Source organism: Pan troglodytes, chromosome 14 (assembly GCF_028858775.2).
Source record: "Pan troglodytes isolate AG18354 chromosome 14, NHGRI_mPanTro3-v2.0_pri, whole genome shotgun sequence".
NCBI lineage: Eukaryota > Metazoa > Chordata > Mammalia > Primates > Hominidae > Pan > Pan troglodytes.
In genome coordinates, this window is record NC_072412.2 from 70,609,651 (window position 1) to 71,186,366 (window position 576,716).

Below are 576,716 nucleotides of genomic sequence, written 5' to 3' on the forward strand. Positions count from 1 at the left end.
CATAGTATTGCATGGAGTATTTATACCATGTTTACTTTATCCAGTCCACCACTGATGGACACCTAGATTGATTTCACATTTTTGTTGTTGCAAGTAGTGCTGAAATGAACATGGTAGTGCATGTATCTTTTTCATAAAATAATTTATATTCCTTTTGATATATACCCAGTAATGGGATTGCTGGAATGAATGGTAGTTCTGTTTTTCGTTCTTTGAGAAATCTCCAAACTGCTTTCCTCGGAGATTAATTAATTTACATTCCCACCAACGGTGTATAAGTGTTCCCTTTTCTATACAGCCTCACCAGCATCTGTTGTTTTTTGTTTGACTTTTTAATAATAGTCATTCTGGTATCTCATTGTAGTTTTTATTTTCATTTCTCTGATGATTAGTGATGTGGAGAATTTTTCATATCCTTGTTGGCTGCATGTATGTCTAGTTTTGAGAAGTGTCTGTTGATGTCCTTTGCCCAATTTTTAATGAGGTGGTTTTTTTTCCTCTTTGATTTGTTTAAATTCCTTATAGATTATGGATACTAGGCCTTTGTTGGATTCATAGTTTGCAAATATATTTTCCCAATCTGTAGTTTGTCTGTTTACTCGATTGGTAGTTTCTTTTGCTGTGCAGAAGCTTTTTAGTTTAATTGGGTCCCATTTGTCAATTTTTGTTTTTGTTTCAATTGTTTCTGTGGATGTAGTCATGAATTATTTGCCAAGGCTTAGACCAGGAAAATATTTCCTAGAGTTTCTTCTATGATTTTTATAGTTTGAGCTCTTGCACTTAAGTCCTTATCAGTCTTGAGTTAATTTTTGTATATTGTAAGATGTAGGGGCCCAGTTTTATTCTTCTGCTTATGGATATCCAATTATCCCAGCACCTTTTATTGAATGGGGAGTCTTTTCCCTCGTTGATTATTTTTGTTCACTTTGTCAAAGATCAGTTAGTTTGGGGTATGGCTTCATTTCTGGGTTTTCTAATCTGTTACATTGGTCTATGTGTTTGTTTTTGTGCCAGTACATTCTGTATTGGTTACTGTAGCCTTGTAGTATAGTTTGAAATGTGATGACTCCAGCTTTATTCTTTTTGCTGAGGATTGCTTTGGCTATTCAAGCTCTTTTTTTGGTTCCATATGAATTTTAGAATAGTTTTTTTTCTAATACTGTGAAAAAATGACATTGATCATTTGATAAGAACAGGGTTGAATCTGTATATTGCTTTGGGCTGTATGGTCATTTTAAGAATATCAATTCTTCCAATCTATGAGCATGGAATGTTTTTCCATTTGTTCGTGTCATCTCTGATTTCTTTCAGCAGTGTTTTGTAGTTCTCTTTGTAGATATCTCTCACCTCCTTGATTTGCTATATGCCTAAGTACTTTATTTCTTGTGACTATTATAAATGGGATTGTGTTCTTGATTTGGTTCTTACCTTGAACATTATTGGTGTATATAAATGCTAGTGATTTTTGTATGTTGATTTTATATCTTGAAATTTTACCAAAGTAATTTATCAGTTCCAGGAGTCTTCTGGCAAAGTATTTAGGGTTTTCTAAGTATAGAGTCACATCACCAGTGAAGAGTGTTAGTCTAACTACTTCTTTTCTTATTTGGATGATTTTATTTATTTATTTTGCCTCATTTATCTGGCTAGGACTTCCAGTACTATGTCAAATAGGAGTGATGAAGGTGGTCATCCTTGTCTTGTTCTAGTTCTCAAGGGGAATATTTCCAGCTTTGCCTGTACAGTATGATATTGGCTATGGTTTGTCATAAATGGCTTTTATTATTTTGAGGTATATTCCTTCAATGTCTAGTTTGTTAAGGGTTTTTACCATGAATATTTATTGGATGTTTTCAAAAGCTTTTTTTGTGTCTATTGAGATGATCATTTGGTTTTTATTTTCAATTCTGTTTATGTGTTGAGCCGCATTTGTAGATTAGCTTATGTTGAATCAACCTTGCATCCCAGGGATAAAGCCTACTTGGTCATGGTGAATTAGCTTTTTCATGTGCTGCTGGATTTGGTTTACTAGTAGTTTGTTGAGAATTTTTGCTTCTGTGTTCAACAGGGATATTGGCCTGTAGACTTTTTTTTTTTGTCTCTTTGACAGATGTTGGTATCAGGGTGATGTTATTTTTCTAGAATCACTTAGGAAGGAGTACCTCTGCCTCAATTTTTTGAAATAGTTTCGGTATAATTGCTCCCAGCTCTTCTTTGATATCTGGTAGAATTTAGCTGTGAATCCATCTGGTCCTAAGATTTTTTCCTGGTTGTTAGGTTTTCTATTACTGATTCTATTTCAGAACTCATTATTGGTCTGTTTAGGGTTTCAGTTTTCTCCTGATGTAAACTTGGGAGATTGTCTTTACAGGAATTTATCCATTTATCCTAGGTTTTCAAGTTTGTGTAAACAGAGGTGATCAAAATAGTCTGTGAAGATCTTTTGTATTACAGTGGGATCAATTGTAATGTCACCTTCATCATTTCTGATTGTGCTTAATTGTAATGTCACCTTTGTCATTTCTGATTGTGCTTATTTGGGTCTTCTCTCTTTTTTTCTTTGTTAATCTAGCTAGTGGTCCAATGATCTTGTTTATCCTTTCAAAAAACCAACCTTTTGTTTAATTGATCCTTAGTATGGATTCTGGGATCTCAATTTCATTTGGTTCTGCTTTAATTTTAGTTGTTTTTTTTCTGCTACCTTTGTGGTTAGTTTGTTCTTGTCTTTAAAATTTCTCTGAGTGTGATGTCAGATTGTTAATTTATGATCTTTCTAACTTCGTGTTATAGGTATCTAGTGCTATAAACTTTCCTCTTAACACTGTTTTTGCCACATCTCAGATATTTTGGTATGTTGTGTCACTTTTTGTCATTTATTTCAAAGAATTATTTTTATTTCTGCCTTAAATTTGTTTTTTACCCAAAAGTCATTCAGGAACAAATTGTTTACTTTCTATGTAATTATGTGATTTTGAGAGATACTCTTTTTATTAATTTCTATTTTTATTCCACTTTCATTTGAAATTATACTCGGTAAGATTTTGACTTTTTTGAATTTATTGAGAATTGCATTATGCTGTAAATGTTTTTGATCTTACAGTATGTTCCACTGGCAGATGAGGAGAATATATATTGTGTGATTGATAGGTGAGGTATTCAGTTGATGTCTATTAGGTCCAATTGGTTATTGTAAAATTTATGTCCAGAAATTCTTTGTTTTTTTTCTGCCACTATGCTCTAATACCTTTAGTGAGGTGTTGAAATCCCCTACTATTATTGTGTGACTATGTCTTTCACAAGTTCAGACATACTTGTTTTATAAATCTGAGTATTCCAGTGTTGGATGTTTTTATGTTTAGAAAAATTAAGGCTTCTCGTTGAATGGAACCCTTCATTATTATGTAATAACCTTAATTGTCCTTTTTAACTGCTATTGGTTGAAAGGCTCTTTTATATGATGCAAGAATAGCAACCTCTGCTCTTTTCTGAGTGATCAATCTGCCTCTATGCCTTTACTTTTAGCCTATGGAGTCATTACATATGAGATAGGTCTCTGGAAAAGAGTAGAATTCTGGGTCTTGTTTTTTCATTTTCTTCTTTTTTTTTTAAATTGGCATTTACATTCAAGGTTAACATTGATATGTGAAGTTTTGATCCTGTCATGATGTTGTTAGCTAGTTGCTATTTAGTCTCGATTATGTAGTTTGTTTATAAGGTCTATGTATTTATGTGTGTTTTTGTGGCAGCTTGTATCATTTCATTTCCACATTTAGAACTCTTTTAAGGATCTTCTGTAAGGCTTGTCTAGTGGTAACATATTCCCTTAACAATTGCTTGTATGGAAAAGATTTTATATCCACTTCATTTTTAAAGCTTAGTTTGATATGATACAAAATTCTTTGTTAGAATTTCTTTTCTTTAAAAGTGCTAAAAATAGGTCCCATTCTCTTCTGGCTTTAAGGTTTCCACTGAGACATCTACTGTTAGCCTGATGGGGTTCCCTTTTTAAGTCATATGAACCTTTTCTCTAGGTACCTTTAAGATTTTTTCTTTCACATTAATCTTGGGAAGTATGACAACTATGTGTTTTGAGGATTTTCTTCTCATATACTATCTCAGAGGGGTTCTCTGAATTTCGCAAATTTTCATAACGAATTTTTTATGAAGACTAAAAAATTTTCATTGACTATATCCTAAAATGTTTTCCAAATTGTGTACTCTCTATTCTTCTTTCTCAGCAATGCCAATGAGTCATGAATTTGTTCTCTTTATATATTCCCATATTTTTTGGTGGCTTTATTAGTCCATTTGTGTGTTGATATAAAGAAATAGCTGAGCCTGAGTAATTCATAAGGAAAATAGGAGGTTTTTTGGCTTCCGGTTTTTCAGGATGTACAGAAGTATGGCCCCAGCATCTGCTCCTGGTGAAGCTTCAAGAAGCTTTCAATCAGGATGAAGGCAAAGAGACTTCAGGCATATCACATGACAAGAGTGGGAGCTAGAGAGAAGGGGGAGGTCCCAGACTCTTTTAAAGAACCAGATCTCGTGTAAACTGAGCGATAACTCACTTTCACCAAGGGGATGATGTTAAGTCATTCATGAGGGATCCACCACCATGTTCCAATCACCTCCCATCAGGCTCCAACTCCAACATTAGAAATAACATTTTAACATGAGATTTGGACTGGAAAAACTTCCAAACCACATCAGCTGCTTTGTTCACTTTTTAAAATTCTTTTATCTTTTTTTTTTCATTAAGTTGATTTATAGAACCAGTCTTTGACCTCTGGAATTCTTTCCTCTGCTTAGTATAGTCTGTTGTTAAGGCTTCCAGCTGTATTTTGAAATTCCTACAGTGAAATTTTCACTTACAAAAGTTCAGTTTTTTTCTTTCTTAAAATAACTATGTCATCTTTCATATGAATCTTGAATCATTTTTCTGGCTTCCTGGGATTGGATTTCAACTTACTCTTGAACCTCGTTGTGTTTTCTTGCCATCCAGATTATGAATTCTATGTCTGTCATTTCAGATATTTCAATCTGGTTAGGACCCTTTGCCAGGGAGCTAGGGCAATATTCTAAAGGTCAGAAAATCACCAACTTTTTGAATTTTTGGAGTTCTTGCTGATTTTATCTCATCTGAGGTGGATTAAGTTTCTTTTCTTTTTGAAATTCCTTCATTTGGATGGAGCTGTATATATATATTATATATTTTTTTTCTATTTAGTATTTGACTGTGGTGTATGTTTTATATAGTCAATTGGCTTCATTTCTGGAGGCTTTCAGAGGGTCAAGGCTCCATATGTGTTCCTTAGTTGTGGATTGTTTCCTGCATTTGGTTTCACAGGAATTCTGTGCTAAAGAAATTTTTATTTGGTGGTGTCATTGAGGCTGTGATGCAGTAGATGGAACTTAAGAGTAATGGCCGGCAGATAAGCTCCCGTTCAGTTCTGTACCTCTTTTGTATTTCAGAGTTTTGCAGCAGTGCTCTGGGAAAGGGAGAAAGGGTGCAAGAGATGACTCTGTCATAAAGTCTGTTGCAAAGCCTTGGTGGAGACTATTGCAACTATGGATGCTGTGCCTGCATTTCCTTAACTTTGACTAGGACAAGGGTTGTGGATTTGACAGGCTGTGCTCCTCCTTCCCTTAAAAGCAGCTCAAGCTGAAGGTTAGTTCACCAAGAGACCCGGAACTCCCCGGGGACCCACTGGTCCTCTGAGCTTGGCAGAATCAGAGCAGGTTGCGAGGTATGTTTGTGGGTGTTCTGGTGATGTACTGGGTCAAAGGCAAAGGATTCCCTGGCAAGGTGATACCACAGGTGTGCATCTGTGTCTCAGGGTTTTTAGCCCAGCAGACAGCTGTGAAGCACACCCAGCTCTCACTCCCCAACAGATCCTCCCTCTGCAATTTGCCTTAGGACCAGCTAAACTTGTCCCATCCCTTCTGTGCCCAGATAGTTGAGCTGCAGGGAAAAGCTGCAGCTGGCTAATAGGCTACACCCTTCTTAGGCTGGTGTTGCATAGTGGGAACATCAATTTTCCCTGTTAGGACACAAACCAAGGCCACACTTTTCTATGCTGTAGCTCCTCCCCTGCTACAGCTCAGGCCACAGATCTCAGCTAGATACGCCCGGGCAGTGTGCCCAGATCCTGGGGGGTTAGTATTTGGGCCAAAGATCTTGTTCTCTGGTCTCTCAGGGTCAGCCACCAGTTGGGCTAAGCGGCCTGAACTTCTCTCAGACTGCCAGCAAAAGACTTAGGTAGGTGAGTAGAGACTACCTAAGGCACCCTCCTGCAGAAACAACCAGGCAGATGGTCTTGAAAGGGTCTAGCAGACAAGAGGGCTTGTCTATCAGATGTGCCCCCATCCCATGGAAAAGGCATCCCTGCTCTCTCCCTACCTGGCAATCAGCAGGGCTATTATTAATCAGAATAAGATGGAGAGCTTGGGGGATGGACACCTATAGTCATATTTGGCCGCAGTAGCACTGTGCACCATGAAACCTTCTGGGTTCCATGCAAGTTGGAGCTCTCTCTCTGCCTACACTCCAGGCAGGTCCCCCTGGCAATTCAAATCTTTATGTGAGATCATGAGATCTCTTGCAGCTATGATCTCAGAGATCTTTGGCAGGACTGTGGTGCCCTAGAGTTCCTTCACTTACCCCTTTCTTAGGATGTGTTCAGGAACGGGAGCCAGTCCTGATGCTCAGTAACTCTGCAAACTTCCCAGCTTTCACCTCTCTATCAACTTTCAGTGATTTTTTTTCTCAAAAGATCTGTTTAAAGTGTGATAGTTTATATCATATTTTGGTTTCTCTCAGTAAGAGAGATGTTTCTCATCTGCATCTAGTTGGCCACCTTAGTTGTCCCTGACTGATGTCCTGACTTTCAAAAAAATGTAATTCTGTAATTGATTTCAAAATATTAGTCTGAGCATTTTTCTTCATAATTTTAAGGTTTGCAGCTTTTCTGGAAATAATAGCATACATGCTTTTATTTAATTTATTTTCTTATTTTAAAGATTTATTAATTTAATTTTTACCATTTAAAAATATACAGGAAAATTCACATGTTTTGCTTGAATTACAACAGTAGGCACCAACAAATAGTGTATTAGGTATAAAATATCAGTTTATAAGCGTATTAGATTGACTGCTAATGCAGAACAAAAGGTAAACAGAGTAATGACTCAAATTCAAATGGATAAATCTGGCAAGTCATGAATAAGTTGTCTCATATTATCTAAAAAAGGAGCTAAAAGATTGTGGGTAAAGAAGGAGAAATAGTGATTTAAATGAATAATAAAGTCATATTTTGGATAATCATATATTTGAATCATCAGAAATGTGCAATTATTTTCATCTCAAAGAGGTAACGCTTTACACTTAGTAAAATCTATGCATAAATCAAAGCACAAAAATAAAAACAGCATATATGTGGGTGAAAGATTCTTGGAATGAAGTAGAAAATTGTATTTATTTCTCCAAAAAGTATATGTGAAATAAACATGTACAAAGAGAAAATACATTGGTAAATATTGTACATAGAGGTATTCATCCTGAAATTTAACCAAAGTAAATATATCATGCATTTATTGAATTTATAATTATTTCCAAAGAGTCATTTTATAATGTTATTTTGGAGAGTTGAAAATCATTTAGTATTGAGACAACAGTCTCTCTATATACAAATGCATAAATTGTTTATTTTAGAAATATTTCTATTCAGTATTTCCCAGCACTTTTGCTTCTTTTCTTTTTTTTTTTCAAAGGATATCTTTTTTTAAATTATTGTACTTTAAGTTCTGGGATACATGTGCAGAATGTGCAGGTTTGTTACATAGGTATACACGTGCTATGATGGTTTGCTGCATCCATCAACTGGTCATCTACATTAGGTATTTCTCCTGATGCTATCCCTCCCCTAGCCCTTCACTCCCCGACAGGCCCCAGTGTGTTGTGTTCCCCTCCCTGTATCCATGTGTACTCATTGTTCAACTCCCACTTATGAGTGAGGACATGCAGTGTTTGGTTTTCTGTTCCTATGTTAGTTTGCTGAGAATGATGGTTTCCAGCTTCATCCACGTCCCTGCAAAGGACATGAATTCATCCTTTTTTATGGCTGCATAGTATTCCATGGTGTATATGTGCCACATTTTCTTTATGCAGTCTATCATTGATGGACATTTGGGTTGGTTCCAAGTCTTTGCTATTGTGAATAGTACTGCAATAAACATACATGTGCATGTGTCTTTATAGTAGAATGATTTGGTCATATACCCAGTAATGGGATTGCTGGGTCAAATAGTATTTCTAGTTCTAGATCCTTGAGGAATTGCCACATTGTCTTCCACAATGGTTGAACCAATTTACACTCCCACCAACAGTGTAAAAGTGTTCTTACTTCTCCACATCCTCTCCAGCATCTGTTGTTTCCTCACTTTTTAATGATCATCATTCTAACTGGCGTGAGATGGTATATCAGTGTGGTTTTGATTTGCATTTCTCTAATCACCAGTGATGATGAGCTTGTTTTCATGTGTTAGCTGCATAAATGTCTTCTTTTGAGACCTGTCTGTTCATCTCTTTGCCCACTTTTTGATGAGTTTTGCTTTTGTTTTTTTTTTGTTTTTGTGTAAATTTGTTTAGGTTCCTTGTAGATTCTTGATATTAGCCCTTTATCACATGTATAGATTGCAAAATTTTTCTCCCATTCTGTAGGTTGCCTGTTCACTCTGATGATAGTTTATTTTGCTGTGCAGAAGCTCTTTAGTTTAATTAGATCCCATTTGTCCATTTTGGCTTTTGTTGCCATTGCTTTTGATGTTTTAGTCATGAAGTCTTTGCCAATGCCTATGTGCTGACTAGTATTGCCTAGGTTTTCTTCTAGGGTTTTTATGGTTTTAGGTGTTAATTTTACGTCTTTAATCCATCTTGAGTTAATTTTTGTATAAGGTGTAAGGAAGGGGTCCAAATTCAGTTTTCTGCATATGGCTAGCCACTTTTCCCAACACCATTTATAAAATAGGGAGTCCTTTCCCCATTGCTTGTTTTTGTCAGGTTTGTCAAAGATCAGATGGTTGTAGATGTCTGGTGTAATTTCTGAGGCCTCTGTTGTGTTCCATTGGTAGTTTGATGGGGATAGCATTGAATCTATAAATTACTTTGGGAAGTATGGCCATTTTCACAACATTGATTCTTCCTATCCATGAACATGGAATGCTTCTCCACTTTTTTGGGTCCCCTCTTATTTCCTTGAGCAGTAGTTTGTAGTTTTCCTTGAAGAGGTCCTTCAAATTCCTTGTAAGTTTTATTACTAGGCATTTGATTCTCTTTGTAGCAATTGTGAATGCGAGTTCACTCATGATTTGGCTCTCTGTTTGTCTATTACTGGTGTATAGGCAGGCTTGTGATTTCGCACATTGATTTTGTATCTTAAGACTTTGCTGACGTTACTTATCAGCTTAAGGAGAATTTGGGCTGAGACGATGGGGTTTCCTAAATATACAATCATGTCATCGGCAAATAGACCACTTGACTTCCTCTCTTTCTATTTGAATACCCTTTATTTCTTTCTCTTGCCTGATTACCCTGGCCAGAACTTCCAATACTATGTTGAATAGGAGTGGTGAGAGAGGGCATCCTTGTCTTGTGCCAGTTTTCAAAGGGAATGCTTCCAGCTTTTGCCCTTTGAAAAATTCAGTATGAGATTGGCTGTGGGTTTGTCATAACTAGCTCTTATTATTTTGAGATACGTTCCATCAATACCTAGTTTATTGAGAGTTTTTAGCATGAAGGGGTGTTGAATTTTATCAAAGGCCTTTTTCTGTACCTATTGGGATAATCATTTTTTTTTCATTGGTTCTGTTTATGTGATGGATTACAATTATTGATTTGCATATACTGAACCAGCCTTGCACCTCAGGGATGCAGCTGACTTGATCATGGTGGATAAGCTTTTTGATGTGCTGCTGGATTTGGTTTGCCAGTATTTTATTGAGGATTTTCGCATCCATGTTCATCAGGGATATTGGCCTGAAATTTTCTTTTTTGTTGTGTCTCTGCCAGGTTTTGGTATAAGAATGATGCTGGCCTCATAAAATGAGTTAGGGGGGAGTCCCTCTTTTTCTGTTGTTTGGAATAGTTTCAGAAGGAATGGGACCAGCTCCTCTTTGTACCTCTGGTAGAATTTGGCTGTGAATCCATCTGGTCCTGTTTTTTTTTTTTTTTTTTTTTTTTTTTTGGTTGGTAAGCTATCAGTTACTGCCTCAAGTTCAGAACTTGTTATTGCTGTATTCAGGGATTCGACTTCTTCCTGGTTTAGTCTTGGGAGGGTGTATGTGTCCAGGAACTTATCAATTTCTTCTAGATTTTCTAGTTTATTTGCATAGAGGTGTTTATAGTATTCTCTGATAGTAGTTTGCATTTCTGTGGGATCAGTGGTGATATCCTCTTTATCATTTTCTATTGTGTCTATTTGATTCTTCTTTCTTTTCTTCTTTATTAGTCTGGCTAGCATCTATCTATTTTGTTAATCTTCAAGAAACCAGCTCCTGGACGCATTTATTTTAGGAAGGATTTTTCATGTCTCTAACTCCTACAGTTCTGCTCTGATCTTAGTTATTTCTTGTCTTCTGCTAACCTTTGAATTTGTTTGCTTTCACTTCTCTAGCTTTTTAAATGTGATGTTATGGTGTCGATTTTAGATCTTTCCCACTTTCTCCTGTGGGCATTTAGTGCTATAAATTTCCCTCTAAACACTGCTTTAGCTGTGTCCCAGAGATTCTGGTATGTTGTGTCTTTGTTCTCATTGGTTTCAAATAACTTATTTATTTCTGGCTTAATTTTGTAATTTACTCAGTAGTCATTCAGGAGCAGAGACAATTTTCCATTTTTTTCTGCCCTCTCTTATTTCCTTGAGCTGTGGTTTGTAGTTCTCCTTGAAGAGGTCCTTCACATCCCTTGTAAGTTGTATTGTTTCCATGTAGTCGTGCAGTTGTTGTTCAGTTTCCACGTAGTCATGCAGTTTTGAGTGAGTTTCTTAGTCTTGAGTTCTAATTTGATTGCACTGTGGTCTGAGAGACTGTTTGTTATGATTTCTGTTTTTTTGCATTTGCTGAGGAGTATTTTACTTCCAATTTTGTGGTCAATTTTAGAATAAGTGTGATGTGGTGCTGAGAAGAAAGTATATTCTGTTGATTGGGGTGGAGAGTTCTGTAGATGTCTGTTAAGGTCTGCTTGGTCCAGAGCTGAGTTCAAGTCCTCAATATCCTTGTTAATTTTCTGTCTTGTTGATCTGTGTATTGACAGTGGGGTGTTAAATTCTCCCATTGTTACTGTGTGGGAGTCTAAGTCTGTTTGTAAATCTTTAAGAACTTGCTTTACAAATTTGGGTGCTCCTATATTGGATGCATAAATATTTAGGATAGTTAGCTCTTCTTGTTGCATTGATCCCTTTACCATTATGTAATGCCCTTCTTTGTCTTTTTTGATCCTTGTGGGTTTTAAGTCTGTTTTATTAAAGACTAGGACTGCAACCTCTGCTTTGTTTTTTCTTTCCATTTGCTTGGTATATATTCCTCTATCCCTTTATTTCGAGCCTATGTGCGTCTTTGCACATCAGATGGGTATACTGAATACAGCACACTGGTGGGTCTTGACTCTGTCCAATTTGCCAGTCTGTGTCTTTTAATTGGGGCATTTTTGCCCATTTACATTGAAGGTTAATATTGTGATGTGTGAATTTGATCCTGTCACTATGATGCTAACTGGTTATTTTGCCCAATAGTTAATGCAGTTTCTTCATAGTGTCAATGGCCTTTACAATTTGGTGTGTTTTTGAAGTGACTGGTACTGGTTTTTCCTTTCCATATTTAATGCTTCTTTCAGGAGCTCTTGTAAGGCAGGCCTGGTGGTAACAAAATCTCTCAGTATTTGCTTGTCTGTAAAGGATTTTATTTCTCCTTTGCTTATGAAGATTAGTTTGGTTGGATATGAAATTCTGGGTTGAAAGTTTTTTTCTTTAAGAATGTTGAATATTGGCCCCCACTCTCTTCTGGCTTGTAGGGTTTCTGCAGAGAGATCTGCTGTTAGTCTGATGGGCTTCCCTTTGTGGGTAACCCAACCTTTCTCTCTGGCTGCCGTTAACATTTTTTCCTTTCATTTCAACCTTGGTGAATCTGATGATTATGTATCTGGGGGTTGCTCTTCTCGAGGAGTATCTTTTTGATGTTCTCTGTATTTCCTGAATTTGAATGTTGGCCTTTCTTGCTAGGTTGGGGAAGTTCTCCTGGATAATATCCTGAAGAGTGTTTTCAAACTTGGTTCCGTTCTCCCTGCCACTTTCAGGTACACCAATCAAACATAGGTATGGTCTTTTCACATAGTCCCATATTTCTTGGAGGCTTTGTTCATTTCTTTTCATTTTTTTTCTCTAGTCTTGTCTTAAAGCTTTATTTGATTGAGGCAAACTTCGATCTCTGATATCCTTTCTTCTGCTTCATCGATTCAGTTATTGATACTTGTGTAAGCTTCATGAATTTCTTATGTTGTGTTTTTCAGCTCCGTCATGTCATTTATGTTCTTCTCTAAACTGATAATTCTAGTTAACAATTCATCTAACCTTTTTTCAAGGTTCTTAGCTTTCTTGCATTGGGTTAGAACATGCTCCTTTAATTCAGAGGAGTTTGTTATTTCCCACCTCTGAAGCCTACTTCTGTCCATTTGTCAAACTCATTTGTCATCTAGTTTTCTTCCCTTGCTGATGAGGAGTTGTGATCCTTTGTAGGAGAAGAGGCTTTCTGGTTTTTGGAATTTTCAGCCTTTTTGCACTGGTTTTTCCTCATCTTCAGGGATTTAGCTACCTTTGGTCTTTGAGGTTGGTTACCTTCGGATGGAGTTTTTCAGTGGATATTCTTTTTGTTGATGTTGATGCTATTCCTTTCTATATGTTAATTTTCTTTCTAAAATTCAGACCCTCTGGAGGCTTCATCGCAGAGGGGCACCCGCCACATGCCAACTGTAGCTCTCCTTTATGAGGTGTCTGTCGACCTGCTCAGAGGTGTCTGTCAATCCCTGCTGGGAGGTGTCTTCCAGTCAGGAGTTACAGGTGTCAAGCACCCTCTTGAGTAGGTAGTATGTCCCTTAGCAGAGTTCAAGTGCTGTGCTGGGAGATCTGCTGCCCTCTTCATAGCCGGCAGGCAGGAATGTTTAAGTCTGCTGAAGCTGTGCCCACAGCCACTCCTTCCCCCAGGTGTTCTGTCCCAGGGAGATGGAAGTTTTATCTATAAACTCCTGACTGGGGCTGCTGCCTTTCTTTCAGAGATGCCCTACCTAGAGAGGAGGAATCTAGAGAGGCAGTCTGGCTACAGTGGATTTGTCGAGCTGTGGTGGGCACTGCCCAGTTTGAACTTCCCAGAGGCTTTGTTTACAATGTGAGGGAAAAAGCACCTAATCAAGCTTCAGTAATGGCGGACACCCCTCTCCTCACCAAGCTTGAGCTTCCCAGGTTGACTTCAGACTGCTGTGCTGGCAGCAAGACTTTCAAGCCAGTGGAACTTAGCTTGCTTGGCTCTGTGGTGGTGGGATCTGCTGAGCTAGAACACTTGGTTCCTTGTCTTCAGCCCCCTTTTCAGTGGAGTGAACAGTCCTGTCTCGCTGGCATTTGGGTGCCACTGTGGCATGGAAAAAAAGAAAAACCTACAGCTAGCTCAGTGTCTGCCCAAACAGCCGCCCAATTTTGTGCTTGAAACCTAGGGCCCTGGTGGTGTAGGTACCTGAGGGAATCTCCTGCTCTGTGGGTTGCAAAGACCGTGGGAAAAGCATAGTATCTGGGCCAGATAGCACGGTTCCTCACCACAGAGTCTCTCACAGCTTCCCTTGGCTGGCGGGGGGAAGTTCCCCAACCCTTGCACTTCCCGGGTGAGGTGATGCCCCACCTCGCTTTGGCTCGCCCTCCGTTGGCTCCACCCACTATCTAACCAGTCTCAATGAGGTGAGCCAGGTACCTCAGTTGGAAATGCAGAAATCACCCACCTTCTGCGTTGATCTCGGTGGGATCTGCAGACGGAAGCTCTTCCTATGCAGCCACCTTGCCAGCCACTTTTGTGTCTTAAAATGAAAAGAGATGATAAATATTTGGTTTTAAAAATGTAAATTAAAAGCAAATGAGTAAAACAATTATTCTTAAGAAATTTACATTGTATTATTATTGCATTTGGGAAGAATATCCTCTTAATTAATTTTATTGTCTTCATCATAGATCTGCAAAAATTTTTTTTGTAAATAGCCAGATAGTAAATATTTCAGGCTTTTTGAGTCATAGGGTCTCCGTGCCAAATACTTCATTTTAGGATGAATGCAGCACAAAAAATACAATTTAATTAGGGACAAATGACCTTGTATTAGACAATCATTTCAGCAAGTAAGAATTAGAAAATTTTAAAATATATGCATAAAAAGGAAGACAATGGGAAATGATCATAGACAGAAATAATGTGCAAATTCAGTTCCAGAAAGACCAGAAGCACACTGATGTCCACATTTATGAGCTTCTTTTGTGTCCTTATCTACCCTTTATTTATAATGAAGAAAAAAGTCATGGAGAAATCTGCATACTTATTGACTAGGAGTGGCAGAGTCCACAGGGACTGGTGATTGTGCAGGTAAATTCAGGAATGGATGGTCAAAGCTGATGAGGCTCACTATCTGCATAAAATTTGTTATGTTCTTGATTAGCACAATCAGGAAAGAAGTCCCACCAAATTAAAAGGAGTTCATAAATGTCTCAGATTTTTGAAATGTCATACTCTCTAAAAGTGTAGAATAAGTTTTAACAAATGTAAAGTTACCAGTCCATAGCATAACAACCTTATTGAATGAAAATCAAAACTGCTCAGAGTAAAATAACCAAATCCAAATCTCTTCAAAGTTCTTTCAAATATATTCCATGTAAAGAAAACTTTATTAGACATAAGAACAACCAGGAAAATGTAATCTATTTACTAGAAAAAAATTAGATAATGGAAACATACTCTAAGATGACTGATGATGAAATTTGCAGCTAAGTATTTGGAATCAGCTCTAATAGTATTTAAAGTCTTAAAGTAAACAATGGCCCTAATGAATGAACAGATGAGAAATATTAGCTGAGAAATAGAAACAAATCTAAAGTAATAAAATTTCTGGGACAGAAAGGTACATTGTTTGCATAATATTTGAATTCTATAAGTGAAAAAATAGATGATGTAAAATAAATAATTATAAATTAATACAAAATAATAGTTCCAAATATTTCAAATATTTGAAATTAAAGAGCCCATTTCTAAGCAGAATAGATAATCAAAAGAAAAGTTAAACTACTCTAAAATACATCATAATAAAATTGTGGAAAACTAATAATAAAATGAAAAATGACAAAAAGAAAAAAATATATATATTGACATACAGGGAAAAAAATTAGACTCTCATTTGATTCATCTTTAAGAAAATGTGGGCAAAGTGCAGTGGCTCATGCCTGTAATCTCAGCACTTTGGGAGGCTGAGGTGGGTGGATCATGAGGTCAGGAGATCGAGACCATTCTGGCTAACACCATGAAACCCCATCTCTACTAAAAAAAAAAATACAAAAAAATTAGCCGGGCATGGAGGCGGGTGCCTGTAGTCCCAGCTACTGGAGAGGCAGAGGCAGGAGAATGGTGTGAACCCGGGAGGTGGAGCTTGCAGTGAGCCAAGATAGCACCACTGCACTCCAGCCTGGGCGACAGAGAGAGAATCCATCTCAAAAAAAAAAAAGAAAAAAGAAAATGGGGACAGAAGAAAATAAGACAATAACATATTATAGACATGCTGTGGAACTAAAATAAAATCATAAAACGAAAATAAAAACTGCTGATTCAGAATTTTATATGCAGCAAAACTCTCTTTCATAATTAAAATGAAATAAAAACATTTTACACCACGACAAAACAGTACAAAAACCTTGGGAAAATTTCGTGCTAGTACACCTGCACCAAAAGAATTGCTAATTAAAAAATTTTGAACTTAAGAAAAATGATAATAGACAGAAATCAGGGATGATTATAATTTTTTTCTCACTTGTATGTAATACATCTTTTTTTTCTGTTTGCCAGTGTTTTAAAAAATTAAACATGCATTTACCTTATTGTACATAAGTAATGTGTCAATACGTTGAATTAAAAAAAATTCTTCTGCTGCCTGTATCCTACATAATAATAAATTCAGTATGTTACTGGATATGTATTGTCAGGAAACAAAACTCTATATACAATCCACAAAAAGAAGAAGATGCAAAATAATTAAATGTATCTAGGCCAATGAATAGACATGAGCAAATATAGCTGGATATAGTGGTACATGCCTGTAGTACCACTCACTCAGGATCACTTGAGACCAGGAGATCAAATCCAGCCTGGACAACACAGTGAGAGCTCCATCTTTAAAAACTAAACAAACAGATATAAGCAAATTTATTCCAGAAAGTAAATCAAACAATCTATGTACCACATTACGACAAAGAAGAAGATGAATTTCCAAAGCAATGGGACAAATGTTAACCATAAATTTAACATTTATGAACTACAATTTGCAGCATCATATAGAAATACCACTGGTCTGACAATAGAAGTTTATAAGGATTTTTTAGTGTATTTGGGTTATTTTTGATTTTCATTTCTGCTGTGTTACAAATTACCATAATTATTTTGTCCTCTTTGAATAACAAGGGTGGAATGAAAAACAAAGTTGGTGAAGCCATGATAACATAAAAATAACAATTTTTACTGTAAATACTATGGGAGTTTTTAAAATTATTATACTTTAAATTCTAGGGTACATGTGCATAATGTGCAGGTTTGATACATAGGTATACATGTGCCATGTTAGTGAGCTGCACCTGTCAACTCATCATTTATATTAAGTATTTATCCTAATGCTATCCCTCCCCCAGCACCCCACCCCCCGAGAGGCCCCAGTGTGTGATGTTCCCCGCCATGTGTCCAAGTGATCTCATTGTTCAATTCCCACCTATGAGCGAAAACATGCAGTGTTTGGTTTTCTGTCCTTGTGATAATTTGCTGAGAATGATGGTTTCCATCTTCATCCATGTCACTGCAAAGGACATGAACTCATCCTTTTTTATGGCTGCATAGTATTCCATGGTGTGTATGTGCCGCATTTTCTTAATCCAGTCTATCATTGATAGACATTTGGGTTGTTTCCAAGTCTTTGTTATTGTGAATAGTGCCGCAATAAACATACGTGTGCATGTGTCTTTATAGTAGCATGATTTATAATCCTTTGGGTATGTAGCCAGTAATGGGATTGCTGGGTCAAATGGTAATTCTAGTTCCAGCTCCTTGAGGAATCACCACACTGACTTCCACAATGGTTGAACTAATTTACACTCCCACCAACAATGTAAAAGCATTCCTGTTTTTCCACATCCTCTCCAGCATGTGTTGTTTCCTGACATTTTAATGATTGCCATTCTAACTGGCATGAGATGGTATATCATTGTCGTTTTGATTTGCATTTCTCTGATGACCAGTGATGATGAGCATTTTTTCATGTGTCTGTTGGCTGCATAGATGTCTTCTTTTGAGAAATGTCTGTTCATATCTTTTACCCACTTTTTGACGGGGTTGTTTGTTATTTTCTTGTAAATTTGTTTGAGTTCTTTGTAGATTCTGGCTATTAGCCATTTGGGGAGTGTATTTTTATAGTCAAAAGAATAACAATATGTGTAAGCTATATAACTCTATGTAGCTTTTAGTATGACATAACCCTATTCTCTTCTTGTCCTATTAGGTGACTGATAATTAGACAAAAATTTCAAAGACATGTTTTATTAATAACTAAGTTTCTTTTATTCTGCTTGTTCCTGTGCTATGTGAGAATAGCCTACTAAATATGCAATATGTATAAGAAATTAATTGAACAACAAACAAGATAACGCTTTTCATTTACATAAATTTTGTAAATACACACTCAATATTCTTGAAAATGTATTCATTGTCATTATTCTTCCAGTTATGTTTAATGTTTATAAAATCTGGGTTATTTTCAATCTTGGATATTTGCAATGTTTCTAATTTTGTTCTTGTAATTTAAAAGGGAGTAAATAACACCAAAACAAATAAGCAAAAAAGCCTTTTTAAGAATGATTTCACTTTATCCATTTAAATAAGTTTGCTGGAAACATGGCAAACATTTATGTATATCTCATAATGTCCTGAGTGTATGTGTGTATACACATGCATATATATACACATACATATATATACACACATACACTCAGGTCATTATGAGATATACATAAATGTTTGCCATGTTTCCAGCAAACTTATTTAAATGGATAAAGTGAAATTATTGTTATGAGATCATGAAACATCTTAAGATACACAAGACATACTTTTAATCATGGATCTATTTCAGGTCTTTTGCTTCCTCTCATTTGGAATGATCTCCTTTGGAATGGTTCATAATTAAATCCCCTCATTATTTATCTGCTTTTCTCTCTGCATTTCAATCTAGTCATCTTGCCCTTTTGGTTTGTGTGACCATATGTCAAATTTGATATTTGTAAACTATTAATTAATGGAGTATAGAGAGAACAATGTTCTAAAATTGGGTGTTTACTCAAAGAATTCTTACCCACTGTATTCCACTACTTTATCTGTGGTAACTATAATGTTTCTCAGACCACAATTAGTAACTTTTATTTACCCCATTTCTGCTATATTCTGGTCTGTGAATTACAGTCTCTAAAAATTTGGTTTTGGCTATTGACGTTTGTAATCAGTTCTCAGGACGTTATCTCCATCATCACTTGACCTCAGTTTTATTCCAGGTTTTATGCTACCACCAGTTTGCTATCTGTAATTTCTTTATTTTGATTAATGTATTGTCTATATTTGTTGAAAATTGCTTCCAACTTTATTGAATTATGTCTGTCAAACCACTTTTAATACATTATTTTAATTAAAACTATAAAAATATAATTCTTAATTAACTTAATTCAATGTTATCAAATAAAGACATTGCTATGTATAACAATATTGTATTTTGTGGATGTCATAGGAAGCTGCTAATTCAGTGTTTGGTAGTATATATTTTTAATGATTATTAGAGATTAGTTTAACTTTCTCCTTTTTTTTGTCTTAGTTGAGGCTGCCATAACAAAATATGATAAACTGGGTGGTTTCTGAATAGCATAAATTTATTTCTCACACTTTTGGAGTCTGGAAATGTAAGATCAGGGTGCCAGCATGGTTGGGTTCTGGTGAGGGCACTCTTAAGGGTTGCAGACTGCTATCTACCTGTTATATCCTTACATGGGGGAAAGTATGACAGAGAGCGTTCTGTGATCCCTTTTATGACACTAATCCCATTCATGAGGATTTCGCCCACCATGACCTAATTACCCCCCAAAGACCCCACCTCCTAATACCACTACATTGGGGATTAAACTTTCTAGAATTTTAACAAATAAATTTGGGGAACATAAACATTCAGCCCACTGCACTTTTATTCACCAGAGTAATTGATATTGAGAGGCAAGTATGAATCAGAAACAACAGTTCTTAGTTTAATTTTTTTACTAACTCAAGTGTTTAAGCTTAAATGTAATAGTTATTTTTAAAAGTACATTGCTTCTTATGTTGGCAATAATCTAAAATTGAAGTCATACTATTGTTTATTTAATCATCTTTAAAACATAAATAAGATTTTACTATTAAAACATACTAAATATATGTTGTTTGAAGTAGAGAAAATAAATCATTGGTTAACAAAAATAAATTATTTTTTAGGTTAAAAAAACAGAACATATGTATCTCACATGTGAGCTAAGATAACTTTCATTTTGATTCTGATTCTAATAGCTAAATCTGTGAGTGGCTGGAGTTTGAGAACATGCATTTCCAGAGTTTATAATTCCCTGAAAAAGTGTTTTAAAATTGTTTCATATAAAACTGAAAAATAGTGTGTGCAGTAAAAATAGGCAGTTAATGTTCTCCCTGTAATAGGAAGGGTAACAACATGCATGCATGCAGTGAATCTTTAAAGTGCCATTCTAAAATTAAACTACACCATGTTACTTCTCAAATCATAAAAATGATCACACACTGATTTTAATATCAAAGAATTAGGTACCGAATATAATGGAAAAATTAAAAGTGTTATTAGTGAATTATAAATACATTAAAATGTACTTTATAACACTGCATTTAAAAGAGCAATAAAGTGCATTTTAAATTCAAGTGAGTAACTGAAAAAAATTCCAAGAGAAACAACAGCATTATAGCGGAAAATATGTTCTTGTCTTAGATATTTATATATATTAGCTTGTTATAGAATTTAGTATGACAGAATAAATATTCCATAATATCTAAAGATGAGAACATTTTGAGGTATAATTACATGAATTGTATATTAATGCAGTTAAAATTAAAGACACAATGCTATAATCTTTCTACATTATAAGTAATGTCAGCCATATTCTATTATATTCTTGGATTTCCTTTAAGAAAGCAATAATAAAATATGTTGGCTTTAATCTGAAAAAACAACTAGAGACTAACCCAGCTTATATTTTAAATGTGTTGCTATATGTTGTTGTCAAAATGTATAATAATGTTTCCCTAATAATAAGCCTTATTAACCTTTTTTTAGTACAGTTGAAATGGACGATAAACTTTGTTTTAAATCATTCTCCTGAAACTGCACCTGTGAGATGCTATATAAACAGATGTACCAGAAACTTAATAGAAACATAGTAGTAATGGATGATATTATTTCACAAGAACAGAAAAATATTAATGTTATACAATTTGAAGCCTGACTACCGCATATCATATAGATATATATGTGTGTGTGTGTCCAGATTTATATCCTGAGCACTTCAAACTTTTCCTTGTACTTTCAAATAGCATTTATTTTAGTCTTCTTACTTATGTTTTATGCACAGTTCACAACATAGTCAATCCTCTATCTATGATTTTGACCATTGAGTGAAATGTTCAAAGCTGTTTCCTTAAGAAAGCTAGTTTTTTAAGTAGATGTAGAAGTCACATACTTAAGATTTTTGAGTTATTGTATTTACTGAATTATGAATAAGGAGATGTTTGGGGGCCATTTTTATAAAACTGTATTGATGTTTTAAACTCAAATATTTTGCATACAGTTACATAGAATTAGAAGATCCAAGCAGAGGTGAAATAAAATATGTACGTGCTTTTGAAGCTAGTGATGATGTCTTACAATATAGTTATCTTCTGCTTCGTGAGTAGTTTTAATATTATTTTGAAATGTCACTTTAAATGAAGCATTTTTTAAATTAACTCAGAAACAAATGTTTTAGAAAAATCACCAGTGGTCACACAATCATGCCAGCAATCATAGACATATTAATATTCCTAATAAGGCAGAGATATTTGTATCTATTTCTTTCTGTGTTATCATTTGCTGATGATTAGAATAAAGATTGTTTAATGTTGGTAATTTTAATAATGAAGAAGTTGCTTCTGAGGGTATATTTTCTCTATAGTTTGTAGTGTAAAACATATTTATAAAGTGACTTGCCAAAATGAAACCCTTTATCTGTCTGTATTTCCACCTTTGTGTAAATTTAGTTTTACCTTGTGTTATAAAATGTGCCTTTTTAAAATAATTAATGATTTACATTAAGTCTATGCCACTCAGAATTGTAAGATTCAAGGCATTGGAGCCAATACTGTGAATTCTCAATGCCTAGTATACTATGTCAGATATATCTTAACTTATAAATTCATGTTTCATATCTGAGTAAGTAAATGTATGAATAGATTTTTCCTGGTAATTTTTGTATCTACCAAAATCTTTTATAAATCTCTGAAGTGCTGCACAAAAATCCTTTTTTATATTTTCTACTATGTATTAAAATTTGGAAGATTTTCTCTCCAGATTGACACTCACTCCTTATGTCTTCTCCTGTTGAGATACTCCAGTATTTTGTCATCTGATTTAGTTTAGTCTGAAATAACACATAATTAGGTACAGTCCAAAAGTTCCCTGAAATTCAGAAAGATTATTGCCTCGTCTAACTCACATCCCATATGTAGCAGAGCCAAGGTTAGAATCCAGGACTGATGTATTTCAGACATTTGTTCTATACTTTCAAATGTTGTTTTCCTGCAGAAACTAAATTAGAATTTAGTGGCACCTTGTCACCTGACATTGTCATGAGAATATGATGCCTGACTTCCTCCACTGGGCTGGGCCAGCGTCCTCCTCAAGAAACACCTGAGCCCAGAGCTGTAGTGACCCAATTTTATGACTAGTTCACTCCTGTCCCAAAAGTCTCATGAAGACAATGGTTAATGGCAACTAACAGAACTTGTTTGTGTGTGAGTGTGGGAGGGCTATCACAATGGCCTGCACAGCTAATTAAGCATGGAAGTGTCAGCCATGTATAGTGACTCACACCTGTCATCCCAGCACTTTGGGAGGCTGAGGTGGGAGGATCACTTGAGCCAGGAGTTTAAGACCAGCCTGGGCAAGATGGTGAGACTTTGTCTCTACAAAAGTGTTTAAAAATTAGCCGAGTTTGGTAGCATGTGCCTGTAGTCCCAGCTACTGAGGAGGCTGAGGCAGGAGGAGTTCTTGAGTCCAAGAGTTCAAGTCTGCAGTGAGCTATAATCACGCCATTGCTCTTCAGCCTAGGCTACAGAGTGAGACCCTGTCTCAAAAAAAAAAAAAAAAAGAGGTGTCAACTTCACTTTTCAAGTTTTTCTTTCTCTGTTTATTCCATCTTTTCTCCCTTTCTCCCTACTTCGGGTGTAGCCCTACCTCCTAGCATCATCCCTTCTGTACTTGCATTATCATTTAAATGTATGATAGGTAAAATGTGCAACCCACACTGGGAAATACCGATATAGCAGATAAATTGCCTGGATTTAAATTTGGTCTTCCCCACTTTATGATGGTGATCTTAAATTCCCAATCCCCTTTTTCAAATGTAAGTAAAAAGATACTTTAATATAAGTTGTGAGATTCAGTGAAGTTATGTATGCAGGGCATTTGGGGCTGCTCCGGATTCCATAAGTGTTTGTTATAATAATAAATACAACAGTCTCCCCTTATCCTCATGAGATACATTCCAAGACCTCCAGTGGATGCCTGAAACCACAATAGTACTAAGCCCTGTATTTACTGTTTACACTATACATACCTATCTATGAGAAAGTTTAATTAAACGACTAAGAGATTGACAACAATATCTAATAGAATAGAAGAATATAACAATACGCCAGCATCACTACTCTTGCACTTTGGGGCCACTATTAAGTAAAATAAGGGCTACTTGAAGAAAATCATTGCAATACCAGGAATACCAATCTGACAACCGAGGCCACTCCTTAGTGACTAACTGATAGGCACCATAAACAGCATGGACAGATTGGACAAAGGGATGATCCACGTCCTGGGGGGGGACAGAGCAGGACAGAAAGGGATTTTATCACACTACTTAAAATGGCATATGGTTCAAAACTCATTGTTTATGGAATTTGTCATTTAGTATCTTTGGACTGTGGTTGACTGCAACTGTGGAAAGTGAAACTGTGGATGAGAAGGAACTGCTGTATTTTTGTGACTGCTGGTATGTCTAAAAATGTCTACACCTATCTACACCAATATATGTTAGAATGCATTTTCTGCTTCAGAAACCTTTTTAAATCTCTGGTCTGATTTATTGAAAGTTAAAGAATTATAGGTACCATCACAAGGTGAGGCAGTGTCATATGTTTATTCAATATATTTGCTGCCTCCGCAACCATTTTAGGCCTCACATAAGTTATTTGGAAGCCAAGCACACCTTTGAAATGCTGTGCAATCATAAAAAGAATGAGATCATGTCCTTTGCAGGAGCATGGATGGAGCTGGGGGCCATTTTCCTTAGCAAACTAACACAGGAACAGAAAACTAAATACCACACGTTCTCACTTATAAGGGGGAGCTGAATGATGAGAACACATGGACGCATATAGGGTAACAACAGACACTGGGGCCTATCACGGGGGAGGGTGGGCGGAGAGAGATGATCAGGAAAAATAACTAATGGTTACTAGGCTTAATAACTGAGTGACAAAATAACCTGTACAAAAACAAACAAACAAACAAAAACACAAGTTTACCTATGCAACAAACCTGTATCCCTGAACTTAAAATAAAAGTTCATTAAAAAAACATCCCTACCTGTGTAGTTGTGTATGATATAGCTTGCTTGTTCCTCATCTCAGTGACCCAAAATTCAACACACACACAGCTGCTACGGAAAACCTAATGGTTAATACCAGAATCATGTAAATAAGTTTTTCCCTTTGTGTGTGTAAGTGTGTATTTTAAACTAGTGAATCTACAACTCCCACGGAAAAGTGTAAGGCATAACAACCATGAACCTTAAAAAAGGGATAGTCCTACAGATCCTCACCTCTCTCATCTCTCCCCACCCACTGGTATATCTCCCTGCCACCTCTAGACTTCCTGTCAGCCCTCATTAGCACCCAAAGTCTCTCTGGGATATGTAAGTAAAAAATATCTTCCATCTCATGCATTTTGGTTTCACTTCCTCATTGTGTCTCACTTGACAAATGCACTTTTGTCCCACTCAGAGCTCTCTTAGGGAGTAGCTATTTTGGCTTAGATCTCTAAGACCATATTAGAACAAAAAAAAAACACAATAAAATTATAATAGTCAGTTATAGATGTATTTGTGGATATCTATTTTGCATTTGGTTCTGGAAAGTAACTTTCAGAGTCAGAAATCCCGCTTAGAAAATGAATAAGGAACAAGAGAGGAGCCAGCTTTTCTGCACCCTTGTTCGTTTCAAATCATAAAATCATCGTCGTCTCACTTTCAGCCTTCTGTTTCCCTTCCCTTATTACCTTCCTTTGGCATCTGCCCGCAACTAATTTAAAAGTTGTATCCACTATTTTTACATTTTTAATTGTTACTCTAGATAGTTTACAAGCGTATTTAAAGTAACAAACTCTGTTATTAAACACCATTTTTAAGAAGCTTAGGAGATTTCAACTTCTTTTAAATATTTTCCCCCAATTCAATGCCATTGCTTTTTAGTTTAACTGTTCTATCCCCAAAATATCAAGTTAGATGTTATTATTTTTTCATTTTTTACAGTATTATATATTCGTTTGTTTCTTTTCCCATCATGCTTTCTTTTTGTCAGAACTATTCCCTAGAATTTTTTTCTTTTGTTCATATGACTTGGAAGTTCCTATAGTGAGGATTTATTGGTAATAAAGAAGACTTTTTCCTCAAAATATATTTAATTTCTCTTTTACAAACAACATAAATTTTCAGTTAATATATAGTTATAGGTCAGCATTTATTTTTACTCTGAACTTTTTCTCACCCCTCTTATCTGTTTTCTCTTCTTGATGGTGGGACATTAGCTTTCAGTCTCATCTTTGTGTTCATAGGTGGTCTTTTCTTTCTGGTATTTTTCAATAAATTGTGAGTTCATATTCCTTAGAAATTTTATCTGGAGAAATTAATAGAGTCTTGGGTCAAAGTTGTGTAGTAACAGGGAGAAAGATATTCCATTTTTTTCTGCAAGGCAATTGGTTGTTCTAAAATAATGAACATAATTTAAAATTTAAATTATACATCCAGGGAAGATTTTTGCCTTTTTATCAAGAGTAAGTGCTGAGATTACAAATTTCCATATTTCTCTTTTTAAGAGTAGCCTCTTTCAAGTTTATACTTTGTAGACATGCCCAAAATGTACGCAGGGCCTCTTAACTAATTCTTCGTATTACTTGGTCCTATTTCTTTTTCTGTTTTGTTTTTTCCCCTATTACCTATTGGTTAATACTTTAGCTCTGGCATACTACAGATTAGCATGTTCTCCTGGGGGAACTATATTTAAAAAACCCGATGACTTTTGTTAAAGCACAGGAAGGCAGACTTTTTTCAGGACCGCTACAGTGGTTACAGGGACCTCTGCAATGGGATTTTGCAGTGGGAGAATATATTGGGCTCAAATTCAGATATAGCAAGAGCAAGTGGGAATTGACTGATAGCCGCCTAGCAATATTGGGTCGGGGAGTCAATAGATAAAAAAATTATTAAAAGGAAACAGTAGGGGTAAGAAGGATTCTGGCTAAACTGACCTATAGGATTCTTGTTGAAGGCAGGTCCGGGTGATCAGGCATCATTCGGGTTACGCTGCAGGCTGAGGAACCTGTCAGTTATCCAAGGTGATCAGACAGAGAGAGTGGGAGTGTTCTTGCAAAGCTAACTTTGCAGAGTTTTTACAAAACCTGGATTTTACAAGGAAGTGCAAAGATGGGCCTAGGAGAAGATTCAAGGGCCTGACTAAAATTTAGTCAAGCAAAAATTATTGTCAGACACTATCACCTACATCTGCTTACTTTATGAATTTGGCTTCATTATGATTTTTGACATCTAAAAATTTGTTCTTAATATCTAAAGAGTTAAGTTACACACTATGCATACACAATGGATTCTGTTTTATATATTTTATATTGTGACATAATTTTCTCGTATTTTATTATTTTAGGCTTTCAGCATAATAGAATTTCAAAGTATTTAGACTACTGTCCTGTTCTAATATCTAGCAATTATTTAGTATAACTTTTGACTATCCTTCTTCAGTATATTCTGTGTTATGTCATAATTCTTAGCAATTCAAATAACAAATAATTGTTTATATGTTTATCCTGGAAAATGATTACACTTTCCTTTAAAAGAGGTAATATGATATATTCATATTTTTCCCCCAAAGTGAGAAAGGGAAATGTAATGTTTGACTTAACAAATTATGATTGAGTTAGTAAATTAATATACATGAAAGATGATTTGTAATGATAACGACTCACTAAAGTCTCTGTATGTCCACCTTTATAAAATATATGTTTTATAATCCATAGTTTTACTTTGTAGTTAGTGGTTTCTTAGTATATATTTGTTAAATTGAATCATGGCAAAAAATTTCAAATGAAGACTACAGGTGACTCTTGTAAAGAATCATGTCAATTTTAGTAACGCACTCTACAATGACACTTCATAAAAATAAGCAACATAAAAATGTTAATTATATTGTTAAAGTATGTCCCCAGATGTTGTGAAAGTATCACAGGACCTCCCTTTCTACCCCAAATCAGATCCTCTCTACACCAAATCAGATTCTGTTGTCAGTGCCAAAATAGACGGCACAGGAAATCTACCACACCACAGACCATCTGCAAGAAACATCTGACAGAGACTTCTGGTTTTGGGCTTGAACATCAACCAATCAGACTTCACCTGCCCCAGCCAGTCAGGTTTCAACTTTATTAACCAATCAGAATTCAGCTACACCTACCACTCTGAACTAAGCTAGTTTTAATCCTTTATTTCCCAAAACGGATCAGATTGAGAACCTGAGTAGAAACTTTTTATATAATACCTGAACCCTTCCTTTCTTCTCTGGAATGCACCTTCATTTTACACAGAAGGCTATGTCTCCCAGTTTGCAAACTGTTCACTAGAATAAAGTCTCTTTCCTCCAAATTCCTTTTCAGAGAACCGTTGTTTCACAATATATTGACTTTTACCTCATTGAAATACATGTGAGTAGATCTGAAGTAAAAGATACTAATTAAATTGTAGGACAGGATCTCATGAAGATAAAGAGAAAACCTACAGAGATAATGCTGGATGGGAAATTATTAGCCAGGAATAAGAATTTGAGTGATTGAATAAATATAGCTTTAAAAGTTAATGTTTGTTATTCAATTTGGCATCTGTGACATAAAGGGAATAAAAGTTTTTCCCATACCACTGTAACTCTGAGGTATGTAGTTCAAATAGCAGTGACATCTATCTACCTAGAGAAACAGGCATGAACACCTCTGTCCATAACTTCTTTCCATTCTACAAATTGAGATTGTGTATGAGTATCCTCACAAGATTCACAATTAGAATTACCTTTAGCAACAGGAAAAAGAAAAAAAAAAGATAAATGGTTTTAACAGAAAGGTTTCTGTTAGTTTTCCATATCAAAGACAAGGTGATCAGGAGATTAGAGGGAACTCAATACCCATGATGCATGCCTCAGAGGACTGAAGTTAAATGTAGTCTAACAGTGTACTGCTTGTGTTTGCATAATGGCTCTCTATTTCCATCGGTGCCAGAAGACATTCTTTTATATTCTGAGTATATGGATCTAGCCGTTATTCCCTACAAAGCCAAACTCTGATGAAAGTAACCTAGATCAAAATTAGCCTCTAGGGGTAAAATGTGGTATAACATAAATCTATGACATTTACACATTTTTTGCGTTGTGTGAGAGTAAAAACATCTCTTCAAAAGCAGTATAAGATAACCACGTTTAGAGATTAAATCAACTATATTTATACACATTTATCTTAGAGTCACACTTCCAGCAAATGTTACTTTCTGGAACACAAGCTCAAACTTGATTTTTTAAAATAGTTTTTGGCCTATATTAACTATCACAAGGCTACACTTTTTAAAACTTAGAATTAATTCACACATTGATTACTTTTTGAAAATCTAATACCTTCATTGTCTGTTTATATCCATTAAGTCAAATTCTTATTATACTGATTTATCTTTAATTCTAGGTCATGGCATGAGAAGCAGCAAAAGAAATGAGGAACGTAGTAGCGGAATCACTGACACTAGAAAAGACAGTTGAAATCAGAAAATAAAATACAGCCATAAATAAAGCTTTATAAAAAAAGCCATAAAACAATTATGAAACAAAATAAATATATTTGAACATTGTAGAAATCACATTGGATTTGTTTTGTTTTTTGTATTATCACTTAACAAAAAAGAAAATACTCGCTTACATTTTATGTAATATATTACATATGTATATATTTAACATAAGTATATGTATATTTATATGACATATATTTGCATGTATGTACATACTACTTTATTTAAAAAAGAAATAATATCAAAATACAGAGCTACTTAATGCTGAATTATATATCAACGCCAAATTCTTTCTGAAATCTCTCTTTAACTGGCACTATAGAATGAGCTATTATTATAAAAATATAAAAAAGTAAAGTCAAGTATAAATATGACATGTATGTAAAATATTTGGTATTTGTTTAAAATATTTGGTATTTGTTTAACTACCTCATGTAATTTTCTGTGGTATTCTGTTAGATTCAGATGCAGTATAGTATGTAAATTTACTTTAGATTGAAACCCAAAGCTTTTATTTATGGGTAGGTAAATGGTTTTGGCTTCTTGTTTTTAAATATCAAACATTAATATAATTATTGACATTTATATCTAAATGACATCTATATCTGAAACATGAAAGTAACTGTATACAAGGAATTATATAAAAAGGACATTGATAACCAGCTTTTCTAATCTTTTAAGGAGCATAATAAGACCAGTGCTTTGCCATTTTACTAAATACATATTCATGCTATTGTCAAGAGGACAAATTATTTATATGTTTTAAAAAACTCTTTCACACTGAGGAAAGAGTAGTTTAAACTGCTGAATACATTTATGATAGTTAAACTTCATGATGTGAATTAAATAATGGTTTTAGCTAAGATAATTTTAGGAAAAGAAGCATACATAACATTATTTATGGATATAAAATTTTATGTTAATTATATACCCAGAGAAAAGATAATTTACTTTAAACTATTTTAATCTTTAATTTTAGATTTATTCATAATACACTTTCCCAGCTCTGAAATTAGAGGATTTTGTTTTCACTTAATGCATTATTATTAACTTCATTTCTCTAAGAATTAACAGTCAGATGGTTCTAATCAAGCAAACTCTTTCCATTAAGAAATGCAAACACATACCAGATTTTATCATTTGATTTGTGTTTGGGTTAGATCTAGCCATTCAAAACAACCAGTTTTCAACTCAGATTTTGGTCCTAGTGCTAAACCTCCTTTAAAAAATAATATTTTTCTCTAATTATAAAACTATACTTACATTACTTGAGTTAAAAAAAGAAAGCCACTACTTATAAATATGCAAATATAAAGAAAACCCAAAGCAAATACATGTGTTTTGCAATCTTATTTGTTGTTAAAAATTTTTTCACGCTTTACAAATGAGACAAAACATAGCCAGCAAGTGCTTTCAGTATCAATGGGACATCACCGGCCCACAGAAGAATCATTAGACTCTAAGGGGCATGTAACTCTGACACACTATTTACAATTAAATAAATTCCACACATTTTGACATTTACAGCTTTGGTAATTTACATATATCAGTGTCATTTAATCTTTGCAATAACCCTATACTGTATTTTTGCTACACATGCTACACATGCAAAGTCTTCTAAATATTACAGATATGTCGGTTAGGAGGACTGGCTCCATTTATATATGAGAAAATTGCAATTCAGAATTTAAATAACTTAATTCATACAGCTAATAAATGATGAAGTTGGGAATCCTAACCTTTATCTATCTGTCTCCTGAGCTCATGCTTTTTCACACTTAACATTCACAAATTATCTCAAAGTAATTCTTTTTTTGAATGATAAAGGTAAGATTTTATGGTCATAGAGTTCAATCACATATCCAGTACTTAAATTGTCACAAATAGGTGCCATACACACTATACATTAGAGAGAAAACATTACATTTCAAAATAACCTTTGCTGTTTCAGGACACCTCTCCCTTTCCCCTACCCTCACCCCAGCCAACACTTAGAAAGATCTTTATATCCAAATGATATGTATAATAAATTGAATTCCTTTTCAGGAATCTCATCTACCAATGTTTTAACCTTATGCCTCTCTTCATCACCCTGCCAAATCTTTTGTAATTATACTTCATGAAGTGTTTTAAGTCTTCTCTTAACTTTCCTGAGGCTCTCTCTTGAATATATTTTATCTAATCATATATTCTTACTCTAATGTTGAGGGCAAAAATATCATTTTCTATTTCATATTATCTCATAAGATGTTTTTCTCATTTTATTATTTCATTGTCCTTATTAGTATTTTCTCTACCTTCCCTTTTAGCGCCATCTGTGAGTTCTCTGACTTTGCATTTACTCTCTTTTAACAATAATTAGGATGGTAAATAAGATTAAGCTTCACTAATCTCTGTTTTGTCCCCTGTAGGTTATTTCCAGTTTTTGCACTGTCTTATACTAATAACCCTGTTAACAGGTTCATAGAAAAATCATAATAAGTGTTCTGAGCAAAATTCAACTGAATTCACTAGTTTACTACTGGGCATGTTATGAATACACTCTGTAATTTAAAAGTTTATAACATTACTTTTTAAAACCTTAAATAATTGCATTTTCATTAGCCTTACATATTTTTCATTGTTTAGTCATTATCAATTTCAGGTAAAATTATTCATGCAGAATTATTCTAGTTATTCTTTAAAGACCTATTTTTTCCGAATTAATATTATTTGTCTGAAAAAGCAAATTGTATTGTTAAACCATATATTAATATTTTAACCTATATCATCTTTACATTAAGTAAATCATTATTTGTTGTTGATTAATGTGAAGGTAGGATGAAAATAACAGAGGCCACAAACATTCTCTGTAAGGTATAGAAGAGTTTAAAATTTAGTCCCAATACAGAAGTTCTTCTAAGTTTTCTATTTTTCCCTCTATAAGTGATAAAGCAATTTCCTCAGTCTCCCAAGGACTTAGCTTGACATTGGCAATATGGGTAGAATGAAAAAGCAGTTTGGAACTTCAAAATAATCAGTTCTTCCAAATTAATCAGTTCTTCAGTTACTTCCAAATTAATCCAGTCTTTCAGATTTATTTTTACTTTTCCCACTGATCTTTATATTTTTCCAATATCGTTCAAGAGAAACTATGCATATGTGGTATGAGACAACTGGTCCCCTTTTCCCACTTTGGTTTTCACAGATTTCCACTGGGAGGGTCTCATATTCTGAGGTTTTTAGGTGTCAGACTCGATTTCCGATGTTTCCACTGTTATTTGATGTTTTGTTTTCTTTGCTTACATGATACATAATGACTGCTCGGAGCTAATTTTCTTTTAAGCTTTCACATCTTCTCTGCACACATCATTCTACTGAGAGACCTCCAGTTTTGATCAAGACAATTTTCCAATTGCAAAACCCCAAAGAGAATTTGCTAATTCTTACCTTGACCTTCAAAAATTTCAGTTGAATGACCACATGTACAATATAAATTTTAATTGTATTAAATAATAAATTTATACAATATGAGTTTTAATTGTATTAAATAAATTTATACAATATAAGTTTAATTTGAAATTTATTAAATAATATGATACATATCTTAATTTAGTCATGCTACATATTGTGAATAATATGCTCTTCACATTTATTTTGGAAAACATTTTTATTATTCAAATAAAAAATGATATACAATTTTTGTCTAAAATAACACACTTGTTAAGCAAAGTAGCTTTCAATTTATTTGCTTTATCCTTATAAAATATCCAGATTTAATTATAAGGGGAATCACTAGAAAAAAATGTGATGCTTAATTTTCCATAGAAAAAGCATAACCTCTCCTTCCGTACTAAAAAACAATTGGCCTTTGGAATTCTATAAGTATGTTAACTTCTTAGTTTGCAAGTTAGATGTGAAGCTGTGTGAGAGGTTGGTTTTATGTGTTCATTTGGCCACCAGCAGCCTAGATATTTGGTTAAATATTATTTTTCATGTGTCTATGAGGGTGTTCCTAGATGAGATAACATTTGAATCATGGATTCAATAAGGCAGATAGTCCTCCCAGTGTGAGTGAGCCTCATCCAGTACATTGAAGGCCTGAATAAAATGAAAGCCTGGGTTAAGAAAAAAAATTCTCTTCCCCTGCCTGACAATCCTTGAGTTGGGTTGCCTTCAGGGTTCAGAACTTATATCATTGGCTCTTTGGTTCTCAGGCCTTTGGACTAAAACTGGAATTATACCATCAGCTCCAACAGGTCTCCAACTTGCTAAATGTGATTCTTGGGACCCTTAGCCTGCATAATTGTGTGAGCCAATACCTTACACTAAACACATATATATCTTATCACTTCTTTTTCTCTCAAGAATTAAGACTAAGAGAAGCTGTAAGAGACATGTATTCTACGATTTTATTGTGGACTCGCAAGTGAAAAAAACATAAGGTTATTCCAGGAAGTAATGTATAAAGCAACTACATTATAAATGTATAAAAATAAAAATGTCTAAAGTATTAGCTAGCTGCTTTCATTATAATATCACATTAACAATTAGTTGTGATTATTGCCTCCTCTATGGTGCAGTTTGTCATGAATCCAGTACTACTTAACAATTTAATATTACCTTAAAACAGCCATTTTTCAAGGAGTGAACATCAGATGCGCAAATGATAAAATATAGATGGACACAAACATAGCAAGCAAATCAGTGTTCAAAGTTAAGGGAATCTCTACGGTAAATTTAAGTGATTCAATATGCCCATAGTACAGGTTGTTAATCAGCCACAGACAATACTTCAGACAGATTCAACTCTCTGTGTATTCATTTAGAAAGATTGATGTAGATTTCTGTAAGCAAAGAAAAATAATTATGAACTCATAAAATTTCCCCAAAACAGTTAAAAATAACTTTGGCAACAACACTCTGAAATGATTTTATATATATTTTACATTTAACAATTTTTATTTACAATAAATGCACAGTATTTAAATATTATGACCACGTCTTTCCACAAAGTGTTTAAAAAATATATTAGATTAAATAGTTCAATAAATAAATAATAATATATACAAAAATAAATTATCATCTCTTGTCTTTCAAAAACTCATCTTTGGTTTATGATACAGACATGATATATACCTCAATTAAAGAAGGAAATTCAATTTGTCATAGCAACTTTTCTGTCTATAGATCTGTGAATAAAACATCAAGCAGTAAAAGCTACATTATTAATTAAACTATATTTTCATTTTACTTTCCTTTCTAGAAATATCTCTTAGCCCAATTATCAACAAGTGATAAATATAAATCATATATCTCTGCAAGTTTCTGCCAATGCTAAATCTTATTTATTGGCTTTGAAGAATTTATATTTTTGTTTGACTATACCTATGTGATATTTCATTAAATAACCAATTTTAAAACAAAAAGAACAAAATACTTGGAGGAAAAACCAATGTGTAGAGTGAGCGCATTTTAGAAAATATTTTTAAATTGATTATTTTGTACATTCTGCATCAAACATAGTTAATAATGGAATCTGTATATCCACAGTCAGGTTAGAAGAAATAAAATTTGAATTTTCTGCAAAATATTTGAAACTGTGTAAATTAATTTACTAAAACTAATGTAATTAAATTAGCTCTCACATTTAACAAAAAATACTATTTTAAAGTACTTTTCAATTTAAACATCTAGTTTCAAACAACACAGTTACAATTATGATACTATTGATACCCATATAATCATTGTTTTGTTTCTTAAACTTAGACGTTAGGCATTATTATAATTTATTCTTTATTTTCTACCTGAAAGGATATGTTTTTCCATATAAGAAAAATCTTACTGTATAGCTATTATTTAAAAATTGTTTAATAATAAATGCCAACTTCATATTTTTTTTGAACATTCTTATTGGTGAGATCCAGAATACACTTCATTTAGTATGTGGAAATTACACTTTTTTCCATTTGGTACAATTTAGCAAAGCATGAGCAAAAATGATTAAATATATATCCAATTCTCAATTATTCACACTAATGGAGGGGAAAAAAGGTATAGGAGGCATTAAGACAAAGAAAAAGTCCTAACTCATTTTTAGCTTTAAAGTATAATTCATCACATCCATACCTTTCTGTAGCAGTTCACATTTAATATCTTTCTGTGGTAAAGTCCTGTTCATCTAAGCTTTAACATCAAGAGTTCAGATAACCTGACCAGAGACTCTTTTGAAATGTCAGGGGTGCAAAAAATAATTGAGAAAACTCACATGTTACTAAAGGTAAACTGGAATTAGATCAACACAATCCACACTATTTATAAATGTTCTTATTTTTGATTTAATGCATATGTAACCCTCCTTGGTAGTTATATTTATATTCATTCCTTTATCAAGTATTTACTAGATGCTTATTACCTTCTGGGCAACTTTTCTTGTGCTGAAAATGTATCCTTGAAGTAAACATAGTTCCTGTTTTCATAGACATTACATTCTTTTACTGGGAATCAGACAATAAGCAACCAAAAAAACAGATATATGCCAGTGGAGGTAAATGTTAAGAAAAATAAGAATGATGAGAATGCCATTTTAGACAGCATTATCATAAAATATCTATTTATTACATATAATTTCAGTGGAGACACAAATAAAATGGAAAGTGATCCAAGAAAATGGCTGAAGAAAATACTGAATGCAGAGGGAGCCACAAATGCAAAGGCCCTGTGGTGGGCTCAGCTTCTCATGTTTCAGGAATAGCAAAAGACCACATGGTATCTGAAGGTGAGTGAGGGAAGCAGATTATGTAGGGCACTGTGGGCTCTGGGTTTTAGTCTGAATGATATAGGAAGCAACTGGAGGATTTCGAACAAGAGTGATGTGCTCTGTCTTATATCTTAACAGAATCTGTCATGTGGACTTTAAACTATAGGAAGAAAAGTATAGATGTGTGGTAACAACTTACAGTGCTGTAAAAACTAAGATGGTGGTGGCAAGAACTATTTTGATTATGAATTTACTATCAGTTGCATTGTTCTTATTTTTTTAGAATCTATAAACTTATTTTTAGACATTTTTGTCCACATTCTTGAGTAATGGCTACACTTTCCATTGTTTCATTAAAAAATTACATAACTAGGTTGATGATCACCTCATTCACTTTTCACTTTAACATCCCTTTTCGACTCTATTAAAATTACTCTTCCTAAGACCTCATAACCAATTCTGGTAAACACAATTTAAACTGAACCTATGTAACTATTTTTTTCCTAACTTATTAGCCCTTTGGTTTTATCTTGACTTCCACAGAGATTTATTTTAGAAAGTGTGAAGTATATTTAGATCTGTTAAGCAACCCGAATTCTTTTTTTTCCATAGTAGAAATATCATTTCTCCCATTGTGCCATGAACTTTCTCATTTCAATACTTTTGCCTTATGGCAACTCAACTTTTAATGCTTTCTCACTCTTCTTTACCTTCTGACCCCAGGTCAAATGTCACTTAATCAGGAAAGCGCTCCTGGACCTGTAGGAGCAGATACTGTGTTATATATTTTAATTCGGGGCAATGACCATACCTGTAATTTTACATGGTAACTGTGCCAACTTGATTTATACCTATCTCTTCCAATTATATTGGTGCTCATGACAGAATGAAACCCCAGCCCTAGACATGTCACAAATAGGAGCTCTAAAGATATTTGTTAATAAATGATTCGAAAATAACATCAAACTCATTTTCATTTGGAATTCCATTTCGTGTTCTGAATTCTTGTTGCCAGTAGTATGCATATTTTCTTTTTTATTCACTAACAATTTGAAGAAATACATTATATTCTGATTTTATTTCTACTAATGCTTCTGTTTGTGTTTTAAAATAGTCTTTCATCTATCTTTCCAAAATGTCTTCTTTTGTTTTGCTTCCTAATCTCTGTAACCTAACAGATTGAGATTTCTCTCACGCTCTAGTCACTTTTTTGTGCTTGTCAATGTTATAACCATCGTTTTAGTTGAATTACAGATTTATTGATACTTCTCTTTAAAACTTATATTTTATTATGAATTTCTGTTGCAATCATAATTTAGGATATTTGCCATGGTTTTGTAATCATATTTATAATAAGTATTTATTCATAGACATTTACAAGGCTCACAGTGGACTCTTTTATATTGCAATTTTCTTATTTTTTTGAGCTCATTCTTTTTTAAGAAATTTTATCTTGATTTCTGAAAGTAAGACATGTTTTTCAGGAGGAATTTGAGTACTTTTCAACAACTTGTAGTTTAGTAGAGTTGGCAGATAAAATGCAGGACACCCAGTTACATTGAACGTCAGATAACGAATAATTGTTCAGTAAAAGTGTTTGTATTTATTTGCATGCCCTATACACAAACAGTAGGTAAGTAGATGCCGTTCTCGAATGCCATGCTAAATGTAGTAATCAATATTCTTTAACACAAACAAACAACAAAAAAACATTTTCCATAAAACTCTTGGCAATTGCTTTGTGGCATTTTTAAAGTAGGAAAGTATTTTGCGGTAGCCTTAATTTCTTCCTTATTTAGAACACTTACTTTCAGACTTAAATTCTGATGTAAGAATGAGAATTTTTATAAATTATATGTGTCAATTAATTTTAAAATTAAATTTAAAATTATGGTTCCGTTTTGGAATGTTAATTCATTTTCAAAATTTTTTTTTTTCACAGAAAGTCATGCAACTTAGACTTCTTTCAGCAACTTTGATTTTTGCTTCTGTTCAATTTTCTACGAACACAATTATAATTGTTTCTGTTACAGCCTTCATATTTGTCATCTTTCTGATTATTATTCTCATGTACATTTTTCTCTAAATTAGGTCAAACTTTTCAACCTTGTCTTGTACATTACTTGTTATAATAGCAGATCAATATTTACAATACTGTTTTTTCCTGTACTATTTCTAATTCTATTTTAAATTATATTATTCTATTATGTATTCTTATATTATCTTCTTTCTCAGCTAAATATTCAATCTTACTTATTTTTCTTACATTATCTTTATATTTTGCTTAATAAAGTCAATATATATTTGAAAAATATTTTTAATACAGAGCAGATGCCATGTAAAATGTATTTTTTCTCCCTGATGTAAATCTTCCCTCCATCTCAGAACTATGCTCTTACCTTCCCCCTAGAAGAAAAAGACGTTAATTTTTGTAATTTATAAAATGATTTAATGTTTATCATTGTGGTCATTCTATACGTAGTCATCTGTGAATAAGAAGAGATCTATTAATGCATTGCCTTTTTCCCTCAATAATTTTGCTGTTCTTCTGAATGCAGTTAAAATTCCTCTTTCTTATTTAACCTGCTATATTTGCTGATATAAGACAACATTAAAAATGCCTTTATTCAGCAGTTCAGTTCATCAACAGTAATAGGACAGTTACCTGGACTCTGTCAGTGAAACCTACCATAAAATCCAGTTCTAAGGTGTGGGTGGTATGGTATTATTAAGGGTATTTTTCCTCCCAATCTATGCACTTTGGAAATGTAGTGTTTAAATGATGATGACAATTTCTGAGGTATATTTGGTTTAGGTATACCTGAATCTAGGACTTTAAATGATATTATCTACACTTTCTCTCTCCTTTCATCTCCTGATATTTTTCAATCCCCCCTTATTTCTGCTTCCCTTTGTGTGGTGGGCACGTTTTCTCCTATTGTGTTGGAGTATCTTCCACATGTCAGGATTGAGGTGCACTGTCAACCTCAGCATAATAGAGAGCTTCTTTCTTCAAAAAGTAATAAATCGATAAAAAAATTAAGAAAACTTAATAACCATGTTAGATTTATTCTGAGTAACTTTGAAAAAAATATTATCAGAGTGGGCTTCTGTTATTGTTAAAGACATCATATATATGTAGCCATAGCCCATGTAGGTAGGTTATTGCTATTGCCTTCTTCTACTTCCTTCCTTAGATCACATGGATGAAAAATTTTAAAATACTGTGCAGAAAATAAATATTTATGTACTCTACATTTTACACTTAATTTTCTCAGTCTTCATATATATGTGTAAGCACACAAACACACACACACCTTTATTAGCATACATGTAGTTCTAAGAATTTAGAAATCTAAAACAATACTACTGTTCCCCAAAGGCAAACAGAACAAATTATTGAACGTTTCCGCACTCAAGTTCCAAATCTAGAATATTGGGGTGCTATATAGACCCAATTAGTCAGACTCTTTGCAACTTCTGATTTTGTCATCTATGTTCCAATAATATAGTCAACAAACAGCGCTCTTTCTAAATGCAAGATATTTAATTCTTAGGGAGAAACGGGTATAATAGCAATAAAAATGCCTATTTCAAAATCAGAGAAAAGGAAGAATGTTAGCAATTAGAGCTGTTCACCAAGACATCGTGAACTCCCTTCTTGCATTAAAAAAAAAAAAAGAATTATACTTCACTGTCCTCTTAAATCTAGGCATAATGATGTGGACTTCTTTAAACAATGTATTATAATTTGGAACCAGGTATGTGACTTCCGGACAAAAGCATTTCCTGGCCACTGTGACATTCTCAGTCCATGGTGATAGTGATAGTGTGTACCTACATGATGTGAAAGTCTGAGCCAGCAATTAGAGAAGTTGCCTAAATCTTCTATGGACATTATGGAAGTAAGAAATGAACTTTGTTAAGTGAAGCCACTGAGATTCCTAGGATGTCTGTTCCTTCACATACATAGCCTGGCCTAGCTTGAAAAAATATAGGAAACAATATAGAGTTGTCACCAGTTCACCAGTTTATATCACTCATTGTTATAGGCTTACCACAAAATTAGAGCGAACAGCAACTTGCTCCCCTGGTAACACAGTAAATTATTGGGTCAGTCAGCATGGACAAATCTGGTTCTGCCTAATAGAATACTCACACCAGAGGTTTCAGTACTTTTAGGGGCTGCCTTAATGGTTGTGTATTTACAGATGCTTTATAGCAGGGCTAGAAATTCTCTGGCAATAAATATCTGTAGAATACTAGGCAAATTTTCTTTCAAATTTCAGGGCAAAAAATAAACTAGCAACCAAAACTAGGCATGTTTTTGTTCATGTTAAGTGATGGAGTTTGAATGTTGTGTTTTTTGTCTCTCTTAGATGCAGGTCTCTAATCTTTGCCTAAAGCTTAACTGCTTGACTGTCAACATGGCCTGAAACTGAGATAGAGATGCATAGCTAATCTAGTCCCTGCCGCAATATGCATCATAATGGAAGATACTTTAGCACAGATAGGGCTGAAAGATATTGAGGCATATTAGTAACTTTGTAAGGCAAGGAGTGAAACAGGAAATATTTTAGTGGAGTTTAGGAATTCAAGTTTCTTCCACTTCAATAAATCTTCCTAGGTGCCATTATCTCTTCCTGTTTTTCCTGCCTCCTGAATTTGAGCATTAACTATAGCTTGGAAAAGTTAATTTTTTGAACTATTATCAAGGCATGAAGTTATCTGATGGTCACCAATCTCAGATGTTGGCATTTGATTTAAAAGACTATCCAAACACTGCAAGATTTCTTTTTCCTTTTATATATTCTAGATGAGAATTTGCTGAAATCTGAAAAGTTGCTAAATTCTTCCACGCTCCCAATAAATCCCTTAAATTCTAATTTTTGCTAGCATGTAACCTAAACTTCCTCTAATATATATACAAATACCAAAGATTCACCAGGAAAATATTGGGACTCTGCATGTCTCCTTTCAATGGCACTAAGTGCCTGAGATTCAACCAGTGGGTGACATGCGTTGATGCAAACACATTTTTTCAGGTTTTATGGATTTTCAGAAGAAGTAGAGAATTTGTTTTCTGTAAATTCTCAAAATTTTAAATCCTTCTAGGTAATTTAATTAAAATGAAATAAACAAGTTTGTATGCCAAATTGAACATATATGTGTGTCAAATAGAATCCATGGGCTGTTAAACTGAAATCTCACAATTACCAATAAGCCCATTGAACTCTCATGAATGAGGCAATGAACAAATGTATAAATAACTTTCTCAACCAGTTTGGCATAAAGAGCAAAGGGTGACAAGAACATCTGATCCTGTGGTCAAAAACATCATTGTATAATCAAAATGCCTACTGCTACAACTTACTTAGATGTCTAAACTTGGACAAATTACATATACCTTCATTTTCCTCATCTGTAAAATAAAGAAACAATAGTACTTCATAAAATTGTTAAAAGAGTTAAGTGATGTCATCCATGAAAAAGCTAGTAGTCCAGTGACAGGCAAAGAAATACTCAATAAATTTTTGTTATAAGGTAGATGGTAAATATTGAAGATTTTCTAAAATTACTGAATTTGGAAACTGAATTGTAGAAAGTCAAAGATAACTCCAAGATGAGCTTCAGTTTTTAATTGTACCTAAGTATTCTCCAGCTAATTAATTCAAATTTCAGGCAAATATTCCTGTCAACACCACTAAGCCTTATAATAGCCTGAAAATAGAAACTGATCTTCAGGATAGCTGGCCTTTGGAACTTTCACGGTCTATCAAACATTTTTCCTGTGTCAAAGTTCACCTGTATATTTTTATTCTAATTTTCATGTATTGAATTTTTGGTGATGAAGAGAATTTTTTAGGTGATGAAGAGAATCCGATAATTACTAAACATTGGTAATGTATTCAGCTACAACAAAATAAATGGAACATAAGAGAAATAATTGTTGGGAGGAAGACTATAGATTTTTTATCCCTTCGTGTTGTTCAGATATACGCATTCTTTTGGATATATTTTCCTGTAATAACATTAATTTCCTGTGCATTTTTAACAACTTTATGGAATTCCATCACTTTTAGTAAACAATCTGAACTTTAAAGGGGCACTAATGAGCTGAATATTAAATCTGAAATTCTGACTATTCATTCAAAATGAATTGCTTATGCTACATGTTTCTAAAAGGCAATTCCTGTCTTCAAATGACTGAACAATATTAATAGTATCTCAAAGTTTAAATCTGAAAACTACTACAACTACACATGCAGAAAAAAAACACATTGCCATAGGAAAATATAATAACATATTAAGTTTATCTTTTTAAAATATAACATTGTAAAAATTACTACTTATTTCCTGGAACATAATTTTCTGTAATGGTTATTAGCTAAAATCTGAAACTACATTGGAATGTATATATATGAGTGTATATATAAGCAAGTAAATATTTATCTCTCAGCTATTGACATAATTTGCGTATATTTTTACTCTCAGGTTACTTTAGACTTTAGTAATGTTGACCAAAAAATGAAATAATAGGCACTGGAACTTGCAGAAATCAGATTTATTCTGAGCCAAGTATGAAGATTTAAGCCTAGAGAACACAAACTCAGTACAGACCAAGAATGTATTCCAAAGTAGATTACATGAAGCACAGTACATATACATTTCCTAATAGGGGGATACATACGTCACTGAAGACAGGAGAAGCGGGTAGTTAAGCAAGAATTTCATTCTTATAATTCTGATTGGTGCTCAGTGATGCTATACATAAGATAAGGTAAATATGCAGTTGAGTGAGCAGGGAGAAAGTTTAGGCATATTAGGGCGGGTGGAGGGTGACTGATTGCATCCAGTCTTGTTCTATATCTAATAAACGGGTTTATAACCAGTATCTGTCAGTAAAATATTTAACTCCGGTTACTCAGGCAAGGGCTAAGCTTTAGCTAATAAGCCTAGGTTTTATTATCCATGTGCCTGACTGCAGCCATCATGGGCCATTGTTAAGATTTTCTTTTGAATTTTCCTTTTTCTGACAGTAATAAGGTTTACATTTTTAGTTGTAAGTAGATATTTATTATGGTGTTGTTGTAAATGTAATTTTAGGTAAAGGATAAACTATATTTGCTATACTAATGTGTTAGATAAGATGGAATTTTAGAATTTGCACTACATTTTGTTCTGTTACAGGAGACAATGTTAATGAGATTTTCTTGAATTTTTGTATTTATAGTATCTAACAGGGGTCAAATTTAACATGGTGCATCTTTCCCTGTGGCAGTTGACTACTAATAGGGGCATTTAAGCCTCCATTCTTCCAAATGTCATTGCAATTGATATATAATGTTCTACATCAATACTATTCTACCATAAACTAGCTAAGATTACACACGCTGGAAGAATAAGGACATTGGTATTCTGATAAACTTATTGGCTCTGTTCTCCCCACCAACATATAAATCCTGGAGCAAAAATCAGAAGAGGGAAAGGAAACGATGAAAGAAACAGTTTAGCTGTCTTACAAAAGACTGAAGAAAACTCTTGGAAGCAATGATAGATTCCAAACCCCTTTCTACTTATGATCATTTGTCTACATTTAGAGTGCCTGGCATTATTCGATAATGTTGTATTGTGACAAATTTCTCCCCAATAGATTCAATTTTTATTATCCTTTTGTGTCCTCAAAGCTCCTCAAATTGTTCCCTGTTATTGACTCTTGTGTATCCCGAACTTGCAGAATATTCTCTTTTTCTGGGCCTCACTAACAAATCTATCTATAGATTTTTATACTTCATTCAAACCTTTTAAACTTCAGAACACATTGAGATTTGTCTCTTTATCATTCACCCCATACACTGACCTATTCAATCCTGTTAGGCGAGACATGATGGAGGACTGAATAGCCACCCCAATATTGATTCAGAAAAGAAATACAGCGACAAAAATTGATGACAAATTCAGAATTAGATATAATAGGTAAGTTTCTAATATCCAGGAAAAAAGCTGATACTTAGATGTCAGTAGGAAGATCTAAGAATCAAAACAGGAAAATTTCAAAAAAAAAAAGTAGTATAGGAAGAATATATCCATGGAGGAAACTGAAGGTTAAGAATTAAGAAAAATCATCTAGGTACCAGAACAAAGGGAAAAATATCGAATGAATACATCAACAAAGTCTTTCTTCAGGCCATTGGATATTGTAAAAGGCTGCATAATATCTGGTATCACTGCTTATACTATTGGAGCTGTTCATCTAGGTCAACTGAAAAAAAATTGTGAGCCTTAATAAGAGCTCTAATCAGAAAGTTTTCACTTTACCATACACACAGTTTCTCATTCTTTTCTCTAGGGCTTTCTACTAGCAAATGAGAATGATCATCTTTTCTTTCTTTGTGTCTGTTGCAAAATATTTTCCCCTTTGACTATGAGTAGGTTTATAAGACAATTATTTATTTTGTGTGTGCGTGTGTGTATGGAGGAAAGTATATTCTCTTTCTTTTTTTTTTTTTTTTTTTGAGACGGAGTCTTGCTCTTCTGTCACCTGCTCTGGAGTGCAGTAACGTGATCTCGGCTCACTGCAACCTCTGCCTCCCGGGTTCAAGCTATTCTCCAGCCTCAGCCTCCCAAGTAGCTGGGATTACAGGCATGCACCACTGCGTCTGGCTAATCCTTGTATTTTTAGTACAGATGGGGTTTCACCATATTGGCCAGGCTGATCTCGAACTCCTGACTTCAGGTGATCTGCCTGCCTCGGCCTCCCAAAGTGCTGGGATTACAGGCGTAAGCCACCACACCTGGCTGTAAAGTATATTCTTATGATTCTCTTTATTCCTCACATCTTTTCTTTGTTCCTTCATTCCTGATTTTGTTATTATTTCATATTCATTTTATGCTTGCATTCAAATCTAACACTATTTGATTTTCTTTTCAAACTATTCTATCTTAGGCCATTCAAAGTTCATTTAGTTGTATCTTTGTTTCCTTCTTTGTCATAGTTCCACCAATCTGTTTTTTTTAGCACTTCTTTATTTGATAACATTACAAGATCCCCAAGATATATCCTCTGTATTTTTTGCCCCATCCATAGAATAATCTATTTATTCAAGTCACCCTGGTACCTTCTATTGGAGAACTGTATGAGAAAAAAAATCCGGTGACACTGGTCTGACTGTTACCATTTAGGCTTTGTGCTTCCAAACTCTCCTGGCTCACAGACAAGGAAATATATGTGAATATACTAATTGTGTGTATGTACATATCTATAATTACTTATACATTTAATGATCTGTATGTATATCAAGCTAAAAATGAGGCTATATAGATGTCACCATAACTAATCTATTACCACGTGTATCATTCTAGCTTCCTACTCTTTTGTTTATCTTCCATTCCAACAGTGAGAAATCTGGCTTTCAGTATCTAACATCCAATTATTTAATGGTTCAATTACAGTTTGCATACATAGAGGTATTCAAATTGCCAATCTGAATTCTATCCCTGCAGAAAATGACTTTATCAACTAGGTTATGGTATTCATGTACAGTTCATTTTGCCTTAATCTGGCTGTCTTCACTCATTCCCAAAGTTACTTAGGAAAGCACCTCTCATCTTGTTCAGAGAGAGTGTTTCATACATTTCTTACACAGGTAGATTGCTTACTCATAATGGTACCCAATCCTAGTATCTCTTCACCTCCTAAATGATTACTTCAATTTACATACATCAACATTTACTCTTTATGGTGTGAGGTTATCTTTTGTGTTGCCAAATACATTAGCGTCACGTATCAACAATTACCGTATCACAGAGAATAGTTTTACCACTTTAAAAAGCCCTCTAGACTTTACCTACTGAAATTTCACATCATCTCCTACCCCTACCTCCTCTCTCCCCTGGAAACCACTAATCTGTTTACTATTTCTATAATGTCTTTTAAAAATGTCATATAATTGGAATCATAAAGGATATGGTCTCTTCAGACTGCTTTCTTTCACTTAGCAATACACATTTAACATGTCCCCACTTTCCTGTGGCTTGGTAGCACTTTTAGTCTGGTCATTGTTGGATAATATTGCACTGTTTGGAAGTACCACAGCTTGTTTATCTATTCATCTATTGAAGGACATCTTGGTTGCTTCCAGTTTTGGGCAGTTACAAATAAAGTGGTCATCATTTCTGCATACAGGTTTGTGTACAGAAAAATAATTTCAAAATATTTGGGTAAAAATCTACGACCACAAGTTCTGCATCATAACACTATGATAACATTTGTAAAGACAGTGGAAAACTGTCTTCCAGAGTGGCCATACCGTTTTGCATTTCTTACATTGGTAAAGAATTACTGTTAAATAAATATAATCTCCTCTTCCTTCACATCTTCACCACCTCACCAGTATTTGGTATTGTCAGGTTTTGGGGGTTTTATTCATTTATTTATTTTTCTTCATCTAACAGGAAATAGTGGTAATTCTTCATATCAATTCAAAATTACTAATAACAAATGATGTCTGTCATCTTTTTATATGCTTTCTTGCCATTTCTGTATCTTCTTTAGTAACGTTTGGATCTTTAGCCCGGTTCACTTAGGTTATTTTAATGTTGCTGCGTTTAAAAAGTTCTTTATATATTTTGGATACACAGTAAGTCTGTATGTATTTCTTAGAGATGCTGTAACAAAATACCATGAATTTAGTGGCTTCAAACAACAGAGATTTATCATCTCCTATTTCTGGAGGCTAAAAGTTCAAAATCAAGGTATTGGCACATGTATCCTTCCTCAGAAAGCTCTACAGTAGACTGTTCTTGCCTCTTCCTGGTTTCAAGTGGTTGATGGCAATCCTTGACATTTTCATGGCTAGGTGATATATCTCCATTTCTCCAGAATTGGTCCCTGGTTCCTTTCTTAGTTCATTTTGTGAGGCCATGTTTTCTTGGATTGTCTTGATATTTGTACATGATTGTCTGTGATTGGACCTTGAAGAGTTAGGTATTTATTGTAGTCTTTGCAGTCTGGATTCGTTTGTACCTGTCCTTGGGAAGGCTTTTCAGACGAGAGATGACTTGACTGCTGTGATTTAATCTGTGTGTGCTTTAGGTGGGACCCCTAAAGAAACATAATTTCAATCTCTGACTCTGCCTTCACATGGCATTCATTGTGTGTCTATGTCCGTTTTCTCTTCCTGTGTAGACTTGAGTCAAGGGATTAGAGACTGCCCTCAGAAGTTCCTAATCCAATGTGATTTCATTTGAACTTAATTATATTAGAAAAGACCTTATTTCCAAAAAAGATTTGAAATTGCAGTTAAAGGTATCAGAGAGACCTGAATTTTGGAGAAACGCCACTTAAAAGAGTACAAAGTCCTTTATTAGATATGTATTTGAAAAATATTTTCTTATGGTGTTTTCTTGTCTTTTCATTCTTTTAGCTGTATTTTTTTATAAAGCAGATGTATTTAACTTTCAAAAATTCTGTATCAATCTTTTTTTTCTTTATTTGATAATCAGTTTTTTTGTTATTGTTGTATGTAAAAATGCATTGTCAATCTAAGGTAACCTACATTTTCTTCTATATTTTCTGCTAAAAATAAAAAAAAAGTTTTGCATATTATTTAGATTTTACTTTGAATTTATGGTCTATTTTAAGTTATTTTTAATGAAATATTTAAGGTCTGTATCTAGATGTCTTTTCTCTTTTCTTTTTTTGTGGTATATGGATGTCCAATTATTCTAGCACCTCATAGACTGTCCTTTCTTTATTGAGTTGTTATTGCTCTATTGCCCAAGATCTGTTTATTATATTTGTGTGCATCTACTTCTGAACTCTTAATTCTGTTAAGCTATTTGCCAAACCTTTCGCCAATACCACACTATTTGATTCCTGTAGTTTCACAGTAAGTCTTGAAGTCAGGTATAGAGGTGCACCCCTTTGTTTTTTTTTCAGTGTTGTGTTTCCACTTGCTTCTATATATTGTGCTTTCACATATTATTTAGAAAAGGTTTTTCAGTATCTATAAAATAACTTCTGAGATTTTGATTAGAATTATACTGAATCTATAGATCCATCTGGGAATAATTAAGATGTTTTCATTGTTGAGCCTGCCAATTCAAGAACACAGAATATCTCTACATTTATTTAGATAGCGACTTCATCAGAATTTTGAAGTTTCATGCATATAGGTCCTATATGCATTTTGTTAGAATTTTAGCTGAAGACTTCCCTATTTTTGATACTATTTCAAATGTATGCTCTTATAACTCTTAAATTTATATGTTCATTGATGATATATACAAAGAAAGGCAATTGATTTTATATATTCATCTTATATTCTGAGATCTCACAATATTTGCTTATTTGTTCCAGGTTTTTGTGATATTTGTGGGATTTTTGAGATACAGTATCAAGTCATTTGGGAGCAAAGAAGATTTTAAATTTTTTGTTATACACATACTTTTAGTTTCTGTTTCTTGTCAATTGCTTTGCCTAGGTCTTTCAGTAAAATATTGAATAGGAGTGATGAGTAGAAACTTTTGCCTTGTTCTGATCTTAGCAGGAGAATCTGTCCATTTTTTTACATTAAGTATGATACTGTGTTATTTGAGATATTCTTTACCAAGTTGAAACAAATTGTCTCTATTTTAATTTTGCTTCGAGGTTTTATAATAAAAGAGTGTTAGATTTTTTTTCAGATGATACTTCTGCTTCTGTACTATCATGTCATTTAGAAAATTTTATTTATTTTTTAACTTCTAGAACAAATTTTTTCTTTTTTTAACTTTTATTTTAGATTCAGCATATATATGCAGGTTTGTTGTATAGGTAAACTGCATGTCACAGGGGTTTGGTGCAAAAATTATTTCATCATAGTACCTGATAGGTAGTTTTTTGACAGTTATGTTCCTCCCATCCTCCACCCTCAAGCAGGCTCCAGTGTGTGTTATCCTCTACTTTGTGTTCATGTGTACTCAATGTTTAGCTCCCACTTAAAAGTAAGAACATGTGGTATTTTATTTTCTGTTCCTACATTAATATGCTTATGATAATGCTCTCCAACTGCTTCCATGTCGCTGCAAAGGACATAATTTTATTTTTTGGCTGTGTAGTATTCTATGCTGTATATGTAAAACATTTTCTTAGGATTTTCTTGGCTATATGGGCTCTATTTTGGTTCCATATGAATTTTAAAGTAGCTTTTTTTTCTAATTCTGTGAAGAATGTCAATGGTAGTTTGATAGCATTGAATCTATAAATTACTTTGGACAGTAGGGTCATTTTCATGATATTGATTCTTCCCATCTATGAGGATGGAATGCTTTTCCATTTGTTTGTGTCCTGTCTTATTTCCTTGAACAGTGGTTTGTAGTTCTCCTTGAAGAGGTCGTTCACATCCCTTGTTAGCTGCATTCCTAGGTATTTTATTCTCTCTGTAGCAATTGTGAAGATGAATTCATTCATGATTTGGCTCTCTGCTTGCCTATTGTTGGTGTATAGGATTGCTTCTGATTTTTGCACACTGATTTTGCACCCTGAGAATTTGCCAAAGTGCTTATCAGCTTAAGGAGTTTGGGGGCTTAGAAAATGGGGCTTTCTAAATATAGGAGCATGCCATCTGCAAACAGAGATAATTTGTCTTCCTCTCTTCTTATTTGCATACTCTTTATTTCTTTCTTTTGCCTGATTGATGTGGCCAGAACTTCCAATACTATGTTGAATAGGAGTGGTAAGAGAGGGCATCCTGTCTTGTGCTGGTTTTCAAAGGGAATGTTTCCAGCTTTTGCCTATTCAGTATGCTATTGGCTGTGGGTTTGTCATAAATAGCTCTTATTATTTTGAGCTCCAAGACAATCCTAAGCAAAAATAACAATGCTGGAGGGATAACGCCACCTGACTTCAAACTATACTGTAAGGCTACAGTAACCAAAACAGCATGGTATTGGCACCAAAACAGACATATAGACCAATTAAACAGAATAGAGATGTCAGAAATAAGATCACACATCTACAACCATCTGATCTTTGACAAACCTGACAAAAACAAGCAATGGGAAAATGATTCTCTATTTAATAAATGATGCTGGGAAAACTGGCTAGCCATATGCAGAAAACTAAAACTAGACCCCTTTCTAACACCTTATACAAAAATTAACTCAAGATGAATTAAAGACTTAAATGTAAAACCCAAAATATTAATAACCCTAGAAGAAAACCTAGGCAATACCACTCAGGATGTAGGCATGGCCAAAGGTTTTATGATTAAATCGTCAAAAGCAATTGCAGCAAAAGCTAAAATGGACAAATGGGACCGAATTAAACTAAAGAGCTTCTGCACAGCAAGAGAAATTAGCATCAGAGCCAATAGGCAACTTAACAATGGGAGAAAATTTCTGCAATCTACACATCTGACAAAGGTCTAATATCCAGAATCTACAAGGAACTTAAACAAATTTACAAGAAAAAACAAACATCCTATCAAAAAGTGGGCAAAGGAAATGAACAGACACTTCTCAAAAGAAGGCATTTATGTGGCCAACAAACATATGAAAAAATGTTCAACATCGCTGATCATTAGAGAAATGCAAATGAAAACCACAACGAGATATTATCTCACGCCAATCAGAATGGCAATTAGTAAAAAATCAAGAAACAACAGATGCTAATGATGCTGTGGAGAAATAGAAACACTTTTACACTGTTGGTGGGAGTGTAAATTAGTTCAACCACTGTGGAAAACAATGTGGTAATGCCTCAAAGATCTAGAACAAGAAATACCATTTGACCCCACAATCCCATTACTGGGTATATACGTAAAGGAATATAAATTGTTCTATTATAAAGATACATGCCCACATATTTTTATTGCAGCATTATTCACAATAGCAAAGACATGCAACCAACCCAAATGCTCATCAATGATAGACTGGATAAAGAAAATGTGGTACATATACACCATGGTCTCCAATGCAGCCGTAAAAATAAATGAGATTATGTTCTTTTCAGGGACATGGATGAAGCTGGAAACCATCATTCTCAGCAAACTAACACAGGAACAGAAAACCAAACACCGTATGTTCTCACTCATGAGTGTGAGTTGAACAATGAGAACACATAGACACAGGGAGGGAAACAACACACATTGGGGCCTGTCGCAGGTTGGGAGCAGGGGAGAAAGAGCATCAGGACAAACAGTTAATGTGCGTGGAGCTTAAAACCTAGGTTACAGGTTGATAGGTGCGGCAAAACACCATGGCACATGTATACCTATGTAACAAATCTTCACGTTCTGCACATGTATCACAGAACTTAATATAAAAAAATTAAAAAGTGTATCTTATCAAGTCTACCATTGATAGGCATTTAAGTTGATTCCATGTCATTGTTATCAGAAATAGTGCTGTGATGAACATACACATGCATGTGTCTTTGTGGTAGAATAATTTATATTCCTTTGGGTATATACCCAATAATGGGATTGCTAGGTCAAATAGTAGTTCTCTTTTAAGTTCTTTGAGAAATTGCCACACTGCTTTGCACAATGGCTGAACAAATTTACATACTCATGAGCAGTATATAAGCATTCCCTTTTCTCTACAACCTTGACAGCATCTGTTAGTTTTATTATTTTTTTTTTTTGGCTTTTTAGTAATAGCCACTTTGACTGGTGTGACATGGTATTTCACTGTGGTTTTGATTTACATTTCTCTAATAACTAGTGATGTTGAGCATTTTTTCATATACTTGTTGGCCTCTATGTATGTCTTCTTTTGAAAAGTGTCTGTTCACTTCCTTTGCCCACTTCTTAATGAGGCTCTTTTTTTCACTCGTAAATTTGTTTAAATTCCTTTTGGATACTGGATATTAGACCTTTGTTGGATGCATAGTTAGCACAAATTTTCTCCCATTCAGTTGGTTGTCTGTTTACTCTGTTGATGGTTTCTTTTGCTTTGCAGAAGCTCTTTAGTTTCCTTTGATCCCATTAGTCAATGTTTTTGTTACAATTGCTTTTGTCATCCTTGTCATGAAATCTTTGCAAAAGCATATGTCCAGAGTGGTATTTCCTAGGTTTTATTCTGGGGATTTTATAGTTTTAGAACATTCAAGTCCTTAATCCATTTTGATTTGAGTTTTGTATATGTGTAAAAAAGTGGTTACGTTTCAAACTTCTACATATGGCTAGCCACTTATCCCAGCACCATTTATTGAATGGAGAATCCTTTCCTCATTATTTGTTCTTGCTGACTTTATCAAAAATCAGATGGCTATAAGTGTGTGGTATTGTTTCTGGGCTCTCTATTCTGTTCTATTGGTCTACATGTCTCTTTTTGTACCAGTACCATGCTGCTTTGGTTTATGTAGCCTTGTAATATAGTTTGAAGTCAGGTAACATGATGTCTCCAGCTTTCTTAATTTTTTCTTAGGATTTGCTTTGGCCATTCAGGTTTTTTTGTTGTTATTCCATAGGAATTGTAGAATACTTTTTTCTACTTTTGTGTAAAATATCATTGGTTGTTTGATAGGAATAGTATTGAATCTCCAATATAATTTGGCAGTATAGCCATTTAAATGATATAGATTCTCCCTACCCATGATTTCTTTCTATTTGTGTCCTCTCTGATTTCTTTAAGCAATTATTTGTAATTCTCATTGAATTACACAGAAGTCTTTCATCTCCCTGGTTAGCTGTGTTACTATGTATTTTAATTTTTTTGTGGCTATTTTAAATGATATTGCATTTTTTGATTTGTCAGCTTTGATGTTGTTGGTGTAAAGTAATGGTATTTGTTCCATACATTGATTTTGTATCGTGAAACTTTGCTTAAGTGGTTTGTCAGATCTAGAGGTTTTTTGTTTGTTTGTTTTTTAGAAAAGACTGTGGCATTTTCTAGGTATAAAATCAAATAATGTACAGAAATTGTTTTATCTCATCTCTTCCTATTTGGATGTCCTTTCTTTCTTTCTCTTGCCTGATTTTTCCAGCCAGGACTTCCAGTACTATGTTGAATAACACAGTTAGAGTGAGTATCCTTGTCTTTTTCCAGTTCTTAAGAGGAATCATTCCAGGTTTTGCCCATTCATTGTATTATTGGCTCTGCATTTGTCATAGATGGTTCTTAATACTTTAAGCCACATTCCTTAAATACTTACTTTGTTTATGGCTTTTAACACAAAGAGTGTAAGAATTTCATTGAAAGGCTTTTCTGTGTCTATTAAGATATTCATGTGCTTTTTTTGTTTTGTTTTTTAGTTATCTTTGTGTGATGAATCACATTTATTGCTTTGTGTTTATTGAACCATCCTTTCATCACAGGCATAAAGCTTACTTGATCATGGTAGATTAGCTTTTTGATGTGCTGCTGAATTTGGCTTGCTGGTGTTTTGTTGGTGATTTTTGCATCTGTTTATCTAAGATGTTGGCATAAAGTTCTCTTTTTTTGTTGTTGTGTCTCTACCAAGATTTGCTATCAGAATGCTGCTGACCTCATAGAATCAGTTAGGGTGGAATCATTTCTCCTCAATTTGTTGTAACAGATTCAGTAGGAATGGTACCAGATATCCTTACTACATCTGGTAGAATTAGGTTGTGAATCTGTTTGGTCCAGAGATTTTTGTTTTGGCTGGTAGGCTATTTATTACTGGTTCAATTTCAGAACTCACTACTGTTCTGTTCAGGGATTCAGTTTCTTCATGGTTCAATTTTGGGAGGTTGTATGTTTCCAGAAATGTATCTGTTTCTTGTAGGACTTCTAGTTTGTATCCATAGAGGTGTTTTTTGAGTGTTTTAAGTATTTCTGTGCGATTGATGATAATGTCTCCTTTGCCATTTATGATTGTGCTTATGTGGCTCTTCTCTCTTTCTTTCATTAGTCTAACGGTCAATCAATTAAATTTTTCAAAAAACTGACTTGTCTAATTAATCTTTTATATGATTTTTCATGTGTCAATTTCATTCAGTTCACCTCTGAGTTTGGGTATTTATTGTCTTCTGCTAGCTTAGGGGTTGGTTTGCTCTTGTTTTTCTATTTCCTCTAGGTGTGATGTTTAGTTGCGAATTCGGAATCTTTCTAACTTTTTGATGTGGGCATTAAGTGCTATAAACTTTCCTCTTAACACGGCTTTAGCTGTGTCCCAGGAATTCTCATAGGTTGTATCTTTGTTTTCATTAGTTTCAAATAATTGCTTCATTATTGCCTCAATGTAGTTGTTTACCAAAAAGTCATTCAAGAGCAGGTTGTTTAATTTCCATGTGTTTGAATGATTTTGAATGATCTTATTTCTATATTATTTCTATATTATTGTGCTGTTATCCAAGAGTGGTTGAGATGATTTTGATTTTCTTGAATTTGCTGATAATTATTTTATGAACAACTAAGTGGTCAATTTTAGAGGATGTGTCATGTGTGGATGAGAAGAATGTATATTCAGTTGTTTTTGAATGGAAACTTCTGTAGAGGTCTGTTAAGTCCACTTAGTCGAGTGTCAGGTTCAGGTTCTGAATATCCTTGTTTGTTTAATGCCTCAATGATTGGTCTAATATTGTCATTTGGGTTTTGAAGTCTCCCATTATTATTGTGTGTGAGTCTAAGTCTCTTAATGGGTCTCTAAGAACTTGTTTTATGAATATTGGTGCTCCTGTGTTGGGTGCATATATATTTAGAGTACTTACATTTTTTTTTCCCTATTTGAACACTTTACTGTTATGTAATGCTCTTCTTTATCTTTTTTTCATTGTTGTTGGTTTGAAGTCTGTTTTGTCTGAAATAAACCTTCTCTTTTTTGTTTTCTATTTGCTTGGTAGATTTTTCTCCATCCCTTTACTTTGAGCCCTTGGATGTCATTGCATGTGAAATGGGTCTCCTGAAGGCAGCATAAGGTTGAGACTTTATTCTTTATCCAACTTCCCACTGTGTACCTTTTAAATAGAGCATTTAACCCATTTACATTCAAGGTTAATGTTGATATGTGCATATTTCATTTCTCATCATGTTGTTAGCTGGTTATTATGCAAACTAGATTGTGTGGTTGCTTTACATTGCCAATGGCCTATGTATTTAAGTGTGTTTTTTTGGTGGCAGTAATGCTCTTTTGTTTCCACATTTAGCACTTCCTTAAGGATCTCCTGTAAGAGAGGTCTGGTGGTAATGAATTATCTTAGCCTTTGTTTGTCTGAAAAGGATCTAATTGCTCCTTTGATTATGAAGCTTAGTTGGCTGGATATGAAATCCTTGGTTGGAATTACTTTCTTTAAAAATGCTGAATATAGGCCCCCAATCTCTTCTGCCTTGTAGAGTTTCTGCTGAAAGGTACACTGTTAGCCTGGTGGGATTGCCTTTGTAGGTGACTTTCCCCTTCTCTCTAGCTTCCTTTAATTTTTTTTTCTTTTATGTTGACCTTGAAGAATCTGATGACTATGTGTTTTGGAGATTGTTGTCTTCTATCGCAGCATACGAGTGTTCTCTGCATTTTTTTAATTTAAATCTGTAGTGTTGCTCCTTCATTTATTTACGATATGGGTAATTTTATATCCTAATATTTTCTTGGATATTCTGGCTAGAGGTTTATCAAATTTATTGTTTTAAATTAAAAACCATATTTAAATGTATTGGTTTTATCCAATAGTTTTCTATTTTTAATTTCACTGCTTTTTGTTATAATTTAATTTTCTTTCCTTCTGTTTTACTAGGGCTTAAATTGTTCTCCCTTTTCTAGTTTCTCAAAGTAGAAGACTGGAGTACTGATAGTAAGAAAAAATTATTTCCTAATACATGCATATAAGTTTTATAAATTTTCATCTATGCTCTGCTTTTGCCAAATAGCAGAAATGCTGATAAAATTATTTTTATTTGCATTTAGTTCAAAATACTTTAAAATTTTTCTTCAGACACCCTTTTTGGTCTATCTTTCCCTTTAGATATATGATATATTTAATCTGTAAGTACTTGGGAAATTTTCCAGCTGTCTTCTGTTATTGAATAGTTTTTGAAAAACTATTATATAAAGTATATAAATATAAATTATATATTTATTAATACATATTTGTAATACATAAATTATTAATACATATTTATTAATACATAAATATCACACATTATTAACACAAGATGTTTATTAATACATAAGTATTACATAAATATTATATAATGTTATATAATATATTAATATATAATATATTAATTGTATATTATATATAATTTATATATAATATATTAATTGTATATTATATATAATTTATATATAATATATAAATATGTATTAATAAATGCACATAATAATATATAAATATTATGTATTAATTATGTATTAATAAATATGCTTGATATTATATGCTCAATATTAATTCATATTAATATCGATTAATATGCTCAATATTAATATGCTCAATATTTATTAATACATATTGAGCATATTTATGATTTCTGTCTTAATTCCTGATGAAATCTAATGGATTTGTCCATTTTTACTAGCAGTTCCATTCATTTTTGCCTCATCTATTTTGGTACTATTTGTTTATGTGCATGTATATTAAGAATTGTATTTCTTCATGGATAATTGACTCTTTTTCATTATGTAAAATATTGATTTATCCTTGATCAGTATGCTATGTCTGAAATTTATATAGCATCCTCAGTTTTCTTTTGCTTAGTGTTATCAAGGTAAATCTATTTATACTTTTTAAATTTTATAACATATATGAATCCTTATATTTATGGTAGAATTCTTACAGACCATGTATAATTATTTCTTGCAGTTTTAACCTTAGCAGTATATAATATTTGTACATGTTTACGGGGTACATGGTACATGTGATGTTTCATTACATGTATACAGAGTATAATGATCAAGTAAAAGATTTAAGGGTATCCTTCATCTTGAGCATTTGTCATTTCTATGTGTTGAGAACATTTCAAGTTCTGTCTTATAGCCCTTTTGAAATGTAAAATATATTGATGTTAACAATAGTCTTATACCCTGATGTCAAAGATTAGAACTTATTCCTTCTATCTCAAGGTATGTTTGCTCCCATGCTCCCATTAACCAACCTCTCTTTATGCACCTCTCACGCACACACTTTTACCAGCCTCTAGTTTCTATTATTCTGCTCTCTAACTCTAAGAAATCAACAATTTTAGCTTCCACATATGAATGGGAGCAACATTTGTTATTCCGTGCTTGGCCCTGGCTTATTCCACTTAATATAATGACCTGCATTTCTATTCATATTGCTTCAAATGACAGTATTTACTTCTTTTCTATGACTAAGTAGTATTTCATTTAAGTATGTACCACTTTTTAAATTAATTCCTCTATTGATGGACATTTAGGTTGATTCCATATCTTTGCTATTGTAAGTAGTGCTTTAATAAACATGAAGGTGCAGGTATCCCTTTGGTATACTGATTTATTTCCTTGGTATGAATACCCAACAATGGGATAGCTGGATCATATGGTGGTCCTGTTTTTAGTTTTTGAGAAATCTCCATAATGTTTTTCATAGAGGCTATACTAATGTATAGTTTAATTAACATTTTATAAAAGTTCCTTTCTCTCTGCATCCTTGTCAGCATACGTTATTTTTTGTCTTTTTAATAATAGCCATTCTTACTGGCTAAAATGCCTATTTAATGATTGCCATTTAGTAATAGCCATTCTAACTGAGATAAAATATCTCACCGAGGTTTTTATTTCCTTTTCCTTGATGGTTAATGATGCTGAGCTTTTTAAATATATCTTTTGGCCATTTTTTCGTCTCCTTGTGGGAAATGTCTATTCATATCCTTTGCCCACATTTCAATATATGGGCAAATATTAATAATATTATTAATCAATATCATCATTATTAATTTATTAATATTAATATTAATATTGATTATTCATGTTATTATTTTATCACTGAATTGTTAGTTTCTTATATATTCTGGATATTAGCCCCTTGTCAAATGAATAGCTTGCCAATATTTTCTTCAATTCAACCTATCATCCCTTCACACTGTTCATTATTTTGAAGTGCAGAAGCTCTTTAATATTGTTCTTATTTCTCTATTTTATTTTGCCAGTGCATTTGAAATTTTAGCCATAAAATATTTGCCTAAACCAATGTCTTGAAGTGTTTTACCTGTGTTTTCTTCTAGCAATGTTACAGTATGGAGTTTTATGTTTAAGTGTTTAATCCATTTTGAGTTGATTTTTTGTATATGGTTAGGGAGAGGGGTTCTATTTCATTCTTCTATGCTAAGATATTCAACTATCCAATTTTCCCAGCATTATTTATTGAAAAGTGTTTCCTTTCCCCAATGTATGTTTTTGTTATCTTTGTCAAAAATCAGTTTTCAGAAAATACGTGAATTTATTTCTGGTTTCTCTATTCAGTTCCACTCTTCTGTGTGTCTAGTTTTATGCCAATAACATGCTGCTTTGGTTACTATAGCCCAGCAGTATATTTTGAAATCTGGTAGTGTAGTGCCTACAGCTTTGTCCTTTTATCTCAGGATTGTTTTGGCTATTTGGGCTATTTTTAGGTTCAACATAAATTTTAGAATTGTTTTATTCCATATTGTGAAAAATGGCATTGGCATGTTAATAGGAATTGCATTGAATCTTTGGATTGCATGGGGATTAATGGTCACTTTAACAATATTAATTGTTCTGATCCATGACCATGGGATAGTCATCCATTTGTTTGTGTCCTCTTCAATTTCTTCCATCAGAGTTTTGTGGTTTTCCTTTCAAAGATTTTTTCACCTCTATGAGTAACTTTATTCCTAGGTATTTTATTTTATTTTTGAAGACTTTGTAAATGACATTTTCTTTTTTATTTCTTTCCCAGCAGGTTCATTACTGATGTATAGAAATTTCACTGATTGATTTATCTACATTGGTTTTATAACCTACAAATTTACTGAAATTATTTATAAGATCTAAGAGTAGTTTGGTGGAATCTTTAAGTTTTTCTAGATATAAGATTCAGTGATCTACAAAGAAGGACAATTCGACTTCTTCTTTTTCAATTTTATTTTATTTCTTTCTTTCTCTTTTCTAATTTCTATGTCTAGAGTTTTCAGTACTAGGTTGAATAGGAATTGTGAGAGTGGGCATTCTTGTCTTGTTCCAGGTCTTAAAGAAAAGGCTTTCAGCTTTTCCTCATTTAGAATGATGTTAGCTGTGGGTTTATTATTATTATATGTGATCTTTATTATGTTCAGGTATGTTATTTCTGTGCCTAGTTTGTTGAGAATTTTTAGCATTAAGGATGTTAAATTTTATCAAACATTTTTCTATGTCCACTAAGATGACTAGAGGGTTTTTTTTCTTCATTTTCTTGATGTGATGTATAATGTTTATTGATTTACATATATTAAACCATCCTTGCATCTCAGCAATAAGTCTCACTTGATCACATAATGTCTATTGATAATTGATAGAGTGATCAATATATATCTATTGATCAAGCAATATATGATTCGTTGATCATGTATTGATGTGCTATTGGATTCAACTTGCTAGTATTTTTTTTTTTATTTTTCCATCTATGCTCATTAGGGATATTGGCCTGTAGTTTTCTTTTTATTTTGGTTGCATTCTTGTCTGGTTTGGTATCAGGATAATGCTGGCCTTGTAGAATTAGCCCTTAGTGAGAATTCCCTTTTATTCCAATTTTTGAATACATTAAGAAGTGCTTTTAGTTCTTTGTAAATTTGGTAGAGTTCAGCAGTGAAGTTGTCCATTCCTCTGCTTTCCTTTGTTGAAAGATTTTTCAGTACCAATTCAATTTCATTACTTGTATTGTCCTATTCGAGTTTTCTATTTCTTCCTAATAAAACCTTTGTAGGTTGTAAGTGTCCAGGAATTTATCAATTTCCACTAGGGTTTCCAGTTTATTACTATGTCATTGTTAATAATAGTTTTTAATGATCATTTATATTTCTGTGTTGTTAGTTGCTATTTCTCCTGTTTTGTTTCTGACTTTATTTGGGTATTCTCTTTTTTTCTTGGTTCATCTAGCAAATAGTTTATTGATTTTATCTTTTCAAAAAAATGAACTTGCATTTCACTGATTATTGTAATGTTTTAGTGTCTATTTCATTTAATTATGTCTAATCTTTGTTATTTCTTTCCTTCTAATTTTAGGTTGGGTTCATTCTTACTGTTTTAGTTCCTTGAAGTGCACCATTAGTTTTATATTTCTACTTTTATGATGTAAATATTTATTCCTATAAACTTTCCTATTAGCATTACTTTTACTGTCTCTCCTGAGTTTGGTATGTTGTGATTCAATTTTCATTTGTTTCAAGAAATTTGTGATATCCTCATTAATTTCTTTTTTTTTTTTGACCCAATGTTAAATCAGGAGCATACTGATTAATTTCTATGTATTTGTATATTTTCCAAAATTTCTCTTTTATTCACTTCTAGTTTCATTTTATTGTGGTCTAAGATTATACAGGATATCATTTTTGTTTTGGAAAATTTGTTGAAACTTGTTTTGTATTCTAACATATGATCTATCATGGAGAATGTTTCATGTGCTTATGAGAATGTGTATTCTGTCATTATTGAATAAATTGTTTTGGTAATGTTTGTTAGGTCCTTTTGAGGTAAAGGCAGTTTAATTTCTAACTTTCTTTGTTAACTTTCTGTCTAGATGATATTTCTAATGCTGAGAGTGCTAAAGTCTTCATCTGTTATTTTATTGGATTTATCTCCCTTTAGATCTAATCATATTTGCTTTATATATTTGGGTCTTTTGGTGTTGTGTTTATATATGTTTAAAATTGTAATATTCTCTTGCTGAATTGATCCTTTTATTGTTATATTACTTTCTTTGTCTCCTTTTTACTCTTTTCGACTTAAATTCTGTTTTATCTAATTTAATGTAGCTACTCCTGCTCACTTTCGGTTTCTGTTTGCGTGGGCTATCTCTTTCATCCCTTTATTTTCAATCTATATGTATCTTGACAACTTGACAAGGGAGTTGAGTGTCTTCTAGGAAGCATGTATTTGGGTCTTTTTTTCTGTTTGTTTGGTTTTTTCTTCTTTTTTATCCATTCAGCCAGCTTATCTTTTATGTGGAAAGTTTAATCCATTTACATTCAAGGTTATTACTGATATGTGAAGGCTTATTTCTATCACTTTGTGATTGCTTTCTAGTTGTTTTGTATATCCTTTCTCCTTTTTTTCTATCTTATGATGATTGACATTTGGTCATTTAATATATTGATAACATGTGAATTCTTTCTTTTCCTTATTTTTGTGTTTGCTCTAACAGTGGGTTTTATATTTTTGTGGGTTTTCATGATACTGTGATTGCACTTCTAGGGTTTATGTCTCCCTAAAGGATTTCTTGTAGGGTCAGTCTAATGGTGATGAAGTTTCTTAGCCTTTGATTGTCTGGAAAAGACATTTTCTAACTTCATTTATAAAGAATAACTTTGCTGGGTATAATATTTTTGACCGAACTTTTCTTTTTCTTTTCTCTTTCAGCACTTTGAAAGTATTATTTCATTTTCTTGGCCTGTAAAATTTCTGCTGAAATATCCACTGTTAGTCTGATAGGATTTCTCTCATAAGTGATTAGATACTTTTCTCTTGCTTTTGTAATTCTCTTTGTCTTTGATTTTTTGCAGATAAATATAAAGTTCCATAGAGAAGACATTGAATATCTATTTGAAATGTTTGAATTTCCTCTATCTGAATGTATAAATTTCTGTCTAGACATAAGAAGTTTTCAGCTATTATTTGTCAACTCAATTTTCTATCGCTTTATTTTCTCTTCACCTTCTGGGACATCGGTAATTCAAATATTTGGTCACCTTATGACATCCTATATGTCACATAGAGTTTGTTCATTCTTTTTATTTCTTTCTTTTCTTTTTTTTTTTTTTGCTTTTACCTGACTTATTTCAAAATCCTGTCTTCAAGTCATAAATTGTTTTCTTCTACTTGATTTACTTTATTATTGTGCATGTTTTTGTTGCATTCAATTAATTATTCATTTCCAAGATTTCTGTTTTGTGCTTTATCATAATATCTAACTCTTTGGTAAACTTCTCATTTACATCCTGAATTTTTCTTTGATTTATTTTCTTTTTTTTGTATTTTCTTGTATCTCACTGACCTTCTTTAATAACATTATTGTGAATCCTTTTTCCAGCATTTCATAAATTTCTTTTTCATTAGAACTTGTTGCTGGAGAATTATTGTGTTCCTTTGGAGGTGTTATATTTTCTTATAATTTAATGTTTCTTGTTTCCTTACATTGATATCTGAGTAACAGTTGCTTCTTCCAATTATTTGGATTTGCTTTCATTGGGGCTTTTTCTTTAAGATTATTTATGGTGTTGATTAGGTAGAGCAAGCACTTTGGCTTTGATTCTAGGTACATACTCTAGTGTGTACTTTCCATATGCTTTCTTTGGTTGTAAAGAGCATCAGTAGTTTTTGTGATTTCCTTTGTTGTTTGGGGCAGTATTGTTAGTGGAGGCTGTGGTGAAGGTTTTTCTGGGGACAGGGATGTCAGCTGGACCATCCTCAAGTCCCAGTGGTGGCAGTGGCAGGTTAAACCTGTCTGTCATTAGTCCCCCAACTTCCATACATTGGCACCAGTGTTATTGCAGTGGGTGGGCAAACGTTGGCCCTCTATGTGGCTTGCTCAGTATATGGCAGTGGCTTCATTGGCCCCAGTGAGTAAGCGGGTTCTTGAGCCCCTAGGAAAAGGGAATAAAAGGGATGATGGCAGTAGCAGTAGTGTGACAGCTTTCTGCCTCCCAAGCAATTTATGCTAATGTTGGCAGTGGCTGACAGGGCTGGTGTATTAGTCCATTCTCACACTGCTAATAAAGACATACCTGAGACTGGGTAATTTATAAAGAAGAGAGATTTAATTGACTCACAATTTTGCATGACTTGGGAGGCCTCAGGAAACTTACAATCATGACAAAAGGGGGAGCAAACATGTCCTTCCTTACATGGTGGCAGGAGGAAGGAAGAAATGTCCTTGTTACTTATGCAAATTTCTGCTGCTGGATTGAATTTTTCCTCAGCAATTTTTTTTTCTACTGCATCATCAGGCTGCAAATTTTTCAAACTTTTATACTCTGCTTCCTTTTGAACACTTTCCTGCTTAGAAATTTCTCCTGAGAGATAACTCATATCATCTCTTTCAAGTTCAAAGTTCCAGAGATCTCTAGGGCATCAGCAAAATGCCACCTGTCTCTTTGCATAGCAAGGATGACCCTTACTCCAGTTCCCAACAAGTTCCACATCTCCATCTGAGACCATCTCAGCCTCAACTTTATTGTCCATATCACTATCAGCATTTTGGTCAAATCCATTCAACAAGTTTCTAGGAATTTGCAAACTTTCCCACATCTTCTTGTCTTCCGAGCCCTCCAAGTCTCTAGGGAGTTCCAAATTTTGCACATTATCTTGTCTTCTTCTTAGCCCTCCAACCTCTTCCCACCTCTGCCTGTTAACCAGTTCCAAAGCCACTTCAAATTTTTGGGTATCCTTATAGCAGCACTCCACTCTCTGCAGTACCAATATCCTGTATTAGTCTGTTCTCACACTGCTAATAAAACATACCTAAGACTGGGTAATTTATAAATAAAAGAGGCTTAATTGACTCACAGTTTTGCATGGCTGGAGAGGCCTCAGGAAACTTAACATCCATGGCAAAAGGGGAAGAAAATATGTCCATCTTCACATGGCAGCTAGAGAAAGAAAGAGAGCCCAGTGAAGGGGAAGCCCCTTATAAAACCATGTGATCTCGTGATAACAAACTCACTATCAGGAGAGCAGGATGAGGAAAACCAGTCCCATGATTCAGTTATCTCCACCTGGTCCCTCCCACAACATGTGGGGATTACAGAAACTACAACAGAAGATGAAATTTCAATGTGGATACAGCCAAACCATATCAGCTGGGAAGGCTTGTTCTCAGCCCCACAAATGGAAAGTGCATGCGGGTACCAACTGTGGTAATATTGGCAGTTTGGATGTACCCATCCTCAGGCCCACAGAAGGAGTGCTCAGGTTTTAATCAATGATGGTGGAAGGGGGAAGGTAAGTAACCCTTAGGCCCAAGGACAGTGTGCTTAGGCATTGGTGCAGAGTGGAGCCAGGCTAAGCCTACCCCAGTCCCCAGATAGGGTGTGTGGGTGTGGTCTGAGGTGGGCAGGGGGTGGGGTGATTTTGATTCTCCCGTGCATGCTCATGTGGGGGCGGCAGCAGCCACACTGCAGCCCTGTGGCTAAGGAGGATGTAGTTGTTTTCCATGGAAGTAGCCATAGGCAGGCAACTGGAGATTGTGAGCTTTGGCTTCAGGTGATGACTGTGGAGGAAGAAAGTTTTCCTCAGGGAGTGTAGTCCCTGTGCTGTTGGAGGGACAGATTTGCTGCCAGTGGCAGTTGTGGGTGAGGAAGTCTGTCCTCAGGGCATGTGAAAATATGTGGTAGTCCTTCTGCTTGGGGTGGCGTGGTTGATGGAAATGGCTTGTGTCTCAGCCCTGGCGGCAGTGAGTGGTGCTGGCAACTGTTCAATAAGGATATCATGGAACTCCACAAATGTGGAGATGCAAGAGCTGTTGGTCCCCAGGGCAAGATGCACTCTAATAGGAGCTTGGTTCTCAAAATGACACCATGCTTTAGCTACTTAGGATGGAGGGTGTGTGTGAGACCCAGAGTGAACTCCCTCTCTGGAGCAATGCCATCTTGCCACCTCCAGGAAGCTCTCTACTTTAGTATCAAGAATAGTGAGGCTCAAGGGGCTCTTGATGACTAGAATTTCAGGAATCTGCAATGGAAATGTGGACTTCTAGGTGTCTCTCATTTATGCTTTCCCCACATTGGGGAGCCTCTCTGGGCTCTCAGTGAAGTGCAGCAAAGTAGGATGCCTTACTTTCCTCTTTTCTTGCCTTTGGTATTTCCATTCAGTTCTCTGTTGAATGTCAGTATTCTCTCTTGGATAATCTATTCAAAGTGTGATTATCTACTTGGTATTATAGTTTTTTGTGGAAGGGGCTAGTACTACATCCCTCCAGTTAGCCATCTTGAAGCCCTTCTGATTTTTATCTTTTAAAATTCACAGTCTCTGTCTTTTAATTGGTCATATTTTAAATCAATCACATTGACACAGTTGGATTAATATTTTCCATGTTTGTAACTGTTTTCTAATCCTTGTTTTGTTCTTTTTGACTCTTTTCTTATATCTCTAGTTTTAAATGAAACCTTTCATATGACTGCATTTTCTCTCTCCTTTTAGCGTATTTTATACTTTAAAAATATTTAGTTATTAACCTAGCTTTTTCAATTAACATTTATAACTAATCTATGTCTACCCTTAAACAGTAGCATGGTATATTGTGTGTAGTATTTCTGATTCTTATGGGATCTTTGGGGTGTCGCTTTTCTGGCTGGAAATCTGTGGTCGGTGCGGGCTTTGTCGGAGTTTTCCTGGGCAACGTACACCGTAACTGAGCCAGGGGCCGGGTTCCAAAGTAGGCGCTGCTCCCACTTCTGCCCTGGGCGCCCCAAGAGCAGACCAGTTCCCCCCGCCACGCCCCCCGCCACCTCCTCTCACCCTCCCCCGTGCAGCGGCAGGTGAGAGCCCCAGCGGGAGCCAGGGTCCAGAGCCGCGGAGGGTGGGGGCCTGGGGGTGGGACTTGCCCAGCCAGACAAGAGTGGAAGCAACCCATCTGGTTGCTAATGGAAGGCGGGGCACAGGGAACCCACGCCGCCACTGCTGCTCCCACACCCGCTCCTGCCTCTGCAGCCAGCGCCACCCAGCTGCAGACTGCCCCTTGCTGCCAACCTCACTTCGCATTCTTATACAATTTCTGTAATATGTTTCACTTATTCATATGGTATAGTCACAGAAAATTTGCTAATAATATTTTAGCTTACCATTGCTATTTAGATCAATTTATATAAAAATATTTCATTTTCTATTTTTATTAATTATTTTGCTTATTTATATAGATAAAATTTCTGACCTACATTTTCTTCCTCTGGAAAGATTTTATTTTATTCATTATTGCAGACTAAGTCAGGTGGCAATGAATTATTTCAGTTTTTGTTTCTCTGTGAAAGTATTTTTCTTTCACTTTTAAAGTTTAATGTTGGAGATAGAATTCCAGGAGGATACTTTTTTTTTTTTAATTTCAACACCTTAAATATTTTATCCCGTTCTCTTCTTGATTGCATATTTCTTGTCCAGAAGTCTATTGGAATTTTTATTGTTGTTCCTCTTTATGTAAGAAGTCTTTGTCCCCACTGGATTCTTTTGATATTTTCACTGACTTTAGTTATTTGAAGTTTAAGTATGAACTGTGGCTTGTTGTCTATCTTTAATTTTGGAAATTTCATGGCTACTATTACTTTAAATATTTATTCTGCTGCCTTCTCTTTTTCTTCTCTTTCTGGCATTTCAGTTACTTGTCTCTATTCTTCATTTGATTATTGCACAGTTCTTAGAAATTCTGTTCTTTGTTAATTCCTTTTTTTTTTTTACATTTGTGTTCTGGAAATTTCTATTGGCATATCTTCAACTTGTTAATTCTTTCCTTATCTGTATCCAGTCTACCAATGAGCCCATCAAAAACAATCTTCATGTACTTTATAGTGTTTTGATTTCTAGCATTTCCTTTCATTATTTCTTAAGAGGTTTTATGTTCTGATTACATTACCGATTTTTTGGCATCTTTTCTACTTTACCTATTATACCCTTTAATGTGTCATCATAGTTACTTTGAATTCCTGGTCTTATATTTCCAAAATCTGTCATATTGGAATCTGGTTCTGATATTTGCTATGTATCTTCTCACTATACTTTTACTTGTCTATTAGCATAGTTTATAATTTTTTTATTGAGAACTGGGAATGAAGTTTTATGTAATAAGAACTGAGGCAAAAAAAAAAAAAAGCACCTCTAATGAGAGGTTTCATGTTAATTTGATTGAAATTTGGACTGTTTAATTTTTTTTTTTCTGAGACAGGGTCTCACTCTGTTGCCCAGGCTGGAGTACAGTGGCACTATTTGGGTCACTGCAACCTCCACCTCCCGGGTTCAAGCAATTCCCATGCCTCAGCCTCCTGAGTAGCTGGGATTACAAGTGTGCACCACCACACCTGGCTAATTTTCATATTTTTAGTGGAGATAGGGTTTTGTCATGTTTGCCAGGCTGGTCTGGAACTCCCAACCTCAACTGATCCACCCACCTTGGTCTCCCAAAATCCTGGGATTACAGATGTGAGCCACGACACTTGGCTGTACTGTTTAATTTTTAGTATGGCTGTTTATGCCAAAGGATTCAAATTTTGTGCTGTTGTGGTATTTTCTCTCCTGTTGTCTTAGGTTTCACAAATAACTAAACCTTAAATAGAGTCTATGTCTTACAACTCTTAAGGCTGTAATCTATTATACTGAAGACATTTTGATACGTTAGATATGTATAGAAAAGGACAACTGTTTTATAATCTTATTAATAAATCTCATCTTCTTTTGGGTATACATCCCTGTGCTGTGAACTTCACAAATGTTTCTGACCTTTTAGTACCCCTCAGGTCAAATAGAATGAAAAGTGCAGGATGGAGATTAGAAAATGTCCTTTCCTCTATATCTTTTCCTGTGGAGAGTAGGTGTTTGCTATGAAGAGTAATTTGGCTGTATTTTAAAGCGGTTAATTTTCCTTTCCTCTGTCAGACCCAGAAGGAGACTTTTTATTGGCTCTTCACTATTAGTTCTTATTCTTCAGTATAAGAATATTAGGGGTTCCTTGAGGTAAACCCATAAAAGTATGGCCTAATTCTATGGTCCTTAAGAGTTTCTCACGGTAGTGCAAATCAGTCTCCAACATTTTGTCAACATTACTAATTCTCTGTTTCTATTGTGTTTACTTCTCCTAATAAAAATATTTCAACTGTGATTCTTTGTATTTCTCGTCCTTTTAGATTTCAGGGAGAAAGTTTGTCCTATGACCTCAATTATTCGATATGTCCAAGAAAAGTTATTGATTTTCTGTTTGCTCATCTTTTTCTTACTGTAAGTATGGCAGTGATGATTTCTGAGTCTTTATACATCAGTGATGAAACTGTAGGTTTAAAAAAGTTATGTTTTGGAAGATAAAAGGTGAAATTTAAAGACACTTCCAATCTACATTGTCATTCTAATGCACTGTACATCTGTGAGGATGACCTAAGATATACTCATTTGGATCTAACATAAAATAATTCTTACAGCTTTGCAACAGCAAAGGTCTACTTCTTGCTCATATTAAAAGTTTGTCTTGGATCAACTGTGTCTTCAATCCTGATTTATGTCATTACAGATTCAAGGATAAAGAACAGCTCATCCTTATGGCATGTATTTACCTAAGAGAGAGAAGAGAGATGGTTGGGTCATTATTTTTAAAATATTCTGCTTGGAATTAGCACATGTCATTTTTATATTTCATTAGCCTAAACAAGTTACACAGGCAAGGTTGTTGTCTATAGTGTGGGAAACCCCACCCCCATTAATACTGGCAGGCCATGTGGAATGGGTCCGTAAGTATTCTGAACAAAAGTAAACTCTAACAGAGGTAAAGATATGGATGTTCATATGCTAAGGAATGAAGTGAGTATCACTTGTTATAACTAAATCATAACCGAATTTTTGTTTGTTTGTTTTTTTGAGACGGAGTCTCGCTCTGTCACCCAGGCTGGAGTGCAGTGGCACCATCTCTGCTAACTACAACCTTCACCCCCATCTCCCAGGTTCAAGCGATTCTCCTGCCTCAGCCTCCCAAGTAGCTGGGACTACAGGCTTGTGCCACCACACCCAGCTAAGTTTTGTATTTTTAGTGGAGATGGGGTTTCACCATGTTGGCCAGGCTGGTCTCGAACTCCTGACCTCAAATGATCCACCCGCCTTGGCCTCCCAAAGTGCTGAGATTACAGGCGTGAGCCACTGTGCCCAGCCATAACCATACTATATTAAATTACCTTAAATATTCTTGTAATTCACAATTAACTAGATAATTTCTCAAGTCCCCTCAAACTTTTGGAATCAGTGCCTTCTTCCTTTGCTAATTCTTCATGCATTATTTTTCTTTTTCTTTTAAAGAATCTTTTCAAGCCTGGTGCAGTGGCTCACGCCTGTAATCCCAGCAGTTTGGGAGGTCGAGGAGGGTGGATTATGAGGTCAGGAGATTGAGACCATCCTGGCTAACACAGTAAAATCCCATCTTTACTAAAAATACAAAAAATTAGCCCGGCGTGGTGGCTGGTGCCTGTAGTCCCAGCTGCTTGGGAGGCTGAGGCAGGAGAATGGCATGACCCTGGGAGGCAGAGGTTGCAGCGAGCTGAAATCACCCCACTGCACTCCAGCCTGGGCGACAGAACAAGACTTGGTCTCAAAAAAAAAAAAAAATCTGTTCAATCAATGTCATTTAACTATGAGATAATTTTATTGTTTTCGGTAGCCAAATAAACTATATCACTAATTTTAGATTTATATACTAATCTTGAATATTTGGTGAATGATTAGATAACTTTAGACATCTAATGTGAGACATTAGAAAAACATTAGATATTTTCTCTTTGGGTTCATTTCTGTCCCAACCACTCATTCCTTCCAGTTATATACTGTGCTTTTCTGGCCAATAGATATGAGAACAAGTTTTTTCAGTGTCTCACATACTTCACAATTGGGGCTATAAGAGACAATTTTCATGGAGAGTATAAACATATTATTTATCAAAATAACAAGCAAAAATGTTACAAACCCCTTGACAGATATATATGTCATGATTGTCCAAAAACGGAGCAAACCACTTGGATACACTACAAGCATAGTTTGTTGTACAAATGCCTTTATACTTTGTACACAAGTTATATTAAGAAAAGTACTCTAAGTCTTAATCAGCACTGTAGGAAAATTTTATTGCCTTTTACATGCTCTCTTTACAAAGTAGCTTTTGCTTAATTAACTCCACCTTTACATAACCAAAGATTAGTTTACAAAACAATATTAAAATAAATTCTAAAGGGAGCATTTGTTGAAATAAGTTGGTTAGCCATTACTGCAAGAACAGCTTTGTGCCTACTAATGATTGGATTTTTAACTGATGTCTACTACTTTTAATGTTACACTATATTTTCGTAAATGTTTCTCAGCACAGTAGCTAGATACAAATTAAAAACAAAAGTTCTCCTACTTTCTATTTTCTTTGTAATTTACAAATGCAATAAAAGACTAGTTCATTAATGCAAAGGACAAATATGGGCAATACTTACAGCTATATACACTCATACCCAAACAGAAAGGTGCAAATTATTATGGCAATAAATATAAAATATGGGAAATTGTAGAAAGTACAAATTTCCCTTTTTAATAGAAAATCTGTGTGCTGCATTTTAGTTCTATAACTTGTCAAAGACTCCCAACCAAATTCATGGAGAAAGCAGCATAATACGAGATTAACAAGTTATGGTAATTCAAGTTAATGTGTACATCTTAATGAAACCCCATTCAAGGAAATGTATTAAATGAAGCAGGGTTTCACGTGTTTAGTGCAACCATAATCTGAATTATCCTTGATCACACAGCAATGTATCAAATAAATGTAACGTATCATATTCATATATATATCATGGCAAAATATTTTTTACTTATCGCTGATGATAAATGTAAGCTGATAAGGATTTATAATATATAAAGAGAGGAGAATTTTTCTGACAATAATATATTTAACAATCCTTTTAGTGCCCTGGATAGCTTTGGAAAGAAAGAAATGCTTAACAAGGTACAAGTCCAACGTAAAAGCGGTATGAGATGAACATTAATTGTGAGAGTGGTGTATTTACTTATTTGATAACTGCTCTAGTTTAATCAAGGTACAAGCAGATTTGGTGTTGCCTGAGAGAGCCCACTTCCTGGTTTATACATGTCAGTCTTCTCTCTATGTCCTCATTTGATATAATGACCATCAGAGCTAATGCATGCTGTGTGAATAAATAATGCAGTTAACTTAGTACTTTTAATATATTAATAAAAATATAGTATTCCAGAGAGTTAATACTATTCACTGTGAAATATGATTAAACCAACAATTATATAAAAAGGTTCTTTGATACGATATTTTGTTTCATTTTTTCTTGTTTTATTAAAATATTACAAAATTTTAATAAGATTTATCCTCTGCCACACACTAGTCCATCTAGAAAAAGAAAAAAAAGATTAAATATATGAGTAAGCATTGAACAAAATAGCCACTGATCGTATTGATTGCTTTCAAATAACCTATTGAATGCTACCTCTTTCTGATTCCCACCACAAAATATAATTCACATAAGATTATTTGTGTCATTGACCTCTCTTCTTCATCTTTTTCTTCCTCTCTCCCCCTACCATTTTATTCATCTTTCTTCTCTCACTTTCTTTCTTCCTAATGTGTAAGAGAATGGAATGTATAAGTTGGGGGATGGATAATGTCTAACACAATTTTCTAAAACAAAGATTAAGTTTATAATTTTCATTCAGCTAAAATGTTTTTGAAAGAGAAAATAAATCTGTAATCTATCATTTTTCACAAAAAACTAGACTTGAGTAATTTATCCTCACACATATGGGAACTGGGCAGCTTTTCGACACATGGAATGGTGGTTCAGTACACTAGAGAAAATAAAAGGATGATAGAAGCAGAAAACGTAGTTGTCTCTAAGGGTGAGACAAAGAAATATTAAAAGAGCAACATAAAGCTATGTATGTTACTGCAGTAGCAGCAGCTGTGTGAACATAAGTAGCACTAAATTATACATGCATTGGCTCAAAGAATAATTATGTTGCTCATCAATAATAAGTAATTATATGAAAAAATTATCATGTGACATGCAAGCACGTTTATAAAAAAATAAAAGCACATATGTCACTATAAAGATGTTTAAATACTATTCACCACTATATTGTTTTCATCAGATCAGATGCCCTTTTCAAACTCTGTGCTATGTGAAGGGCAGACAGTTTATATTTTCAGAATTTGTCACAAGAAAAATTAATTTACTTTTACAATTTAGGGAGATTAAAAATAGACGCCTATTATTTTTCTTTCAGAAACTGTTCAAAAGTCCAGGTGAAAAACAGCCTCTAAATCATATAAAAGAAAACATCCTATTTTAAGCCAACAGACACATTCTCCAATTATTCAACTTGTCAACCACGAGCTGACAGTTAAAAGACCAGAATAGATGGAACCAACCATCACCACCATCATTTATTCCTCCATGCCTGGGACTGTACTCCACAATTACTCCTAGAGTACAAAGTTTGCATTCAATACGCAATTATCCTTAGGTCACATGATAGACTTTCCATTATTATTTTTCATATCTCCTGCCAGGTTATTTCCTCCTCCAAAACTTTTCAAAGGGTTTGGTTGTTGATGGAAATAAATATTCTGCCATAGATATTGAGTCTTAACACTAAGCAGTTCTTTGAGGATAACACCTAAATCATGATACTCCCCTCTCTCTACCCCAAGAAATGTCAAAGAATCATTGCATCTTCAGTAATTATGCCTAGTAAATATTATTCAATCTTTCAAAATCATATTATTTAAATATTTATTAATGCATTGTTAATAGGTAAAATTGTTTCCTATTTATACTGCATTTATGAGAGTAAACAGCTTATATTTTTACCTTTACTACATGAATTAAATATTCATATTTTTACTGAATTAATTTATAAAAGGCAACATCTATTCTGAAAGACATAAAATAATATAATATTTGAATTTCTTGGTATTAGATCCTGTTAATGGGAAGTTAGATTTGAATCACCGCAATAGAAAAACACAGCTCCTAAATTAATCCCCAGACTTGAGCCACTTTAAATATCCTAAGCCCCTTGTATGAAAGGGAATCTGTATTCCTTGAGGAAGAATACTGCTAGACCGTACAAATTTATACTGCAAAACTTCATCCCAGCTTTCTCCAAGAGGACAAGCATCCACTTACCAGCGTAACTGTATTAGAGAAGTGGCCTAACCAAATATTTTGACAATTTTTCAGTTATTGCCTTCAATGTGCTACTTATCCTTTAACCAATCTACACATCTATTCTTTTTGTAGATCATTTCTTCATTTTAATTATCTGCAGTTTACTTATAAAAGATATTTGTTTGTATAGCTTCTTATTTATTCGAGTATTTATTAAGTCTTTCTTAGTAAAAAGTAACTTTCACAGGATTAGATACTTCTCCTTTAGTGCTATATTGCCAGTACTGAGAAGATCACCTTAATAGACAGTAAGCACAATACTTGTTGACAAACTGAATAAAAGAATGAAATTCTTCAAATCATGTCACATAACAATTTAGTTACTCATTGTTATAAATGAAGCTAACTAAACATAAACAAAGCTAACTGTAACTAAATGTAAAAGACACAGGTAATTTAATTTTCTGTTAAATTATTTTAAATGACAAATTAGAATACACAAACATACACACACGTAGCATATAGGTAAAATTATATTGAAAAGTAGGTGTTCTTTTCTTTAGTTTTCTTTTGTTATTAAACAAATACCTATTGAACACCTACTATGTTTCTGAACTTTTCTGGACATTAAAAATGCAGCAATGAATCTTGTTTTTCATGGAGCTTACATTCAAGTTGGTGAAGACAACTCTTAAATAAATTGAAAAATCAACGTATTTTTAGTTGTGATATATGTCAGGAAAAGTCTCTATTTAAAAAACACATGTATCAAAATATGACATGGGCCCCATATTTATATACACCTAGCAAAAACCCATAAAAAGGAAAAACCTTAAAAAATGGAAAAGGTACAGTGGCTAGATTCTTAAAGAAAATGGGACGTTTAGCTATGTTGCTAAATGGAAGAAAAACCTCACAAGTAGAACAAAATAAAAGTGCAAAGACTGAGTCAGGAGTATGTTTTTCACACTTGAGGATGGGCAAGAGGACCAGTGCCACTGGACAGGATCAAGCAAGAAAGGAGTGATTGGTGTTGAGTCCCAAGCAACAGCCAAGGTCCAGATATTTGGGAGCACTGCAAGTCACGCATAGGCTTTGGATTTTATCTCAAGTATTATCAGAAGTTATTGGAAGGTATGGAGAAGGTATTGGAAGCTATGGAGAAAACAAACACACACAACCAAAAAGCATATTTAACATTATAAAGATCCTAATGGCTGCTCAGTGGAGAATAGCCCATGTTGGGAAAGTAGGGAAGACAATGTGATGTGTTAGCAAAGTACACGTGCATGTTGGATGTAGTATTGTTTCAATTTTACTCCTTCAATACTGAGGGAAGAAATAAAAAAAGAATTAGGGAATAGGAAAGGAAAACACAATAATAGAGAAAATACAAATGATGGGTTAGGAAAAGTGAATAACCAAATGGAGGGAAATATTTATAGAGAAAAGATAGAAGGACGTTCGATGAATTGAATGTTAAGATGACTATTAACTGGAAATAGTGTTATTTTCATGGATTACACTGCTGTCTGTCTAATACTGTTTCTATTATTCCTTGAAATTCCAAAATGTATTTAAAAATCACAAAATGCTGAACCTGAAGGAAAACATAGTCTACCCCACAGTTTTCATATGAGAATGTTCAATTTGGAATAACCATATTCAGGATTATTAGTTGACTAGTGGCAGAGAGAGCATGATTTACCCCAAAATAGCTTTTAACTATTAAAATAATTAATAATGGTGAAGGATGAGAGCCAAGGTTCTCACTACGGAGGAGGCAGGCTTCAGATATGCAAGAAAATGAACTCTGTTGTACGATACTTAGATTCAGGGACATCAGTATAAAGTCATGCTTAGCTTAATAAAATAGAGACAGATACAAAAATATAGATATGTACATACACATGAGCTAGTACACATACAAGTATGTCTTTGTTCTGTCTACAGAGTATCAGAACAAGTAGGTGGTGTGTGTTTATAGGTGTGTCCATGTTGTGTGTGTGTATAAACATTTATAATAAAGAAGTCCCTCATGCAAGATTATGGTGGCTGACAATCCCAAGATTTTCAATTGGCAATCTGAAATCAGAGGGAATCTGATGGTGCAGTTCCAGTCTAAATGCTACTTGTCCAAATATCTAGGGGCCCTATGGCTACATCAAGTTGTCGCACGAAGTTAACCTTCACAAGTAGCATATAAAAAGGATGGGAAAAAGTTACTCTACAGTGGAGATATCTGGCAAAAACTAAGTCACATGGTATATGCCAACATCATCAGTAATAAATCATGATAATAGTACGTACTCTTGATATGATGTGTTGAAAATGTCACTTCACCCTTGTGGTCACCCTTTACAAAACCCATAACTCAAGTCTATCCACAAGTAAAACTTTAGCCAAACCAAAACTGGAGGACATTGTACAAAATACCTGACTAGCACTCATCAAAACTGGCAATGCAGGAACGAGAAAAGTTTGATAAACTGTCACAGAGCAGAGGAAGCTAAGAAGACATAAAGATTAGGCTGGGTGCGGTGGCTCACTCTTGTAATCCCAGCATTTTGGGAGGCTGAGGTGGGAGGATCACAAAGTCAGGAGTTCGAGACCAGCCTGGCCAACACAGTGAAACCCTGCCCCTACTAAAAATACAAAAATTAGCTGGGCGTGGTGGTGCGTGCTTGTAATCCCAGCTACTCAGGAGGTCAAGGCAGGAGAATCACTTGAACCTACAAGGCAGAAGTTGCAGTGAGCTGAGATCCCACCATTGCACTCCAGCCTGGGTGACAGAGACTAAGTCTAAAAAAAATAATAATAAAATAAAAAAAAAGTAAAGATTAAATGTATTCTGAATGGAATTATGTTATTGAACAGAAAACAGACATTTGAGAAAAATTAATGAGATCTGAGCTAAGTATAGAATTTAATTAATATCTATATATCATTATTGGTTCCCTAGTAGTGGTAAATGTATAGTAATGCAAGATGTTAACAATGGAGAAACATTGAGAGCTTAAGGGAACTTCTGGATTATCTTCATTTCTTTTAAAAATCCAAAACTCTTCTGAAATAGAATGTTGATTAAAAATATATGAACAGACACTTCTCAAAAGAAGACATTTATGCAGCCAACAGACACATGAAAAAATGCTCATCATCACTGGCCATCAGAGAAATGCAAATCAAAACCACAATGAGATACCATCTCACACCAGTTAGAATGGCGATCATTAAAAAGTCAAGAAACAACAGGTGCTGGAGAGGATGTGGAGAAATAGGAACACTTTTACACTGTTGGTGGGACTGTAAAGTAGTTCAACCATTGTGGAAGACAGTGTGGCAATTCCTCAAGGATCTAGAACTAGAAATACCATTTGACCCATCCTTCCCATTACTGGGTATATACTCAAAGGATTATAAATCATGCCGCTATAAAGACACATGCACACGTATGTTTATTGCAGCCCTATTCACAATAGCAAAGACTTGGAACCAACCCAAATGTCCATCAATGATAGAGTGGATTAAGAAACTGTGGCACATATACACCATGGAATACTAAGCAGCCATAAAAAAGGATGAATCCATGTCCTTTGTAGGGACATGGATGAAGCTGGAAACCATCATTCTGAGCAAACTATTGCAAGGACAGAAAACCAGACACCGCATATTCTCACTCATAGGTGGGAATTAAACAATGAGAACAGCTGGACACAGGATGGGGAACATCACACAGCGGAGCCTGTTGTGGGGTTGGGGCAGGGAGAGGGATAGCATTAGGAGATATACCTAATGTAAATGACGAGTTTAACGGGATCAACACACCAACATGGCACATGTATACATATGTAACAAACCTGCACATTGTGCACATGTACCCTAGAACTTAAAGTATAATAAAAAAGTAAAAAATACAGAATGGTAATTATTAAACTATATTTCAGTAAGTCATTTTACTCTGAAGAAAGAGAATAATCCTATGGATACCAAGGTACAATTTGGCTGGCCTCAGACTTTCTCAGAAATACTCACTGCTTAAGAACTTCTGTTCTTGAAGTAGTGTGTTCAAAACTTAAGTAAAAAAATTTTAAACCGAAAGGTGTTCACAGCAAAGTTAATAATCAAATGTAAAGGGCATAGTATGATTTATACAATATACAAACAAGGGGAATGCATTTTAAACATAGAAAAAAAAAACCATAAAAAATCCCTAAGGCACAAATTTTCCTAGAAAATATATATTTTGTTTGTTTGTTTGTTTTCTTGAGATGGAGTCTCACTCTGTCACCAGGCTGGAGTGCAGTGGCGCGACTCGGCTCACTGCAACCTCCGCCTCCCTGGTTCAAGCGATTCTCCTGCCTCAGCCTCCCAAATAACTGGGACTATAGGTGCATGCCACCACGCCCAGTAAATTTTTGTATTTTTAGTAGAGACGGGGTTTCACCATGTTGGCCAGGATGTTCTCGATTTCTTGACCTCCTAATCTGCCTGCATTGGCCTCCCAAAGTGCTGGGATTACAGGCGTCAGCCACTGCATTGGCCTGTTTTCTTATGTGATCAGTTGGATAAATGGTAGTTCAAACTAATTCTTGAATGGACAGTTCATGATAGTTTGAGCATCAAATTCATTTCAGATGTGTATATTATAAACAACTATAGAACTCAAGGAACCAATAAAACTTAATGTTAAGTTTTTTGAATATTTAATTTTTAAAATTAACAGTAGAATAAAAAAGATAATATATTGGAGAATTAAACATGTACATAAGTTTTTCATCATTGTCCATAAATTTTTAATAAATTATATGACTTAAACTAGTTATGCCCCAAACTACCAACTGTACACTATTTTAAAAGCCCATTCAGGGCCATGCTTCAGTCAACCATAAATTAATATTAGGAAATGCAGGGCTTTTTTAATGTTTAATTTTTAATTTTTGTGGGTACACAATAGGTGTATGTATCTATGGGTTACGTGGGAAATTTTGTACAGACATACAATGTAGAATAATTACATCAAGTAAACAAAATACCCATCACCTCAAGCATTTATCTTTTGTGTTAAAAACAGTCCCATTATAGTCTTTTAGTTATTTTGAAATGTACAATTAAATTACTACTGAATATAATCATCCTGCTGTGCTATCAAAAACTAGATCTTATTTATTCTGGATAAAGAAGACGTGCTGCCTATAAACAATGCAGAGCTTTTCATTTTTGTACAAACTTTCTCATTTATTTCTAAGATATTTGTGTACATTAAATTACAGAGAAAGTAAGAGATTACCTGTTGCCCTCCGTTAGACATGTCCTTGAAGTATGAACATCTGGCTAATCATTCTTGCAATCTGCCACTTTACTTCCCTCTTCATAAACTGATCTTTTGATCTCTTTTATCCCTTTAGAGGTCTGTTCTTATGAGTCTATCCATCAAATTACAAACTCCAGGACTTACTAATATTTTTTGACATGCAGGCATTATCTGACCCTGCTAGCCTACCTAGAATTCTGATTCTTATACTCTTCAATATTTCTTCTTGTCTCTTGAAGACACATTGTTTCATACAACTTTATGTGTTTTGCATGCACATCCAAATCTCAAACACCTGATTAATACCAAGCCACATGCACAGACACACACAAACATACACACATTCATTCTTGTAATGAGATCTCTGGATATTAAAATATGCTGTAGTGGGTAGATACATACTTTTTAAATCTAAGTTTCAAAGAAATAACTGAAGTTTATAGTAACAATGTCAAAGAAAAAAATGCACCAGAAGGAATTGACAAGCAAGGAAGACATTACATTAGACTACTATAATCCAGGGAGAGATTGAACTCAACTCCTCTGAAACAAAAGGTACAAGGATTTTTAGCTGCTGAGATGAGCTAGTGGAAAAGACATTAGGGCAGAGTTTGGACAAAGTGATTAGGTCATCAATGTTTGTTAATTGTTGCTTATAGAAGTTAGGCTCCTGCCCTCCCACAGAGACTGGGAGATAGGGACCCTATCTACTTCAATGATTTTATTTCAAAAGACTGTCTTCCAGGTTCTGCAGAAAGAAATTTCTGGGTTGTAAATTAACAAGAGGCCAGAAGAAGATTTACATTTCAAAGGGGCACAGAAAGAATTTGCAGTTGCAAGTTTTCTAAAGTAAATTATCCAAGAGAGGCCAGGGACCTAGTGTCAGGAAGAAGACTGTCACTCTAAAGTTTAATCAAGTTGGAAATGACTTTAAATTAGAAAAAAACTTTACCTGCATTGGTTTCCCTCTACACGGTGTTTCTTGTTTAGTATTTATTAAACTAAATGCTGATGCATAATGAGTTCAACTACTGAAATTTTACATTCTGACATATAAAAGTTCAAAAAGATATCAAGACTTACAGTTTTAATGGACATTGGTATATACTTTACACAGAAATATTTTGTTAAAACAAATGTGAGCAAATGAAAATTTCATTTATTTATTTGAATGTTTATGTTTGTTTAAACTCATTGTTTTTGTTTTAAAACCTGAGTTTAGAAAGTAATAGTTTTAACTTATTTAGGAGAAAAATGCAGAATGATATGCAGTAACACGCACACACACACACACAAAGAAAAATTTTGTGTAGATGACTTAAAACAGCAAAAATTACTAAGCTATGTGACACAATTATTATTTTTCATCATTAATCAGAAGTTTGAGTAGAAAAGGGAAAATGGCAATGTTTCTTTCTCTGCATCTGTTACTGAAACTTAAATGTCAGTCAATCTGATTACTGCTGACATGAACTTTTCACTGACATAGATTCCCCTTGAGGACATGCGTTGTTCCCATGATATGATGGGCAGTATGAGCAAAATATAGGCTGGACATAACCACATGGAGAATCTGGAGCAAAAACCAAGCCAAAAAGTATTTCAACCTTCATTAAGCATTTCAAAAATTTAGTAAATATAGAGAAGGAAGAGAAGTTTATGTTCTAGGACTGCCTATAGCGTAGAGGCCTATAGGCCATAAGCCTCTTGAGTTGCTAGATCACTTAGGTGATCATGAAAATATAAAACAAATTGCTAAGTTTCAACATATGAAAGTAATCTTTGAGCAACATCCAGGTACACGCTGAGTGAAAATAGCACAACCATAATATATCAGAACAAATAACTAGGGCGGAGCTATTATTTGAAGTGATAACAAAAACTACTTGGATGCAGTATAAGAAGCAAAAAAAAAAGTAATACATGTCTATTTGATATCAATATGAAAATGTAGGAATATATGGACAAAAACTAAATTCACAGAGCAGAAGAAAGATGCTTAAAAATAAAATGTTAAACTTTTAAGTTAATCCATTAAAAATAGAAATAAGATAGTGATTACAGATAATTTGGAGAAAACTATATATAGAAAAGTGTGATATGAAAACTTGAACAAACCAATATAATGTATAAAAAGTATAAAGAATGTGAAAAGAACACATATTAATAAAACATATGAAAATACATGAGAAAACCAAAAATCAAGTATGAGGAATTAAAACAAGTGTAAATGTCTCATTCATTAAGAAACAGAGACTATATATTGGAGTAAACATGATTCAGCTGTATGCCATTTACAACTCTTCTCAGCACTCATTTTTTAAAGAAAGTGGTAGAATTAGAAATGAACAATAGTAAAGGATTAAAACAGTTAAATATTCTTCCACCTCATCCTGATCCGTAGGATTCTGTGTCCTAAAAGCAAATATGTTATCAGTTAACTACATTTTTCCAGAGGTAATTTTTCATATGTGAAAATCAACATAGCAATTGATAAAGTCACATAAATATAATAGATATATTAAAAAATGAAGAATTACAAAATATATAGTTAACATCTGAACAATGCAGGGATTAACAGCACCAACTCTCTGTGCAATAGAAAATGGGTGTGTAACATTTGACTCCCTCAAAACTTAACTACTAATAGCCTATGCTTGACAGAAACCTTATCAATAACATAGTCAATTAACATAAACTTTACATGTTATGTATATTATATACTGTATTTTTACAATAATGTAAGCCAGAGGAAAATGTTATCAAGAAAACTGTAAGGAAGAGAATATATATTGACTATGCATTCGATGGAAGTGGATCATCGTAAAAGTCTTCTCATCATCTTCATTTAGAGTAGGCTGAGGAGGAGAAAGTAGAAGAGATGATCCCGCTGTCTCAGGGCTGACAAAGGCAGAGGGAAATCCACGCATAAATGGACCTGCACAGTTAAAACCTGTGTTATTCAAGGGTCAACTGTAATTTCTTCCCTACTGTTCAAATATTAATGAAAAGTAAGCAACTGCACAATGGTTATTGTTGGATAAAACATTAGTTATAAAATCTGTAAGTAAGATATGTCTCGATGAAACTATAGAAAACAATTTAGCTTATACGTTAACCTTTTGTGAGGAGCTATGCTGTTGTTTAAAACTCTCATGCAATGAATTACTTCTGGTGTAATATTCTTTAAAATCACTGACGGTTTTGTTTCCTAAGTAGTATAGTAAGATTTTTGCATTTGTGTCGAAATTGCAGTTTAAATTTTTATATTCTAACTTTGTCAACTTTTTTGAAAGAGTTTTTTTTCTTTTTTTGAGACGAAGTCTCACTCTGTCGCCCAGGCTGCAGTGCAGTGGCGCGATCTCGGCTCACTGCAAGCTCCACCTCCCGGGTTCACACCATTCTCCTGCCTCAGCCTCCTGAGTAGCTGGGACTACAGGCGCCCGCCACCACGCCTGGCTAATTTTTTGTATTTTTAGTAGAGATGGGGTTTCACTGTGTTAGCCAGGATGGTCTCGATCTACTGACCTCGTGATTTGCCCGCCTCAGCCTCCCAAAGTGTTGGGATTATGAAAGAGAATTTTAACCTAAAAAAGATAATTAAGAATCCTTTAATCTCATAAATATATCTTGAATAAGTTATAGGGCTTGGAATCTATTATTAGTGGCATATCAGAGACCCTGCTATAAATAAGCCAAAAATATACTCTAATACAAGTAAATATGGAAGCCCAAACCTATCTAATATTCAATTTGCTTAAGGACTGAAGAATTCGGAAGATAGAATACAATAGTTGTGTAAGTTTTAGGTAGGAAAAGATTTCCCATTCCATCTTGCTTAGTCATGTGAAAATAGATTTGTAGAGGCTCACAGCAAAAAGAGTTTAACTTTTAATCCGGCTCCTCTATATCTAAGTCATGTTATTCTAAAAATGCACAGTTTCTTTTCCCAATCTGCTGTTCTTGGGGAAAGGACTTGGTAACTTCCTCTCCAAGGAAATCAGAAAACTGAAACCAGGGAAACTAGCCACTGAAGAGGTGGGGAGTTCAGGAAAGCAAAGAGACAAAAAGGGATCTCCATCTTTCATCTACCTGTAATCTTGACTGACTCTGGAACTCTGCCTGCACAGAACAGCTAAACTAAATACAGAGTATGAACTTAGACAAGAGTTGCTCCCCAAGAAATAGAGTCACAAGTTCAAGTTCATAAAGATAACCGTTTGTAAATTCAAAAGAAACACGCTCCTTTAGACAAAAAAAAAAAATGTAATAGAATCTAAACTCTCTGAAAAGATATAATGTGTAGGATATAATTTAAAGTTGCCTAACATAGGAAGAGCAAAATAAACAAAACACATCCTCAACAAAAAAGGAAAATCAAGTGATATAGACACTGAGATAACCCAAGTGTTAAAAATGGCAGTCAGCAATTTACTATATGTACTTAAATCAGAATGATGATACCAATGAAAAAGCAAGAGAATTTGAGGATAGAGAAATATAAATTTTCCAGTGTACGAAACAGAAAAAATATTTCAAAAACTACACAGTCAAATATCTTTGAGATAATATAAATTGATTAAACATGTATTTAGTTGGTGTTATAGAGAGGGAGTGTATATTAGAATAGAAAAAATTTGAAGAAATAATGGCTAAATTTTTCCCAAATTTCATGAATGCCAGAAATTTACAATACCAGTTTTATTGAATTTGTTAATATTTCTGCTTCACCTTCAAAAATGACCTGGACTGGTTAATAAATTATATATAGTCAACTTGATATAAAACAGATATTTACATAAGTCAAGCTTACATTGTTTGTTACTTAAGTTGCCCCCAAATTGAAATATATACACAACATAGAATACAACAAATATGTGAACGCTCAATATACAAATTAAGTTAATTTTACACTAAGCTCTACATTTGCTAAGTTGAATTGGCTCCCAAATTATAAAAACTATTCACTATTCCTATAAGTTGATGGCCAGTTGCAGCCTCCTAAAATGATTTAAAATGGGTTAACATGTCAAGCTATGCACTCCAATATTGCATTTGATTCTGGTACTCACCAGCTGAAGTGAGCTTATATATCTGCAGACATACATATACACATTGTTAATCTGAAAGCAATAAAAACTATTTCAGAGAGACTATGATATAATATTAGGATTCCAAACTGAAGATATTTCAAAACTTTGTTTTTCTGCTTTGATTCTTTCTGTTTTTCAGCTTTGCTTTGTATGTACCTTAATATAAACATGCTTTTCTATTTTGTATAGCTATACTTCCAGATTAGGTGCAACACTTCACATTATTAGAAAGTCCTTGATCATTACTTCTATATCTACCTTTGCATGTCCCAGATGAATTCCTGTAATGTTCGAAGCCTAGACTAATTCTTTAAGCAGAAGGATAATGACAGTTCACTAAACAATTCAGAGTCAGTAAATCTTACAGAGAACAAACTATACAGGTTTGCAGATTGTGTGAATTTCCAGAGTTGATACATGGGACTATATTTGTCTTTGGGTAAAAATTCAAATGAATTATAAAGCTAAAAAGCACTAGTAATTCACTGTAAATATACCTTAGTGTTAAACAATTAATCTTAAAGACATATTATTTTAATAAGTGTGTAAGACTACATTAGTTAACTAGGAAGTATACAGATTTAACTAGGAAGAATAACATTATTATTGGTAACAAATACGAATCTGAAAAACTTTATAATAATCATTATTGGTAACAAATTACTGTATTTAAATTTGAAAGTATTTGAAATATTTCTATAGATAATAATACAACATAAAATTGTCTACCATTACACTTTCCATATAATTAACCTTAAGAAGCATTGATAGGTGATCATGTATGTCTAATATTTATTGAGTGATGAGATATTAGACTTGATACACATCTATTTTAACTCTATTTCACAAAAGCCAGTGACTCAGTAATATTAGTGAATGCCCATTATCAGCAATTCTGTATTTGAAACTAGGTCTTTTGCCAACAAATTCTTACAAATAGCGTTATATCACTTTGTTTAGTAAAGTGTATATTTTCTCTGATATAAACTTAATATTTAATTTTATCATATTTGTACTCTGCCATACTATCTTTTGATATGATTTGGAAAATACACTTACTAGGTTATTTCAAAATAAAACAAAACATAATTTTAGGAATTAGGTTTTAAATTGCTTGTCATAGCATTTATTCACCACAATCAAGAGGGGGAGTTTCAGACAGATCTGTATTCCAATTCCAGCTTGACCACTTGATGAAAAAGCTATTGACACGGTAGAGGCCTTAGTTTGCTTTCCTGAGACACAATACTTTATAGTGCAAGACGATGCAAAGATGAAATTAGAATGAAGCTAAATCACAAACTATCACTTTCCAAAATATAATAAAATTATATGATGATGGCACAATGAAATGGACATACCTTGTTTTACGACTTTTTGAAAAACGTATGTTTATAAAGAAGCAAATCAACTGTGAAGCTAATGAAGTTTAATCTAAATGGCAACTCATTTTTATGAGGGCCTACCAAATCTTTCTAATTAAGCATGCACCGTTTTGAATTCTATGTCTTACCAAAGATTCCCACACTGCATAACATTTAGAGCTGGCTAAACGTGAATATTCCCCTTTGCTTATGATAGAAACAGGAAGTTCTGGAATGGTTCCGAGGGCTCCTAAATTCATTGCTACTCACCACAATCTCTATTTGTGAAACTGCTAAGAATTCTTATATAGCCTCTATACAGGGATATAATAGAGTGTGAAGATTATATTTCCTCTCTTTGGAAAGTGACAATGCAATAAAGGACAGGAGACAAATGAAATAAAGGAAATGAACAACCACGCCTAACTACTTTCTTGAATAGAACTGAAATTTCTTTGTTCATGTTGACTTAGAGAATAATCTGAAATCTGAGATAATTCAGTCTTTGGGTTATACTCCCTAAGTAAGTAGTAGTAGAGTTAATATGGTTTACTTAACCACTGAGAATCTTGGCCAGAGCTAGATATCTTGTTAAGGACTATATGGAGGGCAGATTGAGTTCATTTTACTCTACTTTTCTCATCTTTACTTTTGTCTCCTTCTGTCTGTTCCCTCTTAGATCTCCCTAAATTCAGACTACATAAACTTTGATAGAGTATGAAACAGCACTCAAACCTTAGCTCCACTGTGGAAAAATAAATAAATACATAAATAAATAAATAAATAAAACCTCAGATGAGGTGGAAAGAGGATCAAATAAAAGTCACACACTTTTATAAAAATGAGATATTCTGAGCCTGGGATGCACTCTCAGGAGCTCCGCTGAGCTGGGAGAAGAAGAAAGCATCACCTTCTCTTGTTCCATTTTCCCCATGGAACAATGCATCAATCAATGGCCAGGTGTGTCGGTTCAGACTTTGGGATTATCTCAATGGTGCAGGATCCTCAAACAAAAAGCTAAGGCAGTTTTATGGACCATGGAGTCCAGGAGAGGGAGAAGGGGAAAGGCTAGGACTGGAAAGTACTGAATACTGAGTCAGGGTAGAAAAAGTATCTTTAAGTTTCCCCATTCCTCCCTCCCACTCACATCCTTCTTAAGGAGTCCTCAGCAGATGCACCTAAAGAAGACCTCTGTCCAAGGCATCAGATAAAGACATAGAGGAGTGAAGATTCCTGGACTAGGACTGCAATGTAAGAATGTATGTAAGAATATGACCAGCCAGGGGTGCCTGCATCCTTGACCTGGCTTTCTTCAAAGATTGCAATTCATGTTCCGTACACCAAGGTTGGTGTGAGGGTGGCAACATTCACTGTGAAGCTTGTCAGGTAAAGCATTTGTAATTGCTGACAGTTCAGCAAAAAATACTGGACAGTTTTTAACCAGGAGCTGGATTCCTCGAGAACCAAAAAATATCACCAAGTGAAAGAGAAAAGGCTGGCAAATTATGGAAACATGCTTAAGAAAGAAAAAGGAAAGAAAGGAGAGAAAGTCAGATATGAAAATAACAAATAACTAAAAAAGAAATTCTTCAGAGCCTGTGATACTATAGAATAGCTTAATATAAACATGATACGTTAAAAATCACACAAAGTGTAGGCCAGAAAAATGTAGTAAACAACTGAAATTATTTATTTTAGCTTCATAAATTTTCTTAATTTTTACTCGAACTTCAATACAATAAGACTCAAAATTATAAGATTTCTTATAACTCAGAGTTGAAATAATTTAGAAGAAAGGAATTTTCACCCAATGGTACAAGTTAAGGACCAAATTAACATATTTATAGTGATGGTAAATACATTATAGATATCAAATAACAGAACTAAAGAAAACAATATATTTCATGAACTGACAAAAAATCCAAAATAAGATAATTAGAGTATCTGTGGAGAACATACAAATGAAATGGGAAGGCATTTAAAAGATGTCAGAAAACAAAAACAAAGTTCTGAAGTAAACACTGTATTTTCAATACAAACAATATAGGATGTGTGTGTATGTGTGATTACAGAATGATAAATGGCTACATACATATATTTATATACACAAACACATATATTTGCAATAAGCGGATTGAGAAAAATTATTCAAGTGTCTAATGAGAAGAAAAGGAAGCAATTTACTTACAATTTACGGAGGATGTTAAGCAGATGGGCCTCAGGCTTACTCACAGAATTTCATTCTTGAGGAGAGAAGATGTATCAAGTTCTATAAAATGCTAAGAGTTTCTGTTTTCCAATAATATTTAAACCAAATGTAGCATTATTCAGTTAGAAATGTATTATAATCTTCAAATATAAAGCAGTTGTGAGAAAAAAATGGATAAAATTCAATTATTTAAAACACAATTCAAATTAATAAAGGGATAAGAAGAGTGTTAACTTGTATTTTATTTGAAAGTTGAAACTGGTATTAAATGGTTGGTACAATATTACTTAAAATACAGAATACATTTTCCAAAATTTGTGATAATCTGTAACAATGTAATTCACAGTGGTTGAAATCTAAAGGGAGGGGAAGTGTTGGCAAGACTTACAGTGCTAATTTTATATTATTTACTAATAAGGAATCTGTATACACTGTTTTATTTATATATTTTATATTTATATGTAAAAATATGAATAAAATAATGGAACACCAGCCTCTTAATATTTTATATAATCTATATTTTTCTTTGCCATATAAGGATGTCTTAGAAAATATTATCTCCCTAGGTAATAATTTTGAATTTTTCTGCATCACTTAAAATCCATGTAATAAGTATGTATCAATGTTTCGAAGTGAAAACAAAGACACAATATATTGCTGCATGAAAAGGAGAAATATATCATATATACAACTTATTTTTATATACTACATATTTAGATATATATAAAATAAAAAAGCTGTTTATGATGTATTTAGAGAAAAATATGTTAATAGTATTTATTCCCATATTTTGCCAATATTTTGCCCATGCATTCCATAGTAGTGTTAATTAATTCTATTAATAATTTATTTGAAAACCAAATTGTTTTTACAGAAAATGCCATATTCACATCAATATTTTAACAGATTGTATAATATTTGATTAGATAATTAAAGTAACAGTACAACTGTCATAAATTAGGAAAACTTATAATGTATACTTTAGAAACATTCAATTCAATGTACAAAATGAGAAGTGCACAAGGAATATAGAAAGTTGTTTCCTGTTCTTAGTATGTAAAAATGTTAAAACAATACTATTTCCATATTCCACAGAATGAGAAAGAAAGTAAACATCAATTGCAGGAGTAGGGGGAGAGAGAGTGAGAAACAGGAAAACTAAGATAAAGTGTGTTATGCTTTGGCACAAAAGACCTGAAACAAAATTAATATTTGCTCAAAACATAAAGATTGTGTTATTTTAATTCACTTAGTTATGAAAATAAAAGTACACTTACCTAGAAACCTAGCTCTTGATATGTTTTTAAAATATTCTCTTTAAAGTTTCAAGATTAGGAAAAAGTGTTGTACAGTCAATAATATATTTAAAATGTAGGTTTTATTATGATTTAAGTCATTGGAACAATGAGATGCCAATTTAAAAGATTAAAGTCTGAAATAGGTGTTACTGGAGGAGGGTTTTGACTGCAAGTTTTCTGGGTTCTTGGCATTTTGAACAAAGAATGGGGCAAAACGAACCTCAAAGCAAGAAAAGAATGAAGCAACAAAATCAGTGACTTATTGTAAATGAAAGTATGCTCCACAGGGTGGGAGTAGCCTGAGCAGAGGTTCAAGGGCCCTGGTTACAGAATCTTCTGGGATTCAAATACCCCTAAGAGGTTTCCAATTGGCCACTCGGTGTACACCCCATGCAAATGAAGTAGTGGCCCGCAATCAGTCTGATTGGTTGTGGAAAGCAACCAGTCAGACGCTGAAGTGAACTTACAAAGTTATACTCCTATGCAAACATCTGATTGGTTGCGGAAAGCAACCAGTCAGAGGTACCTTCAATTTTCCATCTGCCAGGCAAGAAGATGGGGGTGGGGAGGTTGCAAAGGGAGTAGCCTCTGGTCCTTTTGTTACTTAGGTGTGGAAAATTGGGGTTTTCCTTTTGATTTAGGCCTAGGAAGTTGCTGTCACATTTATGTGTTCTGTGTGGTTGATGGCTTGTGTGTCAATGGCTGATGAGAATAATTACGATGCTGTCGTTTATGTGCCAGATGCAGGGGCACACCCTAGATCTTATTTACCATTCTGCAAAACCATTTTTGATTACTTATGGGGCAAAACCAAAACAGACTATTCCTAAAAGACACGTTCAATGGAACATACATATTTTTAATTCTTGTATAAGAAAATCGGCAATTTTCTTTAAAAATCTACTGCTGTTTCTCAACAACACTTGAAGGGTGCTTAGATTTTCAATGTGGAAAATCAGCATTTTTGAAATACAGATAAAAAATCAGAGAGTGAAATAGACTCCAGGAAATACGAAAGGTTTTTTTCTTTCCCATCTACATTTAATTTTTTGCATCTGTCAACAGCAAGCCTATCACTATAAATTCTACTATGATAAAAAACATTTTGTTGTCTTACATTGCCACGGATCAAAAGACAAACCTGAGGAATTCCTTTTAAAAATAAGCCTTTGATAAAAAGTGGGAAATCATTAATCATGGAAAAAATGATGTGTCTTCACTTTTCACAAGGGCTCAGTGAGGAAGTTCCTATTTTACCACAAGGGCAGCTATAGACAAGAGAACCAGAGGAACGTCCTTTCTAACCCATAACAGGATGGCAGAGACCGAGAAAGAAAGGATTGTCTTGAAGACATTAGAGCGGTTTTCATGTAAAACTCACGGACTAACTTCAAGTTTACTTGAAATTTTACTTGGAAGCTTTACTTTTTTATGCTATGTTTCAGATTCATTATATATAGAGTACATTTCTGAGCTAACTTAGTATCTAAATTATATACATATTTGAAACAATTGAATTACAGATATTGTGTTATTTAATTTTACACATTCATTAAAAGACCAACTGGCTTCTTGAGCATTTACTATGAGCCTTTATGGGACTTGTAATTAACTGGGACAGATAAATTTTATATTTAAAAATGTAAATGTACATAATGTAAAACGGTGAAGAGAAATTTGAAAGAAAAATTGTCATAATAAAAAAATGGGTATGTATATTCCAGAGGATGAATTTCTAAAACAACAAATGATGTATTTTAGAGAATGAAATAGTATTTTTTTCTTAGTTTTTTTCCCATTTATCAAATCCCCACATTACACAAAGCTCTGTATTGTACCAGTAGTAAATTACCAATGCCATTTAAGTTATCTTCCTTAATGTATAATAAAAAGTATAGACTTGTACTCCTAAAAGAAATCTCAATTACTTCACATTGCTAATACTGCTCTTTCACAAATTTGGCAACTAATATAATACTCAGATATTTATTATATATCAATATATTTAATCATGTAAAAGTAACTCTTACATATATATGCACACATGTACGTGCACAGATGTATATACATATGTAAATTACAAATTTTCAAAATATTTTTTGATATATATACATATAATTTATTGATAAATTAATAAAGATTAATGAAGCTAATACAAGAAAGCTTATATTATTCATTGATTACACAATTCTGGACAAAATATTTATAAATTTTTGTAGTGCTCTTTTTACTCATAAGCTAACTGTAATATATGAGTCAAGTAAATCAAAGTGCCTCATTATTAATAGCCTCATGGATTAAACAAGGAATTAAGGGAAGAGTGGCTGTATCTTCATCTTGATTTTGACATCTCATGAATTGCTAGTACTTTCTGGATTAAAATATATATAACTGGAAATTATTTAATTAAATAGTTAATGTCGTGATATTTTCACAATGGAATGTTTTAATTTAGTCTAGATGACATTCTGTGTGCCATTTCTAATTTTAAGGTTATGAAGCAGGTTTAAATAAAAAGAGGTGTGTGAAATATATTTATATAATCCTGCTTCTTGAGATAACAATGGCTATTATTTTTGAGATTTTAATTAGTATGTTTTTCTGAGAAATGTCAATAATGGTAATGATTGTAATAAAGCAGAAAAATCTCTGAACTTGAAATCATTTATAACAGGTTTGATACACAATTTAATTAATGAGTACCAAGGTGACTTTGGACAACTGAAGCGCCAGAGTTTCTATACATCTTGAGAAAATATTTCACCTAAATAGTATAATTACTGTAAAGATAAAATGAGATAATATAAAAAATTCTGTCATATTAAAAAGTGCAGTAAGAAAACCACACAACAATATTAATGTGATTTACCCAACTGTATAAAATTGCCTAAAATAAAATTAATGCATGAATTTTAAAACATACAATGTATTAATAATTCAAAGTTTTAGATAGATAACGAGCTTAGGTTCATTTTCTTTAAGATAAATTTTGCTCATGTTTATTGTAATAATTCACTCATTTTAGTAATTTTCTAAATTATTAAGAGAATGTATACTGTAAGATTAAGTAGTACAAAACACCATAACGTCTAATTTTTGGTTATTAAAAAAATTTAAACCAGCTCATATAGAATTATGAGTAATTTTATAGTTCAGTGTGTTTTACTGTAAAAATGTGGTTAGCTTCTTACAAATTGCCTAACATCCTAATAATATGATTTGGAATCCCTCATGAATATATAACAACACGCTTTTGATATCATGGAAATATGTAGCAAACATAAGTGAACATAGGTTCTGTGTTTAATAAATTTAAATTGTAAATATTTTAAGTAGATACTATTTTAAAACCTAAGTTAATAAATGTGAAAATGTAAAAAAATAAAGAGTATTTGAAATTTATTAGAAAGTCATGCTTATTTATACTTAGATTACAAGAGTGCTTTTACTTTATTAACTTCTGTCTGTCCCAATTAGTTAAAAAATTGTTATAAAATATTTATTGCTTATTTAATATTTATTAATCAGTAATATATGTAATCATACACATGCCCCTATTTAGGTGTGTATATGTGTATATGGATATGCACACACACATAAATATGTGCATTTCCATAAGCATGGAAAACAATCTCTGTAGTTTATAAAGATATACAATTTTAAATTCTCAGGTGTGAAATTGCCAACTTGAAAAGTACTTTCACAGATTTAAGTTCATAGTCATATTAAGAATAAAGAATGAAAATTATTTAAAGATTTTCTTAGGTAAAATAATTTATGTGGGTATTTCTTTGAAAATGAATAATTTTATAGTTCACTATGTTCTACCGTAAAAATGTGAATTCTACTTAAAAATTTGAATTCTTCAAATTCAAATTTTGCTATGTGAAAAATAATGACAACAATATTTTTAGTACTAATGCAACTGTCTCATAATTTCTCTGAAATATAAAGAAAAGCATATACCTAAGGAGAGTGATGCTATTCAAATATGTTATGCCATGAGTGCCAAATAGTTGCAAAACATGGCTCAGAGGTCAACACAGATGCTGGCTTTGAACAACCTGTATGTTTGTTTGAGACCATACTCTTGCTCACTTAACAGCTATTTCACTGAATAACAAATAAGTAATTTTTCAACTGTCATAAGTATGATCCTTGGACAAACATAAAACAAAATCTAAAATAGATTTAATAACCCCACCTGATAGAATAGGGCCCACCTGAAGCATATAAGATAAATGTGCCTTGTATGTTATGGTGATGAAAGGATTGTATATTTAAATTTTCATCTAGTCTTTTTTCTCCTTCAAACCTTGCTTTCTCATTCCTGTCTTATCCAAATCTTACTCTCTTTCAAAAATAACCCTTACAAAGCCATTTCCTATAACATTTTGTCCTCATCTAGGTACCTCCTTCTACATGTAAGCAATGCCTAGTCTTTGTGGCAGAGGTTCTTCTCTCCACATCTCTAGAATGTCCACCAACATTCTAGAAGAACAATAGTCACCAGTTAATAAAATTTTATTTTTATAATTTTGCTTACTTTCTTTATAATCTCAGTGCTATTTGTTAGCTTTGTGTGATTTGGCTACATAGGAATGATATATATGCTAACCAGTTTTAAAATTATAGAAATCAAAATAAAATTTACGTGCAGTATTTTACAGATTCTTCTCAGCAATATAACTAAAATTTTTCCCTAATGATGAAATATTTTGTATGTTAACACATAATTTTCTAGATTTTTAAAAGAATATCCATTTATAGATCTTTTAAATTGAGTTAGTAATACTTAAAATTTGTCATTTCATAAAAATGTTAATACGTTTCAGTTTTAGTTATTATTGTTATTGATATTGAAGCTTTATGTTTTGAAATTTTAACTGTGAAATTTGACTTTTCACACCCTTTATTTTATTATATAAGCATCATCTAATACAGTTTAATAAGAAAAGAATATACACAGTTTAATAAGAAAAGAATATACACAGTTTAATAAGAAAAGAATATACACAAGAAAAGAATATGCACATGAATATGCACAAGAATATGCACAAAGAATATACACAAGAAAAGAATATGCATATGTACAAAAATATACATATTTGTACAACTGTACATTTGTACACAATTTTATACACATTCACACACATACACATATCTATATATTTCTTTGATATTCATTATTTTATTTTGACAAATGTGTCAATATTTTTTCTTCCACAATGTATTCTGATATAGATTGATGAAAGAATACAGAAGATTGTATTTTTTATACAATTTATATTACATATATAAGATAAATTAATTTCTACAATTTTTTTATTACAAACTCATGAAGTTACTATACAAGACAACCATCTCCAAGGCACAGAGTCATCAGATCAACCAAGGTCAAGGAAAATGAAAAATATTAAAGGCAGCTAGAAAGAAGAATGATGTCACCTACAAAGGGACTTCATCAGGCCAGCAGTAGACCTTTCAGCAGTAACCTTCCTAGCCAGAAGAGATTGAGGACCTACTTTCAGAGGACCCCAGTCTTTTCAAAGAAGAAAAATTCTAACCAAGAATTTAATATCTCACCAAACTAAGCTTCATAAGTAAAGGAGCTACAAAATCCTTCTCAGACAACCAAGTGCTGAGGGAATTTATTTCAAGTAGACCAAACTTACAAGAGGTCTGTAAGGGAGTGCTAAACATGGAGTAAAAGAATGACATCTGCTACACAAAAACACACTTTACCACCTAGCCCACAAACACTATAAAGCAACGAAGCAATTAAGTCTACATAATAATCAGATAACAACACGATGACAGCATCAAAATCACATGTATCAATACTAACCTTGAATTTAAATGGGCTCAAATACTCTACTTAAAAGACGTAGAGTGGACAGCTGGATGAAAAGACAAGACCCAACAATCTGTTGCTTTCAAGAGATCCATCTCACATGTAATAGCATCCACAGACTCAAAGTAAACGGATGGAGAAAGGCTTAACATGGAAATGGAAATCAAAAAAGATCAGAAGTCCCTGTTCTTAGATGAAGCAAACTGTAAACCTACAAATATTAAGAAAGATTATGAAGGGTATTACATAATGGTAAAGGGTACAATCTAACAATAAGGCTTAATTTATCCTATGTATCTATGCATCCAACATTGGAGCACCTAGATTCATAAAACAGGCTCTTCTTGGCCTACAGGAAGGCTTAAACAATCATGCAATAATAGTGGGAGATCTCAATACTTCATTGAAAACATTAGACAGATCATCAAGGCGGAAGACTTAAAAAGATACTTGGGAATTGAGCTTGACAGCTTGACCAGTTTGACCTAATAGACGTCTATGGAACACTCCACCCAACAACCATAGAATATACATTAGTCTCTCCTGAACACAAAATATAGTCTAAGATTAACTACATTCTTGGTCATAAAGCAAGTCTCAATAAATTTAAAAAACTGAAAGCATATTAAGCACACTCTTAGACCATAGTGGAATAAAAATATAAATCAATATCAAGAAGATCTCTCAAAACTACACATATACACAGAAATTAAACAACTTGCTCCTGAATAACTCCTGAGTAAACATCAACATTAAGGCAGAAAATAAAAAATTTACTTCAAATTAATGAAAATAGAGACACAGCTTACCAAAATCTCTGGCTTGTGGCAAAAGCATTTTTTAAAGGAAAGTTTATAGCCCTCAATGCCTTCATCAAGAAGTTACAAAGAATTCAGCCAGGCGTGGTGGCTCACACCTGTAATCCCAGCACTTTGGGAGGCTGAGGCAGGCGGATCATGAGGTCAGGAGATCGAGACCACCCTAGCTAACACAGTGAAACCCTGTCTCTACTAAAAATACAAAAAATTAGCCAGGCATGGTGGCAGGCACCTGTAGTCCCAGCTACTCGGGAGTCTGAGGCAGGAGAATGGTGTGAACCCAGGAGGCAGAGCTTGCAGTGAGCCGAGATCATGTCACTGCACTCCAGCCTGGGTGACAGAGCGAGACTCCATCTCAAAAAAAAAAAAGAAGTTAGAAAGATTTCTAATTAACACTCTAACTTTGAATCTAAAGGATTTATAAATAAAACTGCAAACCAACCCCCAAGCTAGCAGAAAAAACACATACCTAAAATTGGAGTAGAACTTAATGAAATTCAGATGCAAATGTACACACAAAAGATCAATGAAACCAAGAGTTAGTTTTTCTAAAAAATAGGCCAGGTGCAGTGGCTCACACCTATAATCCCAGCACTGTGGAAGGCCGAGGCAGGTGGGTGACCTGAGATCAGGAGTTCAAGACCAGCCTGGGCAACATGGATAAACCCTGTCTCTACTAAAAATACAAAAATTAGCCAGGTGTGATGGTGGGTACCTGTAGTCCCAGCTGCTCAGGAGGCTGAGTCAGGAGAATCGCTGAACCCAGGAGGTGGAGGTTGCAGTGACCCAAGATAGAGCCACTGCACTCCATCCTGGGCAATAGAATGAGACTCTGTCTCAAATAATAATAATAATAAATAATAAATAATATTGATAGACTGCTAGCTAGATTAACAAAAAAAATCCAAATAAGTGCATTCAGAAATGACAAAGATGACATCACAGTTGATCTCACAGAAACAAAAAAGATCCTCAGAGGATACTATGAACACCTCTATCACAAAAATTAGAAAATATAGAGGAAATTAATAAATTCCTGGACACACACAATCTTCCAAGATTAAATCAAGAAGAGATAGATATCTTGAATAGACCAATATTGAGCTCTGAAATTGAATCAGTAATAAAAACCTACCAACTATCAAAAGCCTTAGACCAGATGGATTGACAGCTGAATTCTACCAGGTGTATAAAGTAGAACTGGTACCAATCCTACTGAAACTATTCCAAAAAATTGAGGAGGATGACTATGTTCTGCTCATTCTATGAAGCCAGCATCAGCCTAATACTAAAATCTGGCAAAGTCATGACAAAGTAAGAAAACTCCAGGTCAATATCCCTGATGAATTTAGACCCAAACATCCTCAATAAATTACTAACCAACTAAATTCAGCAGTGTATTTAAAAGCTAATTCACCACAAACAAGTAGATTTTTTTTTTACTGGGATGCAAGTTTGGTTCAACACACTCAAATCAATCAGTGTGATTCTCCACATAAACAGAATTAAAAGGAAAAACCACATGATCATGTCAATAGACACAGAAAATGCTTTTAATAAAATTCAGCGTTCCTTAATAATAAAATCCCTCAACAGAGTAGTCATTGAAAGAACTTACCTCAGAATATTGACAGCCGACTATGACAAACTCATAGCCAATATTATACTGAATGGGTTGAATGGGCAAAACCTGGAATTATTCCCCTTGAGAAATGGGAAAAAGCAAGGATGTGCACTCTTGCCACTACCATTCAGCATAGCAATGAAAGACCTAGATATGATTATCAGAACAATTAGGCAAGGGAAGAAAGTAAAAGACATCCAAATAAGAAAAGGATAAATTAAACTATCTCTTTTTGTGGATGATATAATTATATATTTAGAAAACCCCAAAGACTCTGGTGAAAATCTACTAGAACTGATAAACTATTTTAGTAAGGTTCCAAGATACAAAATTAATGTACAGAAGTCAGCAGCAATTGTATATAAAAATAATGCCCAGGCTAAATGTAAAATCAGGAACACAGCCCTATTTACAATAGCCACACACACACACACAAAGAAATACTTATGAATACAGCTAACCGAGGAGGTCTACCAAAGTTCTGTACAAGAACTACAAAATGCTGCTGAAAGAAATCAGAGATGACACAAAATAAAAGAAAAATACTCTATGCTTATGTATTAGAAGACTCAATATCATTAAAATGGCCATATTGCAAAAATCATTTTATAGATTCAACCCTATTCTTATCAAGCTACCAATGTCACTTTTCATAGAATTAGAAAAAAAACTATTTCAAAATTCATATGGAACCAAAGAAGAGTCCAAATAGCCAAAGAAATCCTAAGCAAAAAGAACAAAGCTAGAATCATCAAACTACTGGACTTCAAACTATATTACAAGGCTGCAGTAACCAAACAGCCTGGCACTGGTATAAAAGCAGATATTCAGACTGATGGAACAGAATAGAAAACTCAGAACTGAAGCCACTTACCTAACAAGGCCAACAAAGACAAAAGATGAGGAAAGGACTCCCCATTCAATAAATGGTGTGGGAAAACTGGGTAGCCATAAGCAGAATAATGAAACAAGAGCCTTATCTCTCACCATTTACAAAAATTAACTCAAGATGAATTAAATATTTAAATACAAGAACTCAAACTATAAAAATCCTAGAAAGAAACCTAGGAAATACTTTTCTGGACGTTGGCCTTGGCAAATAATTTTTGGCTAAGTCCTCATCATAGTTGTAAAATTGGGGTAAAGTGGCTAGACCATGTTGCTGTCTGTGTTGACTAACTAGAGTATGCTCTTCTGAGAATGGGACTTAATCTCAGACAATGCTACCAAAGGATTGACAGCAAAGTGCTCTCTGCCTCTGCAGCATTTCAAGCATGTGGGGGAGAATAATTCCTTCATTCCTGAGAGAGGAGTTGCACGACACACATTATCTTTTACAACTGTTTTAAACTACACTAATTAATCTTTGGCCTGCCTAATAGATACCCGCTTCTTTTCACCAAGGAGCTCACTGATATAACGAGTAGCAGTGAAGAAATCAAAATTCGTTCTAACTGTATTTTTGTACTCATTTGTAAATGTATAAAACAGTGTTTTCTATCTTGGATTTCCTTAGTAATAATAAATTTGCTGAGTAACATACTTTTTTCATATTTGTGAACAGAGGGACTCAAATTTTTATGTAGTTTATTCAGAGAAGAAGGTCTTATCTACCAAAATAGCCTATAATATTCTTGAAAACAAAGACTATCTTTGTTTGGTTCTATTATTCCTAAAGTATTTAGAAATATGAATAATTATGCATAGGGGGCATAAATAGACAATAGGGACATAAATGTAACAATTCTACATATGTTTAATTAAAATGTACTGCCATATTATTAAATCTATTAGCTTAGTTTCTTTGTAAAGACCTCAGACCCAACAATCTAATAATGCCTAAAAAACCTGCTTAACTAGTATAAGAGGTAGAATTGTGTCCTGATTTTTGATTCTCATTCCCCTATCTATAAGTCTCATTATTAAAATTCATTCTCCTGGGTATAGAAATATTAGATAATAATCAAGGCCACGTGAGGAACATCACGAAGTATTAAAGTCTCATTAAAACATCAGCACAATTCAGTCCCCAACAATCAAAGAGAAACAAACTGGGTTGCCTCCTTCATCAGGAGTGGGTGCAGTTATCTAAATAACCTTAATTATTCTGTAGATGATCCAAATGCTAAGCATTATAATTTTTCCGTGATAATCGGGATTTATTAATCTTAAGGTGAACTGTTTAACTTCTTTTTAAAAATTGTCTTTTCAAGGACTTTGTTACATCCTTATTGTCAAAATTTATCTTCCCCAACCTTCATTTTTAGACAAGTTAAAAAACTGAATTTAGAATCATAGTCATCTAGGAGACATAATAAATTTTCTGTTACTCCTTAATTATACCAGGTTTTCATTGTTATTTATTTTCTTGAAACAATAAAAATCATTTCACCATTTGTTAAAAATGATAAAAGTGAAATAAACCAATTAATTGTAATAAGTTTATTATTTTATGTTGTAATCAAATACATAAGTAATATGAATGATGCATAAAATTTATTAATATACTGCATGTATGTCTATAATAAATATTTTTCCTCCTTTATCAAATACAGTTTTACTATTTTAAAAATAAATTAATAGCGTTCTTTATTTTGAACCATATTAACAAATATCCCTAACAAATATCTCTTTATTGCATATACCTAATATAAAATATAGATTAGGAGTTTAAATCAAAATGTCATTAATTTTCTCATCCTTGTATTAATACATTCTATCAACTTATTTGCAATTTTTGAAATGTTGAAAGTAGGCACCATGCAGTTAAAGTAATCACTCTTATCACATTGTCATTTAGGAGAAAAAAATATCAAGGAAAGAATGAACAGATCAAAGGATCAGTATAATTTCTATGAATTACAAATATTTTCAACTTAACTTTAGATAACATGCATTTTATAGCTTTCTACCACATTGACTATATTTTATGAATTCTAACAGAGTATAACAAAAGCAAGCACAATACTCAGAAACTCCAATATTAAAGTACCCATTGAGTTCAATGTGGTCTGCTTTGACCAGATTTATATTCCATCTTACTGGATGGGACACACTGGATGAGAGATGTATGAGGGGCTCATCTAAGGGACACAACAATACACAGGAAAGTATAAATTATAAGTTCTACGATATTGGATTTTGGATCAATTTTTTATATTGGGATAAATCTGTCTCTGAGAAAGTTATCATAAGCATCAGAAACATGACTAAATAAACAATAAAAATGCATTTTACAAAATTTCCTGTACTATTTAAGAAGTAAAATCACAGCAACAGTCCTCAGAAAGACCTGAGATGCTCTCATATCCCTCGCAGGAGAATATTTATTTCTGTTATTCTGCTCTCGAAGTAACTCTATGTTTTTCTCATAACACAAATTGCAAAGAAAGTTAATGTCTTTGGCTCCTTGCCAAAGATAATCCTTGTCAATGGATTATCTTCTTTGGGGTTAAGAGCTTTTCATTGTCTAAGTTGCTCCTGCTAAAGACCAGAGCTGGAGGTAAGTGAGAAATACAGTCTGTTTTATTGAATGTCTGTAAAATCCAAAGTAGCCTCCTGTGATTGTTTTTCCCTCCTACCAATTTATCATTGCCAAGTCGATCTGCATCTCAATAACTCTTGGCGCACTTAACTTTACTAAAATATTTACTTATTATGTTTTCTGATAGCTCAAAAATTCTATTGGTATGAGAGTAAGGAGAGAAGAACGATTAAAGTCATGGAAACTAAAATAAAAATGAGAAAAATAAAAGGATGCTTAAGTGGATGAAATTTTAGAAACAGATAAACATGGCAAACGATCAAGCAAGATTGAAGTATGTGAATAGCTGATGGTAAAGTAAAAGTTCCATGATGCTATTTGAAGTCTAAGGGAAGAGAGGGGGAAAGTTATCGTCAAAACCAATTCTTTAATCCCAAATTTTATACTTTTTTCAATGCTTTATAGAAAAAGTGTTAGATATAAGAATATAATAAAAAATATAGTAAATTGACGGATGCAGAAATGTGTGTAAGACATTTAGAAGCAGCTAGCAATGAGTCAAAACTCAGAACGCTAGGAAACATGCTAAGTGAATTAACTCAGGAAAGGAAAACCAAACATCGTATGTTCTCACTCATATGGGAGCTAAATTATGAGGCACGAAGTTGTAAGAATGATATAATGGACTCTGGGGACTCAAGGGGCAGGGTGGGAGGGGTGTGAGGGATAAAAGACTACACACTCGGCAAACTGCACAATGCTTGGGTGTTGGGTGCACCAAAATCTCCAAAAACAACACTAAAGAACTTATTCGTGTAACCAAACACCACCTGTTCCCCAAAAAAACACTAGAATAAAAACATACGACGGGCGCGGTGGCTCACGCCTGTAATCCCAGCACTTTGGGAGGCTGAGGAGGGCGGATCACGAGGTCAAGAGATTGAGACCATCCTGGCCAACATGGTGAAACCCCGTCTCTACTAAAAATACAAAACATTAGCTGGGCGTGGTGACGGGCGCCTGTAATCCCAGCTGCTCGGGAGGCTGAGGCAGGAGAGTCGCTTGAACCCTGGAGGCGGAGGGTGCAGTGAGCTGAGATCACACCACTGCACTCCAGCCTGGCAACAGAGCGAGACTCCGTCTCAAAAAAATAAAATAAAAACATAAAAACAGAAAATTACAAAAAAAGAATAAAAGAATTGGTAACAAATTAGGTAATAAAGACAAGGTCAATATTTTATTCATCTGAATTCCCCTATGAATTTATAAGTTCTATCTAAAAATAGCTTACATTTTACCTTTAAAAAATCTTTAATATTTGGGATAAGACTCAATATCAAGATATCTCATTAGAAAACTATTAATGACACTTTACTTGCCATCCATCTCTTCTTGTAGACAAATGGCTACGTGTTTGATATATATTACACATAGTACATTAATAATGGATATTTTTAAATTTCTCACTTTAACATTCATAAGTCAGAGAATTGACACTACGCATGTTCACTCAATTCTTCTCTTTTTCCCTTTTTCTTTCCTCTTCAGGTAAATTGCACATTTAGTAAACAGAGGAGAAAATATGATACTGATGTGAAAGCTGTTCCTAATTACATGATGTGCTCAAAGCTTATTATTTTTGCATAGTAATGACAGATAATTTAATCTTAATTCATAGGCAATTTCTTTGAATATCTACACCAATAGCTTTAGAAAATCAGTGATCTCGGGGCTGATGTAAGAATTTCTAGGACAAATTGAGAACTGAACTAAAATTTCATTGTTGTCCTGTAACTTCTTCCCAATTTTTTTCCCTATGCTTGCTCAGTGAGTTAAAAATTTCTCAAATATTAAAGATTATTTTATTTTTTTGAGACGGAATCTCGCTCTGTTGCCAGGCTGGAGTGCAGTGGTGTGATCTCAGCTCACTGCACCCTCCGCCTCCAGGGTTCAAGCGATTCTCCTGCCTCAGCCTCCCCAGCAGCTGGGATTACAGGCGCCCGTCACAACGCCCAGCTAATGTTTTGTATTTTTAGTAGAGACGGGTTTCACCATGTTGGCTAGGATGGTCTCAATCTCTTGACCTCGTGATCCGCCCGCCTCAGCCTCCCAGAGTGCTGGGATTACAAGCGTGAACCACCACGCCCGTCCTACGTTTTTATTTTAGTGTTTTTTTGGGCAACAGGTGGTGTTTGGTTACACGAATAAGTTCTTTAGTGTTGTTTTTGGAGACTTTGGTGCACCCAACACCCAAGCATTGTGCAGTTTGCCGAGTGTGTAGTCTTTTATCCCTCACATCCCTCCCACCCTGCCCCTTGAGTCCCCAAAGTCCATTATATCATTCTTATAACTTTGTGTCCTCATAGTTTAGCTCCCATATGAGTGAGAACATACGATGTTTGGTTTTCTTTTCCTGAGTTAATTCACTTAGCATGTTTCCTAGCGTTCTGAGTTTTGACTCATTGCTAGCTGCTTCTAAATGTCTTACACACACTTCTGCATCTATCAATTTACTATATTTTTTATTATATTCTTGTATCTAACACGTTTTCTGTAAAGCATTGAAAAAAGTATAAAATTTGGGATTAAAGAATTGGTTTTGACGATAACTTTCCCCCTCTCTTCCCTTAGACTTCAAATAGCATCATGGAACTTTTTGCTTTACCATCAGGTATTCACATACTTCAATCTTGCTTGATCGTTTGTCATGTTTATCTGTTTATAAAATTTTCATCCACTTAAGCATCCTTTTATTTTTCTCGTTTTGAAGTTAGTTTCCATGACTTTAATCTTTCTTCTCTTCTTACTCTTATACCAATAGAATTTTTGAGCTATCAGAAAATATAATAGGTTCATAGTCCATAGCAGTACAATAAATATCATGCATATTGTTTTTCTCATATTCTTGCCTACTCTACCCTTAGTTTCAGGAGAAGATGGACTGATGCTCTGAGCTAAAGACATTTCTAACCAATGCGGCTTATTTTATTTTTTAGGGTCCTGTTCTGAGACTTGATTGACAGCCACAGTTGCTTTGACCTCCTAGAGGTCTCAGCATAAATGGAAAAAAATAAAAAATAAGTTAGAAATATAGAATTCTAAATAAAAGATGAAAACATGGGAGAAGGTGATGCTCTGTCTCAAGGTAGTTGAAAAGACAACTTTGATCATAATTTATTCTTTGTTTCTCTTCTAGTGCATGCTACCACATTATATTTATTCTTAGCATAGCATCTCACATAACTTAAATGATTTCTATATTATTACTCAGCATAGTGCCACCAGAATCCTTTGTTAAATATAAATTTAGTGCTTAACAAGTATCTAGTATTTTAGAAGGGCTAGTGAATAATAATTGTAAGTAATACATAAAAGTACTTATAATTATTAGATAATAAGAATGTTTAGCATAATTTTGTATTAAGTATTGTTGTAGAAATGAACATAGGGCTGTAAAAAAGAATAGGTTTGCCAATTCGAACTTTTCAGATGTGAGATTTAAATTTTTCCACAAGTGTTAGAAGAAGAAAGAGCAGTGGAAACAGCAAATGTAAACACTCTGAGGTTAGTACACACTTGAAACTGTGCCAGTATGATTTCAGCATAATCAGTCAGGCTTAGTGTGACATGAACTGAGGTTTGAATAAAGTCACTGTAATGCAGAACTTTGAGAGCCAAGGAAAGAAACAGAGATTTAATTCTAAAGGCAATGAAGAACAGCATGTGACAGATTTTAGTGGGATGAGCCACTTAACCCAATTTATATTTTAAATGATTGAATGTATTTCTCAGTAGCAAACTTTGCTCCTTGTAGTATGGCCCATAGAGAAACAGCATCAACACCAACTAGAAGCTTGTTAGAAATGCAGAATCTTTGGCTCCATTGCAGACCTGCTGAATCAAGTCAATATTTACAAATTCCAAGAGAATCCCATATATAATGAAGTATGAGAAGCACTGGTTTAAGACACTCTTCTCTGATCCCACTGATTTTGTGCTGCTATAGACAAATTAGAGCCCTCCACAGGTCTCATCCTGCAGGTTTTTGTTTTCCCTTTTTTGTTTGTTTTGTTTTTTTTCAGTGTATCATGGCTTACCACATCATTTTATATATTTCAAGTCTTCTTTTCTTCTCGGTTTCATCCTTATCTTGCTGGAGTATATTTTCAAGTAATTGCCTCAGAAACGGTTCAGTGAAGACATATCTGAATATGTGCACAGTCAAATTTTGACTGCTTTTAGAATTCAAGATTAAATACTTTTCTGCAGAACTTTAATGACATTTATCTGTTCTAGAATCTGGCATTGCTCGTGATTAGTATGATGTTAACATGAAACTTGTTCTATGGAAAAGAATCTTTTTTAATTTTTTTTTTGCTTTTACTCTGGAAACTTTTATAAAAATTTTTTAAAACTTGGTATTATTACATGTTAATGTGCTTAGAGTTGGGGGTATTTTCCTCAGTATTAATTTTGTGATATCTTACTGTTTGTCTCTAGAACTCTTATTTGTGGTATATTGGACATCTAATTTTTTCTTTTTTATATATTTTCTCATTGTTTTATTTTTTATATCTTTTTTTGGTTAGGGAAAAAAAGTCTTTTACATCTAGAAAGTGGCCTGACACTGACAGCTAGGTCTTACAGTTGTTAGAAACTGGCCTAACACGCATAAGTAGATTACATTGTTTTGTGGTGGACAAAAATAATTGCACAGACACCAACAGGAGACAAGATTACAGTGAGACCAAAACAAGGTCACTGTACACTTATAACCTATGAAACATCTCCCTCTCTCAGGTATCATGAGTGACTGCAGCTTCCTGTGTTCTGCTCACTGTATGATACAATTTATTTAAATATTCAGTCGTAGAAATTCTCCTGCTTCCCAACAGCACCCAATTCAAAATGAACCCCAACTTCCATACACTCTTTCCAAAATGATGCAATAAAAGTCCAAATCCAGTAACGGTTCTTTCTAATACTCTCTTACTGAGACTACCCACCATGCCTTAAAGTGTGTTTCTGTCTCTGCAATTAGTAATCCACCCAACTTGTTCATCTACAGCTGTGCTTCTAGTGATCTTTTGCTGGAAGGCATTGACGAAAGTAGTCTCTTAAAATAGACATGGACAATTTTAGTCTCACTTCACAAACTGGTAAACTGAAACTTTAAAAAGTTATTTGATTTATAGTGTATTTTTTATCAGAAGTTATTTTCATTTCACACCTCCTCAGCAAGGCATTTGAACTCTCGGTCAACCCAGGAATATTTACCTTCTTTAGAAATATTTACCCAGGAATATTTACCATCGCATGCTGCAGATGTTGGCAAATCCTATATGCCTTCCTATAAAACTAATTATTATGTCTCTGTTCCACAGTGATCTTACTTCAAGTTAGATAATTATGACTACTATGTTGAATGTGTGCACTACTTAAAGATCTTTTGAAAGCAAATGACTCGGCCGGGCGCGGTGGCTCACGCCTGTAATCCTAGCACTTTGGGAGGCCCAGATGAGCGGTTCATGAGGTCAGGAGATCAAGACCATCCTGGCTAACACAGGGAAACCCCGTCTCTACTAAAAATACAAAAAAAAATTAGCCACGCGTGGGGGGCGGGCGCCTGTAATCCCAGCTACTGGGGAGGCTGAGGCAGAATGGCCTGAATCCGGGAGGCGGAGCTTGCAGAGAGCCGAGATCGCGCCATTGCACTCCAGCCTGGGCCACTGAGTGAGACTCTGTCTCAAAAAAAAAAAAAAAAAAAAAAAAAAAAGAGAGAAAGGCTTTAAAAAAATTTCTCTGTTCGTAGTTATAAATTTTCAGCACTATAGGAGTCCTGAGGAAGGGGTTAAGAGAGATATTCTGAAATATCATAGCACATGGGCAGAACTTCCTCCCCTTGAAGTAAGCATTGATCCTGGTGACAGAAGGGGTGCATAAATATCAAGTCATGGGAACTTTGACTCAGAGATGTTTTATGAGCCATTGATTCCAGGTCACTAATTTCACAGGTGGAGAAAATTGTGTGTGTATACACACACACACACATATACACACCCAAAATAGTTTTTTTTAAAGTTCATCAGATAATTTGTTTATGGAAAAAAATCTATCCTAATGGCGGTTGTGGATGCCAATATTGAGAAAATACTTAATTCTTGTTATTGGGAATGCTGAAGGGTGGTTTTTAAAATCAGAATTTTAAACTACATATCACCAAATTATAACACTCATACAATGAATAGCATCAAATTTCCATTGTATTTTATTATTCATTATATGTGACTCTAAGTTGTCTATATTAATTAATGCAATTTATTCTTATTGATATTTATTGCACTGAATAATATCCAACTTCTAAGGGAGCAAGAAAAGTCTCCAGCTTAGTGATATATTATTTACTGCTCACTTTCTAATTGAACGTTTCAATGGATGATTCTTTCTATTTAGTGGGATTTAATTTCATCTCTTCAGTGACTAATTAGCCTGACTGTTAATATAAATCTCTAAGGAAGCAATATTTCTGTAAATCAGATAGTTCATATAATATACCTTGTAGTGAAATATTATGCTCACTATATTTTGGAAATTGTGAAAATGAAAGAGATTTAGAAGTCAATAAAATTCAATTTTGTTTTACACATTTCTTAACTAATGAAAGACATTTTTATCATCTATTAAATGTACTTTTTATCTTTTGTAATCAGTGCTCTAAAACTTTGCAACATGATAGACTGCTGATTTTAAATTAGCAAATTGCTAAATTAGGTTCCTAGTGTAAGAATGATAACTAAACCTCTTTTGTACAAGTCATGCTTGTGCAGGATTAATCAGTTCTACATCTTTGCAGACAATAGTCATTTTTGTGCAATACAGGTATATTATATGACTAATTAAACATCATCATTTATTGATCTTTGAAATATGTGATATGTGAGTGCCCATTCTTTATCTGACATTCCTCTAGATGCTACAAATTCATCAGGAAAGGAAACAGACACAGTTTACGCCCTCATGGATTTTATAGTTTGCTGGAAAAATTCAGTACTTAAGAGCAAAGCTAACATGGAAGTATTGAAATTTAATCTGAAAACTAACTGTTAAGCTGAGATCAAAAGCACGACCAGCAGTTCCGTGGTGAATTTGATATAGGAGGATGGGTAAAAGAAAATTTCCGTCAAAGGAAATCATGTGAAGGCTCATATTTTAGAGAAAATTGAGCATATTCTAAAAGATAAGAGGTGTTGTTTTGATGAAGTGAATCGAGTTACATAGATAAGGTGAGAAAGAAGGCTAGAGATGAGAACATGCATCAGCTCGTAAGGATGATGTATGGCAAGAACAATGAAAAGTCATGAAAGCATTTTCTACATAGGTGTGACACATTCTGCTTTGTGATTTTTAAAGATGATGGTCATTATGGAATAGATTACTCATTGTAGGGGAGAAATATAAGGTGTAGAGAGCTATACTCTAGTTGAGATATAATGGAGGAAGGAATGAAATGTTAACATGAGTCTAGAAAGCAGTGGATGTTTTCAAAATATGCAGGAAATACACTGAGCAAGGTCAAATGGCAGATTATAAATGGACTGATGGACTGTGAAGCACAAAAGGATATTTTAAAAGTCAATCTTTTACAACTGAATTGATGACAGTGTGAAGTTAGAAATTCATGAATAATTGGAAATCAATGATATGTCCCAGGTTTTAGGATTGAACAGTTGAGAAAATAGTTCTAACATAGAAATAGGAGCGTAGCATGCACAGAAAAGAATAATTTAAGGGGCATGTGTAACCATCTACAGAAAAAACTATGAATGAATATACTGAAAAGTGAAAAGAAACCAAGTGCATGGGATATTTGTTAAGAGCAACCAAGAAAGAGAAATCCTCAGTAAAGGGGATGAAATTAAGGTTGGCAAATACTGATGAAAAAACAAGAAAGTTAAAGGTCTTGAACTGGAACTGTACTAGCCACATACGACTTACAGGTGTCATTAGCGAAAACACAGTGTCTGTGAAGAAGTAGGAGCAATAGTAGATTGGATAGTATGATGTGATATTGAATTATAAAGATACGTTTCTTGAAGAAAAATGTTTAGCTTTGAAGAGTGTGTGGTAAATAGTTGGGAGTAGATATTGTGCTACTTGTACTGGTTTTTAATTTAAGAGATTTGAGCTTTCGTAAATACTGATGAAGACACTAATATAATTTGAATAAAAATAAGACACAGTGAAATCAATAGCATGAACTTTTCATTAAGGAAGCTGATTAAAGACACTATGCAGACAATGTAGATCATGGTGGTAAAAAAATTAGGGAGAGTATCAGCTTTCCATTGTGATGGGAGAATAAAACCGAATGCGTGCAAGTGTAGATAGGTTTGCATATTTATAGAGGAAACTCTCTTTGAATTATTAATATTGCTCCATTGTCCTCCTTAAATCTTTGAACCTCCTTTCTCACACATACCCTTAGGTGTTAACTCTTTGGCTGGGCATGTTTGAGGGAGGGGGTTCAAAGATTTAAGAAGGGCCATGGAGCAATGTCAGGTAGCAACTATTTCACATCTACCACAATGGTTGAAATTTTTGAAAGCTAACAAATTAAATGTAAGTATGGTTGTGGAGCAACCCAGATCATTGGTGCCCTGCTGGTCAGAATGCAAAATGATACAATCACTTAAGAAAACTGTTTGGTGGTTCATTAAAATTAAAATTAAAATTAAAATTTAAGCTTACATATTTATATTGTGACCTAGCAATTCTATAGCTGGAAATTTACACTAGAAAATGAAATACACACTCACAGAAAGACTTCTAAGAGAATGGTCATAGCAGCCAATGTCACTTTTCACAGAAAAAAAAAAAAAAACTATTTTAAAATTCATATGGAACCAAAGAAGAGCCCAAATAGCCAAAGCAATCCTAAGCAAAAAGAACAAAGCCAGAATCATCAACTTACTGGATTTCAAACTATATTACAAGGCTACAGTAACCAAAATAGCCTGGTACTGGTATAAAAGCAGACATTTAGACTGATGGAACAGAATAGAAAATTCAGAACTAGAGCCACTTACCTAACAAGGCCAGCAAAGACAAACGATGAGGAAAGGACTCCCTATCCAATAAATGGTGTGGGAAAATGGGGTAGCCATATGCAGAATAATGAAACAAGAGCCTTACCTTTCACCATTTACAAAAATTAACCCAAGTAGCCATAATCAAAATTGCCAAAACCAAAAGATAAGTAAAATATGCACCCATAGGATCACAGATAAAAAATACAATATCTTAATACAAGGAGTTAACCACTCAGAAAGGAAGAGCAATATACTAGTCATGCATGCAAAACATGGTTCATCTCGAAAGCATTATGTTGAGTTAAAGTAGTTGGAAAAAAATACATTCAATATAATTTTATTTACCTAAATTTCTGTAACAAAGTAGGCAAAATAAATCTATGATAACATGAATTAAAAAGTGATCATGTCAATAAAAATTGATAAGCCTCTTGTCAGTATATACTAAGAAAAAAAGAGAGAAGGTACATAGAACAATAACTCCTTGTTTCTCCTTCCTTCCAGCCCCTGAAAACCATCATTTTGTTCTCTATTTCTGAGAGTTGACTATATCAGATATATTATATAATTGGAATCATAAAGTATTTGTCCTTCTGAGACTGGCTCATTTCACATAGTGTAATATCCTCCATGTTTATTCATGTTGTCACAAATGGTAGGATTTCCTTCTTTTTTAAGAAGAAAATTCTGTATGCATATACATTGTATGTATGTGATATATATGTGTGTGTGTGTGTATATATATATATACATATAACAAATTCTTTATTCTTTGATCTATCAATGGACATATTTGTTTTGTCCATATATTGACTATTGTGAACAGTGTTGCAATACACATAGGAGTGCAGGTGTCTCTTAGTTAACAACATGAATTTGTGTGCAGTGCAAATCTTGATAAAAGGGTACCTCTCATGTTAAGTATTGTTACCACAAAAATATTTTTTGAAAGCATACAAGGAAAATTTTGGACGTGATGGATAAATTTATTACCTTGGTGGTAGTGATAGATTACTAATGTATGCGTAGGTCCAAACTCAGCAAATTACGAATATCAAATGTGCAGTTTGTTTGTATGTCAATTTTACCTTAATAAAGCTGTTACAAAGAAAAGTAGTTCACGAGGGAGAGAGAATGGGAGAAAGAAAAAGAAGGGAGAGAAAGAGAAGAAAAGATACTAATATCAGAAATCAAAGAGGAGACATTACTAACATAAAATGACACTAAAAGGATAACAAAAAATCTTATGAAAAACTCTATGTCCACAGGTTTGATAATCAATATAAAATAGAACAATTCTTTGAAAATATAATTTTTCAAAACTTTCACAAGAATAAAACAACTTGCAATAGGTCTATCTCTATTAAAGACATTTAGTCAATAGCTAATAACTTTCTGTAACAGAAAACTACATCTACATGAGTTCAGTAATGAATTGCAAACATTTAAGGAATAAATCACATTGGTTACCTACAATTTCTTCCAGAAGACAGAAGCAGAGGGAATAATTTCTAATTCATTCTATGAGGCTGGTATTATCTTAATATGAATAAAAACAGAAAAAAGACATTGCAAGGAAAGTAAACTAAGAATCAATATCCCTGCTCAAGAGCATAGATTCAAACTCCTCAACAAAAAATTATCAAAAGCAATTTAACGATGTATAAAAATAAGTATATACTACAGCCAAATAGGATTTATACCTGGTGTGCAAGACTGGGTCAACATTCGAAAATCAAATGATGTTATCCATCACATTAAAAGGTTAAAGAAGAAAAAAATCACATTATCATATCAATAGAATCAGAAATATCATTTGGCACATGATACCATTCATAATAAAAACTCTCAGCAGCTAAGAATTGAGGGGAAATTTCTCTGTTTGATGGAAGACACGTACAAAACAACACACAACTAACCTCATCCTTGATGATTAGAAACTGGATGCTTTCCCATTAAGATAAAATATAAGGCAAGAAAGTGATCTCTCATTACTTCTTTTCAACATCCTTCTGAGAAGTCCGAGCTAGTGAAATAAGAAGAATAAATGGTTATGTTTATTGGGGAAGAACACATAAAACTCTTTTTTGTTTGCAGATGACATGATCGTCTATGTAAAAAATGTGAAATAACTGACAAAAATTCCTAGAATTAATAAGCAATTATAGCAAGGTGATAGAATGAGGTGAATATAAAAAGTCAATTGCTTTCCTATATATCAGCAATAAATGAGTGAAATTTGAAATTAAAAATATCATACCATTTACTATAATACTCCCCAAAATGAAATATTTAGATATAAATTTTACAAAATATGCACAAGATCTACATGGTGAAAACTACACAATCTGATTAAATAAATCAAAGAAGAAAGAAAGAGAGAGAGGCTTCATGTTCATGGAGAGAAAGACTCAATATTGTCAAGATGCCATTTCTTCCCCAATTGATCTATAAATACAATATTATCACAATTAAAATCCAAGCAAGTTAATTTGGGTATATCAACAAACTGATTCTAAAGCTTATATAGAGAGGCAAAAGATCCAAAATAGCCAACACAATATTGAAAGAGAAGAACAAACTTTGATGGAGGACATTACCCAACTTCAAGATTTACAACAAAGCTACAGTAATCACGACAGTGTTGTACTGGTGAAAGAATGGACAAACAGAACAAAATACAGAGCCCAGAAAGAGATCTACATAAACTTGGTCAGGTGATCATTGAAAAAGGAGCACAGGTAATACAACAGGACAAACTAGTCTTTAAAACAAATGATACCAGCAGACTTGAATAGTCACATGTTAAAAAAAAAGACTCTACAAATTTTTACACCCTTTACAAAAATTAGCTCATAATGGAACATAGATCTGAATGTAAAATGTAAAACTATAAAACTCCTAAAAGATAACATAAGAGAAAACCTAGGTGACTTGGGAATGGGTGATACATTTTAGATATTACCCTAAGGCATGCTTTATGAAAGAAATAATTGATAAATAGATTTTATTAAACTTAAACTTAGACTTTTTAAAAGACAACATAAAGAAAATGAAAAGACACAAACTGCAAGAAAATATTTGCAGAAGCTAGATGTAATAAAGGACTATTATGTAAAATATGTAAAAAAAAAACTCTTAAAACTCCATAATAAGAACAGAAAAAACCTAATTAAAAATGAATAAAATATTTGGATAGGCACCCATCAAAAATATATACATATGGCAAGTAATCATGGGAAAATATGTCCAAAATTATGTTATTAGGAAGTTGCAAATTAAAATGAGATACCACTGCATACCTATTAGAATGGCACAATCTTATCATGCAATCCAGCAATCACTCTCTTTGCTATTTCACCAAAGGAGTTGAGAAATTAGGTCCACAAAAAAATTTTCACACATATATTTATATCGGCTTTATTCATCACCACTGATACTTGAAAGCAACTAAAATGTTCTTTAGCAGGCAAACAGATAAATAAATGGCAGTACATTCAGACAGCAGAATATTATTTATTACTAAAAGAAAATGAGCCATAAAACCCTGAAAAGACACGAAGGTGCTTTCAGTGGAATATAACTAAGTAAAGAAGCTAATCTGAAAATTCTATATACAGTATTTTTCCAACTAGATGGTGTTCTGGAAAAAGCAAAACTATGGGCAGAGTAAAAAATAAATAAAAAATGAGTGGATGCTAACGGATGAGTGGAAGGAGGCATGAATACGTAGTGCAAAAGTATATTTAGGGGAGTGAAAATACTATGTATGATACTATCAGTGTCATTATGTGTTTCTCCAAACTCATAGAATGTACAACAACAAGAATGAATTCTAATTTAAACTATGGACTTTGGGTGGTGACAATGTGCCACTGTAGGTTCATCAATGATAACAAACGTACCACTCTGAGAGGTACTTTGATAACGGGGGAACTCTGCAGGAGTGGGGCTAGGGGATATATGGCAAATCTCTGTGCCTTCCTCTCAATTTTGCTGTGAACTTCAAACTGCTCTAAAAAATATCTTAGGTAAAAGAAAATGCATATAGATCTTCCAGTAGATAATTAGGCAATGATAATTTTAATGGACTTTAAAATGAAAGAATAGTATGCAATACATGGCCAAATTAAACTATCATTATTATTTGTTAAAAGAAAGTATACGACAGGGTATACGAATTTCTCAAAAAGAGGAAAGAACACTGGACATTGACCCCTCTTAGATTACAACTACCAATCTTTCTATACTATTGATCATGCTTTGTTGCAACATGATTTGTTGTAGCTAAATAGAATATTTTATCTTAGTAAACTATTTTTAAAAATTATATTCCAATAGTAACCACACTTTATTATTCAGGATGAATGAAAAATATTGAAAAATAGTGCTTTCACAATGTAATACTTAAGATTAATACAATTAGAAACTAAATTTCACATAGAAACTCACTATGTAGAACAACTTTCATGACATTTAAAGTGTTAAGTGACTATTCTTGCATTTATTTACTGAGATTTTTTATTCAAAGCACACCCAAACACTGCCTTCTGAATTTAAAAAAAATGAAAATAGGCCCTTCATATCTTTGTACTTACTATGCATTTAAATATAGAACTTGACAAATGTCCCAGATTTTTACAATTTGTTCATGTTTCCCAATGCTGATCAATCACAGACATTAACTGTATATTATTTTTCACTTTTAACACCACTTAAACTACCACCAATTTACCACCTTTCTATTTCTTCCAAATATCTGTCAAAATATTTGCCCTCTGAGCAAATCTCAGACACCATACCAAAGCAATGGGTAGTAATATCCAGTAATTGGTTAGAATTTGGCACATCTCTCCACGTCTTATTTCTCGGAGACCAAGCATATCATATTTTTTAGATAAATGGAAGAAAAAAAAAAAGAAAATCTTGCCCCTTTCTTATTTTCCTCTAAGAAGTCACGTGACAGGCTTGGTTTCCTTTGTGTATTTGTTTAAAGTATTCTTATTTCTCCCATTTCTTTCCTATCCTTTGCTTTCCAACTTGCTGTGATTCTAGTTGGCTATTACATTAAATGCATTTTATTTTTCTTACAAATCTCTAGCTATTACATATGTAAGTTGAGATATATTTGAAACACAAAATTGATGTTTACAAATATGTCACAGAGGAGATTTCTTAACATTGTACAGTTATTTTTAATATCTTGAAATAAAGAACCAAGTATCAGTTCTGCGATAAATGGCACCATTTCAATTAAGGTGCGACTCTTAGATCAGCAATTTATAATTCAAAGCTTAGATACTAGTAAAAAAAGCTAATGTTACTTTATTAAATCTCCCTTTGACTTATTGTTTGAATCAATGAGAAATACCTGGTTTATACTTAATTTTAACTGATTTTCATACACAAAAATGTTACCATTTACCGACAATTAAAAAAAATTCTTCTGTCATTCCTGATTGAAAGAATTAAGAAGCCTTCTCAACATATTTTTTTCTCAGTTTACAAAGCCTTGTTATTTTCCTTAGAAAATCTTCTAAGAGTGGAAAAGTCAGTTAGAAAGCTCCTTTCTTGCTCTCTCAACATAAGAAGCAAATGTGTGGTGTTCTTAATGTGGAAGAAATATTTAAGCAGATTTATTTTCAAATATGCTTTATAAACTTCAGGGAAATAATGTCCCTTTGAGTTAAGAAGAAGGTATAGTTGTCATAAACAGAAAGTAATAAAGGCCAACTTTTAATAAAAATATTTTAGTATATTTTCAGTGTTTAATCTCTCAGTCTGAAATGTTCAGAGATTTGTACTAATTTTGTACAGGTGAAGGGTAAAGGTTCATTTATCTCTGTATTTTTTCACATTATGCTGATTATACTTTTACTATAATTTACACAATAGCTTTGATTATTGTACAAATACATATAGCTAATATATTTAACACACTTTAAAGTTTCTTACTAGTTTCAGGATAAAATTGAAGTTTCCCATGCAAAGGGTGCATGGCCTGTGTGTACTTCTCTTACCCTTCTACTCCCTCACTTAGCAAATTACGGTTTCCCAAACATAAGATACAATCTGAGGTATCTTTTGCTTAAGGCATATTCTTCCTCTGTGCTTGCTGTACCTCATGCTAGGCAAAATCCTCTTTACCTTTCAAACACCACTCAAATGTGTCTTGGTGAAGCTTTCCCAGTGAAACGGTCCCCACTCTCCTCCACTTGTCTCCAGACAGAGTTAAATATTCTCTTTACTGTAATATGATATACGTTTATATTACTTTGCACGATGTAGAATTGTTTATATACCGATGTATCTTATTAGATTATAGTTATCTTGTTGACAGGGACTATTTCCTATATGGCATCATATCTGCATCAGAGAAATGTGTTCCTGGCACATGATAGGCAAATAAAAACTCTCTCCTAAGGAAAAAAATGACTAATCGATTAACTCATTTCTGCCTGAGTTTGCAATTTTTTGAACTTGAAAAATCAGACCTTGACAATGACCTTGAGCAGTAGGATAGAAATAACTCCCACATGTTTAGAGTTCCAATAATGGAACACTGGGCATAAATGGATTTTAATAAGAAAAAAATTGAATGGCAGGCAAATTGATCATTTGCTCACTAGTATCAAAAGTAACTATTTTTGAATCTTAGAATCTTCTTTAGAATTGGGTTAGATAATTTAGATAATTTTTGTCTTTTGTTTTTGTTTTAAACCTAACAGATACTTTTCTAGATAATTTTATGTGCATTTTATTATTTAATATGCACAGAGTTATTGTTGTGGTATTTTAATATTTATTTTATAGATGAAGAAGCCGAGGCTTGAAAGACTGATGTAACTTGCCCAATGTCATACAGACGGATTACAAGCAACATATGAATGCTATCCTGGCTGCAAAACCAATATTCTTCTGGTATTAGTTGAACATGCCCATTAGGTGCCAGGTAAGAAGCTTCAGGAGAGAAAATAAATCACCCACTAGAGACCTAGTCCTTTAACTTTTAAAATTTAGTTTATTTCTTATAAATTACTTTTGAGAATAGATTTTATTTTGCTCAAACTAGGCATTTACAACTTGAAAGTTAGACAGTTAAAAATGGATTATTGCAATCATGTTTTATTTGCTGTGGTTTCCCCCTAAATGAAAATATTAAAGGAAATATTCAGGCCGGGCACAGTGGCTTACTCCTGTAATCCCAACACTTTGGGAGGCCGAGGCGGGTGGATCATGAGGTCAAGAGATGGAGACCATCCTGGCCAACATTGTGAAACCCCGTCTCTACTAAAAGTACAAAAATTAGCTCGGCGTGTTAGCGTGCGCCTGTAGTCCCAGCTACTCGGTAGACTGAGGCAGGAGAATCACTTGAACCCGGGAGGCGGAGGTTGCAGTGAGCCAAGATTGCGCCACTGTACTTCAGCCTGGTGACAGAGCGACACTCCATCTAAGCATTCTCTGTTTTATACTTGCATACAGTGTGCTATACTTGCATACAGTGTGCTCTAACTGGAACTTCACATTGTACCTTAAAGCTTTTCAAGTTAAATATATCCACTTTGACCTCTATTTAAACCTTCTTTGAAACCAACATTTTATTGGTTTTAACTATATTGATTTTTCAATTGAAGATAACATTCCATTCACATGAAAGTTCATTTGTTACAGCTTTCCATTTATAAGATCCTGCATCTTGATTTAATGTTATTTTCTTGCAGAAACTAAAGTTTGTAGGTCAATCTTGAAGAATGAGTACAACCACAAATATAGCAGATGCCTCATAAAATTATCTTCTACTGCTTCTATGTGACCTCTGTCAAGGAAATAACACTCAAACCCGCGTCAGCATGAACAGCTGTGGATGCCGCTGTTAGATAGCCCTGACCTATCCTCCCAAGGGTAGTGCCCAACCGGGAGGGAATGGTGATTTTCACAGAGTCAATATTATTAACGCCAACATAAATCAGAAAATACTGCCTCAAATCTAATAATTAGATGCCACAGTTCATAAAAAGAAGCAAACTTCCTCTGTAATAAATCAACTCAACTTCTATGTAGACATTTATGGAAATGGTAATGACAATTATATAAAGATTTTTATATCCCTCGGAAGTTCATTTACAATAAATATGTAAATGGATAAATTGCACATTTGTTTTGCAGTGAAGTACCTTAGAAATCATACTCTTCTTTCCTGCTGAAAGAGCTTTTAAGCAGAAATTCACCGTGCACAAGATGATAGAACTAAACCTTGCAGCTATTTTCATTAGGTTTCACTACCTGTAACTTATCTTGCTAGACCAATTCATAAGTAGTAAGGAAGATGCAAACGCAAGAATTTGACTCAGATAGCCAAATTATTCAGCAAAATAAGCGTTTTCATATTACAGTTTTTCCACTTGATCAATAAGTCTTTTTATATAAAAATCCATCTTTATGTGTATGTATAGATATACACACATTTATACACACACATAAAACATATACACATAACACACACATAAAAACACACACATATATGTATCACACACACATGCCACACACATTTACATTCACATATTCACATACATGGGAACACACTCCAGCTTATCTGGTTTAAGGTTCTCTAATAACTTGTTGTTAGCTTTTAGCTGACACTGAATACATAAACGTTAGCCTAAGAAATCTCTGAATAAAAGGAAAAGGGCTATATGTGTTTCATTAATTAAAATTTGTGTTTCAGTTTAAGCATGTGATATGGTTTGGCTGTGTCCTCACACATCTCATCTTGAATTGTAGCTCCCATAATTCCCACATGTCATTGGAGGGATCTGGTGGGACGTACTTGAATCATGGGGGTGGGTCTTTCCTGAGCTGTTCTCGTGATAGTGAATAAGTCTCACAAAATCTGATGGTTTTATAAAAGGGAGTTTCCCTGCAGAAGCTCTCTTGCCTGCTGCCATGGGAGATGTGACTTTGCTCCTCATTTGCCTTCAACCATGTTTATGAGGCTTCCCCAGCCATGTGGAAATGCAAGTCAATTAAACCTCTTTCCTTCGTAAATTACCTAGTCTCAGGTATGTCTTTATTAGCAATGTGAGAACAGACTAATACAGTGAGCTTGATCTCCATAGTTTTCCATAAGCTCAGGAAGTTAAATCAAAATAAACAAATTTCCATGTATTGAAATGTATTCTCCTCTGGAAGAAACCTTTTGGCTGCTTTATGGCACACAAATATCAAAAAGAGTTTTGATACATTTGAATTAGTGATTCCATGCAAATGCAGTCTTCAACTATCCCCTGATGTATTTCTGGTATCTTGTTACCCAGATGTAGTTCTGAATCCAGGGAGCTACAAGTTTTCCTCATGGACTGTGTTTGAGCTGCAGGCACATGTGGGAAGAACATCATTAAAATCATTTATTTTATTAAACCATGAAAAGATGTAAGTGTAGATCATTTCAAAAGTTAGGGCAAGTTAAGGGAGAAAATGATCCTCTAAAAATATATACTACATTAATTTATTCAACAAGTTAGTTATAGATTATCTTCTCCATGCCAAGTTTGGGAATAAAGCAATGAAATTAAAAAAGACCAAGCAACTGCTCTCATGATTTTTAAAATCTCATGAGTTTTAAAACTTAGTGAGGAGCAACAGATAGTGAACAAGTAAACTACCATTTAATATAAAGAGTAACATATCACAAAGAAAAAAAATCAGGTAGGATATAGAGATAGTGAGAAAAAGCTGATACTTTACAGATTGGGCAAGAAGCTTTTCTCAATGAAACCCAAACATGTAGAATCTAGAAGTGTCAATATTCTGGGAAACTGTGAAATGAGTAAAGAAGAAAAGGGCAGAAAATCAAGAGAGAGAGTGAGAAGCTGAGGGATCATGGTGGCCTTTCAGCCTGTATTAAGGAATCTGGATTTTATTCTAGGTGAGACAGAAAACCAGTGGAAAGGCTAGGGCAGAAAGGTGACATCAAATTATTAGGTTTTATAAACTTACCTTCTATTATTCTGTGGAAAATAAATGAAAAGTGGTCAAAAGCAGCATGAGAGATACCAGTTTGGAGGCTCCTGAAATAAGCCAGGAGTAAAGGAGGTAGGGGTAGGGGGAAGTAATAGCATGCTATATATTTTACTATTATTATTATTATTAACATTATTGTTAACTGTTTTTAGAGGGGGTGTCTCTGTTGTCCAGGCTGGAGTGCAGTGGTGGATCATAGCTCACTGCAACCTCAATCTCAGGGCTCTGGTAATTCTCCCACCTCAGCCTCCCAAGTAGCTGGAACTCCAGACACATTCACTAAGTCTGGCTAATTTTTTGTTCCAAGTTTGTAGAGATGGGGGTCTTGCTACATTGCTCAGGCTGTTCTCAACCTCTCAGCCCCAAACTATTCTCCTACCTTTGCCTCCCAAAATTCTGTGATTACGAACAGGAAACATCATGCAAAGCCAGGATCCTGAGACATTTTGTAGGTAGGGTTGACATGATTTGCAATAGACTAGATATTAGGTGGGAAAGAACAACACCTTAATAATGTTGGTTTCCTCATAGTCCCTTTATTTTCTAATACTTTTTTTTCTCACTTAAGCTTCCACTGTTTCATCCCCATGAGTCATTTCAAGCAAAAATACTAGAGACAAAAAATATTAGAGACAAATAACCATGCAGAGTACAAATGGAAAATAAAATACACAGTTTTCTGTGTACTCTACATTTTCTTCTCCACAAATAATTCAGGATGCTCATATAAACTTTCTAGTAGCCATCTCTTTATGAATTCTGACAAGAGCTCTCTTTGTCTTTGGCGTAATTCCATCCCTTTTCAAACACCATTGCTTTGGATCGTTCTCTTTCCTAAAGGAATGGAACCCTTTTTCTAGACCTTGCTACCTATAGTCTCTTCATATAATCCATCCTCGTTAAGCCCCTCTACTGGTCTAGGCAGTCAGTTACAATATACTTATTCAACAATTAGTATATTCCAGGCATGCTTCTGTTCACTTCACGATTTCCATATACAAAATCGTAAGTTAGGCTCTATTTTCCCAGATTTTATACACAAGGAAACTAAGCAAAAGAGTAGTTAAGTAATTTGTTCAGCATCACCCACCCAGTGAGAAACAATCCAGGATTCAGTTCCTGCCAACCTGGCTGATTTTGTTCTGTCAACCTTCAGGCTATGAGGTCTCTTCCATAATCCACCCCCAACCCCTTCCAGCCAGTAAAACTTACTGCCTGTTACTTCCTCCAAGTCCTGGTTTTCTCCGGAAAACTAGCCTGGTGATACTTTTTATCAGGTAAATTACCTAGAGCCAATCTAGTCTCTAACAAAAAGCAAAGAAAGAAAAACAAACATAAAAACAAAATAAAAACTTCTGTTTGGCACCAGTGGTACCTCAATCCAATTGAAATGGATCAACTGTCAAAACACCATGCTACTCAACAATTCTACAGGCAATTGGAAAACATCTGTTTGACTAGGTATCTTACTGCTTTTGTTTGTTTACAAGAAACAAAAGATTATTTCAGAAAAAAAGATACAGAAAGATTTTATTTAAAGCTATTATACTTTATTGAGGGACCTAAGAAAAGGAAAGGAAGTGTGTTGAGACCTCATTAGAGACCAACAGCAGAAATATTAGGAAACTTGTCTCAATTTTTCTCCTTAATGTGGACACTGGACCTTGTTCTTTCTGCCACATACCATTATCTTCACTTTGTATCCAAAGATTTATCTTCTTCGACATGGGCACATGACCATTAATAACCACATATAAAACTCGAGTTTATGGTCTCAGTGCAAATAATCAGCAAAAATTAATCATGGCCCATAAACTTCACTTTCAAATTCTTGGAGAAAAAAAAAATCTGTGTTTTCAAGCTGGAGTTAGAAGACTACCTGTAGCATTCCATTATACCAACATCACTGTCAAGTCCCTGGGAATAGCTTTAAGTGGATGGCCCAAATGACCGAAAGTTTTATGAAAATGGTAAGGGAAAATTCAATGCCATTTTAAATTAGCATTGAAAGCTGCCATTGTAACTCCATTCAAACTGTGCTAGATTCCTAAAGGCAGTGATACACCTACTATATGGATGTGGTGATTAACTGAGATACGTGCATGTGCACATATATTAGCTGTATGTCCATATTTATTTTCCATATTCAAAGAATATGTATTTTAAATTATCTCCTAGTGTAATTTTTCTGAGAGATGACTAAAGGAGGTAAACATTGAGCTAACTCTTGTTTCTATGCCCCTGCTTTCTGTTCTTACTTTGCTCTTTCAAAATGCCCTATTTTCTCCCCTTTCTATTCAAATCTCAGCCAGGTATAAATTTTACTACTTTAATGTCTCCCCTTAACTATCTCAATTTACATTAGAATATCTATTTTCCCCATAGTATTAAGCATAGTCTTATATGCGTAGCCCCTCAAAGTTTCCTTTACACCTAAGAAAAACTCATTAAACATTTGGTGAATTCATCAGTTGTAGTTAATAATAAATACTTGTTTATTTTTGAATTTTCATTCCATAATCTCTGTTTTAGTTCAGGATTCTGCTATCAATCAATTACACTAAGGATTATAAGGAAGTAATACTCAAAAGCGTTTTTGACTCTAAATGTTTTTTTTTTTTTTTGAGACGGAGTTTTGCTCTGTCGCCCAGGCTGGAGTGCAGTGGCGCGATCTCAGCTCACTGCAACCTCTGCCTCTTGAGTCAAGCCTCAGCCTCCTGAGTAGCTGGGATTACAGGTGCGCACCACCATGCCTGGCTAATTTTTGTATTTTTAGTAGAGACAGGGTTTCATCATGTTGGTCAGGCTGGTCTTGAACTCCTGACCTCGTGATCTGCTGGCCTTGGCCTCCCAAAGTGCTGGGATTACAGGCATGAGCCACCGTGCCCGGCCTTGACTCTAGATATTTCTTTATTTCTCAAAAAAATAGCTTCTCATATAATACAAAATAGAGGCAGTGTTTGTTTGATGGAGAATTAAAATCATGTACAAGGGGCCTTATTCCCATATGTGTTCTCTGCTGTATTAATAGCAGATAGGACTATTAATAATTTCAAACATAAGCATAGCTCTATGTATAATATAGTTACTTTACATAAATATTTATTATATCTATTTTTATTAATCTATAAATTCATGATTATCTCTTACAATGATTTTACAATAAAAAATAGTTTCTATAATGTAAATTGTATCCCATAGGTCTTTTCTGGTTCCAATTCCCCTGGTATAGTTTCATATCTCTTTACTTTTGAAATCTATTTTGCATTAAAAGACTCTTCTAGATAATACATTGCTGAATTTTTCTCTGTGCATCTGTGTCTCTGTCTGAAGGTGAGTTATGCATAAGTGCACACTTCAAACGAGTTTGAGAAAACTTTTTATTAATTTTATATATATGTAGTTACTATTTTTATAATTTTCAGCTATATTCTTCTGTGTTTCTATTTCTCTTAAGTTTCTTTCTCTTTTTTCCTTTTTCCAGTTTCCATTGAAGTTATAATTTATTTTCATCTGGTTTTATGGTTGTACATTGCATGTTTACATTCCTGGCTTTTCTATGAGATATATGATTTTTACTTTTGGCACTTTGTTCGTGCTCTCTATTTCCAATATCTGCCCTTATTTCTTTGAGAGTATTTAACATCTTCATTATACACTTTTTTTTTGTTTTGATTTATTATGGCTGGTTCAGTTGTACCAGAATATTATGCTTTTATTATTATTTTTAAAAAATCTTTGTATATAGCAGTTGAGCTCCTCAGATGTTCAGTTTTCTTTGTGAGCTCACGTCCCTTGAGATATCAACTACTTGCCTGGCAACGTCAAAGGAGACACAAACATCAGTGGTTCCTTTCACTTTCTAAAGTTACCAGTTGCTGTATAACCCAAGAATTTAGTTTACTCCAGCAATTCTGCTTCACAGATAAATAACTTCCTCTAATTCTCTCTCAAGTGTTGCTACTTCCTAAGAACTATTATACTTGGATATAATCACCTACCCTCATGGTCTACACCTACACTCTGTGACAAGGGCTTCCAGAGACCCACCAGTTTTGCATTAGTTGTGCCCCATCCTAGTCAACATTAAGAACAAACTTTGTTATTTATCTCATACTCCAGGCTAGTGATGGGTTACTGACATTCTTTTCAATCTTGGATTGTTGATTTAATGTGAAAGATATACCAAGGGCAATAATGGAAACAAGGCACAAAGGGAATGACTAAAATATCTGCTCTGTCTTATATGTGGCACGTATGCTTTCTTTCCTTCTTTCTTTCTTTTCTTTTTCTTTCTTTCTTTCTTTCTTTCTTTCTTTCTTTCTTTCTTTCTTTCTTTCTCTCTCTCTTTCTCTCTTTTATTCTTTCCTTCTTTCTCTCTCTCTCTTCCTTTACTGAATTGGAGTCTCTCACTATTTTGCCCAGGCTGGTCTCAAATTCCTGGGCTTTGCTTATCCTCCTGCTTCAACCTTCTTAGTAGCTGGGACTGCAGGAAAGCATTACCACACCTGGCTTCACACTATTTCTTATTTGAAATTACTAAGTCATTCTCTGATTGTAACATTCAGTTGTCACCCTGTTTATCTTGCAATTATTATGTTAGAACCACTATATACACATATATAGCATTTTTACACTATAACATTAAAAATGGGTTATAAATTACAGAAATATATTTTATATATATTTTGACATATTTAAATATTAACAACATTCAAATATAATATGTTCATAGTTGTATCAGGTAATCACTTCAAATATCTCATAGAAAACCTTTTCATCTCTAGGTTTTGGATATAATAATTTCTCAGAAAGTAGATTTAAAATTACAATAATATATTTCCATAGCTTAAAAGAAGTTTCCAAGACCAAAAAGTAAGAGCATGAAGTAGCACAATGGCAAAAGGATATAAAACAAATGAAAATATTCTAATAACTGACCCTGAGCTTAGTAAACTAAGAAAACTTGATATTATCAATGAACTGGGAATATATTAGTCTCCACTTGACCAATACTTCCACTTCTGCTTTAGGACTCTCCTCTCCAGAAGCAGTACCTCAAACAGTAAATAGCTATTCAGAATAATGTTTATTTAGCAGAAACTTCAGAAAGGGGCATGGATATCTCCATAAGAGGTAGCTCTGTTTCTGCCACCCCCACACCTGCCCCCGCCCCCTCCCCCCCGCCCCACACGTACACTTCAAGTAAATCATGGATCATGAACATGAGATTTTGTGTTTTTTCCTAGAGCAAAGCTAGATTCTGGATTGTAACCCACAGCCACCTCTTGTGACTGTGTTACACTTGTCTCTGCTTCTACTACTTATTTCTTAGCCAATTTTCTTTGCATATGCTTTCATTCAGGAAGATTCTCAGCATCTTGCTTTTATGAGATCATTGGAATGTCATTTTTCTGGCCAGAAACCTGTGGCCAATTGTGCCTTTGTCTGAGTTTTGCTCAGGCCAGCTGGGCTTGTTTCACGCACTCGGCCTTGCAGGCTGCGCTTAAATCACACTACCAACCTAGATCCCGCACCTCTAAGGTAGACTGCGAGTCAGGCGTGGAGCGACAAGGGGTGTGTAAGCAAGCGTAGGGTCCAATCACTATGTAGCCAGGCACGCTGGCTACAGCTACGGGGTGGGCAGCTCCAGGTGCCTGCATGGGCGTCAGCTCTCTGGGAGGTTGTGGCTGGACCAGGAGCACTGCAAGCAGCTTCCCTGACTGGCACTGGGAAATGCAGTGCGGCCTGGAAGCTTGGAGATGCCAGGAACCACAGGGCCCAAAGAAGGAGTCATAGCATTGGCTCAGGGAGGTCCCAGGTCTGAGCTCACTGAAGGGCTGCAGCTTTTCTCTTCTTCTCTTCACTTGCAACGTGACAACCAAAGAGCATGTTTCCACCCCGTGTGTGTTACAGCTCTTTCAGCTTCGCCATTTGGCGGGACCCAAGTTCTTTCCCTGCTACCAGAAAAAATGGGATAGGTGGACAAGTACAGGGTGCGTAAGACAAAGTGGAGCTTTATTGAGCAATATAACAGCTCAGAGAGGACCTGGAGTGGGAAGGCCCTTTCCACATCCAGGATGTCCTGATGAGTGTTCAGCTCCTAGCAGGGAGGAGACCATAGAGAAGGAAACTCCTCTCTGCAGGCAGGTCATCCCATCATCTCTGCAGCTCTCAGCAGAAAGGGTATCTCCTCTCCGCAGTTGGTTGTCCAGACATCTGCTTAGCTCTGACTGATCCTGGGGCCTTTATGGGCCTCAGAGGGGAGGAAGTGTGCACCCGTAGGTCCATGGGTGGCCATTGATGGGCCCAGAAAAGACACCACAAGTTCCCACTCTAGTCTGTGGGACTGGAAGCCCACCCCACAGCCATCAGGTCCTCCCCAGCCTGAAGGTGGGGCCTCACTGGGGACCTGCCCCTTTCTCCCCAGGAAGCTGTCTGCCTCCTACTGCCATTCATGGTGCCTGGGCTTGGCCCTGACTTTGCTCCAAGATCGGAGCCGGTGAGGCGCCGACAGCAGAGAGAAGCCAGGCAGCAGGAGCAGGCATTTCCGAGCCTGCAAAGGCGGGGGGGGGGCCTTCCTGGGCCCCCAGTAGGGAAGGGTTTCCTGGGTCCACAGCCACTATTTGCTTGCAGCGGCACCTGGGTAGGTGGGGGTCCTGCATGCTCTGTGGAGCTGGAGGCCGAAGTCTGCAGCTGTGATCTGGATAGCTGCAACTGTGCCCAGGACGGGGGTCTCCCGCCTGCTCCTGGGCGCCTGCCTGCTCCATGGAGCATGATGCCCCAGCCATGGCTCCCTGCTGCAGCCAGCATGATGGCACTATTATGATATAAATAATCCTCTATGATGAAACAGTTCTACACATTTGTACATCATATACCAAAACAACATATAAAATTCAAAAAATAGAAATAGTTTACAAATAATATATACAAATTATCTGTAAGTATCTATAAATGTAGAAAGGAATGTGTGTGCATTAGTATATTGCTCATAACACTCATGCATCTTATATAGCTGGTGGAATTATTTTATTCAGAAGATTATTAGAAATAGTCTTATCTTGTATCACTAGAGTTATTTTATTTTGTCATTTCAAATAACTGAAATTTTGTATATTTAAGCTGCTAAAATATTTCAGAAGATTATGAATTATTTTTTGTTTCTTTTGGGAAATAATGATTATTATTTAAAGATAATTCATCTTATTTCTATTAAATTAATCCTATATTATTATTCATTAGAAAAAATAGCTTACTATCTATTGTGGCAATATTATTACATGAAAGTAGCATACATAATCATGATTATTTATTCTTTGGTAATTTCTCAATTGAGAAAAACTTAGAGGATGCCAAAATAGCTTTTTGAAAAAAAACTCACTAGCATTGTATAGATAGATAGGTAGATAGATAGATAGATAGACATATAGATAGAGATGTGTTTATGAATATATAGAATTTTGTAATGACATTTAGACATATTTTAAATATCTTGTTGATATTTCCAGTTTATTCATATTGTACTTTCATTGTTGGTAAATTTTCATAAACAGTAGCTTTATGTATTCAAAATACATAGGTGGAATGCTTCAGTTCCCTGCTGCAAAAACTGGATTTTCAGGGCAGCAGCACCATCATCACCTAAGTGCTTGTTAAAAATGCAGAATCTTGGGCCCCATCCCAAATCTACTGAATCAAATTCTACATTTTAACAAGATCCCCAGGTAATGCTATACATGCTAAAATTAGACATACAGAGTTTTCATTTGTGAATCTTGTTTAACATGTGTAAGTAAACTACTTCATAAAAAAGTATAAGTTTGGATTGGTAAAGTTAGGATGTGTGTTATTCATTTCTTTGCATAATTAATGTACAATTCTAACAGTAGTGATAGTTTTTAGGCAAATGATGTTTACTTGATTCTGAGCCATATTGATTTCTTCTTCATTCATGTCTAGTTGATTTTACTTAGATACATGAATTCAGAAATGAAGTGCCATAGAGGGCTGTATTTTAAGGATTTATTATATTAATGCATGTTTCTATCAGAAGCACTATGCAAGCTCATGTAATTCTTAGCTATATCTAATGTCAGAGCTTCCCATTTGCTGTATTGAGGTTAGAGATAAATTGATGAACTTCAGCCTTAGAGTAGATGAACCAATTATCAGTTATTCCAATAATTGTTTTATTTACCCAGTATGCTTTCTAACAGCATCCATGGTAGTGGTGTGCATAACTTCTGAAAGATAATGTACTTATTTATGCTATTCATGAACTACGTTGTTTGGTATATTATATATGTAATATTAACAAGGTTTATTGATGGCCATTTTTATATCTGTGAAATAAGATTATGAAATAAAGAGTACACATGTGATTTATTGTTTAACTGTTGGTGGGCTGGACATGGCAGGAAATGAAATTAAACATACTTGAACTCAGTTTTCTTAGGACAATAACCTTACAATTATAGAGGGAGACTATGGTCCAATAGAGTCGCTCTTGTCACTCATACGCTGTGGTATTACATGTTTTGCTTTGATTACCCTAGCTTCAAATCACCATGGAGTCCACCTTTTAAATTATTTCTGAAGCATGATAAACCACTTTTAAAGGTAAAAAGAGCAGTATCAAGAATATAAGAAAAGATATTTAAATAAAAATGACAGTTTGCAAAAAAACATTTTGAGATATAATTAATACATAATTTGCAAGATAATTGAGCTACTCATTGACTCATACACTCATCTCTTAGTAATTGTCCCTGCTTTCGGATCACAAGGTCAGGAGATCGAGACCATCCTGGCTAACATGGTGAAACCCCCATCTCCACTAAAAATACAAAAAACTAGCCAGACTTGGTGGCGAGTGCCTGCAGTCCCAGCTACTTTGGAGGCAGAGGCAGGAGAATGGCGTGAACCCGGGAGGCGGAGGTTGCAGTGAGCCGAGATCGCACCACTGCACTCTAGCCTGGGTGACAGAGTGAGATTCTGTCTCAAAACTAAAACTAAAAATAAAAATAAGTAATTGTCCCTGCCCTTTTCTTAGATCAGCTGTAGTTTCAACAACTTTATACACTGTGTGAGTAAAGAAGGGAAGGAAATCCAGGTATTGGGATAATTACGTGAGTATTTTAACAAGAGGAAATATTTCATAAAAACTAAGAGTTGAATAAAATTATTTGACAAATATATATTGTTATGGCATGGAAATTTTTCAAAAATCTCTCCCAAATATTTCTGAATTCATCCAATGTCCAATTCATAGATAGCTGGTTTAGCAGTTAAGCACTGTAGGCAGAGCTCAAGCCCTAACAGCTTTCTAGGACTTCTGAAAATGAAGTTGTAGTCATAGAAAGATCGACTAATCAAAGCTCATGCATGTTTATAAAATGCAATGTTATATAGACTAATCAACTGCATCAGTATGCACATATTTAGAGATAAAGTGGATTTATTATAAATATGGATGTATATATTTGATGTTATATGAAGGGAGGCATTTGACATAATAGTGCAGAGATATTTCAAATATCTTAATATGGGGTCTGGTTCCATTTTCAGTCACAAGGGTTAAGTAACTTGCAAAATGAGTTTTTCATCATTTCCACTTCATTTAGGGTGATATATCTATGTTTCATATTTGGCATCCCCCTTTCCCCACATCTCAGGGCTTATCTGCCTGTCTGGTTTTAATCCATATTCAGATGTTCCTGAATTGATATGATACTTTTCTTAGAAGACAAGTTATATTAAGAAATGTTAACAACAAACACTGTCCTAATTGTGTGATTGAACCCATTTATGAAACCAGAGACAGCCTAAGACACCCGTGAAGTTTCTATGAAGTCTTGCATGTTACCTACAGGCTTGTGATAACTATGCTTGACATATCACATCACCCAGATATATTTTAATGTGCTTTTCTAGGTAATTACTTTAGACCTATATTCTTGATTTTGTTATTCATCATCTCATCTTATAGGATCAAATTGCTTGCTTTTTAACTCTTGTCTCATTTCCCCTGAATAATTCAATAGTTCAGAGGACAAAATGAAAGGCTAAGGTTAGTGAAGAGCTACATGACAATTGTGTTGGATGAGACAAGCCCTAGCTAAACTAAGTGAAATCTTAGAATAATTAAAGATCTCTTCTCCACAATTCTTTAAATTTGCCCTCTGATCTCTCCCCATGTCTCCATTCCTCATGCCTAGACTGACAATGAAAAACTCTGGAAATTCAATGTAATCCAAAGTTACAAACAAATCATATCTGTGCTCAAGTGTTTCACACTCCCATGTTAATTATTCACCCCACTGCCATCATTAAATCTCCAATTCCCCTGACACTGTTAGAAAAGTGATCTGATTAAGCTCATAGATTTGTGAATAGCAGCTCCCTAAACACTCTTACTAGTATGTGATTATTCATTGGATACCTCTCTATAATATGTGAATTAGCAAATAAATATTCTAGATTAATAAATGCCTGCCTGCCTTCCTCATAGTAGATATTCAATAATGTTTATTGAATTTTGCTTTAGTCTATATTGGAAAGAAAGAAAACTTAATAAAGTCACCTCTAGGGCAACTAAAATTTTTCATAAACTCACTGAATTTTTTCTATGTGAATCTGATCTAAGGTCCATACCTTAGATTGTCAATAGTCAGAAGAGAACTAATAAAAATTCCACAGGTTTCCAGTCAGGAATTTAAATTCATGATGTAATAGAAACAGCATGCCCAGGAAGGAGCTACCACTCCCATTTCAGTTAAATTAGACCCTTATGCCTCTTCCCAATCCATGGACCATAAGGGAAGCAGCTGGAAAAGGCAGGAGCAGATGGGGGTGTGGACTGAGTGCCAACTCAATGTTTTTTCTTCATCAGAGAAAGGTTTAGCTTTGAAGCATGTGAATGTCAGCCAAGAGCTTTGTGGAAAACTTTGGCATAGACCTTGAGACCTAGTAAGAGCTTCAGCTTCCAAAGAGTAACATGATCAACAACATATATTTTTCCAATTTCCAGTTTAATGGCTTTGACTGTTCAGGGCTGATGAGATAATAAGTTATAATTTTTTAAATCTCTCTTCTATTTCTTATTGCATTTTCATTTCTGAAGAGAAGAATTAGCAGGGTTGTCTTTATGATATGCTTCATCCCTCCCCACTGTCTTTATAGTGTATAATGTTAATGAATATGTGAGGGAGGGTGAGATGGTCTATTGTGAAGAGATACACAGTCTTAACACAGAAAAAAAAAAGAGAGATTCTTAGAGAAGTTGAACTTAGTAGAAATGCCTTAAGGTAGTAGATTCTAGTCACCTTCCTGCCATAAAGTAGATACTCTTGGTTCTTCATAGTGATAAACATATTTTTGCCAGAACAAATGTATGAATGTGGGTGCTATTTAATGATAAGAAATATTGAGACAAGTTGACATTTTTTGAAGTAAAAAAATATTTCTTTCATAGAAATGTAAAATTTGAGATGTCTCCTAAATAAGTAATGTGAGACTGGATGCCAAGGAATGAGGTTTATACTGGAGATAAAAACTTTGACCTTGTGAGCAGATTAATGGTGAATAGAGTTACAAGACCAGAAAACATCTTTTTTTTTCTTTAGTAGAGATAAGGTATTGCTGTGTTGCACAGGCTGGAATGCAGAGATACAATCATAGTTCACGGTAGCCTCGAACTCCTGGGCTCAGGCTATCCTCCCACCTCTGTCTCCAGAGTAGCTGGGGCTATAGGAATGTGCAATCATGCCCGGATATTTTTTTCTCTTTTTAAATTTATTGGAGAGACAGAGTTCCACTAAGTTGCCTAGGGTGATCTTGATCTTCCAGCCTCAAGCAATCCTCCCACCTTGGCCTCTCAAAGCTCTGGGATTACATATGTGAAACACTATGCCCCGCCGCAGAAAGTATCTTAATAACAGTAACTAACGTCCATACTAGCTATTACTATTTTTTTAAATAATTTTTTAAAAATTATTCACTTGTTTCAAGCAGCAACCCTAAGAAGTAGACATTATTACTGTCTTCACTTAAAAAAAATTAAAAAATATGTTCAGAGAGATTAAATATCTTGTCCACGGTTACCTGCTAATAAGTAATCAAGCTTGAATCCTCAAGCCTGCAGATCACATGCACTAAATCACTATATACCACCTTTCATGTGATAATGGTTATAATAAATGTTGAAAATCCGCAGAACAAGTTTTAGGGGACTTGAACACTGTGACATAAAAAATAAAAGAGACATCCAATAAAGGATACTTAGAATAAGTGACTAATGAAATAGCAATAAATAAGGAAAATACAGGATTCTGGAAGTCAAGTAAAGGACAGCTTTTAAGATGAATAAAGTCAACAATTGTGTTAAATGATGCTGAGATTAAAATGAGACCTTAGCAGTGACGTATGGGTTTTACAAAACAGATTCTTTGGTTTACTTAAGACAATTTTAATTGGAGTAGTAGAAATGAAAGTATTTCTAGAACAGAGTGAGAGGTAGTGGAAGGCGAGGAAGTAAAGTAAGTGAGTATAATTGACTTCATGGAAAAGATTTATTTAAAGGTCACTCAGATGGTTTTGGTATTGTAGGATCAAGACACAATGTCAAGAAAGGTTTTGTATATTATACAAAATATTATAGCATATGTGTTAGGCCATTCTTGCATTGCTGTAAAGAAATACCTGAGACTGTTTAATTTATGAAGACAAGAGCTTTAATTGACTCACAGTTCTGCAGGCTTTCCAGGAAGCAGGGTGCCGACATCAGATTGGCTTCTGGACAGGCCTCAGGAAGCTTACAATCATGGAAGAAGTAAAACTGGGTACAGGCATGACACATGGAAAAACAGAAGCAGAGAGAGAGAGTGGAGTGGGGAGATGCCACACTTCACAGCAACCAGATCTCATGATAACACATTCGGCATCATGAGGACAGCACCAAGCCATGAGGAATCTATCCATACCATGACACAAACACCCTCCACCTGGCCCCACCTCCAACATTAAGAGAGATTCAAAACATGAGGATTTAACACATCCTTTTTTGTTTTGAAGATAGATGGTACCACAAGCCAAGAAATGAAGATAGCCTTCAGAAGTTGAGAATGACCTGAGGCAGGCGGATTACGAGGTTAGGAGATCCAGACCATCTTGGCTAGCACAGTGAAACCCCGTCTCTACTAAAAATACAAAAACAAAATTAGCTAGGTGTGGTGGTGGGCACCTGTCCCAGCTACTCAGGAGGCTGAGGCGGGAGAATGGCGTGAACCCAGGAGGTGGAGCTTGCAGTGAGCCGAGATCGCGCCACTGCATTCCAGCCTGGGCAGCAGAGTGAGACCCTATCTGAAAAAAAAAAAAACCATGAGATCTTGTAAGACTCATTCACTATCACAAGAAGAGTGCAGCCAACAGACCCCACCCCCCAGTAATTCAATCACTTCCCACCAGTTTCCTCTCATGACACGTGGGAATTGTGGGAGTTACAATTCAATTCAAGATGAGATTTGGGTGGGGACACAACCAAACCATAACTTGATTCATGGAAATTCAAAAGAAAAACTTATGTTACATTTAGTAAAGATATAAAATTCTGCCTCTAGCTTATTCTATGTCCTTACTATGGAATAGGAGAATGAGGAGTGGGCTAAAGATGATGTTCTGCCTGTTGGGGACTATAAGATATTATTCTCAGCCATTGACTATATTCATACTAATAAAAGACCAGAACTCTTTTCAATAATTTTTTATTTCGAAATGAGAAAATCTCACAAGAAATAAAATTAAATAGTATCATCTTAATTTATAATTAAATTTTGAATTTAGTTACAGTAACAAATAATGGCAGCACCACATATTTTGATTGACCCAGCTGGTCAACAACAAATACAGTATCTCAAATGAAAAATTTATCAAAAGGTACTAGATTTTTCTTATATTAATAGGAAGCATACTGGGGTGTTACTGCCTGTTTTAACATCTGCATACTTCAGCTGTTTCATTTTGCCTCATCAATCTTGCAGTGCTGTTTGCAGGAAGATCTGATCCATGATAATCCAGGCATGAGAATAGCTGATGCTCAGAGAGACTGATACTCCTGATGTGACTTGTACTAACTATGCATGAGATTTTCAACTCAAATGCACCTTATCAGTACTACCCTGGCACAGAACGAATCATGCTATCGTTTTATTTTTAAATTATGAAAATATACTTCGAACTTTTTCATTAAAAGTATTGTAGCTAATTTCAGTCATAGCTAAGGTGTTTTGGAAGTTTTAATGCATCTGCTTGCTTTTAAACACGCCCTGGAAAGAATGACTTAAGAAACATTATGCAACTGTAATTTGGTACAATTATTTCATTTTTGTGCCACAAATAGATGCCCATTTAACATGATTAGAAAATGTAATATAAAATAATATAATAGAGATTTAATGCAACTTTCAATGATGTGTCAAAATTGTACATCTTCAAGTGGATAGAAAAATCTGCTGCACAAATACACACACAGATACACACACATACATACACACCCATGTCACTCTGCATAGCTAAAATGTATTAAAAGATAATATTCATTTATTTTACTTCTATTCAGGTATTAGACTTGTTATTTGTTACCTTTATCATTTATTTTACTTCTTTTGAGATACTAGAGTTATTATTTTTAACTTATGCTATTTATATTTATGTTGTAGTGAAGGAAAGCCCTCTGAAGACTCTAACAACATTTATAAGGCATAGAATGATTTGAAATTAAGAAAAAAACCTGGAGTACATTAGATGTGTGTAAATAAGCGTCAACAAACATACCCATTTAATCAGAGAATAGGATTGATCTATTGTACAATGCAAAGAAAATCAGCTAAGGGGGCTTCAATACACATATTGTGAATCTCTAACTTTCAAATATTGTGATTCAGTAGTTGTTGAGGGAGGCAGAAAGTTTATGTTTTTCAAAAATACTCAATTATTCTGCTTTACATTCATGTATAAAAGTTATTGCTCCATATTAATTGCCAATTTAAATTTGTATTAAATTGTGATAATTTTGTGAATGGGTTTTTAAATGTATTCATTTAGGTTGAACTTATAAAATAATGCAAATCAATAATGACTAAATATCATTTATTTGAAATATTAAAATATTACTCTCTCATCTCTGTAGGTGTTGAATAAGACTATTAAATTTATCATTATCTAATATCATGACTTCTGTATGCCTATCAAGTTTTACTGTATATTTATTAAAGAAATATATACTTGAGTATCTTGTGACAAGGGATAGATGTATTTGTAATTTAATTTATGCAGATTCATCTATTCTTTCCATTCAAAGCAAACGAATGTCACAGATAAAAATTAGGAGAAATTTTTATAGGCTAAATTAACAATAAGTTTATACCTTGGGCTTTTTCTCAAAAAATTTAACATGTATAATCCAAAATAAAGAGAAACAATATGAAATGATAAATAAATATCATGAAGTAAAGTTCATTATGCATTACCTCATCTCATGCCATGATATCATTATTTCACATGAGAGAAACTATCTCAAAAGCATATTTTATTTTCTAGGATGCAGTATTTAGAATAAAAATAATTTCTCTAGTGTATGAAAATATCTGGAGAAAGAAAAATTTGTATATATTAAAAACTAAAAGCACAGCAAGCAAATATCCTTAGGCACAAATGAAGAGTTTACAGTAGCCAAGAATTTCCTTGGTTTAATTCCCACTTCTCTCCTTTGTGTCCACATCTGGCATTGATTCGTTCTAAAAGCACTGCCAAGCAAGCTAATGAAATGCTTCTCTGAATAGGTATTATTTGGTTTTCATAGATAAACAAATGGTTATATGTTCCGTATTGCAATTAAGCTCTACCAAATTATGCACACACTCTCTGAATATGCAGTAACTGTTATTATTAATATTTAGGCACATCTGTGTTCTCCAATCATATCATCAGCAATTGAAAAAATGCTAGAGCACATAAAACAGAAGTATTTGTCGCCAATTCAGAAATTAACCGTCATTGAAAATTGTGCCAATAAGCATATTGAGTTTTGTTTTCAAAAATTGTTTTACACGTTTTCTTATTAAGAAATTTCTTGGTAGAAACACTGACACAAAATGTTCAAGTAAATGAAACAGCAGTAAAAATACAGATGCTCCTCGACTTATGATGGGGTTACATTCCTATAAACCCATCAAAAACTGAAAAAAATTTAAGTTGAAATGCATTTAATACACCTAACCTACCAAATGTCATAGCTTGGCCTGGCCCACCTTAAACGTACTCAGAGCACTTACATTAGCCTACAGTTGGGGAAAAGCATCTGGCAACACAGTGCACTGTCAAGCATCTGTTGCTTATCCTTCTCATCGGGTGGCTGACAGGGAGCTGCTGCCCAGAATCACAAAAGAGTATTCTACTGCATATGAGTAGCCTGAAGAAAGATCAAAATTCAAAAGTTGAAGAACTGTTTCTACTGAATGCGTATCACTTTTGCACCATCATAAAGTCAAAAAATCATAAGTCAAGCCACCATAAGTTGACGACTATCTCAGTGTTTATAATATTCCTCGAGGTAATAAGCCAATTTTGTTGAATGAACATACTGAATTTTTTAACCAAACACAAGCATCCCTGCAAATCCTTAAAACTTATCAAGAGCGGGCCGGGCACGGTGGCTCACGCCTGTAATCCCAGCACTTTGGGAGGCCGAGGCAGGCGGATAACGAGGTAAGGAGATCGAGACCATCTTGGCTAACACGGTGAAACCCCGTCTCTACTACAAATACAAAAAAATTAGCTGGGCGCGGTGGTGGGCGCCTGTAATCCCAGCTACTCGGGAGGCTGAGCAGGAGAATGGCATGAACTCGGGAGGCGGAACTTGCAGTGAGCCGAGATAGCGCCACTGCAGTCCAGCCTGGGCGAAAGAGCGAGACTCCGTCTCTAAAAAAAAAAAAAAAAAAAAAAAAAAAAAATTACCAAGAGTGCACTTTGAAATTTAACATAAATTTTATATTTCCATGAAAATTATTATTATCATTATTATTATTTAGGAGATGGAGTCTCACTCTGTCACCCAGGCTGGAGTGCAATGACGCCATCTCGGCTCACTGCACCTCCGCCTCATGTGTTCAAGTGATTTTCCTGCCTCAGCCTCCTGAGTAGCTAGGATTACAGGCACATGCCAGCATGCCTGGCTAATTTTTGTATTTTTAGTAGAGATGGGGTTTCACCATGTTGGTCAGTCTGGTTTTGAACTCCTCACCTCAGGTAATCCTCCTGCCTCAGCCTCCCAAAGTGCCGGGATTATAGGTCTGAGCCACTGCACCCGGTCATCTTTCAATTTTTTAAACACTTCAGTTGGACTGAAGTTAGAGAATTATTGCCTTGTGGAATTGTGATAATAAGCTCATCCCCTATTAAATTTTGACTTTAAAAATAAAAACTCTAGATTTGCCAATTAAGCAATAGATTTATTTAAATACTGAATATATAGTACATAAAGATTTTATTTTAACTTGTGGTTAATTTTCTTCACTATTTTATTTGTTTTAATTTTTATAGATGTCAAAAAATAATTATTCTGGCCATGAAGATAGTCCAAATATATATCGACATCATCTATATCTATATGTGTACATATATACACATACATAGATATGTGGGTATATATATATACACACATACATATATATATGTGTATCTATGTACGTGTACCATCCCACTTAGAATATTGCATTGCCTCCACATTGACTTGCTTCTTCGTTGTCTTGAACTGCTTCAGACTTTACTTTCATTTTTATAAATGAAATATATATACACATACATAGATATGTGTATATATGTGTATATATATATACATACATATATATGTACATATCTATTTCTTTCCCCTTTTTATATTTAAGCCAAAAACCAATCCACACTTTTACCATTAAACCTATATCCATATCTAACTTTACATTGCTATTTAAACAATACTGAATTCATAATCATACATAATTCATGCTGAGAATTTCTGTAAAACTGAAAAAAAAAACCTTAGGAATAGTAAACCTGTAAATTTACAAAGGAACTAGAATTATTGCATTTTTTTGTTTAGATTAGTTATATAATTGAATGCAATATTATTATGTGTTAACTGTATGCCAGAAATTAGTTAAATTTACTGATTTCTAGGTATTTATTATCTATTAAATTATTTATATACAGGAAACAATCACTTTAAAAATAATACAGTTAGGTTAAGGACTATAATAGCCTTTCTTTAGGAAAGGAGAGAAGAGTTGCCAAATTTGGGGAAATTCAAATGCAGAATTACCAGAAAATTAACTTAAATTGGCTATTGATTGACAATTTGGAATTGACTAAAAGATGGAGCTTTAAGGAGAAGAAGAATTTTACTTATCAAAAGAAGAATGCCTTAAGGCAAAATAACGTGTCTGGGGGTGAAGGCAGAGCTTATACCAGAGAGGGCCATAAGTGCTACAAAGGAATTAGGTGTCACTGATGGCTCTGAAGTAAAAAAGTAGCAGTAAAATCTGAGATTTAGATTGCTAACTTGTTTATAAAAATGAAAGTAAAGTTTGAAGCGGTTCAAGACAATGAAGAAGCAAGTCAATGTGGAGGCAACGCAATATTCTAAGTGGGATGGTACATTACCTTGAAATAAATACAGGCAATGCAGATTAGGTTAGAGAGATAAAAAACAAGACAGGAGGTGAATTCAGCCAAATATTAATTTGTTGTAGAAAATAAGCAGGAGGAAAGTAAAAAGAAGGACTTCCAGATTTCTGGTTCGGTTGATTAGGCAGCTGGTACTGCAATCAGAGGATATAAGGATTCTCCAGAAAGTAACTATGTTTGAGACATAAGGGTGGGGAATGGTGTATTCTATTTTTGAATTGTTAATTGTGCCTTTTTAAAATTGTTAAAGTTATTCAGAAGACCATTTGGGGGGTAAAGAGAATATTTTGAAACATTAGGAGGCTTTATTCTCCTAACATCTTATTATGCAAGGAACATTTATTAAACATATATTTTGTCTCTTTTTGGTGGTAAGCACAGTACTACCTATATGGCCTTTGACATACCTTGCATCTCAGAGATGAAAGCATCCTGTTGACTACTCACTAAGCCTACATTCACATGTCTTGAAGGACATGTTAAAAAATTTAATAAGTTAATCTATAAAGGTCATATATAAACTGTAATATAAAAAACACACTTAAAATATTAAGCAAATATAATTATTGTAATCAAAAGAATAAGGTATAAAGTGGACATTTAATTTTCTTCTTTAAGAAATAGTTTTCCCTTTTCCTGAAAGTAGGAGAAAGAAAAATTTTATCAATCACTATACTGATTTCTTTCCTAGACTTAAACCAAAGGATAATGGGTAAGTGTCTCCAGGAAGTCACATTCTGCTTACATACAATCACTAAGCAAAGGTAAAATCTATTTACACTTAATGTGAGTAGTGTCGGTCTCTCTTGTGGAAGGAGAAAAAAAAAAAAACGAAGGTTATATCTTTAGCAACAATGAACAAGCTTGCTACCCAGAAAACATATCTTACCTCCTTTGCCAGATTATTAATGCCCAGTCACAGGTAGACGCAAATTGTAAAGATAAAATTAACAATATCGTCATAATTGTTATATATATGCCTGGGTTCCTACTCGATTCTAAGCAACTAGGTTAGGCAATACTACTTGTACTGTTAGAGTTTACTAATTTTCTAAGACTGACACAGCATGCACTTCAACTTTGTTTCCCAATTCTTTCTATTCTGATGAGTGTTAGTGATCAATTGCTGGATCTTCTAAACTATTCATGTGTTTGAAGTAAACTCCTTGATAGGGAATTATAAAGGATCTCGATTTAAGTATTTCTAGAGAGAATATATATCAGCATAAGGCATTAATGTTCAATACTTTTGATTCATTTAATTATAAAGATTATTTTGTTGCTTTAAAAAGTATCTAAGTGCAGTTCTTGTTACTTTTACAATTTAAAAATGTAGAAATAAAGGTTTCATCTTCTCATGGTTTGCATATAAACATTATGCTTTACTCCATGTTAACATTTCACTCCATTTAAAATGAAGAATACATTTTAACCACATACATGCGCACGCGCGCACACACACACACACACACACAGATTTACTCAACCAAATGTACTTAATTGGTTTTCCATTCTAACAAGCTTGTAAAGCTCTCATGAGTGATAAAAAGATGAAATAAACATTAAAAAAACATATTTTAAAGGCAAAGGAGGACATTAGAGATTTAATTTCTGTCTAGAATGTGCTTAGCAAGGCTAACTTTCAGAAGCATTTATATACACTCTGGCTAACGTACCCTCCAACATTTACAAAAATCATGGGAATGGGTAATTGGTCTCTGGATCAAGATAGCATTACTATTCTTTTCTACTGAAATACTTCTTCAAAGTGCACTTTGGAAGAAAATGAAAATATTGTAATTTTCACAAAAAGATTGTAAACTATTTTGAGAAAATTATCAAATGAATATTCTTACAGTAGTCAGAGATTTCAGTTACTCTGTTAAAATAATACTTTTCTTCGATGAAAACAATGCTATAGCAGTCCAGATTTAAAAACTGAAAGAAGAGTTAGTTTTTAAGAACAGGAGACCAAAGACATGTATTTCACACTTGAAGGTCAATAGATTCAGTTTCTATCAGATTAGGATAGATGAGTTTAGAAAACCTCATGAAAACTCTTACTTCAATTTCTACTCAGTTTGTCTTTTTGTTAACTGATGATATCAGTTACAAAAGGGCAAGGTGAGAAAAACAGTCTGTAGGTAATCTGTACATAAAGAACATAAGGTGTCTGCTAAAAATAAACACTGGCATTGTGCTAAGATCTAACAGGAAGCAGGGTGCTTGTCAGGGAATTGGTATGGGACACAGCACAGCCAGAACTGTGGGAGGTAATACAAAGCAAGTGTGGGCAGTAATTTGGGCCAGGATGGGTACCGGGAGTCAGCAGATATCATTGCAAAAGTTCACTGCTGGTATCAGGAATACTTGAAATCAGAAAGCCGAGGTGTGATCCAGCCATGAAGCCTAATCTATGAGATACAGTGCTCTCATTCAAGGGATGAGGGATAAATTCATTTGATGCAGTCTTGCCCTTAAAGAATGGCTTGTTCTGGTCAACATGGTGAAACCCCGTCTCTACTAAAAATACAAAAATTAGCCAGGCGTGGTGGCAAGCGCCTGTAATCCCAGATACTCAGGAGGCTAAGGCAGGAGAATCACTTGAACCTGGGAGGCGGAGGTTGCAGTGAGCTGAGATCGCACCACTGCACCCCAGCCTGGGCGACAGAGCGAGACTCCATCTCAAAAAAAAAAAAAAAAAAAAAAAAAAAAAAATGGCTTGTTAATGAAAGAAGATATTCTGGAAGCAGATATTCTGATAGCATCTCGGGTAAGATTGAAAGTAGCTTCAAACATACTCAAGTGATTCAGTTTTCTGGTTGACAAAAGATCCTTCTTTCTTCTTCTAATGTTATTATTTGGGGATGGTAGCAGAGTAATCAGGCTAGTGCATGTGGAGTTAAGCCAAACCTTCAGCTGTGGAAGTGCCTGGCTGTTCAGGCCCGGGGATGCAACTCAGAAACAGTGTTCCCAATATTCCTCCTTAGTTAGGTTAGTGGTATTTCTAGAAATCTCTAGGAAATAAATATCATGATTTCCTTGTACTGCCTTTGGTTGCTTTGATCAATCGTTGAAAATGCAGAATGTATTAGGATAGTTATAATGTAGGTATTCAATTTGGCTAATTATGAGAATAGAAGGCTTGAATGGGTAGAATGAAACAATGTATATTTTTCCATCAAATTTGATAGCTCAGGTAGTGGTGATTTCTGAAAACTAATTTCCAAGGTGATTTGGTAAGTTATTGTTTTAATACAAAATCTGAATGCCAATTTGAACTTTAAAAAAAAATAAGAGCAATTATAGAGCTAAAGAAGTATCTGATTTGATTGGTCAGTATATAGAAATAACATCATCATTTTAATTAGTATTCAGTTGAATTCTAGCTCATAAATATTACATATAAGATGCATAATTGATATGGAAGAACACATTAGAGGGTAAAAGTTAATACGAAGTAACTTCTAGGTAACAAAAACCTCAAGGTAGGAGAAGAAGAAGATAAACTGCAGCCTGAATGTTAAAGTGGGCATGGAATAGGGGCCTTGATTCAGGGCTTTGTCTGAAAACAAATAAATGACTGCATGATTACCTATATCTAATATTGCCAGTGGTATAAAGAGTATGCAATGTAAGCATGAAAGTAATCATTAGAAACACATTTTTACTTTCAGCACTGTTGTATTTCATTGATTCATTGAGCTAATAGCTGTAGAACACCTACATCATTAAATGTTTCCACATATTTTGCAAGTCAATAATTAACCCAAATACTTTCTAGCTCATTGTTTTCTATCGTACATCTACTCTAATAAGTTATAAAGCAGAAGAAGCAGGGATATGCCACCATTTATCCTGTTTTTAACTTTTTCTCCAAGGCAAGATTTACATTTTAAACATTCTTTATCTTCACTGTTTAAACCTCACCACCACAAAATAGATACTTCAAAAAATATTTTCCCACAATAACTAAAGAATCATTTAATTGAAAAGAATTGTTGAGAATATATGATATTCTTCTCTCCAGGTATGAGCAAATAGTCTCTTTGCCTTTGTGATATTAACAATTCATTCATTAATGAAATAATATGCAAATATAGTTTTATAAGTAGAATGTGACAGCATATGTGACTCTTCATAGAGATCATCTTAAGAAAAACTAAAGTGGTTATGTAGGCTGTGTACAACATGTGTGGGAACTCACAAATTTAAGATATATTAATTTCTATATTCAAATGTATTTCTCCTCATTTATGAGCATGTAGGGCCAAATAATTGTCCTTTGGTATATGCCAAATTGACGTGGGGGTACATATACTATTCCAAGTTCAAGCATGCAATTAATTACCAAACCTCCTAGTATGCTTAGAATGTCTCTGAAAATCATTTTTCTATTCTTTTTATTACTTTTTTTTCATTTGGGTATAATACGACACAATTTTGGTTGTTTCTTGTACCTCAAAGGCAGAATCTACCTCTGAGTTTTTGGTATCTGTAATAGTGCTCTTCATGTTAAGTTTCTATAAATATTGGTAAAATAAATATAGAATAATAATTTTTTAAGAATTTATTTTTTAAAGCAGTTTTAATTTCACAGCAAAATTCAGAGGAAGGTGCAGGGATTTCCCATATGTCCTTCAGCTCCACCCCTGGATAGTCTCATTGACAAATCATCAACCAAATCAGTACCATTTTCTGAAAAGACTTTTCCTCATTATATTGCCTTTGTTGTTTGTCAAAGATCAGTTGATGATATTTACGTAGGTCTATTTCTGGGCTCTCTATTCTGTTCCATTGACCTGTTTATCTACTCTTTTTCCAATATCACATCACCCGAAGTCCATAGTTTGCATTAGGTTTCACTCTTGGTGTAGTATATTGTATGAGTTTGAACAAGTGTATAACAAAATGTATCCATTATTATAGTATAATACAGAGTATTTTCACTGCTCTAACAATCCCCTATGTCATACCTATTCATCATATCCTTTCCCCATTTCCTGGAAACTGCTCATCATTTTACTGTGTCTGTAGTTTTACATTTTCCAGAATGCCACATGGTTGGAATCATATGGTATGTAGTCTTTCAGACTGGATTTTTCACTTAGAAACACATTTAAATTAATTGTATATCTTTTCATGTATTAATAGTTCACTTATTTTTAGCACCAAATAGTAATCCATTGTTTGGAGGTACCACAGTTTATTTATTCATTCACCTATTGAAGATCTCTTGGTTGCTTCTAAGTTATTGACAATTACAAATAAAGCTGCTGTAAATAGCCATGTGCAGAATTTTGTGAGGACATAAGTTTTCAAATCATTAGGATAAATGCCAAGTAGTATAGTTGCTGAATCATATGCTAAGATTATGTTTAGTTTTGTTAAGAAACCACCAAACTGTCTTCTAAAGTAGCTGTAGCATTTTGCATTGCCACCAACAATAAATGAGAGGTCCTGTTGCTCCGCATCCTCACCAGCATTTGGAGGTGTCAGTGTTCTGAATTATGGCCATTCTAATAGACTTGTAGCGGTGTATTATTGCTGTTTTACTTTGCATTTCCCTAATGAAATATGATAAATATTATGTACAGTATCTTTTCACATGCTGTTTTTGCCATCTGTATATCTTCTTTGGTGAGGTGACAGTTAAGGTCTTTAGTCCATTCTTAATTGGGTTGTTTGTTTCTTTTTAATTTTTTAATGATATTTTAAGTTCTGGGATACATGTGCAGAATGTGCAGGTTTGTTACATAGGTATAAACGTGACATGGTGGTTGGCTGCATCCAGCAACCCAACATCTACATTAGGTATTTCTCCTAAAGCTACCCCTCCCCTAGGACCCCACCCCCTGACAGGCCCCACTGTGTGATGTTCCCCTCCCTGTACCCATGTGTCCAAGTGTTCTCATTGTTCAACTCTCACTTATGAGTGAGGACATGCGGTGTTTGGTTTTCTGTTCTTGTGTTAATTTGCTGAGAATGATGGTTTCCAGCTTCATCCATGTCCTGCAAAGGACATGAACTCATCCTTTTTTATGGCTGCATAGTATTCCATGGTGTATATGTACCACATTTTCTTTATCCACTCGATCATTGATGGGCATTTGGGTTGGTTCCAAGTCCTTCCTATTGTGAACAGTGCCACAATAAACATATGTGGGCATGTGTCTTTGTAGTAGAATGATTTATAATCCTTTGGGTATATACCCAGTGATGGGATTGCTGGGTCAAATGGTACTTCTGGTTCTGGATCCTTGAGGAATCGCCACACTGTCTTCCACAATGGTTGAACTAATTTACACTCCCACCAACAATGTAAAAGCATTCCTATTTCTCCACATCCTCACCAGCATCTGCTGTTTCCTGACTTTTTAATGATCACCATTCTAACAGCATGAGATGGTATCACATTGTGGTTTTGATTGGCATTTCTCCAATGACTAGTGATGATGAGCTTTTTTTCATACGTTTTTTGGCTGCATAAATGTCTTCTTGTCCATTCGTATCCTTTGCCCACTTTTTGGTGGGGTTGTTTGTTTCTTGTAAATTTGTTTAGTTTTTGTACATTCCTGAAAACAGTCCTTTGTCAGATGGATAGATTGCAAAAATTTTCTCCCATTGTGTAGGCTGCCTGTTCACTCTGATGATAGTGTCTTTTGCAGTGCAGAGGCTCTTTAATTTGATCCCATTTGTCAATTTTGGCTTTTGTTGCCATTGCTTTTGTTGTTTTAGTTATGTAGTCTTTGCCCATGCCAATGTTCTGAATGGTATTGCCTAGGTTTTCTTCTAGGACGTTTTTATGGTTTTAGGTCTTACATTTAAGACCTAAACATAATTTATCTTGAGTTAATTTTTGTATAAGGTGTAAGGAAGGGGTCCAAATTCAGTTTTCTGCATACAGCTAGCCAGTTTTCCCAACACCACTTATTAAATAGGGAATCCTTTTCCCATTGCTTGTTTTTGTCAGGTTTGTCAAATATCAGATGGTTGTAGATGTGTGGTGTTATTTCTGAGGCCTCTGTTCTGTTCCATTGGTCTATATATTTGTTTTGGTACCAGTACCAAGCTGTTTTGGTTACTGTAGCCTTGTAATATAGTTTGAAGTCACATAGTGTGAAGCCTCCAGCTTTGTTCTTTTTGCTTAGGATTGTCTTGGCTATATGTATGGGCTCTTTTTGGGTTCCATATGAAATTTAAGGTAGTTTTTTCTAATTCTGTGAAGAAAGTCAATAGTAGCTTGATGGGGATAGCATTGAATCTGTAAATTACTTTGAGCAGTACGGCCATTTTCACGATACTGATTCTTCCTATCCATGAGCATGGAATGTTTTTCCATTTGTTTGTGTCCTCTCATTTCTTTGAACAGTGGTTTGTAGTTCTCCTTGAAAATGTCCTTCACATTCCTTTTAAGTTGTATTCCTAGGTGTTTTATTCTCTTTGTAGTAATTGTGAATGGGAGTTCACTTGTGATTTGCCTCTCTGTCTATTTTTGGTGTATAGGAATGCTTGTGATTTTTGCACATTGATTTTGTATCCTGAGACTTTGCTGAAGTTGCTTATCAGCTTAAGGAGATTTTGGGCTGAGACGATGGGGTTTTCTAAATATACAATCATGTCATTTGCAAACAGAAAATCTGACTTCCTCTCTTCCTATTTGAATACGCTTTATTTCTTTTCTTGCCTGATTGCCCTGGCCAGAACTTCCAATACTATGTTGAATAGGAGTGGTGAGAGGGCATTCTTGTCTTGTGCTGGTTTTCAAAGGGAATGTTTCCAGCTTTTGCCCATTCAGTGTGATATTGGCTGTGGGTTTGTCATAAATGGCTCTTATTATTTTGAGATATGTTCCATTTACTGACAAGTAAATGCTGAGAGATTCTGTCACCACTTGGCCTGCCTTACAAGAGCTCCTGAAGAAAGCACTAAATATTCGATTTTTTTGAAAGTTTTTTGTGTCTCTATCTCTTTCAGTTCTGCTCTGATCATAGTTATTTCTTGTCTTCTGCTAGCTTTTGAATTTGTTGGCACTTGCTTCTCTAGTTCTTTTAATTTTGATGTTAGGGTGTTGATTTTATATCTTTCCTGCTTTCTCTTGTGGTCATTTAGTGCTATAAATTTCCCTCTAAACACTGCTGTAGCTGTGTTCCAGAGATTCTGGTACATTGTGTCTTTGTTCTCATTGGTTTCAAATAACTTATTTATATCTGCCTTTATTTTGTTATTTACCCAGTAGTCAGTCAGGAGCAGGTTTTTCAGTTTTTATGTAGTTGTGTGGTTTTGAGTGGGTTTCTTAATCCTGAGTTCTAATTTGATTGTACTGTGGTCTGAGAGACTGTTTGTTATAATTTCTGTTTTTTTGCATTTGCCGAGGAGTGTTTTACTTCCAATTATGTGGTCAATTTTAGAATAAGTGCGATGAGTGCTGAGAAGAATGTACATTCTGTTGATTTGGGGTGGAGAGTTCTGTAGATGTCTATTAGGTCCACTTGGTCCAGAGCTGAGTTCAAGTCCTGAATATCCTTGTTAATTTTCTGTCTCGTTGATCTGTCCAATATTGACAGTAAGGTGTTAAAATCTCCCACTATTATTGTGTGGGAGTCTAAGTCTCTTTGTAGGTCTCTAAGAACTTGCTTTATGAATCTGGGTGCTCCTATATTGGGTGCATATATATTTAGGATAGTTAGCTCTTCTTGTTGCACTGATCCCTTTACCATTATGTAATACCCTTCTTTATCTCTTTTGATCTTTGTTGGTTTAAAGTCTGTTTTATTAGAGACCAGGATTGCAACTCCCACTTTTTTTTTTCTTTCCACTGGCTTGGTAAATATTTCTCCATCCCTTTATTTTGAGCCTACATGTGTCTTTGCACGTGAGATGGGTCTCCTGAATACAGCACACCAATGGATCTTGACTCTTTATCTAATTTTCAGTCTGTGTGTCTTTTAATTGGGGCATTTAGCCCATTTACATTTTAGGTTAATATTGTTATGTGTGAATTTGATCCTGTCATTATGATTCTAGCTCATTATTTTGCCTGTTTGTTGATTCAGTTTCTTCATAGTGTCAATGGCCTTTACAATTTGGTTTGTTGTTGCTGGTACTGATTTTTCCTTTCCATGTTTAGTGCTTCCTTCAGGAGCTCTTGTAAGGCAGGCCTGGTGGTGACAAAAATCTCTCAGCATTTCCTTGTCTGTAAAGGATTTTATTTCTCCTTCACTTATGAAGCTTAGTTTGGCTGGATATGAAATTCTGGGTTGAAAATTCTTCTCTTTAAGAATGTTGAATATTGGCCCCATCTCCCTTCTGGCTTGTAGGTTTCTGCCAAGAGATCCGCTGTTAGTCTTATGGGCTTCCCTTTGTGGGTAACCCAACCTTTCTTAGTATTTATTTCCTTCATTTCAACCTTGGTGAATCTGATGATTATGTGTCTTGGGGTTGCTCTTCTTGAGGAGTATCTTTGTGATGTTCTGTGCATTTTCCGAATTTGAATGTTGATCTTGCTAGGTTGGGGAAGTTCTCCTGGATAATATCCTGAAGAGTGTTTTCCAACTTGGTTCCATTCTGCCCATCACTGTCAGGTACACTAATCAAATGTAGGTTTGGTCTTTTCACATAGTCCCATATTTCTTGGAGGCTTTGTTCATTCCTTTTCATTCTTTTTTCTCTAATCTTGTTTTCTCACTTTATTTAATTAAGATCTTCAATCTCTGATATCCTTTCTTTCACTTGATTGATTTGGCTATTGGCTATTGATACTTGTGTATGCTTCACAAAGTTCTCATGCTGTGTTTTTCAGCTCCATCAGGTCATTTATGTTCTTCTCTAAACTGGTAATTCTAGTTAGCAATTCATCTAACTTTTTTTCAAGGTTATTAGCTTCCTTGCATTGTGTTAGAACATGCTCCTTTAGCTTGGAGTTTGTTATTACCCACCTTCTGAAGCCTACTTCTGTCCATTTGTCAAACTCATTCTCTGTCTAGTTTTGTTCTCTTGCTGATGAGGATGTGTTCCTTTGGAGGAGAAGAGGTGTTCTGGTTTCTGCAATTTTCAGCCTTTTTGCACTGGTTTCTCCCTATCTTCGTGGATTTATCTACCTTTGGTCTTTGATGTTGGTGATCTTCGGATTGGGTCTCTGAGTGGATGTCCTTTTTGTTGCTGTTGACACTATTCCTTTCTCTTTGTTAGTTTTCCTTCTAACAGTGAGGCCCCTCTGCTGCCGGTCTGCTGGAGTTTTATGGAGGTCCACTCCGGACACTGTTTGCCTGGGTGTCACCATTGGAGGCTGCAGAACAGCAAAGATTGCTGCCTGTTCCTTTTTCTGGAGGCTTCCTCCCAGAGGGGCACCCACCAGATGCCAACCGGAGCTCTCTTGTATGAGGTGTCTGTGGACCCCTGCTGGGAGGTATCTCCCAATCAAGAGGCATGAAGGTCAGGGACCCACTTAAGGAGGCAGTCCGTCCCTTAGCAAAGCTCAAGCGCTGTGCTGGGAGATCTGCAGCTCTCTTCAGAGTTGGCAGGCAGGAACATTCAAGTCTGCTGAAGCTTCGCCCACTGCCGCCCCTTTCAACAGGTGCTCTGTCCCAGGGAGATGGGAGTTTTATCTATAAGCCCCTGACTGGGCCTGTTGTGTTTCTTTCAGAAATGCCCTGCCCAGAGAGGAGGAATCTAGAGAAGCAGTCTGGCTACCAGGTTGTTTGTTTTCACATTGTTGAGTTGTAAGTGTTCTTGGTATATTTTAGATAATAGTTATTTATCAGATATGTATTTTGCAAATATTTTCTTCCAGTTTATGAATTTTTTTAATTCTCTTGACAGTGTCTTTTTAAGAGGAAGATTTTTTAATTTTAATAAAGTTCATGATATTAATTCTTTGTTTCATGTATTGTCCCTTCAAGATTGTGTCTAAAAGGTCTTCACCAAATCTTAGGCATCTAGATTTTCTCCTATGGTTATGAGTCTTAAAGTCTTGTTTTGTTACATTTAAGTCTGTGATCCATCTTGAGGTTTTATTTGTGACTATTATAAGGTCTGTGTCTATATTTGTGTATTTACTAATTTTTTTGCACATAGATATCCAGTTGATCAGTACCATTTTATGAAAAGACTATATTTTCTTCATTGTATTCCCTTTGTTGTTTGTCAAAGATCAGTTGATGATATTTACATAGGTCTATACCTGGGCTCTCTATTCTGCTCCATTGACCTGTTTATCTATTCTTATTCCAATATTACATTGCCCTATTACTGCAGCTTCATAGGAAGGCTGGAAGTTGGGCAACATCAGTTCTTCAACTTTGTTCTTCTACAATACTTAGTTGTCTATCCTGAGGTTTTTGCCCCTCCATGTAAATTTTTGAATCAATTTTTTTGATATCTACAAAATATGTTATTGGGATTTTGATTGAGATTGCATTCATTCACAGATAAGTTAAAATAGAATGATAATTTAAAGCCTGTAAAATTGTTTCATAAGACCATGGACAACCTCTAATTAAGTATTTTGTGGTATGAAAACTTATTTTCTTATTTATAAAATATATAGCTACATCAAAAGCAATAGCTATGTCAATGTATATATCTTGTTAGTATGTAAATGAAGAGAAACTGCACCATTAATTTGAACTTCCCACAGTAGAGCATTTCTCAATTCTAGACCCCAAATTAGTGAAAGAGTATTGTCACCAATTAGTAAACAATGTTTTTGTCTTCGGTTCTAAAAAATATGCCATTTATGTTACATTTAAATGCTGTTCATACAATTGCTTTATTTGAAATCTGATAAGGGAAAAAATAAACAAGTGTCTTCTTTCCATTGGTGACGATATTCTAGGATAACGTAATGTTTTACTTGATGAGGATGATTTACAGTGTATAGAAGTCGGCTAATCTACATGAAAGAAATGACACAATTAAACAAATACAACAATTCCTTTTACAATCCTGATAAGGCATTTATTTAGGCAAGCATATTTAATGGTTTTAAAACATTAGATGAGAGTGGTTGATAAGAAACCGAATGGTCATTTAATGCCAAAATATCATTACACATTATACTTTCTACTTGCAAATAACTTTAAAGTAGAAGCAGCAAAATATAATCATGCCAATTCAATGGCCAATCTTAGCACCTAGAATATGAGTCTATTAGTTATTATGTCTTCTAATGTGGTGCATCATAAAGTGCATATCACCTATGTTGGATTCTAGCCAAAATTGTTTAAATGGAATCCATCACCCCTTTAGAAATATAATAAGTTCCAGGTGACAAGGAAAAGGGAGTAGCAAAGTACAACAACCTAAATTAAACCACCAATAATCACCAGAAGATTTGAAAGATGATCATTCTGCATAAGCGCATGTAAGCCTTACAATCATCAGTATGATTTAGGTTGGGGGGTGGGAGGGAGGGGAGAACATGGGAGGGGAGGGAAAGGGAGAATGGAAACAGATTGGAAGACTAAAAAGAGACAAGAGATTTTAAAGAAGAGTTACACATTTTTTAAATTTGCTGGTTTGTATTTTCTAATTGATACAATTGCATATAATGCTTCTGTCATATGAAGTTTAGTTTTTCCTATTAAATACAAGTTTTACAATTTCTTTTTTACAGTTTACTGAACATCCACAAATATTTCCGCTTATGTAAATACTCAAAGTTAAGTGGTTTAATGTGCTGTTCATTAGCCTTTTTGTTACACTTTTCTTCCCACTGCTGTAACACAAACCAAGTTTAGAGTATCATTTTATTAGATTATCATCATACACTTAAATTTCCCCGTCTGGAAGTATCAACATTACCACAGGGTCCATCCATTATATTTATTAGCATTTGCCTTTTTAAAGGATTTTTTCAGTTATTCATATATTTCCTATGTATTAAAACGAATGTTTTCAGGTTAAATTTAACTATATGTTTCTTCTTTTAAATATATTTCAGAAATCATCAAAAAAGGAAAACAAGTTTAAGGCAAGGTAGTGAGCATTGCCTAGAGGTTTTTATCTAATAGGGTACATGAGTTGTACTATCCTTTATCCTCACAAAGTAGAACAAAGCTAATTAAATACCAGTTTTCACTGTGTAGAAAATACATTTGAAGCTTCTTAAGTCACAGCTGTTTTTTCCCTCTCTGAGAAAGACAAATAAACAAGTGTGTGTGTGTGTGTGTGTGTGTGTATGTGTGTATGGATGTGTGTGGAGAGAGAGAGACTAGCTGCTTCTGAACATGTCTGCAACATAACTATCAGATTGCCTTGTCTGTTGCTGTTATTCCAAGAATAGAGATTAAACGAGCATTGGGACCAAGCAAATCAGATTCTCTACCCAGTCTTTGAGACATGTGGAAAAAAGTAATCGGTAATATTGAGCTCACTGGAAATGAGTCACTTCACATGTCAGAGATCCATAAAAGGGCTCCAGGGCCCTTACTGCTGAGCTACCAGAGAGTTGATCCTTATTAGCTACCTCCTAAATTTTAATGTACATCCCCTTCCTCTTGTGTTATTTGTTCCAGTAATGTTTCAAATATCCCAATCTAAAAAAAAAAAAAAATGTTAGATGTGTTTTTATTGCTTATAGCCAAAAACACTTAACTAATACAAACTGTGTACACCGATTTTGGTGTTTGCATTAGTTGCATACTTTCTCCTCTCAAAAAGAAGGAATGTAATTATTGGGACGTTATTCATCACTCTGTATTGATTCAGCTCACTACAATTTTAGACACTGAAAATCTAATCCAAATGTCATGGAAATCAATGGCATTTATGTCATTTGTTATAGTAACTTAACTGTGAAAAATTTTATTGCTTAAAAAAGTATTTTTTTGCTATTTTTACAAAGACTATGATATCTTAAAATACTCTCTCCCTTAAATTTTAAGAGTCTTGTCCTGAATCTCTGAAGGATGAATTACACGGTGACACATTTCAGTGGTATGAGTCAGGGAGAGGGAATATTTCTGAAATTTTACCAGTTGACTTGCAGATCACAAAGAATTCCAGTATGTCTTAAAGGAGTTAAGAGTACATTATAAAGTTATTTTTTACAGCCTTATTAAATACTATTCTATCCTACATTATTGCTTAGGTTTTTATAGTTGCTTCTGAGAAGATGGTGTGACAGGCTGAAAACAATGGACAACATTCTGGTATTTCAAGAGTGTGGTTTAATTTAATTTTTTTTATAAAATAAATTATAAATATTTTTAATGATAATAGGCTTCTGAGTAATACATATTTCTAAACATGTTATATAAAGATCATAGGCACCTAAATAAAGAAATATTAGATTCAAATTTATCAATTTCATTTTTCAAATCAAGTTTGTTTGAAAGTTAACTTTATATTGAATAAATTCAGTAAACATAAAATATTAAACATATTTTTCTGTGTGCATGTGTATAACATATATTATCTATCATACATGTATTATATATTAAATGTATTACACTATATATACATATGTATTTATGTATGTGTATATATGATGCACATACTTGATAGATAAAATGCAATCAAAACCTCCCATGATTTAAGAAATAATAGACCCTAAGAGTTGATGTGTAATTAGGTTCTTTTTTTGTTCAGCTACTAGTCAACTATAATTAGTTAGAAAAATAATTGAAACAGCTTAATATATCATATTTATAAATGTCCAGGAAATAATTCTTAAGAAAGATGAACTTTAAATTTAAAAACAATCCTTTGAGGATATAGTCCAATATAATATTTTCATTTTTGTCAAATAAATATTGAATACACCTCATATTATAGTGAAACTTATTCTTGATTACATCTTGTGGCACCAGGATAAACATCAACACTTAAACCAATTAATTGATTTCAGTGAAAATTGCAGATTCTGTGTTTAATTGTCTATGGTGATGCCTTTGAACAATATATATTGTATGGTTTTTGAATTGGTATTACCATACCAATACTATACTCAAAGGCAAATCCACCACTGATACTTTCATTAAGTGATAAATAGAAGGGATATATGAGTGTGTAAAATATATATATATGGATATATACACACACATACATATCCATATGGTATATCTACATACATATACATATGTAATTTAATATTACAAAAGTTGAAAAAGATTTTTATTAGAAACAAAATAAATGATCTATTTTATTTTGAATTAGGCTAAGTTTTATTTATGGCTCCTTTTGCCTAAAAGGAAATTAACCTATTTTCAAAGCAAAAATTGCACTGGGCAAAGTTTAACAGGCAAGCAAGTCTTTATCCATGGCTATTTTAACATGAGAGAAAGATCGGAACTAAGTCTGAGCTCAACTTCATTGAAACAAAGGGAGCAGAGTTTTTAAATGCTGGGGTCTGCTGTGGCAAAGTACTGGAGGATGTTTGTGAAGAGTCTGATCAATGGCATGTATCTAGCACATCGAGTAATCACTGAGTTTGCATTTTTTTCTCTATAATTAGGCCACCTGTATTTGCTAATTGGCACCCACAGAAATTAGGCTCCTACCCTCCTACAAAGACCTGGAGATAGGGGCACTGTTTTTCTGGATGATTACATTTCAAAGGGATGTCCCTCCAGTCATTGAAAAAGCACTCCTGGGTCTGCTGGTTAGCAATCTTATCACTGAGTATATACCCAAAGAAATATAAACGGTTCTATTATAAAGAAATATGTACACATATGTTTATTGCAACACTATTCACAGTAGCAAGGATGTGAAATCTACCCAAATTCCCACCAATAATAAACTAGATAAAGACAATGTGGTACATGTACACCAAGGAATACTATGCAGCCATAAAAAGAATGGGAGTCCTATGCAGGGACATGGATGGATCTGGAGATCATTATCCTTAGCAAAAGCAAAAACAGAAAACCAAGAAACCAGAAAGTGCAGAAACAGAAAACCAACTACCGCATGTTCTCACTTATAAGAGGGAGCTAAATGATGGAACACATGGACACATAGATGAGAGCAACACTCATTAGGGCCTGTTGTGGGGTGGAGGGTGAGAGGAGAGAGAGAAGCAGGAAAAATAACTAATGGATACTAGGCTCAATACCTGGGTGATGAAATAATCTGTACAACAAACTCCCATGACACACATTTACCTGTGTAACAAACCTGTATATTCTAAACATGTACCCTTGAATTTAAAATAAAAGAAAAAAAGAAAGCACTCCTGGTTTTTAAAACTGGTAATATAAAGATTTACATTTTCTAGGGTCAGTGAAAGAATTTACAATTACAAATTTTCTAAAGAAAATGCTTTATGAAAAGAGAGATCAGGAGCCTAGAGTCAGCAAAAATTATGTCTGAAGTTTAATCAAGCTGAAGAGAACTTTATAAGTCCATCTTGGTCAATCTCTTAGGGAATCCCAGAATGAAGTTTGAATTCCATAAGCCTTTTATTTTACATCAGAGACTCAGTTTGATCCAAAATTTTAATATGCAAACAGTTATTATGCAGGCATAGAGTCTTACTTAATGCAAAATTTTATTAGGCTTAACCATAAAGTACAGAATAATGAACATATTTTCTGATTCAATGAGTGTGTTTATTGAGTATCTAGCATGGGATTAACAATGATAGTTCTCCCTTGCTCCAAATGGGTGCCCAATATAGCTAAAACATGAGGAGCATACACATAATTTGGGTTGTGTTTGGGAAAAAAATGATCTTCTGAGATTAAAAAAAATCTATTATTTCTAAACTTTTCTATTAGAAATGAAGTCTCTTGACTATAGACAGAAAGGTGTACATACTGTATATATAACTAGCACTGAGTCCTTTTTTTACATTAGCATTTAGCACAAGGTTTAGGGGACTCTGATAGTCCGTGTCACAATGTGTCCATGATGAAGAGTAGCATATATCCAACATACTAGTAATTATCAAGAGCTGGTCAATATCTGTGCCTAATTCCATATAACACTCACCAAATGTGAAATTAAGGTTGTCATTGTCATTTAACAATTGAGGAAATTAAAGTTCTGAATGCTCTAGTTTCTTCTATTTCCAAGGTCACACAGCTTATAACAGAGCTAAGATGCAAGACTTGTTTAAACCCTAAATCTGTACTTTTTGCACCACATAAAAATTTCTCCAATGATCAGTTCATTCATGAAAAGTAATGTTTATTCACTTTGTTGCTTTACCATTGAAATCAACTCAGATGAATGGCTGCACATAGCTGACAAGAATATACAGAGCTTTAGATGTTATTCTTTCTAACCTGTCAAGTAGATACTATATTTCTTTACCCTGAGGTAGCTTAAGAAGTAGTGCCTTAAACAGAACTGCTTAGAAAACCAAGGCCTGATACGCAGTTATTGTGCTCAAATTCCTAAATAACTTACAAGTCCTTTGTATCCGGAGCACCATACCATCATGTGTATCATAATCACTGAAATTCCTTTCTTTGGTTCAATAACCTACTCTCTTATTTGCTCTGTTATTGAACCAAACACACAAAAGGAATTGAACAAGATTATTTATCAAATTTAAAACCATAATATAGAGAAACTCATCTCAACTGTGCCCAGTCATTGTGCACTTAGTGTTTGATAAACTGTGATAATGTTCTAGCATCTAACCCACAAATCACAGAATGCTTTGCTACGAATATTAGATCTGCGAGTATATAAATAGAAGTTACACGCTATTCTCATCTGAGAATGCTATCAGATATGAGACTCTCTTAAATATGGTACAATGATACAAAATTTAAGTTCAAGTTTTACTTTTACAAAGGACAAAGTTTAACTATACTAATCATGTAAAGTTCTCTGCCATTTAATACTTCAGCCAATAATTAGTGTTTAACAAATTAGGTATTATAACCATTTATGTCAATAAAAATATCAATTATGGTATTATAGATTCTGGAACACATTTCAAAAGTTGCTAGATATACCTAATTAAGGTTTGTCTTTTTAAACAAAATTGTCATGTGCAGTTCAACATAATGCGAAAGCAAATCTTTACAAGTCAATTTTAGACAAATATTTTAGTAAGCCTGAGAGTTGAAGTTATGTGACAATTTGTGCAATGGAGTGACTGCAGGCATGAAGTAATTTGTGAAAGTATGCAGTACATTGATTATGAAAAACTATATATAGACCATATTGTGGTCATTACACAGAAACTCCACTTAGAATCTCTCAACAATTTTGAAGTAAAATTTATATAGGCTGAGAGTTAAACTTAAATTAGAGTATAGATCAGAGATTAAATCCACATTCATTTTAATATGACCAGTTAATTTTCAAACACCCATTGGCAATCCACTATGCAAAGAAAGGTGGTGAAGAGTAGGTTGTTCAATTTCTAGTAAACCATTTCTGTTAACAGGAGGCAATTTTAAAATCCTGCAGAAAATAGTAAATTAATAGATACTCTTTTAAAAACATTAACAGGTAATCAAAACAGTATTAAAAACTATTTATTTTTTCCCCAAAAGTTCTAGATTATTTGTTTTGCAAAGAAAGAAATTATTAGGACTTCAGAAATGAAGAAATGTAAACAGGACAAAAGTGTCTTAATCAAATCTAGTACCAAGATTTACATGTGTGTTGAGTAGTGATTATCTGAACATAAAGGAGCTTTGTTTCTGTTCTAATTGACATAATTGATAAACCTACTCAAATGTTCGCTGGTGATAAGAGCTGTGGATTATCTAATCTCCAAAAATAAACAGCAACCATAAGATGTGAAGCTTTTCTATTTACATCCACAATTTTCTAATCTAAATATTGACTTTTAACCTTATGATACCTGCTTTATAAATCTACATTTGCCTTTCTAATATTGCAATCTCTCTCTTTTATTATTGTTATAAATAAGTAAAACCTAATCAATAACAGTGATATCACAACAAAACAAAATGAGATCTGTCCTCATCTCTGCCCTCTTTGCTCTTCAAATTTTAAAACTCCCAATACATATGTTCAGGTACTGTCTATTCTGAGATGAAAGACTGCCTCTGTTAGTCTCTACAAGTGACCATTTTGCTTCAATTACAATTTTTAAAACTGTCAGTACAAAAGCCTTATGATATCTAAAATAAGCTACTTTTAAACTTCAAATATATGTAAGTTTGAAATGGTCAGTTTTAAAAGTACTAAAATTAACATAAAAAAGCTTTTGATAATGACAATACATTTGTCTAAAATTCATAATGTTATTTGCATCTTCTAGGCTTATTTCTTCTTGTATATGCTATTTTCTATATTTAATTCAAATGCTTTTATTAAGAAAGCACTGTTACAAAATCTGAATTGCTAATTGGATCTCTTTATAGAAAAAAACTCTTAATCTTTTCCCAATAGAATAAAACAATTATGTTAAAATATATATTTGTATTTATTAAATTTATGTTAAATAAATATAGATGAACAAATATATATTTTTATTTTAAAAAGAGATATGGTTGATGTCCTTATATAGATTATTGGAATAAAAACTTATTATTTCCTGAGATGTTAAAACAATTATATCAACTCAAAATCTTTTTTGCATAGTTTTATCTTAGTAATACTTCAATATTTAATATTTTAATGTAGATTTTCCTTGTTGATTAAAAGATTATTTCCTTTAAACTTACCCAACACAGAAATTCAAACAAAATATCCTTTTAAAGACTCCACATACTTCAAGAATTTATTCATTAATTATGATCAAATTTAGTAAATACTTTACAATCTCTTACACAGTAGATCTTGGGATTTGGTAATAGAGTCATAATAAATAAGAAATGGACAGAACCTACAGGAAACTCATACTCTAGTATTTGCATTAAAGTGTGAATACATTATTTGTTTTCCAACAGTATAAAAATGGAACAATAAAGAAAATGAATAGTATTGTGTTGCACATAAAAATAGTGATTGACTTTCTCAGGGAGAAAACAGATTACAAGAAACAAGGACCTCTCCTGGATTTTGAAATGGGCTCAATAATACAGGAGCCAGACTGGGCAATATAGCGAGACCTCATCTCTACTAAAAATTTAAAAACAAAATTAAAAAAATTAGCCAGGTGTGGTGGTGCCAGGTGGCAGTCCCAGCTGCTCAGGAGGCTGAGGTGAGAGGATAATTAAAGACTAGGAGATAGAAGCTGCAGTAAACTACAATTGCCACTGCACTTTAGACTGGACAACAGAACAAGGCCGTATTAAAAAAACAAACAAACAAAAAACAAAAACAACCAAAAAATAAAACAAGAGGAAGGACAATATGAGGTAAGACAACAGTGTGTGAGAAAAACAGAGGCATAAACTAAACAAACATGCTGTATTTACTGAGTTCATATACAGAAATGGCTGAATTATAGGTAGTATTATAAAATGTGGTGAATGATGAAATTGAACAGGTATTAGGGAAATAATCTTGCAACCAATATAGAACCATTGAAGATTTTAAGTTGGAAATAGACTTGGTAGAATTCACATTTTAGTAAAATAGCATTTATAAGGTTATAGAGAATAGATTATTGGAGGAAAAATAGAGCCCATGGAATAGAGATTGTAAGTGCTCATTAAACATGGTTCATCCTTTCTTTCTTGGGCATTTGGAAGCAATGTCAACCTGCGTCGGATTTTCTTAGGGTTCATGTGGCCAATTATAGCTAATAGGATATGAAGGAGGTTAAGCCACATGTGATTTTTTCATATTGTCCTCTGGTGAATAACACTCTAAATCCACATACCTTTATGTAGAGAGAATAGGTGCAAACATCCTAAAATGGATTTTAAATATACAGTGGTGAGACACTGTATTAAGACTAATATGTTTGGTCTTAATATGATTGTGGAGAATAAAGGAGAGCTGTGTAGGGAATAAGGTCAGAGAATAAGCCAAGTTCCACGGCCTTGGGGAGGATTTTGTGTGGTAGGTGAAGGTAGAGTAGAAGTTCTTGCTACAGATGACAGGGGTTTAAATCATCTAGGTATCTGCATCAGGTTTGTCCTTGGTGTTCCTACCGAAGTCTTTCTTTTCCCTAACCCCACAAAATGGTTTATTTCCAATGTTTGAAATATCTTTCTCCACCTCACCTTTGAATCAATCTTCAAAACTGTGTAAAAGTTAAGTCTTCAAAACTGTGAAATTATTTCTTCTTCTTCTTCTTTGTTTTTTTGAGACGGAGTTTCACTCTTGTTGCTCAGGCTGGAGTGCAATGGTGCAATCTAGGCTCACTGTAACCTCCGCCTCCTGGGTTCAAGCGATTCTCAAGTCTCAACCTCCTGAATAGCTGGGATTACAGGTATGCACCACCATGCCCGGCTGATTTTGTATTTTTAGTAGAGATGGGGTTTCACCATATTAGCCAGGCTGATCTCGAACTCCTGACTTCAGATGATCTGCCTGCCTCAGCCTCCCAAAGCGCTGGGATTACAGGTGTGAGCTACCATGTCCAGCCTGAAATTATTTCTTTCATGTTAATCAAAGTTTTACAGCTGCAAAATTCTGCAAACTTCTCTTGTTCTCAACCTCTCCACATTACTGGAAAAATCATAATGTGCTCCTTCAAAGTATTTTTTCCAGGTTATTGTAATAATTATCTATTATGATTTTTCCATGCCTAGGGTCATAATATAATATTATTCTGCTTGTTCATTTCATTCCTAGAACTCCTATGTATTTTCTTTTTTATTTTTGTTTCATTTTCTCAAACTTTCCTGATCTGAACATATAAATAGCCAGCATCATATAGGTAAGAATTTCAGATTTGTAAATAAATTTGCTTTTTGAGATCCAATAAATATTTTCATGTGACTAATGAACACTCGCCCTATCTCATAATGCAATACATTTTAAACAAAATCACTTTTCCGCCACTCCCCAATCTTTATTCCAAACTCCCAAACTTTTACGCTTCTTCGTTTCATATGTTTTAAAATAGTGTATAATTAAATAATGTTGAAATTTTAAAAATCTTTTCTATGGGATATTTTGTCTCATAAAAATATAAACATCATTAAGGGCTAATTGATAGCTGACTTCCAAATTTTATAGAACTCATAAAAAATATTAATAATTATAACTACATTATCTCAAAATAATTGTAGAAAATGTACACGTTTCCTTTTGATGTTGCAACTATTTATTACATCTCAGTGTTTCAAAAACCATAAATTTATTGTGTTACAATTCTGGATGTCAGATATCTGAAATGTGTCGTAGTAAGCTAATTCTGAGGTGCTGAGAGATCTACATTTATTTACGGAGGCTCTAGTGAGACATGGTTATCTTGTCTTTTCCAGCTTCTGAAATTCACTTGTGTACCTTTGGTTGAGTCCCATTCTTCTAACCCCAAAGCTAGCAAATAAAAACAAATACTTCTCATATTGCCATCTCTTTGTCTCTCTCCCTTTATCCTTCTTTCACCTATTTATGAGAATCCTTGGACCATCCAGATAATCCAAGATAATATCTGCATCTCTAGGTCATGTTATTAACAACCTTAATTCCATCTACAACTTTAATTTCCTTTGCCATATAACCTACCATAATCACAGATCCAGGGATTAGGAGGTAGGCATCTTTAGTGTGGGCTCATTATTCTGCTTACCACAGGTAAATATATTATTTTAAATATTAAGAAACATTTGGAAATAAAACATTTTTAAAACTTCACTAATAATACATGGTATAGAAAATAACCCAAGTGTTTACACGGTAAGGGTTATACAAAATATGATACTTACACATTTAATTTAAAACTGGAGAGGTAGATAGTGTTCTAACACAGGTTTGGGTGTTCTTTCTGGAAGCCGAATTATCTAATAGAAAAGTTTGAACATTCTTATCCCTTCTACTATTATTCATATTTCAAAATTACTTTCACCATTTTTAGTTTTTTAAATATTTGGCTTTTTTCTACTTTTTAATGCACTGAAAAGAAAATATGATCTGCCTAGAATTAGGATCTAGAAATTACTTTCCCAGGAGAATGGCTAGATATCTATATTCCACAGCTCAGTATGTAAAAATGGGTAATGAAACTATTTCTAAGAAATGTAAAGAATATATTAAATACTAGTTTTCTTAAAAATTGATAATATATTTAAAAGACAAAAAAGTAAAATCTATTGATAATGCATGAATGTATGCAGTATTTTTGTCAGGTGTATTTAGAAACACCTTACATAGAGTAGAATCCATGCTTTTAAAGTATGCAGTTCTATACATTTTTATATGCATACACAGTTGTGTCACCATAATTGAGACATACAATAGTGTTATTTCTCAAAAAATAGCCTTGTTCTCTTTTGTAGCCAATCCTCCAACTCTACGACAGACTCCAGGAAACTACTGATCTGTTGACTGAAGATTAAATTTTGCTTTTTCCTGAATGTTATATAAATGGAGTCATATTGGGTAATGACTTTGTTCACTTAGCATATTACTTTTATTTTTCTTCAGCTTTGAAGTTCAGGAGTACATGTGCGGGATGTGCAGATTTGTTACATAGGTAAATGTGTGCCATGGTGGTTTGCTGCACAGATCATCCCATCATCCAGGCATCAAGCCCAGTGCCCATTAGCTATTCTTCCTGATGTTCTCCCTCTCCCCAAGTCCCCCTCCGACAGGACCCAGTGTATGTTATTCCCCGGATGTGTTCATGTGTTCTCATCGTTCAGTTCCCACTTATAAGTGAGAACATGCAGTGTTTGTTTTCCTGTTCCTGTGTTAGTTTGCTGAGGATAATGGCTTCCAACTCCATCCATGTCCCTGCAAAAGACACAATCTCATTCCTTTTTATGGCTGTATAGTTATCCACGGTGTCCATGTACTACCTCTTGTACATTCAAATATTAGTCCTTTGTTGGCTGCATAGTTTGAAAATGATTCCTTCCATTCTGCAGTTGTATTTTCACTCTGTTAATTAATATTATTAATTTTTGCTGTACAGAAATTTTTCATTTAAGTACCATTTGTCTATTTTTATTTTTGTTGCCTTTGCTTTTGAAGTCTTAGTCATGAGTAATTTGTCTTGGCCATGTCCAGAAGAGTTTTTTCTAGGTTTACTTGTAGGATTTTTATAGTTTCAGATCTTGCATTTTAGCCTTCAATCCACTGTGAGTTAATTTTTGGAGATTTCTCAAAGAAATAAAACTGAAACAACTATTTGACCCAGCAATCCCACTAGGCGGTATCTACCCAAATGAAAAGAGTCCATTATATCCAAAAGTCACCAGCACCCATACGTTAATTGCACTACTATTCACAACTGGAAAGTCATGGAATCAACCTAAGTGTCCATCAACACATGATTGGATAAAGAAAATGTATATACACACTGTGAAATACTCCTCAGCCATACAAAAGAATTGAAATCATGTATTTTGTAGCAATGTGGATGGCCATTATCCTAACTTAAATAACTCCAAAACATAAGGTCAAATATTGTATGTGCTCACTTATAAGTGGAGGTAAACAATGGGTACACATGGACATACAGAGTGGAATAACAGACACTGGAGACTCCAAAAGGTAGGAGGAGGGGAGGGCACTGAGGGTTGGAAAATTACTTATTAGGTACAATGTTCTCTATTTAGATGATGGTGCCCTAAAAGTCCAGGCTTCTTCACTATGCAATATATGCATGTAAGAGATCTGCACTTGTACCCCTGAATTAAAAACAATGATGTCTACCCAGAACTTCAGAATGTGATCTTATTAGGAAAAGGTCTTTGCAGCTGTTATTAGTTTACATACGGTCATACTGGATTAGGGTGGGTCCTAAGTCAAGTAACCTGTAGGACAAACATACAGAATACACACAGGGAAGAAGGTCATGCGACGTGGGTCAGAAATTGGAATGATTATGCTGCAACAAGAAATACCAAGTATGGCTGAGATATTCCAGAAACTGGAAGGGCAAGAAATAACACTTCCCTATAAGTTTCAGAGGGATCATGGCATTTCTTAAATCTTTATTTCAGACTTCCAACTTTCATAGAAATGTGAAAAAATACATTTATTCACATTTAGCTTGGAGACACCTAGTTTGTGGCATCTTGTTATGGCAACTCCAGAAAACTAATACAAGGTATTATGTGAAATTTCTTTGATTATAAGAAATACGAGATCAATTTTTAAAATTTGGCTTTCCTTCTATTCTTCTATAATACCAACAAAAATCAGAATAAATTATCTTGGGGCAGAAGGACAAAATTTGCATAGGCTAATTGCAAGCATTTTTGAATTTAGAAACAAACATATTTCTTCTCCAAGCGTGTATTTATAGGCAGATGAGTCTGCAAATGGAAATATATAACAAGTACTATGTATAAGTTCCTAAAAAAACACAATTAATAGTATACTTGTATATTAGTCATGAATAACAATTAAAGGTAACATAATTCAAACCTATCACTTTATGGTTGAAACAATTGAAGTTTAGAAAAATATGTAATTGTCTTCTCCAACAACAATAGTAAATAGTAGACTCAATTTTTTTATATGTTGCTTTCACATCACCCTTAGATTTTGAAATAAAAACTTACCCCTTGCCCCTCCTGTTTCCTCTTCCCCTTGAAACATATTTATTGGAGGGGCAGCATGCTTGAGAACAAGATTGTGTGAACAAGGAGGGGGCCAAGCAGGGCATCAACTGTCTTGAGGTGAAGGGACAAGTGAAAAAGTAGCCCTGTGAGTCAGCCACTGGAACGAAGTCAGAGCCAAACAGGGAGGTAATAGAGAAAATCAGCATCTGGTATGGAGTTAGGGTCAGTCAAGAGGTAACAAGTGAAGCAACAGACTACATCGGGTCAGGGCCAAGGAGGCACTGGTGTGACTATAGAAGGATAGTCAAGAAAATACACCATTGCTGGCTTTCAATGGAGGAAGAAGCTACTGACTCAGGAATTTAGTCTCTAGAAGTTGGAAAAGGCAACAGAGCAAACAAAACACACAACAACAAACACACACACACACAATTCTTTCCTAGAGTTTCCAGAGAACACAGCCCTGTTGACATTTTGATTTTAGCACAGTGAAACCTGTCAGACTTGTAAATTCTAGAACAGTAAGATAATAAATTTGTCTGCTTTTAACCCCTTCAGTTTAGGGTAATTTGTTGTAACAACAACAAAAAACTAACAGAAAAATCAAGTTTCTCACTATCAGGAAAGCATGTAACAAATATACAAAGGGAGTTGACTACAATAAACCCTGTAATGTTGGATTAGACTTGAAAGTAATGGGGCAAATTTTCATTATTTCACAATATAGATATAAATATAAATATGGCTACAGTTGTGGATTGATAGAGATATGAGTTGTATTGTACGTTTGCATGTATGTATACAAACACACATGTATGCATGTATACATAGGGCCTGAGAGTAGCTACAGTACATTAGCAATAATCATACTTGATGCACAGATCTTGGCTTCTGAATATCACCTTTTACTTAAAAGAATCAGGCCTTCTATGAAAAATTGCTGATTCCAGGACTGGGGAAAAGAAGCTGGGAAAATGTGCCAAAAAGTAACAGAATGTCAAGAAAAAATGGAGTCTTGTCCAAGGAAAACAAAAGTCAGCTTAAAACGGCTCCCAGTGGCCAAACCCAGGACAATTTAAGCAACAAAATAAATAGAGTAGCAAATTATAATTTAATGAATAATACATGCATTCATAATAATTTAAATAAGGAAACAAATGGAAAGAAAAGTTAGCTCTTACTTATAGCACTATTGCAAATAGTAGATGTGGAAAAAATAAAATTAGAAAATAATTATTGGGATAATATAACAGCAGTGATTGTTTAGCAAAGATTTATAAATAGATGCTAAAACTTAAATAGTTTGATGAGAAAAGCCTATTTTTATAACCCTAAATTATCTCCAGAAAATTCTTTAGTAATTACACTAGAAAATATAGAAACTTTACATGGATAAAATAGAAGGCAGCCCTACAAAAAGGTGATCATATTAATGTTGTCAGTAATAAAACAAATCAATATCATATGTCATGTGTTATAGAAAGCATTAAGAAGAACACAGAAGTGCATTTGTGATAGTTATACTAAAACATAATACATTATGTAAAATTAGATTTACATAATGTATAATAAAGTTATAATAAAGGTATACATTATGTAAAACTACTCATGACATAGCATTATACAAACCCAAACTGAAGAACATTTTACAAAATAACTGGCCTATAAGGAAAATTTAAGATTCTAAACGACAAGAAAAGACTGTGGAATAGTTTTACATTGATTGTTTCAAGAGATGTGAAAAGATAATCCTCCTGAATCTAGATTGCAACCATTTGCTATAAAGACAGCAGCAAATATTAATATAAATTTTCTTATTTTAAATGGTTATACTATAGAAGAGGACTTTCTTTTTTGGGAAATAAACATTTAACTATTTAGCTTTAAATGGGTAATTATATATCTGCATATACACACATATGAGAGTAAGAGAATGATAGAGTACTAATAAAATATTAATAACTAGATGAAGAATATATAAATGAAATGTACTTGACAGTATCTTTGTACTAATTTTGTTACTTTTTAGACATTGTGATTTTTTAAAATAAAAAGTAAAGGAAGAAAATGACTTTACCAAATAGCCACTACGTTAAGTTTATTCTCAGGGTCATAAAGTTGGTAAAATGATTTGTAATAACAGGGATACAAATTTTAATTAGGTATTTTTGCCTTCCCTAAAAACATACCACATTAGTAATTATATTATCTTATTCTTCTGTGCTTATAAGTAGTCTTCTGGGCAATGATTTTATGTATACCATAAAAACCTTATATTTCCATGCAATTAATTATTTTCATGCAACTAATTAATCTTTGAAAATTCTAAGTATTTAACATTTTTTAAGATTTGTACTGTATCTATATCATCTATTATTCTTAAACCACCACACATTTTTCCTGGATCAACTCCACTGCTGTCACATAGACCAAATAAAATTTCAGATAAAATAAAGAACTAGTCATGAAAAAGGCTAATTCATATAGAAAACACATACAATCTAGGCAAAACACTGCCAAGGTGAGAGAACAATAGCATTAAGTTATGATGATACCTAAACACTAGTTATGATGAGTTATGATGATACGTAAAGACTAGGACTCATACTGCATTTTTCATTTGATCAATTATCATTTTAATCAGAAACATCATTGGCAACCACTTGAGCTATGGAAGTTGCCTGACAATCATGAAAAAGTTTTTAAAAATGTTCTCATTCAATAATGCAGGAGATCCAACACATGCCTATGAGACAAGAAAACACATTATGTTTTGCAAAACATTTTTTTGTCTGGTCCTGTGCACTAAAGATTAACAATGAATAGATAGATCATAGATAGATGATAGATACAAAGGATGGATGATAGATATAAATAGAGGATAGATGATAGATAAATGAATAGGTAAATAGATGATAGATGGATGAATAGGTAGATAGATGATAAATAGATGGCAAAAAATCTTTGGCTATTCAATATTTCATGAATTTAAATTTTTTATATTTTTATGTCACAGATAACACAAACATGCTAACTTAAAAAATATAAGTTGTTTTCACTGCAATTTTTACAGTTTATTCATGAATAAATTTTTTTTGGAATAAACTTTTATTTTTATTTATTTCTGTTTTAGATTGACAGATAAAATTATATATATTTATTGTGTACAACATATTTTGAAGTATATACATTTTGTAATGACTAAATAAGGCTAATTAAGATATGCAGATGTTGCTTAGTTTCACATTTATGGTGAAAATACTTTACATCTACTCTCAGCATTTTTCAAGAATATAGCATATGATTAACTATAGTCACCATGTTGCACAATAGGTTTCTTGAACTTATTCTTTTTTCTTTCATCTAATTAAAACTTTGTATCTTCCGACCAATATTTACCATTCCCACTACCACCACACTATCCCCTATTAACTACCATTTTACTCTCTACTTTTATGTGAAACTTCTTAGATTTCATGTATGAGTGAGATCATGCAGTATTTGTCATTCTGTGCCCGGCATATTTTACTTAACATAATGTTCTACAGGTTAATTCATGTTACTGAAAAACAGAATTTCATTCTTTTTATATAACTGAATATTATTCAATTATTTATATATATTCCATTTCTCAACCCATTCGTCTGTTGATGGACACCTAGATTGATCCCATTTCCTGGCTACTGTGAATATTATTACAACTATAATATAGAAGTGTAGCTCTCTCTTTGACATACTGATTTCATTTCCTTTGGATGTGTACCCAGTAGTAGTAGGATTGGTGGCTCATATGGTTGTTCTATGTTTAATTTTTTGATGAAACTCCATGTAATTTTTCATAAAGGCTATACTAATTTACATTCTATTTTAATTCTATTTTTAATTTTTAATAAAAATTAAGAAATTAATTTGTTTCTATTTTTAATTTTTTAATGAATCTCCATATGGTTTTCCATAAAGGCTGTACTAATTTACATTCTCACTGACAGGGTTCACTTTTCTCCATATCCTAACTAACATTCGTTATCTTTTGTCTTTTAATAACAGTCACTCCAACAGGTGTGAAGTGTTGTTTTATTGTGGTTTTGATACGTATTTCCCTGATCATTAGTGATGGTGAGGATTTTTTTTTTCATAACCAATTGCCATTTGTATGTCTTATTTTGAGAAATGTCTATTTAGGTATGTTGCCTATTTTCAAATTCAGTTATTTGTTTTCTTACTATAGAATTGAGTTCCTTATATATTTTGGATATTAACCCATTATATAATGCATAACTTACACATTTTCTCCCATTTTGTAGGTTGTTTCTTCACTGTTTCTTTTGCTGTGCAGAAGCTTTATAGTTTGATGTAATCCCATTTGTCTATTTTTCCCTTTGTCACCTGTGATTTTTGAGTCATATCCAAAAAATCGTGCCCACAGCAATGTAATGGAATGTTCCAATATATTTTCTTCTAGTAGTTTCACTGTTTTGAGTCTTACATTTAAGTCTTTTGCCCATTTTCAGTTAATGTTTATACATGGTGTAAGGTAGGTCTAATTTTATTCTTCTACAAGTGGATATCTAGTTTCTCAATATCATTTGTTGAAGAGAGTTTTATTTCAAAAAATAATTTTTGCCAACTGTTAAAATTTTTCTACGTTGTGTGTTCTTGGCACTTTTGTCAAAAACCAACTGGCCATAAATGCATGGATTTATTTCTGAGCTCTTTATTCTGTTACATTGGTCAGTGTTTCTGTTTTTATGCCAGTACCATGCTATTTTGGTTACTGTATCTTTGTAGTATATTTTGAAGTCAGGTAGTGTGATTCCTCTAGCTTTGTTCTTTTTGCCCAAGATTGTTTTAGCTATTAAGGCTCCTTTGTGGTTTTTTACAACTTTAAAATCTTTTTTTTGTTTTCGTTTTTGTTTTTCTATTTCTATGATAAAGGTAACTAACTGGCCTTTTGATAGAGATTACATTGAATCTGTAGATTAGGTACTATGAATGTTTTAACAATATTAATTTTTCAATCCATAAATATGGGATATCTTTATTTGCATATTTTTTACTTCGTTTTATGAATCATTTACAGTTTTTAGTGTAGAGATTTTTCTTTCACCTTCTTGGTGAATGATGTCACATACATACATGTACACACATGCATCTAGTGCACACCTGTTGGTTCAGAAATCTAACTGTACAATATTTCGAGTTTTGCATAAATGTTATTGTAAAAGGAAATTAGGAGATTGGTAATAATTTTGGGGGGCCATTAATAGGTTTGCCACAATTTGGGTTCATTATTCTTTGGCTACATTTAGGATTGTTATTTTTTTTTCCCGCTGCAGCTGTAGCGGTTCCAAAAATTTGTCATGTAATATTTCTTAATAATTGTCTATGCTTTCCTTCTGTTTATCTAAAGAAAATATCTTCTTAACACCATTTCTAACTTCAATTTTCTTCTCTTTCTCCACATCTGAAATGATGCTTCAATTACATGTTCTTCATTTCTGTTTTATACCTTCCCATTTTACTGTTTATATTTATTTTTCTAAAAGCACTAGTACCTTTCTTTTTTTTTTCTTTTTACATTTTATCAATTAAATGTTGATGACACCATTGTGCTGTTTCAATTGTTAACTCTACAATGTCAAGTTCTAAAGGGTAGAATTTGGTTTTCTAGTTCTATACAGCAACCCTCTTACTTGTAGATTTTCAACTACTTCTTCTATTACCCATAGTGATTTATCTATTATTAAAGTGATTATTCTCGCTTGAATAAATAACTCTTCCACTAAGCAATTGACCTAACACTTATTCTTTTTCCTGTGTAAAATGAATGTTCAGCCTCTCCTCCTTCCTTGTCAGTCTGTAAGTATATTCTTTTTTATGTTTTTGTTAAAACCACACCAAACCATAGAACTACAATGAAACACCCACAAATACATATATACCCTACTCAGTCCACTATTTATTAAACTTGTTCTCTCTCCTCTTTTCATCCAGACTTCTTGAAGAGGTAATTATTTTCCTGATTTTTATATCTTTACTTCTCATGTAATCTATAATAGATTTATCTAATATATAGTTTGCTGAATTCTTAAAGATTCACTGACCATTGTGTAAGAGGATTATACATTCCTGTTAATTTTCAAGTTACTGCTGTGTTCATTTGTGAGAAGTAACACTCTGCAACTCATTTCCCAGCTTAGAAATATTACTTGCTTTAGTCAATACAAATGAACAAAAATAATCAATTGTATGCCCTAGCAGAAAAGTTAAGCACTGTAGCACCACTGCCTGCTTCCATCCTTTACCTTTTATCTCTGCTACAAGAACTTTAAGTCAGGATATAGAGTAATGCTTCATCAGGAAGACAAATGAACAGAGCCACAGCTAACTGTAGCCAACATGTAACAAAAACAAGAGATAAAAGTTTGATCTTGTTACTAATTGTGTTTGTTTGTTGTTTTACCACAGTGCAATCTGTAAAAAAAATAATAATAGTATACAAAATGTACTGGAAGACACAGTTTTGGAGGCCAGACAAATGGAAAAACATGTTACACAATGGAGAATCTTTAAATAGTAGTGCCAAAAGCAATCATGTGGTAGCAATTCATACATCAAATGAACTTGTGTATTTAGTATGTATTGGTGAGGTAAGCTGCATTTAACATGAAAGAGATGAGCTACAAGAAAGACATAAGCTGAGAAAATTATTGGCCAGATGGAAAAGAGAATGAAAGTAAAACGTGAGAAATTCTGGGACTTTCGCTGTTGAGAGATGCAATTTTTACTCAGCCAATGAATCAAAGATAAAAATCTAGTGTCAAAGGTTGCTAAACACTCAGCTTCATGAAATACACAAAATCTAAAGTTTCACCATGAAATGCTTTGTTAAATATCTAAATTAATTTAGTTGGTTCTTAGCAGGTTATTTACTCAGGACAAGAGATTTGGAGAAATGATACTAAATACATTTCTCTTCCAAAGAAGCATGATAATAAGTTCAAGTTACTTGCAAATAAGTGGGCAAAAAGCATGTTCAGAAGAAAATTCTGTTGACTATTGGCATATGTAGCAAAACTGAGGTGTTATATGTTGACTTGTGTCTCCCAGAAAGATACCTTGAATCCGAATTCTTAGTGCCTCAAAATGTGAACTTATTTGGGAATTAGTTATTTGCAGATGTAATTAGTTAAGAGGAAGTCATACTGGAGTAGGGTGGTCCCTTAATAAAACATTATTAGTGTCCTAATAGGAAAAATCAAATTTTTACCAGTTATAGATACCTTGGCTACACAACCATGTGAAATGTGAAGACCAGGCAGAGAATGGAATTAATTACACTGCCAGAAGTCAAGGAATCTCAGGGGTTAAAAGAACCTAGAAAATGCAAAGAAGAATACTTCCCTACAGGCTTCAGAAGGAGAATGGCCCTGTCCACACTTCGATTTTGGACTTCAAACTTTTAAAACTGTGAAAAATATTTTTTGGTTTCTATTTAAACCACCCAAGTTGTGGTCATTGTTATAGCAACCCTAGGAAATTAATACACTAGCAAAAGCTGTTTAATACACTGGTCCTTTACAGTATCCAGCCCAGATTTCTGTCTCAAATTTCAGTAATAAATATCCAAAATCTTGCTTTTTAGTTACTTGACCCTTCAAATGAAATATATAACTTAAGAAAAACTCATCCATTTCCCCTAAAAAGAAAGCACAATCACCTATACAATCTTTTGCTTATTGTGGTAATACCATCCAGTTATCATGCAAACCAAAAATCTGGGATTAATTCTCAACCCCTCTTTCTACTTTTCTCTCAGATATAATAAACTTTTTATATTACCTTTTAAAATTGTCTTAAATCTATCACTTCAAATTCTACTAGAGTTTCTGAGCTTATTCTCTCATACATGGGCAGTTAACTTGATATATTCGATAATTCTACTCTTTTCTCAGAGCCATTATTACCACATTCTATTCCTCAGAGGGTTTATTCTCATTTTCTTTTAAAGTCTCATTCTCTGTTGCTTGTCACATTAAATTCAGTAATCTCTAGATTTTTTTTCCTCAGCCCTAGTATTTTATTACTATGCACTTGATTACTGGGTGGTTTTACTTACTTCTATAGTAACCACCATATTTCATACTCTTTCTACCTGCTATTTGATACTCAGGAACCAAATAGATTCTGATAACAAAGGATCTTTCACTATCTAGACTTGCTGTACAAAGTCTCACTATTTAATCTATTTAAAGAGAAACTCAGAAACTGTGATTCAGATAGCCATAGTATCTTAAAAATGTTTAGGTGCAAACTCACTTTTAGCTATTTATGCAGTTTTAGCTTGAATGGCTGCAGGCAACTTTAATCTGTTATATTCCAAAATTGGTTCATCTCACTTAATTTTCTATCTGCTTATCTTTTATCCTCCTCATTCCAACTAATCTTGTAAATTAATGCACTTTTAGCCATCCTGTTAATAATGTTAAAAGATTTACAATTATTATCTGTTCCTTCCCAACCTCAATATTCAGCTTTTTTATTGAATCGTTCTTATTGAACCTTTTTAATCATTCTGAATTTGTCTGTGTTCATTATGCCTATTATCAGTTTCAGTAAGGTTCCTAAATGTTCCTTTACCTATATTTCGTGAGACTGAGGTTCTCAATGTGTTTTAGGAAAACCCTAGTTCCTTAACTTAGACTGAAAGAATCTCATTTCATAACCTCCTGGCTCCACTTTACTTCCTTTCTTTCTTCCTTTTTTTTTTTTTTTTTTTTTTTTTTGATGGAGTCTTGCTCTGTCGCCCAGACTGGAGGGCAGTGGCATGATCTCTGCTTACTGCAAGCTCCGCCTTTCGGGTACATTCCATTCTTCTGCCTCAGCCTTCCGAGTAACTGGGACTATAGGTGTGTGCCACCACGCCAGGCTAATTTCCCACCTTACTTTCTAACATCTTCAATCACTTCACACCATAACCAATCAAAATTTTGTTCTTTGCTGACACTGGTTCCTTATGCTATCTCATAAAAAAATAGTTTTCTTGACATGGTTAACTAATTCATTATTCTTGTCATGCATCAAATGTTGGCTTGGCTGAATCACTTTAGTTACGATGTTTTCCTTGCATTCACTTCTTTTTATTTGCTTTGGATTATTTGCTGCTTTTCTATTACATCTTAAAAGATTCATAATTAATGGCATTTTATCCTTTATTTTTCTCTAATACAATAATTTATGGCTGTAATTTTGCCTCTAAGCATGGCACTAGTTGTGAGACACATTTTTATATCTATTAATTTTATTATCATACAATACAATATATTGTCTAATTTGTATTATATTTTTCTTATTTGTCTATCGTGTAGTATATTTGGCCCATTTATCCTTTTAAAATAATAATTCTGTGTTAAATAATGCTATGTTGATGAAAATACTATGTATCTTTTTAACATTTTTATATTTTTTGAGGCTTTTTGGCATATATCAATCTTGTAATTGTTTAATGTGTGCTTGAAAAGAGACCATGTTTTACAACTTAAGTATTCTGTATATTTTAATAAGGTCAAATAGTTAATTGTATTGCCTAAGTCTTTTACATTTTTGACTTAATTTTATTTTTGCTCTGCATGATCCAACATTTACTAAGAAAAGTGTTAAAAATCTCCTACAATTATGGTATAGTTGTCATTCTGTCCTTGAAGAGGCTTCAATTGGGGTGCCATATATATATATATACACAAATGTATATATATATACACAAATGTATATATATATATACACAAATGTATATATATATATATATACAAATGTATATATATATATATATGAAGTTATATTATTATATATGCACCAATTTTGGACTGTCATATTTCTAATAAATTGCAACTGTATTATATCTGTCATTTTTCTTTAAGCATTTTTTATTTTAGAATCTGTTTTTCTGAGATGAAAGCTATAAACAGCTTTATTTTGTTACATTTTGCAAAATATGCATTTTTATTTTTATATTTTAGACATGGTACTTATGAACAACATACAATTATTTTTTTCTTGTTTTATAATTGGAAACTTTTACATTTAAGAATTTTCTAATATAATTGGACTTAAATCTACCATACTACTTTTTTTCCTTATTGTCTTTGTTTGTTCTATGTTACTTTTTCTCTTCCTTTGTGGAGAGGATTCTAAAATAACCCAAAAGACTCCCATTCCTTAATGTACTTGCCTTATATAATCCTCTTCCCTCGAGTATAGGGCAAGCCAGTGAATATGATGAGATAGATATCCCTCCTATGATAAGATTATGGTTTAGTCAATTTTTAATTAGTCAAAAGAGATTATTCTGGGTTGGCTTGACATAATCAGATGAACCTTTTAAAAAACAGATGAAACATGAAGAAAATGTCTTCTACTGGCCTTGATGGAGGAAACTCACCACATTATGAAGACAGTTCCATGGTAGGGGCCCAAGAATGGCTTCTAGAGGTAAGAGTAATCCCTGGCCAACATATAGAAAGAAAATAGACACTTTATTCATATAGCCATCATGAAATTAATCTTGCAATAATCTGAGGGATCGTGGAAGAAGACCTCTCCCTGGGTGAGTTTCTGTAGACTGTACTTTGCTGATACTGGTTATGTATCTGTTTAAATGTGCATCTGATCAATGCCTTGATTTCAGTCTTAGGAGACAGAACAGAGAATCCATCCAGAACATGTTAGATTTCTGAACCACAGAAACTTGAGATAATACATTTTATGTTTTAAATTTCTAAGTTTGTGTTCTGTGACAACAGAAAACTTACAGACTTCTATTGACTGCTATTGAATTGACTGGTGCTATTTTCATTTTAATTATTCATTTGTATACACTACCAACTTCATAATTATGTCATATTTTAAACATATTTTTACTGCCTACCATTAAGATTACTTCATACATGTGTGGCTTATCAATAATATTATTTCAAACTTTTAGAATCCTCGTGTTCCATTTAGGACCTTATAACACATGATATGAATGCTCCCTCAAGAAATATTTTTCAAGTATATCAACTCAATATTATTTGAACTGTAGAAAATATTATTTTGATGCTGTAAATATTTACCTAGATTTTCCCACTTAATTTTACTTTCATTCTTCTCATTCCTTCCTACCTATAAACCTCCATCTGAAATCAGTATCTTCTGTAATAAGAGCATGATTTACTATTCTCTTTAATTGACTCCTGCATGTGACAATCTTTCAGCTTTAGTCTTTCTAAAAATGTATTTATTTCAACCTCATCATTTAGGATATATTTGATGGATGTAAAATTCCAGTGTGGCCAAATTTGCAGGCCTCCATTTTCTGCTCTTGCCTCATTAGTCTGGCAAAAGATCTCCTCAGGTTCACAATCTTTCAGCTGCCTATGGATGCATGGCCAAATCCATCAGGAAAAGATGGCCTCGAACAATGACTTCGATTGTCTGAATTTTATTCTTTTTTGGAACTCTTCTTAAAACATTGATTTTTAGCTTTGTCACCAATGAAATTACTTTGAATACTTTGTTCTGATTTTCTGAATGTTCTTTGGAAAAAAGAATTGTTCAAAATTACCTAAACCATCCTAATATTAAAAAAAGGCTCCTTACAAATATTAAGACAATTACTTAAACAGACAGTTCCAATAATCTGAAATCAAAGTCCTGGTATTTGGATTGATTAGATCAAGTGAAAGAGGATTGTGTAAAACATCTTTTATGAGTTAGATCTAACGCATTTGTCATTTTATCCATTGTTCTTCACCTACTAGATGTATCAAAAATATTAATATAATAGTATTTGGATATTTTTAAATATTGTTTTGTACTTAGATAATTCATGTATCTAACCCTTGCACCAAAAATTATTCTACATTTCTTTTATCTACAATTATTTATACTGTATAATTGATTGCAATATTGGAATTTCTGCAACCTCTCTAGAATAGATAGAGTCAATCTACTATAAAAACCAAAAGCATCACATGAAAGTTATTCAGAATACAGTTATTTTCACAAAGCTCTGTAAGATATACTTCCTACCAGGATATTGATAGAATCTGATTTTGAGAATATTTACTTTTATTTACCTCATTTCACATATGTAAATATATTACTAGATTTGTTTTTCTTTACCAGCTCATCCAGCTGTAGTCAATACTCCTTTCTAAACCCAAGTTCAGCCTCATGTAATTTTAAAACCATCTTATAAAGACTGCCTCAATCTACTACTTGGTTTGTTTTGAAATAAGTATAGTGACCATAAAATGTGTGTCTACTGTGGTGTCGGTGCTGTGATGTCCACTCATTCTCTGTGCCTCTATATACCTTACCACACACAGATGCTTTCCCTCACTCATCACATCAGATGCCAGAATGACTGCTTTAACTCTTAGATATTATTCTAACTCCACATGAGGTATGAGTAAAAATTTCCTAGTGGGCACCTTGCCACTTTCTTTTGTTTTAGGTTATCCTTAATCTTGTCAATATAGTTTACTTCTTTCAACTTAGCCATTGGCTGAACTATTGTTAAAAATGTACTTAGTAAACAGAGCCATGTGACCTCTAATCCTTTTGCTTGGTATATTACTGCAAACTGTATTGCCAGACCCCCAACTAAACAGTACAATTAATTAGAGAAAATTATTTAACTATTCCTCTCTAAAACTGGGAGAACAAGAGAACTTCACAGTATTGTTGGAAATTCTAAATAATATGCGTCATGAAAGAGCTTACAACAGTGCTGTGACCTAATGATTATTCATGCAATTATCATTTTTATATTATTATAATATATTTCAGCAGCATTATCATGATTATATTCTTATGTTGGTAAATACACATTTGCTCGTTTGTTTTTTCTAATTTTGCGTATGGTGTTCATATCTAGAAAGAAATCATTGGAGAATTATCATATTGTAAAAATGTTAGCTAAAAAAATATATTTATTGCACACATGAATGAGGGAAATATTCCAGAAGTCACTCACAACCTGGCAATATTTTTTGCTTTGCAAAATATATTTTTAAATACTTTGGGTAAAGCTGTTATTTTGGGGTTGTGTTAGTTTGCTTGTATCTTAGGCCAAATGGCCAAAGAATAAAAAGAAAAGAAAAGAAAAAAAAACAGTTAACAGTAAACAAGTGGCAGCACATGTTCATAAAATTTTTAAGTAAATAATGTATGATTTTGTTCATGCTTTAAAAATTCAAATTTCTGGTTGGGTGCAGTGGCTCACACCTGTAATCCCAGCAATTTGGGAGGCCGAAGCAGGTGGATCACCTGAGGTCAGGAGTTCAAGACCAGCCTGGCCAACATGGTGAGACCCTGTCTCTACTAAAAATACAAAAAACACTATCTGGGTTTGGTGGTGTGTGCCTGTAATCTCAGTTACTCGGGAGGCTGAGACAAGAGAATCACTTGAACTTGGGAGGTGGAGGTTGCAGTGAGCTGAGATTGCGCCACTGCACTTCAGCCTGGGCAACAGAGCAAGACTCTGTCTCAAAAAAGAAAAAAAAAATCCAGTTTCTATGAAGTTGTCTAATAATATCCAATCTCTATATTGTAAAACAATAATCTGAGCTTAAGTAACCGTGAGTAGAATTATTGAATGTTAATTTGAGAGCTCATTTAAAAAAATTTTTGGATATCTGTCTAAAAATATGAATTCATACCTCAATAAGAATACATAGCTCAGTATTACTTGTCTTACTCTTTTCTAGTGTGTGTCTTCTCATGCCAAGATTGGATAAAGGTAGTATACATAGAGAAAAACAAATCAACAAGTAACAACTTTCCTTTACAATGTTTCACCTCTACTATATTTTTGTCAAAATTGATATTAATTTTACTTTAATAAAAGAAGTAAGCTAAGTATATAGTGTATTTGAATGTATGCGTGTTTATGTGTAGTGAGTGCAGAATAGTGAAGGTGTATGAAATCCCTAGGAAAAGAAGATTAAAAGGCATATTTATACACTATTATACTCTCTACCTTAGAACATGCTTCTTTACTTTTTGCTTTTTGACCCAAGTAATAATACAAACTCTCTATCGTCCAGAACTTTTACAGAAAATTTGCTAGGAAGCCTGAACATCTGAATATATTAATTACAATTAATATAGCAGTGTTTTATATATTATGTTTTCCACTGTACAGATAAAAGTTTAAGTTTGAAAAATGCAATACAAATTATCAAAGGAGGCAGTGATTATAAGTGATATAGCAAGGGTTTAAACTTACATCTACAGTATATAATTCTGCAGTGAATTATAATTTTTATTAAAAGGTGCTATTAGAGATTTATTCATAATTTAGTAAACAAACAACACATTAATGGGCTCAAAATATATTACATAACCTCTAGTGAGCCATTTTATCAAACGATCTGTTGAAAACTCTTGAAAGCCTCCATATGTGGAAATAAAGCTGAGTTTATGACAATTAATTTTCAACATATCATTCATTATTGCATATTATTTTTGCCATAAATCTAATTACATATTTTTATTTAACTCTACAAGGATGGATGCATATACTAAAATATGTAGTTTTTGAGAACCACTCATTTTGGTATATGCATCCTTGTGTAGTGAACTCACATATCAGCTCTTCTTGGTCATGTGATTTGTTTAATCAAGGTGGCATTAGCAAGAATGATACAAACAGAGGCTTTATAACTGCCTGCACATTGTAGTTTGTATTCTGAATGCTCTTTTGGATCTCCAAATTACCATGTGTAGATTTCCAACAACCCTGTTGGAGAATCCACATGTAGAAAATAAATCCTCAGTTAGACCCCAAATCTTCCAGCCATCTCATGTGAGGCTCCAAACATATGAAGGAAAACACCATCTTGAACATTCTGGTACTGTTAGACACTACAGAGAACAGAAGAACATCTATGTATGACCCCAATTAAAGAATCATGTAAATACAAAAGAAGTCTACGTTTTACAGTGACTTCATGCAGCAATAGACAACTAAGTCAATAATATAATTATTGTTTTATAATCAAATTGTTCCTTATGCTTTTCAACATTTATTTGCTTGCCTCTTAAAAATTATATTATAGTCCTTTCTAATAGAATATTGTTCTTCTTCACTAAATAAATCAGTTTGAAGATCTTTTAGTTAAGGTCTCAGATTTTGTTCATATAAAACTGTCTTTATTTCCTTCTCTTTTAGGATGATAGCTTATATTGACCATTATTTGCCCGCAGCAATTTAAAGATTATATTGACTCTTGGTGATTTCATTATTACTATTATCTGCTATTTAAAGTCAAATTGTCATTCTTTGTGGATCATCTTCCCTTTCTCATTAGTTATTTTTAAGATCTCACTTTTTTATTATTTTTCCTATAGTTTTGCTGCAATATAACTGGGTATATTTTTGTTTATTTTGGCTTGGTATTTGTTTTCCTTTCTTTTGAATTTCAGTAATCATGTAATACATCAATTCTAGGTAAATTACTGCAATTATATGTTCAAATTTTCTCACAGTTCTGGAGCTAATTTCTAGTAAGGGCTCTCTTCCTGCCCTAGAGATGACGGTTCTCTCAGAGTGTTCTCCTATGGACTTTTCTCAATGTGTACACAAAGAGCAGGTGCACATACAGGTGCAAGAGAGAGAAAGAGAGACAGGGAAATTTTCTGGTGGTTTTTGTAAAAAGGTTATTATCTCTATCACGAGAGCACCTCCCTATTGAAACATTGAAATCTAATTATCTCCCAAAATCCCCATTTCCAAATACCATCACATTAAGTTTCAGGTCTTTAACATATGAATTTGTGACGTAGGGAGAAGAAATAAACACAAAAACATTTCATAGATACTATTCTAAAACTAAGACCTCATGGACTATTTCAGCGAACATACTACATGCATGCTAACTATAAGCTTATGGAGTTTTAGAAAGTTACATACATGTAAATAAATCTAAAAGAAAAATATGAAACATCAACATAAATAGGTCAAAGTGATCAAAGGGACAAAATAAGGAAAGAAAGCCAATAAGGAATAAAATAAAATAACTATTAAATACCAAGACACAGTTTTGAGAAAAAAAATCTTATAAATTTGAAAATACAGTTTTCAAAATTATTGTCCCTTGAAGCCTCAAACATCAGATTTCACGTAGCTGGAGAGAAAATTAATGAACTTGAATATAGGCATGATAAAAGTACCAAAAACACAGCAAAGAGATAACAGGAGATTGTGATTATGATTCAAACCATTAAATCTTATTCAAACGTATGGTATCTTACCCAAAATATTTCCTGTGAGTAGATTGACAGTGTTGGTGGTTAGGAAATGTTTATCTGTTCCACATTTATCCAGTGAATATTTAATTAATACTTTTAATATTCTAGCTCTATAAGGACTATTTTGGTTTGCGGGCATGATGTCATTATATCAGGATATGAAAACAGAAATTGTACTTTTAGTTACAAATGCTTATTCTTTGTTTAAATAGCAAACAAATATAAATTATTTAGGTGTAATTTTTAATACAGAAAGTTTTATTAGGCCAGGCGCGGTGGCTGATGCCTGTAATCCCAGCACTTTGGGAGGTTGAGGCAGGAGGATCACAAGGTCAGGAGATAGAGACCATCTTGGCTAACACGGTGAGTCCCTGTCTCTGTTAAAAATACAAAATTAACCGGGCGTGGCAGCTGGCACCTGTAGTCCTAGCTACTGGGGAGGCTGAGGCAGGAGAATGGTGTGAACCCGGGAGGCGGAGCTTGCAGTGAGCCAAGACCGTGCCATTGCACTCCAGCCTAGGCGACATAGCAAGACTCTGTCTCAAAAAAAAAAAAAAAAAAAAATTTACATATATATATATATGAAAGGCTTGGATGAATTCCATGGTACTGGCTCGTAATTGGAAATGCCAGTATAAAATCATGGCTTTTCATATCTATAGTTACAGAGTTAGATCTAAATCCAGATACATAAAACAGAGGTATTGAAATAGATTATACATAATTATGCACAGACACAAACACATGTGTGTGCACACTCATACACACACACATCTGATAATTTGGACCACCGAGAGTTCCTAGAAGCAATAAAACCCCAGTTGCATTGAGTACAACGAGGAAGCAAATAATTACTTTAATACACCAATCCCTATTCACAGGAACCTATGTTCCTTGGAGAAATAGTTTATCCCAGGCCTGAGGGAGGAAAATAAAAGATTATTGTGCAGCATCTTACTGAGCCAGAAAGTAAGATAGTGGTCAAAAATGAGGAGAAAATTTCAAAGAGACACGAAAGTCAACATGATGAGGTTTGTGCTGACCAAATTTGGAACAATTTGAACATGGAATAAATAATGATACTATGACCCACTGAAATAAATAAGAGTAAATGAATACGTATTTCATATAAATAAGTAAAAGAGAAGGACATGTCCTTCATTGCATTATCAAACCACCATATAAATTTAGAATGTGTGGTGAGTTATAAAATGACTAGTGGTAACAATCATGATAATTGATTCAACCAAGAACCCAGGTGGATGATAAAACTGGTGGGTAATAATTTGATGAGTAATATATAGATGACTTCAATGTACCTACCTACATATATTACAATAGAAAGACATTAATATAATATGCCTGCTGATATAATTCACTGACAACATAACATCGCTGCTGTGATAGTCCTGTTACAAATGCATAATGTAAATCTAATCATGAGGGAACATCAGACCAACATACACTGAGAAACAAACAAAACAACGGGCGTGCTTTCTTCAAAAATATTAAAGCCACAAAAGCAAAGATAGACTGACAAATTGTTTTATTAAAGGAGACTGAAGAAGTGCAGCGTGATCCAGGGTTTTCTTTTACTGTAGCATTGCAGAGAAAATGGAAACCTGAATAAGGACTATAGATTATGTAATAGGATTTTGCTAATTATTCTATGGCTATACAAGAAAATATTTGTGTTTTAGGAAACATACAGTGAAGTATTTAAGAGTAAAGTGAGGTGATGCTTTCAAATTACTCTGTGTTAATTAATTTAATCATACCACATTGTGTGTATGTGTGTATATCTATACATCACATTGTACCCCATATACAACCATCATTTGTCAATTAAAAATGTAATTAGTTTGCAAGTCTTTTTATTTCTTTTCCTTGAAATGCCTTTGGTTTTATATATATTCTTGACGGCAAAACTTGCCCCTTAAGAAAACTGTAGTCTTTCCCTTTCACTTTTTGCTTTTTTAAACAACTTAAAAAAATATATAGAATGAGAGAATGATAAGCAGGCCTGGTAAAAGTTTGACATTTGGGGGAGCTGAGTGAAGTGGAGGTCAAAATTCCTTCTACTATTTTTTCTACCTTTCTGTGCCTAGTATTATGTCAAAATAAAAATTGTAAAGACAAATAAGGAAGTTGTTTTTATATACTTTAAAATAATCTTTCTCTTACTTTAAATTTCACCTCTACACAGGGCAAGCATCATTTACAAAAGTTTTAAAACCTGTCTATAAAACTTCTGTATTTAGACAATGAAAAGTACTGTGCGGTAACCGGCCTTGTAGGCTACCAAACTGCGAGAAAATGTCTGGCTAGCGAGAAGAAAATGTGGATTACATGCCTATCCCTACAACATATCTTTTATGATCTGATTGTTATCATTTTAGAAACACTTGGTAAGGGGGAAGTTACAGGAAACACAAATCTCTTCAGTGGTTATACTTTCAGAAGCTTGGTAAGAGAGTTAGTTGATACCATATGCTAAAATTGAGTTTAGGGATTGTCCATGGATAATCTCTTCTCAATTTTTTCTGTTGCTATCTATGAAACCACTGTTTATCTGTCATCCAAGATGAGGTTATTTTTCTCTCAGCCTTCTCCTCTATCAAATATATTTAATTAAATCTCAAATATCAATTCCTCCTGTCTATCTCAAACTTTGTACCCTTTGATTAGCAATTCCTCATTATCTCACTCCCCACCCCAAATCCCAGCCTCTGGTAGTCATCATTCTACTCTCTACTTCTATGAGTTCAACTCTATTTCTCAATTATGTGTGAAATCATGTGGTATTTTTCTTCTTGTGCAAACAAGGTGATGGATGTGTTAATTAGGTTAATTTAATCATACCATATTGCATGCATGTGTGTATATCACATTGTACCCCACATACAACCACTATTTGTCAATTAAAAATGTAATTACTTCACAAGTCTTTTTATTTCTTTTCCTTGAAATGCCTTTTGTTTTATATATATTCTTGACTGCATAACCTGCTCCTTACGGAAACTACTATCTTTCCCCTTTGCTTTTTGCTTAAGTCCAATTTCAAACCCTTCTGTTCATGTAATCACACCAAGACTGAATTGATACATTATTTACACTCTATATTTTGCCTTTTTAATAATAATTATTGTTTTCTTTTTCTTTTTGTAAAAATTAAATATGGAAAGCACATGACTCCATAACAGTTAAAGCACATTCATGTGTTATTTTTAAAGGCTTTGATTTCCATTATTAGTAATACTACAGGTTTTTATAATTTTAACTTTTATTTTAGATGATACGTGTGGAGGTTTGTTATATAGATATAGTCCATGGTGCCGAGGATCCCATCATCCAGGTAATGAGCATAGTACCCAATAGGTGGTTTTTCAATCCACACCCCCTTCACTCCCCAACAGTAGTCCCCAGTGTCTGTTGTTCTTTTATTTTATTATTATTTAATTAATTTATTTATTATTTATTCTATTTTATTATTATTATTATTTGAGATGAAGTCTCAGTCTGTCACCAGCTGGAATGCAGTGGCATGATCTCGGCCTACTGTAACCTCTGCCTCCCAGGTCCAAGTGATTCTCCTGCCTCAGCCTCCTGAGGAGCTGGGACTACAGGCATGTGCCACCATGCCAGGCTAATTTTTGTATTTTTAGTAAAGACAGGGCTTCACCACGTTGGCCAGGATGGTCTCCATCTCTCGCCCTCGTGATCCGCCTACCTCAGCCTCCCAAAGTGCTGGGATTATAGGCGTGAGTCACTGCACCCAGCCTCTTGTTCCCATTTTTATGTCTATATGTACTTAATGTTTAGCTGCACATATAAGTGAGAACATACAGTATTTGTTTTTCTTTTGCTATGTTAATTCCCTTGGTATAATAGCCTCTAGCTGTATCTATGTTGCTGTAAAGGACATGACTTTGTTCCTGTTAATGGCTGCATAGTATTCCATGGTGTACATGAACCACATTTTCTTTACCCAATCCAACATTGATGGGCATCCAGGTTGATTCCATGTCTTTGCTATTGTGAATAGCTATGCAATGAACATCGAAGTGCGTGTGTCTTTTTGGTAGAACAATTTATTTTTCTTTGGGTGTATATACTCTATATTATATAATGGCTTCCATTTTTTCCTTCGCCTTAGTGTTATTTCATCAAGTTAATTTTAATAACATTTTTAATAAGGCCCAAGTCTTTTATCTCTATAGCTTCTTATACTCAACATTATACAAATATATAGTAAGTACTCACTAAATATCAATTCATTAAAAAAATATTGAGTCTCTTTTGCATACCAGCCAATGTTTCTTTATTTGGAATATGTGACACTGATCTTTTGAGCCTGGTTTTGCAGAAGAAATAGACGGATACTAATCAATTAAATAGATACACAAACAAGACAATTTCAAACTTTGAAACATGATATGAAGGAAATTAAGCAGTGTGATTAATTAAATTGTTTGATTGATGTATGTGACAAGTCCGGGAAGATTGACTTAGATTGGCTGGTCTTAAAAGGCTTCAAACTGAGAAAATGACATTTGAACTGAGACAGTCGTGGCTAAAAGCAGTCAGCTGTGAAAATATCTAGTCACCTAGGTTTAGGCATAGTCAAGAACATGCGCACCTGGGCAAAGTGAGAGCAATTTTTGTGTACTAAAGAAAGAAAGGAAGGAAATGTGTCTACAACTTAGTGAATGAGTGATAGAGAAAAGTTGAGAGACACAGGGAATAAAGTATTCTGAAAGCAATGGGAAGACAATGGATGTTTTAATGTTGAAAACATCATAGACTAATTTTTTTTAACCACTCCAATTCGTGGATGAAAATAATATCAGGAAAAATTTGTATGAGGAAAATATGTAGGCAATTACAATGATTCTGAGAATGATAGTGGCTTGGTTTAGGTTGATAGTAGTGGAGACTCAGAGAGGTTAATAACTTTGGAATATTAAGAAGACTAATGGCTTTGATTTGGACACTGTAGAAAAGAACCATCAATGGCTCCTGTTTTCAACTTAGGCAAGAAGGAAAGACAAGATGGAGGGAGCTACACTAGATATATGAATGTGAGTATATTTGGAAGGTCAAGGCTACTGCCAAGGTCATGTTAAATTTGAACTATCTGTGGGTATTCCACATTGTGACACTAAATAGGCAGTTTGATATGTGGTTTGATGCACAATAAACCACATAAATTCAGGAGTCACAGATAAATAAATGTTATTTTTAATAATCTTTCCTTAGCACAAAAAGTGGACATCAAAACTACATTATTAATTCATTGTAAACATAGTATGATTCTAACATATGTTTGCACTTACACTGATTACTTCAGAAAGAAAAATTTACTTGAATTTTTTTTTTTTTTTTTTGAGATGGAGTTACACTCTTGTTACCAAGGTTGGGGTGCAATGGTGCGATCTCAGCTCACTGCAACCTCCGTCTCCTGGGTTCAAGTGATTCTCCCGCCTCAGCCTCCCGAGTAGCTGGAATTACTGGCATGCACCATCACGCCCGGCTAATTTTGTATTTATAGTAGAGACGGGGTTTCTCCATGTTGGTCAGGCTGGTCTGAAACCCCCGACCTCAGGTAATCCACCTGCCTCAGCCTCTCAAAATGCTGGGATTACAGGCAGGAGTCACTGTGCCTGACCGAAAGCTTTTATCTCAAAATTAAACTACTTTTACTTCTAAGAGCAATAATTATTCTTTTCAAACTATTGTTTTTATTTTGGAAGTTAATTTCTTAATCATGTTCACAAAAACTTCTATTTTAAGATTATTTTAATGAAGAAAATGTAGTCCTTCTTCATTTCTTTAAAAATGAATTTTTTTTTCCAAAGTAATGGTTTTACTTATTTGGAATTTTTTTTTTTAATTAAAAATCCATTATAAAGAAGGATGAATCACATATAAGGAAGTAATATTTATCTGGTAACTTTTTGTTCAGATCTTTTACAATGTCGACACAAATCAAAGCTAGAATTCAGAGACTGTTCTATAAGTATTTTATCTTAAGTCCCATTGGCTGAATGTGGCTGGTAATGGTCTGTAAAAAAAAGCCAATTTGCCTCTTGATGGAGATTACTGTACCAAATGTAGCAAAGAGTTTCAGAAAATGTGACATGCTTTCTGTTCAACAGTGAAAGAGACAATTAGTTTCCTAGTTTTTCTTCTTGTGCAATGGAAATAGGTATTGCTTGTTAATTCTCTTTAACCTCTTACATCAGTTTCTTGGTAATGTTGCTTATTCTAAATCTACAGAGTTGCATTTAAGGCAAAGTATATAGTTTCCTATGTTTTAAAATTCTAATTCAGTGGTAAACAATTATTATTATTTTAAAACTTGATTTCATGAGGTCAAAATACTTTGACACTAAACTGATTATAATTAGAAACGAATGTTTTTGAGAGGAGAATGCATTATTTCTTCAGCATTTCTAAACTTCTCAGTATTAACAAACAGGACTTTATTCCTTAGACTGACATTTCTTAAAACTTAGCTGGTCATGTTATAGCCATCCATTTAGTTAATATCTATGGAAATCCATCCTTTATTTTTAACGTACTATGCGATAGAAAAATATAAAATACGTTGATATATATTATCATCATGTATATTTATAAACCCAAATCAATAGATAAATTTTCTTATTAAACTTGTCCTTTCCATCTTTCTGCATATCTTAGTACATCCATTTCATAGCTATATCTGAAACAGTTTTCTAGTTATGAGTAAACAAAAGAATTATCATGTTAGTGATGTCATGTAATCAAATAAAAAATTCATCTAATTAAAATAAATATATGGAAATTATAATACAAAATGTGTCTTACATTTTCACATTGGGAAAAATTAATTTGATAAATATCAACTTACAATATCTGTAAAAATGTCAGTGTAAAAATGTATTTAAACAAATGGCACCTTGTGAGGTGTCATATTGGGTTTGCTTAAGATAGCTTCAATTGCAATAAAATATTTAAATCAGTAATGTGTAAAATATTTGTATTAATTAATATGAATAGCTTACATGTAGAAAATTTAATATAGGAGAAAGCAAAATAGTGTTATTTAATTATATTGAAATATATATATATAAAACATTATTATTACATTTTAGTATAATCTGGAATGCATAGAGTTCTTAAGTTCGGAATAGACTTAAAAACATATTAAGTTCAAACTACCTATTATTTCAGGACTCCTGACTCAGAAGATAGACATTAATGCTCCTTGAACATTTGCAAATCCACAAAATGTATTATTTCACAGAGCATTTATTTTATTATTTCACCAGATACCTGCTGAGTTTCTCCTTCAGGTAGATACTAATCTACCCACTGGGGAAATAAGAACTAATCTTGTATAATTCCTGTGCAAAAGACTGACCCATGTGAATAAATACTATACTTCATAGCAAACTGTGCATGAGGGGGTTGGGGCATGAAATACAAGTGGAAATATCACTCACAGAGAGAGAAAATGATTCGGTGGTAATACGTGAGCCACTAATGAAGAGAAGTATTTGCTAGTCCAAGAGTGGCAGGAAAGAAACAGCAAGAGCAAATACATAGGGATATGTAAAGGTCCACCCTTCTAAGAAAATGCAAACATTTGCCATGCTGGCATATAGAATATCAGGTACAGTGGTATACAATGATACTGAAAATGTAGTCAAAGATAAAGTCTTCAAGACCTTATGCTTTTGTTCTCAGTTTCTACCTGTGAGACCATTTTTTAAAATTACTCCTTATTTCTTTCATTGCTGTATTATTCTTATGTATCTATCAAGATACCATTATGCCTAGAGTAGTATATTCCCTTCTATGTGTTAAAATTTTAGCCTGGGCAACATAGCAAGACCCCATCTCTACAAAAAATTTAAAAATGTATTAACCAGGTGTGGTAGTGTGCATTTGTAATCTCAACTTCTAGGAGGGCTGAGATGGGAAGATCCTTGAGCCCAGAAGTTTGAGGTTGTAGTGAGCTATGATAATACCACTGCCTCCAGGCTAGGTGACAGATACCCATATTCTGATAATTAATACATAACAATCACAGAAAATCAAAATATTTTCAACCTTTTGATTCTAGTTTTCTTTGAAAATTAATGGATTTAGTCTTCTCTAGTAGAATTTTTTTTTCATGAAAATGTGCTGTCACTGAATGCAAATACATATTTTAATCAGAGTCCTATTTTTCCATCACTTTTTCAAATTTAGGTAAAATCTCTGCAAGTCAAATTGGTAAGCCTTGTGATGTATACATTTATCCTAGTTCTTATAAGGTACCTCTCTTCCTCACTCCTTCCTTTCATGGGAACATCATTCTGATAGCATGTGCTGTGATCTAGGAAAATGAGGCCTTCCAATTTGATTTTACCTATATAATCTACACTTCTCTTTTCAAGTCCATATATTTCTTATATTGAGACACTTCAAAAATGAGAAAAACTACAGATGTTACTTTCTTAGATTTTCAGTTTGTATAAATATAATCTAGCAAAATTTTTTAGGTTTTATGTCTTATCAAAACTAACTCATAGCCAGGCATGATGGCTCACACCTGTAATCCCAGCACTTTGAGAGGCCAAGGCGGGTGGATCACCTGAGGTCAGGAGTTTGAGACCAGCCTGGCCAACATGGCGAAACCCCGTCTCTACTAAAAATACAAAAATTAGCTGAGTGTGGTGGCAGACACATATAATCCCAGCTACTCGGGAGGCTGAGGCAGGAGAATCACTTGAACCCGGGAGGCAGAGGTTGCAATGAGCCAAAATAGCACCACTGCACTCCAGCCTGGGCGACAGAGTGAGACTCTGTCTCAAAACAAACAAACAAACAAACAAACAGCTAACTTATTGGCAAACTTGTGGGGAAGCATAAGAGATATCAAAGGAAAACACCCATTATTATAAAATGCCTATATTACAAAGAAAAAATTAATCTCTGTTACTTACTGCATTCTGTATTCTCACAAATTCATATGTTGACGTCTTAACCCCTAGTAGCCCTCGGCGGTGGGGAGGCTCGGGCATGGTGGGCTGCACGTCCGGAGCCCTGCCCACGGGGAGGCAGCTGAGGCCCAGCGAGAATTCGAGCGCAGTGCCGGCACTGCTGGGGAAGCTGGCACACCCTCCACAGCTGCTGGCCAGGGTGCTAAGCCCCTCACTACCTGGGGCCGGCGGCGCCAGCTGGCCGCTCTGAGTGAGGGACCGCGGAGGCCACGCCCACCCGGAACTCCGCTGCACGCAGCCCCGGTTCCCGCCCGCGCCTCTGCCTCCACACCTTCCCGCCAGCAGAGGGAGCTGGCTCCGGCCTCGGCCCGCCCAGGGAGGCGCCCCCATAGTGCAGTGGCGGGCTGAAGGGCTCCTCAAGCATGGCCAGAGCGGGCGCCGACGCTGAGGAGGCGCAGAGAGCGAGCGAGGGCTGCCAGAACGGTGTCACCTCTCAGTCACAAATAACTACAAAGCACATGGAGTCTTTGAACGGCAGCTGAGGAAATCTGCCACTTTTATAGAAAGCAATAAGCAAGGCTGCCCTTTTTGTGAAGACAAACGTGCACGAACACAAAAGGTCCAAAAAGGAGCGTCCTTCTAACATATCAATGTAAGTAGGTGTGTGCACATGCATGCGTGCATGTTTGTGTGTGTATTAATCTACTTGGAGTTTGGTTGAAGAGTTACTCTGTGTACTTCCCAACATTTAGTATTTTTGTTTGCATTTTTAACCATTCTGGTATGTATGTAGGCATTTATGACATTTTAATAAACTATGTAGAAATTAATCAGCTAGAATGAAAACATTAGAGCATCGATTAAATCAAGCATAACATTCTTAAACAAGTTGCATACACGAGTCCAACACCAAATTTGCTTTTACAATTTCTAATGTGCTTATTAGAAAGTGGTGTAAGAAACAAAGTAAAAGCATTTGTGAAATATGAGGTAGAATTATTTTCTCCAGCCAGTCGAATGAGCTCTCAGGGTTCAATACCTAAGTTTTTCCAAATTCTAAACATTTTTAACTTCCTCAATCAAAATTCATAGAGTTCTAAAACTTCAAGTTTTCATTTTGTTTTGTTTCTCTTATTTTGTTTCATTTTGTCTCAGTCTCTTAATTGCTCCCGTAGAGGCAACACTTGGAGTTTTGGTATGGAGAGAGAATGCTAGGCCAGAGTGTTGGGGTGGCTTGGGGAGAGGAAAGGATTGCAATGATTTGTAATTCATGTATTTGTAAATCAAGTCTTTCCTGTATTCATGAACGGAAACTTTTTTTTAATATATAAATAGTAGTAGTTTCTACTGCTTACAAAGGGATGAAGCTCAGAGTATATTTTCAGTTGCTGAGTCTTTTTTCCTGTTAATGTGATCTTGCAAAAGCTAGGAAGCTGAATGAAAAAGATAAAACATTCAATAACAATGTATATGCCTACTACTCTATCTATACTCCTGCTCCAAAAAGTCCTTTGTCTTTTTTTAATTAAAATACCATTTATTCTCTATAAATTCAATGTACAGTGTTTGTTTAAGAAGGCAAGCTTTATGTCATACAATAGTGTTTGTAACACCTGTGCAGTGCTACTCAGCTAACCAGAAGGGGTTTGGTTTATAAAGAAATACCTTAACATCTGATCCAGGAACCCTGAAGAAATGAGATATTGTTATGTAGACTAATTATGACAAGATGTTTGAAGAAATACTCAAAACCTAAACTACTACAAAAGTATCTATGATAACAGCTGCATCAATAAATTATTTTGTGGCATAGCCAATAAAATGAGAAATCAATAACAAATTTGTAAAAAGCTTGCACAAAAGCTAAATACTATTCTCACTAGAAAACAAGTTATAAACCATGTAGTTTCCCCACAGCCATTTATTAACATCGATATGTATATACACACAAACAGAGATCAGTCAGGAGAAGATGTTTAGTTGCTTTCTGGAATTTAAAAGAGTTGACTCAACAAGAATAACAATTGGAACGCTACAAGTGGTATTTTCAGGTAAGCCAATTAATTGCATTCATAAATTTATCAAGAAAAAATAATGTCTAAATGACTGATTCATAACATGAAAATAATAAAATACATCAACTTTCATTCTGATTTTGACCACATTGCATTCTTGCTATTCATATAAGCCAAGTAGAACAATGTATAAATATCAAGATAGCACACCTACATCCATTATGCTTACTCAGAAAGATTTTCTCTAGGGTGAGCCAGGCATTCTAAGTGAAGCTGCTTTCAAAGATGGTAAGACAAATCATTTCCGTAAGTGCAGAGAAAATTGTAGCGTCTATATGATACCCAGCCACATGTTGAATATATTAGACACTGCTTGTGAGTAATTTTTTCCAAAGGTAAATAAAACAATTTGAAAGGCAGAAAATCATTTTCAAGACATTCATGCACTTAATAAATGAAGAAATAATATTTGTAAAATAAACACATTCATTTCAATGCAATAGAAAATAAGTAGCAAGCTGTGTGTCTATGTGATTAGGCATGAAAATAAGTGTACATTTTCATGAAGAAGGCACATAGCAACCAAAGACAAAACTAGGAAAAAGTTTAGATTCCTTAAGGTTACGTTATAGAACTCTGTTTTCCAATGGATACAAAATCTAATCTAGTTTCAGTTGAAACTTTGTAATCTCAGAAAGTAAATGTTCATAAAACCTGAAAATATTTTCCTAAAAAGAGGAATGCCTGTATCACCTAACATATTAGAAGATCAGTTTCGAGGGAAAAGGTGATTAGAACATTCTTTTTAAAGGCAGCTTGATTAGTAGGCCGAAGTGGTAAGTAATATGTACAGAAAAAGAAAAAGGGATTAAGAACACTTAAAGTGGATCAGTGATATCTTAGAGTTATAAATCAAAGTCACACAGATCTTAAAGTAAACTTTATAAAATGGTGAGAGAGGAATTATAACCTTAATTAAAAATACAGTTTAATGACAATGGAAGAAACAGATGCTGAGATCTTTTTGGCTTTTTCTTTTTCTTTTTTTTTTTTTTGAGACAGAGTCTCGCTCTGTTGCCCAGGCTGGAGTGCAGTGGTACAATCTCGGCTCACTGCAACCTCCACCTCCCAGGTTCAAGCAGTTCCCTGCCTCAGCCCGCTGAGTAGCTGGGATTATAGGTGCCCGCCACCACGCCTGGCTAATTTTTGCATTTTTAGTAGAGACGCAGTTTCACCATCTTGGCCAGGCTGGTGTCGAACTCCTGACCTCGTGATCCACCTGCCTCAGCCTCCCAAAGTGCTGGGATTACAGGCTTGAGCCACTGTGCCAGGCCTCTTTTTGATTTTTAATCAAATTGAAATGACAGGCTACATGAGACACAGATGAGTTTCAGTTTCGTATTTGGGACTATTGACCAAACAGCAGGTAGAAAATGTAGAAAGGATGAAAATTCTATACCTCCACTATGACATCAGATAGTATCAGTCTGTCAGGGTGACGAAGTAAGCCTAGGTGTCTCAAGGTGACAGCCATTGCAGATGACTTTGAATTATATCTGTTACTTACACCCATTTGCTTGTTCATTCATCCAGCCAGTCCTTTTTCCATCCTTTTATTTATCCATTCATCAAGCCAGGCAGTCCTACATATTTGCACATTGTTTTACTACTAATAAATATTATCTACACTTTTTATTTAATTCTTTTGGCAAACCCATCAAAGGAATAAAGCAATATTATAACAATTCCTTATGTAAACCAAAAGTACCTATGACGATCTCAATCAACAGAAAGTTTATTTTGCCAAGGCTAAGGATGCACCCCTGACACAGCCCCAGAAGGTGCTGACCACATGTGCCCAAGGTGGTCAGGATGCAGCTGGTTATATACATTTTAGGGAGACATGAGACACAAATCAATAAGATGCACATTGGATCCTTCTGGGAAGGCGGGACAAGTTGGAGCGGGGGACTTCCAGGTCACAAGTAGAGCTAAACATTTTCTGTTTGGCAATTGGTTAAATGAATTATCTAAATATCTGGAATCAATAGAAAGGAAATGTCTGGGTTACAATAAAGGGTTGTGGAGATCAAGGCTTTATTATGCAGATGACTCTTCCAGGTAGCAGGCTTCAGAGAAAATACATTGTAAATATTTTATATCAGACTTATAGAGTCTGTCCTATCACTCCTAAGGTCTTCGTGTTGATGTTTGTGAGGCATGTTTGACTCCCCACTTGAGCTTGGCTGGGGGGAGAGTCCATTAGTCAGCTGGGGGACTTAGAATTTTATTTTGGTTTACACTTACAAGTGAGAACAATGACTTTGAAATGCTCAATGATTTACCATATTTCACGTAGGAAATAACCTGCATATCTAAGATCTAAGACTTTAAAACTTCAATGTTAAGAGCTCTTTATAATCTAACAGACAAATATAAAGAAGTGAAACCTTGCCTCAAAGAGTTAAATAATCCAATGACTAAATTATTGGGCTTACAAGGTAGCAGATAAAAATGAAACAACTTGCTGAAAAGCTGAAACTGAAACTGCTTCAAAGTGTAGGAAACCAGTAACTAAGAAAAACTTTTGAGGTTGCAGGATACCAGATAAGAAAATAAACAACTGCATTTTGGGAGGCCGAGGTGGACGGATCACGAAGTCAGGCGATCAAGACCATCCTGGCTAACACGGTGAAACTCCGTCTCTACTAAAAATACAAAAACGAAATTAGCCGGGAGTGGTGGCCTGCGCCTGTAGTCCCAGCGAGAGGCTGAGACAGGAAAATGGCGTGAACCCGGCAGGCGGAGCTTGCGGTGAGCCGAGATGGCGCCACAGCACTCCAGCCTGGGCAACAGAGTGAGACTCCGTCTCATTAAAACAAAAAAAAAAAAAAAAAAAAAAGGAAAATAAGCAACTGACTGAAACTCCCTCTTCCTTGTGTGTGAGATCAAGAAAAAACTGGCTGAAATCTACTGAAACTAAGATGGGCAATTGGAGTTTGTGAAGAATGAGCTTGCTGATGTCACAGCCTGAATTTCCACCATATGTTTTATACTTACTACTCTCAAAATTGTACGTGTGACTGATCAGTTAGCATGAAGAGATAATTGTGCATGCCCAAGGACTTTCCAGACCTCCCCTTTCCTTCCACCACTTAACCTGCTAATCTCAGATTCTACTACCTGAAACTTTTGTAATTAAAACACCGCGTTGAAGCCAGCACAGGAAGACAGATTTGAGCTTGACCTTTGTCTCTTTGTGAATTGACTTTCAATATAAAGCTTTCCCTTTCTCAGAAACATGGTGTCATAGTACCGGCTTCAAGCGCATCAGGCAATGAATCCATTTGCTTTAATAATAAAAGCAGTGAGCTTGTGGTCAAGAATTGCATCAGTAAGTCAAGACACTTATAAAAATGTGTGGGAGAAAAAAGCAATCATCCTAAAAAGAAACAAAAATAAAATACATAAAACCCCCAAACAACAAAAATAGCAGTTTACTATTGTATTCTAGAAAAATTGAAAAGAAAAAAACTGTTTGCTTTTGCTATACTGCCTTTTCAAGTGGTAAAATGTTAATAACCAGGGCAGTATTTGTTTCTGTTCTCTTCTGTTACTGTTAAAGTTTGATGAATTTGCTGCTCATTTCACTCTTTATTTATATAATGACTATGGGTGAAACAGAATGAAAAAAGCAAATTTGTTAATTTATATTTCAGTTTTTGTGGCTGGGATAAAGATTTTCAGGACCCAGTGACTAAGTACGTAATAGTAAAAATTTGGGATTATCACCAGATTTAAATCTATGTGCAAATTTGAGAATATTAGTACTGTCAATAATTTCAGTTATCAAAAATGGAAAGAGAGTAGAGATATGGGGAAAATTTAACCTTTACAAGTAATATACGCTATGTGTTTTATTTTAGGATTGCTTACACATCTGTACTCCTGTCAATGTAGCATAGGGAGTGTACTACAAATTTAAAATCATTATTCAATAGCTTTATTGGGAGTCACAAATTGGACTTATTTATTAAAAAATTATCTGAATTCTACATTCAATACTAAAAATTATAAACTAGAACAATTCATTTATAAATGTATTACAAAGTGAATTGTCTATTCACACTACTTTAATAATATCGTGACTGGCTAGGCCCAGTGGCTCACGCCTGTAATCTCAACACTTTAGAAGGCCAAGAAAAGTGGATTGCTTGAGTCCAGAAGTTGCAAACCAGGCTGGGTAACATGGTGAAACCTGTGTCTGCTAAAACCACAACAAATTAGCCAGCCATGTTGGCATGGACTTGTAGTTCCAGCTACCCGGGAGGCTTGAGCCCTGGAGGTGGAGGCTGCAGTGAGCCCTGATTGTTGCAACTGCACTCCAGCCTGGGCAAGAGTGAGAACTTGTCTCAAAATAAATAAATAAATAAATAAAATAAAATCATCATCATCAAAAGAGAAAATATAAAATGATTTAAATGGCTAAACATGTCACTATCATGTAGACCCTGAGGTGATGCAATGAGCAGGGCAGTTTTCCTATGTGGTATTATTTCAAAAATCTATATTATTGGTTTAGTCACGATAAAAAGACCTGCCAAATACAAATCAAGGGATGTTCTATTAAATACTTGACCAGTACTTGTTTAAACTTTCAAGATCATGGAAAACAAGTAGAAAGTGAGAAACTGCCACAGATTGGAGGAATTTAAAGATACTTGATGGTCAAATGCAAGTTGGTTTCCTAGATTGGGTATTTGAAGAAAAGGCAGTGAAAATCTGCGAAATCAGAAAAAAATCTGTAGTTTGTTTAATAGTGTTTTTCTAATGTTAATTTCTTAGTTTTTTTCCAAATGTACTACAGTTATGTAAGATGCTTGCATTAATATAGAGAAAAAGGTATTGGAAAACTATCTGTACTATTTATCTTTGTAAAATTTTATAAATCTATAATTATTTCAAAATTAAAAGTTAAATAATTTAAATAAATAATCTATATCTTCAGTGAAAAAATAGATTGAAAATATCTACTAAGTAATATACAAATGATAGGCTCTATCATCATTATAAAAGATATTCAACTTAAAGATAATTGCACATTCCTAAAGGAAAACTAAATAACATATCTGTATATTTAACAATTTTCACGTGATATCTAAGAAACTTCTTTCAGGTACAAAGTCTCCTGTATTTTAGGTTTCTCTCTCTCTCTCTCCATCTTTCTCTTTCTCTCTTCTTTCCCCCTCTCTTAACTAAAACTGTCAGTAATAAGATGTACTGTAGACATGATATAGTTAGGAATTCAAGCTTCTCATTTGTAATAGTTTCCTTGTTAATAATATAGTAACTAAGTGTTGTCTACAGTGTGGGCTATATAACCTTACCATCATTTTTTAAAATTATAATCACAGAAGCATTTTTCCACTTTGCAATTATACATACTTGGCTTTGCAACAAATACTGAATTTTTTAATAAGTTGTTTACTGTTAAAAATATGTCTTTCCCAATATATCTTTTATTTAATGACTCACCTCAATCATATTTTTGTCATGTACTTTGTTATTGATACACAAATTTTTAAATACTACGCTCTGACTGGCTGGAAAGAGTACTTCTATCCAACACTGTGAAGAATCTCTCATCATGTGTGACATTTTAAAAAAACTTGATTCTTCTAAACATTAGAGATATTTTTATGTATCTTCAGAAAATTTATTTGCTGAAAAATAAATTATTTCCCATGGCATACTAGTTTCTAAGTATGATTTGAGCCATTTGTTTTAAAATAAGTCAGAATATAAGTTATCTTTCTTTTAATTGTAAGTAAGTAATCCCAAAAGTGCTTTCCAACATATGAATGTATTTAGTATAATACTTAGTAAACTGTCCTGTGGTCATTAAGTATAAAACATAGAAAGAACATTCTAACCATTACATTATATATATTTTTTAAGTTTTGGATTGAGTTTCACATGGCTTTAAATTATTGCAGAAAAAAGTGTTTCAGTTTCCTATTTTGAATGTTTAAAAATTTTTATTAACTACACACTTCCTTTAACACGATTACTCATTATCTGAACACACAGTAAGTGTTAGGCAAAGTTTATTACTGGTGACTATTGATTCAATTCTGTGTTTTACATAATTTCATGGTCTTTCGCAGCTTTTAACAAAATATTAGGTAAATTTATTACTATTCTACTTTTACTGAGGCTAAGATATCTACTTGGAATAGAAATTTTGGCTCTGTCATTCTCGTGATCACTTTTGTCATATTCTTGTTGTATTCAGTTAGTGATTCATTTTTAGAAATTCTTTAAAAATATTTTGTTTAGTTGTGAAAGGTGAGTTTAATTGAAATAAAATAATATCATCCAAAAATCCCCCTTGCAATATGCAGAAATCTAGTAAGAGCAGTCCTATTAACTTCACTGAATATCACATTTTCTCCTTAAACCCAGGTAATTTCCAATAAAACACATAACCCATGGTGGTCTGGCAAGTACTGATTGAGAACACCTATCTTATTCCTTATAACAAATATTATTAAAATTGCATATCACTCAGTATATTTTCTAAAAAAAAAAAAATCTGGATAGATATCACTACTGGAGCCTCACAAACCAAGGGATCTTTTTAAAAACTGTGTTTCCTTCTTCTAGGAATGCGGGGAGGTCAGATATTGCAATTTGGAGGATATTCATCACAAAAAACTCCTAGAAAAACATTTGAGATGTGACATTTATGTTGTTGAAGGTCTCATGGATACCCTCTTGTAGAAAGTATAATGATACCACAAACTTGGAGCAAACACTTTAAGATATGCTCTGCAGTTTAGCTTCCTCGTCCTAGAGAGAGAAATGTAATTCCCTAAAAAGCATTTGAAACACAATAATTTCAATGAAAATACATTAAACTTCCTTTTTGAACAAATAGCTCATCCCACCTTTCTTCTGGTTCTCACTTTTTTTTTTTTTTTTTTGAGACAGAACCTTGCTCTGTCACCCAGGCTGGAGTGCAGTGGCGCGATCTCAGCACACTCCAGCCTTCGCCTCCTGAGTTCAAGTGATTCTCCTGCCTCAGCCTCCGAGTAGCTGGGACTACAGGCGTCTTCCACCATGCCCAGCTAATTTTTTTATTTTTAGTAGAGATGGGGTTTCACCATATTGGCCAGGCTAGTCTCAAACTCCTGACCTTGTGATCCACCCTCCTCGGCCTCCCGAAGTGCTGGGATTACAGGCGTGAACCACCTCAAATGGCCTGGTTCTCACATTTTAAAAACATTATATGACTCATATATTTGAAATAGAATATTTAGTAAGCCATTAGTCTAGTGATATAAACTCAGATGAAGTTTAGAAAAAAAAACTTTGTTAATAGCACTAAACTAACCAAATTAATAGTTTGGTTTTTTTATGCTATGCAAAACTTAACTGAAGACTTCAATGTTAACATAGTCTAAGTCATTATGTAACCAGTGTATTCCATGTGTTCAAAAGTTCTCTTAGCAGAAATTCATAAGGTCAGAACATTCTTAGCGTGATATAAACAAATATAGGCATAAAATTGTGCTTTTATAAAGGAATCTTTTTTTTTTTGGTCTTATCCATCTACCCTTTATTTTTTAAAAAAGAATTCTAGCAATGTGAGACCCAAACATTCAAAAATAACAATGTGCACTTGAAGCTGTAGAATGAGGAATTAATATTTTATCCATAAAAGAAAATGTTAAATTTTAATCTGACTCAGTTTATATTGTTTTTTATAGACATGTTTTAAGGTGGCAATTATTTCTATGTCTACCTATTTCACTTTTTTAATAGGTTAACATTAACAATCTTTTTGTCAAAAATAGCTAAAGATAAAATCCTGGACTAAGATTAAATTTTAAAATAGTATTAGTTTGCAATATTCAACATGAATGGATAGTACTGTGCATAAAACAGATCATGAGTGAGATTAGATCTTGTTCTGTAGCTTTCGGCAAGAAAGCCTGAAAAACTGGGAAATACTGGAAGAGTACAGATAAAGTAATCTTCTGTAAAAATACTTTCTGTCCATCAAAGTATAAGCTTCTGTCCACACTCTATGCTAATGATAAAAATACTAAAGCTCTTTTCTTTTGCCCCTAAATTCTCCCAATCAATTTTTCTTTGTTTGTCCTTTAAAATAACACTTGGCACTTAAAATTACATTATCAGAAGATTCTGCAAATGCTAACCACTGAAATCACCACCTTTCCAAAACCTCAGCAAGTAACAGAACTTAGAATGGACTCAGCAGATAAAAGACGAGGGACTGGCAAATTATGTCTTTATGATATGATCTCAATTGATTGCCTTAGGGTTGAACTTTAAATCTCTAAAATATTCGTGGAAAGTTTAGAACCATAAAACTTCATTCCTGTGTTTTTTTGTTAAATCACCATGGATCAAGTTAATAGCGGACACATCATTTTAACATTTCCTCATTAATCCACGTGTTACAGTAATTGGCATTTAATCTTTATGAAATAGGACATTTTACCTTTGACTAGATTGATTTATTACATTTTCTTGAAAATGATAAAACAGAATGTTTTAGGAGAAAAACAGATCTAAAAATATAGTTATAACTAAAATAACTTAAAACTATAAAAATATTTTTTATAACACCTTAAAGTTTAAAAAAATCACTTTAAAAATAACTCTCTTGTCACTTTCCACATAAGCAGTAATTTAAACAAAAATTTCGTCTGCAATGCTATGAGAAGCTAACAATAAAGGGAAAGGCTGTTTGTCCTCCTAATTTCACATCTGATGTATTTATAAAACTCCAAGTATGTCTCCATAACGTATTTGTATATGTTGTGCTGAGGTAGAAGATACGATGAGAGAAAAGCAAGATGAAGGAGAAAACTGTGACTCAGAGAAGATACTTTGATAAGACCCCCTTATAATTATAATCCCTCTGGGTTGTACCAAACCTATGTCTACCACTTTACTCTGCTTCCATCCCTGTGACAGAGAAAGCACACATTTATCTGAGGGGTACCATTGAACATAAACTTCTTTTGTTTCCATATATTTCTACCAGAATGAAACAAATGAAGTCATATTATTTATATACCAAATATGTCCCATCCTCTAGTTGTGAAGATTTGATTGTTCATTTAAGCTTAGTTTCTGATTTTTTTTCTCTGTATAGCTAGGCATTCTTCAGATGATTTTTTTTCTTTTTTATTCTACAGTGAAAAATTCTGTTTATTCCTGAAGATATTTAGTCCTGAGTGATTATAATAATTCTTCATTTAAGATCCCATCAAGCATAGAAAATTTCAAAACAATGAGTTCTGTTGTCCTTTCATTTTGTTTTGTTTTCATTTGTTTTTAAAATCTTCTCCTACATTATAGAGGTAGTATGGAATGACTTTTACTTTGAAGGTTTATTTGTGTCTTTACCCTGAGGTGTCTAAAATACCCACTCAGATTCAAAATTATGAGGTATTGGCAAAGTTTTATAGGATTTTGTTCAATAAACTTTTTGCCACACATTTCATCTCAGTAGGGATGTGCTGGGTGTGGGTAGGGGTAGCTGTGGAGGCACGTTGGTACTGATGCAGGAGTTTTTGCTCCTTAGCTCAGCTACAATCCAGGTTCTCGTCTCATGACCTGGAAAAATTAGGCACGCAGATACATTGAAAGGTGAGGAGAGTGGAATTTATTAAAAGAAAGCTCTCAGCAAATAGAAGGAGGTTCTGCCAACAGGCTCCCATCTCACAGATTGAATACCAGGCTAGCACACACGAGCTGAAGAGGCCCGTCTCCCCCACTGCATAAGGCACAAATTCCCGATGGCTCCACTCCATTCTTCCAGTGCACATGCGGGCCCTTAGTGTGAGCCACTCCGTGTTGATTATTTCCCTTTACTGAACATGAGTTAAGGGACGGAATTTTTCATCATGGGCATGTTTAAGCAAGACCCCTATACACAATGACCTGGGTGGCACTTGGCTGTCTCCTGTCTCTATCAGTAGTTTTCTCAAACTATCATACACTCTCATTGCCAACAGCCGTTTTTAAAGGTCAAGACATAAAGTTATACTTCCTATCTTCCTTAACTGGTAATTCTATATGCTAAAAGTTTTGGTTTCAAATTTCAATTTGCCATCAGATTCTGAGAGTTTCTGATACAATCGAGCTTAAAAGTCTATCTAAATAATATGCCTCAAGGAACATGAGTAGGGGCACTCGAATTGTTTAATACCTTTTTTCCATTGCAGATGATTATGTATTTAGCAAAGTTTTGGATATAATCATTTTTCTTTCTTAAAAAATAAATCAAGGTTTTGGCTTAATAATTAGGCACATCGCTCAACATAATTCTTCATTCTTATTTTTGGATACCTGTCTAAAAATATGAATTATTATATTCATAGTCTTATTTGCCTTCCTTTAGCTCTTTATGAAAACATAAATGCAACCTACTGTATTGTGTTTCAATTTTACTCAATTAAATAATATTTAATTTATACCGTTTTTAGCTTTTTCTGTTGTACTTAATTTTCTCTTAGAGAAGTTGCCAAACTACTGTTTCCTCAAGTTTATTAAAATATAATTGACAAAAATATATATATTCAAAGTGTACAACTTGATGTTTTGATATATGTATACATTGTAAAATGATTAAATGAAGCTAACATATCTATCACCACATATACTTATTTTCTGTGTGTGCTGTTAGCACATTTAAAATTGAATTTCTTAGCAATTTTCAAGTATAGTATCCAGTGTTAATAACTGTAGTCACCATGCTGTACATTCAATAATTTATTCATCCTATCTAACTGAAACATCGTACCTTCTAAACAATTTATCTTCCCATATCACAGCCCTAGTAACCACCATTCTACTCTGCACTCCTGAGTTTTAACTCTTTTAAGTTCCACATAGAAGTGAGGTCATGCAATATTTGTCTTTCTGTGCCTGGGTTATTTCACTTAGCATAATGACCTCCAGGTTCATCCATGTTGTCTCAAATGACGAATGTTCCTTTTTAAGGCTGAATATTACCCCCACTTTGCCCCACAGCTGTGGGACCAAAAAATGCAGCCCACATGGGGTTATATACGTCAGAGGTCATGAGACACACTGGGAAAAGTATTGAAGGAAATCCTGTTTTTAGGGGAGAAAGAAACAAACCCCAGGATTTTTTGGATTATTGCTCCTTAATTCAAGAGGCTACACTCCCTAGGAGGAACAGAAACAAGATCTGAGCTTTTACAGACAGTTCTTCCCTAATGGAGGATATTGCATTCTCTGCGTATTCTACAATTATTCTTGGGAATTACAAGTAAGAATGGGAGAAGAACTGGGCTGGACCAAGGTCACCTGGAGAACGGTTCTTGCAGAAATTAAAAAATATCTTGAGACGAATACAAATGGAAACACAAAACATAGTGAGACCTCACCTTTAAAAAAAAAATGAAATGGAAGCACAAAATACGAAAACTTATGGGATGCAGCAAAAGCAGTTCTAAGAGGAACGCTTAAAGCAAAAAAAATGTCTATATTGAGAAAAGAAAAACAACTCGTATAAACAACCTAATGCTGGCTTAAGGAACTAGAAAAAGAAGACCAAAATAAGCCCAAAGTTAGCTGAAGGAAAGAAATTATCAGAGCAGAGATAAATGAAATGGAGACTAGAAAAATAATAGAAAAAGTAAACAAAACTAAGCATTTGTTTTTCAAACGATAAACAAAATTGACAAATCTTTAGCTAAATTAAAAGAAAGAAGACTCAAAGTCATAAAATAAAAAATGAGAAAGGGTATATTACAGCTAATACCACATAAATACAAAAGATCATAAGAGATGGGTATTAACAATTTTATGCCATAATTCAGTCTGAGTATTTTTTACATTTCTAAGATTTTATCCATTTGGATAACCTAGAAGAAATGGATAAAATCTTAGAAATATAAAATATACTCAGATTGAATTATGAAGAAATAGAAAATCTCAACAGATCAATAGCATGTGCAGAGATTAAATCAGTAATAAAAAAATCTCAGAAAGAAAAAAAACCCCTCAGAACCTTATGACTTCTACTAACATTTAAAGAAGAATTGGTGTCAGTCTTTCTCAAAGTCTTCCAAAAAACTGAGAGGTGGGTAAACTTCTGAACTCATTTTATGAGGCCAACATTAACTTAATATCAAAAACAGGACACTAAAAAAAAATTGTACAATATCCTTAATGAATATAGGTGCAAATAATTCCCAACAAAGTACCAGCAAACTGAATTCAACAGCGTATTCAAATATCATATAGCATGATCATGTGGGATTTATCCTCGGGATGCAAGCGTGGTCCAAGATATGCAAATCGGTGAATATGACATACCAGAATAAAAGAGTGAAGAATAAAAACCACATGATCATCTCAATAGATGCTGAAAAAACATCTGACAATATTTATCATTCTTTCACAATAAAAATGCAAAAAAAAGTAGGTATAGAAAGAATGTTTCTCAATTTATACATATAGAGTATATTAAACACTTCTATATTCAAAGTAACTTAACAGCGTAAAAGTTGTAAGAGTGATGTGGTTTCAGTGCTTTCAGCATTCTTTTTTTTTTTTTTTGATACTGGATTAGAGAAAAATGTGTATTTGGATAGACTAGTTATGATGCTTTTACAGTCATTTGCCACATAATAATTTTCAGTCAATGATAATCCACATATACTATGGTTGCCCCAAAGATTTTAATGGAGGTAAAAAATTCCTATTGCATCGTGATGTCTTGATGATCCTGACCTTCTGTAGGCCTAAGCTAATGTGTATGTTTATGTCTTACTTTTTTTTTTTTTTTTTTTTTTTTTGAGACAGTCTCGCTCTTTCGCCCAGGCTGGAGTGCAGTGGTGCGATTTCGGCTCACTGCAAGCTCCGCCTCCTGGATTCACACCGTTCTCCTGCCTCAGCTTCCACAGTAGCTGGGACTACAGGCGCCCGCCACCACGCCCGGCTAATTTTTTTGTATTTTTAGTAGAGACGGGGTTTCACCGTGTTAGCCAGGATGGTCTGGATCTCCTGACCTAGTGATCCGCCTGCCTCGGCCCCTCAAAGTGCTATCTCTTACTTTTTAACAAAAAAAGTTTTAAAAGTTAATTAAAAAAAAAAAAAAATAGAGGCCGGTAGCGGTGGCTCACGCCTGTAATCCCAGCACTTTGGGAGGCCCAGGCGGGCAGATCATGAGGTCAGGAGATCCAGACCATCCTGGCTAACACGGTGAAAACCCGTCTCTACTAAAAATACAAAAACAAAATCAGCTTGGCGTGGTGGAGGGTGAACCTAGGAGGCGGAGCTTGCAGTGAGCCGAGATCGCGCCCCTGAACTCCAGCCTGGGCGACAGAGCGAGACTCCATCTCAAAAAAAAAAAAAAAAGAAAAACCTTATAGAATAAAGATAATGAAGATAGAAAATATGTTGTGTATAACTTTACAATGTGTTTCTGTTTTAAGCTAAGTGTTATTTAAAAATAGAAAAAAGCTTATAAAGCAAAAAGTTACAGTAAGTTGTGATTAATTTCTTAATAAAATATTTTTAATAAACTTAGTGCAGTCTACATATACAGTGTCTGCAGTAGTGTACCATAATATCCTAGGCCTTGACGTTTACTCACCACTCACTCACTCACTCAACCAGAGCAATTTCCAGCACTGCAAACTCCATTCGTGGTAAGTGCCCCATACAGGTGTCCCATTTTTCATCTTTTATACCATATTCTTATTGTGCCTTTTCTACATTTAGGTATGTTTATATATACAAATATTTGCCATTGTGTTACAATTGCTGACAACATTAAGTACAGTAACAAGCTGGACAGGTTTTTAGCCTAGGAGCAATAGGTTATACCATATAGCCGAGGTGTGAGGTAAGCTATACCATCTATGTTTGTGTAAATACACAGCATGATATTTACACGAGAAGAAATTGCCTAATGACACATTTCTCAGAATGTATCCCTGTTCTTAAGTAATACGTAACTATGCAAGAATCCAGAGAAAGATTATGTTAAATTGAACTGGATTAAAATAGTTTAAATTAGATTTTTTTTAAAAATCTGACTAGATTGAAATAGTGTAAAGTAGGTAAAAAATCTGTATGTTCTTAACTTTTTCTGTGAAGTGCCTCATAGTAAATATTTTAGACTAGACTGTCTCTGTTACCTCTGATGTTATAGCATGGAAGCCTCATAGATAATCTATAACAAATGAGTATTGTTCTTCGAACAAAACTGTATTTACAAAAGCAGGCAGTGGACCACATTTGGCCCATAAGGTATAGATTGTCAATACCTGTTCTAATAAACAAACAAAACATATTTCAGGCTTTTTTAAAGGATATTAATGTTCAGTTTTAAAGCTGGCTTAACCCATTTATTTTTACATTTCTTTTATGAGGAGGGGACATATTTTAAAAATCTAATTCTAATGTAAAATAATTATTTAAAAATGATTATAATTATTTATTCATAGTGTGAAATACATGTGACAACTTTAAAACTTTCTTCAAATGTCTTAATGCGTATAAATATGTTATATAAAAATATGGAGCAAAATACAAAAAGTACAAATTTAAGCTTATAGAAAATTCTTTAAACGCTTGCACAGTGCAAAGCTAGCCTGTCATCATTTCTGCACATTCTTTAACTTTTATTACTAGACTTTATTATATCCATTCTCATGGAATTGTAGAAGTGGAAACTTGTATGGATGCTAAATTCAATGAGCCATTAAATAGGTGACAATAATCATATTTTCTCTTAATATTAATTAGAATAAAGTCACTCATTTTGAAATTGTCACCTATGTTGCCCAAAGAGAATACCTTCATAAAATCTAAATTACAACCAGGAAGAAAAAATACATTTTTATTAATTAACAACCACATTGAGTAATTGAATAGCTGAATGAAATTTTGGGATAGCATTAAATATTTCTCTTAATTATTTGCTTTTTAGATATAAGACATAAAGACAGAAATTTTGTTATTGTCGATTCCTTTTCTTTTTAGGGTAAATAATGTGTCATGATTTCAGTGAAACTTTTGAAAAATTTTAAACACCCCAAGTTTCCATTTAATCAGACAATAATTTTAAAATAATAGCTAATATTTTAAAGGCAATTATTTTCTTCCAATTAAATTGTAAGCAACAATTTAAGATGGGTACTATCAATACATCTCTTTTACTAGTGACAGAACTGAGGCCCAGGGACTTTAGATGACTTAATCATAGTCCAGCAATGAGAAAGCTGAAGAGTCCCAGACAGTTTGTGCTTAGTCAGTGCTTCTTATAAATGGGCAATTGGAAAATGAGATCTATACACGTAAAACCATTTATTCATGACATTTATTTGTTTCTGTGTCTCACACACATATGCACATATGCATGAACACTCATGCACACTCGTGTGCATCACTGGCATGGATGTACACACAGATATGGGCAAACACACTGCAGTGTCCACAGAGCTTTGATGAACTGGTTCTAGACTTTGTTCTATCATCAGCTGAAATAATTTTGGAAACTGACAATCTCATTTGCATCATCTGTGAAACGGGGGTGGGAGATTAGGTAGTATAAATGATCTTTAAGAACTTTGTTTTTGTAGTTGATTTTGTTTTAACTTTCTAAATTATGGTTTATCAGGGTAGAGTACATTGGTGATTCATAATAATAACCAATTTCAGTCCAAACCATAGGGTCAGATATTGTTACATTTTACCATTTTTTTCTTCCTTTTATATGTAAATGTGCAAACTTAATGGCCCCAGCTGTGTCATTTTCTCTCATCTGAACACCTTGTGCCTTTTACAGGTTTAGTGTCAGAGCTAAGCACCTATTTTATGACTAAGGATAAGTATTTTGGACAACCTAAATGGGGGGAAAAAAGAACTTACCCTAAAATGATAAATAAGAGGTTTCTATGGTCTGAAAATTCCATGTCTTAGTTATATGATCTTTCTCTTTCTGATTTCTAATGGGTGCATTTGGGAAGGGAGCCACTTCCACTGCTCCATTTAAAAAAAAATTCCTAGACACTGTAAGTTGACAGTTTTATTGCTCTATCTTCTCTATCAGTTTCTCTATCTACCTACCAGAAGGTCCCAAATGAAAATACATTCTGCAGATATTCATGGAGCAGCCACTAAATAAGTTCAGGTGTAAAAATCAATATGGGTTCAACTATGGAAAAATAATTGGCTTTTGCTGCCTCACTGACCTTTCTACTGAATACATCAGACTTAAATAGAGCCCCACCATTCTGGGGCTTATTACAAGTGAATATAAGTTTTTCTTATGCTCTGACAATTATCAGGCTTGAGTTATAACAAATATACTTTACTACTTTTTTTGTGGACTTTGATCAGTGGTAGTATTCTAGCTGCCTCATTATAGAAAATAATGTAATGTTGTTGCCAGAAGCAAACACAATTTGTCAATTACTTTTGTTATTGTTTCCTATGGAAAATAACTTCTGGTAACTGTGGATTGATGTAAAAACCACACACCATGTCCAAGTTGCTTGGGAAATAAAACATGTCAGTACACTATATTCGATGACTGTTTAAAAAATAATAAATAAGCTGAATTGTTCTGCAGTGACATGATATATGGGAATGGTTTCAAAAAAGCATAACGTATTACTTCATATCATTCACATTGATACAATAAATTAAGGATCATATATTAAAACTTTTAAAAAATATCTCTTGCTCTGGTAGTAGCTGACATTTAGCTAATTTACAAAGATAAATCATAGTTAAGATATCTGCTCTTTTATGGTTTAAGTCTTGAAGCTAATAGACAAAAATTAAAACTGTAAAATAAATAACAATTTGTTTCTGACTTTCAGTTATACATTTCGAAGTTGAAACTTTTTTTATATTCAGAATGACCAGAAATGTTTTAAAGTATTATTTTATAGGATGTTTAAAAACATATAAAATATAAATTAATTCATTAAGAGAAACATAAAAATGACAGCAGACAAACTGTGATTACTTTTCTGAATATATTTCTTTCAGCAGTGTTCTGTCTTTCTCAGATTTTAATGTATGTATCTTTCTTTTTACAATTGGAAACAAGCAGCACATGTAGCTTAAAGTTTTAAGAGTTGGGAAGTAATAGTTTCTCATCTGAATACTTGCCTTGTGACATGATTCTAATTCTTAACTCCATGTTTTCAACTTCAAATCTTTAAAATAGAATTACTTTCAATTTTTCAAGAAAATGTAAAAAATAATTTGTAAAGATAGACACATATTTATCTTCTTATTTGTTAAAAATTAAATTAGAAAAATGCTACATTAAATCTATAAAATTCCTTTCTTTAGAAATTAATTTTGCTATTTCTTGAACAGTTTATTGTCCCTACTTTTTGTTATTCCTTAATAAACTAAAATAATATTTAAAAATCAAAATAAATGTAATCTAAATGGGCATACCTATTTAAGAACTATGATTTCTTGCAAACTTAATAGATTTTAAGTAGCTCATCATCAAATATAACTAAAAATGAGTGATTTGTTAAAATGGAAATCATTGTCAAATGTAATTATAATGTATTATATATGCTAGTATTGCATATAAATAGTTGATTAGAAAACAATGGAATCTCTAGGGCATGGTCACATAATCAAACACCAGAAAATGTTTTCAGTACATTGTTGGGCCTGAAATGTCTCACTGTATCAGTAAAGAGACTATTTTCATTAGACTCAAAGAGTAGCATCAAAAATAAAAACTACTTTTGTATAATAGATAAAGCAATAAGACCATAGAGACTTAAAATATAAGTACATTATTTTGACATTTAGTTGGCATTTATTACCTGTAAGAATGATGGTATCAAAAACCTAAATATTTTGTGAATAAATCATATTTATCTATCTAGTGATTCTGGCATAAATGAAGATGATACTTTGTCTTTGCTAAATATTATTAAATATAATTTTTTAAATAAAATTTTCAGTTTCCCCATTGATTGTAACAATGGGCATAGTTTTCTTCCAAAACTAATGAAATTCTCATATGTTCTTACACACTTTGAGGCTTCTTAGCTATTTTAGATTTCTCTGCATTGTGGATAAGTGTAGCATTATCATAAGTATCGGGAGAAAAAGTATTGGTTTTTTAGTGAAAATTCTGATGCATAGGTAACAGTGGGTCACACCAATTATATGACTATCAATGTGCTCATTACTTGATATCACCAAATTATTACATATATGCCTAATTATTTATATGAGTTTATGTACGTTAATGCATAGTTACAGGTTTCTTGTTCTCTAGTAGTCTTTATTCTGCACAAATTTATCCCCATAATCACTAAGTACTTCAAGTTATCAATCTCTTTGTCATTCATATGTCATATAATACTAACAACAATCTTGTAAGTGATATTTTTCTCATGCAGAAACTGAGACCCAGTGAAGTTCAGCTAGTAGACAAAGGTCACAGTTAAGAAAGTGTGGAGATTGAACTAAAACTTAGGCCTTCTGGCTTCTAATTTAGTTCTATCTTTATAGCATTACATTACTTCTACCTGTAGGGTTTTTTTCGCCTCTTTAACAACAGTACCAGTGCCCTTTCTAACTCTCACTTGCATTAAGTAACAGAGACTCTCTCCACAACTCATTATCGTCATCCTCACATACTGATTTCCAATAGGTTTTATTCACTTTATGAACCAGGTCAGCATCTCTCTATTTATAAAATCTCTAGGGACTTGTTAATGCTTACCTCACATCTATTTATTTTATACTCCATCCACCTCATCCAGCATCCAGTAGCGCTTGTCTTCTTGGTAGTGTCAAAAAACGTTCTAGCCTACAGCATCCTCTATTAAAAAAAGCACTCTTCTACCTCTGTAACTCATCAGTGACCTAATATGTTGTGCACCTCTAAAACTACATTTAAGTTGTTTGTTAGTGATATATAGATAGATATATAAATATAGATATAGGTATAGATAGATAAATATAGATGTGTATATATATGTATATATATAATATACACATATGACATGTATACACTATTTTGGAGGAGTTTATTTTATTGTTGTAAAACAAAATTATAGTATTTTGAAACAATTTATTATGTTGTAGTTGTGGTATAAAGAAAGATGCTGTAAAAAATGTGAGCTGCAAAATACGTAACTCCACACAACTAGATGTTATATTTTAAAATGGAATAAGTTATGTAGACCCCTTTTTCATTTTTTAAATAAGGCCCTTATGTTTGCATGATCACATATATTTGTTGCTCTGAGTTTTCAGCCTAACAGAACCTTACATGGTTTAATGAATTCTGTACTAAAAAATAGAGTCTGCTATCCAGTGTTGACTAATATGAAATCTTCATGAAATTGTATCTACTGAAAAAGAACAGATAAGACAGGTTGTCTGAAATTATACCTGGAACAGGTACATGATAGGTTTTTTAATGTGATAAGGAGGGCAATATCATTTCAGACCAATGACACTAAGTCTGGGAAGCTGTAAAGCAATGAATCCAATCTCTTGCTATCAAAATAAGATCTATGAAAGAAAATTAATAAGTAAATGTCTTCCTTTCATCATGACGGCATTTGGGAGTTTTAGCGCTCTGTAGCCCATTAGTCAGTTTAGTTAATGACTCTGCTTATCTTCTTAATCATGTGTAGCACATTGACTGAGTTTCATTTAGTTCAAAGTGCCTTTCAGAAACTCTGAACTGAATCCGAGTTGTGGAAAATCTTACCTTTCCAGAGTACAAAACATATTTAGTTCACATCTCTTACATTTTAGGATGTCTTCAGAAAAATTGAAGTGCTTCTAAGTGTAGAAAATGAAAATCAAGATAAGGCCCAAAGAGATTATGGTTTCAATTCTTCACTGTTTACACATCCATGCCTTATTTAAGGCTTGAAACATACGTTAAATTCACAGCAAATTCTAATAATAAAGAAAGCAAAGGCACTAAGAGCAATTTTAGTAGAATATTTTCCCTATTATAATAATTTATATGTCTGCCTGTTTAAGGAAAATATTTTTAACTTCAATAAGATACAGTGCTGATTGAGATATTATAATCACATTAATTTTATAATTTAGAAGCTATTAAAATATTGTCCTCCCCTATTAATATGGCAGTGGATTTCTCTTATGTGAAATCAGAAAATTTCAAGACATTGTAACTAACAAACCTAATATAAGAATAAGAAACCTTATTCATTCATTGTAAAACCCATAAGAGAAACAATATAATTTAGTCTTTTCTTCTTAGGTGAAAATAATTAATGTTGATCAAGGATTTTGAGTATGTAAATTTGGTACCAATAAAGTTTAGGGAAAAAAATCAAGTTGAATTGTACAGAATTGTTTGATTCCTTAATTTTCTCCTTTCTTCCAACCATCATTGTGTTTTTCCTACCCCGAAACTCACACAATTGCAACATGTTTAATGTGTATTACCTTGTAGAATGTATATTGCTGTATATGTTCATTTTAATGTATATAAATATTAAGTTATAGATATCATTTGATTTTGTTTTTTACTTAGCATTATAGTTATAAAATTCACATACATGTCTAGACCTGATTTATCATTCCCACCTGGAGGATAGAACTTGGAGGATAGAATTTGACGATAGAAAAATATCCTCTACATTTTTCCTATTTAATCTAACAGTGATAGATGCCTTTCAACAACCTTACCTCACATCAGTGCTGTGATAAATGTGCTTCTTGTTGTTGTTGTGTGTTCTAAGCAAGACTTTTTTTAGTTGTATTCAGTAACAACATTGGTAAGCAATAGGATACATGCAGCCAAATTTATTATGTACCAAAGACTCTTCTCCCTGGAGCTGTTGTGCCAGTTTACATGCACATTAGCAGAATATAAGGGATCTCGTGTCCCAACATCCTTGGAACACTTGACGTTATCACGCTTTCTGATTTATGCTGATCTAATGGGTAAAAAGTGATATCTTACTGCTTTTTTAAGTGATGTTTTCTGCATACCACATTTTGAGCTTTTCTGCAAATTGTTAGCTTTCTTGGTTTATAATTTCTATAAACATTTTCCGGTATTGTTATTAATCCTTTATTAATTAGAATTGCTGTCTTTTCTTGTTGATTTACAAGAATTCTTTGAGATCATAGTTTGGCAAACTTTGTTCTACACAGGACCAGATAACAAATATTTTAAGCTTCGTGGGCTATATAACCTTTGTCATAAATACTTAACTCTGCCATAGTAGCATGAAAGCAGTCTTAGGCAATAAATAAACAAATAAGTGTGACCGTGTTCCAATAAAACTTTATTTACAAAAACAGACCATTGGCCAGATTTGACCCATAGGCCACAGCTTGCTGATACTTAATGCTCATAAATGATAAAGTCACCAAGAAAAATATCAGGAATGGTGATGAAAAAAAGATAGTTTGATAGGCACAAATGTCATTAGAAAATGACAGAAGAATTAGGAGTTTAATAGTGGAGTTATGAAAGGTAAAATTATAAAATTGATAGAAGTAAGTTTAAGAGAACATTTTTGCTATCCAACCCACAAGTCAATACGCAAAGAAACCAGCCAACAAGTAAAAAAAGCTATTTAAATTTTCTGTTCAAAGAACACGATAGAGAAACTAAAACATCAAACATTAAATGGCAAAAGAGAATTATAATAAACAACAAACGAGACTGATATCTAAAACTACAGCTATTTGATATTCTCTTAAGTGTAATTGCTCAAGAACAAAGAAGGACCAAAAAACGAAAAGAAGGGGAAGAGATAATTCATGTCTCTGAAAAATTTAAGGCATTTGCTTCTAGAAAGCGAAGATTTGCACAATTATAAGGGGTAAGCCTCTGATGAATTTCCAAGTAAAGAATAGAAATTTAACTGTGTTTAATTCTAACAAGTTGAGTTTATGAAAGGCCATGATTTAACATGCCTGGAAGCATAGAATTTCACTATGATATGATCAAAATGCAGCTGAAATAACATAGAAAAGTGGAGATAACATACATTTAATTTTATTTGTTTTATTTATTTAGACATTTACTCTTAATTTTAATAAATGTCTACTTATAAATATATTTTATTTTGTTTCTTACACAAGTACATTAGTGTGTATATGTATGTCTGTGTAAAATATACACTTTTTTATATGTTAAGAAAAAAGACAAACAATTATTAAGAAATCAGAGTTCTAGATAAGCAGGAACTGCAACAGGTGTGTTCCGAAATAATATATTAGTTACAAATCCCAAAGACAAAGGCTAACAGTGCTGTCATAATCCCTTGAAATAAAATTCCTAGGCCGCTGGGCTATTTTTACAGAGATATTCTTAAGATATACATAAGTTTTCATGATAACAATATACTAAGTGAATATATTACAATGACAGAACCTTAAGTTAGGTAATTCTGGTCTCACAAAACTCAAATAATATGTCTTTTCTGGGAACTCTACCACAAATAAAAAACTTAAAATCTATATGAAATTCAAATACTTAAAATTTTCATGATAAAACAAATGCAATGTTTTTATTAAAGAAAACTAAAGTCATGTTTAATTAATACTCCATTGCAAAAAGAAGTACCATAAGCAGACTAAGAATCATAAAAAACAACATCCTCAGCCAGTATGAGGCTATTCTTTCTCCCTTTTTATTTTCCTTCCTTCCTCTTCCTCTCACTCCTCCTCTCCTTCCTCCTCTCCCACCATCCTCTGCTCTTCCTTTCCCTTTTCCTCTCTTCTCCTCCCTTCCTCCCTGCTGTCCTTTCTCCATTTTGCTTTTAGGTTTGGTTTAAATATTGAAAACTTAGCAAAATACAAATGTTTTATCAGTAAATTTCCTTAAAACATAGAAGGTAACCATGACAAATATAAAAATAAACTTTAAGAAGAAAAACTGATGAAGAAAGATATTTAAATCTATATAATAAGACTTTGACTGTATTTGTACTTTTTAAAAATTATGCAGATTTTGTACATTTCTTATGCACATAAAAATCATGTATATAATTTGTGATTTTTATATTTTATAAGTAGTTAAGTAAGTTTTCCATCCTCTTTAAATGCTTGTGGGAATCTGGTTAAGTTCATAAGATTTCATATGCTCTTTGGGTAGTTACTGTGGCTATTTGGGGAAGCGTTAATATCTGAATTAATGTTAAAGAAGTAACTTGTGAGGGCCGGGTGCGGTGGCTCACGCCTGTAATCCCAGCACTTTGGGAGGCTGAGGTGGGCGGATCACGAGGTCAGGAGTTCGAGACCAGCCTGGCCAACATGGTGAAACCTCATCTCTACTAAAAACACAAATATTAGCTGGGCATGGTGGCGGGCACCTGTAATCCCAGCTACTTGGGAGGCTGAGGCAGGAGAATCGGTTGAACCCAGGAGGCAGAGGTTGTGGTGAGCCGCAATCACGCCATTGTACTCCAGCCTGGGCGACAGGGGAAGACTCCGTCCCAAAACAACAACAACAACAAAACTAACTTGTGACATGAATTAAGTTGGCATTTAAACATGAACAGTATCAAGTATCTGTCTCTGAATTAGGAAAATGTTACTAAATTTTTAAAAAGTATAAAATGCTCCAAAATTTTAATTTCAGGCATCCTAGTCTTTGTCCATCTCTGCTCTTTTTAGCTAACATATTCTAGTAATTCCACTGCAATAATTGTTTACCTACTTTGGGAGTTCTAGCCAGTTCTTACCACCAGTTTTTCTTTATCTGTAACCCTCATGTCCTCTAGCTCTTTCTTCTCGTGCTTTGACCGTTAAACTTCATTCCACCTGTGTAGTCACAGGAGCAGCCGAACATGACTAGAGCAGAATGCATTCTGCACTGAGTTAGTGCACTTTAAATATATGACACATTTCATGTTTCCTAAGCCGATTACACTTCAATATGTTTCCCGAGTCAATTTAATCTCTCAATTTCAAAAATAGAAATTCTGTATTATTTTGTCATGGTAAATATTTCTATACCTGTTCTGTCTCCTCATGCTACTGAGATTCTTGAATCTGTGCTTTAGAGAAGCATTTGAGGTCTGTGGAGAAAATTCAGGTTTTCATAAACTTGAATGGGAAAATAAAATGAAATATTTTGACTAATATATAAGTGAAATTTAACCTTTTCTTCAACTAAGAATGTAGCAATAACCCTTGATGCCTTAACTGTGTCTTTGAACTTTATAGAAAATGCATATATTTAATAGCACATTAGAATTGTTGCCAATGTTGAAATATGTCGTATCTTCATCACTGCTTCAAAGTGATAATAGATTTAAAATCTGCCATTGAATCCTGTAATTGAATATATTAATAAAAATGCACATTTATTGTTATGTCAAAACTAGTTTCTATTAAAACTTTGGACACTAATAATTTTAGTATAATTATAATTTTTCTTATCCTTTATAATATTGTGTATTTTATGCATTTCTAAGAAGTCTACCAGAGAACTAAAAGATCCCTGACTTACACACACATGAAATAAAGATATACTGACAATAATCTGACTTCTTAGTTCATAGAAGATGAAGAAGAGAGTTACTTCATCTTCACCCTGCAAAATCCATTCATCTTTGATCCATCTATTTTATCTAGCATTCTTATTTTCTGGTTTATTTCCAGTTTAAATTAAATCTGTAAACCAGCTACTAAGGCCAGACATTCCACTTATGCATAGGAATTATTTTCTCTTTATCTACTCAAGAAATTTGTTCTTGTGTGGATATCTTCTGTCTCCTGCATCATCAATTTTTCCTTTCTTACTTGCTGACTGAAATACATTAACAGTAAAAGGACCTCTAATGTCTATTATATTTGAATTGCATAAATTTTTCAGTGGCCCCTATAATGTTCTTATTCCCTTTATTTTTTTACAAGGCTCTTGCTTACAGATATTATATAGTTTTTTGCTTATAACCTGTGTTCTTCACTGGAATAGGATCCTTAAAAGCACTTCCTTTGTCTGTTTCCGCCCCCTCACCCCCAACTGCTATCACTTAGCCTAGAATATGGTGGGAACTCAATAAATATGCACTGGATGGAAAATTGTCTGTAAAAGTGAACCTCAAATAGGAAACAACTAAGTCTAATTTTCCATGAATAAGATATATATAGTAATTGTATAGTTGGAACAATGGTAGCATCAGAAAATTACTTATTAAAAATCTCTAAGTTTCAGAACACACGTGCAAAAGAGTATCCTATTGTAATGAAAATAGGCCATTTGTTAAATGATAAAATATTACTCTCTAAAAGACAGAAATGGAAGAATTGATCATTAATATTGATATTGGAAAACAATGTAGGAATTGGTGAAAAGGAGCAGCTTCATGATCATGAGCATGTGGCTTGTGAAGTCCACAGTCCCTCCCATATTAAAGGGTCCCAGCATTGGTTTAATGCTCTGCTGCTGTAATCTTGAAATTCTTAATACTTTTTGATCAAGGGTTTCTACATTCTATTTTTACCCTCAAATTGTGTAGCAAATCCTGCCTGGAAACATAAACTTAAACATTTGACGTATGCATTCCTTTGTTAGCTAGATAAATTTAATACAATAATTGTTCTTACTCCAAATTTCTCTTACACATGTGCTAGGTGTTAGAGCCCTCTCTCATTTCCAGATTTTACTTTTGTGGTAAGCTTTGGCAGGATTTTATTTAATGGAACATATTGGCAAATTCGTCAAGCAATAAAAATATTACTTAAAATAGATTAACTGTTTCCTCAGATCTTTTATATGTTTAGTCAGAATATTAGTTAGTAATAAAATTAAAATTAGTTTCCGTAAAAATATTTAAAAGTCCAACATCTTAAGCTAGGACTAAACTATTCAAAATGTGAGCTTACTGAACATAAAATTTCCAAGTGAAAATGTTTGTAACAGAGGTAATGTGCCTGTTCATTGAATAGGTTCATTTTATTATACTTATTTTGTGATTTTTGCTTTTATTGTGCCTAAAGCTTTTTCAGTCAACCGCAAAATTATTGTACTGAAAAAATTATCATAATTTCTAACATGTTTAATATCCATTTTACTTTTAGATGTTACTATTTTCATGAACTGTGATATAAAAAGCCTGAGCTGCCTTAGTACCACCATATGTCTCAGGATCAAAAGAACAAAAACAAAAATGTTTAGTAGTCCTTGCCTTTGAAGAGCTATAAAACTTAAAATACAGCATTATAAAGAGTAGTATGCATACAGACAAAGACTTGCATACAAATAAATTAACCAAGAAAAAAACATTACATGGTACAGAGGACTTACACATTTTGTGGAAGAGATATTGAGGGTGTGCCTCTCCTTGGTTTTGATCTTAGTATAAGTCAAAAAAAAAAAAAAGAAATTTTAAAGAAACACTTTTCAGTATTACAGTTTTATGTCCTGGAAATTTGAACTAGTCTGAGTAGTTAGTCAGCTTTTAGTCTTCAGTCTGTCCCTAGGTAGTTTTATGATTTGAAAGATTTGAATTTCTTTGATGATTTGAACTTTTTTGAGCATTGGGCTTTTTATTTGCAAAATGTGAGTTTTTCGTCTTATCTTCTGTTCATTGAGTCTAAATGTAAGTATCTAAATCCTTATAGATTAAGTAGGATGAAAAAGAAGCCATTTGCAACTGAAGCAAGGCAATTTGTGCTCCCATGAAAAGTGTCTTCTCTGTTAAATTTTAATCATTTTACTAATTCCTGTATTATGAAACTATGTCTTTCCTGTTAGATTTTAATCATTTTACTAATTCCTTAATTAGTTATATATCTAAATGTAACAGTTTTAAATACAGAATTCTTGCACACCAGTGGTTGTCTCATATTTATCTTTTTATCCTTAGGTCAAAGCCTATTGCTTTACAGTACAAGGTTCTGAATATATTTATTCCTCATAGATAAATACACTATTAATTGTTTCTTCTGAAATATATTAATCTCCACTGTTGGGGCAATAAAATAGCTTGGAGAGTTTCTATTCTGGTTAGAAATCCTAATGTCTTATCTTCTGTCCACATACAGATTTATTAAACACGAAATGAATTATTTGGCTTCAGCTTCATTGTAGTTGATCCATTATTTCCTTTCAAACAGATTAAGCATAAGAATTAGTATTATGATAACACAGAGGCAGAACTGTATCAGCCAGGTCATCCACCATTTAAATATTAAACTTTTCATGGTGACAACTCAACTTCGGTATTGTCTAAAATTATAAAGATTAGAATTCCCCCTTTAAACTCTATTGTCAGTAGAAACATATTAAAAATATGTGCTTACACATACATGTAAAAAAGCATTTGTAGAATCGACCCTTTTTATTTAAAAAAGTATTTGTGTGTGCTTACTGTATGTCATGAATTCCTCGGTTTGTGAAGATAAGAGCAATATGACTGCGTGTTACTGGATGTCAAAGGATGAATTATGGCCTTCAAAGATTCTTCTACACCATAATTCCTGGAACCTGTGAATATGTGGTAAAAGAGTGAATATTAGCTTATGTTTCAAAGGAGATATTTAAGTTAAAGATTTTGAAATAAGGAGTTTGTCCTGGTTTATACAGGTGGATCCTAAATGCAATGAGTGAGGCAGATGGAGGCTTGACTGACAGAACAGGAAAAGTTTGTATAGAGATGGGAGCAGAGAATGAAGTGATGAAGCCACAAACCAAGGAATGCTAACAGCCACCAGAATCTGGAAGAAGTGAGAAATGGAACTCTCTCAAAGATTTTAGAGGGTGTGCTTCCCTGCTGACAACTAGATTTCAGACTTCTGGCCTTGAGAACTGGGAGAGAAAATCTAAAATCTGTTGTTTTAAGCTACCAAGTTTGCAGTAATTTCTTGCTGTAGGCATAGGAAACTAATACACCAGGTAAGCAAAAGGTCTTACAAGAGTATACAGAAATAACCCTGAATTCAGTACTGGGGTTCATTTTAGGCTTCATGATGGAGGTGACAGTTAAGCTACTGTGAGATTTCTATATTATTCTGATCTGTGTCTCTTTCTTGATAACAATGTATTAGCTTTATTGGAGCTAAAAAATAAGTATTCAGAAATATGTCAGTATCATTGTAATATTATAATTCCCGAGCTTCAGAAAACCAAAGAATTACCAGAAAATTTCCAAAAAATAAAGAATTCTAGAATCTACCCTGTGATGGTTAATACCCTCTGGAGAACCATGACTAATACATACCCAGACCTACATTTGAAACTCACTGAAACTGAGGTTCTGTGATTTACATTTTTTAAGAGACAGTCTTGCTCTGTCACCCAGGCTGGAGTGCAGTGGCATAATCAAGACTCGCTTTAACCTTGAATTCCTGGACTCAAGTGATCCTCCTGCCTCAGCCTCCCAAGTAGCAAGGACTACAGTTGCATGTTACCACTCCTGGTTAATTTTTTTAAATTTTTGTAAAGGTGAGTTCTTGCTATGTTACTCAGGTTAGACTTGAACTGCTGGTCTCAAGTCATCCTCCTGCCTCAGCCTCACAGAGCACTGAGATTATAGAAAGGAACCACCATGCCCAGCCTTGTGATTTATTTCTGATAAGGAAATATCAGAGATATATCTTAAGAAGGCAAATAATCTCAGGTCTTTGTACAATTGCTTGGTACAGTGCTCCTTAGCTTGAACTAGCATGGACTCTAACTCAGATCCTGAGCTCTGGAGTACCTTCTTTGACATTGTTTAAGCACCTCTGGTGGACTGGGACTGATTGGGCTTTTAGTGCCATCTTGGTTGGCTTCACTCAGCCCAGAGTGGGACCTGAGTGTGCTCTTTAAGGTGCTCTCTGAGGTGTTTCTTCTCTTTTAGGTGCTCTTCTATTCTCTATTGGCCCAATATGATGTTACAGGTTATACTTAGTACACTGTCAGCACTCTGGGTCACCAAAGTCCAATCACTAATCTTCAGCTTGAGCCACATTTGTGACTCCCCATATGGGCTCTAACATACCCATGTTCTAACCCTGGTGCCACTTCTGGTACAGCTCCCAAGAATTACAGTGGTTGCAACAGGTACCCCTTAACTTATGCACCTGCTGCTTCTGATCCCCAAAGGCAATCTCTTCATCATCTTCACAGGCTTTAGCCACATGTCAGATGGTCCTTTTGGGTTGCTGTGATTCTGTATATCAAGGAATATTTATCTGTCCTCCGGCACAGGCTTAAGACATACAAAGAAGAGCAAATCCATTAGAGTTAAGAGAGGTCATCCCCATTGCTATACAGTTGCTCTTTTTATTGTTCCCAATGCCATTCCTCTGCAGTCTCCTTTGGGGGCCATGTTTTAGGAATGCAGAGTACACATCCTGAAAATTTTAGGAGAAGACTTGATTGGAAGATGTAGTGTTCTGCCTTTATGCTATAAAATTCTCATAGGCAAATTTAACAAAAAGAATGAATTCTCTTTTATATTATTTAACATACCCTGGGTAAGACTTGCATTATTGATCATCATCAAAGAAGCACATTCAAAAACTTGTGAGAAAGTTATCGGAAACAAATAATCACTGCACAGTGGACTGCACTCAGTGTCATTAAAAGCATTTAAAAATGCCATTACAGGTTGCATTGGTTATTTTTAAAACCTGTATTTATTTAATTCACACAGATTTCAAAAAAATGGGGATGTGATCAATAATTTATTAATTTTGTCTTCTGGGAAATATGAAATTAACCAGGATTAGTCCATTTATCAATAAAAGACAGAATGAAATATTTCCTGGATCTAAACAGAAAGATATGGGGCCCAGACCCTGCAGAGAATCTTCACATGCACTAATTAGACATTAAGATAAAAGGTATGTAAATACTTCTGTTAATTTTATGTGTCAACGTAACTAGTTTAAGGGATACCCAGATAGCTGATAAAACTTACTTTCTAGGTGAGTCTGTCAAAGTGTTTCCAGAAGAGATTAGCATTTGAAACAGTACACTGTGTAAAAATCCTGTCCTTATTAATATGGGTGGGCATTATCCATTCTACTGAGGGCCTGCATAGAACAAAAAGGTGGAAGAAGGATGAATTATCTCTCTCTTTTGGAGCTGGGACATTCATCTTTTCCTGCCTTTAGATATCAGGTTCTCAAGCCTTTGGACTCAGACTGAATTAAACCACCAGCATTCCTATGTCTCCAGCTGGTGTATAATTTATCATGAGACTTCTTGGTCTCTATAAGTGGTTAAGTCAATCCCTATAATAAATACTTTCTTATCTGTCTGTCTGTCTATCTATCTCTTATTGCATTATTGCAATTATATCAAATATTTAGAATAAAGTGTTATTGTATTACTCAGAACAAAAAAGATACATATATATAAATATTTGTTCTGACTAATGCTGTACCTCTCTATATAGATACTTGTTCTGACTAATACGGTAAAACTTTATTCTAAATCAGTGATAAATCCCTATATCTACCATAGATCCATTGGTTTTCTAATATATATGTTCATCAACTATTTTTATATAGAAAGAATCCTAGTTTACTGAGAGTTTTTAGCATGAAGGGGTGTTGAATTTTATCGAAGGCGTTTTCTGCATCTATTGAGATAATCATGTGATTTTTTTCATTGGTTCTGTTTATGTGATGGATTATGTTTATTGATTTGCATATGTTGTACCAGACTTGCATCCCAGGGAGGAAGCCAACTTGATCGTGGTGGATAAGGTTTTTGATGTGCTGCTGGATTTGGTGTGTCAGTATTTTATTGAGGATTTTCGCATCAATGTTCATCAGGGATATTGGCTTGAAATTTTCTTTTTTTGTTGTGTCTCTGCCAGGTTTTGGTATCAGGATGATGCTGGTCTCATAAAATGAGTTAGGGAGCTCTCCCTCTTTTTCTATTATTTGGAATAGTTTCAGAAGGAATGGTACCAGCTCCTCTTTGTACCTCTGGTGGAATTTGGCTGTGAATCCGTCTGATCCTGGGCTTTTGTTTTGTTTTGTTTGGGTTGGTAGGCTATTAATTATTGCCTCAATTTCAGAACTTGTTATTGATCTATTCAGGGATTCGACTTCTTCCTGGTTTAGTTTTGGGAGGATGAATGTGTCCAGGAATTTATCCATTTCTTCTAGATTTTCTAGTTTATTTACATAGAGGTGTTTATAGTATTTTCTGATGGTAGTTTGTATTTCTGTGGGATCAGTGGTGGTCTCCCCTTTATCACTTTTTATTGTGTCTATTTGATTCTTCTCTGTTTTCTTCATTGTTAGCCTATCTATTTTGTTAATCTTTTCAAAATATGAGCTCCTGGACTCGATTTTTTGAAGGGTTTTTTGTCTCTAACTCCTTCAGTTCTGCTCTGATCATAGTTATTTCTTATCTTCTGCTAGCTTTTGAATTTGTTGGCTCTTGTTTCTCTAGTTCTTTTAATTGTGATGTTAGAGGGACAATTTTAGATCTTTCCCGCTTTATCCTGTGAGTATTTAGTGTGATGAATTTCCCTCTAAACACTGCTTTAGCTGTGTCCCAGAGATTCTGGTAAATAGTGTTTTTGTTCTCATTGGTTTCAAAGAACTTATTTATTTCTGCCTTAATTTTGTTATTTACTCAGTAGTCATTCAGGAGCAGGTGGTTCAGTTTCCATGTAGTTGTGTGGTTTTGAGTGAGTTTCTTAATCCTGAGTTCTAATTTGATTGCACCGTGGTCTGAGAGACTGTTATGATTTCCGTTCTTTTGTATTTGCTGAAGAGTGTTTTACTTCCACTTATGTGGTCAATTTTAGAATAAGTGCCACATGATACTGAGAAAAATGTATATTCTGTTGATTTCGGGTGGAGGGTTTTGTAGATGCCTATTGGGTCTGCTTGGTCCAAAGCTGAGTTCAAGTCCTGAATATCCTTGTTAATTTTCTTTCTCATTGATCTGTCTAATATTGACAGTGGGGTGTTAAAGTCTCCCATTATTATTGTATGGGAGTCTAAGTCTCTTGTAGGTCTCTAAAAACTTGTTTTATGAATCTGTGTGCCCCTGTATTGGGTGCATATATATTTAGGATAGTTAGCTCTTCTTGTTGCATTGATCCCTTTATCATTATGTAATACCCTTCATCGTCTTTTTTGATCTTTGTTGGTTTAAAGTCTGTTTTATCAGAGACTAGGATTGCAACCCCTGCTTCTTTTTTGCTTTCCATTTGCTTGGTAAATATTCCTCCATCCCTTTATTTTGAGCCTATGTGTGTCTTTGCATGTGAAATGGGTTGCCTAAATACAGCAGACCGATGGGTCTTGACTCTTTATCCAATATGCCAGTCTGTGTCTTTTAACTGGGACATTCTGCTAGTTTACATTTAATGTTAATATTGTTATGTATGAATTTGATCCTGTCATTATGATGCTAGCTGGTTATTTTGCCATTAGTTGATGAAGTTTCTTCATAACGTTGATGGTTTTTACAATTTGTTATGTTTTTGCAGTGGCTGGTCCCAGTTTTTCTTTTCCATATTTAGTGCTTTCTTCAGGAGCTCTTGTAAGGCAGGCCAAGTGGTGACAGAATCTCTCAGCATTTACTTGTCAGTAAATGGAACATATCTCAAAATAATAAGAGCCATTTATGACAAACCCATAGCCAATATCACACTGAATGGGCAAAAGCTGGAAACATTCCCTTTGAAAACCAGCACAAGACAAGAATGCCCTCTCACCACTCCTATTCAACATAGTATTGGAAGTTCTGGCCAGGGCAATCAGGCAAGAAAAGAAATAAAGCGTATTCAAATAGGAAGAGAGGAAGTCAAATTTTCTGTTTGCAAATGACATGATTGTATATTTAGAAAACCCCATCATCTCAGCCCAAAATCTCCTTAAGCTGATAAGCAACTTCAGCAAAGTCTCAGGATAGTAAATTAATGTGCAACAATCACAAGCATTCCTATACACCAAAAATAGACAAACAGCCAAATTATGAATGAACTCCCATTCACAATTGCTACAAAGAGAATAAAATACCTAGGAATACAACTTCCAAGGGATGTGAAGGACCTCTTCAAGGAGAAGTACAAACCACTGCTCAAGGAAATAAGAGAGGACACAAACAAGTAGGAAAACATTCCAGGCTCATGGATAGGAAGAATCAGTATCATAAAAATGGCCGTACTGCCCAAAGTAATTTACAGATTCAGTGCTATCCCCATCAAGCTACCATTGACTTTCTTCACAGAATTAGAAAAAACTATTTCAAATTTCATATGAAACCAAAAAAGAGCCTGTATAGCTAAGAGAATCTAAGCAAAAAGAACAAAGCTGGAGACATCACACTACCTAAATTCAAACTATTCTACAAGGCTACAGTAAAACAAACAAACAAACAAACAAACAAACAACAGCAAAAAAAAAAAAAAAAAAAAAAAGCATGGTACCAGTACCAAAACAGATATATAGACCAATGGAACAGAACAGAGGCCTCAGAAATAGCACCACACATCTACAACAATCTAGTCTTTGACAAACCTGACAAAAACAAGCAATGGAGAAAGGATTCCCTATTTAATAAATGGTATTCAGAAAACTGGCTAGCCATATGCAGAAAACTGAAACTAAACCTCTTCCTTACACCTTATACAGAAATTAATTCAAAATGGATTAAAGACTTAAACGTAATACCTAAAACCATAAATACCCTAGAAGAAAGTGGAGGCAGTACCATTCAGGACATAGGCATGGGCAAAGACTTAATGACTAAAGTACCAAAAGCAATGGCAACAAAAGCCTAAATGGATAAATGGGATCTAACTAAACTAAACAGCTTCTGCACAGCAAAAGAAACTATCATCGGAGTGAACAGGCAACATACAGAATGGGAGAAAACTTTTGCCATCTGTCCATCTGACAAAGGGCTAATATCCAGAATCTACAAGGAACTTAAGCAAATTTACAAGAAAAAAACAAAGAACCCCATCAAAAAGTGGGCAAAAGACATGAACAGACACTTCTGAAAAGAAGACATTTATGCAGCAAACAAATATACAAAAAAAAAAAAAAGCTCATCATCACTGGTCATTAGAGAAATGCAAATCAAAACCACAATGAGATATCATCTCACGCCAGTTAGAATGGCAATCATTAACAAGTCAGAAAACAACAGATGCTGGAGAGGATGTGGAGAAATAGGAATGCTTTTTCATTATTGGCTGGAGTGTAAATTAGTTCAACCATTGTGGAAGACAGTATGGTGATTCCTCAAGGATCTAGAACAAGAAATACCATTTGACCCACCAGTCCCATTACTGGGTATATACCCTAAGGATTATAAATCATTGTGCTATAAAGACACATGCATATGTATGTTTGTTGCAGCACTATTCACAATAGCAAAGACTTGGAATCAACCCAAATGCCCGCCAATGATAGACTGGATAAAGAAAATGAGGCATATATACACCATGGAATACTATGCAGCCATAAAAATGAATGAGTTCATGCCCTTTGCAGGGACATGGATGAAGCTGGAAAACATCATTCTCAGCGAACCAGCACAGGAACAGAAAACCAAACACCGCATGTTCTCACTCATAAGTGGGAGTTGAACAATGAGAACACATGGAAACAGGGAGGGGAACATCACACACTGGGGCCTGTTGGGAGTTGGGGGCCTAGGAGAGGGATAGCTTTAGGAGAAATACCTAATATAGATGACAGGTTGGTGGATGCAGCAAACCACCATGACCTGTGTATACCTATGTAACAAACCTACACTTTCTGCACATGTATCCCAGAACTTAAAGTATAATTTAAAAAAAAAGAAAGAATCCTATACAAAATATTTGCTTTGAGCCCTTTCTGAGGCCAAAATGAGCAGCCTAAGTTTGGGAAAATTTGCCCTAATTCTATGACCAGCTGCAAAATTAGCTGGGCCCAATATGAAAATGCAGTGTTCTGTGTTAAATTATTATTAAGGATTTCAGGTTGGCAAAGGAGCAGAGCATTAATCCATGTACTGGGCTTTTCTGAAGGCATAGGCCTCTGCAATTTCCCTCCAAAAGGCAGGAAGCTGACTGTGGATATCACAATCATATAGAAATTTCTAACTCTCTCTCTCTCTCTCTCTCTCTCTCTCTATATATATATATATACACACACACACATATACATACATATATTGCTTTTTTGCTCTTAGAATATTTCAGTTGTTAAATTTGAATCCCAAAATCTATCTTTACTTAAATGTAATTTGTTAAAAGAATATATTGAAATATAATATATATATATGGGGAGAGAGTGAGAGAGAGACAGAGTAAGAGAGAGAATTTTCTCACCCAACCAGCCACATGCTTGAAAATGACTAAAATGGTGACTTCCGGAAGTTGATTTGGCCATGTTCTTACCTGTAGACATTCTATCTAAATTTCAAGGTTCATTTAAAATGTTGCTAATGCCAGGATATCTTCACTGATTGACAGAATTGTGCAAAAGTTTCTGTGTTCTTTATACTTATGATTATCTTATGCCATGGAGCAGATTCTGTTTGTGAGATTTAATTGAATAAGACATGGCACCTACCCTCAAATTTTTATTAACTTGGGGAGATAAGCACAGGTAAAAATATGTCAAATATATTAGAGAACAGTTAAATAGTTTTTTTACAAGCTTACAATGTAGGAAGAGTTTAAAGGGGGAAATGATCAAAGTAACCAGGACTAATAAAAATAACATTGAGCTGAATACTGAAGGTTAAAAAAGTAATTACTCAGAGACAGATCATCAAGAGAAGGCGAGAATCTTGAGAAAGAGAATAGAGGATTTAAGTAGACATGCTAGAAAATAAACAGATATTGGAAAATTATTAGACTGTTGAGCAAGGGAATAACCTGACAATAATGTGATAAGAACAATCACGTGAGAGCAGAATTCAGTTGGAAGAAAGTGATTGGAGTAAGATGGAGGGTATGTAAAGGGGCAGATATAAAATTCTAGATGGGGAAGTGGTAAAGCTATGAATTTGATGGTTGGGAAAAATGACAGAAATGCATAGGTAAAGACAAAATCATCTGAATTTCCAGTAGCAAACATGGCAAGGCTTGGTAAAATTAAATATAAGGAAATGTTAAGATGATTCAAAGATGAGACTGAGAGAACGATTGATGTAGTAAATCCATGAAGCAGTAAATGCTTAGCTTCAGCGTAGCTCCACAGGTTCTCAAATTTTTCCAAACATAAAGAATGCTCGGTATTCCCTCAAATGCTCTTAAATGCAGGAGAATACTTTCCCAGTTATGCCATTCAGGGGATTAAATATTATTGACCATCTTAAAATTATGCATTTTAATATTGGTTTCATGAACTTGATTTTAAGTCTAAATACCCATAATTTTCTATTAAAACTAAAGTTTGTTACCCCAAAAGAGTACATTGTTTTAAAGTGCCCAAGAAAGCATATTATGCATATTTTAAAGTTAAATATAAAGCAATAGGAATTGTAGTAATGTAACCTAATTGCACATAGGCTGAATTATAAATATAAAAGAAAAGAAGATCAATGCAAACTAAGAGTAGTTTATGATTACGTGATTATTGCTTTTTTGCTCTTAGAATATTTCAGTTGTTAAATTTGAATCCCAAAATCTATCTTTACTTAAATGTAATATTGATTGTTAAAAGAATATATTGAAATATAATACATAAGTGTGACAAAAAACTGTGTTTTATTACATTAGTTTCTTTTGAACAATTATATTCTAGTTGAAGTATATTGTTCACAGAAGGGCAAAAAAATATGTGTATGCTGTTCCTTGGCACATATCAAAAGATTCCACAATTTATTCAGGCCTCAGTGATATGTTTTGATGACTCTCTTTACGGTTCAGTCATAACATTTTTGTAAATCACAACTGCAATTACCCCATAAAAGGCCTAAAATATTTTTACATGTGCTAAATCCTGCCATTATGCTGATTTTAGAAAGTTTTAAGGATGAGAAATTTAAATACTATATTTAAATTATATTCTTTATAAAAGTGTTAAAAATTGAAACATAGAAGATGAAAATGCAAAACGAAATTAAAATATTAAATATTCAGGAAAGTGTTTTGAAAACTATTAGAGAATAGCATTGTTACATGTAACTGTTTTAAGTAAAGGTCATTAGAAAGAGGTGTCCAGAAGGTTAACATAATGAGACTGATTTAGGCTATTGCAGCACTGGATTCCCAGGAAAGCCATGACCAATGTGGAATGCTCTTACCATTTTAAATAAAGCTTCATATGCCTTAAATGTGGGAACTCTCTTCAGGAGCATACTGCCTGGCTTCAGTTGTCATTGTATGGCAGAGGGAGAGAAGGGATTTCTGAGGGAGCCGGAGCCTAAACTATTTAGAGCTTTATAGAGTAAAGTCAACATCTTGGAATTGCAATTTTAAGCAAATGGGTAGGCAGTGCAGACTGTGGAAAATTGGTATTATGCACTCCCTGTGGCTTGTATCATTTAGTTGCTGAGCCGCAGAATTTAGCCTAGGTAGAAGCTTCTGGGTGGTACTGAAGGCTGGGACTACGCTAAGGGAAATAAAACCGATGTTCATCCAAGCATACATTCAACCCAAACTTTCCAATCATTTGTATGAATGCAATGTAAATGTTAACTCTAAAGGAAAAGCTCAACAATTATAATCAGAAAATGGAGAAGATGTTGGAAGTTAAAGGCCTCACCCTCAGTTTAATTCTGCTTTCACTAAATAATTCTTGTATAAGCAGATGTTAAGAAGACAAATGCCAACATGTACATTTTGCTGCCAGTCAAGTATTGATTCTTCCTTGTGAAATAATCATAATTCTCATAGAGGTAGATAAGATGAAACTATTTGTAAACCACTTAGTTCATGTTTTCCACTTGGCATGTACATATTTCATCACTGGAAAAATCACATTCATTTATATAGTAATAGATACACAAAAAGCCCTAGGTAAAATAATACAATATTTGACATATTTTTAGCTATATGCTACTATTGGCTCATTTTTCAATCTTAACATTGTCTATATTTTCTAAAAATTCTATACTCAAAGTATTCTTTCCAAACCAATGCATTCTATTAAACATACACACTTTCTTCCACATAGGGAATTATATGCAAGATATTAAGTAAAAGCATTGTATTTTCCAAGGTTATTGATACTTTGAATACTTATAATTGGTTAGCATTTTATTGATCAAGGAAAAGAGATTTCAGGGATCCAGCTATGTGATAATTTTATGACCATCCTTTGTGAAGAAACTGAATAGAATATTTAGTCAATTCTGCTTGTGTAACCCAATTATTGGTGACTGGTCTGATTCCTCTTTCCCACACATTGGAAAAAGGTTTCCAAATAATTTACTTTTGTACTTAGTGGACAATTAGAATAAAAATGGCATAAACATTTGATGTGGTCAGGCCAAACTGGAAAGCGATGGTAACAAGGATTCAGATAAAGTTATTTTCCTTCCACATGATTACTAAAAGAAAAAACAGTGCAAAGATAATACATAAGATCCAGTGTCAGTTCCCCACCTTAGTGGGTAGCTTTCTACTATGGCCCTTCTTCCTAATAGAAGAGCTTGGCTGGGTGTGGTGGCTTAGACCTGTAATCCCAGCTGAGGTGGACAGATCATGAGGTCAAGAGATCGAGACCATCCTGGCCAACATGGTAAAACCCTGTCTCTACTAAAAATACAAAAATTAGCTGGATGTGGTGGCGCACGCCTGTAGTCCCAGCTACTCGGAAGGCTGAGGCAGGAGAATTGCTTGAACCCAGGAGGCAGGGGTTGCAGTGAGCTGAGATCATGCCACTACACTCCAACCTGGGTGACAGGGTGAGACTCTGTCTCAAAAAAAAAAAAAAAAGAGAAAGAAAAGAAAAGAAAAAGAAAAGCTCCCAATCTTCTGTTGTTTTTGTATAGTGTACAGAGGCATATCAGGTTAGAGAAATCTAGAAACATGGGATTATTGCTAAGGAGGAGGAAGTGATCTTGCACATCCATCCAACATATGCAGAGAAATAGGTCCAATGCCACTTAAATATTCCTTTTTGTATTTCATTTTCTGTCATCAAGTCTACTTATGATTTGGTGCAGTAAGAGCATCGCCTACCAAACCACAGGAAGAGGAAACTATAAAAAGTGCCATTATTTGTTCCTTTCTCTTGGAGGTCAATATCCCATAGTGGCAGAAATGTAGTAGTTAGTTTTATGAGTTTTTACTGTCGATATTTAATTCATTTTTTGTTTCATTCACTTGACTAACACTTTTATGGACACTGTTAAATACAAACTTAAGCTACTACTTTAATTAGTACTACTACTACTGTTACCATTGTAACTGCCATTATTTAATAATACTATCTCTAAGGCATTATTCTAAAGGCTTTACATTTATTATTTTATTTGATTCTAATAACAGTGGTATGAATAAGGGTTATTAATGTACCCATTTTACAGATGAATAGTTAATATTTAAGAGGCATGTAATATACCTGAAGACGCACATGTTTAAAGTGGTAAAAATGAGATGTGACTTTGTATATCTATGTGATTCCTAAGTGAATAAGTTTTAATTCTACATGTTTCTATTCTTATTCATGAACAAATTACTCTTTACTCTCAAAAAAATAAATTTTTATTATACTTTAAGTTCTGGGGTACATGTGCAGAATGTGTAGATTTGTTACATAGGTATACGCGTGACATGGTGGTTTGCTGTACCCATCAACCCATCACTTACATTACATATTTCTCCTAATGCTACCCCTCCTCTAGCCCCCCATCCCCTGACAGGCCCCAGTGCGTGATGTTCCCCTCCCTGTGTCCATGTGTTCTCACTGTTCAACTCCCACTTATGAGGGAGAACATGGGGTGTTTGGTTTTGTGTTCATGTGTTAGTTTTCTGAAAATGATGGTTTCCAGCTTCATCCATGTCCCTGAAGAGGACATGAACTCATCCTTTTTTATGGCTGCATAGTTTTCCATGGTGTATATGTGCCACATTTTCTTTATCCAGTCTATCATTGATGGGCATTTGGGTTGGTTCCAAGTCTTTGCTATTCTGAACAGTGCCACAATAAACATACCTGTGCATGTGTCTCTTTATAGTAGAATTATTTATAATCCTTTGGGTATATACCCAGTAATGGGATCACTGGGTCAAATGGTATTTCTGTTTCTAGATCCTTGAGGAATTGCCACACTGTCTTCCACAATGGTTGAACTAATTTACACTCCCACCAACAATGAAAAAGCGTTACTATTTCTTCACATCCTCTCCAGCATCTGTTGTTTCCTGACTTTTTAATGCTTGCCATTCTAACTGACGTGAGATGGTATCTCATTGCGGTTTTAATTTGCATTTCTCTAATGACCAGTGATGATGAGCTTTTTTTCCATATGTTTGTTGGCAACATAAATGTCTTCTTTTGAGAAGTGTCAGTTCATATCCTTTGCCCACTTTTTGATGGAGTTTATTTTCTTGTAAATTTGTTTAAGTTATTTATAGATTCTGGATATTAGCCCATTGTCAGATGGATAGATTGCAAAAATATTCTCCCATTCTGTAGGTCGCCTGTTCACCCTACTTGGAACCAACCCAAATGCCCATCAGTGATAGAATGGATAAAGAAAATGCGGCACATATACACCATGGAATACTATGCAGCCATAAAAAGTATGAGTTCATGTCCTCTGCAGGGACATGGATGAAGCTGGAAACCATCATTTTCAGCAAACTAACACAGAAACAGAAAACCAAACACAGCATGTTCTACCTCGTAAGTGGGAACTGAACAATGAGAACGCCCAGACACAGGAAGGGGAACATCACACACCAGGGACTGTCAGTGGGTGCGGGATTAGGGGAGGGATAGCATTAGGAAAATGCCTAATGTAGATATGGGCTGATGGGTGCAGCAAACCACCATGGCACCTGTATACCTATGTCACAAACCCACACATTCTGCACATGTATCCCACAAATTAAAGTATAATAAAAAAAATTTAAAAATAGACAGTAGAGGATGACTCAGAAACAGGAGCCAAGACAAACAGTATGAGGGCATAATCTGTAGCAATACCTCACCTCCTGAGCTGTGGAACTTTTCTGTGTGCTCTTCACTGGATTTAATATTGTTATGGGTCAGTGATGAGTATAGTTTTCTACACCCCCTTCCCCTTTGGAATGCAAGTGCCTATCTTGGTTCTAGTGTTGCCTGTGTCATCTCACCATTGTATATCAGATGTGTATGTGTGTTTGAAAGCAGATAACTTGTTTCTTTATATAACAGATGTGTAAATAAAAAGCATGACACTTAGAGGATCCTCATCTGCAACTGGCCTGATTCAGATGATGAGATTTTAAGCCTGCTGGCCTAAACAAATAAAACTTTGGGAATGAGATACTTGGCATAAATGAGGGTGTGAATTGTTAGGGCTCAAAGGGAAGACTATGGTGACTAGTTTTCAAACATGGCCTCTCAATAAAACATATCTCCTGTATTAATGTCCTTAGGTAGTTCTCTTCAATATGAAACCTGTGCTGGTATATGACTTGTGTGAACTAGCAGTATGTGGCAGAAATGATGCTCTGCAAATTTTGAGCTAGAACTTTAAGAAACCTGACATCTTTTTCTTATACGCTTTTGAAATGCTACGTAAAAAGTTCAACTATCTAATTGGAGAGGCCATGTGAAAAAGGAGAGTAGTGTAACTGCATTGAGAGAAGACTAACTCTCTAGTTTTCCAGCTGATTCCATGCATCCCAGTGTCCCAGCTGAGCCATATTCCTGCTGTACTTCCCAAGCTTCCAGATGACTCCAGTGCCATCCAAGAAATGCTGAGCAAAAAACTGTGCAGCTGAATGTACTCAATCCACAGAATCAAGAGAAATGATGAATAGTGTGCTGCTTTAAGGTGCTATGTTTTGGAGGTTTATTTTTTGTTTCATAGCAATCAAAATCGAAAGTGGATTTTCTTCTTTGGAAGTTATTTCACTTCCTTTACCGAAAGAACATATCTTGTTCAACAACTGCTTTTTGAGTTCCATTGTCTTTGAGTTAATCTGAATTTAACTTACATAAGCACATAATTTAAAATTTATGGAATTAAAAATATTTTTTTCCTAACTTGGTTTTCTAAAATCAATAACTTATAGAGTGAGTGGTCCACATTAGCTTTTTCTAAACTAACTCTGTTGGCCAAACTGCTTTGCTCACACAAGAATTCTTAAAGGAATCACTCTTTTGACAAAGACTGATCAGCCAGAGATCATCAGGATAAAGCCTGTAGTCTAACTAAATGATATTTACTGACTTGCTGCATGCCACATATTTCCAGAGGAAAAGCAGAATGCCTCTCTAAGAGAGGAAAAGAAAGCTTCTTCTTAAGGTTTGGGTTTATGTTGAAGTATTCTGAGGAAGGTCTGAGTGAAGCAGCCTAATTCTGAAGAGAGTTTAGGAGAAATTGAGATTAACTAGGAATCGGGTGCTGCCAGAAGGCAAGGAGAGTTTAACCGTTGAGTATTCTCATAAATGCAGTTGTCCCTTGGTATCCACAAGGGATTTATTCCAAGACCCCCTGCACATACCAAAATCTACAAGTGCTCAAGTCCCTTATAGAAAATGGCATTGTATTTGCATATAACCTATATACATCCTTTTGTATATTTTAAATCACCTCTAGATTACTTATAATACCTAATGCAATGCAAATGGTAGGTAAATTGTTGTTACACTATATCTTTTAGGGAATAATGATAAGAAAAAAGTATATACATGTTTAATACAGAAACAGCTGCCCTTATTTTTCTCTGAATATCTTCTATCCATGGTTGCTTGGTTGAATCCAAGGATGCAGAACCCATGGATATACAGGATTTCTTCTACCCATGGGTACAAGAAAATGGCCAAGTGAGGAGTCATCATTGATGATAAAGCAGAAATCACTCAAAAGGGGAGATATTAAGGCATTTTGCAACTACTGCATAGCTTTGGAAAAAGTAAGGTTTTCTCTTAATTTCGCACTTAATTTTATCTGTATTTGTGCCCCCAGCCTGATCAATGGCAGGTCTGCTTTGCTCCTTCAGGCCATGCTGATTTTCACTCTTTCCATCTCAGATAGGTCTGTACCACTTCACTCTTTATATATTGAAATTTTATATTTCAAAAAATGCTGACACTTATTTTTAACGTGAAACATAATTTTAAAATTCTACTTCTTGGTTGGATGTGGTGGCTCAAGCCTGTAATCCCAGCATTTTGGGAGGCCAAGGCAGAGGGATCACTTGAGTCCAGGAGTTGAGACCAGCCTGGACAACACAGTGAAACCCTGTCTCTACAAAGGAGAAAGAAAAAAAAAATTAGCTGGATGTGATCACATGCACCTGTGGTCCCAGCTACTCAGGAGGCTGAGGTGGGAGGATCACCTGAGCCCAGGAGGTCGAGGCTGCAGTGAGCCGTTATCAGGCCACTGCAGTCCAGCCTAGGTGACAGTGAGACCTTGTCTCAAAAAATATCTACTTCTTATTTATCCTCACAGAAACTTCACCGTTATATATAACTGTTGTAAGATGAACCACATAAATTATTTCTTAATTAAGTTAATTTTAAGTTAATAGTCCCTGCTGCAATAACACAATGCCATAGATTGGGTGTCTTAAATAAACATATATTTCTCACAGTTCTAGAGGCTGGAGGTCTGAGTTCATGGTGTCAACATGGACCAGTTTTTTGAGAGACCCCTTTTCCTCATTTAAAGGTGCCTACCATCTTGTATGACACATAGTGGAGATAGCGAGCTCTGGTATCTTCATCCCCTCTAAGGACACTAATCCCATCATGGGGCTTCCCATGGTGGGCTTCCCAAAGGTGAAGCTTAATGGGTTTAAAATCATAATGGGCGTTAGGGATTAAACAACTAAACGTGAACTAAGGGGTGGGAAGCACAAAACATTCAGACCACAGCAATAAATAAATTCACAAATAGATTTTGAGCATCTACTAGGTTATGTTTGGAGGTTTTCAAGTAACAGATAATGTTGATGACAGAAGCTAAACTAATATCTCTTTATTTTAGTTCAATTCTTTTTTCAATTAGCTAAGCTACTTATCCTAACCATATGATTGCTTAAAGTAGGTCAAATTGTGTGTAGCAATTTAGAGAATCCTAAAACACAAAGAATTTGGGAGAATTACTTCTAAGCATGCCTAGCAGATGCAATGTAAATATGGATGTAATCATTTTCAAGCACTAGTACCTTTTTCACAGCGTTTGACTACAAAGTAGAAAATTATCACATCCCATCTGGTCTGTGTTATATATATTAGGTAGTTCTTCTAAAGTAAATTGTTCAAGGTCAGTCTTTCTGTAAGCTCCCTAATGAGAAAATCTAATAAAGGCTTAACATTACCATATAAAGAGAATTAGCATTGTTTATATCAGATAACTGCAAAACAAATTTGTAAATTTCAAGTGTGGTTTCCATAATGCTTTTATCATTAATGTAAAAATGAGTATTTTACTAAAACATCAACATTTTGAAGAAGAATAGAATTTTATTTAATCAAGAATAGTTTCTGCACAACAGTAGACTGATATTTTATTTTTTTCTACCCCTATATTTAATATTTGAAACAAATTTATCATTTCCCCTTTCTGTCAGCATTTTAATGCCAGCATAAAATTCTGGTTAAGCAATTATCTTGTGTGTTTTAGAGACAGACTATATATGAAAGAAGGTTTTATACACCCACAAATACTTCTTTACCAGATGTGTTTCATTTCTCATTTATGACCTAACTATATATTTTTATGGGAATGCTTTTAATGCAATGTTACTGGAAATTTTAAATTTAACTTTTCTAATTTCCCCGTAACTGTTGGTTGCCTCATTTATATTAAATCTATGTCTACAGTACAGTAAAACAACTGATAAATTCTAAGAACTGACAATATAGGAGTTAACCCTAAATAAACAGACAAATAAACATTCTGGTTAATGAAGACAAAACAATAGGTTTTATTAAGTATTCATTTTCCAGGAATAGATTTTTTTGTTAAAAATTCTAAATACTACATTGTTAAAATCAAAGTATCAAAGCAAAGAAAGTTGCCTTAAATGTTCTTTGTAGTTAAAACACTAATAGCAATGAAATGAGAATCAGACTGGCATCAAACTTCTCATCAGCAACAGTGTTTGTTGAGAAGATAATAAAATCATGCTTTAAATTTCTTATGGAAAAGTCTTTCAAACTAATATTCAACTATTTATCAACTTTGGACATTCAAGTGCTCACAAACTTCACCCTTTACAAATATCTTAGGAAGTTCTATAGAATGCATTTTTCAAAATGAGATACTAAACCAAAGTAAAAGATATGAATCCAGAATGTATAATATACTTCCCAGTGAGTAGACAGAAGCTTATAGAATAACAGATTTGCAGTAAGGCAGGAGATAATTTATTTCAGATTAAATTTGAAAGAGAACTCCAATAGACAAATAGCCTATTTTCAACCAATAACTTCATAAAGTGGCAAAGTAAAAACAATAGCAATCAAATTTAAAGAATACAGATATTTGAGTCAAAATTATTGAATTTGATGAAATCAAATTAGCCAAGAAATAAATCAAATTAGAGAATATTCATTTAAAAGTCATACATAGTAAACAGTGTTATTAAAGCAGTTGCAAGAACTAGATTTGGAAGGAAGGGCTTAACAACTTGTTTCTCTAGGCTTAGGATGCCCGAAGACTTAATTCTAGTCTTATTCTAGTCCTTCTTTAACTCTAACTCAAGGTATTTATACCTATATCTTTGGAAATACTTAGATTACTATGTATTGACCTAGTAACTGTACCTCACTGTCAACATTGGTGTTTTTCTTTTTTGGTGTAATTTGTAATCAGTTAGTAACTTGTAATTGATTAGTTATAGCAGCACAAGAGGATTGGACCACATACTCATTAGGATCCTACTTCACTAGATAATTCAAAAGCTGAAGAGACCTCATAGCTGATGATATCACTGTGTTGAGGTAACCATCACTCATCTAGCCTTGATCCTATGACTACATGTATCTGAAATGCTGTGCAATTCAATAACCTCAGCTGCTGTGCTTGGGATCCCTGAGGCTTTTGCTCTACTCTTCCTGCATAGGCTATTCACCTCCCTGTTATCCTTCCTAACAGTGAAGTAAATTTTTTAGGGAGAAACTTAATGTGTTAGTTCTCTTTGTCCAAGAAGCAAATGCCTACACACAATTACACATGCAAGAGATTTATTAGTTAAAGAAAAGTGAAGGGCATCTAGAGTAGGCAAGGAGCACCTTCCAACTGTAATACATGCCAAACTCCTGTGAAAGAGCCAGAAATTAGGTAAAAATGGAATTAGATAAGAAGTTTCTCAGACTGCAACAGTGCTTTTTAAGAAGGTTTCAGGAAGGCAAATGAATCCTTGAGCCAAAATTCCCTGTTAGAAGAATTCTTTGTCTTCTAAACTTGGTCCTGCTTAGTACCACGGCTTTGGTCAGGCATTGGGAAGTTGAGCAACCTTCAGGAAACATGGCTTTAGCACAAAAGCAGGGATGAATCCAGACTAGTAGTTCCTTGGCCATTAATCAAGAGGTTCCCTATGTAGAATTTCTGAGAGTCTTATTTCAATGGGTATTACAATCCACCACTTGTGACTCATGGTTGTACTGATATATGTCACACAATTTCCAGAAACAGCCCTTCCGTGGCTCTTTTGGGCATCTCTTCCTACGAGGAAACTTGGAAGGGGCAGATCTGTGCAATAAATATAGCCCCTTTTGCTGCAGTTAGTATCAAGGCCACCAATGGTACTTATTGCCTTCCTTTACTATTCATTCTAAATTCTGTTCATATTCATCTTATCTCCTTGCATGTCTTGGTAGGTTACTTGATGGTGTAATCCAAACCTACATCTTTGCGGAAAATTAGCTTTTGAAAATATGTTTTTAGATTGGGTTACTTCTAATGAAAATTAGCTTTTGAAAATATGTTTTTAGATTGGGTTTTTAGATTGGGTCCATTCAGAAATAGTGGGACAAGGGAGTGCTAGGAGGCATCTTAGTTGATTGCCTGGATTCCATATATATATATTAACCTGACCTCATTATGTAAAGCAGCCCTACCTCTTCCTGCTTATTTTAGTCAATTATGCCTACCATAATGATGTCTTTTCCACTAGTTGATGGTCCTTGAACACAAGAGGTTCACAGTGCTCAGGTGGAAGCTGTCATTCAATCAAACATTGTCTGTGTCCCATGGCAAAAAAAAAAAAAAAAAAAAGCCCTATTTGGGGTATTTGGGGAAAGAACATCCATCCCTGAGGAATGGAAAGCAGAAAAAGCCCACGTGCATCGTGGGGAATAATGTTGGGAACACTCTTACTTCTACCACATTGTTTCCAGAGCAATTTATTCTTCCTATTGTGCATACAGAGCTATATAGAAGCTTCTGATTCGAAGCTTATATTCTGTATTGTAAAAGATAAAAAGCCTTTTTGCCTTTGAGCTTGTGGTTGATCTATGCTTTTAGAAGGCAGCTCCATGACATTGTCTGCTTCTGAATAGTACACTGATGGTACAACAAGTGGATCCTGTGGTTACAGGATAACCACACTCATACTCACTTTGCTATGAAGTGAGTCTCCAGGTTTCATACAATGTAGTCTGGTACCCAGTTGTAGGCAGAATTTGAAGATGATCCCCAAGACTCGTACTACTTCATATGCACACCTACATAATAGAGAACAAAGCATTCTAATTTTATGACTTTCTATGTGCCTTTTTGGAAATATCTCATGGTATATTAATCTCTATTGCAGGTGTTATGTCCTTGATGGGGGATGACATGGTTTTATAGTTTCTTTTGGCCTCCCACACCATGATAGCTCTTACTCCACAGGCCAGTTAAAACTGCCAATATCCTCCACTTGAGTGTGGGTAGGCCTTAACTAATCAGATGTATCTTTTAAAAATGGGTATAGAGAACAGAGAGAATATAAGTCAGAGATACTTGAAGATGCATCAGATGCTCTCCTGTTGGTCTTAAGAAAGGAAACTGCTATGTCATTAAAAATCATGTGGCAGAAAATAAGAGGCAGGCTCTAGAAGGCGAGAGTAGCCCCCAGCTGACAACCAGCAGTGTCCTCTATCCTACAATGACAAGGAAACAAATTTCTGTCCATGATTGCATGAGCGTGGAGAAGACTCTGAGCTCCAGGAAGGAGCACAGGAAACACTTCAAGCTCAGCCTTTGTAAGACTCTAAGAAGGGATTCCAGCTAGGCTATGCCTGGACACCTTATTTACAGAAACTGTAAATAAATAAACGGATGTCATTTTAAACTACTAAATTTGTGAAATTTTGTAATGTTGAAATAGAAAACTGATGCAGCTTCCATGCCTGTGGAAAAGGCATGTGAAAGCTCGCATGCAGTAACATTGGTTATAGCTCTGTAAGCAGGAAAGCCAAATTCATACTTGGAATATCTGTTCATGCCTATGAAGACAAACTTAGCTCTTCTATAAAAGTGAAGGCCCAATGTAGTCTGTTTGCTAATAAGTAGCTTGCTGGTATACTTGAGGAATAGCATTATTTCAGTGCTTCAGAACAGGTCTCTGTTTATGAAAAATTGGACATTCCAAAGAGATAGTAGCTAGATTGGTCTTGGTTAGTGAATGTCCATGTTGCTGAGTAAATTATTTGTGTTTATTACTGCCACTGCACTGTGAAGTTGGATTCTATTGCTAAATAAGATGCACAGGACATAAATGAAAATACTTAAAAATATATAGTTTACTCTAGGAAAAGGGTACAGTATATTAGTGACAGTATTAAAGAAAACATACGCATTATAGCCAAATGCTAGCTCATGGCAAGGGGTCTGGAGACATCAGGTGTGAGCTCCTATTTTAATCCATCTCAAAAGGCCATGAATGGACGCATTTTTTTCTTGGATCAGAAACCACCAATATGTGCAGGGAACACCTTGAAATTTGTGAGCTCAAAATGGTATCTTGGCTGGAGACTTTTTATTTGGCTGGCTATGCAACATATTTCTGCTACATAACCAGTTTTATCAGCAGAATCCGCCAGAGTGTCACTGAAACCAGGTGCAAATCATCAATCTCGTTGTTATCAATAAACAATCCCAACTAACTGGAATGAATGGTCCAGAAACTCTTCAGACCCATGGTTGCAAAGCAATACTATTAATCAGTATGTTTTGTGCCTCAAGTAAGGGTCATTGTCATAAACGAACTTTAGCAAAGCAGCCCAAGATAATGACAAACCTGCTGTAATTAACCTTGAAAACACAAACATGGCCATTCTATTGATGCATGCCAGTTCAAAATGGCATATGATGAAGTCTGGCCAACATCAACTGGCCAGGTCATTCTGTTTGTTTAGCAATCCAGTGACACTTCCATGGTGGTGTTTTATAATGGGCATCCACACTTGGTGCTAATTTCCATATGCCACCCATCCATGTGACTCTTTCCAGAGAAATTTGTCTCTGATTTGTCTCTCCTTTTCTTCTAGGCCTCTGGCCAGTTGAGTTGTAGAAGACTAGCACTTTCATTAGCTCTGACTGCTGGGAAAAAAAATTCTTTCAACTGTAATTCCTGGCCAACTGAATGTGGCTATAATGCTGATGTCATCCATGTACAGTTAGCACCCACATACTGAGTGAACCCATTCATAAGTGAACCTAGGACTTATGCCTTCTTCTTCAATATAACACACAGGGACATCCATACAAAGAGAGATGTGAAGGAAGAAAGTTTTTGTTTGTTTGTTTGTTTGTTTTGTAACTAGAGTGGTAAAAATAAGAGTCTTGGCTATCCAGCCATGAAAGTGTATCTGTGTCTTCTATTGCTCAAGCTTAGTCCAGGATATATAATTCCCACATTATGATTACTGATTAGTCTCCCCAACCTCATAACTTGTTAAGTCTGGCAGAAAGCAGCTTGTAATATCAGTTCCATATGCACAATCACTTGCTGCTTAGGTGTTCTGTCTCTACTAGTGATATGATTAGGCTGTGTCCCTACGCAAATCTCATCTTGAATTGTAACTCCCACAATTCCCATGTGTCATGGGAGGAATCTGGTGGGAGGTGATTGACTTATGGGGTGGGTCTTGCCCATGCTGTTCTCATGATAGTTAATAAGTCTCATGAAATCTGATGGTTTTGAAAATGGGAGATTCCCTACACAAGCTCTCTCTTTGCCTGCTGCCATCCATGTAAGATGTGACATGTTCCTCCTTGCCTTCTGCCATGATTGTGAAGCCTCCCCAGCCATGTGGAACAGTAAGTCCATTAAACCTCTTTTTCTTGTAAATTGCCCAGTCTTGGGTATGTCTTTATCAGCAGTGTGAAAATAGACTAATACAGTAAATAGGTGCCAGTAGAGTGGGATGCTGTGAAAAGGTACCCAAAAATGTAAAAGCAACCTTAGAACTGGGTAACAGGCAGAGGTTGGAACAGTTTGGAGGGCTCAGAAGAAGAAAGGAAAATATGGAAGTTTGGAACTTCCTAGAGACTTGTTCAATGTCTTTGACCAAAATGTTGATAATTATATGGACAATGAGATCTGCTGAGGTGGTCTCAGATGGAGATGAGGAACTTGTTGGGAACTGGAGCAAAGGTGACTCTTGTTATGTTTTAGCAAAGAGACTGGCAGCATTTTTTCCCTGCCCTAGAGATATGTGGAGCTTTGAACTTCAGAGACATGATTTAGGGTGTCTGGTGGAAGAATTTTCTAAGCAGCAAAGCACTCAAGAGGTGACTTGGGTGCTGTTAAAGGCATTCAGTTTTAAAAGGGAAACAGAGCATAAAAGTTCAGAAAATTCAGTCTGACAATGCATTAGAAAATAAAATCCCATTTTCTGAGAAGAAACTCAAGCCTGCTGCAGATATTTGCATAAGTAACAAGGAGCTGAATGTTAATCACCAAGACAATGGGGAAAATGTCTCCAGGGCATGTGAGAGAATTTGAGGCAGCCCCTCCCATCACAAGGCTGGAGATCTAGGAGGAAAAAATGTTTTGTGGGTGGGGCTAAGGGTCCCTCTGCTGTGTGCTGTCTAGGGACTTGGGGCCCTACATCCCAATTGCTCCAGCTGTGACTAAAATGGGTCAAGATACAGCTAGGGCCTTGGCTTCAGAGGCTGCAAGCCCCAAGCCTTGGCAGCTTCCACATGGTGTTGAGCCTGTGGGTGCACAGAAGTCAAGAATTGAGGTTTGGGAACCTCCACCTAGATTTCAGAAAATGTATGGAAACACCTGGATGCCCAGGGAGAAGTTTGCTGAAGGGATGAGGCCTTTGTGGAGAACCTCTACTAGGCAGTGCAGAAGGAAAATGTGGGGTCAGAGATAGCACACAAAGTCCCTACTGGGGCACCACCTAGTGGAACTGTGAGAAGAGGGCCACTGTCCTCCAAGCCCCAGAATAGTAGATCCACCGACAGCTTGCACAACATGCCCTGCTGGATTTCGGACTTGCATGAGGCCTGTAGCCCCTTTGTTTTGGCCAGTTTCTCCCATTTGAAATAGTTGTATTTATGCAATGCCTGTACCCTCATTGTATCTAGGAAGTATGTAACTTGTTTTTGATTTTACAGGCTCATAGGCAGAAGGAACTTGCCTTGTTTCAGATGAGATATTGGACTGTGACCTTTTGAGTTAAGAATTTGGGGGACCGTTGGGTAGTCATGATTGATTTTGAAATATGAGGACATGACGTTTGGGAGGGGCTGTGGGGAATGATATGGTTTGGCTCTGTCCCTACCAAAATCTCATCTTGAATTGTAATTCCTACAATTCCCATGTGTCATGGGAGGAACCCTGTGGGAGGTGATTGAGTTATGGGGGCAGGTCTTACCCATGCTGTTCTCATGATAGTTAATAAGTCTCATGACATCTGATGGTTTTGAAAATGGGAGATTCCCTGCACAAGCTCTCTCTTTGCCTGCTGCCATCCATGTAAGATGTGACTTGCTCCTCCTTGCCTTCCACCATGATTTTGAGGCCTCCCCAGCCACGTGGAACTGTAAATCCACTAAACCTCTCTCTTTTGTAAATTGCCCAGTCTCAAGTATGTCTTTATCAGCAGTGTGAAAACAGATTAATACAACTAGGCTTCAGTGATATGCCACAAACTCTTCTGCAAAAGATATATAAGCCTATCCTGCAGAGATTATGTTCTCATACAGGAAGAGACTAGTTTCAGGGTTATATTTGGCCTTGTCCAATATTGTAGCTTTTACTCCACAGGCTAAGGAATCAATGTAGGAATTATTCCTACTGGCAAAACTCACAGTACTAATTACACCCTTGCGGATTAAGGGATTGACTACTAGGTAAGTCTGCAGACCTAGTTGGCTCACTGTTAACTACTTTAGCTGGGACTTCATTTTTATTTATCCTTATAAGACCCCCTTCTAATAAAGGAGCTACAAAAAATTTGTGTCTCTGAGGGTCAGTGTCAATCAGACCTTTTGTCTGATAATCCTCACAGTAACTGGAGTTGCCTTTTCCCCAGTGTAGGACCCCCTGAGCATATGGCTGTATTCTTTGGTGAAAGACTAGGGGAACCATTGCAGTAAATAACAGCTGTGATATTAAAATAGATGTTCTTTGTGTATGAAGAAATATTCAGGTTTTGGTGACCAGAAGGAAAAACTGCCTCACAATATTTGTGCTGCTTTTCCGTAGAATGCAGTGATTGCCCTGAAATTCCTTGTGAGCTAGGTAAATCATCTCCAAGCCTAGAGAGAAAGAGTGTTTGTGCTTCTCTGCATTCTCCTGCCACTTTCCCTAGCAGAATGCAGAGAAAGCCAATGCCCTGGGACTGGGATTTTTCAAAGTGTGCAACAACATTAGAAGGATCTAGAAATATGCTAGAAGCAAATTATCTGACCTGCCTCTAACTTTGTGAATAAAATACTACTGGGTGGGAGGACATGAGGGGTGAAAGCCATCTTTGTGTCAATATGTCTTCCAGTTACTTCGGGGTCACAGCAAAATTTGAAAATGCCAGCATAAGGGACTGTAGAGACAAAGGTTGGCAGGAGACTAGAACCCTGAGTCACCATGGGTAACAAAGCCCCTGCTATCCAAGAGCAGTGCTATGAACTTTGAGTGTCAAATAGATTCTCTTTTTAGAACTGTTGTACAGTTTAAGTCTATTTTTTACAGTAGTTTTGGATTACTATAGCTAATACAAAGACAAAATAAGAAAATAGAGATGAAGTATACTTTGAAAAAGACAACTGGTTAAGAATAGATGAGGTCGGATCATAACCAAGGTTGGCAGAGATGTAGCAAATGGACTGTTTGAGTTAGGAAAAATTTTACAATTTGTGTAACCTGATGGTGTATTTGCAGTTTGAAAATAATCTTTAAAAATAAAAATGGTTTTAAAGCAACCTGCTTTCATTACATATATAGAATTGTGTTATAGATTTAAGGTAGTCCATTGCTTTATTTATGTATTTGTCTATATATGTATATATGTATTTATTTATTTATTTATTTATTTATTTATTTATTTATTTTTACAATGTGTTACAGTCATTCCTGTCTCTATGCAAGCAAGTAATGTGTTGCTTCCAACTAATGTGTAGTATTTTGTGCTGTGCATGCATCCTATTTTATTTGTCTCCTTTCCCAGGAAAGGAAAGCCAGATGGGGGGTACGGCATCCAAACATGGAAAGTAAAGCAGGAATCAGAGAAAATGTGCAAGATATGGGAAAGTCATAGGAAAGGGTGTATACAAGTTTTAATTCTTTTAATTAAAAAATTATCCAACTTTAATTCATATTGCACTTGATCTGCACAATTGATTAAACTACATAGTTTTGCAAAACTAATGTGTAGTAGGTAACATACAAACCATAAGCATCATTACTGTACTTGGTTACTATAGACTACACGAATGTTTTGTAGATAAATGTAATTACCAATGTTTGTATCAATCTGAGTCAAGAGCCAGAAATGTTTTATCTTAAATGACAGTTGTCCAGTTCACAATCCATTGGCTATGGAGGTGTAGAGGTTTGTATTATTTGCTTATGAGTTTTTTTTTTCCTTTTCTTCTAAACAATTAATACTTTAAAATTGAAACATCTCTTAAAGAAATTCATGGCAACATTTATTTTTCACAGAAAATATTTTAAGACATTTTTGTAGCAAACACTTACATTATATAGCAAAACGTAACATTCCACAAAAAAGAAATGAAGTAAAAGAGTAAATTCTGATGAAAGTTTTTTGCATGTGGAAGGTCCCTTCAGGCTACAAATCAGCAGTGAAAGTTTACTTTTCTCCAGCATTAAGGACACTGTCTTGATACATTTTGAGATGCATTGCCTTAGGGAGGCCAGTCATTTCATCAAGAAAAGAGCTAAATGGAGCCTAACTCTTCGGGCAACAAATGGCAAGGTGGTTTTTAGTATAGCATTTATTTTTACAAAAAATGTCATTTCTAAATATTGTGAATGAGACAATAAAGCAAAATATATTCTACATGGTGTTTTTAATGATTTCTTTAGGTCAGGTGCTGATTTTTAAAAACTTTACTCTTAGCACTTTGGGAGGCCGAGGCAGGCCGATCATGAGGTCAGGAGTTCGAGACCAGACTGGCCAACATGGTGAAACCCTGTCTCTACTAAAAAATACAAAAATTAGCCATGCGTGGTGGTGGACACCTGTAATCCCAGCTACTCAGGAGACTGAGGCAGGAGAATCGCTTAAAACCAGAAGGCGGAGGTTGCAGTGAACTGACATCGTACCACTGCACTCCAGCCTGGGTGAAAGAGCGAAAATCTGTCTCAAACAAACAAAAAACAAACAGACAAAAACAAAACTTTACAACGGTGTTTAAAAACATATCACAAGAAACATAGCTGACAAAACTATTCTTCAAGGCATACACTAATTGAAAATTATCCCTGCCTTTCTTCTTCACTTAATAATTAATATTTATTTTTATTTTAGAGTTTTCTGTATATCAAACTTGAAGCGTAGAGGTTTCAAAAAAGTTACAGCTTTTAATGTAGGCTGAATCCTCCATTAGAAAATTATTGGACTAGGCACGTGGAATCACACCTGTAATCCCAGAACTTTGGGAGGCCGAGACAGGCGGATCACTTGAGGTCAGGAGTTTGAGACCAGCCTGGCCAACATGGCAAAAACCTGTCTCTATGAAAAATACAAAAATTAGCTGCGTGTGGTGGTGCATGCCTGTTATCCCAGCTATTTGGGAGGCTGAGTCAGGAGAATCGCTTGAACCTGGGAGGTGGAGGTTGCAGTGAGCCGAGATCGTGCCACTGCACTCCAGCCTGGGTGACGGAGTGAGACTGTCAAAAAGAACAAAAAAACAAACAAACAAAAAAACCACTTTATTTTTTTGATTGATATTTCACTGAAATAACACTTTGGTTTACATAGTGTTGGCATTCACATTCCATTGATTAATTCCTCTAATTTCATGGAAAATCTCTCATTTGTTTTCATTTTTTTGAAATTGGTAGGCATCATGTTTTATTTTTCATTTTAGAGTATAAACATTGTATAATTATTTCCAAATTTATGTTCAGTACTTCACTTGAAGAAAATATTTCTTTACTACATATTATGTATTTAAATTTTTTGGTGTATAGAGCATTCATATGAAACAGTGGCTGTGCCTACATATTTTAGAGAATAATAAATAACTCCTATGTGCAAATGCAGTTTATCAAAATAATTTTTCTTTTTTTTTTTAGACAGAGTCTTACTCTGTCTCCCACGCTGGAGTTCAGTGGCACAATCTAGGCTCACTGCAACCTCCACGTCCTGGGTTCAAGCGATTCTCCTGCCTCAGCCTCCCGAGTAGCTGGGATTACAGGTGCATGCCACCACGCCCGGCTAATTTTTGCATTTTTAGTAGAGACATGATTTCACCATGTTGGCCAGGCTGGTCTCGAACTCCTTACCTCAGGTGATTTGTCCACCTCGGCCTCCCAAAGTGCTGGGATTACAGACGTGAGCCATTGTGCCTGGCCAAAATAATATTTTTAATCATCTGATTTTCTTTTATCTCTGTAACCATTTAAATAAATGCCTTTCCAACAATATCAAATAGTTATCATTTTAGTTATATCACATTAGGTTAGGTTTTTCTGAGCATTCCATCTGCTATAGTGCTAATATATTTTCAAGCATGATTACTGCAGAGAAGCATTTTTAAATTTAATTGTGTTAAATATGTATCTTAATGAAGTGTCTTATCTCTACTGGTTTTTCAGTTGATTATCTTCTATAGTTGAGGTGGAAAATTCTTTATATTCGCAAATAATCATCATTATGTAACTAAATTTATAATATTTATTCAAGTCTATTATTTTCACTGTTTTAGCTTTCTAAGTGATGTTAAACTTTTGATGACAGTAATCATTTTACTGCCTCTCAATATTATAAATAATGTCAAAAGAGAGTGCAAGAGATGAAAGAGAAAGAACTATTTGTGAAAACAAATTTTTTTCTTCAAATGATTTTTCAGCAGATATCAATATGCTTTTCTTGTTTAATACAATAAAATAAATGAGTAGAGTATCCAAATATTAAATATTCCCCAACCCATGAAGGAACCCTTTCTTTTTATTTTATTTTATTTTATTTATTTATTTATTTTTGAGACGGAGTCTTGCTCTGTCTCCCAGGCTGGAATGCAGTGGCACGATCTCAGCTCACTGCAAGCTCCACCTCCCAGAGAACCCATTTCTTGATGGCACATTTATTATTCTTTTTCACACTGTAAGCTACTAGGAGGTAATATAATGCTTAGAACTTTTGCATCAATATGTGTAAGTGAAATTAATCTGTGTAATACCATTATGTATTTTTGCCATTATATTTTTATTTCAGATAAAGTTAACTTTGTAAGTAAACACCATTGGCAACTTTCTTTCTTCCCTGCTATTTCAGACAAGTTAAAAAGGTATAGGTTCTACCTATCCCTAAAAGTTTTGTGAGGGAGTGATATGGTTTGGCTAAGTGTCCGCACCCAAATTTCATCTCAAATTGCCAACCTTAGTTGGAGGAGGGGCCTGGTGGGAGGTGACCGGATGAAAGGGGCAGACTTCTTCATTGCTGTTCTTTTGATAAGTGAGTTCTCATGAGATCTGATGGTTTAAAAGTGTATGGCACTTCTTTCATTTTTTCTCTCTCCTGCCACCATGTGAAGTTGAGTTTGCTTCCCCTTCACCTTCTACCATGAGTGTAAGTTTCCTGAGGCCTCCCCATCCATGCCTCCTGTACAGCCTGTGGAACTGTGAGTCAATTTAATGTCTTTTCTTTGTAAATTGCCCAGTTTCAGATAGTTCTTTAAAGCAATATGAGAACAAACTAATACAGGGAGTTTTCTTAATATTTATAGTTATAAATGTACTTAGATATTTAAAGTTTTTCTTGAATTATTTTTTCATTTACCTTCTCAGGTAATTAGAACAAAATAGTCAAATTTACTTAGTTGCATTTGTAGAAAAGTATCACTCTCAAGTATTTAATTTACTTGATAAATGTGATCATATGTCTTGTCTTTCTCTCATAAATTTTGATTATTTCTGGACTTTTCTTCATTAATTTTTATCTATTCATTTTATACCAGTAGTCTTCTTTTTTTTTTTTTTTTTTGTGATGGAGTCTTGCTCTGTCGCCCAGGCTGGAGTTCAGTGGCGCTATCTTGGCTCACTGCAAGCTCTGCCTCCCGAGTTCACGCCATTCTCATGCCTCAACCTCTTGAGTAGCTGGGACTACAGGTGCCCGCCACCACACCCAGCTAATTTTTAAATATTTTTTTAGTAGAGACAGGGTTTCACCGTGTTAGCCATGATGGTCTTGATCTCCTGACCTAGTGATCTGCCTGCCTAGGGCCCCCAAAGTGCTGGGATTACAGGAGTGAGCCACCGCGCCCGGCCCCAGTAGTTCTTAAATCAATTTGTCATAACAGCTTTCTAGTTGCATTAGTCCATTATCTCACTGCTGTAAAAAAATACATGAGACTGGGTAATTTATTAACTCATGGTTCCACAGGCTGTACGGGTAGCATGGCTGAGGAGGCCTCAGGAAACTTTCAATCATGGTGGAAGGCAAAGGGGAAGTAGGCTGGTCTTAAGTGGCTGGAGCAGGAGGAAGAAAGAGAAGGGGGACATGCTATACACTTTTAAACCACCAGATATCATAATCTCACTCACTCTCACAAGATCAGCAAGGGGGAAATCGCCGTTATGATCCAATCACCTTCAGCCAGGCCCCTCCTCCAACCCGGGGGATTACAATTCGACATGAGATTTGGGCAGGGACACATATCCAAACCATATCGCTAATTAATTGTTTCTTGTTTATATTTAAAAATTCCTTCCTTTTGTGATTTCTGTTTCCATAAAAGTTATTTTTTAACAACTAAAAGTTAATATTTAATTAATTTTTATTATATTTTCTGTTATTATTGAAAAGATTATTAGGCCTATAGCTTTTATTGAAAGTAAGTCTAAATTTATACAGATGCCTATAATAAGCATTTCTTTCATTCCATTATTTTGTAATATAGAGTAATCAAATTTTTGCTTACCTATCACAACTTATGCAGGCAAATTTGATTTATTATATGCTATTTATGGTGAAATTCTTTATTAAATCTCTTATAATCAGCTATTATGAGACTAAATAATAAGTGCTACTTGTTTAACTGAGTTGTGAATAATGTTTATCATTTTAATGAGTCAAACCTTCCTGGGATATTGTGAGGGGTTTCATTTTGCAAAGATGGACATAACATTGCCCATCCCACATACTCTTTTGCTGTGTCACCTTGTCATTCTACAAGCAAGAAGAGAAATGAATAAAAAAAATGTGGTGGAAGACGTTATATATAAATTCTTAACCTATGTCAGAAAGGCCATGCCTTTCAAGTAGAAAACTTGTTCTTTGATTGCTGTGTCTTTTGATACTGCCTCTCACAACTGCCATGTTGTGAGAAGCCCAAAGAAAATATAAAATCTGCAATTAGAATTCATTTGAGGGTGCTGTTTGATCCCAGGCTTGAAGTCATCTCAACCCAGGTACCATACATATGAGTGAAGATGTATCTAGATAATCCCACCCCTTAGCTTCTTATACTACCTGCATTTATTCAAGTCATAGCTGAAGCCCTTTCATCATAGAGCAAGGACAAAACATCCCCAATGGGACTTAGAATTCTTCATATGTGGGATCTAAGAGCATAATGAAATGTTTATTTACATTGCTAATTATAAGTAATTGGTTATGAGTAATATTTATATTCATTATTTGTATTTTCATAGAAAATAATTCTTCGGGAAAGTTAGTTTTACCTCTGACTAGGTAAGAATAATACAATTGTGAAACTTTTAAAATATAAAGGCACCTAATTTCTCCTCTGCACTGTATTTTTTGTTTGTTTGTTTTTCTTTTTCTTTGAGACAGGGTCTCACTCTGATGCACAGGCTGGAATGCAGTGGCCCAATCTTGGCTCACTGCAGCCTCTGCCTCCTGGGCTCAAGCAATCCTTTCATATCAGCCTCCTGATAGCTAAGACTACCAGCATGCACACCCATACCTGGCTAACTTTTTTGTATTTGTGGTGGAGACGGGGTTTTGCCATGCTACCCAAGCTGGTTTCAAACTCCTGGGCTCAAGCAATCTGCTGACCTCAGCCTCCCAAAGTGTTGGAATTACAGGCATGAGCCACCGCGCCCAGTTTGCACCGTTTAAATTAGTGGTTATGGAGTGATTCTGTATTTTAAAAATCTACACAAGAAAACTTCCTGAATGACTAAGAATAAGACCCCGGTGTTAATCTCAAATGATGAATATCAGTATCAGCAACACAGAAGTATAGGAGATATTTTGAGGACACTTTGCTGCCAAAAACATATTTTCTGCTTTTACATAAGACTACTAGGGAATGGTAATTACAGTGCAATTAATAGGTTTATGTCTCTTAGTACATTTTATGCTGCCGACACTATTGAGTCCATAGAAATACATGTTTATAATGATAAGATACTAGATAGAGTAGGAGTTCAGAACATAAATATGTCACCTTGGAATAAAGATTATTTTGAGCTAAAGGTACTTAAAAAAAAAAAGTAGATGCAAAAAGACCTCTCTGACCCTTCCTTTTTTCTTCCTGAATGCAGGAAATAAAACTCTCCTCTGGAAGATGTCCTCTCTAGAACAAAAGCAAAGTAACATTCTTATCATCAAAGGCAGGAAGTTGAAGCTGGGAGAAATCTTTACAATAAAATTTTTAAAACTATCCCTTATTCTCCTACTTACTTCTTCACCCAATTAAGTACCCTAGTCCAAACCCATTTGCCTTGACACATTTCCACAATGTACTACTCTGTGTCCAACCCGTACATAAGTGTTTGATTCTGTTTCTTTGGATTTTCCTTTTCCCTTAAGGACTACCATGTCATGTAAAACTCTAATTAAATACATTTTTATGCTTTTCTTCTGTTAATTTGTCTTACATCAGTTTAACTCTCGGGCCCAACAGAAAACCCTAAGAGAGCGGAGGGACTATTTCGCCTCCCCTACGATAGAAATTGGAAATAGATGTTGTTTATGTTTACTACTTAATTGGCTTATTTTATGTGATTCTTCTAGTTTATGTAAAACCCTACTTTTGTTTCACAAAGAGTAGATATATTTTTCCACCTCTTAGAGAGTCAGTCACTTAATATTGCTTGTACTGCAATTTACAACCACCAACAACAAAAAATTTAAATCAGATTGCAATCTGTATATTTTTAACACCCACTTATTGAGGGATCTTATAATTGCATAGAAAGGAAGGAAAAAGTACTGCACACTTACAGCTTCCTTTAGTTTTTTACCTAGTCCTTTATTGTTGAGGATAAACCTACAGGAAAATCAAAAGTAATAAATAGAATGATAAAAATAAACTCATAGAAAGTGAACACAAGATAAATGAAGCAATAAGGGAGGAGAATAGCATTTATAAACAATATGTGAATATAGTTAGTAAAATTTGAGGAATCATACCACCCTTTACCCATTAACTCACACAAGAACCAAACGCTATGAAACAACATACCATTAGATAAAAATAAACCATTATTTAATAATGCTTTAATAAGGCATTATTTATAACTGAAACTGGTTGATAAGATATAAACAGAATATAAGTAGGAGGAATAAAAAAAGAAACTCAGGCAACAGCCACCAGAAAGAAAGAAAAAAAAGAGAGAGAAAGAAAGAGGGAAAGAAAAAGAAGAAAGAAGTAGAAGGAATGAAATAAAAGAAAGAATGTAGAAAGAAAAGGAAAGAAAGCAAAAGAAAGGCAGGAAAAAAGGAAGGAGGGAGGGAAGGAGGAAAAGAAGGAAAAAAACAAAGAGAGAAAAAGAGAAGGAGAAAGGAAAGGATGGAAAGAGGGAGGAAGGCAAATGGTGCAATTACTGAACAATTGACTTTTTCTTAAGTTAACGTGTATGTAATACAGTTATTTACTCAAGAGAAAAAAACTTATGTCAATACAAAAATCTATGCATGAATATTCAGAGAAGTTTTGTTATCATTAAAACTGTAAACACTTTAAATAAGCTAAGACAGCTATATGTCTAAATAATTTGTTGACTGTCCAGAGTGATGATATTTAGCAAAAAAGAAAAGAATGACTAATAAACATAACAACATAAAGCTCAAAATAATTATGCTTTGGAAAGAAGCCAGACCAAAAAAAAACATACAAAATTATTTCAATTATATAAAAATATAGAAAATATGAATTAATTTATGTAGAAAATACAAAGTAATTTACAGTGATGAAAAGCAGAACTTTTGTCCGGTGTAGATATGTTTGTTATTTTGATGGTGAATAGTTCATTCACACACAAACATTCCTATTAAATGTTGCAGCTTATTATGTGCATTTTATCATGTCAACTATACCTCAAAAATATTGTAAAACTTAATGTTATAGAGGTTTACTTTAATATCAGTTTCAGAAAAAAATCTGACAGAAAAGTAAGGAAGGCAATTTTGAATTGATAAAAATATATGGTATTCTTGCTTTGAAGTTTGGCCTAAGTGTTCAAAGAAAAATATCTCATTGAATGTCAGGTTATGCGTAGTAAAAGTCTGACACACAAGCATATACTCCTTGAAAATTCAGAATTATAATAAAAAATACTGAATGGTTTAAGAAAGAAATTAGGTAACCACCAACAAGTAAAAATTAAAATCAGATTGTCTACACAGTTTTCTATAACAAAATGGATAAATATCCTCAACTTTTTAAAAGAAAATGGCTTGGGATTTTTCATTAAATAATAACCAAAATAGGAATCACATGTGAAGGCAAACAAGAAAAAGTTAAAAAATAAGAAAATTAAGTATTGTGATTCATATAAAAATTAAGTATTAGACCACATTAAAAGTGTAATGAACTAAATTCTCTGGATTTGGACACACTTTAGTTCTAGAAAGCAGCTGGGGCAGGATGAAGCAGGAAGATAAAGGGTCTGGAAATTACAGCTTTAATTAGTAGATGGACAGTTCAAATAGAGTGAAGACATTTGTTCACTGTATAAGCAAAAGAGTATTAGTAATCTTAAGTGAGAATATTTAAAAAGAAGGTATGGCCAATTTATGAAGCAAATAGAACTGGTGTTTGATTAATAGATAGACAATTCAAAAATATTTTAAATTAACATTTTAGGTGTTTTCTCTTGAACTATGTAAGAAAGGAGGCAATGAAGCCATTATACAGACAATGCCAGTTTATTCATCAATTGGAATTATGTATTCAACGACCTTTGCTTAGTCATAATGCAGGAAGCATCATATTTTCAAAGATTTTTAATTTTGAAAGCCAATTCATCTACAAAGCATGACAAGTCTAATTACATCCATAGAAATAAATATTAAATTATTGTATCTTAATAATTCAAAAAGTCATTGTGTGCCTGAATTTAATTGGAAGTCACCTTGTCTGGGACAGAGAGTAACAGGAGAAGCCAAGGAGGTCACCATGACCTGATGCTCGGCTGTCTAAAGTAGATATAACCAAAAACAGGAATGCAATTATTGTAGAGGTATTAGTATATTTCTATAGGATTACTGGTAATCCTATAGTGTTAGATAACTATATTAAGTATTTATAAAGTGCCAGACATGGTTCTAATTAAATCATATGCATTCTCTCACGTAATCCACATAACTGCCTTGAACATAGGTAGTTGACTTGACATTACAGAATAGAAAACCAAGACACAGAAAAATTATTTAACTTGCTCAAATTCAATACATTGTAAATACACACCCATATATCTATCTATATCTATATCTATATATCTATATCTATATATCACTTGTCTATCTGTTTATCTAGACAGAGCAAAATAAATAAAAGAGAGAGTGAAACAGAGAGAGAGTTTCAGTCAGGATCTGAATCCAGATAGTCTATAAAATATGCTAATTTAAATTAACTAACTGAGTTGAATTAGCTGCTAACTAGATAAGTAATGTTAATAACATGAATATAGGAAACGAATGATAGTAGAGTGACTATTAGTGAAATAAGCAGTAATGTTCCAAAGATGGGAAGTCAATAGATAGTTTATATATATGTAGTTTACAACTATATATGTAATATGGTATGAAGAAAGAGATACAAATACTTTTATATAACCATTTAAATAATTATTTTTAAATTTTTTATTTATACACATTATTTTGTTAATATATAAAAATTTCATGTACTCTTATTATCCCCAAGCACTGAATAAAGTTTCCTTGCAAATTTGTTTTTAATAACAGGCATCCATGTACATATTTAATAGACAAAATATGCACAAACACTCACAGGGTATCTAACTAAAATGCAAACAAATTTTGTTGGTTCACATGCCCAAAAATATATAACATTCTGTGCATTTTATAGTATAGTCAAATAATTATTCTAGTCAGGGTATTTTCAAGTTGCTGGAATACTACAGAAAAGGCAGATTTAGTACAATTGCCATGCTCACTAGCCTATTTGCAGAAAGAGTACCTCCTAAAATTTACATTTTCATAGTTCTTGTCGTACTTATGCATTCATCAGACTATCTACAGAAATAGAGATTGAGTTGTGAAGAATGAAAAGAGTAAATAACTAAATATATTTAAATATACTAAGCTTGGGAATAGAGGGGTAAAAAGAAAAAAATAAGCAGGGAACAGATAAAACTGTCTTTAGGTTGAAATTTTAAAAATGGCTCCACAAATTTACTGGCATGGAGTCATTTAAGATATGGAAATTTATTAACAGTGTGGCTTTTACTACAAATTACTTAAAGCTGCTTATACATGTACAGAAAGCGGTTAATAGTTTGCAGAGTTTCTGCCATAAATGCAAGTCACTTTTACACAAGATTTAGATTCTGACACTATGTGAAGTTGCTAAGTGACAGAGGTATGCCTTTCCTTTCCTTCATAGAAGCTATGGCAATGTGTCATTGTATTTTCTGTAAATACTAAACACTCTTAAAAACATATTTATAATGACTTCTTGTTTTCGCAAAGAAAATATTTTTAAAAAAACACAAAAATTTGTCTTTGCAAGGAATGTCAGACTTCAGAGATGTTTACTTTATTGTCTCAAACATAATAGTGTCATAAAAGAGCTCTACCCTTCCATGTTTTAGAAACAAAAGATGAAATACATAAGAGTTTTTTACATTGATTAAACTAATTACCTAGATTATGTCTGTATAACTGAAATATGAATATGGCGAACACTTTACTTTTCTCCAGATTTCATGGTCCATAGGAAGGTTCTCTAAAGTTTTCACTCTTCAAATGTCTTGTATTTGTGACCAAAAAAGAAGTCTCTCCAGCATTCTCTTATTATTTGATCTCCCTCTGTTCTACACCTCAGTCACTACCCTCTAACATGAGTTTTTATTTATTCACAAAATTAGAAGGAGGGGGCAGATATTTAAAAATATTTAAGTCTTCTGAATTTAAAGTAAATATAATGAAATATTGCTATAGCTTTGGTGGAAGTATAGGGATGAAGATATAACTATCTCTGCCACTTAAATTCTTATGCTATTGTTAAAAACTGGTCATTTCTGTTCACGTCCTCATTGTCAGGAACTTATCGTATTGACACTTCTGGCTTCAATGGAAGAAAGTATGTCTGGCCTATTTATACCCTCTCACCTAAATTTTTATTCACAAAATTAGAAGGAGGGGGCAGATATTTAAGAATATATTTAAGTGTTATGAATTTAAAGTAAATATAAAGAAGTATTGTTATAGCTTTGGTGAAAGGATAGGGATGAAAATATAATTGTATCTCTGCCACTTAAATTCTTATACTATTGTTAAAAACTGGTCATTTCTGTTCACATCCTCATTGTCAGGAACTTATCATATTGACACTTCTGGCTTCAGTGGGAGAAAGTATGTCTGGCCTAGCTTGGTCACCATATGCCTACTTAAAATTCAGGAGCATTTACTAAATAGAAAAAAGAAGACATTGCATGTGGAATAGTAATAAGCTCTGCTTCTGCTACCCAAAGATCCATGAATACTTTTGTAATTGCACAAACTTAACCCTCCATGAAATGAAGAAACTAAAGTTTGGTAATGATCACGTCTTCATCTAAGTTTAAGATTTCTAAGTGTTGTGCAGACCTTTTCATGAGTTTAGATGAAGCTATTTGTAGTCTAGTGACTTATAATAGAATGGAAATTATAGCTAATATCCAACTATGCTGTATGAACAAAGTAGGCTCAACAAAAATTTTCATTAAGAGAACAAAAGAATAAGAAACACCCAACACTCTCTTGTTCATAGGAGTTATAAAATACCGGTGGGCAGGAATTTTGAAAAGTCCCTGCTTTGGCAGTAGACCACGATATTTGTGGACAAACTGGTTTTGCTCTCTGGGTTGACTTTGTTTTCTGCTGTGTTCCGTAGCCCCTGGCTTTGCTTACTGGAAGAATTCTTCTCGCTCAGTCTCATATGCAGGCACGTCAGAAATATGAGGCTGCACAGCTTTCCCAACAGGCTTCCATCTGGTGCAGGTTTAGAGCCCAGGGTTTGCTTTAAAATTTGAACAACTATTATATTTTGCAGGCCAGACTTGTGGTGTCTTTGGCAATATAAGACCCTAGAAACTGACTTGGCTTTGGACCTATTTTCTTTCATTCAGTTCTTCGGGCAAATGAACGTAGCCAAAGGGCTTGTCTAGACAAAACACTGAATGCTTCTTGTCTACCATCAATGCCTTTGTGCTGATCCCTTTCCTTCATCTTTCTTAAATTAATGGTGGCAAACTTCAGGGTATCTAAAATTACTGACTTCGGTGGGAAGGTAACATCTTATACCTGGTATTTGGCTTTGGACTGCCTCCAATTTTCTGTGACAAATATTCAGGCCTTAAAACCCCTTGCTGTATTATCTCTTGCTAAGGCTACCTCTCCATAGCCACCTATTACAATAAGCCTCACTTAATTTTCTTCTTAAAGTAATTTGTTCAAGTCAAAAGCAGGAGCCGGCACACAGTTACATTTTGAGGCTTACAAACAAGTCCTACTAATGCTCAACCTCTCAGTAACATGGACAGCTACTGAGAATAATACAAATTTCAGTTTCACCAAACATTTTGCAGTAGACTAACAAATAACTCAGGTTCTTTGCCTTATGCCACCAATAACTAGCCAATACCTTATATTTTAACCCATTTTTGGTATCACCTACCATATCAGCCTGGATTCAGGACAATAAATAAAAGGAATTTTAGGTGTTTTAAATTGCAAAACATTTAGTTGGAAAATATTATATATTTACCATATTGTTGAAAGGGATAAAGGACCAGGCTTTAGACAGGGACACCATGAATGAATCCTATAAAATATTATAATATTATTACCCATCAAATAAGGTTCCACTTGTCAAGCCAACACAAGAACTCTGAATTTAAGACCCCTTTAACTATAGCTGATATAAAAGGATAAAAAATAAGGCAAAACCACTGCTTCAGAATGAAGTTGAAGATGGACAATGGTGATTGCAATAGTGGCAAAGGGTAACCTGATGTCTCCAAAACCTTGCATAACAGCAGAAAACTTGCAGAATGAAGTAGGAAAATAATCTCTATGTTAATTGTGCCTTCCATGTCTTGTATAAATGCATCTAAATCTGTAAAAGCCTTATTTATATTCATAACTCTAGCCACGAAGTTCATGGAAATGCATGAACATGGGAAGTGCAGTTTTCAAACTTTAAAACCTCTGTGGTATATGAAGGCATCCTGGAAGGAGTGTAGTGTGGCATATCACAATCATCTGCACATTTTATATTTTTGCCTGTTCAAAATCCATGAAAATATTTCTACTGAAACTTCAAAACAGAACCAGTAATAATAAAGCATACTTTTCCCTAGCATACATAATTGCATAATTATGAAAGCACACTCAATCTGGTATCCATAGGAGAGATCCAAAATCATATTTGACATTTTATCCATAACTACGTACTCATTAAATACTCTTCTAGATATTCTAAATTATTATTTTATAGAATGCAGAGCCACTAAAATCACCTAGATTATGCAGGAGAAAAAGGTAAGAGAAAAAATGATATAGTTAATATTTATAATTGTCTTGTAAACATAGGAGAGAAAAATAATACATATAAGTACTACATTTACATACACCATGTAAAGTTATTTAGCGTTACACTGTACTATCTTATGTGATATCATTAATATCACATGTGTCACATATATATTATGGAAATCATTTTATTGGTTGTAGGAAACTGTTATGAAGAAGGAAGCACTTCTTTCTAATTTGGAGAAACACATACTCATTATTGGTTTTATTTTTATCTTATCTCCTTATTGACTAGAGTATAGGTAACCTGTACTTAATCCTTCTTAATCTTATTTGGTGTTGCCCATAACTTCAAAATTGTCAATGTTTATTCTGACAGTATTGGATCAGGCTGGGTGCATGTATGAATAAAAGAAAGGGCTCCAAGTCAGCAATAGAAATGTAACCTTTACCTAATTGAATACCCTTTATTTCTTTTTCCTGCCTGATTGCCCTGGCCAGAACTTCCAACACTATGTTGATTAGGAGTAGTGAGAGAGGACATCCCTCTCTTGTGCCAGTTTTCAAAGGCAATGCTTCCAGTTTTTGCCCATTCAGTATGATATTGGCTGTGGTTTTGTCATAAATAGCTCTTACTATTTTGAGATACGTCCCATCAATACCTAATTTATTGAGAGTTTTTAGCATGAAGGGCAGTTGAATTTTGTCAAAGGTCTTTTCTGTATCTATTGAGATAATCATGTGGTTTTTGTCTTTGGTTCTGTTTATATGCTGGATTATGTTTATTGATTTGCGTATGTTGAACCAGCCTTGCATCCCAGGGATGAAGCCCACTTGATCATGGTGGATAAGCTTTTTGATGTGCTGCTGGATTCGGTTTGCCAGTATTTTATTAAGGATTTTTGCATCGATGTTCATCAGGGATATTGGTCTAAAATTCTCTTTTTTTGTTGTGTCTCTGCCAGGCTTTGGTATCAGGATGATGCTGGCGTCATAAAATGAGTTAGGGAGGATTCCCTCTTTTTCTATTGATTGGAATAGTTTCAGAAGGAATGGTACCAGCTCCTCCTTGTACCTCTGGTAGAATTCGGCTGTGAATCCATCTGGTCTTCTTTTGGTTGGTAGGCTATTAATTATTGTCTCAATTTCAGAGACTGTTATTGGTCTATTCAGGGATTCAACTTCTTCCTGGTTTAGTCTTGGGAGGGTGTATGTGTCCAGGAATTTATCCATTTCTTCTAGATTTTCTAGTTTATTTGCGTAGAGGTGTTTATAGTATTCTCGGATGGTAGATGGTAATTCTGTGGGATTGGTGGTGATATCCCCTTTTATCATTTTTTATTGCATCTATTTGATTCTTCTCTCTTTTCTTCTTTATTAGTCTCGATAGTGGGCTATCAATTTTGTTGATCTTTCAAAAAAAACAGCTCCTGGATTCATTGATTTTTTGAAGGGTTTTTTGTGTCTCTATCTCCTTCAGTTGTGCTCTGATCTTATTCAGATAGGAAAAGAGGAAGTCAAATTGTCCCTGTTTGCAGATGACATGATCGTATATTTAGAAAACCCCATTGTCTCAGCCCAAAATCTCCTTAAGCTGATAAGCAACTTCAGCAAAGTCTCAGGATACAAAATCAAGTGCAAAAATCACAGGCATTCTTATACATCAATAACAGACAAACAGAGAGCCAAATCATGAGTGAACTCCCATTCACATTACCTCAAAGAGAATAAAATATCTAGGAATTCAACTTACAGGGGATGTGAAGGACCTCTTCAAGGAGAACTACAAACCACTGCTCAACGAAATAAAAGAGGACACAAACAAGTGGAAGAACCTTCCATGCTCATGGATAGGAAGAACCTTCCATGCTCATGGATAGGAAGAATCAATATCCTGAAAATGGTCATACTGCCCAAGGTAATTTATAGATTCAATGCCATCCCCATCAAGCTACCAATGACTTTCTTCACAGAATTGGAAAAAAATACTTTAAAGTTCATATGGAACCAAAAAAGAGCCTGCATTGCCAAGTGAATCCTAAGCCAAAAGATCAAAGCTGGAGGCATCACGCTACCTTACTTCAAACTATACTACAAGACTACAGTAAACAAAACGTCATGGTACTGGTACCAAAACAGAGATATAGACCAATGGAACAGAACAGAGCCCTCAGAAATAATACCAACCATCTGATCTTTGACAAACCTGACAAAAACCAGAAATAGGGAAAGGATTCCCTATTTAATAAATGGTGCTGGGAAAACTGGCTAGCCATATGTAGAAAGCTGAAACTGGATCCCTTCCTTACACCTTATACAAAAATTAATTCAAGATGGATTAAAGACTTAAATGTTAGACCTAAAACCAAAAACACCCTAGAAGAAAACCTAGGCAATACCATTCAGGACATAGGCACGGGCAAGGACTTCATGACTAAAACACCAAAAGTAATGGCAACAAAAGCCAAAATTGACAAATGGGATCTAATTAAACTAAAGAGCTTCTGTACAGCAAAATAACTACCATCAAAGTGAACAGGCAACCTAGAGAATGGGAGAAAATTTTTGCAATCTACTCATCTGACAAAGGGCTAATATCCAGAATCTACAATGAACTCTAACAAATTCACAAGAAAAAAAGAAACAATCCCATCAAAAAGTTAGCAAAGGATATGAACAGACACTTCTTGAAAGAAGACATTTATGCAGCCAACAGACACATGAAAAAATGCTCATCATCACTGGCCATCAGAGAAATGCAAATCAAAACCACAATGAGATACCATCTCACACCAGTTAGAATGGCAATCATTAAAAAGTCAGAAAACAACAGGTGCTGGGGAGGATGTGGAGAAATAGGAACACTTTTACACTGTTGGTGGGACTATAAACTAGTTCAACCATTGTGGAAGTCAGTGTGGCAATTCCTCAGGGATCTAGAACTAGAAATACCATTTGACCCAGCCATCCCATTACTGGGTATATACCCAAAGGATAATAAATCCTACTATAAAGACACATGCACACATATGTTTATTGTGGGACTATGCACAATAGCAAAGACTTGGAACAAACCCAAATGTCAATCAATGACAGACTGGATTAAGAAAATATGGCACATATACACCATGGAATACTATGCAGCCATAAAAAAGGATGAGATCATGTCCTTTGTAGGGACATGGATGAAGCTGGAAACCATCATTCTCAGCAAGCTATCACAAGGACAAAAAACCAAACACTGCATGTTCTCACTCATAGGTGGGAATTGAACAATGAGAACACTTGGACACAGGAAGGGGAACATCACACACTAGGGCCTATTTTGGGGTGGGGGGAGGGGGAAGGGATAGCATTAGGAGATATATTTAATGTAAATGACAAGTTAATGGGTGCAGCACACCAGCATGGCACATGTATACATATGTAACAAACCTGCATGTTGTGCACATGTACCCTAGAACTTAAAGTATAATAATAATAATAAAAAAGAAATGTTACCTTTACCTTGTTGGTAATATCTATAATGACTTGTCCTTCTGTCTTAATAGTCTGTACTTTACTTTTCCCAGGACATTCACATAAACAATTAACTTTTTCTGTATCTTTTTCCAAAGAGGAAATTAATATCACAGTGTTACACTAATGGTTTCATGATGAAGATGTACAATTGCAGTATAGCTTAGAGTTTAGTACATTTTTGGATGCTGCTTTACCTAATTTACTGAACCACTGCTGTGGACTGAATGTTTGTATTCTCCAAAAATTTTTATGTTTGAAGCCTAATCCCCAATGTGATAGTATTTGGAAGCCTACCTCCCCAGTGAGGTAGGGCCTTTGGGAAATAATTATGCCATGAGAGTGATTCCCTCATAAAGGAAATTAGTGCCTTTATAAGGAAGCACGAGAGAGATTATCTCTCTCCAGGCCATGCAAGCATAGATGCAGAAGGTGAAGTCTGCAAGCCAGAAAGCAGGCTATCACTAGACACTATGTATTTTGGAGCTTTGATCTTGGACGTCCAGAACTGTGACAAATAACATGTTTGTTGATTAAGACACCCAATCTATATTACTTTTGTTATAGGAACTAGAACACACTAAGACAGCTACCAATAATGCCAACTTGGGGGAAGTGAGGATAATGGAAAGCTCTCTATTTGGTGTTGGCTACACTTAAAAGAGTAATCCCTCCCCTCTCCCCAGGCTATTGTGGCTGGAAAAAATGGAAAATTGTAATAAAGAGCCTTGGGAAAGAGATAGATTGACAGTTCATGGACTAGTAAGCCCGAGTCCAGGATCTTAGTACGTATTTGTGATCCATACAGTGATAGAAAAAGGGAGATAAATTTTTCATAATAAACATAATGAATTTGAGGATTTATTCAATGTGCCAACTAATGAAATTGTGAATAAGATGTTATGGTTATAGAAAGGAGAAAATTGTATTGCTGAATAATATGGCTGCTTAAAATATCATCTGATAATGCCATTGATAAATATATTCTCATTTGTGGGAGAATCGTCCACCTCATCCCCACTCCACAATAATATATTTATTGACACAACATTTAAATTGTTACATATTCTCAGAAGTTATCAATCTCATATGTCATCAAATATATGAAAAATAGAAAAGGTTATGAACTAATGTAGACATGGAAATAACAGTTCTCTATTGTAGTGGCCTAAATTAATCAGACACAATTTTTGAATTTTTTTTTCAGCATTAATACTTACTTTGCTTTCAGAGAAACAGTCCAGCATGAATGCAATAATGTAAGGTAGGTGTCAATTCAGAGGATGCCGCTTAAGTTTGGGAATTCCTTAGTTTTTATGCTCTACGAATCACATAGGCAAAAGGGTTTCCATGACTAACTTCTACTCTACAGCCGGGTTTATTTCAGAAGAGCAGTCTAGATAGATCAGGTACATCCTGCTAAAAATATTTTTAGATAATTTCCTTGGCTACCTTCCTGCTCATAAAATAACCTTAGCATGTTTACAAGGAAATTTATTAGTTCCACATTTACTTAGGTGTCCCCAAGGAAGAAAGGAATAAGTTACATGCCTGCTGTGGTTTCCTTTTTTTCTTTGCAGGTACCTTGGGAGAAGAACAGATAGAAACTAATTAATTACACTGGACACTTTCCAAAATAGTGAGAGATTATACATATTATGCATATTAGTAGAATTAGACATATTCTTCATTAGACATATTATCCCATCCGTCCTGTTTCATTATTAGTTTCATTCATATGTTTCTGAATCTGTTAAACCTTATTAAACCATATAATGTTGCTTCTGAATAAAAAAAAACCTCTTTTTTCAGTGAAAGAAATAAAAACAAACTGAGCTTATGTGATTTACCAGTCTTATATGCTAAATCAGCCAGAAAATATGGCCCTGTATTTTATTGAAATGTTAGAAGTTTCTAGCTTCCAAGACTACAAGGTTCTATTTCTCAGGATACTGCACATTTTCTGACAATAAACAAAGTAGAGTTCTGTTCTTCCCATTTTGAGATTTCATAGATTTGAGACCTGCTTGGAACTGAATGTTTGTGTTCCCTGGGAATTCAGATGTTGAAATTCTAACCCTTAAGATGACAGCGTTAGGAAATAGGGCCTTTGGGAGGTGGTTACCTTGTGATGGTGGCTCCCTCATGAATGACTTTCCTTTTATAGAAGAGACCCACTAGAGCTACCTCACCTTTTCACCACGTGAGAACACAGTGAGGGGGCATCATGCATGAACCAGGAAACAGGCACTTACCAGACACCCAAATTGCTGGTACCCAAACCTTGAACTTTGAGAAATAAACTGTTAATTGTTTATAAATCAGCACTCAGTTTATAATATTTTGATATAGCAGCCCAAACGGAGTAAGATGAAGTCCAAATTTTGGAACTGGGGATGACTTTTGTAACAATTTTATTTTCTTAGTCACTAATATTATTTTTATTATTCTTCCCTGTGGTTCTAGAATCTGCTTGTATTTCCATTATGGATCACAATAATTGTTTCACCATTGTTGGAAATTGAGCCTTCTGCTGAGCTATTTTGAGATCTTCATGACAGAGCTAATAGAAAACATGTGCAATTATATCTAGAATCCTGAAGATCAAAGAGGAAGGAAGATTTCTTTTATATGGTGAAATTGCAGAGATGGGTGAATAGAATATATATAAACTCAGGGATTCCTGAGTTTCAATATTATATCATATCAGCTGTGCTATGGACTAAGTGTTTGTGCCCTCACCACCCCCTGCTCTAAATTCATATATTGAAGCCTTAATCTCCAATGTGATGGTATTTGCCCTTGGGAGGTGATTAGATTTAGATGAGGTCAAGAATGCACAGTCCCCATGATTAGATTAATGCTCTTGTAAAAGGAGGAAAGGATGTGAGATCCCTTTCTCTTCATGCTCACACCAAGCAAAGGCCATAGAAGACGTAATCAGGAAGAGAACCCTCGTTGAGAACCTAACCATGCTGGCACTCGGCTCTTAAACTTGCAGCCTCCAGAGCAGCAAGAAATAAATGTTTGTTGTTTAAGCCACCTAGCCTATGGAAATCTTTGGTAGCAACCTGAATTAAGTTAAAGTGATAAAAGTTAGGGCAACTGTTTATATTTGGTAGTAGTTTTCCATGTTCCATAATCTAGTGTGATGCTCTGTTGTACCTCACCCGCCAGATCATAATGGGACAGATTTTCCTCCTTATCAGCAACAAATAGTTAAAGTGCAGGCATCGGAAGTCACATCAGTTAATTGCATTGCTCTTTCTAGGGCATTGATGCTGAAGTGAGAAAAGGAGAGAGAGGTATTGAGGGAGGTGGAGCTGCCTGTTCACAGCTATAAGTGGTAAGGGCAGTACCTAGCAATGATAGTGACAGTTTTCTGGCCAAATTATCTCTATAGTCAGTGTAATATCTTTTTTCCAGTTTCTAAACCTACTAATCTATATTGACATTAGTTATATGATCCACTTATAGTACACCCATAAAACCCTTATTGATTTAAGAAAACCAGTGTTAACCTTTATTGTGTGTAAAAGATAACTCTGATTGAAAATCCTTTTGTGTCCAGTGTGGCTTTTGAAAATATTGTTGCCAGGTACGGTTGCTCATGCCTGTAATCCCAGCACTTCGGGAGGCCGAGGTGGGTGGATCACGAGGTCAGGAGTTCAAGACCAACCTGACCAATATAGTGAAACCCCATCTCCACTAAAAATACAAAAATTCACCAGGCTCAGTAGCAGGGGTCTGTAATCCCAGCTACTTAGGAGGCTGAGGCAGGAGAAATGCTTGAACCTGGGCGGCAGAGGTTGTAGTGAGCGGAGATCACGCCACTGCACTCCAGCCTGGGCGACAGAGTGAGACTCTGTCTCAAAAAAATAAAAAAAATAAATAAAAAAAAAGAAAAAAGAAAATATTGTTGCTGAAAATTTTTTTTTCCTTTGTACATAACTATTTTCTTCTTTCTGGAAGCATTTTTATAAGCATGTGTTGCTGCTTTCATTTGATTTAACGTATTCTGCTTTATAATTTTTTTATAATTTAATATTATCTTAATTACTTCATTCTTCCCCCATGTAACTTCATTAGAAAGATAAGAGAAATATTGAATTATTTGGGATCTTAACGTCTTTATTCGGATTTTTCATATTTTGCGTATATCACCTGCGTTTTGGAAGAATACTTAATTTCTTTTCTCAAACTTAGATTTTCTTCATCATCTATGTTCCTAGTGCTATTCAGCCAATTAACTAATTTTTCCCCAAATTTAGAAAAATATGATAAAGTGTCAAAAATTACCTTATTTCTACTATGTGGCAACTTATTTTAACTATTTTATAGATATAAATTACAACATTATTAGAACACTTACATTTTTTAATTTCTCACTTGAGACTTTTTTTTTAGAATTAAACTTTCTATTCTTTAATTTTGGTACTCATTAATTTGATTTTCTCAATTTATAATTTTCGGAGTTTTTTTGGGTAATTGAAAATCACTGTTTCCTTGTTTGTAAATGTAGGACTTAATTATAGTAGTATATTTAGTAATATATTTATATGCCAGTTATAATGTATAAATAAATAGTAGTATATAGAAATACATTTAGGATTCCAATTACAAAACTTTTTATGTCCTGGACTTCCAAATTAAGTAATACTATATATTGAGATTTTCTCTCTCTGGTTACAATGTTAGCTGAAACTTATGGATGGTAAATTAAAAACAGGTTAGTGCAACTTATTTATAATGTGGTATAATTTAAGGTATAAATGCTGTGTTTGCAACATGTGAGTGTCTATTTGGTTTAATTTATTTTGAATGGCTTGCTAGATTGTTTTACAATGTGTTCCTTGTTCCTAACTTCATAGATGTTCTAGACCAGTGTGGTTCATATTTTAATCTATATAGAAACTATGTGGGATGTTATTAAATTGAGGATATTGATTCAGTGTTTCTGTTGTGGGTCCAAGATCATTATTTCTAAAACATGCTCACATGATGGTGATGCTGGGAACATAGATCACACTTTGAATGGTAGGGATGTACTAGGAATTACGATGATTACAATTATTTAGGCCTTTAAGAATATCATCATATGTATTTATTTCCAATGGAGTTTCAGTTGACATAAAGGATTTCTTGTCAGTGATATTTTTGTTAAACCTGACAGAACTTCATTGTAAAGTTGTGATGCTTACCTGACGAGAAAAAAATCAACTCCCTTCCCCTGTGACTTGCAGGATCCACAGCTAATCTCAATGATCTATGCTACCTTCTGCTCAGTTTTTACTGGAGTGTTGAAATAATAACTTTTTATGTTTTCTAAACCTAGTGGTCCTCCAGTCCCTCCTTTTGTGGGTCAAAGGGTAGCCGGAAAGCATTGTTAATTTTTGGTATTGTTACTTCTTATATTGATAATTTGTTTAAATTCCCTGAAAAATCAACCTTCTCTTAAATTCACCTTTGGAGTAATTGATCTTTGTAAGACTAAGATAAGTAGCTTCTCTCTATTGTCCATGGGAAGGTGAATGGATGTGTGGCAGCTGTGCAGTATAGGTATCCTAGTTTCTCAATTTTGAGACCTTCAGATTTCACGTCACTTTTAGAAATTCTCATTTAACTAGTTGCGTTGTCATGAATCTGGCCCCAGGTACATTAGTATTCATGTGTCTCAGCTCTAATTTCTATGACCTGTGCTTAGGAATTTATCCTAGGACTTCCACTGGAGTTATTGTTTTCCATTTATATTTTTATGTTCCTATGTTCTCCTACAAATAGCTGGAGATACTTCAGAATCCCTTCTGTAATACTGGGATCCTATGTCAGAGCATTAGCCAAACTGATAGTTTATGTATAAAGCAGCTCAACACTTTTTAAAACTTTTTGGAAAATATCTTTGCTACTGTCTCTCAAGATAGAGAGTCGAAGGGAGAGCTAACTGTATTGCGTTGATAGGTTTTCTTTTGTCTTGCTCCCAATTTTATCATTGCTCTTTTTTATTAGTTGACTATAAACTTAAGGTTCCTGGCATTGATCTTAATTTGTCTTCTCCAGAGCTCATTTTGAACTGGGACTCTCTGTTCTTCTCTTTCTGCCAATCTGTTTCCATGTCGTTCTTTTAGCTGTATATCTGTTTACATGTAATTTATTTGTTTACTGTGTAATATTACAAATATGCAATATCAAAATAGAAAGAAAGTTATAATAAACCTGTAAAGGCTCATCACCCAGAATAATTAACTATCAGTAATGTGGAGCTCTAGCTTTTTCCACCCTTTTTATGTGTTTGTTAGCTTTTTGTGACTGAAATATTTTAGAGCAAATCCCTTTCATCCTGCCATTAACCCTTCTCAATCAGTTTACATTTTTGAAAAAAACAACTGTTTTATCACATAGCAGCAATACTATCATCACCCATAACAAAATTCAAAATATTTCATTGGTGTCACTTAATATCCATTTCATTTTATTTCCAAATTATTGGAAAATATTCTTTCACATGTTCATTTGTTTGCACCAGCATTTACATTGTTCACTCCTTTGTGATGTTAATTTGAAATTCTACTCATAATATTCCTATGAATAGGAATTAAATGTTACTTCTGGTGGTTTGATTCGATTTTGGTTAAAATGTTTTGGTTACAAACACTTTAGGAGTGGTGCTATGAACTTCATATTTTGTCACATCACAGATAATTGCCTCATTCTTAGTGATGTTAAGCCCAATTATTGGATGTATACAGTTTTCTGTAAGCACTTTGTAAAACAGTTGCACATTAAGAAGCTTTGTTTAAATTAGTTTTTTGTTAGAGCTTTCAAAATTATTATTTTCTAATTCTTTCCACAATTAGTAACTGGACTTCTGTAGAAAAGAATTTCTCTTATCAAACAGAGCTTATATTGTTATCCCCAAATACAGTTATTTCAGAAAAGACAAGATAAACTTTTAATTATTTTTTTTGATTGCCAATTTTAAGATTACAGCATTTGGTGACCTAGTTAACTGTTCATGGAGGAATTGGATTTTTTATATATTCAACATATTGAACAGATGCTAGTCATTCTTTTCAATGTCCACACTACCCTATCATTGGCTAATCAGAACCCCTTTAATCTATCTGTGATAAGTCACTTGCTTTGTGGCATAAGATATTCCAGGTTAATTTCATACATCCTGATGAAAACCCAGAGTTTGTAATTTCCTTAAGGATCTTTGGCTCTTTTAAGTGGGGGAATTTTTCTGGGAACCATAACTGAAGTATTATTCTTATTGCTACTGAGCTATAATTTCATCTTGATGTTTACATATGCAGAGCTAACCATTTATTTTTGAAAACAATATGAGATTCTATAATATTTAAAATTTAGAGTTTACTTAAATTATTTTTTATATTATACTTTCTGATCTCATGTCATGCTCATATGCTGGTTCTGAACAGCTTTAATAAAATTAGGTATTTGCTTCATTAATCTCTCTCTACATATATTGTATATATATATATATACAAAATATATGAAACATATATTTTTCTAAATAAGTGTATAACTGCTAACAATAAGACTGTGGCTTGAGATTAAGAATTTTCTTGCAACAATATTTTTCTCAGAGTACACAGTGTTTTATACATGACTTAAAATGATTCTTTAGGTGTTTGTGCCAGACATTAATTTCAGAGATTAGGAGATGCTTTTGTCTTTTTTTTTTTTTTTTTTTTTGAGACAGAGTCTCACTCTGTCACCCAGGCTGGAGTGCAGTGGCGCAATCTTGGCTCACTGCAAGCTCCACCTCCCAGGTTCACGCCATTCTCCCGCCTCAGCCTCTGGAGTAGCTGAGACTACAGGTGTCCGCCACCAAGCCCTGCTAATTTTTTGTATTTTTAGTAGAGACGGGATTTCACCATTCACAGGATGGTCTCGATCTCCTGACTTTGTGATCCGCCAGCCTCGGCCTCCCAAAGTGTTGTCTTTTTTAATCAACTGACTTTTTGAATATATAAATTACTTACAGGATACAAATTTAAATTTTTTTATTGAATTACATTTCTAAAAATATTTTTCTATGTCTTTCCCGTTTTATTACCAGTCTCTACTCATAAATTATCATTATTTTTAAAATTATCCTTCCATTGATTTTTTCAAGTATATTCTAAAAATACTTTCTACAATATATCCTAAACATTCTAGTTTCATTGTATCAATTTTAGAAAATTTCACATTTCAGATGCATCATAGTGTATTCAACCAATTCCAATTGATTGACATATAATATTTCCAATCTTTTACTATTAAAAAATGCTAAAATAAATAATGATGCAAAAATATCTGCATTTTTTCTACTATATCTTTGGGTTATATTTATACATTTAGGATTGCTTAGTCAAATAACACAGTACATAATTTTTTAAATTGACTTTACTTTTTTAGAGCAGTTTTAGGTGCACAGAAAAATTAAGTGAGATGTACAGAGTTCCCATCTCCCCTTGACTTTTATTTTTATTTTTTTATTTTTTTGTTTTGTTTGTTTGTTTGTTTGTTTGCCTTTGAGATGGAGTCTCGCTCTGTCGCCCAGGCTGGAGTGAAGTGGCGCGATCTCGGCTCACTGCAAGCTCCGCCTCCCAGGTTCACACCATTCTCCTGCCTCAGCCTCCCAAGTAGCTGGGACTACAGGCACCCGCCACCAAGCCCTGCTAATTTTTTGTATTTTTAGTAGAGACGGGGTTTCACCGTGTTAGCCAGGATGGTCTCGATCTCCTGACCTCGTGATCCACTGGCCTCAGCCTCCCAAAGTGCTAGGATTACAGGCGTGACCCACCGCCCCTGGCTGGCTTTTAATTTTATTATCTTGACAGTGTCTTTTGTAAGAAATGCATTTTTAATTTTAGTAAAGTCTAGCTTATCAATTTTTCATTTCATAGAAAATGCCTTTGATATTTTACCTAGATATTCTACTATAGTATTTTCTAGATATTTTAAATTTAGATTATCTTTAGGTGTGTGATCAATTTTAATTAACTTTTACAAATTGTATAAAGTCTGTGTCTAGATTCTTCCTTTTTTTGTTTGTTTGTTTGTTTGCATGTCCAGTTGGTCCAGCACCATTTTGTAGAAAAGACTAGCTTTTCTCCACTGTATTGCTTTTGCTCCTTTGACATGATATTGCAAGATCAGTTGACTATATATACATAGGTCTATTTCTAGACTGTATCATCTGTTCCACTAATCTCTATTGATCTATTATTTCACCAATACCCTATTGTCTTGATTATCATAGCTCTATATGAAATCTTGCGGTTACAGAGTGTCAGTCCTTTGTTCTCCTTCAATATTGCATGGACTACCCTGGGTCTTTTGTCTCTCTATATAAACTTTAGAATAAATTTGTTGATATACAAAAAATTTGAGATTTTGAATAGGATTGCAATGAAGTACGTTAAGTTATCCATCATAGAGATTAGAATTTTTTTTTTTAAGACAAAGTTTTCATTCTTGGCACAATAATAGCTCACTGCAACTTCGAACTCCTGAGCTCAAGTGATACACCCTTCTCAGCCTCCTAAGTGGCTGGGGCTATAGTCATGAGCCACCAAGCCTGGCTGGTTTTTTCTTTTTAGTAAAGACAGGGTCTCACTATGTTGACTAGGCTGGTCTTGAACTCCTAGCCAGAAGCAAACCTCCAGCCTTGATCTGCCAAAATTACAAGTGTGAGCCACTGTACCTTGCTTTTAGAAAATTTTCACCCCAGAAGTTGCAATTACCTGTTTTCTATAATCTTGGCCACGATGTCTAATGAAAAACTTTTAAATATTTGTGAAATTCTATATTTAAAAAATGTTACTTTACCAAAGTTTTGAATATTTATTTGTTGTTTCTGTGACTACATTTAAGAAACTTTTCTATTTTTCTTACTGTAAACTTATCTAATTATATAAATTTTTCTGATTTTCAAAATAATTTTATTGGTCTTATTTTATGTTTAAGGTTTGTGTATGTGATATAGATATTATATTTTATTTGTAATATTAGTTGGAAATATTTTTCCAGGTTTGTTTCTATTGATTAAAGGGTCTTTTTTTGACTTACAAATATTTTCATTTTTATTCTTTTAAGTTGACAGATAAAATTGCATATATTTGTTGCATACAACATAATATCTTACAGTATGTTTACATTGTGGAAAGACTAAATCTAGCTAATTAACCTATGCATTACTTCACATAGTTAGCATTTTGTGTTAAGAATGTGTTATATCCACTCTCCTTGAAATTTTCAAGGATGTAATGTATTATTAACTGTAATCATCACATTGCACAATAAATCTCTTGACCTTATTTCTACTGCCTAACTGAAATTTTGTATCTTGTCATCAACATCTCCCTAAATCTCTGTCCCTGCTAAACATCATGCTTTCTGGCAATCACTATTCTACTCTCTACTTTAATGAGATTAGCTTTTTAAAATTCCACTTCAGAGTGAGATCTTCCAGTATTTGTCTTTCTGTACCTGGCTTGTTTTATTTAACATAATGTTCTCCAAGTTTATCTATGCAGTCCTAAGTGTCAATATTTCTTTCTTTTTTGAAACTGTATAGTATTCCATTTCGTATGTACATATATCACATTTTATTTCCCCATTCACCTGTCAATGGACACAGTTTGCTTCCCTATCTTGGCTATTGTGAATAATGAGGTAATAAACATAGGAGTGCAAATATCTCTTTGATATACTGATTTTATTTCCTTTGGATACATACCCAGTAGTTGGATTGCCAGTTCATATGGTAGTTATATTTTTAATTTTTTTGAGGAATTTCCTCACTGTTTTTCATAATGGCTAAGCTAATTTACATTCCCACCCAAAGGATGCAAGAGCCTTTTGTTCTCCACATCCTCACCAACAGGTATCTTTTGTCCTTTTGATAATAGTCCTTCTAACAGGTGCAAAGTGATATCACGTTGTGGTTTTAATTTGTATTTCCCTGATGACTACTGATGTTAAACATTTTTTCATGAATCTGATGGTCATCTATATGTCTTCCTTGAGAAATATATGTTAAGTTCCTTTGTCCACTTTTAAATTGAATTATTTGTTCGCTTGCTTTTGAGTTGCTTGAGTTCCTTTAATATTTTCAATATTATCATTTTTTGAGACAGGGTCTTGGTCTGTCACCTGGGCTTGTGTGCATGGTGCAATCATAGCAAACTGCAGCCTTGACTTTCTGGCCTCAAGCAATTCTCCCACTTAAACCTCCTGAGTAGCAGGGACCACAGGCCAGCGCAAGAACACCTGGCTAATTTATTATTAGTATTATTATTATTTTTTAGAAAAAGTGTTTCCCTATGTGACCCAGGCTGGTCTTGAACTCCTAGACTCAAGTGATTCCCCCTCCTGGGCCTACCAAAGTGCTAGGATTACAGGTGTGAGCCACCGAAGCCTGCCAGTATTAACCTCTTATCATACATACAGTTTTCAAATATTTTCTCCCATTGTGTAGACTGTTTCATCATACTGTTGAGTATTTCCTTTGCTGTGCAGAAGCTGTTTAGTGTATTTAGACAAATAATCCCATTTGTCTGTTTTTACTTTTGTTGTCCGTGCTTTGAGGATTGCATCAAAAATGTCTGCCCAGACCAAGATCATAGAGTTTTCCCCCTTGTTTTCTTCTAGTAATTTTATAGTTTCAAGTCTTACATGTCAGTCTTTCATCAATTTTGAGTTAATAATTCTTTTAGCCATTTCGAGTAAGATAAGAGCCTAATATTATTTTTCTGCATGCTGACATCATTTTCCCCAGCACCATTTATTAAAGAGACTGTCCTTTCCCCAATGTGTGTATTTGATGCCTTTGTCAAAAATAAGTTTTCTTAAGTACATGGTGTAATTTCTGGATTCTCAATTCTATTCCATTGGGCTATGTGTCTTTTCTTATGCCATTACCATGCTGTTTTGGTTACTATAACCCTGTAGTACATTTTGATGTCACATACGGTAATGCCTCCAGCTTTGTCCTTTTCAATCAAGATTGCTTTGGCTATTCAGGGTTTTTTGTGGTTCCACACAAATTTTAGGATTGTTTATCTGATTCTGTGAAGAATGTCATTGGTATTTTGATGAGATTGTGTTGAATCTGTAGATAACTTCGAATAGTATGGAAATTTTAACAGTATTCTCCCAATTAATGAACACAGAATAAGTTGCAATTTACTTGTGCCTTTTTTTTTTTTAACATTTCAATAGTTTTAGGGGAACAGGTGGTGCTTGGTTACATGGATAAGTTCTTTAGTGGTGATTTGAGAGAATTTGGTGCAACTATCACCCAAGCAGTGTACACTGCACCCAATGTGTAGTCTTTTATCCCTCACCTCCTTCCCACCCTTCCCCCAAATCCCCAAAGACTATTGTATCATTCTTACCTTTGCATCCTCATAGCTTAGCTCCCACTTATAAGTGAGAACATATGACGTTTTGTTTTCCATTTCTGAGTTACTTCATTAGAATAATGGTCTGCAACTCCATCCGGGTTGCTGGGAATGCCATTATTTTGTTCCCTTTCATAGCTGAATAGTTTTCCATTATATATATATATATATATATATATGAAATAATGATATATATATATGGCATATATATATATGCCATTTTTTTATCCACTCATTGATTGATGGGCATGTGGGCTGGTTTCATATTTTTGCAATTGTGAATTGTGCAACATGTGAAAATGTGTGTGCAAGTGTCTTTTTCATATAATGACTTCTTTTCCTCTGGGTAGATAACCAGGAGTGGAATTGCTGGATCAAATGGTAGATCTACTTTTAGTTCTTTTAGGAATCTCCATACTGTTTTCCATAATGGTTGTACTAATTTACATTCCTACCAGCAGTGTAAAAATGCTCCCATTTCACTATATCCATGCCAACATCTGTTATTATTATTATTTTTTAATTATGGCCACTCTTGCAGGAGTAAGGTTTTGTGGTTTTGATTTGCATTTGATTTTGATTTGCATTTCCCTAATCATTAGTGATGTTGAGCATTTTTTCATATATTTCTTGGTCATTTGTGTATCTTCTTTTGAGAACTGTCTATTCAGGTCCTTAGCCCACTTTTTGATGGGATTATTTGGATTTTTCTTGCTGATTTGTTTTGAGTTTCTTGTAGATTCTGGATATTAGTCCTTTGTTGGATGCATAGTTTGCAAAAATGTTCTCCTATTCTGTGGGTTGTCTGTTGACTCTGCTCATTATTTCTTTTGCTGTGCAGAAGCTTTTTAGTTTAATTAAGTCCCTTCTTTGTTTTTGTTGCATTTGCTTTTGGGTTCTTGGTCATGAACTCTTTGTGTCTTTAACTTTTCCTCAATGTTTTAATTTTCAGCATAGAGAACTTTCCACTTCCTTCACTAAATTTATGCCTATGTATTTTATTTTTTGTAGATTTTGTAAATGGCATTTTTTTTTCTTTTTCAGGTAGTTTACTACTAGTGTATTAAAATGCTACTGATTTTTGTACAATGATTTGTATCCTGAAAATTTACCAAACGTGTTTACTAGTTCTACCAGCTTTTTAGTGGAATCCTTTAAGCGTTTCTGTATATAAAAGACCATGTTGTCTACAAACTGTTGTGGGAAGTCAGGGACCCCGAACGGAGGGACCAACTGAAGCCACAGCAGAAGAACATAAATTGTGAAGATTTCATGGACATTTTTTAGGTCCCCAAATTAATACTTTTATAATTTCTTACTCCTGTCTTTACTGCAATCTCTGAATATAAATTGTGAAGATTTCATGGACATTTATCACTTCCCCAGTACTCTTATAATTTCCTATGCCTGTCTTTACTTTAATCTCTTAATCCTGTCATCTTCCTAAGCTGAGGATATATGTCACCTCAGGACCCTGTGATGATTGTGTTATCTGTGCAAATTGTTTGTAAAACATGTGTCTTTGAACAATATGAAATCTGGGCATCCTAAAAGAATAGGATAACAGCGATTTTCAGGGAACAAGGGAGATAGCCATAAGGTCTGACTGCCTGTGGGGTTGGGCAGAACAGAGTCATATTTCTCTTCTTGCAAAAGCAAATAGGAGAAATATCACTGAATTCTTTTTCTCAGCAAGGAGCAGCCCTGGGAAAAGAATGCATTCCCAGGAGGAGGTCTCTAAAATGGCCGCTCTGGGAGTAGCTGTCTTATGCAGTTGTAAATAAGGGATGAAATATGCGCTGGTCTCCTGCAGTGCCCACAGGCTTGCTAGGATTGGGAAATTCCAGCCTGGCAAAATTCTAGTCAGATCGGTCATCTGCTCTTGAACCCTGTTTCCTGTTAAGATATTTATCAATGACAATGCATGCACAGTGGGACATGGAACCTCATTAGTAATTTTAATTTCACCCTGGCCTTGTGATCTCGCTCTGCCCCTATTTGCCTTGTGATATTTTATTGCCTTTGAAGCATGTGATCTCTGTGACCCACACACTATTTGTACACTCCCTCCCCTTTGAAAATTGCTAATAAAAACTTGCTGCTTTTGTGGCTCAGGTGGGCATCACGGAAACTGCCAATATGTGATGTCACCCCTGCAGACACAGCTGTAAAATTTATCTCTTTTGTACTCTTTCTCTTTATTTCTCAGACCGGCCGACACTTACGGAAAATAGAAAAGAACCTACGTTGAAATACTGGGGCTGGTTCCCCTGATAACAAACAAATTCAATTTAACTTCTTTATTTCTAATTTGCTTGCCTTTTATTTCTTTCCTTTGCCTGGTTTCTCTATGACATAAGAGTACTATACTAAATAAAAATGGGAAGACTGGCTGGGTGCAGTGGCTCACGCTTGTAATCCCAGCACTTTGGGAGGCCGAGGTTGGGGGATCACCTGAGGTTGGGAGTGTCCGACCTCACTCCTGGAGGAGAAACCCCATCTCTACTAAAATTTCAAAATTAGCCAGGTGTCCTGATGCCTGCCTGTAATCCCAGCTTTTAGGGAGACTGAGGCAAGAGAATCGCTTGAACCTGAGAGGCAAAGGTTGCCGTGAGTGGAGATTGCACCATTGCACTCCAGCCTGGGCAACAAAAGCAAAGCTTCATCTCAAAAACAAAAGGAAGAAAAAAAAATTGGCAAGAGTGAGCATGCATGTCCCTTTCCTGATCTTAGAGGAAAAGCTTTAACTTTCTCACCCCTTGAGTATGATGTTACATTTCATTTTTCCATATATGACTTTTATTGTGTTAAGGTACATTCTTTTGTACCTAATTTGTTGAAGAGTTTTCTCATGCAAGGATATTAAATTTTGTCAAATTATTTATTTGCATCTATTGAAGTAATCCTATGTCCTTTAATTTGTTAAATGTATTTACATTTATGTATTTACACATGGTGAATGATGCTTGTGTCTCTGGAATAAATCCTACAGGACTGTGGCAAATGATCTTTTCAATGTGGTGTTGAATTTGCTTTGCTAGTATTTTGTTTAGGATTTTTGCATCTATGTTCATCAGGGATATAGGCCTGTAATTTATTTATTTCCTAAATTGTGTCTTTAAATGGCTTTGGTATCTGGGTAATGCTGGCCTCATAAAATTAGTTCAGAAGGGCTCTTCTTCTTTGACTTTTTGCAACAGTTTGAGAAGACTTGATATTAGTTCCTTTTTAAATGTTTGGTAGAATTCGGTGGCTCGCACCTCTAATCCCAGCACTTTGGGAGGCCAAGGCAGCAGATCACTTGATGTCAGGAGTTCAAGACCAGCCTGGCCAACTTGTCAAAACCCATCTCTACTACAAATACAACAATTAGCCAGGTGTGGGGATGCATGCCTGTAATCCCAGCTATTTGTGAGGCTGAGGCCAGAGAATTGCTTGAACCTAGGAGGTGGAGGTTGCAGTGGGCAGTGATTGTGCCTCTGCACTCCAGCCTGGGCAAAAGAGCAAGACTCCATCTGAAAAAGAAAAAAAAAATGTTTGGTAGAGCTCAGCAATGAAGCCATCTGGTACTGGATTTTTCTTTTTTAAAAATTATGTGTTTAGTCTTCTTACTTGATATTGGTCTGTTCAGATTTTTTATTTCATTTTAAATCAGTTTTGGTAGAGAGCATATTTCTAGGAATTTATTCACCTCAATATGATCCAATTTTTGGCACATAATAGCTTACAATAGCTTCTTCTGAACGTTTGTATTACTGTGATATCAGTTGTAATATCTTCTTTTTCATTTCATTTATTATAGTCTGCTTTTTTTCCTTAGTCTTACTAGAGATTCGTCAATTTTGTTTATTTTTCTATGATTTTTCTAGTCTCTACATCATTTATTTCTACCTTGATCTTTAGTATTTCCTTTCTTTGGGTTTTATTTTCTTGTTTTTCTAGTTTCTCGAAGTGCACAATGAAGCAGTTTGAGATCTTTAATTATTTAATGTAGGCAGTTATTGCCTACAGATTCTTTCTCAGATTGCTTTTGCTATATCCCACAGCTTTTGGTATGCTGTGTTTTCATTTTTCTTTGAAAAATATTTTAATTTATTAATTGATCCATTGGTTTTTCAAAAGCATATTGTTTAATTTCTATGTATTATAAATTTTCTGAAATTTTTCCTGTTAATAATTTCTTCTTTTATTCCATTGTGGTCAGAAAGGACATTTGATATAATTTCAACCTTCTTAAATTTCCTAAGTCCTGTTTTGCAGCCAAACATTTCATCTATCCCAGAGAATGTTTAATGTGTACTTGGAAAATATGTATATTTTGCAGCTGTGGATGAAATGGAGTGTAATTTAGTACTATGTTTCTTTATAGGATTTGTCTGAATGATCAGTTCACTGTTGAAAGTGGGCTGAAGGTCTCTGCTATTATTGTATTGCAGTTGTCTCTACCAATCCATTAATAATTGCTTTAAATATATTTAGGTGCTCCAATATTGGGTGCATATATACTTAACAATTGTTATATCCTCTTGCTGAATTGAGTTACTTATATAATGGCCTTCTTTGTCTCTTTTTAAAGTTTTTAAAACTTAAAATCTATTTTAGCTTATGTAAGTATAGCTATTTCTGCTGTCTTTTGCTTCTTATTTCTGTGCAATTTTTTTCTGGCCTTTTGCTTTCAGTCTATGTGTATCCTTACAAGTGAAGTGAGTACCTTGTAAGACGTATATAATGGGGTCTTAGGGAAGTTTTTAGTCCTTTCAAACAGCCTGTCTTTTGATTGAAGAATTTAATCCATTTAGATTCAAGGTAATCATTGATAGGTAACATCTCACTACTACCGTTTTGTTAATTGTTTAGCTGTTCTGTACATTCTTTTCTTCCTTTTTTGCTGACTTCCCTTGTGGTTAAGTGATTTCCTCTAGTAGTAAGTTTTGACTATTTGCTTTTGTGTGTGTGTGTATCTACTATAGGCTTTTGTTTTTGTTGTTTCCTTCAGTCTTATGAGAAACATCTTTTAATAGGTTATTTTTGACTGACAACTTAACTTTGATTGCAAAATAAAACAAAACAAAAGAAATTTACACTTTTATCTTACTTCCACCTCCACATTTTGAATTTTTGTGTCACAATTTACATCTTTTTATATTGTATCTTCATTAACAGGTTATTGTGGAAAACATTATTTTAATGGCTTTGTCTTTTAACCTTTGTACTAAAAAGACAAGCTATTTACACACTCTCATTACAATATCATGGTATTTTTAATTTGACTGTGTACTTATTTTTACTAGTGAGTTTTACACTTTTTTTTTCAATCTATTTACTAAGTTTTTTTGTCAAGGTTAAGGAGTGCCTGGGAGGCAGGTCTATTCCTTCCTTCAAAGATAATTTGCAGGGCTTCAATATTTAAAGGGGAAAGGGCAGATATTGGGAAAGTGGGATAAATTTTTAAAAGATGTGGGGAGATAAGAGACAAACATTGCGTTCTTCTGAGTCTTTGATCAGCCTTTCACTGAAATACCATGTGTTCGTGTTACTCATCATTGTTCTTTCATTTCAGCTTGAAGAATTCCCTTTAGCATTTCTTGTGTGATAGGTTTAGTGGTGATGAACAGAAAAGTATTTGTCTATTATTCATATCTCTAGGAAAGCTTTGCTAATTATAGGGTTTTTTTTTTCTTTCTTTTTCTTTCCTTCAACACTTTGAATACCTCACCCAGTCTTTCCCGCCCTATAAGGTTTCTGTTGAGGAGTCAGCTGTTAGTTGTATTGTAATTCTTCTGTGTATTATTTCCTTATTTTCTCTTGATACCTTCAGCATCCTCTCTGTCTGATGTCTGACTGAATATCCTATGTCTTAAGCTAGTCTTATTTGGGTTGATTCTATTTGGAGATCTTTGACATTCATGTTCCTGGATATTTACACCTTTTTGGAGGTTTGAAGAATTATATGCTACTATTTATTTAAATAAGCTTTTATTTCTTTATCTTTCCCTTCTGCTTTTTCTACTCTAATGACTTGAATATTTGCTTTCTCGATGCTGTTCCATAAATCCTGTAAGCTTTCTTTCTTCAAGGTCTTTTCACTTTTTTTCTCATCTGTCAATATATTTTCAAATAACGTGTCTTCAGTTTTATATAGTCTTTCTGCTTGATGAGTTTTGCTTTTGATGCTGTCTGTTGCATTTTTCATTTATTACATTGCATTTTTTATATTTGGGATTTCTGTTTTTTAATTAATTATATATATATTTTTCATTTTGTTGAATTGTTTTTCTGTATGTTATTAAAATATGCTGAGCTTCCTTAAAACAGTTATTTTGAATTATTTGTCAGGCATTCCTATATCTCCATTTGGAGATTTTTTGTTTGGTCATAACATGTTTTCCTGAATATTTTTGACCCTTGTGATTATGAGTTAATGTCTGCATATTTGAAGATGTAGGTACTTATTCAAGTATTCAGCAATGCTTTGTCTGGAAAATCCTCATAGTAGTCACTGTACTGGGGTCACCAGAATCCCAAGATGGGTGCAGCACATTACAGGCATATGCCTGAAACCAGGGGTTGCTGAAGCCTACTGCTGCTAAAGAGTCTGGGGCCACTGACATTGTCTCAGTAGTGGTGTGGGCCAGAGATCAAGTTTGCCATTGTAAGCCTGAAGCCTAAGCCCATGCGGTCCTGCCTGCTGCTAGAGGCGGTCTATAGGTTCCATCTATGGAACTTACTTGGAATATGAGGCCAATGGGAGTTGCTCAGTGCAGGGTTTTACTGCAGTGGTCCAAGGAAAAGTTATGTGCTCACTTCCCTGTCTTCTCCTCAAGCAAAGTGTATTTCTCTCCACTCTGTGTTGCCTAGAGTTGAGGAAGGGATGTTTGGGTACTGTAAAACTGAATGTAAACTGAATGTAAAACTGTCCTTTCTGTTTTCTCAAATGTATATTTTTGTTGTTACTGTGCTACAATCAGGTACTATAATCTTTTATCTGATTTCCTTGGCTTTTGTGAAGGTATTTTTTGTACATGAATGGTTTTCAAATTGATGTGTTAGCAGCAGGGACAATTGCTTTAGACTCCTATTCCATCATTTTGCTCCATTTCTCTCATAAAGTTACTTTTTTTGAGAATTTAAAAAAAATAGTTGAACTTGTCTTTCCTTTTTAAGTAGATTTTTGAAAACTGTTGAGGATTTTTAAACTTTCCTCATGCAAATATTGTAACAAATGCATCCATGTTTTCTTAAAAACTTTGTTAGCTTTATTATTTACATATCTAATTATTGGGAATTTATGCAAGTGTACAGAATAAGGTATAGACCCACTTCTATCATTTATCTAAATTTTCAGTTTGTGATAATCTTAATTTTTAAACTTATATTTCCCAATTAATATGATATATAATATGTATAATATTCAGTACTTTTCAAATTTTTGCTATAATTCTATTTGTTTTCTTCCATAGCCATCAACTAATTCCACAAAGTTTGAATCTTGGGGACTTAAAGTAATTTTTAATATTTGAGTTTACCCCCACTACTACCCCTCATTACTTTTTCTTTTCAATATATAACTAAATTCCTTTGCTTGTTTAGTATTCTTATGCATTTTAAAATAATCTTTTGTAGCTGTGTATAATGTTTGTGTATGTTTATGTTTGAATATAAAATTTTTATTGACTCTAAGGTTAATTAACATCTTTAGAACGGTGAGTATTTATGAAAGACCACTTATGAAAGTTTACTTTTGGTCTGACTATGAAGTGGTTAGGTTTTCCTTAGTTTGTGCACATTTCCTGCTAAGTTAGACCAAAAGTTCATCTTCACTTTTTTTTTTTAAGAGTAGGGTGTTATTATCTGTGTGTCATTAATTCATACATTTAATTTTAAGTCCTCCTATTTATCTCAATTATATTGTAGTTTTCAGTCATGTATTCACGTATTTTGGGGTCCCTTTCCTGGAAAATTCAATTTGATTATTGTCACAGAGTTTCATAACTTTTCATCCAATCATTATCTCTTTAAATACCTTCATCTAGTTGCACTGGCTAAAATTCCCGATGCCACTTCAAATAGTAGTTGCACAAAATAAGCATTTACGATAGTGCTGCAGCTGTTGAAGACTTTCAACATCCATTTTGAGAAGTATTAGCACCATCTGAACTATTTTATTATTTGTTTTATTTTTTACAAATTATTCAGCCTCATCTCCTATCTTTATTTCTTCTAGCATTTCCAACGTTTGTACACAATTCCTTATCTTTCTGATATTCACTCTGTGTCTTCAAACTGTGATTTTTTTTGTCTTTTAGTATGCCTTGCATTTTGTTTTGTTATTGTTTTTCAAAGCTAGACATAATGTACTGGCATAAATAAACCGAGGCACATAGACTTTTACTTTGTGGTTTGTAAAAGTAACATCTAGCGTAACTGGCTAGATGTTACGCTGTGTCTACTGTTTTCTCCAGTTATTATGTAAGAGGCTAACATTTCCTGTGGTGTTTTTGTTTTTGTTTCTTTTGGCTTTGGGTGTTTCTAGTGAATTCTTACGTAAGGTCAGAGATGTGCAGTTCTTTCTGTAGTGTCATCTTGTTACCATACAGGAGCTTCTAAGATGTGAGGGGAGAAGGAAGTATTCTGTAATCCTATGATTTGTTCTCAGTCTTTTAGTGAGTTAGTGCTTTGGGTTTTAACTTTTGCACATGTTTCTCAGTATATCTGTTTGTTTTTCACCTTAGGTGAGTTAGCAAAGCTAGAAGAGACTGGGATTAGGTATTTCCCTTACACCAGGTCAGTTGGGGTCTAGTGAAATAGTTTTTCTTGAGGGCAAGCCTTGTTCAGAAGAACAGAATACCATGGGTGTATTTCAAAATGGCTACCTTTTCCATCCTCCTGCTAGAAGCAAACGGTATTTTTCTCCACACTGTGAGATTCTGATAGAGCTCCTGAAGGTCAAACTCACAATATGGTGGAGAAAACTTTAAGGCTGAGATTATTCTGGGGATTTTTAACTGTCAATCTTGTTCACTCGGGGCCACCAGCAATTCATCAGTTCAGTTTAGATGTTTTTACCCTGGTATTAGTTTCTGTGGAGTTTTTTGCTCTAGCGAGTTTTTTTTTTTTTATTTCCCTGTCTCTGTTGATTTTCAGTTTGTTTATCATTTTTCTTTATTTTTCTTTTTTTATTCAGATGGGGTCTCACTCTGTCATCCAGACTGGAGTGCTGTGGCACCATCATGGCTCACTGCAGCCTCGACCTCCCAGAGTCAGGCGACCCTCCCACCTCAGCTTCCTGGGTAAGTGTGACTGCAGGTGCATGCCACCATGCCTGGCTAATTTTTTGTATTTTGTGTAGAGATGGCATTAGGCCATATGCCCAAGCTCATCTTGAACACTGGGCTCAAGCTGTCCACCAGCTTCAGCCTCCCAAAGTTGGGATTATAAGTGTGAGCCACCACGCCTGGCCCAGTATTTTTCTAATGTGGATGAGAGGAACAACTTATAACTTCCTTCTATGCCATGCTAGAAACTAAAAGTGCCCCTGTAATTCTATATGTGTAATTTGCTCTATTTGAAATATCTAAAGTGATCTCTTTTCCATAAACTAAACTACACATTATAAAAATTAATAGAGGATCATCATATTATCTAAAATTATGGTAATATCAACCTGAAAAAAATATAAATACAAATATTTAAAAGTGATTCTTTGAGAGAAGGGGCTTTAAGAGGAGGGACGTTTAATAGTTTTCTAGTGTATTTTATTTCATTTGTATTGTGGTCAATGTTATGCTTCACAATTCTAAAGAAAATCATTCAAGAAGTCATGAAATGGAGGGGGAAAAGAAGACAATAAATTAGAGGAAGGAAAAAAATCAAGAAAAGAGAGAGAATGTAAGGGGTAAAACTGGATAGAAACTATCGGTGCTGTTAATTAACAGGTCAGTGGTAATTTTCATTAGAGAAAATTCAAAATGAAGTTAGGGGACCATTCTAATACAGTACGATATCAAGAAGTAAGGGAAGGATAGACATATATGCTGTATATTTAAACCACATATTCATTTCATTTGAAAGGCCAGAGGGAAATAATACAATATATAAAGGCGTACTGGATCAAAAGGAAGTTTTAGTAGTGATTTTGTTTAAAATAAATCATTGTTTTGTTTAAAATGGAATCAAAAGCTGAGCGTTAGACGAGTGATTGATAGCAGGAGAGAGAGATTAGACATTTGATAATGCATTCTCCTGTAGGATATGAAGAAAGTTGGATTTGAAAGCACCAGTATTTTAAAAAATGATGCTATTAAACTGTTTTCCCTCCTGGGAAAAGTTTAGATGTCTGTTATAAAGGACACCTTTTCCTTTAGGCAGAATAACTAAAGCAAAGAGATAGGATTGCAAACCAGGCAACTGAAAATATGGGGGATGGTGCCTGCTCCATTTTTATACATATAACCTTGGAAAGTCCTTTAGTGCTCTCTGTGTTACTTACCTCATCAGTAATATAAATATAATTGGGATTTGGGGAAGCTTAGTGAGATAATGTCTCTAATGTGGATTTAGAAATAAATTAGAGAAATTAGTTTCTTGTGTGTACAGCCACTGGCAAGAGTGATAAAGTGAACATTTGCAGCAGGTGCTGTGTCAGAGGACCTTTCAACCAGGAAAACACATTCACACCTTTGAGCCTGTGAATAAGCCGACATGAAACATTCGTTTATGGCGTTTAAATGAAGTCTAAATTTGCTATTTAGACGTTGTTAGCAAACTCAGAATTCTTACATGAAAATATTACTCTGGGATTAATTTATATTTATTAATACAAATATCAAGTTCTACCCTGTAAACCAGGACAAATAATGAGCACATTTTCAGTTTCTACAGCTATCATCCTGAAATCCCATTTAACTTCAAAATAAGCAGTCAAAAGGGAATTTTTGGGCATAGTGTTTTACAGCAGAAATTTTATCAAAAGCAACATTTTAACATAAGATAACTTGTGTTTTACCGTTCAGATTTATGTATTTATTTATTTATTTATTTATTTATTTATTTATTTATTTATTTATTTTTGAGACAGAGTCTTGCTCTGTGGCCCAGGCTGGAGTGCAATGGTGAGATCTCAGCTCACTGCAACTTCTGCCTCCTTGGTTCAAGTGATTCTCCTGCCTCAGCCTCCTAAGAAGCTGGGATTATAGGCGCCCAACACCATGCCTGGCTATTTTTTGTATTTTTAGTAGAGACAGGCTTTCACCATGTTGGCCAGGCTGGTCTCAAAGTACTGACCTCAGGTGATCCACCTGCCGCGTCCTCCCAAAGTGCTGGGATTACAGGTGTTAGCCACCATGCCCGGCCCACCCGAAAATTTTTGTCTGAAGAATATATTTCTTAAAACTTTGTTTTGCAATCGCGTTCTATTTGAAATGCCTCTTAATTAGAACTGTATTTGTTCAAGGCAATTTTATTTTGTTTTAATCAGAATACTCTCCCTCCTGTGACAATCAACATTCAAGAGGGATTTGTTTGTGCTTCCATTTCTCTCAGCTTCCCATTCTGTCATTGCCTCACCACTTCCTAATCCCTGGGCAAAGCAGAGAAGCATCTCCTATTTAGAAAGGAGAATCATAATGGAATAAAGTCAGCAAGTATAATTTTTGACAGGTAGTGAAATAAAACAGGCAAAAACCACATAATAGCAGTTTATTAGTAGAAAAGACAACATTGTCTTTAGTAAACTATCATTTTCTTTCTGTGCTCAAAGGAAGACTACATTTCTCTGGTACTTTGTGTCCATGTGGGGTCATGGGCTTACTCCTGGCCGATGGAAATTAAGTGACAGTGTTGTAATTGCTTCCAGGCCAGGCAAATAAAACATGTTCAGTGTATGATTCTTCTCCTTCTTCGTCTTCCATAGCAACACCGATGGCCTTCTGTTGAGAATAATGAGTCCAGGAGAGAGAGACTCGGGTCTGAGAAATTAAGTACAGTACAATAGATTTTAAATATAGCCCTTCTTAACTCACTAATTTGGACTCTGATGTTAGCAGTGAATTTTCATTATGTTCAACTACAAAAAATTCACATACTGGTTACTGTAGGATAGCCTAGTTACAAAAAGGTTTTTGAAGATATCATTTTGCAAGGAGTGCAGCTTACCTAGCCTTTTAACTGTAAACCACACAGATAAATATAATTTTTTCAAAAATTTTTCTTTAGTCACTTTAAAAAGAAAATCATTTAATTTATTTAAATATAGTATTTTATAAATTATAATATAGCTAGATTTTTTTACTAAATTTACTGGAAACTTAGCATCATATATAGTAAAACAAAATATCTATATATGAGATAATCTATAAATTATACCAAATCAATAATATATTGCAATGGAGTCCCATTAGCCATTTAACCATATGAGCATTTTCTCTAAAACTATAAGGAATCTGAGGAGTATATTTAAACCAAAATATTTGTATTTCTTTACATGTGTAACTTTTAATTGAATGCTGACACAACCGTATTATATTATGAAAAGTTATTATTTTTATATTTTAGAAAAATTTGTATTCCTATAAGAAGCAAAAATATCTCTCCTGAGTTATTATTATTATTATTTTTGCTAAGAGTCAATATCCTAGGGAACTATTAAGTAGGAAACCAAAATATTCACAAGGGAGGACTAAGGCTGACAAGAGAGAAAATGTTAGTTCTCTCTTAACCTCTCTTTCTCTCTTCCTCCCTTCCTTCTTTCTGTTACTCTCTCTCTCTTTCTTGTTCTACCTCTCTGTCTTCCTCTCTTTCTCTCTCTCTCTGCCAGTCGTCTGTACTGTGAAATTTTAGAAATTAAAAATACTTGAAGGTGAGAAAGATGGCATCTGTAATACAGTTGCCAAGTGAGAATAAGGTAGAAATTCATCCAGGTGGGCCAAATAAACTCTTAAATTTGAATATGCAATTTCTCATGTTCTTGACACCCTAAGGGAATTTTTATCCCTAGTCTATTTCCTCTTTTTGATAACAGCTGAGGAATCCTCAAATGCATACCACAGGAAAGGAACTCCTTAGAAGAGAAGAGTGATTATTACTATGTAAAGAGGTCTCCAAAGCTATTTATGCAAAGTATCCAATAAATAGACACTTAAATATCAAAGACATGAGTAGACACTTGTGAGGGTAAAATAATACCAAAAAATCCCATATTTCAGGTGAATTTTAACTATTTTAGCTTATCTTAGCAATATTATTGAGAAGACACTTTTTCTTTTGGATCTGTACATGAGAGAGAAAGTAAAGGAGGAAAAGTGCTCCTTGAGTCCACGATGTTTGCAGCATGAGGAATGAGCCAGAATCACAAGCCATGAGTAATTTATAGAGACAAGAGTCAGGACAATCAAGTCTCAGGTCCAGCTACCAGATTATTTTCCTACCTTGGAAAAGTAGTGCTTTTTGTTTTGTATTGAGAAATAATAATAATTTGTTTTTTTGGTGCAGTGATTAATAGGGGGTTTGAGTTTCTTGGTCAGATTTATAAATAGTATTTTTTGGAGAATGGAAAACAATCATAACATTAATGGAATCAATTCTGGGTAGCCTCTGTTCAAGACTACAAATGTGTAAGCATGGCTTTTGCGGGAGTTTTTGCCATAGAAGTGAAAACTCAGCTAGTAAGATGTTTGAAAATAAAGAAACAAACAAAATTGACTGTGGAACAGCAAACACAAAGGGATTTTGGAGACTTAGAAACAGGCGGTCTCTAGCTAGTCCTAGGGAGATACAGATAGTAAACTAGGCAAATGAAGCAGGAGAATTAAAGTTAGAAGCTTCATGAGAGTTCAGCCACTAGAAAGATTTTGTGGAAATCCAGGAGAAACATTAAATACCAGTGTGAATATCGGGAACGTGAGTAAAGGAAATGAAAAATATAATGGAGGAATTCCCTTCATGTAACAAATTCAGTACCTTAAAAAGAAATAAAAAAGAAGTCTCCATAAAGTTAAGTCCCTCAGATGGTATACATATAAGTAAAGCATTTGCAGAAATCACTAATCTGGTAGAAGATTGACAGAGAGGAAAAGTGTTTTCTCTTTTGTGTTACAGAAGAAAGGAGAATGTCTACTTTAGCTACATTGGATATGTGCTGGCTTTACATCAGTCTACCTATAATTATGACACTCAAGTATAAGAAAGAGTGGGTAAAAAGTCACAGGAAAAGATAGGCGTATTAGGATTTGCAGACTATCTTTAAGTTTTACAACATTAAAGAATATACATATGACTTACAGTTTCAACAGGTTTACAAACCACAAAGAGTCTTCATGGTCATGTAAAATTCAATTCCATTTATTCATTAGGGAGTTGCAGTTAAAAATTGTTATATTTTTGGTGCCTATACTCCAAATCATAATTAATTTATTTCATCAGAGGAAACTTCTGTTTTACATTTTCTTTATCTCTTACTTCACTTGATTTACTTGAAGAAAAAATATCTCACTAGATTAGATCCCAGTGACTTGGGATGTTCTCATCTATATCATCTTAGATTTGGGCATAGCTATATCTCTGTAAACTTTTTGGTCCTTTAGGAATGGAACTGAGTTATTTCCAAGACTTAAGATCTCGGTCAAGATGAATTCTGAAAGTCAAGATTTGACTTTCAGAACAATTGAAATGTAGTGAGATCTAAAAATGTGACATTGTCGTATTAAATAGAGTCTTTAGGAGCAAGTCTTTTCTAATTTGATAGGGAGATGACTGTCATATATATAATCATAATTATGGCTAAATTTCTCCTATCTTAAGTTTTCCTTTTATTATTTTAATTTTTATTAGCATGATTTTTTTATACTTTAAGCTCTAGGGTACATGTGCACAACGTGCAGGTTTGTTACATAGGTATACATGTGCCATGTTGGTTTGCTGCACCCATCAACTCGTCATTTACATTAGGTAAGTTTTCCTTTTTAAAACATTATTTGGAAGGTAAGACAATCATGTAAAATAATCCTAATAATGTGTGTCCTTGGATGAAATTTTGGATAAACATTTCATGTTATGCTGTGATCATCATTTGATTCAGGCTTTTTGTGAGTAAAAGCAGAGTCATCACAAAAGGGAAAAGCATTCCCATTTTCAATTATCTTGAGAAGAGATTACTTTCTATCAGGAACAACGACTTGGAAAGGACCCTGGAAGGTGGTAGAGGGAATTCCTTACTAGTACCTTTCTAAGAGAAAGAAATCTTACACCATGTGACCTGGACTTTAAGCTGAAACAGAGTTTTCCAACCTTGATACTATTGCCATTCGGGATCAGATAATTCTTTGTTTTGGGGGCTTTCTTGTGCATTTAAGGATGATTAGCAACATCTTTGGCCACTATCTATTGAAGCCAGTAGTACATCCCTCCCACTTTCTACCCCTCACCATTGTGACAACAAAAAATGTTTTCAATCATTGCTGAACATCCTCTGGGGGACTTTACCCCAAGTTCAGAACCACACTATTAGAATTTCGCTTGGTCTGAGTTGATTCCTTGTGGATGACAGGAGTTTCCTAGCCAGGTGACCATCTAGGGGCCACAGATCAATGACCCTTGAATTGTTTCACAACCTGAAGATGATTAAATTATACTGTGTAACTACTCTTCAATTAAATGGCATTCTCTCTCTTTTTAATTTTTACTACGATCTTACACTTTTTGTTAAAATGTCCCATATTTATCTGACATTTAATTTCAGAAAACAAAGGGGTACAACATTAAACCTGAGTGAGGGGTTTAAGGAAGGATTCTCTAAATCTAGATGATGATGGCAGTGGCATTTATCATTGGAATTTTAAGAGGATAAACCTCTCAAGATACAGAGCCCAGTCAGTTCTACTAAAAAAATACTATACAACCTCCAGTCTCAGTCTTAGAAAAGCAGAGCTTGATTGATATATTTTATTAATATGATACGTATTTTCCACTGTTATTTAATAGAACTTGTTTAAATATAATCTAGCACTTTGAAAACCAGAGGCGAGAGTGTCTAGATCCCAGGTAAGAGAATATCTGGCACTCTTCTTATTTGTGTCCTGAAGGAGAGTGGATATTAATTTTATCCTAATTTTCTAGTAATTATTATGGCTAGAAAAATAAAACACTCTGTTGTTTTTCTACTAGCAATTAGTTAAGGGTGAAACTCCTTGAGTGGGTGGGTGAGTGGCAGGTAGGTGTTTATGAAGTAATTTACCATATAGAGAACATATATTTAGTAAAACACTTCAATATATACCCATTCAGTGGAACTTAGTCAAATTAAATAGCATAAGCGTGTCTTCAACACACAAATTTTAACATGCAAAAAAATTAAGTATTGAGCTGAATGAGTAAAATAAAATACAATGTTATGTAGTTGATGTGGTGTCCGTGAAAAGTGAAAGAAACAGCAAAAAAAATGTTTCAAGGGTGTGAAATTGAAAGTATTTTGGAAAGAAATTAATATCATTATTTAAGATGGTAAATTCACTGTTCTTCAGAATTATTCTCGATGTTATTAACTAATTAATTGGAAAATGTTTTCTTAAAACATTCCAATGAACTGCGAAATGAGAAACAAAGGCCTACAAAGTTAACATTCTCAGACCAAACACCACTTGTTCTCACTCATAAGTGGGAGTTGAACAGTGAGAACACATGGACACAAGGAGGGGAACAACACACACCCCTGGGGCCTCTCGGTGGGTTGAGGGGCAAGAGCAGGGAGAGCACTACGAGAAATACCTAATGCATGTGGGGCTTAAACCTAGATGATGGGTTGATAGGGGCGGAAAACCACCATCGCACTTGTGTACCTCTGTAACAAACCTGCACATTCTGCACATGTATCCTAGAACTTGAAGTAAAAAAAGAAAGAAAGAGAAAAAGAGAAAAGAAAGAAAGAAGGAAGGAAGGAAAGAAAGAAAAGAAAGAAAGGAAGAAAGAAAGAAAAGAAAGGGAGGGAGTGAGAGAGACAAAGGAGGGAGGGAAGGAGGGAAGGAAGGAAAATCTAAGCCACAAAAAATCCCAAAATTATAATTATTTGTAAAAAGAGTAATTATTCTTTCTTTATATACATGTATTCTTTCTTTATATATGAATATAAAGAAAGAATGATAATTTCGTGTGTATATATGTGTAAAGTGTGAGAAAATGTGCATAAATATAGGAAAAGATAGGCATATTAAGAATTGAACACTATCTTTAAATTTAAAAAAATTAAGGTATGTATATGTGACTTACATTTTCAACAGGTTTACATACCACAAAAAGTTTTCATGTCCATGTACTAAAATTCAACTTTATATATTTATTAGTGGGTTACAGTTACAAATTGTTATATCCTTGGTGTCTACACTCCAAATCATAATTAAATTTTTCATTAGAAGAAAGCTGATTTTCATTTTCATATATATATATATATATATATATATATGTTTTTAAATGGTGAATAGCATCCTGCAAAAGTATTTGAATTTCTATTCAATACATTTCAGAGAGATATAAAATTTAAAAATAGTCCAGAGGAAAAAAATGAAGCATTTAAAAGGATTTATTTTTGTTTCATTTTTTAACTTTTATTTTAAGTTCAAGGGTACACGTGCAGGTTTGTTATACAGGTAAACTTATGTTATGGGGTTTGTTGTACAGATTATTTCATCCCCCAGGTACTAAGCAGAGTACCTGTTAGTTATTTTTACTGATCCTCTCCCTCCTCCCACCATCCACTCTCCGATAGGCCACAATGTGTGTTGTTTCCTTCTTTGTGTTCATTAAATTCTCATCATTTAGCTCCCACTTATAAATGAGAACATGTGGTATTTGGTTTTCTGTTCCTGCATTAGTTTGCTAAGGATAATGGCTTCCAGCTCCATGTATGTTCCTGCAAATAACATGATCTCATTGTTTTTTTATGACTGCATCATATTCCATGGTGTCTATGTACCATATTTTCTTTATCCAGTCTACCACTGATGGACATTTAGGTTGATTCTACATCTTTGCAATTGTGAATAGTGCTGCAATGAACATACGTGTGCAAGTGTTTTTATGATAGAATTATTTATATTCCTTTGGGTGTATACCCATTAATGGGATTGCTGGGTTGAATAGTAGTTCTGTTTTTAGATCTTTGAGGAATTGCCACACTGCTTTTCACAATGGTTGGACTAATTTACATTCCCACTAACAGTGTTTAAGCGTTCCTTTTTATCCACAACCTTGTCAGCACTTGCTTTTTTTTTTTTTTTTGGCTTTATAATAATAGCGATTCTGACTGGTACAAGATGGTATCTTATTGTGGTTTTGATTTGCATTTCTGTAATGATTAATGATGTTGAGGGCTTTTTTTCCATATACTTATTGACCACATGTATGTCTTCTTTTGAAAAGTGTCGTGTCCTTTGCCCACTTTTTAATGGGATTGTTTGTTTTGTTTGGTAAATTTGTTTAAGTTCCTTACAGATGCTTGATATTAGATATTTATCAGGTGCATAGTTTGCAAAATTTTTTCTCATTCTGTAGGTTCTGTTTACTCTGTTTATAGTTTATTTTGCTGTGCAGAAGCTCTTTAGTTTAATTAGATCCCAATTTCACAATTTTTGCTTTTGTTGCAATTGCTTTTGGCGTCTTTGTCATGAAATATTTGCCTGTGCCTATGTCCTAAATGGTAGTATCTAGGTTGTCTTCCAGGGTTTTTATAGTTTTGGTTTTTGGATTTTACGTTTAAATCTTGAGTTGATTTGTGTATATGATGTAAGGAAGATGTCCAGTTGCAATCTGTATATATCTCACCAGTTATCCCAGAATCATTTATTGAATAGGGAGTCTTTTCCCCATTGCTTGTTTTTGTCAGCTTTGTTGAAGATGACTATATGAGCACAGTTAGTCAACTAAAACTTTGGTTAGGAGAGATGAAGTTTTACAGAATATGTAATATTAGGAAACTATATATTCTTGTAAATATTTAAGAAATCATAAAAGCTATAAATGTGAAACATATATTTCAACATATGCATTTCTCTTTTTACTCACTAGTGTCCAGAGTCGTATTACTGATATTCTTAGAGTTGTAGCATGCCTTCCAACATATCATCTCTTTTTATCTAATCTACAGTTACTTATATTATTCCAGTCCCTCAGATGATTAATGATTTTAAAGTTAAAATGGAAGGAAATTAGTGTGATAATGAAGTGGCAATATAATCACTTCTCATTCACCTTCTAAAAAGTATCACCTTCTAAAAACAGTTTTTTGGTTATGTCATACACTTGCTTCGGGTAACTTAGAGTTACGACTTTAAGGTTCATACAGTTTTATAGTGATCACTTCTAAATGATTTTCTGATGTCTATTTCTGGTTGGAGATTCACAGTCTCTCCAATTACACATTCAGTTAAAACATAATATTTCTTCACAAGTTGCAATGAGAAAATATTTCTTGGGATTTAAATAGTAAAGGGTATGATTGCACTAGTTTCTACACATAATCATAAGTTCAGGGAAACATGAGTCATTTTTCACCATACAACATGCCTCAAGTCAAATAAAATATGTCTTATTTTAACATTTGTAAACTTATTCAACATACTTGTAATTTGTTTATCTGCATCTCTATGACATTTCCGAAACTGTTATAACAACTTTAATAGTCTTAAATCAATAATTAGATGATAAAATGTTATTTTATTTAATTCATTCAAAATGTTAGTGTATTTATTCAATTCGTTAATTCATTTATTTAATTCTAAATTACTTAATTTAGAATTAAAACATTGGAAAATTACTATTGTCATTGCAGCACCTCTTGGAGTTGCAAAGAGGAATTTAATAATAGGTGGAAACCAAGAAACAGGTCATAATAGTCTGATAAATACAATAATAATCTTACATTGTTTTCAAACATTGAATAGGAAGATTCTTGTTATAATGATGCAATTCCAATTGATACAATAAAATGCCCATATTGTGAGATGTAGAGAAGAGAGGGGTGATCTCACGCTAAATCTCTTTAATTCTTTAATAATTAAAGGTTAAAATTATTGAGAAACAAAAATATGAACCAAAAGTGTGCCTGATGCAACTAGATATTTTCAAATGTTTGTTTATTATTAATCATACTATATAGCTAAAATGGATTCCAGATTATTTTAATGATGTGTGAAAAAATTAAGAAACAAGAATAAAATAAAGATAAACATTTATTGAATTCAAGCGTGGACAGCACTTTTAATTAATTCATACACACACACAAACATGCACACACACACAAAGTCTCTTCAGGAGTGAAAGAAATGCACAGGATCAACTCGATTAAAAATTTTAACTTTCATATAGATTATAATTTTAAACTATCAATTTTACAGTTACAAAAATAAAATGTTATCTAATATTGGTACGGTTGAAATCAAACAGAATTCTAAAGTAGTTCTAGTGGGAAATTTAAACAATGTTTAGATATATTTTCAGCAATTTTGTTAGATGCTGTTAGGAAGCAGTTCTCTGTGAGTGTCTCATGCTCTTGTCTTGTGATCAGGCACCAGCTAACTTTGTTCTGGACTATCTTTTATAAATGTTTGTATCATAAACAGCCTTGGAAGTTAGAGCTATAGTAGTGTCTTCCTTTGAGCAAAGGGCAGGTTCCGTTGCTTCTGCTATGATAAAGATAAAGGCAAAGATCCTGTAGATTTACTGCCGATTATAAAATGCTGGGGTTTCCTAAGCCCAGGTTTCCTCTCCCTTGCATACTCCGCTGTGTGCAGGAATTATTGGGCCCTCTTCATGTCACCTGGGAATTGGTTCTCAGGACACCAGTACAAATGCTGAAACTCTGTCTACGGCTATTACTGTGGATAATAAACTATCCTTAACTATCTCTAACACAGAAGTCTTGTGTCTTTGCCAGCATCTAGCAAATGTGGCTGGCTAACTTGTTAGCTTGCAAGTATAGTAGAATCTCAAACCTTTAATAGTTCCTGACAGATATTGTGGTTAAGTCTTTTCTCTGCGTTAAAAAAGAGAGTGAAGTTTGTTTGCTTGTTTATGCTAAAACTAATCTATCTGGCAAACAGTCTTCAATTTTTATTTTTATTTTGTAAGAAGCAGAAACAATCACTTACCATGGAATAAAATAAATATTATCTACAATGAATATATTGCAGAAAGATACAATAAAGTATCTTCAAGTATTTTATTGAATAATGCACACTGAAATAGAAATAAATCATGTAATGTTTTATGTATTGTTTTTACCCAAAGCAGTGTGTCTATATATGTGTATGTGTGTGTTTGTGTGTGTGTATGGTACCAATTTAAATATGTCAAATATATTTAAAACCAGTCAGTATCTTTAATCAATGTTGATTTGGTTGCCAGAAGCTGTCTTATAATAGCTGAAAATTATTCCTTCTGTTTAACCATATGAAAAATAAAAGACCTTTGGGGGTTCTATATTTCACTGATGTGTATTTGCTTTGTTGTCCTGAGACATTTCCTTATGAGTGTGGTACTTTTTGCAATATTCAGGAAACATAAGAATCTAAGTAAATATATTGCTGTGGAGACATCTCTGCTTACATGAATTTCTCTCATCTTTAAGTGACTGAATCAGCTTGCCTTGCTGCCCAAAGGAGGCTTTGTATTTAAATTTGCATATCTATTATTCATCAGTAAAGTCTCAATGTGGACAGCTCTAGGTCAGTTTTCTCTAGAATACGGTTTATTATATCATTAAATTATCTTGAACTTTCTGTTTTTTCATATAATTATCATATTTTTCAAAACATTTCTGGAGTATTGTTTGGTTATCTTTTCAAGTGTCCTTAAATAGTGTGTGCATGTGTGTGTGTGCGTGTGTGTGCATGTATGTGGTGTCACTTACTTTCTATGGCTTGGACTCCCTCTCCAATCGATACATTATTTTTATCACATTTTTATCTGTTTCTTTATTATCAGTGTATATATGATGAATATAATATATAAACTCATACAAATATAATTTCAGTATACACACAAACATACATATATGTGTGTGTGTATATGTACATACATATATTTAAAAACAGGCAATGTTTTGTATGTATGTTTGTGTGTATAAATGTGTACATATATATAAATATAGACATATATCTATATTCTTTGTCCTTAATGTTTTTTCTTTACTGCTTACAGTAATTCCCACTCATGGTGAGGTCTTTGCCTTCTGGGAATAAATACTTCGTGCTAATTTCTTACTTCTTACATCCTCGTCCCTGATTTTAGTATGTAAACAGCCTAGACTATAATGGATTGTCATACCAATTCTGCTTGTCTTGGCTGTTTTTTCTCATATTCATACAAGATTTGGAGTAAGCCAAATTTAATTTCTTATTTGGTATTTTCATTTCAGAGGTATTTAATTCACTTTTGATATTCATTTTCTTCTGTTGGATTTTTCAGGGGAAGACTAAGTTTCCACCATACATCTACTAAATTTTGCAGGAAGGATTTCTGATTGAATACATGTAGGGACTAGTACATGAGGAAGACAAGGATCTGAAAAATTACTTGGAGATATCCTTTCCAAGTCATATCCACCATAATGGATTTGAATATTCCCAAGGTATCTGAACACTTGTTTAAAGATACATTTTTTTTAAATAGGGGTGTACGTGATGAGTCCCTGAAAGTAGGAGGAAGTCATGAGAAAGTAGAATGAAGGAAAATAGGGGAACTACTAAGGTAGAAAACTGAGTTATGATTACAATGGAATGGTTAAAAACTAACAATAATTAATATATATCACATTTAAGCTTGCTTTAGTTTGGTAGATATAACTTTTACTTTTAATGGATGAGAATAATGAGTTTATTAAGCTAAAAATTAATAGAGTTTGATTCAAACATGTTATATTCAGGAGCTCAATCTTCTAGTTGTATGTGAGAATATGACATGTCACACTGGAGCCCCTTGCTTAGGAATAAGTGGTCAGACGTAGACCACCAAAGCGACTGTGGTGAGAGTCATCAAAGTCTGATATCTCACAAACAACTTTCCAATAAGTGTGGTTGTGTTTCTGAAGCCCTTCTTGTTCTTTATGCTCCACATATCTCCTAAAAATAAGAATTCATTAATGTAATGAATTTGAATAGGGTTCTATTTTATGTAACTTGAGAATCTATCAAAAAGGATGTTGAAGTAGCCTAAATATAACATCTCAAAATGGTTATCTTTCACAAAGTACATATTCTTTATGATAAAGTCCACTGCTTATCAATTGCTAAGAGTAGTTATTCTTTTGTTTTTTTCTTCACTCTGGCAGTCGCACTTATGTCTAATTTAAAACACCAGTTAAGTGAACTAAATCTTCACTTGTGTGCAACTATTTTAAATAATTCCATTAGTACTTGATGCTTTTACTTTATTTCACTTTTAATTTTTCATCCTTCTTAGTTTTTAAGTTTTGGGGCCATTGTCTTTTAGTTTTTACGTATTTTTATATTCTCTTATCTCTGTATATTTATAAACATGTTCTCTCCTGAAGAATCTACCTTTATTTATAGGTATAAGCATTAAAATCTGGGAAAATGAATATTTTCATCATAGTACATGAACATACACTATGATGAGAATTTCAGATCATTTTTCTCTCTCTAATCAATTGTTTTATCTCAAATATGTACTAAAACTCAAATTTCACTCACTCTGTTTTGTTGTGTATTGTGAATTAGTGTGATATAAATGTTTATTGGGAGTAGAATGTAAAAGGTCTGTTCAATCAATCATTCAATATATCTATCTGTAACATAGATAACCACATCTAACTTATATCTAAGTACCATCATAAACTCCATTCCTGCATAAAGAGATAAGTGCCCCAAAACATTTCTCAGTTTCTGGAACTGAATTAATCGAGAAGAGAGCACAGTTATAGAAAACTTATCCCTCTTACTATATAATGATTCCAAATAAATGTTCTAGAAATAATATGTCTATCATGTAGCTCTTTTATGAGGATTTTAGTACACTGCATGACTCATATTTATTATACATTCAGTGTGTATCTTTTAACACTGCTGAAATTTTGTTACTCATTACAAAAACACTGAAAATAATCTTTCAGAAATGCATACAGATATAAAAATCAGAGTTTAAATTTGAAATTAGAAATGAAAAATAATCTAGACTTTTTTGGTTCATCCTTTGTTCATATCTAGCTGAGGGATCTAGGTATCAGTTTCCTGTCATCTTACCATCACCCTCAGATAGTCTGCATAAAATACTTAAATATTATCTGGAAAAAAAGTTGACATAACTGGCACCCTTCTGGCATCTAAACTGAGGCAGCAGGGATTTAAATATCTTGTTCCCTATAGGTGGTTCCTCAAGTTCAGGCCTGAGGCATTGTTTTAGAGTAGAGTTGAGAATGCTATAGTTATTATATATAAAAATAGAAGAGTTGTCAACTTAGCTTGTCATCTTGACATTTTTCTTGAATGTTGAATTCACTTGCAATTCACTAGATTGGATTGCTCTAGAAGATTATTTTGTATGTGTTCATAATAAGGCTTGGAAATTCTGTTTTTTAACATGTTCCACGTTTAATTATATTAAATGACTACTCACTCTCCAGATTAAGTTTGTGCTCAATCTTTTGTGTAGCTCCAAAAAATACAGAATTCCAGAGAGATCTGAGTTTACTGTAAGTAACAAGATACAGGAGAGTTATAAAATAATGTGATCTGTTTGGAATTCCTAGCATCGGAGGTGTTCTAAGGCTAGAAGACAACTACAGGACAATTTTGGAGGGTTGGAACAGAGAAGCCCCTTAAGGACCCTGACTATTGAGGAATTTTTTAGTCCAAGTTCTTTGATTCTGTTAAAAACTTGTTGAAATCCAATGCTCTACGAACTTTGCATCTCCAAAGTACCATATATATTGTTTGGCAAATTGGAGTTTGCCAAGAACCCCGATTGAAAATGATATCTTAATTAAGCACAATTAGGAGTTACAAAATACCCACAAAATTGAAAACCAGCTGCTCCGACTGCATTCTGATCCTCATTAACTGTGAGGATCATAGCCTTTTGAGCAACAAGCTCAGAATCACTGACAAACTCTTGTTAGATTCTACTTTAGACTTTGCTTTTACTTAGCACCGTTGTGCCAGATGGGAAGTTTACAGGTGTATTTTTATAGCTGTACTTAAAATTCTGCATACAAGCCAATTTTCTAATTTGCTGTTTTAAAATGAAATGTTTATAGGGTATATAAAATAATTATAAGTAATTATTTCAACATTCATTGGAACAAATATGTCAATATTAAGTGATAATCAATTAAAAAAAGCACACATTTTATTATTTTTTTAAAATAAGGGTGGCACATTATTCAAACTGAGGATACCAGTAACTAATGACAGAAACACTCATTCACTTCGTAAACCTAGAGTATTTATCATTTCTATCAAAATGTGAAGCAGAAAGTATTTATAGTATAAAGGCTAGGTCCAAATGGAACCCATGCTCAGTTTGTAGGTGAAAAACAATCCTAACAGAATGAGTACTAAAAGTGAAACTAAGAATTTTTAAGCACTAATTGAAAACTTCATCACCGTTTTGTATAGATTCTTCATAAAATAAAATCACTTTATTCTAATCTCTGAAATCATAAAAGGCACACTACATGCTCGGGTCATTGAGCACATTTTTTTTTTTTATGAAATGTGACCCATGGACAAAAGTATCCAACATCTTAAGTGATTAACATATTAAGCCTGTTTATCTCGAACATTTCCACTGTCTCAGCAACTCTGACTTTGCACTTTGATGCAGTAACTTCCTGTTTTATTTCTCTTTACATGGCATTTACAGATGAAAATGAACTATTAATCACTCTGAGCACTTTCTTACATAGTCTTTGCAACAAACTCACTTTGAATTTATACAACATCACTTTTTAAATGCAAATAAAGCTTCCAGTTTCCTAAAATGTCTTTCCCTCAATGGAAGGGATTAAAAGTTGGTATTCTCAGAGCTGCACACTCATGACAAGCTGATTACCAGTCTGTCCTTGCAGCAGTCACAGCCTGTAACAAGTAAGAGGTTGTAAATTCTAGCCACTCATTTTCCCATTTCACTGTCCATAGGAGCTAGTGAAAAATGGAACTCTTCAATTCTACCCTTTTATGTCACTTCAAATAATAGCCAAATTCATTTCCCCCCACAGAATATAATTGAGATACAGGCAACGATTCCAAGAAACACTGAACATTTTGTACAAGAGTCAAATCAGTTTCTCATTCTGTACTCCCACCAAATAAAAGGCTTTATGATTTTGTTACTTGCATGGGAAATGTTCACAGAGCACTGCCAAGTACAAGTGTACTCTCTTGTGTCCCGGTGGTTCTCTGTCACGATCTTTCCATTTACTGTGGTGTTACCATGACATTTTGATTCATTATACTTTGTTCAAGGACACATAAACTAAAGGCAAAATAAATCAAAAACATATACTTTTTTTCTCAAAGATGGTTATAATATGTACACAAAGGTAAAATACATGTAAAATCAGAGCTTCTAAAAACAAATAAAAAATAAAATCAGTGCCTTCATTATTGGTATTTTAATTATTGAAGATGTTTGATTTGTTCTCCATCTAAATAGAATATACCCCTTTCACCTAATACTTGAGGGCCTTAATAGAGTTTTGGAGTTGAGTATGGCATTTCAATTAAAATATATCTGAAAGACAGATATTTATAAAAAGTACAGATACCAAGAGATGATTTTGCCAAACATGTTCCTTCATTTTTAATTTTAGTATTGCCTTTAAAGTTTTACATTGGCATAAAGAATATTATTCCTACTCCTTGGAGAAAAACAATTAAGAAGAAGGAGTTCTGGAGACATGGAAAATTTACTGGTTGTGTATCATTTAGGATCCTGAAATAGCATATAAGCAGAAAGCTACCCACAAGTCAGAGTTCACTAAAGAAAACACTCGGGATATATTACTATATTCTCTTGGGTCTATAAAGAGACTCCTACAATTAACACTTAACAAAACTAATTTATTGAGAGAACTGAATCTCTCCAGGAAACATTTGGCCATCAACAGATTACACTGACTCTGATATGTTTTAGGAAAGATGAATATAGTCCAGGAATAGCAACATGAGCATTGGCTAAACCTACTGGGAGCAGGTCTTGAGATTTTTCACAGAAATAGGTGTTATAATTCACAGTTAAGTATCTGAAGACTAAAAGGATACATAAATTCTTAGAATATCTGACACACACAAAAATTACTTAATTAGATTACATTAATTTGTATCGTAGTTGCATAAATTCTTAAAAACTAAAATGGAGAGAAATTAACTATCTTTAAAAGAAAAATTATCCAATACATATCCTATTTAGTTCTTACAGTCATGATTCATTTTTTTAATTTAGGATTTAGAATCTCATGAAATAACTTTAGATAAACTTAAGGGGAATTTGACCTAATTATATCTGATTAAGAATCTCTTCTACCAATGTTACTTAAAGTAACTCATATAATCAGGTACTTTAAACTCTGGTAAAAGAAAGCCAGATTGTTTTAGAGGTTGTTACTTCTTTTTGTTAATATGAATCTGTATCACTGACTTAAAGCTAATTAGCTTCTCTGGACTTATATATCCACTCAATTTTCTGCTAAAAAATTTATAGCTTTAAATAATTGGTATAAGCTTATAAGGTGATCCACAAATCTTCTTTTCTCACTCTAAATATCAATGATCCTTCCCACAGCACACTGATTTGTTGTTTAATAATTCTATTCAACTTTCCTTATATTTCTCTAGATTGTAAATTTTACTTGTAAAGTGTTCTGCTAAAAATGAACAAAGCAAAATGCAGTGGCAGTGTTACTACTGTTCTTTTCTAAAACTCATAGTTGTTTCTCAAAGTAGTGTTTTACAAGATTATGTTCCACAAGTGACATTGGATGTGTTTGTGGGAAAACAGTTTTATGGTTATATATATATATGGAAAATACTGTGCTAACAGATTTAAATAAAACAGAACTTGCAGAAAACTGTTAACTATCTATGAGGTATCTAAAGCAGTCAAATTTACAGACACAGAAAGTGGAATGGTGGACATCAGGGTCTGGGAGAAGGGAGAAAAGGAGTTACTTTATGGGTAGGGCTTTAGATTTGCAAGATGCAAACATTCTAGGGCTACTTGGTAACATTTTAATACTTGATACTACAAAATGTTTAACGAGATTTTTAAGGTAAATTTTATGTTATAAGTTTTTACCACAAAAAGAAACTTAGTATTCAGTTTCACAATGTGATTTGCAATCCCCGTATATGTTTGGAAGCATTGCTCAAACCAATTTGATTATCCAACCTTTTTGTGTTGTTTTGCTTTGTTTTGAGGTACACATTTTAACATCACAGAGTAATGTTACATGCAGCATATTTTGATTAAATATTTCCAGAGCTTCATTGCTAAAAATGATGAATGTAACAGTTCAAATTTACCCTGTAAGAGCCAAATGTATTTTCTGCTAACCTTTCATTCCCTCGTGGAGATAATTTAACCTAATTCTTACTTCAGAACGCATTTTAGCTTGTACTATCTGGAAGGCATAAGAATGTGCCTATTAAATATCCATCCAAATATTTAATCATATCAGAGCACCTGCTTGGTTGGTCCAGTAGCCTGAGTTACCCCACCCCTCCTGTGCAGAGATTTTGGATCAGGGGAGCCCTCCTTGCTTCATGCCCAGGCAGATCGCCAGGCATTCAGAGCACCTGCTCATTTGGTTCTGCGCCCTGAGCTGCCCCACCCTTCCTAGACATAGATTATGGTGCAATGAGGCCCACTTCACTTCATGCTCAAGCAGATTTCCAGGTATTTGGAGCACCAGCTCACCTGGATCAGCAGCCTAAGCCACCTCACCCTTCCTGTGCAGAGATCCTCATGCAGGGTAATGGCAGGGAGGGCCTCTCTGCTGCATGCCCAGGCTGATCTCCAGAGCACCTGCTCACCTGGTTCAGCAGTCTGAGTCACCCTATCCTTCCTGTGCAGAGATATTAGAGCAGAGGGGCCCTTTCTGCTCCATGCCCAGGGAGATTTCTAGGCATCTGGAGCACCCACTCTCCTGGATTAGGAGTTTACACTGACCTCACCCCTCTGCAGACAACTTGGAGCTGAGGTGGTTTCCCAGCTCCATGTCTAGGCACACATCTGGGCACTTGGTGGCTACCCACTAAATTCTTCCTTCGTGCTGGTGCCAGTGCTGATCATCAGGGTTGTATAGGCAGACCTGCCCAATTTAACCCTGCCCTTCATGGCCCCTCAACCCATGGGCTGAGCAGGGAGCTCAGAGCACTATACATTCCACAAATGAGCCCATTGCCTGTGGTATCAGAGAGCTTCTGCCATTAAACAAGGATCAACTCTATACCCAGCCACATTGGCCACAGAGGCTCTTACCTATAAGCACCATCTACTGGCTTGTAGGTCAAACTCCACAGTCCCAAATGAACCCTGCCAAAAGAAGTACATAAGGTTACAGAAGCAAAGCCAAAAGACCCTACACAGTATTCTCTATAGTCACGCTCCCCTAGGGAGGAGGGAAAGGAACAAAAAAGTAATTATAACAGTATAGGGAAAGAAAGAAAAAAAATCCTACGCATATGAAAATAATTACAAAAATTAGAAGTACCAGCATCTCCAGATGAGAAGAAACCAACCAGCTCAAGAAAGCTGGCTCCATGAAAAATCTGAATGCAGGGACACCACCACAGGAATACACAAGCTCTCCAGCAAGAGTCCCTAACCAAAATGGAAACTCAGAAATGACAGACAAAGCACTCAAAGCATGGATTGCAAGAAAGCTCAATGAGATCCAAGACAAGGTTGAAAATCAATGTAAAGAAGAGTCTAAAGCAACCCAGGAAGTGAAGGAGGAGATAAACATCTTAAAAAATCACTCAGAGCTTCTAGAATTGAAAATCTCACTTAAGGAATTTCAAAATACAAGGAAAAAAGAATTTTAGGCTTAAACATAAGTCTTTTGAACAAACCCAGACAAAAAGAAAAAAGAAATAAATGAAAGACAGCTTCAAGAAGTATGAAAGCATGTAAAGCAACCAAAGAAAATGAATCATTCTATCAAAAAGACACATACACTTGGATGTTCATCACAGTGCTATTCACAATAGCAAAGACAGGGAATCAACCTAGGTACCCATTAACAGTGAACTGGATAAGGGAAATGTGGTACATATTCACCATGGACTACTATGCAGCCATAAAAAAGAATGAAATCATGTCCTTTGCAGCAACGTGGTGGCACTGGAGGCCATTATTCTAACCAAATTATTTCAGTAACAGAAAAACCACATACCATATGTTTTCACCTATAAGTGGGAGCTAAACACTGCTTACTCATGGACCTAAGATGGGAGCAATAGACACAGGGACTAATAGTGGTGGGAGGGAGGAAGGGGGACAAAGGTTGAAAACCTAACTGCTGGGGACTCTGCTCACTATTTGGGTAATGAGAACCTTTGTATCCCAAACTCAGCATCACACAATATACCCAGGTAACAAACCTGCACATGTACTCTCTCAATCCAAAAGTTGGAAAAAAGTAAAAAAATAAAAATTAGCTGGGCCTGGTGGCATGAACCTGTAGTCCCAGCTGCTCGAGAGGCTTAGGTGGGAGCTTAATCCCAGGAGTTTGAGGCTGCACTGAGCTATGATTATACATACCAATGCACTCAAGCCTGCAGGACAGAACACAACCCTGTCTCTAAAAATAAATAAATGAATAAATATATAAATAAATAAATAAAAACATATTAAAAATGAATAATTATAAATACAATGTATAATAAGATCTAGATTAAAAACAAAATTCTGTGTATCTTGCTTCAGACTTCTTCCTCAATTGCCTTTATTTCATAAAATAACATTACATTGTTTCCTTTATTCTCTTTCAGAGTATATTATTCCATATATGCTATAGGTGATAAGAAAGTTTCAAATACAATGTTGAAAGCACATCATACCATATTGAGGCCATCTCTTGCTCTGTCTATTGGCCAGATATAAAATAAATATTGTTCACTTTGTTGGTCTTTACTTAATAATTCAATTAAAACTAATTATTGTCTAATTACATGTAAATTATTTAAAAACTAATAAAGAATTCTCTAATTTTTATTATAATGTCACTAAATAACATAACAATTCAATCTCCTAGGGAGAAAAATTATGTAAATATCTTAAAAGAATGGATACATAAATATGTCCAATTGAATATCACAAAATAAGACTGACTTTGTCAACAAATTCAGTTATTTACAAAGCAATTACACCAGGAAAGAGTGTGGCACACTTTCTTTTACATTATCAATGTATGCTGGCAGTCCACAATTGACCCTTGATATGGAAAGATATTTATATTTATAATGTTATTACAAACTTTTTTATGTTTGATGGATCACCTGTACCATAATGCAACTTAAATAACATACCAACATGTAAAACTTAAAATATTCCACAAAGCCACTGTTTTCTAGAAAATCATATTTTGAAGTTTTTATTTCGAATGTAAATTCTCTACCATTTGTTTTACCTGCATAAATCATGAATTCACGTTGTCTTTTTAGTCATACATTTGTAAAACCCACAATGTATTTAAACAGACTGATGAATATTAGAAAATGTATTAGTCATGATCTTTCAAAAAACTTGTTAGAATCTGTAATGTGTTTCATTTATGCATAAAATTCTATCTTTTCTCTGGCTTTTTGTGTGTTTGGATAAAAATTAAATTTCATATTTTCTTTTTAATAAAGAGAGTTAAAAAATTCAATTATAATTCATTACTACTGAGCATATTTTTCTATTCAGAGTTTTCCCTCTATAGTTCCTACTTGCAATATTTGTAGCTTCTGCAATTGTGATTTGGTTATTTCTAGTTGTAATAAAATGGTATAATTCTCTATCCATATGAAAGATTGTATTTCTATCTAGCTTACAATTAAATTAAAAATGTTCTTTATTATATTAGCCTCCAATATGAATAAGAAAAATTGTAAACCTATGTAGGCTGATTTCTTATTTTAAGTTTTATTTCATTTTTATTGACATGAAGTTATTAGTGTACTACAATGTGATGTATGTGTGTATATGTTGTTTAATGATTAAATTAGAGTAAGTAGCAAATTCACCACCTCAAGCATTTATCATGTTATGGAGGTAAGAACATTCAAAATCCCCTTTACTAGCTATTTTGAAATATGCAATATATTATTGTTAACTGTAGTCACCCTACTGTACAGTAGAATACTAGAACTTGTTCCTACTCATTTTAACTTTGTACCCATTGACCAACCTGTTCCCATATGTCCCTCCCCGCTGCGCCTTCCAGTCTTTAGTAACCACTATTTTATTTTTTACTTCTATGAGATCATTTTTAGCTCCCACATATGAGTGAGATCATGCAATATTTATCTTTCTGTGCTTGGCTTATTTTACATAAGATAGTATATCCCAAGATTATCCATGTTGTGACAAATCACAACATTTTATTTTTTAATAGCTGAAAAATATTTCATTGTGTATATATATCACATTTTTAATCCATTAACCCACTGATAAACATTTATGTTGATTCCATACATTGGCTATTGTGAATAGTGCTGTAATAAACATGGGTGCACAGATACCACTGTGACATACTGATTTCATTTTCTTTGTATATATAGCCAGTAGTGGAACTGCTGGATCAGAAGATAGTTCTATTTTTAGTTTGTTCAGGAACATCTGTACTGTTGTTCATAACAGCTGTACTAATTTACATATTTCCACCAAAAGTGTGAAAGGGTTCTCTTCTCCACATCCTTGCCAAAAATTACCTTTTGTTTGCTGCATAAAATCCATTTCAGTATTTCATTGTGGTTTTCATTTCTCTGATGATTGGTGATGTTGAGCATTTTTTTTCATATACTTGTTGGCCATTTGTGTGTCTTCTTTTGAGAAATATATATTCATTTCTTATTCCCATTTTTTAAATAAGATTATTTGTTTTTGTTTTTGATTTTTGGTATTGAATTGCAGTTCCTTATAAATTCTGCATGTTAAGCCCTTGTCAGATGTATGGTTTGCAAATATTTTCTTCTATTCTTTAGATTGTCTCTTCACTCTGTTTATTATTTTCTTTGCTGTTCAGAAGCTTTTGTGTGCTGATTTCTGATTGTGGCTTTTTCAGTTAAGTGTTGTATTTATTCTTGCCAACCTCAACAAACAGAGAAGAAGCACAATGAAAAATAAGACTGCATCTGCCTTCTTTCAGGCCATTCAATTTATGAGGCATTGAAACAGATATTTGAAAAGTATGGAACACTCATTTTACAAATGTCCATCTACAATTATGCTCAGCTTGTTCAGGCAGGTGAATGTGGAAATTCTGTTATAAAACACCAGATCAATCTCCCTCTTTCCCTGATGAAATTTGAAATGGAATATTATAAGTAGTTCAACTTTATTATATCTTTTGCAAATATTAATTATATGTTCAGTGTCATATAATGTGGCAGGAGGTAATGAAGTTGTAACGTAATTATTAATCATCTTGAAGTATAAGAGGCATATTTTTCATGTTACACTCATTGATAGAGATGATGGAAATAATTTCCCTCTTTCTGTTCACCTGTATTGCAGCAACTTAAATAGACTGAAGTCCCCCACCTTCACCCAGAGATGCTTAATATTTTCCAGTTTTTCTTAGTATCTTTATTAGGCAAGGCTGGATTTCTTTTCAATTTTGCTCCATGTGTTGAAGCATTGCTGACCTTCACTTTATAGGTTGTAAGCAGCAACTGCAAAAGGTACCTGTAAAATTAATCAATCTGTCAATCAATACTCACCAAATAATTGTTTTTAGAACTCTGCTAAAATACTGTTAAAAACATCCTCTTATATCAATCATCATTAAGAATAATCATTATGCAAAAGATACAGCTAGGCCCTTTTTGTTCCCAATGAGCCTGTCCTAAAACATAAAAGAGAAAAATCATTGCTATTTGCATTTTTTGAGATCCCTATGAAAAAGCACCTAATTATCCTTCACCTAACAACTAAATTCAAATACATAATTGTAGCAAGAATTGAACTGATTAAATGTTTAATTAAATAAGGTGAAATTAGAGTGTAAATGCAGGGTAGGTTCCATCATATACACAATATTAATAATTGAGCATAGAACATGGCCACTTTTGGTTATGGTATAATTATCTACTGCTGTGAAACAAATCAACTAAACCCTTGTTGGCTTAAAAATATATTAATTTTGCACACAAATCTGCAATTTGGACAAGGTCCACCTGGGTAGCTCTTCATTTCTCCACATAGTGTCCGCTGGAGCAGCTCAAAAGGAGCTAGAGAATTCACTCCCAAGATGGCTCACACACATGGATGGCAAATCATTGGTGGTAGCTTCTTTTCCCCATATGGACTTCTCCATGGGGCCAATTGGTCTTCCTTGTACCTGGGTTTTAAGTGCAAACATCTAAAGGGACATAACATGAAAGATGCCAGCTTCTTAAGGTCTGAACTTGTAAAGTATCTAGTGTCACTCTTGATTTTACAAAGCATTACAAAGTCCAGATTTGAGAATTCAAGTCAAGGCATCATAGATTCTACTCTTGATGAGTTGGGAATAAAGAAAAGGGGAGCCATCTTTTTAAATTGCCACTTAAATTTTTCATTAACATACTTCTCTTAACAACTGCATTAAGTTCCAGAATACTAACTGTGATCTTTTGTTAACAAATGTATTATCAAAGATATTGCTGAGACTTTCTCCAATTTATAGGTATAGAGTCCTAATGCTTAGGTTGGTGATGTGATTTTACTCGTTTGATCAGTTACTTTGCCAGTGAACAAGTACTGACCTAGAATAAATTAATCAGAGCCTGTCTTCTAAGAATTTGGAATAGGGTCTGAGAAACCATTAATCATCTCTGAAAGTGGATTGATTTTGAATTATATAAACTCAGGAATTTTGAGTTTATATCAGTTTATGTTTTAGCCTACATCAAATATGTGCATACAGTAAAAGGAGAATCAACTTAAAGAAAAAGAAAGAAGTGAATCAAACACTGCCTATGGTAGAAAAAATAAATGAGAAAGAGATAAGCTTCCCAGAGACTTGAGTGCTGATCATATTTAGGTTCCGTTTTCTCAGTCATTTATGCATCACTTTATACCTACTTAATCTTCCTCCAGGCCAGACCCTGGAGATACCATAGTGAACAAAAAAGACAATGTTCCCACTTCCAGGGACTCTACTAAAAACAACAGAAATAATAAACAAAATAGCAAGATTAATATATAAAGAAATATGATACTTTCATATAAGGATAAGTCTCAGGTTTGGAGATAAGTTTTTCAGCTAGACTATTTAGGGATGGCCATTAATTTCATGGTTAGCAGCATATTCTACATGAATGTCATGCTCACTAAATAATCATAATTTTTATTATAGCTTCTTGATAAAATCTGTCATCAACTCTGCAATGCAGATCAGCAGTAATTATACTGATTCAATGATAAATTTTCAAGCTAAGGACTGAAATGATTAAAAAGAGCTTTAGTTTCAAAGTTCTGCTAATGCATATGACATAATAATATAATTTTTCATTTTTCTCTGCTTTTTTTTAATTAAAAAGATACTGTGCAAGCAAAAAGTATGTTTAAGAGATGGGATAGGAGGATCATAGAACACCTATATTTGCTAATTGGCCTTATCCAAAGGAAAGCAAATATTAATAAGTTCCTGACAGGAGATAGTTTCACAATTTGAAGAAAGGTGCCTGAAATCAGGCTTCTACCCTCCCATAGAAATTAGGAGACAGAGGTACTGTATTAGTCAGTTTTCATGCTACTAATAAAGACATACCCGAGAGTGGGTGATTTATAAAGAAAAGAGGTTTAAAGGACTTGCAGTTCCACATGTCTGGGGAGGCCTAACAATCATGGCAGAAGACAAAGGAAGAAAAAAGGGACGTCTAACATGGCGGCAGGCAAGAGACCTTGGGCAGAGGAAATCCCCATTATAAAACCACCAGATCTCATGAGACTTATTCACTATCATGAGAACAGCATGGGAAAGACCTGCCCCCATGATTCAATTACCTCCCGCCAGGTCCCTTCCGCAATGCATGGGAATTATGGGAATGACAATTCAAGACGAGATTTGGGTGTGAACATAGCAAAACCATATCAGGCACTATCCTATTTGATGGTTACATTTCAAAGGGATTACTCTCAGGTCCTTGAGAAAGACATTCCTGAATTGTAAAATTGTCAAGAACTTTTTAAAAAGACTTGCTTCTGAAAGGAGCAGAGAAAGAATTTCTAAAGTAAATGCTCTATGGAAACAGAGGTCAGTAGCCTGTCTGTTTAAGTCATCTCCATTCTGTAAGGTTGGAGGTGATATTAAAGTCAGGGGCCTAGAGTCAGGAAGAAACCTGTCTGAAGTTAGGCCAAACTGAGGGAAATGTCCAGGCCACCATTGTCGATAGGTTATCATAAAATAAGAATAGTTAGGGTTTCATGAATGGGATAGTTAGACTGATTGACAATTACAGCATTATAAATATTTATTATAAATACACATATTTGACATAAATGCATATATAATATAGTATTATATGTATCGTACAGAGTATAATATAGTGTTATCCATATAATCTAATATACATATATGAGCATCATTAAGTGTACATATTTGTATTAGTCTTTTGTGTTGCTATAAAGCTGGGTAATTGATAAAGAAATTAGGTTTATTTGGCTCTCAATTCTGCTGTACAAGATGTATGGCACCAGCATTTGCATCTTATGAGGACCTCCAACTGCTGCCTTTCATGGTGGAAGGCAAAGGGGAGCTGGTAATTCCAGAGGTCAGGTGGTGAGAAAGCCAGCAGGAGAGAGTGGGAGGCAGTCAGTCTCTTTTTTAAAAATGAGCTCTCACAGGAACTAATATAGCAAAAACTCACTCCCCTACTCTCAGGAAGGGCATTAACCTGTTCATAAGGGGTCAACCCCCTAATCCCATTAGGTCCTAACTTCACTATTGGGGAATCACATTTCAACATGAGATTTGGAGGGGAATTCAAACAATAGCAACAATGTATTTTTATGCTACAAATAAATATATATATATGTATATAATATTAAAGAAAGTTTCACTAATAAAATTTTTCCTTCATTTTCCAGTTCTTGTCTTACATATTTTACAGAGTTTAACTCCTGTCATACTTAACATCACCTTATAAAGAGCAATCATCCATCAGTATCCATGGGGAATTAGTTCCAGGACTCTGCATGGATACCAAAATTCATGGATGCTCGACTTCCTTATATAAAATAGTGTAGTATTTGCATATAACCTATGCACATCCTCTTGCATATTTCTAATCATCTTTAGATTACTTATAATACCTAATGCAGTGTCAATGCTATTAAAAGAGTTGTTTTGCCATATTGTTTAAGGAATAATTAGAAGAAATGAAGAAGCCTGTACATGTTCAGTACAGTCCTAACCATCCACTTTTAAAAATAATGTTTTTGTCTATGGCTGAGTCCATGGAAGCAGAACCCATGAATACATAGGGCTACCTTGTAAATATTATTACACTTACTTTAAAGAGAGAAAGTGTGGATTAGAATAGTTAATGTAATACCCATGGACAAATAGCATATAAATGATAGAAACAGGTAATCATAATAGAAGTATCTTACTCTGAAGTAGATTACTCAGAAGTATCTTACTCTTAACAAAAACAACTATAACAAAGGTAAATTTTACTTATATTAAATATAGAAGCAAAACAATAAATTTAGATATTTGAGAATAAAAATCTAAAAATTTTATTTATTTAAAAATATTAAAAAATTTACAGGGCTTTTTTGTAATACATACATAGTTTATAATGTGGATTTGGTTTGCTAATCAAATCCCAGATTCAAGTGTTACAATGATGAGGGGTCCAGGCTACCTGACCCATTTTTTTTCTTTTACACAGTAACAACTTGGTTAGCAGTTAAGGTTTGTTGTGGGAAGTCAGGGACCCCAAACGGAGGGACTGGCTGGAGCCGTGGCAGAGGAACATAAATTGTGAAGATTTCATGGACATTTATCAGTTCCCAAATAATACTTTTATAATTTCTTATGCCTGTCTTTACTTTAATCTCTTAATCCTGTTATCTTTGTAAGCTGAGGATGTACGTCACCTCAGGACCACTGTGATAATTGTGTTAACTGTACAAATTGATTGTAAAACTTGTGTTTGCAATGTGAAATCCGTGCATCTTGAAAAAGAACAGAATAACAGCAATTTTTAGGGAACAAGGAAAGACAACCATAAGGTCTGACTCCCTGTGGGGTTGGGCAAAAAGAGCCATATTTTTCTTCTTGCAGAGAGTCTATAAATGGACATGCAAGTAGAGAAGATAGCGCTAAATTCTTTTCCTAGCAAGGAATATTAATATTAATACCCTGGGGAAGTAATGCATTCCTCGGGGGAGGTCTATAAATGGCCACTCTGGGAGTGTCTGTCTTATGCAGTTGAGATAAGGACTGAGATACGCCCTGGTCTCCTGCAGTACCCTCAGCCTTACTAGGGTGGGGAAAAACTCTGCCCTGGTAAATTTGTGGTCAGACCAATTCTCTGCTCTCGAACCCTGTTTTCTGTTATTTAAGATGTTTATCAAGACAATATGTGCACTGCTGAGCATAGACCCTTATCAGTAGTTCTGCTTTTGCCCTTTGCCTTGTGAACTTTGTTGGGCCCTTATTGGTAGTTCTGCTTTTGCCCTTTGTACTGTTTCCTCAGAAGCATGTGATCTTTGTTAAACTCTTACTAGTAGTTCTGCTTTTTGCCCTTTGAAGCATGTGATCTTTGTACCTATGCCCTGTTCTTACACCCCCTCCCCTTTTGAAACCCTTAATAAAAACTTGCTGGTCTGAGACTCAGGCGGGCATCACAGTCCTACTGATATGTGAAGTCACCCCTGGCAGCCCAGCTGTAAAATTCCTCTCTTTGTACTGTCTCTCTTTATTTCTCAGCCGGCTGACACTTATGGAAAATAGAAAGAACCTACATTGAAATATTGGGGGTGGGTTCCCCCAATAAAGGTTCTCCTTAAATGTCTCATCCTCAGAAAAATATCCACACACTCTACTCTCTGTTCAGAACATCAAAGACTATTGAGACACAGGAAGACACTTGAAGACATTTCAACCCAAAGTCACTTCTATTCTCTTCTCTGGTCTTCTTCAGGAAGCAGTTTTCTCTTTCTACTTAAAGGACTTGCATCTTTCTCTCACTGTATGTGCCTTTACACCTTCTTTTTCCCCTATACCCATCACCATTTTGTCTAGTTTCTAAGTAGGGGAACAAGTGGCCCTGAAAGTATGAAAAGCCTGAAAGCCTTTAATCCTTTATGTTTATACATACGCTGAATATGTTAAACAAAATTATAGGAGTCTGTTGTTGTGAACTTTATCATTAGGCCCCAAGAGACCAAACTAAACCAAACTGGAGTCATTCATGCTAAATGCCATATAATCAAACAGAAATATTGAGGAAGGAGATCAATCCCAAAACATATCAGTGTTTTTTTATTTTATGTAGGTATTTATTTATTTATTTACTGAAAACAGAAGATTCCAGTTGTTAACATTTAAAAACACAAATGCAATATTTTACAAATTTGGAAAGGAGGAAAGGAGACCTTATTTCTTCTAAAGGGTTACAGCCTGCAAGGCGGTCATCCCCCAGGCTGAGAAGCATACCTCCAGCCAAGTCAATAGACATCTACTTCAAAGGAGGAGGGGTCAGAGTAGGAGCTTTATGTTGAACAGTTTAATTAAACATATTCAACAGGTTACAGGAGGAGCTACGATTACTCATCAGGGTGGTTCCAATTCTTGCATATTAAACAAAAACGCATGCATTCTATGACCCGTATTCACTTTTGGATGGAGACTTAACATTTAAATGTATTACAATTAAGCATTAACATCAAAGTATCTTTTCCAGATACTAAGACACACAAGTGCACAATCTCTGTAAACCAGCCAGAAGTAGTCCATGGTTCATGGTCTTCTTATCTTGAGAAAGTTATTGAAATCAGTCTCTTGCCCAAAGAAAGCTGTCTTTTTGGCTGGTGGAACAGGAGCTGGGGTTAAGTAAGTTAGTCAGCAACTGGTGGAGCTACAAATTGTTTTAATATTATCTCAAGGCCAGTGCTTGTTTAACACTAAGGAAAAAACAAAAACAAAAAAAAATAAACCTTGTGGCAGTTAGAACATGGTTTATTCTTTAAGTGTAGGGGTGCGTAAATTAACCCTTGCCTGGCATAGACGTAGGTCCTGTTTATAACGTGGAGTCTTATTGCCACAAAGAGTCTGTTCTGTTAGTCTTGTGATTTCTATTTTAACATTAATTCTGGTCAGTTGTTGTGTGTAAACCACAAAAGGGAGGAGGTTTTAACAAGGCATGTCCAACCTCCCATCCCATCATGACCAGGAACTCAGTATTAAGGTTTTCCTGGGGTCCCTTTGGCCAAAGTGGAGTCCATCCAGTCACGGGGTTTTAGGATTTTATTTTTAGTTTATGCATTCTACCTGAGTCAGCATAATAGGAAACTCCCCTCTGCTTTACCACCTACAAAAAAGTAACCTGAAGTAACCCGATGTTGACTAATCTTTTTTTTCCTAGTTTTTCTATTGTTTCCTTTCCTTGAGTCCATCTTACAAAACCCACTGTTCTGCTATTGCACAGTGGGAGCTGAGACCAAAGAAGTCCGTTTACAATGGTGACAAAGAATAACCTCAATGTTCAAACGTTTGGTCAGTCTCTGAAAATTAAGAGGCTAACCAAAAGGGGAGGAGGTGTTAATTTTAGAAATCTCCATAGGAAACCTACATAGCAAACTGCAACCTAACTTAGTATGTAAACAAACTCAAAACCTAACTTAGGAATTTGTCATTGTAACAAAGAGCTCAGCCAATCACAGCAGTTGAGCTTCAGTCAATAGTGGCGGGAGGCCAACTGTTCAAACCAGGTTAAAGGCAAAATTAAGCATTAACCAACTCAGCTCTCTCTGTACCTCACTTCTGTTTTCTGTATGTTATTTCCTTTTTCTGGCTATGAATATAATCTACGAATGTGTTGGGATAGAGCATTCTGAACCATTTTTGGTCTGGACTACTGTCTGATTTTAGGATTGCCAATAAAAGCCAGTTAAGTCTGCAAAACTAGATTTGCCATAATTTGTCTTTTAAAAAATATTTCTCATGCAGAATGGACAGTAGAAATAAAAAAATTAGTTTTTTTTGTACAAATGGGTTAGAAATAAGGGAAGGAAACATATTTTAAAAATCAGCTATTGTTCTGATATGTAACTTAGCCACAAAGGTATGCTTTTGTTGGGTTTTGTTTGCTTGTTAGTTTGTTTCTGTTTGAAGCAGAAACTTTTTTGGCTTGCATGGAGTAAATCCTAATTTTCCCATTGTAAATGGTGTGCTCTGTTGGCAAGCTATGTGTCCAAAAAGACACATTAACTGTTTCAAGGCACTTGGTTACCATTCATTATATAGAAGCTCTAATGACTTAAGTAAATGACCTGTTTGTTAAGCAACCTTAATGGATCTTATTATATTTAGTTAATGGTTGAAAATATAGTATAATGGTCAAAATATATGAGTGTCATGCTCACACTCTGTAGACTACAGTATGACTTTACTACAGAAAAAAATAATTTCTTTTGCATTCTGGCCTTTAAGAACTATACCAGAAGTTAAGAAATAAGATTACTTTATGGATGAGTTACAGATATCATAAAGAAAATCGTCTATTTGACAGAACAAATAATATATGTATAATTTAATTAAAGTCTTGTGTCTTTGAAAATAATGGGAAATATTATAGATGATTTATTTAATGCAATAAAATATCAGTTTTATTCAGAACCATTAATAAATGACTCATTAAACTAAAGAACCACCATTTCTTTTGTTCCATGAAAACATTATTTAAACATAATGGATTCAATCAAGAATACAGTGGTTTTTTATCTTTAGAATACATGTCCTGAGAATATGCATCATTTTACTATTGTTATAGCTAATAATACCTACCATTTATCAAATATATTATTTGTAGTCACACTACTGAGTGCTTCAAATACATACTTTTAAACATTCTTAAAACTATCAGTGATTTTCATATATGAAACTAGTTGTCTAAAAATGGTTAAATAACTGCCCCTAAGTAATAAAAATAGTAACTGGTAAAGCTGGAATCTACAAGTAGGTTTAATTTTAAAACACATGATATGGAATGATGATTGTTGTTTAATATAAATTAACATTGCTCAAACTGCATATTTAAATACATAGAGCTAAACTGGGTAAGTAGCATTGAATTCCAAATTTATTATATGAGTTTGTTGAATATTCGATTGTTCACCATTACCTTTTGATGTTATAGCCCCTTCAATTCTGTTGTGTATGTTTTGAACAAAAATGTTGCTACCTGTATAAAAGTATTATTCCCCTACTATTGCTGTCAACCAATTACCCAGAAATTTAGTGTCTTAAAACAATAATTTTATTGTTTTATTGCCCTAGGTTTCAGAATAACTCAGTAGGCAGTTCTGGCTTGGAGTCTCTAACTTAATTGCCATAGATGGTGATTTAGTCTGCAGACATCCCAAATGCTCACTTATCTGGCTGGGCATTGATACTGTCTGCTGAGTGGTCATATGGGGCTGTCAATCTGAGTGTCAAAATGTGTGTGGCCTTTCCAGCATGACAGTCTCAAAGTGGGCAGACTTCTGGCCCTAGAATAAACAGCTCAAGAGTGTGCTCAGAAGTCAGAGTATAACTTCTGCTGAAAACTAGTTACTAAAACTGAAAGGGGATATAAGCCCCCTCCCCTAATTAATGTTGTGTCAAGAAATTTGTAGACATATTTTGCAACCACCACACTGCAGATATACATATAAAAGAAAGTTATTATCAGTCAAGATATAATGGAAACATCAATAGCTTCAATATGTAACTCATTTCAAACATATACAGAGTTATTTTCAAAGTTTATTTTACCCTTTTCCACATTAAAGTGTTATGTATTTATTTCTCAACATTTGAAAAATACTGAAAATAATAATAAAACTTTTGAAAGCATCCAACCTCAATCCAAAAATAACTACTATATTATTTTATGATTTTATAGTCTTACTAAGATCTGAAAGATATCTTACTAAGTTGAATTATATAAAATCATTATTAACTATGTTTCTCAATTTATGCACTAGACTATCTACTATATCAGTTTAATAATATTTATCTAGTCCAGAATGACTTTTTTGTAACCATTGATCATTAAATGACAAAAATAGTTTTATAGAGAATATAAAACTCTCTGTGTGGATTGAGAACTAAATGTATTTTATTATATAACATAATTATGTAGAAGTAAATTTAATGAATAGATAGTAGGCTTCTGATGAATACGTTCAGCTTTTCTTCATTATAATGTGTAGAAATGTTTACTGGCGAGCCCAAGAGAATAGTTTCTATGCCGGTAGATTCTTCTGATCCAATTTTCCCCCACAAATCCTTTGTGCTTCATGCTATTTAATTTTCTAATTTTAGGGCCCTTATCCCTATTGTTTGCAAGTTATTCTCAATCTCTTGTAAGTCAATTGCTCCCAGTACGCATTAAGTAGAGTATTTATCAACTAATTTCTATGGAGACTTTTTACCTTCCTAAATATTTTTCAAAACAGTGACATTCTGATTTACTAAAATAAGTCTTGATAAACAGCATCTTATTGTAACTTAACCTTTCAATGTAAGGATTATCAGTAGAGTTTTCCAGAAATATCAGAATTCTATGATCTTTCATTGCAAATATATTAAAATGGTTACACTCTGCTTCTTTTAGTGACTTCCTAAATCTTGTGTATTTGATGAAATCATGGACATCATGACAATCCATTTGCTATCTCATCAAACACTATTTTGTGCAAGTAAATGTTCAAATGTTATACTTTTTTAAAGGTGAATGCAGAAGCATATTATAAAAAGATATCTACATTTTGTTTCATTTGGAATATCTTCAGTCAGCCTCCTATCTTCCTAAAAAATGCAGTTGCAACATATTTGTAATAGACATTTTTTTTCTGTCTCTCTAACCACTTGTATTCACTGTTTAGATTCTAACACTGTAGATATTTCATAGATGCCTTTTTATGTCTCTGGCATTTATGCATTAAGCTGGGTTCTATCCAGGGACTTTTGGCCCAAATTTTCAGCCTGGCTTCAAGACTCAGAAGGCCAATATACCAAGGAAGAAGAGATAAGATATTTAGACCCATTGTCTTGATGCTTATTTATTAAAGTTTTTCTTGAATTCTGTAATACATTCTAGTATAGTTTATATTTAAACTAATTTTTGTTGTTGTTGTTGTTTTATTTGAGATGGAGTCTCACTCTGTCGCCCAGGTTGAAGTGCACTGTCACAATCTCAGTTCACTGCAACCTGCCCCTCTCAGGTTCAAGTGGTTCTCTTGCTTTACCCTCCCAGCTGATATTACAGGCCCATACCACCATGCCCAGCTAATTTTTTTTTTTTTTTTGTATTTTCAGTAGAGATGGGATTTTGCCATGTTGGCCAGGCTGATCTCCGTCTCATGACCTCTTGATCTGCCCACCTCGGCCTCCCAAAGTGCTGGGATTACAGGCATGAGCCACCGCGCCAGGCCTTAAACTAATGCTTTACTTAAACTTTGGGTTCTTTCATATATTTTCAACTCTAGTGTTCTTAATTAATGTTGCCAACTTTTATATACTCAGCCTAGCACTAGCATTACACACTCACTCACTCACTCCATTTATCTGAGAAGAGTTTGCCCAATCACCACCCATTTCCCCAACCAATTCACTTTTTGGGAGTATAAGCTTTGCTACTACAGCAACTCTGTGAGTGTGTGTGTGTGTGTGTGTGTGTGTGTGTGTGTGGGTCTATAAAATTCAACTGTTTTCCGTCAAGCTGAGCCAGTTAACAGGGCTATTAGAGATAAATTCATATAGGATAATGAGGTTTGATATTCAATTATTAATTTTTCTAGATTGGTGACTAATATATAGCGTCATATAATACACAGGCAAAATTTTGTATCATGGTTTAATCAATTGTTATGCCTCTTTTTGATGATTTTCTGTTACATCTTTGCTTGCTCTATAAGTGAAAACATAATATTGTAGTACACTGATTTATCTGAATTCTTTATACATTAAAGTTATTGCTAATTTGTCCTATATATCTGTCCTAATTTTGTATCAGTTTGCTTGTTTTAACTTCTCATTTCATTATAATTGGGGCATTTTAACATTTAAGGGTAGTCAAATATGTTATTATTGTTCTTTAGAATTTTTCTAAGTCTTTGAGGTTTAAACATGTATTGCCCTTCAATATTTCTGTAAAGTAGCAAAAATATATAACATGAGAGCTACCCTCTTAAATATTCTTATGGACAGTTCAGTGTTGTTAACTATAAACACAATGTTGCACAGCAAATCATTAGGATTTTTTTATCTCGCATGATGTAAACTTTATATCTATTGGACAATACCCGTTTCCCTTTCTGCTAGCACGTGGTAACTACCATTTTCTGTTTTGATGATTTTGATTATTTTAGATAAGTCATATATGTGGAATCATGCAGTGTTTGTCCTACTGTGACTGGCCTATTTCACATAGCAAAATGTTCACAAGGTGCTTCCGTGTAATAACATTACAGTTTTGTGGCTGAATAGTATTCAATTGTATGTATGAACCACAGTTTCATCATCCTTTCATTCATCCACAAGCATTTAAGTGGTTTTAACCTCTTGACTATTGTGAATAATGGTGTGATTGCTGTGAATGCAATATATCCTCAAAACCTTGATTTTAATTCTTTTGCATACTTAGAAATCAAATTTTTTTAATAATATGGTATTTCTATTTTTTTTATAAAGAATATCCATACCATTTCACATTTTCACCAACAGTGCACAGGGTTGCATTTTCACCACGTTCTTGTCAATACTTGTTTTTTCTTTTCTTTGTTTTTGTTTTGTGTTTTTTAATGTTGGCCATCCTAACAGGTATGAAGTGACATTTTATTGCAGTTTTAATTTACATTTACCTGAAGAATAGTGATGTTGAGAGGATCTATTCATATCCCCATTGGCCATTCTTAACTTTTCTTTGAATAAATGTCTATGGAAGTTCTTTGCCCATTTTTAATCAGTTTTTTTGTTATAAAATTATAGGATTTCTTTATACATTTTGAATAGTAACTCCTTATCAGATATATTATTTGCAAATACATTCTCTCATGTTGCGGGTTGCCTTTTGACTTATGATTGTTACCTTTGCTCTGCAGAAGCTTTTTAGTTTAATGTAGTCCCAATTTGCCTATGTTTACATTTTTTGCCTGTGCTTTTGGGGTTCTATCTAAGAAATCACTGGCAAAACCAATGTTATTAAAAAAAAAACTGTTTTCTTCTAGGAATTTTACAGCTTTGTGTCATAATTTTAAGCCCCCAAGATATATATTATATATATATTTATATAATTTTGGGGCCCTCTATTCCATTCAGCAGGTTTATGTCTGTCTTTACGCCAGTACCATACTCTCTTGATTGCTGTAGCGTTATACAGCTTGAATATCTTATTCAAAATGCTTGAGACCAGAAGTGTTTTGCATTTTTTTTTAAATTTGGGAACATTCGCATGCATATAATGAGATATGTTGGAGATGGGAACCAAGTTTAAACACAAAACTAATTATATTTCATGTATACCTTATACAAATAGTCTGAAATTAATTTAATATAACATTTTAAATAATTTTGTACATTAAGCAACATTTGGATTCATTTTGACTGTGACCCATCACATGAGGCCGGGTGTAAAATTCTCTACTTGTGGGGTCAACATGGCACTCAAAGAGTTTTGGATTTTGGAGCATGTTGGATTTTGGATTTTCAGGTTAGAGATGCTCAGATTGCATTATAACATGTTTTGAAATACCAAAAAGTGATGCTTCTAGTTTTCTTCTTTTTTCTCATTATCAACTTGGTTATTCAAGGTCCTCTGTGGTTCCCTGTGAGTTCAAAAATTTTTTTTATGTTCCTGTAAAAACATGTCATTGAGATTTTTATTTATATTGCATTGACTCTCTAGATTGCTTTGTGTAGTATAGACATTTTAATAATATTGTCTTCTAATACATTAATATAGAATTTTCTTTCATTTATGTCTTAATTACTTTCATTTTTTAAAAAAATACAGTTTATAGTATTTCACCTCCTTGGTTAAGTTTATTCCTAAGTATGTTATTCTTTTTGATTATATTCTTAAATTCTTTTTCAGAGTTTGATATTAGTGCATAGTCATGTAACTCAACCTATTATATTGATATTGTATCCTGAAACTTACTGAATTTATTAATTCTAACTGGTTTTTGTGTGTTTTGGTAAAAAAGATCTTTAGCGTTTTCTACGTGTAAGATTATGTCTTCTGTGAACAGAGATAATTCCACTTCTTCCTTTTCAATATGGTTAATTTTCATTTACTTTTCTTACCTAATTGCTCTAATACAGCCTCAGGTATTATGTTGTCCAGAAATGGTGAGAGTGGGCCAGGTGCCATGGCTTATGCCTATAATCCCAGCACTTTGGGAGGCCAAGGCCGGTGAATCACTTGGGGTCAGGAGTTTGAGACCAGCCTGGCCAACAAGGTGAAACCCTATCTCTACTAAAAATACAAAAATTAGCCGGGCGTGGTGGTACATGCCTCTAATCCCAGCTACTTGGGAGGCTGAAGCAGGGGAATCGCTTGAACCCAGGAGGTGGAAGCTGCAGTGAGCTGAAATTGCACTGCTGCACTCCAGCCTGGGTGACAGACCAAGACTCTATCTCAAAAAAAAAAAAAAAAAGTGGTGAGTGAGAGCGAGAGTGGACATTCTTGTATTGTTCTGATTTTAGAGAAAATATTTCAGATTATCACCATTAAGTATGATGTTAGCTATGAGCTTTTCATTTGTAATGTTTCAGATGAAGTTGTTTTTTCTATTCTCTTAATTTGTTAACAGTTTTTATCATGAAAGTGTATTAAATTTTGCAAATTTTTTTCTGCAACTATTGAGATAATCACGTGATTTTTATTATTTTTTCTCATAATGTTGTGTATTATATTGTTTGCATTATGCATGTTGAATCACCATTGCATCCCAAGGATAAAACTTACTTGCTCATTCATGGTGTATTATACTTTTAATATGTGGTTAAACTCAGTTTGCTAGTATTTTGTTGAAAACTTTTGCGTCATTTGTCATTTCTTTCTTTGGCACTGGTATCATGGTAATGCTGGTCTCGTAAAATGAATGTGCAAGTGGTCCTTCCACTTGAAGTTTTTAGGAAGAGTTTGAGGATTTGCACTGATTATCTAAATATTTTATAGCATTAAACAATGATAATATCTAGTCTGAGGCTTTTCTTTTTGGGAAATCTTTCGATTGCTGATTCAGTTTTCTTTTTAGTGATTCATCTCTTCAGATTTTCAATTTCTACCTAATTCAATTTTGGCACATTATGTGTTCCAGAAATTTATTAGTTTCTGCTATGTTACCCAACCTGTTAATGTTTAATTGTTGACAGTATCTCTTTCAATACTTTTTATTCCTATGGCATCAGTTTTAATGTATCCTTTTCATTTTTTATTGTGTTTGTTTGAGCTTCTTTTTTACTAAATGTAGGTAAAGTTTGGTTAATTTTGTTGATCTTTATGAAAACTTACTTGGTTTTATTGATTTTTTGTACTGCTTTCTATCCTCCATTTTGTTTCTTTATGATCTAATCTTTGTTATTTACTTACTTCTTCTAATTTTATTCTTGTCTTTCTGCTTCCTTAAGGTGTAAGATCAGGTCTTTATGTAAAGTCTTTTTTTTCCAAATATAAGCATTTACAAGTATATAATTTCCTCTCAGAAATTATTTGCCACATCCTATAAGTTTTGATCTGTTGTGTTTTTGTTTTCATTACTCTCATATTTCCTCATTTCCAATTTTATATCTTCTTTGATGTATTTATTTTTCAGGAGTGTGTTAATTTCCAAATGTCATAAAATTTCCAGTTTCCCTTCTGCTATTGATTTCCTATTTCATTCCACTGTGGTCAGAAAAGATATTTGAGATACTTGTTATGTTTCCAATCACCTTAAAGTTGTTGAAAGTTGTTTTGTAAAACAAAAAATAGGATTACCATTTAATGTTAATCTCACTGCTGGGTATATATGTGAAAGGAAGGAGATCAGTATATAAAAGCTATATTTGCACTCCCATGTTTATTGCAAAATGATTCACAGTAGCTAAAGTATGGAATGAACCTAAGATGTTTTCACTTATATGTGGGAGGTTTAAAAAAAAAAGTTGAACTTATGAATGTAGAGAGTACAATGGTGGTTACCAAAGACTACGAAGAGTCAGGGGGAAAGGATAAGAGAGGTTGGCTAATGGCTGAAAAAATACAGTTAGATAGATAATATAAGTTTAAGTGTTCAACAGCACAGTAGAGTGACTATAGTTATTAATAATTTATTGTATATTTAAAAATAGATAGAAAATAAGATTTAGATTATTCACAGCACAAATAAATAATAAATGTTTGAGATGATAGCTATTCTAATTACTCTGATTTTATTATTATAGCTTGTAAGGATGTATCAAATATCACCTGTACCCCACAAATATGTACAGTTTCAATTGTACATATTTGTCAATTGTCAATGTGTCAATTAAAATAAAATAAAAGCAAAACCTAAGCATATTATTTCAAAAATAAAAAAGAATCTTGTTTTGTGATTTAACATGTGATCTAACCTTGAGAATATTCCCTGAGCACTTGAGAAGTGTGTGTGTTCTGTAGCTGTTGAGTGGAATGTTGTGTACCTGTCTGTTAAGTTCTTTTGGTCTATAATATTGTTCAAGTCTTTTATTTCCTTATTGACTCTCTGTCTAGTTTGTGTGGCAATTATTGAAATGGGGTTTTAAAATATTCTACTACTATGTTGTTTCTATCAATTTCTCCATTAAGTACTGACAATGTTTGCTTCATATATTTATATACTCTAATGTTGGGTATATACATATCATTGTAGTATCTTCCTGGTGAATTGACCCTTTTATCATAACATAATGTCCCTCTTTGACTTTTATGACACTTTTTGACTTAAAGTCTATTTGTCTGATATTAAGTATGATGACTTCTGTTCTCATTGAGGTACCAGTTTCATGGAATATATATTTTAATCCTACCACTTTCATTCTGTGTTGCCTTAAACCTAAAATAAGTCTCTTGTAGACAGCACATATTTGAATCTTGTGGGGTTTTTTTGTTTTGTTTTGTTTTTTGTTTTTTTGTTTTTTGTTGTTGTTGTTGTTGTTGTTTTGGGGGGGGTGTCCATTCAGCCACTCTATGTCTTTGAGGAGTTGAAACCACTCACATTTATAGAAATTATTCACAGGGAAAGATTTACTATTCACGTTTCCCTTGTCTTATTATTATTTTGTTCCTCTTGTTCTTTCTTGCCTTCATCCTCTTTGTTTTATTGAGTTTATTTAGTGATATGTTCGGATTTCTCTCTCATTTTCTTTTAACATCTTATAGGTATTTTTGTGGTTACTATGGAGCTTACTTAAAACATTTTATAGTTACAATTTAAAATTGAGTTGATAACTATTTAACTTTAATCACATACAGTAACTCTCCACTTTCATATCCCTCCTACAGTTCATGGTATCAATATCACAAGTTACATCTTTTTATATCATTTATCTATGGAAATATTTTTTATTTTTAATATTTTGGTTATTTTTATATGTTTTAATTAAACTTTTAAAACAGAATTGGAAGTTATTTATACAATATCATTACAATGTTACAATATTTTGTATTTTTACATATATTTATTTTCATCAATGAGTTTTATACTTTCATATACTTCTGTGTTGCTATTTATTACTTCTGCCCCCCCCCCCCACTCTTCTGATTGGATAATATGAAATGTTACTCTTGGAGTATTCTCTTGTATATGAAACGTTGTTTTTGTCTTGCTACTTTCAAAATTCCCTTTGTCTTTGACTTTGACAATTTGATTATAATGTGTCTTGGTGGACTTCTTTGGGTTTATCCTGTTTGGCAATTTATTAGATCTTTTGAATCTAGATGTTCATTTCTCTCCCAAATTTGAGCAATTTTGGCCACTGTCGCTTTAAATAAATTGTTTGGCCCTATCTATCTCTTTTTCCCCTAAGACTCCCATTTTATGTGTATTTGTCCATTTTATTGTCTCCCATAAGTCCCCTAGTTATTCTTGATTCTTTTTTATTATTTCTGCCCCCCCCCACTCTTCTGATTGGATAATATGAAATGTTATATTTTGAAGTTGGCTGATTCTCCTACTTGATAACTTCTGCTATTTAACTCTTGGAGCAAATATTTTATTTCAGCTGTCAGTTTTAAAATGTTTGTGTTTATTTATTAATATATATTTTCATTCTCTTTGCTGACATTCTGATTTGTTTATGCATTGTTTTCCTGGGCTTATTGAATATCTTTATGGTAGTTATTCTGAGTTATTTGTTGGGAAACTAATATAGTAATGTTTCATTAGAGTGGATATCTTGAGATTCATTTCATTCCTTTGATATAGCCATTTTTCTATTTTTTTTCTTGTTTCATGCAACTTTACATTGACATTCACATATTTGAAAAACAGCTACCTGTCTTTCATGTTTTATGAACATGCTTCAAATATGAAAGTACCTTCACCAATTAGCCCTTCTAGAGTTTCTGCGGACCTTTCAAACATTTTATGTGTATATGTCTTTTCTTTGTGCATGTATATCCCTAATTAGAGTCACCAGTTTCTTATTCAGTAATTTGTAATCTCATAGTCTCTCTAGTGTCTGTTTGCTATATAACGGTTCCTGTAGAAGCATAGTACACCACCCAACTCTTTTTTTTTTAGTTTATTTTTAGTGCCTCCCAGGAATCTAGAATATGCTGGGGCCATCAACACCCTGAGAGGCAAAATGGAAATCAGTCTCTTGGACAGGCCCCTAAAATCCACAATGTAGCACACATGCTCCACTCTTTTCTTTGCCTCTGAGAAAGAGACCACGAATCTGAATCCCCCTTTGCCTGCTCTGGATCAACAGCATGCCACCCAGCTTTTTGTTCTTGTTGTTGTTTTCTGTGGCCCCAGACATCTAGAGTATTCTACGTCCCATAAGCATTTCAAGACAGGCAAGAAAGAAACCATTCCTTTAGGCAGCTTCCCCATTCCCCCCCAAAAAGGTCCAAATATCAGATGTATAGTCTAGTCTTCTCTTTTCCTTCTCAGGAAAAAGCCAGGAGCTGGAATTTTTCTCCTGATCATGTAGCACCATGCTGGAGGGAAACACTATGGCAAGAATGTACAACAAATTGTCCTATTGGCTTTTATGAAGCTGGTATCATGCTTTCCTCAGCTGTAGAGTACTTTTAACTGGTTTCTGGATTTCTTACCGAAGAATTTGGTAAGTGTGTTGTTGTTGGATCAGAGTCTCTGTGGCAGGAAGAATGGTCTGGGTCTTCCTATTCTGCCGTATAGATAATATCATTCCCTTGCCCTTCAAATTTTTGATTAATATTTACAATATTTTTATATGATATTTTAAAAATTGTTATACATACTTAATATAATTGATCTCTGTAACATAGTTGATTTTTATTTGGGATATTTATATTATAGTGGATATCTGTCTATGTATCCATCTATTTATCTATCTGTTTAGATCTAGATCTAACTATATACTCATTTATTCAATATATCCTAATTGTTCTGCAATAGTTTAATGTAATCTTGAAATATGATGTAAAATATTGTTGTGTTTTCTAGTCTGTTTTATTTTATTTTATTTATTTTTATTTATTTATTTATTTATTTATTTTTTTTTGAGACAGAGTCTCGCTCTGTCTCCCAGACTGGAGGGCAGTGGTGCAATCACAGCTCACTGCAAGCTCCGCCTCCCTGGTTCACGCCATTCTCCTGCCTCAGCCTCCCAAGTAACTGGGACTACAGGCGCCTGTTACCATGCCTGGCTAATTTTTTGTATTTTTCTAGAGATGGGGTTTCACCGTGTTAGCCAGGATGTTCTCGATCTCCTGACCTCGTGATCCGCCCACCTCAGCCTCCCAAAGTGCTGGGATTCCAGGCATGAGCCACAACACATGGCTGTCTGTTTTATTTTTGATCTTTTCTTATGATGGTACCTCACTTTTTAAATTATTGATGGTATAATATGTTTAATATTTGGTAGAGCTCATCTTAATCCTTTGTCATTTTTTATTATGTTTTCTTGCTTATCTACATTTCTACATGAACTGACCTGAGATAATTGAATATTTAGCTTTGTATTCCCTTTACATTTTTTACAAAATCTCAATGCCATTAATTCACAAACACAAATGCTTCTCAGGTTATTAGAACTTTATCTTATGAGTTTGACGTTATCTGTAGGTATCAATAATGAATTAACCTTCCTTTTTTTCCCGGTTAAATATCTCTCTAGAAGCAGAATGTTTCCATTCATGAGAGGGATTTCTTCATCCAACTTCCTTAATATTCTATTTAGGAAAATATTCCTCTGAATTTCTAGGATGTGATAGACTTCTGGTGATTTCTTACTAGTAAAAAGTTCTATTTTTATCTGTGTAGGTGCATGTGTGTATGCATGTGAGTTACTACAAAAAAAACAATTAGACTTTGATGTGATCAAATATACATATATACATACTTTTCTCACAGAAATATTATACACTGGAGTTCTGATAGGAGATGGAAACAAATATTGAAAACAGACCTACCATGTTTTATTATACTCTATCTAGTTGCACTTTGCAGATATTGTATTTTTAACAAACTGAAGATTTGTGGCAACCCTGAATCCAGCAAGTCTATCAGTGTAATTTTTCCAGAGCATGTGCGTACTTCGTGTGTCTGTGATGTTTTTTGGTAATTTTCACCGTATTTCAACTTTCATTATTATTATAATACCTGTTATGGTGATTTTTGAGTAATGGTCTTTGATTTTACTATTGTAAATATTATGAGGAACCAGAAACCATTCCCATATAAGAGGGCAAACTTAATTGACAAATGTGTGTGTTTTGACTGCTGCAACAACTGGACTTACCTCTCTCCTTCTCTGTGACGCTTCCTATTTTCTGAGACATGACAATATTGAAATTAGATCAATTAATAAACATACATTGGCCTCTAAGTGTTCGAGTGAAAGCGAGAGTCTCACGTCTCTCACTTTAAATAAAAAGATAGCAATGATTACTTTAGTGAAGAAGGCATATCAAAACCCCAAATAAGGCAAAAGCCAGGCCTCATGTGCCAAGCAGTTAGCCAAGTTGTAAATGCAAAGGAGTTCTTCTCAATGAAAAGAATCAAACTCTCTTAAATATTACTCCAGTAAGCACACAAATGATAACAAAGTGAAATTGTTTTTTGCCGACGTAGAGAAAGTTTCAGTGGTCTTGTTAGAATGTCAAACAAGCCACATTTTGTTAAACCAAAGCTTGTTGCAGAGGAAAATCTTAACTCTCTTCAATTCCATGAAGGCTGAGAGGTGGAAAGTATGGAAGTAAAGATGGAAGCTAGTAGAAGTTGGCTCATGAGGTTTAAGGAAGAAAGTTGTCTTCACACATAAAAATGCAAGATGAATCAGAAAGTGCTAATGTAGGAGATTCAGAAAGTTGTCCAGAAGATCTAACATAATTGATGAAGGGGGCTACATTAAACAACACATTTTCTATGTAGATGAAATTGTATTATATTAGGGAAATATGCCATCCAGGAATTTTATAGCAAGAGAGGAGAAGTAATTGCCTGACTACCAACCTTCGACAGACTGACTCTCTTGTTAGGGACTAAAGTAGCTGGTGATTTTTGTTGAAACCAATGCTTGTTTACCATTCTGAAAATTCTAGGGCCCTTAAGAATTATGCTATCATGCTATCTCCTATGCCTGTGCCCTATAAATGAAACAACAAATCTGGGATACAGCATGATTTACAGAATATTTTAAGCCCACTGTTGAGAAGTACTGCTCAGAAAGATAATATAATATAATATAATAATATATAAAATATATATAACAATATATAATATATAAAATATATATAATATATAATATAATATATATGCACACACACATACATATATATATCTCTTTCTGAGCAGTACTTCTCGACAGTGGGCTTAAAATATTCAGAATATATATTATATATATATATGTGTGTGTGTATAATTTCTTTCAAAATATTACTGCTTATTATCAATGCTTATTATCAATGCACCTAGTTTAGTCACCCAAGAGCTCTGATGGAGATGTGCAAGGAGATTCATGTGGTTTGTATACCTGCTAATACAACATCTGTTCTGCAGCGCATGGCTCAAGGACTAATGTCAACTTTAAAGTCTTAACATTTCAGAAATATGTTTCATAATGCCATCGCTGTCATAGATAGTGATTCCCCTGATGGTTCTGGGCAAAGTAAGTTGAAAAGCTTCTAGAAAGGATTCACCATTCTAGATGCCATTAAGAACATTCATGATTCATGGAAGGAAGTCAACATATCAAAATATCAATATTAACAGAAGTTTGGAAAAAGTTGATTTCAACCCTCATGGATAACTTTGAGAAGCTTAAGACCTCAGTAAAGGAAATAACTGCAGATGTGGTGAAAATAAGAGAATTAGGATTAGAAGTGAAACCTGAAGATGTGACAGCATTTCTGAAACTTCATGATAAAACTTCAGTGAATGAGGATTTGCAACTTATAGATGAGCAAAGTGGTTTTATGGAATGTAGCCAAAGTGGTTTTATGGAATGATGAAGATGCTGAGAATACTGTTGAAATGACAATGAAGGATTTAGAATATTACATAATCTTAGTTGATATAGCAGTAGGGTTTGAGAGGATTGACTCCAATACTGAAAGACGTTCTACTATGGGTAAATGCTATCAAACATCATTGCAGGCTACAGAGAAATCCTTCATAAAAGGAAGGTCAATCAATGTGGAAAACTTTATTGTTGTCTGATTTTAAGAAATTGCCACAGCCACCCCAACATTCAACAACCACCACCCTTTTCAGGCAGCAGACATCAAGGTCAAAGAAAGACACTACATCAGCAAAAATATTATAACTTGCTTACTACTAAAATGTTCACCAGAGTTTCTTAGAAATAAAATATTTTACATACATAATTAAGATATGTACATTGTGTTTCTAGACATAATGTTGCCGTACATTTACTAGACTATAACATTGTAAAAGTAACTTTTATATGCACTGAGAAACCAGAAAACTTCTGTGACTAACATTATGATATTCACTTTGTTGTGGTAGTCTGGGACAGAATCCACAATATCGCCAAGGCATGCCTGTATACAAATTTTATATAAATGGCTAGTCTTAAATAATAATGCTGATATTTTGGAATAAATCATTTCTACCTCTAACCCAGTAGTGTGGTCCACTATGAAAACCTACAAAATATGAAGCCAGGATAGCTGACTAGTAAGAAAGAATGTTTAGAAGTCCTACGGTGATGTGACAATTGCTAAGAATTTCCATAAATAGAGTGGCACTTGAATATAGTGGCGTGAATGCACGTAAGTGCAATCTATATTAAAAGTAGTTTGTTAGTGACATAAAAAACATTTTCACAAAGAATGAAGTTTAGAAAAAAAATTGAAAAATATAAAAATTACTGTATTTTGTGACAGGTTGTAAATAAAAGCCTTTTGAACTTATTTTTACTTTAAAAATGTCTTTTAGTATTATAAATATATATCTGAAAGATAATTTAAGTTGTATTTTTTGTGACTTAATTGATGTTGCTTTAAACATATTCTGGTAATTACAACATAATAATTTTTTTAAAACAAAATAAATTAGCTAAGACTCAGGTAGCAATCTCAAAGTACATTGATTATGAGAACATTTTTCTGACAATGGAAAATCAAAATATTATATTTAGGGAATACAAACAAATAACATAGTTTTATTTTGAGTATAATGTGAAACCAGCTTGCCTAAAAATTGTTTTAATATTGCCTACAATTAAATTGAGTAAAATATAAATACAATTAAATAAAAATTACTGTATTTGTGTGGTATTTAACACTTTGTACACAGTTGTCATGGGTAATTAATACAAAGAGGTGAATGTTATCACACATGCTTTGGGAGCATATAAGTATATACTACTTTAGTAGTAAATAGTGTAGTTTTAAGGTTACAATACAAAGGTTTAACAGATAGCCTATGGTAATGTACACTTAGTGACCTAGTTTCCTAATATGTAAAATGAACAAATGGGCATCTAATATATCTACTTGTTTGGAGCATTAAACTTTATAAATAAAATATTTATTAATGTTAACTACAATTAATGTTAAGATTGGACTATCTCTTTGTTCTCAGGCTTTTAATTGCTTAATCCTTTTATATTTTTATTTTAGTTTGCTTTAAGAGGCATGAGCATCATCTAAATGGAGGCCAGAGTTCATGGACTGTAAAACAATTAAGGGGCCATCTATTCTGAAGCACTCCAAAATCAACATTTAGTTTACAATTTCAAAAACAAAGTCAACAGATTATTTGACATACACACACGGGTGTGTATGTGTATGTCCAACTTTAAAATATACTGATTTCTATCATAAATATAAAGAGAGATTAATACTTGTAAGATGTTTTTAGGACAACTATGATGCTGAATAAAATTTTATTTTATTTTATTTTTTTAAATTGATGTTTGACATGTACATATTTACAGGATACAGTATGATGTTTCCATACATGCATACATTGTGTAATGATCAAAGCAATGTAACTAGCATATCCATCACCTTAAACATTTATTATTTCTTTGTGATGAATACATCACAGTTTCTTCTAGCTGTTTTGAAATACGTGAAACATTATTGTTAACTCTAGTCATACTATTATGCAATAGAACACCAGAACTTACTTGTCCTATCTAATTGCAACTTTATACCCATTGACCAATCTTTCTCCATCCTCTCTCTCCTTTACTCTTCCCATCCCCTGGTAACCACCATTCTACTCTACATCTATGAGAATACTTTAATAGATTTCAAATATGATTGAACTAATGCAGTATTTGTCTTTCTCTGCCTGGCTTATTTCACCTAACATAATGTCCTCCAGGTTCATTGATGTCACCACAAATAAAAGGATTTCATGTTTTATGACTGAACAGTATTCCACTGTGTGTATATATATACACATACACATATATAACATATATATGTTATATATAACATATATATAACATATATATGTTATATATAACATATATATAACATATGTGTGTCATATATGTTATATATAACATATATATAACATATGTGTGTCATATATGTTATATATAACATATGTGTGTCATATATGTTATATATAGCATATGTGTGTCATATATGTTATATATAGCATATGTGTGTCATATATGTTATATATAGCATATGTGTGTCATATATGTTATATATAGCATATGTGTGTCATATATGTTATATATAACATATGTGTGTCATATATGTTATATATAACATATGTGTGTCATATATGTTATATATAACATATGTGTGTCATATATATCACATATGTGTGTGTCATATATATCACATATATATGTGTCATATATATCACATATATATGTTATATATAACACATGTTATATATGTTATATATAACACATGTGTTATATATATGTTATATATAACATATATGTGTTATATATATGTTATATATAACATATATGTGTTATATATATGTTATATATAACATATATGTGTTATATATATGTTATATATAACATATATGTGTTATATATATGTTATATATAACATATATATGTGTTATATATATGTTATATATAACATATATATGTGTTATATATATGTTATATATAACATATATATGTGTTATATATATGTTATATATAACATATATATGTGTTATATATATGTTATATATATAACATATATATGTGTTATATATATGTTATATATATAACATATATATGTGTTATATATATGTTATATATAACATATATATGTGTTATATATATGTTATATATAACATATATATGTGTTATATATGTTATATATAACATATATATGTGTTATATATGTTATATATATGTAACATTTTCTTTTATATGTTAATCTTTAATAGACACTTAGGTTGATTCCATATTTTGGCTATTGTGAATAGTGCTGCAATAAATGTGGGTGTCCAGATATCTCTTTGGCATACTAATTTCATTTTCTTTGGATATATATATATATATCCGGTAGTGGAATTGCTGGATCATATGATAGCTCTATTTTTAATTTTTTGAGGAAATTCCATATTTTTTTTTATAATGACTGTACTAATTTCCATTCCCACAAGCAGTGTGTAGGGTTTCCTTTTCTTCACATCGTCACAAACACTTGATATATTTTGATTTTTTGATAGTAGTCATTGTAACTATAGTGAGGTGATGTCTTATTGTAATTTTGATTTTCATATCCCTGATGATTAGTGATGTTGAACATTTTTGAATACATCTGTTGGTCATGTGTATGTCTTCTTTTGAGAAATATCTATTGGACACAAACTATTGTACATTATATATGGGCAAACTACAGTGGAAAACCTTTTTAACAATGAATAATGCAAGCTCCAAACTCATGTAGATTGCATAAAAATAAGAAGTTTATCTTTTTTATGCTAGCAATACATACTCTTCCTCATAGAAAAACATCAGATAATCTATTACATCTTCACATTAAAAATAACCATTTAGGTCTTTAAACCAATGTTCTCATCATAGAGCTAAAACAAACAAAGAACAAAAACTGATTGATAAAAGCCCATTAATTAAGGGTGTCATATATCTCTGGATATAAAAATTTTGAAATTACACTCCTAAATGCATTTAAGACCGAGAACTTTGTAAAATTCATTAAATTATACTCTTCATCACATGCATTGTTTGATATATTAATTATTCATTTCAATATGACCATTACTTAAATAGTAGTTCCCATATTAAACATATTACATATTTAAAAATTCAAACAAGCTTTTCTTACTGATGTTCAATTTATTTTCACATATTTTGATTAGTACTTTGGTAGAATGCTTAAAATAATATGTTTTGTCCATTTTTTCCTAAATTTATTTTTTAATTGGCAAAAATTATATATCATTTTTATGTATAAAATAGTATTGTGAAACATGTATATACACATAGTGGAATGGCTTGAGCTAATTAACATATGCATTGAAAGTAATGGCAAAAAATGCGATTAATTTTGTACCAATCTAATAATTTCTTAGTAATTTTCAAAAATGAATACATTGTTATTAACTACAGTTACCAAGTTATTGAATAGATCTCCTGTATTTATTCTTCTAAGCTAACTAAAATTGTGTGTGTGTGTGTGTGTGTGTATGTGTGTTTGTTTTAGACAGAGTCTCTTTCTGTGTCCAGGCTGAAGTGCAGTGGCATGATCTCATAGCTCACTGCAGCCTTGAATCCCTGGGCTCAAACAATCCTCCTACGTCAAACTCCCAAGTAGCTAGGACTATAGGCACATGCCACAGAAGCCACCAGGCCTGACTAATTTTCTTATGTTTTGTAAAGATGGGGTGTTGCTCAAGCTGGTCTTGAACTCCTGGCCTCAAGCAGTCTGCCCATTTCAGCTTCGCAAAATGCTAGGATTATAGGCATGAGCCCCCACATCTGGCCTCAAAACATTTTTTTAATGAAAACATAAAATAGCAAAATTTAACCAAGAGGTATTATACCTTAATTAAAGTATATAGTTTTAAAAAATTACTAAATATAAGGCAAAAGATCAGTGGTTTACAGAACATTCTACTTCCGAGTAATAAAATACATGTCTCACATCCTTTCACAAAAATGGCAGAACAAAACAGGGTACAGAAAATGTCTGCAGCCAACAGAGTAGCAGAATCATTGTTGATCTTAAGGTCAGTGCATTGTACATCGAGTACTGAAATTTATGAAACGTTGTTGAAAAAAATTGTGCCTCTACTTTTCCCTTGCTTTATCTGTTTTATTTTCCTGCTTGCTTCCTACAGCGTCTGCACTGCATGAATGATTGTAATGTCACTAACCACCCATTCTTGATTTTCTTTAGGCCGTCATTTTATTGAAATGTTTCCCCAAAGAGAAGAATGACCTCCTCAATGATAATTTATGTGAATAAGTTGCTGTTCATTCTGCAAACTATAGTACAGTAACTGGTGAACAATGGGTGCTCAATTAGTACTTGTATTACTTAAATGGGTGAGAAGTAACATCATTTACATTCATATGGTAGTAATGATATACACAACACTTATACTCGTGTGTATTATAGACTCTGATGTACTGCATTTTATTCCTTTTAAGATGCATATTTTTTCACATTTTAGCAACCTTTAAATAATTTTAAATCTCACAATTAATGTTATTAAGAGATATTGGATAATGTTCTAATTAAAATAATTTTCACTGGAGTCTCCTTAATATAGTATGAATAATGGCACATTTTACAATTTATGTCATCTTTCTTTTTCTGGCAGTTTCTTTTTTATTAGAAAATAACCTGTTTATATTTTCACATGTGTGTTTACTTTATGCTGGTAAATAATGAACAAAATATAGGTGATTTATGTGAGCAAACTTTGTACACTGGACCTGCCTGAGGGCAGTGTCAAGGAGTGACAAGTGGTTGCCTGGGACACTTTGTGCCTACAAGGTCCATGTAGGTGTCAATCATGGAATATTTCCTAGAAGAGTGGAAGAAGGAACTCCAGCCCCTATTGACTATTTTTTTGGCATTCTTCTGTAGCAGATAAAATTCTGTTCTTTTTCACAGTCATCTGTAAGTGAAAGATCAAAGTGAGCATAGATCTCAGTTAATCGGGTAATAATTAAAAAGTAGTAATTAGATGGGATGATGGTTATCTATCTATCTATCTATCTATCTATCTGTCCATCTGTGACGTGGGAAATGAAGAGGCTAATGCATCTTTTCTTATGAGGGGTCTTGGTTTATCTGGAAAGAAAATCTTTCCTCATAAGGAGAAACACTGGGAAGGGGACTTTCAGTCATCTCCTTACTGTCTTACCCTTGCCTCCACAAGGGAGTGGATAGTGCAGAGTCTGACACCCATTGGGCCATGACTTATTAGAGTAAAAGAGGGTTTTTTAATTATTATTTTCAAAGACAGGCTCTGAATTTGTCACCCAGGCTGAAGTGCAGTGGCGCAAACTCATCTCACTGCAACCTCGGCCTCCCAGCATCAAGCAATCCTCCCAGCTCAGCCTCTCAAGTAGCTGGGACTACGGTCATGCACTAACATGCCCAGCTAATTTTTGTATTTTCTGTAGATAGCGTTTCACTTTGTTGCCCAGACTAGTCTCAAACTCCTGAGCCCAAACAATTCGCCACAACACTTTATTTCTCTCCCTCATTCTACTAACTCTTCTTCCTTAATATACTGATAAGAATCAGGACCCAAGCTGGGGTCGTGTGATACCTATTTTTTCTCCCACAGGCACAGACTACTGCCCAAGTCATAAATTAGGCAATTTTTTTAGGTAGGAGTTAAGCATAAGGACAGAACATTCATCTCCGCCTCTTGGGTCAATGCCCGAGTGAGAGTCCAACCCACTGCCTTATCCTAGGGTCATGTGAACAAACTCAGGATTTGTTCTGGGGACCAATTATCTCACTCTTTTCCCCTGTAGTTGCAGTTAAAGGTACAGATCTTAAGCCTAATATTTTCATGGAATTTTGAAAGTATAGTTCGGGCTGGGCGTGGCTCAGGCCTGTAATCCCAGCACCTTGGGAGGCCAAGGCGGGCAGATCACGAAGTCAGGAGCTGCAGACCATCCTGGCTAACACGGTGAAACCTCGTCTGTACTAAAAATACAAAAAAATTAGCCAGGCATGGTGGCGGGCACCTGTATTCCCAGCTACTCGGGAGGCTAAGGTAGGAGAATGGCATGAACCCGGGAGGCAGAGCTTGCAGTGAGAGCAAAACTTCAAAAAAAAAAAAAAAAAAAAGGAAGGAAGGAAGAATAGTTCCGCATTTCCCCTAAATCCCATTGTCCAATGTATTTGGCTCCTTATTTTTTTCTGTATACTCAGATACGGAAAAAAAGAGAAGGATTGAAGGGGTGAGCATAACACAAAATATTAGCATATATTACTACAAATAGTTATAATTTCATTTCTGCACTGTGATAGTCCTTTAAATACATAATCACATTTAATCCACTCAACATCTGTATATGTGATGCTGTACCTTTACCCTCATTTATTGCATGAGATAAAGAAGCCTCAATAATTTACTAAGATCTGAAAGGCGGTAAATGGCAAAGTCAGGTTTCAAATCATGGTTAGTCTGACTCTACAACTTGAGTTCTTACCCTATATGGAACAAAGGCCAGTGATTTTGACTGAGAGACTCCAAGAAAACAGCTGCTAAGTGAAGATCATAGAAGTTTCACACTGTGATTCAAAAAAGACAACTACTGCTCCTGCTGTTGTTTCCATGCCTGCATGTGGGGCCGCAGACACCACCACAGATCTGAAAAAGTTTTCTTTTCATTGTAACCATCATCTCCATGGGTGGAGTGTGGGAATGGGTGGTGATGCAGTAGATAACAGAAATGCTAGGGGCACAGGTATGTTTCCAGATCGGTCAGGAGGCATCACAGGCACAAAGAAGCCCTGACTGAAAGAGATAGATAGCAGATTGCTTCCTTACATCCCAGACAGCAGGGCTCCTCCTGTCTTATCTTTAGGTCCTGGCAACCCGGACTGGTTTCCCTGGATACAAGAGCTTCCCTGCTTGGAGGGACTGAGTCATCAAATGTGTTTGAATTTGTTCAGCCTCAAAAAGGATGAATGTTCCCTGAAAAATATGAGAGGTTCTATTTTTAGAAAAATGAGCATACATATGTTGGTTTATAAAACATATATGATCAGATTTTATCCAGTTTTAGTTATTTTACAGTGATCATTAGGAATTTGTAGTAACACCTCTTTCAGCTATAAAAAAGTATCTGAAACAGATCTTGTTTAATAAATTGTTTTAAGATATTGCTTACTATCTATAAGAAGTCATCCAAGAATATCAACACATTCTATTTATCTGTCTTTGTAATAAGTGAATATAAGTCTGGACCTAAAGGAGTGTTATAATTCCTATGTTCAGGGTATCACAATGGGAATCATGTCTTTTCATTCTTTCTATCACTCATAGCACATATAACGGTTTCTTACAAATAATTTTTGTGTTCTTTCAGGTGAAGCTCCTTTCTCCAGATCCTAAATTAAGCAAAGTAAAAAGTGAACTGAATATAATCTTTACCATAGCAACTTATGTACCTACTCACTAATTCTACATCTTGAGATATTTTAATATTGACTGGCGTATATCAAAAGTATTTTCAAGTTTGCAAATGTAAAGATACTTCACTAAGAGTATATTAACCTGGAAGTTCCCAGGTAGGACCAGCTAAAAATTGAGAAAGAATAGAGAAAATGTCAGAGGCAGAGAAATTGGTTGTGGTCATAAATCTGGCTTCTGAGAGAAGTGACCGACATCCTAAATCAGTGTGTAAAATATCATAGAAAAAGTAAGCTTGACCTGATTTGCTGTGATGTCTTCCTAGGGAATCTGAACTTTAGGGGCTGAGTGGATGTGATATCAACAGAGACTTCTAAGAAAAGACAACACTTAGGTGGTTAACAATACTGTTGACACTTAAGGTGGTGGTGTCAACCACCTTCTTAGCAGTTCTTTGTTAAGAACTGTGAATCAGACCACACTTGCTGGGGAGAGTGTCCAGGAACTAATGTTCACGTCTTGAGGAAAGACGATAAATAGAGCAGATAATGTTATTTCAAAGCAAGCACTAGTTTGACTTAGAAATGGTCTGAGCTTCAGTGAGGGAAATGAAAGACAATTTGAAAATTGTAGTGATTGCAGTTAGGATAGTGTGGCTTGGTCGACACTACAGGACACCAAGTCCCTACTCAAGCACACAGAATACAGGGTGTTTATAATCATCTTGCTGTGGGTGAAACCTGGAAATGTCACATAAGCTAAGTGCTTTACTTCATCTGAAATATACCATGAAAGTATTTCAAAACCTTGATGTATAAAAAAAAATCAATCTCACACAGAGACTGCATCTCTTACCTGAGAGAGATGAGACAGCATGTGTCTGTGAAAAAAAAATGGACTTAGGGAACCATGTTGTTTATCTCAACATCTCCTGCTTTGCCTATCACCTTTGGTTGTAAGTATCTTTGTAATTATGAGTAAAGCTTGATATTCTGGAAAGATGCCTGATTTCTGAGATTCTAACTTGACAATTTGATGCATTATGTTAGTTCAAGATAACATACTGGCTACCAGCTGAAATAAAAGCTTGTAAGTCACTCACACAACGAAGCATACATAGCTTTTTAATTTCCTTATAATCATTCTATGGCTTATTTTTACCTTTATCTCCAATTTCATTACTGGGGAAGTTAGATTTCCCATGTCCTACCTCTCTTATAATAGCAAATAAGTATTATATCATATTTTCATATTATATTACCAAGTGAGGTTTTTAATCAATTATGTAATGTAAAAATTGCAGTCATTTGGCTTTATAGAATGAAAAGAAATATTACATATATCTAAGTTATAAATAGAAGCATAAAACATACTTAACATTATCTATGAAATCCAAGATGGACTGTCCCCTACCTACCTCTTCATCATTCTTCCTCATGCTTGGTGCTATGTTCTTGGAGTGCACTGGTCTTATTGCACTTCTCATGGTCATGTTCCTTCCATCCACAAATTCTTTGCAAATGAAATACTCTATATCTGTAATGTCCCCTTTTCTTATACTGTTTAATTTTTCAGACTAGTTCAAGCATTATTACATATGCAAAACCTTGGACCACCCAAATTAATTTTGAGCATAAACTATTCCCGTTATGCACTCTCATGGGACTATGCAACATGATTTCATAGCCCATATTGCAGTTTTGCTTACTAACTAATTTATTCAGTACATATTATTGAAAACTTTCTATTTATCACATACTGTTCTAAGCTTTGGGGATACACTAGTAGGCAAATTAAACACAATAGTTTTATGTATATATTTATTATTAGTTGATTCATGCTTGTCTTTCTCATTAGATTGTTTCCTAAGAGTCATTGGATCTTTATTTAAAAGGAAAGATTGCATCAGCTTTTGGTCAACCTTGTTACCAGACTAAATTAATATGTGTTTAACAAATTAATATTTTAATTTAATTATATATAAATATATATAATAGAAATGGCCTCATAGTCAACTTAATTATCTTGTTTAGTGTTACTCAGGCCTGCCAGAGCAAATTTTTTCTCTTGACAAATTAAATGTGAACATGTATCTTAGTGTTTTCAAGTTTATTTGAACAATCCAGTTGGCTAGAGCAAGAGATCACAAGATATTCTACTCTTTCACTTTTCAGATAGCAAAACTGTGAATTGAAAGAAGACAAAATAAAAGCCAAAGTAAGCAGAACAAAATAAATAATAATGATTAGAGAAGAAATCAAGAAACTAAAAACTACAATATTAGTGAAAGCAAAAATTTGCTCATTTAAAATATCTTTCAAGGCTGGGTGTTGTGGCACATGCCTGTAATCCCAGCACTTTGGGAGGCTGAGGCAGGTAGGTCACTTGAGGTCGGGAATTTGAGACCAGCCTGACCAACATGGTGAAACCCATTCTCTACTAAAAATATAAAAATTAGCCAGGTGTAGTGGTGCACGCCTGTAATCTCAGCTACTTAGGATGCTGAGGCAGGAGAATCACTTGAACCTTGGAGGCAGAGGTTGCAGTGAGCCAAGATTGCGCCGCGGTACTCCAGGGCGACACAGTGAGACTCCATCTCAAAAATAAATAAATTATATATATATATATATATATACATATATATATATATATACCAGCAATGAAAAATTAACCTAGAAATTTAAAACACAACACCATTTATATTAGCTACCCATAAAAATACTTAGGTATAAATCTAACAAAATGTGTACAAGATTTATAGCAGAAAACTACAAAACTCTGATGAAAGAAATCAAATAAAACTAAATAAATAGAGAGATATTTCATGTTCCTGGACAAGAAGACTAAACATTTTTAAGATATCAAGTCTACACGACTTGATCTATGCATTCAATGAGAACCCAATCAAAATCCCAGAAGATTATTTTGTGGATATTAATAAACTGATTCAAACATATATAAAGAGAGGAAAAAGACTCAGAATAGTCAACACAATATTAAAGAAGCATAAAGTCAGAGCACTTACATTACTGGACTTCAAGACCCACTGTAAAGCTACAATAATCAAGAGAGTAGAAATAGTGAAAGAATAGAAGAAATAGATCAATGGAACAGAATAGAGAATCTAGAAACAGATCCATACAAATATAGTCAACTGATCATTGGCAAAGGATCAAAGGAAATTCAGTGGAGAAAATATACTTTTTTCAACAAGTATTTCTGAGCATTCACAGGCAAAAAAATGATTTCCGACATAAACCTTACATCCTTCACAAACATTACGACAACGGTGATCAAAATTTATATTTGATAAAGTACTATTCTTTAAAATAGCAGTCCCAAACCTTTTTGGCATCAGGGATCAGTTTGGAGGAAGACAATTTTTCCGTGTATGGAGAGGAGAGATGGTTTGGGGATGAAATTGTTCCATCTCAGATCATCAGGCATTAGTTAGATTCTCATAAGGAGCATGCAGCCTAGGTCCCTTGCATGTGCAGTTCACAACAGGTTTGCACTCCTGTGAGAATCTAATGCTACTGCTCATCTGGCAGGAAGTGGAGCTCAAGTGGTAATGCTCACTGGCCCACTGCTCACCTATTGTGCTCCCACCCAGTTCCTAACACGTCTTAGACAGGTGCCCGTCCATGGCCCAGGGGTTGAAGACCCCTGCTTTAAAATATAAAGAAGTCTTGAAACGACCATAAAGAAGCAAACAATGCAGTTACAACTTGAGCCAAATTGGTGGACTTTAACAGACACCTCACCAAAGATGATACACAAATGACAAGCATATGCAAAGATGCTTCAGATCAAAAGGATATAAAATCCCAGTTTTACAGGAGGAATAAGTTCAAGAGATCTATTGTGCAACATGGTAACTATAGTTTTAAAAAGATACATTGTATACCTGAAAATTGCTATGAGAGTAGATTTTAAGTTTCCTCCACAAATAAATGAAAAGTATTTCCAGTAATGCATATGTTCATTAGCTTAATTTAGCTATTACACAATGTTTACATATTTTAAAACATCATTTTGTATACCATAAGCTAGATCTAATTATTGTCAATTAAAAATAAATTTAAAAGGAAAATATGCTGTACACCATATCTTATAAGGAAAATGCAAATTAAAACAACATTGAGATACTACTGCATACTTATTAAAATGGCCAATATCCAGACCACTGATAATACGAAATACTGGTGAGGCTGTGGAGCAAGAGTAACTTTCATTCATTGCTGATGGGAATGCAAAATGATACAACCACTTTGGAAGATGGCTTGACAGTTTCCTGCAAAACTAAACATAATCTTACCATATGATCCAAAAACTGTACTTCTTGGTATTTACACAAGTATGTTGAAAACGTGCACGCTAAAACCTGTACATAGATGATTATTGCAGCCGTGTTCAAAATTGTCAAAACTTGGAAACAACTAAGATGTCCTTCAGTAAGTGAGTGGAAAAATAAATTGTGGTACATTCATACAACAGAATATCATTCATTGTTAAAAAGAAATGAACTATTAAGACATAAAAAGACATGGAGGAAACTTAAATGCATATTACAAAGAAACCAAATCTAAAACTTTTATATACTGTATGATTCCAGCTATATGACTTTCTAGAAAAGGCAAAATTATGGAGACTGTAAAAATATCAGTGGTTGCTAGGGGATAAGGAAGAGGAAGAGATGAACAGGTGGAGCATAAGGGATTTTTGGAGCAGTGAACCTGTCTATACGGTATTATAACAATGGGTACATGTTATGGTACATTAGTCAAAACTAATGTACAACATCTAGGTGAACTCTAATGTAAACTATAGCCTTAGTGATACTGGTATGCCAATGTTGGTTCATCTACTATAGCAAACGTACCATCTTGGTATAGAACGTTAATGTTGGGGAGACTGTGGGGAGAGGGAGCATATTTGAACTTAGTTTTGCCATGAACCTAAACAGGCCAAAAAATCATCTTTTAAAAATATAAACTGATATATTTTAACTGCCATGATACAAAATTTAATGAAATCAAGTTTAGAAATAAGTAGTATGTATTACTTTCATATTTAAGCTACAATAAACACATGCCTTAATATTAACATATTAGATAATTTTAAAGACAAAATATCACTGATGGCAACCATGTATTACCATACTTGATAATTTTTGCTATAAAGCCCTCAACAATGTAAACGTATAGTGATAAGACAAAATCCATAATATTTCTGTTACTCAGTGTATTAGCCTGTTAAAGATCCAAATTCATTAAAACAAGAAATTGCATTGTAGTAGTATTTTGAACTTAAATGGAACCACCTTTTCTCTCTTTATAAGTTCCAAAGTTTAGTTCTTGCTTCTTCCATACAGTTGTAATGCCTCAGAGATTTCCAGAAATGTAAACAGAAACATCAGAAGGAAATTTATGGAGCATCCTTCCCTTATCCAACTGAACAGCACTACATGAAAGCTTCTCCTGGTGTGTTTGCACAAAGAAATCCATCGTTTTCAAAACCCTGTCCCTGATGCACACAGTTACGTAACTTAACTTCACTCTTCTTACCCAGTTCTTCTTAACTCCACTCTTCGTACCTATTTCCAAAATAACTCACTTGTGTTGTTTTTAGTTTTACTTTTTAAATGTTTGTTACAATCCCATATGTTTAATTTACTTGTTTTTCTTTACTTTTATCCCTTACACTGAATTCATTAAAAATATACATATATTCACACAGAAATGAATTAGAACCTCAGCACCAACCTCCAGCAAGTCATTCAAATTATCAAAGCCTTAGTTTTTTCATCTGAAAATGGATCTAATGAGGATTATTGTATGGATTAAATGAGGTTTTATATAATAAACATTTATCACCATATCAAACACTTACTTGTTCTGCTAGGGCTGTCTATTGCTGGGAATGTTCACAATTTGTTATTTAAATATTGCAGCAAACATGTAGCTCGTAGACAGATGTGCAACTCCAAACAATGCTGGGAATTTTCTTAAAAAAATGTGTGTGTCCAGGATCTCCATAAGAATTATGTATACAGTACTTCCAGTATATGAAATAAGCATAAGGATTTTGGAAAAATAAAACAAAACCTGATATTCTGAAATGCATGCCTTTTTTTCCTTAAACTTTTATTTTACGTTCCGGGGTACATGTACAGCATGTGCGGGTTTGTTACATAGGCAAGTGTGTGCCATGGTGGTTTGCTGCACAGATCAGCCCATCACCTAGGTAGTAAGCCCAGCATCCACTAGCTATTCTTCCTTAATGCATGCCTTTTTAATAGTCATGAAATAAAAATGACAACTCTAAATGAATACATAAATTAAAACTTGACTTTATACAAAGAAATATCAAAACATTTGATATTATGCAAAATATTAGATCTTCCTTAATGCATGCCTTTTTAATAGTCTTGAAATAAAAATGACAACTCTAAATGAATACATAAATTAAAACATTGACTTTATACAAAGAAATATCAAAACATTTGATATTATGCAAAATATTAGATGTATGGTTTTTTGTTCACATAGAAGTATTATTAAAATTCCACTTTTCATCTCCCCTCAAAAAATATATAATATTTTAAAATCACAAAATGTATAATTGATAGATAAGAAAGTATGATTTCGGTAACCTTAAAGGTGAGTCAGTTGTTCACCAATTAATATATGAACATGGATTCAACAGTTTTTAAAATAAGCTGAAGAATGTGAGATTAACAAAATTTAAATTCCATTATATTAATATTTTACAAATATGATTTTGTGTCTGACTAAAATTGATATTGCAGGAGTAAATAATGACCTTTTACCTTTTCAGTGCTTAACAGTAAACAATGTGACTATATGTTATTTTACATTAAATCAATTTCTGAGCCAGTTTACATCTGCCTCATTTTTAGAGAAACAGGTTGAAGGATTTTACTGCTTGCTCATAAGGAAGTGGCTGAGACAGTGGTTAACATCTAGTCTTAGAATTATATTACCAAAGATTCTTCTACTGCATCAGACAGATTGTAAAATCCAACAGTGGACATTAAATTATCTTTAATTTTCCCTCCTCCAAACTCAGGAGGTATCTAACTAATTGAACCTTAAAATCAAAATTTTAAAGAATTGGCTAACAGAGATATTCAAATATTTATGCTGAATATAATTTAATAATTATTTTAAGTGCTAGTCCTAAATCTTAAAAAGATTTTTTCTAAATAAAATCCATCTATTAAATTAGTTTAATAAATTCTTTTCATATAGGACTTGTGTGTCACTTATATCTTCATAATATTTAAAAATCTTGTGTATTTTATCCTTTAATTTGAAAAGTAAACATAAAAATCTATCTGTAATATAGTATAGAATAAAATATAAACCTAAGTTCTATTGTTTTTTCGTGTTTTATTTTCATATTATTTAATAATTGGCAAAATTTGATGAAGTCATTTTATAAAATGTTCACTTATTTAAAACCATGCTAAAACCATTACATATACTTATTGATAATATTTATATATAAATATTATAATTATTTATATGTACACACACCTATGACATTTTATCACTTTTGACCTATGAAAATGCAATTTGTGTGTTTTATAGGTGTTTGTATGTGTATTTATATTGCCAACCAAAAAAGCAAAAATGAGAGAAAAACCCTCCAAATACACTGAATGTATTTGGGAATTAGAAAAGAGGATTATGGCCTGACATGCACAGCTATGGCAAGACGCGTATGCAGTGAAACAGGGGAGGATAAAGGGAAACTTACTGGCAAAAGAGGAAATTCATGTAAGCTGCTTGGAAACAGAGTTTGTTGGTTCCAGAGACCCAAGTCAAAGTTGGCATCCGTTCATTGGTGGAGCTACGTTACTGGGCACATGCCCCTTTGAGAATATCTTATATGAATTGCTGCAGTCCTAAAGAAAAAAATGTTTTGTAAGGTTATTTTAGAAAGTCCTGGAGACAGTCTTTATCTCAGAATTGCAAGAATGAGCCTTCCCACTTTAGGCTCTCCCAGCAATAGCTTCTTTGGGTCTGACAAAAAAATGATTTCATATTGGTATCCACAACTTTCACAATATATGACATAAACTTTTTAAATGGACACAGTCTTACAAAAATGGAAACAGAAATTATATAAACAATTTTATTAGTGTCCATTTCCAAATGTAGCACTCTATCTATTGTACATTTTAGTAAATACAAATTGAGAATTTTGAAAAATGTTATGCAACATGAATATCAAATTATAAGCTCTGTTGTAGATATCATCATATGTTTCAAAAATGCTCATCAAAATCTGATGATCACTTCATAGTTTATATTTCTGAGAAGGCAGCTTCTCTTTGAATTCTTGCAACCCTTAGGAAATGTAAAAATAATGATAAAACATGAAGTTATGTTTAAGTTTTCTTCCAAATGACAACAGCTGCTTTTAAAGTGTACCCTTGTTAGGATGAAAACTCCCAGTTACTTTGTTTGGGATGCATAATTCTAAATTGAAGCTATGTTGAGGAGAAAAATTAAATTTCAATTATTTATGAGCAAATCTGCATAGATAGCCTTGATAAACAATAGCATGCTCTGAAAATGTTCAGAATAAGCTCCTTAAATTTCCATGCCAAGCTCTTGGCAGATGTTTCTATGAAACTCTTTTCTCTATGGTAAATTTTATTTTGTTTATTATCTGACACAGTTGCACAACTTTCTCATAAAACTTATAAGGAATTTAGAATTTAAATGTGTTCATTTAAATATTTTATATATTTTATATATATATATATATATATATATATATATATATATATATATCTCCTGTGAAGTCTTCAAGTGCCATAAACCTAAAATTCATAACTCTGATGGAACATATTGAACAAATTCTAACAACGGAGTATGATTTTTTGATGAAATAAACTGCAAATGATAAATCATAATCAGTCACATTGCAGAAAAATATGCAAGCCGACTTAATTGTAATTCTTGCTATAAATTTATTCTTTCTCATTGTTGTCATCTGTGAATATAAATAGCTTACTTAATTTTTAAATTCAACATGTGGATGTAAATAATAGTTCCCATTTTGATGATGATTGTGAACATGCTGAAGATTATGATGATTGTTGTGCAAATAATTTATAAATTTTGTGTGAAATGATTCATTTTAAATTGAAAAACAGTAAAGGAATAATGTAAATTCATATTACCACCTATAGTCACAACATGCTAAAATCAGAAATTTAAAATTTATCTAAGATCAAACTTGTCACATTTTAGTGAAATTAAAAAAAAAAAGCCTAGAGTGATTACGTGACATGCTTATATTCTTACAGGTATTTATTATTGTTTACATATCACTTAGGATAACATTCAGTGAAGACATAGATTTACTGGGTTCATAAGCATAGGAAGTTAAGTCCTCGTATTTCAAACTCGTTGTGGACATTAAATACTTTTATAGCACTCTATTCTTTCTATTTAGTGCCTATTGACAACTTAATAAGACTGAAAAAGAACACATTCAGCTGGCCAATAGGGATCTAGTGTTGAATAAAATGTATGTGGTTCATTAAGAATGTGGGCTCTGGAATCAGACCACTTGCCTTCAAATCTCAGCTCTCCTACTTTCTAGCATAAGATTGTATACATGTGGTTAAAAGCAGTTGTCAGAGCCAGACTGCCGCCATGTGAATATCAACTTCACAATGTATTGGCTATGTGTCCTTAAGCAAGTTACAAAATTTTCTGGACATCAGTTTTCTTCTTTGACAAAATCGAAAATATAGTAATACCAACTCTAATATGGTTAGCTGTTCAGATAAAATGAGTTAATGATCCAAAGCCCTTACAGCATTATCTATTTCTGTCTCGCTTTGTCTTGCTTTGTGTGTGCATATGTATGTGTGTGTGTGTTTGTGTGTGTGTGAGAGAGAGAGACACAGGCAGACAGAGACACAGTGAGTCAGAGAGACAGAGAGAGACACAATACTATCTACAAGACCTGCAAGGTACTTAGTTCTGCACTGTGTCTAATAAATATTAAGTGCTCAGTAAACATTACATCTTATTATTTCATTTAGTTTAAAAAAATAAGTGTCTACTCTATATCAGGAAATATTGTAGGCCCTTGGGATATATTAGTAAACCAAATATCCTTGCTTCTTTAATAACATGTATTAGGGAATACAAAAATTACAGAAGTAACTTACAATGTAAAAACAAATAATAAGTAAGTTAGAAGATAAGGGCTATGGGAAAAAAAAAACTATGTAGAACTGGACAGAAAAGGTTCAGAGGTTCAGGGATGGCACAGGTAGGTTGTAATTTTAAACATGTAATTTTAAAACACTAAGGGAGGCTTAGTGACATAGTGACATTTGTGCAGTGCTCAGATGTGAGCCATTTGAGACAGAGGGACCCATCTGCAGAAAAGCTTTATGGCAGAGACACCTGATACTTTCATGGCCTGGAAAGAAGGCTGTTGTGTTTGGTGTAGAGTGAATGGAATGGAAACGATCAGGAAATTGATTAAAGATGTAACTGGGGGAAATTAAGTAGGCTCTCAAAGGGCATAGTCGAGCTTTACGATTTAGCTTTTCTGAAATGGTAAACACTGCATAGTTTTCAGTAGAGTAGTGATATGATCTGAATTCTATTTTAAATTAACCCCTCTAACTGCTATATGAAGAACAGATTCTAGAGAGTTCAGAGTAGAAGTAGAGAAACCTGTTAGAAGGCTGTTGCAAAAATCCAGGATAAAGACATTGTTGGTTCAGCCACTGTTTGTGATAGGAGATTTGGAGGTTATGGGTCAGATTCTTTATATATTTTGAAGGTAAACACCACAGAATTTTAAACAAGTATAGGGATATAAGAAAAGTGGGTTGTCTAGAATAATTTCACAATTTTTTTTATTTAGGGCAACTATATTGGTGTAGATGCAACTGGTTGAGAAAGAAAAAGTTGTGAAGACAGTAGGTTTGAGGGGGGAGACCAGAAATTCAATTTTAGACTTGTAGAGCTTCAAATCTCTGTTAGACATTCAAATAGAAATGTCAAGCAGGCAGTGTGATATACATGAGTCTGGAGGTCAGAAATTAATTCTGAGCAACAAACTATAACAGATAAAAAGACAGAAAAATAGACAAGATCAGATGGAAAATATTTTAGCTACTGAAAAGAAGGAAATCAAAGCCTGAGCCCTGGAACTCTTCAAATTGAAACAAAAAAGGGGAAAAATGAACTATGAGAAAAGATGGAGAATGAGTGGTTAGTAAAACAGGAAGGAAACTGAGTTCTTGGTTTCATGAAAGCCAAAGGAGGAATGTGTTCTGAGGGGTTAGAGGGATTGATTGTATCATATCCTGCTGATAAAAGTTGCATACTGATTATATTGAACACAGAAAATTGAAAATATGTTTAGATATATGTTGCATGTAAGTTGAATTTAACAAAAGCAATTTCAGTGGAGTGGTTTTAAATAGAATATAGACAGTGAATACAGACAACACTTTTGAGATGCTTGCTATAAAGAGGAGTAAAGAGGTAGAGTAGCATCTGTGAAGACAAGTGTCAAAGACGGGATTTCAAGATGGAAGAAATAATTGGTTGTTTATGCTGAGGGGAATGGTAGAGAAGGGAGAATTCATGATATAGGAAAGAGAGGGAAAAATTGCTAACAAATGGCATGAAATAGGTGGGAGGAGATAGTATCTGCTGTGTAAATGGTAGGATTGTCTTTAAAGAGGAGCAGGTGGGAAGATAGAGCTTATGAATAAAGATATTTGTAGGTGGATGAATGTAGTTTACTAGATTTTTTTTCAAATTACTGAAAATTTCCCAGTTAATTAGAAAATAAGATCATCCTCGGAGCACGCAGATCAGCTAAGGAGGTATTGGAGGTTTCGGGGAAAAGAAAAACATATACAACAGTTATCTGAGGGAATAAGGAAATAAACAGAGTTTCGAGTATGATTAACAGGAGTAAAGCCTCATTTGTTTCTCATATTCATCTGAATGAGTGCCTGAACAGGAGATAGACAGTTACATCTAACCATCTCTGCAATTTCACCAAACTCAAGAGTGAGATACGGGCAAGGGAAGCCAATTGCTACAGGACAGAGTGATCATGATCACTGAAAAGAAGATATAAAATAGGTAAGAAGGAAATCTAGACTTGAGAGATTTAGAGGATGAAAACATCAGTGGTCCAGGTGAAGTTAAAGAATTGTAGGAGCCTGTGATCCGAACTACTTGGGAGGCTGAGGCAGGAGAATCGCATGAACCTGGGAGACAGAGGTTGCAGTGAGCCGAGATTGCGCCATTGCACTCCAGCCTGGACAACAGAGCAAGACTCCATCTCAAGAACAGAAAAACAATTGTTAGATTCAAGTCACCTGAAGATTAGAGCTAAAAGGACAATAATTTTTCAGAGAATGTAACGCATGATAATATAGTGTATGTATAAAATTCTTGATAACATCAAGACCTTTGTAATGACCATAAGAGCTAGATACTAAAATATAGTGGAAAAGAGTATTATTGGAGAAAACTAATTTTAATAAACTAAAAGAACCAGAAGTTGGAAGGTTAATCTACATTTACTTTGGAAACTTCAGAACTTAAAAAAAAAAGTCACATCGAAGAGAACCATAAACTAAAATCTTCTTAGCAGTATTGTGTTACTCTTTACTATCTCAACAGTTTTCTCTGAAATTTGCATATAAAAGTGATTATAATTTGTGATTTATTATTATTTTATCCAACAATAGTAATCAGATTAGAATAAAGTAAAAGTATTAAGAATAGGCATACTGAACACACATCACAAATACTTTGTTGGTTAATGGAAATGCTAAGGAAATTGTGACCAGAAAGAAAAATCTATTAAAGTCAATGTGTGCTGAAAAAAATAGAAACATATTTTATTTTAATTTGAAAGTATGATTATTAAGAATGTTTTTTCTTTGAAGTTTCAAAAACAAACAGTAACATATGTGGTAGCTAGCTGAGCACTAACAAACAGTAACAAATATGGTAGCCAGCTGAGCACTTTTGTGTCATATCATTTATTGTCGTGCTTTTGTGTGATTATTGTAGACTTTGCAAATTTTTACTTGACAATCATTTGTATTTATTTTCCATACCCTTTATTCTCGGCCTGGGGTGGCTAGAGCCTGTCCTGGCATCTCATGGATAAGGTGGAAACCAGCCTTCCAGCCCTATACAGGACATTATCCCATCACAGGGTACACAGATACACACACATGCACTCACTCCTACTGGGACCGTGTAGGCACACCAGTTGCCCTAATGTGTACATCTTTGGGATATAGGAGTAAACCAGAGTACCTGGAGAAAACAAAGGCAGACACAGGGAGAATGTACAAACTTCACTCACCAGACAGTGGCCCTCTGGGAATCAACTTTTTTATCTCATTAACATTATAATAAACAATGTCAAATGAAATCATATTATTTGAGGATCTACTCTACAGAATTAACTAAACCTTCCTTGGATATTGCACATCAGCTAATCACGATACTCTGAGGCATAAATTTCACAAGCCCAGTTTGCTTGGCATTTGTGCTTTGCATTTTAGAGATGAAAACATTTGTGGTATGGCAAGTGAATCAAGGGCCATGACAGCAATGTCTGGAACATGTATTTTACTTTTGGTAAATCTTTTGAACTCTGTAATGCTATTGCAACGTTTTGAACAAAAGCAGCTTAAAAGTCACTGTCCTTAAGTGAGTATTTATAAAATGTCACATATAAATTCCATTTTATTGTTTTTTGGGCATTATAAACAGCAGGAATTTTAGCAACACAATTAACTCTTTGTTGACACATGGGTTGTAATAAAATGTCATTCCCCGCTGTCCAGTTTCTACTGCTTTCTTGTGAGTGAGCACAGGGTTGAACTTGTTGCTGAACATTGGAGAAAGAAGGACTCTTCTCAGTCCATTTTTTTCTGATAGGCTTTCCTCAAGATTTAAATTGTTACCATAAACCTCTTAATGGCCTGTAAGGACTTTCAAAGATCTGGTCCTCCTTACTTCTCGATACCATCACCTACATGATAATGTCTCTTTCAGTCTGATCTATGGACACTAATCTCTTAAATTTACCATGACATTCCTAATATCTCTTCTCATATCACCTCATGAAAGGGCTTCTTTGGCCACATGCTATTTCAAAATCTCCAGCATTTCTTGGTATCTTTTTATACTTTGTTTTTGTACTTAGTGTCTTTTATTAGCAACTTACTATAAATTTTACTTATTCCTGTTGCCTGCATTAGAATGTATGTTCCATGAGATAAAAAGTGTTTGTCTTTTATGATCAGTAATTGCAGATTTTAGATGCATGTCTATCACATAATATGAAATGTTGAATTATTAAAATATTAAAATTCTCAGAAGCTAAGTTTTCAGAATCATATTATCTTGAGAAATCTCAGAAGCTTCTTAATCTTATCTTTAAATTTTTTAAAATGAAGTACCCTAAGTTCAGGGAATTGAAGAAATTGTCCATGGTCAACCAAAAAGTTGAAGACAGAGAAAGTACTAAATACCAATTCCATTCTCCTTGGATGAAACTGATTTTATACCGCTTTCCTGCTTTTACTGGTAAACATTGGTAGGCTTTGGCCATTTAAAAAAATTCATTCTGGGTACGGCTGTTGTTTCAGGTGAGGGTGGGAGCCAAAAAGAATTTTAGAATGCCTGCTGGGGAAGTATAGACAAATGTATTCTCTCCCACTGTATATAAGGCAGCATATAGACTTGACTGCTACTGGCTGCTGTCTGATAACTCAGAGTAATTGCTCTGACACCTCAGATGGTACAGCACAGAGATAAAGATACTGAGTTCCTTGAGATATCAATGAGCCAGTGGATCACCAGATCTTGAATTGTGTCCTATACCTGTGCTTCTACTTATAATAACTAATTTTTTTATTAAGAGAAAAGAAATATTTTTCATATACTCTTGGCACATTTTTGTCCTCCCTCAGATTTTGGAAGTGTCAGAAACAATGGAGATTGCTGGTGGCTAATACACAGTAGAATAAACTGGGGAAGAACATTTATTTCTAACTAAATCTGTGTGTGTGCATGCATGTGTGTGTACATGCATGTGTATATGTGTTGATTTATTTCATTGATGTAGACTTATTAATTATTGATGTGAGGTTCTTATATTACTTAACAGTAATTACATAGCTCATAAGACCTTTTTAGATTTCCAGCCAAGGGCATGAGCAGGGATTGAAATAACAAAACCCAAGGTCTATTAGTCTGCTTTCTCACTGCTGATAAAGGCATACCTGAGACTGGGCAATTTACAAAAGAAAGAAGTTTAATGGACTTACAGTTCCACATGGCTGGGGAGGCCTCACAATCATGGTGGAAGGCAAGAAGGAGCAAATCACATCTTACATGGATGGCAGCAGGCAAAACTTGTGCAGGGAAACTCCCATTTTTAAAACCATCCTATCTAGTGAGGTTTATTCACTAACACTAGAGCAGCATGGGAAAGACCCTCCCCCATGATTCAATTACCTCCTACGAGGGCCCTCCCGCAACAAATGGGAATTCAAGATGAGATTTGGGTGCGGACACAGCCAAACCGTATCACAAGGCTATAGAAGCAATACATTTATTCATTTATTAACTGCTTACACATGATTTATTGTTTTCAATTTAGCGTGTGATTACAGGCTTCATTTTCTGAACTCAGGTCCTTGTTTTGTGTGTGTGTGTGTGTGTGTGTGTGTTTGTGTGTGAATTATGATTCTTTTTTCTGACTGGTGCCTATGGACTCAATAGGGAAACCTATTTACTAATTAGTTTTGTCTTTTTCCATAGAGAAAGCTTGGACTATATTTCTGGAAGGTACCCACTGAGGGGTGCTGCTTGTTCTCTGGTGTTGCCATGCAGCGACTTGGAGGAGTGGAGGGCTGCAGGAGACCCTCTAAGATTCTGCTTTGTGCACATGCTCTGCCTTCAGGGCATGGGGTTCTTCAGCCCATAAAGCAAGACTCCTCAGGCCCTGTGACTAGCATCCCCCCACGCATATCAGCCACTAGCATTTTAAAGATGGTTTTAGGTGGGCACATAAGGGCCCAGAAAAAAAGTTTTACAATTATTTTAGGATCCTTAACCTTCATGTCATAGCTAGTCAGTGAATGAAGTTACCTTTTAATCAAAGAGCCTCATCCTTGTTTTCTTGGTACTAAAAACTTTTACCAATCTGAATCCTAGTATCATACTCTAAACACTAACCCCACCTATTCCTCTGTCGCCAGATGGAGATTTTAAGCTTGCAGGCTTCCAGCAAGGATTCTCCTGATAAGCGTGCGTACCAGTGCAGCTGGACACACTTGGGAACAGCAGGCTGGCCTTCAACACCTGGCTTCAGATGCAGGGTGGGACTCCAGGCGCTTGTGCAGGTGGTTGGCAAAATCCACCTGGGTCTGGGACAGGACCTGGTTGATGATGCTTTTGGGCAGCCACCCCTTGAGGTCGATGCTGAGCAGTCATGTAAGTTTGGTCTTGGAGGGACTTCCAGTCACCAGGTGAAGCACCATGCAAGTGGGACCATGCTCCCCCCAGATGACACCCTTCTGCTCGGGCATGTTCCCAAAGTCTGTGGCCATGCCAGCCAGCACACAGGTGGAGGCTTGACGCTTGGCACAGCACATGCTCACAAAGTCACAGGGCCCCACTAGGTTTCCTGCTGCCTCTGCAGCCAGCTCATGGGCAATGCATGTATCTTTTCTGATCATCTTCTGCAAGACCTTGATCTCCTTGATATTGGAGTTGCACTCCCCCATTGCCTCCATGCACTCCACGAGCTCTTTGTGCCTCTCCATGGGCTGGTCCACCACGACTTCCAGCCGGAACACCTTGCCCCATCTGGAACCACTTTACTCATCACTTTATCCCCATTGTCCTGCTGGCTCTCCTTCTTCCAGCCCTCGTGGTTGCTGAGGGCTAAGGATGCCCAGGGCCTTCTGCATGGCCTCCTCCCCCCTGCTGGAGATAGGTCAGCTCCTGGTCACTGTAGAGAGTCTTCCCCACACCCCCCCCCCCACTCCGTTCAAGCGATTCTCCTGCCTCAGCCTCCTGAGTAGTTGGGATTACAGGCCCGCACCACCACTCCCAGCTAATTTTTGTATTTTTAGTAGAGATGGGGTTTCACCATGTTGGTCAGGCTGCTCTCAAACTCCTAACCTCGTGATCTGCCCACCTCGGCCCCCCAACGTGCTGGTATTACAGGCGTGAGCCACCGCACCCGGGTAGAGAGTCTCTTCCAGCAGAGAACCAAGCAGAGAGCTCCGCCGCAGAACCTGGTTAATCCACGCGCTTGGGGTGGGGCCCCCAGGGCCCTCCGGTTCAGCTCCTGCCCGATGCCCTCTCACAGCCTGTTGCCTCAGCCCCTTCATGTTGCACATGTGTCTGTAGGAGCTCCTGGAGCACAGTTTGAATGTCGCTAGCAGCATTCTTTCCTGGCAGATGTGGCAGTGGTGGGGCCGCCAACGCCGGTGAGGCTGCCTCTTCTTTCAAGGGTGGCTCTTCGTCCTTCCTGAGCCACTCAAGCTTTGCCTCTGAGTCCCGCAGCTGCAGCCTGGACCCGGTGTTCCACATATTAAATGTCCCCCACTGAAGGCTGTGCATCATCATCAGGAGATATAAACGCCATCACTCACTGGATTCTTCCTAGCAGTGCTCAGCTCCCCGTGCAGCGCCTGCTGCCATCCATCCAGTGCATACCTTCGCCGCTCCAGGGATGCTTGCAGTGCGGCCTCCCCTCGGAGGCTGTCCTCTGTGCCCCTCCTCACTCTACTCTTTAATTAGAATCCAATATTTTGGCCAGGCTCGGTGGCTCAGGTCCTTCTTATAGACTCACTGAATATTGAAATTGGTAGGACATCCCTTTTTGCTTATTTATTGTTCTCATTTAGTGCTTATCTCTGGTCTTTCCTGTCCTTTTGGAGTCACCAAAATTTGATAACAGAAACTTTGACTTCCATTTCTGATCCCATGTGATCTTCCCAGTAAGTCTAACCCTAGGATGTGATTTGTATATCTGTTACCCTCTCACTCACATACTCCCTAGTAAGATAACATGAAGCATAACTGAGTTGTCCATTCTATGACTTAGCAAAATATATTGTTTTATTCCTCTAAATAAATTTCTCAAGGAGTTAATTTAATGCAAAGCCAGTTACTCATTCTGGCAATGTGCAAATTCAGAAATATACAGAAAATGTACAACAACCCAGATTAATCTTAATATACACATTATGTCATTAAAATCAAGATAGATATGAATTTCTATAATCTTTATATGTAAAGCTTAATATCTTTAAGAAATATTTAGGTAATGCTGCAGTTTTAATTTGTGTCTATGTAGTTTGGTCCCCTTTGTTCCATTTTAATTTATTTCCACTCTTTGTATTACTCCCTTGTTTTCATTTGTTTTGCTACTATTTCCTCTTTATTATTATTATTTTGATATTTACAGAATAGTTGCAAAATTTTATAGTGAGTTCTTACCATTTACTCATGTTTCTCTAAGGTTTACATTGTAGGCAACCATGAAACACTTATCACAACTTAGAAATTCACATTCGTATGATGCTGTGAATCAAATTGCAGACTTTATTCTGATTTTATCAGCTTTTCCATTAATATCCTTTTCTTCTGTTTCAGTATTTAATCTATGATACCATGTTGCATTTTTTTCTAGTGTTCTCCAGTTATGAGTTCTCACTATTTATTTTTTTGTAAGCTTGACACTTTTGAATTATACTGATCAAACATTTTGTAGAATATCCTTCAGTTTGGGTTTTTCTGCTGTTTTCTCATGATTAACTGGAGTGAATAAATTTTCAGAAAACAATACCACAGAAGTAAAATGCGCTTCTCATCACATCATGCCTACCCGTCTTTAAATCATAACTTTCCTTCTGTTTCACTCTCACAGCTCTGATTTCTGAGCTTTCTCTTATTAGAAGAATATCATCATTTTCCACCTCACGTGAGTTTGTTTTCTATAAAAAAGATCTGTACCTGGAATTAAAATATTCTGCTATTCAGCATCATGATGCTTAATTGACCAGCATACTTTGAGATAATTTATAACAAACCAGTGATTTCCTACTGTATTTTTTAAGGATTCATGCTAATCACCAATATAATGTATCTAAGATTTAGTTTCTTTTTCCCCCATGACAGAAAACTGCAGATTTTATATGAAAATCTCAAAAAGAGAATCAAACTTAATTATGAAGCCGAATGATTGACACAAATTAGTAAATTCCCTTGACAACCTAGACAATTCTTAGTTAATATGAAAGTTTTATAATAAAAACAGACTTAATGCCACATATTTTAATAATTACTTTTCAAAAATGTAGTGCTAAAGAAGAAATTCTATTATCAAGGGGATAAATTGCAAAAGGGCTATGATTCTAGTTTTAAAAGACTCCTCTAAAAGTTATTTTTAATATTATGAAATATTGAAGTTGGTTGAAAGTTAAGAATATTTCTCATTAAGTTAAATTAGATATAATGGGGAACCACTTATTCATTTATTACTTACACCTTTTTTTCTCTCTTTTTTTAAGCTCTTACACATTGTTTTTTGAGTTATAGGAAGGGCATTCTGAAAAATATTAGGATTAATAAAGATGGCTGACTAGAAACAGCTGGGATACTCCTTTTCAACAAGAGGAACCAAAATACTGAGTAAATCTTCACACATCCAACAGATCTTTTGAGAGAGAATACTGAAATTTAATAGAGAGGCAACAGAAGATGCTTTGATTGAAGAGGGAGGTGGGAGACTTCCTGCTTGGCATCACTGGGTGCCAAGACTGACCCCCAGACCTAGATCAAACCCAAGGAAGGGGTGAATAAAGGAACCCCATGGCACTACATTCCTACTCTGGGCCACTGAGATCCTAGCTAAAAGAGTTCCCACAACACCTACAAACCTTTGGACTGTCTGGGAGCTACCTGGAGAACACATAGAGGCACTGCCTAATCTCACTGGGAGCCCAAAAGATTTCAGTGTGTTGGGCAGCTGCAGTAAAACATGACTCAGCGCCCACTTCTCAAGTTTCTGTGTCCTGCCCTAAACAACTGTAGCTCATGTTGTCTGCTGGACCAGGAGAGAGTGGGGCCTGTGCACATTCAGGTACCCAAGACAGGCCACAGCACCATTGCTCTGGGACTGAGGTGCATTCTGAACCACAAACTCCCATGGCTGCTGGTACCTCCCATTACTGCCTACCTGGATTTTCTTGTAGGGGCAGCCCACAGTATAGGCTTCATTGCCCTACCTGAGTGGTTTGTTGGGCAGCCTGGGAGCAGTTCACTTCCCCACCAAAGGTAGTGCTTGACCCCAAAAGGCCAAAGGACAAGTCCGCTGGCCTAGTTCCAGTTCCCCAGTAGTCAAGCACACTACCTAGGGGTATAGAGATGAGAACTGTGGTCTGATCTCATGCTGGAGAGGGCCCCCCTGTGTTAGAACACAGAGAAGAGCATGACACATGCTCACATGATGGTGCAGGAGCTGTGTGCCCCTTCTTTCATGAAACCAGACTGCCAAGAGTGAGGCCTGATATTCTCAGTTTCTTCTACAGGGAGTCTCGCCATCTGTAACACCTGGTACAGCGTGGTGATCTGGGTGTGAATGCTTGAGATGAGCTTAGCTGGTCGGGTCTGTTGTTCAGGTTAGACATTGGAGAGAGACCCCTGGGGGTTCAGGGGAGTAGTAAATGGGTAGCCTCCATGGCCTTTTGCTAGGCTGATAGCCCCAGACTATCCCCTCTTTCCCTGATTAGGCACTGTGGTAAGAGGATGTGCCTCCCCCATTCCCTAGAGGGTTCCCCGAGTGGCCTGAGAGCTGCCTCTACAATCCCACCAAGGTCAGGACTTGCACCCAACCCAACCCTATCTATTCCTGCCATCTTGGAGGGAGAACACCAGGCAATAATATTGAACCCCATTCCCCATCCATTGCCAGGGACATTCTGGTACTTCCCCCCATCAACTAAAGTCACGTAGAATTCCACTGCCATCAGCACATATGCTTGTCACTTGCAAGTGCCAACTACTGACCAAGAGGTCAAACTGCATGGCCCATTACAACTTCTGCTGACATCAGTTTACAAGGCTCAGCCGGCTCTTACCCACAAGCACCACCTACTAGCATATGGTGTGGGATGTACAACCAAATATAATTACTGCTGACAAAAGTATACAGTACTGGGGAACAAAATAAGCCTCTCAAGCCTCCACCTCCCCATATCTGTTGAAGACAGTGAGCCTCACCACACACAGAGCTTATTGTAGACTTCTACCACAATCTACAAAAACAGACAGAGAAACAAAAAAACTAGCATTTGAGAAATCCATTACATTAAGGCTATCTATTAGCACAAAATTTTTATACAGAGAGTTGACCCTATAAAAACACATGGGAGCAAAGCCAAAGGACCATGCCCAACGTACACAATAGTCACACCCTCAAATGAGGAAAAAAATCCCACCCAAACAAAAGCAAATAGAAAAATAAGAGGTAATAGCTTCCACAGATAAAAAACAGTCAGCACAAGAACTCAGGTACTATGATTAAACAATGTAATAACACATCCAAAGGTCACACTAGCTTTCTAGAAAGGGATTTTAACCAAAATGAAAACTTTGAAATGATAAAAGATTTAAGATACATATTGTAAGGAAGTTCAATGAGATCCAAGAGAAAGTTGAAAGCCAACAAAAAGAAACCAGAAAAACAATTTAGGAGATGAAAGAAGAGATAGATATATTTTTTAGAAAAACAAACACAACCTCTGGAAATAAAAAAAAATCACTGAAGAAATTTCAATAATGCTGTTGAAATCTTTAACAATAAACTAGACCAGGCAGAAGAAAGACTTTCAGAGCCTGAAGACCAGTCTTTTGAATTAATCAAGTCAAATAGAAACAAAGAAAAAAATAACTTAAAAAAATGAGCAGAGCTTTCAAATATATGGGATTATGGAAAACAACCAAACCTACAACTTGTAGGCATTCCTAAGGGAAAAAAAGAAAAAGTAAGAAGTGTGGAACATATATTTGAGGAAATAATTTTTTTAAATTTCTCAACCTTGCTAGAGACATAGATGCCCATATACGAGAAATTTGGAGAACACCTGGAAGACACTATGTAAGGTAAACATCACCAAGGAACATAGTCATTAGACTATTTAAGGTCAATGTGAAACTCTATGTCTTAAAGGCAGCTAGAGAGAAGTGTCAAATCACCTATAAATAATATCCCACTAGACTAACAACTGACTTCTCAGTTGAAACTTTCCAAGCCAGAAGAGATTGGGACCTATTTTTAGCTTTCTTTAAAAAAAATGCCAGCCAAAATAATTTTATATTCTGCCCAACTAAGTTTCATAAATGAATAAGAAATTAAATATTTCCTTAGGTAAGCAAACACTAAGGACATTTGTCACCATTAGACTAGTACTACACAAATTGCTCAAAAGAGATCTAAACATGGATATGAAAGTAAAATACTCACCATCATAACATCACACATAAGTAGAAACCTTACAAATCCTGTAAAGCAGTTACACAACTGAGACTCCAAAGAACCTAGCTAGCAAACTATGACAGGAACAAAACCTTATATATAAATATAACTTTGAACATAAATGGCATATATGCTCCACTTAAAATATATAGACTGGCAAGTTAGATTTAAAAAAAAGAAGACGCAACCTTCGGCTGCCTACAAGAGACCTCTCTAATGGCTAAAGGCATCTGCAGGCTCGAAGTAAAGAGATTGTAAACAATATGTCACAGTCACACAAATGAAAAGCAAAAGTGAGCAAGAGCAGCCATTCTTATATCAGATAAAACAGACATTAAACCAACAACAGTAAAAAAGGACAAAGAAGGGCATTATATCATTCAAAAGGAGTTCAATAAAACCAGAAGATTTAGCTGTCCTAAATATAAATGCACCCAACACAATAGCACCCATGTTCATAAAACAAGCACTATCTGACATAAGAAAAGAGACTGATGGCAATACAATAATAGAGGAGACGTCAACATCTCATTGACAACACTAAACACGTCATTAAGGCAGAAAGTCAACATAGAAACCCTGTACTTAAACAGAACTGTAGACCAAATGGACCTATTGGACACTTACGGAACATTCTGCCCAACAGCCACAATATTCCTGTTGAACATAGGTGCAAAAATCCTCAAGAAAGTACCAGGAAACTGAATCCAACAGCACTTTAAAAAGGCAAATCATTCAAGTGGATTTTATTCCAGAGATGCAAGGATGATTCAACATTTGCAAATTAATAAATATGATTTGCCACATAGACAATTAAAGACAAAAAATTATATGATTACCTCAATATATGCAGAAAAGGCTTTTGATAAAATCCAACATCCCTTAATGATAAAAGCCCTTAACAAACTAGGCATTGAAGAAACATACTTCAAAATATTAAGAGTCATATATGACAAACACACAGCGAACATCACACCACTTGGGAAAAAGTTGAAAGCACTACCCATAAGAACTGGAACTGGACAAAGAGAAATTTTACACTTTATAAAGCAAGTAACAATGTTAACAGTATACTTGTTAACCATTTTAAATTTTACAAAGAAAGGTTACTTTTTTGTTTGTTTTGTTGCAATGTTTGTTGCTAATATTTATATTATCTTTTTTTTACTTTTTTCATCTTTCGTTATTTATTGTACTCTAAGTTTTGGTGTCATTATCAAATACAAATTATTAGTTATCTTATCAGCATGGTCAATGGAAACCCATAATTTGGGTTAATGGAAATATCTTAGTATTGCATACTGAATGGTTGCCTAATGTTCCTAAATCCTTACAATTTAATACAACACTTTTCTTCATTTCCTCAGTGGAATACTAACTAATAGAAGGATAGTGAAAAATAGTGCTAATTAATCCAAGATCTTCTTATGTCAGACAGCATGAAAATGAAAATGAAATGAAAGTATGAATGGCTTTTTTGAATAAATTATTAAAAATATGACTACACATGATTTTAGCAAGCATATAATTATTTAGGCAGTCTATTCAGGAAGTCTTTCACAGTTCATTGAAGAGTTAAAATGAAAACAAAACAAAACTTTGGGAAATATATCTGTCTGTTTCTGCACAGAGCCACTTTATTCCAGGCATATACCTAATAAAAGCAAATATTATATATATATGTATAAATATGTATATATGTATAAATATGTTTATATGTGCATATATTTATACATATATCCATATTTATACATATTTATACACATATATTTATTTATTCATAAATATGTTTATAAATTTATATTTATTTATAAATATATTTATATTTATACATACATATATTTCTCCCACATCAAATAGTATATTCTAAATACCATAAAAATTATAATTGACCAACTTAATTTTAAAGAAATTTGTTCTCTTTCTTTTGAAAATAAGATAGTAAGTAACTATCACTGAAATAATAATACTTTTATCAATCTGAATGTTATTCGCAGTTTTGCTTCAGTCCATAGGATCAATTTTTTTGACTCTTTACAACATTTACTAAATTAACATTTACAACATTTACTAATTTTACTAAATTTATCTTGGAATCCTTAGAAGACTCAATAATGAAAGCAAACACAATTATCTAACAAAACTATTCAATGTTCTTAAATGCTTATTATATTTCTCCATCTCTCTGTATAAAGTTTATTGATTAATTGCTGAAATTGTGTTTTGCTTTCTCTTACAGATAGAACATAACCATTGTTAGAAAGTTCTTATATTGCTTAGTTTTATATCTTAGCTGAACATAGAATTCTGTTTCATCAAATATTTAATACTGTACAATAGGCTTTATAATTGATTGATACTGTAACAGAAATAAATACTGGCTTACTAATAAAAAAAGAACAGTAAATCAGTAGAACTAAATAAAACTAAATGATGACACATTAGTGAATTTACAGTGACAAGTTCCTTTCTGTAACCAAGTACTTACAATACAGAATATATATAATCTAAGTATTAGGCCCTTGATTTTGCCATCGTTATTTTTGTCTGAGCATGAGAAACAAGAGATAACCTTTGGCAAATGTAATCAATATGTCTCATGGTTGTTTCAATTCTATTTCCTTATCGGTCTTTGAGAAAACAGTAATTTTTGTGTGTATAATCACTAAGTCTTTAAATAATTTAGCACAGTAAAATATAATGTATATGATTTAGATTAAACTAAATGAAGACACTCTTCTGCAGTTATATATTAAAAAGATTAAATGCTTTTTTTCAGTCGTCACTCGGACACTTCTTAAACTAGAAAGCCTGGGCTCATTATAGTTGAAGATAATGATTCTCTGTTTGATATGGAAAATAAAAGTTTTCTCCTTAAATATATAGGACATAGAAAAACTCTTAGGAGCATAGTAAAAACAGAAGAATCTTAAACATTTTAGGAGATTTGGACCCTGAAAAAAAAGTCCTTAAAATCCTTCCTTCCTGTATTTGTTTCTACAATTTATTATTTCTCAATTGCAGCCCTTGCTAATTCTACTGCACTGCTTATAATACATGTTTTCAGACAAATGACTCTTTCTTTTGCCCAATATTACAGTGAATAACATTCACAAGTGCCTTTCATTTTTAAATGCTTTACTATTATAAATCAATCTTCTCAGCAACCAGGAGAGGATAATTAACATTATCTCCATTTTACAGACAGGAAAACTACTGGAAAAAAAAAAAAGCTGAGAGCTGATGCCGAAGCACAAGGTACAGAAATATATTAGAAAGGCAGAGTTCTTCCAGGATATTTAAAGAACATTCAATTTCCTAAAGCATCAGAATGTTCTGAGTGGCAAGGAACTGGTTCTGGCAGGGTCATATAGGCGTCTCTATTGTATCCGTACAACGACATATATCATATATTAACATACAGCAATCATAAACTACATACCCTTATATGCACCCTTCATGTATGCCTCCAGAAAATCTTCCTTAATTAGGCTCTGAATATTTATTTAACCTATGTTTGGGCACACAAATATTTTATGACAAATTAATGCATACCAGTACACATTGTGTGCTACATGATGGGCGTATTTTCTGTTTTTCATATTTTTCTATGTAGTTATGTATCTTCTTTTATACTCCTTGATTTTTTTAGGGAAAAAAGCTGTCTTCCATTATATTATTCTAGTGCAGTCTACATAGGAGAATAGGCCTTAACAATGGGCACTTATAATAGATAAAGGTTGGAGATGGCCACTACAATTTAATAACTTGGTATTGAATGGAATGAAAAGCAAGGTGTCAATTCAGGATAAAGAATCTTTGCATATGTTACATAGCTTTGCTCTTTCTTGTGTTTTTCATGTATGAATCCAAAGAAAACAGAATAGAGTCTGGTGACACAATGTGTGAGACAATAAAATGTTATTAGCTTATGAGGAATGTGGCATAAAAAACATGAAACATTTGGTGTGTCTCCTAGCTCAACACAAATACTACCTGATCAGAAAGACATTTATCCTTCTCATTCTATTCAATTCTAGAAATTCCTTAAAGCATTGCCTAGTAAAACAAGTTAGGATGTTGTTCCAAAAACATCTCCCTTATACTTTATTCTCCCTAGAGATAGATTGTTTCAAGTGAAGAAACTTGTGTATGAACTGTTTTGAAGATGGTGCTTTTATTTCTCTTTTACACTAATTTATCTCCAATTAACAGATATTCTGTGGGTTCCATCCAGTTATAAGAGTGTAGAATATCCTGAAATTCTCTAGAGCAAGAGTCAGCCATCAACTAACCAAGGGTTAAATCTAGCCCACAGAATGTTTTTGTATGGATCAAGAACTAATTTTTATGTATATTTTAGGGTATAATAACAAAAAATATATGACAGAGACTATATATTGCTTTCAAAGCTTAGAATGTTACCATTATATCTTTGAGAATGAAGCCTACCTAGCCCCTTATAAAAAATTTTGTCAGTCTGCCAATTAAAACATCTCATCAAGTACAGTGTACATCAAAATCATATTCTAAGATGTGACTTTCATGGAGACCATAATTCTGCCTGCCAAGTTTCCTGCATAAGACTTAAAATTCACTGGGCTGTGGGTCTGGGGATGTGAGCCAGCCATTACCCAAGAACATAGATTCATGCAATATTGAAACTGTTAATGGCATCTTGCTTAAACTCTATCTTTTCTAGTTAAACAGCTGAAACTGGATGAGGTGAAGTGGCTTTGCCCCAAATCAAATAATAGCTTTCAGCAGAGTCAGATCATGCTGGTTCTCTTGATGCCTAGTTCAGCAATATTTTGTTGTGTTTTGGGCCACTAGGATGTAAGCAACCAAGGACAGAGACTTAAATTGTCCTTTTCACTATAATACAGACCTCAAGAAATTGTCATTTCCCTGTAAGTATCATATAATATTTGTTAAATTAATGAATGAGAGAATGAAATACTTTGATACTCAAGGAAACTGACAGCAAGCCGCAGATGGAAGTAAAGTAATATGCCAATGTTTTACTGGGTTCCATAGGACCAAGTATGGTGATAATTCTTGCCATTCTTATTCACAAGGACATCTAGAGTTAAGCTGAGGGTATTAGGCAGAAATCTCAATAAGGTAGTTTGTATATTTCTGGATATGAGATGAGATGTGAATCTGTTATTTTAATGTAGCACATGCCAATCCACATATTTATTTAATCCTATTTATACTTTAGTCTAATTCAGAGGTTTGCAAACTGGCCCACAAGCTAAATGGAGCCCATACCCTTTTTTAAGAAATAAAGTATTAGAGTCAATGATGTCTATTCAATTACTTATTGTCTACAGCTACTTTAGCATTGCAGTGGCAGAGTGTGTACTTATAACAGATATTATAATAAATTACCTGAAAAGCATAAAATATTTGTTACCTGGCCTTTACACACAAAAAAAATCAGTAAGAATAAATCAAAAATCAATTGACCTGGTTAACTGCAAGTGGTAGAGAATAGGGTGAAAGAGATATGAAGGAAATGAGGGCCAGGTACAGTGGCTCACGCCTGTAATCTCAGCACTTTGGGTGGCCAAGGCAGGCTAATCACCTGAGGTCAGCAGTTTGAGGACAGCCTGGCCAACACTGTGAAACTCTGTCTCTACTAAAAATACAAAAATTAGCTGTATGAGCACCTGTAATCCCAGCTACTCAGAAGGCTGAGGCAGGAGAAATGCTTGAACCCAGGAGGCAGATGTTGAAGTGAGCTGAGATCCTGCCACTGCACTCCAGCCTGAGTGACACAGCAAGACTCCATCTCAAAAAAAAAAAAAAAAAAAGAAATGACACTTCTCTGAGAATATCATTTTGTATTTTGTCCTTCATATTTAAAACAAATTTAATTAATTTTAAATAATTATAGGGGAGACCAAAAATGTAAAAATAAAAATAAATTGAAACAAATGGGCCTAACTTTTACAAATAAACACTAAAAGGCCACTGATGAAAGAAGAAAAGAGAGAAAGAAACAACAAGTAATTAAGATATTTATGAATATGACAGTCAACCACATTCCTTTAATTTGGGGCAGGATGAAATACTTGACAACTGCAAATATGTCCTGAATTCTTTTTCAGTAGTTTTGTGTATAGTTTTATAGATTAAGTTATATTGGATTTATTTTGTATATATTACAAGATTGAGAAAATAAGTAAACGTGCTAATCTTGTTGGGAGTCAGGGCTCTCAGTTTGGAAAAACAGAGTTACAGATACAGATAGGGAAAGGCCAAGAAAAACTTGGATTAGAATTGGAATCCTTGATATTAACTTGAGATTTCTAAAGTATGTATTTGTGAAAGTATATATACCTATACATACACATAGTCAATACTCATTATTCACAGAAGGTATGTTACATAAAGTTGGCATACTGAATTTCCAATTTCCTAGATGGAAAGCATGGTTAGGTTTCTCCAAGTCTGTAGTCTCAATAGTTCTATCAATAGATCAGTACATAAACTAGTTTTATATGTGTTTCTATTTAAATATATGTTATTAAGCATATAATGTTGATTGATTAGCACTGAACTTGTGGTCAATAACACTCTAAGCTTATTTTGCATAGAGAAACACTAGACATCACTTGCTTCAGCACTACCATTGTGTGCTGTTTCAAACAGTGAAATCAACAACAAAAGGCACAAAAATGCAAAAAAAAAATACATGTGACACTACATAGACCCTCAGACACTTGTTTACAGTATGAGCTCTGAAACAAGAAGGCAGGGTCAAATCTTGTTTGACCTCACTTGGGAACCTGTGTGTCAGTAACTCAAAATGCTTGTCTCTCTGCTGCTCTGTGAATTTCTGCAAATAACCGCAATAGTACCTTAAGTATTGACTTTGGGGTTACAGATACAGTTTGGTGAGTAGACAAACTCGCAAACATGAAATCCATAAATAATGAGAATTGACTGTTTATGTGCATGTGTATATATATGCATGCATGTCTCTATATGTATGTTTGTATATATGTATGTATGCATATGTACGGATGACTAGACATATATATATTTTTGAGTTGTGTGGACTAAAAAGGCCTAGGAGAAAGAACTCTCTAATAGTAAAGAATATATCTAACACTCGATTTTTTTTTTTTTTTTTTTTTTTTTGAGACGGAGTCTCGTTCTGTCCCCCGGGCTGGAGTGCAGTGACCAATTTCGGCTCACTGCAAGCTCCACCTCCCAGGTTCACGCCATTCTGGTGCCTCAGCCTCCCGAGTAGCTGGGGCTACAGGCGCCCGCAACCATGCCCGGCTAATTTTTTGTATTTGTAGTACAGATGGGGTTTCACCGTGTTAGCCAGGGTGGTCTCCATCTCCTGATCTCGTGATCCGCCCACCTCGGCCTCCAGAGTGTTGGGATTACAGACATGAGCCACTGCGCCCGGCCCCAAATTTGTGTTTCTAATAACCATTCCTCATTAAAGAAGCCAAAGCTCCTGTGAGAAGTGACTGAGTTCAGGGTGAGACCTAAAGAGAAGCCTGGAACAGTTCGTTATACCAGGATATAAAGAGGTGCTCAATAAAATAATGCAGCATGTCACAAGCACAGCTGTATTATTTTACAGGGCCAGCTAGAGCAACTTGCTCTGGCCACTTCTGGGACAATCTGAGCATTAAAACAATGTTTTTTATCAAGGCAATTACTAAAAATGTTTGCAGAAATGAAAATATAACTCTTCTCACTACATGTTTATTTTAGTGAGTTTAGCTTTTTAACAAAAACTATGAAAAATTTATTTATTTGGACATGTAGTAAGTTTATCATTGATACTTTAAAATAAATATATATATATTATCAATTTCTGAATAATTATATTTCCGGAAAAAATTTATAGACCTTATTCACATAAACAAAAATTCTTTGAAGTCCGTAGTGTTTTTTAAAGTGAAAGATGTCCTGCGTTTTTACAAAAAATGAGAGCTGCTAGTTTTGGTAAATGCTATTGCTATTGTTATTATAGTTGCAAGATATGAAGGGAGTTACCAATTATTTCTCAGAGTGAAGAGATAAGTTGTTCTTTCAGAGAAGAGTTTATCCTTCATCTCAGCTGTTCTTAAAAGATGAGCAAGTAGAAAAAAGATAGGAAGAATTTTCTTGAAGGAAGAGCAAAAAAGGATGTATGTTTGATATATTTGAAATAATGTGGCATTTATCTATTAAATTTAAGCACTATAGCTTTTTACTGCTTAGGTGGTTTTTTTTTTGCTTTAATAAGGACTATAAGAAGTGAAGTAAGTATTCCTTTTAATATTTTTAATAAGAAAAATTACTTCTTTAAAATACGAGATCCTAATAGAAAAATATGAAGCCTGAATTTCCACTTAGAAATTTCCAGCGCACATTAGCTTCTCAAGCTGGGAAATAATCCAGTAAAGAAATGTTTTCTACTTTGTTTACTCAGCATTAGTCACTCATTTAACCCATAAAGGAGTATTTTGACACCAACCTCTTTTAATGTTTTGGGAATACAAATGCATGGTATTATAGCATGCATGTTCTTACTGTATAGTAAGTGGGAAGTAATTTGTAAAATTTTAGCCATGGAATAATATGATTAATTTTGTGTTTATAAGTATCTGTGTACTACCAATAAATGCACTGGATTTGAAACATCATATCTAGAGGTGTGTCTCCCAAGCTAAAACAATGAGAGTTTAGATAAAGAAAGAAACAGCACGATAAAGAAGCTGGAACATATCTAAGGGTTTTTAAGGCAGTAGATATATTGAGTTCCTGACCTCAGCTGGATGGAAGGATGTGAATGAAGGGGAGATGAGAATGATTAGATTTATAATGGGAATAAGACAAATTGTGTAATTCACGAAAATAGGGAGCCCAAAGTAGAGTGAGGAAAAAAAGTTTAGACATATTCATTTGAGACACAAATAAACAAAAAAGTTTAAAGTTAACTTTTAACTTTAAAAGTTAAACTAATCTCAGAAACACCAAACTGAGGAAAAAAAGTAACTTGTAGAAAATGCATGCAGTATGAAAACATATATGTAAATGTTTACAACAAAACATTAATATACATTGTTTAAAGATACATGTGGAGTAGAGAGATAGGAATGGCAATAAGTAATCAAATAGTGGTTATGATTGGTGGGAAGAAAGATATGATTGGAAAGAATACAGGAAGGTTCAAATACATTTATAACATTTTATGTCTTAGGTTGATAGAGACTAGGTGCTTAATACATATATGCACACATGCACGCACATACGCATCCACATATATGAGCATATATTTATTTTTTGGTAACTGAAATAAAACAACAAAATCAGAAACTAAAACAAAAAATAAGTGGGAACTCTAGAATCAGGCTGCTTATGTGGGATCTTCATGCTATATTTAGTAGTTTTGCAACCTTGAGAAATGTACATAATCCCTCTAGGCATTGGGTTTCTTACTTTCAACATGGAGAAAACAGTAGAAAATACTTAATTGGCTTGCAGTGAGTGTTCGTAGAGTCACTGCATGTCAGATACTGAGATCAGTATCCAGCATATAGTAAAGTGAACTCTTTGTTTAATGAAAAAAGAAATCCAATGGGAATTAAGATGTTTGATGATGAATGTGGTTTACTTACTTGGGGAAAAGAGAGCTCAGACTCTAAGTAAAGGGATATGAAATGTATTAAAAATTACCTTCCCACACCAAATATATATTCAGTGATTAAGATGAGCACCAAATGTGAAATGATCAATCAAATAGTCTATTGTCAATAAACTAATATCTTTTTAGCAGAGTGTTCAGCCCTTGATTGAGATTCAGGGATCTTTGATGCCATATTCTTTATAGAAAAAAATGCATTATGTGTCTTAGGAAAATGTTCAGAATCTAAATCAGTGATCCAAAAAAACTTTATATACTCAAATTATTTTCATCTAAGTATTTGCTTAGGTGTATCACCACTCTACATTATTTTTAGTACAGCATCTATCATATTCTAACACAATTATGATAGGTGCTATACTAAAAATAATACAAAGTGGTAATACAGAGAAGGATGACCATCTGGTTCCTGTGAGTCTGAAGAGGACTCCACAATGGAAATCATATTAGCATTGAGATCTGCTGTTCTCCCATACAACACTATTTAAGAAAAAACACTCAAGAGGAAAGAAATAAGATCTGCAAATTTTATTTAAAGAAATTCGATTAGTTTGTTAGAGTTGGAGTATAATGTACAGGTCAGGCATTGGAAGGAGTCTGGAATGTAGATTGGGGTCTGGTTATGATGTGCCACGCACTAGTTACTATCAATTCTCTGTCTAGATCTCTTTAAATCTCTTTTACCTTGGAAGAAAGGTGCTAAACCAATTGGTCTATGATTCACTCACTCTGGGCCATCCTGAGGTAAAGGAACAAAAGCAGGTGACCTAATCTACTTTCATGTCAACTAGCCTTCCAGGTAAATAAGCTAAAGATATTTCCTAGGATGAAGAGAGCTTATCTATTGAATGACCTCAGATAAAATGCCATTCATGGTAAATCAACCCATAATCAATAGGGCATAGCTTCCTGATGGATATCACATAAGCTACTAGCCTTTCTGAGGTATAACATTAGTTTTTCTTGTCATTTAAATATTTATTTTACTATGTGAGGTAACTCCAGAAACCTCACTTAAATACCTATTATTCTAGACCAGAGGTGAATGCCTTATAGGTATCAAGGGGAGCTGTTGACAATATCCCAGACTTCTTTCTGCTTGGTTGAGGCCTCTTGATGTTCTGTATCATTAACATTACTACTAAAGCTTTAAACTGGGTAAGATCTCTCATTAGTGTGCATCTAATTGACAACTGACCCTGTGTGTTATTCACAGTGATTCTCAGCACCCACCCCACAAGTCCAGCACCCTTGCCTACAGGGAGGACAAACACCGAGGTATACTTTATGCTACAGAGTTTCATGTGATCAAGCTGTGATAAAGGTTTTTGATTGAAATTGCATCCTCCTCGGCTGGGAGCAGTGGCTCACACCTGTAATCCCAAAACGCTGGGAGGCTGAGGCAGGCGGATCACGAGGTCAAGAGATCAAGACCATCCTGGCCAACATGGTGAAACCCTGTCTCTACTAAAAATACAAAAATTAGCTGGGCGTGGTGGCGGGCACCTGTAGTCCCATCTACTGGGGAGGCTGAGGCAGAAGAATCGCTTAAACCCAGGAGGTGGAGTTTGCAGTGAGCCGAGATCACGCCACTGCACTCCAGTCTGGTGACAGAGCCAGACTCTGTCTCAAAAAAAAAAAAAAAAGAAATTGCATCTTCACTTGACTTCTCTTTCTCTCCTTTGCTTCCTCCATTTCCCTATCAATTTCTTTTGATACTACTTTCTCACCAAGTTACTTGCACATGAATCTTTGTCTCAGCATCTGTTTCTCAAATACTTGACGATATATATAGTGAGATACTTGGACTTTAATATAACTTTAATATATACAAATGTTGAAATCACTGAAGGGTGTGGAATAGAAAAATAATGACTGAGAATAAAAGGAGCAGAACTGAGCTGCGATACTCTTCATCAAAGAAAAAAATTCAGCTTTCCATCTTATTACTGACTTGTTTTCTGTTTTTTCAGTTCTTCACTTTACTCATTGCAATTTTTCTGAAGTTCAATGATATAAATACTGAATTTGAAGGACAATTCAGTTCTCATAAAAAGCAACACTTTAAATCTGTTGGAGCTAAACAAGTAAACTATGTTATAATCAGCAAACATTTTTCTAGGTAGCATTGTGCAAATGCCAATATATAAATGAAAATTTAAATCTTTTAAGGAACCAATTGGAAAAGCAATTTTGCTTAGGAAAGTGTGAAGAGTATAGAACCAATAAAGTGCAATAAGGATTGTTAGGACATTGGTTCATTGCTCTGAACACTCGAGAGACATTTCAGGCTGAATCCATTCAGAATAGCTTCCCAGTTCAAATTGACCCAATATCTCTTCATTATTTCTGATTAAATGACAACAGTAGACATAAAGAAGGAAAGAAAGAAGAGGAATAGGCATGAACAAAAAAGTTTTAGAATTAATTCTGTATTAAGAAATTTTAAAATCTGATGTTTATTTATAACGAGTAAAATCAGACTATAAAATTCATTTCAATCCAAGTTATAAAAACTGATTAACTCTCCCCTATAAAGTAGATCAATAATAGCACTTTAAATCTTAGATAATAAATGCTTCACTAGAGTCTTCTGGGAAAAAATAAATTTTTATGTAATAACAGTTTTTTAATGTCATAAGTTAATACAATTAACTCTTGTATTTCTATGATTAGAACTGACAAAAGGATATTTAGTTACATTTCTTTAAAGACTGAATTTTAAAGCATAAGAAAACATGTGCCCATCTGAAATAATAAAGAGGGAATTAAGTAAAACCCTTTGAATGAAATAAGATTTTCTTACATAAGCAAAAGCAATGTGGCTTATTGTTTAAGGGCATGGAAGCTAAATTCGTTCTGCTCAGGTTTAAATCTCAGCTCTGATATTTATTAGAAGCATAATTTGGGGCAGACACTTTAAAATTCTGTCATTTTCCCATTCTCTAAATTAAAGATAATAATAGTACTTATAACACAGTGTTGTTGGGAATAATATTTATAAAGCATTTAGAATATTGTGAGGATTATATGTAAAGCACTTAAAATGAGGCTGTTATAAGCATCATATAAGTGCTATATTCTGTTATTATTATTAATGTTTATGCCTTAATAATAAATGAGGAATAAAACAAGTGCAAAACAGTACTTGTTGAATGTTACATTAAAAAAAATGTTTAAATAACAAATAGGCAGAATAGGCGAATACTTAATTTAAGAAACTAAAAGTGTCAGACCTTAAATACTGGCTTCCCATTAAGCAAATAAGTGCACTTGTAAATATCTGAATTTTCTTCCTTGGTTATGTTTTCTTTTTTATCACTGGCATTTCCAAATGTTTATGCAGAAATATTGCTTCAAATTTTTCATGGGATAATATGTCCACTTAGCAAATGAATTCTTTTATATGTATGAGAAATACAAAAATTAAAGCATTTAATGTCTATTAATACATTAATTAAACACTAATAATTGAAATTCTATTATGTATTAGACATTAGAATGTTCAGAGGTATTAGGAAAATGAATGTAATAAACTCCCTGCTATAATGCAAGCTCACAGTCTATTAGAGGAAAGAGATACTTCATAGTTTCTATACATTCTGTGAAGTTTATGATAATGATTTCTGCAAATTGCAAGGAAACAGAGAGTTGAGGCTCTCTACCTGGTCTGTGGAACCAAGTAGGGCTTTCCAGACTGAACATTGTTACACTGAATGTGAATTAAGGTATTCATATTAAGTGTTATTTTTCTACTATAATATTAGACTATACAATATTTAAGATCCTCATAAACTACACCCATCATGCATGTTGTAGGTGTCCTTATTTAGGAGCAGCAAGATAAGTTTAGTTCAATATAAAATATCTGACAGCAAATTGGCCTTGATTTAACACTAGGATTCATTCTACCCTACTTACTAAAATTAAAAGTTAAATACTCTGCCCGTGTTATGAAACATAAACTTGTGAAAGGTATCTAACTTCTTTGAGTTTTCACATTTCTAAGAGAAGTTACATAAACTTAACTCCTAAGACTGTAGCACAAGCTACAATGCTTGACACATGGTAGAGATTCAATACATGGTAGCTAATATCTTTATTGTCATATTTTTATTATCATTAAGAGTGGATTAAATTTAAGTTAGTGGCAATGCCCATGAGAAAACATAACTTTCTCTGTTTATTTTTATATTCTTTTTTAGAATCAAGGTCATCTCAGCACAGATAAATGCCCATAGAAATGACCAATAAATCCGAATTGTTTGTGTCTGGTCAGAAATTTTTAAAATGTGATTCTTATCATTAGCATTTGAATGTGCAAATGAATTCTCTGGAGAACATTAAGAATGTTATGTAAAATATTCTCAAATAAATAAATGCACATACATACAATCTTTAGAATAAGGTTAAGAAACCTTACACTAAAGCATAAGGTTTATACTGTGGTATACAAAGTATACTAAGGTATAACCTTAATGTAAGGTTAAGAAACACATACTACATGTATACATATATGTTTGTGTATGTGTGTATGTATATATATGTGTGTGATCTTTTATATATAAATATATATATATGTAATGCTTATGCTTGGATCATATGAGTTGATACAGATAGACATATAAACTTAACTTTTATATACAATTATATATGAAACGGGAAAAGTTCTCTTGTCCCCCTCGCAGGGCGTGTGATGAGGGTAGGACTCGCTTCTTCAGTGGCCTGCTGCTTGGACTTCTAGGGGAGCATGCAGACAGGCAGGCCGTGGGACTCCGACCCCACAGCTGTAACTAGCGGTGAATGTTTACAGCTCCTGAAGCCCCAGTGGCGTGTGTTACAGGGTGCTCTTTTCGTTTTGCCATCTATAGGCGGCTTGTGTTAACCAGCACAATTAGACCTTCTCCCTTATCGCAAGGACAGAGGGCTTTCTGTATCCCGGGTTCTCGCCTTGGTGTACCGGGAGAATCAGATCACACTTGGGCTTGGAGAATGAGTGCAAGGTTTTATTGAGTAGAAGTAGCTCTCAGTAGATGGGGGAGCAAGAAGCGAGATGGTCCTCCGCTGGTGTCAGGCCACTCAGCGCCCCGGGTTCTCCTCCGATCGCCCTGGCCAAACTCTGCGCTGTTCCTCCAGTCATGGCCAGTGTACTCCTATGGCAGTGCGTTCCTCATACGTCCAGCCGCACGTGTGTTCCTCCGCTGATGTGCTCCTCTCCACATCCGGGCACCTGTATGCTTGCCTGTTAACGGTCTTGGGGGTTTGTATAGGCAGAGGATGGGGGCATGACAGGCCAGGGTGGTCTTGGGAAATGCAACATTTGTGCAGGAAATGCCTGACCTCACCTAGGTCCCTGGGGCTGGAGACCTAGCCAGGGACCAGGCCCTCCTCTACCCAGCACTTCCCTTCCCCGCTTCCGATCATTTAAAGGGACCACACTCTTCCCTTTCCAGCAATTCCCTTCCATATCATATATATGATATATAACACGCATAATATAATATGTAAATGATTTTATACACATAAATGTACGTATAAAATCAACTCCTATGAACCAAAGGGAAACATTACATATTATGTCAAAATTGTTAATTTGCTGAACTCTATCTGCTTTATTTCAACACTTAAAAGTTGCTTTATCTTTGTGTGGGTTATAACAGTTTTATGGTTACAGTATAGCAGATACTTTAGATTAAAAAAGGTAGAAGTTGATAAAGGAGGAACAGGTTTTACCATTGAATCTCTATTCTAAAATGTGTATGGTAATAAGAGAAAATCTATTTTTAGAGGGCTCCTTAGCTGTGGGAAACATCCAAGCACCTTTGCACTTTATGAATGGCATGCTTTCTGGTAAATCTGCAAAAAACTGTAGAACATAAATATCTCTCTTATGAGGATATTTGGAACTGAATTTTTTAATGTTAAGTCATGTGGAGCATATCATTGGAAAGCTATGATTTTACCATCTAGCATCATAACATAATTAAAATACTGCTGTTATCATTTTAATGCCACAGATATTAAACAAGAATAATATTCATAATTTAAAAAACGATATGTCTTTCAATATTCATGCTGGTCTTTGAGCAATGTTAACATAGTCATATCTCCCCTAGTGTGGAGAGTGGATATTTCAGAGCAATTGAAAAGTCAATCTGACTCAGACTCACTGGAGTGTGAATTGGTATAGCAAACTAAGATAACCAAAAATCAGTAGCGAAGTTGAATCCTTGAACTTAGAATTTTATTTCTTGATTTCAACCCTCTCTGATGCTTAATATTTATCAATCTCTTTTCTTTAATTAGCTTTCATAGTAGCTCTCATTTTCTAGTTAAGAGTAAATTGTCTTAGATTTTGACTCATTTAATTGAGCAGTAACTGTCTTTCTTTTCATCCTGGTACTTCCATGATGGAGAGAGGTGTTCAGGGCCATGCTGAAAACTATCTAAGTTAATATTTTAGTATCATAATAGCATACCGCTTTTGTATACCAGGCAAGACAATTTGAGCTAATTCATATATTTAGGTGCTAATAACTCAAAAAACCTCTCGCTTTTATTTACCAAAAGTACATTTGATCAATGATCAAAGTTGTATTTATTGTAAAGAAAAACTATGTGATATGTAGAGTGAGGGATGGTCTAAAATATATTTTTTAATCTATACTTCTACCCACCCGATTTATGAGGATTTCTCACTAAGAAAAATGTAAAAGACAAAAACAAAAACCTAAAACATTAATTCTCTCTCTCTCTATCACAATCACACACACACACACACACACACACACAAATACACCAAAAAAAGAAAACCATTCAAGCACACTAGTAACAAAAATGCAAATTAAATAAAGCACAGGCTGGGCACGGTAGCTCATGCCTGTAATCCCAGCACTTTTGGAGGCAGAGACAGGCAGATTGCTTGAGCCTAGGAGTTCAAGATCAGCCTGTGTAACCTGACAAAACACTGTCTCTACAAAAAAATATAAAAATTTGCTGGATGTGGTGGCATGCACTTGTAGTCCTAGCTACTTGGGAAGCTGAGGTTGGAGGATAACCTGATCCCAGGAATTTAAGGCTGCAGTGAGCCATGATCATTCCACTGTATTCCATCCTGGGTAACATGGTGAGATGTTGTCTCAAAAAAATAAAAATAAATAAATAAGCTACAATATTTTTCTATAAAAGTTTATTAAAAATGTGCAAAACATAAAGAGACAGTGGTTCATTTATTTCTCAATATGTATTCAGCACATGCTATCTAACATTACTTTGAAATGTTTGAGCTAGATATATAACCATAACAAAATACATGCATTCATAGAGTCTGTCTTCTAGTGAAAGGCTACAGAAAACAAGCACCTAAATAAATGAGGAATAAAATAAATTCAGGAATAAATAAATTCGATGAAGAAAATTAAACAGAGTGATATGCTTGAGAATGACTACATTGGAAGGAAGTATTTTGATTGAGTACTTGGTGATAGCTTCTCTGACGAAAGCTTTTAGCTTTTTGTTAATGACAGAAAGCCAGCCTTGCAAATAACTGAGGAAAGTAGGGTTTTTGTTTGTTTCTTTTGGTTGTTCTTTTGTTTTGGTTGTGTATTTTTATTTTTTATTTTTCCTAAGCACAGGAAATAACTAGAACTACAACACAGAATCTAAGCAAGGGTCAATTTAAGCATCCCCAGAAATGAGGCCAGTGTGAAACCAGCATGAAAGAGGGTTATAGAAAAATGGGAATTTTGTAGGTCCTGTTAGCTTTTACTTAAATGTGATGAAGAGTTTTGAAAATGAAAGGGATGTGACCTAACTATATTTAAGGTTAGAAGGAAGGAAACCAGTAATACTGGCTTACGTAGGATGGGAACAATAAAGATAGAGTGAAGTAAACAGATTTGGGTGAAGGCAGAGCCAACAGGTGCTGTTGAAATCCAGTGTAAGGGGAGAGGAAACCAGTGCAAGGAATCTTAGAGACATTAAGTTCTAGCATAAGCCAATGTGACATATAATACTGAGTATCACATACTGAGATCCAGAAGACTCAGGAAGAACAGATTCAATAGGGACCTCTTGGATTCGTTTTCTATGAGTTGCCTAGAACTAGATTGCCAGTAAGAAGTCAAAAGGGGAGGAATAGCAGATAAAAGCGACTGCCAGATATTGGGTAAGTGGTAGCTGAGAGTTGTGTAGGGTCATATAAAACAAGGTAAGAAAGAATTTCAAAAAAAAGTAGTAATCAATTAGGTCAAATGCTGCAGAGAAATCAAAGAAGAATACAAAAGTCATCTTTGTATTTAGCAACCTGAACACCCATATTGACCTGAATAAGAAATCTCTGTTGCACTGTAGAAGCAGAACCACAGTTCGATAAGATTTTTTCAGAAATATGAGGTGTAGCCAATATTTTATTATTCTATCTTTATGAGAGAGCAAAATAAAGAAAAATAAAGAAGGAAAGAGCAGATAAATGAGTCAGTAGACAAAAGTTTATTTAAGGTGAAGAAATTATTTTTAAGATAAAGATGCTAGAGGATATCTGTATTCAGAAATAATTATTCTAAAAATAGGGATGGAAAAAGAGATAAAAGGAGTAGAACAATTATGATGGTAAGATAAATTTGTATAATTTTTGCCAAATGCAGTTAGTTTAAGTTTTTAAAATGTTTATTCACTTTGAAAAGTTAACCTTGTTTCTGGGAATATAATTTAAATAGTTAAGTAATAAAATGCTATTGATGGTATGATTTTAAATACCCAAATGTGTTTAATATGGAAATGTTCTACAAAGTAGTCCATCTCTACAATAGCATATTATACAGTTATTTAAAAATTATGTTAAGAAATATATTCAAGAAAATTAAACATGAAATAAAAATGTTATGTGATAAGGATTTAAATTAATATTGAAAAGACTCTAATTATATATATGCATGTGTAAGTTTGAATATATTTGTATCTATAGATACATGAGGTATGAGTATGTCTTCTACCTATGTGAATTTTTAAATATGTTTTCAGTTTATATTTCTGGTTGCTGAAGTAATTTTTACTTTTTCTAAAGTATCCATATATTCCAAAATGTTTTTCCAGAAATAGGTGTGCAAATTTGTATAATTAAAAATGATGCATTAAAAATATATAAATATATTATTTTGAGAGAACAGTGAAAGTCAGAAACAGGTGCAGTAATTGGAAGGGATTTAAACATAGAAGTTTGGAAACAGTTGTGAGAAATAGTCCATGAACAGTGGACTCCTCAATAGCACTAAACATGGAAACCATTTTTTTCTCCACTTAAAGCTAGAAGTTCTATAAATAACTTCAAAGTTAATCTAAAATAGACCTTTCCTAGTGGGAAAATATATATATATATATGTGTGTGTGTGTGTGTATGTGTGTGTGTACTGATAGAGATATATGTGTGTATATATGTATAGATATAGGTGTAAATATGTATATATGTGTGTGTGTATATATATAGAGAGAGACAGAAAGAGAGAGAGAGCATTTTGCAAGAGTAGGAGTGGGACAAATTGCATCTTCAGCAGTTACAGTATCTATATAGTTTCAGCAATCAAAAATTACTACAGAGTAAATTTTAATAAAAATATAATTTTCTTAAAATGGTATTCAAGTAAGAAACTATGTAATTTAGAAATAAAAAAATTAGAAGTGTTGAAAGATTATTAAAGAAAGCCTTAAATACAAAGAAGTTTCTAATTTGTATTAATACAAGTAGACTGTAAATACAGAAGAGAAAAAATAAGTTAGAAACTAGCATAGATATGTGATTTTAAAATTGAGATATTTCTTAAATCCCTAATCCTAGCCTAATCATGAGAAAAGCATCATGCAAATCATCACTGAGGGTCATTCTACAAAACACCTCATCAGCACTCCTCAAAAGGGTCAAGCTCATCAAAAGCAAGGAATTCTGAGAAACTGGCCTAAGGATTGTTTGGTTAATGTAGTGTGGTATCATGGATGTTATTCTGGAACACAAAAAGAGATTGGTTAAAAACTAACAAAACTGAATAAGTTATGGAATTTCATTAATAATAACATACCAATATTGGTTCATTAAATATAGCAAATGTATCATACCAATGTAAGTTGTTAGAAATAGGATAAGCTAGGTATGGAAATTTTGTGCTATCTTCACATTCTTTTCTGTAAATCTAAAACTGTTCTCAAAAGGAAGTTAAGGAATAAAAACAAAACAAAACAACACAAGAAAACTGGGATATGGGCAAGATGGCCAACTAGATGCAGCCCGAATTGCTGCTCCCATAGGGAGAGACCATGATTTCAACTACATCAACATAATTTGAGCAGATCTCCAGAGAGAAAACACCAAATATATCTGGAGAAAAGACTCAGATTCTGAGGCTGAAGAGGGGGGAAGCTGGGAAGTCGGATTGGGGTGGCTGAATGCTATAGACCTTTGAGATCCTAGCTGCAGGGGAACCCACACCCTCACAGATGTGTGAGCTGCCAGGGGGATCTCCTTGGAGATTAAAGACGGAACTGCAGTGGGCGCAGAGCCAGGAACTTTTCAGGGGTTGGGGAGGGCGGTGCCAGCTGTGTCAGCTCCCACAGAGCCTGGTCATAAGACCCGAACGCTCAGGGCTGCCTATTTCTCTCTGACAGGCTGAGGTCCCAGCTAAATATTGGGGAGATAGCAGGGTCCACTTCCCCACAAGACTGGGGCACATTTGTCCTGCAGGTTCCCTTGCCCGCCAGTCCTTCCTAGGGACCCTGCCAGGCCACCCCATAGGAGCATGTACACAGTGCAATCTTCACTGCCCAGCTGTGTAGTCTGCTCAATCTGAGTGCAGTCCTACAATCTGAGAGCCCTTTGGATCCCCCACCACACCCAGAACACAATCGTAACATCTGGAGGATGAACCACTGGCAGGTCCTGGCACCCCGGGGCTGCATCCAGAGGCTCAGGAGTGTTGAGTGGAGATCAATGCTTGACACTCCAATAGGAGAGTAGCCTACACCCTCAGAAAACTGAGAGTTTTATGGGCTGGCGTGGGGTCTAGGGATGCCTCTCTGAAAAGGGCTGATCTGGTGAGGGTATGGCTTTTCTTCTTACCAGACCTCCCCCCAAGAGAGGCCTGAGGCTGGAAAGACCTAATAACAACAACAACAAAAATAAAAATCATGGGCACAGTACCAGTGATTGGAGATAGCTCCCCTAAGGCCCATGAGCTGACCTGGTGAGGGAGTCACCCCTTTCCCATCACATCACACAACATAACTGCAAACACAAGGATATACAAATGAACTGCATGGCTGAGTAAGAGCCTATGTACCGCTCACTGCTCTGAAATACTATCTACTGGATTGCAGCCCAAACCGCAACACCAATAATCATGTTGCTAATTTTCCCTGCTGTGAAACCAAGGGCAAGAATCCAACAACAAACAAAAACCCTGTACAGAGTATTAGCCCTCTGAAAACTTTCAGAAACAAAGCCAAATCACTATCAATTTTCACCACAGTTAAAGAAATACCAGCCCTCCCAGGTGAAAGAGAATCCATGCAAGAACCCTGTTAATTCAAAAAGCCAGAGTGTTCCCTTACCTCCAAATGAGCCCTCTAGCTCCCCAGCAATGGTGCTTACTAGTCTGAGCTTCCTGGGATGACAGACACAGAATTCAGAATCTGGATGGCAAGAAAGTTCATTGAGTTAGAGAGAAAGTTGAAACTCAATCCAAGGAAGCCAAACAATCAGGTTAAATGATTCAAGAGCTGACAGATGAAATAGCCATATTAAGAAAGACCGAAACTGAATCTGCTCAGCTGAAAAATTCACTACAAGATTTCAAAATACATTCCGAAATATTAACAGCAGAATAGACAAAGCTGAAGAAATCTCAGAGGTCAAATATCGGCTCTTTGAATCAACATAGTCAGACAAAAATAAAGAAAAATAATTAAGAAAAATGAACAAAACCTCCAATAAATGTGAAATTACGTAAAGAGACCGAATCTATGACTCATTTGCATTCCTGTGAGACAATGAGAGAGAACATGCAACTTGAAAAATATATTTGAGGATATAGTCCATGAAAATTTTTCTAATATCACTAGAGGGGTCAACATGGCAATCTAAGAAATACAGAGAACTCTAGCCAGATTTATTATACAAGGTGACCTTCCTAAGGCAAATAGTCATCAGATTCTCCAAGGTCAATCCAAAAGAAAAAACATCTTAAAGCCAGCTAAAGGAGAAGAGCAGGTCAGATGGAACCCCATCAGGATAACAGCAGGCCTCTCAGCAGAAACTTTACAAACCAGAAGAGATTGGGGGCATTTTTTCAGTGTCCTTAAAGCAAAGACATTTTAACACAAAATTTTATATCTTGCCAAAATAGCTTTGGTACTTTCAATGAAAGAGAAATAACATCATCCTCATATAAGCAGCTGTTGAAGGAAAAATCATTTCAACTAGACCAGCATTACAAGAGGAACTTAAGGGAGTGCTAAACATGGATTCAAAGATTGATACCTACTACAGCAAAAGGACTTAAGCACATAACCCAAAGGCACTATTAAGCAACTAAACAATCAAGTCTATGTAGTCACCAGTTGACAACATAATGACCCACATGTATCAATACTATTCTTGAATGTAAATGGGCTAAACACCCCACTTAAAAGACACACAGTGACAGGTTAAATAAAAGATAAGACTCAACCATCTGTTGTCTTCAAGAGACCCATTCGCGTGTAAGGACACCCACAGGCTCTAAGTGAAAAGGATAAAGAAACAAATACCTACCATGCAAATGGAAAACAAAAAAGACCAGAAGTGTCTATTCTTATATCAGATAAAATAGCCTTTAAACCAATAAAAATTAAGAAAAATGAAGAGCATTACATAATGATAAAGAGTACTATGAAACAAGAAGCCTTAACTATTCTCACTATATATATATGTGTGTGTGTGTGTGTGTGTGTATACATATATATATATATACACATATATATATAAAGAATTACATAATGGAAATAAAGATAAGGATTATGAAATGCAGTGGGTCTTTAAGGGAGCAAGAGGAGTTTTTAAATAACTATTATCTAAAACCCAAAAGCAAATATTAAAATCTCTGAGAATAATAAAAAATACTGGGATTATTATAATCCCAAAGAAACATATCAAAGTACCAGGAATAAGTATATGCACAGAATAACATAATAACATAATATTCCCTTTCAGATTTTCCAAAGTATTTATAAGAGGAAAATATCTATTTTGAATATGTGCTGCCTTAAAAATGGGGACATCTGTTTGAAGATGGTGAGATGAGCATACATGGTTTATTTCCCCTCCAATAAGCCATTGAAATGAAAGTACAGAATTAGAAAGGCAAATTTATTTACAAAAATACTGTTGATGGAGAACAGGAGTCTCTATGAACTAACTATTTTAATGAAACTCTCAGTAAAGGCAGCTGGAATCATACTGATATTCCAGGCAGATACCACCGATATGAAAGAGTCATAGCTAAGAAACACACAGACACATTTTTCATAGTGAGTCGTGGCTTATTGCAGAGCCCTTGTTGCTTAGTTACTGAGAATTTCAGAGAAAGTAGGGTCAGAAAATAAAGGAATTGAAAAAAACAAGTCTTCAAAGTATCTGCATTATTTGGCCATTCTTATACTGCTTTCTTCGTCACTACTTGTTCAGTGACATATATGCCTATCTGAAAACAAAAAAGAATCTTTCATGTAATCTTTCTTGGAGGGATTAGTGCTGCCACGCGGAAAAGTGGCACCACCAAAGATGCTCTATGTTTGGCTGTAGCTGACTTGGGATTGGGACGTGAGAGAGGAGCCTGTCTCCTTACTTCTCATCTATTCAACATAAGGTTAAAAATTTCAGCCCAAAATACAGAAACTTCATATTAAAAACTGCAATAAATTATCACTCGAAAGTGACGTTAGTGAAAGCAGAGAAGACCTGTCACTAAAAACCAGCCTCTGATTTTTTGCATAAATAATCATGAGTAGAGGCAAGAAGAAATAGCTATAGGATGTAAAGAAAATTTTCAGTAAATATCAATTACGGAAAAAATAAATACCAAAAATAACTTTGTAAAATTTATAAATACATTGTTGAAATAAAACAACAAAAAATAAAAACTAAAGGAAATTGTGGCATTTTTAATTTTCCTGCGATAAATTTCTTTAAAAGAGGAAGTAACTGGAAATACAAGAGGAAGGTTATTATGTCCAAGTAGATAATCTTAAGAATATTGACATACAGCAAATAGGCATTTAAGATAGAAAAATAAGAGACAAAAGGCATAGAAAGAAGAAAATAATTAAAATATTAAGAAAATTTTATAATTTGAGAAAGTCAGAGCCATTCACATTTTAGAGAATACAAGTGTCATATAACATGTTGGAGTCTCCAAAAAAAATAATAAATAAACATGTTGGAGAATATGGGTGTTATGTTCTAACTAGACACGTTTACCTGAAATTTTTGAGTATGAGGGCTAAAGAGAAATCCCTGAAAATTATTCTGAGAGTGTGTTTTGTTCATTAAAAAGGAACATACACCACATTAACATCAGAATGTCATCACAATCTCTGAAAGTAAATCAAGCAATGTCTTCAATGATCTAAGAGAAAAGAGTTTTGAACATAGAATTTCTTGTTCTAGAAACATACCAATCAAGCATAGTCAGAAGATAGAGTCACATTTAGGCAGGCAAGGACTCAAAAATTTTTCTCACACATATATTTTTATGAATTAGTTGACGATAGACCTTAAAAACATAAAAAAGTCCTTGTCCCCCAAAAAACGAGACTAAACAGAGACAAAGACTAATGGATCAATCTAAAAAAAGTAATGTAAAGAAATAAATTGTTCTGTGGGACTAGATGACAAAGTTCAAATCAGTATAAAAAGTTCATAAGCTGAAAGAAAAATATAACAAAAGAGGAAATATATTTTTCATAATAAGTAAGTTAAAAGTTGGATAATGTGAGCGAGCAAAGTGTATCAAAACAAGAAAACATATTGTAGTCTACTTATCCCTCCTTACATCCTGCTAAATTATTTCTCTATATCCTATGTAACATCCTGTTTTTAGTGGCATAGACTATAGCACATTTCTTTTTACATATATCCTAATATGTATTTTGATTATTCTGGGATTAATATTTATATAATCAAGTAGTTATAAAATCAGTCTATTAATTTGCAATTTTCAAAATATAATTTTCATTTATTATTAAGTATTGGCATCAAAATATTGAAATAATATAAAATTACAGGTGTAAAAACTCATAGGTCTTGACTTGTATTCAAATTTAATAACACATCGAATAGTATTTTAAGATGAGAGGTGAAGGACAGGATATAAACAAAATTAAGGGGGTACTAACTTCTTAATTTGTAAAGGAAACGAAGGATAAATTGATATTGCTTAAAATCAGAAGGAACACTGACTGTAATATTTAGCAGCAGTTATTTCTGAATGCAGCTTGGATTCGGAAAAGTGACAACTTTCTCAGTTATTAACCACGAGAACATAAGGTAAAAAAATCCCCAGTGGCTGTTAATGATTAAAATGAATACTTTACGTCAGAACAAACAGACATTTTATGACTAAATTTTACATTTTTATTGATGTCAAATATAAAACATTTGAATTCCAAGCAACTTTACTGCTTTGGGAGATGACCCTAGATCCAAATTTATGATGTTTTCCAGAAAACCACTGATCTATCTGCTTCTGGTCAAATGATTGAAATACCACAGTGAAGGATCATTATTAAAGTAGTCCATAGTAGTGTTACAGCAGCCCCTCAGTGTATTTGTGTAATCTGGCCATATACTGTCTTCCCTAGGTATCTGTGGGGGATTTGTTCCAAGGCCTCATGCGGATATGAAAATTTGCAGGTACTCAGATCTGTAATATAAAATTGTTTAGTATTTGCATATAACCTATGCACAGCCTCTCCTATACTTTAAGTCATCTCTAGATTACTTGCAATACCTAATACGGTGTAAATGCTATGTAAATAATGGTTATAATGTACTGTTTAGAGAATAATGATGAAAAAGGTCTATACATGTTCACCATAGTACAATTTTTTTGTGAATATTCTCAATCTCTGGTTGGTTGAATCTACAAATGCAAAACCCATGGATACTGAGGGTTGACTATATATTAATATATACAAGTATTAAGACATTTAACAAAAATAGAGAATATATATAGAAAATATGGTATAATATATAATATGAAATATACCATAGTATATGCAAATGAAAAGTTGTTTCCTCCACAGTGAATGCTTTATAACTTAATTAAGTTTATCCAGTTTTCTAATAATAAACTCTTGCATAATATAGAATCTGTTTATAAAAGAAACCACACATTTGGCTTTAGTGTTTGGGAGCACAATGAAAAGTTCTTTTTCTAGTTATTCAGCACAAATTTAAAAAATACATACACAAGCATATAAAAGGTAGGTTTATACTCTTATCTTTCTGTATCCTAATTTTAAAACACCAAACTAAAACTGTGTGTAAAACTGATTTCACAATTACCACTTTGAAATATCAAATGAACTTATATCTTAGCTCTCTAAAACCTAAAAGTGATTTTGTTTTCATTTTTTTTCCATTGACTCTAATCTATTTGTGCATCTAGACCTCAATTATAAAGCTGTTTCCTTGTAAGGTTAGGCTGAGGAAATACTTTTTTTCTGGATTCAGTCACATTTTCACGGTAGCAAGTAAACTGAAAACCAGTCTAGCACTTCCCTTAATTATGTCTGCAAACACTTTACTTCAATAAACACTCATTTTTATATGTAAAATGAAGATATGGTTTCTAAAAATGATTTGAAAAATTATTTTCAAGAGATGTGTGTTTTTAAGAACTGTTTTGTTTTTGTGTTTCTTTATGTTCTCTGTTATCAACCCTGGTATACATATTTTGAATACGTAGATATTCAAAATATCTGTGGAGCAAAAAAATGTTTATTTTGATCTAATTAGTGCCATCCTTTGGAAACTCTTGCTAAGATAAGCTTAGCGAAACTTGTTTTGGTTGTTGAGACTGATGATGCCTCATATACACCAAAAGGATATGAAGAAATGTATTACACAACCAGGTTCTCTGGAGAGAATGTGGAAGCTCCCAAGCAGATCTGAAACTTCTTAAGAAAGCAGAGAAAGGAGTCTGTCTTGACTTGTGTGAGGGTCCCACATGCATTGAGGGTGGCATGGGGTAAGGGGTTGCAAATTTTGAGCTTCCCAAACACCAGTGAAGGAAAAACTCAAACTTTCTTCTCAGCTTGCCCTGATCTGAAGCAGAAGAGGAACAGTAAGAGTTGAGGCTTAAAAGTTATTAGCCCTCAAACATCCAAAATGTAAATAGAACTGAAGGTCATTATGTTAAATGAAATAAGACAAGAATAGAAAGACAAATATCACATGTTCCCACTCAAATGTGGGAGCTAAGAAAGTGAATCTCATGAAAATAGATAGTATTGGTGTTGCCACAGTCCAGAAGCATAGCGGGAAGAGAGGGATGAAGAGGTTGATTAATGTATACAAAAATATAGTTAGATAAAAGAAGTAAGACTTAATGTTTGATAAATCAGTAGAGTGAAAATAATAAAGAACAATCTGTTTTATATTTCAAAATAGCTGGTAGAGCTATTTTGGAATCTTAGGAACATAATGAAAAAATCAATGTTAAATGTGAAGGGTATTCCAATTACTCTGATTTGGTTATTACACAGTATACAAATGCACCAAAAAATCACATATACTCCCAAAATATGTACATTTATTATGTATCAATAAAAATGTAAATAGACTCTATTACACTAGGAGATAAAAAATGTGCATACTTCCTAAAATTTGGACATGATGACTCTCTCTTATGATACTGATATAATTTGTATTATTCTGAATACCCAGTGAAATATAGTGAAAAGTAGGAATTCACCTTACTACTCAAGAAAGCCAGATATTATGTTTATCTTATTATAGTCCACTGACCACCATCCATTTTAAGTTGCTAACTTTGTTATGGAATGCTTTCATCATACCAGAAAAGAATTCCTGACATAGATAAGCTCCCAAAATTGCTATTAATAGTTACATTTAGGCAGCATTTTATCCTTTACCTCTGTAAAGAGATAACTTTACCAATCTGGGAGCAGGCTATTGGGGACAAGTACTGAATTATTGTATATCTTATATTACAAAATGAATATACACTCCTGTTAGCAATTACACTCACCAATAGACATTACATATTATTTTGTCATTATTTCAAATTCATATACCATATGCTTTTAGGATTTAGCATGGACCTAGATTTATTATGGGTTTAATAAACAGCTAGAAAACATAAGCCTGACCCTTCTTCATTAGTTTTACTGCTGCCTGATGCAACAGGGGGATAATATTAAATTACTTCACCTCAAAGTGAATGTATTAGTGTTTTTTTCTCCTTCAATTTAGTTGGAACCAACCAGCAATGCAGAGTGGTGGAGGCTTGGAAATAAAGAGTAAGGGGAAAAATAGTACATTTTTAAAGAAAAATAAATCAAATTATGTGTACTGCCTAGATTTCTTTGGACTCTAAATCAAAATATCCAAACGCAGGCTGTTCAGTGGAAAGGACAACTTTTCCTCAAACAACATTTTGCTAGCCCCATGTACATTGGGTCTAAAACAAGAAACAAATATTAGATGTGCTTAAGATAAATAATTTAAATATATGTTTGTCTTGAAAACTTCTTTACACTTCCTTTTGAGATTTGCTCTTAACACTTGAATATCAGAAATAGTTTAACCTATTTGTTTTCTTATATACATTAAATAACTGAGAAACTATATTTCTAAATTTCTAAATATGCCAACGAATGATAAATGACTGTATGCTAGAGTATCTCTTAGTGATATATACAGATAATTTCACTTAATCTTCATGACAGTCTTTTGTGAATGTTTTCATTACTTCCTCTTAACAATTATAATCAAGCAAGTTAGGATAGAATTTGGTATCAGAAATTAGTACAATTTATAAAACCTACATGTAGAGCTTACTGTATGTATAATAAAACAATGTTAGTGAATGGATAGCCATCCCCAGCTGAAAATTGGTATCTCATTTTATGTGGTGGCAAAACATTTCATCAAGCTATTACTGCTATACATTGGATCTCAGAATATAGGCTGAAGAAGCATGTAGTACTAGAATGTATAATAAGAAAAATAAATATAAAACATTGGAGTGTGTAAGTTATAAGTGATCAATCTGAAATCAAGGATTAAGGAAAATAAGATCTTACGAAATAGTCAATCTCTGCCTATAGCCTTGCAGGGTTGAAAAATCCAAGTTTTATAAAGCAAGCTGAACATAGTAAATGCCTCAGCAGAAAATAATCCTAAGCAAAAAGAACAAAGCTGGAGGCATCGCCCAACTTCAAACTATACTGTAAGACTATAGTAGCCAAAACAGTATGGTACTGATACAAAAACAGACATATAGACCAATGGAACAGGTTACAGAACCCAGAAAGCTGCATACTTACATACTTAACATATCTAATCTTTGACAAAGTTGACAAAAATAAGCGATTGAGAAAGGTCTCCCTATTCAATAAAAGGTGCTAGGATAGCTGGCTAGCCATATGGAGTAGAATAAAACTGAATCCCTACCTTTCACCATACATAAAAAATGACTCAAGCTTGACTAAAGATTTAAATGTAAGACCACAAACTGTAAGAATCCTAGAAAAAAACCTAGGAAACACCATTCTGGACATCGATAATGGGAATTAATTTATAACTAAGTCCTCAAAAGCAATGGCAACTAAAACAAAAATTGATGTGGGATTCAATTAAACTAAAGAGTTTTAGCACAACAAAATAATCAACAGAGAAAGCAGATAACCTGCAGAATAAGAGAAACTATTTTTAAACCATACATCCAACAAAGGGCTAATTATCCAGAATCTGTAAGGAACTTAAACAATACAACAAGCAAAAAACAAAGAACCACATTTAAAAGTGGGCAAAAGACAGGAACATTCAAGACATACAAGCAGCAAACACACATATGAAAAAAATGCTCAACATCACTAATCATCAGAGAAATGCAAATGAGATACCATCAGAATGGCTTTCAGAATGGCTATCATTAACAATTAAAAAAAAACGACAACAGATGTTGGAGAGGTTGTGGAGAAAAGGGAGTACCTATACATTGTTAATTGGAATGTAAATTAGTTCAGCCACTATGGGAAGCAGATTGGAGATTTCCAAAGGACTTAAAACAGAATTACTATATATATATATATATACCAAGTGATGAGATTGCTGGGTCAATATATATCTACCAAAAAGAAACATGCGCTCATATGTTTATCACAGCTCTAGTCACAATATCAAAGGCATGAAATCAACCTAGTTGTCTAACAGTGATGGAGTGGATAAAGAAAATGTAGTACATATACATCATGGAATAGTATGCAGCCATAGAAAGAAAGAAAATCATGTCCTTTGCGGCAACATGGATGCAGCTGGAGGTCATTATCCTAAGCAAATTAATCCAGGATCAGAAAACCAAATGCCACATCTTCTCACTTATAAGTAGGAGTTAATGTTAGGTATTCAGGGACATAAAGATGGCAACAATACACACTTGGACTGCTAGAAGTGGGAGAGAAGAGAGCGAGGGTTGAAAAACTGTTAGGTGCTATGCTCACTATATGGGTGATGAAATAAACCATACTCTAAACCTCAGCATCATGCAAAATACCCATGTAACAAACCTGCACATGTACCCCTGAATCTAAAACAGAAGCTGAAATTATGATAAAGAAACAAAATAAATATAAAATAAAATTAGGTTAAGTACCTAACATTAAAAGATTTTTGTTCAGCATATGTCAAGTTAACTGTATTGCCTTCTGTCAAAAGGTTATTGTTTTGAAATACTTGAAGACAGTGTCCATTAGGCTAAGCTAAGACTAATGGAAAGGCAGAATGCAAAGGATGATACATAAAATAACCAAACTGAACCAGCAACAAGACAAAAACTAACACCTCAGCATCAAAACTATGTCTACAAACTCATTGGCTATGGTTATAAAGTATTGGAAGGAATTTGGTGGACAAAATATAAAAACATTAATAAAGCACAACACAAAGAACAAAAACAAGACTGGTTAGACACATCTCTTAACTCTTCAACGCTTAAAAGCATTTTCTGGATCCATGAATTTTCACCAGCATAAAATGGACTCTGAATGTTATATATTCCCTAAAATAACTCCATCTCAGCTGTAGCCATGAAGAATAATAAACAGGAAAGATAATTTCAGAGGACAGAATCAAGAAAATAAGACCACTGACATAGCTCTGTGTTTTTGTAATTCTTTTCTCTCAGGCTATTTGAAATGTACTTCTAGATGTTTTTTAAATTCCCCATTCTGAACAGGGGAGTTTACTGCAGTTACCATGTTCCATCTCTATAATTATATAGTAGAGATGTTTAGGGGAGATAGAATGCTTTTATGGCTATAGTGTGCCACACATGGAGCCACTTATAGACTTTGATGGTGTCAATTATCTCTAAAATTACTGGAACTCAAGCAAAAACTGAATAAGACTGTTTATTGAGGAGGTGAATTGAAATCAATGCATTTCCCATACACTGTACATGTGGAATATAACACGTGTATGCATCTTGAGTAGACAAAATGATGGACCCAAGCAGACACTATTAATTATCTATCCAATAAACGTTCACATCCTTCTTTACAGATAAAACTACAAGTTTGCTCAGGGTGACACTAGCCCAACTTGAGGAAATAGGTCACAAATTGGTATAACCCAATCATGTCACTCCTATTAGCACATCTCCTACTGATGCTCTGTGTTACGTGTGGCAATATATCCAGCAATAGACAATTAGACCTAAGTAGAAAGCTGGTGAGTTGAAATGGGGGCAATAGTGTTTCTCAGAAAATGTTAACATTTCTGATGAAGAACAGGGCCCTTTATCGATTTTTTTCTGCCTTCACTGAGTGTTGTGTTAATGTGAAAATCTTCCCTAAATGAGTGTTAACTTGTAGGATATACTAAAAGTTAAACAGATACAAGTATATTTGGGATATGAATACAGGTAAAATGACCCTAGAGCCTATTCTCTTACCACTGTATTCAACAGCTCCCTGGCATATGCATTTACCAACAAGAATATATATGACACAAAGCATATATTTCACCAAATAAATAATGTTTGAGTGAATTTGTTAAACAATACCCCAATATGGCATTAAAAATATATGATTAATCTTTTGCCTAAATATTTGTAAAATATGTTTTACTTAACAACCTGCCCATTTAAATCATAAAGAAACTCCAAAGATTATCCTTAATTACCCAAAAGAGCTGATCTTGTCATGTTTTGGCCTGATCATTTACATAGATGTATCAAGAAATGTTAACCAAAGAAACTCCTTCAACCATGTCATATTGAACAACTCCTGAGGTCAGAGAATTAATGTCTATCTAGAAATTGTGTATAATTACATGATTGGACTTTTTACATTCTATATTAATTATTCTTTTATCTTGACATTAGGAATAATTCTCCCCCAACCAAAGAAAACAAAACAAAGACATTTCTTCACCATGTTACACCTGTTATATTTATAAAGTCTGGTAAATTTTGTTTTCTTTAAGGTTACCAGAATTGGTTAGGTGTGCTGACTTGCCAGAAAGTAATCTTTCTTGTCTTCACTGAAACTGTGATGCTGTGATTCTAGTAGATAACTGGTAACCTGACCCTTGTCAGTGGTGAGCTTAGCTGGGTTATAATGCAGGATTCTCAGTATTTCTTTAAGTGCTCTTTAAACATGACTGCATTGAGATTCTCTCCCCTTAGCCATCTCAAAGGAGTCAGACTTTATATATAGTGGCTAGTTTTCCCCAAAATGTGTAAGTCTAAGTGGTCAGGCTTTCTTAAGGTTTAGGTCACAATCAAACATAGTGCACCTCTGTTATTGATTAAATCAACTAACAGTTAAACCCATACTCAACAAGAGAAGACTAAATAAGGTATGAATACCGGATGGTATGCTTCATGGCAAGCCACCAAAGTAACACTGTACCACTATTTTTGTATCATATAAAATCTGAAGCCAAATAACTGACAAACATCTATTCAAATAATAATTAAATAAACGACAATAGAATGAATACTTAAACTCCAAGGTTATAAAAGCTACTGATATGGTTCCTGTTTAAGTGTAGTCATGTATTAAAGATGACCATCCAAAATAAATATGATTGAGATGTTAAAATGCACTTCAGAAACGTTATTAATTTTAACAACAGAAGGTTTGTAATATATATGATAAATATCTGGAATTAAAAACTATAAATAATTTTCATAATAGAAAGCATAATTATGATATCAAGCACTCACTATAGTATATCAGCTCTTATTCTACAGCTTTATGATAATAGGCTAAAAAGTCTAATCAATAGTTGCAAAAATAGATAAATGAATTTTTGAATAAATGATATATTATGTGAATGACTTATGATAGGTAAAAATATAAGGTTATACAAGATTTAGAAGTTATAAATGATTCCCCGAATACATAATAATCAATGGTAAATAATCTTCATGGTATAAACTGATCAGTACTTTATAAGTGTGGGCCATATTATTAGCTCCATGAATTCTGGAACCAGGTTGTTTCATCATTAAATACCCAGTGCCAGGCACATAGGAGGTTCTTAAAAGTAATGTAAATGCTTGTTGGGTAAATTAATAAATAACTAATGAAAAAATTCAGCTGAACTGAATATTTTGAAATGCAAATGATTTGTGGATGTTTCTTACTTCTTACTGTCACTCTATATCAGGCAGTAATGATACAGATTAAAAAGAAACCACAATGTAATACACCCTAATATGAAATACTAAGGATATGTGCTTAATGTGAAAAGAAATATGCTCAAGTTATTTTTTATATTTTGAAAACTAATAAATACCAAGAAGTGTACTTAGAGGCATGTATAAGATTTTAACTTTATCAAAATTTGGAATGATGAAATAAAGTAAAATATTTCAAAAAGCTAGCTTAACATGAATTTTTTATATATAATTCCCATAAAACCTAAAAATAATTAATTTAGACATATTTGTATTAACATAAAATTAGTTAAATCAGTCAGGTTCTAAAATACATCTTCACCCTAATTAAAAATATTTGTTTCTACATTCTGACATACTTTAATTTTGATGTATTGTTCCCACACATTTTCAAGGAAATTATTTACATATCTTATACCACAGCTTGGAAAACATTTACTTATTTTACTTTCAAAACATTGATATATATATGTGTGTGTGTGTGTGTGTGTGTGTGTGTGTATGTAGACACAGAGATATATGTATGTCTTTCAAAAGCAACCTCAAAACCCCCGATTAAATAAATTATAATTTTGAAATCATTTTATCAAAGAATAGAAAGTTTAACTTTATATGATAAAGATTCTCAATGGCATATAGAGAGATTAAAGAAAATTTGTGATTCTTTAAATCCATTTCTTCCCCCAGAAAAATATTCAACACATTTTTCACCCTGCTCCTAATAAATTTTACTTTAAATAACAAAAATTACATAAAGCTATCCTATCACAATGCACACTAGAATCAAGAACAAACAACAAATATCTCTTCTTAATAAAGTGTTTAAAATATAACATCAATTTTCTCCGAAATATTAAGAATCCTCATCATCTGTTGTTCATTTACTTACGTGAGGAAGGGAAAAGGCCACCACTCTATCTTTAGTTAGTGTTTAATTTAGTAAACATAATACACTCCTTTTGAAATTCTACACAAAGCATCTCTTCTGTTGCTCATTTTCAACTGAAGGAAAACTCTAAGTTCTTTGCTTTGGGAAGGTACAACTGAGGGATTGTATTTTATTACTAAAAAGTCCTGTTCTTACTGCAGGCATCAACATGCTTTGTCCTTTTTTGGAAAAATAGAAACCATCATTGATTTCCACCTGTATAGAAAAGTTATTTAAAGTTTTTTAATATCTGTAGTGAAATGTTCCATTAGCACACTAAGTAATAGTGTGTACAGGACAGACATCAGTAATATGAAGGAATAGGCTTCCCAGCACTCGTCTCCCTACAGAAACATCGATTTGAACAACGCTACACAGACAAAAGTATTCACAAGAGCAAACCAGGTGAGAGTGTTACCAGAATGCGGTCCCAATCCAGACCCTATGAGAGGATTCTTGGATCTCGTGCAAGAAAAAAAAATCAAGGTGAGTTTGTAGAGTAAACTAAAAGTGAGTTTATTAAGAAAGCAAAGGAATACAAGAATGGCTACTCCATAGGTAGAGCAGCCCTGAGGGCTGCTGGTTGCCCATTTTTATGGTTATTTCTTGATGATATGCTAAACAAAAGGTGGATTATTCATGCCTCCTCTTTTTTTAAATTTTGTTATTATTATACTTTAAGTTTTAGGGTACATGTGCACAATGTGCAGGTTAGTTACATATGTATACAGGTGCCATGCTGGTGTGCTGCACCCATTAACTCGTCATTTAGCATTAGGTATATCTCCTAAAGCTATCCCTCCCCCCTCCCCCCACCCCACAACAGTCCCCAGAGTGTGATGTTCCCCTTCCTGTGTCCATGTGTTCTCATTGTTCAATTCCCACCTATGAGTGAGAATATGCAGTGTTTGGTTTTTTTGTTCTTGCGATAGTTTACTGAGAATGATGATTTCCAATTTCATCCATGTCCCTACAAAGGACATGAACTCATCGTTTTTTATGGCTGCATAGTATTCCATGGCTGTAGTATTCCATGGTGTATATGTGCCACATTTGCTTAATCCAGTCTATCATTGCTGGACATTTGGGTTGGTTCTTCCAAGTCTTTGCTATTGTGAATAGTGCCGCAATAAATATACGTGTGCATGTGTCTTTATAGCAGCATGATTTATAGTACTTTGGGTATCTACCCAGTAATGGGATGGCTGGGTCAAATGGTATTTCTAGTTCTAGATCCCTGAGGAATCGCCACACTGACTTCCACAATGGTTGAACTAGTTTACAGTCCCACCAACAGTGTAAAAGTGTTCCTATTTCTCCACATCCTCTCCAGCACCTGTTGTTTCCTGACTTTTTAATGATTGCCATTCTAACTGGTGTGAGATGGCATGCCTCCTCTTTTTAGACCATATAGGGTAACTTCCTGACATTGTCATGGCATTTGTAAACTGTTATGGCGCTGGTGGGAGTGTAGCAGTGAGGATGACCAGAGGTCACTCTCTTCACCATCTTGGTTTTGGTGGGATTTGGCTGGCTTCTTTACTGCAACCTGTTTTGTTAGCAAGTTCTTTATGACCTGCATCTTGTGCTGTCCTCCTATATCATCCTGTGACTTAGAATGCCTTAACCATATGGGAATGCAGCCCAGTAGGTCTCAGCCTCATTTTACCCAGCTCCTGTTCAAGATGGAGTTGCTCTGGTTCAAACACTTCTGACAAGAGAAGCTGCAAACAGCACAGAAATAAGAAAAAAAACTCAGAGAACAGTAGGAAGGACAGTTTTATGTGATGCATATCATCCCTCCCCCAATCCCAGGCAGTGCAATGTGGAGAGAGATAACTTCTGTATGAAAGAGGGAAGTGAGCACTGAACTTTGTCTCAGACCCCAACACTGGGCTTGCTCCAGGAATACCCAGTGTCTGGCACGCCCTACTTTCCAAGACTCCTGGACTGTACCTATGGATTGAGTCTCTAAGCCCACCTTTGTGCCAGGCTAACCATAGAGGCCCCAGGCTCTGGACTGGCCCCCAGATTCCCTAGGCTTTGGGCCTGCCCTAGCAACCAGTCATCCCCAACAGACTCAGGTTCCAGGTTGGCCCCAACAGCCAAGGACTCCACATTGACTCCCGCACTGGGCTGGCCCTTATGGCCTCAGATTTTAGCCCCTGTCAGCACCTGGTCAGCTCCTTCAGCCATAGTCATCAAGCCAGCACCCACAAACCCAGCCTCCAGGCCAGCATCTGCAACTCCAGGCCTGAGGTCCACTCCAGGTTTCAGACCAGCCCAGAGTCAGGCTGGCCCACACAGCCCCAAGTTTTAGGCCCACCCCAGTGCTAGGTAGGTACACTTGACCTCAGACACTAGAATAACACTGGTGAACAGAGGCTCAAGGCCTGCCTAATGTCGGGCCATTCCTGGCTGTTCTATTCTTTAGACCAGGCTCTGTTGTCCCAAGCTCCAGCAGATGCAGAGTTCAGGCCTCCCCCAACAAACCTAGGCTCCAGGCACATTCCAGTAGACCCAAAACTGGACCTGCCCCCACAAACGCACCAGGATCACTCCTGTGGACCTACTTTCGAAGCCAGCCCTCAAATGTATTGCCTCCAAGACATCACCTGCACACCCAACCTCCAGCCCAATCCCCACAGCCACAGGCACCAAGCAAGTACCCATAATCCCAGGATACAGAACTCCCATAGTCCCAAGATTCACATCTGTCTAAGCATCAGACCAGTCCCAGGCTCCAACCACTCCCCATGGCTCCAGGCTACAGAGAACCTAGGTTCCAGGTCTGCCCCTGCAGACTCAGGTTCCCAGCCTACTCCAGTAGACACTGGGAGCAGGCTGGCTCCCATGGACTAAGGGTCGAGAACCACTCCCTGAAGACCCAGGATCCAGGCCAGCCCCGCAGAACCCAGGCCTCAGCCTCAACCCCATGGACTGAAACTCTAGGCCCATCCAAGGGCTAAGGCACTACATGAATGCAGGCTCCAGGCCAGTCTCAGTGGATCCAGGCACCAGGCTCACCCCAGCACCTGGGTGGTCCCTGCAGGCTGAAGTTCAGGACCCACCCCAGCATCAGATTAGGCTCTGTGTACCCAAGGTCCAAGCCCACCCCTCTGCATGCAAACTCCAAGCACACCCCCACAGACCCATTCAACAGGTCCAACACAGAGAATCCAGGCTGTAGGCTTAACAATGCCTGGATTTTGCCTGGATAGGCACCAGGCCAGCCTGCCTGAGAGGACTCAAGTGGTAAGCTCACCCTCAGATCACATTAAACTTCCTGCCCAGATTATCTGGACGAGCTAACTGGTGAAAGTCACTCCTAGACAGTAAGTTTGGAAAGACTAGAATAATTTCCTACTTCTTCAAATGTACAGACATCAGGCTGAGCATGATGGCTCACACCTGTAATTCCGCACTTTGAGAGGCTGAGGCAGGTAGATCGCTTGAGGTCAGGAGTTTGAAACCAACTGAGCCAACATGGTGAAACTCCATCTCTACAAAAAATACAAAAATTACCTGGGCATGGTGGCACATGCTTGAATCCCCAGATACTCCAAAGGCTGAGGCAGGAGAATCTCTTAAACCCAGGAGGCAGAGGTTGCAGTGAGCCAAGATTGCACCACTGAACTCCAGACTGAGCAACAGAGTGAGATTCTGTCTCAAAACAAACAAACTAAAACACAGACACCATCTAGGGTAACAAGAAACATGACAAAATGAAAAAGATATAACAACATCAAAAGAACACAATAATTTCTCAGTACCTGATCCTAAGGAAATGAAGATGGATATACAAGATGTCTGAGGAAGGAATCAAAATAAATGTTTTCAGGAAGCTCAGTGAACTTCAAGAAAATAGAGAAAAAATTCAATGAAATTAGGAAACCAATGAATGACCAAAATGAAAATTTTAACAGAGGGATTGAAATTACATATATATATATATACACATATTTTTAAAAGAAAAGAGTAAAAAGTGAAAAAGAATAAAAGAAGCTTACGAGATTTATGGGGTAGCCTAGAAAGAGTGATGCTTTGAGTGATAGGACTTCATAAAGAAGAGGAAGACAAAAGGATAGAAAGCTTATTTAAACAGATAGTAAAACAAAACTTTCTAAATCTGGGGAAAGATATAAATATTCAGGTACAGGAAGGCCAAAGGTCCTCAACAAATTCAATCCAAATAATATTATACCATAATATATTATAATCACATTTTCAAGTATCAAAGACAAAGAAAGAATCCTGAAATTTTTTTAAAAAGGAAGGAGAAAAGAGTAAACATGAACGAGTTTCCATATGTCTAGCAGTGAACCTTTCAGCAGAAACCTTATAGTCCAGGAGGGAGTAAGATAATACATTTAAAATGTTGCAGGAAAAACCTGCCAACCAAAAACACTCACCAGGAAAAGCTGTACTTCAGAAATGAAGGAGAGAAAAAGACTTTCCCACAGAAATAAAAGCTGAGGGAGTTCATCAACATTAGTCCTGTCTTACAAGAAATGAATTCTTGTGAATTCTAAAATGAATTCTTCAAGTCAAAAGAATAGGACACTAATTAGTGACACAAAAATATATGAAGGTACAGTCATCCCTCAGTATCCATGTGGGATTTGTTCTACAACCTGCCTTAGACACCAAAATCTGCAGATGCTCTGCTCTTTGATATAAAATGGTGTATTATTTGCATGTAACTTATGCACATATTCCCACATATTTTAACCCTTTCTCCATTAAAAAAGGGCAGATTGCTGCCAGCACTCATTTAATTTTACAGAAACACACTCTTCGAGGCTGAAGCAAATCTGACTGATTTTCAATGTGAAAATAAAATATAAATCTGTTTTCGGAGTGATATCTAAAGAGGACTAATATCAGAATCATCTGAATCATCAAAATCTTCATTTCAAAAAAAATAGAATTTATCAAGTGAATTTTAGGCCAGCGACTGTTCGAGAATAATATTAACATCATATGTAAGAATGCTACATTTTCTAGAGGACTTGACATTTTCAGCAATTAAGAATTACCATATTTTGTAAATGGAAACACCATTACTAAAACAGAATGCTATAAATAGAATGATGTCTTTTGTTTCCAAATTTGATACACCTGAGTGATTTGAAAAGAATAATAAAAGTGAGATATTTCATGGCAAAGTTATGTTGGGTTAAATACTGCAGGTACAAGCACTGCCTGTGCGTACTCTCAGGGCAAATGAGAAAAAGGTTAAATCATCTCTAGATTACTTACAATATCTAATATAACATAAATGCTATGTAAATAGCTGTTGTATAGTTTAGGGTATAATGATGAGAAAAAAATGATGTACATGTTCAGTACGGATGCAATTATTGTTTTTAATATTTTTCATCTGAGTTTGTCTGAATTTACAGATACATAACACACAGATACAGAGGGCTGACTAGATAAAGCATATTGAATGAAGTAAGTACACAATAACATTTGGGATACTCTACTACTATAATGAGTTATTTAAATAACATATCTTTAATATAAATGTTAAGAACCCAAATTATTAAAAACAATAAACGCTACAATAATTTGATGAAGGACACAATATAAAATGATGTGAACTCACACAAAAAATTTAAAACATTGGAGAGGTGTGGTGTAAAAGTGTAGGTTTTTTAATGTGATCAAAGTTAAATTGATGCCAGCATGAAATCACTTATTTTAACTATAAACTATTTTAGGTAAGCCTCATGTTTACCACAATGCAAAAGCATATAGTGGATACAGAAAGATAATAAATATATAAGGAATCAAAACATATCACTAGAGAAAAAACAGCTCACCAAAAAGGAAAACAGCAAGAGAGAAGAAAATAACAAAGATTTTATAAAATAAACAGAAATATATTAACAAAATGATGATAGTAAGTTCTTGCCTATTCATAATTACCTTGACTAGAAATGCATTAAATTATCAAATAAAAATACATAGTGTAGGTAAATGAATTTAAAAAGTAAGATCCTGCAATATGCTGCCTACAAGAGACTTACTTCACTCATAAGGACACACAGATGTTAAATGAAAGAATGGAAAAAGATGTTCTATTCAAATGGAAACCAAAAGAGAGCAGGGGTAGCTACATTTATGTCAGAAAAAAAAAAGGACTTTAAGTCAAAACTGTCACAGGAGACAAAAAAGGTCATTACATAATGATGAATGTGTCAATTCATCAAGAGAATACAACAATTATACACATATATGCACCCAACATTGGAGCACCTAAATATAGACATCACATATTTAGAGATCTGAAGGAAAGATAAATGATAATACAATAATAGTAGGGCACTTCAATACTCCATTTTCAGCAATGGACAGATAATCTAGGCAGAAAATCAATAAAGAAACAGCAGATTTAAACTAAGCTTCAGACCAAATGTACCTAATAGTAATATACAGAACGTTTTTGTCTGTTTGTTTTTGTTTTTGAGACAGAGTCTCACTCTGTTGCCCAGGCTGGAGTGCAGTGGCACGATCTCGGCTCACTGCAAGCTCTGTCTCCTGGGTTCACGCCATTCTCCTGCCTCAGCCTCCCGAGTAGCTGGGACTACAGGCACCCGTCACCATGCCTGACTTATTTGTTGTTGTTGTTGTTGTTGTTTTATTAGAGACGGGATTTCACCATATTAGCCAGGATGATCTTGATCTCCTGACCTCATGATCGGCCCACCTCAGCCTCCCAAAGTGCTGGGATTACAGGTGTGAGCCATCGCACCCAGCCAATATACAGAACATTTAACAGCAACAGAATACACAAACTTCTCAAAATCACATGGAACATCTTTCAGGATATATTATATATTAGACTATGAGATGAGTTTTAACAAATTTGCAAGAAGATTGAAATTATATAAAGTATCTTTTCTGTCTACAATGGTATGAAACTTGAAATCAATAAAAGGAAAAATTTTGGAAAATTCACAAATACATGGAAAAGAGAAATGTGCCCCTAAACAACCAATGGGTCAAAATAAAATTAGAAAAGAAATTTTAAAATATCTTGAAGCAAATCAAAATTGAAATACAACATATACCAAATGTATGAGATGCATTAAATGCAGTTCTAAAAGGAACATTTATAGCAATAAAGGCCTACACCATAAAAGAAGAAAGATCTCAAATAACCTAACACTGGACATCAATAAACTAGAAAAACAACAAACTAAAACTCAGATTTGCAGAAGCAAGAAAATAAAGATCAGAGCAGAAACAAATGAAGTAGAAACAAGAAAATTAATAGAACAGATCAATAAAAGTAAGAGTCAAATTTGAAAAAGATAAACAAAATCAACTTTTATCTAGACTAAAAAGAGAGCAGAGTAAAAAAAAAAATAAAACCAGAAATGAAGAAGGAGATAGTACAAATGACACAACAGAAATATAAAGCACCATAACAGGCTATTATGAATAATTATATGAAAGATAATTGGATAGCCTGAAGAAATGAATATTTTTTTTTTGAGATGGAGTTTCACTCTTGTTGCCCAGGCTGGAATGCAATGGCATGATCTTGGCTCACTGCAACCTCCGCCTCCCAGGTTCAAGCGATTCTGCTGCCTCAGCCTTCTGAGTAGCTGGGATTACAGGCACCTGCTACCACGCCCAGCTAATTTTTATATTTTTAGCAGAGATGGCATTTCACCATGTGAGCCATCAGGTCCTGAACTTTGCTTTGATGGGATATTTGCTATTAGCAATTCAAATGCATTAGTCTTTTTTGGTCTGTTCAGATCTTCTGATTTTCATAATTCACCCTTTGTATGTTGTAACTTGAAGAGTAATGTGTTTGAATTGGAAATAGCAAATATCCCATCAAAGAAAAGCTCAGAACATGATAGCCTTACTGCTGAATTTTACAAGAATTGAAAGAAGAATTAATGCTAATTCACCTCAAACTATTCCAAAGAAGTGAAGAAGGAACACTTCCAAACTGATTTTATGTGTTCAACCTCCCCCTAATACCAAAGCAAACCAAAAACACTGCAAGAAAATAAAATTGCAGGCCAATATCCCTGACAAACATAGATGTAAAATTCCTCAATAAAATATTAGCAACCCAAATTCAACAGCATATTAAAGGAATCATTCACCATGGTCAATTGGGATTCATCCATGGATATTAAGATGGTTTAACATACATAAATCTATAAATATGATATACCACCTTAATAAAATGAAGGACAAAAATTGTATGATCATCTTAAAGGATGCAGAAAAATCATTTGGTAAAATTAAACAGAATTCTATAGTAAAAACATTCAATAAATTAAGCTTAAGAGGAATGTATCGCAACACAACATAGGGAATATATGGCAAACCCACGGCTAACATAATACTCAATGGGGAAAAGTTGACAGCTTTTTCTCTGAAAACAAGAACAAGATAAAGATGCTCTCACCGCTTCTATTTAACACAGTACTGGAAATCCTAGCAATTAGGATCCAGAGCAATTAGGCAAGAGAAAAAAGTAAAGGGCACCCAAAGTGAAAGGGAAAAAGTTAAATTATCCTTGTTTGCAGAAGACATAATTTTATATATGGAAAACACAAAATATTCCACCAAAAAACCGTTATAAACAATAAGCAAACTCAAAAAATATGCCAGATTTAAAATAGATACACAAAAATCATTAGCATTTCTATATACTACAAAGAACTATCCAAAAAAGAAATCAAGGAAATGATTCCACTTACAATACTTACAAAAAATGATAAAGTACATAGAAATAAATTTAACCAAGTAGTTGAAAAACCTGACCACTGAAAACTAAAAACTTTGGTGAAGAAATTGAAGACAACACAAATAAATGAAAAGGTATTCCATGTTCATTGATTTGAAAAATTGATATTGTTCAAATGTGCATACTAACGAAAGCAATCTAAAGATTCAATGCAATCTCTATCAAAATTTCAATGACATTTTTTCACAAATAGAAAAGCAATCCTAAAATTTATATAAAAATAGAAAAGACTCTGAATGGCCAAGTGTTCTCGAGCTAAAGAAACAAAGCTAGAGGCATCACACTTCCTGGCTTCAAAATAATATTACAAAACTGGTCATCAAAACTATATGGTACTGCCATTAAAAATAGGTATGTAGATGAATGGAACAGAATAGAGAGCACATTCTCAGTCAATTTATTTTGTCAACAAAGGTGCCAGGAACCACAATAGAGAAAAGACAGTCTGATCAACAAGTGATGTTTTAATAACTGGATATCTACCTGCAGAAAAATGAAATTAGACCCTTATCTCACATCAAATCAACTCAAAATTGATTAAGACTTACATGTAAGATCTAAACTATAAATATATTAAAAGAAATAATAAGGGAAAGTTTCATGCCATTGGTCTGATCAATTACTTTTTGGGTATGAATCCGAAAATACAGACAACAAAAGCAAAAAGAAATAAATTGAATTCTGTAAAACTAAAATGATTAAGCACAACAAACAACAGAGTGAAGAGACAACTTATGGAATGGTATAATAAAAAAATTTGCAAATCATACATCTGATAAGTCTTTAATACCTAACATATATAAGGAAGTAAAACAACTCAATAGCAAGGAAACAAACATTACAAAATGGGCATAGGATCTGATAGGGATTTCTATAAAGAAGGCAAAAAAGACCAATAATTTTATATGTACGTATATGTCTATATATATATATATATTAAAGTTCAACATCACTAAGCATCTGATAAATGCAAATGAAAACCACAATTTGGTTCTCACACCTGTTAAAATGGTTATTATCAACAAGAGGAAAGGTAAATGTTGGCAAAAATTGTGGAGAAAAGGGAAGCCATGAACACTATTTGTAGGAATATAAATTAGTATAATCATTATGAAAAACAGTATGACACTCCCTTGAAAAATTAAAAGTAGAACTACCATATAATCCAGTCATCTCACTACTTGGTATATATACTAAGTAAATGAAATCAGTATGTTGAAGAAATTTCTGCATTCCCAAGTTTATTGCCACATAAATTACTCACAATAGCCAAGATCTGGAATCAACCTATGTGTCCATCAACAGATGAATGGTTAAAAATATATACTATATATTCACAATGCAATACTCTTCAGCCTTAATAAGAAAAATATATTTTATTTGTAAAAACATGGATGAATCTGAAGGACATTATGCTACACAAAATAAGCCAGCCAAATATAGACAGACAAAAACTAGGTAAGTGATTGCCTCAGGTCGGGAGGTGGCAGAGAGAGGCTCAGGGGAGGGTGGAAAAATGGGGAATGACTACTAATGGTTACAGAGTTTCTTTTTCGGGTTATGAAAATGTTCTAAAATTGAGGATGGTGATGGTTGCACAACTCTGTGAACAAACTAAAAGCAATTGAATTGTACACTTTAAGTGGATGAATTGTATATTTGGATTATATCTCAATAAAACTTTTTAAATGCATTTTAAATAAACAGTATCGAATAAAAGATAAAGTAGCAATCTTTGAAGTTCTCTAGGAGTAGATGTTCTAGTTTGAGTCATCTCAAGAAAGCAGAGTCAAGACAAGGATGTTCACTTCAGCGGTTTATTTTAGTAAGTGACTACAGGGAAAGGGAGTGGAATATTGTGATGAATAAAACAAAGAGAATAAAACCATACCTGGGTGCTTATTGAGCTGGTCACCACTGTGGACAACTGGGACTTAGTCTCAAGAGCTCCTATAAAAGTCATAGGGAATGTGCCCGGACATTTTTCTGGTCAATTAATAGAAGAAGAGTGTGTTTATATAAATTATTTTCTTTTATTGGTCAGAGGTTTGCTAGTTCTTTCTTATGTGCTTCTTGTGTATGTGGAAATTCCATACCATTGCATCAGAGAAGCCCAAGGCTTAAAAGTGAGAAATACTTTGTGTAGCCAAAACAAAATTTGACCTTGTTGCACTAATGGGAAGCATATTTCCATGGTATTGGCTGAAAGGTGAACTAGAATAGGTAAAGCTTTTCACAGGAGTGTCCAATATATGGAATATATATTAAATATCCTCACTCATATTTTAATTGATACTCACATTTTAATTTTAAAATAATGTGACTATGCTATTATATATTTTTTCAAAATTATGCTTATTCAAGAATTGAATCAGTAAGTGTGAAAGTAGTTATCTTTCATTTCATTATTTGTATGTGTGTGTTTATTTTCTTTCTTTAAGTATAAAACTTATGATGCATTTTTTCTTCTATTTTTGAAACACACTCAAATTTATAGGACAAACGCAACCGAATACAAAAATATATCAGCTATTTGAGAGTAAGTTACTGACCTGATTTTACCTTATCTCCGTATGTTTTATTGTGCATATCCTACCAACAAAAACACTCTCCTATATAGCCATAACAAGACTACGGATATCAGCAAATTTACATTTGTGTTACTGCTATCTAACCCTCAGATCTCATTCAATTTTTAAAAATTTATTCTAATAATGTCTTGTATAGAAAAATAATACAGTTCTCTATAATATGACCATTACATTCAATCCACAGTTTTGTACTGAATACAATGGTTATGTCATTTTTGTTGCTTTCAGTCTAGGGCAGCTGATTTGCTATCCTTGACTTTCATGGCTGTAACATCTTCGAAGTTTATAGATTGTTTCATTCATATAGAATTTCCCTCAGTTCAGGTTTATCTAATGTATTCTCATGATTAGATTTGGCAGAAATATTACAATGGAATTGTTGTGATCTTCTTATTGTGTCCCAATAGATGGTGCGCAATTTAGATTTACTCCGTCAAGAATGATGTTTACTTTAGCTACTTGATTAAGGTGATTTCTGTCAGACTTCTCCAGTGAACATGTACTCTTTTTTTCCATTTTAGTAAATAAATACGTTGTGTGGATATGCTTTAACATAATGTAGCTATTACATTTACCAAGAAACTTTAAATGTGTTTATTTTTTAAAATCAGAATGAGTTCATTTTCTCCATTTTATTCAGTGGGTTATAGTCTCTTGTAATTATTTTATCTGATACTGAAATTATTTCAGAATCAGTCAGTGGGAGCCTCTTCAATCTGTCTTCCATGTCTCTTGTCCCATTGACATGTCCTCATCATTTCTTGAGCACTTCCTTGTTTTCTAGAATGACAAAATGTTCAGCCTCATCTTACGTTTTCCTTGCTTCAGCCCTGTAACCAGCTATATTTCCAAAGAACTCTAGTTTCTTTTACTAAAAAAAAATTACATTTTGAAGCCAAAATCTAAGTGCTAGATGTACTTATTGTTATTTGGCTGTCACTGTTCCCCAAATCTCACAGCATTCATTCTAGTTTTCTCCATTTCTATAGTTGTAAATTTTGCTCCAACAGAGAGAAAACTAATTCCTATTAACCTTAATATGGTTGCTTTATTTGTCCGGTGTCACTGTAGGTAGTGAAAGGTAATGAATTTCTTTTTTTTTTCTTTTTCTTTTTTTTTTTTTTTTTTTTTGAGAGGGAGTCTTGCTCTGTCACCTGTCACCCAGGCTGGAGTGCTGTGGCGCGATCCCGGATCACTGCCAGCTCCGCCTCTTGGGTTCACGCCATTCTCCTGCCTCAGCCTCCAGAGTAGCTGGGACTACAGGTGCCCACCACCACGCCCAGCTAGTTTTTTTTTGTAGTTTTAGTAGAGACGGGGTTTCACCGTGTTAGCCAGGATGGTCTCGAACTCCTGACCTCGTGAACCGCGGTAATGAATTTCTGATGGCTTCAAACTCCTCTTCACATCACATCAATCCCCTCCTCAACCCACTTAGACTTAGACATCCCACTAATGACCACCATTCCACAAGGGCATCCTCCTCATCATGGTAGGGCTCTAACATTCAATGCAAGCCACACTTAGATGTGGATACTTTCCTTACCCTGTTTGGGCTCTAACATCTGTATCAGGCCATACCTATGCACAGATGCTCTTTTCAATTCACTTAAATTCTGAGTCCATGTGCCATGCCACCCTTCTAGATGAATACTCTCCTTACTCCACTTTAGTTATGATGCCCTGAATTGGGTCACCTCCAAGCCTGGATGCCTAGCTCATCCTCATCCTATTGATCTCTGACTTCCTATGCTTAACCAATTCACACAGACCCTAATTATTCTGTCCTGACTCCATCTCTGCTCTGGTGTTTCATGATCGTCCCTCTCTCTCTCCCTTATGGTTTTTATTGCAGATGCTTAACTTATTCTGTCTTACCTATTATCTTTAGGATGAAACATTATCTACATTAAAAAGTAGATAAATAAAAACCATAGTTAGCATTCTTAAATCCAAATATATAGCATATATAATCAGTCACAGTAAACTCCTTTTACTCATTTCTTAGAAAATGAATTGTTTTAAAATAAGAATAGATTTTAAGTGGGACATTTTATACAAACTTTCTTAAAATGAGAAAAAGAAATAGAAGCATTGTAATTACACTTTTTCTCTCTGCCAAATTTGGAATCATTTGAAGATGACAGAAAGAGAAGACAGAGAGATGGGAATCAAAATATTGGCTATATTACAGATAAAGCTGGACTGGTGAATGCCATTTTGATGAGTGGATTTAAGTGGTCTTCTTGATATTTTCTCTGCAAAGATGAGCCTTTGAGAATAGGAATTGAAATATATATATTTTCCAGAATAACTGACTCAAATTAATTCCATCTTAATATTGAACAATAATAGAGACAGAGATTCAGAGTTTCAATAAGGCAGGCTTGAGTTCTGACCTTTATGGTGATCTACAGTGCTGTCAATATGATGGACGAGAGAAAAGTTGAGTGGGCTGAATGTTAAGGACAGTCCACTCAAAGAAAGACACAATAGGTAATGAGCCTTGTATAATTATTGCTTCTTTACATCATTACATAAATCATATAATTTTTCCTTGCTCACTTTTTAAGAACTAAATGAAAGGCAGAAATAAGACAATAAATTCCAATATTTTACCTCTTGAGAAATATAGTAAAAATACTTTCTTCTCTACAGGTTCTTCCCCTTTACACATCCGTTATGTTTGGTTGTATTTATTTTTTGGGCTTTTCAGTGAAGTGTTTGGTCAACTAGGATTGGTATGAAGGTGCACATTCTATTAGAATAGAATTACTTCCATTTTATGATGCCACTCCACCAGTACCAATAATATTTGTGTACTATCCACACGCATCTTCAATTTGGGTAAACTTTACAGCTTGCCCCAAAAGGCTTTGAAGTGGATATAATGAAGTGGCATGCTCCTCTTATTTGTTTATGTTTCTTCTCTTTCTAGCTTTTCAATATTGTTTTGTTAAATTAGTGATCAAAAGTTCATTATGTGTCCCCAATTTCACGCATTTTCTGTGACATGTTAAGTCACTAACTTGCCTACTTTGCTATATATGATATTGTTCTCTATCAATGAACCTTCCAATCCCTAAACCCCAGACATAGTTAGGCGTTACAACCATATCTGTACTATTGATACAGATCAGAGACAGTGAAACACTGGGTAGAAGAGGGTGGTTCCCCTGCAAAGCCCCATCCTCAAGCCTGGATTCTCATGGCCCTAAATCAGGGCAGGCATTCCAGTTTTCATGCCCCAAAAGTTGCCTACATATAAACCCCACACTCCAGTCTCCAGAAGCAGGCAAGCAGGCAAGAAGGTGAGGAGATAAGCAGACAGATGGTGGAACAATGCAGGAGAGAAAGAGTGAAGAGGAGGAACATCTGAATGCTGCGAGGAATTCAGCAGGGGGTGGTCAGAGAAGAGTTCCATCACTGGAAGGCCTGACTCCAGGGGAAGATCATCTTCCCACTTCTTCCCCACCCTTCCAGCTCCCCATCCATCCTGCTGAGAGCCACCCCCACCACTCAACAAAACCTCACATTCATCCTTCAAGCCCACGTGTGATCTGATTCTTCCAGTAGTCAGGGCAAGAGCTCAGGATACAGAAAGCTGTCACACTGGTCCTCTGGCCTTGCAAAAAGCAGAGGGTCCACTGGGCTGGTTAACAAAATGGTTAACACTTAAAGCTGTCTGTGGACAGCAAGGCTAAGAGAGCATTGTAACACTGAGGTTGCAGGCACCCACCCCTAAACAGTACCCTGGGGCCAGAGCCCAAAGAACTGACCGTGGCCTCTGCACCTGCCCTTCTATGTGCTCCCCCTCCCACAAAGGGTTTGAGCAATGGCAGCGACCCAGCAGAAGAGTCACACCCCTGTTGCACATCCTGCGAGAAGGATCTGGGAGCTCTCCCATTTCACTATTTCAAGACAACTGGCAGGTCCTTTGTGGTTGTGATGAGGCAGAGTGACACTGGAAGACTCAAGGTTCACATATATGCCATTAAAATTTGAGGGTGATTCATATAGTATTTTTCTTTTTTTTAGACAGATTCTCACTGTGTCACCCAGGCTGGAGTGGAGTGGTGCCATCTTGGTTCACTGCAACCTCTGCCACCTGGGTTTAAGTAATTCTTGTGACTCAGTCTCCTGAGTAGATGGGACTACAGGCATGTGCCACCATGCCCGGCTAATTTTTGTATTTTTAGTAGAGATGGGGTTTCACCATGTTGGCCAGGCTCATCTCAAACTCCTGACCTCAGGTGATCCACCCACCTCGGCCTGCCAAAGTGCTGGAATTACAGGCATGAGACACTGCACCCGGCCTCTTAAACTATTTTGCCATTGAAGTAATAGCTATGAGAAACTAGAATGTCATATTAGGAAACGTTGCCTAATTTGATATGTCTGATTACACATCAGGGTTTTTGCTTGGTGAGCTAAATAAAGGTAATTATATGTTACTAGCAGAGTATCAAAATGAATTCAAATAAGATATGGGCTTTTCAAACCAGAAAAACACATAAGAAAAATATATTCTTTAACCATAGCTAAACAATTAGGAACTAAGTGTCACCTGAAAGGAGGCAAATGTGTGTGTGTGTGCGTGTGTGTGTGTGCGTGTGTGTGTGTGCATGTGTGTGTGTGTTTATGTGGGTGTTTGTGAAAGAGTGTGTGTGTGTGTGTGTTTAAATTCTGGGAGAAAAGCTGTTGCCTGAATGTTTCTCCAGCTCCTTGTCAGATTTCAACTTGTCAGATTACCAGATAACTAATATTCTCATTTAATAAAAATGCTACACATTTTAATGTGTGTGGAATGCATAAATATACTTTTAGCCTGTCTTCAATAATTGACTTTGGGAACCTAAAGCAAAAATTATAGTTTCTGGTATACATTTGGAGGATAAGAATGACAGAGGTCATTGGATTCTAAGAACTTATAAGGATATCTGTTCTCTTTCAAAACCAGGACTTTGATCAATATATAAAAATGAATTGACAGCGGTATTAGTTTTGATTACTATGTAACAAATTACCACAAGTTAGCATCTTAAAACAACTCAAATTAGATATGTCAATTTCTGTGGATACATGTCTGGATATAGGTTAGTGTGCAGCAGTCTCCAACCTTTTTGGTACCAGGGGCCAGCTTCAGGGAAGACAATTTTTCTAGGGATTGAGGGGAATTGTTTCAGAATGAAATTGTTAACTGTTCTATTCTACATCAGACAGGCATTAGGGTCTCATAAGGATCACACATCCTAGATCCCTCTAATGCTTAGTTCATGCACCTGTGAGAATCTAATGCCACTGCTGATCTGACAGAAGGTGGATCTCAGGCGGTAATGCTCGCTCACCCACTGCTCACATCCTGCTGTGTGGTCTGGTTCCTAACAGGCCGTGGACCAGTACTGGTCCATGGCCTATGACTTGGGGACTTCTGCATTAGTGGATCCTTTGCAGAGGGTCTCCTCAGGATGAAATCATGGTGTTGACTGGAACTGCAGTCTCATTTTCCAGTGGAAAAGCACTGGAAACTGCTTTTCCAAGCTCACTGATTGTTGGCAGAGTTCTGTGCCCATGTTTATAGTACTGAAGTTTCAAGGTCCTAGAGACAACCTACTGTTCCTAGCCATGTGGCATCTCCACATCTTAGCAGTATGTTTCTTCAAAGCCAGTGAGTGATTGTCTTAGCTATATTAGTGTCTCTGACTTCTCATGCATCTGATGTCCAGATCGTTTTATCAAGCACACAATCTGATTAGATTGGAGCTACCCAGGATAATGTTCCTTTAATTAAATTAAACTCAAGTGGTTATGGATCTTAATTACATCTATAAAATCTCTTCACCTTTTTTATATAAAGTGACCTAATTGCTGTAGTAATATTGAAGCAGGAGAATAGGGTCTGGGGGCAGGGAACCTAAGGACTTCCTATAACTAAATCAAACAGAAAAATCCCAACCTTCTCCACCAAGTAAATAACTTTATAACTTCACTTCAGCCATGGCGGGAATATTCTCTTCATTTACATAGAGGGTACACCAAGTAACCAATGGGAAACCTCTAGAGGATGTTTAAACCCCAGAAAATTCTGTAACTGGTGCTCTTGAGCTGCTTGCTGGAGCCCACTCCCACTCTGTGGAGTATACTTTCATTTCAGTAAATCTATGCTTTTCTTTAATTTCTTTGTGCATTTTGTCTAATTCTTTGTTCAAAATGCCAAAACCTGGACACCCTTCACCGGTAACAATATTACATCATATTCACTGATCGCACCCACATTCAAGGAATAGAGATTACACAAGGCACGTGTACCAGGAAGTGAAAATCTTGGGGAACGTATTAGAATTCTACCTATCAGTACCAGGCAAACTCTACCAAACAATCTGAAGCGCCACAGGCTTCATGATAAGAGCTCACTTGGAATGGGAGAGGTTATCACATCAAAATTCCTGTGAGATTACCCTAACCATTGCATAGATATCACCAAACTAACCTGGAACTAATCATGTGTGCACATGCGCACACACACGTACCTGTTGCATTAGCCAAAGGTTTAGGGTATTCTCAATTAATTGTGTATGAAGTGCTACTGGGAATTCTGTGGTGAGATAGATTCTCAAACCAAGGAGATAAACAGAGCCAGAGCTCAGAACCAGCAATTTTGATTATTGTGATAGTGAACAAAGAATTGCACACTAACACCACAAAGCAAGATCAAAGCAAAGTTTATCAAAGCATAGTAAGACACTCTCAAAGGGCAGCGGGCTGATTTCAAATTAGCACACCTTTACAAAACTCAAGATGCTTATATGGGGTTTGTGGGGAGTTGAGGTTTGGGCTGTATTGGAGTGACAGGATAATGTTATTTGATTGGTAGTTTATGGTTATATAAGTAACGTTACACTGCACATGTTTTAACACATAATTCGTTAAGAAAAGCCCACTTGGGAGGGCAAAACTACATGTAAATTTTATGATAATGATGGTATAATGAACTTAGGGTGATCTCGAGGACACGGTTTCATGTTATTGGGAATTTGCCCCTTTAGGAGATTTTCACCTGTGCCCTGGTTTCTCTTTCTCCAGGATGGGCTGACCACAGACTTTACCACAAACTCCATCTGTTAAGGTGGAGTTAGGGGGGTCTTAGGACTGAACTTAGAGTCTATCTAGGCCTAATAGAAATAATGAAGTAACTGTTGCTAAAAGGAGATGATGTGTTTCCCCAGATGAAGTCTCAGAAATAAGTGGGAGGCAATTGAGAAATGGATTTGTTTGGAAACCCTCTTAGAAATAGAAATATGATCTTGTGTTACATGTGAGCTGTGACTGAAGTGTGTATACAGACACATGCTCCCATCCACTGGGATTGAGTGGCTCTACTACTGCTGCGCATTGCATGCAATGGATTCTTTTAATAGCAATCTTTGGTAGTGATAACCTTGTAACTGGTGTCAGAAGCAGCATAATAAGCTTTGGGAATAGGCCAAGTATATGTGGAAGTGTCAAGCATCTCGTGGTATATAAGATCATGGATTCCTACTTGGGATGGTTGTACAACCAATTTGGAGGAAAAGCTGATTTTCTATTCAAATTATAAAGAAAAGATATGGCAACTGGAAAAGGGGCTGGCACTTCCATAAGGGCAAAGTTTCACCATCTAAATTAGTGATACCTAAATTGGGATGTCTTTACAATTACTTCGGAGCTTGCAGAAATACTAATAGCTGGGCCCTCTTCCAAACCAACTTAGAAAAGGAAATATTAGGATGGGACCTACACACTTATGCTGTTTAACATCTATCCAAGTGATGATAATGTGCAAACAGAATTGAGCACTATTTATTCAAATGGTTTATTTTTTATTGTTTTATGCGTTCATGGGTCTCTTCCTGGACTCTGTTTCGTTCCCTTGTTCTATATGTCTACCTTGATGCCAATAATGAACTGACTTTATTACTTTAGCACTATAATAAATCTGTAAGTCAAGTAATAGACACCTTTCAACATTATTTTTCTTTTTCCACAATTGTTTTCTCTAGTGTAAGTCTTACATATTCCCATGTGAATTTTAGGATCAGCTTGTCTATTTCAACAAAAACCTTTCTGGGGTTTTATATGGGATTGCATTGAATTTATATGGGATTGCATTGAATTTAGAGAACTATGGGCAACATTAACATCATTATAATATTGACTCCTCAGATACATGATTAATGTTTATTGGTCTACTTATTTAGGACTTCTAACATTTCTCACAGCAATCATATGTATATGATGTTTGTTATATGACACATGATTAAGTATATGTAAACATATATATATATATATATATATATATATATGATATACTTACCAAATATGTAAGTTGTCAGAGTTAAAGCCTTGCACATCTTTTTGTCAGACAGGCACATAAGGAATTCAATTCATATTTTAAAATATTTGTAAATATTATTTTTACTTCCACTTCTAATTATTCTTTGCTGAAGTATAAACTTTACAAATGATATTCATATACTGGTCTTTTAAGCAACCTTGCTAAATTCACTTACTAATCTGGTAGCTTTTTCTGTAGAATGTTAATGGATATTCTATATAGACAATCAGGCTGTCTGTGAATAGAAGCAGTTTTATTTCTTTATAAATCTGAATGTCTTTCCTTTCTCACTCTTGACTTATTTTGTTTGGTAGACTCTCTAGTACAATGTTTAAAAAATAATAAGTGTACACACACTTTTCTTTTTTTTTATCTTAGGGTGAAGGGATTCAGCCTTTCACCACTAGCTGTGTCACACAGATTCCCTTTATAAGTTTGGAGACATTCTATTCTATTTCTAAGGTACTAAGAGTTTATCAGAAATCAAAGTTGGATTTTGACAAATGCTATTTTCATATCCAGTGAGAATGTCATTTTTTTCTCTTTCATTTAATATGATGTATTATATTTATTGAATTACTAAAGTTAAACCAACTTTTTGTTTCTTGGTTAAAGCCTACTTGAATCATGATGTATTAACCTTTTCACATATTGCTAGATTCGATTTGCTAAAATTTTCCTTAAAATTTTGCATTTATATTCTTCAGGGATGTTCAACTGTAGTTTTCTTTTCCTGTAGTACCATTATCAGGTTTTAACATTAAAGCAGGTCAGGCCACATACAATTATTTGAGAATTATTTTCTTCTCTTTAATTTTATGAAACAGTTGGTATAGAGTTGATTTTATTTACTTTTAAATGGTTGCTAGAGTTTACCATTTGATATATCTGAGGCTTAAATTTTCTTTGTGGATAAGTTTTTAACTAAAAAGTCAATTTCTCTGATACATATATGGATTTTTATGTTACCTAATTCTACTTCAAAGCCCTTTAGTTTTTAGTTAGTGTCCTTTGAGAAATTTGCTCATTTCACATAAGTTTGTGAATAAAATTATCTATTATTTTATTATCTGAAGAGTCTATAGAGGTGTCATATCTCTCATTCCTGATATCAGCGTAATCCCCTCGGAAGAAAGAATTATTGCAAGATATTAAAAAATTAATTTTACTTCCAAAGTTCAGATTCCATGATCTTTTCTCCCCTTTACTTTTTAAACTAAAACCTAAATCTATTAATTATTAATATTTAGAGACATTTCCAGAACTCATAAAACATTTTCAGAAAAAGAAAAAAAATTGACCAATTTTCAAAAGGATATATTTTCTGGTAATTTAAAATTATCTGGCTGGGCACAGTGGCTCACACCTGTAATCCCAGCACTTTGGGTGGCTGAGGCAGGTGGATCACTTGAGGCCAGGAGTTTGAGAGCAGACTAGCCAACATGTTGAAACCGCATCTCTACCAAAAATAGAAAAATTGGCCGGGCATAGTGGCACACGCCTGTAATCCCAGCTGCTCGGGAGGCTGAGGCATGAGAACAGGTTGAACCTGGGAGGTGGAGGTTGCAATGAGCTGATATCGTGCCACTGCACTCCAGCCTGGGTGACAGAGTGAGACTCTGTGTCAAAGAAAAAGAAAGATTAGGGCCGGCACGGTGGCTCATGCCTGTAATCCTAGCACTTTGGGAGGCCAAGGTGGGCGGATCATGAGGTCAGGAGATCGAGACCATCCTGGCTAACATGGTGAAACCCCATCTCTACTAAAAATACAAAAAAATTAGCTGGGCATGGTGGCGAGCACCTGTAGTCCCAGCTACTTGGGAGGCTGATGCAGGAGAATGGCAGGAACCCGGGAGGTGGAGCTTGCAGTGAGCCGAGATGACGCCCCTGCACTCCAGCCTGGGCGACAGAGCAAGACTCCGTCTCAAAAAAAAAAAGAAAAAAAAAAAAAAGAGAGAAAAAGGAAGATTTTCTGTGATCTGAGCCTCACATTTAGAACTTGTGTATGAGTGCTTCATTTGTTAGAAATTGTACAATATGTTTTATGAATTTAGAAAAGATTGAGCTATCAGAACAGTCTGATAACAGAGATCAGAAGAGTCTATTTATACATTAAAAATCTATTGTAATTTTATATCCAAATATCTTCCTCTGGAGTATAATACTGAAACTACTTTGATTTGCAAGAACCTGTAACAATTTATGGTCCAGGTAATATAATGCTTGTCTGAAAATTTTAATAATGTCCTTTTATATCTGTTGACTTTTATTATTTCCTTTCGTATACATCTTCAGAAGTCAAAAATGTGTTTTCCATCTTACAAAACCAAGGATTTAGTTTTAAGATATCAGCATTATTTGAATTTTAGAGTTATTTTACATTTATTTACTGTGATTTATAGGCACTAAACCTAAAATTTAAATCATTGAAAGTGTACCTCCATGTTTTTCCAGAAATTTATTTTTTGGATGTAACTTTACCTAATAACCACTGGTTGGTATACATTTTAATAATAAAAATTCACAATAGGTTGAATTAAAAAGCTAATACTAAATAAGTACTCTTTTCCATTCTCCATAGACAATAGGCTGAATCAGAGTAGGGTTGGCTTCATGACCAAGAAGTATTAAGATTTCTCACAAGACTCAGAAGGGCACTCATTATGTTAAAGGAAGGTTGCTTCCTAGCTTGGCTGACCACATAATTCACCCCAATGACTCAGCTATCCTGTGTCTCTAGATAAAATTCTTGTGTATAGTCATTATGGGGGTCATGGCTTGGAGTGCAGTGGCACGATCATGGCTCACTGCAACCTCCACCTCCCAGGTTCAAGCGATTCTCCTGCCTCAGCCTCCCGAGTAGCTGGGACTACAGGCATGTGCCACCACGCCCAAATAATTTTTGTATTTTTCAGTAGATACGGGGTTTCACCATGTTGGCCAGGATGGTCTCGATCTCTTGACCTTGTGATCCACCCACCTCAGCCTCCAAAAGTGCTGTGATTACAGGCGTGAGTCACTGCACCAGGCTGGTCTTGCCTTTCTAAATGGTGTCCTGTCATATGTTCCTAATACTATGACTGCTAGGAAAATTTTTAGAGCCAGTAGAAGTCAGTCCTAAGGTAACAACTTACAATTTAGACAACATTATAAATATACCATGCAAATGCATGAAGAAACTTCACTTGTTAATCATTTAGAAATCTTTGCCATTCTGTGGTCCATATTCATAATACAAATGGCTTAAAAATTAGGAGGGTGATAAGTCAAAATTATAGAGTGAACTGTTCTTAATGAGGTTTCATTTAAGAAAAAATGAGAAGGTGGATGAAAATTGTGCGAAAGAACTCATGCAGCATAGAGGCTGAACCTGAGTATACACTGACCCTAATTAGGCTGCCAGTTTCTTCCCCAGTGCTCTCACCAGCTCAGACCTGGACTTGGCAACACTCTTTTTATAGGAGCAATCTCAAATAATTTGTTTATATCAATGCTCCAGCTCTTTATCTTGCTAACAATCAGAACTCTTTTAAGGAAACCTGGAAATGCCAAATGGCCACAGGAGTGGCTGCATCTAAGGTGACTGCAGTGTCACAGTCTGATGACATTACTCTCCATTTTGAGCTGGATCATTAGAAACAGCCCTGAGGAACCAGATAGAGACAAATTGTCTTCATTAGAAATTATCCTCAACTCTCGATGAAAATACTAGTTTATATTAAATTTATCACATTAGCTGGAACCTATTTTTTAACGTCAGTAAAGATATTGTTATTTCCTAAAGCAGAAACTTGCTAAATAGAAAGATAGTTTCAAACTTCCTTTAGTTCTTGATTCTTTTCTAAGAAGGTGTAAGAAACATACAGCTTTGTATAGTTTTCTAAGAAAAATTGGAATCTTTTGTGGCGCCTGCTTGGGTGTAATCAGAAGCCACTTTCAGCTCTCCTTTTTTGAATTATTTTCTAGCCTAAAAATGTCTTTGGTTTTGACTCTGATTTGTTCAGGTTTTTCCAGGCAGGCAATTTGTTACTTGTAAAAACTGTTATAATGAAAGTTTTGTTTTGGGGCAGGTAATTTCCAGATGTTTGCTTGTTGTTTCCTGGGAGGGCTCATGAGGGTCACCCATATGTATTGCAACAGGAAGGTGCCATATGTCCAAACTAATTGGAATTGTTTCTAATCTGAGAGTTTAGAAGCCTTGATTGTTTAATCTTAATGAGCAAGAAAGACCCATGACAGGCCTCGAGTAGAGAACCATTTCCTCATTTATATAGAGAAAGAGGAATTGATTGGAACAATACCTAATGGACCCCCAAAGTCATTTTTTGGTAGGACAAATACAACACAAGCTTTCCTGTACTGAGGAGGACAATAGAGTCAGGTAAGAATTTGTGTTGCCAATTAAACAGGAGTTTGGGTAGAGTGGTTTAAGAGTTTTCTTTTGTGGAGAGGGGGTTACTTTAGTAGCCATTAAATTAATACAACTTTTCCCTGAAAAGTAAAATAGATACGTGTCAAATATAACTTGTAAGTACTATTTTTTTCACACATTAAACACATAATTTTAGACCTTTTAGAGAATTTAGCCTTTTTATTATTAGAGAATTTAGCTTTTGGTTACATTTTTGTATCATTTGTGCGGCAAATAAAAGCTTTTAACTTAATGTGATATAATTTAATGTAACTTAATTTTATCACGTTTTGAGTGGAGTATAGGCTTGTATTTGATATATATTTCTTAGCATTAATTTATAAATTGTTCAGTTTACATAATCATCCTAAATTATGTTAAAATACAGTATTATATCATCAGGGTTTTTGGAAAAAGTGAAACTGAATCTCTAATAGAAATTAGAACAAATTACGAAAAAATTGATGTTTACATGTTAAAACTATTAGAATACTATTATATCGGTTTCTAACTGATTCATTAAAGATATTCAAATTCTAATAAGTAAGTGGAACCATTATATTTTTTGCCAAAAAATATTTGATGACATCCAGATACTGCACACACCAAAATGATTTACCAGGGAAACATAATTATCTACTCTTCGAATTGTAATTCTTTGACTCGCATTATAAAAAAAAAAAACAACCTGGAAATCTGTTAGAAATTCAAAATTTCAGGCCTCGAATTCAGTCCTACTGAATCGAACTGGCATTCTAATGAGATTTCCAAGCAATTAGTAAGAATGTTAATATTTGAGAAATATAGATCAAGTCATTGTCCTAATAAATATAAAAACCAACAGGTAATAATATTTAACATTTATTTAATGATCACTATTTTGTCTCTTTGTTTTTTTTTTTTTTTTTTTTTGAGATGGAGTCTCGCTCTATCGCCCAGGCTGGAGTGCAGTGGCGTGATCTCGGCTCACTGCAACCTCTGCCTCCCAGGTTCACGCCATTCTCCTGCCTCAGCCTCCCAAGTAGCTGGGACTACAGGTGCCTGCCACCAAAACTGGCTAATTTTTTTTTTGTATTTTTAGTAGAGATGGGGTTTCACCGTGTTAGCCAGGATGGTCTCGATCTCCTGACCTCATGATCCGCCCACCTCGGACTCCCAAAGTGCTGGGATTACAGGCGTGAGCCACTGCGCCCGGCTAATGATCACTATTTTCAAAACATTGTTTGAAGACCTGTATAGGTAGATTATCTACAATTTAATCCTGGGGAGAAAAAACCCTATAAAGCTGATATTGTTATTACATTTTTATTTTCTTCTTTTCTTTGATTATCATCAAATAATGACATTTTTAATGATAAATCTAAATCTAACCAGGTGTTTTGAAAAACACACAAAGCATAATTACATAAAGTTTTAAGTAAAGCTCAATCTTTTGTAGATCTCTAGCAAATAATATCAAATATTAGTCAAATTAGATATTTGTTCTTGGGAATTAAGTCTTTAAATACTTCTCAAATATGTTCTAAGCCTAATTACATATAGTTGAACCTAACAAAATGATTTATAAAATGTAGAACTTATTGTTTTCATTCAGATATGTCTAATATTTGAAACTACAATCTGATATTCTGGAAGTCTTTTTAATTTCTTGTGGTATAACTTATGATTTATATATCATTTAGTCTTGCCAACTTCTGAATTATTAACAGTGAGGACATAATTATGACTTTAGATTGTTGTCTCCAATTGCTTATTTGATATTTTAATTCAGAATTTTTCAATAGAGTTTATTATTTACAAAGAACCCCCAATGACTATAACTAGATGTCTATCTCTACTTTTCCCTGACAGAGAAGTTAGTAAATCACTTAATACTGGAGAGTTGACACACCAGGGTCTGGATTACAAACACAAATGAAAATGTCAACAACCAAGATTTGATATAAGCATACAGTTTTTAAATGATTTTAAAATAAAGTTTCAAATACATTTTGAATTAAATATTTCAAAAAAAAAAAGAGTTCTCATGCCTCCCCTATTTTCATGTTAGAGAACCCTATTGAGAAAGAGAGAGAAAAAAGATCTTTTTTTGCCTAAACACTCAATAAGGACCATCTAGTTAGCAGCATTGAAGTTCAACAGGTCTTTGAGTAGCGAATAACACATATTAAGAGGCACACAGTTCATTAATAGATCCATTTCTTCTTAGTGTCAATTACAAGAATATATAATTTAAAAGGATAAAGAATAATTAAGAGATAATAAACGATATAATGATATTAAGCCTTGACACTTCAAGTGTGGCCTGTGGACTAGTCATATGGGTATCACTTCAAAGCATAATTAGAAATGCAAATTCATAGGCCCCCTCCACACTGACAAAATCAGAATCTGCTTTTAACAAGATCTCCAGGGAACTAGCATAAAAATTGAAGTCTGAGAAGCACTGAAATAAATTAATAAGTTATCAAAAGATATGACAGTAAGAAAAATGTTTCTTACCTCTTTATAAATTGTGTTTATATTTATAACAAAAAATTAATTTTGTCCTTAAGAGATATGTATGTGTTAGGAGTAGGAATGGAATGAAGTCTTCCTGAAGTGAGATTAATGTTGCAGAATACCACAGAAAAATGAAGCTAGGCCCCATAGGAAGGATCATAGTTATGAAAATATCCCACTGAAGTTAGGAACTGGAACACCAAAGAATTAATGAAGGGTTGTCAATGTTTTTGATATTGGTAGCTTCATATACAAGACTCCAGCTACATAAAATTTGTGAAAGCTTAAAGAATGGTTATCAATTAGGTGCTAATAACAGTGATACATTATAGAAAAAAAGATTTTCAGAATGGCAGTTTGAAGTCAGAACTAACTCTACAGACCTGCTCCCTAGTAAAATAAGCACAATTGATAAAAATTATATTTTTAAAACCTACAACCATTTAGATTCTCTGAAAATTATCTTGAGGGTAAACAGAGAAGAAAGAAACATTGATTCAATAATATGTTAAAACCTGGTAAGAACAGGGAGAATTTATGGCATTTGAAAAAAGATTCATTGATTTTCTCTCTCTCCTTATTATTCAGCATGATGGAAAGTTCAGGTAAGTATATCCTAGAACACCTGACTTTAACCCAGCTTCTGGTCAAGGTCCATGGTGTCTTTCTTGTAATGGAAAGGCTACCAGCCATTTTTTATCTCCCCAGCTAGAGCTGCAGGGACTAAACTCCAGGTGAGTGACAAGCTCTGGGGTTTTCTTCTTCTACACAATCCCAATTGTAATGCAGATCGCCTACCTCAGGCACACAGTGCTGAGAACATTGGGATCCCAATTACCCTTCCTCAACTTTGTTTAAAGTAAAAATGTTTAACATTGGAAACTACAAGTGAAGAAATGGGAGATATTATTAATCTCTCTAACATTTATTAAGCTCTCTAACATTTAATGGGGGCATCAGAAGGAGAGGAGAGAGAAAAATGAGGAGAGAGAAGTATTAGAAAAAACTAATGGCTGAAAACATCCCAAACTGATTAAAAACCTTAACTACACGTTATAAAAATTAATTAACTCCAAATAGGATAAACATGAAGAGACTCCATATCCGGATATAGTATACTAAAAATGCTGAAAAACAAAAATAAAGAGAAAATCTTGAAAGCAATAAGAAATACTTGTCACTTATAAGAAACATTCTATAAGATTAACTGCTGACATCTCAACAGCCATCATGAAAGCAAGAAAGCAGTGGTATGACATACGCAAACTGCTGAGAGAGAGAAAAAAGTCAGCCAAACAAGAATTCTATATCTACCAAAATCTTAAAATGTGAAGGCAAAATACAGACAGTCCTATATAAAAAAAACTGAGGAATGTGTTCCTAGAAAATCTGCCTTAAAAGAAATGTTAAAATGAAATTCTTATGATAAAACAAAGACATATATAGTAATTTGAATCTACATAAAGAAGCAAAAATTACCAGTAAAGGTAATTATGCCATTATAAACAAGATAAGTAATATCTAAATCCATATTTTCTTCTTTCCTCTGTTAAGTAAAGAGCAATTGTGTAAAAAAAGCATAGAATTGTTTTGTTGAGCCTATAACATACAGAAATGAAATACATTTGGTAATAACAGCACAAAGGAGGTGAGTGGAAGAATAGTTTTGTTGGAATGAGGAAAAGACACTAGATGGTAACTTGAATCCACAAGGACAGATAAAGAAAACAAAGAGCAAATAAACAATATTAATATTGCAAACATCATAAATCTATACTTAGTCTTCTTCTTTAAGTTTCTTCCTTTTTTTTTTCAATTGAGATGGAGCTTTTGCTCTGTTGCCCAGGCTGGAGTGCAATGGCGAGATCTCTGCTCACTGCAACCTCTGCTTCCTGGACTCAAGCCATTCTTCTGCCTCAACCTCCTGAGTAGCTGGGATTACAGGCACCCACTATCAGGCCCAGCTAATTTCTGTATTTTTAGTAAAGATGAAGTTTCACCATGTTGACCAAGCTGGTCTTGAACTCTTGACCTCAGGTGATCCACCAGCCTTGGCTTCCTAAAGTGCTAGGATTATAGGCATGAGCCACTGTGCCTGGCTCAGTTTCTTTAAAAGACATAGAATTATATATGTTAATAAATTTAATAAGGTAGTCTTGGGTTTGTAATATTAATCTATGTAATATTTGTTTTAAAAATAGCACAAAAAGGCAGAAATATAATACCACTATGCAGAAAAAAAAAATCTTTATATATGTAGTCACCTCTCAATATTCATGGAGGATTAGCTTAGGAACTCTCACAGTTACCAAAATCCACAGATGCTCAAGTCTCTGATATAAAGTGATTTAGTATTTGCATATAACCTATATACATCTTCCTGTATATTTTAAATTATCTCCAGACTACTTATAAACCCAGTATAATGCAAATGGTATGTAAATAGTTATTATAATGTATTTATTTAGGAAATAATGACAAGTGAAAGAATTCTGTACATGTTCAGTACAGACACAATTTTTAGAAAACACTTTTCATCCACAGGTGGTTGAATACATGGATATGAAAGCCACAAATATAAAGTCAAGTATACATCTGTCTATCTATATCTATATATTTATATTCATATTATGCCATCTATACTTACATCTATACCTATATTACTGGAATTATATCAGTGTAAATTAAAAGTAGATTCTGACATCTTTAGAAGTACATGGTAATGCCTAAGCAGGTGCTAAGCTGGTAATTTAAAAGTATAGTGAAAATATAGGGAATTAAAATGTTGCTCTAAAAAGTATTTAATACAAAAAATAGTAAAGCAGAAATGGAACAGAAAAAGCATGAGAATATAAAATGTAAAGTGTAAAATCCCAGATATAAGTAAATTCAAATATATAAATAATAGCATTAAATGAAAATGAAATAAACATCTAATCAAAAGGCACAAATTATCAGACTGGATTTGAAACGTCATCCAATTAAAGGCAGTCTACAGGATACACACTTTAGTTTCAAAGATACCAAGGGTTAAAATTTTAAAAATAAAAAGTAATATACAAAATATTTTATAAACATTGAAGTTGACATACTGATTTCAGATGAAGTAGACGTTTCTTTTTGTTTCTTTCCCTCTCTTTCTTTTTAAATTAACATCTTTAAAAACTGTATAATTGTATTTTCTTTTTAAACTTTAATTTTGGATGCAAAGGGTACATGTGCAGATTTGTTACCCGGCTATATTGTGTGACACTGAGGTTAGGGGTACAGATGATCCTGTCACCCAGGTAGTGTGCATGGTAACCCAATAGGTAGTTTTTTATCCGCAACTCCTTCTCACTCTCCCCACTTAGTAGTCCCCAGTGTCTACCATTTACATTTTGTGTCCTTGTGTATTCTATGTTTAGCTTCCACTGGTAAGTGAGAACATGTAATATTTGGTTTTCTATTCCTGCATTAATTCATTTAATATAATGGCCTGCAGCTCCATCCATGTTATTCTAGGGTAAAATATCTTAAACATGCACCTGGATTAAGCATTGAAAATTGTATTACTGTAACCCATGTCAAATCTTATAAAATTAAATTTCTGAAAAATAGGAACAAGTGTTCTGCATTTTTACAAATTCTTCAAATAATTCAAATACATACATACAAGAAAAGATAATAATTATTGTACTGTAGAGGAGGACGTTAAAATTAAAAGAAGTATTGATATTTGTTGAATTGTAGCTGTTGCTCCTACTTGAAATACTTTCTCAATATTAGATCATATTTTTCACCCAAACAAATTGATTATTATATAATGGGTTATGTTTCTCCTTTCAGAATCTTAGACTAACCCCCACCCCACCAATCACTTCTCAGCCTTCTGACTAATATCAAGTCAAGAATCTTAGATCCCAAAAATCATATTAAATTGTCACAAGCAATGGCTTTATTCACTTAAAATTGTTCCTTTTCTTTACCAGAACTAAACCACAATGCTTCAAGCTGATATTTAAAATTGTTGGACCCATGCTGTATACATGTGGACTGCTGACAAACATGTAACTAAAATAATTTTCCCAATCATCCAAATATGTGTTTATCAAATTATTTAAAGTAAATTGTGAAATATTACATAAAATATCTGAACAGTTAATAAATATTTATATTATATGTTTTATATTTACCTTTTTAATAATTACATTTGTAATTTTTAATTGTTAGAACATCCATATTTTTATTTACTTCTTTTTAAACTTTTATTTTAGGGTTACATGTGTAGCTTTGTCATATAGGTAAATTATGTGTTGTGAGAGTTTGGTGTACAAATTATTTTATCATCCAGCTAATAGGTATAGTACTCATGGGGTATTTTTTTGATCCTAATTCTCCTCCCATGTTCCACTCTCAAGTAGGCCCCAGTGTCTTTTGTTCCCTTCTTTGTGTCCATGCGTACTCATTATTAAGCTCCCATTTATAAGTGAGAACATGCAGTATTTGGTTTTCTGTTCCTGTGTTAGTTCACTTAGTATAATACCCTCCAGCTCCCTCCATGTTGCTGCAAATGACATGATTTCACTCTTTTTTTGTTGCATAGTATTCCATAGTGTATGTGTACCACATTTTCTATATCCAGTCTACTGGGGATGAACAGTTAGGTTGATTCCATGTCTTTGCTATTGAAAATAATGGTGTGATGAACACATGTGTGCATGTGTCTTCATGGTAGAATGATTTTTATTCATTTGGGTATATACACAATAATGGGATTGCTGGGTAAAATGATACTTCAAAGTTCTTTGAGAAATCTCCAAACTGATTTCCACAGGGGATGAGTTAGTTTACAACCCCACCATCAGTTTATCAGCATTTGCTTTTCTCCACACCCTTTCCAGTATCTGTTATCTTTTTACTTTTTAATAATAGACGTTCTGACTAATGGGAGAGAGTGTTGGATGGTTTTCACTAGCATTTTGCTAATGATTAGTGATGTAGAGCACTTTTTCATTTGCTTATTGGTGGCATGTATATCTTCTTTTGAAAAGTATCTGTTCATATCCTTTGCCCACTTTTTAATGTGGTTGTTTGTTTGTTTGGCTTGTTAATTAGTTTAAGTTTCTTACGTATTCTTTACAATTATGTAATGCTCTTCCTTGTATTTTTTGATCATTGATGGCTTACAGTTTTTTTTTCCCCTGAAATTAGAATAGCAACCCCTGCTTTTTTTTGTTGTTTTTCATTTGTTTGGTTGATTTTTCTCCATCCCTTTACTTTGAGCCTACCAGTATCATTGCAAGTGAGATGGATCTCTTGAAGACAGCATTCAGTTGGGTCTTGCTTCTTTGTACAACTTACCACTTTGTGCATTTTAAGTGGAGCATTTAGCTCATTTACTTTCAAGCATATTATTGATATGTATGGATTTATTCCTGTCATTTTGTTGTTAGCTGGTTAATATGCAGACTGCATTGTGTAATTGCTTTATAGTGTCATTGGCCTACATACTTAAATGTGTTTTTGTGGTGGCCAGTAGTGGTCTTTCTTTTCCATATTTAGCACTCCCTTAAGGACCTCTCGTAAGAAGGTCTGGTGGTAATGAAATCCCTTAGGATTTGCTTGTCTTAAAAGGATCTTATTTATCCCTTGCTTATGAAGCTGGATTGAAATTCTTGACTGGAATTTTTTTTTAACAATGCTGAATATATGCCTCCAATCTCTTCCTGTTTGTAGGGGTTATGTTGAAATATCCTCTGTTAGTTTGATGAGGTTCTGTTTATAGGTGACCTACCCTTTCTCTCTAGCTGCCTTTAATATTTTTTCTTTCATGTTGACCTTAGAGATTCTGATGACTATATTTCTTAGAGATGGTCATCTTGTATGTCTCACAGGAGTTTACTGCATTTTCTGAATATGAATATCAGGCTTCCTAGTGAGGTTCAGGAAAATTTCATGGACTATATTCTGAAATATATTTTCCAAGTTGCTTGCTTTCTCTCCCTATCTTTCAGAGATGCCAATGAGTCATATATTTGGTCTCTTTACATAGCCTCATATTTCTTGCTGGTTTTGTTTATTCTTTCTTATTCTTCTTTCTTTGTTTTTGTTGGACTGAGTTGATTTGAAGTACCAGTCTTTGAGCTCTGAGATTTTTTCCTCAGCTTGGTTTATTCTGCTGTTAATAGATTCTCTTGAATCTCAATGATATTCCTTCCTATCCAGATTCTTAATTCTATATATTTCATTTTAGTCAGTTCAGGCTCATTAAGAACCACTTCTGGGAAACCTGTGCAGTTGCCTAAAGGTAAGAAGATACTCTGGCTTTTTGAGTTGCCAGAGTTCATGCACTGGCTCTTTCTCATTTACGTGTGCTAATGTTCATTTAATTTTTGAAGTTGCTGTCCTTTGGACAGGGTTTTTGCATTTATACTTTTTGATGCCCTTGAGAGTTTGAGTGTGGTATAAGGTGGGTTCAGTTGGACTGGCTTCATATCCCTTCCCCAGGAGCCACTGGTTTTCAAGAACAAGATCCAGTGTTTGATAATGTTGGGGAGTATTCCCAGATTCCTCCTCCTTTAGCCCAGTGTCAGCATCCTCCCTCAATCCACTCTCAGTGCCTTCCCACTGAAGATTTGCTCAAAGTTACCGGTCTTCCCAGTGGTGTGGTCTCTTACTAGGTGATGTAGTTCCTGGCTGCATCTAGGCAATCATCTTGGCTTGAATTTCTAGAACATTTTTAGAACATTTCATTTTAATTTAAAAATTTTACTTCATCCTACTGGAAGAAAGCATTCTATTAATGTTTCATTAATTCAGTGTGTTTCTCAACACAATATTTAATTTGTGTTGGTAATTGTGTATTGATTATAATATAAAAATTATTAAGATTTTTTATTTTGTATTTATTTATTTTTTAAATTTCTTTCAAATTTTTATTTTAGATTAAAGGAGTATATGTGCAGGTTTGTAACATAAATAAATTGCATGTTGCAGGGGTTTAGTGCACGAATAATTTTGTCACCAATATTATCAGCATAATATCCAATAGATAGATTTTCAATCATCACACGTGTCCCACTCTCCACCTTCAAGTTGGCCCCAGTGTCTGTTGTTTACTTCTTTGTGTCCATGTGTACTTAATGTTTAGCTTCCACTTATAATTGAGGGCATGCAGCATTTGGCTTTCTTTTCCTGCATTAATTCACTCAGGATAATGGTCTTCTAACATAGTACAGATTACTAGAGTAATCATGTCAAAGACTGTATTAATGTCCTCACATTTTTGACATCCTCTTCTTCATATAATCTTATGAGCTCTGAAAGACATTAGTACTTTTATTTACTTCATTGGGGTATTTATTATGTACTATAAGATTGGCATACGTTAGTATGCATTTTTGTCAAAACTAAGATAAGCATTGTGTAGGAAATTGTGTTTCTTCCAGGAAAGGCTAATAACTTGACCTATATGCTCTGTACCTGCCTTAGTTCTTATTGCTGTGTAATAAATTACTTCCAACAAATCAACTAAAAACAACAAATATTTGCTACCCTCTGCGTTTTCTCAGGGTCAGAACTCTGGAATGGTTTAGCTGAGTGGTCTATGTCAGAGTCTCTCCTGAGTTTGCTATAGAGATTTCAGCAGGAATTACTTGTGAAGCCTTGACTATATGAGAGGATTCTCTTCCAAACTCACTTGCATGGCTTTTGGCAGTAGGCTTCAGTTCCTCACCACATAGGCTTTTCTTGCAGGCAGCTTAAGATTTTGATTCTCTGAGAAAAAGAGAGACAGGGAGGGAGGGAGGGAGGAAGAGAGAGAGAGAGACAGAAAGAGAAAGAGAGAAAGAGAAACTCAAACAGAAATTTTTACCTTTTAAAGCCTAACAGCTAATTTAGAAGAGATATATCATCTCTTCTCCATATTCTATTTGTTTTTCAGACTATGCCTGGTAAAATATATGAGTGTGACTATCAGAAGGCAGTTATCCTTGGAAACCATCTTGGAAGCTGCCTACCACAATCTCTTGTATTGCTACTTTGGTTGTTCCTTCTCTTTTCTGCAAAATCTCTGTGTTTCTTTGTTATTTATAATTTCCATGAAAATGCACAAAAATGCTTTTTTATATTGTTAATTTGAGGATCAAACAAATTTTAGCATCAAATATCACTCAATAGTAAACATTGTTTCTCTACTATTTGTCATAGCCAAACTTCTATAATTATTTACCATGACAAATTAGTTGTTATCACATATTTTTGCCAAGTTCACTTGGCTTTCCTTGTTCATATCTCATTCCTTATTCAGTTCACTCTAACCAGACTTCCATTTGCATGACTCTACTAAAGCATGGATTTTGCAAGGATTATTAGAATTTTTATGAGGCCAAATCCAATAGATTAAAAAAAAAAAGTTCTCATTTTACTATATGCTTAGCAGCATTTGGGGTGATACATCACTTTTCTCTTCTTTAAACATTCTCTTCTCTTGCCTCTCCTTGTTTTCTTTTCCTAGTCTATAATTACTACTTCTTCTCTCACTTGTGGCCTCTAACTCACATCTGCACACTTAATATTATGGAGGTTTTCATAGTTTGGTTCTTATTCAGGCTTCCTACCCTTTTTCTTTACAGTCTCCTCCTCATTCACTTATATATTTTTAATTATTATGCAGATTCTAGGCATGTAATACAATAATATACATCTATTACCTTGACCTAATTCTCAGATATGTACTCTAAATATACAAGTTTCTTCCTGACAATCCCATAAGAATAGGTAAGTAATAGTAAATATTTTGTTATCAATATTATCTCTTATTAACATGTTGTTCTGTCAGACTTCCTTACATAATCAAGTTGTAGTAGTTTTCATCCAGTGGCCCAAGCCAGGCATTTCATTGTTATATAAGGCAATCTGTCACCAAGTCCTCACAACCCTGTAACCAAAATATATCTAAACTACCTGGATTGGGCTTGACTGTGTCCCCACCCAAATCTCATCTTGGGTTACAGCTCCTATAATTCCCACGTGTTGTGGGAGGGACACAGTGGGAGATAACTGAGTCATGGGGGTGTTTTCCCCCATACTGTCCTCATGGTAATGAATAAATCTCACAAGATCTGATGGTTTTATAAGAGGAAACTCCTTTGGCTTGGTCTCATTTCCCTCTTTACTTGCCACCTATAAGACATACTGTTCACCTTCCATCATGATTGTGAGGCCCCTCTAGCCATGTGGAACTGTGAGTCCATTAAACCTTTTTCTTTATAGATTACCTAGTCTCAGGTATATTTTTATCAGCAGTGTGAAAACAGACTAATACAGTAAAATGGTACTGGTAGATTGGGGTGCTGCTGTAAACATACCCAAAAATGTGGAAGCCACTTTGGAACTGGGTAACAGGCAGAGTTTGGAACAGTTTGGAGGGCTGGGAAGAAGATGGAAAAATGTCAGAAAGCTTGGAACTTCCTAGAGACCTGGAGGGCTCAGAAGACAGAAAGATGTGAGAAAGTTTGGAATGTCTTAGAGACTTATTGAATGGTTTTGACCAAAATGCTGTTAATAATATGGACAATGAAATCCAGGGAGAGGTGGTCTCAGATGGAGATGAGGGACTTGTTGGTAACTGGAGTAAAAGTGACTCTTGCTGTGTTTTAGCAAAGAGACTAGTGGCATTTTGCCCTGGTGCTAGAGATTTGTGGAACTTTAAACTTGAGGGAGATGATTTAGGGTATCTATCAGAAGAAATTTCGAAACAGCAAAGCATTCAAGAAGAGACTTGGGTGCCGTTAAGAACATTCAGTTTTAAAAGGGTAACAGAGCATAAAAGTTCAAAAAATTTGCAGCCTGACAATGTGATAGAAAACATAAACCCATTTTCTGAGGAGAAATTCAAGCCAACTGCAGAAATTTGCATAAGTAACGAGGCACCAAATGTTACTCATCAAGATGGGGAAAATGTCTCCAGGGCATGTCACATACCTTTGTGGCTGCCCCTCCCATCACAGGCCTGGAGGCCTGGGAGGAAAAAATGGTTTCAAGGGCTGGCCCAGGGTCCCCCTGCTGTGTGCAGCCTAAGGACTTGGTGTCCTGTATCCCAGCCACTCTAGCCATGATTAAAAGAGGCCAAAGTACAGCTCAGGCTATGGCTTCAGTGGGTGCAAGTTTCAAGTCTTGGTAGATTCTACATGGTGTTGATCCTGAGGGTGCACAGAAGTCAAGAATTGGGGTTTGGGAACCTCTGCCTATATTTCACAGGATGTATGGAAATGCCTGGATGCCCAGGCAGAAATTTGCTGCAGGGGCCGGGCCCTCATGGAGAACCCCTACTAGGGCAATGTGGAAGGGAAATGTTGGGTTGAAGCCCCCACAAGAGTCCGCACTGTGGCACTGCCTAGTGGAGCTGTGAGAAAAGGGCCAGCATCCTCCAGACCCCAGAATGCTAGATCTACCACCAGCTTGCACTGTGTGCCTGGAAAAGCTGCAGACACTTAATGCCAGCCCATGAAAGCAGCCAGGAGGGAGGCTGTACACTGCAAAGCCACAGGGGTGGAGCTGCCCAAGACCATGAGAACCCACCTCTTGCCTCAGCATGACCTGGATGTGAGACACGGAGTCAAAGAATATCATTTGGGAGCATTAAGATTTGACTGCCTCACTGGATTTTGGACTTGCATGGGGCCTATAACCACTTTGTTTTGGCTAATGTCTCCCATTTGAAATGGCTGTATGTACCCAATGCCTGTATCCCCATTGTATCTAGGAAGTGACTGACTTGTTTTTGATTTTACAGTCTCATAGGCAGCAGGGACTTGCCTCAGCTTAGATGAGACTTTGGACTGTGGACTTTTGAGTTAATGCTGAAATGAGTAAGACTTTGGGAGACTGTTGGGAAGACAGGACTAGTTTTGAAATGTGAGGACATGAGATTTTGGAGGGGTCAGGGATGGAATGATATGGTTTGGCTGTGTCCCCACTCAAATCTCATCTTGAGTTGTAGCTCCCATAATTCCCATGTGTTGTGGTAGGGACCTGGTAGGACATCATTCAATCATGGGGGCAGTTTCTCTCATACTATTCTCATGGTAGTGAATAAGTCTCACAAGACCTGATGATTTTATAAGGGGAAATCCCTTTTGCTTGGTTCTCATTTCTCTCTTTGTCTGCTGCCATGTAAAATGTGCCTTTTGCCTTCTGCCATGATTGTGAGGTCTCCCCAGACACATGGAACTGTGAGTCTCTTAAATCTTTTTTTCTTTATAAATTGCCCAAGATTAGGTGTGTTTTTAGCAGCAGCATGAAAACTAGACTAATACATACTTTCACCTATTTTAATTTTCAGTGACAATTCTCAGTTCAGATAACTACCACAACAGTACTACATTTTGTGTTTTCTCATTTTTTTGTGGAACAACCAAAATAACTTTAATAAAACAAAAATATATCATGTTGTTCTCAGCTTAAAATCTTCAGTGTCTTCCCTTTGGGCATAGACAAAAGTTGCTATGTTATTCTCTACCAAGACTAAAAAGTTCACGCATTATCTGGCCTCTTTCTACTGCTCAGGGTAATCTATTTCTACTCCTCTGTTGGCTCATTATAATTTAATCATAATTCTCTTATCTATCTCAGTTTCTCAAACAATTCAAGCCCTTTTTTTATAGGCTTCAAACAGTTTGTTTAAATCTACATAAAAAGCTCAGTGTTTAGGATAAGAGAAAGATAATCAGTAAAAGCATAAATGGTAAGCAGTAAGATCATTAAAATCATACCATGTGCTTGCTAAATAATCCAATTTTCTATGAAATAAGTGTTAAAATTCCCAGTCTGCTTGGAAGTGGAGGGGTGGGGAGTTTTTCTTGCATGGTTCAAATAATCAAAAATCTCTTGATTGATTTATTTTGTTTTATTTTATTTTATTTTTGAATTGGAGTTTTGCTCTTGTTGCCTATGTTGTAGTGCAATGGCTCAATTTCAGCTCACCACAACCTCCGCCTCCCAGGATCAAGCAATTCTCCTGCCTCAGCCTCCTGAGTAGCTGGGATTACAGACATGTGCCACCATGCCTGGCTAATTTTTGTAATTCTACTAAAGATGGGGTTTTACCATGTTGGCTAGACTGGTCTTGAACTCCTGAGCTCAGCTGATCCACCTGCCTTGGCCTCCCAAAATGCTGGGATTACAGGCATAAGCCACCACACACAGCCTAAAAATCTCTTGATTTAGTGTGCTCAAAAGAACAGAACTGTATTTTGCAGATATGTGGATATATGGGTAGCTCAAATGCTGGAGGTTAAGAGGAACAGTTGGCATGAATTAAGGACTGGAATAAGAAACTAGTAAGCTGGTAGAGAGCAAAGGATATACATTCTGAGTCTATCTTTCTAGAGCCTTACGTTCTCTTTCTTCATTTGTGTTTATGTCTAGATCATTCTCTTAATCTATTATTTGACTTTATATCTCTTTATTTTCATATATTGAAAGACAGCTGCTTCACATTGTACAAGTCCTCAGATCCCATCAATCAATGATTTAGTTGATTTCTGATTCCCATTTCCAAATTTGAAGGATGAAGTACTGAGAGTCCCAGTACAGATTAACTTTCTACTTCTGCTCCGATCACCAATGGACTGGTAGGCAGAATGATATAAAAAGCCAACACAGAGCCAATTTATCCCTCCCAGGGGATTCTTGTAAAAGGGGTATAATGTGTTGGTCAGAAATACCAAAAAACACTATTACAAACCTCTTCAAATATGGTTCAGATATAGGTTTTAGCATTATATACCACCTATTCTTCCCAATGCTTCAGTCATATAATCAAGTTTCTACTGATAAAGACCACTGATTGGTAAATGATACACTTGGATTTTGTATTTAATATACTCTCAATGTCCAACTACTTGAGAAAGCCTGAACTTTAAATAAAAGTGTATTACAAAAGGCTAATATGCAGAGCATATCCGTACTAATAAAAGGCCTACTCTAGCATCTATAAATATTTTTTCTGTATTTGTGTGCTGGTTCCATATTAGGTTCTCAAGATACCCTACCTCAGATTTTCCCTGTGGTTATTGTTCTTGCCAGGGATCTTATACCTGATAAATCCCTACTCTGTTTCTACCTTACAAAATACTTTGGAAGATTTTCTCATGTTCTCTAAATGTATCCCCTGACTTAGGATCTTCTTGTGTCTTTATTGACAGTTCACATACTTGCCTAACTATATGATAAAGATAAGAACCTCAACATACTCTTTACAAGGCAGATATGCATACATTCTACTCTGTGGTTTAATTCGTCCTGAAATTTCTGCTTGAAATTTTCTCCCCTTTTTAATGCCTATCAAAATCCTTTTTCAAAACTCAAATTAAAATTTACTACCTCAGAAACATCTTTTGAAATTTTAACAATAAAATATAGTGGCTAGCTTTTTGTAATTTCATAATTTTTGATTGGACTTATATCAAAGGTTTTCTTCACAGATGGTCTGGAGTTTTGGATAAACGTTTACCTGTCTTCTCTCCTCTGCATGACTATTTCCTTGACAATAGAAAATGTTTTGCTTTTCTGGTAGCGAATGACCTCTCATAATACTGGCATAAAGCAGGCACTTAGCCAGGATTTGGTGTGTGAATGAGTTGCTTCAGTTCTCTTTTCACTACTTTAATATAAATCATAAAATAAATGAGATGCATTATGAGACTGCACCCATTCAGACTTGAAAATATAGTAACAAAGAAGCTTATTAACATGAGCAGTCCATTTGACATGTTGAAAAATTAGAACATTCTTAAAGAAAACCCTTCATCTTTATTTTCTTTTAAGTAAAGTTCTACATGCTAAAAATCATAGCTTATTTTATTGACTAGATGCTTTGGAAAAAGCAGCTAAGTAATAAATTTGTAAATACCAAGAAATCATAGTTTACAAAGAGTTAAAAATCATCATGGCTTTGGGAGAAGAAGTTGTGAATAAATTCTAAATTCCATTAATTATAGGTCTTGGGGTATAGGAAGAAGTACTAAATGTAATATATTTAGACTTTAATACAGCTTTCATTTCTGTGTGATATATGTATTCTGAAACTGAAAAATTTGGCTTTATAATTATAATGTTAAGATGGAAGATTTCATTTACATATAGTCATTCTTGATTCAATTATGGATTAAAAGAGTAGTCTCTAGTAACTAATGATCTGCAAGCTAATGACTGAAGTACTAGGTTAATATTGTCTAAGTATTTCTTAATCTCTTCCTAAAAATTCTAAAGGGTGGCAAGGAAAGTGTTAGTGAGAAAAATAATAATAGTAAGAATACGTTTAAAAACTATCATTTTTAAAAACAGAATATGTGGCCAATAAGCCGGCATTTTCTCATTAATCTTTCAGTGACTGTGAAAGTCTGGTATTCCTACCTCCATTTTTACAGAAAAAAAATAGCTGAAATTCTAAAAGTAAAGTGAATTACCAAAGATTATACCAATAGTATATGACAAAGCTGAGATTCAGTTTTGGATTTCTGTCTGATTCAGAAATCAATAATTTTAGTCATTATGCTTCTACTGTCTTTTTAAACACAATAAAATCAAACAAGAAAGTTGTTTTTTATTCTTTGCAACATAAACTGACATTTATTTGTGCATAAATTGCTCATAACTCTGAATACTTGTCAAAGCTATTGTTTTATTTATACTAATTTGTTTGAGGTTTTTCAGGAATAAAAGAAAAGAAGATGACAGAGCAGCCACTTTTATTTTGTTTGAATCTCTCTCAAATACTTCCCCAAATAAGACCAAATGGGATATTTGTTTTTGTGTTTTTCAAAAAATCATGGAATGGAAGATATTTGTGGTAGTTTTGTATTATATCAATTTAGCTAAGTTTAAATTATACTTCACAAAGTGTCCTTCCCTGCAGAATTAAGAGGAGGTCTAAATCATGTTTTGTTTGAAATTTAAGACAGAGGTGAAGCAGCGGATTTCTTCTTCTACTTACCAGGTTTGAGCCAAACATGAGACGCTATTGTCTTTCATGCTTCTGTGGCTTATCTGCTATCTTGCTTTGTTGGATGAGGAGGAAGCTGGACTTGCAACAACTCCAACTCTTATATCTCTTAGACAAGGTGTACCTTTAGTTCCCTGGGGAAGGCAGCTAGACTCTCCAGTATTACCTAGGCTGAGTGCTTCAAAGTAATGACAGAATGACAAGAATGACATTCATCCTCAAAAAACGATCAATCTGTCCTTCTTTTACTTCATTCATGTACATCATTTCTTCCTAACCACCAGTTCTACTTCAGGTTTCCACACACACAGAAGTAATGATTATAGATTGTTTAACCAGTTTCCACAATTGTCTAAATCAAATCTGTACACCAAATTTCTTATTATATATAACTTCTTGTGGTTCCACTTGTCTGATAAAATCATAACTGATGCAACATCCTTAACAAAATTTGATGATAAGAAATCTCCACAAATTCTATGAAATTAGTAGTAGTAAACCCACAAACTTTTGTGGCACTAGCACAAGATAAGCAGATATATGCCCTCAGTAGGCAATGTAAAATTATTTTTTACAATAGAATTCCAGCTAATACATGTGGAAGAAATAGAATAGGAAAATTAAAGTTTTGCAACTCCTAATGAAATAATTGATTCAGGTAAAGATTATTAATTGGTGAAAACATTAAATGAACTATTAAGGAGGAAGTTGTGATGGTAGAAGTAGGAGCTGGCTGTCATCACCTCAACCTGAAGATTATTCTTATTACCGAGAAAGGAAAAACCAGACATATATTCCTCCATTATTCCATTCAGGCAGCTATTACAAATACTTTATACTGGGTAATTTATAAATAATAGAAATTTATTGCTCAGTTCTGGAGGCCAGGAAGTCCAAGATATATGTGTATATTATATAATATACATATTCATAATGTGCATATATTATGTATACATATAATTTTTCCCTTTAATTTTTTTTAATTTTTTTAACTTTATTTTAAGTTCACGGGTACAACTGCACATTTGTTACATAGGTAAACTTGTGTCATGGGGGTATTAATAATATATATTATATAGCCTACACATATATGCATTTTATGTATGTAAATTACATTTATATAATATTCTATGTAGGTATACATAATACTACCCAATTAAATATACAAATAATGTCCTCATGTCTGCAGTACATTGAGATATTTTAGCGGTAAGCTTTAGCTCCTCTAATGCCTGATTGAAGGGTTAAACTTGCAAAGATGCTACCGTTCATTGAAGGAAGGAATATTGTACTTTTGCCTTTCTTTTTGCTATTTTTAGTGTGGTGATATCTGTGACTACTCTTCTATAATATTTTTCTAGATACACAGTTCTACAAGATGTATTGATACAACATAACTACCTATTATTAAAATATGTTATGAGAAACAGAAACAAGACATGAGTTGTTGTACACATCTATGTGACTGATTCAGTGTTGCAAGCTTGTGTCATGACCATGACATGTGGAGAGATTCTCAGAGAGTGGAAGAGAAATGAATCAAGCCAAGGGTTTTCAAAACATTGTTGAAAATGCTGTTAGAAAAAAAAATCTATATAGCAAATATATAAGTCTATGCCCTATGCTATTTAAAACCTGCCAACAGATATTTTATTACAGATATTTTATTGATCTGATAGAAAAAATAAAAAATAATGTTTTATATTTTAATCTATAATTGCTTGATGATGATATGTTGTATGTCAAATTAATGTATCTGTTTGTGGTAGCTTATAAAATACTCTCCAATGAATGCTGCCTACTGCTATTCACACCCTGGCATAATCCCCTCCTGATGTGATGTGAAGGGAATACACTATTTGCTACACTATCCATTCACTTCTAATGAATAGAATTTTATAAAAGAGATGGAAATCACTTCTGAGATCAGGTTTCTATTGGACTGTGCTTTCCGACTTGGGTGTTCTCTTTTGCTCTCATGCTTGCTTTCTCTGAATGAGCTTCCTGTTCAGTAGGGTATATAACCTACTGCCCCCCTGACTGTATCTGGCCCATGCCACAGGTCTGATCATGCTATCCAACTTATCCAGAAAAATCTGCTTGGGCATCAGATACTACCTAAGACTCAGCTTTGACACTAATTGAATTGAAGGGAACAAGTCACCCCTGGGAAAGCTGGTTAACTGGAACAACCTGAAACCCTAGAACAGGATATACGACAAAATTATTGAACATTTTTGGCATATTTGCATATGACAAAACTGGCTAGCTGTTCTCATAATATGTTTCCCTTTTCTTTTGGGAATACACCTCTTGCTAGGCTCTTATTTTCTAGCCTTCTCCTTAGTTAGGTATGGTCTTGTTGCTACATGGCTAAATTCTGATTTTTGATTGATTGTTATCCTTTCTTTTTTTCAGAGGATCCAGTTGGCCACAGATTTTTGGCACTCCTCCTATTGAGAGGTTAGAGAGTTTAGAACTAATTTCCTTTTTTTTTCTTTTTTTTGTCTGGGCGCTAAGCTGAGTGACATGCTTGACCAATAATATGTGGTAGAAGTTACAATTTGGAACTATAGAGTCTAGATTATAGAAATGTTGCAGATGTTGCAGTTCCTACTATAATTTCCTTACATACTTACTCTGGGAGAGTGATTTATATAAGGAATTTGACTATCTTGGGATGGCGATTATATGAGCAAACCTACATTACCCATATAGCGAGGTCATGTGGGGAGAAATATAGCCAATCAGTATCTATTTTTTTCAGTAATCTCAATCCACATGCATTAATAAAGATGTCTTCATATGATCCCAGCTGTGACTACCAGAAATGTAATGAAAATAATAAATCGTTCTAAGTCACTTCGAGTTAAGGCTATTTGTTTCATAGTGTTAGGAGACTGGAACAATGAAGGGCTAGTTAAGGGGAAGGCAAAGTCACAAGCTGAAATGGGACTAGTCCCTTAAGTGACAACATCAAAAGTTGCCAAACCAAGAACACTGCCATTTCACTGGATGAGTGAGAAAGAAACTTTAGTTGTAAAAAACCAATGAAAGTTCAAATATAATATGTTTCTGCAGTCAGCGTTTTACCTCAATCAACATATTCCTTAGAATTGAATCTTTAATTTTTGGGCAGATTATTCTGGCAGAAAAATCATATCTAAAAAGTCTCTTTTGGTTTTAAGTAGTTCCAATTTTCATAATTTTCTTCACTATATTTAATATATAAACGTCTCTCAAGTCTTTGTTTAATTTGTCCAAAGCCAAAAATTTGAACAAAAAGACAAACCACCATTTACAAGTGATGGCCTTTCAATTATTTAAAATAAATCAACCTCCCTGGGGCATTTACTTCTTGGTGCAATGCCCCTAAATCTGCAGGTTTCCTTGTCCTTTGCAATTTTAAATGTAAATTATCTGAATGTATTTCAGTGTGACTTTATGATGTCCAGAAATATTTAAAAGAAGAAAAAGCAATGAATACTTACTCCATGGTTTTATACATATACAGAAGAGGAATTACTGCATCCCCTACTCACACCATTCTAAATAAATTGATGTTTCCTATAATTTTACTTAGAGTTTTTGTTGTTTTATCCATGATTCATGTGTGCTTCTTCTACAAAAAAGCATAAACAAAAAATTTGTCTTTCTTAAGTATATTAACATTTTTATTCATTCTTTTTTTTTATTTTTATTTTTTTGAGACAGAGTCTTGCTCTGTCGCCCAGGCTGGAGTGCAGTGGTGTGATCTTGGCTCACTGCAAGCTCTGCCTCCTGGCTTCACACCATTCTCCTGCCTCAGCCTCCCAAGTAGCTGGGACTACAGGCACCCACCACCATGCCTGGCTAATTTTTTGTATTTTTAGTAGAGACGGGGTTTCACCATGTTAGCCAGGATGGTCTTGATCTCCTGACCTCATGATCCGCCTGCCTCGGCCTCCCAAAGTGCTGGATTTATAGGCATGAGCCACCGCGCCTGGCCAACATTTTTCTTCAATTCTTAATTGTACCAGTTAGATATTTATTTTCAAGTGAAAGTCTTTTCTTTTTTTGTAAAAGATATTTTTAGGATGCAATTCATTATCATAAAGCCTTCTTGACTAACAATATTCTTATTCAATCAGTTCAACCCTAATCACTTTCTATTATACCCTAAAACAGGCATTTTCCAAGATCATCATCCAATTTATTATCATACCACTGAATAAGATCAGACTAAGGACATGAGATCTGTCACTTGAGACATCAATTTAGTTTGATAAAGCTAAACATACAGAAACACTACTTGAGTAAAATTCCTCAAAAATTAAGAATGCAAAAACATTACTATTATTAAAATGCAAGTTGAAATATGAATTGACAAAAATAAATACCTGACTTTCAATATGAACCAGAATTATTACAATTTTTATTAGAAAATTATTTCCTCTTTGTAACATAATCTTAATCTTCTATCCTGGATTCCAGTTTGAAAGACAAAACAATTCCCCTCAAGACTGCAGTACTTAAATTATTTAAATTAACTTTAAATTGTGCTTTACTTTACAAGCCCAGAATCACAGCCACAACCTTACTGGAAAGCTTATAAAATTTTGAAATGCTCCAATAATTTTAAATCTTGTAGGAGCCTGGTATCTTCCAAATTAAAGTGCTAATAAAAAAATTAGCACTGAAATTTAAATTTCCATGAGCCATACAAAATGATTTAAAATTATTGAAGCCTTTCAATTTTTTATGAGTTTTCTATGTGGAAGTGAATCAAGCAGATCCTTTAGGACCAAACTAGTCACTTAAAAACACTCAAACAATATTGTCAGAACTGAAAATTTTCCTAGACGAAATATCTGCACTGCTTGTCAAACAGGACATGAAGGAAAACAATCAATAGCACACTTTTAAAGATGTCATTTATGTGAGCCTCCTCAGAGTCCAATTGCTCTTATCCACCTGATTATCTGAAATTCCTCTGATGTCAGGCTCTGTACTTCAGATAAGGATCGGGGGCAAGGACAAAGAGTTTCTGGGAAATATACAGACACTGAGGACATGGAAATTGCTAAATCTTCTTTGTCTTATAGCCATCTATCTGCCCTAAGTCTGAGACCCACTCAACATACATTAAGAGCCGTGAACACATCTTACACTGAACGTATTTTCTAATAAGGGAAATGACTCTCTTCTCTCTGTTAAAGGAAATGGGCATCCTACTGTATGAGTGCATTCTTATTTACAAGGCTAGTATATGCTGGTTTCAGCTATAGAAATTGTTATTTTGAGATGGTCTATTTTCCTCCTCTTACTAGATCAGAGGGTACAGCATCTCTTTTCCTGAAGTTATGAAACCCGCCAAAACCACCTCCTACATATAGGGATGCACGTGCTCTGTGTTCCCATGTAGAGCAAAAAGACAAGCAGAGAGAGAAAATAAAAGTCTTGTCTCCATTATTACTATGCTTAAATATAAATTTACATTCCCCGTAAAAATCCCTTTCCTTTTCTTTAGTTCCTTAATGTCTCATCCTCTAGAAGTAACAAGGGATAGCTTTGAAAACTTAAGCATCGAGACTTCTCATAATTATCCTCCCTACAATTTAAAAAAAACACTTTTTAAATATTAGAAATGCCCAGGACATACTAAACCTGTGTTTGATTTGATAGGTTTCCATTGTAAAAGCCTATTGTTTATTTAAAAAGTCTTTGTTTTCTAAATACATAATTTCTTTAAAAAGAAGGAATGTATGCTCAAGGTTCTATCCTCTAGGAAATAATAATTTGTCATGCTTATTGTAGTATGTGAAATTTTAATGTTCAATGTTCAAAAATAAAACTTACTTAAGGAAGAGGTAAAAATACTGTACTTTCCAGAGATTCCCCTTAACTAGCAAACCATTCAAGTCAGAGGTTTGTGGTGTGTGTGTGTGTGTGTGCACTAGAATGGTGTTGGCCAGTGAGCAGATCTTAGATTTCCTATTGTATTTGTTCTATTCCTATTTCTGGTGTTTCTTGGTCTGTTAATTATGGCTCAACTGCTGGCCATGGATGGATACAACCACCTTTAAACCATCCATCTATCCACTCTTTCTTTTTCTGGCCTCCAGGAAAAATAAAGTATTATTCTCTTTCTAAAGGATTTCCTACAATAGAATTGCAAAGATAATAGTAGCACAGGTTACTTTATATTACTTTCCTCTCTGTATCACAATTAACTGATTTCCAAAATGCAGAGAGTGTGAAAGGTTGCTACACTCAGAAATCCAGAATCTTTTTTAATGTGGCAGGCTCCTTAGTTGTCCTCTCTCAGTGAGTCACTCTTCCTTAACTCCATCTGCTTACTCTCTCCTGTTTAATCTGGTTTAAGAACCAATTAAGCAGAGAATCTACAGTTTTATTTTTTAAATCAAGATATGATTTATGCATAAGAAAATCACAGATACTAAATTTTATTTTGTATAAGTTTTGGCAATTATATATACCTATTTAACCGCTACCTATGTGACAGAGAACATTTCCTTCATCACAGAAATGTTCTTCTTGGTCAATCTGTCACCCACTACCCCCATGCCCAGACAATCACTAAACTTCACATAAATGAAATCATACAATATGTATTCTTTTTTGTGTGTCTTCTTTTGTTCACCATAATAATGGTCTTGATAGTATAAGACTATTAAATGGGATAATATGTGTATATCTCACTATCAAGCACATGCTAAATGTTTGAGATGTATTGTTTATGTAACAGCTTATTAAATCTGGATTTGTTCCATTTCAATTTTAACTGAAGCTAAAAGCAAAAAGTGACAATTATTTTGTATTCAAAGAGCAAATAAGTGCAGGATTAGAAAAGAAAGACAAAAACATTTTTTGTGACCCTTGACCTCACATCTTTCCTGAAGAAAATTAAAGAGTTAAAGGTGAAAAACTGACAGCATCATTGGAGGCAACACACACATCCAACCCCGCCCCCCTGCCCCCAACCCCGACACACACACATAGAGAGAGAAAGAGAGAGAGAGGAAAGAAAAAAAAAGGAAGGAAGGAAGGAAAGGAGGGAGGGAGGACAAAATAGGAAATAGAAAAAAAACACCCAGAGGATAGAGTTTTGTTGTGACAGTGGGTAGAAACCTGCCTTGGGGAGTTAGCACACTGAGGAGGGATGAAAAGGGCATGTCTATCAGGGACCAGGAAGGAAAGCTTAATGCTGGATGTCCAAGGTGAAGGTAGTAAAACGGGGAAGTGTTAAAGGCTGTGAGGAAACCTCTGTTTTAAATATTTACTATGGGCAAAATAAACCAACACAAGATTGTCTTACAAGAAAGACTTTTCTGTCTCTTTTACCTCTCTCTTTCCTATTTTGACCCCAAAAGCAGTCGAAAACCATAATTCAGAAAAGGCAGATTTAGGTAGAGGAAGAGAAATTAATCAGCCAACCAAGACTCACTTCCTGCTCATCAGCATACAGCTTAAGGACTAAGGGAGCAAGGACAAGAGTGAAACTTTCGTTTCAAATACTGTTAGTTTCCATCACTACATTGGACTAATTAGTTTTTAAATATTTCTAAAATCAGATATCTGCTCATTATTTGATTATTTTGAACTAGATATGAGAGAATATTTTGTATCTGAAAATGAGAGGATAACTTATGTACCCTAACTTAGATTTCACCCAGGTAAAGAAGAGGGAAAAGTGAGTTTTATAGAGCATATTTAAACTACCATTGAGAGAGTGGGAAGCATACTTACACTATTATTACTTGAATGTATTTGTTGACTCCAGTTTCAGCTAGCTATCTTCTACATATCACTTAAAACATAAATCAGATATAAACTTTTTAGCAACTTCTTGCATCCCCAGTTTAGTCTGAAATATGCGACCTTTCAGAGAACCTGCAGCACCCAGAGGCAAATTTTATCTGGACACTATCACTGTAAAGTATACTTGCTTTTTTATTGTAGACATTGCAGCAAGCCTAAAGAAAAAATAAATAAACATAGTTTAACTTCTGCATGGCCAGGTCCTTGAACATTTCCCAGTCCTGAAAATATAGTTGATAAGTGTTTATCTTGTAAATAAATAAAATGTGTACATTATGTGGCACTTGATTAAGTTAGATGCATACTTTATATAAAGAACCTATTTACTGTGTACTGGCACAGGTTTTTATTTCTCTGCTATATGAAATACTAAAACTATATTTCAAAATCGCTTATATTTTCAAAATATAGGTGAAAGTTCTCTATGAAGAATTTTGCTTTAGAATAAAATATTATAATTAAATTATGTATTACATTAATGTGACTTTTTCTATCCAATCTTATTACATTATGACTCACATATTGTGTGTTGTAGTAGTCATGTATGGCTATATTTATTTTTCAAAGAATTGTTCTGCAAAAAATTGTGCTTCAGCCAAATGTAATTATCCCTTATTTATTTTTTTTCCAGAGCAAAATACATGAGGGTTAATCTAATATCCTATATAATTCTGAATTCAGTTAGATAACAAGTAAAACCATCCTGCATTTTAAGATAAGCACTGAATATTGAAAGGATGTACCTTAAGGAGAAACCTTATCTAATTGATCTTAATGAGGTCATGTTAGAACAACACAAGCTTCAACTCAAATCTCAGGCTTTGACTTGATCTTGGCTTTTTTTATAAGTGTGTGTATGTCTGCACATGTGCTCTTCTGTGTGTATGTGTAGGTAACTTTGGTAAAAAGTTCTTCAACTCTAATGTAATTTCTGATATCTTTTACAACTCCCATATTGCCCCAAACACTTACCTACTGTTCCCAGCCAGAATAAGCTTAGGGTGTAAGTTCAAATACTGTAGAGCTGCTTCTCTGTACAGCCCCATGACCCATCTGAGCGGTTTCTCTTTGAAATCTCCTTATCCTTTGTTTTGGTTTCTTCTCCTTAGTCTTAGTAGTCCCTTATTTCCTTTACTTACCACACTTTTCAAATGACTCTTTTCCTATGAAATAATTATCTATTAATGAAACAAAAAAATCAAGAGTTTTATATTATTTCTAGTAAAGATCAAGAATAATAGCCCTGGCCGGGCGCGGTGGCTCACGCCTGTAATCCTAGCACTTTGGGAGGCCGAGGCGGGTGGATCACGAGGTCAGGAGATCGAGACCATCCTGGCTAACATGGTGAAACCCCGTCTCTACTAAAAATACAAAAAAATTAGCCGGGTGTGGTGGCGGGCACCTGTAGTCCCAGCTACTCGGGAGGCTGAGGCAGGAGAATGGCATGAACCAGGGAGGCAGAGCTTGCAGTGAGCCGAGATCGTGCCACTGCACTCCAGCCTGGGCGACAGAGCCAGACTCTGCTTAAAAAAAAAAAAAAAAAAAAAAAAAAAAAGAATAATAGCCCTCTCCCCAGATGTCCTTTAGGACTAAATTATTTAATAATCCTTAGAGACTAAATTATTTAGAGTGAGGTAGGGGTGGATAATTACTATTTAGAGCAGTTTTATGCATGATTGATTTGATCAGCCGAAGTTAGAAACCAACTCATTAGAACAAGTGTAAACGAGCATGTGTTGAAATGTTCTGCTATCATATTTAAATGCATAACTAAATAGCATTATTGAGTAGTTCTCCATTTCTCTCAGTGTATAAGAGCTCATCCTCCAATGGCAAAATAGATTTCTCTATAGATTAAATATTGTGCTAGGGAAAATCAATGTCAGAAAATAAGCGTGAACAATTCATGAGACATGCAATACCTACTATACTCTAAAGACTTGAATATATCATAAATCTTAAAGTGTTTACTAAGACAGAAGATTTTTAATTTATATATTTAAATAAAATTTCAAAGAGTTGCTATTACTAGAAATGCCCTGACCTCATATTTCATGTCATAGTTAAGGCTATTCTGAATCCACCTAACAAAGTCTAAAAATATCCATAAAACTTAACAGGAATTGGGTAATGTATTTATACTTAATGAAGCAAAAAAAAGACTTAATTGAGTCTGAAAATTTTTGTATTTCATGAGTGGTTTATGGAAGTTGAGATATGAGCTGAGTATGCATGTTAAAAAAAGTACAGTAAAATTTTAATTGGCACATCTCCACTGAAGCAAAAATTTGCCAATTAAGTAATATTGTGATTATTGTGCTAGAATTTGATTTTACACAGTATTCTTTTCAACAGTGGCAACAACGTTTGCTGGGAATAGTAAAAAATTAAGGTGACAGCTTTGGTGGCAATGGTGCAAAAATACTGGGTAGACCAATCTACCATTAATATCTCCTTCTCCAAGTACAAGAAACTTTCAGTAACCTTCTAAAGACATTCTTAAGATTAGAAAAGGTTTTCTGCCTTGAGGTTATTTTCTAATAATATCTAAATACATCTGAGAAAAGAAATACCTTTAACCATTTATTCATAATTATTTTGTAAGTTTGACATCGAAACTAACAAAGGATGGGACCAGCCATAATTGATGCTGGGTATCAGAAGCTATATCTTTGAGGAGCAACTGAACAGCAGCTCTAGCAAAGACATCTAATGGGAATAAAACTTGAGTAAATGCATAGAAGATTCAGAAATGCTTAAAATTAAAGAGACATGTATGTTTTTAAAGACATTCAAAAGAATTCTATTATTTTAATATGGAAGGAACACTTTACATGTGAATTCACTGCTATATTTTTCTGAAGAATTTATAAACATTATGCCACATATCAAAAACAGGCAATTTAAAACTTTAAACAAAGTTCCTTTGGCATAAGTCCGTATAAAATATTAGATATTTCAGAATTTCTGAAAATGAAGTTAGTGAGATTTATAAACAGCGAAAATATAAAACATGAGAAAAGGTATGACCCAAAAAAACAATTACAACGTGATTTCTGGGCATATCAGGTCAGTAAACTTCTATTTAATGATATATGAATCCTTTCAGTTATATTTACAAAAATAAATAATGGAAGAAAAGTTGAAGATGAGTAGTATTTACAAAAATTTCAACTTACTAAAAGTGATTAATAAATATTTGGTAAACTATTTAATGTTTTGGTAAAAATTATTAATTTTTTCAGTAAATTTTCAGAAATTTAATATATGTGAGGCACTGCTAGGCATCTTGACATTAACAGTAAATATATATTAATGATGCATATCTTTATGGAGTCTATAATTTATTAAGAAAGCATTACATATACAGATTATCATATCATGAAGCCTAATAAGATGACTATAACTGAAGTAAAACAAATATAGAATGTAATCAAATTTTGTAGTTGGGAGCAAGACATTTTATCTCTAGAACAGGGGAAATGAAGACACATAGAGTTTAAGCAGCCAGACTGACATAAAACTAGTGGACAGGGCTAACTTACACATGAGGCACAGAAGTGCGGAGTCTGGGGCTCATCATGCCTTTAGATACCTACAAAAATGTTTATTTTCTTACAAAATTAAAAGAAAAAATGAAATTTTAGATTAAGGAAAATGTTTTAATATATACCATTAATATATTCATCTTTATATTATGGCAGTATAAACTATTTTTATGATTTTATTAATAAAATAAGGGGTTCATGAAGACAAAATGCCCAGGGTCCATAAGTGATAATGCGGCCCTGCTGGTGGGATTCTAATCCTGGCTCCATCTTTTAGCAGACGTAGCATGCTGGCCACTCCATACGTCAATTATCCCACAATGAAGCAGTGATAATAATTGTACTACTTTCATAAAGTTGCTATGAATATTGAGTGAATTGTTACATGCAAAATTCCTTGAACAGTATCTGGATTATACTGCAATTAAAAATCAGCTGTTGTATTGTCATTTTGATCATCCCTGAAGATTGAATAAGGTGGAGAGAAGTGAATGGGATGTTTGGGAGAATATCAATTATGATGGTTGAACAATGGCATTGGTTGTATATAGAGCAGCATTGAGATAAATCTGGTATTTGATCATGGGTGACCTTAAACTCTTGTTGGGAAACTGACTTGCTATAGACCTTACAGAGTAAGGCAATGGAAAGCCACTGGAGCATGCAGTAAGCTAATTAGCCAGAATGTGCATAATGATTTGAAATGTTGAAGACTAGAATAAGGGCAAAAATGGAAACATTATAAACTTGAAAAAGAATGGAAGAAAAGTTGAAAAAGATTAAATCTGAGAAACTGCTTGAGAGATTGATTTTGATGCTAAAAAGAAGGAAAGAAGTTGCTTTTTTTAAAAAAGTAACTCCTACATTCTGAAGGAAATTTAACTTGCTCTCTAATTAAAGAAAAGTTGGAACTTACCAAGAGACATTTGGAGATTTTTTTTTTCTAAGCTTGGAACCTGTATTTGTCAACTTTATAACTTAATTGGGCTGCAGGGCTGACAAATTGATTCTTCTTGCTCCTAATTTATTTAATTCAGTTTTCACAATTAGGCAAGCAATTAATCAATGTTGGAGTCATTAAGATTCATTGCATTGAAATAGTGCCCTGACAATCATCCTAAGTAAGAACTGTGCAATTTATCAGAAGGCAGATGCCCTGAAAGATCTTAAGTGTACAATACTTAAGATAGTAATAGGTGTGATATTCAGTATTTTAACTTCACCTAAAATTGTAGAATGAAATTGAAATAAATACCTTGTTTTACTTTGGTTCATCTCACAATCTTACCTAGAAATAAAATAATATTTACCTATAAGTTGTTAAGATAAAACATGAAGCAGTGTAATCCTGTGTAACAGGATTATAAAAGAATAGTTGTCTGATGCATTAATTATTTATTTTCAATAATATGGAAAACACAGCTTCTAGACAGTTAAGATTTAAGTTTAGAATGGCAAGCTTCTCTATATAATATTATAAATACAATTTTTTCTTTATGGTATTTTATTTAAGGCTGTATTGGACATTGGAAAAATATTAAATTTAGGATCAGTGAATCTGTATTCTAGTGAATTCTAACATACAAAAGCTACGTATTCCTGTAGGCCAGGCATGGTGGCTCACGCCTGTGATCCCAGCACTTTGAGAGGCCGAGGTGAGCGGATCACCTGAGGTCAGGAGTTTGAGACCAGCCTGACCAACATGGTGAAACCCCATCTCTACTAAAAATACAAAAATTAGCCAGGTGTGGTGGCGAGCACCTGTAATTCCATCTACTTGGGAGATGAGGCAGAAGAATTGCTTGAACTCTGGAGGCAGAGGTTGCAATGAGTCGAGACCGTGCCATTGCACCACAGCCTGGGCAACAAAAGTGAAACTCTGTCTCAAAAAAAAAAAAAAAAAACAAAAACAAAACCCCAAAGCTATATATTCTTGAGGAAAAAACTCATACATACATACATACATACATACATAAATGAAATGATGACACTTTTCTATTTATCTTTGGCCTTTGAGCCCTTACCAAAATTGATATCCCAAACATTGAGATAAAGTCTTATTATCTTGGGTTTCTAATATATCTAATTCTTCTGTTTCAGTTAACCTACCCCAAGCTTTAAAAAAATGTAATTATCTTTATTCTAAGGGTTGTTCTACCTGGGTGCCTCAACTCTTTCTTCAAAGATTCACTTCTGTACTGTCATAAAGCCAAATCTTATTCTATTACTCCTTGCATTTTTCCAAAAATGTTCCTTTTTTTATATACTTTGAAGGCACCCCTAAATCTTTTGTACTTTCATTCTGTCAGTCTTCAGACAGTGTATTCATGTCAGTGATCGGAAGATATGCCCTAGGAGTCTCAATTAATTGCTATTAAATCTGAAGCTGCTTTGTCAGAATTGTGTAGGGTTATAAAGAGCTGGTTCATAACAGTGTTTTTTTTTTTAATTACAAAGGATAAATACTTCTTAACCCCTTTTCCATTTAGAAAAAAAAAGTGCAGCTTGCTTTCAGTGCTCACTTAATTTTACATTAGCACACTCTGAGGTTGAAGCAAATCTGACTGACTTTCAATGTGAAAATGAAATATAAAAACCATCCTTGGAGTTATTTGTAAACAAAACTAACATCAGAATCATCAGAATCACCAGAATCGTCTATTTCAGAAAAATCAAATTCATCAAATGAAACTTCAGCCAACAACTGTTCGAGAATGATGTTAACATCACGCATAGAAATGCTACGTTTTCTAGGATTTGACATTTTCAGTGATCAAGTATTACTGTATTTTGTAAATTGAAATAACACTATGAGAAACAGAATGCTATAAATAGAATGACATCTTTTGTTCCCAAAGTCGATATACTAGAGGAACGTGAAAATAATAAAAGTGAGATGTTGTGTGGCAAAGTTGTCTCGGGGTAAATGCTGCAGCTGCAAGTGCCACTTGTGAGTATTCTCAGGGCAAACGGAAAAAGGGTTAATTACCAGAAATCGTTTTGCACTTATGACCAAATGGAGGCTGAATCTAAAATGTTTCCTGCTTGTGCTAGCGTGAGAGTTAGACACATTCTCATTACCACAGGCCACAATGATTTCTGCATCTTTCATTGCCAGATTAGAATCTTATAATCTCTGCAGAGTTGACGAGGAGTCTGACTACTGTACATGCTGATATTTGTTGACAAAAAATAAAACCAAACTCTATAAAATATTTTAAAAGGTTTATTCTGAGCCAATGAGTGACCAGTCTGAAGAGTTCCTGATAAAGTGTGCCCAAGATGATTAGGTAACAGTTTAGTTTTATACATTTTAGGGAAACAGGAGTTACAAGCAAAGACTTAGTCCAGAGGCAGAGCTCAAGTTTAGAGACAATTAATTGCCTTCTTAGAATTAAGAAACTCCTGACTATTCTACCAATTTCCCATAAATTATGAGTTTATGGAAGGTGTCCATTTTTTCAGCCTAACGAAGCAGGATTACTTGAAGGGAGAGGTTTACAGTTAATATGTGCATTCACACATTTTCAGACTGGCAATTGACAGTAAGCCTTAAGCTTTGTCTAAAGACTTAAGAAGTTAGTAGAAATAAATGTTTGGGATAAGATAAGGAGGTTGTGGAAGTCAAGGGCCTTGTTATGTAGATGAAGTCTCATAGGTTGGCAACTGTCAGAGAGCAGGTGATATTATACCAGAGTCCAACTGAAACGTGGTATCTTATTGCCACAAATAGTCTGTTTTGTCAGTCTTATGGTCTCTATTTTAATGTTAATGCTGGTCAGCTGTGCCTAAACTCCAAATTGAGGAGTTATAACAAGGCATATCTGACCTCTACTTCTATCATGCTCAGGGAATTGAGTTTTTCTGGTTTTCCCTTGGCCTGGGGGTTGGGGGTTCCATTCAGTCAGCTGGGGAGGGTGTACGATTTTATATTTGGTTTACATATTGATGTTGTGATTGCCCAGTGGCTTTTCTACCTTTACGGAAAAAAAAAAAAAAAACTATCTCAGAGATCCGCTTATAATATTGATATTAAGTACTGTTTGCTACCTTTTAAAGGGTCATGAAATACGACTCTCAGAACTTCAGGTTTTCTTTCCGTTTTAAATTCACCAGTACCACCTCTGGACTGTTTCTCTTCCATTTTGTTTTCATTATAAAAACACTGTGTCCATTTTTTTTTTATTCAGTTGGTCTAGGGTAAGGCTGTGTTTATAATTTTAAAAAGCTATCATAGTTGATTCTGATGAACTTCAAATGGTGCATCAGAATCAGCTATGATAGCTTTTAAAATGAGCACAAATTAAAGATTAACATGTTTTTAATCTTTGTGTTAATCTTGACTGAATGAGGCCCTTAACTTTTACAGCTCCATTAAATAGTCATGCATTATTGATTTGGGATTCTCATATTGGGGCTTGAGTAGACACACATTGAACAGATAAAAGTGATGCTTTGGCAGATATGTTGTGTTCTGTCTAAATGTCTCTCTTCCTTAATACCTTGAGGGCATGTAGATTTCAACTTTAAAAACTCAATTCTAAGCCTCCCTAAAATCTCCCCTTGTGCCTTCCTAAGAATCTATAAAGAATTTTTCATTTCCAAATAAACTTGACAAACAGGAATTAGATGTTGAGAGACAATTATCCATAAATCTGTTTCTCTCATATGTTTATACATCTAGGAAGTCATAGGCCATGTGCTGCAGGACTATCTTTTCAGGATTGTTTGTATAAGCATGGAATTTTGAAAAGATAGAGACCTGGACTCCCCCTAAGGCAAATTTATTTAAATTTCCAGATTGTAAAAATGAAGACATTATCCATCAAGACAATAAAAATAGAGACTCGTCACTTCTGTCTCCAGAGACAGTTGCTTACATTTCAAGTTAATAAAGGCAATGTCTCTCTCAAGTGGGAAGGACGGGCAGGCTTTCCGGCTGTCCCTTTTTAAAGTCCCTCTTAAACTTGGAATTCCTCTCTTACAGCAAATATCCACTGCGTGTTTAGGCAATGCCTGACCCTTACCCATATTACTTGTAATATGTAACTGGGGTTCAGGAAGAGCTGCTACAATATTATTTTTGCTGCTGCTCTTACTGTAATAAATGTTTTTTTTTATCACTGACCTAGACATTTCATATCTTTCTGCTAATATCTATGAAACTATCATAGGTGAACTTGTTACTTTTCAAGCAGGATGGAATCTTAGACACTTTTCAGTCCTCACTTGACAGTTTAACATGAAATGTAGTTTCCCTTCTGAAAAAACAAACAGCAAACAGACAAAATATTTTTAAAAAATGAAAAAAAAAAGTGCTTTATTTAGTGGACATGAGCAATAAAGTCCAGTGATCTCTAAAACATGGGGAATAAATAAGGAAGCCCTATGATTGCCTCACCGTATAGTTACATAAGATTCCCCAGGCCACGCAGGGAGTAGTATCCAGTAGAGTATGTATTGGAATCCTTGTGTTGAGTAGATAAAAGTGAGAATTCAAGGATACCAAGGTGGCTAGAGATTTTCGAACAGATTATGGAGGAGAGCATGCTGATGAGTAAACTATCTGAAAGTGTGTGTGTGTGAGTGTGTGTGTGTGTGTGTGTTGGGAGGTGAGCAGTGGTGGGGAGAAGGATTATCATTTGAAAGGATTGGAGAAAAGTATCCAGTTATCACACAGGTTCAGGATAGTTCCTGTCCCTAACAGTCAGGTTAAAGAAACTCATAATTTATGGAAAATCGGTAGAATAGTCAGGAGTTTCTTAATTCTAAGTGCACAGTGATTGGCTCTAAACTTGAGCTCTGCCTCTGGATCTCCCTAACAAAATGTAAAAGCAAGACCTGAATAAATTATAGTTTTTCCGAATAACTGTACCCCACAATAAAGATTATGAATATAAATATATCTAGCACCCAATAAGATAAAATCATAATGTCTGGCATCCCATCAAATATCATTATACATACAAAGTACATCCATGAAAACATAATGAGGAGAATAATTAATCAATCAATCAAAACCAACCCAGCTCTAATAATATTAGAATGAATAGACAAGGATACTAAACATTTTTAATTGTATTCCAGATGTTCAAAATAAAGAGGCAAAAAAGTATAAAAAGGACTCAATTATATTCTAAAGATGAAAACTGGAACATTTGAGAAAAACATACAAGATGAGACTGAGTGAAAATTAGATATGGGAAAAGAAAAAAAAACAGTGAACCTAAAGTCATAGCAATAGAACTATCCAAAATAAAACAAAGAGAGAGAAAAAATGGAGAATGAAAAAATTGAAAAGATCTGTAGACCAACTTCATGGGGCTTACTATACATGTGATTAGAGTCATCAACGGGGAAAGCGGAACAGAAAAAGTTTGAAGAAATAATAGCAAACAGTATCTAAATTTGATGCCAGCTTAAAACCCACTGGTCAAAGAAGCTCATTGATACTTAAGCATGATAAGTTTTGGGGATATGTTAACACAAGGATCTCTCAGAGTCTTTGTGATGCATAAATATTTGAGACATAGAAACAATCAGGGCTATATTTACTCTAATCGTAACTTAGTCACAAAACTTATTTACCATATAGCAGACAATGTAATAAATTCTACAGGCATTATTTCATGTAATTTGGATGGCAGTACTTTTCAGTTGATATAATACTTGTCACTTCACAGGTAAGGAAAATGAAGTTATGAAGCTTAAGCAATTTGCCCAGAATTGTATATCTCTTAACTGTGCTCAAACATTAATTCTGGTTTAAAGAAAATATTATAATACTAATAATTTTACAGATCCATTTCAGATTAATAGGTTTTTAAAGTAAACTTTAAAAACTTGTGTCTCATTAGTATATATATGAAGGGAAAGTGCTTTCAATAAGCAGATTAAATAAATAAAATCACCGTAATGAGGTATTTGGTTGGTGCAAAAGTGTGGCTTTTTCCATTATAAGTGATGGTAAAAACGCAATTACTTTTGCACCAAACTAATATATGCAGTATGGAATTGATGATAGTAACATTGTCTTACCTCCGCTAATGTTTTAAAGTTTGATGACATGTTGTGCAGCCTTCTTTCCACTACATTTGATCTCATTTGACATTTCTCACGGTTCCAAACTTGAAGGAACTAAAACTAAGAGGTTAGTGGACTTGCCTAAGGTCCCCCAATCCATTTAGTTTGGGACTTAGTATTAAATCTATACTCTTCTGATTTGAATTGGGATTTATTTTCTTAAAAATATATTTTTAATGGTTCTAATACAGACTTTGAATAAAATGTTTTTAAATAAGGAAGCCAACATTACTAAATAATTAAATTTAATTAAGGAGAATGCTAAAATGTAAAGATAACTTTCAAAGCAGGCTTCAGGTATTAAAAGATATTAGGTGGGTTTGTCTCATTTTATAATTTAAAATAGAAAACAACTTAAAAGTAGGCATTTCTCATAAATAATTTTCATATCTTGCTGTTAGATGTGTACGTAAAAATAACTTAAAATACATTCTATGGCAATATGTTTAATATTAGTCATTACATTAAAACTGAAAAGAAACTTTTCAGTAAATATCATGCTTGACTATGAAATCTGCTGGAATAGACCTTCCAGACATTATAGCTATTATGTGGCTTTGCCAGTCACAACAAAGGAACACTGTGGAATCACAACGTGAGAGAATTACTGATGGCAGAGTCAATAACCATAAGGGGACATGAAATAAACACCATATGGGAGAAAAATTCATGGCAGTACCGCAGCAATATAAAACAAATGTTTACAAATATCAGCTGGTATCTATATGTGGCCAAGTAGCTAATTTCATTTTATTTGAGTAGCTATCACTGGCTGCATTATTATTCCAGGCAAAAGTTTGAGCCATCTAGATATAGTAAATACAAACATTATTATCAGATCCTCCTCAGAGAACCCATTTTGCTTTGATTTGTTTTATTTTATTTTTCTAACACTGTTCTCCACAAATTAGTATGAAAATTACTAGTTTGATTGGGTTTATTATTATTTTTAGATAAAGGATAGATATTATATATGTGTATACATCCACACATATACACATATGTACACATGTTATGCTATCTATCAATTATATTTAAAGATTTTATCACAGTGCTGTTATTAGTATAATGCCCTCCCTCCTCTATGATTTATATATGTTTTTGTAATCATGGCATAATATGCCACAAAATGCAATGTGCATATATATTCAAAGCAATAAGCCTTAATACAGAAAAATAAAATGTATAGTCACAAAAATCTTTGTACTCAAATTGCCTGAATTCAAACCCTGGCTTTGGAACACACAAGGTAGTTATTCATTTAATAAAATAATGCTGATTAAGTACCTAAACTACAGTGAACACTTGATAAATGTTAGATTTTTACATCATCACTTTTTCAATTCAAGAACTGGATAAAATAAGCGCAAGAATAATTGTCCTTTAATTGATGTAGCAACCTAGTGTATTACCCTGTAACAAATTAGTATCTAGTGCTGGTTGATGAAAAGAAATAAGCATAATAAAGAGGCAGATCAAATAACTTAATCACTTTTTTGTTGTTGTCTATGCTATACTGAAAAATGTTATTACTCTGAGCCTTTTTTTTTTTTTTTTCCAAGACAGATTCTCGTTCTGTCGCCCAGGCTGGAGTGCAGTAGCGCGATCTCAGCTCACTGCAACCTCCCCCTCCGGGGTTCACGCCATTCTCCTGCCTCAGCCTCCCAAGTAGCTGGGACTACAGGCGCCCGCCACCACACCCAGCTAATTTTTTTTTTTCATTTTTAGAAGCATTTATTTACAGACAATTCTGTTATGATAATTACAAATAGTTATCATTCTCTATGCATCAAAATAGGTTCCCTAAGGATTTCTACAGTACAGTTATGTATTAGCCTACTTCCAATTAGTATTAGTGCTTAAAAGTAAGAAAACTGCATACCCTTTCAAATATTTTATATTATAATTGATCTCAGTGGTTCCAGCAAGCCCGTCTCTCCCAACTCCAATGCTGCCATTCCTTTGGCGTCTTACACAGAGTAAGCTCCTTCCTGCCTCCAAACCTTGCACTTGCTCTTCCCTCCACCAGGAACACCCGCCCCTAAACCTTCACAAGGTATATATCTTGCTGTCACTCAGGAGCTAGGACAGGTTTGTTCCTCGGTGAGCACTTTTCTTTTCTTTTTTTTTTTTTATTATTATACTTTAAGTTTTAGGGTACATTTGCACAACGTGCAGGTTTGTTACATATGTATACATGTGCCATGTTGGTGTGCTGCACCCATTAAATCGTCATTTACATTAGGTATATCTCCTAATGCTATTTTTAGTAGAGACAGGGTTTCACCGTGTTAGCCAGGATAGTCTCGATCTCCTGACCTAGTGATTCACCCACCTTGGCCTCCCAAAGTGCTGGGATTACAGGCATGAGCCACCACACCCAGCCTACTCTGAGCTTTTCAGGAGAAAAGATTAACCAAATTGTTCTTAAATAGGTGAACTTCCAGATTGCTTTGCTGAGGAAGGGTTATAATGGCCTATAGTGAGAATTTCACTGGGCCACAGAGATATATAATTGCCTGGGACATAAATTTGTGGAGATAAATGCCATGACCTTGATAATTTGCCTACTGATTAAAAGGATAATGTTATGTGTAATTATGAAAAGACTTTAGAACACAGTAGAGTAAGTGATAGGTTGATAGGCTTAGTTCAAATGAGTAAGATCTAATAGTAAGTCTATCAGCTGCAGCAATAATACATCACACCTGACTGTTTGTTTTGGCTTATATATTGTCATGTATGTAAAAATACTAGTGTGAAAAAGAAAAAGAAAATAAGTTCATTGCCTCTGGCCTTTACAGAGATCTAGTGGCAAGGAATATAGAAACACAACAAAAGTGACACATGCAGGATATTAGCTGTGAAGAGGAACAGGCTTCCTTAACTTCCCAAGTGTTCTTAAAGATGTGCAAAAGCTTAATAAACAAAACCCTGTCTCATTTCTCACTTTTCCTCTATGTTGAGTAAAAAGAAAGGAGTTGCTAGAATCATCAGGCAGTTTTATGTGACCAATCATTTTGACCCTGAAAAATAAGAAATTTCGAGATTCTGAAATAACAATAAATCTTATAAATAAAAAAAGTTACACAAGTTGTTCATTACTGATAAGTGCAGTGCAGAGCTTGTAAACCTCTTAAATTCCAGGCTTTCCACACCTGTGAAATGGAAGGATCCCAAATTATTACTGATTTGCAGCAGCTGCTACAAATCACTACTGCCAGGAGACAAATTTGTTGTCAGTAAGGAAAGCTCCTGCCAAACTTCTTGTCTAAAAAAAGAGATTAGGTGATTTTTACAGTTGCCTACATTGCTAAATCAAGACTGAGAAATCTGCTTTGCAATTTTCGCTATTACTATTCAGAATATGTTGAATCTCCAGGACCTCCGTGAGTGAGTTGTCTTTTACAGATTACTTATTGATTCTAAAGAATAAAAATGTACAGGTATTTTGAGTTGTACAAACTTGTAATACTTGTAATACATCACCAAAATAAATCGATAATCAGATTTTTAATTGTTTCCTCTCTTTCCCACAAGTGTATAGGATTTAGAGTTAAATATAACATCAAATTTAATTTTGTTTTGAGCTTTCAGAACACTTTGAATGCTTTAAAATCTAAAATATACATGGACACCTGATAGATGAATGTAGACCTAAAAACTTTGAAAGACTGTCAGATAGGTTCAAGATTTATCTCTGCCAATAGCCCATAGTCAAATCATTTAAACTTCATGCTTCAACTACATTATTAATCACCTGAGAAAATAATACCAGTCTTAGATATATTAAAGAGTTGTAGTCTGTTTATAAATAACAACTGATGTAAAGCAATTCATATTCAAATTGTAAGGAAATCACATTCTGAGCACTTCTCATCCCTTCCAAGGTTACATCTCTGCTAAGTACAATGCAGAGTTTGTAAACCTTTATTTACAAACTAGTCCCAGCCACTGTTATGTATTTCTCATCTATAATACTGCAATGGCCTTCTAAATTAAAACTCTACTTACCCTGCCTGTATGCTGCCTATGATGTATATTAAACAGAGTAATAAGATAGATTTTTAAAAAGCTAATTTAGATTCTGTCACTGGTCTTCTCAAAACCCTGCAATGTTTAACCATTCACTCAAAGCAAAATATCTTTAATTGTCCTCAGGTTACATCCTTGACCTCATTTTCTACTCCTCTCCCCTTTATTCTCTTTATTCTCTCCCCTTTATTCTCCCCAGATCCTCTTTGCTTATTCCTATGATACACAACACTGAGACTGGATTTCATCTAAGAGTCTTAGCACTTGGTTCCCTTTGCCTGGAGTGTTCACCCTTGAAAATCTATATGGATAACCCCTCACCTCTTCACAAATCTTTTCTCGCATAACACCTTTTTAATTAAATCTATCTCAACAATCTCTTAAAGCCTTTAACTTTTCTGTCCCTTTACCTCTTGCATATCATATATTTCTTCTGTTCTATTTTTATTTTGTTACAGAGGACTTTTCATCTCCTAACGTATTATATAATGTATTTATTTTTGTGTTTGCAGTTTATTGTCCACCATGCACATTAGAATGTCAGTCTTCTGAGGGCATAGATCTTAATCTGTTTTGTTCATTGACGTAATCCAAATAATTGCTGATGCATTTAATAAATAAATTAATAAAAAGATAATCTTTTATTCCTAGTATACAATTTTGTTTTATTTGCTTAGTTGTGTGAGGAAGATTTTTCACAGACATTCTTATTTAATTTCTGAAGGGCACATGCAGCATCTCAATAAAGTACAGAATCTGTTCCCAGAATACCTGTCTAGCTTTATGTGCATGTAAAAAGTGAAGATGCCTAGATGCATTCAGTCCTACCTCTCCTCTGGGAGTTAGGAAATCTGCATTTTAACAAATTTTCTGAACAATATATTTTGCGTCAAATTTTGAGACTCGAATTAATGTGATGACTTTCAAAAAAATTTGTATAGCCGGGCGCAGTGGCTCACGCCTGCAATCCCAGCACTTTGGGAGGCTGAGGCGGATGGATCACTGAAGGTCAGGGGTTCGAGACCAGCTGATCAACATGGTGAAACTCTGTCTCTACTAAAAATACAAAAATTATCCAGGCGTGGTGGTGGGCACCTGTAATCCCAGTTACTTGGGAGGCTGAGGCAGGAGAATCTCTTGAACCCGGTAGTGGGAGGTTGCAGTGAGCTCACATCAGGCCACTGCACTCCAGCCTGAGTGACACAGCAACAATTCGTCTCAAAAAAAAAATTACTGCACTTACAGGTAAATTTTACCATGCAACCCCCTCCAACACACACACACACACACACACACACAGAAAGTTCACTAAGATAGATCATATTCTCAACCATAAAATAATATGCAAAAGTTTACAAAGATTAAAATCTGTAAAAATTACCGGATCACAACAAAATAAAATAAAAAATTAAATGGGGTTCAGGACATCTACCCCAAAATATGAAAACTTAGCATTTAAGAAAACAGCAGAAGCAGGAAGATCTCTCTGAACTTCTGCTCTTCTCCTCTGAAGTATGGCATAAAAGAATTCTGACATTTCTCTAAAGTAAACTCTCTTAAGAACCAAGGTTTTTTTTTGGCCCCACTCATCTCCTTTAAAAATCATTTACTCTTCCTCTAAAATTGCCTACATTCTCCACTTCCCTCTCCCCTAGGAAGACAATATGTAAGCTTTAATGTTTTGGCCCTTCTTTGAGTTTTGTATTTTGTGGGACTCCCTTGTACTTGCACATAATAAATTTTTATTCTTTTTTCTCCCCCCAGTTTATGTCTGTTATGTTTCATAGACTAAAATTATCTAATCATCAGGGGGTGGAAAGAAAGGTTTTATGTGTTTCGGAATTTTCTGGGAATGTTTTTCTTCCTGCCTGTTCCAGTCTTCCCATTAAATTCCTTAAAACTGACAAATGACTTTACTCTTCAAAACTTAAGAAGTGACAATTTTGTAGAAATGATTTAAAGATACTTGGCATATGCAATTTTGTAAACAGCATTTTTCCCTGATAGTATTGGCTTGCCACTTTTTTCTGTTTCAGATATTCTCCTACACATATCATCAGAAATATTTATAAAGGTTAATTAGGACACTGGAAATTATAGCAAGTCTTTTAAGTTTTAAATTCAGTAAGTATGTGGCAAAGTTTTATCTTAGAAAAATATTACTAAATATAGTTAATCACAATATCAGAGAATCTTTCATTTCTTATTTTTGAGGAATGATATAATGCAAGAGGTTTTTGAACCATAGGGTTCAGTGAATATCCTTCCAGTACATATTCTGTGTTTATAAAATGCAGTTTTAAAAAATCTGTTTTATATATTTTATTTCTTGGTTGTGTTTTATTTAAACAAAGGATTCTTCATATCTTGTTAGGTGTTATACAATCTTTTTTTGGTTTCTGAATGAGGAAAAGGGATAATAACATCATTGGGTTGTTGTGAAAATGAAATGTCACTATGCATATAAAATGTTTAACATGGTGACTTAATCAATGTGAGCTACTACTATATTTTAAAAGTTGAAAACCCCTATACACTAGTATATTACATTGGAAAGAATATTTAAAACAAGAATTTAGAAAGCAGATAAAATACCTTTCAATATATGAACTTAAAGATATTTGTGTGATTTATAATAAAACATACTTCAACTGTTCTTAACTGAAATGTTGACTTAAATTAAAAATGTGCATTTTTTAAAAAAAACCACAAGTTTCCCAAAGCTTGAGTATCATTAAAAACATGAATTTATAATACTCTTACATAAAATGGAATCAAACTTAAATATATTAGTTAAGTTTACAGCCCCCAAGCCAGCAAGATAGGTTTTTATTTCTAAGTCTTAGAATCAGTGTTATTACCAAGGAATACAGAGTAGCTAATAAATCACAAGATGCGTAAAATTAATGACTCAAAAAATGGCTTAAATCCTCAACTCATTTAAAAAATCTGTCATTAACATGAAAAATGCAAGAACAGTGGATAACTTGGATGTGAAGAAGACCTTGTTGAATTAGTTATTGACAAACAGAAGATAACGAAGTACTTGGCTCATATTGAAATAAATGTAAACAAGCAGGATGCATAACTTGCATTCCAGAGGAAATTAGAAATTCTGCTTACTCTGTTTAGTCATATTTTAAAAGCCAAGGGAACTAGAATGATTTATTAAAATGAAACTGGGGGCCGGGCGCGGTGGCTCACGCCTGATATCCCAGCACTTTGGGAGGCCGAGGCGGGCGGATCACGAGGTCAGGAGATCGAGACCATCCTGGCTAACACGGTGAAACCCCGTCTCTACTAAAAATACAAAAAATTAGCCGGGCGTGGTAGCGGGCGCCTGTAGTCCCAGCTACTCGGGAGGCTGAGGCAGGAGAATGGCGTGAACCCGGGAGGCGGAGCTTGCAGTGAGCCGAGATCGCGCCACGGCACTCCAGCCTGGGCGACAGAGCGAGACTCCGTCTCAAAAAAAAAAAAAAAAAAAAAAATGAAACTGGGTAAGGAGACATGAAATAGCTAAAGATTTTTAAAGTTAGTATAATGATGAGGGACTCATATGGTACACATGTTGACCAGCCCAATGGTAGCTTCTACTAATTTTCATCTAAAATAATAAATCAAATTAGAAAAAGACAAACGTCTCACAATTTCAAAAACTAAGATTAGAGAAAAACACAATAGCAGAATACACAAAGTGTTGAAATTTAGAGGATACTTAAGCTGTATTTTTAAATATTTACCAAGGCTTCACTTCATGTAAACAAGACCATCTGAAAACAGGGAAACCCTTCCACTCCACTCGACCCCCTAATTATCTTTTCTCTGACTCAGACAAACAACATTAATACCTATAATTACTGTCCCCAAATAACAATTACCAAACAACACAAGTAAATGAAACAAACAAACTAACAAAATACTAAATATCAGACAGGAGGCACTCAATTCCATAAACACTGTATTTCAGCTTGTGGAAATGCCATTTTTCTCAACCTCTTCTTTTCTTTCATTGCATAGAATCTGCCAAAGGAATATTATATTCTGAGTGCTCAGCTCTGCACATCAGGTAGGAATAAATCCTAAAATCAGCATATACTTTTTTAAGTTCTCTACCCCAAGAGTCTGAAAACCTAATTGCACAGCACTGTCACCTTTGAGTCAGGTGCCCAGATAATCAGATGCACCACTGAATCAGAATCTTGAGTAATAAATCTTGTAAGTTTTCTTTCTTCCTTTTTCATTTGTTCATTTGTTAGTTCCTTCCTTCCTTTTTCTGTTTTTTTGTTTGTTTGTTTTGTTTTGTTTTGTTTGTTTGTTTGTTTGTTTCTACACGCCAGGGATTCTGATGTCCAAGAAAGTTTGGGAGTCCCTCCTCTATCCCTCCAATGTATCCACTTTATATAAGATTCTGCACTCCTGAGACATTCTAAAAGACCTTGGATTCATCAATCTGCTAATCTCTTTCCTACACTTGCTTACTGCACTCATAGAGTCTAATACTAACAAACATGATACTTAGATTTCTGACAGATATCTAAACACTACTGGTAAAAAATAATCCAAAAAACCCCAAACTCATTACTTATTTTGTTTCCCAGCTTCTGGACAATTTTATCTCCCCTTCCTTTTTTAATTTGGGGAAATTTTACCAAACCTTTTCTATCCTCTTTACTGAGACATAAATGTTAGATAATTCTAGCCTCTAGCCTCTTCTTCAATCTAAAAGAGTTATCGTTATTCTCTCTGATAACATTGTTACAATTCTGCCACTTCTTTTTTTTAAGACAGGGTCTGGCTCTGTCATGCGGTCTGGACTGTGGTCGTGCAATCACATCTCATTGTATGTAGCCTCTACCTCCTAAGCTAAGTGATCCTCCCACTTCTGTCTCCTGAGTAACTGGGACTACACCTGTGTGACACCATGCCTGGCTTTTTGTTGTTGTTGTTTTCTTTTTTAGTAAAGACAGGGTTTTGCTGTGTTAACAACCCTGTACTCCAACCCCTGGGATCAAGCAATTCTCCTGCTTTGGCCTCCCAGAGTGTTGGGATTACAGTGTAAGCCACTGTGCCTGGTCTCAATTCTTTTTATTTCTAGCATGTTTACTTCTCACCAAATAGGCATAGCCTATTTGGTTTCCTTGTTTTATGTTTCCATACTCCTTCCTGTCTCTAACACCTACAAGAAACCTGAGCCCATCATTCTGCTGTTTAAAATCTTTTAGAACTCATAGTTTTCAGAACAAAGTTCAGCTTCCTTGTTTCTTAAGATGGTAAAGTAAAAAACTATAGGATTTTTCCTGTCCTGATCAACACTCTAGAAATTGCAAAGGCAAGAGAGAATTATGGATCAAAAAACTTACTGAAAAGGTATGAGAAATATTTGGGGAACCTGAAAGCTGGGGTAAACTGCCATGGGCCTTTGTATGATTCTGTTGGGAGCTACAGCCCGGGGCCAACCAGTGCTGGAGATTTTAGAGGGAGTAAAGGAGGGAGAGAAGGCTTTAAAATCTTCCATTACCTCTCCCCCTATTGCTGAGGGGAAAGTGGAATGGCCTGTCAGTGCCAGTAAGGTTATATTATGCAATAAAAATAAAGCTACTGAGGATTTAATAAAATTAGTGTGGGCAGATCAGCTGGTTTCCAGGGTTCACTTCTCTACTTCCTCCCTCTTCAACACTCATCACCTCCCCAGTGGCTGGTAGATTGCAAACTGAGGAAACTGCCCCTTCCTGAAATTGCCTATTTCCAGAAGTATAAATTCCTGACTTGTATTACCTGGTGGAATGACAGCCAATGAAGTGGTCACAGTGGTAGGAGGCTTGAAATTTTTTTCTCAGTTATTTTTAAAGGACAGCTGGAGAATACAGACACCTTGGTCATCCCTGAAACATTACTTCCAGGGAAAAATGGAGTCAGAGGTCAAAAAGATTAGATACTGGAAGAGTAAAACAAATGTAAAAGAAATAGGATACTATGAACAAAATATATCAACTGCAGGAAAATGAATGATATAAATAGAAGTTATATAAATATACTTTTTAAAACAGCAGAAATAGTGACAGTTTAACTTCCTCTTTACCTTTTTGGATGCCCTTTATTTCTTTCTCTTGTCTGATTGCTCTGGCTAGGACTTACAGTACTATGTTGAAGAGAAGTGGTGAAAGTGGACATCCTTGTCTTGTTCCAGTTCTCAGGGGGAATGCTGTCAATTTTTCCCCATTCAGTATTATGTTGATTGTGGGTTTGTCATAGATGGCTTTTATTACGTTGAGATATGTCCCTTGTATGCCGACTTTGCTGAGAGTTTTAAGCATAAAGTGATGCTGGATTTTGTGGGATGCTTTTTCTGCATCTATTGAGATGATCATGTGATTTTTTATTTTAATTCTGTTTATGTGGTGTATCGCATATATTGACTTGCGTAAGTCAAACTGTTGCTATTTGCTGATGATATGATTGTATACCTAGAAAACCCTAAAGATTCCTTCAAAAACCTCTGAGAATTGATAAATGAATTCAGCAAAGTTTCAGGATACAAAATTAATGTACACAAGGGAGTAACTCACCTATACACCAACAGCAACCAAGCTGAGAATCAAATCAAGAATTCAACCCCTCTACAAAAGGTGCAAAAAATAAATAAATAAATAACCCAACAACTTAGAAATATACCTAACCAAGGAGGTGAAAGACTATACAAGGAAACTCCAAAAACTGCTGAAAGAAATCATAGATGATACAAACAAATGGAAACACATCCCATGCTCATGGATGGGTAGAATCAATATTGTGAAAATGACCATACTGCCAAAAGCAATGTACAAATTCAATGCAATTCATCATCAAACAATTCCCACCATCGTTCTTCACAGAACTAGAAAACACAATCCTAAAATTCATATGGAACTATAAAAAAGCCCGCATAGCCAAAACAAGACTAAGCAAAAAGAACAAATCTGGAGGCATCACATCACCTAATTTCAAACTATACTATAGGGCCATAGTCACCAAAACAGCATGGCACTAGTATACAAATAGGCATATAGACCAATGGAACAGAATAGAGAATCCAGAAATAAAGCCACATACTTACAGCCAAATGATCTTTGACAAAGCAAAAAAAAAAAAAAAAAAAAAAAAAACACCCAACAACATAAAGTGGGGGAAAGGACACCCTGTGCAACAAATGGGGCTGGGATAATTGGCAAGCCACATGTGGGAGAATAAAATTGGATCTTCATCTCTCACCTTATACAAAAATCAACTCAAGATGGGTCAAGGGCTTAAAACTAATACATGAAATAATAAAAATTCTAGAAGATAACCACAGAAAAACCTTTCTAGGCATTGTCTTAGGCAAGGATTTAATGACCAAGAACCCAAAAGGAAATGTAATAAAAACAAAGATAAATAGCTGGAACTTCATTAAACTAAAGAGCTTTTGCACAGCAAAAGGAACAGTCAGCAGAGTAAAGAGACAACCCACAGAGTGGGAGAAAATCTTCACAATCTGTACATCTGGGAAAGGACTAACATCCAGAATCTACAGTAAACTCAAACAAATTAGCAAGACAAAAACAAACAATCCCATCAAAAAGTGAGCTAAGAACATGAATAGACAATTCTCAAAAGAAAATACACAAATGGCCAACAAACATATGAAAAAATACTCAACATCACTAATGAGAATACAAATTATTTTTGAAAACATGCAGAAATTTTAAAAATAGGACTTTCATTATACAACAAAAATAGTCTCAATTAATTCTAGAAGATGAATGGTACCAGAGTATTTTTAGCATAATACAATCATATTAGATGTTAAGAAATAAAGGAGAGCTAAACATATTCTCACATGTTTAAAATTAAATAACATATAACTAAATAAACTTTGATTTCTAAAGGAAATGCTAATATAGATCATATAACACTTCAAAATAATAGTCAATAAAAATATTCCAATGATAATTCTGTAGGAAACAATAAAGGCAATTCTTAGAAGAAATAGCATAGCTTTAAATGGATTTATTAGGAAACAACAAAAGTTATAAGCAAACCAATTAAGCAAATCAACTTAGCATTTAACTCAACAATTCAGAGAAAGAACAAAACAAATTAAGGGAATAACAAAATAACATGGGAAATTTAGTAAAATAGAGGATAAAATCAGTGGTGAAGAAACTTTTAAATCAAACAGAACAACTATTTTTTTGAAAAAAAAAAAGCAAACTTTTGGCAACAATGATCAAGGAAAAACACACAATATAAAAATGAACAAAATGTAGAATAAAAAAGGTTGACTAAGTATAGAAACAAGGAAGATGTCAAATATGTTTTAAGAATGACAACATAGATGAAACAAGATATTGTTTAATAAAGATGCTCAATTCGTCATATGTAAATTATTAGAGATGCAGGTATAAAAGGAATTCGTATAATTCTAATAACACCCTTGCAGATGTTCCTTCTTCTTTTTTTTTTTTTTTTTAATTGAGACAGAGTCTCACTCTGTCACCCAGGCTGGAGTGCAGTGGTGCAGTCTCAGCTCACTGCAACTTCTGCCTACCAGCTTCAAGTGATTATCCTGCCTCCGCCTCCCGACTAGCTGGGATTACAGGTTTGCACCACCACGCCTGACTAATTTTTGCATTTTTAGTAGAGACGAGGTTTGGCCATACTAGCCAGACTGGTCTCGACCTCGTGACCTCAAGTGATCCGACTGCCTCGGCCTCCCAAAGTGCTATGATTACAGGTGTGAGCCACCATACCTGGCCTCCTTGCAGGTTTCTACTGAGTGTGTTCTAGCAATCATTTAGTGAACGGTTAATAGCCACCTTGTATATTTTGTTGCAGAATAAAGAAAAAGTGGCACAAATAATTAATGGTAAGTATTACTTATAATATTAGATGCAAAATCTTAAATACTGAAAAATATTAAATAATATCTCTTTATAAACAGAAAATATTTCTTATTTTTTGGAACAACACGCAGAATTAAACCTTCAAAAGCCTATCAATGTAATGCTACTCACCATACTGATATTCAAAAGAAAGAAATACTGTGATCATCTCAATTATCAGAAAAAGCATTTGGTAAAATTCATTTATGATGAATTTCTTTAAAAAGTCAGAAAAGTAGAGCTAACCCTTAACTTAGTTAAATCTGCACTTTGCAAAACAACTGAGAAGTCTGCATTTAAAGTTGAGCTATGTCTATATTCCTAGAAATAAAAGAAAGATTCTAATAACTACCACTAGTATTAAACCTAGGACTAAAAGTTCTGGCCAACGTTACAATAAAAAGTGATAAAAAATTAAAAAGATAAGATAAAACTGTTCTTAAGATGATATGAATGTATTCTTAGAAATACCTTTTGGAAGCAACACATAAACTATTAAAAACGATAAGCAAGTTTCACAAAGTTACTGTGTATAAGAGCTACTTATTAATCTTATTAGCATTTTCCTACATAAACAATAAAGATAGAATATAACAAATATTAAGGTGCCATTCAAATAACAGAAATAATAAGAAAAAACATCAAATTTAGTATAAAGTATACAGCAATGAAAACCATAAAGATACAAGACTTATGGACAGAATTTGAAAATTTTAATACAGGTCTTCAAAATGTTTCTTACTCTAGGGTGATAAGAATTAGTTTTATAAATATATCAATTCTTCTGAGTCTAAATTTTAAAGCAATTTTAATCAAAATGTCAAAAAAATTATAAGAAATTTTTAAAGAAAATATATATTTTAAATCTTATATGAAGAAATAATAAACTATACATAGAAAAATAAACTTTGGAGAAAAGAGAAAATAAGATTAACTCGACCTCCTTGACATTAAGACATAATGTAAAGCCATGTTAATAAAAAGAGTACACAAAAATATTTACCATCTGTACGTGGAACTTTTGCCAAGTTGTCTATGCTTTCCGTAGATAACTTGAAAAAAGTTCCATGAACATTTGGTAAAATAATGTAAAGACGATACTACAAATCCATGTTGAAATAATGGATTGTCAGGTAGAGAGTATTAAAAAAAATAAAGAAAAATACATAGTTTAGTTACTTGGATTACCAACTAACAGAATTTATAAAAATGATCAACAGGTAAATTAAATAGCTACTTGTAGATGATAAAACTTTAAAGTTAATTATAATAAAAGGAAGATATTTTTGAATTAGTGCATAGAAAAATCTTTTTACCAAAAGCCCCATTGCTCACATCAAAATGAAAACAAAAATAATTAGTTAAAAATTAAATATTTATGTTCAATAAAGAGAAGATACAGAAATAATTAAAATGTAGAAAATACAAGGAAATAAAATATTTTAAGTGTCTCAAAAATGAGACTAAAATGAGTCTAAATGAGACTAAAATTGGAAACTAAAATGAGTCTAAAATGAGACTAATATTAGAACAGTATAAAGAAGTTCTGCAAATCAACAAGAGTAATTCAGTAGGAAATTGGACAAAGAAAATAAACAATTACTGAATCAAAACCTAAAAAGCCTGAACTCATTAGTAATCATATTATTAATGTAAAATAAACTAAAAATGAGATTGCATCTTGCAGCCAGTATAATATCCAGGAAAATATATGAAAGCAGTAACTCCAAGCACTGGTGGCATTATGAGAATGGGGAAACATGTATGTACTCATACGCCTATGGTTGACTGTAACTTGATGTAACCATTCAACATAATTGTCTGGCAGTATTTAATTAAACTATTATATATGTACACCCTATAATCTAGAAGACCTGGTTCTCCTTAGCTGTCATAATCCTTGCTGGCCAAGACTAAACATAGTCTCATATAAGTCTGTTAAGGGACATGGGAATTTATGTTTATCTAAGCATTCCTATGGATGTCAGGAGTTGAAGATGATCAGGTTGCCTTACCAGTGGAGAAGGAACTAGGTGAAACTCTCCTGATGCACAGAATAGGGTATTATCCAGTAGTCAGAAAGAGAAATATTTACTCACAGAAATGTGGATAGATCTTAAAAGCAACTTGAAAGTCGAGTAAAAAAATTTAGCCACAGAGTGAGAAAAAAATTATTAATATTTAAATATGTTCATATCTAACAACAGCACAGATTTTTCACTAATATTCACAAAGATTTATCTCAAGTGCATTTAAATGTTTTCCCACTGGGAAGGAAAGTAAAAGGAGTGGGGAATAGGGATGAAACACACAACTGAATGAAAATAAATGAATGAATCAGCAACAAGAAAGGAAAATTGCATGGGCTCATCATTATTTGTTTTATTAATCCAGAACTATAATTAGCTTCAATGTTCTGAACCAGGGATATTTTTAAAACTAAGAAAAAAAATCAATTCCTTAAGATTCTTTTTCTAATACTTATATCTTACTTATTTCAAGTTTGCTATGTATATAAATATTTTCACTTTGTCCATAAACACCAATTAAAGTTCCCAAAGTTGTCCTTTATTTTCCCCTTTTGTGTAAATGAATATGCTCTACCAGTAGCTAGGACATATTATCCCCTCACTCCGTCTCTACCTGGCTATGATTTACAATGTTCTTAAAGGTCTCCTCTTTTTTTCTTTTCTCCCAATTTAAGCTGTATACTATTTCTGTGTATTATTATGTTATTTTCTAAGAAGTGGTTCATACACATTGTTAAATACTAGCTTTCTATTAATTCTGCATTGCTACATAAAAAATTATCACAAACTTGGCAAATTATTACTGATTCAATCACTCACAGTTCTCTAGTTCAGAACTCCAGGAATGATATAGGTGGGTTCTTTGCTCAGTGTCTGAAGGGCTGACATCAAGATGTTAAAAAGGTTACAATCGTATCTGTAGGCTCTAGGCATGAATCCGCTTTGGAAGTAATTTTTCTTATTGACAAAATTTAGTTCCTGGTTGTACCTCTGATGTCCCCGTTTCCTTATTGGCTGTCAGCCAAGGGCTGCTCTCAGCACCTACAGGCTTATTGCATTCCTCACCGCATGGCTCCCTAGGTCTTCAATACAGCAACATTTAAGTGAATCCTTCTCATATGTTGAAACTCTGACATCATCTATCTCTGACTACTACAACCTGATTGAAAGTACTGTGTGATCAGGTTGGACAGGCATACCTGGATAATATCCCTATTTTAAGGTAAATCAAATTTTTATTCTAGTTCATTGGCACAATCTTTTTGCTACATAGTGTAGCAATCGTAGGAGTAATAGCTGACCAAATTATCAGGTTTAACCCACGTTTAAGAAGAAGAGAGTACCTAGAATCAAGTGCCATTGGAAGTCCTCTTAAAATTCTGATTCCCATAATCTGCCCTGTGGCCACAGTGTTCCACATCTGTCCATCATGCAAAATACATTGACTCCATCTCTAGGTCTCCAAAAGGTTCCCAATGACAAGATTAGCTCATCTTAGTTAATTTATAAAAATATATGTGTATATATATATTTATATGTATATATGTATACATTTATATATGTATACATTTATTAGTCACATTTATGAAGGCTGAGAAATCCAAAATCAAGGTGCTAGCAAGTTTGGTGTCTGGTGACAGCACATTCCTCATAGATGGCATTGTCTAGGTATCCTCAAATGGTAGAAGGGACAAAAAAGGCAAAAGAGAGTTTATTTTTTGCTAAAAGATAAACTCTGTTTTTGCCTTTTTTAACCCCCTTTGAGAAAGTAATTAATCACTTTCCTAAAGGCCCCACCTCTTAGTATCACCACAATGGAAGTTGTTTCAAACATTTTGGAGAGGACACACATTTGGACCATAGTATAGATCAAGTTTAAAATCCATTCCTCTAACTCTAAATCTCATCATCTAGGTCATTTAAATCACGTTTCTATGAGGCTCTTGGGTGTAATTCATTCTGGAGCAGAATTCTTTTACATCTGTGAACCTGCAAAATTAAAGACATAAATTTTCTGCCCTCAAAACTCCAACATACAGTAGTGGAATGGATATATGATAACGGTTACAGACATTTGTTAAAAAGTGGGAAAATGGGAGGTAAAAGAGTTGCCAGTTCAAAGCTGTTTTGTAATCCAGTTAAGAAAACTCCATCAGGAATTCCCTTATGAGGTCTGGAGGGCTAGAAAGAATTCTCTGAGGTGAAGCCCAAGGTCTGGGCTTCCTTTTCTCCCTCTGGACCCTTAGCTCCACCCTCTGAATTATCCTTTCTTTTTCATGAATAGTAGCACTTGTTTGAACTGAGCAGTTTTTGTTTTTGTTTTTTTTTTTGAGATGGAGTCTCACTCTGTCGCCCAGGCTGGAGTGCAGTGGCACTATCTGGGCTCACTGCAAGCTCCGCCTCCCGGGTTCATGCCATTCTCCTACCTCAGCCTCCTGAGTAGCTGGGACTACAGGCGCCCACCACCATGCCCGGCTAAATTTTTTTTTGTGTATTTTTAGTAGAGACGGGGTTTCACCGTGTTAGCCAGGATGATCTCGATCTCCTGACCTCGTGATCTGCCTGCCTTGGCCTCCCAAATGAACTGAGTAGTTTATCAGCCTGTTTCTTGCCAGTAAATTCTTGGGACTAGATAGCTTCCTTTACTTTTATACTCTATTTACCTTTTATTCCAGACTGGCAGTGTTTCTGCTGACAAAAGTTTTACAAAACTTTTCAGGTTATTTGTAAACTACACCACGCTTCAATCCATTCAACAAAAGCAATACCCGTTGAATCATTTGGAGACAAGCTTGATCTCCTGGCTGAGATGGCTATGGGGCAATGACCTTAAGCGTCTTGAAGGTCGTCTAGTTTGATAGAGAAGTTCTGTAAAGCACCATCGTACTTTATGTGACTGTGTATGCTGACCTTATAATCTTCCCTAGTTTTCAGCAAAATTTTGTATAGTCACACATTTAGCTATCTATTTATATTAAAAAGCAACCACTTAATTTTAACATTTTGCCATTTGGACTGAGAATTTTCTAAGTCATCACATATTGATTCATTTTTGTTTAACAATTCTTCCTTCTACTTATCCCTATTTTAAAAATTATTTTACTATGAGCACACTGGAAAAAATCAGGCCACACCTCTAACACTTTAGTTAGAAATCTCCTTAGCTTAATAATCACATGTATCACAAATTTGGCTCTCCACATAACTATAGGAGACAATTTTGCTACACTTTCTATTATTACTTTCTGTCTATATCTTCACTGGTAGCATCTTTAAAATATGTAATCCTATTAAAATTTTGTTCAAGGCAATCAAGACTTTTTTCATATTCCTCAAAATTTTTTGAGTCCCTACCCACTGCCCAGTTCCAAAGCCTTAAATATGCCAAAACTCATTTTTCATATAACAGAATTGTGAAAGGGATATCTCTCATCATATTCACAGGTTATGCCCAGAAATAATACAAGGATGTTGGTCTTTGACAGTTATCTTAGATTACTACCTATTTTTAGCTCCCAAAAGTATTGCAGTAGAAACCGTCTTCTATCTCACCCCATCATTTATTCTCCAAGCATTACATTCCAAAATATTTTTTCTTATTATAAGGCAACTATATTGTTTTTTTCTTGATTCATCAATTTTAAAAATTAGAGAGTTGTTTCTTCTTTTACTATATGCAGTTTTAACTCTTTTATACCCTCCCCAACTTATTCTTTCCCATTTAATTTTAAATCTGTAAGTACCACATGCTATAAACTCAAGTATTTTAATATTATTATATTCAATTATTTTAATTATCCAAGTATTTCATATTAAAATACTTCCCTACACCAGATTTTCTAAGTTCTTTTTGTTTTTTAACCTTAATTTGTTATTTAATCCTAATTTTTTCCTAGTATATTGATGTACTCTACTGAGTAGCCATCTTTTCCGGGAGTCCCCTGCTCCAATCTGGGCTGATTGATATCTAGTCTTCCTTTGATGCAAAGCTGGCTTCCCTAATTCATTATTTTTGTTTTCTGGATCACACATTTTAGTCTCTTTATTTTGATGTTTTCCCTGGCTTGTACTCTTTATTTACCTCTCATTCCAGGCTGGCAGTGTTTTGAATGACAAAAATTTTACCAAAACTTTGAAAGCTACATGTTTTAGCTTTCTTATTTTACTGGAGCACTTCTACTATATTTCAACGTGTCACTTCCCAAATGCAGGTGTTGACAATGAGATGATATTAAGAGGTGGAATCTTTAAAGGTGATTAGTCCGTGAGGGCTCCTCCTATATGAATGGGATGAAAGCCTTTATATAGAGTTTTCATGTAGCACTTCTCTTCTGCCATTTGAAGACACAGCATTTATCCCTTTTGCCTTTACGCCTTCCACCATGTGAGGATGCAGCCAGAAGGCCTTTGCCAGACACCAGGCACCAGCACCTTATTCTTCAACTTCCCAGTCTCTAAACTATGAGAAATAAATTTCTGTTCTTATTAGATTACCCAGTCTCAGGTATTCTGTTATGGAGGCATAAACTGGACCAAGATTGCATCCCACGAAGGGATGGATGATAAATAGTCTTAGTCTTTACATTTATGAAAATGCTTTAATTATATCTTCAAAATTTGCTTACAGTTTTTCTAGGTATAGAAATTTAGGATGAAAATCATTACCCTGTAGAAATGTAGAAGTTTGATTTTGTTGTCTTCTAATATCCAACATTACTGTTGACCAATCTGATGTCACCTGATTATTGTTTTGTTTTATTTGGCCTATTTGTTTTACTCTGCAAGTTTTTGTGGCAATTCCTTAACTCTGATATGATTATCTTTTAGTGGGTTTTGTTATTTTTTCATTCTACTAAGCACTCAAAGGAACATTTAATCACCCCAACTATAATACAAATGAAGAAAGTTGTAAGCTGGACAAGACCATTAGTAGCAAAGTTCACACTCAAAAAACCCTAATTGAGCACTTAGTACTATACTTCATTCAAGCACTGGATGTTTAGGTGAAGGCAAATGAACAGACTTATGAAATAAAATTCTAGAAATTAAAAATGCTTAGGGTATTCCAATTTTAGGGAAACCATTTAAAGATTCACTTATAAAAGCAGAAATGAAATTTCTAAAAAGTTACACCTTAATCCATTACATTTAGTAGAGAAAATGTAATAGGTCTTCTTGGCGAATTCATTTAGTTCCTAGGAAAGTTAAATTTGTGCAAATAGATAGATGAAATTCATAAAGATTGGAAAAATAAAATAAAGACTAAGTGGAGTTTATTTACTAGAAAATATTAGGAGATCTGAATATATGTTGTTTGACTGAGAAATTGCTAAGAAGTTAAGAGTTGTATTAAGTTGCAGCTGAGCTAACATAGGAAAACTAAGAGAAAAAAGCAATTTCTTGGGTCTGTACAAAGAATTACAATTCGTTTTATGGAATTGAGTAAAATATTAATGCGAAGCTCAATATTTGATATAATACATTTTGGGATTTGTAACCATTAAGGAATTTAAAATGATCATTCCTCCATTATAAAGTGTTGCTATCAATCTGAATTCCTCGAATTCTCTCAAGTAAACATAATTAAAATTACTATCATAAAGCATTTAATTTTTTTTCTTCCAACTTTATCCAATCAAGAATTGATGTGATGTGTGTATGTGTGTGTACTGGGGGCAGAGGGAGGTGGGGCAGGGAAGGGCAGAAGAGGAATACAAGGAGGAGCTTAATTTTATCTAATTTACAAAGCATACCAGTTCTCTTTGTTCATTTAGGCAGACCTTACAATCATATTTATGGAGTTTCCTCTAACCAAATAGAATGCACTTTCTGGAAATCACTGCAGTGGCATCATAATTTTCTATCTTAAAAAATTAAACTCAGTAGCTCTTAGCGGGACCATAAAGTCAGAAAAATAAACCAATATGATACACAAAAAAATGATGAAATCCAAGAAAACCATGTCAGGTCCCAAAAGACAAAATAACTTTTACTTTCTTCTGTGAACCACACATTGCACAAAGAGTTCTTTACAAAAATTACTTTTATATCCTTTCCATTTTGTGTAACAAATACGTATATTTCAATAAACAGATACTGGTAAAGTATACTTGATGTCCGTCTCCGTTCTCAGTCTTAAGAACAATATTGGCTCTCCCTTCAGGACACAGGCGTTTCATTCATTCAGCAAATATGTGTTGAGTGTTCATTCTGTGCATGAAATTTTTTGGGCCCTCTAGCAGGGAAAACAGAAAATGATCCTGTGAACAAATGAAGAAATAATGCTTGCAGATGGCAGTTTAGTGTTCTGAAGGAAAACAGGATGATATTTATATTTATATAAAGTAAATATAGTAGATTGGAAAAGGAGGAAATTTAGACTTTATAAAGTTTAAGTTTTCAAGAAATGCCTCTGAATTCACAAGAAAAGACCTGAATCTTGATGTATTTCTTTTCAGGTAGAGACCTATTATCCATTATTTTATGAAGAGATACTAATGCTCGAATTTTACAATTATACATGTATTACATATTTTCTGCTAGTGTCTAAATTAATTAGTTAAAAATTATTTATAGCTTTCTATAATATGATAACATTATTCTTAATGCACTTGAAATAGTTTATTGAAGATAGAACCTTGACTACATACTACCAATTATATTACAATAATTTACTCATGAAAATTGAGTCTTGGCTTACATAATTTAGTCACAATCATCTATCTTTTACTGTATGTGATTCGGCCCTCATTTGACCCCCAGGGTAGTCTGTCTACCATGTCAATGTCTTATCCACAGGAGTTCTATTTTATTTTACTTTTAAGCAGAAAATATAGCATTGGAATTTAGTTTGAACTTGGATATCATTTGTACTGGATTCTGTCTCCCCTGTAAAAAAAAATACCAAAAAAAAGTTACAGGTGATATATATGAAACCAGGGTTTGAATTATAATCTGAAAATAAGTTAATAGATAGGAAACTGAATTATGATATTTGCATACATTTCATATTTTAATGTCTATGGAAGAAGAGAATGAGCAGAAGTCAGCTTATACAAGCCTTTATAAAATATCTGGAAAGGAAAATTTGTTGATAGAATTGAGTAGTTAGGCAATATTTGTGCCTTCAGTTGAATCATGGGAAAACAAATCTTTATGAGTTCTGGAGTTCTGTATTGGTCACCTGGAATCCAAGAAAAATTATGAAAGCACTATTTACATGTGAGATAGGAAGTCAGAAAACCCATAGCAAGTGGCTGCCATGAAAATGAGGTGATCATTAGATCAAGGACAACCTTTTATTTATCCAGGGGAATTAGGGCCAAGTGTTTTATTGGCTTTTGAATAAGATTAAATCTATTGGAAACCTACTGTCTAACTATTCAGTTTTGTTTTAAAGACAGACATAGATATACTAGATAGATACATAGATCAATAGAGAGATAACTGTACATTTACCGTATGGCATATATAATTGGTTTTTCACTAATTAATTTTACTATATGTGCAACAAATGATTAATAAACACAAATATGAATTTATTGTAAATGAGTAAATAATTACCAGCATTTATGTCAACTGGCATTCAGTGCAGTGATGGTGTCAAGTTTAATATTAGTAGCTTTATAAATAAGGATCTAAAATTTTTGATAATTTAAGATACACTCTCAAAAGCACTCTTTCTCTGACTCTATGAGCTGAATTGATAAGTTATTTCACAAAAACAGAACCCAAAACTCTGATTCCCTCAGAAATAAAATTCTTGAATATGAATAAAAATATTTACTTACTTAGTTTATTTTAAAAACACTACAGATCATTTGATACAAAATGTTTTTGAAGAAAATGTTTATGGTAAGGCCTTGGTTGAATCAGTATCAACATATGAGCCTCATATAGTCTCTACTTACATACAAAGGAAACATGGGTTCTTCAGAGCCCATTACACTCTCTCTACTAGACTGGAGTTCTACATAACTGAGAGCTTGTGATGATGATATAAGGAATTTGAGGGGTAGGGAGAGAACATAAATACCTTGGAATTGCAAAATAAAAATAAAACTAGTAAAAATAAAGTAAAATATGCAAAATTCTAGGAAATACAATGCAATAATATTTGTGTTAAATTTTCTTTTTTCTATTTATTTATTTATTTATTTGTTTATTCATTCATTTATTTTTTGAGGTGGAGTTTCACTCTTGCTGCCCAGGCTGGAGTGCAATGGAGCAATCTAGGCTCACTGCAACCTCCACCTCCTGGGTTCAAGTGATTCTCCTGTTGGGATTAAAGGCATGCGCCACCACACCCTGCTAATTTGTGTTAAAGTTTCAATGAATTTAAACTATCTTTAAAAACAAAACAAAACTTTTTTTATCTTCTCAATTTGTTAACTAATTCAAGAAGCCCTTAATTATCCTGTGGAGGAGGGCAGGTTCCTGAAATTCTAGTCTCTTCATGAATAACCCTGTTAACTTTTTCTTATTCCCAGAAGTTTCTTTGTTTGTTTTCTTAACTCTTTGTACACAAAAATTCTTGTCTGTCTGGAGACTCTTCAGATGAGGACTTTCTCCTGACATCAAGAAAAAGATTGTGAGCTAGGCCATGCTCTGGTTCAGCAACTGATCATTTTCTAAATGCTTTTTTAACTATTACTAAAGCATTACTCTTGCAACCTTTTATTTTAAAACCATCATATCTGAGTGGTTCGTGTTATTACAGGTCATTATTTTTGTCGTTTGCAGTTATCAAATTCTGATTTAATACCTTAATTTCGTCCAGATTTTAGAACTCACTTTAAAGTCATTTTTCTCTCTGTAGCTCTATGTAGCTGATTTATTCAATTATATAGTCTAATAGATCCTTGCTTATTTTAATGCCAATGACCTTAACATCACTATAACTACCAAAATACTATAATTCTTTTGAGTTCATAGAAATGTTAAACTATGAGATCTACCTCTTCGAACACAGCCTTCTCTCTTTTAATTGATCACATTTCTATAATAATCTGTTTTCATCCCCAACCTATTACTTTTTTTCTTGTTTTGCTTCTTTTCTTATACTATGTACACCTTATTATTCATCAGTATAAACATGTAACAGATAAACATTATAAATAATAACAGTAAGATCAGTGAACATTGAATGATGATCTATGCCATCTATATTTACTCTCCCTACCTCCATCATTGGCATGGCCATATTCCTTGCCTTGGCCAGTGGAAAGTAAAGTAGCAAAAAATGTCATGTCCAAGCAAAAGGCCTTAGAGGCATTGCAAATTTTTACTTAAGTGCTCTCTTTGTGAGTACCACAAGTCTCAGATAGTGGTCATTTCTTTAGCCTGAGTTCTGGACTAAAAATCTAGGTAAAAGGGATCTGAAGCTAACTCCAGACTGAAGTCAAACCCAGTAGAAACTAGCCAAGAGAAGCAGATCCAAGTGGTACAGACTTCTAGCCAACCTACAGGTCCATAATTAATGATTTTTTATTGTAAGCCACTGAGAGTTAGAGTTGTTACCACAGCAAAGTATATTGTATTAATATACTTTATCCACATTTTACAAATGAGAAAACTAACACTTAAAGTGGTTAAATAATTTTTCAATGTTACAAAATTATTAAATGCCAAAATTTAAACCCAAAACCTAACTTTCAAATGAGCCATTCCAAGATGGCCAAATAGGAACAGCTCTGGTCTTCAGCTCCCAGCATGATGGATGCAGAAGATGGGTGATTTCTGCATTTCCAACTGAGGTACCTGGTTCGTCTCATTGGGACTGGTTGGAAAGTGGGGGCAGCCCATGGAGGGCAATCCAAAGCAGGGCAGGGCATCACCTCACCCGGGAAGTGCAAGGGGTCAGGGGATTTCCCTTCCCTAGCCAAGGGAAGCCCTGACAGACTGTACCTGGAAAATCGGGACATTGCCACCCAAATCCTGCGCTTTTCCAACGGTCTTAGCAAATGGCACACCAGGAGATTATATCCTGTGCCTTGCTCAGTGGTTCCCACGCCCATGAAGCTTTGCTCACTGCTAGTGCAAGATCAAACTGCCAGGTGGCAAGCCTAGCTGGGGGAGGGGCGTCCACCTTTGCTGAGGCTCAAGTAGGTAAACAAAGCAGCCAGGAAGCTTGAACTGGGTGAAGCTCACCACAGCTCAAGGAGGCCCACCTGCCTCTGTAGACTCCACCTTTGGGGGCAGGGCAGAGCTGAACAAAAGGCAGCAGAAACTTCTACAGACTTAAATGTCCCTGTCTGACAGCTCTGAAGAGAGCCATGGATCTCCCAGCATGGTGTTTGAGCTCTGAGAATGGACAAATCTCCTCCTCAAGTGGGTCCCTGACCCCCGTGTAGCGTAACTTGGAGACACCTCCCAGTAGGGGCCGACTGACACCTCATACAGCCAGGTGCCCCTCTGAGATGAAGCTTCCAGCAATATTTGCTCTTCTGCAGACTCCGCTGGTGATACCCAGGCAAACAGAATCTGGAGTGGACCTCCAGCAAACTTCAACAGACCTGCAGCTGAGGGACCCGACTGTTAGAAGGAAAACTAACAAACAGAAAGGAATAGCATCAACATCAACAAAAAGGACGTCCACACCAAAACCACATCTATAGGTCACCATCATCAAAGACCAAAGGAAGATAAAACCACAAAGATGGGGAGAAACCAAAGCAGAAGAGCTGAAAATTCTAAAAAGCAGAGCCCCCCTTCTCCTCCAAAGGATTGCAGCTCCTCGCCAGCAATGGAACAAAGCAGGACGGAGAATGACTTTGACGTGTTGACAGAAGTAGGCTTCAGAAGGTCGGTAATAACAAACTTCTCCAAGCTAAAGGAGGATGTTCAAACCCATCACAAGGATGCTAAAAACCTTGAAAAAAGATACAACGAATGGCTAACTAGAATAAACAGTGTGGAGAAGACCTTAAATGACCTTAAATGATGGAGAAGACCTTAAATGATGGAGCTGAAAACTATGGAACGAGAACTACATGATGCATGCACAAGCTTCAGTAGCCAATTTGATCAAGTGGAAGAAAGGGTATCCATGATTGAAGATCAAATTAATGAAATGAAGAGAAGTTTAGAGAAAAAAGAGTAAAAAGAAACAAACAAACCCTCCAAGAAATATGGGACTATGTGAAAAGACCAAATCTACATTTATTTGGTGTACCTGAAAGTGACAGGGAGAATGGAACCAAGCTGGAAAATATTCTTCAAGATATTATCCAGGAGAACTTCCCCAACCTAGCAAGGCAGGCCAACATTCACATTCAGGAAATACAGAGAACGCCACGAAGATACTCCTCAAGAAGAACATCAGCAAGACACATAATTGTCAGATTCATCAAGTTTGAAATGAAGGAAAAAGTTCTAAGGACAGCAAGAGAGAAAGGTCAGGTTACCCGTAAAGGGAAGCCCATCAGACTAACAGTGGATCTCTCGGCAGAAACCCTACAAGCCAGAAGAGAGTAAGGGACAATATTCAAAGTTCTTAAAGAAAAGAATTTTCAAACCAGAATTTCATATCCAGCCAAACTAAGCTTCATAAGTGAAGGAGAAATAAAATCCTTTACAGACAAGCAAATGCTGAGAGATTTTGTCACCACCAGACCCGCCTTACAAGAGCTCCTGAAGGAAGCTCTAAACATGGAAAGGAAAAACTGGGAACAGCCACTGCAAAAACATACCAAATTGTAAAGACCATCGATGCTAGGAAGAAACTGCATCAACTAACGGGCAAAATAAACAGCTAACATAATGACAGGATGAAATCCACACATAACAATATTAACCTTAAATGTAAATGGACTAAATGCTCCATTTAAAAGACACAGACTGGCAAATTGGATAAAGAGTCAAGACCCATCAGTGTGCTGTATTCAGGAGTCCAGTCTCACATGCAGAGACACACATAGGCTCAAAATAAAAGGATGGAAGAAGATCTACCAAGCAAAAAAAAAAAAAAAAAAAAGCAGGGGTTGCAATGCTAGTCTCTGGTAAAACAGACTTTAAACCAACAAAGATCAAAAGAGACAAAGAAGGCCATTACATAATGGTAAATGGATCAATTCAACAAGAAGAGCTAACTATCCTAAATATATATGCACCCAATACAGGAGCACCCAGATTCATAAAGCAAGTCCTGAGAGACCTAAAAAGAGACTTGGACTTCCTCACAATAATAATGGGAGATTTAACACCCCACTGTCAATATTGGACAGATCAATAAGACAGAAGTTTAACAAGGATATCCAGGAGTTGAACTCAGCTCTGCACCAAGCAGACCTGATAGACATCTACAGAACTCTCCACCCCAAGTCAACAGAAAATACATTCTTCTCAGCACCACATTGCACTTATTCCAAAATTGACCATATATTTGGAAGTAAAGCCTCCTCAGTAAATGTAAAATAACAGAAATCACGACAAACTGTCTCTCAGACCACAGTGCAATCAAATTAGAACTCGGGATTAAGAAACTCACTCAAAACTGCACAACTACATGGAAACTGAACAACCTGCTCCTGAATGACTATTGGGTAAATAATGAAATGAAGGCAGAAATAAAGATATTCTTTGAAACCAATGAGAACAAAGACACAACATACCAGAATCTCTGGGACACATTTAAAGCAGTATGTAGAGGGAAATTTATAGCACTAAATGCCCACAAGAGAAAGCAGGAAAGATCTAAAATCGACACCCTAACATCACAATTAAAAGAGCTAGAGAAGCAAGGGCAAACAAATTCAAAAGCTAGCAGAAGGCAAGAAATAACTAAGATCAGAGCAGAACTGAAGGAGATAGAGGCACAAAAGACCCTTCAAAAAATCAATGAAACAAGGAACTGGTTTTTTGAAAAGATCAACAAAATAGATAGGCTGCTAGCAAGACCAATAAAGAAGAAAAAAGAGAAGAATCAAATAGACGCAATAAAAAATGATAAAAGGGATATCACCACTGATCCCACAGAAATACAAACTACCATCTGAGAATACTATAAACACCACTACACAAATAAACTAGAAAATCTAGAAGAAATGGATAAATTCCTGGACACATACACCTCCCAAGACTAACCCAGGAAGAAGTTGAATCTCTGAATAGACCAATAACAGGCTCTGAAATTGAGGCAATAATTAATAGTCTACCAACCGAAAAAAGTCCAGGACCAGAAGGATCCACAGCTGAATTCTTCCAGAGGTACAAGGACAAGCTGGTACCATTCCTTCTGAAACTATTCCAACCAATAAAAAAAGAGGGAATCCTCCCTAACTCATTTTATGAGGCCAGCATCACTCTGATAGCAAAGCCTGGCGGAGACACAACAAAAAAAGAGAATTTTAGACCAATATACCTGAATGACATTGATGCAAATATCCTCAATAAAATACTGGCAAACAAAATGCAGCAGCATATCAAAAACTTATCTTCCGCAATCAAGTTGGCTTCATCCCTGGGATTCAAGGCTGGTTCAACATACGCAAATCAATAAACGTAATCCATCACATAAACAGAACCAAAGACAAAAACCACATGATTATCTCAATAGATGCAGAAAAGGCCTTTGACAAAATTCAACAGCCTTTCATGCTAAAAACTCTCAATAAACTAGGTATTGATGGAACATATCTCAAAATAATAAGAGCTATTTTTGACAAACCCACAGCCAATATCATACTGAATGGGCAAAAACTGGAAGCATTCCCTTTGAAAACTGGCACAAGACAGGGATGCCCTCTCTCACCACTCCTATTCAACATAGTGTTGGAAGTTCTGACCAGGGAAATCAGGCAAGAGTAAGAAATAAAGCGTATTCAATTAGGAAAAGAGGAAGTCAAATTGTCCGTATTTGCAGATGACATGATTGTATATTTAGAAAACCCCATCGTCTCAGTCCAAAATCTTCTTAAGCTGATAAGCAACTTCAGGAAAGTCTCAGGATACAAAATCAATGTGCAAAAATCATGAGCATTCTTATACACCAATTACAGACAAATAGGGAGCCAAATCATGAGTGAACTCCCATTCACAATTGCTTCAAAGAGAATAAAATCCTTAAGAATCCAACTTACAAGGGATGTGAAGGACCTCTTCAAGCAGAACTACAAACCACTGCTCAAAGAAATAAAAGGGGACACAAACAAATGGAAGAACATTCCATGCTCATGGATAGGAAGAATCAATATCATGAAAATGGCCATACTGCCCAAGGTAATTTATAGATTCATTGCCATCCCCATCAAGCTGCCAATGACTTTCTTCACAGAATTGGAAAAAACTACTCTAAAGTTCATATGGAACCAAAAAAAGCCCACATTGCCAAGACAATGCTAAGCAAAAAGAACAAAGCTGGAGGCATCATGCTACCTGACTTCAAACTATACTACAAGGCTACAGTAACCAAAACAGTGTGGTACTGGTTCCAAAACAGAGATATAGACCAATGGAACAGAACAGAGGCCTCAGAAATAACACCACACATCTACAACCATCTAATCTTTGACAAACCTGACAAAAACAATAAATGGGGAAAGGATTCCTTGTTTAATAAATGGTGCTGGGAAAACTAGTTAGCCATATGTAGAAAGCTGAAACTGGATCCCTAAAATTAATTCAAGATGGATTAAAGACTTAAATTTCAGACCTAAAACCATAAAAACTCTAGAAGAAAACCTAGGCAAGACTATTCAGGACACAGGCATGGGCAAGGACTTCATGACTAAAACACCAAAAGCAATGGCAACAAAAGCCAAAATAGAGAAATAGGATCTAGTTAAACTAAAGAGCTTCTGCACAGCAAAAGAAACTACTATCAGAGTGGACAGGAAACCTACAGAATGGTAGAAAATTTTTGCAATCTACCCATCTGACAAAGGGCTAATATCCAGAATCTACAAAGAACTTAAACAAATTTACAAGAAAAAATCAAACAACCCCATCAAAAAGTGGGCAAAGGATATGAAGAGATACTTTTCAAAAGAAGACATTTATACAGCCAACAGACACATGAAAAATGCTCATCATCACTGATCATCAGAGAAATGAAAATCAAAACCAAAATGAGATACCATCTCACACCAGTTACAATGGCTATCATTAAAAAGTCAGGAAACAACAGTTGCTGGAGAGGATGTGGAGAAATAGGAATGCTTTTACACTGTTGGTGTGACTGTAAACTAATTCAACCATTGTGGAAGACAGTGTGGCAATTCCTCAAGGATCTAGAACTAGAAATACCATTTGACCTGGCTATCCCATTACTGGGTATATACCCAAAGGATTAGATATCATGTTACTATAAAGACACATGCACACGTATGTTTATTGTGGCACTATTCACAATAGCAAAGACTTGGAACAAACCCCAATGTCCATCAATGATAGACTGGATTAAGAAAATGTGGCATATATACACCATGGAATACTATGCAGACATAAAAAAGGATGAGTTCATGTTCTTTTTAGCAACATAGATGAAGCTGGAAATCATTATTCTGAGCAAACTATCGCAAGGACAGAAAACCAAAAACTGCATGTTCTCACTTATAGGTGGGAATTGAACAATGAGAACACTTGGACACAGGGCAGGGAACATCACACACCAGGGCCTGTCATGGGGTTAGGGATAGGGGAGGGATAGCATTAGGAGAAATACCTAATGTAAATAATGAGTTAATGGGTGCAGCACACCAACACGGCATATGTATACATATTTAACAAACCTGCACATTGTGCACATGTACCCTAGAACTTAAAGTATAATGATAATAATAATAATAAAAACAAACAAAAAACACCTAAACCTTGGTTTATTCCAGTAGGTACCTGTAGTGGTGCCATACACCAGCAGCTGTGGGACCAGATGGACTCTGAAGCCCTCCCCTGCAATATCCCTGGGACTCTATGGGTTCTGCCTCCAAATCTCATCCAGTTCCACTTCAGCATCTAGACCCAAGGATCAATGAGCCAGGCCAACTGAAAGCTACCAGCCCTCACAGAACACAGACCCCACTTCCTCCATCAACCTTAGGGGCTACACATCCCAGCCTGCCTCCATGTACCTGTATCTGTTTGATTTCATACTGGAGAATTGTTTCAGTGTCAGCAGGGTCTACACTGGCAGGAACTACCTTCTCACTGGAGATTTTGGCCTGAATCACTGCATAGGAAGAGAAAAGAGGGAACGTTTAGCAGCTGGTGAGGGCAACACACCTGAGGTCTGGATGATCCAGGGTCCCTGAAGAAGTCTATAGGGCAATTCTTGGTTTGGGTGTGGTCGGGTCATGAGCAATGTGATGTGTGAGAAGGGGGACCTGGAAACGCCTCCTCTGCAGTCACTGGAAGTTCCAAACCCCTCAGGCTTATTAGGTCCTATAACCGCTAAACTCTTTCTGCCTTTTGAACCAGTTAGTCTGGAGAGCTCTAGTTCTCCATAGCCATTTGTGCAGTGGGGCACATGGTAGGAGTCAGAGTAGAGAAGGGATGAGGAGCCCCTTCAGGGCAGTTGGTGTGAAGTTTATCTATTGCTGTGGTCAAGGCCTCTCAGCCTGCCTACAGTTGACATTAGTAAATGTTTATTGAATTCATAAATGTTCTGACCCTGCACTGAGGTATTGCATCTCTTGCGATTTGAGCATTAATAACCAAAACTGTTGATGAAGTTCTTCCTCTGTGCCTGGCCTTGCACTAGGCACTAGGCCCATAGATGTGATTAAGACCGGGTCCCCATCCTGCAGAGCTCTTGATCTAGTGGAGGGCACACTTGTAAAGCACAGCACAGTAGGAGCACTAATATGGTTAGAGATGCTGAGGCAGCACCAAGGAGCCAGGGAGCCTGCAGAGAAGGGGAGAGATCTAAGTTAGACCTTGAAGGATGAGTAGGAGTCTGCCAGGAATTTAACGGTGTGAGGGTGGGCAAAAAAAAAAAAACAACAACAAAAACAACAACAAAAAAAACTCTGTTCTCTGTTGTTTTCTGATACACTCAATCAACATCTCGATTGAAATGGAAAATTTCTAATAAACTCATCCATACTCTGCTTTCAACATAGTAATCCACATGTAGACTGCTGAATATTTTAAGAAAAAAATTACCAAATTTTTCAGGTAGTTTATGTCACACTACCTTTATTGTTTCTAATTTATTTTTTGCCTCTAATTTTGTCAGATAATCTTTCTATGTGTTCCTCAATAACTCACTCTACACTTCCATAAGAGGTTTTCCCTAATATTTAATAGATTCCTCAATTTTCTAATCTCATCAGTGTTGCAATGTATACTTGGAATATTCCATCTCATGTAATGTCTCTTCATTATTTGCTACTACTTACCACTACTCTCTTAGTAAAATTCTGCTCTCCTTTGGCTTCTGTGAAGGTATTTTCATGTTTTCCCCAGTTTTCTGGATGTTCAGCTTTTTATCTATCTTTTTCTTTCCATACAAATGTTCTTCATGAAGTCTAAGCTAAGCTGCTATAACATAGAGACCCAAAAATCCACTGGAATCCACTGACTCAAACAAGCTAGAAATTTATTTCTTACTGATAGGATAGTTCACAGGTTGCTGTGGGCTGGAGTAGATAGGTAGATGTTCCAAAAGGATATTGAGTAGTCAAGTTTCATTTTACCTTCTTGTTTTAACACTTTGATGGGTGTTTCTTCTCTGAATAATTCACCATAAATTTTATATTCCAGGTACTAGTAAAGCAAAAAGAGAGCATAAAAAATGCAAGCAATCAGAACAGAAATAAATCAAGAATACAAAAACTACAGAAAACATAACAATACCTTTGTTAATCTTGTTAATCTTTAAAAAAAATTTTCAAAAATAGAATTAGAGGAAATGATTCTAGACACATTTCGTGAGACCAGCATCACCTTGCTACCAAAGCCAGACAAAGCGACCACAGAAAATAAAGCTACAGGACAATATCTCTGATGAAAATAGAAAAAAAAATTAATAAAATACTGTCAAATGGAATTCCACAACAGATTATTTCTGGCATTCAAGGCTGATTTAATATCCAACAATCAACCAATGTGATAGATTGTATTAACAGAATGAAAGATAAAACCTACATGATCATCTCAATTGACACAGAAAATCATTTGAAAAAATTCAACGTACTTCCCTGATAAAAACTAGCCAACAATTTAGGCATCAAAGAAAATCTCCTCAACATAATAAGGGCCATTTATAAAAAGCAGACAGAATGGGGATGAGGGCAGTCTTTTCAAGAAATGGAGTGGAGGAAACTGAGTATCTACATGCAAATGAATAAAAATTGATCCTTATTTTACACCATACACAATAATCAAGTCAAAATGGATTAAAGGAGCAAAATGGCAGAATGGGAAGGCCCAGGCTTTACTGCTACCCACAACAAGTTCAGATAGCAGCTATCCACAGACAATTATGCCTTGGTGAAAATCCTTCATATTGGGAATAAGCCTGAGTAACCTGTGTCATCCACAGAATGGAATAAAAACTGCATAGAAAACAGCAGAAAAAAATCTTACTTTGATCACATCACCCTCTTCCCACCCTCAAATTAACACAGTGCCACACAAAGAGAGTTTTCCAGTGATCACAGTTCTTACAGAGAAAAAAAAAAAAAAAAGTGAACCAGAGGTGAACATTAAGCTTCCCCAGCATTTTGAGATACTTCCAAAGAAGCCCATTCCATTCTTACCTAAAGGGAAACAGTGAATAATGGCATGGTCAGACCTCCTAGGGTCAAAAACAAATAAAGCAAGGAATTGTATCCCACAGCAACCAGCACATAGCTTTCAGTAATAGTTCCATGTACCTTTCAGCAATGATGCCCACTCAGTTACCACCTAACAGCATAGCCCATCCGCAAAATTTAGCTGTTCATCCCAGAAGTGGAGAGAGTTTCTAGCTGGCTTGAATCCCTAGACAGCCAGTCTCTAAGACTGGCCTCAGATCCTACCAAGGGACCCTGTTCAAGGAGGGAGACAACCACTGCAGCAAATTTTGGCAAAGAGCAAGGGCTAGATCTGACATCCTCAGCCATTTAAACAGTGGTTGAACCAGCTTCAAAGCCCACCTCAAGGTTGTACATAGGCAGAGAGACAAATCTTAATTAACCATGCATTTCTACTCAACACAGCAGCTAGTCTTGTACATGCTGATTAGAGACTTTGCCTAACTGTGAGGATTCTACTGCAATCCTGTCCAACTTCTGATCTCAAATAGTGGTACTATCTGGCCAGGGAACATGCCCTGTGGCCAGTCTCAGTCAGACGTAATTGTAGTTTCCCATCCAGCAGCTCAGCCTGATTGCAGAGCTCAGCCAGTAGTCTTGCCAGATAGCAGGGCTCAGCCAGATGTTCCACCTAATCCGAAAACAAGGGCACCAGCCTGGCCATCTATAGAACCTGAAAGCAAACTCTGACTGAACAGAGTTGTTACCAGTTGGCCCATCCAGAATCATAGTCTAGACTACACAGTGAACGTCAATCCCTGCCAAAAAACATGTATAAAAGCTGAAAAAGGTGGATGCCCACTTAAAGGTACAGACATTAACACAAAAACAAAAAGATTACAAAGACTCATGAAATCATGAAACCTCTAAAATAAAATAACAAATTCCTCAAAATAAACACTAAAGAAAGGGAGATATGCCAAATGGTAAATGAGGATTCAGATTAATTCCCATAAAGTTTAGTAACTTATAAGAATATACAGATAAAACCTTAAATGAAATTTGGAAAACACTACATGAACAAAATAGAAAAAGACGAAAAAATAGAAACAAAAAGTAGAAATCCTAGAGATTGATAATATAATGACTGAAATGAAAAATGCCATAGAAAACTTCAACAGCAGGCTTACTCAAGCTGAAGGGTCAGTGAACTCAATGACAAAACATTTGAAAATATCCAATCAAGTGGGCAAAAAAAAATTAAAAAGAATAAATAAAGCCTACGGGATTTATGGGACACATTCAAGAGATCTAATCTATGCATAATAGGAGCTTAAAAAGGAGATGAAAGAAAGAGCCAGTAAGTGTTCTTTAAAAAATAGTGGCTGAAAACTTCCTTAATCTGGGAGAAAATGTCAACATCCAAGTACATGAAGTACAGAAGTCTCCAATCAAATTCAATCCAAAAAGGAGTTCACAAAAGCACATAATAATTGAACCATCAAAAATTAAAGAAAATAAAAAATTCTGAGAGTAGCAAGAGATAAGAAACATATCACAAAAAAGGGGGTCCCAATACTGCTATCAGTGGATTACTGAGCAGAAATTCTTTTGTTCAGGGGATATTGGGATGATATATTTAAAGTGCTGAAGTAAAAAAACTGTCAATGAATTCCTTTTGTTTGTAGTAAAGCTATTTTTTCTGAAATGAAGAAATTAAAAAACTTCCTAGCCAAACAAAAGCTAAGGGAGTTCTTTACCAATAGGCCGTCCTCACAAGAATTGCTAATGGGAGTTCTTTAAGATGGCAAAAAGGCCACTAATTAATAACATAAAAGTTACACAAATATAAAATTCAATCATATAAGTAATACTGAACAAGATTCAGAATACTCCAGGACTGAAATTGTGTTGTGTATTGTAATTTTATACCTAATACAATGGTTAAAAGACAATTATTAAAAACAACTATTGCTATGATAAACAATCGAGGGATACATATCACAAATAATGTAAATTCTAACATCAAAAACATAAAATATGAGTGGAGAAACCAAATTGTAGAGTTGCTGCATGCAGTCAAAATGATGTTTTTATCAATCTGAAATAGACTGTTATTAGAATAAGATGTTCTATGTAAGCATCATATTAAAACAGAGCAAAAATCTCTAGTAGATACACAAAGCAAAATTAGAGAAGATGCAAAACATATTACTAAAAAAAACCCATCAAATCACAAAGAAAGACAGGAAGAGAGGGGTAAAAAAAGCAAAGTATCTGTATAACAACCAGGAATCAATTAACACAATCCCAATAGGAAGTCATTACCTTCAATAATTACTTTGGATTTAAATGGATTAAATTCTCTAATAAAGAATTTACTTAATAGATAGAAAAACACTCAATTATACCCTGTTTACAAGAGCCTTGCCTCACTTTTATGAACATACATAAGCCTAAATATTAAAAGATGGAAAAAGATATTCCACACAATTAGAAACCAAAAGGGAATAGAGGTAACTCTACTTACATCAGACAAGAAGAGTTAAAGTTCCAAACTAAAAAAAGTGACAAAGAACAACATTATATAACGATAACAGGGTCAATTCATCAAGAGAATATGGATGTACCCAACACTGGGGCACCTAAATATATAAAGAAAATATTAAATGATCTGAAGGAAGACATTGATTGTAATACAATAATAATAGGGTACTTTAATGCTCTACTTTCAATAATGAACAGATCAGTGAGACAAAGATTAATAAGAAAGTATTGGTCCACGTACAGACTGGGGGGAAGATACTTGCAAGTCATATATCTGATATGGGCTTAATACCTAAAATATGTAAGACAACTTTATAGAAAGAAAGTAAATGATTAAAAAATGGGCAAGATACATAAAGGGACACTTTTCCAAAGGGGACATAAAAATGGCCAGCAGGTGTATAAAATAACTTAACATTGCTAATCATTAGAGAAATGCAAATTGAAGCCACAATGAAATATTACCTCACACCTGTTAAAATGGCTAGTATCAAAATGATGAAAGTTAAGTGCTGGCAAGGATATGTTGAAAAGGAAAGCCTTGTATGCTGTTGGAAGGGGTGTACATTAGTACAGACATTATAGGAAACACTATGAGGGTTCCTCAAGAAACTAAAAATAGAATTACCATATGATTCAGCAATTCAATTTCTGAATACGTACTGAAATGATTTCAAAACAGTATGTCAAAGAAATGTTTGCAGTTTTTGTGTTTGTTGCAGCACTATTCACAATAGCCAAGTTATAGAATCAACCTCTAAGTGCCCAATAACAGATGAATGCATAAATAAAATGTGGTATATACACATAAGGAAATACTATTCTGCTTTGTCATAAATTGTCACAGTGACTACATGAATGAAACTGGAGAATATTATGCTAAGTGAAATAAGCCAGGGACAGAAAGACAAATACTGAATGTTCTCACTTATATGTGGAATCTACAATAATGGAACTTAAAGAAGCAGAGAGTAGAATTGTAGTTACAGAGGCTTGGGGGAGGGAGGGAGAAAATAGGAGATGATGATGAAAGAATATAAAGCCTCAATTAGATAGGAGGAATAAGCTTTGCTTTTCTTTAAGATATGTTGCACGGCATGGTGAATATAGTAAATTATAATGTACATTTCAAAATTGCTAAGAGTAAATTTCTAATTTTATCACAAAATGATAAGCATTCAAGGTGATGAATATGTTAATTAGCTTAATTTTCTTATTCCACATTGTAATTATAAATTATAATTATAATTTATTGTAATTATAAATTATAATTTATTGTAATTATAAATCATTGTAATTATAAATCATGACATCATTTTATATTTAATAAATATATAGAACTATAACTTATCAATTTATATTTATTACAATAAATTTTGTTAAAAGGACAAAAGACCTAAACATAAGACCTGAAACCATAAAACTCTGGGAAGAAAACACAGGAGAAATGTTCTTTGACATTTGACTTGGCAATGGTTTTTTAGATATCACACCAAAAGCTTAGGGAACAAAAGCAAAAAATAAATAAATGGAACTATATCCAACTGAAACATTTGTGCACAAAAAAGGAAATAATCAGTAGAGTGAACAGGCAATTTACAAACTAGAAAAAAATATTTATTTGCAAACCACATATCTGATGAGGAGTTAATATCCAAGATACATAAAGAACTGATGCAACTAAATAGCAAACAACCAAATAACCAAATTTTTAAGGCAGAGGACCTGAGTAGACATTTCTCCAAAGAAGACATCAAAATGGCTAACAGGCATATGAAAAGATGCTCAACGTCACTAGTCATCAGAGAAATGTAAATCGAAATCACAAGGTGATATTGCCTCACACCAGTAAGGAGGGCTAGTATCAAAAAACAAGAGATAAGTATTGGTGAACAGACCCCTAATACACTGTTTGTGGAAATGTAAATTGGTGCAGCTCCTGTGGAAAATAGTAAGGAGATTCTGATAGAAACTAAAAATAGAACTACCATATTCACAATGGCCCAAATATGGAAACAACTTAAGTATTCATCAATGGAGGGATGGATGCAGAAATTGTTGTTTATGTGTGTGTGTGTATATATATATAATATTATATAATATATTATAATATATATAATGGAACAGTATTCCATTATATTATATAATATTATATATTATATATTATATAATTATATATTATATAATATATATTATATAATTATATATTATATAATATATATTATATTAATTATATATAATTATATAATATATAATATAATAATAATATTATATATATTATATTCTATTATCATATATATGATATAATTATAATATATTATTATAATTATATTATAATTATAATAATATATAATATTATATAATATATATTATATATAATATCATATAATATATATTAATTATATATATTAATTATATATAATTAATATATATTATATGATATTATATAATATTATATATTATATAATTATAATATTATATAATTATATAATATATATTATATAATATATATTATATAATGGAATACTGTTCCATTACATGTGTGTGTATATATATATATACATATACACACACATATATATATATATATATGGTGGACATTGTGCTAAGGGAAATAAGGCAGATTCAGAAAAAGAAAATACTGCATGATCTCACTTATATGTGGAAACTAAAAAAAAGTCAAATACATGGAAATATAGGATAAAATGGTGGTTACCAGGGGAAAGGGTGGATGATGGGAAATTAGGAGATGTAGGTCAAGAGATACAAAGTTGCAGATATGTAGGATACACAAATCTAAAGATCTGATGTATAACATGAGAACTATAGTTAATAGTATCATATTGTATTAGTATTATATTGTGTGTATATATAGTATATAACAGTATTATATTGTATTATATAGTATTGTATTATATTGTATTAAGTAGAGAATAGATTATAGGTGCTCTTGCCACACCCACACAGAGAGACCCAAAATGGTGCAACTATGTGAGATAATGAATATGTTCTATTGCAACCATTTCACTCTATATGGGTATATCAAAACATCATGCCTACCACCTTAAATATATGCAACTTTAAAAGAGTAGGTAAATTTCTATTTGATAAAGCAACGTGGGATTTGCACATATGTTTTTATATGCTGCATTGCTTAGAATTTAATCACATGTTCGTACCTAACAGCAAGGGAAGCAAAGAAATGCAGTTTTCATCTAGGTAAATAAATGCTCTACTGAAAAGTAACTGTGAGCAATTATGTTGCTGGAAAGACAAGAGTGCAGGTTGGTAATTTCTACCAGGACTAGTGTTAAAATTTTATCTTTGTCCATTTATCACCTCACTTCATATAGTTTCCTGTGTGGCCCAATTTGCAAATGTAGGTTATATAACTCCTGTAAGCTAACTAATACATAAAATGCTCCATGACTGGCTCTCATTTCTATTACGATTTCCATAAATAAATACATATGAATTTGTTCCAGTCACCATGTCCAAAAACTGAGTTGTTGATGCTTAATATATGGTATAATCATTGAATTCTGCTATATGATCTAAAGACACATATGTTTTTGCCAAATCTTATTCTTCATGCTCTTCAAGATAATGTCAACTATACCTGTTTGGTTTTTTTTTTCTTCTTTTTTTTGAAATGAAGTCTCGCTCTGTCGCCCAGGTTGGAGTGCAGTGGCTTAATCTTGGCTTCAACTTCTGCCTCCCGGGTTCAAACAATTCTTCTGTCTCAGCCTCCCGAGTAGCTGGGACTAGAGGTGCACGCCACCACACATGGCTAATTTTTGTATTTTTAGTAGAGATGGGGTTTCACCACATTGGTCAGGCTGGTCTCAAACTCCTGACCTCAGGTGATCCACCCCCAATTTCGGCCTCCCAGAGTGCTGGGATCACAGACATGAGCCATCACGTCCAGCCGACTATATCTATTTTTAAAAAATCAACAACAAACTATAGATAATCAAGTTCATCCTATAGAAGGAATATATGTGATCAGTTAAATAAATAATTTTTGTTATAGAAACTAGGGTCAGGAAAATTACTTTAACAGTTATCATTGTAATTTGGGCAAGAAATAATGAAAGTCTAAATTATCACTGAATCATCTGAGAATGGTAAAAAACTACAAAAGCCAAGGATTAAAATGAGGAAAAATTCAAAGATTTTGGTAAGAGATTTAATCACAGTGTGAGAAAGAATGAGCCAAGATAACTTGCTGGATTCTGAATTAGGAAATTGAGCAATGTAATGGGGAGAAGTTTGGGTAGGAGAAAGGAAATTAAGTTTGTTGGCTTAGCAGGGGTGCCCTTTGATCCTTGATATCCCTGGTTTTTTGCTTGATTTAAAAAGCAAAGATTGGTGGTTTGGCAAAATGTATTATAAATATGAAGCTAATAAGGCCTCAGGAGGCAAATGGTAGAATACTTCACATTTCTATCCAAGAGATATATATTTTTGAGACATAGACTTTGAGAACATTTTACAAATATTTCTATTTTTCTTCATTATTTTCACACTGAAAAAAAAATCCATTTTGTCCCTGGTGTTGGGGAAAATGTGGAGCATGATCATGAGAAAAGATAATATTCTGTTCACTACCACTGAGGCCTAATTTAGAGTATTTATTGTTATGTGTTTTTCCTATCTATTCCAAGTATGTGTCTTGAATCATCTTTGAAGTCCACAGTAAATATACTAGCCTAAGACTGTTTTTAAAGCCACTCTTAGAATTTTAGAGGAAACTTTATGTTACCCAAGTTGTGTTGGTGCAACTGGTTTGTGAATGAATTTGTCAAGTAAGTATTTTACAGGAAATGCGATTAAATTGTGTTTCTTATTTTAAGATCCAAGTGAAACTACTTATTTGTTGCATAATGAAAGGGATAGTTGGAACAATAATTTTGGTCAAGTGTAGTATTAAAATTACAACAAGATTTTGGGGAGAATGATCGCTTATCAATTTGTTCACACAAAATTAATGCTATATGCTTTTTAGAGGAAATAATTAGAGACTTGTATTAATTAGGTAATAATAGGGTAATATCCAATCAGCTCTATAAATGTGATACGTTCCTTTTCACATTTTTTGTCAATTATAAAAATATATAGAAAAAACATAATATCTTAAATATGTGATTAGCTGGATTATCTACAGTTTTAATGAAGACTCATTAACCACTGATAAGTACACCTCTCTCTGATGAAAAGTTAACCTGGATTAGGATAATTAAAAGTACCAGGAAAGAAGCAACTGGAGAGAAAATCCGTATATTCAACGTATTTCTTGAGTAGGAGTGTATTTCTTGAGCAGGAGTGCCCTTTGATCCTTGATATCCCTGGGTTTTTTCTTGATTTAAAAAGCAAAGATTGATGGTAAAATTTATTATAAATATGAAGCTAACAAGGTCTCAGGAGGCAGATGGTAGAATACTTCACGTTTCTATCCAAGACATATATATATATATATATATATATATATATATATATATATTTATTAAAAAAAGTTTTTATAAAAACTTTTAATTTTATTTTATCTTATTTTTTTTAAAGTTCAACTTTTATTTTAGATTCAGGGGGTATTTGTGCAGGTTTGCTACATTGGTATATTGCATGATGCTGAGGTTTGGGGTATGAATAATCATGTAATCAAGGTAGTGAGCACAGTACCCAATAGGTAGTTTTTTAGCTCTTGCTTCCTTCCCTCCCTCCCCTCTTTGTGGAGTCCCCAGTGTTTATTGTTTAGATCTTTGTCCATGTGTATGTACTTGCTATTCTTGAAGACAGAGAGAGTTCATTTAAAAATGATATTGTCTTCTGACCTTATTGACATCAACAAAAACCTCTCTTTATGCCTGCTCTGGAAGATAAGTTAATACTTATTGAAGGTCTTTACAAAGACTTATAGCAAGTATGCTATATAACCTATAATGAATGTTATAGCCTTCAAATTTGTTAGTGATCTGTTTTTCATTTTGTATGACTGGGCAATAGACACCATTTTACACATATTTAATTCTCTGGACTGAAAATAAATATAATCCTTATTTACAATCAATATAAAAATATGTTGGGTTGTATTTTAGAAAATATTTATAGAAAAGAAGTAGACAAAATGTCTTTCAGATTTTTAATCATTGTGCTGGTTAATATTGAGGAGTGGTACTAGAAAAATCAAGTGTCACAGTCTGTAAGTTTTTGTGGAGGGAATTAAAGACACTATTGAATGATTAAATATTTGTTCATTTAGACATCAGTATAATTCATCATTTTGATTTTAAAAAGAGACATAACACATCAATGTAAATATGGGACTCAAATATTTATGATGAAAAATTTTGCTTAATTTGTCATGCTTTTGTACTTTCGCTTTTTCTTTCTACTTCTTTCCTTTAAATACACAAAACATATTGACTCAAGCAAAATAATTTCTTAAATTCATGAATTAAATTGAAAAAATATTTAATTTATTTAATTTCACTCACTAAGCTGCTGGAAATGTGCATGGTTATATGTGCCCAATACTTTTATGATTTTGTTGGTATTCCAGCAAATTCATAAAAGAAAACACTGAGAGAGATAAATGAGAAAGGAGAAAAAAGTATATATACGTTTCCTTTTTTTTTATAATTACTAAATATTATACTTACTGTCCCACAATATGATACATATATAAATAAATGTGTATATAGATATATATCATGTAAACATATGATGCATATAAGTATACATGTGTACACATGTATATATGTGTATGTGTATATGTACATGTGTTTATAAATATAACCATATAATGGTATACAAATATAACCATATATTTATATAAAGTACTCAGTTTTTATTCACTAGATCTCTCAACTATGAGTCCACTTTATAAGATCGAACTGAGTCAAAAATTCCAGGCTAGAACATTATTAGTTTTCACATGCTTTCCAAAGATCAAGAAAATTTTCAAATCTTACCTAAGAATTCAACATTAACCTTTATGCCACATAAAACTGCAGGCCTGTTGAGTGTCTGTGGCTGACAGTCACAGAGGCTAATGATTGATGAACTGACAGTGTGCAAGCACAGTTTCCTAGGAGTCATGACATTCTTAGACTAACATTAAAAAGGTAAAATTGCATTCTGTTACGCCTAAAGAAAAAAAAAAGTTCTTTGACCATTTTGTGGTTGACCTTGCTTCTATGGGGATTCACAGGTGTTCTGCTCTGCCTTAAAAGAAAAAATAGATATAAGCACATTGATTTTGGCAGACTTTTTTTAGTATGGGACATACTACTTTCTGTTTTGTGACATGAAAGTATATTTTTATTTGTTTAAAATATGCTATAATAATTAAATCATTAATTGAAAGTTAATTATTTAATAAGTTCCACAACCATTACATTTGGATATTATTGTATAACATGTAAGGGGTGTGACAAAAGATTTCATAGGTTAAAAGTCTTTCAAAGTGTATGAATATTTCTTTCTTAACTTGACCCTATTTGAAATCCATTTTGGAGTCTCAGCAGGAAGGGGCATGTCTGAAAACTGAACTGTTGTGCTCTTTCACTTTGTTATTTTCATAACTTCACAATTACCTTCACTTCTCGTTGTAGATGTTTTTGAAGGAGAAGCTGGCTTCATCACTATATTGAAATTTTTTTGTTTTAAATTATAGAAGACTAAGCGATGGAGAAAAATGTATATAAGAAAAAAGTTTTAGCTAAATTTTATGGAAAAATAGAAAAAAACTATGTTTAATTTTTCTCTTGGGCTAAAATTTTCCACATTAAATTTCTCCTTACATTTGGCAAACAGTCAGATTTGACAACAGGAGAAAAACAATGCATCTGGTGCAATTTGTCCACATACTAATATATACCTGCTAACTATTCAGATTCTTTCCCCAAAAGAGTCCTTCATAGACACAAATTTAAAAATTGCATGCCAAAAATGGTGCATTAAATAAAACAATGACAAAATGTACACTGAATCCTTCTTTGTTCCTATTACTAAATGTGTCTAATGTGTACTTTGAAGTCAGAGGGCCTTGACTCCAAACTTGTCTTAGCCACTAGGCTGTTAAACAGATTTCTTATAATTTCTGGATTTTAGCATTCTCTTCTCTAAGATGGAGACAATCATTTTCACTTTTTAAGACCACCGATTTAATAAGGTAGCAAGTGATAAACTCTTAGAAAAGTGGTAGGTATTTGGTAAGCACACAGTAAGTGATAATGAAGATTAATAACATTATTGAAACAATTTCAGCAAAAGTGAGTCACAATAAATAATATTTATCATAATGTTCCTAGCAATTATATTAGCACACATAAAATGTATGGTTAAATAGAAAATAAAGGGATTTGAAAATGTATATACTGAAGAAATATCTCTTCACTAAAAAGTAAAGGTTTTCCTCTATTGTCTGTCTGTTTTACCTTAAAGTAAGTAATATAAATACAATAGGAAGTTGCAGCTATTGGTCCCAAAGTTTTCTGATATTGAGTCATTGATTTCAATTTTTACTAAATGATATTTACAGAAAGTTTTAAAAAAATGGTTATAAACACCTTTTTGTTTTGAATACAAATTTCAGGTCAGGTCTTATTTTCTATGCTTTATAGTAATAAGCATAATTAATTTCATTTTATTAAACTAAACTAACTTTGTTATTTGCATTATTTTTTAATACTCCCAACAGCTTCAAGGAATGCTATTTCTTTAACAATTTGATAGATAATAGTGCTAAAGCATATAGAAGCTAAGGAATTTGCACAGAGCCTTATAGCCAGAAAGTGGCCAAGCTCATATTTGAACCAAGACATTTTTGTCTCTGAAGCTCTAGAGCTTGCCATTCATATTAATTGGAAGACACAACAATTAAAATGAGAAAATATTATAGTAGTTTTATTTAATAATTTTTAGAAATTTATTTTAGGATAAATGAAATGAAGTATTTCTAAGTACCACAAAAGGGCTTATAATTGTGATCCTTTTATGTAACATAAATTACAGCTTCCCAGAGTACAACTTAGAAGTGTATTTAAATAATATTTTCTTAAACATTAATTAAGATAACAGAGCTTACATTATATCTATGTAATTGAATTGTCAATTAGTCAATATCCTCTAAAACATATCTTTGTTAATATAATTTTGAAAGTATGTTGCACTTCCTACTCTTCTATTTATGATGTCGTGAGCCCTGGAATGACATTTGGTCAAGATAACATCTAACACTGAGCAAACTAATTACAACAAACCTGCATTATCTTTGAATACAGTCTTGCATCGCTTCACAATGAAGATGTGTTCTGAGTGATGCTTCATTAGACAATGTTGTTATTGTGCAAATACCACAGATTGTTCTTACACAGAACTAAATGGTATATCCTACTACACTTCTAGACTATATGATACAGTCAATTGCTCCTAGGCTACAAACCTGTGCAGTATACATTTTATTGTACTGAATACTGTAGGCAACTGTGACACAATGGTAAATATTTATGAATGTAAACATATCTAAGGATAGAAAAGGCACAGTAAAAATATAGTACAGAAGATAAAAAATGGTTCACCCGTATAGGGCACTTAACATGAATGGATCTTGTGAGATGGGAAGTTGCTCTGTGTGAGTCAGTGAGTGAGTGGTGAGTGAATGTGAAGCCTAGGACATTACTGTACATAACTGTAGATTTATAAACACTAGGCTACACTAAATTCATAAAAAAATCTTCAATAATAAATTAAACTTAGCTTACTATTGCTTTATAAATTTTTTAAACATTCTGAATTTTTGCAATAACACTGAGCTTAAAACGCTAACACATCTTAAAGCTATACAAAAATATTTTCTTTCTTTATATTGTTATTCTATAAACTTGATTTTATTTCTTAAAACTTTATCTTTTTATTCTCTTACTTTTTAAGCTTTTTGTTAAAAACTAAGGTACAAACACACATCTTAGCCTGGGCCTACACGGGGTCGGGATCATCAATGTCACTGTTTTCCACTTCCATGTATTTACCCACTGGAAGGTTTTTAGGGACAACAACCTACGTGAAGCTGTCATCTCCTATGATAATGATGCCTGCTTTTGGAATACCTCCTGAAAGACCTGCCTGAGGCTCTTTCACAGTTAATTTTTTTTTATAGAAGTAGAAGGAGTACACTCTAAAACAATAATAAAACTATAGTATAGTGAACAGTTAGGTAACATAGTCATTTATTATTCTTATCAAGTATGCACTGTACATAATTGTATGTGCTATACTTATTTTTTCATTTTATTTTTATAGATTTAGGGATAAAACTGCAAATTTCCTACATGTATATACTGTGTAGGAGTGAAGTCTGGGTTTTAGTGTACTCATCGCCCAAATAATGAACATTGTAACCAATAGGTAGTATATTCTACCTTACCCTCTTCCCACCCTCACACCTTTTAGAGTCTCCAGTGTCTACTTTTGCACTCTGTATGTCCATTTATGTCCATTGTTTAGCTCTCACTTAATCAATAGGGTCTTGCTCTGTTGCCCAGGCTGAAGTGCAGTGATGCATTCATGGCTTACTGCAGCCTTGACCTCCCAGGCTCAGGTGGTCCTCCCACCTCAGCCCCTCAAGGAACTGGAACTGCAAGTGCCTGCTACCACACCTGGATAATTTTTGTATTTTTTTGTAGAGTTGAGGTCTTGCTATGTTGACCAAGCTGGTCTCGAACTCCTGGACTCAAGTGATGCACCAACCTTGGCCTCCCAAAGTGCTGGGATTATAGGCATGAGTCATTGTGCCCAGCCTTTTTCACATATTTCATGGCATCTTGCATGTCTTCTTTTGAGAACTATTCATATTCTTTGCCCACCTTTTAACGTTTTGTTTTTCTTTTTGAGTTGTTTGAGTTCTTTATAGATTCTGCCTGTGCTATATTTTTATATGACCGCCAGTGCAGTAGGTTTGTTTACACCAGCATAGCTACAAAAATGTGAGTAATACAATGAATGGACCATGACGTTACGATGGCTACAATGTTACTAGGTGATAGAAAATTTTCAGCTCCATTATAATTTTATGGGATCACTGCAGCATACGTGGTCTGTCATTTACTGAAACATCATTACACAGCACGTTTATAAATTAATTGTTAATTTGTCAATATTGTCAATAATGTAATACTTCCATATTTACATTAAATTATATGGTGAGAGTTGGTACATCAGGTTTTGAAGCAGTGTCCTTGTCTGGGGTAATACCCGAGGTTTTTTTTGCCTCATGCCAAGGAAATCAAGGACATGGACACATGTGGAGTGAGGTTAAGAGTGGAGGTTTAACAGGTGAAAGAAAGAGAAAGGAGAACAGCTCTCTCTCCTGAGAGACAGAGGGGTGCACAAGTGGGACTTCTGGCTCGCAGCAGAGTGCAGCATATATATATATATATATATATTTTTTTTTTTTTTTTTTGAGATGGAGTCTCACACTGTCGCCCAGGCTGGAGTGCAAAGGCGCAATCTCAGCTCACTGCAAGCTCTGCCTCCCGGGTTCACGCCATTCTCCTGCCTCAGCCTCCCGAGTAGCTGGGACTACAGGCGCCCGCCACCACGCCCAGCTAATTTTTTTGTATTTTCAGTAGAGACGGTTTCACCGTGCTAGCCAGGATGGTCTCGATCTGCTGACCTCGTGATCCGCTGGCCTTGGCCTCCCAAAGTGTTGGGATTACAGGCATGAGCCACTGAGCCCGGCCTAGCGCAGCAGATTTTATAGACAGGCTTGAGGAGGCAGTATCTAATTTACATAGGACCCATAGATTAGTTGGACCAGGTATGACGTTTCAAGGAAGCTGGCCACCCCACCCTAATATTCTTATTATGCAAATGCAGTCTTTGCTTGGCCGGTCCCATGTTGCCCGCTCCTTACTGTATGTGTGGCTGGCAAAGAGAAGGGAAGATGGAGCTGCCATGTTGGACATGCCTAGCTCCAGGTAGCCTTTCCCTATTGGCACAGCATTTACCTGGGCAAATTTCTAGCTTGCTTGTCTGTGTTTGCAGCCCGATTTTATAGACCGCTCTTCGTTAGAAAAGAAAGTGATTTGGAGGCTGTTTTTCATTAAAAGGAAAGCCTCACTGAGGACTTCCTTACCCTCATTATCTGCCTAAATAATTTCTTTTTAACTCCTATATCAGTTTTATTTCTTTAATTATCACATTACTAGCATTAAGATTAATTTTATTTTGTTTACTTGGCACTTTCTTATAAAACTAGAGCAAGGCATGTGCCTTAGAATGGCATTTGGACAGGGTACTACCAAGGACCCTATGCAAATCAATTGTTTCAAAGCCTGATTTAAGTTCAGGCTTCTACTAAGTCCCTTTTTTATATGCTGTGGGCACCACCATTTTTCTCATTATAATGCTTAACAATACTTATTATAATTGCCTATTTATTATTAATAATCTGAATAGCTACTGACCAGCTTTTATTTTATTTGCACTGCTGGCTAACACTAATCAAATATCCATAATCTATGCTTTTACGTTAAATATAATTTCCCTTAATATTTGTTTCTCTGTTTAATAAATTTTTATAACTAACTGCTCATTAATTTGTTCCTTAATAAACTTACTGAGGACATAATATGTGTTAGGCACAGTTAAATGCTCTGGAAATGTACAGAAGAAAATTAACAATAGTTTTTCTTAATGAACTCAGTCATATAAACCAGAAGCAGTAAAGATTAAACTAAGATTAAATGTATGAGAAAAACATATGTAAAAATCAGTCTACTCACCTAAATTAATAAATGACCTCTGCTGGAAGATGGGGTGAATGAGAGGAAAGGGGATTATAAGGGGAATAAGGAAAAGTTTGGGAGTGATATATCTGTTCTCTATCTTGATTGCGACGTAGGTTTTATAGGTGTATACATATGACAACACTTATTAAATCGTATCCTTAAAATGCTTATTATACACCTACTATGCAAATAGTTCTTCAGTTTATTACAACTTACTTAAAGTGACACAGCATATATAGATTAAAAATTATAAATTTATGCAGTTCAAAAAAGAGAGAATTGTTGGGTGAGATTGTCAGAGATAATTCTGTGGGGAACTAGTAACTCAAGTTTCTATTGAAGGATATGCAAGATTCCCAGAGATTAAGAAGAGGTAAGAAGCCCAGTGCATATTAATAGCCCTATGGTTTTGCATTAAAAACAAAACAAAGCAAAACATCTGGACCACTGATTATACTAATAGAGTTGAACCTTGCTTGGACCACACATTGAGGAAGGAATGTAAACAGAGATGTTTAAGTAATGCTGGGGTTGAACTAAATATGTAATGGGCAGAAATGATTCACCGTAACTTTTAAGTATCTAGATACATAAAACTTTAAGAAAAATGTAGTGATTAAAGGTTAATTTTGAGTTTTAAAATCCATTTTGGCACTAAACAATATTTAATCCAATTTTGCTATTTTCAACTGTAATTGTAAAAGAAAGTGTCAAAGTAATTATTTATTTTAGTTGTGTATTGTCATTAGATGTTTGTTAAAAGTCTACACTAAATACTTGATGTGTTATTTAAAAAGGTTATTTTTCCCTAGAACAGAAAAAAACTCTTCTCTTTTCTTGTTCAATGAATAAAATGCAAATACTTTGAAAACTTATTTTCTAATCGTATTTTTACAAAGAGATATCTTCCACAGCTCAACTTTACTGGGCAGTTCAAAGTCAATTTGTAATGTAATTCCTTCTAAAGGAAAACAAAGTAGCAATCACATCTTGTTTAAGAAAGTAAACAAATGAATTTCATTTTGTTTTTGGCTGTTTTTAACACAAAAATACTGATTTATGCAACTGTCAGGTTTGAATGCATGTAACACAACTTTCTCAGATTGAATCCAATTGATTTTCTATAACAATGTCAAGCATTCAATACATCACAGGAACAGTGAGACTGTAATAAATAATCCTTTCAGAAAGAAAGTGATCCTTCTGTCCTTAAACACATAGGGGTTGTTTTTGCTCTCTATATAGAAACTAGAGTGTTCTGAGCCTTCAGTTTTAGAATGTCCTTTATTTCTAACCGTTTCTTAAGAAATATAATTTCCCCTGATGACCTTTTTTTCAGCATTGCCTTTGAGACAACGGTTAGAATTAAGTTTGAGTTAAGGCCCATGGAGTCACATTTAAAAAAGGAAACAAAAATATTTCAATTCCAGATGATCGTTAAAGAGTTGATCCTATAGAACTGACTGCCACTTTACTGCACCAAAGGTCGGAAATGTACAGTGTACCATGTAGGCCTGTGAGTCAACTTTGATTGTACTTATGAGTATGGCAGAAGAGTAGCATTTCAGAATACCATTTTTCCTGAAAAAAAAAAAAAGTGAACAAGTTTCACACCTACACCTCCGAATATAATTATTCTGAATTTCTATGTGTTTTAACTATTACTGTTACTTGGCAGCAAATCTGTACAGGTCTGTAGCAATTGCAACCTCAGTTCTTGCCTCCACAGAAGAAAGACTTGAACTGAGGGGGCTATAAGGTAGAAGGGGAGATCAAGGCAAGTTTTAGAGCAGGGGTGAAAGTTTGTTAGAAAGCCTTAAAGCCAGAATGAAAGAAAGTAAAGTACACTGGGGAGAGGCCAAGTGGGTGACTTGAGAGATCAAGTCTGTGGTTTGACCTTTTGACTTGGAATTTCATATGATGGCATGCTTCCCGGGTCTTACGTTACCTCTCTCTTGATTCTTCCCTTGGGATGGGCTGTCTGTATGTGCAGTGGCCTGCTAGCACTTGGGAGAGGAGCAGGCACAGTGGGTCTACTGGAGTTGTATGCGTGCTTACTTGAAGCGTTCTTCCCTTACCAGCCATATGTTCCAAGAAGGTCATATACCAGTTAAACTCCACCATTCTGCCTCTTAATACACATGCTTGAGCCCACTTGCTCAACTGCTGAGATCTTATCAGGAAGCTGCTATTTACTAGTTTCAACTGTTTCTGTTTATTGAGAGACTACCTTTCCCTGGCACTGGCTGTGATCAATTATTGTTTTGGAGAGACAGTTAACAACTGCCTAACTATCACCTAATGGTCACCTGACATTCCTGGTGTGTGTGCAGGAGTGAGCCCTCTCTTGTCTTGCTTATGTCTGACTAGCTACCTACTGTAACATTATTTCAGTAATACATTTTCATGTTGTATTTTGTTCTTGTAATGTTATTATTATTATTATTTTTAATTATACTTTAAGTTCTGGGATACGTGTGCAGAACGTAGGGGTTTGTTACATAGGTATATATGTGCCATAGTGTTTTGCTGCACCCATCAACCTGTCATCTACATTAGACATTTCTCTTAATGCTATCCCTCCCCTTCTCCCCAACCCCCGACAGGACACAGTGTGTGATGTTCCCCTCTCTGTGTCCATGTGTTCTCGTGGTTCAACTCCCACATATGAGAGAGAACATGCTGTGTTTGGTTTTCTGTTCCTGTGTTAGTTCACTGAGAATGATGGTTTCCAGCTTCATCCATGTCTCTGCAAAGAACATGAACTCATACTTTTTTAAGGCTGCATATTATTCCATGGCATATATATGCCACATTTTCTTTATCCAGTCTATCATTGATGGGCATTTGGGTTGGTTCCAAGTCTTTGCTATTGTAAATAGTGCTTCAATAAACATACGTGTGCATATGCATTTATAGTAGAATGATTTATAATCCCTTGGGTATATACCCAGTAATGGGATTGCTAGGTCAAATGGTATTTCTTGTTCTAAATCCTTGAGGAATCATGACACTGTCCTCCACAATGGTTGAACTAATTTGCACGCTTAGCAACAGTGTAAAAGTGTTCCTATTTCTCTACATCATCTCCAGCATCTGTCATTTCCTGACTTTTTAATGATTGCCATTCTAACTGGTGTGAGATGGTATCTCATTGTGGTTTTGATTTGCATTTCTCTAATGTCCAGTGATGTGATGAGCTTTTTTTCATATGTTTGTTGGCCGCATAAATGTCTTCTTTTGAGAAGTGTCTGTTCATATCCTTTGCCCAATTTTTGATGGGGTTGTTTTTTTCTTGTAAATTTGTTTAAGTTTTTTCTAGATTCTGGATATTAGCCCTTTTTCAGATGGATAGATTGCAAAAATTTTCTCCCATTCTGTAGGTTGCCTGTTCACTCTAATGAAAGTTTCTTTTGCTGTGCCAAAGCTCTTTAGTTACATCCCTTAGATCTCATTTGTCAATTTTAGCTTTTGTTGCAATTGCTTTTGGTGTTTTAGTCATGAAGTCCTCACCCATACCTATGTCCTGAATGATATTGCCTAGGTTTTCTTCCAGGGTTTTTATGGTTTTAGGTCTTATGTTTACGTCTTTAATCCATCTTGAGTTAACTTTTCTATAAGTTTTAAGAAAGGGGTCCAGTTTCAGTTTTCTCCACATGGCTAGCCAGTTTTCCCAAAACCATTTATTAACTAGGGAATCATTTACCCATTGCTTATTTTTGTCAGGTTTGTCAAAGATCAGATGGTTGTAGATGTGTGATGTTATTTCTGAGGTCTCTGTTCTGTTCCATTGGTCTATATATCTCTTTTGGTACCAGTACCATGCTGTTTTGTTCACTGTAGCCTTGTAGTACAGTATGAAGTCAGGTAGTGTGATGCCTACAGCATTTTCCTTTTTGCTTAGGATTGTCTTGGCTATTTGGGCTCTTTTTTGGTTCCATATGAAATTTAAATAATTTTTTCTAATTCTGTGAAGAATGTCAATGGTAGCTTGATAGGAATAGCATTGAATCTATATATTACTTTGGGCAGTATGGCCATTTTCATGATACTGATTCTTCCTATCCATGAGAATAGAATGTTTTCCCATTTGTTTGTGTCCTCTCTTATTTCCTTGAGCAGTGGTTTGTAGTTCTCCTTGAAGAGTTCCTTCACATCCCTTGTAAGTTGTATTCCTAGGTATTTTATTCTTTTGATAGTACTTTTGAATGGGAGTTCACTCATGATTTGGCTCTCTGTCTATTATTGGTGTATAGGAATGCTTGTGATTTTTGCACATTAATTTTGTATCTAAGACTGCCGCAGTTGCTTATCAGCTTAAGGAGATTTTGGACTGAGACGATGGGGTTTTCTAAATATAGAATCATGTCATCTGCAAATAGAGACAATTTGACTTCCTCTCTTCTTATTGGAATACACTTTATTTCTTTCTCTTGCCTGATTGTCCTGGCCAGAACTTCCAATACTATATTGAATAGGAGTGGTGAGAGAGGGCATCCTTGTCTTGTGCCAGTTTTCAAAGGGAATGCTTCCAGCTTTTGCCCATTCAGTATGATATTGGCTGTGGTTTTGTCATGAATAGCTCTTATTATTTTGAGATGTGTTCCACCAATACCTAGTTTATTGAGAGTTTTTAGCATGAAGCGGTGTTGAATTTTATCAAAGGCCTTTTCTGCATCTATTGAGATAATCATGTGTTTCTTTCATTGGTTCTGTTTATTTGATGTATTACGTTTATTGATTTGCATATGTTGTACCAGCCTTGCATCCCAGGGATGAAGCCGACTTGATCGTGGTGGATAAACTTTTTGATATGCTGCTGGATTCGGTTTGCCAGTATTTTATTGAGGATTTTCACATCGATGTTCATCAGGGATATTGGCCTGAAACCTTCTTTTTTGTTGTCGTTGTGTCTCTGCCAGGTTTTGGTATCAGGATGATGATGGCCTCATAAAATGAGTTAGGGAAGAGTCCCTCTTTTTCTACTGTTTGGAGTAGTTTCAGAAGGAATGGTACCAGCTGCTCTTTGTACCACTGGTAGAATTTGGCTGTGAATCCATCTGGTCCTGGGGTTTTCTTTGGTTGGTAGGCTATTAATTACTGCTTCAATTTCAGAACTTGTTATTGATCTATTCAGGGATTTGACTTCTTCCTGGTTTAGTCTTGAGAGTGTGTATGTGTACCGGAATTTACCCATTTCTTCTAGATTTTCTAGTTTATTTGCACAGATGTGTTTACAGTATTCTCTGCTGGTAGGTTGTATTTCTGTGGGGTCAGTGGTGATATACCCTTTATCACGTTTATTGTGTCCATTTGATTCTTCTCTCTTTTCTTCTTTATTAGTCTGGCTAGTAGTCTATTTTGTTAATCTTTTCAAAAAACCAGCTCCTGGATTCATTGATGTTTTGAAGGGTTTTTCGTGTCTCTATCTCCTATAGTTCTGCTCTGATTTAGTTATTTCTTGCCTTTTGATAGCTTTTGAATTTGTTTGCTCTTGCTTCTGTAGTTCTTTAATTGTGGTATTAGGGTGTCGATTTTAGATCTTTCGTGTTCTCTACTGTGGGCATTTGGTGTTATAAATTTCCCCCTAAATACTGCTTTAGCTGTGTCCGAGAGATTCTGGTACGTTGTGTCGTTGTTCTCATTGGTTTCAAAGAATTTATTTATTTTTGCCTTAATTTCGTTATTTACCTAGTAGTCATTCAGGAGCAGGTTGTTCAGTTTCCATGTAGTTGTGCAGTTTTAAGTGAGTTTCTTAATCCTGAGTTCTAATTTGATTGCACTGTGATCTGAGAGACTGTTAGCTATAATTTCCATTATTTTGCATTTGCTGAGGAGTGTTTTACTTTTAATTATGTGGTCAATTTTGAATAAGTATGATGGGCTGCTGAGAAGAATGTATATTTTGTTGATTTGGAGTGGAAAGTTCTGTAAATGTCTATTAGGTCCACTTGGTCCAGAGCTGAATTCAAGACCTGAATATCCTTGTTAATTTTCTGTCACGTTGATTTGTTTAATATTGACAGTGGGGTGTTAAAGTCTCCCACTATTATTTTGTGGGAGTCTGAATCTCTTTGTAGGTCTCTAAGAACTTGCTTTATGAATCTGGGTGCTCCTATATTGGGTACACATATATTTAGGATAGTTAGCTCTTCTTGTTGCATTGATCCCTTTACCATTATGTGATGCCCTTCTTTGTCGTTTTGATCTTTGTTGGTTTAAAGTCTGTTTTATCAGAGACTAGGATTGCAGCCCCTGCTTTTTTTTTTTTTTTTTTTTTTTTGCTTTCCATTTGCTTGGTACATAATCCTCCATCCCTTTATTTTGAGCCTATGTGTCTCATTGCACGTGAGATGGGTCTCCTGAATACAGCACACCAGTGGGTCCCATAGTCCCATATATCTTGGAGGGTTTGTTCATTCCTTTTCATTCTTTTTTCTCTAATCTTGTCTTCATGCTTTATTTCATTAAGTTTATCTTCAATCTCTCATATCCTTTCTTCCACCAGTTCGATTCAGCTATTGATACTTGTGTATACTTCATGAAGTTCTCATGCTGTGTTTTTCAGCTTCATCAGGTCATTTATTTTCTTCTCTAAACTGGTTATTCTAGTTAGCAATTCCTCTAGCCTTTTTTCAAGGTTCTTAGCTTCCTTGCATTGGGTTAGAACACGCTCCTTTAGCTCGGAGGAGTAGGTTATTTCCCACCTTCTGAAGCCTACTTCTGTCAACTCGTCAAACTCATTCTCTGTCCAGTTTTGTTCCCTTGCTGGCGAGGAGTTGTGATTCTTGGAGGAGAAGAGGTGTTCTGGTTTTTGGAATTTTAGACTTTTTGTGATGGTGTTTCCTCATCTTCGTGGATTTATCTACCTTTGATTTTTGATGCTGAAGACCTTTGGATGGGTCCTTTTTGTTGATGTTGCGTCCTTTTTGTTGATGTTGATGTTATTGCTTTCTCTGTTAGTTTTCCTTCTCACAGTCAGGCCCCTCTTCTGCAGGTCTGCTAGAGTTTGCTAGAGGTTCACTCCAGACCCTGTTTGCCTGAGTATCACCAGCAGAGGCTGCAGAATAGCAAAGCTTTCTCTGGAAGCTTCGTTCCAGAGGGGCACCCGCCACATGCCAGCTGGAGTTCTCCTGTATGAGGTGCCTGTCGACCCCTGCTGGGAGGTGTCTCCCAGTCAGGAGGCACAGGGGTCAGGGACCCACTTGAGGAGACAGTTTGTCCCTTAGGAGAACTCAAGCACTGTTCTGGGAGATCCACTGCCCTCTTCAGTGCTGGTAGGCGGGAATGTTTAAATCTGCTGAAGCTGTGCCCACCGCCGCCCCTTCCCCCAGGTGCTCTGTCCCAGGGAAATGGGAGTTTTATCTATAAGCCCCTGTCTGGGGCTGCTGCTTTTCTTTCAGAGATGCCCTGCCCAGAGAGGAGGAATCCAGAGAGGTAGTCTGGCTACAGCAGCTTTGCTGTGCTGTGGTGGGCTAGCCCAGTCCAAACTTCCCTGTGGCTTTGTTTACACTGTGACGGGAAAAGCGTCTTCTCAAGCCTCAGTAATGGTGGATGCCCTTGCCCCCACCAAGCTCCAGTCTCTCAGGTCGACTTCAGACTGCTGTGCTGGGGTCTGCCCAAATGGCTGCCCAGTTTTGTGCTTGAAACCAAAGGCCCTAGTGGTGTAGGCACCCGAGGGAATCTCCTGGTCTGCGGATTGCAAAACCGCAGGAAAAGCATAGTATCTGGGTTGGATAGCACTGTCCCTAACGGCACAGTCCCTCACAGATTCCCTTGGCTAGGAGAGGGAGATCCCCAACCCCTTGTACTTCCTGGGTGAGAGGACACTCCGCTCTGCTTCTGCTCGCCCTCTGTGGTCTACACCCACTGTCTAACTAGTCCCAGTGAGATGAACCAGGTACCTCAGCTGGAAATGCAGAAATCACTCATCTTCTGCGTTGGTCTCACTGGGAGCTGCAGACTGGAACTCTTTCTATTCAGCCATCTTGCTCAGAACCCCTATTTTTGTAATAATTTTTAAATCACTTAATATTATGCTTGGATTAAATAGGCAACACAGAATAATTAATTTATACGTTTGTTTTATAAAAAGCGTGTACTCAATGTGCCACTTTTAACATTGATTTCTTATTTCTTTTCCATCTTTTTTAAAATATAGCTTGCCAGAATAAAATTTAAGGTGAGCACACATCATTGTTTGGGTTTAAAAGAAAATTTTTAAATGTTTAGTGAAAATAGACCTTCATATTAATGATTTAAGAACATTAGAAAAATCACTAAATTTTAAGTGCAAGAGTCCAACTAGCAGAAATGAAGCTGATTTAGGTAAATGAAAGTGAAATGCAGTAAGAGGATCAATTCCTATCCATATGCTAAGGATTAATGTGATGTGATAAACACATTTTTTGTTAATGTAATCAAGTTATAATTATTGTTACTGACAAAGATGGTTTCCCCAAAGATGGGGTCTTTCCCTATTTGGTGTCATGCCAATGCCAATACTAGAAATTGAAAGTGAGTATCAAGCAGTGAAGGCTTTATTCAGTGGCCATGGGATTGAGAAGCAGTAGTACATGGTTCACAAATCAACCTCTTGACTAGTGAGCAGTGAAGGGTTAAAATACAGGGTTCCTGTAATGAAGGGGTTGTATGTTAAAAGGGAGGAGAGGAATATGTCTTTCCAGAAATGGGCAGTGAACTCCCCAGAATTGAAGTGATGCCTTCTTTTTTGTCCTTTTATGTCTTCTTCTGGTCATTGTCATGGCAATTGTCAAATGTCATGCCACTGGTGGGAGTGTAATTAAGCATAGAAATGAGATTATAGTGAAGCCTGAGATCTTTTTGAATTTGTTTGGTCAGCTATCTTGGTTCTAACCAGTCTCAGCTGGTCTGATTACAAAGGGACATTTTTATCATAGGCATCTTGTTTCTTAAAGATAAGCAGAGTAGGACAGGGTAGAAATACAGCTTTGTCATGCAGGCATTAGTTACCACAAACCACAGACTTTCTTAATACTTGAAAATATTATCTTGTCTCATAAGAATCTTATGAAAAATACTATTATTACATGCATTTTACAGCTAAGACGAGTAAAATATAAAGATGCTAAGTTTCTTGCCCAAGGTCCTTAGGTGGAACTACAATTTAATAGAATCTGACTCTCAGGTCTACAATTTTGACCGCTAAAAGTATCTTAGATGGTTATTCATGTATAACCAATTGGCAATGTCTGTTCTTTTACCTAATTAACATATCCAATACATCATTCTTTTTCTTTTTTCTCTGTCACCATCCTATTTTAGAAACTTACATAGCAAGTTTGTCTCCAAATTTTTTCACTTATTTTCTGACTTTTAAATCTATGCTGTCCTCCATGTAGTGTAAATACAATTGTACCTTTAAGTCTCATTTTACTCACAACTTCCTAAGTCTTCTTGATTACAGGACATCATTTGCATCTCTAAGTGGGATATAGAGCCCCCTAAATTCTGGCTAGACTACACCCACTACCCCACTTCTACCATTCCCTCCACCCCATGTCTTTACCTCTCATTTTTTTCTGTATATGACACTAAAAACAAATCCATATTAACAACATATATGGAATTTAAAAGGCAATTTCTTTTATGAGGTGGTCTATCCGTTATTCTTGATTTTGCCTTGCATCCACACTCTTCCTCCCACTTTAAATATTTCGTGTGTTGCATCTAAATATATCTTAACACTATATTTTAGTCAACAATCCCATGATGATGTTAAATATATATATAAAACTGACCATAATTTATCCACTTATTTAGGCCTATCTTTTCAATACAAACTTTCCCTACTCTGAATTCTAATTCACAATTTCGTGCTAACTTGTTTGGAACCTATTTTATGAGGACTACATGTCTTTTTTAAATATTGCCCCTAGATAAAATTTAAGCTTTATAAGGGCTGATATTTTTTGTCTCCTTTCAAAAATACTTTACATGTGAAGATGCAGATAAATAGTTTATATTGGGAAATATTTGCTATCAATCTATTTTCCTAGAATGGATCAAGTAAAGAAATACTAATATAATAATAATATTAATAATAACAGCAGTGCAATTTTGAGATAATTAAGCAGGGCTTCTCTTTTTCTCAGTAAGGTAACAAAAGTCACTGCAAACCAATATACAAGTACTTGCATATGATTTATTTGAAATTAAGAGAGAAAACAGTGATACTGATCCCAATGGTGAAGACAATGAATCAAGGGGTAGGAGATAGGGAATATCTTTTTGAACCTATTTTCATAAGTGTGCTTATACTTATTGTTCTAGACTACACTATTATTCATTTAAGGAAAAAAATGGATTTAATTTCATTCCACTGCCATTATACTTGAAGAAAATATTGTGGTTTTCTATATGATAAAGCATACTTGATAGAGTCCTAATTTCCTCTAGTGACTTTTTACACATGCCACTTCAATGTAACCGAACCCCAAAAATGAAAAGAGTATTTTAAAAATTGCATACATTGACAACACTTTTAATTAAAAAATTATGAATAATAATTGCTAGCTAATATTTATATATACATATAATTAACCAGAAGCTCCGTTTTATTTTTATTTTTTCATCTATATAGGAAGTTTAGGGTATGATATTTATGGAATTGTGAGGGGACAATGGCCTGGCATTCATTTTAGGAGTATATTTCAGATAGATCTTTTATTTTATTGCCTAAGAGAATAATACTTAAAATCCTTAATAACAATATTAATTATATATTGCTAAAATTTATTTGCATATGATCAGAGTGATCTGTATGATATTAAGGTTTTAAAATATTTTAAAGACTCATCTTTTGGCTGAAAAATAAGTTTTTACATGTTTCATAAATACTTGAAAAATGTTCACTGACTGTTAGGGTCAAGATTTAAACATATCCATTAGATTAAGAATGTTAATTATGTGCTTCAAATGTGTCACATCTTTCTCTGTCCTTTCTTTTATGATCATTGGGAGAATAATTGCCAAAAGCTTTCACTATGCTACCAAGCATATTTTTCTTATTATGTCACCTTTTCTGAACTCTTAGTTTGGGTTAAGTTTCTTATAAATGCCATAAAATTCTAACTATGTTCTATTGGCTAACATTCTTTAAGTATAAAGTTTAGTGTACTAATTTCTTGGCTTAAACTCCATATTTATAAATGCTTATGACTCAACAAAACTTTATCTTGAAGTATGCCATTCCTCAGAATTTTAGGTTTATATATCCAATTACCTTCCTAATATTACAAATTAGAATTCACATAGGTATCTCAGCATGTACATTTTAGAAGCATACTTTGGATCTTCTCCATCCAAAATTTCAGTAATTTTCAAGTAATGTAAATGGCAGAATGAAACAAAACAAAACAAAACAAATGTGATTGCCTTATTGGGGTGGTTGAGGTGGTTAGAGAGCAGGTAACAAAGCCTCCGTTATCTCAGGCTGGAAAGCTGTCAACTCATAAAGTGGCAACTCTTATTTTAAGATAGCAAAGTAGTAAAATGTTTGTTTAAACTGTTACTAGCTGTTCCTTCGTGGTGCAAACATCATTTGAAGCTGTAGCACCAGGAAAAATTATAGGAAACATTCAGACCATAGCAACCTATTGACTGTTTTTCAAATAATTTTATTAGAAATATACGGATTTATGCCAGAGCAAGCCGGTTGGCAAAGAAGAAGAAAAGGAAATTACTATTAATAAAGATTGTGCTCATTGTCTATGTCCAACAGTGTAAGTTACCTGAAAGTTTGGTTAACATGGAACTTTAGCTTTAAATAGAGCCGCATCATCTTTAAGTAGTAGCTTCAAGATGGCAGCTCTAGCAGGAGATAAAATTGTAGGTCCAGACTGTTTTTTTCTAAATAAAACAGTATTGCTCTGATAGACGTATGTAGTCCACCCACCTAAAATGGACAGGTTAATCACAATGTCTTCCTACCCACTGGATTAAAGGAGAGAAAATAGTCAACGGCACAGATGTCTGAAAGTAAAGAGAATGCTTGTTCAAGATTAAGATTTATATTTAGGTAAGATTGTTGTTGAAATGACTTGTCCATGGAATTGAGAGGAGGCAAAAAGATAATTAAACTTCTAATTTTAATTTCCCCTAGAAAGGTCTATTGCTAAAGAAATATTCAAGGTCTTCATTAACTTGTTACGTAAATCAATAAAGTAATTCTTAGCCGTCTCTCAACCATTTACACTCCAATGTTACCAATAAAGGAAGCTTGATAACTTATTATGACACTAAGACATTATTCATATTACATATGATAATTGCACAATTAAGGGTTATTTTTAAATGAGTATGGTGCAGAAGAGGAAAAAGAAGGACCTTCTCTCATTTGCAAATAACAATGGAAAAACTCTACTTAGGGTTTAACTTTATAAGGTTGAAATGGCTTTCTTAAAATCAAACTGTAGACAAAAGTTTATTATTAGTTGCCTTGAGCTAGTGGTAGTTGACAGGAAATGGATAACTGCTTAAGGGCATAGGTTAGTCCGAATGAGGGAAGGAAAAAGATCTAAACATGAAAGTGGTTACAGTTGTGCAACTTTGTGAACATACAAAAAGTTGTTGAGCTGTACACTTTAAATGGATGACATGTGTGTGAAATATCTCAATAAAGCTACTAAAAGCAAAACAGTAAATTGAAGAGCGACCCATAAATCAGTGTGACATCTCAAATTGACCATGCACTCTCCACTCTATTCTGTTGCCTCTTTCCTTACCACAGATGCATGAGTATATAGTGAGCTGTCTACATGCAGCAGGAGGATCTTGAGAACTTGTTGAATGAGAAGTATACCCAATGTGTAAAGATATGTACTGGGCAGTGATCTGCTGTACAGTGGGGTGAGAAGACCTTACCAGGTGAAACTGAAGGGGCAGCAAATGCAACCTTGAACTATCTGAAAATTGTTAAGGATTCACAGCTAAAAAGTGGAATGGAGGTTAGAATTCGATATCTTGATGGGATTAATCTTGTCTAATTCAAATTAATGATAATATATTCCCTCTAGTATATATTATTGATTATCTTTAGAGACAATACATTTCCTGGGAGAGAAGTTTAAAGAAAATCATAAAAGTTCTAGGGTTTATATTAATATTTGACTTCATATCACTAAACAAATAAATAAATAAATGGCATGTATATTATCCAATTCCTAGGGAGGTTTTATAAAGTAAGAGTAATAGAATTAGAATTCATAGAAATGGGGGAACTATGTCAAAAATAAGTTATAAATTGAAGAACCTCAAATTTAAAAATAGTTTTTCTATGATACAATGTATTTAGGGCTTAATGTTATGTTAGCTACTTTAAGCAATGTAGAATAAAGCATGCCACAGATGACAATTAGACATCAGCAGGACTCAAGAGCTTTTATGCAATTTTGCATTTTATGTGTTTACAAAGCTGCAACCTATTGGCATTTAATTCCATATTTACTGTCTCTTGTGTCTCATTGCACAGCAGGGCATGGAATGAGCAATAAACATGTTACCATAAGTTTTGTACTGAATGAAAATTTAATTAAATCACAACTTTTAAAACATTTCCATTCTGTGTCACCCTTGGGTTTGACATCTTATATTCATATATATATTTTATCAATCTACCTACAATGAGTCACAAAACCATGCTGAAAAAATTGACATATATGAAAGTTTCAGGAGAATAAAATATTAGTTCTGAATACATAAGTACATAAGAAAGAGTATTCTTGCTGACTTGAACCATTATATAAATATAAAAATGGTACGCTAATTGACTGGCCTACTTACGTGAAGTTACATGACAAGAATATGAAAGAAACAGTATAAATATTCCATTTGGGTTTAATTCTATACGTGGATACTTTTATTTTTTATGTGAATATACATGATCAAATTACTTTTTCTAGTGTCTTAAGAAGAAGTTAGTATTTATATTGGTAATCTGTAATATAATTTCTATTTTGGCAATGATTGATTTACTTAAGTAACTTATATCTCACCAGAGAATAAAATGAAGGAGGTTATTCACCTGGACTGGCATCAGTGCAATAATATTATAATTAAGTGTATTGTTTTTGTATGGCATTTTTGAACTATGAAGAACTAAAGGAAAAAGAAGAAACTAAAGAAAGTCTGCACAACAAAATAAACTATCAACAGAGTAAACAGACAACCAACAAAATGGGAGAAAATACTCACACTATGCATCCAACAAAGGTCTAATATCCAGAATCTATAATCAACTTAAGCAATAGAACAAGCAAAAAACATATAACTACATTTTTAAAATGAGCAAAGGACATAAACAAACACGTCTTTAAAGAAGACATACAAATGGCCAACAAACACAAAAAATTCGTCATCACAAATCTTCAGAGAAATGCAAATCAAAGCCACAATGAAATACAATTACACACCAGTCAGCGTGACTATTGTAAAAATGTCAAAAGATGGCAGATGCTGGTGAGGCTGCAGAGTAAAGGGAGCACTTATATACTATTGGTAGAATTTAAATTAGTTTAGCCACTGTGGATAGCAGTTAGGAGATTTCTGAAGAACTTAGAATTACCGTTCAACCCAGTAATCCTATTACTAGGTATATACCCAGAGGAAAATGAATCTTTCTACCAAAAAGACACAGGCACTCATATATTTATCACAGTGCTATTCACAATAGCAAAGACATGGAGTCAACCTAGGTGCCCCATCAATAGGGGATTGGAGAAAGAAAATGTGGTACATATGCACCATGGAATACTATGCAGCCATAAAAAGAATGACATCATGTTCTTTGCAGCAACATGGATGTGGCTGGAAGCCATTATTTTAAGCGAATTAATGCAGGAACAGAAAAAGCAAATACTGGATGCTCTCATTTATTAATGGGAGTCAAATATTGAGTACACGTGGACACAAAGATGAGAGCAATAAACACTCAGGACTACTAGAAGTGGGAGGAGAATAGGAGAGTGTAGGCTGAAAAACTACCTATTTGTACGATACTCACTACCTTAGTGATGGGATCGTCTGTATTCCCATCCTCAGGATTATGCAATATAGCCATGTAACAAACCTGCACTTGTACTTTCTGAATCTACAATAAAAGTTGAAATTATTTAACAAAAAAAGATGAAGAGAAAATACATGGAATTTGCTCACTTCAAACTATCATACAAGCCTGAAGACCCTGTTGCTCCTTCATTTTAAAGTGAGGAGAAAACTAGAAGAAAAAAAAATAGAAGAAAAAATAGAACACTAGAGAGTACTTAGAATTTCACTTGAAAATAGAAATAATTAAAGAAATAGAATTTACAACAAAACTAAGATGATATATTTACAATTGATATAGTTGGGAGTAACTTCAGAGGTTCAGATATTGATGACAGTTATTACAGATTAAACCAAGCTAAGGCTAAGGTTCAAGAAATTCAACTAAGGCAAGAGCAGGCGTATTTAGATGAACTAGATCCAAGAGATAATAAACTGAGATGAGGAACTCCACTTAGTTCCTGGCCACAATAAGTTGAATTTAGGCAAAGAATTTCGGTAAAAACTGAAAGCAAAAATAACAATAGCTTGATATTAATCTAAGGTCTAAGGCATCACGACATAAATCTTCACAAGTTTAGAATTGGTTTCGATTCCAGATAGCACTGAGCTTATAAATGAGTGAATACAATAAAATGTGTAGAAACAATGGAGAAAGACAATTTTAAATAGAAGCAAGGAATTTCCATTTATATTTCAGAGCTTTAATACAAAATCTGTGATTAAGTTTGAGAAACTATAGTTTAAAAATATAGACACATAGACATTAAACAGAGAAACATTTAGTTTAAAATTTATTTTGTGTCCCTGGGATAAGTGTCAAACATCTGAGATACTTAACCTATAAATGGAATTAATGCTTTATTTACAGAATATTTGTAATGATTAAGTGAAATATTAAAATAGTTACCACATGCTGAAGACATAAACATTTTTAAAAGCTCTCCTTTACTTAAGATTTCAATCTGTTTAGACAATGTTATATAAAATGTTGAGAAAATCTACAAATATGAAGAGTGATGATTTTAGATAAAGTTTTCAGAAAATAATGAGGATCTGAAGTATAAAAAGTTCTTTGAAATATGTTTGTGCTTATTACCTTAAAGAATGAAATATTTGCTTCTTTTGTATCATGAATTATCATACAAAAATTAAAAAAAATCAGTTGGAAATATGTCCATGGAATTTAAGATGAATGATATATGATCCCACAGGAAAGTGAGATCATAATATTCTTTCATAGTGTATTGTATATGTCTAAAATCTTATTCTTCAGGCATGATACTGGATTAAGAGACCTAGGTCTTTATTCCTTGAAGTAAGAGGTGATTTTTGAGGATGTGGGTACGATATTACCAACAGGCAAAAGTAGCAGATAATATAAAATCTTCTTAATTTCTACAATATTAGAGTCAATTTGTTCTTCTACAATTTGTCTTAAGTCAGTAACTTCATGGGTCTCTCTTCTGCACCATTAAATAATTTAAATAAGCTGATTATCCTCAAAGTGCTGTGTTGTCTCATCTTGAAATTTTTTAAGCCTCTCTGAATTTTTTAATTATCTGGATTCTGTGTGAATAAGCATGATGTAGACAGAACTACATATCCATCAGTTGAGAATTATGAAATGAAACTCTTAATAGAGCTGAAGCTAACACTTCAACGTTTCTGAATATTTACACAATGAAAGGTTTCCTAATTACACTTCTGCCTCTTTAGTTCATCTTACCATTCTGATTAGCAGTACAAATATAAACAGGGTTATCAAATTAAAAGGTAAGATGAAAAAATTATGATTGTATAGAAAACTCTTAGACACTTTTCACGTTACTAAGGTGGTAATTTCATCTTTTAAATAAAATGAAATCAAATGTATTGGAACCTTCTTCAGTCAGCTGCTCTTTCAAATTTCCCATATTTATTTGGCATATACAAATCTTACACTTTTGAAGAGGATTATTGTAAAGAAAAAAATGAAATTCATTTTTATGTGTATCAGTTGATCACTGAAAAATCAAGACTTTTGACATTACTCTTTACTCTGGGTGCTGTGAAAAAAATAAACTATTTAAGCATATAAAAACTTAACCCACTACCAAAAATCTAGGGACTATCCAAGTAATTTCAAATTCTTTACACTCTTACCACTTAAATATGTATAATTTACATGTTATATGTAGCATGATAGATAATAAGCCAAGTAAAAATAAAATGCATTACAAAATTCTAAAATAAAAAGATTTGACACATAAAAAGCAAGGGAACCAATTTTTGACAGCATAATTATTTCCTGTCCATACTTCAATCCTAAGTGAATGCTTGGAGGGCACAACAAATAGAGAGCTGAAATATTACTTATCATGTGTTCTAACTTTTAAAAGAAAGTTCTCAAACTAGTGAGTAGGCATGAAAACAAAGTGAGCATTGACCTTCATTAGTTATTACGCATCCTATTTGAGAAGTAAGAATGTCCGTATCTCACTGCTACCTAAATTAAAGTGAATTTGAATACAATTGCTTCATAGGTCAGTTATGCCTATTTAGCAGTATACAACACATGTGACCTCTCAATTTTTAATATTTAAATCTCCTAATATATTTCTGCTTGCTTATTCTCAGCTCTCTTTAATCTGAAGCTAAAATTTATATTTTCTTTTTAGAATTTTCCACTTAAACTACAATATTTTCAATTTTATTTTGTCTGCCATTTTACACAGAAGATGCACAGCTTTCTGATAAACACAAATTCATTAATAAGAGTAGAGCTTTATTATGCTACTTTTCTTATTTTAAAATGCTCAAGGAAAAAAAAATGTTTTTATTAAAACCCAGTGGTGTTTCTCAAACACCAGTACTTAAGAGATACTTAATTATCATGATGAATACAATAAATTTATCTCACCTTTGTCTGAACTAAATTACTTGTCACTCAGTCAACAGTGTAAGCCAATTTTCCACATCAAAATATGTTTTTTTTGAAAGATTGAACATATGTATACAAGTGTGGGCATTAGTATTTTATTGTGGGATTCTTTTATCAATTTATGAATTGAAAAATGTTATATGCACATTGTGTTATGTTTCAGAAATGCTAATAAAATGAACTCAACCTAAATTAAGAATAAAAAACTCGAACATTTTTATTGAAGAAAATGTGTTCATTGCTGTTTTAAATGCATTATTCACAAAAATATAGCTCTCATTGGCATAAAATTAACTTTGAGATTTATCCAGGAAAACCTCATAAATTTCAAATTTTGCTTTAGTTAGTATGTTGTCACAGAATTTTAAATATGGGAATCTTCAGCACCTTAAAATAGCAACCATGGCAATAACATTTGCTATTAAGTTATGTATTTGACAAACATTATCTTATTGAACTTCCACAACAAAACTATGAAATAAGTTATATTTTTAGATATATAGCCACAGAGACTTGTAGATTTAGATAATTTGCTTAGGTTCAGAAACTTTACAAGAGGCAAAGCCAAAACTCAAATTTTGCACAGATCTTTGTGAACCTGAAGTGCATGTTTTCTAACATTGTGCATCAGCTTATGTAACATTATATGTTGCTATTGACTGCATGACATCAATTTTTAATTCATAGCCATCAGTACAACTTATGCTTTGCTGGTGTCAGAATCTGATATTGTCTCAGTGTTATATAGTACTTTAAGGACCTAGACCAGCTACTCTGAGATTGGTTCTCTTTTCTCAAAAAAAGAAAAAAAAAAACATAAAAGAGGACAAAATATAATATCATACTTAAAAGGTAGTGCAATAATCTCCTTTAAAAGAGTTTCAGATTGCTAATGTGGGATTTTTTACTATAATGTCCATGCTTTTATTTTGAATTTTTACTTTGTTAATTCAAAGACATTACAGTACATTGTAATAACATATTAGCATAAGTTTAAAACTAAGCTAAGTACAATTATGTTCCCAAGAGGCACAGAAATATTAAAAACAAACTCAGTTAAAGAATATGGTTGTTCCTCCAGCTATCCTTTAAAATTTGAGTTTGTTTGTAATACTTTGTTAAATTTTCCCAATTTATTGCACTTTGTACTTCCTATCCTATGTTTTAGGGAATGTCATTCCCTCTTAAAATAATCTCTTACATTGAGTACAATGTGTAATGTTACAATTGCACTACTTTTTAAGGGATCAAAGACTTGATGTGGCATGACATGCAAAAATTAACATATGACAATTGTGCAAATTGTGAAAGAGAACTATTTTCTCAGGAACCCCCAGGAATAGTGTCTTTGCTATACCACCTATGAATGTTCCTTTCAGAAATCCTTTATATCACCAGATTATCCTGATCACCCTATCCTTCACTTGCATTTAGGCAATAAACCTGTACAAATGGTGAATGTAGAGTTGAAAATAATATTTAAAATAAAGTCTGCTGGGGAAGAATTCAGTGGTACACTCAATCTTTCTGGATATTTTATTTCTAATAATATCTCAAATTACGTTGGTTTGTATAGCAGTCCTATCACACTGGTAATTTATATCGACCTTTCAGTCCAATTAAATCATTTGCTAATTTTCATGTAAACTCCTGGTTAAGTCAGAGCTCCACTCTTACTTGGGTTGTCAATTATTCCTAACACATATTTTGCAAAGACTGTTAAATTAATTCCAGTTGTATTAAAGGGTAGAAAGTCATTTTAGAAGGCCCAGAGTTTATTTTTTAATAAGTGTCAGGGATCTTCGAACTACACAGGCACATTCAAAAATGTAAGCACACCAGGACTGGCAAAACAAGAAATTTATCATTGACCCCTTCAAATAGGTTGAAAGTTTCTGCGCAATATCTTTCCCAGTATTTGATGTGACACGCCTCTCTGCTTTGGATTATTTTTTACTTTTTTACTGTGATACACAATCATGACTCAGAAGAAAGTTCTCCAGTCAATAAAATCCTGCTTCAGCTGTCTTTTACTGACTTCTGCCTTGTTTAGTAATATTGTACCTATTTCATTCTTTTATACCTTACACAATGCTTATCTACACATTTCTCAGTATTCTCAAATTTTTATTTACACAAACTTTTACTTATAGCTAAAGTGAAATACCACTTTTACCTGAACACTGAATATTCTCGCTCCTGGTATTCCTAAGATGAAAAATAGGGGCATTTTCACGTTCTCAAGAATTTTTTCCTTACACTTTCTCACCAGTTTTTCTTATTCGACTATCTGCCCTCACTCTAAATTTATACCATTTTTTTATTATTTACAAACTTCTAAGAGACACATCTTCCAGCATTCTTCAAGAGTTTCTATTTTCAGTAAAAATTGCTCATGATCCTGATTTCACTATACTCTTTCTTTTATCACTATTTCATAAAATTTAACATATAGGTAAAAACCCTAAAGCAGCCTTGGACATAGTAACTACTTGACTGTTACACTTACGATTTAAGAAAAGTACACCCCAATCCCTAATCAATTCCTAATCCAACTTCCATTCTTTAATCTTTTGCTTTTCATATTTTCTTTATCATTATTCAGACCTCCAATCTGATAACTATTTCCTCTGTCAGTTGTCTCTTTCTAAATGTTCTTCTTAACTAATCTCTGCTCCACAAACATTAAATCATTTTTTCTATTGTTTAAATTTGCTAAGTACAGCATTTTAATAGTTACACTAAACTACTTTTGCCAATTTCAAATATGATATGAACTAAAGAGTGTGTTTTATCTTCTACTTTATATTAGGTTATTAAACATTGAAAGCAAAAGTCACTTGCAAAGATAGACCATATTAAAAACAAACACACAAACAGAAATCCCTCAAATTCACTTTCAATGTTTCCCTAAGGATTATGATTAATAACTTCATTCAAATCAGGTTAATTCTAATATTCTCGTCAGTGAAAGTATACCAAAGCATTTATTATGTTTTAGAGACAGAAGTGGATTTGGATTTCCTGGTAAATGAAGAACATCCCAGTTAATTCTAAATTCAAATAAACAACATTTTTAAAAGTTCAAGTATATCTTATATACTGAATATGGATAATAATAGAAAAATGTATATAATGTATATTATATTACATAAAATATATATAATGTGTATTATACATAATTAATATGTGTGTATGTTATTTATCTGAACTTTGATTTAACTATATGTCCTGTGCTTTTATTTGCTGTATCTGGAATCCCAGGATCAAAAAACTTATTATTTCAGAAAACGAGCTCATCTTTTTCTTTATTATGAAGATCAAGATAGCCCATTTGTATGGATTTATTGTTCTGGAATTTTATTCAAAGGTACTCTGAAAGGCATAGTTTGCTGTTTCTGCTGGGAGTAATTGGCACTGCCCCCACCCCCCACGTATTTATATATTTTTGAATCTTTGCAGGCCATCTGCTATTTAGTCTCTCTCTCTATATATATAGTGTCAATATTATATATATGCAGATATATATGTCTACAAATATGTGTGTGTGTAGAAGATAGATAGAGAACAAAATTCATCTTCCTTATTATGTCACAGTAAAAGTATATGCCTACCTGACTATTAGCCTTATCATCTCATCTTTTAAAAAGAATACTTTTTCCCCACTTGTTTCACTATCAAAGTGTACATTCATTCTTTATCATACTGGATTTCTACCCCCTATTTCCCCCCCAGATTTATTGAGGTATACTTGACGAATAATACTTGTGCATATTTAAGGTATACGAAGTGACATTTTGATATATGTATACATGGTGAAAAGAGTACCACAATCAAGCTAATCAGCGTATTCATCAACTCACAGAGTTAAGGTTTCCTTTTTGTGTTTGATGGAAACACTTAAGGTCAACTCTCTTAGCATATTTCAAGTTTATAATACAGAATTAAGTATAGTTAGCATGCTGCACATTAGATCTCCAGAATTATTCGTCCCACAAAACCCCGACTTTGTACTCTTTGACCAACATGTCTCTATTTTTTCTAACCCCAGCCTCTACAAATCACCATTCTACTCTCTTTGATAAATTTGGCTTAAAAAATTCACATGTGAGATCATGTTTGTGTTTGTTGTTTTATAGCCAGTTTTACATGTAAAATCACATTTATTTATGGTGTAAAAATGATGTTTTGATATACATATACATTGCCAAATGTTTGCCACAACCAATTAGTTAATATGTTCATTACTTCACATGGTTATTTTTTTCATGTTGAGAGTATTTAAGATCTACTCTCTTAGCATTTTTCAGTTTAAAATTCATTATTATTAACCATCATTATCATGTTATACAATAGATCTTCAGAACTTATATATCCTCTCTAACTGAAACTTTGTACCAGTTGACCACCTCTTTTCATTCCCCCTCTTCTTCTAGCGCCTAGCAACCACCATTCTGCTGTCAGCTTCTATGAAGTTGACTTTATTAGATTTCACATATAAATGAGGTCATGCTGTGTTTGTCTTTCTGTGAGTGGTCTATTTCATTTACCATAATTTCCTTTAGGTTCATCCACTGTATATGTATACCATATGTTCTTTATCCATTCATCCATTGATGGACATTTAAGTCAATTCCATATCTTGACTATTGTGGATAATGCTGCAACGGGCATGGATGTCTCTTCAGAATACTGATTACATTTCCTTCTGAAATATACCCAAAGATGTGATTGCTAGTCATATAGTAGTTCAAATTTTAGTTATTGAGGAAATTTCATACTGTTTTTCACAATGGCTTTACCAATTTACATTACCACCAACAGTATATAAAGTTATACTAATATAACTATTAATTATATTATGCCTACCTTGTACCTTCTGACATAATACTGACTACTACTACTATTAGTATGGCTAATAGTCAGGTAGGCATATACTTTTACTGTGACATAATAAGGAAGATGAATTTTGTTCTCTATCTTCTACACACACACACATATTTGTAGACATATATATCTGCATATATATAATATTGACACTATATATATAGAGAGAGAGACTAAATAGCAGATGGCATGCAAAGATTCAAAAATATATAAATACGTGGGGGGTGGAGGCAGTGCCAATTACTCCCAGCAGAAACAGCTGGGAGTAATTGGCACTGCTGTTATTGGCACTCCTTTTTCTCCACATCTTCACTAACACTTATCTCTCCTACTTTTGATAGCCATTCTAACAAGTGTGAAGTGATATCTCATTATCATTTTGATTTGCCTTTCCTGATAATATATTTATTACCTCACATGGTTATTTTACGTTGAGAACATTTAAGATATACTCTTACCATTTTTCCAGTATATAATACGTTATTATTAACTACAGTCACCATACTATAGAGTAGAGCTCCAGAACTTATTTATTCTGTCTAACTAAAACTTTGTACCTTCTGACCAACATCTCCCCATTTCCCCTCTAATGATATTAAGCACCTTTTATATGACTTTTGACTATCTGTGTGTCTTCTTTTGAAAACAATGTCTGTTAAAGCTTTTAGCCCATTTATTAATCAAGTTATTTGGTTTGAATTTTTTTGGCTTTAGGTTGTTTGAATTCATTATAGATTTTGAAGATTAACCCCTTATCAGATATATGGTATGCCAATACATTCTCCCATTTAATTGTAAGCTGCCTTTTGAGGCTGTTGATTCTTTCATTTGTGCAAAAGCTTTTTTTTTTTTTTTTTTTTTTAGTGCTATCCCACTTGTCTATTTTTGCATTTGTTGCCTAGGTTTTTGGTGTTATATCCAAAAATATCATTACCCAGATCAATGGTAAGAAATTTTTTCTCTAGGTTTTCTTCCCTTAATTTTACAGTTTCAAGTCTTACGTTTAGTTTTTAATTGAGTTGATTTTTGTATATTGTGTGATATAGTGTAAAATTTCATTCATTTTTATGTAAATACCTAGTTTTCCCAACACCATTTACTGAAGAGACTATACATTCTCAATTGCATGTTCACATATGTGGCACCTTGGTGCAAGATCAGCTGACCATAGGTATGTAGTTTTATTTATGAACTCTCTATTCTATTCCATTTCTCTATGTCCATTTTTATGATATACCATTCTGTTTTGATGGGTATAGCTTTGCAATATATTTTGAATTCAGAAAGTGTGATGCCTCCTGCTCTCTTCTTCTTTGTCATCATTGCTTTGGCTATTTGGTGTCCTTTGTGATTTCACATAAACTTTAAGTTTTTTTTTCTATTTCTGTGAATATTTCCAATGAGATTTTCGTAAGGATTGCATTGAATCTACAGATTGCTTTGGGCAGTATAGACATTTTAACAGCATTAATTCTTCTCAACCAGGAACATGAACTCTCTTTCCATTTATCTTTGTCTTCTTTAATTTCCCTCATAAATATTTTATACTTTTCACTGTACAGGTCATTCATGTATTTGGTTACATTTATTCCTAAGTATATTATTATTACTAATAATTTGCTCTTGTGAATGGAATTGGATTCTTCTTTTTTTTGTAAAACATTAACAAAAGATTTTTTTATTTATTCTAAGACAAAAAATGGGACAAATGTACAGAACGTGCAGGTTTGTTACATAGGTATACATGTGCCACGGTGGTTTGCTACACCTATTGACTCATTCTCTAAGTCCCCTCACCTCACTCCCATCCCCAACAGGCCCTGGTGAATGTTGTTCCACTCTCTGTGTCCATGTGTTCTCATTGTTCAACTCCCACTTATGAGAGAACATGCGGTATTTGGTTTTCTTAGCCTGTGTTAGTTTGCTGAGAATGATGGCTTCCAGCTTCACCCATGTCCCTGAAAAGGACATTATCTCATTCCTTTTTATGGCTGAATAGTATTCCATGGTGTGTATGTGCCACATTTTCTTTATCCAGTCTATCACTGATGGGCATTTGGTTTCGTTCTATGTCTTTGCTATTGTAAATAGTGCTGCAGTAAACACATGTGTGCATGCGTCTTTATAGTAGAATGATTTATATTCCTTTGGGCATATACCCAGTAATGGGATTAAGACTTCTATTCTTACTTTAAGCAAAGTAGACTATTGCCCAAAAATACAAGGCCCTAGAAGAAAAAAGAGTCTTGATATAGTATCAAAAGTTGCACAGTTACTAAATATACCATGAGCTAACAGAATATAATATCATGTTTATCATTTAATAAAAAACGGTCAATTTTGTAAGTGACTTCTGTTCTTTCCACAAAATGCTGTATTTTGAAACACAACACACTTAAAGAATTGTCATAGTCATTTGTGTTGGCACTGTATTTATTTTATTTTAGATTTTATCTTCTTGAATTTTATTTATTTTTGAGCAATAGTCTGGTTTCAATTATGAATAATTTTCTTGAAAAAATTCATTAATTTTAGCAACTTGTAATAAGCCTAAGAGTTATAAAAAAGTCTAGAAAAAGTGGCTGGTTTTATGGGTGCATATCCTACAAAATAAAAATAACCAAGTGAAGAAATTAAAATTAACTACTTTTTTCTTCTTTCCTATGTTATGCATTTTGCATAACTAGATGATACGTTGGGATAATTAGTGGATTAGAAATATAAATGTGATGTTACATTATATTTTCTATTAGACTTTTTCAGCCTCCCTTCCTGTGTCTAGTTCAATAAACTATAATTCAATATAAAACTGTAGCCCATAGTAAGAAAAAGTCATGTATTAAAATCCAGTAAATCCAAACATACATACAGAGATAATAGGAACAAGCTATATATAATAATTATTCTTACTATGTGCATGCACTCTGATACTTTTATTCTTTAATTCTGATTGATATTTTTGAGCTAATCATGACTTACACAATGGAATTTTAAAATCACAAATATATCATAATCCGAGTTTTAAAAACACTGCTATTGAAATTTTATGGCTCTCATTCTGGATATTTCTATATCCCTTCCTAGGAATTTCTGAATCTTTGTAGCTTGTCATTGCAAAGAGAAACTGGAGTCTCCAGAGAAGATAGAACTAACTCATCTGGGACCCAAACCTATCCTATTTTACTGCCATTTCTAGTACTTTTTTTATTTGTCCAAAAGATAAGAGCAGGGTCTTTAAAATATCTGTTTTTAAATACGACTCCTCTAAAGCAATTCCTCTGATTGAACTTAATTACTTAATTTCTGAATAGATCTCTGTGAGAAGTATTAACCTGGTGTATTAGGCCACTCTTGTGTCACTATAAAGAAATACCTAAGAGTGGGTAATTTATAAGAAAAAGAGGTTTAATTAGCTCATGGTTCTTTTGGCTATACAGGAAGCAGAGCACCTGAATCTGCTTCTTGGAGTCCTTGGGAGTTTACAGTCATGGCAGAACTTAAGGGAGAACAGGCGTCACATGGTTGGAGTGAAAGCAATTGGAGCGGGGGGTGTCACACACCTCTAAAAAACTAGATCTCAGGTGTTGAGAGCAAGAGCTCACTCGTCATCAAGAGAATGACACCAAGCCATTCATGAGGGATCTGCCTCCGTGTTTCAAACACCTCCAACCTGGTCCCAACTTAAACACTTGAGAACACACTTCAACATGGGATTTGGAGGGGACACATATTCAAACCATATCACTCAGCATAGAAAAACATTTTATGTCTTACTCTCCTTTGGCTGCTAAAACTAATACCATAGGCTGAGTGGATTAAACAATGATCCCAAAATCAATTAATGTAATTCATCACATCAACAGACTAAATAAAAAAAAGTCACATGAATCAATAGATGCAGAAAAAGCATTTGACAAAATCCATCAGCCATTCAGGATAAAAACTCTCAGAAAACCAGAAATAGAGGGGAGTTTACTTGATGAAGATTATTTACAGAAGAACGTACAGCTAAATAACATTTAATGCTGAGAAACTAGATGCTTTCCCCTGATATTGAGAATAAAGCAAGTATCTCCTATCCCACCAAATCCATTCAATATAGTACTAGAAGTTCTAGCTAATGCAATAAGACAGGAAGACAAACAAATGGCATACAGATTGGGAAGAAAGAAATGCAACTGTTTTTGTTCACAAGATGATATAATTTTATATATAAAAAACTGAAAGAATCGGGAAGAAAACCTTCCTGGAACAAATAAATAATTATAGTAAAGATGCAGAATACAAGGTTAATAAACAAAGGTCATTTACTTTTCTATATAGCAGCAAAGGACAATAAGAATTTGAAAATGAAGACAAAATGAGAAATGTGACAAAATATTTTCAAAATCTATCTGAGGAAAACTATAAAATTCTGATGAAATAAATCAAAGTTGATCTAAATAAATCAAATTTGATCTAAATAAATGGAGAGATATTGCATGATCATGGATAGCAAGTCTCCATATTATCAAGATGTAAATTCTTCCCACTTGTTCTATAGAATCAATGCAATCCCAATAAAAATTACAGCAAGCAACCTTGCAGGTATCAACAAACTGATTCTACATTTTATGTGGAAAGCCAAAAGACCCACATTATCCAACACAATACAGAAGAAGAACAAAGTCGTAAGACTAACACTACTGGTTTTCAAGACTCAGTGTAAAGCTACAACAATAAAGACAGCATGGTACTGGAAAAAAGAACAGATAAATACATCAATAGAACAGAAAAGAGAGCCTTGTAATAGACACATGTAAATATAGTCAACTAATTTTTGATAAAAGAGCAAAGGCAATTCAAAAAAGAAAGAATAGTTTTTTCAACAAATGACGCTGGAACAACTGAACATGTACGTGCAGAAAAAAATGGATTTGCACACAGACCTTATATCCTTCACAGAAATTAACTCAAAATAGATCACAGACCTAAAGGCAAAACTATAAAACTCCTAGAAGATAATAGAAGATAATTCTAGGTGACCTTGTGCATGACAATTACTTTTAGAAGTATGACACCAAAACATGACCTATGAAAAAAAAATTATTAGTAGGAGTTCATTAAAATTAAAAATGTCTGCTTGACAAAAGACATTGTTAAGAGAATGAAAATCCAAGCCACATACATGGATAAAATACTTGCAAAACATATATTTGATAAAGGACTTGTCATGAAAATATTTTTAAAAACTCTAAACACTCAAAAATAAGAAATAACCCATTTTTTTAAAAGTCACAAATAAGAAATAAGCAATCCATTAAAAAACTCACAAATAAGAAATAAACAACCCTATTTAAAAAGACAAATAGACATTTAACTAAAGAAATGTTATATAAATGACAAATAAGAATGTCAATAGATATTTATCATCACACACCATCATATGCCATCAGGGAAGTAGAAGTCAAAAGAACAATGAAATAACATTAACCACCAATTAAATGCTGAAATTCAAATCACTGACAACACTGTATACTGGCAAGGTTGTGAAGCAAAAACAATTTTTTATCAATGCTATTATAAATGCAAAACTGTAGAGATTCTTTAGAAGACAGTTTAGCAACGTATTTCAAAGCTAACATATGATTGCCGTATAATAATCTCTTGTAGTTGAAAACTCAGTCCACACTAAAACCTGCACACAAGCTTTTGCAACAGATTCTTTTCATAACTGCCCAAACTTCAAAGCAGTCAACATGCCCTTCAATAGGTGAATCATACACCCATACATTGGAGCAATATTTAGCTCCTAAAAGAAATGAGCTATCAAGCCACCTGAAGACATACACAGAACCTAAGTGCATATTGGTAAGTGAGTACAGTCTGAAAAGTCTATGTACTGTGTTTCCAAATATGTGGCATTATGGAAAAGGCAAAAGTATGGAGATAGTAAATATGTCAGCAACTGTGAGGATTCCTGGGGAAAGAGAAAATGATGTGTAGGTGGTATACAGGGCATTTTTAGGACGCTGAAATTATTTGTTATGATATTTTAACAGTGGATGCATGAAATTGTGCATTTAGCCAAAACCCATGGAACTGTACAACACTAAGAATGAAGGCTAATGTAAACTGTGAGCATTAGTTAATGATCATGTAACAGTGTTGGTTCATTAATTGTAACAGATGCAGTAGAGAAGGTCACTTTCCTTCATGATCTTGGGCTACAGATCTGAAGGATGAGGAAAGGCCACAGGAAATGAAAGAGCTAGATAGCAGTTCTCAAGTGCAGTCTCTCACATGTAGTATGTAGGAGGGCATTGCTGTTAGGAGCAGCAACAACAGTGTCTGGGTTGGCACACACGAGCAGGCAGCAGAGAGGAAACTGTGAATCTTGCACAATGTGAGGAGGAAAATGGAAGCCTGGAAGAAGAGCCCATGTGAAAGGTATAGGGCAATTCAGACAGGGAACAAGAAAATTAGAATAGAATAAGGCGCTGGCAAGCTGAGCAGAAGGAGATTGGTGTCAGAAATTCTGAGAACAAGATACACTTACGTGATGTTACTTTGTCAGAAATATATGGCAAAAGAGAAAAAAAAACTGCAGAAAAATCTCCCCAGGAATGAGTGCTAAATTTAACAAATACAAAATATACAACATCTAATTTCATTTGAATTTCAGATAAACAGATTTTTTTTGTATATGTGTGTCACATATAATACTTGGGACATACATTAAAATTGATATTTAAAATTTAAATTGAACTGAACATCTGAATTTTGTCTGTCATCCTTACTCAAGAGGATGTTCCTCTCATTTTCACTATTCGTCCCCCATTTTTCCCTAGAAAATGTCTCACTTCCCTGAGGAAGCTCAGAGAGTACAATTATGTTTTCATGGGCTAGGTACTAGAGGATCTATAAAAACCCTCCAAAGCAAGACTGCATCAACATAGCAGAAATCAGTGTCTGGAAATTGTGTGGTGACATCCAATTGGCCTTCCTGCTTTTGATTTGCGGCTGATATTTTTCTTATGCTGGGACAAGAGGAGATGGTGGCAAATTTATTCTCACTTCTTGGTTTTTAAGCCATAACCACAAACATTTCTGTCTATGTCATCAGGAGAAACCTTTTAAAAATATTTTGCTATGTTTTTTCTTCTCCCTCCAGTAAAATTTTTGGTATTTTATTTGATGTTTACATTAAAATGTGACATTATACATGGCAAATCAAATTCCTGTTAGCTGTTTTGTTTGAGGAACACCATTAAAGGAAAAATATAGTGCTTGTTCAAAAAAAGGTTGCCCATGTTTGTATTGTTATATTGTTGTTGGTTTTTTTAGTCCTCTATATGAGAATAGGGTGTGTGTAGAGGGTGAACATTTCTAAAGCCTTCAGCTGGCAGTGTTTTTGTCTGTGCGTTTAGTCTGAGACTGAGGAAAAAAAGAGATATTTAGATAGAATACATGTAGGATAAATTTATTTTTGGGTGAAAAGTTTTGATTAAATGAAACTGCAATAACATTAATAGAAATTAGTTTTTCCAAGAGATCCTATTGTTCAGTCATATGTAATGTTAAAAATTGCATTATATTGATAGTAATATCAGAGGGTATGATGTAACACTATACAAATTCAAGAGTAAACCATTGATGCTAATATATTTTATATGACTTCAAGAACTAAAAGAAAAGATAATGAGATGCAAACTATAAAGATAGCTTGGGAATCTCAGAGAACAAAGGATGGTATGACAGGGAAAATAGTTTATTAAGTTTCTATTGCCATATATTTGCATAGTTTTATTTTTAATAATGCTCACATGTTCATTTTAAAATTTTAGAAAAAACAGAAATACAGTTTGCAAGTTCAAAATATAAACGTGATTCCATGTGCATGGATAGAAAGATTAATATTGTTAAAATGGCCATACTAACCAAAGCAATTTACAAATTCAATGTTATTCCTAACAAACTACCAATGACATTCTTCACAGAATTAGAAAAAAACTATTATAAATTTGATTGGAACCAAACAAGAGCCCAAATAGCCAAAGCAATCTTAAGCAAAAAGAGCCAAACTGGAGGCATCACATTACCCAACTTCAAACTATACTATCAGGCTACAGTAACTAAAAAAGGATGGTACTGATATAAAAATAGACACATAGTTCAATGAAACTAAATAGAGAGCCCAGAAAGAAAGCCACACACCTACAACCATCTAATCTTTGACAAAGTCAACAATAATAAACAATGGGGAAAAGACTCCCTATTCAATAAATGGTGCTGAGATAACTGGCTAGACACATGCAGAAGACTGAAACTGGACCCCTTCCTTCACCATATACTAAAATCAACTCAAGATGGATTAAATGTTGGAGGTTCTGGCCAGGGCAATCAGGCAACAGAGAGAAGTAAAGGGTATTCAATTAGGAAAAGAGGAAGTCAAATTGTTCCTGTTTGCAGATGACATGATTGTATATTTAGAAAACCCTGTTACGTCAGCCCAAAATCTCCTTAAGCTGATAAGCAGCTTCAGCAAAGTCTCAGGATACAAAATCAATGTGGAAAAATCACAAGCATTCTTGTACACCAATAACAGACAAACAGAGAGCCAAATCATGAGTGAACTCCCATTCACAATTGCTACAAAGAGAATAAAATACCTAGGAATCCAATTTACAAGTGATGTGAAGGAACTCTTCATGGAGAACTACAAAGCACTGCTCAATGAAATAAAAGAGGACACAAACAAATGGAAGAATATTCCATGCTCATGGATAGGAAGGATCAATACTGTGAAAATGGCCATACTGTCCCAGGTAATTTATAGATTTCATGCCATCCCCATCAAGCTACCAATGACTTTCCTCACAGAATTGGAAAAAAACTACTTTAAAGTTCATATGGAACCAAAAAAGAGCCCACATAGCCAAGACAATCCTAAGCAAAAAGAACAAAGCTGGAGGCATCACACTACCTGACTTCAAACTATACTGCAAGGCTACAGTAACCAAAACAGCACAGTACTGGTACCAAAACAGAGATATAGACCAATGGAACAGAACAGACCAGAGGCCTCAGAAATAACACCACACATCTACAACCATCTGATCTTTGGCAAACCTGACAATAACAAGAAATGAGGAAAGGATTCCCTAGTTAATAAATGGTGCTGGGAAAACTGGCTAGCCACACCTCTCAAAAGACATTTATGCAGCCAACAGACACATAAAAAAATGCTCATCATCACTGGTCATCAGAGAAATGCAAATCAAATCCACAATGAGATACCATCTCACGCCAATTAGAATGGCGATCATTAAAAAGTCAGGAATCAACAGATGCTGGAGAGGATGTGGAGAAATAGGAATACTTTTACACTGTTAGTTGGAGTGTAAATTAGATCAACCATTGTGGAAGACAGTGTGGTGATTCCTCAAGGATCTAGAACTAGAAATACCATTTGACCCAGCAATCCTATTACTGGGTACATACCCAAAGGAGTATAAATCATGCTACTATAAAGACACATGCACACGTATGTTTATTGTGGCCCTATTCACAATAGTAAAGACTTGGAACCAACCCAAATGTCCATCAATGATAGACTTGATTAGGAAAATGTGGCATATATACATTATGGAATTCTATGCAGCCATAAAAAAGGATGAGTTCATGTCCTTTACAGGGACATGGGTGAAGCTGAAAACCATCATTCTAAGCAAACTATCACAAGGACAGAAAACCAAACCCTGCATGTTCTCACTCATAAGTGGGAATTGAACAATGAGAACACTTGGACACAGGGCGGGGAACATCATGCACTGTCGGGGGTTGGGGGGCTGGAGGAGGGATAGCATTATGAGAAATACTTAATGTAAATGACGAGTTGATGGGTGCAGCAAACCAACATGGCACATGTATACCTATGTAACAAACCTGCACATTGTACACATGTACCCTAGAACTTAAAGTATAATAATAATAATAAAGATGTATTAAAGACTTAAATAAATGTAAAACAAAACAAAACAAAAAACCATATGAAGAAGAAAGGCTAGGAAATACCATTCTGGATATTGTTTTTGGCAAAGATTTCATGACAAAGACTTCAAAAGCAAATGCAACAAAAACAAAAATTGACAAATGGAACCTATTTAAACTAAAAAGCTTCTGCATAGGAAAAGAAACCATCAACAGAGTAAACAGACGATCTAAATAATGGGAGAGAACATTTGCAAATTATGCATCCAACAAAGGCCTAATATCCAGCATCTATAAGGAACTTCAACAAATCAACAATTAACAAGCAAAAACAACCCCATTAAAAAGTGAGCAAAGGACATGAACACTTTCCAAAATAAGACACACACAGTCGAAAAGCTTTTGAAAAAGTGTTCACCATCACTAATCATTAGGGAAATGCAAATAAAAACCACAATTGGATACTACATCTGACGCCAGTCAGAATGGCTATTATGAAAATACAAAACAAAATAGATGCTGGCAAAGTTGTGGAGAAAAGGGAATGCTCATATAGTGCTAGTGGGAATTTAAATTAGTTCAGTCATTGTGGAGAGCAGTTTGGTAATTTCTCAGAGAACTTAAAACAGAATTAACATTCAACCCAGCAATCCCATCATTGGGTATATGCTCAAAGGAATATAAATCATTCTACCGTAAAGACACGTGCATTTGTATGTTCATCACAGCACTATTCACAATAGCAAAGACATGAAATCAACCTAGATGCTCATCAACGGTAGATTGGATAAAGAAAATATGATATATATATATATACCACAGAATATTACACAGTCATAGGAAGGAACAAAGTCAGGTCTTTTGCAGAAACACAGATGGAGTTGGGGGCCATTATTCTAAGCAAATTGATACAGGAACAGAAAAACAACTGTTGTGATAAGTGATGTTCTCACTTATCAACGAGAGCTAAACATTGGTACACGTGAACACAAATAAGGGAACGACAAACACTGGGGCCCACTTGAGAGAGGAGGGTGAGAGAAGGAGGAGGATTGAAAAACTACCTACCAGATACTATGCTGATTACCCAGATGACTAAATTATCTGTACACCAAACCCCTGCCACATGCAATTCACCCATATAACAGACCTGCACATGTACTCTCAAACTTAAAATAAAAGTTGAAAAGTAAGTAAACAAAATATAAATGTTATATATGTGTGTGAGAATATGAAATACCAAAAATTAATTTCAATTTTGTGCTTTCACTTTATTGTGACATGGGAGATAACTGTCAAGTGCAAATTGACTGTATTGGTTTTCAAAAGTTTGATTTTAAGGAAATCTGGGAATCAAAAATCACATGATGCCCAGGCATAGTTTTACTCAGATAAGTTACCAGGTATCTTATTCTGTTTTTAAATGGGAAACACTGAGAACTTATATCAGAATCAATTCTCATAGCAATTAGGTAAAATATTAGTAAATATAATCGAAAAGAAGAGATTTCTTCCCAGTGCCTATCATTATGTGGTAAGATCAGTCATCTAATTCTACAAATTAATAATGAGGTATCAAAATAATAGTCCCTATGTGCAGAGTTATGACAGTGAAAAATTTCTTCAAATTTGTTTTTAGAACTGGAAGAAAACAAGACAAAAAGAAAAAAGAAAATAAAGAAAAATATCAGAATATTACTAAGCATAAGATAAAGTGTTTTCTGGTCATTACATCATATTTTGTATAATGTCCATATCGGATGGCCAAATTAATGCCTGAAAGGTGTTTGATTAGCAAGTAACAAGTCATGAAGAATAATGACCTAAAACTTTAACTCTCTAATTATTTATCCCAAGGGAATTGGAATTCTACATCCATTTTATGAGTGTGCTTTTTCTGAGAAAGGACTGGAGATACACTGACACATCACAATTCTTTAAGACCCTCTCTTTTTGCAGCTTCCATCGCAAAGCACCATCCTTCTATTAACCCAGCATTGCTTCAGAAAGCAAGGTTACAACAAAACTGATTAGGCAAACACTTTCTTTAGTTACACTGCTGTTGATAAAATCAGGTCGCCCTAATTGGATTTAGGTTTTTTTAAAGACTCATAAGAAAACATATATAAACCATTTCTTAAACTAGTTTTCTACAGATTATCAATGACACTCCCTATGTGCTAAATGTTATTATTTTCGGCATTAAAGACTGACTTTCTACTGACATTGTCCCCAGTTTCTATTTTTCTGCAGTCTTTTTTTTTGGAGTAAATACTCTAAAAAGTGATGAATAATATGTCCATTTTTATGTTTCAACCAAAACTGTTCTTAGAATCTAGCAGTCAAAAATTAGTTAGAAACTCATTGACCCATACACTTCTGCTTTCTGCAAATTTCTGAATGCCTGTCTTCTACAACCAGTAAGTTGAAAATGACAGATAAATTAATTGGAAGACTATGTTCTCTATCATCGTATTAATTGGAAAACTATGTTCCCTATCATTCTGTTTACTATCTGTCTCACAAAAGATTGTTTTTCACATGACATAAAATGATGTTATAGCTTCTAATTACTTATCTATGAAAGATCTTACTAAAAATATCACATTTTAATATACTGTTTCTTTTTGGAAGCTAGTAATTAGAACAGCGTTCTTTAATTAAAATAAACTGAATATCATTTACAGAGCCATAGCCTGTGGGAATACGATCTTAAATTCCTGCTTAAAAGGCAAATCATTAATATAATATCAAATAATAAGTGTGTCTCTATTCTGAATTTAGTAAACTTACTTTTTAACTATAATAATAGTGATGCAAAATATGTATTTTGTAAATTCTTATGAAAAATTTTAAGAATAATAGGTTATCACAAATAAAAAGAAGCTATGAATGCTAAAGAGATTACATTTTCCTAAGAAACTGTAAATTCTAAAACAGGAAATTTTATCTCCTCAATGTAATGAAACCATAGAGTGTCACTTGATGGTTTTATAAGTTGCAGTAATGGATAAGTTCATTATCCATAAATGAGCTTAAAATATAAGTTCAATATTTTAAAAGTTGAAATAACAAATGTAAAACTGAGGAAAAATTTAAGGCCCCAGAAATCTTAAAGGTCACCTTACATGAACAGTACTTTGTAGTTACATTCTGAGAGCAAGAATGAGAAAAGAAATCAATGTACTCAACTTCTCCCGTTCATAATTCCACTGTATATCTTCAAAGAAAACATGACAATTCCATGATTTCTTTCCATATTTCTAGGTTTATATGACTAATGAGAGTATCGACTAGCATTTACTGATGTATAAGGCTTCTACTTGTACTGAATTGAGAAAGGTTTCTTATTCTCTAATTTCTGTGGAACTAACTGAGATATTCAAATTACAGCTGAAACATGGCCCAAGTGCTGTCCCTGGAGTCAGCCATAGGTTGGATATTGCTGTAGCAGAAGTACTTATTCATGCTTCCCATTTTGTCACACATAATGTTAAAATGGCATGTTCTTAGGTGCTAGGATTTAATAAAATTGATACATTTTCAGTCTATATCAAGGACATACCCAGGAAACTAAATGGAGATACCTTCTGAGAAATGCATTCTTAGGTAATTTTGTTGGTGTGTAAACATCATAGAGTTACACAGATCTAGATGGTATATCCCAATACACACCTAGGCCACATAGTATAGCCTGTTGCTCCTAGGCTATAAACCTGCGCAGTATGTTACTATACTGAATTGTAACACAATGGTAAGTATTTGTATATCTAAACACACCTAATCAAAGGAAAGGTATATTAAAAATACTATATAAGAGATTTTTTAAAATGGTACACCTGTAAGGGCACATACCATGAATGGACTTTACAGGATTGGAAGCCTCTCTGGGTGAGTCAGTGAGGGAGTGGTGAGTGAATGTGAAGGCCTAGGACATTACACTACTGTAGGCTTTATAAATACTGCACACTTAAGCTACATTGAATTTATAGAAAATACTTGTATTCCTTCAATAGTAAATTAACTTTAACATTTTTATTTATAAACTTTTTAAAAACATTTTGACTCTTTTGTGATAGCATTGAGCTGAAAACATAAGTATATTGTACATCTGTATGGAAAAAATATTTTCATTATATCCTTATTTCATAAGCTTTTTTCTATTTTAAAATGTATTTACTTTTACTTTTTAATCTTTTTTGTTAAAAACCAAGACACAAAGACACACCTTAGCCTAGGACTACCCAGGCTGAGGATCATCAATATCACTGTCTTCCACCTCCACATCTTGTCCCACTGGAAGTTCTTCATGGTAATAACATTCATGGAGCTGTAATCTCCTCCGATAACAATACCATCCTCTGAAATACATCCTGAAGGATCTGCCTGAGACTGTATTGCAGTTAATTTATTTTTTTATAAGTAGAAAGATTACATTCTAAAATGATAAAAAGCATAGTATAGGCCGGGCACGGTGGCTCTCGCCCATAACCCCAGCACTTTGGGAGGCCAAAGTGGGTGAATCACAAGGGCAGGAGATCGAGACCATCCTGACTAACACCATAACCCCAGCACTTTGGGAAGCCAAAGTGGGTGAATCACAAGGGCAGGAGATCGAGACCATCCTGACTAACACGGTGAAACCTCGTTTCTACTAAAAATACAAAAAATTAGCCGGGCATGGTGGTGGGCGCCTGTAGTCCCAGCTATTCGGGAGGCTGAGGCAGGAGAATTGTTTGAACCTGGGAGGCGGAGGTTGCAGTGAGCCGAGATCGCGCCACTGCACTCCAGCCTGAACGACAGAGTGAGACTCCTTCTCAAAAAAAAAAAAAAAAAAATAGTATAGTAAATACATAAACCAGTAACGTAGTCATTTCTCATCATCACCAAGTATTGTGCACAGTAGATTTGTTTACACCAGCATCAGCACAAACATATTTGCAATGCATTGGTACAATAACATTAGGATGGCTTGGACCTCATTAGGCAACAGGAAGTTTTCAGCTCTATTATAATTTTATTGGACCACTGTCACATAAGGGGTCCATTGTTGTCTGACATTTCCTCATGCAGTGCATTACAATATTTGTTTATTTTATGGCAATTCTGTTGCAGTGAAGCATACAGTGACTTTAGTCACTGGCATTCATAGGTGGTTTGTCAGCCTTCCTCAGCCAAAGACTACATAGTTTTCCTCAGCAAAATGAAGGAAGATTGGAGATGTTATAACCAGAGCATAGAAGTTACTGATTCATTGAGAAAGGGTAGCATATTTTCTTCCTTTGCCCACCAGATCATAGGAGTTGAAGATCCAAGAGCAGAGAATCATTTCAAGCCATTCCTTTCTGAAATTTTGAGGCACCATCTTTGCATATGGGTTTTATGCCACAATGGCATTGAAGAGGCAAATTAGGAAAGGCAGCTTGAAGTGTGTGGGGAAGAGAAGAAGCTTGAAGCAGATGATAGACACTTTGAAAGGCCCCATAGTATGGGAGAACAAGTAAATTCCCCTTTGCTTCTCAGCCCCAAGAAAGGTATGGGAAGGCTGAGCATGTACTGATTCACTTGAGGAAACTGGAAGGTTAGGATGCGGAAGACATGACAGGCCTACGTAGATCTGACAATCAGGCACAGTAATTATCTGATCACAGAGTCTCATACTCAAAGACCAGCCAAGTGAATGAATGATACTATAATCAAAGACAAAAATGGCTGTGGAGGGGAACTCTTCCACACAAACCCTGATGCTAAGTAAGCACACTCTTGACCTCTTTCTAGAACTTAGACTTTAACTTAAAGTAGGGTTTATAATTTTTTTTTTCTATTACCATCTCCCTATCAAGGGCCTTCTAGACATTTTTCCCCAGTTTCCCATTCTACATGGAATTTTAATACCACAGATATATGATATATCTGTTTATGTACTCTATATATAGTTGTATTTCAAAAATAAAAAGAATAAAATGTTTTTACCCACCTCCAAGAATCATTTTTCACCTCTTTGGAAGTTATATTGACCTATTAATTATGCAAAGCATGCCCATAAGCAATGTTTCTCAAGCTTTTTGTCCTAAGCATGCTTTACATTCTTTACAATTATTCAGGATTATAAAAAGCTTTTATTTATTTTGCTTACATGTATCAATATTTACCAAATTCAAAAGAAAATGAGAATAAATCCATGAATTTATAAATTGGTTTAAAATAATAAGTTATGTGCTACAAATTAATATAAATTAAATACTTTTGTGAAAATAACTGTGTAATCCAAAACAAAAAGCAAATCTGGAAGAGTGACATTGGTTACAGTTTTGCAAATCTTTTTGATGGCTTACATAATGGAAGTTACTTAGATTCTTGTAGCTGCCTCTACATTTAGGGCTCTATAATGTTTTTCCTTTCATTTAGATAAAAATGGAGTAGAGATTATTAATACTTCTGTATTATAAGTAATTTCAAAACAAAGGCATTTTATTTAGAGAAAACAATATGTAAACAATGGCTACAATGACAACGTGTCAGTGTGTCAGTATATAGTATGTTTTTTATATTTGTTTTGAATATTGCTCTTTTAAAAGTTTACCAATAATTATAAAAGAATTCTATATCTTTGGGAAAGAAATTTATTAACTAACATTGACTTACAAATCCTATAAAACAGGTTATTAATAGGAAATATTAACATAATATTATCAGAAATTAAATGATAAGTACTTTATATATGGTTGTATTTTAAAATGTTTCAAAAAATCTGTAACTCATTTATTCTAATTTACTAGAGCCTATATTCTGATACTTTATAAAGAAACAAGATTATGGAAGAATTAATGTTGTTCTAAGAAAAGTTTTGAAAGACATTTAATTATAAATTATTAGATGCTTTAGTATAAATAATTAATTTTAAATAAAAGTAATCTTAAATCTCTAGAATTCTTAAATATTAAATTTTACAAAACTATTTTAAGAACACAGAAAAGTCTATTTAAATCAACTCACTTGGTTATCTATCTCACTGAGACTCATATGTGGACATCAAGATTGAACAATGAAATCAACATCAGTTGCTCCAGATGGACTCCTTAGGGATAAGCCTAAACTTCACATATGGTCTTAATTCAGACAGAAAATGCTTAACAGTTACAACATGTAAGAGGCTCTTGAGTTAGAATAAGATAGAAATGTTCTTAAATGGTTCAAGGAATTCTAACCAGATGCATATTCAACATATTAATGATTCGGCTTCCAAGCTTAATTTCACCTGCAATGGTAATTGATTTTACAAGTTTTCCCAATCTCCCATTCATGTACTTGCCATCTGGAGATGCCTCATATAGTGACAGTGTTGACTCTATGCATAATAAGCTATTGGAAAAATGTGCACAACTTACAGTTTAGTTTATCATATATACCACACCTAAGAAATGGTCTTCAATATTCAAGTCATATATTCAGTTAGAGAAATGTATGTGCAAATATATAGTATTATAGTACATAATGGTATGTTACTTAGTAATTTTTTTATAAACTACAGCCAATAGGCAACACAGATTTATAAAGCTTAAGTGCAATAAATATTTTTGAACTGAACTATTAATATTCTATAATACTTTTTCAGAATATAATAAAAATTACATTTTTGTAAAGGCTATTTTTGAACAATAAGACGTATTCTACACATACTTGCATTTTTGCTTTCTTGACCTAAACCAGAAGGTTAATATAAGCAACACATTTCAACTTTAAAGAAGATTTCAAATTAAAAAAAATACCGTTACATAAAACTGCAAGATATTCATTAATAAACTGTCTTTTGTTGTTCATCAGTTTCATCTGTAAGTTTGACAAGTTACTACAAATGATAGATTTGAGTGGCACAGGACCGTTATGTTTTCAAAAGTCTCTTTCAGAAAGATTTCTACATAGTAAATTGTCACTAGAGACTTGTGTTTGAATTCTTCATACTTAATGATCCGTGGTGCTGCATTAAATTTTATGTAAGAAAATAGCATATTCAAAGAAGCTATCTACTGTAGAGTAGATCTCAGTTTTGATAATTTTATATGAAAATCACCTCCAGGGAGTCTTAAAAGCATTTTCAAAGTGCTTTGAATGAATGTTCACTAGCCTAATATGTGTAAGTTGAAGAGCATATGATGTACATTAATGGAGTAAAAACTTCATAGACCTTTCCATTTTGGGGTTGTTTGTGGTGATTTATATTTATTTTAGTCCATTTTGTACTCTTTTATAAAACAGCTAAGGTTAGCCATAAGATTCAGTGAAGCTATTTGAACTTCAATGAAAATGCTCAATCCAAATATCTGCGTCATAACATAATACATGGCACGTGTCTGGAGTTTCTAATAATACTGAAGAAATAAAAACCCCATATGCTAATATGAAAACATTTGGAGCAAAGCGTAAAAGTTTTTCTCAGTAATATATTCTGATTTTATGATTTCTGGTAGTGCTGGTTAGATGAAAGGGGTGAAAATGAATTATATGTTCTGAAATGAAGTGAAAAAAATGGTTTTATTTTTTGTTTGTTTCATATTTTGGAGTTTTTACAATATCAGTAAGAATGGTGGCTTTCCCCCCTAGATTTTTAAATTTTTTACTAATTTATTTTTAATAAGCAAATAATTGTTGTATATATTTATGGGGTACCATGTGACGTTTGATCTACATATACATTTTAGAAAGATTCCATCAAGCAAATTAACATATCCACCAACTTATTTTTTTCATGATGAGAAACATTAAAAATCTATTATTTTAGTAATTTTGAAATATACAATACATTATTTTTATCTGGGTCACTGTGCAGTGCTATACCCCAAAATTTTAACTACTGCCCCAAAGAGCAGTCAACAAGAGGAGGAGCTCTGCAGCCAGAGAACTAGAGTGTGCATCCTGTCCTCAGTTCCTATTAACTGTGTGACCTGAAATAAATATTTGATATATTGGTGCAGCAGATTCCTTATATGTAAATGAAGATGTTTTTCTGCAATAAATTATTTTGAAATATATTTTTTCAAATGCATTTAGAGATAAAAATTTAGTATTTCTGAAGACTTTATATTTATTAATTTTACCCCAACTTTAATTTGGTTTTAAAGAAAACTGGAGAAATATAAGAAGTGAACATAGTTTAATTTTATCACAATCTGTATATAGTAGCAATTTCTCCATAAACTGATAAAAGTGGGTTGCTCTTGTGCCATTTATTTCTGAGCGACACATTATTATTTCTCCAATGAATAAGTGGTGAACAAAGAAAGATTGCAGAGGTGGTAGTAAAGCCTGGTTAAGATTATACTGATTTAAGTATAAATGTATATTTATGTATTTATTTATTTATATGGTAATCACATGGAATAAAGTTAGCCAGGCCTTTAGCTTGATTAGAAAAAGAAAAATAACATTATGTGGGAAACTTCTATTCTCTTTAGAGGTTTAGCACATTACATGAGTAAACACTTTGTAGTAAAGGTCTAATTAAAACAAATTTAGAAAAGTCTAAAATGCAGTTTGTACAATGTAATTTAAGAGTGAATGGAATATATGGAGTGGCTGGGCTTCTTAAAATATCAGATTGAGTGGATTTTATTTAATAGGGTTTTGGACAGCATAGAGACACGTTATGACTGTGTCAAATATTTTGCATCACAAATTTAAAAGTGAATGGATTTTGATGAATTGCAAAATTATAAAAAGTGCAGACAGAATATAAATGATTAATATCTGGAATCTTTAGAATAATGCAGTAAATATTAATTTTTTATTTTTAAATGAAATGTAACTTACATATGATAAGATTCACTATTTTAAAGCGTACAATTCAGTTATTTTAACATTTCTCAAAGTTTTACAACCATTACTGCTATCACATTTCAAAATATTTGCATCGGTTGTCCTCAAAAAACTGCACTGTTAGCATTCACACCTCGTTCTCTTATTCCCTGGCCTCTGACAATGACGCATACTTTCTGTCTCTATGGATCTGTGTATTCTGGACATTTCATAGAAATGTAGCTATACAATATGTGGCCTTTGGAGTCAGGTTTATTTTTTACTTACCATGCTGTTTACAAGATTCCTGTATGGTGTGACATGCAACAATATTTAATTCCTTTTTATGGGTACATAATATTCTATTGTATGATATACCACATTTGTTTATCCATTCACCAATTGATCAGCATTTGAGCTGTTCCACCTTTTGGCTACTATGGATAATTCTGATGCAAACATTGATGAGTGAATTTTTGCATGGACATATATTTTCTTATTCTCATGAATGGAATTGATGGATTCTGTTTTAACTCAACATTTTAATTTTTAAAGAAACTGTCAATTTTTTAAAAATATTAATTTCCTAGGACTATGATAACAAATTACCCCAAGAACAGTGGCTTAAAATAACAGAAATTTATAATTTCAAGTTCTGGAGGATAGAAGTCCAAAATCAAAGTGTCAAGGGCTCCTGATTTTCTTTGAGGATATAAAAAAAAATTATTTCTTGCCTCATCCAGCTTCTGGTGGCTCCTAGAGTATTTGGACTATGACTGCATCACTCCCATCATTGCCCCTCTTCTTCACATGGACTTCTTCCCCATGTGTCTCTCTCTTCTCTTCTCTTCTTTTTATGAGATCTTCAGTTACTGTATTTGGGCCTGACTTAAATCCAGGATGATTTAATTTAGAAATCCTTTGCTAATTACAACTGCGAAGACCCTATTTTAAAATAAGGTCATATTATGACATTTTGGGTGGACGGGAATTTTGGAGAGACAGCAATGAACCCACTACCGTGACTGAACAATTTTACATTTCCATAAATTGTGAGGATTTTAATTTTTTCACATTGGCATCAACATTTGTTATTGTCTTTCTGATAACTATTGTAATAGAAGTGGAATCTCATTATAGGTTTTACTTACATTTCCCTTTTGTCTAACAATACTGAACATATTTTCATGTGCTTGTTATGCACCCTGCTCTTGTTTTGTGGAGGGGTCTAAAGATGTTTGTTAGGTGTAGTTGGCTTACAACATTGTGTATGTTTTTTAATTTCACTCTTCACTGTCAGCCTAGTTTTATCAATTACTGAAGTTAGAGTATTGAGTTTCCAATATTGTCATTGAGTTGTCTATTTCCCATTTCAATACTTTCATTTTTCGTATATTCTGAGTCTATGTTTTTCTGTGCATACATGTTTATAATTGTTGTGTCTTCCTAATGGATTGATGATTTTAAAAACAAATTTTATTGTGCACATGTGAGGTTTACTACATGACGATATGGGATACATATAGGTAGTAAAATGGTTATTATAGTGAGGCAAAAGAATATATTAATCATTTAACTTTTTATGATGATAAAATATTTCTTTGTCCCTAGTAAGAATTTTTCCTTAAGTATCTGATATTAGTATAGCCATGTAACTCTCTATAGTTGATGTTTGCATGACATATTTTTTCTAAACTTTTACTTTAAACCCATATGTAACAGTCTTGTTTGAATTAATACCAATTTGATTTCAGTAGTACACAAATACTGTGTTTCTCTGTAGTTCCATTAACTCCTCACTTCTTTGTTCTATTATTTTCATAAAAATTATATCTTCTTACATAACAAGTCATAAAAAGTTTTATAATTTTAAAACAACTTTATGCAGTAATCTTTTAAATTATTCTGGAGATAAGAATAGCTACAAACAATATATGTTTATATTGTTTTTATGTTTACTTAACTAACTACCTTTATTGGTATTGTTTGTTTCTTTATGGGAATTTATTTAACTTTCTAGTTTTTATTTTTACATGAAGTTCTTTTTATTTTTCTTGCAAATTTTCTTCAACAATCATTCTTATTTTATTCTCTCGTAATAGTATACAATCTCAGCTAATTGTTTTTGACAAGCACAGTTGAAAACAGCTTTGTTACCAAATAACTCTGTTTTTATCTTGAAATGGTTTCCTCTACTTCATTTTTGAAGGATTATTATGCTGCCTATAGAATTCTTGGTTGAGAGTTCTCCTTCCTCTTGCTGCTACCACCAACACTCTAAATATGTTATTCCAGTTTCTGTTGGTTTCCATGGTTTCTGGTGAGAAAGTGGCAGTAAAATTATTGAGGATTCCCTTTGATAACTCAGGTTTCTCTCGTAAATTTCAAAATTCTTTCCTTGAATTTTACTTTTAACAGTTCGATTACAATATGTCTGGATCTTTTGGGATTATTCTGTTTGGAGTTCATGAAGGTTTTGCATGTATAGATTAATATTTATGATAAATCATGTAATTTGATGTTTTGGGCTATCATTTATTTAAATATTCTTCCTGCGTCTTTCTCTCGCCCATCTCCTTCTGGAACTCTTCTTCTGAGACGACTTCTGGGATTTTCATACTTTAGTATGCTTGAAATATTCCACAGGTCCCATAGACTACTCATTTTTTTTCATTCTTTTTCTTTTTGTTTCTCAAACTGGGTAATCTAAATAGACCCATATTCAAGTCTACTAATTCTTTATTATGCTAGCTCAAATCTATTGTCAAGATATCAGAGTGCAGACTGGCCAAGATGGTGAAACCCCATCCCTACTAAAAATACAAAAATTAGCCAGGCATGGTGGCACGTGCCTGTAGTACCAGCTACTTGGGAGGCTGAAGCAGCAGAATCACTTGAAGCTGGGAGGCGAAGCCTGCATTGAGGTGAGATTGTGCCGCTGTTCTGCAGCCTGGGTGAAACAGCAAGACTCCGTCTCAAAACAAAACAAAACAAATTTAGATTGTATTTTTCAACTCCAGATTTTCTATTAGGTTCTTTTTATAATGTCTATCTCTTTGTTGATATATTCTATTTAGTGAGGCATTATTTTTACACTTTTGTTTTGTTATTTAGATATGGTTTTCTTTAGTTATGTATTATGTTTAAAATAGATAATTGTTTTTATCTAGACAATCCAACATGTGAGCTTCCTCAGGGAACCTTTCTATTGATGCTTTTTTTATTATTCTTTTGTATGGACCATGCATTGTAGTTTCTTTAAATGTTTCAAAAGTTTTTGTTGAAACCTAGACAACTTAAATAATATATTATGGCAACTTCTAAAATCATGTTCTTCCCCTTTTTCAGGGATGGTTGTTGGTTTTAAGTGATTTGCTGTGCTGCTTTTATACCATGTGTATTCTTTATAATGTATGACCATTAAGTTTCTCCTTATTTAGATTAATGGTCAACTAATGATTGCAAAGAGATTTTCTTTAACATCTGAAACCAGTAAGTCTCCTAGACTTTCCTAACAGGCTCTCTTTCTGTGTTGAGGCAGGCTGTTAATGCTCAGACAGTTAGCTTACAACTCTGTCTTAGCCTTTACCTTCCTGTTTGTGCAGACTTAAAGTTAGACAGAGCTAAAAAGCTTAGGGCCTTCTCAGGTCTTTTCTAGCTATGCATACAGCTTAAAATATGTGCATGGCCTTATTGATATCCCCAAATTTGTCTTTGTTTTCAAAGCGCCCCCATGGACATCTCCTTTACCAGCCTTCCCTCTGAAGTTTTTTGCTGACTTTCTTGTTTGCCCTAATTGTTATCATGGCTTCAAGTGGGCATAATTTTAAACAATTTCTGCTGATTATTTTTGCAAAACATCACTGAGAACAGGTTGTGAACACTGGAAGAGCTCTAAGATAGGTGAAATGAAGACACTCCTTCTGAATGGGGGTTTCCATGAAACTGCCAGACAGGTCAAGTAATGACAATTCTCAGGAGTGGTGCTTTAGGGAAATCCAATCTGCTTTTTCTAGTTTCAGTGGCTACTAGGCTGGTGATTTTCATTATGATTACAAGTCTGTATGTTTTCAAGGTTACTGTTGAACTGTTGAAAGGAGGGTTGGAAAGGGGCTAGTTAAATGTTACAAAGCTCACTGTTCTTACTGAGACACCCATTTTTCTTGAATGAATGCCTCTTGAATTTTTGCAAGATTTGAGTTCATTTCTGAAAAAATAAGTTTAGACAATTTTTATCAGTGGTCTCATATGGAAAAGAGCATTTTGGGAGTCAGTACACTGTCATTTCCCCTGATATTTCCCTGTATTTATTTTTTTACTCCATGTATTTCATAAGTCACTATTATCAAATAAATTTGTTTACCTTATCGTTGCCTCTGTGATTGTGTTTAGCTTCATCAATTTATATGTTGAGAGATAGTTAAGAATTTTTCCAAAAAAAACTCTTGGAAAATATTGACTGTGGAAAAGCAGTTATTTATCATTCTTATAGGCAAATAATTTTGGAGAATGTAGAAAATTGTATTATAGTCACAACTTTGATGGCAAGTCTATAAAGTTATGGTATCATGAGATAATTATATTACACTGGTGCAAAAGTAATGGCAAAACCTCAATTACTTTTGCAACAAAGTAATAGAAGCATTTAATTACAAATATTGGTAAAATAATTGGTATAAACTTGCACATATTTTACAAGATAAAATTCAACCAAATAAACCAAACCAGACCCAAAATGAGAAATGCAGTATGAGAGCCTCTATTTCTTTTGCACAAGGTTGCTTTTAACTAAAAACATTTGTGAGGGGAGTCTTGTGATATATGTTCTTTAAAAAGTCTTTGTTCAGCAGCTGTTATTAATACATTGTATATGTTTTGTTTTGTCCATTTTAAATTTAGGCTGCTTTTGTTCAAGTGAGTGAAAATAAGAGATTGATTTACAGTGGTCCATAAATACAGCACAGAGGAAATAACATACACTTTAATGATAATGCTACAAGCAAATTATATGTATTGAGCATTGATTATATGGCAGAGTATGCATTAAGTGTTTAAGTCAATCATCATAGCAAGCTCATAAGGCAGGTTCTACAATTATACTTATTTTATAGATACAGAAATTGGTGTTTCAAAAGATTAAAAACTTATGAAGTTTGTAATAGCAAAGCCAACTAAATCTGTTTCTGTCTGATTCCAACCCCAAGCTATTAGTCACTAACTTTTATGGTCTCTCAACCCAAGTATTATGAAGTTATATGTTTAAATCTGAATTCTGATCATTCCTAACTGTACAAACATGGGAAAAACAATTAAGTTCTAATTTTCAAATCTGTTCATTGTAGATAATATTTAACCTCACTGTTTTGTTTTTGAGGATTAAATAAACTAATGCATGTGAATTACCAAGTACAGAGTAAAGAGATTATAAATATTCTTAACCCCTGCATTACATGATTAGAAATTCAACATTGGAAAATAATTTCAGCTTCTAAGGAGAAAAGGAAAGTATAAAAATTCAGGAACTTCTATTTCAGGAAGATTTTTTTGCACACCAGTAAACAACTTAAATATTTGCCTCCAGAAACTTCCCCCAAAATTCAATGATCTGAATGATAGACTGATTAAGCAACCCCCTTATCAGGAAAACAGGATACTTAGCTGCTTAATTAGCTCCATTCTGAGGACAATATTTCTCAACTCCTAAATTATCAATTGATTAATCATCAAGACTTGCTTCTGATCTTTGCCTTACTGTTTTCAGGAATCCTACTATGAAATAGGTGCACAGTTCCACTCAGATACTTACATTGGAAGGCTCCCTTTAAATGATTTGATCTTTTACCAAAACCCCATAAAAATCTATCACTCACCTTTCTCCTTCTGTGACATTACACAGACACTGGCAAGAGGCTGTTTTTCCTTAGTGCAGTGAACTAATAAACTTGATTTTGCCTTGTTGGTAAACTATTTCAGTGTTATTTTAAAACTGTTTACCAAACTGATTACCAAATCAGTGAAGAAAGATACACACTAGGGACACAAGTCATTCAAAAGAATTACTATGTACCATCTATTCAACATATATTTATTGAGCACCTCTTTGTGTGCTGAAGATTGTGCTGCACACCAGAAAAATCAGTATAGAATTCCTGTTCTTCAGTGAACATACAAAGGCCATAGATTGTATGAATCATATGTTTTAGTCATTGAAAATAGATGAAAATATTATAAATACATAATTACGTATTATGCTAAAAGTTATAAAGAAGATGGAGGAAAAAGATGCTGAATATAGGGTAGAGGATGTAGAGATGTGGTTGCAATTACAGAGTAGTCACTTCACTGAGCAGGTGACATTTGATTGAAGGTTAAAGGTGCAAGTGTTGCTGATTTCCAGAGAAAGGCATTCCAAGCACAGAAAGGAAGTACAGCTATTGCACTTAAGATAATGTCTGGAGGATTCAAGTTACAGTAAGGACAGTGTAAATGCAGTGCAAATAGAAAATTAATTCAGAGAGTTTTCTTGTGGTAAAGGTTGAAAGTGAACAGTAAGAATATCAATAAAAGGACTTTCTTGGCCATTAAATTAAAAGAGAAGACAAAAAATAGAATTATGAACAGAGAAAGATCATGATATGACCTAAATTTTAAAAGGATTACAGTGGTTTTGGGGTGGGAGTGGATTATAGGGAAGTGAGGGTGGTAGCATACAGAGCAATTAGAAAGCAAATGTATCAAGAGAAGAGATAAGGGACAGCAGTAACAAAAATGAAAGTATTGTGGTATTGTTCACAGCCAGTTATGTGAAAGCAGAGTTAGCAGGCTTTTGAAATTGATTTGCTATGTAGTGTGAGAGAAAAAGAGGAATCAAGGATAATCCCAAAGCACTGTATGTGTCAAACCCTCTGTTTGTGTTTTTGACCATGTGCATACAAGATAGACAAGGACACTTCCTCACTGGACTAGAGTCCAATGGAGTTTGAAAATCTAAGAAATTGGCTGGGCGTGGTGGCTCATGCCTGTAATCTCAGCACTTTGGGAGTCCGAGGTGGGTGAATCACTTGAGATAAGGAGTTCGAGACCATCCTGGCCAACATGGTGAAAACCTGTCTCTATTAAAAAAAAATCTAACAAATTAAAGTTATTTTATTACTATTAAACAATAGATTCCCTTTTAGTATTATATATCAGTAACTTGAGCTTGGTTAATATGAATGTTTCCTATCTAACTTGAGGGCATTTACAAAAAAAAAAAAAGTTTATGGCAGCAAAAGTGAAAACTGGAACAAGAATTGTGCAAAATTTTACCGAAATATTGACTGTCACCTGTAGTTGTCTAACAAAAAAACCCTAAAATTGCCAAGTCTATCTAAAATTCCTAAAATAGTTATCTACATTAAAATGATGTTATTGAAAACTAAAACTAAAGTTCATAATACTTTTTAAATATTTCATTATGTTAAAAATACATAAAGTGTACCAGCTTAATCATCTGTTAGTGTACAGTACAATAGTGTAACTGTATGCACATTGCTGTGCTATAGATCTCTAGAATTTTTCACATTGTGAAACTGAAGCTCTATGTCCATTGAACAACTCCTCTCTTTATCTTCAGCACTTGGCAACCACCATTTTATTTTCTGTATCTAAGAGACTGACTACTTTAGGAGGAATCATGTACCATTTTCCTTTTTGTGACTGGTTTATTTCACTTAGCAAGGTTCATCCATGCTGTAGTGTATGATAGGATTTTCTTTATTTAAAAGTCAAAATATTTTATTGTACTTGCAAACCTCATTTCCTTTATCCATTCATTCATTGATAAACATTTGGGTTGTTTCTACATCTTGCCTCTTGTGAATGATGCTGTAAATGAATATGAATGTAGAAATATAGCATGGAGATCTCGTTTTCAATGATTTTAGATATATACTCAGAAGTGAGATTGATGGATCACATGGTGATTCTCTTGAAAGTTCTTGAGGGATCTCCATACTGTTTTCAATAGCAGTTGTACCATTTTACATCAGAAATGTAAAAGGGTTTCGATTTTTCCACATTTTCAATGAAATTTTCAACGAAATTAAATTGTTTAGTTACACAACTAGTAATTGGCAGAGTTAGGGTTTGAACTCAGCTAATCTTGCTATAGTATGTATATCTGCTACATCATTTCTTCTTAAAACTATTAATATATTACATGCACATTAAGTTCTGTATTAATTCAGTAACAGAAGCTGCTGTAATTGAGTAAACTTAAAATATCATTAGCTTAGCATAATAAACGTTTAACTTTCACTCACCTGAAGTCCAACTCAAAGCAGGCAGTTAGGGATTACAGATATTTTATCCGGTCACTAAGGAACACAGGCAGATTAATCCTTTTTTGGTAGCAACATGTGATTCTTAAAGTCACATTGGATGCCTGCAAACCAGCTGAAAAATGGGAAGACAAAGCATGAAGAATAGCATCAAAGGTTTTTATGCACCACACTTAGAAGTACTGTATGTACCTTCCATCCACAACTTAATAGCTTTGACTTGGCCACAAGGTTTCATCTAGATGTTATTAAGGATGGAAAATAGAATCCCTGACTGAGCACAAATTTTCAAATACAAACCCTATCCAGTGGAAGTATAGTACAAATATATTCTGAACAATACCTTCTGCTACAAGTACTCTATTTGCTATAGATTCTTCTCTCATATGTAAAGAAATACTTTCATATTTAAAAGACTTTTATATAAGACATAAAACTAACGTGGATAGTTGTTCATCTGCAATGATATTTTTCTCACAAAATTATACGTTATAATTTATTTTTAAATTCACTAGAACTTTTATGAGGGGTGGATATGGAGGCCAGCTGACACTTAATTGACATCCTTTTCACTGAGATTTTCTTACTAAAAATCTAGATTGGGGGAACTACATAAATATACAGTTTTCCTGTAATCTTCCATCAATTTTTAATCTTTTATCTGTGTGTCATTTCTTATATACATTTTCTTTCTATGTCTACTTTTTGTGCTTCATTTGGAGTAACCTGCCTTTTGATTTTATTAATTGGTTGTTTTGGATAAGGCATATACATAAATCTGAATTGGGCTATAGACATATTTATAATTGTACATATAGTTATGCAGATATTGATATGGAAATATGATCATATAGTACAATGCTATTTTTGATCAATATAATTTTTTAAAACAGCACTTAATTTCTTGGTCTTCTGCTATTGCATTTTTGAATACAATTATGATTGTTTTTAATCTGCTAATTTCTAAGATGGTCACATGAATGTATCAAGATGATGATAAAGGTAATAAAGTTTTTTTATGTAATTTACTGTCATTATCTTTGCTTCTAGCTAGTCAACCAGAGAACATGATAACCTGAAAAAGTCCTCATGGGACTTGGTCACAGCTTTAATACTCCAATGTTCAACAGCAACAACCTTATAGTGCTGCTGGACACTAAACAAAAATAATGGAATATTAGGTAAATATTTACCATAATTTTCTGCATGTTGTTATAAGTGCTTAAAATAAAAAAGTAGATTTTGAAATTCACTATTCTAAATAAGATGTTTCAGATTGGTTAGTCTAGAAACATTGTTTCTTATTGTACTCATGAAATTTTCATAATGTTTTTGATGTATTAATAATTCATAGGATATGAAACCTAAAAAAAGATAAGAGATACAAAAATATAATATTACTATCTTCATTTTAGTGTCCCAGAAGATAACAAACATACTTATTTTTTGTCAGTATAAACAGCTTCCCTGAATGACTAAAAGAATTATGTTTTATCTTTACAAAAGATTTTCCTATACATACTAGAATGGCGATGTTATTCATATGTACATACATACATGCATACATGAATTTGCTAAAAAACAAGTATATATTAGATTCTGTTCCTATTTTAAATTTTTTCTGGTTAACCCAACAAATATAACTCCTCACCAGCAGCCAAATAACTATTTGAATGATTTTTATGCATATATACATAAATGTGTATAAATATATAAACATAATTTACATATAATAATTTGTATACATATTTTTTCAACCATGGTTGTATTTTTTAACATCCATTGTCAATTCAAGCCAAATATAGTAAAAAGAAAAAGCAAGAGTAAATTACCATGTTCTCTTCTTCTCTCACAGTTGTCAAGTATGGATTCCAAACTCTAAACTAGAAACTTCTCTTAGTTTTCCTAGAATAATCTAATATTGACATATAGATGCATTCTTCAAAAAGCAAACTGAGGTCTTTCTAGTCTAATTTGTCAAAGATTAGACCTTAATCTAATTGAACTTACATAATACATATTACCTTTAATCAAGGATAAAGACATATCTCACTCTGAAGTCAAGTCAAAAGCAGAAAAAACTTAGCAGTATATTCTAGAATTTTTTGTAAAAGAAACACTTCCTTGAATTTCATCTCTTCTACCTTTTAAGTGTGAAAAATGTTACAAGGTAAAAATGGAACCATACAATAGAAAATCCTCAGGGGGAGTTTTGTTGGGTTTCACATTCTAAGGCTTAAGACATACCATTTTTTAAATTTATTCTATTAACTAAGAAAATTAGTTTATAAATAAACACACATACCTCTCTAATTTCATTTTTCTAAACATCTTTTGAAATGTAATCATTGAAGAAGAAATATTTTAACTGTCTTTTCCATTATAAATGTATCACAACATAAACAATAAATATATATTATGAAGGTAAATTATCTTTATCTTAGAAAAATAAATATCGGGATATATATCATTAAGAAAATGGAAGATATAGAATTACTATTATATAAACCTATGTACTACATGTTTTTCCATAAATCTACGCAACATTCTTCTAGAAAAGATATTACATTCATTATTTTTCCAGAAAAAGAACCAAAGCTTAGAAAGCTTAAATTAATGCCCAGTATTAAAGAGCATAAGATATGAAATTAACACCTTAATTTGGTCTGTGTTGCTCCAACATATAGACTGTAATACTAAACATTGTTTCTTTATAGCAAGCTAAGCCTTCTAAATAAAAAAGCCTATGCATTCATTTGAAGTCTTAAAATACAAATGTTATAAATATTTTAAGTTTACGTACTTAGAATAACTTTATCAAGTTTTAATTCTAAACTTTGAGACTGAAATAAAACATTTTGTAACCCTCGTTGTATCTACAAATAAAATACCTTTCGAAGATTATATGAACAAAGAATCAAAGCATGTCAATATAAAATCTCAATGAAACACAAAAGAAGGAAGCAAGAGAAAAAAGAGAGATGAAATAACTACAACTCATACAGAAAATGGTGAACAGGATGACAATAATAAGTCTATTCTTATCAATTACTTAATTAATGAAATAAACTCCCCAATAGAGTACCTGAATAGATTAAAAAAAAAAAAAAAAAAAAAAAAGATACGACCGAGCACGGTGGCTCACGCCTGTAATCCCAGCACTTTGGGAGGCCGAGGCAGGTGGATCATGAGGTCAGGAGATCGAGACCATCCTGGCTAACACGGTGAAACCCCGTCTGTACTAAAAATACAAAAAATTAGCCAGGCGTGGTGGCGGGCGCCTGTAGTCCCAACTACACGGGAGGCTGAGGTAGGAGAATGGCGTGAACCCAGGAGGCGGAGCTTGCAGTGAGCCAAGATCGCACCACTGCACTCCAGCCTGGGCGACAGAGCGAGACTCCGTATCAAAAAAAAAAAAAAAAGATCCAACTGTATGCTAGCTACAAAAGACTTACTTTAGATAATAGGATACATAAAGGCTGAAAGTAAAAGGATGAAAAATGAAAATCTATGAAAATGATAAATAAAAGAGACCCAAGATGGCCATGCTTACATCAGATAAAACAGATCCTAAGTCAAAATTGTCACAAAAACACAAAAAAAATAGCACTATAGAATGACAAAAGAGTCAATTCACAAGGAAGATATAACAACTGTAAATACGCATGCACCCAACAAAAGAGCACTCATACATATCAAGCAAACATTGGCAGAATTGAAGGGGGAAATGGACAAACAAAATAATGGTAGGGGGTTTCAATATCCCGTTTTCATTGGTGGATAGAACAATCAGACAAAAGATCAATAAGGAGACAGGACAACTGAACAATGCTGTGCAGCAATTGGACCTAAGTAACAGCTATAGAACACTCAACCCGACAACAGCTGAGTACACATTCTGCTTCAGTACAAATGGGATATTCTGTAAGACAGATCATAAGTTAGGGCATAAAACAAGTCTTAAAAATTTAAAAATATGGAAGTCATACCAATTATATTTTCAACCAAAATGAAAAGAAACTAGAAATCAATAAGAAAACTAGAACCAAAAAAGTAAAAATAAAATGTCTAAATTAAACAATGAAAAATGGGTCAAAATAAAAGTTCATAAAGGAAATTTGAAATTATCTTGAACAAAACATGAAAATAAAACTATTACACACCAAAACTTATGGGACTCAGTAATAGCAGTATTCAGAGGAAAGTTTGCAGTTAACACCTACATTAAGAAATGAAAAATATTTCAAATCTACAATCTAACTTTATACTTGAAGGAACTAAAAAAAAAAAAAAAAAACAAGAAAAAGAACAAGTTGGACCTAAAGTTAGGAGAATAAAGGAAATAATAAAAGTTAGTGCAGAAATAAATAAAATAGAGAACAGAAAAACATTTAAAAATTCAACTAAATGAAGGGTTGTTTCTTTGAAAAGATCAATAAAATTGCAAACTCTTATCTATAATAAGAAAAAAAGAGGATGTTCAAATAACAAAAATGAGAAATGAAAGAGGAGACATTACAGCTGATGACATATAAGTAAAAAGTATCCAAAGAGATTACTATTAACAATTATACACCAACAAATTGGAAAGTCTAGAATAAATGGATACATTTCTTGAAATATAAAGTTTATCAAAAATGTGTCATAAACGAAAATATTTAAACAGACTCACAATTAGTAAGATAATTAAATCCACAATCAAAAACTTCCCAATAATGAAAACCCAATGAAAACTCTACCAAACATGAAAATGAATTAATACTGCTTTCTCAAATTGTTTCAAGAAATTGAAGAAGTTAAAGTACTTTCAAACTCATTTTTTGAGGCCAACATTACCCTAATACCAACGCCAGAAAAATAAACTACAAAAATACTGAACTAGAGATGAAAAACCTCAATGAATAGTGATGTAAAAATTCTTAACAAATATTAAGAAAATGAATTTTAAAGCATATTAAAAATTATATAACCTGAAGAGATAAAATTTATTGTTGGAATGCAAGGATATTTCAACATATGAAAATTAATTAATGTAATACAACACGTTAGCAGAAAGAAAAACAAAAATGCACAATCATCTCAATTGATGGAGAAAATGCAATTGACAAAATTCAACACCCTTTCATAATAAAAACACTCCATAAACTGAGAATAAAAGAAATGTAACACAACATAATAAAAGTAATATATGAAAAGCCCAAAGCTAACATCATACTCAACTGAAAAAATTAAATGTTTTCTGTAAGAGGATGAACAAAACAGGGATACAGACACTTGTCATCCTTATTTAACATAGTACCGGATATCCTAGCCAGATAAACTAGGCATGAAAAAAAAATAATAAAACTAATCAAAATAGATTCAAAAAATACAACATTATATCTGTTTGTAGATGACATATTACACATAAAAAAACTCTAAAAACTCCTTTCCCAAAAGCTGTCAATATTAATTAATTTAGAAATGTTGCAAGATGCAAAATCAACATGCAAAATTCAGTTGCATTTTCATACACTAAAAATGAACTATCCAAATGAGAAAATAAGAAATATATATTTTATTTACAATGGAATCTAAAAGAATAAAATCTTTTGGAATAAACTTAACGAAGTAAGCCAAAAAAAAAAATTGTACACTAAAGCCGTAAAACACTACTGAAAAAATTTAAAGAAGACAAGAAATAAATGTAAATGTACAAACAACCCAGGTTCGTGAATTGGAAAGTTTAATATTGTTAAATGGCCACACTACCCAAAGCAATCTAAAAATTCAACACAATCCCTATCAAAATCTCAATGATTTTTTATAGAAGTAGAATTAATTTAAAATTTATACAGAATCCCAAAAGATATTGAATAATCCTAACAATCTAGAGATAGAAAAACAAAGCTGGAGGCCTCAGATTTCCAGATTTCAAAACATAGTACAAAGTTACAGTAATCAAAAGAGTGTAGTACTAGCATAAAGACAGATACATATACACCAGTGGAACTAAACAATTTCATTTCCAAAGTATTCACAACCTTTCAATTATATCAACTATTATCTACCGATATCTAATTTTATATTATCAAAGTGAGCATCCTAAATGAGAGAGTCTGAATGGCTCCACACTTCCAGTCTTCTCCTTCACCTGAAAAATACACATTCATACACACACATCTACTTCTTCTGGAGGTTCATAAGTATTTCTGATTTAGAAGGGTCCTCTTTATCCCCTTGTAATCTGTGTTTACTGGAAATACGTGCATTTCAGTTGTTTGCTATCTATTGTGTGGAGAGTTAGTGTAGGAATAAAAAAATAAAAACAATATCTCTCAAAGAGTTGCCAATTTCACAGCAGGGTTGTAAAAAAATAGTTACAAGACTTCACAGAAAGTTGCACTAGCAAGGTAGGGTGTAGTTCTCTATTTATCTTCTGGGTTCCATACTTATTTTAAACTTCCTGCAGCACATCTCTACCTGGATATAATTTTGTCTTTTATGTCTATCTCTTGTCCAATTCCTTTGCCTGGTGAACTTTATAATATACAGCTCTATTTTACCCTTCTTTGTGCCTCTTCTCCCACTCATGTAGATAACTCCCATTTATAACAAACATAAAATTACTCAAGCTATGCCGTTAAAGTGGTAAGAGTTGAAGATCAATTGAGTACATGTCTGTTTCTTCCACCCTTCTCCTAGCATTCAGTAATAAAGGAAAATAGTTTAATCACTGTTAAACTTCTCTAATGGAATACCTGACAAAAAACAGGTTCTCAATAAAGTTCAAATTAATTAATCAGCTGATACATTATTTACACCCAAATTTTCCCTACAGCACGCCTGGCTTCAGATGGTTAGCGAATTAATATACCATGGGACTAATTCTCTCACTACTTAAAATATTGCGAAAACTTAATGTGTAGGATTGTTCAGTATGGCACAAATTTTTGAATTTGATCATATACAAATTTCATTTTTCTGTTTTCTAACTTTTGAGTTTTTAGTTAGATTTATTTAGTTCTTAGAGATAGGAAAGATGTTATATGACATCCCTTGCTCTAGGTCCAGGGTAATACTCAGATTTACTGTTCAATTAAAAAAAAATAAAAGAAAGAAAACATTCTGTGAAAAAAGAAGAATATTCATGTATTGATGATGTTAAAGATTTTGATGTTGCTAAGAGTACGATATCTCAGATGATTTTAAGTAAGGATACCCCATATGTTAGATTCATTGGTCAGATATTCGTTTAGCTTACAAAATACATATGTGGGCCGGGCGCGGTGGCTCACACCTGTAATCCCAGCACTTTGGGAGGCCAAGGCGGGCGGATCACCTGAGATCAGGAGTTTGAGACAAGCCTGACCAATATGGTGAAACCCCGTCTCCATTAAAAATACAAAAATTAGCTGGGTGTGGTGGCGAGCGCCTGTAGTCCCAGCTACTCTGGAGGCTGAGACAGAAGAACTGCTTGAACCCAGGAGGCAGAGGTTGCAGTGAGCTGAGATCTTGCCAGTGCACTCCAGCCTGGGTGATAGAGTGAGACTGTCTCAAAAAAAAAAAAAAAAAAAAAAAACCCATATGTAGAAAAATATAAGAGATATATATATAGAGAGAGAGTATTATACTTTATATATAAAATATATATTATATATAGTACTTATACAATATATACATTTCCAAAATATTCCAAGTGTATATATAATATATGCATTTACAAAATATATATAATATAGTATATATTTATATGTATATCTATAGCTATATCTACATCTACAGATATAGTATTTAGGACCTTACCTAGAGAGCTGCTTTGTCTCAGAAAGAGGACCTTTTGTTTAAATTTAATGTCTCCCAAATAGTTCATTGAGTTCCTCATCACCAGGCTTACAGTCATTCACTTTAGCCCCAGAAAGTATACAGATATCACCACCCAGTGATAACCTGTGCAAATGACTATGTAGTTCACTCTCTCAAAAGAAAAGCAATAGCCAATGTCATGTAATTTTTTACAAACTATCTCTTTTGTATTCATGTCATTATTGCATTTCCATTGCTATGACCCCAACAATAAAATTGTATTTAAAAAAAACGTATTTGAAAACAAGGAATGAAGACAAAAATTTGTCAGCAATTGACTGATCCAAGACTCAAATCCAGGTTTGCTTCATCAATGCCTATGATCTTTACTTTGTACTGTGTATCACTTCTTATAAAGAGAAAATATTTGCATCAAGTTGAAAAACAGAGTAAATTTTTTTGTATCACCCTCTGAAGCCAACTAGATTTGTGAGATCAAAAGGCTGTACCCCTATCCAGTTTATTTTATAACTTAAAATTGACTTATTTAATGTGAATAAATTACTTGTTTTTATCCAGACTCTAAAATGGCTTTTATAGCTTAACCATTTTAGAATATTTAACTTATAGAATACACATAGGTAGAAAAGTGTATATGAAATACATGTATGCATATGTATGGCATTTAAGAACTGTATATTGTATTTAGGACCTGTTGACAGGTAACTAATGTAAGTAAATCAATTATCATTATGCCTGGCCTGTAATTAAACAGCAGTCAACTAACGCAGGCTATTATTATGGTAGTTATCACTTATTATTATTATTTGTTATCATTGCAGCCGTAGGCACTATTATTTATTATATTTAGAATATTGAAAAGTTTAGAAAACAAAAAATGCCAAACAAACAAGAATGGTTTATTTATTTATCTTTTGAAACACTGCAAACAACATTATAAAGCTTTTCCATGTTTTCCATACAGAATGTAGATCATACTATATTTGACTCCCCTCATCTTGAACAACTTAAAATAATTTAATAATGAATAAGGTTAAAAATTAATTATTAACCAAATAGTTTTATCAATTTATTATCCTGATAAATAAGATTGTTTTAAAGTTGTTTAAAATTGTTTTGGTATAATTCAGATTTCAAAGCTATTTTAAAAAGGAACAGGCATTGAAGTCAATATGAATCACCCAGAATAAGTTTTGATTCAGGAGGCAGGAACATGAGAGATTTTTAAATTTAAAATCTGACATTAAAGGTAGTGAGCGCTTTTATTTGCAATTTCATATGGTTTCACTGAAAAATAAAAATAAATACTACTCCATCATTTTGGCAGACACTTTAATGCCAACCATTTAGCTATTTTCCTGAAATGGAATGCTGCCTGACCTTTACTCTTTCCACCAAAAAGAAATTGTAAAACCCCAACAAAAATGTAATTTTCTGGCTTTGCAATAGGTGAGCAGAGAGAAGAAAAGACTAAGAAGAAAACCTGAAAATAAAGTAGAATGAAGTAATATGGGTTGGAGTGTGTTTATAAATATATCTGAAAGAAGATTGTTTCTGACTGATAACTTACCTTGTGGTCCCAACTCAAAGTTTCACATTTTATATAGCAGGTGGTGGTTTTTAAGAGAAAACTTGAACTGAATGCTGAAAATACTAATTTATCAAATCTATCCACACAATAGGGCAATTAGTCAACTATCCCAAGTCATTTCAGTATCGTTTCTTATTAATTAAAATATTTGGCATTGAGAAACTCTTTTCAACTTTCGAGGTCAAGTACCATGTTAACAGATTATAATGGAGACCTAATGTATACAAACAAAGATATAACCCATAGACATATTTTAGGACATACAGGACCTATGTAGTGAAACCATAATATATTTTAGATGAGTTGTATTATTGTTAAATTTCATTCTTACTTTTTCCTCATTTTGCTTCTCCTTATTCACTATATTCCACTTTTTCATTTTAAACCACGGCACATTAGAAAACCTTTTTGTGTTTGAGAAAAATATATTGCCCTTAGAGTTACTACTTTATATTAGATAAAAGTTATTTAAGTGCCAATAATTAATGAGTTAATTTTTCTGTAAAAGTAGATCAGTCACCCTGGTGAAATAAGAATTAAAAACTAGCAGTAGTATTTTTATATCCAAATATACAAATGATAACATCTGACAGTTTATACATTGGATAAACTCAATTCCTTTTAACATATTCTGGGCTTCTTTTTGAAATCTATACTACAGTTGCAGCAACCATAAATGGACTCTCAAGAATTCTTAAATGTCTTCTTATTTGTACATGTGACCTTGATATTGAAGCATGTTTAACTCTACCTTTTCAGGTTCTTAAAGGAAGGTTGATAATTCTTTTAGAAAACTGAAGCATTGAAGAGGAGAGAGTTAGGTAAAGAATAACAATGAGATTTTTGATATATGAGCAAATTTTTTTCAAAATACCTTAAAGTATAATTCCTAAATTCTCTGAGTTTATCTCATAATATTTCTAACAAGAAGAAACAGACAGAAATTAGCAGCTTCTTCAAGATGGAAAGCCCGAACTAAAGATCAGTTGTGCTTTGTTCAGTGTTAAAAAATGAATTTGAATTATAGTAATGATAGACTTGTTTTTAATTAACTAATGCTCCTACTGGTAGCAATAGTAAACCCTGGAACAATATGGAAAACAACTTTTGAAGGCATCGAAAAGGAGGTCAAAAGCAGGAAGATATGGAATAAATATAAGTCTTCCATACAGGAATACATTGGATAAGGTCCACATTCATCTGGCTGCTTCCACGAGAGCACTGCTCAGCCCATAAACTGGACTAGGACACAGGGTTCAAGCAAGAGCTACAGTTTTATTGGTATTAGGAGTCAGGTTGGAGGTCAGAGTCACCAAAGTCGCTGGAAATTAAAAGGGAACTCTCAGGAGGAGGAAGCCACCAAAAAAAGAGAAAATACCAAAATCTTAAAAAACTCCCCTCTGTCTTTCACTTTTCTCTGAATGGGAAATGCAAGGAGTCCAGGAATTTTCATTCCTGGACTATGAACAACAGCTAAGAACTATGAAAGCCCAGAAGACACTTCAGTAGCTGTCTTCCATAAGAAAGAGACACTTGAGATTTGAGTCCCATCAAGTTAAAAAGGGTTGGTAGCCATCTTAGAATTCTTACAGACACATTGAAAGAGTCACATATTAGAAGTAAGGGCCAAATCCCAGGGCCTACACTATTAAAAAACAAAAGAAAGCCTGCCCATGGCAAAGCTGAACTTCAGTAACTGCTTATTGGAATACACAGAATACTCTCTTGGGGAAGAAAACAAAACTCAGACTCTCTATTCTGTATTAATCCACAAAATGTCAGTTAAAAAAGGAAAGTTTATTAAACATGTATAAAACAGAGAAAGGTGACCCACAGTCAAAAGAACATCAATAGAAATAGACCAAAGGACAACTCAAATGTTGGAATGAAGAGAAAATAATTTTTAAATAATTATTAGGAATATTTGAAATAATCTATAAATAGATATTATAATCATTGGAAAAATGGGAAATTTGTGAATTAAAAAAATAGAAACAAATAAAAACCTGGCCAAGCATGGTGGCTCAAGCCTGTAATCACAGCCCTTTGGGAGGCCTAGGAGGGCAAATCACCTGAGGTCAGGAGTTTGAGACCAGCCTGGCCAACATTGCGAAACCCTGTCTCTACTAAAAATACAAAAATGAGCGAGGTGTGGTGGTGCATGCCTATAATCCCAACTACTGGAGAGGCTGAGGCAGGAGAATTGCTTGAACCCGGGAGGCAGAGGTTGCAGTGAGCCAAGATCACACCACTGCACTCCAGCCTGGATGACAGAGCAAGACTCTATCTCAAAATATATATATGTAATATAATATAATATGATATAAAAATAAAAATGCTAAACTGAAAAACTATGAAAAAATATTGGGTTGGGTAAAGAGCAAATGGGACACAACTGAAGAAAGGATTAACAAATTTGAATAGATCAATAGAAATCATCCAAACTGAAGCATACAGAAAGCAAAAAATTAACTACTAATACATAACCTAGGTGAATCTCCAAAACATAGAAATTTTGGCCACACAAGTATAATCATTTGTCAAATTCATAACCATACACTTAAAATATGTCTTTTATGATTTGAAAATCATTTCACAATTAACAAAATGTAAAAATGAACTATTGAATACTATGTTCTAAGACTTTCTGATTTTTAATTATATTTCTTTTAATTTTCTGAAAAATAATTGTTCCCAGAAGTAGTGTGGATTGATATTGAACCATTAATCTGAAAGGTGGAGAAAACACCTTAAGTTTCAGTCCCCACTACTAATATATATTAGAGAGAACACCTACCACTTCTCAACTTCAGTCTCCTAATCCGTAAAGAATTAAAGTATTTTTGTTGTAAATTCTGTGTATATTCTATTTATTTTATAAATATATGAATCGCCTTGAACATTTACTATAAACTATAAATAATTTTCATCATTTAACTAGTTATTCACATAGGAATAATTGAAATATGAAAATGTTGCTCCCGAAATTAACCCAGTGTACTTCTTTCCAGTGATAGATGATTTAAAAGTCAATGTCACTAAACTAATATTAGTCAATCAAGGTGAGATAGAGGGGCATTCAGATAATCTTCCAACCACAAAGATATCATTATTTTACAGTAGGTCTAAGGTACACGTAAATTTGATATGCTTATATAAAGTAAATCAAATATGTATGAAAGTTAGAACTGAATAACATCCTGTGTAGAAAGTAATTATTCTATAAATATGGATGAAACATCTGAGGGTGAACTGACTAGAAATCATAATAATGACGGAATCAAATTCATAAAGACGTAAAGTTAATCTTTATTATTTTCAGATTCTGTATTTGCAAATTCTCCTCCATGCTAATATTCAATTGTAGCCTCCAAGGCAAAACTGTGGTCATCGAGGACACACACAGAGTAGTGAAAATTTGAGTTGCCCTGCAGGCATATTTCCAGTTCTGATCCAATAAGGTCACTCAGCTTGGTTTCAGCTCCCATACAGAGATGACCAAAGGATGGAGGCAATAGGGGCTAGTGCAGTGGAGTGAAAGAAGCTCTGGCTCTAGAGCCAACTGGATGGAGTTTGAATCCAAGTTCTGGGGCCTGTGAGTGGGAGATCCTCAGGCTAGTCACTCAACACTTACACAACTTATTTGTCCCTTTGTAAAATACAGGAAATAGAACCTACCAGGATATATTGTTTTTAGGATGTAAGATTATAATCTGTGTGAGATTATATATTCCCCTCCCAGGAGCAAGAGTTGAGCATTTGCTAAATCAATAACTTTTTAAAACTTAGCAATGTCAATAGTAAGTGTACAATATATATGTATTTTTAAGCACTTGGTTCACTACTGCCACTATACTTATCAAAATGTAGATTTTTCTAATGTTTAACATGTACATATGTTCAGCAGATTGACTTTAGATCCCAAATTTATTAAAAATAAAATGTTCATGTTATTTCACTTATTTTGCATAAAACAGTGTGACAAGAGTGACTATTTAGTGAGTATGATTTATAGGTTATAAATAGATGTAAAGAGGAGTGAGAGTTACCCAGAAAGCACTAAAATAAGTAAAAATATAATAATATGAGAAAAATAGACTTCACTTGGGAGGATGTATCAGGTGTACAAAGTGGCCTTCAAATGTTTGTGTAATTACTCCCAAACCTACAGAGTATTTGAGTGTGCACTTTTCCACTTCCCTGTAAGACAGGCTTATTTTCAGCTAAAAGACTTATGTCTATAATTTGACCACAGAAAATAAAATCGCTCATTCTATTTAGCTCTCCCTAGGGGACTTTTAATATTGCTTTTACAGGTAGCAAGGTTCATCTTCTACCAAAAATATTGACAGCCATATTTATCTCAACCATCTTCATAAAAAGGTTTCCATGGATACAGAAAATTATTTTTCTAGATTTTTTTCAGTCATCCCAAAACTACTACTAGAGAACTAGAAGGCTGGGGCTAGTAAAAGGTTTAGAAAGCTTTCTTCATATTTCAGTTGTGTCCTTTATTTTTACATTCTCTTCATGGATGAGTGAGGTAAGAATTACTAATGTAGAGAGTCCTAGCAGAATTTGTTCCTTCTTGCATTGAGCTTTTAAATTGGGGTGTGGTCTTGAGAATTTAACAATATTTGTTCAGATATTGCTCCATCTTCAGATATTTACAACTCTAAAGTACATCATACGGAAAGCTTTTGAGAAAAAGATAAAATGCTTTTCTTCAATGATTCTTTTTAAAATCCTTATCTTTATACATTTTCTTTTATTACTTTCAGTTTTATATTTTTTCGCTTTGACTTGCCTTTTAAATTTTTTTTAGCTTTTAAGTTCAGGGGTACATATGTAGTTTTGTTACATATGTAAACTTGTGTCATGGGAGTTTGTTTTACTGATGATTTTGTCACCCAGGTATTTAGCCTGGTACCCATTATTTATTTTTCCTGACCCTCTTCCTTCTCCCTCTTCCACCATCCAACAGGCACCTGTGTGTGATGTTCCCCACTATGTGTTTATGTGTTGTCATTATTTAGCTCCCACTTATAAGTGAGAGCATGTAGTATTTGAAAATAAAAAGCTCAACATCTCTGATCATTAGAGAAATGCAAATCAAAACCATAATGAGATGCCATGTCATAATAGTCAGAATGGCTATTAGTAATAATAAAAAAAAATAGATGATGGCAAGGCTGTGGAGAAGAAGAAATGTTTATACACTTTTAATGGGAGTGTAAATTAGTTCAACCACTGTGGAAGACAGTGTGGCAATTCCTCAAAGACCTAAAGACAGGAATACCACTTGACCCAGGTATCACATTATTGGGAATATACCCAAAGGAATGCAAAGTGTTCTTTTATAAAGACACATGCACGTGCATGTTCATTGCAGCACTATTCATAATAGCAAAGACAAGGAATCAAACTAAATGCTTATCAATGATAGACTGGATAAAGAAAATGTAGTACATACACACCATGGAATACTATGCAGCCACAAAAAAGAATGAGAGTATATTCTTTGCAGGGACATGGATGGTTGGAGGTCATTATGTTTAGCAAACTAACATAGGAACAATAAACCAAATATCACATGTTCAGTGGTTCATAACTGGTGAATTTTCACTGTATGAAATACATAATGTTGCTAAACCATATTTTTAATTTAGCAGTTCATGTAACTACTGTTATTTTCAAATAACTATCGATCTATTCTCTTCTAATTTGTTCTTCTTTTGCTTAACCCTCTATTCACAATTACTTGACTCATGTCTCCTTTTATTCAGAGACATTCAAAATCTTTATAATATAGATATCCATATGGAAATATATGTTCAGAGACATAAGTAACATAAGCCACTGCCCAAATATCATGTGGTATATTTGGTGTGTGATTCCTCATGACAATGGCTCTAATGATACCTATTGAAACTTTCTGATAGCTAAATCCTGTTAGTTGCTGATGATGTGGTAATAAGAAAAGAAAAAAAAAATGTACTCTTTGAGTTTATGATCTAATAATGGAGATCTTTATTGATGAATAAGTTATAGCAGTATATGGTAAGCCAGTTGAAACTTATTCCCAGGAGGAGCTGAAGATTGATGTTTAACTAGGTGAGAAAGGGTTTAGAAAAGCATTTGCATGGAATGAAAAACATATCCAAACCTAGGGCTGAAAAGATAATTTGAGTAAATTAATTTAGGCTGGAGAGTTAGTATGACTCAGATTATTCAGCGAATTGTCCTTTGTATGAAAACTTACTATGATTCTCCTAAATGAAATAGGATTTTACTAAAAGATTGTTAAGAATTTCTGAAAACCATTAACTCCATTGATCCTTTACATTTAAAACAAAAACATAATTTAATAAGTGCTTTACTTTAATGAGATATAATTTGTCTAAAATGAAATGCATGTTTTCAAGTGTAAAGTTAAACAGTTTTGAGCAAGGTGTACACCTATGTAATCACCACCATAATCAAGATACAGAATATTTTCATCACCTCTAAACAACTTTTACATGCTGCCCTTCAGTGAGCTCTCACACTGCTTCAGACCCAGACAACATCTGACCTACTTTCTGTTTCCACAGACTTCATATTTTGAGATTATCTTTAATATAAATTGAATAATACAGTACATGCTCTTTTGAATCTGACTTACTTCTTTCAGCATGCTTCTGAGATTCAGCCATTTTGTTGTGTGTGTCAATAACCCATAACTTTTAAAATGCTGAGGAGTATTCCATTGTATGAATGCAATATAATTTGTCAGCTCACTTGATGATAGCCATTTGAGTTGTTTCCCATTCAGGACTGTTATTAATAAACCTTCTATAAATATTTTTGTACAAATATTTTATAGACATACATGCTCATTATTTTTGGATCAATACCTCAAAGTGGGATTAGCTGAACTCTTCTTGCTTCATCCTACTTTTTTAAAAACCCTAACTTTGGTTATGTTTTTGAAGTAAAATTGGAGCACATCACTTAAACTCTGAAATTGTCAAAATCACTTCGTTTTTCACTTCATATGCATTCTGATCTTTTTATTCAGCCTTTAAAATCCTGCATGTTTTGCCTTCACCTGCATGTTCAGTCTCAGCCCTATCTCTTCCCCTTTGCCCACTACACTTTAATATCGTTGCCTCTCGTTTTGTTCTTCAAACACAACTTATTTCTCATTTAGGAGCTTTGCGCTGAATGCTCTACTTGCAGAAATTCTCTGTCATCCTATTGTTGCATGACTGGCTTTTTTTTTCTTTCATATCTCACTTTAAATGCCATTTCAAGCCAATAGACTTTCTTCTCTTGCAATCACATAGGTTTAATTTATTTCACTGTGCTTTCACTATGTGATATATTTCTTGTTTGTTTGATTGCATGTTGGTTGACAATATGTTCCACCTACTAGAATGAAAGTTCTGTGATACCAAAGATATATAAAATGTTAATGTTCTATCTTTAGTGTTCATAACATCTCCTGGCCTACAATTCTTCCTCAATAAATTAGTCAGAGAGAAGCTGAAAATATATCCGCTGACTGAAATTATGATTGTAATGCTCAAAAGGACCCACACTATGGCTATGCATTTTTGTTGGTTTTTGTTTGTTTGTTTGTTTTTTGAGACAGAGTCTCGCTGTGTCGCCAGGCTGGAGTGCAATGGCAAGATCTCAGCTCACTGCAGCCTCCATCTCCCAGGTTCAAGCGATTCTCCTGTGTCAGTCTCCCAAGTAGCTGGGACTACAGGCACTCACCACCACGTCCAGCTAATTTTTGTATTTTTAGTAGAGACGGGGTTTCACCATATTGGCCAGGCTGGTCTCAAACTCCTGACCTTGTGATCTAACGGCCTCAGCCTCCCAAAGTGCTGGGATTACAGGCGTGAAATGCTTACTTTAATAAGTTTTCTTTCCCACACTTCTTGTGGCATGGATAGCTAACTCTCTGTATGAAATCTTGCCATCTTCCTTATAGTATTGGAAGCCTCCTCCCCAGAGTTTTAAATGAGAAACAGCTGCTTAGCCACAGATTATATTTTCCAGGCATCCATGTGGCTTGATATAGCTATGTGACCAATTTTTAGATAGTGATATGTGAACACATATTCAAAGTCAAGTTATTTACACTATGCTTTAACTCTACCCTTTCTATCAGACTGAAAATGATGATGACTGAAATAGGAGTGGAAGCCATGAGTTGAATAAATCAGAGCTGCACTTTTAGCCTGGATCCCAGCAAGACTTCAGACAGGAGAGTTCACCTACTTGCCTAGCGATATTATCTAGAAGAAAAAAAAAGTCAACTTTACCTTTTACAAGTCAGTCACTGTTTTAGGTTCTTTCTCACAGCAGCTTGGCCAATAGCTTGAATAATACCTTATAAGGGAATTATTTAATACCCGCTTCCCTCAAACCTCTAGGCTTTGGCTACTGTCATCTAATGGCCTCTTTTTGTTGAAAGTGAGCTTCTTTATCTTCTTCAGATAAATTCTGCCCATTTACTTCCATCTTTTCTTTCCCATCTGTCATAACTGTAGGAAGAACTCTGGCTCTAATCCAGGGTTAAGCCATTTCCCATACTCTAGGTACCACCCTTTCCTGAAGTCTTAAGCACATCATTTCTGTACCCATCCTTTCTTTGCTTAATTGTATCAGTTTATCCTGTATACTGCAACATCATAATTAAATACAAAGGTGTGCAGTGTTTCATTTGTTAGCCTTGTCTGACAGTTGCAGCCCCTTTTCTCTGTTCTCCTCTACCCAAACTTCATGAGAAAGTAATATACCTATATTTCCGCATTTCCTATTTTTTCCTTAACCAGCATTTTCTGTTCTTCCCTTAACCAGCATTTTCTATTCTTTCCTTAACCAACTTCATTCAGGCTTCTTTCCACTACTCTCTATCAAAAGTGCAATAGTCGAGCTAACAAATGACAACCTTGAGAAAAATCAAGTGACTTATTCTATGTTATCTTCTATTTTAACCCAAGAAGTCTTTGTCACAGGTGAGTATTGTTAAATTAAACTAAACTAGCCTGAGGATGCCTCCCTACTGTGAGACCCTGTGTAACAAACCTCAACCTAACTTAGTATATAAACTCACTGAGAGCTTAATTTAGGAGCATGCTTCTGTAACAAATAGCTGAGTCTCAGCCACTTACAGCAGTTGAACTTCAGTCAGTCATGAGTGGCTGATTGATAAGACTATTCAAATAGTGTAAACAGATCTGTAACCAATCAAGCTGTTTCTGTACCTCACTTCGGTTTTCTGTTCATAAATGCTGCCTGTTCACTTTTGGAGCAAAGCTCTCTGAACTTCTTCTGGTTCTGAGGGCAGGCTGATTTGCTAATTGTTCTTTACTCAGTTAAACTCTGTTAAATTTAATCTAAATGAAATGTTTCTTTTAATAGATCTACCTCCGTAAAAGGTGAATAAACATACACATGTAAAAAATTCTTATATATGTATGTATTTGAATACATATATATATACACAGATATATGTGCATATACAAGATCCATACACACATGATTTTGTGATAGCACTTTCCTAATTCTCCTAACAGCTTATCACTTCTGTCTTCATTTTATCACTTCACCTTTTATGCTGAACATCTGAATTTGGGGAATGGTGTAGGGCTGATATTTTGTAGGTATATCTTTCTTTTCTATCTAAAGTATGATTAAGACTCTGCTTTAAAAATGACTCTAGTGGGAATGGTTTTAAAGAAAGCTAAAAGAAGTTACAATCATACAGCAGAACATTAAAGATTTGGAGAAATCTCCTTGGAGTGAGTAGGAATTAGCAGGCTGCTGTGTGGACAGTTTTTGTCAAAAAAGAAAAAAAAGAAAAAAAAACAGTAAAGGGGCTAAGAGTCTAGAGATTTGGAAGGTAATCAAAGCACACTTTGAAGACATCCAGGAAAAAAATGAACGCATGCATTACAGATAAGGACTGTGAGCCAGCTTTCGGATTCCTAAATAAACATGGCTGGTAACCAAGAGGTCAAGTGATGTCAAATAAATGAAACAATAAAGGTTTAGGGTAGAATATTACAATTGCTTAGACTTCAATGGAGTAAGGTTTCTTAAAAGAGGCTGGTAGGAAAAGTATGTAGGAGGGACCTCAGAGGAGGTGAGAAGGTGACATTGTCAAAAGTGAGCCAGGTTTCAGGTAAGACCAAACAGCAAAGGGAACCTGTGGAGAAAAATTTGAGGATATTGAAACTTGATTAATCATGGGATAATGGTCCCAGAAGACAAAGCTGACAGATGCCATTTTAGTTGAGAGAGAGAAAGTTGGGTCAGGGATAAGGAAACACACATCAATATGCCGGTGGTGAGGTAAAGTGTGGGTGTGTGCTGGAGGAGTTGGGGTTTGTATTTCATCACTGACTGATGAAAATAGGTTTGAGAGACATTACGGATTTAGTCTCAATAGTTTTTCTTGACTGCGGGTACTAAGTACTGCAGTCAGAACATTATCTGAATTGGCTGGGCAATGCCATATCCTGAAACCACTTACTAAGTAAACAGATAATGGGCCCAGAAACTGCAGATGCTGCTTACTGCATGGGTTGAATGATGGCTGAGAAACTTCTCACTCGTGGGAAATATTCAAATGGATGATATTTAGCTGTTAGTAGTGACTTTATATTTGAAAATATGAATTATGAATGGATAGGTGCCTCTGTGGGTGATCTCAGTGTAGAGATGTCTGTAGATTATATTCATGAATTTGTCTGGAGCAGCTCAGCTAATTAAAGCAATGCACTTAGGAAGCCACGTCTGCAGGTTCATTTCCTGTGAGGGCTTTATACATCTGCAGACTATACAACACGTAATAGGACCTTAATAAATATTGTTCATTAGATGAATAAATGCAGAAATAATCCACAGGGCAAAGAGGGGTGTGTGTCTATAAAGGCATTACCACTGTCTAGGCCTTTAAGCATAATCATCATGTTTAGAAATCCCTGCTTGAGCCAGTGAGGAAAATTTTGTGAGAAAGCAAGAGAGATGAGCTAAAATTATCACTGCTCTCAACAAGTAATGAAAGGACACATTCTTGTAAGACAGTATGAGTAATTGTATCTAGTGTAGTGAAAGAGGAAATGGTTATTTTTAAAAATTTTCTATGCTCTTATACAAAAGTACATGTTTTTATGTAAATATAATATAATTTAATACAAATTAAAAGTAACCAAAAGCCTTATTCATTTCAAATATTTGATAGAAAGGATATGAGACAAAATTGAATAATTATATTTAACTTAATAAAATAATTAAGATAGCTATTTTGCTAGTCATTTTTTCTTAGTATTTTGAACTTCCTATACTCTTCAGTCATTCTTATAGTTTCAAACCTCTAAATCACAATTTTATATCAGTGTCTTATCCTTTTTTGATGTAGTAAGTGACTGTATCCAATCCACGTTATCCTTGACCCAAATTTAATGTTTCTTCATATATTTCCATACGGTGTGGATTTCACGTAAGCTACATAAAGTAAAATTGAAGCACTTTTGTATCCCACTGCTTTACCTTATAATGTAAACGGATCATTGACACTATTTGAATGGTTATATAATAATCTACGTATTCACTTAAACAAGAACTATTTCTTGAATGCTTAAATGCTAATAAGTACATGGCTTATATCAATAAGAGAGG

The 576,716-nt window shown here is 34.2% G+C and overlaps 1 pseudogene; it reads right to left on the reverse strand.

The window, feature by feature from the left end:
* Positions 1 to 354,840: 354,840 nt before the first annotated feature.
* Positions 354,841 to 355,941, reverse strand: LOC739569 (steroidogenic acute regulatory protein, mitochondrial-like; annotated as a pseudogene).
* Between the last annotated feature and the right edge of the window lie 220,775 nt (positions 355,942 to 576,716).